At 39.2% G+C, this 487,587-nt stretch overlaps 3 long non-coding RNA genes across 3 annotated transcripts; 2 read left to right on the top strand and 1 right to left on the bottom strand.

Annotated features, from left to right (window-relative positions):
- Positions 1-300: 300 nt before the first annotated feature.
- Positions 301-311,063, top strand: LOC309647115. The gene is made up of 3 exons (XR_014255817.1): positions 301-5,333; positions 5,379-14,809; positions 310,574-311,063. It is a non-coding gene; the product is annotated as an uncharacterized lncRNA (long non-coding RNA).
- Positions 45,560-49,490, bottom strand: LOC309647119. Its single transcript, XR_014255821.1, has 2 exons — positions 45,934-49,490; positions 45,560-45,890 (listed from the first exon to the last, which is right to left on the bottom strand). It is a non-coding gene; the product is annotated as an uncharacterized lncRNA (long non-coding RNA).
- A 62,780-nt stretch (positions 311,064-373,843) lies between the features above and the next one.
- Positions 373,844-395,309, top strand: LOC309647122. The gene is made up of 2 exons (XR_014255824.1): positions 373,844-381,582; positions 381,932-395,309. It is a non-coding gene; the product is annotated as an uncharacterized lncRNA (long non-coding RNA).
- Positions 395,310-487,587: the final 92,278 nt, after the last annotated feature.

The raw sequence follows: 487,587 nt of genomic DNA, 5'->3' as shown, positions 1-487,587 counted from the left end.
GAGTGATGTCAGAATCTCTTCCAGATTCAGCCACCTCAACCCAGAGCCATGCTCTGGGTAACAGGTGCTGAACATGGTGATAAAACTGAACACTGGTCTCAGCCTGGAATCCCTTTGGCTAGTATTGCCCCTGAAGGAGTGAGGTAATTTTCCTTTGAAAAATAGTAGTGCTGTGAGCAAGGAGCTTGACTAGTGAGAGAGTACTGCTGTGATGACCAATGTTCCATTACAACCTAGAACGATAAGGTCTTGCCAGAGACAGCATGTTGGAATTTGTTACCCCACTTGCTCTGATGTGATTTAGTTTTAACAGCTTTACTGAGATATAATTGCTCTACAAAAAAGTGCAAATATTTAATGTATACAATCTGATGAGTTTGGACATATGTATACACCTGTGAAACCATTATCATATCCATCACCTCCGAAGGTTTCCCGTGCCTCTTTTTATTTACGGTAAGAACACTCAACATTAGATCTACCCTCTTAACAAATTTTTAAGTGCATGGTACAGTGTTGTTGACTTATAGCCATGGTGCTGTACGTCAGATCTCTGGAACTAATGTTGAAAGAACTGCCTTTTTGGACAATGAATGCTTTGAGTTTTGGTGCAGTTTAGTGGAAGAAGAGAGTCCCAAGGAAGATGAATTCTTACTAATCTGGCAGGTAAGGGATCAAGCATGTATAATTGTAACCGAGGTTGGTAGAACTTATGTCAGGTTTTAGATGGATTCAGTGAAGAGAGGAGTGAATGATCATGTATGCTATTCCCCTACTGCAAGATTTAACAGGGAGAACATGGCATCAGAAAGACCAGCATTAGGAATCTGATTTCAGCACTTATTACCTGTGTAAATGTGAGCAGTGATTTAACCTCTCTGAACATTAGTTTCCGTTTCTGTCACATGTGGATATTCATACCTATTTCAGAAGATGACTTTTGTGAGACAGTGCAGGCCCCCTGATACCCAGCTAGACCTGTCCTCACTTTTCGCTGCATGTCATAAACATACAGAAACCATACACAGATCACTATTTTTCAAGTCCTGCCCTACATGTAACAGTAGATACAGTAAAAGACTGTTTGCTCCCAATATGCACAGGAATCTGTTCTCCATTCAGAACTGAACGTGAGAACATCACTATTACACATTTTTTACAAAGTCCTATTTCCCCTCTACAGCTAAGATTGCCCCCCTCTGTCAAATGGAGACAGTACTTGAAATCAAAATAGGATGAAAATTCAGAAGGAAACAAAACAGAAGGTGAAGAGAAAGTACTCTCAAAAGGAAGTGAAAATACAGGAGGCTCTAGATTGCTCAGGATTGTGGTTTTAGGTCCTAGAAGATCTATTCTTACACCTTGTCTTTTAATTTATTTTAACAGGGGAAGAGGTGGTGGGAATGCTGCATAGAAGTGTTTTTGAATGGTACCGAATTTACTATGTAGCTGGCTATTAAATTTATATCCTATGGTCTTGATGGTTCATTTTGGCTGTCTCTCTAATGTAAGCTCCATGAAGGCAGGGACTGGGGTTTATCTTGTTGATTGTTGATCCCCAATCAATTTATTGTCTCACTCACTCATTCATTCATTTGAAAATAGTTTTGTGCTCCTGCTATTTTATAGGACTGTCCTATATATAAGGAAAAGACATAAAAATGTTCTGCCTTGATAAAACTTTTATTCTAACATGGGAGGCAGATAAACATTAATATTTTCTGATATTATTTCCTAACAAATAGGGTGTTGTTATAGATGATTTGGCAGATGCTCTCCTTTAGATAGAGTGGTCAGGGAAAGAATCAGCAATTCAAAGAGCCATGAGAAAACATGCAAGACAGAGAGAATATGAAACACAAAATTTTGAGACTGGAGAAAGCTTGTCAAGTTCTAATAATTTATAGAAACCAGTGTAGCAGGAGGATGGAGAGTGTTGACCTAGACTATGGCACTTAGTAGACACTCAGTAGATACTTACCCTATTATTAGTCTGTGTGTCCTTCTGAGGTCTTTAGCCCTGTAAGTGTCGTTCCTTCTCCTTGGCCTCGTCTTGAAACTCTTCAACTCTGCCTTCTTCCTCAAACACCCCATCTACTCAGGTACCAAATCCTGTTGTGTTTCTGTAAACTTTCCAACTCTCACTCTTACCCATGTTGATTCTTTTGCCCCCGTTGCTACTGACTGCCCTGGGGCAAGTCCTCTGAGCTCATACTTGCACTGCTGCGATAGCCCCGTGAAGTCTACATTATCATTGCCTCCCTGGTGTCCTGTTCTATATTGTTTCCACCAGCAGCAATGGTGTTGTATAAGGAGACTGGCCACACTTAAGTCTCCAACAATGATCCCTCATGTGCTAATGCCATGCCACTGACATCTTCCCATTGTGATTGGTTGAAGGAAGGACATGTAATCCAGGCAGCCTGACTTTCCTATGGTCAAACTGATAGGTCCATGCGTCGTTATATAACTTAAGTTGGTCCACTCAGTGTGAAACCCTGGATTCACTGATTGGGTAAAGAGAAGCTCTCTCTTCTTTTGGATTTGTTATAACTGCATGAGGCCTAAGATTGCTGTGACTGTTGGGCTATTATGTTGGAAGCCAGCCTAAGGAATAAGCTGAGAGGTGAGCAAGGGCAGAGCCTGGGAATTTGTAGAGAAGGGGATTTAGAGACCTTAATAACTTTCCTCAACCCCTGTCTCTGGACCTCAGTTCTGTTAGCCAGCCAATTTCCTTTATCACTTGAGGTATTTTGAGTTAGGCTCCTTTTTATGTGTGCAACAGTTTAACTCCTGAGTAAGTTACCATCTCAGTTGTGACCTTATATACCACATGCTAATGTCCATGGTATGATAATGAATTATAATAAAAACAATAGCTAATGTTTATTGAGGATTTACTTTGTTCTCAGCACTGCTCTAGAGGTTTAAATGTATTATCTCACAACAGTCTCATGAGTTAGATATTATTATTAAGGCCATTTTAATAGATAAGGAAGTTGAGGTCAAGAAAGGTTAAGTAATCTGACCAAGGCTGCCTGGCTAATATGAAACAGCAGCTATATTACTTATATATGGCTGCATGATAATTTACCCCCAAATTTAGCAGCTTAAAACAGAAAATTAATTATCTCAGCATTTCTGTGGGTAAGGAGTCTGGGTACAGCTTAACTGGTGCCTCTGGTTCAAGATCCCTGATGGGTTGTAGCCAAGCTGTTGATTGGGCTGAAGTCTCATCTGAAGGCTTGACTGTGGGGTTGGGGGATTCACCTCTAAACTCATTCACATGGTTGTTAGAGGGCCTCGGTCTCTCTCTATGTGGGCCTCTCTACAGGGTGGCCTCGTGACACAGGAGGTGGTTCCCCCAGGGCTGAGAGCTCTGAGAGAGAGTGAGAGAGAGCAATGTCAGGAATTCATGCGTGCATGCAGAAGAGAGAGAGAGAGAGAGAGAGAGAGAGAGAGAGAGAGACTAAGATGGAAGTCACAGTCTTTTTGTAACCTAATCTCAGAAATGACATCCCATCACCTTTACTGCATCCTCTTTGCTGGATGTGAGTCACTAAATTCAGTGTACCTCCAAGGGAGGACAAAGCATGAATTCCAGCAGGTGAGGCTCCTTGAAGGCCATCTTGGAGGCTGCCTACTACACCCACTGATCAAACTCATGTAGTCAGAGTGTACACTAGACTAGCTAATTCTTATATTTTACAGACCTTCTAATGTCCTGACATTATAGGGTCACTCCTCTCCTGGAATTCCTTCAGGCATCCATGATGCACTCTAAAGACATCCCAGTCTATCTCCCATGAACCTGCCCAAAACGTGTCTTAACTATTACAAAACCTGACTAGTCTGTCAATAAAACTTCTCTAACATGTCCCAATGTCTGATAAAAGTGTTATAATAATAGCTGAGACCCAGATAATCTTTGATTCTGGAATAGTCCCTGCATTTTCTCACTACCATGTTTTTGCCCTTGCTATCACCTTCTCCCTGAATTCCTTTGAAATTTCTTTCTCCACCATCTGTGAAAGTTCTTTTTATGCTAAAGCTTCTGCCCACATGTAGTTCCTTTCGGACGATGTCTCAGATCTTCCACCACTGTCTCTGCCGGGATTAATCTCCTTTTCCTTACTGTACTATGGTCCTTCTTGTCCTGTTTTTAGTTCTTTCTTAGTCTTTCTCCTGTTTGGATTACGAACATAACCATTTGTCTGCTCCTGATAAATTCCTAGGATGCGGGGACTGTCTCTATCAGGAGCGAGGTGGGGAGATTTGTTCCTGTAAGAAGGTACTTGTTTCGTGGAGCTGTTGTGAGGATTAAGTGAGCCTAGCTCACTGTTCTCAATACTCTGTAATGACTTCCATGGGAAAAGAATCTAAAAAAGAGTGGATATATGTATACATAAAATTGATGCACTTTGCTGTACAGCAGAAACTAACACAACATTTTAAATCAACTATACTCCAATAAAAATTTTTTAAAAGTGCTCTTTTCATTAATAGCAAAACAAAACCAAAGTCTCATGCTGATCTCTTTACTTGTTCTGCTCAGGTCTTTAACCTGAAATTTCTCCAGGGACTCTGCTGCTTACAATTCCCTTCTTCAAATTTTAGTGCCTTTTAAGATTAACCTGGATGCCTCTGAGATTCTTTGGGCAGGTTTTGTCTCATTTTGGGGCAGGTTTTGTTCATTTTCTCCTGGAGCCAAGTCTCCTACACTAGAGGTTTATCAGTCAGGGTAGGCGAAGTTATGCTGTAGTAACAAAAACCCTCTAAGTTGCAATAGCTGAAGACAATAAAAATATGTAGTGTTTACTCACACTGTATGTCTATTAGGAATCAGCTCCATGTTGTTCTCACTCCAGGACCCAGGCTAACAAACTAGGCACCCCCTAGAATATTGGAAGGAAACATACAGAGAGTGAAAGACCTATATCAGGTCTTGTACCTGTATTAGACTGGTACAAGACCTGATATAGACTGGAAAAGACAAATGTTCTGCTCACATGTCTTGGCAAAAACTAAACATGTGGCCTGCTATGGGTTAAACTGCATCCTCCCAAAAGATATGCTGAAATCCTAACCCCTGAAACCTATGAATGTGATCTTATTTGGAAATAGGTTCTTTGTGGATCAAGCTAAGATGAGGTTATACTCAATTAGAGTGTTCCCTAACCCGATATGAGTGGTGTCCTTATAACAAGAGGAGAAAACACAGGCACAGACACATGAAGGAAGAATGCCATATGATGATGAAGGCACAGATTGCAGTGTTGCAGCTGCAAGCCAAGGAATGCCAAGGATTCCTTGCATTTCAATACTGATCAAAGGCATTCCAATGCCAAAGATTCCTTGCATTTCAATACTGATCAAAGGCACTCCAATGCCATTCAAACTACCAGAAGCTAGGAAGAGGCAAGAAAGGATTCTCCCCTAAAGGTTGCAGAGGGAGCAAGGCCCTGCTGACACCTTGAACTTGTAGCTTCCAGAACTGTGAGATAGTAAATTTCTGCTGTTTTAATCCACCCAGTGTGTGGTACTTTGTTACAGCAAACTAGGAAGTGACCCTAGCCAGACACATAGAGGTCAGGAAGTTCAGTCTTCAGTGTGCCTGAATAAAGAGTGGACTTCCATAGTGGGGCAGTGGTTGGGAGTCTGCCTGCCAACGCAGGAGACACGGGCTTGAGCCCTGGTCTGGGAGGATCTCACATGCCGTGGAGCAACTAAGCCCGTGCACCACAACTACTGAGCCTGCGTGCCACAGCTATTGAAGCCTGCGCACCTAGAGCCCGTGCTCCACAACAAGAAGCCCAAGCAATGAGAAGCCCAAGCACCGCAACGAAGAGTAGCCCCTGCTCACCGCAACTAGAGAAAGCCCATGCACAGCAATGAAGACCCAACACAGCCAAAAAAATAAATTAATTAATTAAAAAAAAAAAAGTGGAGAACTACACATCAGTACTAATGGCTACAAAAAGAAGTATCATACTGAATAGTCTGTGGATTTCATCACAACATGTAGCAAAATCTTGTCAAAATATCTACCTGAGATGGATGCTAACTTGATTTATTGTGGTGATCATTTTATAATATATACAAATATCAAATTATGTTGTACACCTGTAACTAATGTTATATGTCAATTTTATATGTGAGTGAAAAAAATCTCTGTTTCTACATATGTATGTATGTATGTATGTATCTGTCTACCTAAGATATCTCTCTTCTCTTTTCTAATGTTTCCCTAGCAACTACTCTTTCCTTATCTTTACAGCCTGCAAACAAATTACTTTTATTTTTCTTGCAATTCACCTCACCTCGTTCAGCTAAATAACAGCCCTGTGATGAGCCAAACATTAGCCCCGTGTTCATCTAACTGGAAGAATTCTCCTACTGGAGGATCTCACACTAACACGAATATGGGGCACTGGCCAGGGGCTGCTTTGGTGCTTCCAAAGCATCACTGGACTGGGTTTTAATACCCAAATATGTACACAGTACATTTCTTCCTTCTGATAACTTTAGGTCTTCGATTGCATCACTTACACATATGAGTTAAGGCTGCAGCACAGCAGAGACTTTTCCAGCTATGCATTCCCATTGCCTTGAATATTATTGGCACATGGTACCAGTTTGACTAAATTACTGGATAATTTCTATTTCATATTTTTGGTGTAGTGCTTTGCCTAAAGGTGTAAACATCAGCTCATGAATTTTTGCTGTAGGCAAACATCTACTAGTATGTGCATAAAATCATGTTGTAAGGTAAAATGTACTTTATTAACAGTAAGTACAGAGTCCTTTGTGGCTTCTCCTTGGTGTGTTAAAATTATAAGAAAGATCTTGCTATTCTGATTTCCTGCAACAAGGCAAGCTAGGGACTGGAGCAAATATCAAGGAACTGTGATTTGAAGTCATATTGAAGTGTCATATTGGCTGAAGGAGGATCTGAGATCAGGTGGCAAGGGTACTAGGTAGAATATTCTACCTATCTCCCCTCTAGTTCCTTCAACACACATAATGTTATTAGCACATCTTTACTTGAAGGGCTAGCCCAGTAGCACAGAATGCTTCAATTCTCCAGATAACACATGATACATAAATATTTCATATGTACTAAGCAATCACAAGTCATTGCTTCTTCCCAGCAAGTCAAGTTGCATAAATTAGTTAATGTTTGGCTTGGATTAATATTTATTAGATTACCATTTACATTAAATTATATTAAAATATTAATTTAAGCATACATTGAGCAAATTCAATTCCCAACTGTGGGATATTTGCAATGTGTTTGTTGAGTAATTAGACATTTATAAATCCCTACAAGCTGTCCCTATGTATATGGCCAGATATGCCAAAGGTACGCTTTGAGGAAAACAAGTTATACTTTCTGAAGGTGATTTTGATGCATATCAGAAGTAAAAGAAGGTATAATTTCGAACATGTGTTTTCTTTGAAAACATTAACCATGTAACCCAAACACTGGGCTATACATAAATGGCGGACATGCAGAATTCATATACACACACACACACATATATATATATGAATGTAGAATATATATATGAATTCATATACATACATAGAACTCATATGCATATATAGAATTCATATATGTATATATGAGTGTAGGATATATATATGAGTTCATATACATAGAATTCATATGCGTATATAGAATTCATATACGTATATATGGGTATAGGATATATGTATGAATCCATATACATACGTGGAATTCCTATGCGTACATAGAAGTCATATGCGTATATATGAGTGTAGGATATATGTATGAATCCATATACATACGTGGAATTCCTATGCGTACATAGAAGTCATACGCGTATATATGAATGTAGGATATATGTATGAATCCATATACATATGTGGAATTCCTATGCGTACATAGAAGTCATACATGTATATATGAGTGTAGGATATATGTATGAATCCATATACATACGTGGAATTCCTATGCGTACATAGAAGTCATACACGTATATATGAGTGTAGGATATATGTATGAATCCATATACATACGTGGAATTCCTATGCGTACATAGAAGTCATACGCGTATATATGAGTGTAGGATATATGTATGAATCCATATACATACGTGGAATTCCTATGCGTACATAGAAGTCATACGCGTACATATGAGTGTAGGATATATGTATGAATCCATATACATACGTGGAATTCCTATGCGTACATAGAAGTCATACGCGTATATATGAGTGTAGGGTATATATATGAATTCTACATGTCTGCCATTTGTGTAGTGAACACTTTGACATGCTAGACTTTGCTCTAGCTAGTTCACATTATTTTCATATTCAATATCTACAACAACCCCTCGAGGTAGGATTGAAAGTTTTGCTTTATAGATGAGGATACTGAAGTTTAGAAAAGTTAAGTAATTTGGTAAAAGATAATTAATGGTAAATAGTTAGTAGAAAAGCTTGACTTTGAATGAAAGTTTCTCTAACGTCACAGCTCCCACTTTTATGCAATAAATAATAAGGCCTCCAGTGTAAAGTGTACTTTGCATTTATTCTCTAGAATTTGTAAAACTCTCTCAGGAAGGAACCTTAGCAATCTTGCCTAACGCCGCCATTTTACAAAGGAAAACCTGAAGCCTAGCACGTTAGGAATATTTCATCTGAAATAACTGAGAAGTCCATACCATAAGTGCAGTTCTCAAACTATCCAGGAGAGGGGCTATATGTTTTTCATATTATATCACCCCCAAATAACACAACACTTAGTGAATGAATTCATGGAGTTACTCCTTACTTTTAATTCTTTGATGATCTCCGCATGATATTCAGGACAAAATCCTAACTTTTTATGCTATCAACATAGACTTCCACCATCCATCCTGCCTGGCTCTCCAGCTGATCTTCCATATTTGAGGAACAGGTGCTTTATGCTCTAGCAGAGGTGAGCTGACTGATGGTACCTCCCAGAGGATGCAGTGTTGCCCCAGTCTCTGACTTTGTACAAGCTGTTTCTGGCTGTCTGGAGGCTCCTTTCCTCCACCTGTTGGGTTGTTGGAGTCTTCAGCTCCTAGAAATGTCCCTTCTTCATGTTTCTGTGGTGTCTTTCACTATATCAATCTCAGTGTTTCCACACTGTAGCGCAAGTCAAACCATTTGACAGAGAGCACGTGGAGGGCAGGGCCCAGGACTTAGCCAGAGGCATAATAAATATAAATCCTACTTACTGAGTGTGTACAAATTGTCAAATCCTCTACATAAATGATCTCATTTTATTCTCTCAAAATCATGAGAAGAATGTGTCTACGTTTGGACATTGTGTGCAGATAAACACCATTTTTATATCCCCCAGGTCCATTGATTCAAAGCTAAATGTAGTTTTAATGAATTCATATTAAACATTATACTAATATATGCTCATTCTTTCCATTGAAAAACATTCTTAAAGATGTTAAGTAGGAGGGTACTTTAAAAGTGAAACTCTTTCCCTATAAAATGTTTATTGAGCACCTAGTAAGTGCCCAGCACTATGTTAACCCTGATATTTTGAAAAGGCTGTGTTGAGGAGTGTTGGACAAAGAATATGCTATGGGGGAAAGCTTATTTGTAGTGTGAGGAAACAAAGTTGCAAGGTAAGGCTGAAAAGCAAAGCTGGAAATGAAAAGGAAAGAAAAGGAGTAGATTTCTTTGGAGCCCCTACTAGGCACTTGCCATTTTACACACTTTAGAACATTCAATTCTTGTAACAATGCAATGAAGTTGGCTGTTACGAGTTGAATCATGTCTCCTAAAAAGCAGTGTTGAAGTCTTAACCCCTAATACCTCAGAATGTGGCCTAATTTGGCATAGGGTCTTTACAGAGGTGATCAAGTTAAAATGATGTCATTAGGGTGAGCTCTAATCCTATATGATCAGTGTTCTTTTAAAAAGAGAAAATTTGGAGATGGTCATGCAAGAGAGAAGACATTGTGAAGACACAGAGAGAAGATGGCTGTCCACAAGCCAAGGGAGGCCTGAGGCTACCAGAAGCTAAAAGAGAGGCGAGGAAGAGAGTCTTTCTCATAGCCCTCGGGAGGAACCAGCCCTACTGATATCTTCATCTTGGACTTCTAGCCTCCAGAACTATGAGACACCACAGTTTTGTTTTTAAGCTACCCGGTTTATGGTACTTTTTATGGCAGCCCTAGGAAACTAATACATTGGCATTTTGATCTCTGTTTTTTACATGACTAAACTGAGACTCAGACATAGTAATATGATCCGTATGGGACAAAGCCTGGGCTGGAACAGAGACTTTTAGAGCCCCCAGATATTGGCTCTTAGCTACAAAGGACACTGAGAAAGTAGGATAAGCAAAAGGAATCGAAGGGTTGAGTACATGAAGAGGAAGGGGCAGTCCCGGGAGGAACTGGTGCCCAGGGAGCTTGTATAGCTTTAATCATTTGTTTCTCCCAACATGGCTGATTAAACCCAATCTGATCATGAGTATTGCCTTTCACTTTGAGAATTTTCCCTTTCCTGGGTCACACATTGACCCTTTTCTGTGTTTTGGGGATTCTCTGTGTCAAAGGGAATTTGAGCTGCTTATTCAAATGTGTCTGATTTGCACAGGGCGTCAGCCTGAAGGATGAGAGGACAAACCTGAGGGGACCACCTCCAATTAATCACAGTGATCAGTAAGTCAGGTTTAACCTTCCTAGGGTCTCACAGAGCATGTCACGATCACACCTATTGATTCCTGGTCAGCAGATGCTGCAGCTCAAAAAGCTCCAGGTAAGAGGAAGGAACAGAGCCTTTATTCTCATTGCCACCAAAGTGCCCAGGCCCTTTAAGAAAGCTGTTTATTCTAGACATTTAGTTGAGGGGTCAGGTCCTGTTACTTTCCAGCTGAATGGAGTCTAAGACTGTGGTTTCAGCATGATCTTTGGGCCACTTACACAGTCTCTTAGATTGTCTCCAAGACTTTATTAATGTACCCTAATACATTAATATTAGGGTGCCACCTCACTGCTGCTTCCGCCACCTGATGGCTGCCACCTGATTGCTTCTTCTGTCCTGCTTACCCTGTGTCTCTAGCAGGCAGTGTATAGCCATATATATAGTAGAATCTCAGTCAGTATTTATTGAATAAATGGAAGATGCCAGGGCTTGGAATCATATAGGCTGAGTTTAAATTTGAACTCCTGGTGTTCTGTTTCGGGCACTGTGCTAAGTATTGGGGAAACTGAGATGGGCAGATCTGATTCCTGTCTTCAGAAGTTCACAGTGGGTGTGGGGATGCAAGTGGGGAGGCAGGGAGACCAGTATAGAAACAGATCTCTAGTGGTCCATAGGTAAACCCAGGAGATCATTTTAGCAAATCACCTTCTCTGGGAAGGAGCTTGAGTCAGAGATACCAATGGGAACCTCAACTGTACCTGACTGAGCTGTACTCAGAAAAGGAATTCCTGTTCTAGGCCATTTGGTTAGAAATAGACATTATCACATCACCAGGGAGAGAAGGTATTTTTATGCGTCAGCCCATTCACTGCTGAGAAGGCCCCATGAGAAATTTGGTGTCCTTGGGCTCCCTGGCAACCACTGGTATGTTTTGCTCTAAGTCCTTATCATGAGCACTGCTTTTTATAACTCTACTCAGTATCTGTAGGGTACTGCATGGGTACCTGAAGGATCAGTTGGCTGGTTTCTTCTTCCCACGAGCGTTTATTGGTTAGTTACTCTAAGTCAGGCACTGTGCTGAGTCCTAGAGGAAGAGGTAAAAAAAACCCACACTCCCTGCCCTCAAAACTCATTACACAGAGTCCATAGACAAGTAGTAGATGTATAACTACCTAGACAATAGTCTCTCATACGGACATAGAGAGGAATGGTTTATGAAGAAAGATGGAATCACAGCTTAATTGATCCCTAATGAATCTAGCAAATGGCTATAGACAACAGAACATTCAGCTGATGTAAACCTATGCTGTCCTTAAACATGAGGAGTGATTTTTAAATAATTTGGAAAATGTTCAGCTGTAAAATAGGGAAAAAACGGGCACACAGTTATATATAGAATATTTTAACCAGGCAAAACAAGTTAAGAATCAAAACAAAATAAGAATATGTAAAGGAAAATTTGGAAGGATTTACACAGATACGGAAACTAAATCATTTCTTGGTGTGAGACTCTGTGTTTGCTTTTGCTTTTTTTCTTCTTTTGGGTATTTTCAAAATTGTACATAATTAGCATTCATAATTTAAAAATGGGATGAAAACACCAATCAGCTCTTTTCTAAAAATGTCCTGGTTACTGTAAATTAATGAAGCGTTCTGAGTGTGAGGTGTGAGGGAGGTTGTTTCTGAAATGAATGGAATGAATGATGTGGACCCGCTGATCCATGATGATCCTCATTAGACAGAAACTTCATTAGACACAGCTGAGGCCAAAGCCAGCATGCAGAATCTGCCGGGATTGTCTCCCAGGAGCAATGGCCAAACTCGCAACGTAAGGTGAAACAAGTCGGTCAAGGAGGAAAAAAAAAGTGATAAAATCCGCTGTATCAATTGAATCATAACCTGTTTTGCTCTTTCTTGATTTGTCTTTTTCTCTCTTCTCCCCTGTTTCTCTCTCCTTTCTTGTCTCTTTCCCCAGTTTAAATGGAGGGCATAAAATATTTAAGGATTTAACAGGATGCTAGGTACCAGGATTTGTTCCCATTTAACTTGAAACTGGACATTGTCTAACCAACATTGTCTATTGTTCACTTACTGTCATAAGGGGCATGAAAAGTGTCTCAGGATCTGTGGAAAATATGGCTAAATCATATTTTCCATGCTCTGTTCCCCTGCAGTTCTTGCTGTTTGGCATTCACATTATTTATGGCTCTAAGAATTATATGAAAATACATTTTTCTGATTGGTGCAGTCTTTCTCACCTGTCTACTTTCTCCTGGATTTCAGACTATGTTGGTGGGATGGTGACAAGGTCCATGAGTCAAGATATCCTTGGGGAAGAAGAGCTCTCCTGGGTCAAGGAGAGAGCTGTGGAGAGGCAGGCTGGACTTGGAGCTCAGATCTTCTGACTTTTGGCTGAATAGGCCCATGACATATTGGCTACTAGACTCTTAGCTTCTTAAGGTCAAGGACGATATCATTCATTCATTCATTCATATATGCTTCCTTAGCATTTAACATGATTCCTGACATACAACACATACTGAATGAATGAATGACTAATAAATAAATACACCCTTGGCTTTTTATAAGTGCTCAGTACCAAGTAAATGCCAACACTTTCACAAGTCTTTATTGGCCAGAATTCTATATTGCCTAAAATGTATGAGAATTGAATAAGTGACTTATTATGTAATATTTATATAGGATCAGTGCTAATTCTGATATAGTGATTTATTTTTTCATTTATATATGTGTGTGTTCTAACATGGATTGAGTGCCAGTTCTATGTCAGTCTTTATGTTGGGAGTCAGGGAGATAACTATTCCCATTTTTAATCATTTCCTATCATGTTCAGGGAGGTTCACAAACTCTTGGATACCCTCCATCCCTCACTCACTTTTCCTCAGGAAAGGAGGAGTTGCTTAATATGACTGGTTACTTTAGAATGCTTCAGTAAGACCAAACTGTACTCAGATCATTGTGGCAAATGACCATGCTATATGGAACCTTTGGAAAGCCCCCAAAGAAGAATCACGGGGAAGATCCACCAAGGGCTTTGGAGTAAAGCTGTGCTCACATTACTAGTAACTATTGTCCTTTTGAGAAAAACCCCTTGAGCTGCTACTGAGTCCTGGTAGAGACTAAACACTTGACCAATGCACCAAACAGGAGCTGCCCATCACAACTTTGGTTATCTGATCCACTAAGACATAAGGTTGGATGTGTGCAGTAGCAATCCGTCATTAAGAGGAAATGGGAGCTATGAAGAGGTCAGGAAGGCACAGTAAATGGTATGAGCAAGTAGATTAGACTCTTCTTACACCTATCCTGATGTACTGTTGCCCCACACCCCAGACCTTTGGCTCTAGAAGAGTTCCCTATAATCATTTAAACTTGATTCCAGAGATTTCCAGCTTTTGGTATTGACGAAGTAGTTTGGTTGGACTAAACCTCCCTTAGATAACAATGATACACTATAGAGTACATATAAAACAGCTATTTGATGGCACTGGAGATCAAACTAAAAGGGGCAAAAATGCAGAGAAGGAGGAAAGAGTTCAGGGATGGCAGAAGAACCAGAAACGTAGGAGAGAGATTCTGGAAGGGAGGGAGTCCCAGAGGGTGTAAGTCTCCAAATCTGCACATAAAAATTTCCCAAATCCTTGGCAGATTGCTAAACTATACGTGTATTAAGGGGAATAGAACCCAGTGAACCCAACAAAAAATCTACAGCTGAATGTTGAAAGCCCTGAGCAGGGATTTCAGCTTCTGTAAACTGCAAGGGAAGTCAGTTTGGAATTTGAATCCAGCCTAGTTAACTGCTTGCTGGAATAAAAATCACAGAATGCAGAGACATTCTATGAAATGTGACATTCAGTGAAACAAGAAAATATGACTCACAGTCTAGGAAAACATTCAGTAGTGTTAAGGTGAGGTTTAGGGTTTGGGCTTCAGTTTGTGTTTGGGTTAGGAGGAGGGTTGGGATAGGGCTAGGTTAGTGTTAGAGTGAATGTGAGGCTTAGGGTGAGGGTGATGGTGAGTGTGAGGTTTAGAGCTATAAATTTCCCTCTTAGCACTGCTTTAGCTGTGAACCACAAATTTTGATACATAGTATTTTTTTTTTTGGCACTATCTACTTTTTATTTTTGTAATTAAAAAAAAATTTTTTTAACATCTTTATTGGAGTATAATTGCTTTACAATGGTGTGTTAGTTTCTGCTTTATAACAAAGTGAATCAACTATACATATACATATATCCCCATATCTCCTCCCTCTTGCATCTCCCTCCCACCCTCCCTACCCCACCCCTCTAGGTGGTCACAGAGCACTGAGCTAATCTCCCTGTGCTATGCAGCTGTTTTCCACTAGCTATCTATTTTACATTTGGTAGTATATATAAGTCCATGCCACTCTCTCACTTTGTCCCAGCTTACCTTTCCCCCTCCCTGTGTGATATGTAGTATTTTAATTTTCATTTAGGTCAATGAATTTTTTAATTTCCCTTGAGATTTCCTCTTTGATGCATAGATTATTTGTAAGTGTATTGTTAGTTTATTGTACTGGTAAAATGGCAATGCCAGTAGACTGTGATTATCTATCTATCTATCTATCTATCTATCTATCTATCTATCTATCTATCTGTAATTTATCACAGACTACTGGTGTTGTCATTTTACTAGTTAGAGTGAAGTGTAGAAACATTGCCTATCTTTTTGTCACTTGGATATTTTCTTGTTACCTTTCTGTTATTAGTTTCTGTTGGATTCCACTATGGTCAGAGGATACATTCTGTATGATCTCAATTTTAAAAAATTTGTTGAGGTTTGTTTTATTGCCTAGGATGTGATATATTTTGGCAAATGTTCTGTAGGTACTGGAAAAGACTGTGTAATCTGCTCTTGCTAGGTGAAGTGTTCTATAAATGTCAATTAGATTCTGTTAGTTAATTGTGTTTTTGAATTCTTCTATAGCCCTGATGATTTTCTGTCTAGTTCTGTCAATTATTGAAAGAGGAGTGTTGAAGTATCCAGTATATTTTTTGATTTGCCTATTTCTTATTTCAGTTATAAAGGTTTTTATTTTTCATATTTTGCAGTTCTGTTGTTTAGTCCATATACTTTAGGATTGCTATATCTTCTTAGTGGATTGGACTTTTTCTCTTTATGTAGTGTCTCTCTCTGTTGATAAATTTTTTTGTTCTAAAGTCTACTTTATTGTATATTAATACAGCCACTCCTACTTTCTTTTGATTAAAGTTTGTATGAAATGTCTTCTTCTATCCTTTTACTATTTATATTTGAAGTGAGTTTCTTGTGGCTTGCCTATTAGATGTGTCACGTTTTTAATCCATTCTGCTAATCTCTGTCTTTTAATTGGTATATTTATATCATTTAAATTTAATGTAGTTATTGATATGTTAGGGCCTACATCTGCCACTTTTTAATTTTTTTCTCAGTTCTTAATTTTTATGTTTTCTTACCTCCTATGGATTACTTGAATATTTTTTAGAATTCCATTTTGATTTATAGTGTTTTTGAGTGTATGTCTTTGTGTAGAATTTTTTAGTGATTGCTCTAGGTATTTTATAATATAGATGTATAATGTATAATATAATATACAAATATATGTATATGTACATATATAACCACTAAAAATAGAAATATATAATATATTTTATCACTATCTACTTTAGTTGGAGAGCTTGGACTTCTAGACTTAGAGGTTTAGACTTCTTGGGAGGGGAAATAATATTTTCCAGTTTTATTATTCTTTTATTTCTGTGATATCAATAAGTCAGGTTTCATCAGCCCACCTGACAGATAAGAATTCCTGGGTTCAGTGAGTTCAGATAACTTGTCTGAAATCACCCAATTTGTTAACAGCACTAAGAAAGCAGGTAATAAAATTTTTGAGTGGATAAATGAGTCAGCACCAAATTTCTGATTTGTTGACTAACAGAGCTCTGACAGATTTCATAGTTCTGGCCCGAGAAACTGGAGGCACTTCTTTTCTGCCAAAATTGCAGAACTTCTCCCACTTTTCATAAACAGCCCTTGGGAGACCTTGACAAGCACAATGGTCTAATGGAAAATTATTTATCAGTGCTCCCTCCCCTTCTGTAGATGCTTACACTTATTTTATAAGGTCTTTGACATTTAGAAACATGAAAAACATTCTCTAATTTAGTGCTAATGTGACACCAGTGCATTTCAGCGGTAACCAAATATAGACAATTGCGGAGGGTCAGCTCAGGGTCAAGTGCATCACCATCCCCAGACCTAATCCCAGGGGGTACAGTTTCTCTACAGTAAATGAAGGGCTGAGATATTAGGGTCCAGAAAGACCATATATTGTAAACTCCATTAGATGAGACCCTTCATTTCACTATGACCCACACTTTGGGGAAACATTTAAAGTCAGCAGTTCTCATCCAGTCTTCCTGTTTGTGGCATACTCTGCCTCTGGGGAGAGCCCCAGTGGTAACAAGCATGGAACCCAGGATAAAGGAAGCATGAGGCAGTGTTTGACTTTCTCATCTCCAGTGATCCTTACCTCAGTTCCCCCTTGTCTACCTTCTCCCTTGGTCATTGTCATGGCCAAAGTCTCCTCCTCTAAATCTAGAACTCAAATCCCACTGTCCATCCTCTCTGTCCTCTACTTTCTGTTCTTTTACTTCACCCCTGTCCTCTATCTTTTAGACCTCCAGACCCTGGCTCTTCTGTCTTCTTCCACTTATCACCCTGCTTCTTGCTTCACATTCCTTGCTATCTAGCTTGGCTAAATTATGTTATTGTGACCCAGCATTTCACTCATGTTTTCATGAATAGCCTTTAATTGTTCCCTGTCTATATTGTAAAACCCAACCGTAACTTCTCAGTTTCTCATTTTGATAGCTAGGTAGCTGAATTCTGATAGAGAAATCAAGCTCCTGTGGATATTTGATCTCATTACAAATTCAGTCTCAATCGGCTTTTGGTGCTTTCAGCCAATCCTTTTACATTTCTCCATGGTTCATACCATCTTCCACTCCTGCAGCAGATGTTTTAAACTTTCACTTCTTTGCTCAAACCTCCAATTTACCACTACTCTTCTCACTCTCAACAGATGACTTCCCAGTCAACTTCAGTGAGAAAAAAATCAAGGCCAAAAGTGAGATTTTCATCAGTTTCCTTCTTTGACATTTGTACACTCATCTTTTTTCCTTTTTTCTTTTCTTTTCTTTTATATTTATTTTTTAACTTTTTATTTTATATTGGAGTATAGCCGATTAACAATGTTGTGATAGTTTCAGGTGCACAGCAAAGCGACTCAGCTATACATATACATATATCCATTCTCCCCCAGACTCCCCTCCCATCCAGGCTGCCACATAACATTGAGCAGAGCTCCCTGTGCTATACAGTAGGTCCTTGTTGGTTATCCTTTTAAAATATAGCAGTGTGTACATGTCAGTCTCAAACTCCCTAACTAACCCTTCCCTCTGCCCTTCCTCCCCGGTAACCATAAGTTCATTCTCTAAGTCTGTGAGTCCGTTTCTGTTTTGTAAATACGTTCATTTGTACACTCATCTTTGTATACATCCACTTTGTATACATTTCCTATCTCGATGGATGTGATGAAATTACCTCTGACTTAGGTATTCACATTAAAATGTATTCCCATACCATTCTGCTTCTGTATGAACATTATACTACCCTAAATATCCCTTTAAAAAACTTGTATCTTATGGCTTTCTCTCTTTCCCTTCAGAACAGAAATATGCACATATTAAAAAACAAGCAAGCAAGCTAACAAATAAAAACCTTAACTTTTGGCTGTGACTTATATTCTTGTTTTCCCCTTTTAGCCAATTTTCTTGAAATATCGGCCTACTTTTAAGGTCTTCATTTTTTTAAAACTTCCCTTCTGTGGGCTTAACTATAATTTGACTTCTATTCCTGCTATATCACTGAAACCATCTTTCTAAGGACACCAATGGGCTGAGTATTGCCCCCCGAAACAATTGATTCATTTCTGTTTTTTGTTTTACTTTCTAAGAAATTTCTGTAGCATGTGGAAATATCGAGAACTGTTTCATTTCTTAATTAAATTAAATTAATTTATTTACGAATAAGTAATAAAATCACATGGTTAAAAATCCAGTTTTGTGAGCAATTTTTGTACACACAAGCAAAAATGCATACTTACACGCATACACACATATGCACATATACACACTCACACATATTCCTCTGACTTTTTTTTTAAAAGATATAAACATTTGCTAACTCAGCACTATCCATTTGCAGAAAGAGAATATACATTAGTCATTTTGATAGATATTCAAAAAAATTCTTCAGGGAGCTTGTGCAGTTTATAATGCAAACAACCCATGATTTAGGAGTGCCTAATGCAGTGTTATAAGAAATTTTAATTTTGCCTATATGATAGGTAACATTTGCATCTCAGTGTACTTTTAATTTGCATTTATTTTATATGGGGGTGGGGCACTTTTTCATATGTTTAAGTGTCATTTATACTTTTTCCTGTTAAATATTCATATTTTTTTGGTATGTGTCTCTTAAATTAATATTTTTCTCACTGATTTGTAGGAGATCTTCAGGGAAATTAGATATATGTCTCTTATATGATTTCCCAAACACTATTTTTTCTCATAGTTGCAATTTCCTCCTTGAATCTCTCCTGTTGTCTTCTTAGGCCCATTCCTTTTAGTTTTCTCTTCCCTCATTGGCCCTTTCTCTCCAGGATCCTCTGTGGGCTCCCTCAGCTTTGCATATTGGTATTTCCCAGGGCTTTGTTCATAGTCCTTTTTTCCCCTCTCCATCTTGTAGAATGATCATAATAATCATACCCTATTTTGTGGTTCAGTGCTCACTCATATGCTGATGTCAGTAAGATCAAGTGCTCTGGATAGACCTCCTTGTTAAGCTTCAGAATCACCAACTTCCTACAGGTTAGCTGGTTATCTTCATGAGACATCCTCCAAGCATCTCAAACCCAACTGGTCCATAAGAGAACTCATCATCCCCAGCCTCTTCCTTCCTTCCTCCAATGCTCTCATCCCTAGCCATATACCCTTGCACATCAAATTGATGACCCCAGCCAGAAATCTGCAAATCTTTACAGATGACTTCTTACCCTTTATTTCTCCAATTCTAACAGTCTTCAGGTCTTCCTGATTTAGATGTAAAACCTGTCATGTTAATTCCTTCTCTGTATTTCCAAAACCCTTTCTTTAGTTCAAGTTCTTATCATTTTTTACTCAGATTATTGAAAACATGGCTGCTTCTCTCTCTTCTTGCCCCTTTGATTCCTCTTCTACGTTGCCAAGGTGAGCGTCCCCCAAATCTGCTTCATCACTCTCCTGCTTAAAAACTTCTCATGGCTTTCTACAGATTTTAAGGAGAACAAACCTCACTTTAGCTCACAACATTCTTATGGTAGGTGGAATAATGTCCTTCAAAAACATCTATGCCCTAATCCCTGGGACCTGTGAATGTTACCTTATGTGGCAAAATGGACTTTACATACATGATAGTTGAGGATCTTGAGACAGGGAGATGATTTTGGATTATCAATGTGGGCCTTAAATGTAATCATAAGTGTCCCTAAACTAGGGAGGTGGAGGGATATTTGAATACAGAAGCGAAGAAGGTGATGTGATGACAGAGACTGGAGTGATGTGACCAAGAAATCCTGGCAGCTTTAGAAGCTGAAAGAGACAAGAAATGGATTTTCCCCTAGAGCCTCCAGAAGGAACCAGCTCTGCCCACATCTTGATTTTAGCCTTTAGTAAGACTCATTTTGGCAATCTGACCTCTAGAACTGTAAGAGAATAAATGTGTGTCATCTTAAGCCACTAAGTTTGTGGTAATTTGTTATAGAGGCAATAGAAAACTAGGACAGTCCTTTTCATTCTTAGTTCTTGCCCCCTTTCCTCCATAAATCCATCAGTCCAGCCACACTGAATTTCTTTGTATTCCTGAGAACATATGTGCTTTTAAGCCTTTATTCCTTTGTATGTAAAGTTACTTCCACCAAAGGTTCTCCTTACTTTTATCCAAATAAACTTAACTTCATCTTCAAACTTCATCTCAAGGGTCACCTTTGTTAGGAAGCCTTTTCTTACCCACAATCTGATTTAAATTCCCCTGATCCATGTTCCCAGGGAGACACCTAACTGCACTGTACTGTAATTACTGACTTGCCTTTCTGTCTCTGTTAGCCTGGGAACTCCTCAGGAGTAAGTGGTATGTCTTATCTGGCCTTGTAACCTCTGTGCTGGTGCAGAGCTTGGCACATTATCTGACCCTTAGTGAATGCTTGTGGAGAAAAGAAATCAAATATAATTGAGCTGGGCGTCTGCTAATGCTGTTCTTTATGTCTATTGCAAACTTTCCTTTTGCCCAAGGAGACAAACTGTGAGTAGAAAAGTCACCTTCAGGAAGGACGCACTCACCTACCTACTTGTTTCTCACCTTTGCAATCGGTTGTGCTGCCAGGAGACTCAGTTAAAACAGTGGCAGTCCATTGTCTGGAAAGTTGGTGATCTACTATAGAACTGAATGTATATTATTGGTTTGTGGGTGGGGTTATGTAAGAGCAGTATTGGGCTGGGGACCAGGAGATCCCAGTTCTAGCTGTGAATTTGACATAGATCTACTTTCAATTCCCTTGTATGAAAATGGTCTCTTTGTTCCTATATAGCCTATTATTTTAATCTTCAGGCAGGATATACTTTCTTGAACATTTAAGACTTAATGTGTATTTATTCCACTTATTCAGCCAACCTAGACATCTGGGTGTAATGAAATATTTACATATTTCCCCCAATTACCTTAGTAAGGATAGCACAGTTGCCTCCTTGTTTATCGGATATTCTACTAGCTTCTTTCATTTCCAGTAAAGCCCATATTCCACCTTCTTTCACTTCCCTAATGATTTTCAGAAGTTCTTTTCCTTTATACTCTAAGGAATTTAGAGAAAACGCTTTATTCCTGGTTTCCTTTGTTTGCATGTCTTTTTCCCTTCTTTCTTGCTGGGTCTCCTGTCTTCCCTCACACACACATCCATGGGGAGAACTCATCTCTTAGAAGCATTGAATTGCCTTTAATGCTTTTGTTATTATTTCCTGTATGCTGAGAGGACTGTGGTTTGTTATTAATCTTTTATTTCTTTTAAATTCCAATAGCTGTATTGTGTTAGGCAGTTTCCAAGATTGCTCCCAGTAATTCTTGCCTCTTGGTCTTCATGCCCTTATGTAATTCCCTCCCTTTGAGTGTAGGCTGGGCATAGTGACTTACTTCTGAGACTAGGTTACACAGAGACTGTAGCTTCCATCTTGTTTGCCCTCTCTCTGTATCTTGCTCTTTGGCTTCTTCTGCAGGGAGCCAGGTGCCATGCTGTAAGCTACTCTATGTGGCATGTGGGCCAGGAGCTGATGTCATTGGCCAACAGCCAGTGAGGACCTGAGGTCTGCTAACAGCCAGGGACTGAGTTTGGAAGTGGATCCTTCCCTAGTCAAGCCTTGAGATGACTTCAGCCTGGGCATAATTTCTGACCCACAAAAACTGTGAGATAATAGCTATTTGTTGTTTTAAACCATTAAGATTTGAAGTACTATTTTATGCAGCAGTTGATAACTAATATGTGTATATTGCCGTGCTTATAATGGGTGCAAGAATACAGGGGTTTCTTGTTAAAACCTGTTACCTAACCCAGTCTACTGTGTACTTTCATTTTTTTTTTTTTTTTCTGAGTCAGTGTTATGAGTGAAACAGAAAAAGCTCTCAGGAGGAGACAGAAGAGTCAGAATCTAGGCTTTATCCTGCCACCAGCAAGATAGTCTTGGTTTCCTCATCTGGAAAATAAACTGGTTGTTAAAATTGGCTGCACATTGGCATCATCTGGGAAACCTTAAAGATTACTGAATAACAAGTCTTACCCACAGAAATTCTGTTTTATTTGTTATGAAATATGACTTGAGCAATGGAATTTTAAAAATTTCTCTAGGTGATCCTAAAACGCAGCAAAGATTGAAAACTATTGCCCTGGACCATTGGTTCTCAAATTGTGGTCCCCCTATCAGCAGACCAGCATTACCTCGTGAACTTGTTAGAAATGCAGAATCTCATGCCCTTCCCCGTATCTACTGGATCAGGAACTCTGAGGTGGGGCCCAGCATCCTGTGTGAAACAAGCCCTCCAAGTGATTCTGATGTATTCTGAAGCCTGAGGACCACTGCTCAGTCTAGATGATTCCCAAGGTTCTTCCAGTTCAAAAGTATGCGCATCTGTGTTTTCCTGCTCTTGGGCTCCATATAAATCTCTCTAACCCTAACGCTGTTCACTTAAAGCATGTGGCCTATCAAATTTCTACTTATATGTTCCTGTCACCCAGAGTTTGAAGATACAGGTTCCCTGCAAGCCTAGAATTTTCGATGCAGCGGTTGTTATTAGCCTGTTAACTGATGAGTTAACTGGTGAATGTTGCAGGGCTAAAGTTTCCAAGAAACCTAGTTGAATTTGAACCAGTCAGCGAACATTTTAATTCTATTGAGGGTACTTTTTCCTCAAGGTGTGCAATTCTCACATCACAGAAGACTCAAGTGTGCTCTGAGGAGCCCAGAATCGTCTCACAAAAAAGTAGAAATAAACGAAATTAAGTTAAAAAGTTGGAGTGCAGAGGAAATAAAAATAAATGACATAGCTATCGAAAATGAGGTAGATTCTGGGGCCCAAAGGACTGGCCAATTTGATATAAACTTATAAGATTCTGCCCAGTTGCCCAGCTTGCTCACAGTTGATACTTGGCTTATTGATACAGAGAAGATAAGACAAAAATAGTCTAGGAGGAAAGAGCTATAATGACTGATAGGAGGAGAGATGGCTTTGTTGATGATAAGACCAGATTTTGATGGATCGCCAGGTTGGTTAACTGCTATTTTCATCAGTTTAGCCAACGCCTCCAACTTTGGCTAACTATAGGAATTCATCTATTCCATATTAGATTTCAGGAAGGAACTTTCATTATGGGAGTTACTGTTTTGCAAGCAGTATTTCATAAGTAAAAAGAAAATTAATATTTAAGTTCCTTGATGGAACTTAGATGTGGATTAAATTGATATTTGAAGAGAAAATCTCTGTACTATGTCATTTATAGACATTATATCAGCATGGAATGCAACATTTTCAGGAATCTTTCTAAGTATCCTGGTGTCTTCCTTTTTTAAAAAAAAATTTTTTTTTAATTAATTAATTAATTAATTAATTAATTTTTGGCTGCGTTGGGTCTTAGTTTCTGTGCGAGGGCTTTCTCTAGTTGGGGCAAGCGGGGGCTACTCTTCATCGCGGTGTGCGGGCCTCTCACTATCACGGCTTCCCCTGTTGCAGAGCACAGGCTCCAGATGCGCAGGCTCAGTAGTTGTGGCTCACGGGCCTAGTTGCTCCGCGGCATGTGGGATCTTCCCAGACCAGGGCTCGAACCCGTGTCCCCTGCATTGGCAGGCAGATTCTCAACCACTGCGCCACCAGGGAAGCCCTGTCCTCCTTTTTAATGTGTATTTTCTCTTGTATGTATACTTTTCTAATATACATACATACATGTATACATACAGATAGATAGCTATAGATATGTGTATATTCCCTTATTATGTTTATATCCATTATTTGGTCCTCAACATCTTGGCTGTGTGATTAGGGTTGCTACAATAAAAATAATAGCTTCTGCTATTTGTCGTGTAACTGAATGACTGGCACTTGGCACTAACCCAGGAACTTCACATATATTGCCTCTAATCCTTATGGAGACCCTTCTAAGGTATTTATTATATTCCCATTTTATAGATGAGCAAACTGAGGCTCAGGCAGAATGACCATCTCAAGGTAGTAAGTGGCAGATGTAGATTAGAACCTAAATTTCTCAGATTCCAAAAGCTGAGATCCGACTCTATATCCTCATCATTCAACATCATAATGACAAAACCTTAGAGCGATGAGTGATCTTACGTCATGCAGTGCTCTCCTCCCCAGGCCACTGCATTAGTTTTGCCTTCACTTCCTGTTACCAGGGATAGTGTGATGGTTATTTACCAATTTCCCTATCAACAGGTGCTTTGTCCTTTACTCCCCCTTCTTCTGAGATGGGATTAAAGCCCAGGTGATCTTACTCTGGTGCTCACATCTTAATCACTGTTTTCCTGTCCCCAGTCCAGAAAAGGGCAATCCTTTATTCAAGGTCACACCTGCAACTAGTTCAAAATAGACCTTCAACTAATTACCTCATTCCTCTTACTCTATGACTTTTTCCAGCCCATTCTATTTGCTTGATTTGTGAACACATTCCCTAAGCTGGCCCTTAGTTTTCTCCTGGCTAACGAGCATAGTTCAAAATACTTTGATCTTCTATCCTAGGACCTGTTTTCCTTACCTCTAATAATTTGTCCTGGTCTTCCTCATCACTTGAATGGCAGTGATTGAAAGTGGACTAAACCCAATACCTCTGTACTGTTTCAACCTCTGGAGAGATGCTTGCTGTAGCAGCAGGTGTCCTTAACACTAGTTGGTTCCTTCTGCCCCCCAGCATCATGGATTCCTCTATTTGAAAGGTACTAATTTGCAGTGCTTCCTAGCCTCCAGGCACAGATTAAATGCAATTACACAATTTATTACTGGATAATCATTATTTATCTGGGGCTTTCCAAACAATAAACCCTAAATTGCATTCCCCAAAGGTCAAAAGCAATTTTTCTTATCCTTGCAAAGTGTTTAATGACTCTGTACAGACAAAATGTGTGCACATGAGGAGTGATTGATTATGGAAAAGAACTGGTAATTTTGAAACGTGAGTTGATTAAATTCCCGATTTTTAAGAAATTCCATCCGGTCCCTGGATTTATACAAAGTCTGCTAATAAGGAAACATCACCCCGGACAACAGTAGTTTTATTTGTTTTATTATCACATTTAGATCATGTAGTTTAACATGCCCATGTGTCTTAATTTAATTTTTTAAATTGAAGCATAATTGATTTACCATGTTGTGCCCATCTCTGCTGTACAGCAAAGTGACTCAGCTATACACATGTAGACATTCTTTTTTTAATATTCTTTTCCATTATGGTTTATCACAGGATATTGAATATAGGACCTTGTTGTTTACCCATCCTATATGTAATAGTTTACATCTGCTAATCCCAAACTCCCAATCCTTCCCTCCCCCACCCCCTCCCCCTTGACAACCACAAGTCTGATTTTTATGTCTGAGTCTATTTCTGTTTCGTAGATCGGTTCATTTGTGCCATATTTTAGATTCTACATACAATTGATATCATATGGCATTTGTCTTTCTCTTTCTGACTTACTTCACTTAGTATGATACTCTCTAGTTGCATCCATGTTGCTGCAAATGGCATTATTTCATTCTTTTTTATGGCTGAGTAATATTCCATTGTATATATGTACCACATCTTCTTTATCCATTCACCCGTCTATGGATATTTAGCTTGTTTCCATGTTTTGGCTACTGTGAATAGTGCTGCTATAAACATAGGGGTGCATGTATCCTTTTTTTTTTTTTTTTTTTTTAAATTTATTTATTTATTTTTATTTTTGTCTGTGTTGGGTCTTCGTTTCTGTGTTAGGGCTTTCTCTAGTTGCGGCAAGCGGGGGCCACTCTTCATCGCGGTGCGCGGGCCTCTCACTATTGCGGCCTCTCGTTGCAGAGCACAGGCTCCAGACACGCAGGCTCAGTAGTTGTGGCTCACGGGCCTAGTTGCTCCGCGGCATGTGGGATCTTCCCAGACCAGGGCTCGAACCCGTGTCCCCTGCATTAGCAGGCAGATTCTCAACCACTGCGCCACCAGGGAAGCCCTATCCTTTTGAATTATAGTTTTGTCTGGATATATGCCCAGGAGTGGGATTGCTGGATCATATGGTAATTCTATTTTTAGTTTTCTGAGGAGCCTCCACACTGTTTTCCATAGTGGCTGCACCAACCTACATTCCCACCAACAGTGTAGTAGGGTTCCCTTTTCTCCACACCCTCTCTAGCATTTGTTATTTGTAGACTTTTTAATGATGGCCATTCTGACCGATGTGAGGTGGTACCTCACTGTAGTTTTGATTTGTATCTCTCCAATAATTAGTGATGTTGAGCATCTTTTAGCATGCCCATGTGTCTTAGGTCGAGCTGCTATAACAAAATACCAGACTGGATGGCTTAAGCAATAACAATTACTTCTCACAGTTCTGGAGTTTGGAAAGACCAGGATCAAGCTGCTGGCTGATATGGTTCTGAGTGATTGATACTCTTTTCCTGCTTGCAGATGGTCACCTTCTTGCTGTTTCCTCTCTGTTTATCAGAGAGCTCTGATCTCTCTTCCTTTTCGTATAAGGACACTAATTCCATTATGGGGAGCCCCGCCCTCATGATCTCCCAAGGACCCTACCTGCAAAGACCATCATGTTGGGTTGTAAATGCCATCAAGGTAGGGCTTCAACATATGCATTTTGGGAGGACAAAAACATTCAGTCCATTACAGTATGCAATAGATGAGACTGAGGCCCAACTAGGTGAAATGGCATGAAGGAAGGAAGCATCAATTAGAGAATGAAACTCCATGCCCAGTTGCCTTACTCCTAGTTAGAGCAAGCTCTCGTTCTCCTAGAATTGGTAGAGGGATTGAGGAGAAGTGTTTCAAAGAGAGGTGCTGTCCTGAAAAGGAAATAATGAATTCAGAATAAGAAGGACTTACACTTAGGTTTCCTCAGACCTCCAGCTGGAGGACACCTTAGAGCTGGAATGGCAGATGTGGAACAGGTGTGCCAGCCATTCTCCCATCTCATGCCTCTGACAGCCACTGCTAAAACACCCTTTGTTCTCCATCTCTGTGTAACCTCAGAATCCTTTTCAACCCAATTCTCTAGATATTGTTAGGCAACAATCAGTAAATCAGGGTTTGAGGAAGAAAACACTGTGTTTCTGAGTCAACCCCTACACACAATTCTTTATAAACACTTGTTCCCCATTCTTCCCTCTTGGTTTTTTGGAAGCCTGCTCTGATCTCTTACATTTGCTTCTGGGTGGCCACAACTGGCCTTGAGCCTTTCACCTCATGGCCTCCTGACCTCCCGATCGTCATACAGTCTCACTTCCAGTTTTGAGGACGTAAAATATTCATTCCCTTTGGACGAGTCACCACCCTCTTTACACATTCACATGCTCTGACAGCACATCTGCCCAAGTGATGGAGGGACTCTGCCTGTCTCTCAACTTTTGCTCTCTAGTGGAATATCAGTGAACAGTAAAAGGAAGGCAACAACATAGCTGAATCTCAAAATCACTACACTGAGTGAAAGAAGCAGATGAAAAAAAAAGAGTGTATACTGTTTGATTCCGTGTGTACAAAGTCCTGAGAAATGCAGACCAATCTATGGTGAGGAGATACCAGATCATTGTTTGCCTGGGGATTGTGGAGGGGAACAGGGGGGACAGATGGGAGAGGTAGGGAGGAAGGGATTGTAAAAGGGGAACAAGGAAACTTTCGGAGATGATGGGCATGACCTGTCTTGACTGCAGCGACCCTTCCACAGGTGTATACATTTGTCAAAATTTAGCAAATTGATCTTTTTGAGTTTTGCTTTTAAGCTCTGTTAAGCAAGACAGAGCAACATTTCTTCTAAGGCTAATTTCCCCCATTACTGAGGCAAAACTATTCCAAATATTTTACCCAATACTCCATGAAATATGAGATTTTCCACTCTGGCTGTTGGGAAAAAGAATTATTCTTGGCCCTTGTCGGTTGAGGGGAATGATTCCTCTACTCCTTTTCCCCCCGCTGGCCTCAGGGCTTCTCCTCACATCCGTGTACTGATTAATACTCAGCTGAAGACTCAGGCAGAATCTTTGTAAATCTCCAGAGCTCTGCCTGTGCTCCAGTTCTCTGTCCTCTAGACTCCATCCATTTTGGTTTCCCCACATTCTCTGCCCTATCACCTCAGCTCAGTGTGACCACCAGGCTCCTCGAGGACGAGGCCCCCCGTGGAGGCCAAGAGCAGAAACTCTGGAGTTCAAGGGCTACTGGTCCAAGTCCCTCCTCTGGCACTTTGGTGACTCAACTGCAGTGCTTTCCCTGCATGCATTCTCCTGATGCTACGGAAGCGCTTCTCGATTCTTCTACACCCCTATACTACCCTCTACTCCCTTCCAGATTCTGGCTTTGCTGCCTTACAGGTTTTGCTCTGTGTCTAGTCTGTACTTTGGCTCCTGATCCCAGGACCAGCTGCCCTTTCTTTTCTGTTTCACATCCAAACTTCCTTTAAAAAAGCTTTCTGATGGATTCAGTAAATCGTTAGTATCCCTTTTCAGCAAGAGCTTTGTACCAAGAGAACTCAGAAGCCAGAAGCCACTATAGATGACTATTCATGGTCAAGTGTCTATTTTTGGATCAATCAGCCTTGTTCATAGTATCGAGGATCATATGATCAACTTTCTTCAGAAAAGACTGTGGCTTGCCAGGTATTTAGAGTGGGATAGATTGCTCTATGCTACTGCATCTAATTTACTTTGAATGTTACCTAGGACATAGAAAATGCTCACACAGTAACTTTACAATAATAATGATAACAAAAGTAATCATAATTACAATAGTAAGAGCTACCCTTTGTCAAGTACTTACTATTTTTCAGGTATCCTATTAAGCACTTTACACACATTAGCTCATTTTATTCCAATAGTAAGTGTAAGAATTATGGACTTTTTTCATTTAAAATAAAAACACTCTCAGAGAGGTTAAGTGGCTTTCCCAAGCTCTTTTTAGGGTCAGGAATGAAATTCAGTGCCAGATAGGTCAGTTTCCAAAACTTTTTGCAGTGAGGCACAGAGAGAAAACCAAGGACCATCAACGGGGGGTGTGTTACTGGGAACAAAACCGTGGGGTAGGACTTATCGTCCTCATGCTGTAGAGTCCTTTCGGGGAAACTGGGGAGGGCTTCCAAAAGTGGAAAGGGCAGGAAGGGCATTCAGTGGAATCAAAGTGGCCCCCAAGGAAGGCAGCAGTTTTGCATCATGGAAAAAATGCAGCTTTTGGTACCAACAGACAAGGGTCCCAGCCCTGCCATTTACCTGTTGCACAACCTTATGAGAGTTATTTAACCTCCATGAACCTCAGCTTCCTTTCCTTAAAATAGAACACTATTGTGCTGCAGTGTTACAAGGTTCACTTACGGTGGTCTACATGAAAGTTTATCAGATAGGGTACTCAGTAACAATAAAACAATAGTTTCCTTTGATGGGCTGTTTGGAGGGTTAAAGAGGGTAAGACATGTCCATTTCCTGGGACATAGTAGACACTCAATAAACGATAACTATTGGAGTTCCACAATCCTGTAGCTGTAATTCTGAAACCCAAAAGGCTCTGAAATGGAAAATTTGGTGCCAAAATGAATATGGGGGCAAACTCTGACTTGAACTGAAATGAGGCTACTTGTAAGTCTTCTTATACCAGTTAGATTTGGCATCGGGGTCCCGTGAAATACACAATATACAACATGTCATGTCTCTAAGTTCTGAACATTTCTGAATTCTGAAACTCCACTGGCCTCAAGGATTTTGGATAAGGGTCTGTGGACTGATTTATTGTTATTATTATCTCATATCTGTTTCCCTTGTTTTGTCCCTGCAGAAGTAGCAGCCCGTCTTGTTTTGCTTGTTTTCTCCAACCCCTAGCCTGAGCCATGATTGGTAATTTATAATGTGTATTGATTAAATGAATGAAAGAATGATAGGGTCTTGGTGATGAAGAAAATAAAAATGGAGTTCCAGAAACTGAGAGAGGAAGGATATGCATTATTTTTCCCCCTTCTTTTCTTAAGTCTTTTAATGGATTCTGAGCCTTTCGAAGGGCCCACATCATTAACCAGTGGAGTGGGGAGGAAGGATTGGAAGCAGCCCCAGAATCCTGAAAAGGCCGTTGGCGGAGCAGAGCTGGCAGCAGTGCCGTGCTTCGCGATTCTATCAAGGAGCACAATTGCCTTTTTTGGAGGGCTGGCTCAGACACAGCTAGTGTTACAAGCTTTGCAACCGTAATGCAAGGAAAAGCTGGGAAAATCCCACAAAGTGAAATTGTATCTGCTTGTGGTCAAGTTGGGACTCCAAATTTGGACAGTGGAATTTGGTGGGAAAATGGGAAATGCATCAGGGGTTACATACTAAGATTTATCACTACGGCAAGCAGCTATTTCCAGAGAAACCAGCAAGTTGTGGTAATATTTCTGTGAAGGAGGAGAAGCGGGGAGGGACCCGCAGCTCACTGCCGATGTGATCAACCTGTTAAAATCTTTGAACAAATGGAAAAGTCAAAGTTGTTCCATGATACCTTTCAGATCGCTGCGCACCAGGATATATATGAACATTTAAAAAGCATGAAACCAATTGATTAGAACATAAAAGACCAGAGGCAGTCAAAGCAGTTGCACTAGATGCCAAAATCGTTATGTTGCCAAGCTTCTGTTTAAAACTATTTAAATGTATCCCAAGGAGAGAGCTGGAAGCCAGAGCCGGCCAACTCAAGCTAGGGCAGGCTCTTAATTGACCTCCCAGGGGTATTTTAGGTAGTGAGGCCATCTGAAACCTGAAATGTAGACCAGCTCAGTCCCCTCCAGCTTGTGATGTTGGATTTATCAGGTAACCTCTCTGAGCCTCAGTTTTTTAAATTAATTAATTAATTAATTAATTAATTAATTTTTAGCTGTGTTGGGTCTTCGTTTTCTGTGCGAGGGCTTTCTCTAGTTGCGGCAAGCGGGGGCCACTCTTCATCGCAGTGCGTGGGCCTCTCACTATCGCGGCCTCTCTTGTTGCGGAGCACAGGCTCCAGACGCGCAGGCTCAGTAGTTGTGGCTCACGGGCCTAGTTGCTCTGCGGCATGTGGGATCTTCCCAGACCGGGGCTCGAACCCGTGTCCCCTGCATTGGCAGGCAGATTCTCAACCACTGCGCCACCAGGGAAGCCCTGAGCCTCAGTTTTTAACCTGTGGAATGGATTTAATCTGTAGAATGAACACTTGCCCCAGGTCTTTAAGGGCAAATATGATCATGCATAGGAAAGACTACTGTCAAAGGCTGTTCGGATGTTGTGGCCAAGAGAAAGCTGGGGAAGCCAATATCAAAATAATCTGTCTTCTGTGTTAGAAATGTCCTTGTTGTCCATGCGTTATTCAGCCAGAGGTTGGCAGCTCAGATGCTGGCTGAACATGGTTCACCGCATTTAAGAATAAGGATATATCACACAAAATTCTGGAACTCGGGGTTCTGTTGGAAGATTGGAAGCTCTGGAAACACTGTTCCTCATTCCAACATAGCAACACACAGGCTCAGTGTAAAGAAGAAAATGGGGGTTGGGGAATGGAACAAAGACTTTGGAAAACCCCAGAGAGCATGGCAATGCATCAGAAAAATCCCGAGCTAACTGGTTTCATCCTTACTCACTCACATCATCTGCTTAGCCCTGGAGAGCATTTGAGACTTTGGCCCTTGCTTTAAGGTACTTGAAGACCTCAGTTAAGATGCTAATGATTTTGGAGAGCATTAAAACATTAAGCAATTATGAAGCCCAAACGCCCTAATTGAAATCCATTGAGTAAAAACATCTGGTAATTTAACAAGGCTAGTCACAGACAAAGGAGGGAACAGAAAACCCAAATTCTACCTGGGGACTAAAATGGGCTGAAGGTCAAGAATTTTTGTCAGTGGCCTATTTAGGATTCTAAACAGTAGCTGCAGATTGCTGGTTGGGCAGCAAACAGTCCACACCATCTCAACTTGGGCCCAACAAGAAAACATTTTATATTATCTTTATACCAGGATCTTATTCAAGAATTTGAGGACAGTTAGTGATACTAACCTACAGAAGCCTGTTGTTCACTGCTGCTATGTATGCAAACACACACACTTCTGCCCTCATATCACCCCACTTCTCTCTGTGTTTTCCCCCGACCACTGTGTCTTTTCCTAGCTGTCCTTCCTGCAAAAACTTCCTCCTTCAGAGGGTCTAAACTGTTTTTGTCCCATGCATCTTTTTTGTTAGTCAGGTGAAGCCTGTGAACCTCTTTTTGGAATGATATTTTTAATTTATTTTTTTATGGAAGTATAGTTGATTTAAAATGTTGTATTAGTTTCTGGTATACAGCAAAGTGATTCCGTTTATATATATATATATATATATATATATATATATATATATACACACACATATATATGATATGTATATTTCATATTCTTTTCCGGTGTGGTTTATTAAAAGATATTGAATATAGTTCCCTGTGCTATACAGTAGGTTCTTGCTGTTTATCTTGCTGTTTTATATATAGTAGTTTATATCTGCTAATCCCAAACTCCTACTTTATCCCTCCCCTACTCCCTTTGGTAACCATAAATTTGTTTTCTATGTCTGTTCTGTTTCTGTTTTGTAAATAAGTTCATTTGTATCATTTTATAGATTCCACATATAAGTGATATCATATGATATTTGTCCTTGTCTTTCTTTATCTGGCTTACTTCACATAGTATGATAATCTTTAGGTCCATCCATGCTGCTGCAAATGGCATTATTTCATTCTTTTTTATGGCTGAGTAGTATTCCACTATGTATATCTATATCTATATCTATATATATATATGTGTGTGTGTGTATATATATATATATATATATGTGTGTGTGTGTATATATATATATGTGTGTGTGTGTGTATATATATATATATATATATATATATATGTATATATATATATGTATATTATGTCTTCTTTATCCATTCATCTGTTGATGGACACTTAGTTTGCTTCCATGTCTTGGGTATTGTAAGTAGTGCTGCTGTGAACGTTGGGGTGCATGTATCTTTTCGAATTATGGTTTTCTCAGGGTATATGTCTAGGAGTGGGATTGCAGGATCATATGGTAGCTCTATTTTTAGTTTTTTAAGGAACTTCCATGCTGTTCTCCATAGTGGCTGTACCAGTTTACATTCCCATCAACAGTGTATGAGGGTTCCCTTTTTCCACATCCTCTCCAGCATTTATTGTTTGTGGATTTTTTGGTGATGGCCATTCTAACTGGTGTGAGGTGATGCCTCGTTGTAGTTTTGATTTGCATTTCTCTAATAATTAGTGATGTTGAACATCTTTTCATGTGCTTTTTGGCCATCTGTGTGTCTTATTTGGAGAAATGTCTGTTTAGGTCTTCTGCCCATTTTTCATTGGGTCATTTGTTTTTTTATTATGAGTTGTATGAGCTGCTTGTATATTTTAGAAATTAAGCCCTTGTCAGTCGCATAGAATGATATTTTTAAATGAATCAAATGATATTTATTACATTATAATAAACATGAAATAATATGTATTATAGTATATATTAAAATATGCATTATAAAGTTCAAAATAAACCAATTATATTTAAATACAGTCATCAAAATATTTAAAAAAGCATTTGCATTATAATGATACGGGGGCTTCTTTATTAACACATCAAATAACAAGATCTAGCAGCAAATTTAATAACTACTATAATTTTGAAGTGGTAATGAGTAGAAATGGCATTTTGTGATGTTTACAACAATTGCAATGTGATATAAAAATATCTATGATTTTCACTGATAACATTTACAGTTACTGTTAATAATACTGTGATTTGTTACTTACATTCAAACTTGATGGAAATGTTAAATTTCAGTTAGAGACGAATGCAAATTAAGATGTAATTATCTTCCCAGCCAAATACACAGATCCCCTAAATTGTCTCTCCAGACTCCTCCCTTATCCCTAAGAGGTAAGGCATGGGCTTTAGGGTCAGTGTTTGTGCCTAGCTCTGCTACTTCTACTAGTATGACCTTGGCCATATAACTTGACTGTGCTTCAGTTTTCTCAACTCTAACTGGTAACAATAATGTCACTGTTGGTGCTGTCATTATGATCTGTTTGCTTCATCACCCCCTGACCTCTCAGTGATATCCGGGCTGGTGTTCCTCCTACCCTGTGCAGTTGACCAGCTGCCTTGTTTGTTTCAGTATGACTTAGCACTGGGTTTACATGCCTCAAATATGCAGCATGGGTGTTCAAAGACCTGCAGAACTCAAAATTGGATGAGGGGCTGGATATTTAAGTCATCTGGCTGGGTGTGTGGTGGGGATTCAGCTTCACTTTACGGTGTAACTACTCCAGAGATCTGCTAATGAGCAGCCTGGCTCTGGCTTGATGATGAGTAGGAAGGAGGTTCATTTTGCAAGAGGCATCCTTGAGCCTGAACTGAGAATCAGAAATTCTGGGCATGCCTAGTGTGCAGATGGAATGAAACAATTAGCATGATGTTTGCTTTGTTTTGTTTATTTTAGGCTCTCTTTTCTCTTTCTTTCTCTGTTCTTTTTGTGGACTGAAAAAGGAAGATTGTGTGTGTGTGTGTGTGTGTGTGTGTGTGTGTGTGTGTGAATTGTCCCTATTTGTGGGAGACCTGGACATCACGGTGTCCTTTGCAGAAGTCAGTTCCTGTCCCAACCTCAAGTCCCATGCAAAAGCCCTGTCCTATTCAGTTTGGGTTGCTATAATAGAATACTATAGACTGGGTAGCTTAAACAACAAACATTTATTTCTTACAGTCTGGAGGCTGGGAAGTCCAACATCCGGGTGCCAGGATGGTTGAGTTGTGGTGAGGGCTCCTCTTCCTGGCTTACAGATGGCTGCCTTCTTGCTGTGTCCTCACATGGCCGAGAGAGAGAGAGAGAGAGAGAGAGAGAGAGAGAGATCATTCTTGTGTCTTTTTACATGGACATTAATCCTACTCATGAGGGTTCCACCTCCCAAAGCCCCTACCTCTAAATACCATCATACTGGGGCTTCAACATAGGAATTTTGGGAGGCCACAAACATTCTGTCCATAGCAAGCACCCAGGAAGAAGCAAAAGGGATTCTTTCCTTAAAACTCTCTGTGAGACAATGGGATACAAGTGTCTTTGCTCAATGTCCAGTTTTCTCATTCCTGGAAAAGAAGGTGAGGAAGGCAAGGGCTGGCTGCCAGTAGAGATTGGGTACCGTCTGTATCTGATGCATTTGCATGCATATATGTTCCCCATTGTTTCCTCCGTCCAGCTCAGTGGGGTAAGTATTTTTCAAGCCTATTTAACAACTAGAGAAATGAGGAGACATGAAATAACCTGTCTGAAGGCTCCCAGCTAGGAAGTGGTAGGAAGTATGAATGGAGTGGGATAGGGCCGTTTTTGGCCTGGTGATCCACTTGTGCATGGAATGCAGCTTTCCTCCAGAACCTTGAATGCTGGCAGCTTCAGGAGCATTCACAAGCAGCACCCTCGTCGTGGACATCACCCCTGTCTCCCAGGGCACCGGAAGCAGGTGCAGTGGTGAGGTGTCCTCAGCTGGCTTCACATCCAGCAGCGAGATAAGGGAACCTGCAAGCGGTGGAAGAACACAGAGATGTTGAGTGCAGTGGAGATAGACAGGCATGTTCAAGAGCAGTGGGAGGTACCTGCTGGGGTCTCTTAATCATAAATGGTGACATTGTAAATGGGGCTGAAGTATGGTGCAAGCGAGGAAGGCGGTAGAGTGAGCTATGAGCTGGTACTTCTCCCACAATCCCATCTGTGCCCAGGGACGGGAAAGGCCCGGAAAAATCGGGGCTGTATTCATTTAGAGCGCCTACTATGTGCAAGACCCTACGTTAAGCACTCTCACATACGATATTTGATTTCACCTTAGGCCATCATTGCAGAGGAGGAATTATAGCTCCCAATTTACAGATGCGGAAACTGTGGCTCAGAGGAATCAGGTACATAATCCAAGGTTAAGAATCTATCAGGAGGCAGGGAGAGGAGGAAGTGTTTATAGGTGCAGAGGACGGAGGTAGGGAGACAAGCTCTAGAGTCTTCTGCTCAGCAACACACACTCAAAGCCCTGGTTTAATGATGGTTTTCCTGAGTTAGGTGTGCTGTAGAAGTTCACACTCTATCTGTTTCGCTGGGGCAGTTGTGTGTGTGTGTGTGTGTGTGTGTGTGTGCGCGCGCACGCGTGCATGTGTGTATATTTGGAGGGGGTAGGGATGGCTTTTGTATTCCCTTTTATGCTTGCTCTTGGTTGCATTTGTCAACATTACGTGGCTTGCACAGCGTATGGCCGCTCCCCCATGGAGCAGTGTCCTTGAGCTGTCAGGGAATCTGCTCAGTGACCTTGGTCAGTGGCGGGATTTTAAACACAGTCCATATGGACTTGCTCTGCGTTCTCCATGAGCAGTGCTTCCTCTTTCAGAAGCAGCCAGCTCTTCTTCCCCCCCCTCCACTTACATTTCCAACTCTTTGGTGTTGCATTCACCCCTTCAGCGCTTAGCTCTCCTGTTTCTTCAACCGTCGGGGGGATCTATTTTTGCCCACCTGCCGTCTCCCACATTCCTGAGACTGTGTGACCATCACCATGCATGGCTTTTGGGAGCCCTGAAGTGGTGAAGGTGGCATTTAAGTTTGTGCCTCACAGATTGTAAAATCTGAGTTGGCTCCCTTATACCAGGGTAGTTTAAACACTGACCTACTTGATTCAACGATACAACCAGTTAATCAGGCAAGCTGACTTTTTGAGGTCAAACAGTTTATCACGATGTGTTCAACACATGTATTGAGTACTCGCCTTGTGCAGGCACTGTGCTAGGCAATGGGGAAATAACAGTTAATGAGACAGATAAGTTCCTGTTCTTATGGAGCTAACATTCTGTTGCAGCTGAAAAGTAAATAAAGTACATGGGATGGTTAATTTTAATGTGTCAACGTAGCTAGGTCATGATACCCAGTTTTTGGTCAAATACTAGTCTAGATGTTGCTGTGAAAGTGTCTTTTAGATTTGCTTAACATTTAAGTAGCAGACGTTTAGTAAAGCAGTTTACCCTCTATTATGTGAGTGAGCCTCATCCAATCAGTTGAAGGCTTTAAGAGAAAAGAATAAGGTCTCACAAAGAAGAAGGGATTCTGCCAGATCACCTTCAGACTCCAGACTGCAACATCAACTCTTTCCTGGGTCTCCAGCCTGCCCACCTGCTCTGCAGATTTCAGACTTACCAACCCCCATAATTGGTTGAGCCAATTTCATAAGATACCTCTATCTTCTATCTTTCTCTTCTATCTATCTATCTATCTATCTATCTATCTATCTATCTATCTATCTATCCATCTATCCATCTATCTATCTGTGATATACATCCTATTGGTTCTGTTTGTCTGGAACAGTATGTGTGGGAGCTACTAACATGATATGAAAACAAATAAGGCAGAATTATGGCATGGAGAGTGAGTGATACTTTAGATACAGTGGTAGAAAAGGAAAAGCCTTTTAGATGCAGTGGCCTTTGAGCAGAGATCTGAAAGCAGTAAGAATAAGCCCGTGAATATCTAGGAGACAGGATAGCAAGCCCAAATGCCTGAGTGGGTGTGTGTGCTTGGCGTGTCCAGGAAACAGCAAGGTGACCAGTGTGGCTGCAGGCAGTGTGAGCAAGGGACCAGTGATTGGTGACGGGTGGTGTGGTCATAGAAGCAGATGTGTTAAAGGGCTTTGCTTTTTATTCTAAGTGTGATGGGAAACCCTGGGAGAGGTCTGAACAAAGTGGTGACCTAATCTGACCTCCTTCTGGCTGCTTTGTGAAGAATAGACTACAGGGAAGAAAGATGGAAGCAGAGAATCAGAGAGGAGGCAGCTGAGTACCAGGTGAGAGATTATGGTCGCTTGGATTAGAGCAGGGTTTCTCAGCCTCAGCACGATTGACATTTTGGGCTGAATAATTCTTTTACTGGGGCTGTCCTGTGCATTGTAGGATGTTTACCAGCATCCCTGGCCTCTGCTCACCGATGCCAGTAGTACCCCTTCCTCCCAGTTGGGACAACCCAAAATGTCTCCGGACATTGCCAAATGTCACCTGGGTGCAAAATCTCCCCTAGTTGAGAACCACTGGACGAGGATGTTGGATTTGGAGGAGTCAGAAGGAGTTGGATTTGAGTAGGGTTCCCCTAAACTAAACAATTCTTGTACTGATTGCTATTTTTACTTGAATTTAAAAAAATCTCAATTTAGAAAATTTTGAAGTTATGAAGGATCAAGAAAATCACCCATAAGTCATTACCTTGAGGCAGCATTGTGCAGTGAATTAGGTGAATGATTTTTAAAATTTTCTCCAATTTCTAGTACTTTTTTACTTGAAGTTATAATTTAAATGAATCTATTTTCAGACGGTAATAACAATCTTATAAAAATATTTAACTTATCTTTCCTAGTTCTCTCTCTCATTTCTTATTCATTTCCTCCCTCTGGTCTTTCTTTTTTCTTTGTACATTTTCCTTTTTCCTACTCAAGCCCCCTCTCTTCACCCTGTCCCCTCAGAAGCTTCTATTTGGGGCCCTCAGTGATCCCACACAACTTCAGTTTGGTTCTGAATCAGGGCAATGAAGATAAAATGTGAATGGGCTTAGGAAATGGTCTTCCACTTTCATAAAAGAAAAAAAAAAGTAACATTGCTGCCAGGTCACCCAGAACAAGTTCCAGTTCCCAAGAGCCAGGGAAGAATTTTCAAAGTAAAAAAATCAATGGCTATGAAATTACACATTAGTCCAGGGGAGAGTTCTCTGTCTGTTTTCCCAGCGCACATCCATCTTGCTATAGTAATAGTGGCATAGACAATTTGCTGCAGTGAAGTTGATCTATAAGTGTTTTAATTAAAGTTCTGACAGCCGATTGAAGCCTTTTTTATTTTTTGGATGTATCGTATCAATCTTTTTCTGTCCCTGAATGACTGTGCCTGGGGAGTTGAATCCTTTAGGGAGGTGTAGGTTAATGTCCTGCATGCATTAACTGATCAGAAAGAAAGGGACATCCATGGTTTTCTTTTTATTTTAAGCTCCTCAAGCTCAAATTTCCATAAAGGTACTTCTTAATAAATGTTTGTTGAACACAAGAGTTGATGAGGATTGCTCAGGGACAGTGATAGAGAAGGGGGTAAGATTTGAATTTAGTCGTCCTAGGTCTGTTTGCTGGCTTTGGCTCTTATAAGCTATGTGCTCTTGGGCAAGATACCAACACCTTCAAGTTTCACTCTTCTCATTTGTAAATGGGGACAATCAATATCTAGCTTATAGGGTTGCTTTGCATTTGGCACCCCTATCTCTGCCATTGTTCACTGGCCTTCTCAGGTTACACCATTCATGTACTTGGGGACACAATAACTCTTCATCAACCCTGCTGGAATGATTTGACATAAAGGATAAAAACATATACCTTAGTGACATAACCAAGAGTTTATCAAGAATTCTACATAAGCCAAAGATTGTATATTATGAGGGCCAATTTTGACTTTGAAAATTCTTGGAATACCCATCTGTCCACTTGGTCTTCTCAGCCTCAATCATTGACAGTTTTCCTTGTTCCGAGTGGGACCATGAGACTGACGTGGATATTGCATGCAGGTTTAGCCTCCCATCTTTCTCTTCTGCTAAATCTTGGACATGGCCGATTGTCACCTTTGCCTCCACCAAGAGTCATCTCCATTCCCCACTGGCCTTTGTGTATAGTAGCCATGATGATTTCAATTTCCACCTCCTGGGAACGCGTGGACCACATGATGCTGTTGTGCTCCGAGCAAACAAGCTACCGAAAGAATCAGCTAGAGGGAGGAGAAGTGACTCTTTACTGGTCTGTAACCATCCACTCTGTCTCTCTTCTTTTACCTGGCTATGGCCTTGACTGAAGCATAACTTCCCATTCCCACTGAACTTTATATGTTTCTCTGTATACAACTGTCCTTTCTATGCTCCAAGAAGATGGCACAAAGTCATACATGTGAATTGGCCAGGTGAACTGTAAAGCATTGTATGCTTCTAAGGCTACAAAATTATTATTAGCCTGTTGTCTGCTTCACGACACTGTTCTCGGTGGGTGAGGGCACATGGGATGATGGGAAGGGTTTAGGCCAATCTAATCACAACAGGGAGAGTTGAAATCAAGATAACTAAATTAGATGCTTAAGGCAAAGATTGAGTTCTTATTATATGACAGATTTTATGTTAGGTACAAGGGATACAGAGAAACTAATCTCGGTACCTGTCCTTGAGGTGATCCAAGTGTAGAAGGGGAGATGGACCCAATACACTTAATGAAAATACAACATGAAAGAGGCTGTCCAAAGTGAGTAGCATAGTACCACAGAAGACCCAAGGGCAGAAGAATGGACTTTGCTCTAATGAGAGGCAGTGCATCCTAAGGCTTCCCAGAGTTGAGGTAAGAACATAGAGATCCACCGAGGTGGGTGCTATCCTCTTTGGCTCACCAGAGTGTTCTCAGGACTGGAATAGTGCTTGGCACATACTAGGTGCTCAAAAAAATTTTGTTGAATGAATAAATGACTGATTTTGAACTGTGAAATGGAAAAAAGGAACACAGAAGTAACTGACTTGGGGTAAGGGGGGGTATATTAGAACAAGGCCTTTCTGCCCTCTGTGTAGGGCCTTAGACTTTTCTAGCACCTGCTAAGTGGGGACTCTTCCCCTCCCTGAGCACGTGCACCTCTAGGCGGCTCTGTCATCACTGCAAGGGGTAGGGTTTGATCCAAAGATTGTGCCAAATCTGATTATATCAATCAGTTCCAAACTCTTGATATCATTCCCTAGTTTGGGTTTCTGGAAGATTTTTGGAATTGAATTCTGACAAGGATTAAAGGAAGTAGGAAGAAGTTAACTACCTTTCCAGTATCACCAAGGACATAAGCTTGGCACCAGCAAAAATCCCACATTACTGATGGTTACTATAATTCAGACTCTTGCAAGCAAGTGATTATACAATCCAAGAGAGCCAAGCTGATGGTCAGCGCCCCGCTGAGCACTGGCTACATTTTTGGCTGTTGATATTAGAAGCAAAATTCAAATTGGTACTTAATAAATCTTTGTTGAATGAGTGAATATTGCTTATCTGCTGCTCTACAGTTTCAGATATTTTTGGTGAGAATGGAATAGCGAATGATAGTGCGTTATTGCTGGCCTCTGACGTGTGCCAAGAAGCGTGACTCTGGAATAAACAATTCAGTATGGGCCGTCTGGAGAGCTGACTTGAAGTCCAAGGTCTCCCAGGGTACGAATTTGGGCTGAACACTTCTGCTCGAGGAACCCAGATTGTCACTCTCTAAATAGGAATTCCTTCAGCCTCTGAGCTGCCATGATTCCACCATCATCAGTTCCACGTGCACGACTCTTGTCAAAGTCAATGAGATTTTATGTTTTTAAGGGATGGAGGCATTCACATTCGTTTTTGAATCCCCAAATAATAGAAACCCAAATAATTAGAACTGGTCTAAATATTTCATTTTTATGCATGGGAAAGTTCCGATATGGGAAGTGACTTGCCCAGGGTTATGGCGCAGGTTTGGATATGCCTAGAAGCCTAGGTTTCTGACCCTCAGTCCAAGATTCTCTAGGTTTTCACAGTAACAATAATCAATAATAGTGGCATTGTGTTGGAGAAGGTCAGACTGAGGTGCGTGGAGGTCAACGACTTGTCTAAATGATGTATTGGTCTCTGTGACCTTGAATGAATTGATTGTGGGTCGTGGAGATCTATTGGCCTGGTTTTCCTATGGTCATTTTACTGTTTGTTATGAGATTAGTGCACCTTAAATGTTAGATGTGTGCCTATGGCATCCAGAGGACCAGGAATAACCAAACCACAGGCTTTTCAGGCTGAACTGGGTCTCCAGCAGCAGGTATGTTGTAGCCAATGCCCACACCACTGCCAGATCTGACCCTGGCCAATCATACCCCAAATTCCCTTAGTTCTAATCTGGGGGAAAGCTGTGATTTAGGACAAGTGAAAGAAAGAAACAGCAGAGAAAATCAAAGAATTTCTTCCTCCTGGGGTTTGGGTAGAGTTGACATAAGATCCTTTGCTTGTCTTATGGTTGAGATAACTGGACACATCACCCAGTCTATCTGAGAGCAACTGAAGTTAGAGTAATTTAGAGAACCCAAGGTAATTTTGGGCTTTGTCGATGTCCAATGTGGGACATGGGTGGTTCTAGAGCATTTTCAAGGCTAATTGTGTATGTGCATTGGCTGTAATCCATATAGAGTTCAGATCACCTAATACAGTGAATAGAGATGGAAACAAAGAAAGGGGTTTCATGAAATAAAGGAAATATTACTCCAGCAGTCTGTGCATACACATGTACAGTCTGTCAGTTAGGAGAGGGCCGGAAGGACCTGGGTTTGCAATCAATGGCTATGCTCACTTTATTTAACTAAATTCAACAAGTGACACACACAATAACGTATAATGAGAATATGGAGGGGGGAGAAATTCAATCTAGTTGGAAATAGCATTTTGGAAAGTCTTCTTAGAAGAGGTGAATTAGACTAGTTATTTGTAATGGTTAAGTATATAGGCTATGGGTTAAAATACTTGAATTCTGAGTGACCTTGAAAACATAACCAACCTCAGTTTTTTTCTTGTCCATAAAATAAAAATCATGACGGTATCTACACCTAGGGTTGTGAAGATTAATAAACGAATCTATGTTATATGCATAGTACAGTACTTTATATAGATCAAGTGCTCAATAAATGTTAGCCATGTTCAGTGTTATTATTTTATCTGATACAATGGCTTTCAGAACAATTCTGCAACCTTGCTTGGCAGACTGCTTTCGGATGGGTAGGTATATGCTAATTTTTAAGCTATTGTCTCTCAGCTCCAAATCGACAATTCCATATTCTGCTCTGCGATGCTAGGGTTTGAAATCTGCAAATTCTATTTCTTCTTTGCTGTTGGCTCCCTGTTAGTTTCTTCCAATAGGGGCACTCGAGGTAAACCAGAAGGCAGGAGGAGAGAGTGGGGACTTGCTTCTTCCTGTTTGTTGCTATTCCTCTCCATGTTATCCCAGCAATAGCCCTCCGTCCCAGTAGTGCAATTAATTCCGGTTTCCAGCCTCTTTCCACACTTCATAGTTTCATTGCATTCCTCAGAGGGTGCCTGGCAGCATTTCTTCCTTACAGGACTGAAATTGAGTTCCACAGGGCTCTTCCTCCAAGCTCCTGAAGGGAAGAAGCAGCCAGCCAGTACCCCCTTTTCAGAGGGTCTGAGTTCTAGCTCCCTGCAGCCACTTCTCTGAGTTTGTGGCTTCTGATAACACCAACGTCTTCCCATTATCAGCTCTATTGTAGCTGCTTGCTGCCATATTTTCATTGTATTATCATTCCCATTTTTTATTTGTCAATCCTCCAATAACTTAGTAACCAACTGCCCATATTAATTTTCTCTGTTAAAATCTGTTTTCCCAACTGGGGCCCGACTGATGCAGGGTGACAGCACACCTAGAAAGAACTGTGAATTCTCCCATTCAACAGGTCATGGTATCTTGCTGCTTTCTGGTCCTAGTCTATGAGCTCAATCTCTGCCATTCTTCCTTCCTTTTCCCCATAAAAAAGTTTCTGCCATTTTTTTCAGCTGAAGCTTTTTCAGAGTTGATGAGCTAAGGCTATTTTACCATTTCAGATGGTTATGAAGGATATTTCTTCTGCTAGATCGGCCTGATAGATTGGCCAGATAAAGCCGCTATCCTTTGGATGTTCTCATGAGTGGTGTTGCTCAATAAGTTGTTTTGAGCTTGGCTCCATATCTCAGCAAACTGGTCTTAGCTGTTCTTAATTTTCCCCTCTGTGAATTATATACTTATATAACATAGGACTCTTTCTGTTTTAAGTGACAAAAATCCAACTTGCTCTCCCTTAGTGAAAAGAGAGGCTTTCTGACTTGAAAAGTTTAGAGCATCTGGTTCAGGCATAGCTGGATCCAGGTGCTCCAAATGATATCTCCAGCAATCTGCATCTCATAAACACACAGTAAACTGTGCAGGGAGAAGAATCTCTGATTGGCTGGACCTTGGCCTTGTTACTGAGAGTATAGCAAGGATGGCACATCAAATGGAAATCAAGGTGGTATCTCTAGGATAAAAAGGAAAAGATTCTGAGCAGCAAATACAGCAAATGTCAACTACCACAGTATTGGTACAACTGGGTGTCAACACTGAGGCTTGGGGGATTTTTGCCTGTCAAGATGGAATGCTTTACTCTCCCCATGGTGGTCACTGCACCACACATCCTTGTGTCTAGGGCAAGCAGCCTTGATGCTGGATACAGGAACAAGTCTCTGAGATGACACACTTGCCTGTTCTTTCACTCTGCGAGGGACTTTCTTTCCCTTTTTATTTCTCCTTCTGGAAAATAATACAGTGAACTGGCTGATAGCCTGAGCTCTGCAGCTACATAGCCTGGGTTTGAATCATGGCACCATTCTTATTAGTTCTTTGACTTTGGGCAAGTTACTCAACCTTTTTGCACATCCGGATAAGCAGATGCATTTTCTTCAGCTGCATTTATTTCTTTATCTACTTTTCTTCATCACATACTACAATAGTGTCTTTCCCAAGAAGATGAAATGAAATAATAATTGTAAGGGCTCAAACAGTGCCAGACATATGGTAAAGGATTAATAGGTATTAGTTATTATGATTCTCACCCTACTGCAGAACTTCCTCCCAGAGAGCTAAACCACTGGTGGGCCAGATTAATCCACTGGGTGCTTTACTAGACCCATCCTCCTTCCTTCCTTAGCGTCCTCCAGATTTTGTCCCATTGGTCCTCTGGGAACAAGAGCATTCTGGTTAAGCGTATGAGTTTGGAAGTCAGGCAACCCTGGGAATAAATCCTGGAATTACCAGAAGTAATCAAAATACTAACCACGTCATGGATGTTGGCCCTAACCACAGGGACAGCATGTTGGAGACCCTCTGATGTGTATTGAGACCGGGGATTAATCACTGAGTTACTATGTCATTACTGGTCCAGGGCCATGTGTCCTGGCTTAGGGAACTAGGTATGTGTGTATGCTGGGTTTACATGCAGGAAACACTTAAGGGCTTGGGGCAGCTGCTATTTACCAGCTAGTATGGAAGTACCCCAATATTCTAACAATTGGCAGGGCTTTCTGTGCATGCCTCCTGGTAATAAATCCTGACTGTACCACCTACTCATTCTTGCCCTATCCAAGCGCCAGTTTTCACAGCATTTAGCATTACATGGGTTAGCATATAGTAAGAGCCCAATAATACTATTAGTATTAATAATACCTACTATTGTTAATGTATATTCCTCCATTCCCTACCTCCAGTTTGTTCCAGTGCATGTTAATAATCTCCATTCCCTACCTCCAGTTTGTTCCAGCTTAGATTTAAATCCTGTGTTTCCACTGACATTTTGGTACAAGGTATCCTGATTTTTGCCTTAGGTGGAGAAAATATTATTATCAGAAAATAATGATGGTAATTAATTCTTCAGAACTAGAAGGTTATGCTTAGCTTATCAAATTTGGGCTCCATTCCTCCTCCAAGATTATTAACATGCACTGGTATTCAGATTCTTTTTTTCCCTCCACAGTGCTCTGGCAGAGACTTTGCAAGGTTCAATCCAGGTCTGCATAACGCTCTCAGATAAATCTCTGGCTTTGTCACACTGTCGAGCTGCTAATAAAGAGAGTGGGCAAGCATTGTAGCAGGGCTTTCTTTGGTCAGAGAGCCCTGATGGTGTGTCAGGATTATATAATTCACCCTCCTAGGGAATCCAAAAGAAAGATAAATTGTTTGGTTGGGAGAAATTAACCGCGGATTGATCCTATCTGTTTTAATTTAACGCAGGATGGCTTAGACTACTCCAAAGGAGCAGATGGGCTATTGATCTGACAATAGGATAATCAGAGCATCAAAGCTGGGTCGGGGGAGACTTTGGAGCACTTGGGGCTTTGCCAGCATGGCCTTCTTGGAAGGAAAGCTATCCCTTAATTGAGCAAACGCCTTTGCCTGCTAACAGGTCTTATTAGGGCAAGTACTCCCAAGGCTCAGACCTGGCACTGGCACGGAGCTCTCGTGTAAAGAGGCCACATCTTATGCCGGGTTTGCTGGCAGAGAGATGCAACTTGGCAGTGGAAGGGGGATGAACTGTGGGGGAGGGGATGTGAGGGAGGGATACCTCTGGGTATCCCTACCACTGTAGAAAGCTGGAGATAGAGACAGAGGAGAGCTGGAATTAGAATCAGCTGGTAGAACTCAGACTACAGGGTCTCTCTTTTTCTACCTTCCTTTTCTTTGAAGATGCTTCTGTGCCCCTTCCCCCGGTCTGTTTCGTTTCCGCCTTGTCTCTGGGTTCACCCCTGCGCCCCTGCAGCTGCAATAATGCTGTGATTGGCCTGTGAGGACTGCAGTTACCCCGAAGAGCCAGGCCAGAGGTGTGTGCTGGGTCAGGGGCCCCAGGATGAGCAGGGTCACATTGTCCTGTTGTCCTGAAGCTCTGTTTGTGGCTTTCTCCTGCTGCATCAGGAAGCTCCCAGATGGGTCAGGCAGAGTTCTTGGGCTGCCACAGTGACTGCTATGTCAGGACAACCTGACACACGAGCCAGCTGAAGACCCAGCCAAGGCCTGAGTATCAAAGGGCAAATGGAGACATAGGGGCCCAGAGAAAGGGCAAATGATTCAGAAAGTGACCCTTGGAGTAGAGTTTTGCAAGCTTCCTGGACCTGACTGAGGAGACCCTGGGTTTCCTTACTCCAAGGACCTCTTTAGGGGGAGTGGGGAAGATAGCAGGTCCTGGAGAGCTGTGATGATCAGCTCTGGGTGGTTGTCTGTCAGACGTCTAGATTCTGGGGAGGCAGCAATGGCCTCACTAGACTCATGAAACTTGCATCCTAGCAGGGAGAGGAGGCAATACAAAAACACATATCAGGTATTGAGTGCTAGGAAGATTTTTTTTTTTTTAGATCCTAATATATATATATATATTAGGATCTGAATGTCGAAATGAAACTTTAAAATGAAGCATTGATCACTGACTTTAGGTACCTTATATCATTCTTATTCAAGGTCAGTTGAATGGGTGATTTTGTGAATTTGTCTTTTCTGTTTTTTAATTCAGCTTTATAGATGGGAAGAAAAAGAGACGAGACCAAGCCTATATACTCAGTTTGGATTTTTCACGTAGCAAAGCCCACTTTGCTTCCATTTTCTGTGCATTTGAGGGAAAATAGGATTTTTTGATGCCTGAAATGGTAATGATTTCTTTTTTCCACCTAAGAGATACATCAACTAAAGGAACAGCAAGATTCTTGCCATAGTGGAAAAATAATAAAGTATATTAATAGCGGAACAAATGGATCTTGCTGGGAAATATTTTAGACTCTCAGTGGTCTCATGGAGACAGAATATTCCTTAAACCTAAAAACTTTTCTTTCCTTCTTTTGGATTTTTTAACAAAAAGACTAACACACCTTTCAATGAAAACTGCTGAACCATTTGAAGTTCAGCTGTTCAAACCCCAGTGTAACCAGAGGCCCTGAATGCACAGAACACCCAAGCCCACACGTTGGTGTCCTTTTGCTAAGAACCCTGGATTGACTGTCCTCTGTTTTCCCTCCTTTTCAAAACTGCTGTGCTCACTGGGCCTTGGCTCTCAATATGTGGCTGTAAAAACAATGATTCTTATGCAAACACAGAGAGTGAAAGAATGAAGACAGACTGTGTTTCTTCTAAGATGACTTAATAGTGAAGGGGATCTTCTACCTGATGCTTCCAAGCTATTTAGTCTGAGGGAAAATATGAATCAAGCCCATTAGCAGCCACAGAGCTTTGCGTAAGAGTTTCACGCGAGATGGGGTGATCTAGGGACAGCTTGGTCCAGGGGGAATACAGATTTTGGACTCAACAAGCCTGGTTTGAGTTCTGACCCCAAACTGGCTAGCTGTGTGACTTTGAGCTATCTGACCTTGGACAGGGTATTAGTCAAGGTCTCCTGAGGAAGAGAACCAATAAGATATATATCCTATCAAGAAAAGTTCTACGATTGGCTGTCTGCAAGCTAGAGGTCCAGGAAGGTGGGTGGTGTAATGCAGCCCAAGTCTGAAGGTCTGAGAATCATGGGAGCCTATGGAGTAAGCCTCCGTCTGAGGGCAGGAGAAGATCATGTTCCAGCTCAAGTGGTCAGACAGAAAAGGTCAAATTCTCCATTCCTCTGCCTTTTTGTTCGATTCAGGCCCTCAAAGGATTGAATGATGCCCGCCTATACTGGGGAGGGCAGCCTGCTTCACTCTACCTGTTCAAATGCTGATCTCATCCAGAAACACCTTCACGGACACACCCAGATATCATGCTCAGCCAGATATCGAGGTACCCTGTGAACCAGTCTGGCTGACACATAAAGAGAACCATCACAGACGGTTGCCTAACCTTTCTTATCTTCAGTTCCCCTACCTTTAGCAAAGAAAGTAATAATATGTCTTATGATGGTTAAGAAGATGAATGAGTTCACATATTTAAAACATGTAACAGTGCCTAGCACACAGTAAGCATGACGTAACATGATAAAAAAGTTGGTTATTTTACCTCTTCCCTTCCAATTTTTATAATGTAATATTAAAACATGTCTTTCAAAAAAAAAAGTTAGTTATGACTCATTCTGGATCTCAGTTTTCTGACTCATGGAATGAGGTTATTATTATGCAGTTCAGGTTGTTTTAATGTCATGAAATAGTGCAGTGTTTTGTAAACAGTAATGTACTAAGCAAATGGAACCTAATTTAGCCCATGTAATCCTTTTGAGTTTAAACTTTCCCATTTAGAAAGTCTGATTTTTTTCCACTAATTTAATCCCTATTCAGTGAATTAAAAGAAAAATAACCTTTAAATAGGCTCTGATCTATTTTTTTAAAAATTATTATTTATTTATTTACCCACCTCCTTGGCTCTGTTGGGTCTTCGTTTCTATGCGAGGGCTTTCTCTAGTTGCAGCAAGCGGGGGCCACTCTTCATCATGGTGCGTGGGCCTCTCACTATCGCGGCCTCTCTTGTTGCGGAGCACAGGCTCCAGACGCACAGGCTCAGTAGTTGTGGCTCACGGGCCTAGTTGCTCCGCGGCATGTGGGATCTTCCCAGACCAGGGCTCGAACTCGTGTCCCCTGCATTAGCAGGCAGACTCTCAACCACTGCGCCACCAGGGAAGCCCAGCCCTGATCTATTTTTACATTTATTACTGGTGGTTGGCGTTGAGAGACTTCAGGATTTTCACTAAAAATGTTATGCAAAAATCAATACAATGCATTAAAACAATTATGAAAATACGACAAATGAGCAAAACAGCCCATTATTTGTTAGTAGACCTGATGGCTATGGGAGCCTCACTTGGAACACTTAGAGATAGACTTCAGGAATAATTCAGTGCAATCTAATCTAATTCATTGGAATTATTCACTGAGTATCTTCTACTAAATATCAGGTACTGCACTGGAAGAGGAAGGTTAACATTTAAATTTCTCTGCCTTCAAGGAATTCTGAGTCTAAGAGGGAAATGTGAAGCTATGATACAAGACAGAATATGAGGTGGCCTAAGTTTTCTGTGACTTCGGAGAAGAAAGCTATTCCATTAAGTGAATGAGAATAGAATCGCAGGTTTCTAAAAGTCAGAGGAGAACTACAAAGGTGAACTAATCTAATCTTTTGTGCAATTAAAAGTTCTTTCCATGATATCATTCATTCATATGTCAATTTATTTGCTTACTTATTCCACAACTCCTGAATGCCTGCTGTATGTCACAGGTATAGGAGAGGAAGAGGTTAATAGGACATTGTGTTAGTCAGCGTTCTCCAGAGAAACAGAACCAACAGGATGTATATTTATTCAATATATCTGTATCTATATCTTTATCTACCTATATCTATCTACCTACCTACCTACCTATCTACCTATCTATATCTATCTATCTATCTATCTATCATCCATCTATTTAGAGAGAGATTTATTTTAAGCAATTGACCCTCAAGATTGTGGAGGCTGGCAAGTCCAAAACTGGCAGAGTAGGCCTGCAGGCTGGAGACCCAGGGAAGAGTTTGCAGTTCAAGTCCAAAGGCAAAATTCCTTCTTGCTCAGGGAGGTCACTCTTTTCTCCAAGACCTAGATGAGGCCCTCCCACATGTGGAGGGTACTCTGCTTTACTCAAAGTCTATTGATTTAACTGTTATGTCATCAAAAACATACCTTCACAGAATCATCTAGAATAATGTTTGACCGGGCTTCCCTGGTGGCGCAGTGGTTGAGAATCTGCCTGCCAATGCAGGGGACACGGGTTCGAGCCCTGGTCTGGGAAGATCCCACATGCCGCGGAGCAACTAGGCCCGTGAGCCACAACTACTGAGCCTGCGCATCTGGAGCCTGTGCTCCGCAACAAGAGAGGCCGTGATAGTGAGAGGCCCACGCACTGCGATGAAGAGTGGCCCCCGCTTGCCGCAACTAGAGAAAGCCCTTGCATAGAAACGAAGACCCAACACAGCCAAATAAATAAATAAATAAATAAATAAATAAGTCAGGAGCTCTTTAAAAAATAAAAATAAAAAAAATAATGTTTGACCATAAATGGGTACCATGGCCTAGTCAGTTTGACACATAGAATTAACCATTACAAACATCATTCTTGCCCCTGAGGGCCTCACAATATTGAGTGAGAAACATAATCGAAAAAGTTTACTGCTCTGTGGAATTATTGTTAGTGATAGAGGAAAATTCCAGGCACCATTGGAGGCACATAGGAGGGAACAGCTAATCTAACCTGAGGATATCAGGGAGAACGTCTCAGAAAATGGACAGGCAAGCTGGATCGTGAAAGCTGAACTGCATAAAGCCTTGGCCAAATAGAGAAGAGAATAACATATAATAAAATACAGGAATTGGAAAGGAAAAATACACACACACACACACACACACACACACACACACACACAGGTACCTATAATCACAGATTGAAAATTGAAGGCTGTCAAAGACAGCCTGGTTATTGTGACGGACCATTATTTATTTGTTTTAATGACTGAAGTTGTAGTAGCAGCTAGGTGGTCTCCCATAAAGTTCAGGTCATATGTACTGAAATTGCTCTATTTAAAATGTCTGTTCTCCAATGCCTACATTTTTACCATTAGCAATACTTTCCTCTTGTTGCAATTTTCTTCCAGTATGAATTCCATTTCAAATAATATGACATCTCTGAATGAACATGTGCCTGGCACTGTAAAAATAATATATCTAAACCCCATCAAAGTCTACATAGTAGATAATTTTATATCCATATGAAAAGTGAGAAAACGGATGATTACAGATGGGTTAATTACTTGCCTATGGTTACATAGTTATTAAATGGAAAAGCCAAAATCTGAATTTAGGATTTTCTTGCTCTAGCTGTTTCAGCTACTCCAGGGGGTCTTGAGAAAAATGGCTACTGGATCCAGGCCAGTAGCCGAAATGAGTGAAATAGGTGTGTGTAAATGCACAAAACACCTGTGTGACAGGTGGGGACTGCAGTGAATTGGAGAGCTCATGACTTATCCAAAAGGGCAGGTGCTACTCAGTCCCAGCCAAATGTTCCCCTTGGGAAAGCAGGCCCTGTGTTGCTAGAACCCCAGTTTTCAAGAAAAACTGGAATTCTGTTTGATTTTTTTGAAATATCAAATCTTTTTATTTTTAAGTACTGGCCCCAGTACATAAAAACACCATGGGGGCCAAATAAAACACATCTAATGGCTGGGAGGTTCCCATGAGTTACTGATCTATACTATTATTCCTCCCAAGATGTAAATATTTCTAGCACATTAGCATGGTAGCACCTCAGAGTGTTTATTTTAATTTTTTTTAAGACTTATTATTTATTTATTTAATTTATTTTTGGCTGTGTTGGGTTTTATTTGCTGCACATGGGCTCTCTCGTTGAGGCGCGCGAGCTCAGTAGTTGTGGCATGAGGGCTTAGTTGCCCCGCGGCATGTGGGATCTTAGTTCCCTGACCAGGGATCGAACCCACGTCCCCTCCATTGTAAGGTGGATTCTCTACCCGTGGACCACCAGGGAAGTCCCACCTCAAAGTGTTTAAATATGTAGTAATAATATTTGTGAAGCCAAATGTGGTCTCATGACTTTCACTATAATCACGTGAGGCAGATGGGGAAATGATTGTTACATTCCTATTGACCTTGAAGCAGCTGAGGGTAAAGAGAATTAGCAAACCTGTCCTAGGACACTCATGATGGAAGAAGGACTCATATCCTCCAGCCTAATGCAGTCTCCATTATATTATGTAACTTTCTTCAACACTGTTCAACTGGTAAAAATTTCAACTATGCAAGAAGCTTAAATTCTAGAGTTCTGCTATTCAACATTGTGCCTACATTTAACAATACTGTCTTGTGCACTTGAAATTATGTTGGGTGGGTAGATCTCATGTTAAGGTTCTTAACACACACACACACACAGACACACACACACACAGACACACAAAGATTTAAACTAACCAGGTATCTAGAGCAAAAGGGAAAAAAGTCAATGGTGTATCATAGGCTGGCATTTGAGGAAATTAGAGAAATAGAAATGCAGACAGAAATGGTTAAGGATCAGAGCTAAGCTGGGAGGTCAAGTCTGGGCTAATCTTAGACCTCCTAGAAAGGTGTGGGATGTGGAACACCCTGACACTAGCCCAGAGCCCTTCCAAAGTGGGCATCAGTTCAGGGGTCTGATGGAATCTCCTTGCTTACAAAGACACTGGCGTTCAAAGAAGCCTTAAAATTTTCTAATGACTCATTCATTGAATACACAGTTACCAAGGACCTACTGTGTTCCAAGTGGCCTGTGACTTTTCTTCTTTCTCTACTCCTCCCCTCCCACACTGAAGTGAGATCTATACGCTGTAGCCCTGGGACTTGGTAAACTGATGAATGATTGGCTTTAATTGAAAATAGAAACCACTTTTTGTGCTGTCTGTTCTAATCATGGAAATGGTTGTCCTTGGGAGGGAGTGAGGAGATAGGAACTGGGTTCTGAAAACAACTTGCTCTTCTGCTTTAAGAGACTATGGTACCTCCGGCAGCTTTCCACTGACTCCTTCAGGCCAAAATGAAATAGATGAGTATCTAAAAGTCTGAATAATATGTGAAGGACAGATAACTCCATTGGTAGTGTTAATTGGCATACACTCAGATAACTCCATTTGTAGTGTTAATTGGCATACACTCACTTCTCTGCCTTCTGTAAAATATAATCCTATAAGATACTATATGAAGCATTATGATATGATACAATACAGGCTCTGCTGTTTGAAGAGAGTCTGGAGCTCTATAGAAGGGAGGGCTTTAGTCAACAAAGTTGTATTAGGTGTCTCCTATTTGCCAGCTACTATAGTAAGCCTTGGGGATACAGAGGAGACAAGACTCCTCTCTGCCCTCGAGTATCCTAGTAGGGATGAGAAACCTGTAAAGCCGACTTTTCAACACCACAGTGTAAGTGATGAGCAGGACCCCTAGGGGCTCATGGGAGTGATGGGAGCCTGGTGGAGCCTGGAGGATCAGGGAGGACCCTTGGAAGAGGTAACTCTGGATTCTGGGAATGGTAGTTATCACTTGAAGCCTTGCGGGGAAATGCAACCTGTGGACTGCTTTAAGGTAATGCCAGGCCTGTGGACAGCGACACAGGGTGGAAATAGGGCAGGAGGCTGGGCTCGGGCAAGGCAGGATGGTGGAAATAAATATGAAGTAGACACAGGCGGAGGAAAGGACCTGGAGCCTGGATGAACAGGGAGCTATGTGGGAGGGTGGCATTCGGGTGTACTCAGGCAATACAGCTAAAGAACAGAAAATAAGAAAAGGACCTGAGGGCAAGGTAAAGGGCTGCCAAGAAACTAGTCAGGGATTAGAGACCGCAAAGATACAAGAGAATCCAGGGCAGCCATCCAAAAATTAGACATCCGACTCCAGTGTCAGCACCTCCAGGACCTGATTCTGAGGAAGCGTTCCCTCCTCGTGTCCTTCCCAGGAGGACAGGACGGGAGCTAATCCTTTGGCTAAGATCACAGGAGACTGGTGGGAACACCTGGCTGGCATAGGCTATCAAGGGCAGGAATTAGAGGAAATTTCCTATTGACAAGTTATCTAACATTTTGATGAGTGAGTCTAGGCTGTGTCATCTCTAATGATCTCAAGTGATATCAAATGGCTTAACCAATGAAACTTTTTTTTTCTAATCTTTTGCCACATGCCACGAACTATTCATGAGCCGCGATATCCAAGTTCAGTTTTACCTAAACATTTTAATGCATAAATGAATAGGTCATCACGACAACCCATGTCATTATGAAAGGTGGTCTCCTGGGCTGATGGTGGCTTGGCTTTTTTCCAGTTATGACGTATACTTTCAAACGCAAAGCAAGCTAGTATTTCCTCTCCATTCTCACTGCAGAGGAAAGTCATAGGAAATATACAGAGCAGATATTAAGTGCTGCACTCTGTTCTCCACGCAAATTGTAATTTTTTCCCGATATTCTTGGACATCTTTCTCTGTGTTGGTTGTTGGAAGTTATTACGTTGGGAAGTTATCAAAGCAGCTCCAGGTAGGTGGAAAGCCCCTCCTAGAAAACAATAATATAAATAAATAACTTTAATAACCACCTGCAAGGCTGGTGTAATTTTATCTATGTTACAAATGAGGAAACAGAAGCTCAGACAGGTTAGTAGAAACAGTACATCATGGTAAAGCCACTATCTGATTAAATCTCAGCTCTGTACTCACCAACTATACAACTGTGGGTACTCTTAGCTTTTGTTTTCTTTCCTCATGTCCACAATCTCCCTTTCTCTCTCCATAAACACGCTGTTGTTTCTCTAGTATATTGCACTTTAATAAATGGAGCCACCAATCACCCAATTGATCAAGTCTGATTCTTGGGCATTATTTTTGCCTCTTCTCTGCAGCTTCCTCATTCCTCATACCTAATCCATCAAGTCTCCTGCTGCTTATGCACTGGATACTTTCCAAACCTGTCTGCTTCTCTCTACCCCCAGTACTTCCATCTTCGGTTCATCTTCTCACTTTTGGTCTCCCTGCATCTCCCTCCGCCCACCCTGATTCAAAAGCATTCTCTACTTGCAGCCAGAGAGTACTTACTTTTATTTATTTATTTTCCAGACTTTTATTTTTTATTTTATTTTTTCACAGTAAGGCATTTTATTTTAAATATAGCAGTGTGTACATGTCAATCCCAAACTCCCAGTCTATCCAGAGGGTACTTTTAAAGCCCCAAATCTAATTCTATAACTACTCACTTTACAATCTTTTTATGGTTCTCTGCAGCCCTGAAGATAAAATCCCACATTCTTCATGTGCTTAACAAAACCTTGTATCTGCCTCTCCAGGCCTATCTCCTGCCACGTCCCCTCTTTTTCCATGCTTCAGTCATTCAGGACTTTTCTTCAGTAGCTCAAAGTGTGTGGGTCATACACTCTTTCTTATCACATAACCTTCACACTTTCCTTTTTTTCCCCTCTCCCTGGAAGGCTCTGCTCCTTCCTCTCCCCCTTTTCCTTTGCCTGGCTAACTTCTCCTCATCCCTTGGGTTCTTCCTGACTGTTGAGCTGGCTCAGGGACCTATATTATATGATCCCACGAAACTCTGAACTTCTCCCTCCTGATACTCACCACACTTGTAATTTCTTCTTCAGTGTGTGTCTTCTCAAATGGATTACAAGTTCCAGGCTCAGTGCTATAGGTTTAGTGCTTACCACATAGTAGTTGCTCAGTAAACATTTACTGAATGAATGCATATGTAAATGGGGACCTTGCAAAATTAGGTAGGTGAAAGAGTTATATAGATCCTAGAACATAGTAAACATTTCATCTAAAGTAGCTCTTATACAGTATACTTTGATCTCAAAGTTAATAAAGCAGAATGGAGAATGGAACCTTGGTCTCCTTGGTTAAAAAAAACACGTCCTTTCCACCGTATCACTTTATTTTGCAGTTCTAACTTAAAGGTCAATTCTTGTTGTTTTAGCTTTCCAAACTGAGTAGAGTGTAATCCTCTTCTTGTTGAAGGCTTTCCATGAATTAGACTTGCTTATTGAGGGAAAAAAATGATCTACCTTTAAATAAAATTCAGTAAATTTCTTGGCCCAGGTCAAGTTGACCAGACTCCTTAGCAGGCACGAGAAATTACCATATTGGCCAAAACTGTGGAAGATACAAGTGAGGACTCTTGGCCCAAGGAGGAGTTGAGTCCGTGGGGTTAGGGTCAAGTTGAACAGACAAAGAGGGGTGATACAATCTCTGAAGCAGACACAAGTATAATTTACACATAGCTGGATGTGTCTGGCTCCCATCCCTTCTTCTCTGACCTGGCTTACTATTGCTTAATTGCTCCACGAAGTCTGGTTTCCCTCACACTTGACAAATGTGAAATCTGCAGGCAAACAATGGATCAGTTAACCCAAACTCCACCAGTATTGTAAAGACTTGTGATGTGTATTAAGAATGTAAGACATCTGAAAGAAGAACAACAGGATAACAATGTCTTACATTTATGCAGCACTTTATAGTTTATAAATATCCTTTATATTTATAAACATATAAATATCCTGTAATCCTTACAAAAGCCCAGCAAATTAGGACTGTATAGTCTAAGAGCACTTAGTGGGTATTCCTGGATGCCATTCAGAGCGGTGGGGTTTGTTCAGTCCAGGAGGAGATAATGGAATAAATTTGTCATTGGAGAAAAAACATTTAAAAAGGAGTCTGAAGGTCTGGCTTCTAGTGCTGCTTTAAATTTTTTTCAGCTGGGCAGTTCTCAGAGATCATTTCACTTTTCTGAACTTGATTTCCTTATCTAAAGTGAGGATCGTAATAACTTCCCTGACTGCCTAATAGGGTTATTTTGAAATTTAGTAAGTTAATAAATAGAAAACATTTTATAACTGTAAGGTAATATTCAAAAATAAAGTATTATTTTTGCTATTATGAATGTTACAGAGGATATATAATATAATGACAATTGTTATTTAATATTAATGACAAGAAATCATAATAAAATAATCATTGGTGTTGACTAATATTAATCATTAATTATTATACATGAGAGAGAGAGAAAGCAGAGGCTGGGTTACTCCTCCTTCCCTTCCTCCTTCCCTTCCCTCCCTCCCATCCTCCCTCCCTCCTTTCCTTCCTTCCTTCCTTCCCCCCCTCCCTCCCTCCCTCCCTCCCTCCTAATTTCCTTCTTTCATTTTCAAACCACATTCACATTAATTTGATCCTGGCAGTGACCCCGGGAGAGAGAAATAGTAGTTGCTCTTATCCTCATTTTTTAGGAGAAGAAAAGGAGACACAGATTTGAGTGATTTGCCCCAGATCACAGAAAGTGGCCATGGCTGAATTGGAACAAGCATATAAATCTCTGACTCCTGGTCCAGGGCCCTTCCCAGTAATCACACTACTTCTTAAAGTTACAGCTCACTGGCAGTAACGTTCTAAAAGGAGTGCTCACTGGGGCAATTGAGGATACCAGAAAAGATCTGGATCCCTGTGGGTTTGCATTTAAGGGCGTGATGTCTCCCTGGAACACAGGATCACTCTGAGAAGTTTGACATCCTCACACCTTGAGACACGCTGGAGCTGAGAAAGGCTCAGGGAACTACAGATTCCCACAGGCCACCTCAGCATTACCTGAGGGAATGTGTTCTTAGGGTGTGATGAGGGCAGAAGGATCCACTATTAGGAGAGCAAACACTTAATGTTTTAGGACCTGCTCCAGACACTTTACATGCATGGTATCATTTAATCTTCCTAGCAATTATGCAATACAGGTGCTTGACTATCCCCACTTTTTAGATTTGAGAATTAAGGCAGAAGAGGTTAAATGATTTGTCACAAGTCATTCAATTAGCTCTTGATGGGGCTGGGATGTGCCTGCAGAAAGTCTGGGGTCAGGGTTAATAAGAGTAACCATTGAGCTCGCCTACCTCACATGTACGTACACACGTATGCATGTATGTTTGAGTTGTTCTCTGGTATGTTTGAAGTAAATGAATTTATTGTATTTATAATGTCACTTTACAGTCAGTTATTTTCTGTTTTAAAGCCCTAGCTTGGGGAATTTTTAATCTCTCAAGTTAATTTCTCAGTAATGATTCCCATTACACAGCAGAGGTAACTTCTTATCTTCATAACCCTTTCAGATTCCCCAGCACCATGCCTGTCCCATAGTATATGTGCATGAAATATTTGCTGAATGAATTTATGACACTTTTTTCCTACTATCATTTTTGCCGTCTTTTGAAAACGTGGATGGATATATCTCTTAGAAACCTTCTTTGCTTGTAAAAAGGTTGATTAGAAGGAAACTCGTCTCCCTTGGAAGAGTTATTTTATTGATCTCTGAAATTACGGTTGTATTAGTATTACTCCCTGCACCTGGGTATTTGGGAACATGGCAGAGGAATTATTAATGTCTTCTGAAGAGTCAATAATGTTTGATCGGCTCAAATTTCTGGGTCTCAATTTATTTTCTCATCTGTAAAATAAGAAAGATTAGATAGCATTTAACTTATCAGCATTAAGATTTCATGATCTTATTCAGATCATTTAGATACTTCCAAACACCCTGATATTTGACGTTACAGTCTCAGCTATCTGGATATCAGATTGGCTTTTCTAACTGTTATATACATTCCTAATGAAGGTGCCAAGTGTGGCTTCCGCCTGGATGCTCTTCCTTAGGAAACTGTCATCCTTCAAGCGCTCGATTTGACATCACCTGCCTTGAAAGGTGATGCCTCTCCCAATCCTCTCTCACCATCCATCCCAATATCTCCCTGAATTTTCCAGGGTGAGTAGGTTCCGTATCACCTCAGGTTCCACTGCACCCTGAATGTGTCTCTGTTATTGGACTTATATTTTTGCTTTGTAATTGTTTATTTAAACTTTCTTTCATTCAGTCTGTGATTACCTGGAAAAGGGTATATTTCTTCCTCTTGAGGTTGCTGAACTTACCCCATTTGTTTCCTAATAAAGAAGCCTGGCTTTGGTATCAGGGTGATGGTGGCCTTGTAGAATGACTTTGGGAGTGTTCCTCCCTCTGCTATATTTTGGAAGAGTTTGAGAAGGATAGGTGTTATCTCTTCTGTAAATGTTTGATAGAATTCACCTGTGAAGCCGTCTGGTCCTGGGCTTTTGTTTGCTGGAAGATTTTTAATCACATTTTCAATTTCAGTGCTTGTGATTGGTCTGTTCATATTTTCTATTTCTTCCTGGTTCAGTCTCAGAAGGTTGTACTTTTCTAAGAATTTGTCCATTTCTTCCAGGTTGTCCATTTTATTGGCATATAGTTGCTTGTAGTCATCTCTCATGGTCCTTTGTATTTCTGCAATGTCAGTTGTTACTTCTCCTTTTTCATTTCTAATTCTGTCGATTTGAGTCTTCTCCCTTTTTTTCTTGATTTGTGACCACAGAGAGGGGTGGCATAGGGAAGGTGGGAGGGAGATGCAAGAGAGAGGGGATATGGGGATATATGTATACATGTAGCTGATTCACTTTGTTATACAGCAGAAACTAACACAACATTATAAAGCAATTACACTCCAATGAAGATGTTTAAAAAAATTTTTTTAAATAGAATACAGAAAAAAAAAAAAAAAAGCCTGCATGGAATAAAGCAGAGTCGAGAGAGGGAAAGAAGTGTGTATTGACATCACCATTTGAATACCCGAATCCAGCTGTCTCTGAAGCTAGATATTTCTGGACTTTTTGTTCGGTTGATTGGGTGAAAACATGCCTCTCCCTTTTCTTCATTCTAGTTTCAGTTGGACTCTTATCACTTGCAACTGAAAGATTCATAGTTTTGGACCTCAGGGGTCTTTTTTACTGGTAGAGAAAAAAATGCAGTTGAACAATTGCAACAGAGTCCTAGGAAGGAGTTCATTCAGTGTACACGGCGCTGCTACAAGAGCTCAGCAGAGGTGCTCCTAAGCTACCCAGCCTTGGTACCCAAGATCAGCAGCATCAACAAACGTCACCTGAGAGTTTGCTAGAACTGCAGTCCCCACCTCAGCCCTACTGAATGGGAACCTGCATATTAACAAGTTCCCCAGGTGATTTATGTTTACATTAAAGTTTGAGAAGAGCTGCTATAAAGGCCAAGGGGAGGTATATACTAGGGATATTATCCCATAAAGGGTGACACCTGAGATGAATTTTGAGTGATGATTATTAGTACCCACTCCAGGAAGAACTGTGGGAAACAGGAGGAGGGGACATGAGTTTCCAGGCAGACAGAGCAGTCGTAAGAGAAACCAGAGTGGTGACAACTGGGAACAAAAGGTGAGCAGGAAATGGTGGGAAAGGAGGCTGAAGAAGCAGATCAGATACGGTTTGTAGTGAGTCACAGGAGACCCTTTACAATAGCAGCGCATTATTTTGAGGGGTCTTCAGGGCAAGCTGGTGACTTTAGTGACTGGAAATCCATGCTGAAGGGAGGAGTTTACTATATGGGCCTCTTAACAGCCATTACTCTGAGGAATGATTCACTTCCTGGATTTACCATCACTATACTTAGAAAGCCTTACAAATTACCATTGATCTTCCAAACACATGCTGCCCATATTACATCCTCAATAGTCAAATTTCTTCTTTTCCACATTGCTGGGCTTTGCCTTTTAATGGCTAGTCTTGAATTGATTCAAGACAGGGGATTAATGGCAAATCTTACACCTTCCCCGGAAGACTACTTCTGATTGTGTTCTGATATTCACCACAGTCAGTTACTACGATCCCTGAGTCATTCCTACCAGCTCCCAAAGATATGGTTTGGCAGAAATGTCTCTTCTTATGTTCCTTTGTGCACATCTCTTGAAGTCTGTGGCAAGATGGGAGAAGATGGAAATTAGAATAAAACTGTGGATAAAAAAGTGAAGCAAGATGAGATTACATTAAATTTATGACATGACAGGGCAGGCTCATTTTGCTTCGTGAATAATGGTTAATGACTGTTTGAATCAGAAACTATTTACTAGCTGGTTCTCATAAATCAGGGTTGGGGAGTAGAAATATTTATCATGGGCTAATATCATGTGACTTTAATATAGCCAAATATTTTAATAAGATTGAAGATTCTTAGACACAAATGTTTTAAATGATAGCAGATCTCAAGGCACTAAGAGAGGAACCTAAAGATTTTTGAAGCCAAGCACTGCCCTTTAAAAACTGAACTTTAACAACGTCTGTGCTCTCTCCCCAACCTGGTTCCTCCTGCCTCCTCTGCCCTCGGCAGTTGAGATGTGGCCAGATTTATGGTACCTGGGTCATTTTTTTGACTACTTTTTCCATTTTGTACAAGCTATTAAATGTAATTTATGAGAGTGAGGAATACATTCTAAATGTGAACACTTTTACAACTATTGGGGTGGGTCAAATGAAGGAGGCTGCTTGATGTAGAGGAATAAGCACTGGCTGGTGAACCTAGAGTAATCAGATTTAATTTCAATCCCTAAATTTGCTGTGTGACCTTGACCAAGTCACTGCTCATCTCTGGTCTTCATCCATAAAATAAAGGGCTTGGGCTATCTTGCTCACACTCTTCCCCTGCCCAGATTAGTTCATCTCAAGGACATGACTTGGTGCCCATCACCTGTGTATGTAAAAAATATGTACAATTTTTTTGAGGGGAAAAGATTGGCAGTAAAAGAGAAGAGTGATCCTGGGTTCTTACTGGAAGGGCAAGGTGGAGTTGGGATCAATTTCTTAAAAGATGGGCTATATCAAATATATTCAAATGCTAATGGGAGGGACTTCCCTGGTGGTGCAGTGGTTGAGAATCCGCCTGCCATGCAGGGGACATGGGTTGATCCCTGGTCCAGGAAGATCCCACATGCCGTGGAGTAACTAAGCCTGTGCACCACAACTACTGAGCCTGCGTTCTAGAGCCTGTGAGCTGCAACTACTGAGCCCGCGAGCCACAACTACTGAAGCCCCCATGCCTAGAGCCTGTGCTCCACAACAAGAGAAGCCACTGCAATGAGAAGCCCACGCACCGCAACAAGGAGTAGCCCCCGCTCACTGCAACTAGAGAAAGCCCGCCTGCAGCAACAAAGACCCAACACAGTCAAAAATAAATAAAATAAAATAAATAAATTTATTAAAAAAACGCTAATGGGAAAGGATCTGGCAGAAGGAGATTTTATGTAGGGAGAAAATAGATTGTTGTTAGCTTAAGAGCTTCTGAGCAGGAGGGCGGAGATGGGATCCAAAGTGTAAGAGGAGGGAGTGACGTTGTATGAAAGAGTTGTCTATTACAGTGGGAGGAGGCTTGGAGAGGATGGCTTAGATGGCTTTTGTAAATTTGTAGCAGAGAAATTGAGCATGTTCTGATGGCTTTTGTTTTCTCTGAGAAACCAGATGGCAGGTTATCTGCTAATAGTGCACTGGGACCGAGGGTGGAGTATGACATGCTAAAGAAATGAGAAGTTTTGAAATTAATTGTGGAAAGCTGGAGAAAGTGTTAGCAAGAGAAACACATAAATATTTTCAAGGTCCAGTTGGGGTGATGATCATTAATGTAGAGTTGTGGCTTGTTCCGGTATACTTAACTGTGCTTGATAATTTTAGTTTGTTCCTTAAAAATCACCCCTACCCCTCCAGAGGCTGACCTCTGTGGCTACATCTACCATCTCTTTTGCCCTTCGGAAAGTTTCGTTGATGGAAAATCCCAGCAGAAAGTCAGCAAGGAGGAGAAGAAGGTGGTGGTGTTTGTTCCATTGACTCCTTCATTGTAGAGGTTGCCAGAGTTTCAACCGCATCTCTCAACTGGAGGTCATGGATCCTGCCAGGTAACCTTGTCTCTGGGATGGGGTAGGGACGCCTCCTGTATCCCCTCTCAGGCCTTGGAGCGATCAGTTCACCTTGGCTGTCCCTGGTAATCCTGGTATGACAAGATCCTTTGTGGGTTTCCCAATACACTGCTCGCAGCTTTGTGAACAGCACCTGTGTTAGCTTTTTTCTGGAACACCAATTTGAGTTTGCTATATGTTTCTTGCTGGGATCTTGATTGAAATATCAATCAAGATCAAATCTTTCTCTCCAGCAATGCTCAACTGCCCATATATAGAGAAAAGCGTTCAAGGGTAGGGTTTTTGTAGTTAAGTGTAAAAAAGGGATAGATGAGGAGGGAGGGACAGAAGAAAGTGTAATATTTTTGTCCAAGAGTCATTGAAACGATAGGTCATGTGAACTGCTTAGGGCAGGAGGTGAACTGCTCCTGGTTTAGGGCAGTGAGATCAATTTACAGTAAGTTTCCATGTTGAAAAATAGGAGGAATATGAAGAGGTGACTAAGAAGATGGAGGAGGAGAAGTTGTGATCAGAGAGTGGAGAGGCCGAACCAGAAACTTCAGAGGCAGAACAATGTCAGGTGATGATAACCTGAGAGTCGGATGATGGTAACCTGGGAGTTAGTAGAAGTGGGTAAAGCAGAATTTGAGAAGGAAGTTCATGTTGTTGAGAAGCCAAGTGACTGGATAACTCCTCTGTGTTGTCACTGAAGTCACAAATGACAATGCAGGTATTGCGTTTGAGGAAAACACTCTGAGTCAGAAGCCAGATTCTTTTTAATTAAAAAAATATTTTATTTAAAAATTTTAATACATTTTAAAAGGTTACTTTACATTTACAGTTACTGCAAAATATTGGCTATATTCCCTGTGTTGTACAATACATTCTTGAGCCTATCTTACACCCAACAGTTTGTACCTCCCACTCCTCCACCCCTATGTTGCCCCTTCCCCCTCTCCCCACTGGTAACCACTGGTTTGTTCTTTATATCTGTGAGTCTGCTTCCTTTTTGTTATATTCACTAGTTTGTTGTATTTTTTAGATTCCACATATAAGTGATATCATACGGTATTTGTCTTTCTTTGTCTGACTTATTTCACTAAGCATAATACCCTCCAGGTCTATCCATGTTGCTGCAGATGGCAAAATTTCATTCTTTTTTATGGTTGCGTTGTATTCCATTGTGTCTATATACCACATCCTCTTTATCCATTCATCTATTTTTTTTAAATTTTATTTTTTATCCATTCATCTGTTGATGGACACTTAGGTAGCTTCCATATCTCAGAAGCCAGACTCTTTAGTGAATGAGAGGGAGTAACTAGGGGTTCAGCAGAAGACAGAAGGTAGTCAGCAGGAGTAGTTGAAGTAGATATCTTGAGCCTTAAAAGAGTTGTCAGAAAAGTGACAAGAAGCCCCAAAGTTGACAGAGAATAGTGTATTTACCTGCTTCAGGACTGTGTTAAAACAAAAATGGCCGTTGAAAGACTGTAGGGGAAGCAATGTCTTTAGGGGAGAGCCAGGGTTCTGTTAAGGAAAGAAACTGTAGCGAATGATCTGAGAAGAGCTGTACATTATAGAGGAGTTTTCTGGAGATGCATTTCCAGAGGACAGAGCAGACATATGTGTAGGGGAGTATGGAATAGAGAGCTTGGCCTGGGTCAATGGCCAGCCTAGGAATTCAAAGGCATTGCTTCACCGTGGAACTTCTACATACGGAAACTGATAAGCAAGGTGAGATGGAGTTATTCCTGTTGGCGTATTTGTAGAGGGTGAGCATTAGGCATAGTGGATGGAGGGCCAGGGTTACCAGGCTTGGGAAGCTCTCCCCAGTCTCAGTATCCAGGGCTTATGGGAATGTGGGGTCAGCTTGTCCCTCTTCTGGTTTGTGCTGTTTCACCTCCTGGGATTAAAATCCTGTCGGCATATCTGCTTTGGGATAACATATCCATGTATCTGTTCATCGGTTCAATTATTTATTTGATGAACACACTCAGTAAGAATCAATAGGTAATTGGTTCAGTAGGTAGAAGTTATTGGAAGCTTGCCTTTGATTCAACAAAACAAAACAAAACCCTAACAAATTTCTTCCACTGTGTTCTGGCCACATTGGCTTTCTTTCTGCTACTGGAACAAAGAATCCAAATTTGTTCACTTTTTGGGCTCTTAGCATTTTGTTTTCTTTCTCTGGAATGGTCTTTTGTCCACATCTGTGCATCATTCACTCCTTCACTTTAGGTGAAATTTTTGCTCAATGTCACCTCCTCCGGGATTTCTTCAGGTACCAGCCTATTAAACCCCCCTTATTGTATTCTCCTACAATACAATGTTTTTCATTGCTTGTATTATCTATATATTGGCTTAGTTTTTTATCATCTGTCTCACCCACCAGAATGTATGTTCTATGAGGGTAGGAATTTTGTCTTATTTGTTTTCTTATCCATAATGCCTAGGAGAGTCCTGCTATACAGTAGGTACTCAGTAAATGTTCATTGTTTGACTGCTATATGTATGAATGAACAAACTGGAGCTCTATTTTGAGATACTGAGTAACCTTCTCTGCAGGTGTTCAAGCCTTTGCTGGATCACCTGTAAGGGATTTGTCAAGATGATTTTTGCATTGGGGGAGAGGTTTTTTGTTATTTTGTTTTCTGCCTTTTCTCTTTCTTTTTTTTTTTAACATCTTTATTGGAGTATAATTGCTTTACAATGGTGTGTTAGTTTCTGCTTTATAACAAAGTCAATCAGTTATACATATACATATATCCCCATATCTCTTCCCTCTTGCATCTCCCTCCCTCCCACCCTCCCTATCCCATTCCTCTAGGTGGTCACAAAGCACCGAGCTGATCTCCCTGTGCTACACAGCTGCTTCCCACTAGCTATCTATTTTCCATTTGGTAGTGTATATATGTCCATGCCACTCTCTCACTTTGTCCCAGCTTACCCTTCCCCCTCCCCGTATCCTCAAGTCCATTCTCTAGTAGGTCTGCGTCTTTATTCCCATCTTGCCCCTAGGTTCTTCATGACCATTTTTTTTGTTGTTTTTTAGATTCCATATATATGTGTTAGCATACAGTATTTGTTTTTCTCTTTCTGACTTACTTCACTCTGTACGACAGACTCTAGGTCCATCCACCTCTCTACAAATAACTCAATTTCGTTTCTTTTTATGGCTGAGTAATATTCCATTTATATATGTGCCACATCTTCTTTATCCATTCATCTGTTGATGGACACTTAGGTTGCTTCCATGTCCTGGCTATTGTAAATAGAGCTGCAATGAACATTGTGGTACATGACTCTTTTTGAATTGTGGTTTTCTCAGGGTATATGCCCAGTAGTGGGATTGCTGGGTCGTATGGTAGTTCTATTTTTAGTTTTTTAAGGAACCTCCATACTGTTCTCCATAGTGGCTGTATCAATTTACATTCCCACCAACAGTTCAAGATGGGTGAGAGGTTTGATGAGAATAACTCTGTTTCCCTTCCACTCTGGTCTCTTTTGATTATTCCTTTGTCCATTTATTAGGGTTATTTCTTGCACAACTGGAAATGATTGTAGGAACTGAAAAGAATGCTTGGGAAATCGGTAATTTTTTTCCTTAATGAACCAGAAAAGGGAAATAAGAGGTCTTCCCATCAAACCTCTCATCCAACAGAAAAGTCATGACTTGCTTTGGCCAGTGGGACACTATCAAATGTGAGGTATGAAGAGGCTTGGAAAGTGCTTGTGCCTTGTGGCCTATCTGATATTGCTGCTCTTGTGAACACTGTGACTACAGCCTCTGTTTCCAGTCTGCTACCTGCTCCGCATGTGAGTCAGGCCATCAACACCGGCAGACTGCAAATGCAGCCACAGGCCCAGTCAACCCCATGTGAAGCAGAGATGAGTCATCCCAGCTGAGCTCAGCTACAATTCCTGAAGCACAGAATCATAGGCAAAAAACAATCATGGTTTTTAGTCATAAATATTTGGGGTGGTTTGTTACACAGCAAAAGTAAGCTGATACAAGTATAAATGAATTATTTTTTAAGAGCAGAAGAAACCCGACACAGAAAGAGAGCACAAAGAAAGGATGAGGTCTGTCAATACAAATTGTAGACAGTTTGCACAAGAACCATCCTCCCTTTCTCTAATTGACAATAAATTTGCCAATATGGACACATTTTTCTTTTTGAAAAAGTCAAGCTCCTGGCTAGAATAAACTAAAACATTTAAAAATGAACTAACATGATCCTGGATGGCTTAGGAATTTAAAATGACGCAGCCCATATTGTTAATGATCATCGAGAACAAAATGTTGTAATAAAGTAAGTTGTAGGATTATTTGCAAAGCAGAAGATAATTGCCACTTACTGAGTGCCTCTCTGAGTATGCTCAGCAAAATGGAGTAACTCGCCCATGTGTAAACAGCTTTTTAAAGTAACAGAACTAGGATTTTATTCCCAGGTATTCTTCCAGATGGAAGATAGTCTGGGACTAAGGATAGTCTGGGCTGTTTTCCCTCTCCATTTTGTCTACTACACAATTATTATAATAAGAAACTCTTTCTCTGTGCCCCACTCTCTCTTTCTAATAGGTAGACAGACAGAGAGGCAGATAGATACCTACCTGATTCTGAGTCTGACTTCATTACCTATACCTGGGACTGTTTTTAACCACTAAAAGCCTCATTTTACTCAGTTTTAAAAGGGTGATTGTGACTTCCCTGGTGGCGCAGTGGTTAAGAATCCGCCTGCCAATGCAGGGGACACGGGTTTGAGCCCTTGTCCGGGAAGATCACACATGCCGCAGAGCAACTAAGCCCGTGCACCACAACTACTGAGCCTGCGCTCTAGAGCCCGCGAGCCACAACTACTGAGCCTGTGCTCTAGAGCCCGTGAGCCACAACTACTGAGCCTGTGCTCTAGAGCCCGCGAGCCACAACTACTGAGCCTGTGCTCTAGAGCCCGCGAGCCACAACTACTGAGCCCACGTGCCACAACTACTAAAGCCCGCGTGCCTAGAGCCCATGCTCTGCAACAAGGCATCACAATGAGAAGCCCGCACACTGCAACGAAGAGTAACCCCCGCTCGCCGCAAATAGAGAAAGCCCGCTTGCAGCAACGAAGACCCAACCCAGCCAAAAATAAATAAATAAATAAATAAATTTTTGGAAAAAATTAAGAAAAAATAAAAGGGTGATAAATATCTATATCAGAAGGTTTTTGCCCAGCTTATATGAGAGAGTGACACAAGTTAGAAATACTTTGTAAACTGTGCCCTGCGGCCCAGTAGACTGGGTCAACTGGCTCAGCTAGCTCACCACAGGCTTGACTCTTCTTCTGTCGTTATCAACTGTCCATGTCTTAGATTTGCTAAATGAAGACAATTCTGTACTTACTTTGCATGGTGGTTGGTTGAGCAAATGAGATAAAGGATGGTAAGGGATTATAACACTGCCTGGCATGAAATGCGCACTCAACATGTGTTGCCCATTATTTTGATCCTTCTCTTTCTCCTCCTCTACTTCCTCCGCCCCATTAAATATGATCACTGTCAGTACTGGAATGAGTTGTGTATTGATGCACATATATATTCATGGAATGTTTAAGCTTCATGGGACTTTAGAAATACTGTAATAATTTCTCTCATTTTACAGAGAGAGGAACTAAAAATTAACTTGCCTGAGGCCACAGAGCTGGTCTATGGCTAAGCCTAGCCTAGACGCTGAGGTTATGAATTATTACATTTATTTTCAACCATATATATAGATGAAAATTCAATGGGAAAGTTAGATTTTGGAATATACACAGCAAACGAGGCTTCTGTTCATGACTGATTGCCAGTGCAAATGACATGTACCGTAATGGTTACATGCCCCTGTTGAAACTGGAACATAGGCCATCAGGCTTAGAAAAGGCCACGTGTCAACAACTTCCTATTTTTCTCCATTCTAAGATAAAGTCTTTCAAGTTATATATCACCCTGGAAAGGCCATCTGTCAAACTTGCTTAGGTTTGGGAAAGAGGTTTTTAGGTCACATGCATTACTCTTATTCCACTTGAACTTTATTTTTTCCTCTTCTCTTGATATCTGAAACTCAATGATCTTTGTCACAATTCGTGATCTCTAGAAAGTTTAAAAAATACTTACCATATAACCAAGGAGCAAAACCTCTGAATGAAGGATTTCTATATCTGTAGCTCTGAAAAGCACACACAAGAGAAAGCTGGGTAATCTTCAGTAGATATGGGGACGGAGAGGATTTCTATTTGTGCCCTTCTAGGGGTGATTTCTTTTGGAACTGCAGCTGCTGTGCTCTGAGAACTGCGCATTCCCCGGCCCACCATAAAAATGTGGTCCATGATAGCCCCTTATGAACTGCAAGCCCACTCTTGCAGCCCTAGATAATTGGATCAATGATAGACGCTTGCTCTGGGATGGACTTCCATGTTTTCTCCCTTGGGAATTACAGTCCCTTAAGAGTCAAAATGTCAGTCAGTCCCTGCTGGTCACTTGACATAAAGTGCTGAGGGACAGCTATCTTCTTCTTTGACCAAGATGCAGAAAAAGATGATCAGCACAAGGAGGAGAAGCATGTTATGTGTTAAATCACTGCAATTATGAGGTCATTACTGCAATTCGTATTTTCTCACTAATGCAGGTAGAAGGAAAATGTACCATTAAGTAAACTGAGGATATTTATAGCTTATAACCCAATAATTCCATTTCTAGATATATACTCAAGGGAAAACCTTATATATTTGTAAAAAGAATAGGAATGTGATAAAAAAGAAAAAATTCAATGTTCATCAATGGAAGAATGAATACATAAATTGTGATACAAATGGATCAAAATGCAGCAGTTAAAATAAATGAAATAGAGGTATATCTGTCACCATGGATAAATATCAGAAATATTTATATTGAGTAAAACAAGTTATAGGAAGATACACCTAAAATTTAACTTTATTTTAAAATATAAGGAACAAATATAGCATAATGATAAACTTGATAAAAATTGAGTGATGAGTCCACGGTGCCATTTGAAATATTTTATATCTTAAAAAATAAACAAGATATTTTTTTAGATTCCACATATAAGTGATATCAGGTGGTGTTTGTCTTTCTCTAACTGACTTATTTCACTTAGCATAACGCTCTCCAAGTCCATCCGTGTTGCTGCAAATGGCAAACGTTCATTCTTTTTATGACTGAGTAGTATTCCATTGTGTGTGTGTATGTATGTGTATGTATATATATATATATATATATATATGCCACATCTTCTTTATCCATTTATCTGTTGATGGACATTTAGGTTGCTTCCATATCTTGGCAATTGTAAATAATGCTGCTCTGAACATTGAGGTGCGTGTAAATACAACGAACTGGTGAATACAGAAAAAGAAGCAGACTCACAGATATAGAGAACAAGCTAGTGGTTACCAGTTGGGGGGGAGGGGCAAAATAAGAGTGGGAGAGTAGGAGGTACAAACTATTGGGTGTAAGATAGGTTACAGAGATGCATTGCACAACACGGGGAATATAGCCAGTATTTTGTAATAACTGTAAATGGAGTGTAACCCTTAAAAATTGTATAAAAAATGGTTAAAAAAATTTGATAATACCACCTTTTCTATCCTGAAATAGAATTCATAGGAGATATATCTATAATATTTACTTAATTATTTAAGTATATTAAATATATATTAAAATACTTAAATAAGTGTAAAATATAGTTATATAAATCAGTGTAATGCCCTATCGATAGCATAAAGAAGTAAAAACAACTTTAGTTAAAAAAAAAAAATAAGCAAGATAAAGCCATCTTGCCCATACATTCAGTACTTCAGGACACCATGTTGAGTTTGGGTCAATTCTTATCCAATCTGTTTCTTTTAATTTAATTTGAATTTAATTTTAATTTTTTTTTCATTCTCTTTAGTCATAGTTCTAAACAGTTTTCAGTAGCAGAGAGATTGGCTCTACAGTCAGAGAGGCTCAGGCTCAGCTAATAGTTTTTCACTGAAAATTTCCTTACGCTCTCAGAGTTCTAGTTCTCTTATCACTTTCACACAGAATGAGTTGAAAATTATATATTAATAGACACAAACATAATTAAATATTATATGTTTTATGTAAAATGGCACAGTGCCTGATATACATGTTCAATATAATGCAGGTATAATTTGCATCAATTTTTTCTCCTATATTTATAAATATTTTCTCATGTTATTAAAAAACTCTTCATTCATAACATTTTAAAGACTGAATAAAATTTTATTGAATAAGAATTACACAAATTACTTAACTATTTTGAGTACTTTAATTTCAAACATCTACCTCTATAAATTACTCCTTAATATGCATATTTTGTGCAAGTAGTCTTTTCCACCGTTAATGTCTGTACAAAATAATTATTAAAATTAGAATTAATGGGTCAAATGACAATCTTCTGATACATATTTTTCAAATTGCTCTATAATAGTGGTGAGCATCTTACAGGCTGTGTGACCCTAAGTAAATTATAAGTAAATATCTTCAGCCCTCAGGCATTTTTTCTTCATCTTAAAGTGAGGTTTAAAATAGTAGCTATATCAGAGGGTTAATGATACAGTATATGCAAAGTACTTATGACAGCTCCTTAGATATCGTTAGTACTCAATAAATATTATTTATTTTACTACTACCTTACTCTGAATAGCAGTATGCATCTGTTACCCCACCTCTTAGCTAATTTAATAGAAAAAAATTAATCTCACTCCTGTTTTAACTTGTATTACTTGTATTTATCTGATTACAACATAATTTAAATATTTTTTTCATTATATTGGTTAATTGGAATTATTTTATATAAATTTTTGTGAAGTTTTTATGTCTAGTCCACTAATGAGGCCTTATTGTTTCTTATTGATTTCGATCTGCTTTTTCTATAGTGAACCTATTAATACTTTGTTAGTAATATTCATATAAATACTTTTCCTTAGCATATAGTTTAGAATTTTTTTTCCTAAAATAACTTTAAAAATACTTACAGGAAATAGAATTATTAAAAAACACATTTTATTTCTCAAGTGCAATTACATTCTACTTTCCAAAGGCTGGGCAATAGTTTCCAGGACCTTGCTAGACTTCTTCCTTCCCATCCCCTTGTTTCTCAGTAAGTTTCTCCCTTCTGTGATCTTGTCTCTCTCATTCATTGGTACTTCCTTAATGGGCCATGCTGTCATTTTTCTGAAGGAGAATGGAAGACCTTTTATTATTACACCATGGTTTGAACCTAAGAGACTCTTCTTGGTTCCTTCTTCTCAGATTTGTTTCACTTCCTCCCCCTATCCATAAGGATGTGTCTCATTTACAAATGGCTTATAGCACAAAGGTGGCTGACACCCTGGACAGTTGGTATAGGCTCAGTATGGCTGCTCCAAAGTCCTGTAGGGGTGAGTACCTGAGGTTCAGTGCACACACCTGTGATTTAATTCATGAGGCTTAGTGTCAGATGAGGCCAATATTGGGATCCTGGTAAGAATATGCCTAGAGATGGAAGTGTGGGAGTACAGGTGGGGCTCTGGAACTGTGTTAGTTTCCTGTTGCTGCTGTAACAAATAGCCACAAAATTAGTATCTTGAAACAACACAAATTTATTGTCTTACGGTTCTACTGTAAGATACAGTACAGGAGGGCAAAAGTCTAAAATAGGTTTCACATGGCTAAAATCAAAGTGTTGACAGGACTGTGTTCTGTTTGGAGGCTCTAGGGAAGAATCGATTTCCTTGCCTTTTCCAGCTTCCAGATGCTGCATGCATTCTTTGCTTTGTGGTCCTTTCCTCCATCCTCAAATCCAGCAGCAAATCATCTTCAAGTGATTTGCTTCCATCTTCTCATCCCTTCTCTGACGCTTCCTCTTCTGCCTCCCTCTTCTACCTTTTAAGGACCTTTGTGATTACACTGGGTTCACCTGGGTAATTCAGGCTAATCTCCCCATCACAAGTCCTTTAACTTAATTAATCTTCAAAGTTTCCTTTTTCCATATAAGGTAACACATCCACAGGTTCTGGGGATTAAAATGTGGACATCCATGGAGGATCATATCCTGCCTATCACAATCTGCTCTCTGGTGCCCAAAGACGCATGCTATCCTGTATGCAAAATACATTCAACCCATCCCAACATCCTCACAGTATCAACCCATTCCCGTATCAATTCAAAATCCATATTCCTACCCAAATCTCATTAGTCCAAAAGTCCCAAGTCTTATCATCTGAGAAATCTAAATCTCCGGTGAGTGAGATTCTGGATTTGATCCATTCTGGGGAAAATTTTCTCTTCATCTGTGTACTTGTGAAACTAGAAAACAAGTTATCTGCTCTCAAAACACAGTGAGAGGACAGGATAGGATAACAGTTATAGACATTCCTGTTCAAAAGGGGACAAAAGAAAGGAGTCACCAGTCCTAAGCAGTTTCAAGATCCCACCTGCATGGCTTCAAGGTCTAGGAATAATATTCTGTGGCTTATGGCTCTGCCCTCTGGGCTCACAGCTCCACCCTTGGAGTCATTCTTCCTTTTCCGTGAAAGTATCATGTGTTTGCTGCTGAGTAAAGCCTGTTTCCTTCCTGTAGGACTTTGGGAGTCTGATAACCTTCTTTTATTTTCCAATTTTTCACACCTTTCTGCCACCTGTGCTTATAGTGTTTCCTAATAGAGTAGGTGGAATATACATTCCCATCCCATTGACTGGTCTCAGCCATGTAGCTTGCTTTGACCAATAGAGTATGGGTAAATAGGATGTAAGTAGGGGCTTTAAATATACTTGTGTGGTTTGGCTTGGACTCTTGTATGTCTATTGCCTACTGTGAGAAGAACAAGCTCCAGGTAACTTATAGTTCAAGGAGAATGAGGAGACACATGAAAGAGATTGAACCAAACTCGGAGCCTGGATTGGCTCAGCCAGTTGCAGCCGAACCTAGAAGAGCCTACTTACATATCCATGAGTGAGAAATCAAGTCTGCCAAGAAATGTGAAAAATCTGAGATTTAACCTAATGCAGACTAACAAGGTAACCAGCTACAGTTTCATGAATGCTGACAGAAGAGAAGAGATTCCTGGATCAGAGACAAAAGACTTAATTATTCACAGTAATAGCAATAATTAGAGTATCAGCATTTTCCCATGTCAGTTCCATACATCCCAATTCCCATAGGGTGACACATAAAGGGCCAGGTGACACCTACATATGTAGTGGGTGGTGTTACATGAGAAAATCCCTGAGCTTGAGGAACTTGAATTTTATATTAGGCAGTAAGTGTGTCTTTTTGCTCTGAGAACAGATATTATCTTTCTTATTCTGGACAGTAAGCATGCTTAATCTTTGGTCCTGAGGAACATATTATCTCTGTACCCAAGTCTGTTCACTATAGAAACAGCCTTGGAAAGAAAGTCTGGAAAAAAAACAGTCACTACCTTTGCTTGCAAGATAAGCAGAAGCACAAAAGAAAAGATCCTTGGTGAATTGTCTCTCAACAAGTCTGGATGTTGTCTATCACTCTGTTCTGGAGCTATTTATTATTCAGCATTATTTTATGAGTGGCTGACAAATGTACCATGACACTGTGGTTTTTTACTTGAAGCCCTAACTCTAAGGTGGGGAAAATCCATGTGCTTTGAACAAAATTCTGATTATCACTGAACATGGACTGTATTACACAAGAAGTCAGTTCAATAAATTTTGAATATACATGGTTGTACCTCAGTACTACTCAACACCATGGTATTTTATCCATAGTTTTCAGCTTATGTAGATATGCTAAAGTAGTGTTAACTCATTGAAAGGAATGATGAGAGGATTTAATTCTCTAACAAAATTACTCACTCTGTTAATACTTTGTTGCAGACACTTTTTGTGCCTTATTTTTAACCCTCCCAATAACACTCTGGTAGATATCATTCTCTTCATGCCATAGACGGGAAAATGGAGACTCAGAGGGAATTGCCCAAGATCTTTGTATAAGGAGCCAGATTAGGGTAGAGATCATTCCTGATTCTAAAGCTGTGTTCTTTCCACTATAGCACATTTCTATTCTCAACACAGATCAGGAAGATTTCATTTCTCTCTAAGCTACCTAAGCTCAGTTTAAGAAGCCTGTCTAGCACAGGGCATAATCAAATCCAAAGCTAAAATCTTCTGATTCTTAAATCTGACAATATTATTGTATTACCATGGATATAACATGTGCACGAGGATGAAGTTTAACTTGTATAATTTACTTTATAATAAGCATTAAAGAGTTAAAAAATAGAAATTACATCTTCTGCAACCAAAAATAGTACTAATCCTTCCAGTTGGAAATGGGAAAAATCATGATGTTACTTTTCATTATTGCTCATCCCAGTGCAAAAGAGGAAAGAAGTAAGTAAGATATAGTATGTTCCTACAAAACAGAAAGAGAAATTTGGGAAGGCAATTTATTTATCAATTTTCCCAAGCATGTGGGAGAAATAAAGCTTTCTAAGAGTCAGTTGGTGAGGGCTACAATTAGGTGATTTTTGGTAGACATTGAGGAAAATGATCTTGATACAAATCAGTGATAATCCACCCTAAACTCCTCTGAGATAAATCAGGTCTATTATGCAGAGACTGATCAGCAGAAACCAATGGAAAGAAAATTTATCTTGTAGAACTTGTACTCCTACCTAATTAATATTCACATGAGCTCTCTGTTAGTGATATAACATAAGGATGTCCCATATATAGCCTGTAGTATATTATAAACAGATATGTTTAGGTTAAAATACAGTAAATGACACATTTCTCATTTTAGAGTGAAGACTTGTTCATGCATAATACAATCATTTGTTGGCTTTGCAAATCACAGCTTAAAAATTTCCTCTGGGTATTGAAACAACATCATCCTCACCCCTATCACCATCATTTTTATTATCCTTTTATGTTATCAAAGTTTGCCAGGAACTGTGAAAAATGCTTTTCTTATATTGTTTCATTCTCTCTATATTATGAGGGCTATGAGTGTCCTTATTTATCAACTGGACTGGATAAACTAAGTACATTTCTAAGGTCACACAGGTAGCAAATGCCAGAATCAGGATTCCAAACTTCATTGGGCCTAACTCTAGGGCCACTGTTTGTCTACAAAGCAGACATATGGCAATTTACTTATCTAGCCTTGATACTACCAATGACTGAATATTTTGGTGAAATGGGCTAGCCTCTGCTTTTATCACCACTCCAGTTCCACACCATCATCTTCTTGTTCTTTAAACACATCAGACTTGACTCGTGCCATAGGGGCTTTGCACTTATTCTCCCTTATTCGGGAACTGTCTGCCCTCACTATATGGAGGCATAATCTGGTCCTTCCTTGCATTCATTTCTTTGTTAATCACTTCCTTTGCGATGTCTGCCCTGGCCTCTCCCTTCATCGTCTATCTCTTTTCTCTGGCTCATTTTCCTTCTGGCACTTATGAGGAGTTGGTTGGTATTATTATATATTTAAGTAAGAATTTCTTATTTTTCTCACTAAAAATCAATCTCCATGAGGACAGGGTTCTGGCCTTCCTTGCTCAGCTTTGCTTCCCTAGTGTTCTAGACTACATCTGCCTCAATAAAAGATGCTAACTGATATTTGTCTAGAAAATAGATAATGGAAGCCTTTTCCATATTTTAAAGTGTTTGCTATGGTGATTAGAATCGCTATGTTGATAGGTATGGACAGTATAAAGTTCTTAACACATTCTGTGCAATTGCAATCCAAAAGAGTTTGTACTGGTTTAAATTTCCACTGACAATATAGGAAACTGCCCTATTCGCTATTCCCTAGACTGACTGGATCTGACCCAACCATAACAGTCATGATTGTGATATCTTAAGTAACCAAAATCAGACATGCCCCCCATCTGCCCAGGAGTCTGTCCTAAGGTAGCTATTGGTTTTTCTATGTCAGAGGATGTTACATGTTATACCCACTGCTTCTTGTTTATATTTTTTCTTCTCATTTCTTACCCTCTCCAGGAAGGAAATGCTGGGTATTATAATCAGTGTTGGGGAAGGGTTTGGAGTGAAATTGAGATGATAGAATAAGCTCTGTGCTGGTTTAAAGCCTGATCTCTGGAATCAGGGAGGCTAGGATTCAAGTCCTGCCCTGCCCTGCCTTGGAACTCTCTGGACCTCGAGTTCTGAATCTGGAAATAAGAGATAGACACCCAGTGTCCACTTCACAGATAGTTTTGAGGAATAAATACAGTAATGTGTGATGTTCATAGTACGATGGCAGGTTCATGGTAAGCCTACAATTCACCTTAAAATAAAGAAACAAACACCCACTGCAAAGAAACACCAGAGCAATTTCTTTGGGCCTAGCCAGTTCTCTGACAGAGTCTGGGATGGGAAGATACCATAAACTTGCTCTGCTGCAAAGTTGGCAGGGAGGGCAGGAGGCCAGTGGTGTGACTGTCCTGGTCCCTCCTTGTAAGGGGGGAAGCACATTGAAAGAGTGACAGGTCGATGGGAAACGAGAAGTCAGTGAGGCCTGACATCTAAAAAAGGCCTCAAGAATGGACAGAGAGGAAATGGGGTGTCAGCTGTTGTGCTGACTAGGTTGTCTTTTAATAGAGCTATATTCCAGGAAAGGGCTTCTTGAGTAAGGAAGTTCCCTGAACCCATGCCCTGAAACACTTCAGCAGCAGGTTTTGAAAACAACTCTCTCTGGCTGGTTGTGCTAGCTCATGTAGTAACATCTCTTTTGTCAGTTTTATATGGCTAACTTTCTTTGGAAAAACAGCAATCCTGACTAATATTTATTAGGAACTTACTATATGCCAGCCGATTATTAAACATTTGCAATGAATTCATTCACTGATGATATACTTTCTACACATCAACAATGTCTCAGGCATTGTCCTGAAGGCTGGGGATGTAGCAGTGAAACAAAGAGACCACGTCTGTATCATCATAGAGCCTACTTCCCAGAGCACCAACCTGCAACAGGTACAAATTTGAAAATAAAATAAAAAATCATACTTATATAATCATAGGGATCTTTCCAAATTAGGACAGATCAAAAAAAATTATTGTATAAAGCCACATAGGATTTCCACTGTATCTATATATTGCAATTTATTTAATCATTGCCTTATTAATGAAAAATTGGGCTGTTTTTAGTCTCTTATTGTCACTAACAATATTACAGTTAACATCCTTAAAGGATATTTCTCTGCACACCATTTTGGATGTTTATTGTTGCATAACAAATCATCCTCCCTTTTCCATAAGAAAGGTGCTGTGTTTGCTGTGGAGTAGTTTTCTTAGCCTGCTTTGCTCCCATAGAAGTTTCCAGAAGCCTTTTTCATTTTGAACTGTCTCTGTCATGTTTAGTCCTAGCTGGAACAATTCCATTATGTTATTTTATTTTTTTAGACAAAGACCACACCCACACATCTCTTTGAGACAGGTCCTTTCCTCCGTGGGTTCTATGGGACAATGTCCTTATAATTCTTAGAAGCCTTAGAAGACACTTCTTAAGAGTGTCTGTCAGGCACCACTTTAAATCTTTGGTCCCATCAAAAGTTTTGTAATATAAATCTTGACATGTATTGTTAATTTATTATTACTATGTTATAAATGAGATTCTCTTACATTATACTTTCTAACTGGTTGTTTGTATTGAATATATAGGAAGCTTTTCAGTGATGTTACTGTATTCTCCTACAAACTCTAATAGTTATTCAATTGATTCTTTTGGGTTTTCTGGATACATAGTCATAATACGTATAAATAATGCAAACCTCACCTCTTCCTTTAATTTGAGCCTTTAATTTACTCTTTTCCTAAGTCAATCTTGTCCAATGATATTGGGGCAGAGAGAGCTAGCAGCTGTGGGGTAAGTAGCATCAGATTGACTCAACTGTCGGGAGATGTGATGTAGAAACTGGAGTCCATGTAAAACTGGAGGACATGGGATTTCTACTCAGATCCCAGAGTCTGGAAATAAATGTTTACATGGTTTGGAGCAACTTGGATTCCTTGAAAAACGTCCTGCACATGGAAGGTGACTTTGACAAGTCATAGCGCTGGGGGTTCTTTCATTTGTGGCCCCTGCTATGCATTTTGCATAATTCTATCACCAGGCTTTTCACAGCATATTACAGTCGTTTGTTCAGTTGTCATTCATTATTTCAGTCATCATCTGCCCAACTGTACAGTGAGCTCCTTGAAGGTAGATATTTGTTTTCTCTCTCTCCATATCCCCAGTTACTAGCAGAATGTCTAGAAAGGTGTAGGCCCTTGGCACATGCTTGCTAATGAATTACTAAATTGCCAAATGTGTAAATGAATATGCTTAGATAAAGTCATGCATTTTTGTTGGATATTGCATGAATGAGCAAATGGCGGCATGACTCTACTGGGTTTCTCATGCCCCCAAACGGAAGGACTAAATGAGGCTGAGACCTTACTTCTTCCTCTCTGGATTCAGAGTTGAGGAAGTCACTGGGTCAAATGAGCTGGCTTAGTTCCTCTGTCGGACTTCCTTTCTTCTTTCAGGATGGATGGTTTGGTAGAGACGTGATTTAGCAAGAATGTCTCCTTTAAATTTTGCTCAGGAACTACTTGTTCTTCTGGAGGCTGAATCAGGCATAAACCTTTTTTTAAAGAACCCTAAGTAGGTTTTTTGCAGATCTGATTCCTAACAGTACTGTTGATCCAAAACTGTTGGTCCTCTTTAGGGAATAGTATCAGCTTTATTCAGACGTGGAGCATCAGCTATAGAAGTGGTGAGTCTGAAACTATCCCCTCTCCTGCCATTCAAAGATCATCACATAATGTGGGACTTCCCTGGTGGTCCAGTGGTTAAGACTCCGTGCTTCCAATGGAGGGGGCGCAGGTTCGATCCCTGGTCGGGGAATTAAGATCCCACATGCCGTGTGGCACAGCCAAAAAATAAAATATTAAAAAAAAAAGATCATTACATAATGATTTTGTGATTACTTGACTACCTCTGGATAGCTTACACACACACACACACACACACACACACACGCACACACAGTTTAATGCCTAAATTGAGTTCTTATGAATTTCATCAAATAGATTTATGTGATTTCATTTAATTTGTCATTTTTTTCCATCAGAGAGACCAAATCATTGCGCCCCTTTAACGCCTTGTAGATTCAGCCTCCAACCTTGTGTTGATGAATATAGATTCTATCTTTTATGCCAAATGTGACTTACTGCTAATGGCTGTGTTATGCTGTGGATTGCTGTATTTTGAAAGATACTGAGGTTATATCTGGGACTACTGCAAAACAGTTCTGTTATGGTTGTGGGAAGAGGGAAGTGTGGCTTGTATACCCTGTGTTTATTTACCTTTTATGTTCTAGCACTTGAAGACAAGAAATGTTTCCCAACTCAAAATCACCTCTCTCCCAATCTTTTGGCCACTTTGGCCTGTAACGATGTCATCCGCCTCAGAACTCTTGCAGCATGTGTGGCCTGACCCATTCAGTCATAGCTTTCTGAGGGTTTTTAGTGTTCTGGTTAAGCATGCATGTTTTGTCTCCCCAAGTGGATGGTGTTAGAAGTTAACTTCCAATGGAAGTCTTAAATGGACTTCAAATGACCCAGAGAGAATCCTCACTTTGTGTAGTCACAGGAGGAGGTTATTTAAGCTCTCTTAAGACCTAATTTACTCCTAGTTTTCCTCTTCTCACATAATTGTGAAGATTAAATGAGGTAATGTAGGTGTTTAGTCCATAGTAGGCTATCAAAGAATGCTGTCATGGTCACCTTGAAGGAATATAATGACCTCCAGCCTTGCAAATGTTGATTGGAACTTGTTTGAATGGCAGTTGGAAACAAAGAGAATTACTGTCCAGGAGAGGGTGCTTTAGCTCATGATCTTTGATTATTCTGGTTTATTATATGAGGCCATTGGTAAAGTGGCAGATAATGTTGCGTAGCCTGGTTCCACTGTGCAACTGTCCCAGTGGAGAGGGGAATGTATCAGGCTATCTGAGTTCTGTTAAGCACTCAATACCCCAGCTCTTTTACATTTGATTCCATACTTACTAAGCTATCTGCTGCTGATGCTTTCTGCTCCTATACAGGAAGAAAATAGTCTTATGATGGGGGTATGAGTGTTTTGGCCATCATGACAATTATTTGTAATGTAATTTACTAAATTTGAAAGTTAGGACAGGCTGATCATGAAAAGGTGAATATTATAGTTCCCATAATGGTAATTTCTCATTACAAACTAATCAGTTATCATTCTAGCAGTCTCACAAACTAGGCTAACGCAGGGCCCTGAGTGATGGAGCCTGTTTTAAAAAAATAAACCTACAAAGTTGACCAGACTCCGAGCTATGGTGAATTTACTAAGGTACTAAATGCAACACTGTGAGGTATTATGTAGGGCAGACGGTTGCCTTTTCCTTCTAATGTATCCAACATAGCCATTGGCAGAGTTTACAGAGATTCTTTTCTTGGAATGTCTATAGGTTAGAACTCCGTGAGGTCATGGACTGTGAATTTGCTGTCTCTGTGCATTTATTTTCTCCCTCGGGAATATGTCCCTTTTATCTTCTCCCAAAAGCATGGGAGGATAAGAGAATCAAAATTAATAATGGATTCAGTGTTCCCAGGATAAATACAGTGGTGAATAAGATGGACAAATCCTTGCTTTTATGAAGCTTATATTCTATGAGGATGGATCTGGAAGTACTTTGCATTTTCTAGAATGTTCCAAAAATGTAGCTCTTATTAGAACTCATCTTTCATGACTCAGTTCAAGTGTTGGATCTCTGATACCATCTCTGACTCTCCCAGGAAAACTGAAATCACTGAAATCCTTTCTGCACTTTCGTAAAACCTCATACTTCTTCTGAACAGAACAAGCAAACTCCATATTTTGATTATCTATTTACACGTCTGTCTTCTCCGTTACTTTCTAATTTCATTAAAGGCAAGAGCTCTGCCTGGTTCTTGTTAAATCATTGGCATCCGGCGCAGTCCTTGGAAACATTGTAGATGCTATCACATGTTTGCAGTACAGTTTAAGGGTGAGATTTCAGTCCTATTATGGTCAATGACCAAACTATTTCCAAATCATGCCAACCAATCATCATTTTACCCACAGGATTTTACATAAAGAACACATATAAATTGAAATATTATTGAATGTAGCTGAATAAGCACTCAGTTGCCCAGTAGAGGTTCCTCTGGCCAAAACTGGAACGAAGTAGATGACTTAGAATTGAAGCTAAAGTGGAATTTCTTCTGCTGTCACCTGTGTACCATCACTCACACACTAAATTCAAATGTGAGGACTAGGATATTCATCTGTGCCTAGAGAAAGGCCAAAAGGTCAGGCTCCAAGAAAATCCCTGGGTTCAAATACTCACCTTGCCAGATAGAATAAGTAGAAGAGAGAAAAGAGAATAACTAACCAACCATGAGTGGCCAGCACTGTCTTAGGTCCGAGACAGGAAGCCCAAAAGAATAGCAGCCCCTGAGTGCTGTGATTTTAACAGTCATCCCACAAAACTACAATTGCTCACCTATGGATGGCTCTGGCATTCACTGGTTAGATTAGCCAAACATTCTTGCCAGTGCCAGATCCCTCTAAATGAACCCCTTGAGGTCCTCTCAGCATTGCCTGTTTCAGGATATTTGGGCACTTATTTTAACCAAGACACAGTTGTGGCCACCAGTTCTGTGTGGACTCCTACCGACTCCACATGGCATAACTTACCAGCACCCCACCCGATTCCCCACCAGGACTCATCTTGTCTCCCGCCTCTGGGTTCCTTTTGGAACTGGAGGTTCTGTGGATCACAAGGCTGGAGGATAAATTCTTTCTCTAACTGGTCACTCTTCTAGGGTGCAATTGTCCATATAGCCTCTCCCAGCGCAGTCCCAAAAGATCGATCCATCAGCTGCGCTTGATACCAAACAGTGGCCAGCTCAGTAATGGTTTACTGGCTCTCCTTCCTTTCCTGCCTTCAGCTTTGGGGAGCTAAGAAAGTAGTAAGTCTAGCTTGGGAAGAGAAAGCTAAATTACCCTCCCCCTAGAGTTGGTTAATTAATTAATGATGAGACCAATATTTAATGGAGTTCCTGAACTTTTCTGCACATTAGAATCACCTGGGGATCTTTAAAAATGTCTAAAGCCCAGGCTGCTCCCAGACTATTTCAATCACAGTCTATGGGGGTGAGACCCAGGCAGTGATACTTTCTGAAGCTCTCCGGTATTTCCAATGTGCAGACAAGCTAGGGAACCACTGAGCAGAAATAAACCAAAATAGATAGTCCACTGCAAATTTTAATCAAAATATTATTGTTCAAAAATTAGGAAGAGAATATAAACTCGTCATCTTTGTATATGATGTAAGGGGAAATATACTCAGCACTGACTTAAGAAAACATGTTAGAAAGGGGAAAAGGAACATATGTGTCTGCAGAGAGGCTTGAGCCACTGCAAAGTAATGTCTATCATTGGATGTCTGCTCAGGGTGACCTTTGGCATGGACAAAGGAAGCCTGATTGAGAAATCTAAGTGCCTTAGGCTATCTGTGGCTTTCTTTAACATTTGGAAATGCCCATTTTGACTCACCTCCTATACTTGGCATTCAGGAAAGAAATCTTCATTAAAAATCAGTTGATAAGATCTCTTGGCCAGGTCATCTGCTTTCAAATCTCCATGGCAGCTGACTGCGCTAAAGAAGACATTTTAAGGCTGCATGTTTAAGGAAAAAAAAAAGGAGAAGCAAAATAGAGAGTTTGAAGGTGACTTTTTATATTTGTGGATAGGTAGGGCTGGGAGGAAGAAAGGTCATTTTATCCGCCCTATGACCTTGATGGAACTCTGAACCTAACCGTAATTCATCTAATGATGAATGCTTCAGAAGCAAAGAATTCACACTATCCAGAGACTTCTCTAATTATTGAGCTTGGAAATCAGCATGGATGTGAAAAGAATTTGGACCTTAAAGTCAGTAAAAGCAGGGCTCAAATCTAGATTTTTTTCTAGCTATTAGACTTGTAAATTTGTGCAAAATTATTTAAAATTTTTTGAGCCTGTGTCATCATTTTCAAAAATGGCCCAGGATTATATTCAGTAGGATTATTTGGAAGGCTAGTTGAAATAGTGGGGATACATCAGCCCAGGACATAGGAAAACTAAGCAAGAGTTCATTCTCTCCTCCTTTTTTGTCACTCTTTTCCCCCACTCCCATGACTCATAAGAGGGACTTGATGAATTTGCAAAGTCGTCTTTGGACGATATGATCCTTGCACAGCTAAATATGGCATGATGTCTGTTTTTTACGCAACTTAAAATAATTTCTCAGCATTATAATTGGTATGTGCAGTAGGATGTAGTAAAAAGAGCACAGTGCCTGGCACAAATGTTTCTGAATCACTGAATGAAAGTGTATTGTATGGGGACTTAAGAGATGTGGGATTAAGTTCAATGACGACTAAGCTGGGAGACACTGAGCAAGTCATTGTCGCTCTCCAGGTAGCATTTTCCTTGTCTGAAAGACAAGAGAGTTGGAGAAAATTATCTCTGCTGTTTTCAGCTCTAAAATTCTGAGACGTAGTTAATATGTGAGCACTATATTCCCTCTGGCTGCACCTTGTTCATCCCTCAGTCGGACACTCATCATTGTTGTATGATAATTAGGTGTTTGCTCCCTGGCTGGAACATGTCCTGACTTCCATGTGGGACGCAGTAAGAGTACAGGTTCACAGCACAGGCTTTGGAGTCCGCCTGCCTCTGTGTAATGTCAGGTCTTTCACTTCTGGTGGTGTGACCTTAAGTAAGTTACTCAACCTTTCTGTGCCTGTGTTCTCATCTGTCAGATGGAGGTGATGATGATATTTGTCTTTGCCTTCGATGGTTGTTAGGATAATTAACCAGGTCCAACCCTTAGGAAACACATGGCAGGCTCCGTAAGTGTTAACTCATTTCTAGGTTTTATCTTTTGGTCTCTAGCACTGAGCCTGATGTCTGGTGAATACTAAACAGCAAATATTTGTTGGACATATGAATGAATCATTTAAAGATATGCCTGCAGTGTGTGTGTGTCTTACGCAAAGGATGTGATTTCTGATATGAAAGAGTTGATCAGGTAATTAGGACTCAAGAATTCCTGGCAATACTGAAAACTCATGAGTTTGGAAGCTATGTTGGAGCTCAAGAGTTTTTCATCGGACAGCTTGTCATGGTACAGTTTGGAATGAGTCAGTCTGTAAGGAAAAGGCGTGGGTTCGGACTCCTGGCTGTTCCACTTATATTCGTTATCTTTACCAGGCTTGTCTTGAGAAGAGCCCATGTACAGGGAGGGAAAGAGCGTGTCTTCATTAGGTTGGAACTGGGGGGCATCTCTTCCCTGAATGGATCGTGCATTCTTTCTCCTCGTTCCTGGCTTTTTTCTCCCAGTTCATTTGGGTACCAGCTGCTCCACAAGTTATTCAGATCAATGGTGTCAACTTCCAGTCTAAATATGGCAGTTCATGACCATGTACAGTTTGGAGGAGTGAAAAAAGTCTCTTAAAATTGTCTTATAGTGATATAATTCACGCACCATGTAATCCACATATTTAATGTGTACAACTCAATGATTTTTAGCATATGCACAGAGGTGGTGCAACCATCACTGCAATCAGTTTCAGAACATTTTTGACCCCCGAAAGAATCCCTATGCTCATTAGCAGTGGCTCGCCGTCTTATGCAACAGCTCTGCAACCAACTTCTCTAATCCTTCTATAAAGTGCTTCAGGAATGTAAACCCTCAGTAAGTCATCTGATATTTATCGAAACTGCCATGAGTACTGACGCTAGTCTTCCAGGCTCCAGTGATAGGGAGACAACCAAGAGAGAGAAGCAAACAATCTCAGTTCCCAGCAACCTTATGTTCTGGACTGGGGTCTACAGATGGGCCCCAAATTGAAAACAAAGCAGAACAAATCCTATGTTAGTAACAGAAAGGAGCAGGAAGGCATATTTGTTATATTCCTACTATGTGCAAGGCTCTCTGCCAGCTCACTCTGCCTGTAAGTGCTGGACTGGCATCTGTCTGACTTCAAAGCCTGTATTCTTAAAAGGAGAGCATGACAGATAAAAACACAGTTGAATAAGACTACTAGAAGTCTTGCTTTAGCCAGCTGTGCAAATCCCCGGATTTGCTGGATCCCAAGCCAGCTGCCTACTTCCTGTTGTTTCGAACAAAAATATAAAGTAAACAACCCCAAGACCTTTGGTCATCAGTCGCCAGTGTAAAGGGTTTTCTGCCTTGGATACAGTCAGCTTAGCCAATGGCATCTTTGTTAGTGGAATTATGGGGGTAGGAGTGGGGAGAGGAGAGTCAAAGGATAATTAAAGTGACTTACATGTCTCTCTTTTCCTGCCATAATCCTGAGGATTTGAGTTCTCCAACAAATCAAATTCAGTTTGAGTTTTAACCTTCTTACATGAAAAGCCAGGTTTAAAAATAGCTGTTCATGCTCCGATGATTGTAAACAAACATTGGAGTATGGAGTCGACTGAAGGGCAACAGACATTACATATCCCTGCAGGAATGTGGAATTTAATATAAACGGAGTAACTTTCGTACATATGTGCTATGTATTCGCTCTGGATTGCCGGCAGAGCTCTCTGGGGGAAAGAATCATCATAAAATGTTAGAGCTGTAAAGGGCTTTAGAAATTGTGTAGGCTCACTGCTTTGTTTTAGAAATGGGAGAACTGGTACCCAGAAAAGGGCAGTGGTTGCATATCTAGTTAGTAACCAAGACAAGGGGAAAATCTAGTTCTCCAGTCTCTCTAGCGATATTAAAAAATATGGAAAAATGCATTGAAACACCTGTGAACTTATTTCCTGATTAATTGAGGTGCCACGTAGGATGGTTCAGGGCAATGGATTTGGGATCGAGGGACTTGAACTTAAATCTCAGTTCTGGCATTTTCCATATGGTGAATTGGAACAAACTGATTAACTTTTCTAAGCTTTAATTTACTGTTCTGGCAAAAAAAAAAAAAAAAAAAAAAAAAAAGCATAGAATCTTCTATATCAAGTTCTTGGGATGGTTAAAGGGGACCCATAAGTACATCTTATAGCTCATATTTTTTTTTTCATTACTGCTTTGTTTATTTATAAGTTTATTATTTAGTGATTTATTATTAGTGATTCCTTACATATAGCTCATATTTGATATTTAATAAATGTTCTCTTCCTTTTCACTCTTCCTTTTCTCTTCATTCAGGACATGTTTCATACCTTTTCATACGTCTTGGAGTTCTTCAGTAGGTCCATTGCTACTTTCTGAGAACAGTAATGCCACCTTCTACCATGTGGATTGGGAGTGATCTTAAATCCTAACTGCAGTTGTTCCCATTTGTTGAATACCTACCATATTCCAGGAACTTTGTACATGATTTATGACCTTCATAACAACGCTGAAAACTAGTTATTATTTTTGTCACCCTATGGATGAAGAAAATGATGTTCAGAGAGGGTCATTAACAAACTCAAGACCCCACAACTTGAATTCAAGTCCTCCAAACCCATGCTCATTTCTGCACTTATGCTGTCTCTCACTAAGGCTATGATTATAGACCTGTTCCATAATATCCCGGAAAAGGTTTTAAAGTTAGAAAAAAGTATCAATCTTGGGATCTGAGTGCAGGATTCAAACCACAGCTGTGCCATCTGTGGGCTCTATGGCATTGGGAATGTTACTTAAATTCCCTCTGCTCCCTATTTCTTCCTTGTTATGGATTGATCATAATAATTATATCAACAACAAAGACAAAACTATGTAGTGATGATTGAATGAAAGATGATGTGTACAGTATTCTTATCTTAGCACAGTGCTGGAGATAAATGTCACTCATTTATACCATCACCTTGCCCTCTGCACAGTTGACCTATGGAGATTAGATTATTGTTCTTACAATGACCACATGGAAGAGAAGGCCTTTATAGTCTCCCCTGCAATATCAGTCTTGCTGTGCCCACCACCTGCTTCTATTATAAACACAGATAAGATGTTGACACTGGAGAGGGAAATTTTGAGGGACCAATTCATCTTCTTTCCTTGAGACTTTATAGGCAATTTTCTTTTTTGAAATCCAGGTCACCTGGTTCATGTCCCCTCTGACTCCTAGTCAGTTGATTTGACAGAGCAATAGGGGAGATAGAAAGTGGACACTTGGAAATGACCCTTTATGGGCTCGAGTGGGGCTTGCTGTGGAGGACATCATTTGCTGTGTCACTCCAAGACTCTTCTGAAGACCACCCCTCCATGATAAATTAATCTCAGACTTTAGGGCCATAAAATAGACAACAATAACAAAAGAGACTATTTGTCCCAACGAATCACATGGGTATCCATGTGGCCACTGACTGATATGATTCATCATTTTTTTCTGTTTTCCCTGGTTTCTAGGAATATCAGAACTAAGTACTGTATACAGCTACTGCATCCTCCTTAACTAAACTGTCTGGATACAAAATTTTCTCTGCTCTTATACTATACAACATCTATGTCTGTCTGTCTATCTATCTATCTATCTATCTATGTCATTTGAAAGTTTTCAATCTGACTGCTTTTATTGTAAGCTGTCTCAAACAACTCCTTGCCAGAAATACAGAAGTAAATGTGGAATACATAGATAAATAGCCATTTCATGATTCTGGAACCTGGGATACCTAATATGAGGAGAAAAAGTTAAAAATATGAAGATAGAAAAAAATAACTATCATGAAAAAACACTGATATAACTAAAGCAAAAAATTTAAAAAATGTCACAGACTTTTCTGTAAGTGCTCACTAAGAGGAAGGTATTGTAATTATTATGACTACTATTAATAATAGCAACACGCACATATACTCCACCCTGCTAGTTTACTTGATGTGAAACTCGCCTGTAAAATAATAGCCCCTTGCTTTTTTGTTATTTAACATCTCTGAGAGGCAGGAATAGGAAAAGAGAGCTGGGATCAAGGTAAGTCCTCCAAGGTCAGAGATGGGGCCTTTCCTAGTCATTCTTAGGACTCTACATCTAGGGCTGTGCTTGACATATGGTAGATGCTCGAAAAATATTTGTTGAATGGATGAATAATAACGATGGCTTACCTTGTGTGGTCATTATGTAGCAGACATTGTACTCATGGATTTATATAGATTATTATATTTAACCTTTACAATAATCCTATGAGTAAAGAATTTATAAGATTGGTACTACCTTTTACAGATGTAGAAATTGAAACACAAAGAGATTAAGTAACTTGATGGTAGTGGTAGTATGTGGCAGAGTCTATACTGTCAGCACAGGGTAGAATAAAAGAATTAAGAAATAAACGAATGAAGAAATAAAGAATTTATTTCCCCTGTGGCACCTGGTATAAATTGATTGAGAATATGAAGAAGTCTTGATCAGTTGGACCCATACCAGTTACAAAGAGTTACTGAATATATGTGGATAGCAAGGGACCCAATGATGGGAATTCTTATAGGGAGAGGTGTTCCTAGGGGTGTCAGAAATAAAAACTGAATTGTCAGAAAAACCTGATGTGTCAAATTTCACTCAACATCTTCTTTATCAGCCTAGATTTTTATGAATCTGCTATACATGTAACAATTTTTACCTATTGGTTTCTTCAGTGCAATACCTAGAGATATGCTTTTCAAGTCCATTCTTTTATTCTGTTGTCACCATCTCTGTGAAACTAGGGAATTTTGGAGAAAGCTGAAATTCATCTAGAAAGTTATGAATCTTGTATAATTCATTTATTCAGGGACCCATAAAAAGCATTAAAATTTAAGAGACTGGTATAAAAATGAGTGTAATTGCACCTGGTTTGAGATTCCTTTCCATTCTGTGGCTCTGTTTTAATTTTACTGCCACTTAACTTTGCCGTGTTTAATTGGAGTGCTGAATGCTGCTCACTGCAGCACGTGGGTTTACCATAGAACACCTCCCTTTGTAAATACCATACAGCCTCAACGGCATCCTCCGATGTTCTACAGGGAGCAAAGTGTCATTTAGAGAAGGAAGGGTAATGCAGATTCTCACGGTCCTCACGGTGGTTTGGGGGCCATTGTTTGCAGTGGACAAATGGAATTCATAGCAACACTGCAAGTACTCCCATCTTGTCACCTTGCTTTAGTGCCTGTGTCATCAGTAATCCAACAGAACATATCATGTAAAAGCATTTCCTACTTTCTCAGATCCCCAAGCCATCTGGCAAATCTCTTTCTATTGCTTTTACAAATGGCAAGCTGGTTCATGAATAAATTGCTATGGGGGAAAGAAACCGACAACACTGAATACTCCTAAATCATTTGCTCTGTTAAATGAGATAATACGTGTGAGCCTGGTGTAGAACAGGGAGTGGAATTCACAGTGGCATGGATGGTGAGGCATCTTTGAATCTTCATAATGTTAAGCACAAGGATGAACTGTTTCTCACTGAACTGTGCAGACCTTCCCTCTAACAATATGTGTTCAGAGTTCTGTGACAATTTTGATTTGTAGCAAGGTGATAGGTTTAAAACCTCAGCTCTACTGACTTCTAATTTATAAGAAGTGCAGGTGCTATTTCTCCCCACCCATGTCTTCCTGACTCTAGAAAAAGTCACATATGAAATCGGAGGGTTTCCCTAATATCAGGACATGAAACCGATTTATTTCTTTACAATATACTTCCTTAAAGGGAGCCTGGATTCCTTCAGGTACCTAACTTGATTGCAGGGAGGTGAGGTCTTTTGCCATTTTCCAGGGAAAGGCACTGTATGTGGTGCCAATGGGGTGCTTAAAAAAGGTGAACCTGGGACTTCCCTGGTGGTGCAGTGGTTAAGAATCTGCCTGCCAGTGCAAGGGACATGGGTTTGAGCCCTGGTCCAGGAAGATCCCACATGCTGCGGAGCAACTAAGCCCGTGTGCCACAACTACTGAGCCTGCGCTCTAGAGCCCACAAGCCACAACTACTGAGCCCGCGCACCACAACTACTGAAGCCCGTGTGCCTGGAGCCCATGCTCTGCAACAAGAGAAGCCACAGCAGTGAGAAGCCCGTGCACCGCAACGAAGAGTAGCCTCCACTTGCCGCAACTAGAGAAAGCCTGTGTACGGTAACAAAGACCCAATGCAGCCAAAAATAAATAAAATAATAATAATAATAATATTAAAAATAAAAGGTGAACCTGGTGGAGCATTTCCCACCCACCTGACTCAGGCAAGCTGCAGGTCTTCTCCTGGTGACAAATGAAGGTAACCACAACACCCAATGGGGATTGTCACTAAGCATCCCTGACTTAGTGCATTATTAACTAGTGAAGATACTGAACAGAAACCTTCGTAGAGGAGCTGCCATGGCAAATCATATAGGGCACACGTTCTGGAGTCAGAAAAAACTAGGTTTGAATTTGGAGTTTCTCAGATTATTAGTGTGGTGGTCCTTGAGCAATTCTGTCAGCCTGTCTCAGCCTCCCTTCAATTTGATCTAAATGGCAGATGATATTACCTGTACCATGTGGTCATAGTAAGATGAAATGATAACTCACGTGTAGTAGAGGGTATTTGGTGCCCTGTGAAGCTCTACTTTATGGGGTGGGCAGCTTCCTATCCTTCAGCTCTTGTGACATTTGGGTGCTAACAATTCATAACCACTGTGCATCCCTTTGCACTCTGCTGATGGGAACTGTCTTGTCTGGAAATTTCTGGGATGCTGTTCTCTCTTCCTAGGTTTGGAGAAGGTTTTCAGTAGCCTGCAGTTAATGACTAACTGATTTGGGAGTTCAGAATGCCTCCTGCTTTAAGGTAGGAGAACTCTAGGATGTCGTTTATACTTCAAAGCACCCTGTGGAGTCAGAAAGAGACTGTACCTCCACCAAACTCACATCTTTGCCTGACTTTCCCCCTGCCTATCCTGAGAGCACTCAATAAATTATTACCTTTATAATATTTATCTCAGACTCCCTTCTAGGGAAACTGACTGAGATAGCTTGTGAATATCTGCCATAAAGCAGGTGCTTGAAGATGGTTAGTTTCTCTCTCCTTCTATCCCTTTTTCCCAGCAACTGTTTCTGAGTACTAGATTTGTTTTGCCTGGGGAAAATTACTGTAAAATAATAGAAAGTTAAAAAAATTCTTAAGTAAATAAAAGATACTAAAAAAAAAAAAAGTCAGGCAACACATTCTGTCAAGTTATTTACTATACAAATAATAAAAGATTTATGTCCAATACAAAAAACTACAAGAAAAAGAACAAACAATAAAAAAAAAAAAAAACAGTGGAGAGTTTGGTCCATTGATTTGCAGAAGAGGAAACTAGAATGGACAATACATACGTGAAAAAAATTTAATCTCAGGAGGGAAAGATGAGATTTTGAATCCATTCCATAGGCAAGATTAAAATGTCTGATAATATTAGTGTTGGCAAAAATGTGACGCAAACGTAGACTCATATTCGCTGGTGGGAGTGTCCATTAGCATCACTGTTTTGGATAGAAATTTCTCAATATCTAGTAAGTTTGAGGATATGCATATTTTATAATTCGTCAATGATACTTACAGGAATTTACCACGCATAACTGTCACACATATATAAGAATGTTCCTGGCCAACATTATTTGTTAAAGCAAAAGCAAACAAACTAACAAAACTTGAAAACAACCTTAATGTTCATTATCAGGAATAATGAATGAATTCATTATCAGGAATGAATAAATCATTTTTAACGTATTTATAAAATGAATGCCAGAAAGCTCTAAAAATGGATGAACTAGCATGATAGATATTCGTTTGAAAAATCTGGGAAACATCATGTTGGGCAAAGAGCACAAGTTGCAGGAGGTTATGATCAGGATGATGCCAGTAATTATTTTTTTAACTTGAAAAATTTGTATACTATTTTTCCGAATACTTAAAACTGTTGTAAAATTATACAAACATGGACTTGAGATAGATGTGAACCTTACAAGATATTAACCTGGAAAAAGAAGGATCATCAGACCGATGTTGGGAGAGACACGGGTTTCAACAATATTTGTAATGCTTTAGTTCTTTACATTACAATTCTGAAGCAAAAATAGGAAAATGTTAAAATACTATATCTGGGCTGCAAGAATATAAGTGTTTGTTATTTTTCTTTAAGCTTTTTCTCTCTGTTTGAAGTATTTTTTTAAAAAAATAGAATGCCGTTTCCTAGGTCTGTTTGAGAATTGTAGACTTATAATAATGTGATGATATTTTAATCTGCTTGCTCACACCATACACTTGATTTCAGGCTTGGCTGTGCTAAGTCCTCCAGCTATTCATGGTCCCTTCAAGTCTTATAAGACCTAGCTTAAGTCCTGCCTCTTCCAGGCAACTTTCTGGGTGACCACAGACAGCTTTGGACAGACCCCTTTATGAATTTGACCAATGACATGACTGTGATAAATTTTATATTTGCTTGTATTGTTATTTTCAGTGCTTCAAATGTTTAAATCCTGTCTAACATACTTTTAATTCAGAGAAGTCTACACCTTCTCCTAGGCTCCTCATGAAATTATCTCATAAATGCCTGCCTATATTTATCATAAATTATGTCTAGAACACATTTAACTGAAGAAATTGATTTTCAGTAATTATAATTAATTAATTCATCATTTTGGACTGTTTATGTACTAGTAGTTGTGAATCCAAAGAAAAAGATGTAAGGGTCTTCTCAGAGATCTCACAGCTGAATTAAATTGTAGCATAGATATCTGTTTCTTTCTATGTTCATTCAGCTATGCAACCAACAAATAATTATTAAACATAACTTTGGACCAGTTACTCCGTTTGAAAATAGGGATAGAATAAAAAACAAGGCAGGAATATTTTTCTTGTATGTATGATTGAGCCTGTCTTGAACTAAAAGTAGAGTCTCTGTTCTGACAAAATACTTCTAGGCTGTGTCTGGTACAAAAGGCCATTTGGAGATTTAGCTTATGAACTGAATGTAATTTTCAGAAGATGTGAATGATGCAAGGGATTGCCATGTGTCATGATACTGCCCTAGAAAATCCGGGAACTATGGTTGTAGTAATCATATATATTAGCTGGATCTAATTTCCTCTCCTGTTTACTTACTGTCGAGCATTTGTTTTCAGTGAATAGATTATTTAGTAACACGAGTGAACAATCATTTTTGATAACCTTTCATCAAACACAATTTTTCTTTTAAAGTATGACCCCTGAAACGATTGCATGAATGAAGTCTTGCCTTTCTGTTAATGACCTCCCGACATCTACAGCTGATCCTTACAAGAAGCATGGGGACAGCCTGATAAGTTTTACTATCCCTATATTATCAAGGAGGGAAGTGAGTGTCCGAAAGTATGGATGACTTGGACAAGGCCACACACAGGAGCTGAGATGAGAACCAGAAACTTCTGACTCTTAGACAAAAACATCTTTGCATTTTGTGATACTGATCTCTACATATCAGAAATCCCCAAGATGGGAAGTTTACAGCAGGATTTCTCAACCTCAGTACTTACATTCTGGGAATGATTCTTTGTTGCAGAGGAGGGGGCTGTCTTGTACATTGTGGGATGTTTAGCAGCAGCCCTACCCTTCACCCACTAGATGCCATTAGTACCCCCCTGCCCCCCACAAGTCATGACAATCAAAAATGTCTCCAGATGTGACCAAATGTCCCCTTGAGGGTAAAATCACCTCCTGGTTGAGAACCACTGCTTTAGAGCCTTAGAACATTACTCAGTAGCATGCTAGAGTACTTTTCTTAAAATGCCCATGCAAAGATAGAGCTAACTGCTGGCCGTCCTGAGCATGGAGAAAGATTGCAGATCTCAGCCCCACTGAAGTGGATTAAGATCACATAATGGGTTCTGACCAAAGGCGTTTGAGTAGAAGTGATGTCTACCACTTCCAGCCTGGTCACTAACCCCTGAGGGATCCTCTTTTGCTCTCTTTCCATTTTGCAGCAAACCTGGAGAGCATGTTTTAAAAATCAAGGAGCCAAGAGACGAGAGAATCTTGGGTTCCTGGGTGTGACTGGGGGTTGCAGAGCACTGGCCCCTGATTATCACTGAATGAGACAGACTTGAATGAGAAATAAACCTTCACTGTGTTAAAGCAACCAAAATTTGGAGGGTGTTTATCATAGAAGTTAGAACACCCCGAGTATTAGAATGACATTTATTTATATTTTAACGTCTCAATTTTAATTTTCATCAAAGTAATGCATATACATAATAAAGGACAAATAATAATAAAGCTCTTTAGCAACAATCTCCTGTCCCACAAATGCTTCCTGGTAGTTGAGGACTGAACCCTTTGACTCCTTTCCACCATCTCTCTTTTCCCACATCCTGCTTGCATGTGTTTTCTCTGATTATCACTATGCAAATATTGTTCCCTGCTAAGCCAGGTTGTGTAACCTTACCTCTGTCTTTATATGACCTTCTTTGTTTCCCTGGTCAATAACTCTCTCTGGTTCTATAGAATTTCTCCACATCGCCTTGGTTTTCCTATGATCTTACTATGAGATATATATATATATATATATATATATATATATATATATATATATAATTTTTTTTGATATATGTGTGTATGTATGTGTGTGTGTATATTTATTTTTTCCTGAAGGCCAGAATATCTCTGCTACAGGCCTACTAATAAGCTCAAAAAATCAGTTAAAAAAAAATTTTTTTTAAAACCTCTTTCCCAAAACCTTCTGTTTTTACAGTAGAATTTGAGATATTTCTTTTTAGGGTAGTTACACAGCTACCTTCCTTATATTTCTTTTCATTTCTTTTCCTACATGGGACCTCCTGTTTCATGAATCCCACATCTTTCTTTCCCTGTAGTCATGTAAACTTCAATTAGAGTGTATCCTCAAGTAGCTTTTTCTAGAAATAGATGTACGAAGAGTAAAATTTTTGAGATTTTGCATACGTGAGATATCTTGCATATCTTTACTTTTCCCCCATTGAGGGCTTTGTTCAATCCCTCTATTGAGTTTGACTGTCTCCATTATAGATTTTTTTTAAAACTTTTGATTGAAATTTTGATTATTTCTCTGCCATCTTCTATTTTATAGTATAGCTACTGAGAAATTCAGTGCCATTCTAACTCTTGATGTTCTTATCTGACCTGCCTTTTTTTCTCGGGATTTTCATATTCTTCAGTTTCGGGAATTTTCTTGCATTTTAAAGAATTTCCTATGTACCATTTTTTTTTCTTCTTTCTTTTCAGAACTCATTTTCATGGAGTGTTGACCGTTCTCACTTCTATTTAAAAAAATTTTTTTTCCCCATTCTTTGTCCTTTTGTTCTACAGTCATGTAAATTCATTTGAATTTTATTTTACAACTCTTCTACTCAATTATTTATTTTGATGATGATGTTGTTTACTTCTAAGACTACTTCATTTTTCTGTGAGTGTTCCTTTTCTGAGGCGGGTTGTTCTTGTTTCAAGGAGCCAGTGTATTTTACACTGTTCTCTCCAGATATTCCACTAAAATCTCACAAGTCAGTATTTAGACTTTCATTTAACACTCTATTTAAATCATCACATCAGCCTGTCTGTGTCTGATGGTCTTGAATCCAGAGTGATCCTTCTTGGGTTCAGTTTTAAACCTCTGGCATAGAGAGGGGTCCTGTAGACCAGAACCAGCTTCTATTCTGTCTTTCCACGAGCATTGCTGTCTTTAGACCTGCACCCAGCTCCTCAGGCCTTCCATCATTCCTGGTACTTCTAAATGCTGACACTCAGGGATTCTGCAGGCCAGTTTGGCTCACTTCTTGGTAGTATTTTCATCTATAGACAGTTAGGTTGGAACTTTCTCAAATCTGCTGAGTCAGATACCAACTTTCTACCTGCTTTCACTTTTCCAGAATGTAACTGAAATCGCTGATATGCTGATGTTTCCTCTCTTGATCAATTTGTCTTGTATTCCTTGTCATGCCTTTGCTTTCATTCTGGCTGGATTTTGTGTAGAATAAGTGATAAGTGTCTGTGGTCTATTCACCATTTTTCACCTGAAGCCTCCCTCAGGAAAGTAACTTCTTTGATTTACTTTGTAAGGTAAAGGAGATCATAAAAAACAATTTTTGATGGTTAGGATGTGCTTTAGATTCTTTAAGTCCTCATGAATTGCTGAATTTTCCCTCTTAATCAACCTTTAGGAGACAACCGGCTTGTCCGAATCATCTTGAGTTAACAAGATATTCACACTGTGGACTCTGAAGCGAGGCCAGCTTCATGGGCATGTGACCAGTGTGGTCACACAGGGCCCTGTTCTCAGATGGGTGCCGTGCTTGTTTTAATGCTCTGCTGTCCCTGTCTTGAAAATCCTAATATTTTAAGGGGACCCACAAGGGACCCACATTTTTATTTTGCACTGGGCCCTGCAAATTATGAAACTGATCCTTCTCTGAAGTGTAAATACCGTGATGTCTAAATGTAATTTGTAAGTTCGCATAGTCTTGGGGTTGTCAACTCAACCTTTCCTTTTATAAATTCTCTACCAGTCTAGCTATGCAGCTGCTTTTGGCTTCTTACCCAAGATGGGTAGCTCACTGCCTTCTTAACAATTTCTTTTCCCTCTGAACCTCTCTAACACAACGTTCTTTCTTACTCTGAAATGAAATACACATCCTTCATCTTATCTGGGCTCATTCCATGTTTTATATAAATAATTTGGTCATTTATATATGTTACAAAACAAATACATATTTATGTTATTATAAAAGAAATATGCATCTGGAGAATATTGGAAAATGATGAAAAGCATAAAAGATAATAACCAGTAATCCCTCTATTGGGAAATAACCATTTAATAACCTGTTACCATGGATATTTCTTTTCTATCTTTTTCTTTGCATATATAGTAATAACAACAATGATAAAGATGATAGCTGGTTTATTTAGTGCTCATAATGTTCTGGGAACTGTGCTAAGTGTTTTGTTTTTCTTTTTAAATAAATTTATTTATTTATTTGTTTTTATTCTTGGCTGTGTTGGGTCTTCGTTGCTGTGCGCGGGCTTTTTCTAGTTGCAGCGAGTGGGGGCTACTCTTTGTTGTAGTGCGTGGGCTTCTCATTGCAGCGGCTTCTCTTGTTGCAGAGCACGGGCTCTAGGCATGCGGGCTTCAGTAGTTGTGGCAGGTGGGCTCAGTAGTTGTGGCTCGTGGGCTTTAGAGCACAGGCTCAGTAGTTGTGGCGCACGGGTTTAGTTGCTCCATGGCATGTGGGATCCTCCCGGGCCAGGGATCGAACCCATGTCCCCTGCATTGGCAGGCGGATTCTTAACCACTGCGCCACCAGGGAAGCCCCTGTGCTAAGTGTTTTAAATGAATTATTGCATTCAGTAGATAGCTATAATTAGAGAGATATGGATATATACCACATGCATAAGTGTTAAGATTGTAATGTATATCCAGTTTTTTTCTTTGTGTCACTTAATATTATATTATGAGCACTTGTAAAAATAAGAGGATTTAAAACAAAATGTAGTTACCACATGGACAGATAATGAAGAAGGGTCACTTCATTCCTTTTGCAGAGAGTGTCAAGATGTGTGACCTTGGGTAGGTCATTTTTCCTCTTAAATCTTCAGTTTCTGCATTTGTAAAATGTATATAATATAATATCTACCCTGCCTACTTTACAGGATTATAGGGTCAACGATAACATCAGCAATAATAAATTGCTGCCCCTGAAACTCTGCTGTGTTTCTGACTCACACACATTTTGTCATGATTATGATTTTACCAATCCCATAAAGTGGGTGAAGTCTTGTTTTCCGGAAGGGGGACTAGAACCTTAAAGATATTATGTGGCTTTTCCAAGATTACATGCGTGGTCAGCTGGGTGATAATCCTGGAGCCCATGTCCTTCCACTGCACTGTGCTGTACCAAGCCTGTGGGGTTCTGAACATGAGAGAGCTGCCCCCCCCTTCGCAGGGCTATAATGTCTTAGCAGCAAACGTGCTCCTGTCATTTTCTAGGATTAACTTTCCACAATTTTAGTTCTTCAGAAGACCCCTTCTTGTTCATGTTGTTTGGTTCTGTAATATGTGTCACCCACTGAAAGAACTCTGGAGCTCCACTGAAGCAGCATCCAGAGAGAGATGAACTCATTAAAATGGACCTGCAACCATTCAGGATTTCCAACTTTTAAAAGGCTGAGGAAGGGAAAGAATACATTTTAACTTTTGCCTGAGCTTCACTTATTTAATCTCTGACACAACCTCAATTTCCTTGATATGTCTTGCAAAATCCATGACAAAATATGACTTGAGAAACTAATTTTGTGAGGCTATAATGGATGCAGAGAAGTTCACTCCTCAATTTTCCCTTCTGCTTTTGCCTTCAGAAAGTGTAGAGATCCATTTTCTCTTGAAAAACCGAAACTTCATTCAGTCCTTTTACTTTGTCAAGTCACTGTTATGGCTTTGCTGTCTGAAGTTTTCCTGTGAGAGTGTTGCACTTTCTCACTCACTAGCCTGGACCTAGCCTTACTTTGGGGCCAGTGAAATGTGAGAAGACCAGCCCTGAGCAGAAGCTTTAAAAACGAATGCAAGTTTTTCACAGAACTAGAACAAAAAATTTCACAATTTGTATGGAAACACAAAAGACCCCGAATAGCCAAAGCAATCCTGAGAACGAAAAATGGAGCTGGGGGAATCAGGCTCCCTGACTTCAGACTATATTACAAAGCTACAGTAATCAAGACAGTTTGGTACTGGCACAAAAACAGAAATATAGATCAATGGAACAGGATAGAAAGCCCAGAGATAAACCCACGCACATATGGTCACCTTATCTTTCATAAAGGAGGCAAGAATATACAGTGGAGAAAAGACAGCCTCTTCAATAAGTGGTGCTGGGAAAATTGGACAGATACACGTAAAAGTATGAAATTAGAACACTCCCTGACACCATGCACAAAAATAAACTCAAAATGGATTAAAGACCTAAGTGTAAGGCCAGACACTATCAAACTCTTAGAGGAAAACATAGGCAGAACACTCTATGACATAAATCACAGCAAGATCCTTTGTGACCCACCTGCTAGAGAAATGGAAATAAAAACAAAAATAAACAAATGGAACCTAATGAAACTTAAAAGCTTTTGCACAGCAAAGGAAAACATATACAAGACGAAAAGATAACCCTCAGAATGGGAGAAAATATTTGCAAATGAAGCAACTGACAAAGGATTAATCTCCAAAATTTACAAGCAGCTCATGCAGCTCAATATCAAAAAACAAACAACCCAATCCCAAAATGGGCAGAAGACCTAAATAGACATTTCTCCAAAGAAGATATACAGATTGCCAACAAACACATGAAAGGACGTTCAACATCACTAATCATTAGAGAAATGCAAATCAAAACTACAATGAGGTATCACTTCACACCAGTCAGAATGGCCGTCATCAAAAAGTCTACAAACAATAAATGCTGGAGAGGGTGTGGAGAAAAGGGAACCCTCTAGCACTGTTGGTGGGAATGTAAATTGATACAGCCACTATGACGAACAGTATGGAGGTTCCTTAATAAACTAAAAGTAGAACCACCATCTGATCCCATAATCCCACTACTGGGCATATACCCTGAGAAAACCATAATTCAAAAAGAGTCATGTACCACAATGTTCATTGCAGCTCTGTTTATGATAGCCAGGACATGGAAGCAACCTAAGTGTCCATCAACAGAGGAATGGATAAAGAAGATGTGGCACATATATACAATGGAATGTTACTCAGCCATAAAAAGAAACGAAATTGAGTTATTTGTAGAGAGGTGGATGGACCTAGAGTATGTCATACAGAATGAAGTAAGTCAGAAAGAGAAAAACAAATACCGTATGCTAACACATATATGTGGAATCTAAAAAAAACCTAGGTGCAGGACAGGAATAAAGACGCAGACATAGAGAATGGACTTGAGGACATGGGGAGGGGGAAGGGTAAGCTGGGACAAAGTGAGAGAGTGGTATGGACATATATACACTACCAAATGTAAAATTGATAGCTAGTGGGAAGCAGCTGCATAGCACAGGGAGATCAGCTCGGTGCTTTGTGACCAACTGGAGGGCTGAGAGGGAGATGCAAGAGGGAGGAGATATGGGGATATATGTATAGCTAATTCACTTTGTTATAAAGCAGAAACTAACACACCATTGTAAAGCAATTATACTCTAATAAAGATGTTAAAAAAGAAATTAAAAAATAAAATAAATAAATAAATAAAATCAAGGGGAAACAGATGCCAAGGTGACCCAGATGTTGAAGTTGGTAAATAAGGGCTTTATAACAGTTATTAGAAATGTGTTTAAGGACTTAAAATTTAAAACAATGATAAAGATTAAAATCTTAGGAGAGATATAGACACTATAACAAAAAACAAATACAAATCCTAGAATTGAAAATTACAGCATATAAATTAAAAAAATTTCTATGTCCTTAACAGCATATTGAATGGTGTAAAAGAAAAAGTAAAAGCAGTGAATTTGAAGACTGGAAAATAGAAATGATCAATCTCAAGAACAGAAAGACAAAGAATTGGGAGGGGGAAAAAAGAAGCAGAACTTCTGTGACCTGTGAGATAATATCAACTAAACTATCATATTTGTAAGAAGAGTCCTAAAAGGAGAGGAGAGAGGGAAGGAGCAATATACATTTTCTAAAGAAATGACAAGTGAAAATTTCTCACATTAGGTAAAAAATCTACAAAATCAGTAAGTGTAACAACACCAGCAAGATGAATACACACACATCCACACTCATTCTTAGGCATATCAAAGTAAAATATATGAAAAGCAAAAATAAAGATAAAAATATTAAAAGCACTGAGAGAAGAATAAAAATGACAAATTACATGCAAAGGAACCAAAGAGACAGGCTGCCTTCTTTTCAGAAACAGCGGATTCCAGAAGACAAAGGAACAACAATCCAGATTACAGTATTTTGAGAAATATTCATCAAAAATATTGGTGAAATAAAGACATTTTTCAAATATTTAAAAGCTGAGAGATTTTGCACTCCATTTTTATTAGATTTTATATATAACTGACATACAGCAAAATCCAATATTTCAACAGGTAAAAAAAAGAAAAAGAACCAATACAAGTCTCTGCCATATTCCATTTTCTCTGCCCCTGGACCATCATGTCTCTGGTAGGAGATACTCCTTCAACCTTTGTTCTGGAATAAAGAAGACAGGATCAGAGCCATAGTTCTTGAGTTTCAACATGGGTGAGAAACAAACCTTTATTGTTGCAAGCCACTGAGATGATGTTGGGTTTATTTGTTACTGTTGCATGTCTTATACATTGCTGACTGATACAGTGGGTTATACCTATGTCTTTTCTTTCACTCAACCATTTGTTATTATTGAAGTCTTCAGAATACTTGTGACTGTGCACCATGGGATGCTCTATGCTATAGCAATGGTTTGTAACCTTGGCTACCCATTAGAATAATCCGAGGAAGTTCTGTCGGTTTGGTTTATTACGAATCCCCAGGCTACATTCTGGATTAATTGAATTAGAATCCCTGGGTGTAGGTCGAAGCATTGGTATTTTAAGAAGCTCTTTAAGAGTTTGTAAAGTGCAACCAGGGGTGATGACCACTGCTTTAGAGGGAAAGAATTTTGAATTCTTCATGAATAAGGGTGGTCACTGAGATAGACGATCTACTTGAAGGAAAAGGGTAAAGGAAGAAATTTCCAAGGAAAAGAAAAAACAAAAATACTGAATCACTGTGCTGTACACCTGAAACTAATATAATGTTGTAAATCAACTATACTTAAATTAAAACAATAAAAGAAAAAGACTGACATCACAGCTGAAGAAAGAAGAAGAGAGTCCCTGTCTTTAAGTCCGTTTCACAGCAAAGAGACAGTCTGAATTTAGCTGAGGCAGTTGGCATGTAGTAAGGAAGGTGATGAATTTCAGGTAAATGGGAAGTAGAGTCCCTCAGAAAACCATCCTAATCTGATTATTAAGGATCCGCATGAGATCAAGAAAGACCAAAAGAAAAGATTTTCTATATGCTTAACCATTATAGTACAGCTAGGATATACCTACAGGAAACTGGTAACATAGAGGAGAAAAGTAAGTTTCAGCTTCATATACCAGCCATTATGTCAGTATTATTTTATGTTAAAGATTAATTATATAATTTTGGATAAAACTATATGGTGTATATTTCCAGTGTTTCCAACAGTGTTGAGGAAGAGGTGAGTGGAGTATTCCAACTTATAATATTCTATGAATATTTTTATTTTGGGAAATGAGTCTAGAAATACACTAACATTAGTATATTAATATTATCAGTTTTTTGAGACCAAGGAATTGTGACATATATCGTGGCTATAAAATTCAATCTGACTTAAAAAGGGGATAGTAATAAAGTTGGGAAGAAAAGATGGCCCTAGCAGATAATGCCGTTTCACCTTTTTCTCTTGAGTAAATTATATCCATCCATCCATCCATCCATCCATCCATCCATCCATCCATCCATCCATCCACCATCATTCCAACATTTATTGAGCACTCAATATTCATTCATTTCATTCATTCAGTCAACATTTATTGAGGGTGTACCACACTCCAGGCACTAACGCCAGGTTAAAAAAAGTCCCAGTGTGCTTGTCCCTGGAGACGTTGTGAAATCAAATAAGCTAATGGAGACAGAAAGGATATATGTATACTTCGACATGCTATTAAAACATGAAGGCTTATTATTATCCAATCTTTAATATCACTGCTGTGTAATCCAATGTGCTAATATTTTTCAGTCCATTGACAGGCACAAATATTTCCCAGGGCTCCACAAATTTGCAATTAAGAAACTGGAAACATTCATAAATATACAAGTTGACTAATTAGTCACTAATTAGTTAGAAGATTGGGTATTGTAATCACCCTAATATATATTGGTTAATGTCATGGAATGGAAAGAAGAGTTTTGCTACATTATATTATGTCAAAATTTGCATAAAGATTTCATTAAAATACTTAATGGGACCTGCCAGTTCTGAGCCATGGCCAGCCAGCCAGTCGTTTATGTTATCTTATTGGTCTCTGGCAATTTGGGCATCATATTAACAAGTGATCTTTCAATTCTGTCAAAGAAAACTGGAACATTTTCAATGCCTATAATATTTCAAGATTTTTATTGACCGCTCAATGACAATATATAAACATTATTAGTTTGTCTTGCATTTGAAGAGACTAAAGCACAGAGAGGCCAAGAAACGAGCCCAAGATCATTCAGATGGACCTTAGGTTGACTGGATTGTGCTTGGCTTTCAAACTTCATTTCTAACCTCTGCTTCACCCCAACTGCCTGAAAAATCCCAAGAATTAGATAGTAGTTCTACTGTCATTTTCACTTTTACTGTATTATGGTAGATTTAGGTGCTCTTACATTTGTTTGTTTTTAATGCAAAGTTTCTGTGGCTTCCCAACCAGTATCAGAGAAAGTCAAAAAGAGAAGTTAATGGTTTCCACATAGATACTTCTCAATTTCTTGAGAGAGACTTAGTTGTTCTTCCCTTTGAACCCACATATTTATTGGTTCATTCCTCTCTGGTAGTATCTCAAGATATTGGAATGAAACGTTGATATCCTAAGTAAGTTAAAGCCCAATGATGCTTTGTTTTTAGCTTCTTTTGCTCCGTGAAGCTTGAATCATCACTGGCTCAGCGTAACTCCTCCCAAAGAAAAACCTTGTCCTTGTAATTTATTATGAAGTGTCGATAGAGCTGCTGCCTGAGGACCCTGGCTTCCAAGGTGGCAGCACCACTGTGTTGCTTATTTCCTTCTTCAAGATTCTGGTTCCTGGGTTTTCAAATTTGGAATTTGGTTTGTTTATGATATGCACCCATGCTACCCATATTAGAAGAGACTACTGCAAACACTGGGAGAGCTATTTATTAATTAAAACAATTGTCATGATAGTATAAGACTCTTGAGTCTTCTGGTCAACATGTTTCGTGCTGAAACAGCAAGCCACAACAAATCTGGGGTTCCCTTAACATGCTTAGGCATCTTAATGGCTCTTAGCATCAAGGTACATACATTGGATATAACCCTCTTTAAAATATTAGAAAGATACCTATTAAAGGGGCTGAATATTTAACCTTCTGATCAAAAGTCCCTTTATTTGGACAGTGCTGGAAACTCTCATTTGTTGCTATCAGCCTTTTGTGACCCTGTATTGACCCTGTCCTGGTGACGGTAAGGAAATTCAAGCTAGGACAATCTTGAATTACTTCTGCATCTCACTCCTTATCAGGTCTGCTTTCCTTTAGACCCTTGCTTTTTCACTTCCTCTTTAGTTCATTAATATTTTACTTGCTATTGGACTTTGATCTTGGATTTCTCAGCTCTACTCTTGGTTCTCTCTAGGACTGTGTCTTGGACATACAATTTCAGTCCATCCTTCTGGCCTTGAGGACCCAACTTCCCCCAAATGGCCCAGTTAACTGGTGCTACTCCTGATTTGTACTAGTTAAGCACCCAGAGAGGAGGCAGACATTCACTGATTTTTCTCCCCCAAGATTCCTCTCATTCCAGACCCATTTTATTTAAGCAGTCTTCTTCATATACATTCAGAACTTTGACTTTCACTAGATTTTCTTACAATTAAGAGGACAGTAGATTAGATTACCAAGATCTTCTTCCTTCTGTCTTTTTCCCTGAGAGATGAATCAGTTGCATATAGTCTTCTGAAAATGTCTTATTCATTACATGCTGATTTTACTTGACAATATCTCAGAGTTTAGGAATGTCTTATTTTTGCCCTTATGCCATTGAATAATTAGAACATTACCTTTGGGGACATTCCTTTGCACTTTAAAGTGTTTTCATGCCCTTTTTCTCATCTCCTTCCAACAGTCCTATGAGGTGGAGGTTACCATGGAGGAAATACCTCATTTTGGCAAATTTTTGGATTTCCCCTTACATCTGTGCTTTTGATCATGGCTGGAAAAATCAGAGCAACTGACAGAGGCCAGCTAATGTCTCTAGACAAGAAGATTGGGGAAAAGCAAAAGAAACATGAAAACAAAGTTGACAACAACAAGAGCCTAATTTACAGAAGGATGAAAAATGGGCGGGTAGCAGGGCCCTGCACATGTTGCATCAGCCTTAGAAAGAAAGCCTCTTGGCCAAAGCACTTGGAGTCAGAACCTTTGACAAGGGGCCACTCAAATGAGGCTTTGGATACACAAACAGCATTGCTGGTGAGCTATTGGCACATCGCTGTGTTTTCTGGGCCCATGGAAATGCTTTCTCAGAACTGTTCCTCGAAAGAAAGTTGAATTATTCGTCAACAGCCAAAGCCTGACTTTGATGTAACTGCTGTGAGCAGGCCTGGGCCTCAGGGGCTGTGCAGAAACACTGTCACCTGCCCCTACCACTCAGGCATCACACCTGGGCCCCCATCGGGCGACTGCTGTATCCTCCTCCTCTCACTGCTTCTTTCACTCCAGGTGGCATTTACTCCAGTTTGTGCCCCTGGCTGAGCTGTAGCAATTGACAGTGACTTTTGGGGATACGTGTTTAGAGAATCTTGCTGCCTCCCAAAGAGAGCCAGTACTCCCTCCTTCTCTAAAGCTCTGCATGGCTGGCTGGTCTCTCTGCCTTTAATTTTCTTTCTCCCTTATTCACAAAAACACTGCTTAAAAAATTTAACAACCAACATCCTTGTTCATACCATGGCCCTGTTCGTAAATCTCCTGTGGCTTTCCATTATCTGTAGATGCCAGCCCTAGGCATGGCATTCTCATGATCTAGCAATGAGCTCCCATAGCATGTGGCCTGAGGCTCTCTTTTGGGAAATATTATTCCTTGTTATGTGTGGTGCTACTTGTGTGTGAGCATCTTCTCTCTTGCCCAACTTTAAGCCTCTTGAGGATTAGGTCCACATCTGCCTGTCTAACTGAATCTGATACCTCTCAGAGTACCAACCAGAGCACCTGACTCAGAGCAGATGCTCAGAGAATATTTGCTGCGTGTGATAAAGAATGAATGAGTTTCATGAGTAACATTTTCCATCCGAGCAAAGCAGCCGATCTGGCGTTGAATGAATGGCCTGGATGACTGCTTTTTTCTTGTATATGCTTTTATTTGGAGAATTTTTTAAAAAGCAGAAAAGTATGAAGAATAATAAAAAACAGAGTATCATGCACCCATTATCCCAGTGAACCATTGGTAACATTTTTTTTCATATTTGCTTCAGAGTTTTAATGAAAGAAACAAAACATACTAGATTAATATGACCCTTTGTCTTATATCTCATTCCCGTTCTGCTTTATCTCTTCTCAGAGATGAGTACTATTATGAATCTTTTGTGAATGCCTTTTATGTTTTCTTATACTTTTACATACAAATATATGCATCAACTGATATACAGCAGGAGTTAACAAACTGTGGTCCATGGGACAAATCCAACCCATGGCCTGTTTCTCTAAAGACTGAAAACTGAGAATGGATTTTCCATTTTAAAGAGTTGTTAAAAAAAGACAACAACAAAAAAGAATAATATGTGACAGATGGCATATATGACATGCAAACCCTAAAATATTTACTATTTGTCTTTTGCAGAAAAAGTTTGCCAACCCCTGATATATAACATTGACTTTGTTTTAAGTTTTAAAAGGATCTTGTATCCTACAATCATTCTGAAACTTGCTTGAATATTCAGCCCTATTCTTGAATTCTATGTTTGTTGACATGTGTATCTACTTGAGTCCTTTTAATGGCTGCATGGTATTCCATCATGTTAATATAGCACACTTTTCCTATTCATCCCCGTGCTAGATGGACAGTGACATTGTTTACACCCTTTCACTATTAAAAAAAAGCCAAGAAACATTATGTACTTTGTGTAAATGAGAGTTGCTCAAGGCTTACATTCCTGGAAGTGTAATCACTGGTTTATAGGGAATGTGCATTCTTAAGAGTTGGAACAGAACCAAACTATTCTTGGCAGTAGTTGTAAATATTTCAGCACTTACCTTCACTTTGAGATGTATTCCTAATTGCTGCAAGCTGCAGCTCTCCCACTGTCCCAGCAAATGGAAAAGACAGCCCCCGCCGTAACAGCCTTCAGTGTTCTACTGCCTTCATGTAACAGACAAAACAGTGGAAGTAAAAGCCCTTTCAAGAGCTGTAAGGTGCTGTGACTTTAAAGAGGTTACCTACAAGGACATCAAGAAAGACTCTTGGCAGACTGAATGGAAATGACACAGGCAGAAGGCACTCTCCGGGGGGGACTTTGTCAAAGGGATGCTGAATGGCATTCCACTTCAAACAACGTCTGGTGACAGGTGTTCTGCTCTGTGGCAACTTAGTCCACCGCACACCCCCAGGTGCTGTCAGTGAACACTGTGGTCGGGACCACTTCCCTCTAGGTCTACAACTCCAGGAACAAAGACTGGCAGACAGAACCCCGTGAGGCCAGTTGTGATTGCCCTGAAGAAGCATGTATTGAGCACTCACTGTGCGACTCACCCTGAGCCAGAGGCTGAGACCAAGGCAAGGGAAAGGAACACACAAGAAAGATAAACAAAGGAGGGAGGGTCCTTGTTTCCAGTTGCTAGTGGCCTAATGACTCCCTGGCTTGAGAACCAATAGGTGCTCAGTTCCTTCAGGATCATCTTGATCCATGTAAGAGTTAATTATGTACGATCTAAACACAGAGGGGAATGAACCCACACGACTCAGTCCAAGCTGTAGGACCGTTGCATATATTCCTTAGGTGCTCTAGACATTATTCCTCACTTGCAAAATGAAGGGACTGCACAAAATGGTTTTCCCTAGTATGTAAATATATCCCTAATTTTGTACCCTCCGCCCCTGCCACTGCTGCAAATTAGGGTCCATCACCGCTCACCTAGACTAATACAATAGGCAGCTAGATGTCTCTCTGGCTCCAGTCTCTCCCTGGTCTACTCTGCTGCCAGAGAGAAATATCTTGTGCATGAAGTTGACCCTTTAAGAAGCCCATTATCTCCAGCTGAAGTCCAACAACATAGTACAGAGAACAAGGCTTTGATCATCTCCTTCCTGACTGTCTAGACGCAACTCCAACCCTTCTCAAACTCCTGGGTTGTTTGTGGTTCCTGGAAGGGACCACACTGTTTCGTACGTTCCTGAGTCTTCTTACACTCCCTCTGAAAGGAACTTGAGATCCTATCAGGGACTATCTCATATGCATTCTTATAATCCAAGTATCGAGGACAACAGTTGACACCTACTGGATCCACAAAACGTGTTTTTTAAATTCATGAATGCATGAATGACTTTGTGTAACTACTCATCTTCATAGTTGGTTGCTTCTTCTTAGAGGAAAGGCTTACTGTTTCCTCAAATGCACATGGAAATGAACTTGCAAAGTGCATAGCAACAGAGTGACAAGTTCAAAGCTCAATTTCCAGTTCTAACTTCTACTAAACAGCTGTGTGGCTTGGAGCACACCATTTAACCTCTTTGAGTCTCAGTCTCTCCTCTGTAACATGGGGTTAAAAACTACCTACTTCACAAGTTTATTTGGACAGTCAATTCACTGTATGGGAAACATCTGGTGAATGGCTGGCAGATAATAGACTCTCAAGTGTGCCTGAATCTGCTAAAGTCTTGGTTGGGGGAAATCTTCTGTGTCAGGGGAATTCTCTTGTGGTCCAGTGGTTAGGAGTCGGTGCTTTCACTGCTGGGGCCCGGGTTCGATCTCTGGTCCAGCAACTAGGATCCCATAAGCCGCGTGGTGTGGCCAAAAAAAAAAAAGAAAAACGTTTTCTATGTCAGGTCAGGGTGTTAGGGTCTGCTCATGTTTCCCGGACTTCTCCTTTACGAAACCTTGTTTCTTCCCAGCGTGTGTGTGCATGCATGCACCCTAGGCTCACAAACACTAGTGACTGTTCATGTGAACATGAACTAATCAGCTTTCTCTCTGGACCTAAGCTCAGTCATCTGTTAGTTAAAGGAGTGGGACCAGAGCAGGATGGACAAGTCTATGGCACACATGTCCTCACTCCCTTCTCCCTTGTCCTTGACAGACATTATTAATTGATGTTGGTCCTGTTTCACTGAGAATCCTTCCAGGAAGCCACTACCAGTTGATCAGAGATGGCTCCTGAGTTGATTTTATCCAAGATTTCTCATAGCTCTGCCACCCTGTAAATCTCAAGAAAAATAAGGGAAGTATTTGTGATGGAGAAGTTGCCCTGATTCTCTTACCTTTCTGTGCTAGCATGGTGAGTTTTCTGCGACATGTTACTCAAGCCCCAGACCAGAGTGACAGAGGAGAGACAGCCAGCAACGCCACCAGGGACTTGTGGGTGTCTTTGTCATTAGTTGAGATTCTTGATCTGGCTTCAGTTGGCACGCAGCACTGATAGCTTATTCAGTAATCACCCCAAAAGCCAGCAGTTGTTAAAAAAAACCAAATAACACAACACAAACCAGCAAAACAAAAATAAAGTCAAAACAATAAAAAAGTGCAGAATTAATTCCCTTTAAAGAGATAATCAGCTAAAAATTTGACATTTTAACTAGAGCTAATACACGAGGGGAAAAGACACCTTGTACATTTTATCAGCATTAATATGAAGTAATAGGGTTGCTCACTATAATTTTATTTCTCTTTGGGGCTTCTGCATCTAGTATATAGCCCATCATCTGCTCTGAGAAATGTTAATTCATCATGAAGCTGCAAAGAGTAGAGGTCACAGAGACCAGGCCAGTGTTCTAATTTAGATTCAACTTTCGCATGGCAACAATGCCTCCCAGGAAAGCACTAGAGTCTTTCCAACACTTTCACAAGTAATTGACCCCCATAATTATTGAAGAATTCAGAGTGAAGAGATGGTGTCCATGTTAGAAAAAACCAGTTCTCTATTCATTCAGGAAAATTGTTGAGGACTTAACTATGTGTTGGGCTTGGGGAACACACATATGAACCAGGCAAAAGCCCAATGACCGCAGTCCCGTAGGGAGAAGAAGAGTTGAAGATCACTTGGCATGCACTGGTATGATTGTGTTGGTTGCTTCCAGCCAACATCAGTTAGGACCGGTTAGAATTCCTGCCACACCAGCTAGTTAAGTCTTTTCAATATCCCACCTGCCTATTTGCTAGCCATAGTTGCTTAACCAAATAACAAGAACTATCAAAGAGGTAAGAACGATGTATTCTGAGAACAGGATGCTCAATTCTGGCAATTTCTAGAGGAAATGAGGCAGAGTGGGACTGTGGAGGGTGGGAAGGGATTCATCAGCTTGTAGTGATGGAAGGGTATTCTGAAAAAGGGAAATAGGATGTTTAAAGGCTGTGTGTAGGATCTCATAGCACTTTTGGTGACCTGCGTGGAATTTATCATGGCTATATTACACGGATTTTTTTGTGTCAGTAAATAATTGTCATGAGGGAGGGACCATGCCTCTTTTGTTGCACGAGCACTTCATACTATGCCTGGAATATAGATGCCACCGACTAAATCTTTGTTGAGTGGATGACTGAATGAATGAGGGTGTGGTAGGGAGATGCAGCCAGGGAAGCTTGGGCACCAGCTAATGAAGGACTCCATTCGCCATTTTAAAGAACTTTTAAAATGCTTCATCCTGCAGGTAACAGAGAGCATTTGAAAGTTATTGGTGAGTTTGTGAAAATGGAGGTAGAGAATGATGAGGACATGGATACAGGGATTCATCAGCTTGTCAATTATGAGAAAAGACAATAGGATGCACAGCTGGCAGTGACAGTGACATAACTTCCAGCACCAGCTACCTCTTCACGTCCTTGGCTTCTGTCTTAGCTTAGTTTGAATCCCAAGGCATGCCCAGCTGGTCCTTGTCCCCATTCTATAACCGTTTACTTTCTTCTCACTGACACGTTCTCCCCATCCTCCCATTCTCATCAATGTGAACTTCTTACTTGTCTCTCACAACTGAGCTCAAATCTCTTGTCTCCTTGTAAGGCATTTAAGAACTGTTGTCTCTCTTCTCAGCCCAACATTCCTGGTAGAATTAGAATTTCCTTGAGTCCTCATGGTGCCCAATACAGCTTTCTTCCCTGGCATCAACTCAAGGCCATTATTCATTTTTCTGGATTCTTCATTTCGTGACAAGCCTTAGAAGCCAGGCACGATGTCATACCCAAATTTGTAACCAATCTCAGTACAAAGCACAGGGCTTGGCTTTAGCAAGTACTCAGAAATAAGCAATACATTTAAAAAATTAGTTGAATTGTAAAGAAAGAACTAACAAATTGGCAAATGGGACATTTTCATGGGAGGTTGCCTGTGAAAGGGCTTACCAGCTACTAATGGTGGAGCCAGAAAGCAGTGGATGGCTGCAATCTGTCTTAGTTAAAATTTATAATAAACTGAGTAGGCTTAGGATAGGGCACCTCTTTCTTATGCTGGAATCTAAACTATTAGCCTGCATTATATATGCCATCAAAAGACGCTTCTTTTGGACTGAGAGCGCCTTTTGAAAAGAAGCTGCAAGCCCAGAGATCTTGCAGGGGGTTAGAAGAGACCCAGCACGGATTTTTGTTGCTCAGTTCTAAAGACATTAGACTGGACTATCTGTGTCAATTCAGAATTTCTTCTCCTTGCCATATAGGAAGCAGTGACTCAAGAGGACCAAGAAAAGAGATTGCGCACACCTTGATTCTTTTTTATCTCATGGTCCTTCTCACACGTCCACTCTCCTTTGGATTTCTCTTGTACCCCAAAGATTGGAGGACATTTTCTAATCTTCTTCTCTTTCAAAAAGGGATGGGAGGGCAAAGCATGAGGTGTGCCTTTCCCTTGACATTGTGTAGACAGCACTAACTGATGATAGAAATCTTTCCTTTTGAATCTGGATGGAATCTAAAAATCTTTCCTGGCAACCATTATCCATCAGAGGTTACATAAAAACTATTTTCATTCTGTGTTCTATAGCCTTAAGGCTATAAGAGATTCCCTGCTAAATATTAGATTGAATCCTGGGAAATTGCCATTTTTTGTAATGACTAAAAATGGTCAAATACTGGGGATTTCATACATTTCAACCTGGAGAAATTTGATAGCTTGACGTCATGTCCCAGAGTTCTCTAAGTAGATGTGCAGATCACATCTCTTGCAATGATTCTTTGATATATGTGAGTGTAACACTTGACTTATAGCTTCAAAAGCTGATCTGAATAACCCTCTTTCTTTATGATGCATGTAACTTCATAAGCCAATGTTTCACAAAGCCTGGTCTGCCATAACTTTGTAAAAGGTACCAAGTCGGCTTTATTTTCGGGGGGTCAGGCAGGTAACTCTGTGGTATCATTGGAAGAGTTCCCAGGAATCCTACCATTAGAAATGCATTCCTTCATGCTAAGGCATTGTGTCTCCAAAAGAGTCCTCACTGCCAAGCAGATATCTCTGAAGAATTGACGTGTCAACATTAACTATTGACACTTAACACACATTTATGTTACATAAGATGGATCATTGTTTCTCAGTGAGGGTGATATTTCCCCCCAAGGGATATTTAACAATGACTGGAGACATTTTTGATGGGGTTGCGACTGGCATTTAGTGCTTCTATACAGCTTGCAGGGCATAGAGCAGCCCTCTATAACAAAGAATTATCTAGTCCAAAATGCCAGTAGTATGAAGATGGAGAAACTCTGAAATGGTTAGTTTTTAGAGTGAGCACTATGGAATTTAGCATGAGACAGACAGTTGGCATTTGTTATTAGAATGAGGCGGAGACGTAAATCTGGAGATTGGGACATTGTACAAGGTATGCATATCTGGGTGTATCTGGGTGTGTCTGGGTACTCTGGGTTAAGGGCCTGTCATAGGTTTAGCTCTCCTGCAAGCACACTGTTTGATGTCAATCGGTGGGCAGGAGGTTAATAAGTGAGTTCCCCTTGAATCATCAGCTTACCTGGGTGGAGAGAGAAGCAGAGCTTTGTTGCAGTCTCAGTAGAGGTCTAAGGCAACCGCACAGAGAGCCCTGAAGATGGAATGACCACCTCGTCCTCCACAAGCCCTGATTAAAGGCAGAGCTGACTTCTTCATCATGTGACCCAGGGACTTTCCTGTATCTTTTGCCTTATATTTCCACAAACATTTTCAACTAGCAAATTATACCGGTTACTCTTACTGACACTTTTTTATGTATGAGGAAACAACAGTGTAGGAAGTTAATTTGTCCAAGGTCACACAGAAAGTGCTGAGCAGAACTATTAATGGAACCCAGATCTCTGACTCTGTGTCCCTTCCATTCCACCATCCTTGTTCTTAATATCTTTCTTAAAACTTTTAATTTTATATTGGAGTATAGTTGATTAACAATGTTGTGATAGTTTCAGGTGTATAGCAAAGTCTTGTCCTTACTGTCTTAAAAAACGTTCTTGTACTGAGGTTCACCCCTGCCCTGATTTGTATTTCATTCTTGTTTTCTTCACGTGTTCCTTTTCTCTTTTTAGAGGGCTGGGGGTCAGGACCTATATTATACTGGACCTTTGCCCCATGACTTGGCGCAGAACCCCTCGCATTTCCTCTTTATGTTCTGGGTAATAGCAGTAAGTCCACTCAGTTGTCCAGCCCAGAGAAACTTCTGAGTCATCCTGAACCCCTTTTTCTACCTCACTCCACACACAGTCAAGACCTCTTTCCTACTCATCTCTTGTCCTCACTATTACCACAACTTCTCATATTCGGCATTTGTAGAACCTTGTAACTGCCTTGAATGTCTCCAGATGCACCTCCCTTTGGTTCATTTTTGCACAGTCACCAGAACATCTTCCAAAAAAGACAGAGCTGGGTTGCATCTCTGTTTCTTAAAGTGCTTCAGGCTTTCTATCAGCTATGGGATAAAGTCCAAATGCCTTATCATGGCCCCCCAAACACTTCTTCATCCTGGATTGCTTGCTTGGTCTGCCTGGTACCCCTCACTCCCCCCAGTGGTAGGCTAAGCTCCAGTCTCTCCATTCATTAAGCACAAGAAACATATTTGGGGCTCTGATCTTTTGCTCTACATATTCCTAGATTTAGAATATCCTCTCCCTTAGCTTGAAATTCTTTTCAACCTTTAAGACCCAAATGTGAATTTTTATGTGAAAGTTTCCCCATTTCCTCAGCTTCCAATATACTTGTCATTAAACTCCTGTGTACTTGATAGTTAGTTGGAGCTGTCTCTCTCCCTCTCTGGACTTGAAAAGCCCTCACTGGTAGAGGCCAGGTCTCATTTAGCTTGGTAGGTCTAGAGACCAGGACTGGAATGTGTATGTACTTACTAAATGCTTGTTAGGAGAATGGCTTAGTGGCAAATATGACCACGTATGAGCATCCCTTCCATTTTTCTCTAGAAAGGCATCAGTGATCTGTTCTCATTCTTTTGCTATAATGGCAAATATGAACATGCATTGAGAGGGATACCCCAGAAAACAGCAAGAGACATTCCTCAGGGCTGTCACAGCTGTCTTTTCTGAATGAGGCGGCTCCACATAAAATTAAAATGCCTTTTGTTGTTTCTTTGCATACATGAGAAATACAGGTAATTTCAGTACATTAAGGCAGAAGAGACTATTCAGCTTATAAAAGCTGGGCAGTCATCTAAACATCTACTACTGTATCTTCCATTTTCCATCCAGCCAGGGAAAAACTTCATAATCCTTTGAGTTGGGTTCATGTTAGAATTCCATAAGTTTTTGTGCATTTGTGTGTGTGCGTATGCATGCTATATCTCAGTAAATTTCTGCTTTAGAAAATTCCATGAGATTTCATTTAAAAATTATAATATTCAGGTGCTATCTGGGTGTTGTGGAGGTCCAGTGAAGGTGAAGACATAGACCTTGCCTCCCAAGAGGCCTCAACGCCAAGACAAAGCCAGAAGTGATAATAGGAACTCATAAATTGTGTTTCCTATGGAGTTTTGTCCTCCTATCCTAGCTTACAAAAGATGGCTCTCCTAAGACCATCAAGGAAATCGATCCGTTTCCTCTGGCAAATAGAGTCCAGAGTTTGAAATGACAAGTCTTGAGTTCAAGTTTTGGACCAACTACTTAATATCTGTATAATCCAGAGCAACATGTATAACTCTGCTCTGCCTTACTTTACTCACTGTCAGCCTGTAATAATAAAAACTTCTTTCATAAGGCTGATGTAAGGTTTCGATGAGAAAATATGTAAAAGTTGCTTAGAATGGTGACTAGCTTATGGTAAGTGTGCCACAAGTTGTGTCTTTTACTCATACAGAGTTTTTGATAAGTTTGCAATATTTTGTGAAATTTAAAGTACTCTACAAACACTGGTTATTATTTATACCTTTTTGATGTAAAGGGACAAGGTTGACTGCTCAGGTATGCTTTAAATAAAACCAAGCGCATGAATAGGTCTTTATAGAGTTGGTACGCAGTTTAATAGTTTAACAAGAGGGAGTGCAGAATAGATCCCTGGAAATCTTTTCCTTGTTTTTGCCCAGTTATAATGTTATGTCTGATAGCTCTGTTCATTTTAGAGCTATCAAGGATTACTGCCAATACTGAAACATAAAGAGGGAGAAACTGCAAAATGTTACCTTAAAGCATTAGGAATTTAATTAGGTGTGATTTGGTGCTTTAAAATGGCACTCATTAGTTAAGGTCAATAAATACACTAATGAGGAACTGAATCAAAGCAGGTAACTGTTTTATAGGATAAGATATGAAATGCAGAATTCTAACCCTAAAATGTAAGAGTGAAACAGGTCAGCTGACGTATTATAACAAGCAGGCATGTGGTTTTCGATTCTGTCGTGTGTTATGGAGGTGCTTTCATTTTACCACACTTAATCTTCACAGCAGTCCTATGAGGTAGGTGTTAGTATCTTAATTTTGGAAGAGCATTAGGGAGATGAATTGCTTTTTTAAAATTCATGTAATTAGTGAGAGAGAAACTACAATGTAACCTCAGTTCCTCTGAATTTGGAGGGACTTAAATCAGGATTTCAGTGATGCTCTATGCAGGAGAGGAAGTCCCTGCCTCACGCCTGTCCAGATAAACTCAGAACACAGCGAATCCCAGAGTCAAATCTTAACACAAAAGTGCTTTCACATCCAAACATTTCCCGGTAATTTCTTTTATGATGAATAATCAAATTTGGACTATGAAGCCCCATTTACATTTCTTCTCCTCACTTGATTCTCATCTGAAACTCTGAAGCAGCAGAGTGTGTGTTGAGGGGGGAGAAGAGGAAAGTGGTGTGTACCTGTGTGTACACGTGTGTTCATGCGTGCACATATGTGTGTTTCGAGGGTGATGTTGGAGTTGTGTGTGTGTGTTTCACGGCATGAGGTTGAGATGGGGCGACAAGGAGTGGGCGAGAGAGGTTTGTGTTCCCATGAGTGGCAGAAATTTTGTTCCTGATGTGGGAACTCCAAGACGTTGTCTGTGCCTCACCCACCCCCACTCCACCACCTGTTCGAAATATCTTAATGACCCCCTCATCTGAGGAGATGTAACTGAGAACCTTTAAGTCTGAGAAACTCTAGTGAACTTATAGGGCTTCTGAGAGGTAAAATGAGTAAACATGATGTCACTTTTTGATCCCTGCAACTGAGATGTAAGACTTGGGAAACTTAGCCGTAGAAAATCTGAAAGGAGGGGAACATTCCATTTAATATGCAACAAAAGAATGCAGGACTGGCATCTCCCAACCCAAGAGGCCTCTCTTCACTGAAAATTGTGATCTTTCAGAGTCAACAAATTTGCTAAGACCAGTTGTATTAGTTTTCTCTGCTGTGTAACAAATCACTGCAAATCTATAGGCTTAAAACAACACCCATTTATTATCCGTGGTTTCTGTGGGTCAGGGATCCAGGCATCACTTAACCTGGTCCTCTGTGCAGCATCTCACAAGGCTGCAATGAAGGTGTTGTCTGGGCTACGTTCTCATTTGGATCTTGGGGTCCTCTTCCAAGCTCATACAGGTTATTGACAGATTTCCATTCCTTGTGGTAGTAGGAGTGAGGTTCTCAACTCCTATCCTAGACACCATCCCTTTTCACAGGTAATCATAACCTGACTGTTTGCTTCTTCAAAGTCAGTAGGAGATGGTCTCTCCTGCTTTGAGTTTGTTCTGCTGGGAAGACCTGGATCTTCTTTTAAAAAGCTCATGTGATATCCTGGTAGGGCTACCCAAGATAGTCTCCTCTTTGATTAACTCAAAGTCAGCTGATTAGAGACCTTAATTACATCTGCAAAATTCCATCTGCTTTACCACATTCTATTATTGCGAAGCAAACCATAGACTCTGCCCTCATTTGAAGGGAGGAAATTGCATATGAGTGTAGATATCAGGGGATGGAAATCTTAGAATTCTGCCAGTGGACTCCAAAACCAGGTGTAAGTGTTCAAGTTGCACATGACCCATCAGGTGTAGGGGACAAATGTTAGGAACCTGATTTATAATTACTTTTTATTTCATCCATTTTAATTTTAATTTTTGTGTGATTTATGATGAATTCAACCTATTAGAAAAGTAGTAGGTGTGTATAATTTATAACTATATCTTTTGAAAGGTGTTTTTTTTTCTGATGGAGAAAACAATGAAACATTTTAGAGACTGCTGACTTAAATAGATGGCCTGACAAGACCAGTGTGACATTGTTTTTGAGTTTTGAAAATTGACAGGTCGAACCAGATATGTCTATGTTAAAGGCATCACAAATCATTAGTTGTTTCTTTTCTTGACTTTTAGTATGCCTTGTAAATTTGTGTTGCAAACCAGACATGATGTATTGGGCAACAGGTCTTTAGTGTGAAGTTTTGTGTTAATCTGGTGAGAAGCTGAGCTGTGTGTGATATTTGGTGCAGCCGCAGGTGTTAGAGACTTCCAGTTCCTAAAAAAAGTCCTTGTTCTGTCACCTTTGTTGTCTTTGGGCTTCCCTAAGAACCCCTCGTCTGATAGAATTTGATTCTTGCAGCTCTTTCAGCTGTAATTTGCAGTTCTTTTGCTGGAGCCCCGTTGTTATGGGGGTGAGGTGTGTGAAGTAGAGTGCTGTGTAATCTTATGATTAAAGATCAGTCTTGCAGACAGCCTGTTCCTCCAGGCTGTGACCTTAGCTTCCTTCTCCCCACACTTAGATGACACAGGAAGTCTAGAGGAGGCTGAAGGCAGAGAAATGACTTCCTCCAGGAGGGTTAAGGCTCTGGTAAAGTCTTTTCCCTAGGAGAGTAGGCTTTTGTTATGGAGAAGTTTCTGAGCATACATCACAATGTTTACTCTTCACTCTGCCAGAGATTCTTCACCATGAGAATGAACCTGGGGTGTTTCCTAGAGATAAAGCCCATAAAAATGTGGGCCTCTCTAAGACTGTGGTCCCCAGGAATTTCTCACTATTGAAATAGTCCACACTCAGACTCCAGTGATTCATCAGAACTACCACTTAGATGTTCCTACCAGTTTATTGTTCTATGAGCTTCTGCTTCAGGTAAGGAGATCTTGTCTGTGGCTCTAGATTCACCTGTCTCTCCAGATTTTGGGGGTGGCAGTTTGCCCTATGACCTCAATCCCCTGATGGGTCCAAGAAAAGTCATAGATTTTCAGTTTGTTCAGCTTTTTCTTGCTGTAAGGATGGGAGTGATGGAGTGGAAACCATTAATTTTGTTTCTTTTCTTTTATGTTTTTCTTATTGAATATGGAAACAAATCTGGAATCATAGAGATCTAGGTTTGACTTTCATCCCCACCACTTATTTACTTGGTGAGGTTGAAAAGTAGTGCCATTCTTAGGATTGTGTGAGGATTACATACAGATACATAGGTGAGCATGTGCCCTAGGATCTGGAACCGAATGCTTGCTCAGTGACTGCTGCAAGGGACCTCAAGGCTCATCAACTCCAAATCTCTACCTCATGTATTTTCCCAACTAAGAGGCTGTCTAGCCTCTGCTTGAAAAATCTTCGATGACATGGAATTCTCTAGCTTCCAGAGAACCTCTGGATAGTGCATGAGATAGTGCACAAGGCCTAGGGTACATCATAGTGCAATGTGAGATCTGCAGACAATGTTCCCAGGGCTGGAAGGGGGCATGCTGGGGAATAAGAGGCTTTTCACTAGGCAGGTTGGGGGACGGTTCATAATGAATTTAAGCTGCATTTTGAGGGAGAGATAATCTTCTAACCTTTCCTCATGAGGCTAAAGGCATTTTGGGAGAAGTAGCAGAATGATAGAAAAGGACCTAGAAGTGAAACCAGAGTTGAGGATGAGGGAGGAAGGGTCCTAACTGCTGAGAGAGGAATGACTGTAGGATTACGTAAATTCTTGGTTCCCAATGAGAAGACCTAAGGAGAGGTTGTTCTGGCATTCTTTCCCACGAGTTAGTGTGAAATTAGAAATATTTATTCTTGGTGTGGCCTCAAAGTATTCTGTGTTGCTACCACACCCTTGTGGCAGATGTATTATTAGTAGATTACTCAGTACCTGTGATCTCCTTTTTTTTTTTTTTTTTACCAGAAAGATGATTTTATTTATTTACAGAATTATTAAATAACTTTTCAGATTCTTTTTTCAAAGAAAATCAAAGGAAAAAAGTATCGAGGAAATATAAATGTGAATTGCACTATAACCAAGGAGGTAAGCTGTTGAATCGTCTGTGATCTTCTTTCTTGCCAACAAAACTGTGGTTTTATATGGAATAGCGATTGTTCCAAGCCATCAGTGAATCATAACTGGTCTAAGGCTAAGCCAGTCATGAAGATCCTGAATTCCCAGTGTTCCCAGTGACCCTTGCAGTTAGAGATTCCACGTGAAGCAGTCTGGCAGGAGGTGGAAGGGGAAGCTGACCTCAAGAAAACTTCTGATTTCCAGATAAATAGTACACATGTTCCTGTCATCGTTCTTCTGCCACTTCTATCTGCCTAGGAGGATCTGATGCTTGGACCAGCAGTAATCACCTTACAACTGTCTGCTTCCCAAATGCTTGTTAAGTGAGAAAATAAGACTCTAATTAAAGTCACTCTTACTAAGGTATTTTGCTTGTATCTAAGAGCATTTCTAATATCTCATAGTTCATATTTAAAATTTTCCTCCTTGCCTCATTCTATACCATCTTCAATTTTTTTCCTGAAACGCTGCCCATTTAGACTTTTGACATGGGCCACTCTGACATGGAGAGCAACAGCAGGAGAGAGCATATCTGAAGACTCTCATTTCTGCACGTTGGTAGGGATACACATGTTATCTTGGAGGGACAACCTGTAGAGTAAAAACAGTAAGTTTCCTTCTGTGATGTGCTAAATGGTGTTTAATATGAGGGGGGAGGAGGGCAAGCTACTGACACTCATTGGGAAGCAGGACTTCAAAGACAACAGCAACTAAAGATTCCAGTGCAGAGTTCACAGCTAGGGTGGTACCAATTTCTAAGCCTTTTTAACAAATCATGATATAAGACTTTTGAAAGAATCACGATAAGGCTCTGCAACTCAGAAATTAGCTGGAGCCACCCTATTTCTTGCACTATATAGATAAGATTGCACAGTGCTGGCTACATCACCCCTTGGATTCCTGAGGGGCAAAAGTTCTCCAGAAAGTCATTTCTGGCTCGGAATTCTTGCTGCTTCTGAAGTTGTTTACTTTAGAAATTCTGCAGCCTTCACGAAGGTGTTACCTCTCTTTCCATTGACAAATAACTGTAGAAAGAAGCCTCTGTCCATGATTTTCAGAAATAAAACAGGAGGAAAAAAATAACAGAATTTATCCAAAGCATTTGAGTATCTGGCTTTAGTGGCAGATTGGGGAGCCTGAGGTGTTTACCTCTGCAACATATATGACATCAGATTAAGAGAAATATTTAATTTGGGGATAAGTATTAGGCGACGAGGGAAGCCTGGGATTTTGGAGGTCTTGTGGGAGCTGAGAACAATGGGATATAAAAAAGGAAGAGTTAATCTTGAGGCTCTCTTAGGGGTGGTAGGAAAAAGAGTGCAGAATGCTATGGTAGCATTAAATTAATCTCTGAAATTCTGCTGTGAACAGTATGGGCTGCAGTTATGGGGGATTGTTCAGTCAGTTGGGGAGCCCTGTGGTCCTCCCATAAATGATGGTGAAGGGATAGTCAAGGTTGAGGGTATGGAATTTCCTTAAATTTGGGAGTGGGAAAATCCTTAAATTATTGTTATCACCCATCAAGTTGCTCTGTTCTCCTTTACCTCTCCTCTCTCCTCGTATGTCCCCCTTAGGTTCCTTCTACTTCCCTTCTCTTTGGGAGAAAAAAAAAATAATCCTCCCATTTTCTCTGGAACTCCTCAGCTTTGGTGTCCTTTCATATCTATGTTGACATAGGTAAGGGGCTACCAAATTAAGTTTTTGGTTTTTTTTTCCGGTAATGCCTTTATTGAGATTTCACATACCATACAATTCTCCTATTGAAAGTACACAATTCATTACGCATTTTAGTATATTTACAGAGTTGTACACCATCATTACAGTCTAATTTTTAGAACACCTATATAATGTGTCATCTTCATTCCTATTTTCTATTTGCTGTTGGGAAAAGGGATGCAGGATGTTAGGCACAATTATATATGATAATAGTTATTGCACTATATATATGTATATATACATATATATACATTATATATATAGTTGTTGTTCTTAGAACACTTTATTTTCTGTTAGCAAATTGGTCTTGGAGGAAGGAAGAAAAGAAGGAAGGAAAAAAGAAAAGAAAGGAAGAAAATAAAAGAATCGATTGAGGTAGAATTTTTTACGTTGAAGGTTTATAATTTCTAAAAGTCTTGGAAAACATCTTGGCGTTTTCTGAGGAAGGCAACGGTGTGATTTGACCTTGGACAGATTGCACAATATGTTTTTGTTTGATGACAATTTACATAAAAATATTGAATGGCGATTAGGTTTGTAGTAGGTTTTACATAAATCATAATTTTCCTTTCCCGGGTCACCCTGGTAAAATATTTTTAAATGGTGACTGGAGCTCATTCTTTAGCTCCCATGAGCTAAAGTTCACAAGTGAAATGAATAGGTTAGTGAATTGTGCATGGTATTTAGCTGTTTGAGGCCTACAGTGCCCTAGTGCAGAAATTACTGCTCAGGTTTTGCACGCAGCAGATGTAGAAGACAAGGCTGCTTTTGACTTAATTTTGAGCAAATGTACAAGTACTTAGGATGCCATGAAGCTGAATAGGCTTTTTGTCACCTTTCAGAAAAAGGGGAGGATGAAAGGAAAATAGAACTCATATCAAGTGTCCCGAGGACAAGAGTTTCAGAGCCACTGCCAAGTTCAGATCTTCAAACGTATTATACAAGCCCTGGACCTCAGCAACAGTTGCCCAGAGAGCAGCCCGCCAGAACCTCTGATCCTGCTTCCTCTCACCTCTTTCTCTTTCCTAATATTCTGATAGAAAGAACCAATCTTGTTAGCCAGATTCTGGGTGCATCACCAACAAGCTTTGCAGTCCTGCACAACCTATGAGCTTGAGCTTGAGCTTGAGCTTGTTTATGCAACAGAAAATGGGAATAATAATTAGATATCAGAGAGCATTACTGCAAAGATTATAGATACTATCCCTGGAGTATCTGCATATCACACACAATACACAATAGCCTTAGATCTTGTTTCATTTCGACAGTAAACCAATACTTCATAACCAGTTTATTCACTAGTCAAAACTAGCTGGTGTTCAGACAAGTTAAATTGTGGCTTCTTGTACAGCAAAAAGGGACGTTTTATGTGTTTTTTAAGAATTACGTCCATTAAGGTGTAAAAGAAATCTATAACTTGGCGCTCTGGACTGGTTCATTTGCCCAAAGGTCAGAATAATAAAACTTTTTTTTTGGGTGGGGGGAGGAGGCAGAAGGATGGGCACCAAAGATTAAAAACTAAGGGAAAAAACCAGCATGTTTAACAACCTAATTAATGGCCAGTTTCCAGTTCAGTGAATTCCATCATTTAAGTAAAGCACTCTAATTACTTCATGTTGAAAGTCATATTTTCTCACATGGGTTGAGGTTTTGAAAGTGTTTATTTATAACTGGTCATGAATTTTTATTTTTTCCAGTTATTCTGTGCAGCTCTTTAGTGAGCACCTGCCTCTTACCTCTACCTCTACCCAGAGTTTATGATTCTTTTGGGAAAAAAAAATCTACTAAGTAAGAGACGAGCCTACAACAAAGACATCAGAAAACTTGACTTGATGCTATCTCATTCAATAATCCAAGCCTCAGTGCACCTTCTGATACGGTGACAAGATAATACCCTTTGATGGTGGCATCAGCGAGTCCTCCTGCATGTGTGGAATGAAAAGCTCTTGAAACCAAAGAACTGAGCCTGATGTGTTGCTTGGTCCCTGTCATGTAACTTCTCAGAGTATAATCAAAGGGGGTATCTGATCATTAACAGAAATAGCAAGAATGGGGGAATGCAAGCCAGATGGAATATGCAGAGCTTCTGCGAGTGTGTGTGTATGTCTGTGATCTCGCACCTGTTAGGTAAGCCACCACCTACCCCAGCCAGATGGAGCCTCCTGTTAACAGACTTCATTAGCCACAGAGAGGTGCCAGGGTCTCCCTTGGGTTGTTTCTCATTCTGTGTCTCCATTCTTGAACACTTAAAAAATATGAGTGTATTTTTGGCCTGTAAGACACCTGCTACAATTGCATAAATGAGTAGTTGTGGGACTTTTAATGGAAGGTGGAGGAGGAAAGTGAGTGTACTTAATTTTGGAGCACAGAACACAATGTTATTTTTTGTTCTATTTTGTTTAAGCAAGGCCTGAGGAGAAAAGACATAGTCATGCAGATGGAACCAGACCATCCAGAAATTCCAGATAGAAAGGTAAAAGCAATCACCCACCAAGCTGTAACAATATTTATTCACTTCTCAATTGCTCCTCCAACTTTCTGAATCAGGACTCACCATTTTGTAACTCAGGCCCAACCTACATTCAATTTAAATGAATCTCTTGAAAAGAAGGAGGAAGTGGAGGAGGAGGAGGGGGAAGAGAAGGAGGAAAAGGAGTAGAATCCAGTTTCTTACTTGGGGACCCTAGTGAGTGTTGCCAGTTGTCATGGTAACTTTCCTCACCATGATCAGTCAGCCAGCATCACTTATTTATTTATTTTTTAATTTTATTCCCACAAAAACAGGTCTCCTTCAGTCAAGCACAAGCCAGATAAATGCTTTTTTTCTCAGTGTAAATGGATGGTCAGTTGTTTCCATCATTCAGAGGCTTCCTCTGTTTTAAACATTCTCCTCTGCATTTGTTTGTTCGCTGTAAGAACCATGGCGACCACATCTAGAATTTATTTTCCTATTTTCAGAGTGATATTGAACTGTTAAAAGACCAGGAATCACTAGAAATAAAGGATCAATTCAGAGCCAAGTCTTAACTCCACGTCAAGAAGATGAAGTCCGACCACGCAGTTGAATAGTAAGTTGCAGAGAACACAGCAGAGCAGGATCTTTCCTCTCTTCCTAGCACTGTTCCCGGTTGTGTGTTATTGGGCCAGGCCCCGTCCCTTCCTGGGGCCCAGTTTGCTAATCAGTAAAATAGGAGGGCTGGACTAGATGGGTTCAAGGGCCTTCTGGTGTTTCAGAAGAAGGAGGCAGTCATGAAGGTGTATACACAGGTTCTGGAAGGCAGCTGAGAAAACAGGGTTGGGCAGCAGACCTCTGAACGTCGTCTTGGGAGAACAGAAGACAGTGGGCATAGGTTTTGTTTTAAGTGTTATCCTCTTGCAAATTATGGTACTCATGGTATTACAAAGAGATGGTGGATTTTAACATCTCTTATGTTTTAGAGAGTTTGTCTCCTACCTATTCACTGAAGAGTGAGATATTACTTTAGACTATCAAGATGTTTAGGAGACACAGCAATGCTCCCTCCATGTTAACTTTTTCCTTCTCTTTTTTTAAATCCCTACTTCTCAGTATTATGGGAGCATAGAGGGCACATAAATAATGCCCCTGGCCTCCCTGGGGGAACCTGCTAAACAGAACGCTGCTCTTGGAGAATTCGGATTGGGCCATCTTGTAGGAATTTAATTAGAATCAACGTCTATTCATTCAAACTGTATTTTATTTCATCATGGCTTCAGCCTCCTCTTGGTCCTATTCTGTTCTTTTTTTTTTTTTTTAACATCTTTATTAGAGTATAATTGCTTTACAATGGTGTGTTAGTTTCTGCTTTATAACAAAGTGAATCAGTTATACAGATGCATATGTTCCCATATCTCTTCCCTCTTGCGTCTCCCTCCCTCCCACCCTCCCTATCCCACCCCTCTAGGTGGTCACAAAGCACAGAGCTGATCTCCCTGTGCTATGCGGCTGCTTCCCACTAGCTATCGATTTTACATTGGTAGTGTGTATATGTCCTTCCCACTCTCTCACTTTGTCCCAGCTTACCCTTCCCCCTCCCCATATCCTCAAGTCCATTCTCTAGTAGGTCTGTGTCTTTATTCCCATCTTACCCCTAGGTTCTTCATGACCTTTTTTTTTTCCCTTAGATTCCATATATATGTGTTAGCATACGGTATTTGTTTTTCTCTTTCTGACTTACTTCACTCTGTATGACAGACTCTAGGTCCATCCACCTTACTACAAATAACTCAATTTCATTTCTTTTTATGGCTGAGTAATATTCCATTGTATATATGTGCCACATCTTCTTTATCCATTCCTCTGTTGATGGACACTTAGGTTGCTTCCATGTCCTGGCTATTGTAAATAGAGCTGCAATGAACATTGTGGTACATGACTCTTTTTGAATTATGGTTTTCTCAGGGTATATACCCAGTAGTGGGATTGCTGGGTCATATGGTAATTCTATTTTTAGTTTTTTAAGGAACCTCCATACTGTTCTCCATAGTGGCTGTATAAATTTACATTCCCACCAACAGTGCAAGAGGGTTCCCTTTTCTCCGCACCCTCTCCAGCATTTATTGTTTGTAGATTTTTTGATGATGGCCATTCTGACCGTTGTGAGATGATACCTCACTGTAGTTTTGATTTGCATTTCTCTAATGATTAATGATGTTGAGCATTCTTTCATGTGTTTGTTGGCAATCTGTATATCTTCTTTGGAGAAATGTCTATTTAGGTCTTCTGCCCATTTTGGATTGGGTTGTTTGTTTTTTTGTTATTGAGCTGCATGAGCTGCTTGTAAATTTTGGAGATTAATCCTTTGTCAGTTGCTTCATTTGCAAATATTTTCTCCCATTCTGAGGGTTGTCCTTTGGTCTTGTTTATGATTTCCTTCGCTGTGCAAAAGCTTTTAAGTTTCATTAGGTCCCATTTGTTTATTTTTGTTTTTATTTCCATTTCTCTAGGAGGTGGGTCAAAAAGGATCTTGCTGTGATTTATGTCATAGAGTGTTCTGCCTATGTTTTCCTCTACCTATTCTGTTCTTGCTTGGGGATGCCTTTCAAAATGAACTAAGGATATACAAACTTTTTTTTAAAATTTATTTATTCATTTATTTTATTTTTGGCTGCGTTGGGTCTCCATTGCTGCGCATGGGCCCTCTCCAGTTGCGGCAAGCGGGGGCTACTCTTCGCTGCAGTGCGCGGGCTTCTCGTTGCGGTGGCCTCTCCCGTTGCGGAGTTCGGGCTCTAGGCACGCGGGCCTCAGCAGTCGTGGCTTGCAGGCTCCAGAGCGCACGCTCAGTAGTTGTGGCTCGTGGGCTCCAGAGCGCAGGCTCAGCAGTTGTGGCACACGGGCTTAGTTGCTCCGCGGCATGTGGGATCTTCCCGGACCAGGGCTCGAACCCGTGTCCCCTGCATTGGCAGGCGGACTCTCAACCACTGCGCCACCAGGGAAGTCCCTACAAACTCTTTAAGAAAAAAATTTTTTTTTTAGGTAATACACTTAGGACATTTTACTATCCTCAGTCTTTAGGGAGTCTTTGAGTGATGTAACTTGCTGTGTTAAAGGTTCACATTTATTCTTGTTTTACCCAACCACTCACCCTGTTTCTATGAGGCAGAAGCTGGACTTTGCAAGAAGTGAATTGTATTCAAACTAGTCTAGAGCAAAGCCAGATACCACAGTGATGAATTCAGAGAGACCCAAGAACTGAAATGTTAAAGCCTGGTGACATTTTTCCAGTCATACCCCACTTGAAGCTGCAATTTCTCCATCTGTAACATAAGCAGACTGTGCTATATGCTCTGTCAGCTCCCACCTAGTTCTGACCTTCTGTGGATTTTTTTTTTTTTTAAGTAAGATACATTAAGAAAAGCAACATAATTTAAGATTATATTTAGTTTTATTGTCTTTTAAATGATCCGTCTAGTTATCTCTAGAATGTTTTGAATCTCCAAATACATTGGCTCAAAGTGTTATCTTTTTCTTAGTTCACCAAGACTAGGAAGTGTACTTGGAGTGTTCTGAACACTGACAGGTTATAAAATTACAGGGTGATCATCAAAGGTGTTTGTTGGATATTTGGGGTATCCTTACCACTGTATTCCTGGATTCTGGTAGAGAATACATAGTCCCACAAAGGCAAAAGGGAATGAAACAATCTGCTTAGTGAAGGTGGCAACAATCACTCTGAATGTTCAAAGCTTTTCAGTAAAGCTTGTGACTGACGACCAAACCCAAAGCTGGCTTTCCTATTTTGTTGTCTAAATATAAACTTTAGAATCTGACTTGAGAACACATGGATCTGAAAAATAGAGTCTGTGTGTTACTCAGTCAGCCCTCATGGAGGAACTGTGGCATGGCTTGTACTCACAATCTTTGACAGAATGAAGTATATAAGAGCAAGGTCTACGTGACCTTTTCAATAAAGTTACCCTACCTTCCTTTAAAAAATGGTTCAATGGATTTTAGACTTTCCCCTTGTAAATTAGCTGCTCCTTTTCCTGTAATGAATAATGAATATGGGGCAGAGGGAAAGACTAGGGTGAAGCAGGAACAATGCACCCTTCTCTACAGCAACAGGCCAAGGAAGGATGGGAGTCCCCCCACCCCCAAATTATAGGCTTGGAATTCGACAAACCTGGGCTTGAGTCCCTGTTCCATCATGTATTAATTGTGCACATGGAAAAATGTCCTCTTTTTGTGTTATTTTAATAATTTTATTTCCCAAGGTCTAATTTTTCCACATCTGTAATTTGAAGAGAATATTGCCTACCTTGTAAAGTTCTAGTGAAAATTAAATATGATCAAGTGTATGAATTGCTCAGTTAAGCAACAGGCATAACGTATTTTCTCAACACACAATAACACAAAAACACAATAGTGTTTTTATCACTATTTAGCAAGGCATGTCACTGCTCAGGGTCTCAATAATCTCACCTAAAAATGAGATGATTCAGTATTCACTCAGGTCCTTCCTAAGTCTGTGGTAGAATTTCCCACATTTATTTGGCCACAGAAACTTTAAAAAAGATAAAGTACTAATAGAACCAACAGTCATTCTTGAGGACATAAATGGTGAATAATAAACACTGAATCATGTTCAAGCATGTTCATACCTGTGATCATCACACATATGGTGTGTATTCACTCATCATCGCCTCTGGTGATTTCCCATGTCACACAGCCAAGGATCTCTGGCAGTTTCTTTTTATTCCCCGAGAGAGCAAACCATTTCTTATGGTATAATGTCAATTTTAATTACATACATGCATTTAGGTGTTTGCATTCTTAAAAATACAGTTAAGTTACATTTTAGAAGATAAACTTAACTTCAATTGTTTTTGGTGTAAAACATCTATTAACAGTGTTCATCAGTAACTAACTGGCCAAGCTTCACATCCTGTTTCAGCTAAAGCAGTGTTTTTCAAACTTTTGTGGCAGAGACTCACAGCAAGAAATACATTGTGCCTTGCGAGTGCACACACGCATACAAATGTATATAATTGGAATAAAGTATTTGATGATATAATGACCTCTTCTACAGCTAAACACACTATTTTTGCATTCTATTCTATTCTATTCTATTTTTTCTATATCATATTTAAAGTACTGCTGATCAAAGCCCACTGCTTTGATTTCCAGACCCACTAATGGGCAGCGCTCTCCGTTTGAAAAAGACCTAGGGATTAATGTAGGAAATGCATGGTGTATGTGGCTCTCCTTCACCCAGGCGGGGGTACTTCTTATGTTACACTTCAAGTGTATTTGAAATGGAACCTTCTCTAACCTCCAAAAAGCCTATGGAGGGGGCATTACCTAGGACGGGTCATATTGCCCAGCTGATGAGAGGCAGCTGCAGACTCCCAGGCTTAGAGAAGAGGGGACTATAAGGGAGCCCACAGTTGCCTTGGAGAAAAGCCCAAGGGTAATAATGGGAAGAGGGTTTGGAGGCTCTGCCCACGCCCTTGGGGCTCAGGAGGACCGCTGGGGGATGTTCCGCTTCCTCACGACTCACAAGACTGCCACGGTTTGCATCCCTGCCACCCAGGCTCGTCCCACCTGCTCTGCTCCCAGCAACCAGCCTGCAGCTTTCCTTTGCCCCAGATTTCCACATGCTCATGCCTGAGCTCGAAAACCCTCCTCTGTCTGTTCCTTCCGCTTCTAACGTCAAAAGCCTGCTTCCTATTGATCTGTCATATCTACCCTTGAAACTTTCCTTACCAATCCCCAATACCAACCTCACCCCCCATCCCCAGGACTGAAATAGAGACTTCATTTTTACCCAAGGCATCCTTTTTTTAAACTGTCCCCATTATAACACATGTTGCATTGTATATAATTATTTTTCTTTTCCACTAAACTGTAGACTCCTCCCAGAGGGCAGGGACCTATCTCTTTGTTTATTGTTTTATCACCACGTCCTAGTACACACCTTCGCCTATTATCATGTCCAAAATATTTGTTGAAGAAGTGAAGTCATGAGTAAAACATACTCATTTGATAAATTGCTTACCATGGGCTGATGTTGCTTACTAGGAGCCGTCTGCATTCAAGGACATCGCCTCATTCAATCATTGTAACCAAACTGTGAGGTGGGGAGGGAAGATAGAATTATTCGCTGCTTGTAGATTACAAAGCTGAGGTTCAGAGAGGTGACGAGGCTTTTCTGAGGTTGCACAGCTGGCTAGTGGAGAAGGGCAAGCATTGAGGCTTTGGATTCTACGCACAGTACAGTTCACACACACAGATCCACTCTCACACGTGACCTTCAAAGTTGCAAGCAAAAGTCTCACTGACCCGTCCTCGTTGTCGGAGGTTTCTGTGAGATGAATGAGCAAAAGGGTGGACACAGACACAAAAACTTGGGTTCAAGATTGGGCCCATTTTACTGATAATGGAAACTACATCCCCTGAGAATTCTAGAAGACGTTGACCATAGCAGAGGGATTTCAGAAAATAGAATTTCTCCTTCCAATTTGGTTAACCCTGACACCTGATTGCATAGAATTTGGAGCAAGAGTTACCTGCAGACATTAAGGAGACGAAGTGTGTCTTGTGTTGACACGCATCCTGCATCTGAAAAGTTCAGATACATAAAGAGATGCTTTTGTATAATTCATGTTATTTACTAGAACGATTTTACTGGCCCTCTGAATATCATTGTGTTCTCTGCTATAAATATGCATTTAGACCCTTTCCAAACCACTAGTCGTTTGCCCAGCAGGCCATAAAAGCAATGTATCATGTAACCATGTATTGGGATGAAATTTCAAAAGCTCTCCATTTAGGCAGCAGGCCTTAGTGGGTTTGGGGAGCTGTAATATTATCCATTTAATTATACATTTGAACTCACTGAAAAAAAAAAACCTGTATTATTTACACAATTGCCTATAATATTCTCTCCAAGCTGTTAGACCTGAGTCAGAAACCATTAGAATGCTAATCGAGAGAAGACTATGAAATATATTTCCTTGGTGCAACTGCAGCAAATTTTGTAGACACTTTTATTTGAGCCACAAGGTTTTTTTTTTTCCCCTCAGACCTCTGTCTGAAGGGGGCTCCCATAGCCATGGTTGGGGTACTACCTACACAGCTAATTTGGGAACATAACGTAATATGCCAATATTGACTGTATTTCTCAAAGACAATGTCTTGCACAAGGCATGGTGCCTTATATTTGAGAAGAAGCAAATTGTTGGAATGGGCAAGTTGCTTTCTTTAAGGGGAAAAAGTTGCTCAAGGAGATGATCCTGCCAGGGATAGACATTGCATTCACTATTCTCATTTAGATGAACTACTTGAGAGACACAGAGAATGTCTCTTCCTGGATCCCAGGCATTCTAGAGTGTGGTGGAGCAGACACAGGTGTGTGGAAGGAAGCCCAAAGGTCGGTATTTCTTTCCCAATATTTTTGAGCAGCTATACAGTTCCCTGTCCTCTATGCATGCTGGCAACACAGAGGCAAACAGAAATAGTTCCTGTCTTAGGGGACTACAGTCTTCAGACAGGAGGCAGATAGCAAAGCAGAAAATTATGCACGTTGACGAAGACTCTGACAGAAGAACCAAGACACTTTTGGCATTGCGTGAGCCCAGAGGTTTTCAGATGCCCCAGGTTCTGGTTTTCTTTTTGCCCCAGGATGTGCTCAGGGCCTCGCAAGTAAGCTTCCTGTCTCTCTTGCCTTCATCCTGCCCACCCCAGCTGGTCATTATCTTGCATTTATCCCTCAGACTTTGGTCATGGCCTCCCCTTTGCTCAGGTATGTATTGTTACACAGCTGTGCACGTGGTTTCAGTTTTTCCCTGACTCTTCCTTCACTATGAGTACTCAACTTTGACTTTGCTATACTCCCCCTGTAAAAGATTCTTAAGCTTGTAGGGGCTTGATGCTGCCAGACACATATATAGTTTAATATCATGTGAGACCAGAGAACTCAGAAACCTCCGCGTCTAGCATCTGATTTATCTCCTCTAAGCAATGATAACTTTGAATGACTTTGTATGGCCATGCATTTGCATCATGGATAGACTATCCTCTTGTTTATTTTGTTGTCCCTGCTCACTGCTTTATATTGTTATACAATACAGCTGATGTTTCCCATATTCTCCTGATACAAAACAGTTCCACTGATGTGTAACATTTAGGTAGCTTGCTTCAGCAAAGCACAATGATCTTCTGTGGAAATCATTGGAAAACTAAAGGAGACCTGGGCCATCGCCATGATAATATCAGAAAACCTTCTTCCCACCTCTACTCATACTTGAATTGTCATGGGGCTGAGAGACACAGCAATAGTGCTTTCAGCAAAAATGCACTGAACTTACCAAAATGGCAAACGTTGGCTCATATGGATTAGAAAGAGGCCATAGGATTTGGTGGGGGTGGGATATGCTATACATTTTATTCAGTTTAACATGAATGAAGAGAGACTTGCTGTATTACATCAAACGTAGGAGAGATCTGGATAGATCATGGATCTGTCCTTCCTGGAAACTGCTTTGAACTTAAGTAGTTTCTTGCCAACGCTGAAATTTACATTTGTGGGTATTTTAGGGCTCTGAAAATCAATCCATGGGCCGTTAAATGAATCCTTCATTCTACTACAAAATAGATCCTACCATTCGATAACCATATGATATAACGGAAATAATTTAAGAACTTCTCGAAGATTCAGTTTACTCCTTTGCATCATAGGAATAGTAATAACCACCTTGTGAGGTAGAATTAATTGAGATGACTTCTGTGAAGTGCCAAGTCCAGTTCTTGTATAAAGTAGGCATTATATATATGGCATTTATTTATTTATTTTAATTTATTTATTTTTGGCTGGGTTGGATCTTCATTGCTGTGCGTGGGCTTTCTCTAGTTGCAGTGAGCGGGGGCTACTCTCCGTTGCGGCAAGAGGGCTTCTCATTGTGGTGGCTTCTCATTGCAAAGCATGGACTCTAGGCGTGCGGGCTTCAGTAGTTGTGGCACGTGGGCTCAGTAGTTGTGGCTCATGGACTCTAGAGCGCAGGCATCAGTAGTTGTGGCTCACGGGCTCTAGAACACAGGCTCAGTAGTTGTGGCACACGGGCTTAGTTGCTCCGCAGCATGTGGGATCTTCCGGGACTAGGGCTCAAACCCGTGTCCCCTGCATTGGCAGGTGGATTCTTAACCACTGCGCCACCAGGGAAGCCCCCATGGCATTGTTATAATATGCTTAGCTCATCAGGTAGAGTGCTAGGCTCACGAAATTTCATTGCCAACTGTAGAAGATGATTTTGCTATCCAGTATTTTTCTTTTAGCTCCGCTCCAAAGAAAAGAAGGAAGGGAGGAAGGGAGGAAGGGAGGAAGGGAAAAAAAGAAGATGTCAGACAACAATAATAACAGGGAGAGTATTTCAAAGTGTGTGAAAGGTCACATTTCTTTGCGCAGACATCTGTTCCTCCTATCTCTTGGGCTTGCAGGCGGGGCTGGCTATGCTGCAGAGATCAGAACCCCAGTGTTTATTTGTGCAATCCTCACTTTAGCTGGCAGCTACTCCAGTCCAGGAATTTTATGGCAGGAAATATAAAGTGCTGTTGGATTCGGGTGCTCTAGAGTCCTGGGTAGCATTGTTCTTTCTTAAGAAAAAAAAAAAGAGAAAGAAAAAAATAAGAGGGTGACAATCAGCTAAGGACTATTAAGCTTCATGGCCTTGATCTTATCATATTGCATCTACTCTTACCAGTTCTTAATGACTACAATGTAATAACATCTTTAAAATTTATTGAGACAATTAGAAGCAAACAGTTCGTTTGACCCCCAGCTCTTTCGAAGTCACATGATGCTACAAGAGAAAGTGGAGCCATGAGACAAAAGTCCTTTTCAAGGTGTTCGTAGTTTAATGTGCATTTTAGATTCCAAAGCGCCATGAGGAAAAGGGAGCTGGATTGTACGACGAAGACACCTGAATTCTGGTCTCAGCTTTTCCTTTAATTTGTGAGCTGATCTTGGTTTGAGGCTGCAGATTGTCTTCCCTGACCTTAATAGACTCATATGTAAAATGGGAATGGATCCAAGGTCACTTCCATCTCTAAAATCCTTTTTTGTAAAAAAAAAAAAAAAAAAAAAAGAAGGCACTCTATTGGGTGATGGAGAACAAATGCTTTACTTCAGGTCACTGCCTACACTGTCGATCTCATCATTTACAGGACACTGCTGTGTCCACAGCACTGGTTAGATTGGCGGTGGAACATGTGACTTCTCTCCTACGTCCAAGCCACAGCCTACCGGACAACAAGGCTGCACATCCCATTGAAAAGTAGATCAGGAGGCCAGTGACCTTGAGCCTTCATGAGGGAGTCCATGATTAGGAAAATGATAGGCAGGACTGACTCACTTGGAAGCTGAACCCAAAAGCCATGAGGTCAATTCAGGATTGAGGCATAGAGTGTGGTTCCCAAATACACTGCAGTTATGGCAGTGCTGGCTGTAGTGAGGGTCTAACAGAGCAGACAGGAAAAAGCCAGGAGAGATGTTATGATTGGGACTTTGTGAGAACCTTGAGACACATGCATGTGTGAGTATATGAGTGCACGCACACACATGCACACACACACACACACACACACACACAGAATAATTATTTTAGGGCCCAGTTCCAGGCCATTTAGTGCACAGAGTTTAGGCATGAGGGCTCTGAAGTCATGCTAACTGAATTTAAATTCTAGCTGTGTGACCTTGGGTAAGTCATTTAATCTCTCTGGGCCTCAGTTTTCCCACAAGTGATATGGAGTGGGAGCTAATAGTACCACTGATTTTGTGGGATTGTAGATAAAGTTCTTAGCATAATTCCTGAATCATAATAGCTTGATAATTTTTTGCCTATTACTATTATTGTTTTATTCACTACATTTATATATACCCCTACAATAAACACCTTTTCCTTGAGGTAATACAAGTAGGTCTTTCCTACCTTGCAACTAGCAAGTCTTAACTAAGGTAAACTCCCATTCTGCCAGTGTAAAGAATTTTATGGCAGGAAATACAATCTTTGTCTCTGTCTGTCTCTCTCTCTAACTTTGAAACTGTTTAGTCTCCAGTCAAAAGAAATGATCCTTATACTTCAAGGCTGATCTCTATCTCTCCTTCTCCATGAGACTTTCATTGATTATCATAATCTGATTTTCATCTCTGCTGAATTTTGTCGGCATCCACATAACACTTGGTAGAATTGTATCTGAGAACTATTCCCGCCACCATAGCACATAATTGTATGCTGTTTTGATTGTGGTGTTCGTGATATTTCATGCTTAAATCTTCTCTCTTCCAACAAAGTATAAGCCTTTTGAGGGTAAGAGCTATGCTTGGCATTTATTTATTTCCCAAAGTGTCTAATATAATGCTAGAATTGCCAAAGGAATTTAAGACATTTACATTATTGGATAAATGTGGGTAAACCATGAAGACTTCCTCCACAGAGCTGTCTTTCCATCCCTGATTTCACCTTTGGCTAGCCCATTCAGCAATTTTGCAATATTTATTTAATAGTGGAAGACTTGAAAGTAAACAAGTTTAAAGAAGTCCAGTGCATCTGGTTCTCCTGTTATATGTGCAGCTAATAAACTGGGCAAATCATATCTACTTTCTGAACCTCAATTTCAACATGGGCTAATTGAAGCTGATAAATGTTTTGACCTCTAATTTTTCCGCCATATTGTTCTAGTATCCATGAAAGATTATGACTGATTTCCTTGTATTTATTCTTTTGTAAACCTCTTTAACGGGGTTTATTTGTGCTTGGAACCTTAGAGTGGTCCCAGAGGCAATGTAGCATGGTGGTTAAGATGAGGGCTTTAGAGTCTCAGACCTGGGTTTGAATTCCAGCTCTGCTTACCTACGAGGTGATTTTCAGCAAGTCACTGAACCTCTGATCCTCAGGAATAAGACCTATCTCTGATCACTGGCATGAGGACCTGAGAGGAAGATGTATATTAAGCAAAATCATTTAGAATATGATGGTAAAGGACAGAGCTTGAACTATAACTATTTATCTCTAAAACCCACATGGCTGAGCATCAGCTGTCCCTCACTGGGCACTGTGGATTAGGGAAGATTTTTCTTTTTGTCTGGTTGCACTGGTGGAGGATAGATACAGCTGATCCTTAGAATGGTTTTGCTTGTTGACTCTGAGGAATAGGAGAGGCTGTGGATGCAGTAGTCGGGGGAGAGAGAGGGAAGCTCCGGCTGAGACTTAGATACAGACAAATGGTAAGACGTCACCAACAGCCTTGATCTTTGTATTCAGCCTTTACTGCAGGTACTGCCTCCATTGTATTACCATCTAAGACCTTGGAAATGACTCTCAAAGGATCTTTCCTCTTTCGGAACTTAGCTTATGCAAACGAATGGGCTATAGACCAACTCTGCGACCTTAGTAGATTTTTCCCCACATCTACAATCCTCTGTTTCCTTACATATAGAATGAGGATGATAATAATTACCTGCCTCTTAGGAGCTTAAGTAATACAATGCATGTGGCTCCTAGTAAGAGCTCAGAAGATATTATCTTTTAGTCTTATTATAGTCCATGTAAGAGGACCACCAGTACTGTCACAGGGAGGAGCTGGCTGGATGGGCTGGAGGCCAGATGCCTGTGAAAAGCCTTCCTGGGTAGGGATAACAGCACGTGCAGAGTTTGGAGTGATGGAAGCGCAGAGTGTGTCAAGGGATCTCTAAGTATGTCAAATGCCGGAGCTTAGACTGGGCATGTGCTGATGACATGGGGGGAAAAAGAGACAGAAAACGTAGGGCAGGATCACACCAGGCTTTGGGTGACAAATTTTCAGGACACATCTGTTCCTTCTGTTTATTGGCTAAAACCAGGAGGCGTTTCCAGCCTTCAAGTTCTCAAGCCTCCCCTGACTTGTGCTCCAGTGTTCCATGGGTCACTTAATCTCTCTGAGGCTCAGTCCACTCGATGGTAACACGTTCTGCTTCTTTTTTTCTCTTTTAAAAATTTTAATTTTATTATTACACATTTAACTTTACAGAAAAACAATATCACATACTTTAATTTACAGAAGGATAGAGGGGCATAGAGGAAAGAGCCTTAGAGCTTTAATCTGGGCTCTTCCACTGCAGTGGATCTATCATTTAACCCACTCTGCTTCCCCTTAACGTGGAGGATTATAATTCTCCATGCTATTCAGTCTGGGTTTACGCTCTGCTTCTTTACGGGGTTGTTGGCCCCAAACTGCATGGTAAGAGTACATGTGGATTGTAGGTGCTATGCAAGTACACATTTTTTTTTTTTTTTTCGGCCGCACCGTGTGGCATGTGGGGTCTTAATTCCCGACCAGGAATGGAACCTGCGCCCCTGCAGTAGAAGCGCGGATTCTTAACCACTGGACTGCCAGCGAATTCCCTAAATATTTTAAATTAAATGTTGCCTCATGACATCACATATTATATTAAAAACAAAATGCATCCTATCATCTAGATATTTGATCAGTATAATAGATACAGAGATTTGAAATGTAGCAGTAATAATAATGCTACTCTAATAGCAATCATCTTTTTTAGCATTTGCCACTGAAATAAGCCCTTTATAAATATGGCCCCATTTAATCTTCACAATAACTCTATTAGATAAATAATAGTATTCCCACTTTACATATGAGATAATTGAGCCTCAGAATAGTTAAGAAAACTGCCTACCGTCCTGCAGTTCACAACTTCACAAATAATGCAGTTGGGATTTGAATTTGGGTCAACCCGAGTCTCTTGGTTGAGTCATGCAAAGGAAGCAACAAGATTGGGAACCTGGATGTGCTGAAAAAAAAGATGTGGAAAATATCTATGTAAATATAGGGAGAGGCATAATGCCAGAGGGGCAGGTACCTTCAGTCCAACAACCAGATACTTGTAAAATGAGTGATTAATAACTGCTAGCTTGATTAAATTCCACCTTGTTTATTTTTCTCTTACCCTTCACCCCTTCATAGCTTCATATTGGCTTTAATATATAACCATAGAAATAAGAAAAGTGAGAGATACTGTTGTATTCCCAGTAACCGTTTAAGTAGATGCGTATGTTACCAAGGAGAAAACGGAATTTAGAATAGGAACTTCTCAAGGTCACCTGGTTGACCAGTGACTGACCTAGGATTTGAACCCTGATTCCGAGCCTCTTTCCACTACAGCGTGCAATTTCCTCAAGTCATCTTTATCACAAACAGCCCCATTCTCGTGGCTAAGCACCTCTGTTTCTCCAATTCCCAAAGTTTCATTTGAAAATAATACTGTCTCCACTAAACTGAAAGCTGAAACCACCATTTCCCAAATGGGAGAGTTAAATTCATTACTAATGCTTAAAACTCAATTCAGGTATGCTCAGCTACCAACCCAGGCGCTGGCGTGAGACACCTATAATCATCTCTTTATTGTTTGCTCATTTTATGGGGCCCTAGCCCCCCCTCCCCCTCCCTGCCTACCATCAGGAATTCACATCCCGGAGGCTCCTTTGTGGCAGCGTGGGCAAGCATCTCAATTTCCAAACATCTGGCTGGTTTCAATCAATGAGGCTCTAAACACACCACTCCTGGGGCTGCAGGGGTACTGGTGGGGATAGCTGGATTCAGGATGCACAGCCGGCAATAAGCAACCAGAGGGCCTCTGCATTCTTTTGTTCATGAAAACCTTGGTTTACGCCACCAAAGCTGGGCTGGACAGAGGGAAACATGAAAACAAAGCCTTACTCTGCAACAGGGCCAACAAGCAAGCTTAGTATAGGGCAGGAAAGTCTGCTACTTCCCTCAAAACCAAAATTCTAGTTAGCCACTGCAAGACAACAGAATCCTAACCCATTTGCAGAGCAATCAGGGCAAGAATTGGATGCCCAAAGCAGGGGAGGAAATAACTTTTCTAAAAGAGAGGGTAACAATAAGAAGTTTTTTGCTTTGAATAGTGCTTTATAATCAACAAAATGTAATCTCACATGTGGAGAGATGGTAACAATCAAGGACTCTCTGGCCAAACTGCTATGTTCCAATCCAGCTCTTCCCAATTATAAGCTGAGTGAACCTGGGCAAGGCACTTAAGCTTTTGGTGTCTTACTTTCCCGGGGTTGATAAACCCTACTACTACCTTCCTATTAGGACTTTTGTAAGGATTAAAGAAGATCATGCATATGAAGTATTGAGAGCATGCCTGCTACATGGAAATGCCACATACGTGTGTTTGCTAGTATTATTTCATTTGTTCTTTACAAACGGCCTGCAAAGAAAATAGAGTAGATATTACTGAAACTGTCGGTCATTAGCCAAATCCATTTCACCTGCCTTCACTCATCAAGGTCGTCTACAAAAGACTTACATGCCTTTCAAGCAGCACGTAGCCTAAACAATAAGATGTTTCCCCAGTGTTCCAGGAACTTGGAGTCAGCTGTGTCTAGTTCAAGCTGAGCTGGTTAAGACCGGGCATGCGCAAGGGTCAGCTGCTGACCTTTTGACGTCAGAGGGCTTCAGGTCACGCTAAGGGCCTCCATTCCTTAAAGGTGCAGAGGCCGGTAGCTTAGTTAGAGAACAACAGTTACCGCACCTTTTCCCCAGCTGCATTTCCCCATGCTCCCCGTGCTTCCCACGCCTTGGACCGTCCTGCTTCATGATTCCTTATCCCATAAATACCCCAAGCCCCTTGCCTTCAGGGAAGTGCATCTGAGACTAGTTCTCCCATCTTCTTGATTGGCTGCCTTGCGAATAAAGCCTCTCTCTGCTGCAAACCTCGGCATCTCGGCATTTTGGCTTGCTGTGGTTCGGGCAAAAGGAACCTGGTTCAGTAATACCATCTCCGTCGGAAGAATGGAAGCTCCAAGTGGTTAAGAAGTTTAAAAGTGTACCAGTAGTAAGTTGTAAAGGTAAGGTTAAAACCTAACTCCAGTGCTTTTCTTTCTTTTTTTCTTTCGGTCCGCCATGTGGCTTGTGGGATCTTAGTTCCCCAAACAGGGATTGAACCTGGGCCACAGCAGTGAAAGCACCGAGTCCTAACCACTGGACTGCCAGGGAGTTCCCCAGTGCTTTTCTTTAGTAATTCATTAATCCATTTTAAAAAATAATTAATTAATTAATTAATTTATTTATTTTTGGCTGTGTTGGGTCTTCGTTTCTGTGTGAGGGCTTTCTCCAGTTGCGGCAAGCGGGGGCCACTCTTCATCGCGGTGCGCGGGCCTCTCACTATCGCGGCCTCTCTTGTTGCGGAGCACAGGCTCCAGACACGCAGGCTCTGTAGTCGTGGCTCACGGGCCCAGTTGCTCCGCGGCATGTGGGATCCTCCCAGACCAGGGCTCGAACCCGTGTCCCCTGCATTGGCAGGCGGATTTTCAACCACTGCGCCACCAGGGAAGCCCAAATCCATTTTTTTAATTCCTTCATTCGATGTGAATTGAGCCCTTGCTATGTATGAGCCACACTGTTAGGGACACAGAGATATATCTTGACATAGGTGTTTCCTGAAAGATATCAGAAGGTCATGGTTACTGCCTGATAAAAGCATTGGTTTGAGGAAAGCTGGAAGTGATTTGGTGGTGTGGATGAGGTAAGTTTTCAGCTAATACCAGGCTTTCACTACTAAGCCAAGGTTTCTCAGGGTTTAAGTGGTGGAACAACTAGAAGTCATGAAGTTTGGCTGTTCTTTGGGAAACATCATGAACTACTGATCTGCTCCATTAACGAAAGAGACACTATCCAATTTGTATTATACTTGGAAAGTTTAGTGGTAAAATTTTAGGCTCAGGAGGAGTTGAACTCTCCTGATTCAAAGCCCATTTCATCTCTTACTGGCTGTATGACTTGGAGTCGATTACTGAACTTCTCTGAGTCTCTGTTTGCTGCTCTTTGAAATGGGGATATCAGTCAGACCTCCCACTGAAGGATAACAAGATGATACAGCACTTCCCAAGACGATGCTTATTTGAGCATTGTATACTTTTTCCTTGGAATCCTGACTGACATCCTGCAGGTAGCCTGCAAGACACCAACATAGAAAATGACCCTGTTTTATTGATTTTTTTAAAAAAATTGCATTAGTTTTTTCCTCATGGCTGTGCCTGAGGAAGGAGGGTAGGCAATGATGTAGTGCATGATTGGGGCTGCAACTCTACCCTGCCCAGTCATGGGTAAAAACAATCTGGTGTTTATCAATCTTTGAGGCCTGTTACTGTGAATGTATTCTAAAATCAGCTATCTGATGAAATTTTTAAAAGTGTTTATCTAATGCTTACTGTGTGTTAAATACTGTTCTAGTCATTGAGGAAACGAGATTAAGTCACATAAGGCTCACCCTCTCATAGAACTTATATTTTAGTGGAGTGACAGATAACAAACCCCAAAACAAACAATAATTTAAAGCAGTAATATATACTAGGAAGGTTGGCAAATAATGGCACTGCTACAGTTCCTACTACTAAAATGGTAATAATAGTGATAATTATAGCCAGCAAGAGAGAGCTAAGTATATCATAGGCAGCAGTGTGGTCTCTATTCATTCACTTATCACCAGTCTTTTTTTTTTTAATGGAGCACCTTTTAGCATTTCTTAGACTAGTTTTATGGGGTTATGGTTTGGAAAACATAGCTATTCATTTCAAGCAAACAATCTTCAAGTACAGCTTTCAGCGTGCCTGCCCCGAACATTTGCAGGGCCCAGGACAAGAGTACAAATAGCGGCCCACATACCATGTGTCTAAATATTTAAGGGTTACAAATCAAGCTAATAAACTTTCAAATCTATCCTCCTAGCTTGACAAATATAATGTCATAACAATGTGGAAGGCCAGGTTTGGATTTAGAACTCTCAGAGCCTTGGATTTTTGTGCTGGAAGGTGGTGGCCTGGGAAGAATTGGCTCCTGGGAACCGCATTCCTTCTTGACCCACCATCAGTAAGAGGCTTTGCTCAAAAGATGTGGACCCCAGTCCAGTCCCACAAACAGCCATCACTTGAGTACCTCTTGGAATGGATCTTAGAAAGTATGGACCAGAAATTCCAGAGTTCTGGGTATCCAGCAAACAAAGAAACATAAAGTACAGATAGAGTAAGTTACTTCCAACCCTGACATTTCATGATTCGGTTTTTAGTGCTGGAATTTGGATGATCTTAAACCTGCAAAATATTGATATTATGCTCTGTGTGTGCAAGATGTTTTGTCTGGAAAGAAGTGTGCCTTGTGGAAAATTCTAAACAATGGCATAGGAAACACAGAATTGGGAATTATTGTATAGACATGACTTGACAATAATATTATTAATTGATCAAACAAGGCCCTAGAATCCAAACAAATGTCAAATCTCAGAGCAGGTAAGAGTAACTAAGTTCAGAATTATGGGCAAAACATTTCCCTTTCTCGGACTTCAATTTCCCATGTGAAAATACTAAGTTTTGGATTCTGAGTTCCTTCTAGCACATTTTTATGATTTTTATGATGTGATCTGCAAGAGCTTTTCCCTTGAATAGAAAGCAAGGGTATTTAGTAAGGGGAAGGGTCTGAACAGTGAGATGTTTAACAAGAGCAATAATTACATATTATGTTCCAGTCTTTTATAGCTTATGTAAAAGGTTTTTGAATGCATTATCTCATTGGATTTTCATCCCCTGCCTGTGATGCTGGTATCTTTTCCTCCATTTGCCACTAAAGAAAATGAAGCCGAGAAGAGATGAGTGAATTACCCACAATCTCTCAACCTCTGAGTGACAATAGAGCCAGCTCTCAAATCCATATACAGCCTTTCAAGTGGGTGAGCAGGTTTCCCAAACCTTTGCATTCGGGAAAGATGGTCTTGCAGGTGTGAAATCCATTCTTTCTGAAGGAAGAGCGGGGTAAACAGCAGCAAGCATAAGCATGTCTCTTATGACTCATTAGTCAACTTAAGGCAGACCTTTATTTCAGATGGGAAATCATTATTGCAGCTGCTACTAGGCCGACACACACGGACGTACACACCCTTCTCGCTGCAGCATTGTCTCACTTTACCCTGGACACTCAGGCTCCGGAATAATGCAGCCAGCGGGACACTTTCCTGGCACATATGTTGTAAAATGCATAAAGGCTGAGGGCATGTTTCGGAGCACTGCTTCTCTTAACATCCCTTAAACAGATTGTGTGTGCAGCCTGGCCGGTTGCCCGCAGCATTCTACCTGCCGCATTGGGAAAGGCTGAACCTCGATGGAGAAGAAAAGGAGGCTCCACTGTACGGAACGCTCTCCCGTGCGCATGCTCCGAGAGATTTCACGCCAGGCAGAGGGCACAAAATACTCCGATAATTAAGTATCAAAGGTGAGTGGTAAAAATGAAAGAGGGGAGGTGGTGTATGGAAAACTAAACATGCAAAGCCTTACAAAAAAGCGCACACCTAAATGTAGTCACTGGAATGAATCAAATGAAAGACAGTAAGTCAAAACAAGAGGTGAGTGCTAAATTCACCAAATGGAAACACATTTTAGAGACGAAATCTTGCTTGTGTTAACACGCAAACCATGGTGGGCAATGATGTATTTGGCCCCCAACACTCTGTTCCTGGGTGGTCAACTCACGTGGACTCGGATTTCAATCTCTGTTCCTTTCCTTAATGTCTGTATGACTGTGGGTCGGTTAATTAAACTTTTGAGTCTTAGTTTCTTTGTTTGGAAAGTGGGGATGATTATACCTACCACTCAGGTTTTTTTTTTGTGTGTGTGTGTGACAAATGTGTTATATATTCTATCCAAACTGGCTTCAGTCAGCGTTTGGAAAATAGATGTTTATCTGGCCTATGGTAGCTGCCAGATAATCAGAATCGCCATCGTCATTAATTTATATTTCCATCTTCCACGCTTAAAACTGGATCTTCATTAAATGTTGAATGCACTTGTTAAAAAATTTTAAATCAAATTTAATGGGGCAGAATTTACATACAATAAAACACTCAGTTCAAGTGTAAAGTTCAGTGACTTCTGATAATTCTGTACCTTCATGTAATCACCACTACCATCAAAATAGGGAAAAATTCTCATAGCCTAATCTGCTCTCTGCTGGCCCTTTGTGATCAATGACCCTCAACTTCCAGCCCAAGCAACTACTGATCTGCTTTTTGTCACTACGCGTATCACACACTATTTATTTCCTACCTTTTCACGTACTTTGGGTTTAATTTGCTCTTCTATATCCAGCTTTTTAATGTGTGAATTTAGATAATTGACTTTAGTGCTTTCTTTTCCTACTTTAGCCACATCTCAAAAATTGATACGTTTTAATTATCATCCAGTTTAAAATATCTTATAATTTCCCATCTTATTTCCTCTTCAATCCATGGTTTATTTAGTAATGCACTGTTGATTTCATAAACATGTAGGGAATTTTGAGTTATCTTTCAATCTGCTGGTAATTTCAATTTTAATTCTGTTATGGTCAGAGAGCATGCTCAGCTTTATTTCAGTTGTTTAAAATTTGAGACTTCTTTTATGGCTAAGAACATCATGGTGAAAGTGTATATTCTTTTAAAAAATTTTGTTGCGATGGTAGATTTCATGTTAACTATTCTTACCGCAATAAACTTAAAAAATTTAGAAAATTGTCATTTATATTTACCCATGTATTTACCACATTTAGCGCTCTACATTCTTATGTGTTGATTCAGCTTTCCTTTTGGTATCATTTCCATTCTTCCTTTAATTCCTTTAATTTTTATTTTTTGTAGGCCATATCTGCTAGCAATAAACTCTTGCAGGCTTTGTTTGTCTAAAAATGTCTTTATTTTTACCTAAGTTTTCAAAAGTGTTTTTTCTGGTTATAGAACTATTGGTTGCCTGTGTTTTTCTTTCAGCACTTTAAAGGCTGTAAGCCATTTTCTGTGGTTTACATAGTGTTAACCATTCTCATCTCTTATTCTTATCTCTGTTCCTCTGTAAATAATAACTTTTTTTTTCTATAGGAGATTTTGAGATTATATTACTGGTTTTTACAATTTGGTTATGGTTTGTCATGGTGTCATTTTCCTTTTATTGTCTGTCTTGGCGATTGCAGACCTCCTTTTTATTTATTTATGGCTGTGTTGGGTCTTCATTGCTGCATGAAGGCTTTCTCTAGTTGTGTCGAGCGGGGGCTACTCTTTGTTGCAGTGCACAGGCTTCTCATTGCAGTGGCTTCTCTTGTTGCGGAGCACGGGCTCTAGGTGCGCGGGCTTCAGTAGTTGCAGCACGTGGGCTCAGTAGTTGCAGCACGTGGGCCCTAGAGCATGCAGGCTTCAGTAGTTGTGGCTCGTGGGCTCTAGAGTGCATGCTCAGTAGTTGTGGTGCACGGGCTTAGTTGCTCCACAGCATGTGGGATCTTCCTGGGCCAGGGCTTGAATGCATGTCCCCTGCATTGGCAGGCGGATTCTTAACCACTGCAACACCAGGGAAGTCCCATTGCAGACCTTCTTAAATCTGGTTTTAGATTTTTCAACAAATTTGAAAAAAGTTCAGCCATTTTTTTCTCAAGTGCTTTATCTGTTCCATACCCTCATGCTCTTGTATATTATGCTATGGTGTTTTATATTCTCCCACAAATTGCTGAAGCCCTGTTTATTTTTTTTCAATCATATTTTTCTCTGTGTTACATTATGAATAGTATGTGGCTGTATCGTCAATTTAACTGACATTTTGTTCTTCAGCGTCTAATCTGCCATCTCATTCAGTGAAATTTGCTTTCCAAATGTTACCTTTTTCATTTTCCAAAGTTTCACTTGTTTTTTTTTTATATCTTCCATTTTTTCTTCATTGTGTTTATATTTTTCAAATCCTTGTGCATATTGAGTGTATTTATAGTGGTTACTTAAGGTTCTTTGTTGTTAATTCTATCATCTGTCTTTTCTGGGTCTGTCTGTACTGATTTTTTATTTTTTTTAATATGGGTCCGTTTTCTTGCTTCTTGGCATGTCTGACAATTTTTGGATGCTGAATATCATATTTTTTGTGGTCTTGAGCACTGAATTTTTTGTTGTCTTCTTTTAAAGAGTGTTTAATTTTGTTCTGCCAGGTGGCTAAGTTACTTGGGGATCAACTTGATCCTTTTATACCTTGTTTTTAAGTTTCATTATAAAATGCCCTTTATTCAGTGCTACTAAATAGATCCTTCTGTGATTATTTCCTAATGCTCCTGGTTTTCCTGGAGAACTCTCCATTATGACTGGTTAGAACTTGAGCTTATCCTATCCTTGTGTGATATTATTCAGCTTACAGTTTCCTAGTCATTCTTTGTCTGGCTTCTTGGAACCTTACTGGACACACACATGCTTTTGTGCTTAGTAATAGACTTGAAAGAGCCTTTACAGACATGTCTGATGCTTAAAAAATTCTTTTCCACCTCTCTAGTTACCTGTTTTACTAATTTCAGCCATGCTACCCTCTTTGAACTCCAATATCAGTCTCTTCAATTGAGTGAGAATGCCATATTCTCTTTGGGTACCCTTCCTTACACTGCAGTCTGGAAAGTACATCCAAGCAGAAATTTAGGGCAATTGTAGGGCTCATATATTTTGTTTCCCTCCTCATAGGGATCACAGTCTAGTGTAAAATGTTGGAAGGTATTTGCTTCACATATTTTCTGGTTTTTGTTTGTTTGTTTGTTATTTAGGTTAGGAGGGTAAGTCTGGTCCCAGTTATCCATCATGGTTGGGTGAGAAAGTTGATGTATTTCTTTTTTACAAGGGTTGATAGCATTATTAAAACCAAATGATTCAATTAGGGGCTAAAATGACAGCATCCGCTAATGGTCAAGGGCTTTCTGTTGCTGCCTCTGTCACAAGTCAAAGTTTCATGCCACACCAGGGCTTTGTAATGGTGTTCTCCTTTAGTTCCTGTAATGCGGTCAAGCCTGTGGACAGTTGTCAAATGAATTGATACTACTTTTCTTTTAAGATTGGTCAATTTTAAGTTTTTTGTCGTTTGCACTCATGCCTACTTCCTCCATCAGCAAGTGAATTTAAGGAAAGTTTCTTCCCCAAACATTCTGTTATCACTAGCTCAATATTAGAGTTTTCTGCCTGTTTTGTTATTTCTGCGGCTAAGCTGTAATTTCATTGAGAACAGTCCAAAAGTTTGTATTTATAGCTTTTGGCATAGTACCTGACTCATAATATGTCTTCTAATATCTGTTAGTTGGATAAAAAAGAGTAATTCAAGTTATGTCAAATCATCTCCCTTAAACTTTGCTTTAATTCTTCCAACTAATTGTGAAAAGTGCAGATCTTTTTAGCTATCTCCATATATTAATCTGCATATTTTACCAACTCTGTTTGCTCCAAAATTATATAATTACAATATAAGTTTTAGGTATTTAAAATTCAAATTTCATTCTGTACACTATCTTTGGGAAATCTTTTCCAAGCCCACACTGTACAATGATGAATTCTAAATATCCTATCCATCTTTCCTCTCTCTCTTGAACTCCAAACTGGGTGTTTGCACTTGAATATTCCACAGGGCTCTTAATCTTAATTATGTCCAAAATAGAACTCATCATTTTTCCTTAATTCTGTCCTCTTTTTCTGTGTTTTCTCTCATGCCTTTTGGATAAACAAAGTCCAAAATCCTTCGCATAGCATACAAAATCCTTCCACATCTAGCCCTGGTGACTTCAACTTTATTGCTCATAACTCCTCTGCCCTGAATGTGCTCTTATACCTCCTGACTCTCCATAACATTTTACAATGTTATTTATTCTATTAATTCACTTTTTTCACTTACTTATCCTTTCAGCCTACTGCAGTGGAAGTTTTCTGGCTTCTCCAGATATATTCTCCACCCTTTTCACCTGCTCTGGGCCTGGACATTCTTCTGTATGGTCTGTGTGAATGGGGTTCTTTGCCTCTGATATCTGGTGGGGTTTGGTCTAAGAAAGTCCTGAGAAGAGATCAAGAATAGGAGATGCTATGGACTGAATGTGTCTCCCCAAATTTGTACGTTGAAACCCAAACTCTTAACGTGATTGTATTTGAAGATAGGGCTTTTAGAGAGTAATTAAGGCTAACTGATGTCATAAGGGTGGGGTCCCAAATAGACAGAAATAGTGGCCATATAAGAAGAAGAGAGTTTGCTCTCTCCATGAGCATGCACAGAGGAAAGCCTTTGTGGGGACATGGTAAGAAGAAGGTGGCCATCTGCAGACTAGGGAGAGAGCTCTCACCAGACATTAATGCTGCTGACACCTTGATCTTGGACTTGCAGTATCCAGAGTTTTGAGAAAATAGATTTCAGTTGCTTGTCACCCAGTCTATGGTTATTTTTAGGGTAGCCTGAGCAAACTAATGGAGCAGACCAATACTAATAGAGATAAAATATATTCTTGGAAGGAGACACATGTCAGACTCAAACTGAAAAATGGAAAGACTCTGTGTGTGTGTGTGTGTGTGTGTATATGTATGTGTGTGTACGCTTGGCACACTACAAAATATTCTGATAAACAAGACAGACCTACGTCTTGACGTCATATAATTCATGGTCCAGTGGAAATACAGTCAGATGTTTATGAATTTTCCTCACATGGTACACCTTGTATATATTGATGGGAAGTTAGTAAAGAGGAGTTAGAAGGTTGTTAAAAAAGGACCTAGAAGAATTAAAGAGCAAACAAACAATGATGAACAACACAATAAATGAAATTAAAAATTCTCTAGAAGGAATCAATAGCAGAATAACTGAGGCAGAAGAACGGATAAGTGACCTGGAAGATAAAATAGTGGAAATAACTACCACAGAGCAGAATAAAGAAAAAAGAATGAAAAGAATTGAGGACAGTCTCAGAGACCTCTGGGACAACATTACATGCACCAACATTTGAATTATAGGGGTCCCAGAAGAAGAAGAGAAAAAGAAAGGGACTGAGAAAATATTTGAAGAGATTATAGTTGAAAACTTCCCTAACATGGGAAAGGAAACAGTCAATCAAGTCCAGGAAGTGCAAAGAGTCCCATACAGGATAAATCCAAGGGGAAACATGCCAAGACACATATTAATCAAACTATCAAAAATTAAATACAAAGAAAAAATATTAAAAGCAGCAAGGGAAAAGCAACAAATAACATACAAGGGAATCCCCATAAGGTTAATAGCTAATCCTTCAGCAGAAACTCTGCAAGCCAGAAGGGAGTGGCAGAACATATTTAAAGTGATGAAAGGGAAAAACCTACAACCAAGATTACTCTACCCAGCAAGGATCTCATTCAGATTCGATGGAGAAATTAAAGTCTTTACAGACAAGCAAAAGCTAAGAGAATTCAGCACCACCAAACCAGGTTCACAACAAGTGCTAAAGGAACTTCTCTAGAAACACAAGAGAAGGAAAAGACCTACAAAAACAAACCGAAAACAATTAAGAAAATGGTAATAGGAACATACATGTCAATAATTACCTTAAATGTAAATGGATTAAATACTTCAATTGAAAGACACAGACTGGCTGAATGGATACAAAAACAAGACCCGTATATATGCTGTCTACAAGAGACCCACTTCAGACCTAGGGACACATACAGACTGTAAGTGAGGGGTTGGAAAAAGATATTCCATGCAAATGGAAATCAAAAGAAAGCTGGATTAGCAATTCTCATATCAGACAAAATAGACTTTAAAGAGTATTACAAGAGACAAAGAAGGTCACTACATAATGATCAAGGGATCAATCCAAGAAGAAGATATAACAATTGTAAATATGTATGCACCCAAAAAAGGACCACCTCAAATACATAAGGCAAATGCTAACAGCCATAAAAGGGGAAATTGACAGTAACACTGTCATAGTAGGGGACTGTAACACCCCCCTTTCACCAATGGACAGATCAACCAAAATGAAAATAAGGAAACACAGGCTTTAAATGACATGTTAAACGAGACGGACTTAATTGATATTTATAGGACATTCCATCCAAAAACAACAGAGTATACTTTCTTCTCAAGTGCTCATGGAACTTTCTCCAGGATAGAGCATATCTTGGGTCACAAATCAAGCCTTGTTAAATTTAAGAAAATTGAAATCGTATCAAGTATCTTTTGTGACCACAAAGCTGTGAGACTAGATATCAATTACAGGAAAAAAATCTGTAAAAAATACAAACACATGGAGGCTAAACAATACACTATTAAATAACCAAGAGATCACTGAAGAAGTAAAAGAGGAAATCAAAAAATACCTAGAAACAAATGACTCTGAAAACACAATGACTCAAAACCTATGGGATGCAGTAAAGGCAGTTCTAAGAGGGAAGTTTATAGTAATACAATCCTACTTCAAGAAACAAGAAAAATCTCAAATAAACAACCTAATTTTACACCTAAAGCAATTAGAGAAAGAAGAACAAAAAAACCCCCCAAAGTTAGCAGAACGAAAGAAATCATAAAGATCAGATCAGAAATAAATGAAAAAGAAATGAAGGAAACGATAGCAAAGATCAATAAAACTAAAAGCTGGTTCTTTGAGAAGATAAACAAAACTGATAAACCACTAGCCAGAATTATCAAGAAAAAAAGGGAGAAGACTCAAATCAATAGAATTAGAAATGAAAAAGGAGAAGTAACAACTGACACTGCAGAAATAGAAAGGATCATGAGAGATGACTACAAGCAACTATCTACCAATAAAATGGACACCCTGGAAGAAATGGACAAATTCTTAGAAAAGCACAACTTCTGAGACTGAACCAGGAAGAAATAGAAAATATAAACAGACCAATCACAAACACTGAAATTGAAACTGTGATTAAAAATCTTCCAACCAACAAAAGCCCAGGACCAGATGGCTTCACAGGTAAATTCTATCAAACATTTAGAGAAGCGCTAACATCTTTCCTTCTCAAACTCTTCCAAAATATAACAGAGGGAGGGACACTCCCAAAGTCATTCTACGAGGCCACCATCACCCTGATACCAAAACCAAACAAAGATGTCACAAAGAAAGAATACTACAGGCCAGTATCACTGATGAACATAGATGCAAATAGCCTCAACAAAATACTAGCAAACAGAATCCAACAGCACATTAAGAGGATCATACACCATGATCAAGTGGGGTTTATCCCAGGAATGCAAAGATTCTTCAATATATGCAAATCAATTAATGTGATAAACCATATTAACAAATTGAAGGAGAAAAACCGTATGATCATCTCAATAGATGCAGAAAAAGCTTTCGATAAAATTCAACACCCGTTTATGATAAAAAAAACCCTCCAGAAAGTAGGCATAGAGGGAACTTTCCTCAACATAATAAAGGCCATATATGACAAACCCACAGCCAACATCGTTCTCAATGGTGAAAAACTGAAACCATTTCCACTAAGATCAGGAACAAAAAAAGGTTGCCCACTCTCACCACTATTATTCAACATAGTTTTGGAAGTTTTAGCTACAGCAATCAGAGAAGAAAAAGAAATAAAAGGAATCCAAATTGGAAAAGAAGAAGTAAAGCTGTCACTGTTTGCAGATGACATGATACTACACATAGAGAATCCTAAAGATGCTACCAGAAAACTACTAGAGCTAATCAATGAATTTGGTAAAGCTGCAGGATACAAAATTAATGCACAGAAATCTCTTGCATTCCTATACACTAATGATGAAAAATCTGAAAGAGAAATTAAGGAAATGCTCCCATTTACCATTGCAACAAAAAGAATAAAGTACCTAGAAATAAACCTACCTAAGGAGACAAAAGACCTGTATGCAGAAAACTATAAGACACTGATGAAAGAAAATAAAGACGATACAAACAGATGGAGAGATATACCATGTTCTTGGATTGGAAGAATCAACATTGTGAAAATGACTATACTACCCAAAGCAGTATACAGATTCAATGCATTTCCAATCAAACTACCAATGGCATTTTTCACAGAGCTAGAACAAAAAATTTCATAATTTGTATGGAAACACAAAAGACCCCGAATAGCCAAAGCAATCTTGAGAAAGAAAAATGGAGCTGGAGGAATCAGGTTCCCAGACTTCAGACTATAATACAAAGCTACAAGAATCAAGGTGTATGGTACTGGCACAAAAACAGAAATAGAGATCAATGGAACAGGATAGAAAGCCCAGAGATAAACCCATGCACATATGGTCACCTTATCTTTGATAAAGGATGCAAGAATAGACAATGGAGAAAAGACAGCCTCTTCAATAAGTGGTGCTGGAAAAACTGGACAGCTACATGTAAAAGAATGAAATTAGAACACCCCCTAACACCACACACAAAAATAAACTCAAAGTGGATTAAAGACCTAAATGTAAGGCCAGACACTATCAAACTCTTAGAGGAAAACATAGGCAGAACACTCTATGACATAAATCACAGCAAGATCCTTTTTGACCTACCTCTTAGAGAAATGGAAATAAAAACAAAAATAAACAAATGGGACCTAATGAAACTTAAAAGCTTTTGCACAACCAAGGAAACCATAAACAAGACGAAAAGACAACCCTTAGAATGGGAGAAAATATTTGCAAATGAAGCAACTGACAAAGGATTAATCTCCAAAATATACAAGCAGCTCATGCAGCTCAATATCAAAGAAAACAAACAACCCAGTCCAAAAATGGGCAGAACACCTAAAGAGACATTTCTCCAAAGAAGATATACAGATTGCCAACAAACAGATGATAGGATGCTTAACATCACTAATCATTAGAGAAATGCAAATCAAAAGTACAATGAGGTATCACCTCACACTGGTCAGAATGGCCGTCATCAAAAAGTCTACAAACAATAAATGCTGGAGAGGGTGTGGAGAAAAGGAAACCCTCTTGCCCTGTTGGTGGGGATGTTAATTGATACAGCCACTATGGAGAACAGTATGGAGGTTCCTTAAAAAACTAAAAATGAATTACCATATGACTCAGCAATCCCACTACTGGGCATATACCCAGAGAAAACCATAATTCAAAAAGACACATGCACCCCAATATTCACTGCAGCACTATTTACAGTATCCAGGACATGGAAGCAACCCAAGTGTCCATCGACAGATGAATGGAGAAAGAAGGTGTGGTACATATATACAGTGGAATATTACTCAGCCATAAAAAGAAATTGAGTTACTTGTCGTGAGATGGATGGACCTAAAGTCTGTCATACAGAGTGAAGTAAGTCAGAAAGAGAAAAACAAATACCGTATGCTAACACATATATATGGAATCTAAAAAACAACAAAAAAATGGTCATGAAGAACCTAGGGGCAAGACGGGAATAAAGACGCAGACCTACTAGAGAATGGACTTGAGGACATGGGGAGCAGGAAGGGTAAGCTGGGACGAAGTGAGAGAGTGGCATGGACGTATATACACTACCAAATGTAAAATAGATAGCTAGTGGGAAGCAGCCGCGTAGCACAGGGAGATCAGCTAGGTGCTTTGTGACCACCTAGAGGGGTGGGATAGGGAGGATGGGAGGGAGACGCAAGAGGGAGGGGATATGGGGATATATGTATCCGTATAGCTGATTCACTTTGTTATAAAGCAGAAACTAACACACCATTGTAAAGCAATTATACTCCAATAAAGATGTTAAAAAAAAAAGGTTGTTAACAACAGAAATACCTGAGTTTCACCAATGGTACTGCCACTTACTGTACAGTTTCCTCAGCTATAAAATGGATTAAATGAGATCACGTGTACTCATTGAACAAATAATTATTGAGTGTTTGCAAATGCCAAAGTAAAAGATATAGAACACAACAGAAACTGTAATAATATTATTTCTCATCATTTATAATCTAGTCAGGTAATGAAGTAACTGAAATATATTAAGGACTCAAATTGTACTTATGATATTATCGTTACAAATGTTATTTATCTTATGATTTACATGTGTCTCTCTCTGCTCTTATAAATTGCAGCTTCCACTCTATTAATCCTCAAGGTCATAGGCTGTTTTATTTATTTCTGTATCTCTGACAGTCTGTGCAGTCCCTGGTGCATACTTGGAGGATGAATGTATGAATGAATTAAAATATTTGAATAAGCACTGTTATTCTATGGGCTGTTTCCATAGGTAGTGCTACAGATATCCATATTTAAAGCTTTTCCCCAAGACTGTTGCCAAGTGAACCAGATATGCGTTTTTCACTTTTTTTGAGTACATGACCTTGTCTTAAACCTCAGTCATTGCTGAACTCTGCTTCAAATGGAGAGAATTTCCTGTGGGGTCAAGGGAGTTTAAAAAGTCTTCTGCATAATGTATATGACCCAGTCCAGTACTTGGCACATAGTACAGGCTCTATAAATGCCTAATGAATTGAATCTGAATAAGAAAATATCATTTAGAACCTTTATATAGTGTCCAGCTCCCTTAGCTTTGAGGTCAAGAAAGGTTAATTGTACAAGTTTATCAGATATAGTAGGAGCAGGACTATGGACCAGGTACCTTGATCTCTATCCCTTATCGGGTACACTACTGAAGGAAAGCTATTCTCCAGAATGTCAGCAGGGAATTAGGCATAGGCAACATCTACAATCATAAAGAAAAGCGTGGTCTGGGAAAGTCTTAGTTATGAAGCTTCTAAAATGGACAGCCCTTTCTAAACAAAAGCCAGCAGTAATGGAGAAGATCACGCTGCCCATGCCCAGAAGCTTTTGACCACAGACATTTCCCAACTTAGGGTGGTTTGACTTAGGGTTTTTTGACTTTATGATGATGTGAAAGTGATACCCATTCAGTAGAAACTGTATTTCAGATTTTGAAACTTGATTTACCTCGCCCCCATCTTCCCCCACCCCCACCGGGCTAGCAATATGCTATCTTATACTCAAGTGATGCTGGGCGGTGGCAGCGAGCTGCATCTCCCAGTCAGCTCCATGATCCATGAGGGTAAATAGCTGATACACTAACAACCATCCTGTAGCCAGGCAACCGTTCTGTTTTTCACTTTTGGCACAGTATTTGATCAATTACATGAGATATTCAACACTTTATAGTAAGCCTTGTGTTATAGTTTTGCCCGATTGTAGGCTAACACAGGTGCTGTGAGCACATTTAAGGTAGGCTAGGCTAAGCTATGATGTCTGGTAGGTTAGGTGCATTAAATGTCCTTTGACCTAGGATATTTTCAACTTATGATGGGTTTACCGGGATGTGACCCCACTGTAAATCGAGGAAGATTTTTATTTAGTTTTCCTTGTAAGGTTTTGGTTGGCCAGAAGTCTTTAGAAATAGAATATGGATCCTAGAGTAAAGCACGTCAGGGTCCGTGTCTCATTAAGTTAATGTTTAACCAGGACGAGTAGCTTGTCTTCTCTAAGCCTGGGGTGCCTTCTGCATGATAAGGAACCTACTCCTGTCTCCCAATTTTGTATATAAGTACAGCATTCAGAAAAAATTTCTTAGTAAATGGTAATGACCCCACTTACTGGCCTCCAAACAAAAGATAGGCCCAGGATTATGTTTAGATAGGTAGACAGTTTCACATAATAACTAAGATTTAGGAGTCAGACAGATGTGGGTTGGAATCCCAGTCCTGCCATTTACAATTTTGTGACTTGGGGAAGTTACTCAACCTCTCCATAGAGATCAGAATTGACCAGTTGTACTGCTGGAGTGCATACCATGCTGCATTTCCCAGATCCCTTTTCAGGACTGAAGAACTTAGTTTTCGTGCTGCCGGGAGTGTCCTTAGCTGATGACTCTCAGCTCAAGGTCCTCCGCAGGAATTTCCCTTGGCTCAGAGTCACCTCACCTAACATCACAGCCCCCTCCTGGGGCAGCTTTCATTCAATGACTAATTGGTTTGGGGGCATAAAGTCCCAGCCCCCTGTCTCCAACTTGGGACAAGTATAAGAGGCCAGTGAAGCTTCAGAACTTCCCATGGAGCCATTTGAGCCCTATGGGGACTGTACTACAGCCCATCTTCTCTCACTGCCCAATTCTGGTTCTTTCTATTGCCCCACAGGTATTTATTCCGACAGCAGTTCCCAATAAATATTCTGTATGCCAGTCGCAGTCTCAGATACTCTTTCTGGTGGTGAAAACCTGCAACAGACCTGAAAGTAACCAAAAACCCCCAAATCTCAGTGGCTAAATATTTATCTACATAGTTCAGCAGAGGGCTTTTCTCCACATGGCCACTTGGTAATTTAAGCTGATCAAGGCTCTGTCTTTGCCCTGTAGCATCTGGACTAAGCAGACTCCTTAGCTGCAAGTCCCACCCACAGCTCGAAGAGCATCACTGGCTGCTCTCTGCATTGGTCTGAAAGAGACCCACGACTCTTCCACACAGACCCTGAGCAGACTCTGAGAATGAATGCAGTCACCGAGACAAGTTGGGAAAATGACTGAGAGCATTTCAGTGGTCAGGTTGAAATAGAAATACTGGGACAACTTTTCAACAAGGAAGGTTGTTCTAGTGTGACAGATGTATAAATTGGTGGGAGCAAAGGGTCAGGGCAGTGTTTTCCTTTTCCTTTTTACAATTTTGCCGCATTCACCCATTTTTACAGTATGTTCCTGAGTTTTGCCATATTAGTAGGTCTGCCAACACAATTACTTATTTAAAGGAAAATCTTAAGTTTGAAAAAAATACTATGAAAGGAAGACTAGAATTATTCTCTGGAGGTCTGACAGAAAAATATTTATATATATATAAATAACATGAAGAATAAGCCATTATGTTCTAACTAGAAAACGTCTTCTTCCAGAAGGCTGTGAACTTCGAGCACATTCTCTCTTTGTTAAAAACGTTTATTAGCAAATAATAGAGAGGTAAGTTAACCCTAGCACCCAGATGATGCTTTCTTCTTGACAATCAGGAGATTTGAAAGGGAAGTAATGCTCTCACTGTGTTATTCAAGGTGATCTCATGTGGTCTTGGCGTTCTTGTCCTTCCTAAAATCATGCCAAATTCTGAGAAACTCAAAATGAGGGATCTGTACCGGTTTTCATGTATTGCACTTTTTTTAGGATAGAGTTTTTTTTTTCCAGCTTTATTAAAATACAACTGAAATACAGCATTGTGCAAGTTTAAGGTATACAATGTGATGATTTGATATGTGCATATATTGTGAAATGATCACTCAATAAAACATCCATCACCTAACATAATTACCATTTTTTTGTGTGGTGAGAAAATTTAAGATATACTCTCTTAGCATCTTTCAAGTATTTAATTCAGTATTGTTAACTGTAGTCACCATGCTGTACATCCGATCCCCAGAACTTATTCATCTTATAACTGAAAGTTCGTACCCTTTGACCAGCATCTCCCCATTTCTCCTACCTACCCCCTAAGCAACCACCATTCTACCCTCTGTTTAAATTCAGCTTTTTTATGATTCCACATGTAAATGAGATCATGCATTATATGTCCTTCTCTTTCTGACTTATTTCACTTAGCATAATGCCCTCAAGGTCCATCCATGTTGCTGCAAATGACAGGATGTCCTTCTGTCTCATGTCTGAATAATATTCCATGGTATATAAAATATACTACATTTTCTTTATCCATTCAGCTGTTGATGGACACTTAGGTTGTTTCCATGTCTTGGCTGTTGGGAAGAATACTGCCATGAACATGGGAGTGCAGCCAGCAATCCCACTTCTGAGTATATATCCAAAGGAAATGAAATCGCTATTTTGAAGAACTATCTGCACCTGCATGTTCATTTCAGCATTATTCACATCTGTTGCATCTTGAATTTCACTAGAAAAGTGGTGCTTTATCGGAGTGAATAGGTAGAAGCAATGGGTTCTAATGAACATGAATCTGAGGCCAGAAAATCCTGTTAACATCATCAGTGCCTACTTCATCCAGAGCAGACTCTCAAAGCTTGCTTGAAACTGGACAGCAAGGATTTGTCCTTCTCTCCAAGCACTTAATGTTTGTTTGTGGTCTTCTTCCTATGTGTGGCTGTGTCTACCCTCATTTTGTCCCGTCTCCCTATTATATCCTTGTTAGTTTCTCCCTCCACCATTCCCAGTCAGTATCTCAGTTTGCCCTGATGTGCCTTGCATTTGGCATAAGTCTAGGTCCTGAACCCTGCTTGGAGTAACACTGATTCGACATTCCCTTCAAATATGTAGGCAAAGGCATATCATAAAACTCTCAGGAAATCAAAAACTTTCTGAAGTCAGTGGGATTTTGTACAGCTTTGTTCAGGTTTGAGGGCTGAAACGTGTGTGTGTAAGCAAAAGAAGGTATATTAGCAAGGAGGCATAAAAAAACCCCTTAGTGGAGAAATCTAGTAAAAATTAAGTGATGGTATCGTACCCTTTCAGGCACTTAAGGAACTTGTCTTTTAAAAAATGATGCTTTTTGGAGATGACATTAAATACACTTTACTCCCTGGTTAATGCTGCTCTGTTTTGAAATTTTCTTCTCAAAGTTTGACACCAAGAAAACTACTTAGGGAAGGATGAGGTATGACAAATCACCCCTAGCTTGTGATTCCATTGTTCACACCAATGGCTATTAGAGTCCAGGGGCAATGCACCCTGTTGGGAAGCGGTTCAAAGGCAAGATACTCATGACCAATATGAAGAAGATGATGATATGAAAGGAAAGGAGCAGAAGGGAGAGGAGCGGAAGGGAGGGCAGAGGAGAGGGGAGGAGGTGAAAGAATGGGAGGCGAGGGAGGGAGAAGAGAGAGAGGAGGAGAGGGGAATGGAACTTGAACATGGAAATGCCCTAGTTAGGTTGTTGCAGGGAATTTCAATGGAAGATATTAGAACATTATAAGCCTGAATGGCTTCATGTTATAGAAAGTGTTCCTCCTTTCTTTCTCTAAAAAGAAAATGGCTTCATTTTTGATATGGAAGTGTTCAAAAGAAAAGAGAAATAATTTTCAAAAATTTAGAAGTTGTTTTTAAAATAAAAAACAGAAAAAAACGAATGAACTAGGCCTCCTAGTTCTGCTGACCTGAGATAGCCATTGCTCAGTCTTCTGGTGCCCTGTTCATCTCTTCAGATTGTGTTCACCGAGCTGTAGGCACCATGAGTTTGGGACCATGTTTGAGCGTCAGTGGTTAGAATAGTGTCTTGCACAAAATAGATGATACAATTTTTGCTGTTGAATGAGAAAATGAAAATATGCATATGTAAATTGTATTTTAAAAAAATGAGATCATGATATACCTAGAATATTGCAACCTAACGTTTTTCACTTAATAATCTATTGTATACATTTTTACCATATCAACATATGAATATTTACCTCATTTTATAGGTACTCCAGAGTAGTCTACATTTTGCCTCCATGGATAATACTGCATTAAAACAATTTTCATCGATATATAATAAAGTTTCCACTTTTCATTATTATAAACAATATTGCAAGAAATATTTAAAAAAATATTTTTACTACTATCTGATTATTTTTCTTGGGGTAAATTCCTAGAAGTGGAATTGCAGGATATAAATCACATATTCTTACAGTGTTTAATTCATATTGCCAAATAGCCTTTTAAAAAGATTTGACCAATTTACCTTTCTACCAGCTGTATATGAAAATACATTTCAACAGTTTTGATAAAAAATTAGGCATTGCCAATCTTTTAAAATATGCATTTCTATGACTACTGTTAATACTGAACTTTCTAATCTGTTGTCCTTTAGTCTTTTCTTCCTTCTTGCTATTTGCATTTCTTCCTTTTGTGATTATTTTTGTATCCTTTGACCTTTTAAAATCTACCCCTATGTCTTTCCTTACTGATTTTTAAGAGCTCTCTATATACTGGGAACATTAATCTTTATGGTATCTTATACATTGCAAATATTTCCCCTTCTTTCTGCCATTTGCTTTTTAGTTCTGTTCATAACGGTGGTAACGGTGACAGTGATGCTATTAGTGGTGTTAGTTTTGTTGTTTGATGGTGGTGGTGGCTTTGAGTAGTGATGATGGTGTTGTGTCATTTTACCTTACAGAAGTTTACATTCTACCTGTATTTACTGTTATAGTTTCTGCCTTTGGTGCCATTCCAGAAAGAAATAATAATAGAAGACCATTGCTATGGCAAAACTATATATTTTTTAAAGTGTATATTTTGTCCTAATGCTCTTATGATCATATACATACAATGCACTCACATGCATTTTAATCTTAATCTATCTGGAATTAACTTGATGTAAAGTGTGTAGCAGAGTCAAAGGATGAGGGGCCCGTCACTCATTATCTCAGATTAAAAGACAAAACTGATGATTCTGTTCCCAATTAGGGAGAGCTATGCTGCTGGGGCACGGGGTCCCTGCAGTGAGGTCAGAGCAGGCAGCAGATCTCACAGGGGGCTGGGGAAGTGTGGAAGTCGGAGATGGGGGGTTTTAGGGGTATAAGTGATCTGGCATCTGCATAAGGGAGGTTCTTTGGGGGAAACTGCTGTTGATTGACTCTCAGAGGTGTGTTTCCTAGAGTGAATCAGTTTCTGGTCAGCTGTCTTTCCAGAGCCAGGGACTGTCACTGTTTGAATGGCTTGAAAAAGTAAGTTTACTGAGGGGAGTTGTTGTTGATCAATTCAACAGGTTTAAAGGCCGTTCTGGTGGTTACCTGTTACCATGGCTACAGACAAATCAGCCTTTTCCTACAATTGCAGGAACTTTTACAATTCTCAGTGGGGATCTATTTTTTTTTTTCCTAAGTGATGTGAAGGGAAGGGGAGATTTTGATTATGTTTTCATGTGTATTTCTTTCTACAATGTGATTTCCTTGAGGTTAGGAAGTGTGCTTCCTTTTCCCTTTACTCCTAGTCCCAAACAGAGGGCTAGAACGTGAAAATGTTCAGTAAGTTGAATTCTGGGAGCCAGGCTGTCAAGCACCAGCCCAGGCTATGGCCATAAACAACCATTTAAATGATCATGAATTCATGGATTTGAATTTTGGCACTGGGAAGGTCCTTCAAAAAGCAACCACTGCTTCATTTTCCCAGTAACACTCATATTTATATTTGAGAAGGCAGGCATAAATGATAAGAATCAGAAACATTCATAATAATACTTTCTATCATGATAACACCCAATATTATTTAGTACTTAGCACATCAGTCAGTGTTAAGTCCTTTATACGGACTGCTTCATGAGAGCTTCACAGTAATCCTTTGAAGTACTTCCTATTGCATTCATTTTACAGACAAGGGAGTCGAGGTTCAGAGAAGTAATCAATGAATTACTTGGGGGCTGGGGTGAAGGATGGGTGGAACTAGTATTCATTTAGTGAACATTATATTACACAGTTTTTCAAAATATGCAGACCGATTTTTCAACCTGGATTATCTCCTACTGACCGATAAGTGAGAAGGATTTAATTTTAGAGAAGGCCAGGGAACTAATGCTAACTGTCACTATGTTCCATTCATAACATAATTTAGTCTTCACCATAGCCCTGTGAAGTGGCTATTATCACCTTCTGCCTTCTATAAATATGGAACTTGAGACCCAGAGAAATCAAGTACATTGCCGAAGTCACACGGTTGGTAAGTGGCTGAACCAGGATTTTAAACACAAAAATGCTGTTTATTTATTTCCAGTGACTAGAATATGTTGTCCATCCCTCCTTTTCCCGTGTCTGAAACAAAGTGATTCTGTATACTCTGATTTTTGATGAGCTGACTTAATCATGAGCTTAGTTAAGGGAATTACAGGAATGGGTCCTAAAATCTTATTCTCTTTCTTTTCAGAAATTTAGCCTGTATTCTGAGTTTGGCTGTTTCAGCAAGTTTTGTGACTGATCTGAAATCCATTTCCGTGCAACCGGATCCCTCACGTTGTTGCTTTGATTGCTATAAGCAGAGTGATGGCTTTCCCAATTCAATGTTATATTATTTTCTGATTCATTCACAGTCTTGGGGGTAATTAATCACTGAATGTTAAAGTAGAAAGAAGGTGTGATGAGTCTTCACGACTAAGCTCAGGAGGATGGGACCAATGCCATTAACAGAGTTCTTCCCACGAGAAGAAGCGGAGAGCCTTGTGGCTCTGGGAGTTTTCCATTTTCTCGTTTCAGTCCTCTAAGTAATCTCCAATTGACTCTTGATGACCGTAGAGCTTATTTCAGTAAATGCAGTATTTGCCAGATGGCATATTGCAATCAAGAAAGTGACACTAAAAAGTAGTTCAGTAATATCATGGTGGTCACTCATTTCAGCTAGAAAGTTTTTACTAAGGAACACCTATGCTTTGTGGGATTTCAGTCACTCTTTTGGCAAAATTAAGTCTTATTCTCTTGAGGTCTTTTAGAAGAAGGGTGATAGTTAAGTTCAAGGGGACAAAAAGTGAAAATCTCATTAGTGGTAAGTATAGTCTCTCTATCTCAAAGTGATTACAGATGGCTTTGATTCTCCACTGAGACTACATCACCTAGAATGAGCAAACTCAAATATTTGTGGAATGAAAGAATTAGGGTAAAGTGGTCTGAGTCCTGTGTAGTAAGGTCTCTTCATCTGTGTAGGTACTTGGCATTTTCATCTGGATAAAGAAGAGGTTGGTTAACACTTATTCAGTATTTATTAAGTGCTACCATCTTTTTTTTTCAGATATTGCAGGGTGAAGGGAAACAAAGATGGAAAGAACAGATTTCTTTTTTTTTAACATCTATATTGTAGTATAATTGCTTTACAATGGTATGTTAGTTTCTGCTGTATAACAAAGTGAATCAGCTATACATATACATACATCCCCATATGTCTTCCCTCTTGTGTCTTCCTCCCACCCTCCCTATCCCACCCCTCTAGGTGGACACAAAGCACCAAGCTGACCTCCCTGTGCTATGCGGCTGCTTCCCACTAGCTATCTATTTTACATTTGGTAGTGTATATATGTCCATGCCACTCTCTCACTTCGTCCCAGCTTCACCTTCCCCCTCCCCGTGTCCTCAAGTCCATTCTCTATGTCTGCATCTTTATTCCTGTCCTGCACCTAGGTTCTTCAGAACCTTTTTTTTTTTTTTTTTTTTAGATTCCATATATATGTGTTAGCATACGGTATTTGTTTTTCTCTTTCTGACTTACTTCACTCTGTATGACAGACTCTAGGTCCATCCACCTCACTACAAATAACTCAATTTCGTTTCTTTTTATGGCTGAGTAATATTCCATTGTATATATGTGCCACATCTTCTTTCTCCATTCATCTGTCAATGGACACTTAGGTTGCTTCCATGTCCTGGCTATTGTAAATAAAGCTGCAATGAACATTGTGGGACATGACTCTTTTTGAAGTATGGTTTTCTCAGGGTATATGCCCAGTAGTGGGATTGCTGGGTCGTATGGTAGTTCTATTTTTAGTTTTTTAAGGAACCTCCATACTGTTCTCCATAGTGGCTGTATCAATTTACATTCCCACCAACAGTGCAAGAGTGTTCCCTTTTCTCCACACCCTCTCCAGCATTTATTGTTTGTCGATTTTTTGATGATGGCCATTCTGACCAGTGAAAAGAACAGATTTCTGTACTCACAGGCCTCAGAGTTTAGTTGAGACAGACATGTAGACAAGCAAAGAAAGCAGTATAGTAATTCCTTTGGTAGACATATAAACAAGTTGCAGGGTGCAGGAAGTACCTCACTGCCTGAGAACTAGGTCAGAGAACCTTCTTGCAGGAGGTGATATTTAACTATTATAAGAAGAACTGAAATGCGATGGTTCTTCAAGCCAAGGATGGGTACTGGAAATAAGGATAAGAATTAGGAGAAGGTATGAAGAAGCAAAAAGGAAAGAGAATACAAATATGGTTTTGGTGGAGGGAGAAAGGCTTTATAGAAAGTCAATAAACGGTGTCATATATCTTTTTTTAAAATAATTAATTAATTAATTAATTTATTTTTGGCTGTGTTGGGTCTTCGTTTCTGTGCGAGGGCTTTCTCCATTTGCGGCGAGCGGGGGCACTCTTCATCGTGGTGCGCGGGCCTTTCAATGTCGCGGCCTCTCTTGTTACGGAGCACAGGCTCCAGACGCTCAGGCTCAGTAGTTGTGGCTCACGGGCCTAGTTGCTCCGCGGCATGTGGGATCTTCCCAGACCAGGGCTCGAACCTGTGTCCCCTGCATTGGCAGGCAGATTCTCAACCACTGCGCCACCAGGGAAGCCCGTGTCATATATCTTTAACGTGCAAGTCATTCATATTTATTGAATGCCAGTATATGTGAGTCATTCTGCTAAGCACCAAGGATGTTGAAAATTAAAGAGATATATCTGGTCTCTGCAATTACAAAGATTCCTAATAGTCCAGGATGAATAGACCACAAATTAAATGATTAATTCCAGTTGACTGTGGTGTGGATCATCGTGGAGAAGTACAGGGGGCTTTGTGAACACACAGCCTAGGAAACCTAACCAATTTGTAGGGGAAAGGGTTAAAAAAGTAAAAAGCTGGGACTTGAAGGATGATTAGGAACCAGCTGAGCAGAAGGGACAGCATAAAGTGAGAGAAAATGCTTAAGAGTGTTCAAGATACTGGAATATAGGTCAACTAGATCTTAGAATTTAAAGCAGGGTGTGTGAGAGAGAAAGCTGAGGAGATGAGATGGTCAGATAATAAAAGGTATTACTAGCCACATACTGACTAACAGTGAACATTACCGCAAAGAGCTCTAGATATCCAGGAAGCTATGTGAGGGCATTGATCAGGGAAAGGCAAAAAATTGCACCCTCGTATTTTAGAGTGGCTGAAGATTTATATCTAGCTTCAAGAACTAAAAAATAGAACAGCTTACAGGACACCAATTCTGGTTTGGAGGGTCAGGAACCCTAGTGTCGCTAACCACATTGCAACAGATGTCAACTTTCCTGCTTTCATAATGCTGTCACATTCGTGATCTCTTGCAGTTCTTTGAGGAAGTAAAGGGAGAGCATTATTATCCCATTGAGCTGACAAAGAAGCTGCATCTCTGGCTGGTTCACATATTTGGCCAAGGTTAATTAAGTGCTGTGTTGCTTTTATAGCCGAGGCAGCCCCAGACCTCTGGCCTTCTGTTGTGGTGCATTGCCTTTTCCACTACATTTATTGTGTGGGTTTTCAAAGGCCCATGCAAAGCCAAGTATTTCCATGAAAAATTGATTCCTTTCTCTATTGCAGTCCTCAGAATGACACAATCCCTCATCCCCGACTGCCCAGGCTGTCCTTAATAATACTTCCACCATGTTACCAATTACAGCAACTTGTGGATGAGAAGCCTGCCTACATGGTGTGATGTAAAGGGACTCTGAAAAGACACTACTGTTCTTAGAAGTCTTCCCAAATTTGCCTCCCGTAATTACAAAGCGTTTTGCCTTTAACATTTTTATTTGTTTGAATGATGAAAGCAGTATCTACAAGACGAGTCAGATCTCAGCTTTCATCACCTACCATCCAAGCTGGGGATGCTTGTTCTACCCATGGCAGGAGCTCGATGATGCAAGACTTGCAGACAATCACAGTTTGATAAATGAGAGGGTTGGAAAGGACCCTAGGTATCTTGTTAGATTTCCCCATTTTATGGATAGAGAAATTGAAAGTCTGAAAGAGAATGTGACAAGTCTAAGGTGACATTGGCTGCTGGAGCCTGAGTAATGACTACACTCCTGGTGTCCTGTCCCCCAATCCTGATTATCCCTAACACCATGCTAAGGTTATAGTACAGCTAGCACCCAATATGTGCCAGGCACTGTCCTAAGTGTTTAGATACAGTAAATACTCACAAGAACACAATGAGAGAGGTACTATTATTATTTTATGGATGAGGCACAAAAATATTGAATTTCTGAAATCTAAAGAGCTGGCAAATGTCAGAGCTTGGATATGACCCTGGGCAGGCCAAGCTCTCAACTACCATAGCATACTGTCTTTGAGGAGAAGCTTGGCAGCTACGTTAAGGTAGAAGAGATACAGAAGGTCCAAAAGCAGCAAAAGGGAAAGGAGTGTCCGAAATACAATCTAGGATGATTTTTTGATTTTGTAAAAAGGCTCTATTCTTTCCAAACACTTGAGCACTTTGATTCTCAGTATACCCCAGCTTATGCCTTGGAGAAAGAGCAAAGCTCACAAATTGACCACAGGACTAAACACAAGCCAAATGAGTACCACAGGTGCTGAAAAAAAATTAAAGCATGCTTAGGCAAAATTAATAGAGATGAAGGGTACAGATCAAGGGAGGTGATAATTCCAGTCATTTTCTCTGACACAGCCCACGTTAGAGGTGCTGTTTCAAGTGTAGGTGGCTTATTTTAAAGTGTGCATTGGTCAAGTGGTACCACTTTGGGACGCATAAGCAAGATGGGGGAATGATCTGAGATTTATGTCCAGCCAGGAATGGGGGAGGAATTATCTGTGCTTAACATGGGGAAAAGAAGGCTAAGAAGATGTGTGAGGGTCCTTAAAGAACAGCTGTACAAAGAATAAATCCTTCTTGCCTTGCTCCAATTGGACTAAGGCAGCATATTTCATGCCAATAACTGCAACTGTTACACAGAATAGAACGGGATGAATCATAGAACAATCAAGTAGTAAAGTTCCGTGTTTATTGGTGTATTCAGCAGAAGTTAGGTGAAAATCTAACAAGAATTATTTTAAGGGTGGGGGCTGGTGAGATGGGGGAGATAAAAAAGTAACTTTGGCTAACATGATCACCTCATTTCCTTGAAATTTTAAGAATTTGGGAAATCTTTTGCAAATGTGATATATTCAAAATGGCTTCCCAGTTATTGAATATATATTACTGTAAACCAAAGATACCTAATAAAGAGGAGCTTTGCTTTCCAGGATGGAAAGCATGAGGCCTAGCTTCACATGATTCAGTTAATTAACCACCACTAACTCCTAGACATAGGACAGCTTCTGCAGATGATTGGGTTTCACTTTTGTGGGTGGCAAAAAAAAAAAAAAAAAAAAGAAAAAGAAAAACTAGCATAAAGCAAAATACATGTGGTGGCAACTAATGGAATTACTCTTTTTTGCTGCACTGGTGTCTTGGGAGTGGAAGTATCTCTTGTCTATTCTGGTGAATAGAAGCAGACATGAGTTATTATTATGGTCTCTGCCTCGTAATTTCTGTGTCACCAAGATGTGCTCTGTTCATTACTGCACTTAGAAAGCTTTGGAATAGTAGCCACATAAAGTCTCTCTCCATGGATTCTATTACCACACTCTTCAGTTGTTCCAGGAAACTGAAGCTGTAGAATCACATTTCTGGGGAGACCTAGCTCTCAGCCTGGTTTCTTCCTGGTTGTGCAGTCCATGGGGAAAGTTTTGTGATCGATCATTAAAGCAGGAGTCATCCCCAGAATCTTCTGGTTTCTCCCTGTGCCTCCTTGCACATTTGAGGAATTGAGACCCAGGGAGCTGAGGGGACTAGTATAAAATCATAGATGATATTAAAGATTTGGACTTCTAATTTATTCCCAGATCAGTGGATATACTCTTCTGGGATCCAACTGACCTCCTTTAGAAGTTCTAAACATGTATAAGATGGGTGAAGGAAGCAGGTGGTGACCAGTTTACCTGCTGTGCCAATCTTTTGAAGCATGGAATGCCCCAGTTTCCACAGGGTGGAGACAGTGAAGGTACCTTGGGGATTTAAAAATGAAAGACAGGGTAAGAATAGTTCTAATTCTATCAAAGCTCCTTGAGGATGCTCTGGCTTCTAAACTGTCCCTTCGTAAGGAAGACAGACAGAAGGTCTTCCCACAGTAAGCACATCAAACCTCAGTTTCCTCACTGTAAGAATGGGACTGGCCTTAGGGACTGTTGTTAAGGGTAAAATGAGACCAGATATGTAGAACACCCAGCACTGCTCCCAATACAGGGGGGCCCTTTGTACCCTCCCTTCTTCCTGTCTTACTTAAAGATGGGAAGATGTATCTCCAAAGCATTGGTTGCGGTACTCTGGTCTCTGCACAGTGGTGGGGCTGGAGTTAGGGACAGGTTTTTGGAATATGGGGAACATACCCTGATTCTAATCTCTTCATTAAGATTTTTAAAAAGCTCCCGAAGGACAGGGATCAAATGAAATCCCTTATTTCCCTTACAGTGGATCTGCACAGCACTGAAATTAAAGTCAAAATCCTATCTAGGGCCCAGAGGCCTTATGTGTCCAGAGCCCTGGTTCCCCCTCTCATCATGCTTCTCTTTCTCTACTTCTTTTGCTGCATGGAGTGAGAACAAAAAGTAATCGCCACACTTCCTATGTGGGCTTAATTAGTACTAGTGGAGTAGTTCATTAAAGTTAAAGTTCTCCTGATTATTTGTGTACCTGCTAAATAATTCAACAGTTAAAAAAACGGTAGCACCCAATGCTGGCAAGTCTCCGTGAAATTAATACACTGATGTAATACTGGCTGGTGTACGACTGGTAATTGTTTTGTGATTGCAATTGCCAGTATGCGTCAAGAACCACAGTAAAGGGGCTTCCCTGGTGGTGCAGTGGTTAAGAATCCGCCTGCCAATGTAGGGGACATGGGTTCGAGCCCTGGTCTGGGAAGATCCCACATGCCACGGAGCAACTAAGCCGGTGCACCACAACTACTGAGCCTGCGCTCTAGAGCCTGCGAGCCACAACTACTGAGCCCACGTGCCACAACTACTGAAACCCGTGCGCCTAGAGCCCGTGCTCTGCAACAAGAGAAGGCACCACAATGAGAAGGCCGCGCGCCGCAACGAAGAGTAGACCCCGCTCGCCGCAACTTGAGAAAGCCCGCGCGCAGCAACAAAGACCCAATGCAGCCAAAAATAAATAAATAAATTAATTAATTAAAAAAAAAAAGCACAGTAAAGATCATGTCCTTTGATCTAGTTATGTCACTCATGAGAATTTATCCTGAAGAAAGAAGCTAATTGAAATTAAAAGGCCATGTTAATAGAGATTATCTTTGTAAATTTATGTATCTTTGTAAATTTACGTCTTCATAAACATCGAAACACTTGAGTGGTCCTACTCAGTAAGTTATGATTTCTCCATTCAGTAAAGTGTTATGAATAATTAAATATAATAATTATAAAGATAATGATAAAACATTTGCAAAATAATGTTAAAATATCAAATAGTATATACACTATGATAATAATTGTATAAATATGAATTTGTGTGGGCAAGAATAGTAGGGACATATGGAAGACAGAAATTCTTGTATTAGGTTATGGAATTTTCCTAGTTTAAAATCAAGTGTATGCTCATAACTTTTATCCAAGGTAAATATATTTTTTAAAAAGAAATGAGCCATAAATTAATAAGAAAATGTTATTAATTAGAAACACATTTTTAAAGTATTTTTAAAAATTTTCTGGTTTCTATTTGGAAAAAAATCTTGCTTTTTCCTATTGACATGTGAAAGTGAGAGATACTTTTACTGTTCTTTATATGGGAGATAAAGTTTCATTTATTTTAGTTTTCTCTATACCTTTCTCTATACTTTCCTTTCAATCAAAAATATCCTCTCCCCAAACTTCACTTCTAATTACTCATCCTTTATTGTTTTCTTCAAATGCCTGTCCGCCAAGAAGCATCCTAAAGGCCTTCTCAGTTACTATTCCATTGATTTATTCACAGGAGATAAATTTTTAAAAAATCTTGAATACTCATCTATCCATCCATCCAATCAACAAAGAGACTAGGCTTCCCTAATCTCTCAATTGTCATTTGGAATTTAAGGTATTAATTTTGAGACCAAGTCTGTTTTTCAGAGACATTGGCAAGAAGGAAAATGACAGAAATCTGTTTTTTCTTTATATTTTTTTCTTTTTTGGAAATGATAATTTGTGTTGGCCACAGTTCTGGTGGAGCATTTGTCTAATTTATCTATATTTCTCATAATACTCTAAGTCAATGGCTAAATGAGTTGCCTTTATTGCACTGGAGTTGAGCTTCAGCATTTTTCCAATATCTGGTAAAATATCCATTCACATAAACAGAAACTCCATAATAGCTACATGTGGAAGTTCTGAGGTAATGTCTCCTTTTCTCAAAAAAGCTTCATTTTGGAATTTTCCAGAGTGACCCATGAAGCAGTTTGAGATTCTCCATTCCCATTGGGTCAGATGAACTTAGTGAGAACAGACAGGGGAGATGTTGAATGACTGCCATATTCCAATCAGTGCAAGATTTCTAGTCTCTGGTTCACAAAAGAATTCCTAGTCACACGTGGAAAAGAAAATAACAAGTGCCCTAGGATAAGTGGGTAGGGAAGAAGAAAGTGGAATAGCATTTCTTGAGTGTGTACAATGTGCCAGTTCTATGCAGGTGGCTTTTAATATCATATTTCATTCTCAAAAGAGCTAGGTGATTTCTCAAGGGCTATTAGCCTGTTTTATAGGAGAGCCCTGGGACCAGGAAGGGTACTTATCCAGGGAGTGTTAACCTGAAGGGTATAAGCTAGCCATGATGTGTCCTGTCCTGAGAACATGGCCATATCCCATCAGTTGTCCTCTCTTTGGAATTTGAAATAGGCAACAAGAAGGGGATAAGAGAGATAGCAGGAACAACTAAAGTCTTGAAAATGATGTGTAGAGAGAGGCCATGAAGTAGAATCATGTTGGAGATATATTGGGATTGGAGGATAGGGTGTGGGTACAGAATTATGAGAGGATGAGAAGTTATGAGTAAGCTGAAGCCTTGAAACTATGAGTAAGTATAAGCTTTGAGACAGAGAATAGATGTAAAAAAATTGCAACCCAAAGATCTTACTAAAACAGCAAGACTGTCTCCGTCGCAAACCGAGACTGCCCTGAGGACACTTGTGTCTTATTCTTTGTTGTAACACTACAGCTAAATGCTGTTCAGTGTTATCCAGTAAAACTTGATTAACACTTATTAATTAAATCAGTGCATTTGCTTTTTCATCCCATTGGAAAATCTTTCGACTGACTTTGGTTGCCACGCAATTCCTATATTGTTATATAGTTCTTCATGAGTTTGTGCCTCAACTCCACAGTTGTATTAGATCTACATGCCAGAAACAGTGATGGAGGTATCTCTGTATGCCTCTTTTCACAAAGTCCAATGTCGTCATTAAGTGCCAAATGAATATTTGCTGATTGACACATCAGTACATTAAAAAATACTGATTTGCAAGAGGGCCTTCTAATACTTAACGTTAGAACAGTATCTTCAGTAGAGTATAGGACCCTTTATCCATTCTATCTAACTCCTTACCTCCACTGGACCTTCCCTAAAGATGTTATCCATGTACAGTATTTTGTGACTTTGCTCATCCTTTTTCATCTCCCTGGTGAATTATTTTCATCTTTTAAGTTCCATAAATTGTCCCTGGACACAGTCTTGGACAATTACATTCACTTTGATTCTCAGCACTAGTATTACAAAAAGATCTCTAAAAACGTTGCATCATTCCATGAAATAATAGGTCATTTGTCAGGCAGAAGTAAAATGTTTGCTCTTAGGAATCAATACATACAACAGTGATTTTCAACATGATGGACACTTTTATTATTTGACATGTACCTTCTAACAATGATTTACCTTTAGGCAATACCGTTCTCTACTGTTTCAGTATTATGGTCCAACAGTATTCTTAGGGCAAAATGGTGTGATAGAAGATCTGTGAGATGCTCTCAGATGGCAGAGTCAATCCACAAGAAGACTCACGTTTGTATCTTTGAGCTATTTTGACCACAGTTTGGGAGTGTGAGGACTTTTCTGGTAGCCATCTCTTTTGTACGTTCCTGCAGAACTTGGTTCTGCAAGTGCCAGGGAATGTCACTGCTCCCTTCTGCTTGATCTCATTGTTTCCAGCTTATACAGTCAGATGGCTTTTGGGCACATCCAGTAAAAAGCCAACCACAAAAATGAACAGTTGCTGCTTATAAAACCCCCACGTTGTTATATAATCCAGATGACAGCACAAGTGTGAAATGCTGTTAATATTCAGCTTCAACCACAGTTTTAACACTTGTAGACAGCAAATGTGTTGCTGAGGTATCCAGTTTTACATTAGGAAAAGTCCTGGTAGAAATGGAAACTTTATGAGCTGGGTCTATTGCACTGAAATTTTACTGTGCCTGTTACATGCTGAGGTACCAAGGGGCAGTGAATTAGATACACATAAAGAACCAGAATGAATTTCCCACAAAGCCTTTGGTTGGTTCTGCCATCCTTCAGTGCTCTGAGGTATGTAGCTGTGTGCTTATTATGGTGCAGTTTTAGCCTGAAAATATGAACCTGAATAGATGTGTTATTGGGTCATTTATGGAACTGACTTTGTCTCGCAAGGAACGTATCACCATACTTAGAAATGCCATTTAAATATGGCAGGCAAAATAAATAATAACGTGCATTAAACAGTAAAATAACCATAAATCCTTTGCTTTTGTTTACTTACGAAGTCTCGTAATACTAATACCTCTACCTCTGTATTTATCTATAGCTTATATAGTTTTATCAGGTGGAAATGTCTTTGGATCCAAGTAGCAGGAAATTTAACTAAGAGTGGGTGTCTCCTGTAACAAGAAATTTAGAGGTAATGCTGGTTCAATGGCTCAGTTATGTTGAGGTTCCACTATGATTTACTTGGCTTTTCTCTAATGGGCTCAGGTGGTTACTGTACCTCCAGACATCATTCCCATATTCAAGTTAAGATGGTGGGAAGGAACAATCATGACTTTCTTTTTTTAAATCAGGAAAACACAGTCTTCTTTTGGAAGCCCCAGAAAGCTTCTTAAATTTCACAGGCTAAAATTTGAACCACAGCTACCCTGATGTCAAGAAAAATAGAGCATAAGATGATAATGATTGGCTTTAACCAATGATGGTTAATCACCCAGGAATGAGTACCTCATGATTCAGAACAAAATCTAGGTCCTTGTGGCAAAGAAGGAAGGTGTTCTGGGCATAGGGTAGACATGTGACAATGTTTGCCAAAATACCCTGCAGGTCCAGCTCAAGTCTGTTTTCCTCTAATCCCATTGGTTTTCCCCATCTTTGCTTCTCCTTCTTGCTCTTTCTTATCTGACTTGGGCCAATCAATTTCTCAGTGAATCTGGAAGTGGTGTCCAAGCCATAAAGTTAATACTGAATTATTTATAAAAATTATACACATTTAAGGGTGGGAGAGGAAGGCAGTATAATGAAGTGAATTTAAAAGCAGGGGCTTTGGAGTTAGGCAGAATAATTTTGGAGTCCTGGTGTGGGAGATTTAGCTTCCTTAAATGTCAATTTTACCATGAAAGCATGAATAATAATGCTCAATTAAGAAAGTGGTATTGAGGATTAAATGCATGTAAAATACTTGTAAAACTGCCCGGCCCATGGTAAAGCACTCAATAAATGTTAGCTCTAGTGGAATTGTCATTGTTTAAGACTTGAAGACTATTTTGATGTCATGATTTTTTTTTTAATTTAATTTTTTTTATTTTTGGCTGCGTTGTGTCTTCGTTGCTGTGTGTGGGCTTTCTCTTTTTGCGGCGAGTGGGGGCTACTCTTCATTGCGGTGCGCGGGCTTCTCATTGTGGTGGCTTCTCTTGTTGCAGAGCACGGGCTCTAGGCGTGCAGGCTTCAGTAGTTGTGGCATGCGGGCTCAGTAGTTGTGGCACGCGGGCTCAGTAGTTGTGGCTCATGGGCTGTAGAGTGCAGGCTCAGTAGTTGTGGCACATGGGCTTAGTTGCTCCACGGCATGTAGGATCTTCCTGGACCAGGGCTTGAACCCCTGTCCCCTGCATTGGCAGGCGGATTCTTAACCACTGCGCCACCAGAGAAGCCCCAGATGTCATGATTTTATACAAATTTTAAGAAATATTTAGAGTTGTGTATGTTAGTTTAGAGCTCTAGTAAATGTTTTGTTGTGCTTCAGATAGATGTATTAGTTTATTGACAACATACATGCTGGGCATCACAGAAGCCTAAAGTCAGGTGTTGGAGATTCAAAGATGAAACGGTTGATAAGTTTAACAGTTTGAAAAAATACATATAAATAACTCTTACATACATAGAAACATACATATTCATATATAAGGTGGTTCGTTTGGATGTTCATCACATTAGAGTGGTTCAACGTGATTTGAGGTAGAAAGATTAGTTCTATTTAAAACCCAATTGTTGTATAGATAAATATAAAAGAACCATTTGGAATATATGCCTGACCAATTAAAAATGTTACCTAATATTATTTTTTTCTACTTTATTTTCTATTTGTGTAGACTGCAAATGTTTAATCTCCATGTATATATGTTTGGTGCGATAGAATTACAGAATATTAACTCCAGAGGATAATAACAGATGTCAGAAACCCTTCATATAAGGAACGAATACAAGTAAGATGATAAAAATGATAAGTGGCCAACGTTTATTAAGCGAATATGCCACTTTCGAAAGTTCTTTATATGTGCAAAGATCTTTACATGCATTATTTCACTGAATGCTGATGTCAACTGTATGAATTCTAGTATTCTCCCATTTCAGATGTGAGAAAAACCAATATTTAGAAAGAATATATAATTTGTTCACGGTTACACATCTAGTAAATACTGTAACTAAAATGCAAGCCCATGTCTATGTCAAGCGAGCATTCAAGGTCTTATCTCCAGTGATATTCTGACTGCACTTGTCATTGTTTACTAATTACTTCAAGTATTAACATTTGTTCAGTAAATAAATACATAAAATAAAACCTAGTTAGAGACTTTCTAATGGAAGATGTTCCCTACTGGTCAGTATTTTACTAAAGCCATGGAACCATGTTGCTTTTATTTTTATAAGATTCAAGAGGGCTGACATAAATGAGCACTTCTCTGATGAGATCATTTATTTTCTGGAGTGGACTTGATTCTTCCACTTACCTTTAATCTCCCCCATTTAAATTTCACAATATAAGTAACAGGTGTTCTTATTAATACTATGAAAAAATTAGGTTTAAAAAAAGGAAACTCTGTCCTACACATTGATCAGCTCTCTCTGGGACTTTTTGATTTTTGAATGCTTCCTTGTTCACCTCACTTCAAATGTCCATTCATCCACCTTAAGGGAAAGGAGAGGACTAATTATGATGGCAACACAAATGATATTCCAGTTTTTATCAATTGCACTTTCTTAGAAGTGTAACCAACTTCAGTTAACTGAAGGAAGAATTAAGAAACAAACGTTAAGAAATTTGTGATGCTGATAAGGAATCCATGTTTTGGCCTTTATGATCCATAAAAACCAGGTTGTAGAGTCACACCTGGTTCTACCGAATAAAACAGCTCCCTCCTCTGTATATCCATTTCATTTTCCCATGAATACCTAAAACCCAACATGTCCCAAACCAAACCCATCACCTTCCACCTCCTCCCCACACCACCCGCAAGCAAATGATCTCCTTCTCCAGGGTACTCTGCTCATTGATTGGCATTTCTACCCAACCCATTTCCCAAGCCAGATATCTGAAAGTTGCCCTTGACTCCATTTTCCCTCGCTTCCTACATCTAACCAAGTCTTGAAAAATCTAAAATTAATAATTTGCAAATCTCTGTTCTTGCCATCCACCTGGCACGGCCTTAGTTCAGACCACCATCCTTTGTCAACTTCACTTGAATTATTACGATGGCGTATTGTCTCCAGTGTTGAGTGGCCTCTTTCAAGCTGTTCTGTAAACTCTAGCATGGTGATCTTTGGTTTAAGCAAGGCTGATAGTGTTGCTTTTCTGCTGTCAATCCTCAGGAATTTCCCTTGACTTCAGGAAGAATTCCAAATTCGTTAGGAGGATTTCACTCTACCAGTGGTCTCTGCTTATCTCTTCAGTTCCTCTTCTCACTACCTCCCCCAGCTGTTCCCCCACCACCCACGCCCCCTCCGCTGCTGCCCCAGGCATGCTTCCATCAAGATGAATACTGTTTGGTTTTTCCAGAGGATTCTGGCCTCCATCACTCTCTGTAGTCTGCACAGGTATTCTTGCTTCCTGGAAACATTTGCTTCTCTTTACATTCATTTGAGTGAGTAATTTTTCAAATTTCTGCTTAAAACCTACTTGCTCTTGGAAGCCTTTCCCTGATTTCTAGGACTGGGCTTTCTCTTATCTCAGGGCTTACCCTACTATTCAATGACCTTGTTGAAGAACTGTGTTTTTGTTACGAAGATTGTATCGTGCAGTCTGTCCTAGAGCCCAGCATACTGTAATTGTTCAATAAATACTTACTGAAGATATGGCATGCTGATTGGAAAAAGGAAATTGGGGGTATTTGCTGAATTACTTCAGCAAAGTACTTTGCCTCAATTAGTCGATATTTTGAGATAAAGCCTGGGGGTAGGGAGAGAGAGAGAGTGTGTGTGCATGTGCATATATGTTTAACTTGAGTGATTAGAGTTATTACTGTCAATCTTTCCTTATCTAAGCTTGGATGGATAAGCAAGTCTTGCTCAGAGGCCAGAGGACTTAGAGCAACTTCTGGCTTTTGAGGTATTCAGTTTTCTATTGCTATGTGACAAATTACCACAAAATCAGCAGCTTAACACAATACCCATTAATTAGCTCACAGTTCTGTAGGTCAGAAGTCCAGCATGACATGACTGGCTTCTCTGCCCAGGGTCTGCAACTTTGAAATTAAGATGTCAGCTAGATTGAATTTTCATCTTCAGGCTCTAGGAAAAAAAAAATCCCTCTTCCAATCTCATTCTTGTTGTTGGCAGAATTCAATTCTTTATGATTGTAGAACTCGGGTTCCTGTTTCCTTGATGGCTGTCAGCTCTCAGCTTGGAGAAGCCGTTTGCATTCTTTGCTCTGTAGCTCCTTCCATCTTCAAGCCAGTAATTGTGTGTCAAGTTATTTGCATGCTTTGAATCACTGGCTTTTCTACTACCAGCTGGAGAAAACTCTCTGCTTTTAAAGGGCTTATGTGTTGAGGTCAGGCCCACCCTCATACTCCTTTTTTTTTTTTTAATTTTTATTGCAGTATAGTTGATTTACAATGTTGTGTTAGTTTCTGCTGTACAGCAAAGTGAATCAGTTATACACATACATATATCCACTCTTTTTTAGATTCTTTTCCCATATAGGTCATTACAGAGTATTGAGTAGAGTTCCCTGTGCTATACAGTAGGTCCTTATTAGTTATCTATTTTATATATAGTAGTGTGTATATGTCAATCCCAATCTCCCAATTTATACCCCCCCCCTTTTCCCCCTTGGCAACCATAAGTTTGTTTTCTCTTTGTCTTAAGGTCAATTGATATGGGATCTTTATTACCTCTGCAAAACCCTTTCACAGCAGTACCTGTGTTAGTGTTTGATTGAATAAATAAGAAGTATGAGTACACCAGGTTCCAGGAGTCTTGTGGGCCATTTCAGAATTCTGCCTGCCACATCAACAAATTGTACAAAAAATGAAAACACGTGAAAACCAAATAGAAAAACTACAACAAAATTTGGTGCTGAGAATTAGGTTTGGGTGGAGGGAGACATGTCCTAATTTTGAAGGGAAATTTGATTTCCTGTTATCACTCTTGATGTTATACAATGAGAAACTTGTCCAATTCAAACATCAGTTGACGTAAATTAGAGGCTGTGTTTTAGGTTCAGCTCCACGTTTCATGGCTTCCTCACTCTCCCTGATTGACCCTGGACACATGTTTTCCCAAATTCTTCATCTTTTTTCATTCATCATTATTATCATTGTTATTATCATTTTTATTGCTACTATTCATTGAATATTCTGTACCAATGTGCTATGTATCGTATGTTATTTAATTCCTTCGACAGCTGTTACCTAGTTATTACTGTGCCCATTTCATAAATTCACTTAAGACCATTCAGCATGTAAGTAGCTGAGGCTCTAGCTGCCTGACTCTAAAGTCCAGTATTCTATCTAAGTATTGTACCTGTGTCTTTTGCGACTGTGATAAACCAGATTCATTCAGGAGCATGTATTGGAAACATAAGGATCAGAACTGAGCATCTCAGAACTTCTAAACATATCCTCCAAACCCTTCATATGTGGAGTCAGTAGCTGAAGAGACATTCCACCTGCCTTCTGAGAAAGTTGCTCTTGTGGGCAAATAACACATTCCACATTTATTTCCTCTGTCATGATTACTTAATTGTGAACTAAGTGACCAAATCATCTTAATAAAACTGGCCTCTAAATGCTGAATTGTAAACTTGCATGAATCAGGATCATGTGTCCTGTAAGATTTTTTCTTTCTTTTTTAATTGAGTTTCACTTTAATATTCTCAGTAAGATGTAACAATAGGATGTTCTGTTTCAAGAGTTAGACCCAGCTGCTATGAAAATAATATGTTTGAGAAAATTGACTTGACATTTGATGGCCTTACGATTCTTCTGACAGGATATAATCAACTCATTAGGGAGAAACAGAAGCCTTCCTTGTATTGCTATGTAATTCTGGGCATGACCACATTCCCTCAAAGTTGGGTGGGTGAGCTTTCAGGGCAAACTAGGGCTCCATTGCCTTGGGGCCAGCAGTCAAAGTGACCGAATTTACTTTCTTTTCCTCTGTCCACTGCCCTTGATCTGATGAATGGGAAACTTTACTCTCTTAAGCCAACAGTTTTCTTTTTCTTCTCGTTCTTTTCCTCCCCTGAAGTCTAAATTTATAACAAGGGCTTGGATTTTAAAAGATTCTCTCAGCCTTCCTTCTACTCGGGAACAGCTGGGACAGCTCTCTTGGGAAAGTGATTAGAAGCAGGAAGTGACAATTGGGATGCTTCACTTCAGTTCCCAGGCCCATCCTGAGTCCTCTGTGGGACTCCGAAGGACTCATCGTAACCTCTTTGCTTCGTTCCCTGCTATAAAATTCCAGCTTCCAACTCCCCGCTGCTCTGCCCGTGCTATTCCCCAAACAGGCAGTATGGAGGAAGGACAAGACAACCATCTTTAGAGTCTAAATCTCAACTCCCTAAGACCTAGGAAGAGATGAAATGTCTTTAGGCCACATTTTCACATCTGTAAAATGGAACCAATAATAACCACCTTGAAAAGCTACTGTGTCAGATGAGGTCACTTATAGAAAATAACCTAGCAGAGTTCTTGGCATGTGTCTTAAATTCTACACTAGATTTGTTTTCCTGGAACTTTCAGAAATTTAAGTCTTTCTATTCAATCAGTCAGTAAATATGTGCTTGACATTATGTTAAAAAAATGTCTTATAATAAAATAATCATACTGAATATGAAATTGAATCATCACAATGATGGTGATTTATACGGATTTCATGATTTTCAGCTTACAAAGCTTATTATTATGGCTATTCTCAATTATACAGTGTTCTGATTCACTGTATTATAATAACCACCAGAAGAGGAACTATGTCTTTCTTGTCATCACTGTATCCTGAGTATCTAAAAGAGTTCCCAGCACATAGAAGGCATTCCTTGGAGATGTGCTAACTGAGTGAACTGACAAATTAATTAAATGTACTTCAAATATTTTCCAACCTCTATGCCTGACTTCCTCCTGTATACTTTATACCAGGGATCAGCAAACTACAGCCTTTGGACCAAATACTGCCTGCTGTCTGTTTTTGTAAATAAAGTTTTATTTAAGCACAGCCATGCCCATCCATTACGTATTGTCTGTGGCTGATTTTGCACTACAACAGAGGATTGAATAGCTGTGATAGAGACCGTATGGATTGCAAAATGCAAAATATTTACTATCCAACACTTTGCAAAAATGTTTTCAGAACTCTGCATTTACCAGACAGAGTGATATTTCCAAAGTGCAAATCTAATTATTTCACTATCCTTGCTTAAAACTCTCAATGACTCCCAATTGCCCTTATGAAGAAGTCTAAGATTCTTCTGTAATCAGATTCATGACCTGAATCCTGTCAAACTCCACAGACTCGTCACTTGCTGCTCTCCTCTCAAACCATGTGTTCCCTCAGTCTGTCAAAGGTGCCAGACTTGTATAAGCTATTGCCTGTGTTTAGAACACTGTTTCTTTCAATTTTTGCTTGGTAACCTCTACGCATCCTTCTTGAATTTGTTTATATGACATCCTTTCTGGAATGCCTTCTCTGAAGTTTCCTAGCTAGGAACTCCTGGTCCATGGGTCTAGTTGCTTCTTGTACTTTTCTTGTTATGGCACTGATCAGCACTTTGCAAATGATGAAAGCCAAATTCTTAGGGATTATTTGATTTGTCCACAGTCACAGTAGTAAGTAGAGAGATTGGATTTGCAGTGAGATAAGTCTGAATCCAATGGTTACTTTCTTTCTATTATACCTTGCTTCTGATTAATTATATACAAAATAATACAGCACTTGGGGCCTCTGCAGGATGGTGTGTAGAGACTAAAATGAAGCATGACCTTGGGACTTTTCTATAAATTCACAGTCCCAGCCACAGACAATAGTGAAATTGGTAGCAGCAAAAGGCATATAACAGTTGATTTAGGTGGAAAGTACTGAGAGTTATAAATGTATAAGTTATCTACACTGTAAGTTATAAGTATATAAATTAAGAATAAACTATCTACTGTGTAAGTTATCTACTGCTTCATAACAAGTTACCCCAATTTGTAGTGACTTAAAACAGCAAATGTTTATCATTTCAAAGTTTTGTGGATCAGAAATCTGGGCATGGTTTATTTGGGCATCTCTGGCTCAGTCTAAGTTAAGTTGCAGTCAAGTTGTTGACTAAAGCTGTGGTCTCATGTGAAAGCCTGACTGGGGAGAGATCTGCTTCCAAGCTCACTCCCATGCTGGCAGACCTCATTCCCTTGGCATGTGGTCCTCTCCTCAAAGCTCCCTCACATCATGGGCTTTCACCAAAACAAGTGATCTAAGAGAGGGATAGAGAGTTCCCAACATGGAAGTAACAGTCTTTTTATAATCTAATCTCAAAAAGTGACATCGCATCATTTTTGCCATCCTCTGTTCATTAGAGGTGAGTCAATAAGCCTGGCCCAAACCCAAGGGGAAGGAATTATACAAGGGTATAAATACTTGGAAGGGGAGGTCATTGGTGGCCATCTTAGATCCTGCTTACTGTGCTGCCACTGCTCTGCATTCCACGGTTGAACTTTTACATTGTAAATATTCCTTCTAGTTTGATTCAAATTATAGTTTGATTCCTTTCTTTAAAGGAAGCTATAATGTATTTGTATATTGACATTTTAAACTGAATAATTCTTTGCTTTTGTGGGTTATTTTGTGTATTATAGTATATTCAAAAGCATCCCTGGCCCACTAGATGCCAGTAGCACCCCCTCTCCCCAGTTTTAACAATCAAAAACGTCTCTAGACATTAACATTGACTTAGATTAATCAGGCATCACCCTTAGGACTGAGACTGACATAGTGAAGAATATTGAAAACCACAACAAAATCAGGCTTCTGCTAGGAGTAATAGATATCGGGAGAGTAACTAGTAGTGTCTCTGAAAGCAATCTAAATCCTAACTTATATAGTTCAGGTAACTGGATAATAGGGTAAGGATGTGAGTAGCACTCTGTAATGCTAGAAGGGCTCAGGTGATCTAAAAAGTGATGGAGAAGGCACAAAGTTATGAGATATTTTGAGTCCATATAATAAATATGTCCAAATCTTTCAACAATAGAAAGAAGTCCAGACTTAGGAAAACTAAGGTTATCAATGTTTAAAACTTAATTTTCTCTATTTATATCCATTACATGTTGATGTTCCTTAAGAATTTTGAATTCGAGTTTTTTTTTTCCAGCGTGTAGCCCACCACCTCATTACACATTCTATGAATGAATAAGTGACTCTTTTCCACTCCCTTGGCTTTTACTTTCTATATGCAAACAGAAGATAGTGGAACATAAATATCCCACCCAGAGAGCTTTCTCATGCTCCAGACTGATTCATCTTCCAATTGTCTACTCAGTCTACACATGGAGCTTCCATACACCTTTCAAATTGATTAATTTTTAAAAGTAAACTCATCATCTCTTCCTTAGAATCATCTCATATTTCTGAATTTCCTCTCAGTGATTTCCAAAGTAGAAACATCAAAGTCATCTTTGATTCACCTTTTTCCTCACCTCACTTCCCAAAATATCCTACGAATTCAATTACCTAAATATTCATTGAATATGGACATTTATTCACTCTGCAATTATTCATTGAACACCTGGTATGTATTAGGTACTGTGGCACTTCTCTCCACTACTTCTGACACTGTCTTCATTTATGCTCTCATTACATTTTACCTGGATTAGTAGTAGTATTTTTGAGTGACTGGGGCTATTTAAAGGTGAGAGAGTGGCATGGACATATATACACTACCAAACGTAAAATAGATAGCTAGTGGGAAACAGCCACATAGCACAGGCAGATCAGCTCGGTGCTTTGTGACCACCTAGAGGGGTGGGATAGGGAGGTTGGGAGGGAGTGAGACTCAAGAGGGAAGAGATATGGGGACTTATGTATATGTATAACTGATTCACTTTGTTATACAGCAGAAATTAACACACCATTGTAAAGCAATTATACTCCAATAAAGATGTTAAAAAAAAAAAAAGGGCTCAGACTAGATAACTAAGGATTAGTTGACAAGAAAACCAATCAGAGTAGATCAAACTGTTCATTCTTTTATCATAAGTTGACATCTTTGATTTATAATTAGAACCACATTTGATTCTAGTCTTTTTATATGGCATCCATGGTGAGGAAAAAATATCACACAAACGATGAGCTAGAGAAAAAGTTAAAATACAGCCAGTTGCTTTACAGTAATTGGAATGAGACAGTTACCCCAAGTATTTTCTACTAGTTACAAGCACCAAAACAGCCAGAAGAATTGGTAGAGATTTCCATCTATCCAGTCCTAAAACATCCATTACGTTGATTGCAGTAGATTAACGCTGGGGTCATTCTTTCCTTTAAACTGTGAAGGAAACACTCATATCTATTCTTTCCAGGCTTATGTTACTGTCTAAAAATAAGGTAGGTGCTCAGGGACCTTATGTCAACAGTAATAGTGACTAGAAATAGCCCACTCTTGTGAATTAGGAGTATGATATAGTAGTAGATTGCCTCTCTCTGAGTAACAAGACCCATTACCATCTTTTGGTGGTTAGTGCATGACCAGCAGCAAGTCACTTAAGCTCTCTGAGCCTCAGTTCTGCCCTCTGTTAACTGAGAATAACTGCCTGACTTCTTTTTAATATGATTCCTAGGATTATATAAAAATATTCTATGTGAAAACATTTGAAGATTATAAGCACTTTACATGAAAAGTTATGTCTTTTCTTAGTGCTCTAATTAAGCGTAAATTCAAGCCTCTGGTTACTCAACCTCTCAAATGATGTTTCCCCATTCTATTTAACGGTAATAATAATACATCAAAAATCTGCAATGAAGATTATATGTGAAGCTCAATAATTGTTAGTCCCTCAATATTCTCTACTTCTCTTATAAGATATATCCTTATGAATGTGACTGATCAAAATATCAAGTGCAAATTTTACTATTGCTTCTATTCTATTAGCCCACATAATCTAAATCTGAACTTAAACAAAGCTAACATTATTAGAAGGAATTGTAGTTCTGGTTGCTTTATTGGCTCTGCAAGATGTGTATAATTGAAGAGGTCATTAATTAATAACTATTTTCCATTTGATTTTGGAGTCGATTGAGAGGCGGACACAAGAGTTAAGATATAGAAAATGAACTGTCAGCTTTATTATTGATAGATCTATTGGCTTAGGTACATGAGCAAGTAACTTTGATATTCCACCCTTGAAATCAGATTACTCAGTCAGATTCTACATCTAAAGACTGTCCCATATGTAGGAACTTCCCAAGTAAACTTAGGGTACAAAGAGTGATGCAAAACATGTCTTTCCTTGTGCACAGATGGCTTCCAATAAAAGAGAGATGAGATCAAGGGTGTGAAACATATATAACCAGTCATTTATCTCAAAATTTATCTAGATTAAATGCCTTATAGTAAAAATCCCATCACACATTCTTGTAGAAATTGACAAGATGATTATAAAATGTACAGAGAACTCTAAAGGACTTAAAATTGCCAAGTAAACTTTGGAAAAGAATAAAGTTGGAGGACTTACACTACCTGATTTCAAGATTCACTATAAAGCTACAATAATTCTGAGACTGTGGTGCTGGTGACATAAGGGTAGACTTTTACATGAATAGTCAATAAACTTATGACAGAGGTATGAATGCAATTCCGTTGAGAAAGGGAAGCCATATGGAACCATGAGAGACCCCAAATTTCCAAAACAATCTTGAGAAAAAAGAACAAAGCTGGCAGTATCATCCTCCCAGACTTCACACTATACTACAAAGTTATAATAGTCAAAACAGCATGGTACTGGCACAAAAACAGACATATAGATCAATGGAACAGAATAGAGAGTCCAGAAATAAAACCATGCATCTTTGTTCAGTTAAGCTATGACAAAGGAGGCAAGAGTATACAATGGAGAAAAGACAGTCTCTTTAATAAGTGGTGCTGGAAAAACTGGACAGCTACAGGTGAAACAACTTAGAACATTTTCTCACATCATATACAAAAATAAACTCAAAATGAATAAAGACCTAAATGTAAGTTTTATGTCTTACATAAAACTCCTAGAAGAGAACATAGGTGGAACACTCTTTGACATAAATTGTAGCAATTTTTTTTTTTTGATCTGTCTCCTAAGGCAAAAGAAATAAAAGCAAAAATAAACAAATTGGATCTAACTAAACTCAAAAGATGTTGCACAGCAAAGGAAACCATGGACAAAACGAAAAGACAACCCATGAAATGGGAGAAAATATTTGAAAATTATATAACCAACAAGGGGTTAATATTGAAAAAATATAAACAGCTTATGCAACTCAATACTGGAAAAAAAATCAACCCAATCAAAAAATGGGCAGAAGACTTGAGTAGACATTTTTCCAAAGAAGACACACAGATGGCTAGCAGGCATATGAAAAGATGGTCAACACTGCTAATCATCAGAGAAATGCAAATCAAAACCACAATGAGATATCACCTCACACCTGTCAGAATGGCTATCATCATAAAGTCTACAAATAACAAATGTTGGTGAGGAAGTGGAGAAAAGGAAACCCTGGTACAATGTTGATGGGAATGTAAATTGGTGCAGCCTCTATGGAAAACAGTATGGAGTTTCCTCAGAAAGCTAAAAACAGAACCACTATATGATTCAGCAATTCCACTCCTGGGTATAGATCTGGAAAAAATGAAAACACTGATTTGAAAAGATATATGCACCCCAATGTTTATTTAACAATAGTGAAGATATGGAAGCAACCCATGGCCATCAACAGATGAATTGATAAAGAATACATATATATTCTTATATATATACATATATATATAAGAATATATATGTATATATATAAGAACATATGTATATTCTTATATATATACACACATATATATATACACACACACACACATATACATACAATGGAATATTAGCCATAAAAAAGAATGAAATTCTGCCATTTGTAGCAGTGTGGATGGATCTAGAGAAGATTATGCTTAGTGAAATAAGACAGACAGACAAATACTGTATGATATCACCTATTTGTGGAATCTAAAAAAAAATCTTGTTTATTTTTTAAGGTGTGAAATATTTCAAATGGCACCATGAGCCCATTACTTGATTTTTATCAAGTTTAACATTATGCTATATTTGTTCCTCATATTTTAAAATAAATTTAAATTTTAGGTGTATCTTTCTATAAATTGTTTCACTCAATATTTTTTTAAAATTATTATTTATTTATTTATTTTGGCTGTGTTGGGTCTTCGTTTCTGTGCGAGGGCTTCCTCTAGTTGCGGCAAGTGGGGACCACTCTTCATCGCGGTGCGCGGGCCTCTCACTATCGTGGCCTCTCTTGTTGCGGAGCACAGGCTCCAGACACGCAGGCTCAGTAGTTGTGGCTCACGGGCCCAGTTGTTCCGCGGCATGTGGGATCTTCCCAGACCAGGGCTCGAACCCGTGTCCCCTGCATTAGCAGGCAGATTCTCAACCACTGCGCCACCAGGGAAGCCCTCACTCAATATTTTTGATAGTTATCTATGGTGACAGATATTCCTCCATTTCATTGATTTTATCTGCTGCATAGTGATCCATTTGTATCACAATTTATGTATTCATTCTTCCATTGATGAACATTGAGTTTTTTCTTTCTTATCTCATTCCTATTCCTTTTGCAAATATATAAGGTTTTCCCTTGAGTATATATCTAGAAATGGAATTGTTGGGTTATAAGGTATAAATATCCTCAGTTTACTTGATGGTACATTTTCCTTCTATCTGTATCAGTGAGAAAATATGAACTGCAGTAATAACCTCAGAATTGCAGTGATTTAACACATAACATGCTTCTCCTCCTTTTGCTGATCATCTTTTTCTGTATCTCGGTTCTCAAAGAAGAAGATAGCTGTCCCTCAGCACTTTATGTCAAATGAAAGAAGCCACTCACAAAGGACCACATATCGCATGTTTTCATTTATGTGAAATAGCAAGAATAAACAAGTCTATAAAGACAGAAAGTAGATTAGTTGTTTCCTAGTGATACGGACTAGGGTTCTTGGCCTTCCCCAATCAACAGAGATTGATTAGAGGCCAGACAAAAATTCAGGCAAGGCTTTATTGGGGCCCCTGCTACCACAGGAGGGAATGAAAAGAAGTACAAGTTCCCCTCCTCACTCCTTGAGGTGGGGCGAGCTGGTTCGTTATGTGAGGTGAGGGTAGGGCTATGTCCAGGGGTTGGGCCAGAGGGGATGGCTTGGGTGTTTTGCCCACCGCTTTGTGGTATTGAATGCAGGGGGCATGCACAGTTCCCGACTTTTGCTTCTGACACCGGTTTTTGCTCCTGGCTCTTCAGAAGTGGCAGTTGGAGTTCTTGGTCTTTTTGTATCTTTTTTGTTCATAATTTGCCCCAGTTGTGTTATTTTTGGTCCCATATAGTTTCTTTGTATTTTGTTGCTGGAGGAGACGTGTGTCCAGGTGCCAGCACTGCAGCAGTGCAGCAAAGGGTCCCAAGTCCCAGCTTGTCTCACTAGCGCTGAGAGGAGGGGTAATAGGGAATGACTACTGACGATCATAGTGTTTCTTGTTGGGGTGACAAAATGTTATAAAATTAGTTAGTAGTGATGGCTGCACAACTTTGTGAATATACTAAGAAATCATTTAATTTTACACTTTAAATGAATTTAATGTATGGTGCGTAAATTATATCTCAACAAAGCTCCTAAAAATCAACACTGAGGAAGAGATTATTATTCATATTATTTTACAGATAAGCAAAGTAAGTCCACATAAAGTTCAGTTTGTTGAGCCAGGATTCCAGTCAGACCCTAGCTGATTTCAAATCCCATGTTTGCCACCATACGTCCCATCTCAGGAGCTGGATCTCACGCATAGCCCATTGCTTAATGTTGACAAAGAAGAACAGCAGAATCCAGAATGGTAAGCGCTGCCCTGCGAGGCAACCACGGCGTACGTCCTCGGCACACTGAATCTTCAGCACTTTAATGAGAAACAACGGAATGGAAGAAGGAAGTTCAGAAAGGAATAATAATGTTTGTAGTCTTCTTCTTAAGGAGGTGTGAGGATAATGAGGCTGAATTATATCCCCAGCTGAGAAATAAGGAACCAGAATCTCAGAGAGGTTTTCTTCCAGTCGCAGAGTTAGCAAGTGGATGGACCTCATCCGTTAAAAACTATAGTTTGGGGGTTTTCTCATTTTCTCTCTGCAACAAATTGTATGGAAAAGCATGCCTTTTTATCATGGCAAGGTTTACTCCTATTTGTTACGATTAACTACTTAACTGAAAAAATAACTCTCAGCATTTTTGCATCTAGTTGTTTCTTGGACTAAGACACAATACATCATGTTTTGTTTTCTTAGAGAAGGTCGGCCTTCAAATGTTGCACGTGACTATCTAAATACATGAATATTATAAGGACAGTAAACACGGGTGCAGTGCTTCATGACACAGACCCTGTAACAACTCCCTTCATCAGGAATGTGCCACATTCACAGTCTTACTGTTCTTTATTTTTGAGTATGTGTGTTTAAAAATAGATCCTCATTAAGTCTGTAAAGACTCGCCCTTCAAGTATTCAGTTCTCAGATGTTCTTGGCACATACTGTTCTGGTGATGTAGACAAGAGAGTTATGTGTTGCAGGCAGGGCAGCCAGTGGACCGTTCTGGCAGGCTGGTTGCCCCCAGTGAATGATCTGAGAGAAGGGGATTGGTGTCAGGAGCCTGCAGATAGGATTTATGATTTTAGGGCAATTGCTGTGCCTGCTGAAGCCTTCAGAAGAGGAGCCAGTGCTTAGAGAGGTCATTTTCACTTCTCAGGCTCACTTGAGCCTGCTAAATTTGGAGAGGCGTGTTGCTAGCTTCGCTTTAAAGACAAATAAACTGAAAGCCAGTGAGGTTACAGAGCCTGGGCGATCTCACAGAGATATCAGCGGCAGCACTGGCATTTGAACCCATGTCTGTCTGAAGCTGAAGACAGTGTCCTTAATGGCTCCAACCCAGGGCCTCCCCACTGCTGTGACCTCAGCTGTGTCCTGGGTACCAACACTCTGAACAGCACCACCAGTTTGAAATGGAAAAAACTGGAGCAGTATCTAGACATCTTTCATCTTGATGTCTCAGACAACATGTCTTCAAAGGAAACAGCCTTGAGAAGGAAGGAAACAGATGAGGTCCCGTCACTGCCGCTAACCTTATGTGACCTTGGGAAAGAAAGTCACTCCAGATCTCTGAGCTTTGATCATTTCATCTTCTGACGTGGATCTACTAGTCTTTCCATGCTAATGTCACAGGGTTATTGTGAGTACTAAATAGAGTCTCAGATCTGGAAGGATGGTAAAAACATGGGATATACTTGATTCATTCAGGACCGTGACTCGGCACTGACTCAGAAAAACCTAGGGGGTGGTGATGATCAGCTCTCTGATCCCCTCTCTGTGCTTTATTTCCACTCTGTGATCACACTTCCTGCCCTATGGCCACCACATGGCAAGTGCTTTCAACCGTATCCCCAGTTGCTACATCAGAGTACAGATAACCAACTAGCAGTGTCAGAAGCTGACAGCTAAATTCTAGGACATTAGTAATTGACAATCCAAACCTTACCGGTGCTTTTGCATTTAAATGCCTTTTATAAAACAGGGGTTCATAATCTGGAGTCCCATTCATTTGTAGGCTTCAGGGAGCTCATAAAGCATCTGAAATTGCATAAACAATTGTATATGTCCATCTGTGACTTTTTCTGAGTAGAGGCTTAAGTTTCTGACAGATTCTTAAAAGACCCAGTGAATCTCAATAGTTAAACATTTGTTCTAGGAGATACAGTTTCATGACCACGTGGCAGCCATCTAAATTAGAATCTCCATCACCTTCAGCTGTTGCTGTTCTGTCATAACCAATATCCAATGTATCATTGGGTCCTACCTTCTGATATGTCCTAAAGTCTAATTTGCCTTCAAGCCCGCTTTCATCGTTGAGACTTTCATCGTCTATTGTCAGGAGTACTGAATTCTTTGAAATGGTCTTCTTGTCTCTACTCTTGCTACCTCTGAGCTGTCTTCTTCAGTCCTGTCACAGAGACCTTTCCAAAACACCCACATAGCCTGTTGCTACCCTGCTTCAACTGACTTCCTGGCATCTTCAGTGCAAAGCCCAACCTCCTTACGCTTCATCATGGCCTTCAAGACCCTTGACTGCCTCTCTCCATTCCTGCTTTTTAGCCATATCTCTCCCCAACTCCCTTCTGTGAGCCCTATGCACTCTGTGCCAGGTGATCCCACACTGTTATACTTTGATTTCGCTCTTTCCTCTGTCTGGAATACCCTTTACCTTATACAGCTAATAAACTCATTCTCAAGCTTCAGGGCCCAACATCACAATGTCATGTCCATCATGAAGCCTTCTCCTTATCCCCATAACTTCCCCCCTAGAAGAGTGAGTCACTCCTTCCTTTACATTCCAGTTCTTACCTCTTACATGATTGTTTCTGCCAAGTTGTGTTTTCTTAATTCTGTAGATATCTCCTTCCCCTTCAGTACTCTGACCTTCATATTGTCCGAGGTGACCAGTCATTGGCAATAAAAAGCTCACAGTGTAATAGTTTATAAATAAAAGTTTGTCAACTAAAAAGATCAATAGTTTAATAATTAATGCTGAAGAAGTAGGCAATACTGCAGACAACAGGGAGTGGGACCTGGGGTCAGTGTGAAGTTTTCACCATGCTTGACAAATCATACCTCGCGTTGGTGTCAACTGAAAAAGTATTCACAACCTAGAAGTTGAGAGTTATGTTTTATTCGGTGGATATTTTTAGGACTTCAAGCCCGGGAGGCAGCATCTCAAGTAACCCTGAGAGAACTCAGAGGAGGCGAGGGAGGGAGCCAGGATATACAGGATTTTTGCAACAAAGGGCAGGTAGTCTGAACATCAAAAGATTATTGTTAATTAGAGAAAATCAGATATCTCAAGTTAAGAAATTTAGTGCTCTTCTGTGTATGAGAAGATGCAAGAGTCTGGGCTCCCTGAAATCATTCCTTTGATATGCACCTTAGCTATCTGGGACCAGTATCCTGTGTTTTCACATCCTGAGTTTCTTCAGGGCTCACCATTGGGAGTGGCTGCAGTCTGATGGCTGCTAGATGGCAGGTATTCTGTTTCCTTCCTGAGTTCCCTCAGGGTTCACCAACTCACCAGTCAGCAGTGGCTGAAGTAGGCAGGTGGCTGCCATCACTGATGACTGTGACATCTTTTGTTTACTGATATGGCAGGCAATATTCCATTTCTCATTGCTTACTGCTTTGATCTATAAAATGGGGGCAGAAGGTCAATAATTGTGTATTGGAAATGATTGGGTCAATGGATACAGGCTAGCGTATTGGAAAGAGCATTGAATTAGGACTTAGGAACCCTAGATCTGAATATTAGCCCTGCTATCAATTCCTTGGATGGCATTGGCCAAATTGGTTCTTTCTAAGGGTCTGTGTTCTTAGCAAGATAATATTGACCCAGAATATGTCTCATATCACTTCTAGCACTAACATTTTATGAGTCTAAGAAAACAAACTATAACCCCACATTCTGGGCTGGTTTCCTGACCCTGTTTGTCAAAGAGAAATGGAGATATGAAAACTACCACACCTCAATAAAAAATATATCTTTTAATTCTAGGGCCTTTAGTCAGGAGGCAGTGGGGAAGTGACATTTTGGTGGTATTGATCTGGGATTCTGTAAAGATACCTCAATTGTGTAAAACTCTGGCATTAGTGTCTAATTTCCCGGAAGGGTCTTTATGAGGCTCTCCTGAGTCAAAGATCTCCTGTAAGACCATCCAGAATTATGACTCAAGCTTGGTAAGTTAATAGGAGGGTCAAGAAGCCCAAAGGCCATGGCAAGAATCAAGATCTTAAATCTAGATCACACTCCAAATCTGGCTGGGGTCCTTGGAACATATAAGCATGAATCAAATGTCCTCTTAAGAAGAATGGGCAGAGTGAAATATTTACGTGTGCTGGAATATTTCTTTCACGATGATAAAACATTTTAGTATTGATGGTTTAGTAAGAGGATACTAGACCTGTTTCAACTAGCTGTGTCAGTTCTCTTTGGATAGTCATGTAATCTCCCTGGGCCTTAGTTTCCCCATCTGTGTAATGGGAACAGCTTTCCTTTTACTTCTTTATGTTGTTGGGAGAAACAGATGAGTCTTTGTATGTGAAAGCACTTTGTAGATTGTGAGATGAGAGTACCTTTGGAAGGGCTGGTGAGAGTAGGAAAAACATAAAAGAAAATCATATCCTTTCCCTAACTCATGGCTTATTATATTCCTAAACGAGACTGGCTTTTCTCCTGGAGGTGACCAATTTGGAACCTACACTTGAGTTGTTTGGTCTTCGAAGAAGGAGGCACAGAGTGCTAGAACCCAGAATTTTTGGACCCAAAGTTATAGTGACTACTAAACATCAACACATAACAGGAGAAAGGAGAAGTGGTAAAGTCGATTAGCCAGTATATTTTACTTTCCATCAGACACTGACTCCAGAAGAATGTAAAAGTAAATATCTATCCACCTTTGGTTTGAGTTGTATGTTTCAATCCATCTCAAATCACCGGTCATAGGGACTTGGGATTGGCCCCTCTAGTCGCTTCAGCTTCCCTCCCAAATCCTCACCTGGCATTACTACTTTTCTTCTAGTATGTGCCTGTATTAGTTTTCTAGGGCTGCTGTAAAAACTTGCACAGACTAAGGACTTAAACAACAGAAATTTCTCATCTCACAGTTCTGGAGACCAGAAGTCCAAGATCACGTGTTGGCAGGGTCAGACTCCCTCTGAAGGTTCTAGGGAATGGTATGCACAGGCCTGTCTCCCGGCTTTTGGTAGTTCCTTGGTTTGTGGCAGCATAACTCGAATCTTCATGTGGTGTTCTTCTCCCAAGATGCGTGTCTATGTTCAGATTTCCCCTTTTGTAAGGACACTAGTCTTTTTGGGGTAGAGGCCCATCCTACATCAATATGTCCTCATCTTAACTAATTACATCTGTAATAACCCTATTACCAAGTAAGAGGGGTAGACAACTTTTCTTACAGCATTCCCACTGTACCTTGGTACTTCTCCAACTTCATCATGGGGCTGACCTGCCTTTGGATGAAGCCGGACCCCCAGAGATGAGAGGAGAACAGTGCATATGCACACGCATGCACAGACACACAGACAAACATACAACACAAACAAGTCCTTGGTGATATTGTTAAATCTCTCGATCAAACCAACCCCGAATCTACCTTCTTTCTGGACTTTTAACTATGTAAGTAAAATACAATTTCCTGTATCTTATAAGATTTGGGTTTTCTCTTACTTGAAACAAAATGAGTCCAGCACAATACAATTAGAAAGTTGGAAGCACAAAACACAGGCCAAGAAACAAGCCTCAGTTTAAGTGTTTTATAAATGAACCCCACCTCTACAATATTGTTAATGCTATCATTTCCAGAATACCACATTGAGACAATATCTAAGTTGGTAACCTGGATATTCAGTAAGATGAAATAATAGTCATGACCTTGACACAGAGTCCACTTTCAATATCTCGTTTCCATTTTTCTGCCTTCTCTGTAATTTGAAATATTTGAGAGATAGACCTAGTTGAGTAAAAGGCAGGAGAGAGAATAATTCTGAGGCATCTACATGTCCATAAAAGGTACTTTAATCCCATCTTATTGTATTCTACAATAATCCTCTATAGTGGTGATTAAAACCTCTGTTTCATAGATTTGAAAACAGTGGCTCAAATAAATTATACAATTTGTTCAAAATCCAAGATCGGACTCCAGTTCCTCCTTGTGCCATAATCAGCGTTTCCTTGTTTCTCATATTGTTTCAATTAAGAGGGTAACATTTAAAGTATCAGTAGCATTCCGAGAAAGTAATTATATTCCTTTTGTGTTTGTATATTATCCAGAATATGAGTACGACAAGGATGCTAGGAATATCAAGTGACTCTACCTGCATAATTAGCCTCAAGTAATTTCTCATCCCTGTATAATTTGCTCCTCTTTAAATTGTTACTTTTGGTATTTTTAAAAGTAGTTTGGTCTTTTAAACAGAATATAAACACTTAAAATGAACTCATATAGACCTATATTATAATTCCAGCTCTGACACTTACTAGTTGGTTATTTCAGCCAAGTCACCTACCCTCACTGGGTTTCCAATTTCCCTACATTGTAAAAGTCAGAATAATAATACGAACCTTATTGTGAAAGGCAATAAAAATCATTTGAAATTACCTAGCACAGGGCTTGACATATGGAAAGTTATCAGTGAATATGTAAATGAGCTATAAAAATAGTAGTGGAGAATAAAATAAATAATGAATTTTTACTGTGTAAAAGAGGTGAGCCTCAATCTCCTCATCGTATATATTAATCTAACTACTTAACATGATCATTATTGTATGAGATAATTTGAGATTCTGTAGGAAACAAGGTTCCACGGAAACTTCAAGTATCCTAATGACTTCATAATATTGCAACTTAAAATATGAAACCAGTTGGAATGGATGGAAAGTGCCTTGGAAATCTAGTATCTTTTTTTCATTTCTGAGTTCATTTGCTTTAAACAAAGCACTAACCGTATGCCTGAAATACTATTTCTGTCTCCCTCTATTTATCTGAAGCATGATATTCTTTAGAAACTTTTTGAATTTTAGTAGCTTTTTGAATGTATAATTTCTTTCTTTGATCTACTGTTTGTGGTGTCTAAAATGCTCATTTAATCATGCCTGCCATGTATTATTATTTAAATGTCTCATGCTTTTATCCAGTCACTTTGCTATCTAAGAGATATTAATTGAATACTCAATTCTGCAGAGTACTCTGAAAGGAAAAAAAAAAAGGTGAACCACAAATGATACCTGCTTGTATGGATATTATTTTTGCTTACTCCATTTGAGATATCCGCAGCCACTCTGTAACCACAACAGATATTAGCCTGAAGCCAGCACACGGGGGATTCCAAGCCAAGAGAATTGTTAAGAAATGCAATCAAAGCCATTGTATTACACCAACTCTGAAACCTACCTTATCTCTGGATTTCTATTCCCGAGGGCTTTATGAACTATTTCCATGTTATGTAGGGTAAGCTCAGTTTGATTTTCTGTTGTTTACAGCCTATGATATTTTAGTTGGTATACCTACTCTTTTATCTCTTGTGTGAGACCCTAAGTTCCTGAAGAGTGGAGAATGGTTTATGAGTTCCTTCATTGACACAGTTTTGAACCTAGGGTGGGTACCCAGAATTTGAATTCAGATATTTATGATTCCATAGACCATGATAACACGTATTAAAAATAATGATTCTTAGTGTTTTTAGGGTCATGTTCCTTTCAACAGCTGATAAAGTATTGGCTATATCCCCGAGAAATATAAATATAAATATATACACTTCTGTGTGCAACAAACAAAATGTTTACATGCAATTTCAGGGTTTTATAAGCCTCTAAAGCCATTTATGCACTCAAGGACCACTGCTAAGAATTCCATTCTAGGTGATGACTTTTGTCTAGAAATTTACATTTCCCCATCCTCCACACTCTTCTTCGAAACCCACCTAAAATGAAATGTGACCTTCCAAACCTATGTAAAAAGGGCACTTGTTTTTTTACTTACCAGTTAATGTCAACGTTATCTACACACATTCCCTGCTATTAATTTGAGAGACATTAATTTAGTGCCCGATACTAATGGAATAATTTCTGTAGTAAAGGAAGGAAATCTTCAAAATTTGAAATGACCGTGATTTTAAAGTACTTTATTTTTTCATAAATCCTGATATTAATAACAGTAGTAATAATGAGTATTTGTATAGCGGGTTTCAGTTTTCAGAGTTTTTGTCTGTAATTTATTCCACTCTCAACAACCTTGTGAGGTGGTAAGAGTGGACATTTGTTGATTTATGACTGTCCAGCATCCATTAATTTGAGGGACCTAGGTGGCCCCCACTTTGTACAAGCTCAGTGGGACTATAAATCAATGTCCACTGCCCTCCTAATAGAGGACGAGAGGTCCCTGGAGGCGGTGCATACCTTTCCCTCCAGACTTTCACTCACTGCTTCAAAGAAGCCGATGGGTTTGTAATCTACACTTAGTTGATTAGACTCTTTTCCCCACTACTTTGTATGTTGTGTCAAGTGACTCACAGTGGGGAAAAAAATGGCCCAAGTCCTTCATTCCAGGTGTGGCACTCTGCTGAGATGGTAGGATGCTCTTGTTACCTTGATCTTATTCTGATTTTTCATTCTGGTTTTTGCCTTATTTCTCAGCCTGGACACTAGCCTATCAATTTACTTTGTGACATCTTTGACAACATTCCAATACATTCCTTTTTCAAGTTAACTAGATTTAGACTGAGCTGCTGCCGGGAAAGAACTTTAACGATGAAGAAAACATAGTAGACGTTTAAATCTCCGTATTACGTACGAGAATGTAGAGTTGCAATTAGACAGTAAGAAGTGAAGCCAGACCTTTAATTTAAGACTCAGAGGGTTCTGCTATTTCTGCTGCTCTTTTAGGTAACTCCTTGTTTGTTTGTTTATATATATACATATATATATATATATATCATTGGGGTGTGTGTATATAAGGTATATATATAATATATATAGTCATTTATGTGTTCTTTGTGTGGAAGCAAGGACTGAACAGAATTCCACCTTGAACTTTGTATGAGTTAAAATGAACTTCAGCTGAATTAACAAAAAAAAATCCAAAATAAGAATGTTTTAAACAAGACCATTTCCCCCCCACCCCCCTTTCTCAGGTAAACTAAATCTAGAGGGAAGGGCTAGTTTAGCAGTTGTGAAAAGTTGTCAGGCAGAGTCAAAGCTTCTTCTGGCTAACCTCTCAAATATCCCTAGCATGTGGCTCTTGTTCTCATGATCAAAGATAGCCTATACATCATCTGTGTTCCCAGGTCTAGGGTTGAAGAGGGGAGGAACATGTCCATATCCCTTTAAGAGACTTATTGGCAATACCTCTCCACATATGTGTTTATACTTCATTGGCCAGAACTCACGTCATGTCACTCCCTAGCTGCACAGGAGTCTTAGAACATATTTTTTAGCTGGACAAAAGTAGGCCCAGATAAATGAAGATTTTTAAAGTTTAATTTTCGTTGATGATTTTATATATATAATATGTATTTCATATTTATATATATTTTTATGATGAATATATCATAAACATATACCCTGATAAATTTTCTCAAACTAAATATATTTCTGTAAGCAACATCCAAATAATTAAACAGAACATTATCAGCACCTAAAATGAGAATTCTTTTCATAAAGAAAAGGAGGGAATAGGTACTTCGGGGCAACTGGTAGTCTCTGGCATAAACCCCAAACCACACTGAACCACAGTAATTTGCTGGATATTTGATGTAAGCAACCATTTCTTCTTGTAACTGAATCACCATCCAATCAGTATTTTCATCACAGCATCCGCAGTGGCAAACTCGGTGACCAGCACAGAAAAGTTGCTCAGTAAGTTAAATGTATGTTGAATCACCGATTGAACAAATGAACTTCTCAGACTGCCCCCTAAAGCTGAAATATTGAATTAACTAATTTGTACCTGAATTTACCGAGAATGTTTCATAAAATGTTTGAACTTGTACAGGAAGGGAAGGTTGAAAGTTACATCAAATTTGCTAATGGATGTTTCCTTGTGGTTCCTGCTGAGTAATTAGTTACTAAGTTTCACGCACTAGGCATCTTATATGAATTGTCTTGTTTAACTTGCACAGCAAGTTAGGTAGTATTATCCGTGTTAAAAACTGAGGCTCAGAGGGATTAAGTCGTTGGTTCAAAGTTACCTGATTAGTAACATTTTCCTAAAATTCCTGTTCCTGTGTCACTTTTCTATGTAAAAAATTTAAATCTCTTTCCTTTGCCTTCTTCCTATAAGGACTCTCTCTCCAGGTCCATTTCATTTTTCTCTGATCCCCCCAATACTCTCTATATCCTGGGTTTTTTAATCAACTCTTTCTAATCTCATTTTACCTTTCCACACAGGCACACAGCATTTCAATTTGCTAACTTACTTGGCCTTCGGGCCTTAGTTTAGATGTTACTTCCTCTAGGAATTCTGGCCTGTCCCTCTGTGTCAATTTTCTCCCTTTTGTAGTCCCACCTGATGTCACCTCTCATCAGAGCACGTCTCGGCTTTATTGTGATGCTAGCTTTCTTGTTCCATGACCCCTGGGTGATAAGCTTGAGAAGAAGACCATATCGCGTCCACTGCTTTATACTCAAGCACAAAATAGTCACTTAGAAGTAGCTGTTGGATGATTGAATGAACGAATCAATGAATGAATGAAGTAGTGGAGCCATGGTTCAAAGCCACTTCTAGGCAATCCCAAATCTTATGTATCTATCTTACCCTATGATATGCAGCATCACATTAGAGTCCCTTGTCAGCAGGAGAAAGACCTGTCATCGCATATAGAATCCAAGATGGGCTTTATCTTCTCCAGAACAGCACTCACCCATAGAACGTGGCTTTCCTCTATGCTATAAAACACTTTCCTGCACGCTGCATCTCTCATCTTGACACGAACGGCCATAAAACATTTCTTTGTGTAACTTTTACTGTGATGCTGGCTTTCCATTGCATTCCACTTACAAGTGTTCCTTTTTGAGGCACCAGAACTCTAATTGGTGAGGCCCCATCAGCCCTAGTGGGGTATGTCACCACAGAACACCGATTGCCTCGTCACTCCACGTGTTGGAGATTTGGACATTGATGCATGTACTGTGGGGGAAGGTCCAGGACTAGCCGGGAGAGGATCACTCGTCCACTGAAGCATCTCCATCTTTAGCTCTTTGGATTCTGTGAGCTGCATCGGCTGGGGTTTGATTTGCCGGTAAGGGTAGGTGAACTCAACAAATAAGGACGATTTCCCACTCTTATTGTCTCATTTCCAGCGCAGCCCCGGTCCAGACATGGCAGAAGCCATTTATTGTGGACACAAAGCTGTGGCTAGGGCAGCCTGAACCGCCTGATATACATGCTTCTGTCTGGGCTTTTATAGGGCAGCTGTTTCTCTGAGGATCAAGCTCAGGTATCAGGAGTGTGAATTATGAGTCCTAATCAACTTGGTCATGCTTTGTGGCCTGGGAAAAGCCAGAGTGTTTCCCTTTTATGATTTGAGGGTGCACTTTTTTGCAGCCTGTGGAGCAATTAGCCAGTCTTTGAAATGGATACCCTGTAAATGCAGCGTGTCCTTGGAGAGCCACCATGACAGGTCACTCTGGGAGGGGAAGCCGTGTGGTGGTTCCACAACTGCTTTAGTGCTCGCTAAATGGCCTGCAAGTCAGGGGAAACACTGACTGTAAGAGAAAGAAGATAAAACTTCCAGACAGACAGGAACATCAACACATCCATGGCTATCCCTCCCCCCACAGGATCATCAAAGTGTTTAAGAGTTTCCACTAAAGGTTCAAAAGGATCATGCTATTTACTTTATTCTGAAAGTTCACCTATTTCTCTGATTGTAACATTGATTTTGTCAGGGCCCAACATCACGTTTGTGTAAAGGAAGAGAGGATCTCCTGAAACGGTTGAGAAAGACCAGGAATCAAATATCTCCCAAGTTTACATGAGAATCTGAACCAAGGTGAAGTGGGACCTCTGTCCTTGGTGTGATTATTTCTCCCCTGTACATTTTATAAAAAGTTATTGAGGTGAAATTCATTTAACATAAAATTAACCATTGTAAAGTGAACAATTCATTGCTATTTAGTACATTCACATTGTTGTGCAACCACCATCTCTACCTAGTTGCCAAATGTTTTCATCACTTCCAAATAAAACTCTAAAGCCATCAAGCAGTTCCTCCCCATCTTGCCCTCCCCCCAGCTCCTGGCAACCAACAATCCGCTTTCTGTTTTTTTATGGACTTACCTATTCTGAATATTTCATATATAAATTGAATCACACGATGTGACTTTTTGTGTCTGACTTCCTCCCTTGTACATATTTAAGGAACCAGTATTAAATTAGATGACTTCATGTCAGGCAAAAAGATAACTTAGTTCCAGAGCTCTGGTTGCAGAAAGCTACAAATTATCATTTATTTGATATGGGTACTGAAAATATGAAAAAAACAAAAATCATTAAAAATGAATTTTTACTGTCCTCAATAAATAGGACCATTATCTACCCAATTTCCAAGCTTCCAACTTAAATATCAGCCTTGATTCCTCCCTTTCCTTACGCATCAACCTTCAATCAACTAGCAATTCTTCTTTCCAAGTACTGAGAGATTCTTTAATGTACTAATGTTTCTCTAATACACTGCCAGTGTTTAAAAAATTCAAGACTCTATCATTTCCTTTCTGGATCACCAAAAGAGATTTCTAGTTGGTTTCTAACTTCAGTCTTCACTCCCTCTAACCCATTTTCCAAGCAGTAGCTTTTGGGGTACTCTTTATTTTATTATTATTATTTTTTTTACCCTATTAAAAACCTTCACAGTTTTTGCTGGCTTCAAAATAAATCTGAACTGTGTAACGTAGCCAGCATATAACTAGATTTAGCCTCTCTCTTCTCAATCTTCCGTCTTCCCTGCTATGTTCCATCTATTCTGAACTCCCTTAAGGTTCTGACTGCACCCCGTTTTTTGTTCCTCCATAGGCCTTTGTTTTTTTTTTTTTTTTTTTTTTTGGTATTTGATATGGATTTTAAAACATTGATCAAGAAAATCTTCAATGTAAGGGTTACCAAGAAAATAACTCATTTTGATAAAAGTAATTTTAGTAAAATAGATATTTAAATGGGAAATGTTAGAAATAGTTTAACTGTATTTACATAGAAAATTTAACAAGGAGTTAAACTTTTCTTTTTTTTTTTTTTTAAACATCTTTATTGAAGTATAATTGCCTTACAATGGTGTGTTAGCTTCTGCTTTATAACAAAGTGAATCAGTTCTACACATACAATATGTTCCCATATCTCTTCACTCTTGCATCTCCCTCCCTCCCACCCTCCCCATCCCACCCCTCTAGGTGGTCACAAAGCACCGAGCTGATCTCCCTCTGCTATGTGGCTGCTTCCCACTAGCTATCTATTTTACATTTGGTAGTGTATATATGTCCATGACACTCTCTTACCCTGTCACATCTCACCCCACCCCCTCCCCATATCCTCAAGTCCATTCTCTAGTAGGTCTGTGTCTTTATTCCCATCTTGCCACTAGGTTCTTCATGGCTTTTTTTTTTTTTTCCTTAGATTCCGTATATATGTGTTAGCATACTGTATTTGTTTTTCTCTTTCTGACTTACTTCACTCTGTATGACAGACTCTAACTCCATCCACCTCATTACAGATACCTCCATTTCATTTCTTTTTATGGCTGAGTAATATTCCATTGTATATATGTGCCACATCTTCTTTATCCATTCATCTGTCGATGGACATTTAGGTTGCTTCCATGTCCTGGCTATTGTAAATAGAGCTGCAATGAGCATTTTGGTACATGACTCTTTTTGAACTATGGTTTTCTCAGGGTATATGTCCAGTAGTGGGATTGCTGGGTCATATGGTAGTTCTATTTGTAGTTTTTTAAGGAACCTCCATACTGTTCTCCATAGTGGCTGTATCAATTTACATTCCCACCAACAGTGCAAGAGTGTTCCCTTTTCTCCACCCCCTCTCCAGCATTTATTGTTTCTAGATTTTTTGATGATGGCCATTCTGATCGGTGTGAGATGATATCTCATTGTAGTTTTGATTTGCATTTCTCTAATGATTAATGATGTTGAGCATTCTTTCATGTGTCTGTTGGCAATCTGTATATCTTCTTTGGAGAAATGTCTATTTAGGTCTTCTGCCCATTTTTGGATTGGGTTGTTTGTTTTTTTGTTATTGAGCTGCATGAGCTGCTTGTAAATCTTGGAGATTAATCCTTTGTCAGTTGCTTCATTTGCAAATATTTTCTCCCATTCTGAGGGTTGTCTTTTGGTCTTGTTTATGGTTTCCTTTGCTGTGCAAAAGCTTTTAAGTTTCATTAGGTCCCATTTGTTTATTTGTGTTCTTATTTCCATTTCTCTGGGAGCTGGGTCAAAAAGAATCTTGCTGTGATGTATGTCATAGAGTGTTCTGCCTATGTTTTCCTCTAAGAGTTTGATAGTGTCTGGCCTTACACTTAGGTCTTTAATCCATTTTGAGTTTATTTTTGTGCATGGTGTCAGGGAGTGTTCTAATTTCATACTTTTACGTGTATCTGTCCAATTTTCCCAGCACCACTTATTGAAGAGGCTGTCTTTTCTCCACTGTATATTCTTGCCTCCTTTATCAAAGATAAGGTGACCATATGTGCGTGGGTTTATCTCTGGGCTTTCTATCCTGTTCCATTGATCTATATTTCTGTTTTTGTGCCAGTACCAAACTGTCTTGATTACTGTAGCTTTGTAATATAGTCTGAAGTCAGGGAGCCTGATTCCCCCAGCTCCATTTTTCGTTCTCAAGATTGCTTTGGCTATTCGGGGTCTTTTGTGTTTCCATACAAATTGTGAAATTTTTTGTTCTAGTTCTGTGAAAAATGCCAGTGGTAGTTTGATAGGGATTGCATTGAATCTGTAGATTGCTTTGGGTAGTAGAGTCATTTTCACAATGTTGATTCTTCCAATCCAGGAACATGGTATATCTCTCCATCTATTTGTATCATCTTTAATTTCTTTCATCAGTGTCTTATAATTTTCTGCATACAGGTCTTTTGTCTCCTTAGGTAGGTTTATTCCTAGATATTTTATTCTTTTTGTTGCAATGGTAAACGGGAGTGTTTTCTTAATTTCACTTTCAGATTTTCGTCATTAGTGTATAGAAATGCAAGAGATATCTGTGCATTAATTTTGTATCCTGCTACTTTACCAAATTCATTGATTAGCTCTAGGAGTTTTCTGGTAGCATCTTTAGGATTCTCTATGTATAGTATCATGTCATCTGCAAATAGTGACAGCTTTACTTCTTCTTTTCCGATAGGATTCCTTTTATTTCTTTGTCTTCTCTGATTGCTGTGGCTAACACTTCCAAAACTATGTTGAATAATAGTGGTGAGAGTGGGCAACCTTGTCTTGTTCCTGATCTTAGTGGAAATGGTTTCAGTTTTTCACCATTGAGGACAATGTTGGCTGTGGGTTTGTCATATATGGCCTTTATTATGTTGAGGAAAGTTCCCTCTATGCCTACTTTCTGCAGGGCTTTTATCATAAATGGGTGTTGAATTTTGTCGAAAGCTTTCTCTGCATCTATTGAGATGATCATATGGTTTTTCTCCTTCAATTTGTTAATATGGTGTATCACATTGATTGATTTGCGTATATCGAAGAATCCTTGCATTCCTGGGATAAACCCCACTTGATCATGGTGTATGATCCTTTTAATGTGCTGTTGGATTCTGTTTGCTAGTATTTTGTTGAGGATTTTTGCATCTATGTTCATCAGTGATATTGGCCTGTAGTTTTCTTTCTTTGTGACATCTTTGTCTGGTTTTGGTATCAGGGTGATGGTGGCCTCGTAGAATGAGTTTGGGAGTGTTCCTCCCTCTGCAATATTTTGGAAGAGTTTGAGAAGGATAGGTGTTAGCTCTTCTCTAAATGTTTGATAGAATTCACCTGTGAAGCCATCTGGTCCTGGGCTTTTGTTTGTTGGAAGGTTTTTAATCACAGTTTCAATTTCAGTGTTTGTGATTGGTCTGTTCATATTTTCTATTTTTTCCTGGTTCAGTCTTGGCAGTTTGTGCATTTCTAAGAATCTGTCCATTTCTTCCAGGTTGTCCATTTTATTGGCATAGAGTTGCTTGTAGTAATCTCTCATGATCTTTTGTATTTCTGCAGTGTCAGTGGTTACTTATCCTTTTTCATTTCTAATTCTATTGATTTGAGTCTTCTCCCTTTTTCTCTTGATGAGTCTGGCTAATGGTTTATCAATTTTGTGTTTATCTTCTCAAAGAACCAGCTTTTAGTTTCATTGATTTTTGCTATTGTTTCCTTCATTTCTTTTTCATTTATTTCTGACCTGATCTTTATAATTTCTTTCCTTCTGCTGGCTTTGGGGTTTTTTTGTTCTTCTTTCTCGAATTGCTTTAGGTGCAAGGTTAGGTTGTTTATTCGAGATGTTTCCTGTTTCTTGAGGTAGGCTTGTATTGCTATAAACTTCCCTCTTAGCACTGCTTTTGCTGCGTCCCATAGGTTTTGAGTCGTTGTATCTCCATTGTCATTTGTTTCTAGGTATTTTTTGATTTCCCCTTTGATTTCTTCAGTGATCACTTCGTTATTAAGTAGTGTATTGTGTAGCCTCCATGTGTTTGTATTTTTTACAGATCTTTTCCTGTAATTGATATCTAGTCTCATAGCCTTGTGGTCAGAAAAGATACTTGATACGATTTCAATTTTCTTAAATTTACCAAGGCTTGATTTGTGACCCAAGATATGATCTATCCTGGAGAATGTTCCATGAGCACTTGAGAAAAATGTGTATCTGTTGTTTTTGGGTGGAATGTCCTATAAATATCAATTAAGTCCATCTTGTTTAATGTATCATTTAAAGCTTGTGTTTCCTTATTTATTTTCATTTTGGATGGTCTGTCCATTGGTGAAAGTGGGGTGCTAAAGTCCCCTACTATGATTGTGTTGCTGTCGATTTCCCCTTTTATGGCTGTTAGTATTTGCCTTATGTATTGAGGTGCTCCTATGTTGGGTGCATAAATATTTACAATTGTTATACCTTCCTCTTGGATCGATCCCTTGTTCATTATATAGTGTCCTTCTTTGTCTCTTGTAATAGTGTTTATTTTAAAGTCTATTTTGTCTGATATGAGAATTGCTACTCCAGCTTTCTTTTGATTTCCATTTGCATGGAATATCTTTTTCCATCCCCTCACTTTCAGTCTGTATGTGTCTCTAGGTCTGAAGTGGGTCTCTTGTAGACAGCATATATATGGGTCTTGTTTTTGTATCCATTCAGCCAGCCTGTGTCTTTTGGTGGGAGCATTTAATCCATTTACATTCAAGGTAATTATCGATATGTATGTTCCTATTCCCATTTTCTTAAATGTTTTGGGTTTGTTATTGTAGGTGTTTTCCTTCTCTTGTGTTTCTTGCCTAGAGAAGTTCCTTTAGCATTTGTTGTAAAGCTGGTTTGGTGGTGCTGAACTCTCTCAGCTTTTGCTTGTCTGTAAAGGTTTTAATTTCTCCATCACATCTGAATGAGATCCTTGCTGGATAGAGTAATCTTGGTTGTAGGTTTTTCTCCTTCATGACTTTAAGTATATCCTGCCACTCCCTTCTGGCTTGCAGAGTTTCTGCTGAAAGATCAGCTGTTAACCTTATGGGGATTCCCTTGTGTGTTATTTGTTGTTTTTCCCTTGCTGCCTTTAATATGTTTTCCTTATATTTAATTTTTGACAGTTTGATTAATATGTGTCTTGGCGTGTTTCTCCTTGGGTTTATCCTGTATGGGACTCTCTGTGCTTCCAGGACTTGATTAACTATTTCCTTTCCCATATTAGGGAAGTTTTCAACTATAATCTCTTCAAATATTTTCTCAGTCCCTTTCTTTTTCTCTTCTTCTTCTGGGACCCCTATAATTCGAATGTTGGTGCGTTTAATGTTGTCCCAGAGGTCTCTGAGACTGTCCTCAGTTCTTTTCATTCTTTTTTCTTTATCCTGCTCTGCAGTAGTTATTTCCACCATTTTATCTTCCAGGTCACTTATCCTTTCTTCTGCCTCAGTTATTCTGCTATTGATCCCATCTAGAGTATTTTTAATTTCATTTATTGTGTTTTTCATCATTGCTTGGTTCCTCTTTAGTTCTTCTACGTCCTTGTTAAATGTTTCTTGCATTATGTCTATTGTATTTCCAAGATTTTGGATCATCCTTACTATCATTATTCTGAATTCTTTTTCAGGTAGACTACCTATTTCCTCTTCATTTGTTAAGTCTGGTGTGTTTTGACCCTGCTCCTTCATCTGCTGTGTGTTTTTCTGTCGTCTCATTTTGCTTATCTTACTGTGTTTGGGGTCTCCTTTTCACAGGCTGCAGGTTCGTAGTTCCCGTTGTTTTTGGTATCTGTCCCCAGTGGCTAAGGTTGGTTCAGTGGGTTGTGTAGGCTTCCTGGTGGAGGGAACTAGTGCCTGAGTTCTGGTGGATGAGGCTGGATCTTGTCTTTCTGGTGGGCACGTCCACGTCTGGTGGTGTATTTTGGGGTGTCTGTGGCCTTATTATGATTTTAGGCAGCCTCTCTGCTAATGGATGGGGCTGTGTTCCTGTCTTGCTAGTTGTTTGGCATAGGGTGTCCAGCAACTGTAGCTTGCTGGTTGTTGAGTGAAGCTGGGTCTTGATGTTGAGACGGAGATCTCTGAGAAATTTTTGCCGTTTGGTATTACGTGGAGCTGGGAGGTCTCTTGTGGACCAGTGTCCTGAAGTTGGCTCTCCCACCTCAGAGGCACGGCCCTGATGCCTGGCTGGAGCACCAAGAGCCTTTCGTCCACACGGCTCAGAGTAAAAGGGAGAAAAAATAGAAAGAAAGAAATAAAGAGGCTATAATATAGTGAAGTAAAATAAAGCTATTATAAAGCAGAGCTATACAGACAAAATCTCACCCAGAAGCATATACATATACACTCACAAAAAAAAGGAAAAGGGGAAAAATTAATATATCCTGCTCCCAAAGTCCACCTCCTGAATTTGGGATGATTCGTTGTCTATTCAGGTATTCAACAGATGCAGGCACATCAAGTTGTTTGTGGAGTTTTAATCCGCTGCTTCTGAGGCTGCTGGGAGAGATTTCCCCTTCTCTTCTCTGTTCGCACAGCTCCTGGGGTTCAGCTTTGGATTTGGACCCGCCTCTGCGTGTAGGTCGCCTGAGGGCGTCTATTCCCCGCCCAGACAGGACGGGGTTAAAGGAGCAGCTGCTTCGGGGGCTCTGGCTCACTTAGGCCGCGGGGAGGGAGGCGTATGGAGGAGGCGGGGCGAGCCTGCGGCGGCCGAGGCCGGCGTGACGTTGCAGCAGCCTGAGGTGCGCAGTGCGTTCTCCCGGGAAAGTTGTCCCCGGATCACGGGACCCTGGCAGTGGCGGGCTGAACAGGCTCCCGGGAGGGGCGGTGTGGAGAGTGACCTGTGCTCACACACAGGCTTTTTGGAGGCGGCAGCAGCAGCCCCAGCGTCTCTCGCCCGTCTCTGGGATCCGCGCTGATCGCTGCGGCTCGCGCCCGTCTCTGGAGTTCGTTTAGGCGGCGCTCTGAATCCCCTCTCCTTGAGCGCCGTGAAACAAAGAGGCAAGAAAAAGTCTCTTGCCTCTTCGGCAGCTGCAGACTTTTTCCTGGAGTCCCTACCAGCCAGCTGTGGTGCGCTAACCCCTTCAGGCTGTGTTCACGCCGCCAACCCCAGTCCTCTCCCTGCAATCCGACCGAAGCTGAGCCTCAGCTCCCAGCCCTGCCCGCCCCGGCGGCTGAGCAGACAAGCCTCTCGGGCTGGTGAGTGCTGGTCGGCACTGCTCCTCCGTGAGGGAATCTCTCCGCTTTGCCTTCCGCACCCCTGTGGCTGCACTCTCCTCCGTGGCTCCGAAGCTTCCCCCCTCTGCCACCCGCAGTCTCTGCCCGTGAAGGGGCTTCCTAGTGCCTGGAAATCTTTCCTCCTTCACAGCTCCCTCCCACTGGTGCAGGTGCCGTCCCTATTCTTTTGTCTCTGTTATTTCTTTTTTCTTTTGCCCTACCCAAGTACAGGGGGAGTTTCTTGCCTGTTTGGAGGTCGGACGTTTTCTGCCAGCGTTCAGTGGGTGTTCTGTAGGAGCAGTTCCACGTGTAGATGTATTTCTACTGTATCTGTGGGAAGGAAGGTGATCTCCGCATCTTACTCTTCCGCCATCTTCCGGCCTTTGTTTTTACCACTTCCTTTCCTGGAATGCCCCCCTTCCTTCACCCTTCTTCGCCTGCATATCCCCTGTGTTTCATTTCAGGACTTAGCTTAGATGCTTCTTCTGGGAAGCTTTCCCTCCACTGCCCACCTCCCCAGCACCTGCAATTTGTCACCCTCCTCAGCTCACATCAGTCCCCTGGAATCAGACTTTTAATTGCTTAGTTTGGTACTTTTCTTTTCCCTAAACTGTACAACGTTTGAAGACAAGGATCATGGCTCATTTATTATTGATTCCCCAGTGCCTAATGTAAGACCTGGTACTAATTTATTGATGGATCATGGAATATTGGGAAAGCTTAACTGACTGGTCCCGAGAGACCAGAGACCAAAGGTTCACTATATAAGGCCATGTCATATTATATGATTTTTGATGAGTTGGATGAAATGATGGCCATCTAGAGTTAAAAGACTCAATGTCAGAAATCCCTTGCTCAGCTGCGCTGGAAGAAGCAGTCTGAGTAGTAAAGTTTCTGTCATTGTCTCCATTGAGACTCTTGTCTCCCTGAACCCTGAAATCTGGCCCTATATACAAACAATGATCTTTCCTCCTTGTGAAAAATTTGTAAGTCTTAAGAGTTGACTTAATCACATTCTGGACTTGCTTCCTGACCTCAGTTTATGAAATGGAAGAAGAAAACTGAATGCAATAGCCCTGAAGGAAACTTACCCAGTGAAACCAAACTTGAGCCAGAATGGGCTGGCAGTTAAATATGTCTGTGTGTCTGTGTGGTCACTGAATCAACCACTGGTCATTGAGTTGGGGTTTGGAAGACCATCTTACAGGACTGAGGCTGATTGATTTTACTGACCATCCAAGCAGCCTCAAACGTTTGCTGGATTTGTTTTCACAATTTTTGCCCCCCATGCAGAATTGGTCACTCCCACGTTTGTTCTAACATAGCACATAGTGCAGGCAACCGCTGTGGCATTACCAAGGTCTGTAATTATTTAGGGACATATCTGTCTCTCTTTGAGGATAGGGATTGCTTCTCAAATTCTTCTTTCTATCTCTTGTATGTATCACAGAACCTGTACAGATGAAGTACTTAAATTGATAAATTTAATAGCTCTGAATAGTCAGTTATTTCATAAGAGTGAAATAGTGTCTGATTCTTTTCTCTAGTACTACTATAGTTTCATAAAACCCTCTCAATTATTCTTGGTATTATTGATATTATATAAATTAATAAATTCACCTTAATCGAGAAGCATAATAGTATTACTGATTATACACTGTCTTCCAAACTCTGAGAGTTTAATGGTGCTCCTGTATCAGAGATGGTCCTGGGACCAATGGGCATGGTTCTACTTGTTAGTATTCTGTGTTCTTAAAACCGCACTAGGGAATATATGTTATTAGGAACAACTCAATATAAAACACAAATTTATTGTGAAATTATATGTGTCTCATATATGAAATTTTAGTTGAGGTTGATAAAAATGGTTTGAAGTGAAATTAAAGGCTGTCTACCCTAGGAATGACCAGAATGCAATGTGTCTGGTCTACTTGACCACAGCCAGACCTGGAATCTGTGGGCTTCCTTTGCAGGGGACATTGTCTTGACTCAGTCGTGCCTGTCGGTAAAGACCACTTTTTGGTTTTGGTGATTACATTTTCTTGGAAAAGATAAAGATGCCTCCCAGCTCAGAGTTCCATAGTTGAGACACAAGGAGCTTTATTCTCCTTGTGGGAATCTGAGGATGTCAGTCAGAGAACCACCCAGTCAGTTCAGAGGAAGGGGAAGATCTTCCCACATTCTTTACTCTGACTCAGTTTCCCAGAGGATGTGTCCAGTTATTTTAGTGAGTCATGAAAAATCCCTAGAGGTATCATACTTTTCTGAGTTTTGTGCTTTTTTGTTCCCCTCTGGAGAAAATTAAGGTGGAGGGTAGAGAAACAGTGATGATGATTTAAAAAGAGGAGAGGGTTCTAAGACAAAAGTGGCAAAAGACTTAGTCATGCAGTCGTGAAACTTTGTAACTCTGTGGCCTTGGGCAAATCATCTAACCTCTACCAGCCTTAGTTTCTTCAGTAAACTCAGAAAAATAGTGTGTGATTTTTTTCTCCTAAAGGCTCAGAATGAGAAATAGGGATGCTGTTTACTAAAAGATGCATTATTCTTATGCATTATTAATAATGTATTTTGTATTTATTTTAAATGATACAATTTTGTAAGATCGCTTGCACAGAAACTACTAGTTCACCTCTGCAGTGTACTTATCTTTTTTTTTTAAAAAATTATTTATTTATTTATTTATTTATTTTTTGGCTGTGTTGGGTCTTCGTTTCTGTGTGAGGGCTTTCTCTAGTTGCGGCGAGCGGGGGCCACTCTTCATTGCAGTGCGCGGGCCTCTCACTGTCGTGGCCTCTCTTGTTGCGGAGCACAGGCTCCAGACGCGCAGGCTCAGTAGTTGTGGCTCACGGGCCTAGTCGCTCCGCGGCATGTGGGATCTTCCCAGACCAGGGCTCGAACCCGTGTCCCCTGAATTAGCAGGCAGATTCTCAACCACTGCGCCACCAGGGAAGCCCCAACAGTGTACTTATCTTAATGGGACCATTGAACCTGCACAGGCAGGGAGAACTTCTTAGGGGCTATCAGTTTAGCTGAGCTTCTTGGTTCTGATTTTGATGGGTGGTCTTACTAAAGAAGTGCTTGAGGAGGAGTGTGATGGACTGAATGCTTGGGTCTCCCCCAAGTTCATATGTTGAAGTCCTAACTCCCAATATGATGGTATCAGGGGGTAGATTAGGTCATGAGGGTGGGGCCTCTGTGAATGGATTCGTACCCTTATGAAAGAGACCTCAGAGAGCTCCCAATCTCTTCTGCCATGTGAGGACATAGCAAAAAGAAGGCTATCTGTGAACGAGGAAGCAGGGGCCCTCACCAGACATGAGATCTGCCAGAATCTTCTGGCACATTGATCTTGGATGTTCTCCCCTCCAGAACTATGGGGAAAATTTTCCGTTGTTTATAAGCTACTCAGTCTATGATATTTTGTTATAGCAACCTGAATGGGTGAAAACAAGGAGCTAGTCCTGCTCTCTTCTACCTCCTTCTTGATTCCAGATGGGCAATTACAAAAAAATACCCATGCCATTTTAATGGGTTTCATCATATATCTTGTTGTCAATTTTATACAGGCCATGACTTCACTTTTATATTAGTGAGAGAACTCTTAAATTTTGGAAGATAGAGACTCTACGTGTGTCTCTGTGCCTTAGTTTCTTTACTTATCAGATTGGGCCCCAAATTATCATCCTCCTTACCTTAAAGGGAAGTTGTGATGTCACATAGTAAAGATGCTTTGAGAAATGGGAAGCAGTAATTCAATGTGAATTGTTTCCCTTTTACCTTCTCTTTTGGCATATAGCACTGTGCTGGGCAACTGTGAGACATGCAGTAAGTAATCGTTGAATTTAATTTGATTAAATGATTCAGTTTGATCATTTAAATTTGATTTAAATGATTCAAATTTCAAATGTTAGATTTGAATGGCCATTGTGACTCTCTACAGATAAACAGTGCTGATTGGTTTATTTATTGCAAAGTTTAGAGAAGGAAAGCTGCATAAGTGCATACGTCTTACCCTTGGATGAGACCAATGCTTTCTCTTAAATTAGTAACAGTCTTCTGGATTACACAGGCTAATGGGCACCATTTTAGTTTCAGTAGATATATAGCAGGTTTCTCACCCTGGCACTACTGACATTTTGGGCTATATACATCTTTGCTGTGGGGCTGTCTTGTAGGTTGCTTAGCAACATCTCTGGCCTCCACCCACTAGATGCCAGTAGCAATTTGCCCAAGCTGTAAAAACCATAAATGTCTCTGGACATTGGCAAATCTCTGCTAGGGACAAAATTGTTCTTGCTAGCCAATCTTACATAGTTCTTTAATTGGAAGAAAGTAAATGAATGAATGGATAAATGAATGAATGAGTGTAAAGAAAGGAAACAGAAAACAGACTTAGAAGGGTTGTTATACTTCATCAGACTAACAGTCCCTTATAGTCTCTGTTTTTCTCATACTCTAACAATAGAAATAGAAAAAATACAGATATGTATGTGTACGTCTGTGTGCGTTCCTCACCCAGACACAACATACTTAGTAGAGCTATAATTCTTAGTATCCCTAATTTCAGGCCTGGGAATACAGGTTGAGATGCTAAAGTAGTAGAGAAATCAACTGTTGGCTATTTGTTGGTTGATTGAGTCACTCATGTAACAACTATCTATGGATCACGTACTAGGTATCAAGGTCTGTATTAGGCATAGTCTAGTGGATTTAAACACATGAATAGCTATTATAATATCAGGTAATGCAATACACACTGCTATAATAGAATTAAGAACATATTGCTATGAGAACACAGACTACCTTTGTCTTAGGGTGTGGGTAGTTTCAGAAGGATACTCTGAGGAACATGGGAAGTATCCTACAATTAATAATTTGTACAAGTTTTCCCAGCTGTGTGTACCCCTAAACAATCAATCACTTGTTTATGTTATTCTATAAATTTTTAAGTGCTGAACCTTTTCCATTTAGTTAGTTCTCTTTGTGGATAGGAATGAGCTTGGTGTGTTTGAGAAGTGCCAGGAAGGCTGTTTGAAAGGCATTGTGCTTGGTGTGCCATATGCTACGACAATGAACAAAACAGACACTTGTGGCCTTCCACAACCTAGTAAAGCAAAATTCTATGCTTTTGTCCTTCACTCACTTCATGTACATCCTTAGGTAAGTAACCTTATCTCTCTAAACCTCTGTTTCCCAAGGTGTAAACTTAGGAGGTAGGATGAGATGATTTCAGTGTGTCACCGTTTGACCTTCTAGTATTCCACATTATTATATCTCTCACAGCCCTTATATCATTAAGTTCTCAACAAAAGTCAATTGCTGTTTGGTTTAAGGAAATAAAATGGATGGAAAACGCATCTTGTTAGAGGCTCAGGTTTTTTTTGGGTTTTTTTCCCACTTTTTTTTTTTAACGTCTTTATTGGAGTATAATTGCTTTACAATGGTGTGTTAGTTTCTGCTTTATAACAAAGTGAATCAGTTATACATATGCATATGTTCCCATACCTCTTCCCTCTTGCATCTCCCTCCCTCCCACCCTCCCTATCCCACCCCTCTAGGTGGTCACAGAGCACCAAGCTGATCTCCCTGTGCTACGCGGCTGCTTCCCACTAGCTATCTGTTTTACATTTGGTAGTGTATATATGTCCATGCCACTCTTTCACTTTGTCACAGCTTACCCTTCCCCCTCCGCATATCCTCAAGTCCATTCTCTAGTAGGTCTGCGTCTTTATTCCCGTCTTACCCCTAGGTTCTTCATGACCATTTTTGTTTGTTTGTTTTTTAGATTCCATATATATGTGTTAGCATACGGTATTTGTTTTTCTCTTTCTGACTTACTTCACTCTGTATGGCAGACTCTAAGTCCATCCACCTCACTACAAATAACTCAATTTCGTTTCTTTTTATGGCTGAGTAATATTCCATTGTGTATATGTGCCACATCTTCTTTATCCATTCATCTGTCGATGGACACTTAGGTTGTTTCCATGTCCTGGCTGTTGTAAATAGAGCTGCAGTGAACATTGTGGTACACGACCCTGAGGCTCAGGTTTTTGAGAAGTGGCACCACCTTCTTGGGAAAGACATCTTTGCCTCATTGGATATATTCACTAGAAAAGTAAGGGAACTGAGAGGTAATGAGAAATAAGGAATGTCAACGTCAAGTTCTGAAAATACCTGTATGAGTGTGGAAGCTCACATCTGGGAACATTAGTTTGGTCTTACAAGACTTCCTTTTTTTGTGTAGGATGTGTAACTAAAAGTTCTTTATCTCACAGATATGAACTAAAGATATCACGCTCATAGGTGATTTATTCCTAACCTGTTTTTCTACCCAGCATATATTACACTTACAGTTATATAAGTTATCTATAATAGTTATAAACCATAGTTACAATTCTTGACCTGGATACTGTATGAATTCTCAAGCTGCTGCCTATGTAGTATCTAATTTGTTCCTCCCAACAACAATATGATATAGGTTGGGTGAGGGTCATTATTCCCATTTTATAGATAGGAAACTGAGGTTCAGAGAGCTTATTAACTCACCTGAATTCTCACAGATAAGAAACTTCGGAGGCATGATTCCACTTCATTTGTTTCCAGAGCAATATTCAGAAATGAATAAGACTCAAACCAAAGGCAAGCTGCAGAGCAAGAGAAGATATTTGCACCACATATGCTAACCAAAGGACTCTACAAAATATATAAAGAACTTTACAAGTCAATAAGTAAAAGATAGACAATTCAACAGTAAAACATGGGCAAAAAACTTGAACAGGAATTTCATTAAAAGAGTATATCCAAGGGCTTCCCTGGTGGCGCAGTGGTTGAGAGTCTGCCTGCTAATGCAGGGGACACGGGTTCGAGCCCTGGTCTGGGAAGATCCCACATGCCGCGGAGCGACTAGGCCCGTGAGCCACAACTACTGAGCCTGCGCGTCTGGAGCCTGTGCTCTGCAACAAGAGAGGCCACGACAGTGAGAGGCCCGCGCACCGCGATGAAGAGTGGCCCCCGCTTGCCACAACTGGAGAAAGCCCTCACACAGAAACGAAGACCCAACACAGCCAAAAATAAATATAAATAAATTAATTAATTAAAAAAAAAAAAAGAGTATATCCAAGTGACGAATAAACTTTTGAAAGGCTGTTCACCTTTATTAGTCATCAGGGAAATGAAAATTACAATCACAAAGCAATATCACTGTATATTAGCCAGAATGGTTCAAATGTAAAAGATGGAACATATCAAAACATGTTGAACAATAGGTACATTAGTTAATAGGAACCAACCGATAGGGAACAATGATAATAATTAATAGCAAGAATAGCTAGTGAATGTATTGAGTAGCAGGAACTCTATACCCTCTTGGTGGGAGTATACATTGTTGCAGCCACTTTGGAAAAGTGGCCATATTGACTTGGATAAAGTTGGATATTTTCATACTCTATGACCCAGTAATTCTAGTCCTAGGTATCCAAAAGAAAAGTGTACCTCTGTTGACAAAAAATCATGTGCAAGAATGTTGATAGCACTCTTTGTCAATGTCCAGAACTGAAATAATCTAAATATTTATCCACAGAGAGATGAATAAACAGTTGTGATATATTCACATAATGGAATAGTATACAGCAATGACAATGAAGAGTAACACTGAAGCTAACAACATTAATTTATCTTATAAACATGGAGTTTAATGAAAGAAGCCCTAAGCAAAAGAGTCCCTACAGCACTCTTATTGGTATTAGAAATAAGGATAGTAGTTAGCTTTTGGTTGTGGAAGAGGAGGCAGGGGATTTGGGATGCGGAAGATGTTCAGTTTCATGATATAAATATTGGTTACACAGGGCTGTCAGTTTGTGAAAATCCATTAAACTATCCATTTATGATGTTATTCCTCAATAACATTTTACTAAGTCAAACAAATAAAGAACTGGAGTTATTAGGACACAATGAGTATCTCTGTATGCCAAGAAGAGAGATGACTCCATGGAAAAATTACCAACAAATTTGGAGGTAGGTTATTTAAGAAAGTATAAGTGAGGAAATGAAGAAGAATGAAAATTAGAATATTAGTGTGTGAATAGACCACTGGCCACCTGCTCAGATGAAGAGAAACAGCTTCATGTGCATTAGGTAAATTGCTGAAGGTCCAACAGCTCGTGCGTGGTACAGCTGGAATTCTGATCAAAGTCCTTTTATTCCATAGCTCATGCTCCTTCAACTATACCATCTCAGCAGGCAATATGTTACTTCAACCCTGAAACAATAAAGAATAGGAAAAACAGAAGGAGGTAAAAGGGTAGACGTCATCAAGAAACAATTTAAAATATTGGTTTAAAGTCTGCCTTTCACCATAAGCTCTAGATCCTTATCTACCCTGTTAGCTACGCTTTATCTGAGAAAAGGTCTTTAATTGAAAGAACGAGTGAGTGAATGAATGGAGAGGAAAAAGAAAACAGCCTTAGGATGGATGCCACACTCCACCAAACTAATGCAGTCTCTAATGGCCTTTGGTTTTCGTATTCTAAGTGAAGAAGCAAATAGGAAAAAAATACACACACACACACACACACACACACACACACACACACACACACACACACACACACACACACACACACACACACAGACAACACACTTACTTGGCCTACAGCATCAGGGATCTCAATATCCTTAATTACAGCTTATATTGCAGGCTACACAGAAGCACTGCTGATTCCAGTCCTGGCATGACTCCTGTTCAAACATACTTCCCAGAAATCTTAGGCAGCTTGCCATGGTAAGGAAACAATTTACGTCAGATTTTGAGCGGGGGACTCCGTCGAGGGTGGGGAGGAAGGCGGGGGCGAGTCGTTAAAGGTGGTAAGAGTAAGGCTTTTCATGGAGGCTACAGCTGATCAGTATTTCCCTGGTCCAGGATGAGGACAAAGCCCTCATTATTCCTCTTTGGCTCACCATTGCCCCAGCAGCTCCGTTCTGAAAGTCAATGGCTGCCTGAAGATTCCCTTGGGGATACAGAATGAGTCTGGCTCTGATGCTAAAGAATTTTCCTCTCTTTTGCTGGCTCTCTTGATGGTTTGCTGTAGTTAAAAGATTTCTTTTTATTAATTATAGACAGTCTTTAATGTTCCCTTTAGTTCATGCACTGGTATTGAAATGACCTCAGAAATTATTTTGTCAAACTTCTTCCCATTGCAGGAATTATTTGTGTAGCAAAAAAATCATTCTCCATTCGGTAACTATTTATTTATTGTGACAGTTATTTTTAATATTCTACCTACTGTTCAACTACTCTTCCCTTCTTGCTAACAGCACTCTCATGGATTTTTTTTTTTTTTTTTGAGTGGAAGCATGATGTCCACACCCAAGCAATAAATTTTTTTGGTGTAAGTCAATCATGATTATCTCATTCTCATTCTTTCAGCATTCTTGGAAGCCTTAGTATACCTTAGTTTTGTCCAAAGAGACCTAAGAAAATGAAGTTTTCCTGCAGAATTCTTAAAGAGGTTTTGATTTTCTGATAAAAAGGGACAGACACACTGCAATGTCCTTTCTTATTCTGGCCTTGACTGTGAATATGACAGTTGCTACCTTGTGACCGACCATGAGGGTAATGGCAAGAAAACCACAGACTTTATTGATCTATTGAACCCACGTAAGTTACTCTTCTTATATAACTGTTGGTAGGAATGTAAACTGGTACAGTCACTGTGGAAAACAGCATGGAGTTTCCTCATAAAATTAAAATAGAACTAACATATGATCCAGCAATTCCACATTCCACTCCTTGGTGTTTATCCAAAGAAAATGAAAACATCAATCTGAAAAGATATATTACCTTCAATGTTCATAGCAGCATTATTTATTACAGCCGAGATATGGAAGCAACCTAAGTGTCCAGGGACAGGTGAATGGATAAAGAAGATGTCTATCTATCTGTCTCTCTATCTCTCTATCTATCTCTCTATCTATCTCTCTATCTATCTATCTCAGAAACACTGTCTGTTTTCATTTGTATATAGAATCTAAAAAAACAAAGCAAACAAATATAACAAAACAGATACAGATTCACAGATACAGAGAACAAACTAGTGGTTATCAGAAAGGATATGGGGTGAGGGATGGGTGGAATAGGTGAAAAGGTTTAAGAGTTACCAACTACCAGTTATATATCACAGGGATGTAATGTACAGCATAGGCAATATAGTCAATAACAGTAATAACGTTGTATGGTGTGCATAATCTATAAAAATATCAAATTGCTATATTGGAAACCTAAAACAAATATTATAAGTCAACTATACTTCAATTAAAATTAAAGAAATAAACAATGTCACTAAGGTCAGGTTTTCTGTTTCTTGCAAATACATGTATATATGTACTATATTCGAGGCACTGTGTGTGTGACAGCCCTCAGCCATCGGATCCATAAGATCTTCAGTGTTGACCTCGGCTACCCAGAACTACCTAACTTGGGGTCTCACCCTTCCTTGGCAGCCTATATCTTGTGCTTAAGTGAGATGGGGGTGTAAAGACTCAGTCATTTGGGGCCAATGTGGGATGCTCTGACAGGCAATACTTAGTCCAGAGCTCCCCACTAGGTTGACTGAGGGTTTGTTGAGCTAGCATTGCATTAATGTCCTTGAAAAGCAGTAGCAAGGAAAAATACTCCTAATGGGTAGAGTTTTGGGCATTGCATCTGGTTATCCATTTTGTGTGAAAAGATAATTGGCCAAGGAAGAGAGAAGGGGTGATATAGGGGTAGAGGACTAAGAGGTACAAACTATGTATAAAATAAGCTACAAGTATATATTGTACACCATGGTGAATATAGCCAATAGTTTATAATAACTATAAATGGAGTATAACCTTTAAAATTTATGAATCACTATATTGTACACCTGTAACTTATGTAATATTGTACATCAACTATACTTCAATAAAAAAATTCACCATGATAAAAAGATAAGGGTCAAAAAGGGAGGGACAATAAAGAGATGAATGTGAGGAAGAATGAAGCAGAAGAAAAATGGGGCAAGACAGAGAGAGAGTGGGGACAAGAGAGAGATAGGAGTAAAAGAGAAGATACTTCTCTATGGTAAAAAAAAAAAATAATAATTACACATTTTAAGGTGCAAATGAAAGATGAAAAAAATACTGGCAGCACACATTAAAAAGTTTCAAAATCCGTAACACAGAGAGTTGCAACACATAAATAAAGGAAATAGATTGGGTTGACCTTTTTATTTCTTATGAAAGTAGTAGGTAAGTTGTTTAATTAATGATTTAAAAGAAGACATCAAGGAGAGAGAGGCATTCTGGACGTGCTGTTCATGCTGGCAGAATTGCACATCGAGGGGCCAGGTTTGGGCCTTTGGGTGGCCTGTCTTTCCAGTCCTTCAAGAAGCAATTCCAATCTTGGTGAGTAACCAGTATCATCAGGTACTGATTATGAGTCCAGGCTCCATTTTATGAATGAAATATAGAGAATATAGCTATAACGAGGACCAAGGAGTTCTTGTTTGTCATCACATTTTTCCCCAGTGGGGAAGTTCCCAAGGAAAGTGAAGTCAGTATCAGTAGCTTATTGAACAAAGGCAGTAGAACCGCAGCATCTTTTAAAAGCTGTTTTTGGAGCCTGTAGAGAACAGTTGAAAGAGCCCAGGTTTGGGGGGATAGAAAGGTCAGGATCTGATTCTCAGTTCTAGCAGTAATTAGAGCAATTTTCTTATTCTCTCTGGACCTCAGTGTTTTATCTCATTTCAAAGAGGTAATGATTTTAAAGGATTGTGTGATTAAGTGGGAATTCCTGGCAATCTAAATGCAGGTGTCCTCATTTCCAGGACATCAAAGCCGGAGACTGGCTAATCAGAGCTGCTGCTTCTTCCTCGTACTGTGCCACTGACCTTGACCCAATTTCCATCGCCATGCAAACCACGTGGATCTATTAACATATCTTCCCTCAGAATGTCCAGTTGTAATTCAGTAGATGAACTAACAACTGTTCTGGGTCACATTTGAGATCTGAGGATGTACACAGTTACTCTGGTTGAATTTGGGTGATTTCCAAGTTTCCTGCGGACCACATTTACAATGTCACGTCTGAGGAAGGGCTACTCTGGGAAGTACTGTTTGCTACTCACAGATTGTTTTTGGTCTCTGCCAGGGGCCTTTTCTCATCTTTTTCCAATTTTTATTTATTCAACAAATTCTTTTAGAATATCTATGACGTGCCAAGCACTATGTAAAGCGTTGGGATACACGTATTAGTAAGATCTGGTTCTGGAGATGACGTGTGAGGAATATAGACATTTTGTTAAAATAAAAATGTGATCAGTGCTAAGACAGAATTATATCTAACATTTTTATGTCATTCTCTGAAACATAGTATCTTCTTGAGATACTGTTAGGGGAAAGTCCAATTTCCTATTAGCATGTTTCCAGGAAGAAACTTCCACTCCCAGGAGAGAAATGAATTAGGACAGGAACATTTTTGCCTTTTTGAGCCACTGAACTCACAGAACAAGTGCCAGATCTGGGTGTGAAGTTTGTACACAGCTTTAGCTTTCTTTTCTTCCTCCTTGTTGGGACAGGCCTAAAATTGTCCGGTTTCTACAGTGAGAAAAGTTTAATATGATGGAAGCAGTGGTGGTGGAAGGAGTAGTTGGAAGCCTTATTCTGACAAAAGGTTAAAGCACATCCTCTAATTGACCTTCAACAGTCATAAAACTTTGTTTTGTATTCGTTCTTCCGATCCTCCTGTTGACCATTCTTTTCTGCACTTAATGTGTGCATTGTTCTCTGTGTGTCAGGTTGTGTTTGTTTTTCATGTTATTCAAATATCCTACATCCTTGCTAATTTTGTATCTGCTTATTTGATCAGAACTTGAGCGAGGGATGCATGAATTTCTGCCAAACGACTGTGATTTTGTTTATTTCTCTTTTTAGTCCTATTAGTACTTGCTTTACGTACTTTAAAGCTATGTTATTAGATGTAAATTTAGATTTGGTACATTTTCTCATAGGTTGATCCTTTTATTATAAAAAAAAATTGCACCTTTTAATCTGTAGTAATGTTTCTTGCTTTAAAATAACTGTCAAATATTAGTATATATCAAACTTCTTTTATTAATGTTTGCATTGTATAAATATTTTCAAACTTTTACTTTCAAACATTCTATATCTTTGTATTTAAGGTATGTCTCTCTTAAGAAATATATAGTCAATTTATTTTTAATTTATGCTATTAATCATTGTTCTTTTAATTGAAATATTTAATCCATTTACTTTTAAAATAACTACTAGTATATTTTTATTTATATGTACCATATCTCTATTTCTATCTACTTTTTGCATTTTTTTGCCTTCACTTGGAGTAATCATTTTTTATTTAATTTTCTCTTTTATTACTTTATTAGCTATATGTCCTTTCACTGTTTTCTGTCATTATCCTAGGGAATTCACCTCCATTTACCATGTCCCACATTATTGAGCTGTTATTGTCATGTATTTTAATTCTACATATATTCTCTCTATTTTATATTCTATGAAACATTATTATTATTATTTATTTTTTAACATCTTTACTGGAGTGTAATTGCTTTACAATGGTATGTTAGTTTCTGCTTTATAACAAAGTGAATCAGTTATACATATACATATATTCCCATATCTCTTCCCTCTGCGTCTCCCTCCCTCCCACCCTCCCTATCCCACCCCTCTAGGTGGTCACAAAGCGCCAAGCTGATCTCCCTGTGCTATGCGGCTGCTTCCCACTAGCTATCTATTTTACGTTTGGTAGTGTGTATATGTCCATGCCACTCTCTCACTTTGTCCCAGCTTACCCTTCCCCCTCCCCGTATCCTCAAGTCCATTCTCTAGTAGGTCTGTGTCTTTATTCCCGTCTTACCCCTAGGTTCTTCATGACCTTTTTTTTTTTTTTCTTAGATTCCATGTATATGTGTTAGCATACGGTATTTGTTTTTCTCTTTCTGACTTACTTCACTCTGTATGACATACTCTAGGTCCATCCACCTCACTACAAATAACTCAGTTTCGTTTCTTTTTATGGCTGAGTAATATTCCAATGTATATATGTGCCACATCTTCTTTATCCATTCATCCGATGATGGACACTTAGGTTGCTTCCATGTCCTGGCTATTGTAAATAGAGCTGCAGTGAACATTTTGGTACATGACTCTTTTTGAATTATGGTTTTCTCAGGGTATATGCCCAGTAGTGGGATTGCTGGGTCGTATGGTAGTTCTATTTTTAGTTTTTAAGGAACCTCCATACTGTTCTCCATAGTGGCTGTATCAATTTACATTCCCACCAATAGTGCAAGAGGGTTCCCTTTTCTCCACACCCTCTCCAGCATTTATTGTTTATAGATTTTTTGATGATGGCCATTCTTACTGGTGTGAGATGATATCTCATTGTAGTTTTGATTTGCATTTCTCTAATGATTAATGATGTTGAGCATCCTTTCATGTGTTTGTTGGCCATCTGTATATCTTCTTTGGAGAAATGTCTATTTAGGTCTTCTGCCCATTTTTGGATTGGGTTGTTTGTTTTTCTGTTATTGAGCTGCATGAGTTGCTTGTAAATCTTGGAGGTTAATCCTTTGTCAGTTGCTTCATTTGCAAATATTCTCTCCCATTCTGAGGGTTGTCTTTTGGTCTTGTTTATGGTTTCCTTGGCTGTGCAAAAGCTTTTAAGTTTCATTAGGTCCCATTTGTTTATTTTTGTTTTTATTTCCATTTCTCTAGGAGGTGGGTCAAAAAGGATCTTGCTGTGATTTATGTCATAGAGTGTTCTGCCTATGTTTTCCTCTAATTATTTTTATATATATACTCAGTATTCATTTAGATTTGCCCACCTGTTTACTATTTCAGTTGCTTCTCATTCCTGCCAGTTTCCCCAAGCTCCCATCATTTTTCTTCTGCCTGAAGGTCTCCCTTTATTAATTCCTTTAGTGTAGGACTGAACATGGTAAATTCTTTCATAGTTTGTCTTTTAAAATATCTTTACGGGGCTTCCCTGGTGGCACAGTGGTTGAGAATCTGCCTGCCAATGCAGGGGACACGGGTTCGAGCCCTGGTCTGGGAAGATCCCACATGCCGTGGAGCAACTAAGCCCGTGCGCCACAACTACTGAGCCTGCGCGTCTGGAGCCTGTGCTCCGCAACAAGAGAGGCCGCGATAGTGAGAGGCCCGTGCACTGCGAAGAAGAGTGGCCCCCGCTTGCCACAACTAGAGAAAGCCCTCGCACAGAAACGAAGACCCAACACAGCCATAAAAAAAAAAAAAAAAAAAAACTTTACGTTTCACTTTTATTTTTGAAGGATATTTTTCACTGAGTATAGAAGTCTAGGGTGGTCATTATTTTATTCAACACTTTGAATATGTCATTTCAATTTTTTCTGGCTTCTATCTTTTCTGTTATGTAGTCAGTGATCACTATTGCTAGCGCTGATGCTCATTTGAAATATCCGTCTACCCACCTTTCTATTTACCTGTCTGTCCTTCTCCCACTGCACTTGGGCTGAGGGACAAACACATGCCTCCCACCCTAGGGTGGGGGTGAAGGGTGATGGCTCAACACCCTATGACTGTGCAATTAAACTCTCATTCTGCCATTTTCACCTCAACCCTTTCACATCCTCAAGCGAGACCTCCCGCCCTCTTTATTTGGTCTCTACTGACTTTATATAGATTTACAATATGCCAACAAAAGAAATTTTGGAGAAACTACATAATTAATGTTAAAATACAACCTATGGGTTTAGACTTATTGAGTAATTGTTATTTAATTTTCTATAGTTTTCTCTTTTTTTCCCAAAAGTTGTACGATGAACATTTGTTACGTTTACAACAGAATTTTTAGGTTTTTTTTAAAAAGTGGAGTTAAAACTATTACCTTGAAATGTATCCTGAAAGTCTGTTTAATGATTGAGTGCCTGAACTGTAATTAAATACCAAAATTATTTTGTTTTAAAAAAATAACTAATCAGTCCTCTTCCTCATCACTTCTTAGATTTCTTAAGTGTCTCAATTGAAATGTTATGGTTTCTATGTACTTAAATCAGATCTGAAGTCTTTTAAGGACCCACTGAATTAATCACAAAATGTATCACTTTAGGCATCCTTAGGATATACAGAACTTATTTATTTTAAGTGAGGTCACTGAATAATGCCCATCTGTTTTTGCCTTTCTTCTCCTCCTTCAGGTTGATGGAGCACCATGGAAATTCACCGAAGGCTGCTAGCCAGGAGACTCAAGAAGGAATTGTCAAAAAGGAGAACTATCCAAACATTGTCTTTGCAGCCTAAACAGGAAAGAAAACTCATAGGTAAGTAATAATAGGTGCTCTGTGTGCTCAAACACTCTAAGAAGGGTATTGTCTGGACTGGGGAGCTGCGGCTTTGGCTACACATTCAATGAACCAAGGTCTGTGAGGTTCAAGTTCAGAGAAATGGATTTCTGCCACTGCAGACTCATTAGGGCTGATGCTATCACAGTGCTAAAAGGAAAACCTTATGTTCACCTCAGGGCTGCCAACTGTCCAGCTGCCATCTGCATCAGCAATGGCAAGGAATGCTCTGAATTTGGACTAGAGAAAACATAGCCAGAGCCAGGGTAGTCAATGAGCCTAATTATAATAATGCTAATAATAGCAAACCTTTATTGAGCCCTTACTGTGAGCCAGCACTGCTGAGAGCAGCCTGTGTGCATTACCCCGTTTAATCCTCACTACTCCAGTCATGAAGCTGGAGCTCTTATGAGGACAGTTTTGCATCTAAGAAGTGAGGCTCAGACAGGTTAAGTAATTTGTCTATGATCGCTCAGCTGGAGAGGAGTAGAGCTGGGTTTTGCACTCAGGTCTGTCTAATGCTGTTGCCCAGAATCCCACCACTTGGTTTTTCTAACTCTGAAGTCCAGTCTCTCAGCAGGGCACTCTGGTCCTCCGGGATGTGACTCAGAGCATCCTGCCCGCTCCCCCACCCCCAGACCCCAGGGTCTCCCCTCCCTACCACCCAATGCCTCTTTTCTCTGGCCCTATCTCAGACTCCACTCCCTGCACACATCTTGCGCTTCTAAGATCCTTTGCTTTTGCTCATTACTTGTGCCTTAAAGGTACATTCCCTTTTCCCTGCCAAACCAACTCTGTCATCCATTAATTCTCTGTGCAAAGGTCACTTCCTCTGTGAATCCTGTCTCAGCATCCTCCTCCCAACTCTTGGCCTCCTTAACTGCTCCTTTAGTACCAAGTTCATATTTAAGCACAGGGGTCAGCAAACTATGGCCTGAGGGCCAAATCTGGCCTGCTGCCTGGTTTTGCATGGCCCACGAGCTAAAGATCGTTTTTGTGTTTTTATATATTCGGAGGAAAAAGTCAAAAGAAAGACATATTGTGGCACATGAAAATTATATGGAGTACAAATTTCAGTGGACATAAAGTTTTATTGGTACATAGCCATACTCACTTGTGGACATATCATCTGTAGCTGCTTGTGTCCTACAATGGAAGACTTGAGTAGTTGCAACAAATACATAGGGCCCAGTGTCTGAAGTATTTGTTGTTTGGCTCTTTATACAGAAACAGTTTGCTAACTCCTGCATTGGAGTGCTATCAAGTGGTGTTTTGGAATAATGAGTACCCATGTGTTACTGATTATTATATTGCCTGTGCCCAGCACGGGGCCTTTCTCTTAGTAGACAGTAATTTAATGAGCATGTGAATGAAAGTTAAGTGAGTATGAAGGACAGATTCTACACCAAGAACCAGCAGTCTTGGACTCCAGTATCATTTCTGTCACTTACTGTTATCTGGCAGAACACTCAAAGTAGGATAATTTGATAAACATTTTTCACAAAGGGACAGTGCAGTAATTCAGAGCTGGTAGCAGCAAACATGTTCCCATCTGTCAACTGGAAGGGTCCAGAGGTGGGAGCAGTTGCAGGATTCCGGAAAGATAAAGTCACGTAGAGTTAGCCACTTCGGAGCACCTGTAGCTTCTGTAGAGATACACAGCAGCTGAGAGGGTCCTCTCAGGGAAGAAGCCAAGAAAAGAAATGCCCTGACCCCATTCTCCTCTCTCTTCCCACCTTCTGCTGGGTCTCCCTATTGGGGAACTCATGTAGGCACGGGAGCCTTGTCAGTGTCATGCACGGAGATTGGCTCCTGGAAAGCAGAGGAGGATGGAGAAGATAGCAATCTGGAAGGGCAGGGGAAGACATCCCACACACAAACTTAGTGACAAATCACATCTATTCCTCAGGCTTTAATTTCTTTACCTATAAAATGGGCGAGTTGGATTATCAGATATTTACAATAATAATAACTAAAACAACAACACTGATAGAGGTTATTTGTTGAGACCTTATTCTGAACTATACATTCATTTTGTCAAATCACCTTCAGAATAAATATTATCCCCATCATACAAATGAGAAAACTGAGGCTCAGAGAGATAATGCAGGATACTCATTCACATCGTTGATAAATTGACCCCTCACCCTTGAAAATATACTTTCCTGAAGTCCCTCCCTCGTTTTTACGTACCCTAACCCCAATCTGGTTGCACTGTTTGGGGCAGTAGCTGTTTGGGGTTTCCGCTGTCTTTGTTTTATTTATGATTATTATTATTATTTTAACATCTTTATTGGAGTATAACTGCTTTACAATGGTGTGTTAGTTTCTGCTGTAAACAAAGTGAATCAGCTATACATATACATATATCCCCGTATCTCCTCCCTCTTGAGTCTCCCTCCCACCCTCCCTATCCTACCCCTCTGGGTGGTCACAAAGCACCGAGCTGATCTCCCTGTGCTATGCTTCCCACTAGCTATCTGTTTTACATTTGGTAGTGTGTATATGTCCATGCCACTCTCTCACTTCGTCCCAGCTTACCCGTCTCCCTCCCCATGTCCTCAAGTCCATTATCTACATCTGCATCTTTATTCCTGTCTTGCCCCTAGGTTTGTCAGAACCATTTTTTTTTTTTTGGATTCCATATATATGTGTTAGCATATGGTATTTGTTTTTCTCTTTCTGACTTACTTCACTCTGTATGACAGTCTCTAGGTCCATCCACCTCCCTACAAATAACTCAATTTCATTTCTTTTTATGGCTGAGTAATATTCCATTGTATACATGTGCCACATCTTCTTTATCCATTCATCTGTCCATGGACATTTAGGTTGCTTCCATGTCCTGGCTATTGTAAATAGTGCTGCAATGAACACTGTGGTACATGACTCTTTGAATTATGGTTTTCTGCCATCTTTAAAATTAAGCTCAACACTAACTAGTCAGCCTTGGGGTTACTTGATCAGCTCTTCTGGATTCACTAAGTTCACACAGCCCTCTCTGATCTCACACCTGGTTTCCCATGGACACCAGTTTCAGCCAGGGTCCTCCCTGAAAGATCAGAACTTCCAAAGAAACATGCACCCACCCCCACTCCATCCCCTAACCTCTTTCTTGTTACTATCATAACATAAAACTTGGGCAGGAGTCCTGGTAACAGAGATCTCATCAATAGAATTAGCCTGATGACAGATGTACCAAGTTTTTCCAAGAAACATGTTTGAAGGCTGAATGTTGTAGGTCTGAACTCTGGTATGTTTCTTTATTTATTCTGGGTAATTTGCACAACATTGGAACCCTTGTACATCATAGCATGGATGTGATCTCTTAATTATTCATGCCATTAATAATTGACACCATTAATAACACCGTAATACCATTAATAATTGAGTACATAACATGGAATTCTCTGGAATTAATTTATTATTATTAATTTTCTGTGCCAGCTAGCAGGCCTCCTTAAAATGGTGGTCAGGGTCTGTGCATCAAATTATTTTAACTAGTAATCTCCAGGTTTAAAAGGCCAAGGAATTGTGGAATTCACTTCAGCCACTTCCTTTCCTTGCCATTAACAGTGCCTCCTTTCTCCCTCTAGGAAAGAGGGAAAACTTCTTGTGAACAATTCTGTAGAATTCAGCACATCTCACTGCTGGCTTATAAAATGGGGCCTAACAAAAAGGGAAAGAAAGCTACCTTTGGGAGTAGAAATCCTTGCATCAAACCTGCCCTCAGGGCCACCAGTCCTCCCAGGCCAGGTCCAGGCATCAGCCCCTTTCCTGCCGTAGACCCCAAGGGCTGCGACCACTTCCCTTCCCTAATTAAAGCGTTGGCCCCTATTCTTTCCTCCAGGATCCCTCTTTCTTAAACTGACCAAAGAAAAATATTCCTGACTCCCCCCCATCTCCCCTTGATGCTATCCCCTGAGACAAGCCCCTTGTCCCTTTTAAGAGTTTCAGAGCCAACTTTAATAGAGACACTGAAAGGAGAGAACAAGAATTATCTACATGAGTCATGAACACAGGCTCAATTCTTTTGATTTTACAGAGTTCCAATTCTCATGCAAGGCACTGGAATTCATCCAGCCTAATTTCCTTATCTACAAAATGGTGGAATGCCTACAGCAAAGGTAAGAGTGGTAACCATGGAGAAGCACCGCTCCAGATGCTCATTCTAGGAAGGAGCTGATACCCAGGTGAAGAGGGGGTTCAGCAGACGGACGCCAGCTGTCAGTGCCTTCACGGTCTGCTCAGGTGTGGAGAACTGCCGTGCCCGACATCACAGCCTTCTCAGGTAGGATGACCAGCTCACTTGGTTTCTTGGTACTAAAAGTCTGGCACTGTAGGATGGGTCTGTGGGCTGGAGTCTGACCCCATGGCCACATCCTTACAAGCAGAGACATTTGCCCTCAGTGTCTGACGAGGACCATGCTTTGTGAAGTTTTGGGTGCAGTGTCTGGAACAATGGACCACAGTGATTCCACTCTTCCTCCCCTCCCCCATGCCAGCTGAGCTGAGTACAGCTGCCACTAAGCCCACTGGGATCTTTGACAGGAAAATTAATGTGATATATTCCTCCCATGAACTCCCATAACACTCCATAACTTTCTAATGGTGCTCTCCACAAGTCAGCTTTTATTATAGCTATTGCTGGAACCTGTCTTCCTCTCTCTCCTGGACCTGTGAGCCTCAGACCCCTTGCCAGTGACTGGCATGTTTGTGTGTGAAGAAATGAGCAAATGGGTGGTACATTGCAACCTATACTTCCCTCTCTTATATGCCTATTAAAGTTTAAGAGGACTCCCAACTGGGAGGGGTTAAACATATGTGAAAACCTGTGACATCAAAAATCTACATTCTTCTCCCACCTCCACCTGAATTCCTAAGACTCATTTTGCTTAGCTCTTAGGTTTGTTTGTGCATGAATAAATATGTTAAATAATAGATGCAAGGTCATTTTAGGTATTATTTATATGAGAGGTTAAGCCTAGAAATACTCTGTGTCTCTGTTTAAACATAGTTTAATCCAGTCTTTGATATAAACCAAAATGTGTCAAATTGCTCTTCTAAATTGTACTGAGGTTTTCTGATAAAAAGAAATAACCTAATATTGTCTAGTAGCAGGTTCTTATTACTAATCTTCTCAGTGGATTGAATGGTTCAGTTAGCTTTTTAGGATCTTTGAAAATCTTATCTGTGCATTCCGGAGTCTTTTTCTCTTGTGTCCCTGGAGGTATATATAAATAGATTCCATCATGTGCTCTAGAATGCAAATTGTGGCTGTTTTTCCATCTCTCTGACCTTGTTTAACCCTCCTTCTGGATTTAGTCTTCCTGATTAACCAGAGGGGGAAAAATTCATAGTATCACCTGGACACTTTGATGAAGGATACTGAACCCCTGTGATAGAAATCGTCTTCTCCCTGATGAAACTTATCAACTATTAATTAGTTCCCTTAGCTGACCAGGGATCCATCTGCATCAGATGATATTAAATGTTATAGGAAAAGGAAACATCTGGGACTCAGAGGCCCATGAATTTGAAACTCTTTGCCTTCCTGCCACTGGGGTTTGAAATTGAGTACTGCTCTAAGTTAAGTTTAAAACTCAGCTCCAGCGAAAAATGTTAGATCTTATATTAGCAGGTATCATCATCTGGCATATTAAATGTTGATTCATTTCTGTGTTTATTGTCTATCTCCCTCCGATATACGTAAGTTCTACGTGGGTAGGGATTTTTGTGACCGGGACCTAGGACAGAAATTTTTTATTTGTTGTGAATGAATGATGAATTTCTGAATGTTCAAACTCATAAGATCTCAAGTGGAAGGGAGTCTCAAAGCCATCTAGTCTAACGTGCCTTCCATACCCATCTTAACAGTCATCACCTTGAACATATGCCATTCCAGGAAAAGGGGCTTGTCATCTCCCAGAAAGGCAACCCAATTATTTTGCTTTGCGGCATAGAATAAATTTACTCACAGGGAACTTTTTCTATAAACTCATAGCTATTTTTGTACTTGTTACAATGGAACGAGCCTTACAACTCCCCCATAGAGTAAGTACTTTTCATAAAGTCAAATGCGATTTTTTACAAACATTTATTAAATCCCTTCTCTACTCTAGGTGCTTTGCTTACAGTAATTCACATAATAGGGCAATGAGGTAATCTTTAGTGTACCCGTTTTCCAGATGAGCCAAATGAGCTTCAGAGAGGGTCTTATGAAGGCACTCAGCTAAAAAGTGTCGGAGAGTTCAGTTCTGAATTCAGGTCTTCTTAGTGTTATTATGCCCATTGCTCAAATAATGAGTAATACTTGCAGAACACTTGCATAGCTCACCAAATGCTCCAAGATATCTATATTACTGGAAATTTATTAGCATCCCATAAGTAAGGAAGGCATTAATCACTCTGAAACTAGAGGTCGAGAGGCCATAAATAGTGGAGTTGAGTTAAAAACAAGTCAACCAGGAGCAAATTTCATAGTTTTTACACTAATACCATATTACTACAAAAAATTATCTGATCCTCACCTTCCTTCAAAAAATTGATATTTATTTCAATCACCTAATAAACACATTATTAATAAACACATTATTAATAAACACAAATGTATTCCTGTTATAAGCCATGGCTGGAACTGAAGGGGAAAAGATGAACAAAGCATAGACCCGGCATGCTATGGGTTCACAATCTTGTTGGAGAGCTAGGGACAGTCATAGAAAGGTTTAGGAACATCATGGAAGGAAGTAAGAGTTAGGTGTCAAGCTTGCTTTGGGAAACCAGGGCAGGGCAGATGTTTCATCCTGCTGGTCTTTGCAGTTAGTTGTGAACACATCATTTTCCCCTAGAAGATTGTTAATATCTGCAGGGCAAGATATGGTGTCTGGGGCATTTTGACATCCTCTTAGCATATGGCACAGAACTTTGCCCGAAGTCTGTGCCAGTGATAGTGTATGATACAAGCAGCTTTTAGACCATGGCATAACCACTCAGATGCTCAGATAAATCAATAACCCTACATGTAATAGGTTGGGCTGTTTTGGAAGTGTCTCCCCATGAGAGGACTGTTGGAAGTGGCTAAGTGACTCAGCAGAGAGGTGGACCACCAAATCAGGGGCTGGAACTTGGAGGGAAAAGGTGTGGTGAGAGACAGGCCAGGTAATTGGAGCTGTAGGTGATGGGCTCCCGTGGAATTTCTGATGAACTTAGGGAAGCTCTTCAAGGAGAGGTTATCCATAGTGGGAATCTGCCACCCCAGAGGGCATAACGATCAGACGATGTCCAAGCCTGTCTCAACTCTGGAGCAGCCTGAGATAGCCTGTGAGGGAGAAAAAGAGAGGAAAAGAAGGGAGAGAAAAGAAGCTGACTGGGTATCTGTGCCGTATTGAAAGCCCTGAGGCATGAAGCAGGACCCCAAGTTGGCACAGAAGTGAAATCTTAAATTGTATTAGTGGGTGGTGTTATATACTGATGGATAATTTAATTATTGAAATGAGACTGTTTTCACACCTGAAGGTCACTAGAGGGTATTTTGTGTGTGTGTGTGTGTGTGTGTGTGTGTGTGTGTGTGTGTGTGTGTATGTATATATAAAAATCAGAGATGGCCTGGAAAAGTTAAAGGCCTATCTCTATAAGTCTGTTGTACAGATTTAAAGGGACGGCTGAAAGAAAGAAGAAAGCTACTTGCTGTTTATACACTGTGGAGTCCATCATGATCAACCAAACTTGCTTATGTTGATGGATATACTGTTCAAGGTGCCCACTGCCTCTATAAAGGCTCGCTGTAAAGCAAGTACTGAACGCTATTTTTGCTTTTCACCTTTTTTTGTAAAAGTGAAAAATCCTCTTCTAATTTCTTGTGGTTAGTGGAAACAGGTACTAAAGTAGGTCTTTAGTAAAAGTGAAGTGGTGTAAAGCTGATTTCTGAACAGTGGGGATACCTGTAATGCGGGTTCCAGGATTTCGAATCTTGCATTGTTGTTTAAAGTTATAACATGAGCACTTCTTCATACTCAAAAAAATTTACATAACTATTTCATGGTTGCATAATGACCCATTCAATGCATGTGCTTCCCCAGTGATTTTGGGGATGTTTTGGGTTGTTTCAAGTAATTTACATTTTACACTCAGAATTACTGCATGTACAACCATATAAGGCAGCTGGAACAAGTGAAGTTGAGTTCTAATTCTTTTTTCATAAAGCATTGAATTAAGTGAATACTACTGCTCACCCAGGGGAATGGACCTGAAAATTAGATTTTCAAGAAACTTGGGCTTCTTTCAAACAATGGGCTGATTGTCCCACTTGAATTAACTTCTTGAGAATGACGCTAGACAGCAAACAGGAGGAGGCAGTGTCGCGCTCAGAGCAGGGCTCTCAGCTCTCCAGTTAGCTCTGCTACAGCTCCCGTAGAAGATATTACAGATTCTGAGGATTTAACAGTGGATAAATCCTCTGAATTATTTAGATACTGGGATTGATAGTGCACGCGACCTAAGAAAATCCCTTTCCCCCAGAAGTCATTGGACATATCCTGCATCCTTGAGCCCCAGCACCCTCATTATTTCATTAGGGCTAAAAATTAACCTTGACTTGTGAGCAAGACAAACTCATTAACTCATTTAGTATATGAGGAAACTGAGGCTCAGAACTTTTCCAAACTCAATCTACTATTGGGCAGCAACACCTGAGGACCAGAACCTAGGCCTTCTCTCTCCTAGTTCTCTCTCTATATTCATATATATGATTTCATTTATATAGAATTCATATGTATTTTATGTATGTATAATCTTAACACTATTTGCAATAATCTGATATTTATATATACAGATATGAAATCTTGCCACTATTAGTGATAATCTGGGATTGGAATAGTTTGCTTGGATAATGAAGGCCCTGGCATGTGATGTGGTCTGATTTCACTGGTGCAGTGCGCGTTCGACAATTCTTCAAATTCTTGAATTTCAAGCCAGAGCCATGCATTTAGCAATTAGGAAAACTCAGTGAAGTATGGCCTCACAGAGGGAGAAAGCTTTATTCAAAGTGCTTTTCAGAAAATATAGCATTTCCTTCCCTTGATGAATACAGTGATCTAAGCGTTCCATTATTCAAACACGGGGTGAATAATAACAAGGCACTGGTTGAAACTATTAAGGAGGGAAAAATACTTGGAGGGATTTATAAGTCTTTGTATTTAAACTTATTCGACCTCTTCTCTTGGAGAAAACATTCCCAAGACTCAGTTTGACTCCTTTGCTGCATGTTATTTTATTTGCTGTTCAGGTCAGAGTTGCTAAGAAATTCTGGCTGTTTCCAGTGTAAGAGGCAATGGGTTATAGAATCATCAGAGGTAGGGTTGGGGAATAGCTGCAAAGCTATTGCCTTCGTCCTGTGGGGACGAATGCTGGATTCCACCCTATAATATGTTCCTCGTGTGGTGTATTTGAATCTGATTTCAGTGGTGGGTGTAACCAGAGACCTTTGCCCCCGAATTCATTGCAAGCGGCTGTGGACAACAAAGGCCACTAGAGGACTGACAAGGGGTCCTCTTGGAATGAACGTCATCCAAAACCCAGCACAGAGTTTTATTAGAACCAGGGAAGGCGACAGAACTATTGGTCGTGACTCCAAAGAAGCTAAAGAAAACCCACACGATTCAGAGACTAATGCAAAGTTATTGCCAGAGCCAAAGGCTTATATCAAATATTTTTCCTCTTTGACTGAGGGCAGAAGAAAGTACTCATATTGTTGAATTTGGGCCACTTATTTTGGCTTTTTCTTTTTCAACTTTTCTGGAAAATGTGACCGTAAACCTCTCTAAAACAGAGAGCATCTTCTGTTGGTTGAAACTGGACACACATCACCCGATATAACCAAGGTGCTTATGAGTGCTGAGTAGAACTTAGCCTTAGCTTCACTTGTTTCTTTCTTGGCAATGTCCACTTATTTTTATGATTTTTGTAAGGGAGAAGACATTCCCTTAAGAATTAATGGAAAGAGTTGTAGACGGAAAACTAGCTTTTATCAGTTATTAGTATGTTACTCCAGGAAAAACTGTAAACTTCCCTGAGCCTTAGAGATAGCTAGTCATTGTCGTAAACAGTCCGATGACTCGGGGCGCATCATTTCCATTTTACAGATGAGAAAAATGTTACCGAGAGAAATTCCATACTCACACCAAAAACAGAGTTAGTAGGTACAGAGCTAGACTCTGAAAGCTCATTGCTAAAACTCAGTGACTATGGCTGAGTCCACTTTACAGTGTGTTTTCTCTAGATGGTACCATTCATCGGGCATCCGTCTATCAGTCCTTCTCCAATCATGTACTTCGTCAAAGTTTGGACCAGCATGGACATAAACTTTTTCTTGATAGATAAACAACCCGGTTTAATTCTGAACTCCAGTTTGCTTTCAGTCTTCTCCCCTGTATTTCTTGATCTGGTCTGGCATCCCATAGTCTCTGTGAACCGTGGATGGAGGAATCGTTTGATGTTTAGAATATGAGAGCACTGATAATATTGTTTCCAGAAACATGCTACTTTTGGACGCATCCCAAATAAGCCATCACCCACCCCTGGAGCCTTAGAATCATTCTGTTATGCATGCATGACACTCTAATATAGTTTTTTTTTTCTCTAATATAGTTTTTACTTTATAAAAGAAGGTTTCTATTTTATAGTCAAATCAACTAGATTTTGAACTCAAAGAGGTCAGATGCTGGGTTTTCTAAACTTGTTGGTTGAATTCAATTAGGCACATAGATTGATTGTAGGGCTTTCTTTCCAGACCCAAGTAAATAAAAATTCACATGGATACATACACACAAAGCCACCTAAACAGACTCATTCTCACGCTTAAAAAAATTTAATGAGCCCCTCTTGCATACAAGCCACTACACTAGACAGAGAGCCGTACATATGCGGTCCCTGCCCTCATGAAGCTTTCTGGCTAGCTGGGAAGACATGTTTGTACAAATAACGGCAAGTGCACTGAGTTTAATGAAGTATAGTGTGCGCTATGTGGGCATGTCTTTAATTAGTGTGGGCAGAGATTGCTAAGAAGGCTTTCTGAGGAGTGTAGCATTTGAGCTGAAATATAAAGGATGATCAGAATTAATTAGGTAAGCTTGGCGTGGGGAGAAAGATCAGTCTAAACGCAAGTAGCCAGCATGATGAGACAGACAGTCTGTGACACCTTTATGAAGACAACGGAAGCCCAGCATGGCTAAAACCTAGAGATGAAGTCCTTGTGGTGGGTTGTGATGAGAGGCTTAAGTGATGGATCAAGAATTTGGATTTACCAAAGGCTGACGGTATGAAGGGTATTAATACACTTTCAATTTTGGAGTGACCATATCAGATTTGAGCTTAAAAAGAACATTACAATTCTATCTGAAGAATGCATTTGAAGGGCAGAAGAATGGATTTGAAAAGACTAGTAAGGATACAATCATAATACAGCCACATATGCTGATGGCCTTGGCTAGGATGAGGAGGGAAGAGCAAAAGAGGATAGAGACAAGTGGGTGGATTTGAAAAATATTTAAGGAGTATAATTTATCAGCTATTGGTGATTTGTTCCATGTGGGATGATGAAAAAAAAAAAAAGATTCAGGATTAGGCTGCAAGTTTCTGGTTTTAACAGCTGTTGGATGGTGGGGAAACTACCTGTTATCCATATGAAAACCTAGGGTGAGATGGTCATAAATACTATACTACCTAGCATTTATTGAGCATTTACTATGGACCAGTGACCATTCTGAGTGTTTCACATACATCTACTCATTTCATTTTTTGACAACTCTGAAGTATATGCAGTTATGAATAGTTTATATAATTCACTCATGGTCCTATAGCTGGTACATGGTAGTACTGGTATTTCAACACAAATGGTCTGATCTCAGAAGCCTTGAGTTTGCTTATTACCCTATTTGAGGGTCCTTGTAGAAAGGCTGAATAGAAAACCAAATGAACAGTTCTGCAGCTCAGAAGCAAAGTCTGAGCAAGAGATAAATTAGGGAGTCACTGTAGTACTCATGATAGGCTATAAAATCTCAAAAGTTTAACACAATAAATGTTTATTTTTGTTCCCACAAAGCCCAATGTGGATGGCGGTCTGGTGGTTCTCGTAGGCAGTTCCACTCTTAAGTGTTAACTCAGGGATCTAAGGCTTCTTCCAGCGTGTGGCTCCACCACTGCCCGGGGCCTCCTTGGCGTCCTTGGCTTGTTCCCGTGCCTTTAACTAGCTGATGAGCTAACAGGAAGAGAGTGGGGGATTTCTCAGGGTGATTTTAGAGGCCAGGTCTGGAAGTAGCGCCCATCATGTCTATCCAAATTATAGTGGCCAGAGCAATCCGTATGGCCACAACCAACCACTTACATTTAGCCGTGTGCTCAGGAGCAGCATGAAGAGAGTTCTCACGAATATATAGATGGTGAGTGAACCCGAAGGAGCGAAGAGGCTCACCTAGTGAATGACTGTAGAATTAGAAAGATGGCCTATGTCAGGTATCTGACGAGCTCTCTATGATAATGATGATGATTAATAATAGCTACAACTTTTAAAGCACTTCACTGTGTTCTAGGAGCATTTACATATATTAATTCATGCACTCCTTACAAAAGTCCTTTTATGTAATGCCATTATATATATACACACACGCATACACACACATAGACACACACACACACACACACACACACACACAAAGCTGCAGAGATAGTAAATAACTCTCTCAAGGTCACAGAGCTCATAAGTGACAGAACGAGAATTTGAATGCAGGCAGCCTGCTTCCAGAGTCTGTGAGTTTAACCTATGTCATATGCTACATAATTACTATCTTCAAATGCTTGAAAAATGTCACATTAATATGTAAGTATCTTTGCTGTGGATGCCCAAGGGATAGAACTATAACAAATGGAATTTAAATGATGATCGATTCAGCCCAGAAGAAGCCAGCTCTTTCTAACAGAGCTGTCTGGAAGGAAGGAAACTGCACCCTGAGGCAGTGAGACCAGTGGAGGTGCTCAAGCATGAGAAGAACAAACCCCTGGCAAGGAAATCACAGAGAGGACTCGGGCATCAAATGAGTGCTTGGGAAAGGTAACATTTATGTTCTCCTCCCACTAACGAAACTTACAAGAATTTGTAAGTATACATTTGACAGTTTCTCCTTGGGAATGTATAACCCTTGCACCCCTCTGAGTTCTGAGTTAACTACTTAAAGTAAATTTCAATGCCTGGATCTCCTAAGTATTGGACTGAACTCTGAAAGTAGGAGAAAGGAAAGAGCACATCAAAGAAGAATCAGCCCCTGCCCTTAAAGTTCTTACAATTTACTTAGATAAGACATACACATGGGTATCATTCTTGTGAATTACCAGCGAGCAATCTACTTAGAATCTAGCCTGGAAGGGACCGAGAAGTGACTTACAGATGACAGAGCCTCTCAGGATTGGCTCAGGTGTACGCATCTCTGCTCCAAAGTCCCTTTTGCTTTTCACTATCAAGGTAGTTGATACTTTAGCATGTATCTGAATCACCTGGAGAGCTTGTTAAGCCAACCTCAGCTTTCTGATTCAGTATGTTTGGGTTGGGCCCGCAAATTTGCATTTCTAACACGTTCCCAGGTGATGCTGATGTTGGTCAGGTGATCACACTTTGGGAATCACTGCTCTAATGTAAGACTTATTGCTCAAAACCATGATCCTCTATTTATGTGTCTAGTTCTCCTTCAGACTGTGAACTCCTGAAACAGGACTGTCTTGTTTGTCTTTGTATTTCCAGGGTCTAACCCACTGTTTGTCTCTCAATAAACTCGTGTTGAGTAAATAATTGGAAAGAAATGTGTGGTTTTCTAGAAAGACAGAGAGGGAAAGAAACTATCTATGGGAGTCAGTTGGGGGAGGAATCCAATGGCCTCTCCTCCCACAGATTTGGAAACATGATTCATGCAACGAGGTGCCTGAACTGAAAAGCAGCTATCCGTACACAAACTACCCCGTTTCACAGTTGTGCACATTAGGACTCCCGTCCTCAGATGAGCATCAGAATCTTTTTTTTTTGTCACCTCTCTTCCTTGTCATGTTTCTTCCTCTTCTCTCAAGCTACTTCATGGAAGGAAAATATTCTTTCTCGTACATTGAATTTAATTTTCCTCCTCCTCAAGTCCATTCCCTTTGGACTGGCTTTGGCTGAACTTTGCAATCTTCACTGAAGAGGGAACCCTTTCCCACTGTTCTCCGGGAGAGCAGCCCCTTTGAAGTCACAGCTGGCTTGACTAAACTCATTTCCTCTCTCCACAATGTGCGTCTGATGCAATGCTGGCTGATGCTCCCTCTCGCCGGCTCCCGCTATTGAACCGGACCCAAGTGCAATGTTTAATGTGAGTGTTTGGCTTGGCTTAAATTTGGCCAAATCATCTGTACTTTGTTTCATTTGAAAGCCCTACTTCTCTCCCTCTCAGTCTCTCTCCCTCTCCCTCTCCCGCAACTAGTTCATTCCAGATGTTTTTGATTTGTCCTGTTGTGGTCTGCCCCACCCAGTTCCTAAATCAGTAAATCATTTTCATGCTTCTTCCAAAATCTAAGGAAAGAGAGTGCTCAATTAGAGAGAGAAACTGATTATAGGTTTCCTAGAGCTTACACTGAGGGGTGGCTGCTCCCCTCAGGAAATACCTTTGAAAGGTAGGAGAAAAAGTCTCATAATTGAGAACACTTGAATTTGGCTTTTTAACTCTTTAGCATCTCGAATAAGAGTAGACAATGTTGACGTGCTAATATTATAAATATTAATATTTCTAATATTAAACTCATCCCTTGTTTTGAGACCTGATGTAATTGCTATTCTTGTTTGAAGGCCTTCTGTTCCTTAAGTAAAATAGAGATTCCCATTCTGTGAACCTATATGTGAGCGATAAAACACAGTAATATATTGAATATAATATTCATGGCCTTTTTCCCTCTCCTGTCATCTCTTATACTTCTCAGCATGTTGACTGTGGTGATGAGGGTCAGGGTAGACAGGATGCAAGAAGGGAGAAATGTTTGCCTTATTATCATTATGAAGAGTAAAGAACTTCCCTCTGGAGGGAACCATAGATCTGGTAGGCTAGCAAGGGGACTTAGAAAAGTCAGTAAACTCCTTGAGTTTGGAAAGAGAGTTTTGGATGTTTTTGAGAGTAGAGATGAAATATTGAGGACATCTGACTATATGAGATATTAGAAGAAAAATGAAAGATTTTAAGAAATTTTATTGTGTTATGCATGTAATTTCTCTTTGGTGTCTTTTAAAGTGATGTTAGTCAGCACTTACAGTTCTTCCCAAGACTTTTTTGGAGGGGATATGGGTTTTCTGTTGGATTTGACACTAATATGAGACCTACCTTTCAGGTTACACCTATTAAAAATTGTGCTACTTATATTGTTATTTTATCCTGCCATTCGTCTGTATTATCTGACACCATGATACAGCAGAAGGAGAATGACCTTTGGAGCCACACAGACGCTTTTGTTTTTTTTTGGGGTGGGGTGGGAGTAGGAGGGTTCTTTTAGTTACTCACGGTATAATGTATGTAGTTAGGTTAGTGACTTCTCTGAACCATTTCTGAAAAGTGAGTGTATTACTATCCAACTTGTGCGGCCATGATAAGAATTAAATGAGATCCTTTAAACTGCCTGTCACTTAGTAAAATTTGTAACCGGTGTGTTTAACAACCAGGACTCATGGACTGTAATCAAAGCACAGCTTCAATTTTGTATTCAACTCTAACTTTATTATTTAATTATTGGGGGCAGTTACACAGGCCAGTGGTTGAAAATTTTGGCAGATTGCATCATTTTTTGGACATTTTTGGATAATAGAAAATCAGTCATTTTCTATATCAAAAACAGATGAGTCAGAAATGTTCAATGAATAATTGACATGATAATCTACAAATTAATACTTAAGTCTTCATTCAAAAATAAGACCTCGCCCCTTCATCCACTAAGTTGGGGCAGCTCCAATAGGCCAGTCTATGCGGAAGGAAGGGAAGTCCCTTTCGGTGAGGTTCCTGTATTTAAATGACTGATCTTTCCAATGAGATTCCATATCAGGAGATTGCAAGAAAATGATTTTAATTAAATTGAATTCCTCAGGTTTGCCTAATTAACATATATATAGAGATGTGGTATGGTTGAATGTTCTATAAATATTTGCTGAATTAAAGAGAATGAGTTACCATGAACTCCGACTTTGCTACTAATTGGCTGTGTTATCTCAGGTGAAACATCACCTCAAAAGACAATTTCTTATTTATCAAAGGGTTATTTTGCTGATATCACCTCTAAGCCCTTTTAGCTTTCAGAGCCCCACAATTTTGTAATTCTACACAAGGATTTTTCTCATTATAATAGCTTTACATGTGTACCTTCTCTGGTCAAGCAGATGGCAAGGGGAATGTGGGTCTGGACTGTGTTATCTGTGTGTTTATAGGCGTTAGAGTTAATAAAATTGGTTTCACTTCCAACTTCTGTAAAGAACCCAAGTGTTCTGAATAAGAGAGGCTATGATGGCTCAAGGGCAATGGCCAGGATGCTACTATTGGGTAACCTTTCTAATTGTTGGTGTTTTGGGTGATTAGGAATCAGTTAAAGGACATAATGTCCCTACAGTGTGGTTTTTCAGAGTCTGTTCTTTGGTTTTTCTTCTAGAGATTATACTCTTTGTGTAATTTTTGTAGATTTATAGACAGGGTTTGGTAATTGACAAGTCTCGTATGGAAGTGCCATCCATGAAAGCTCAAATGAGGGAGTGACCACTCTACCTGTGGGGTTCAGGGAAGCTTTCACAGAAGAGAGGAACTTAGCAGACTCTTAGAAAATGATTAAGTATTTATGAGGCTGAAAGAGGAGAAAGAAAGATTACCTTAGGTAGAGAGAGGAGGAATCATTAATCATCTCCCCTCTCCTATGGGATCTGCCATAACTAAGAATCAGAGATCCAAATATCAGCTTTAGCAATATCTAGTAACAGTAAAAATGCACTTACCTTAGGATGCAGTAATTCTCCTCTGAGATATATACCCTAGAGAAGCTCTCACATATGTTTATAAGGAAACATATCACAGAATATTCATAGCAGTGCGTCTATCATAATGAACTATGGGAAACTACCTACATATCCATCACCATATATATATATATACACGGTATACTAATCCTTGGGAATACTACAGTCAGTTAGGATGAATGTGTTAGCAATACGTCTATTAACATGAGTAAACCTGACAACATAATATTGGGTAAAATATTTTACTCAGGTAAAAAAAAAAAAAGAGGAACTTTTTATATGAACATGTTAATATGATACTATTCATATATAAAGTATACAAATAAGCAGAACAAAATTTGATACTGTTAAGGAGCACATAAGTAGTATAAATATAAAAACACTCAGGGAAATGATAAACCCAACGTTCAGTGGTGGTTCTCTCTGCAATAGGAAGCGTGTGGAAGAAGAAAGGGAACAAGAAAGGATATACAAAGAATTGAAATTGTATGGGTAGTGTTTAGCTCTTAAGCCAAGTGGTAGGAGTATTTATTCTTTGTTCTCTAGCATTATCTGAACTTGCTGGATATCTGGAATATATGTCCAATGTACATACACACACATAATACTTTTTCTCATAAACTTTATGGTTGGCAAACGTACATTGGGACGTATGCCTCGGGCCCAAGACCAAAGTGGGCTTCCAGCGTTTCCTCCTGAACTGACTTTGTCCGCCTGGTGCAGAGCAAAGAATCCCTGCTCCAGTGACCTTATCACAAGACAGCAGCCACGGAGAAAAGAGGCTGAGCTACTTGTTCACCTGGCCATTAATCTTCCCTGGACAGAGGCATGTGTGAGAGGGGGAGAGAAGGTAACAAGCTTTTCCTCAACATTTCTAAGTGGGCAGGAGTTCCTATTATATGGCCCAGCCCTTCCCATTTTAATAACTAGAACCTTCAGTTTCTACTTATGCTATTTAATAAAAAAAGTTTTGTTAATATCAAAATGCATCCAAATTATCTACAGCTACCCTACGTCTGTAGACTATGGCTTTGGTTAACATACTCAGACTTATAAAGAGTTCCATGATTCTTATTTGGACAGATAAAGGCAGCAAATACCCTTTGAGTGCCCATGATGTGCAGTCTTTTGCAACCTCAGGAACTTGTGATGCTCTACTTATGATGCTCTAAAGAAGCATCTCCAATTGCAAACAGACCGTGAGACAAGAGAACCTGATTAGACTGTCCCAGGTCTGTCTGGGTAACCAATGCACCGTAGCTTTCTTGAGAAAGACTGATGGAGAGTCAAGAAAAACCTGGCAAGGCTAGCAGTTTGCTAGTTCTTTCAGGCATTGTTTCCCTCTAAGACTTTCAACGCACAACATATTTCTCCGAAATTCCGATACCTGTAGAAAACATTGGGAGGCTATATGTGAAAAAATGGCAAGTTTGGCTGGAGAGTAGAGTCTGAAGGGGAGTGGGCACTGGGAGGTGGAAGCTGGTTTCCAGAATGTGGTTCTGTTAGGTTCCGATGTCAAGAGCCCAGAGCCAGTTAACAGGGACAAGCTGTTGGTTGAAATCAGGCGTGCACTCCCTGGTTACCAGGATGTACCTTGAACAGGTACCTGAGGGCAGTAAGTACGGTTGAAGCCAGGGATCATGACCATTAACTGACCTCCAAAATTTTCAGGAGGGACAAATTAGGGCAGCAAGATAAATGATAAAACGGTTGTGTGAAATGTAATGGATCACTTTTAGTTCCGTCTGATTTATGATAGGATAAAGTCGCAATGTTTTTCATCAAGATAGACTAAAAAAAAAGAGAAGATTACACACGCTTTATTTGGGAAAAGCCTGCCATGACTAATTTAAGTAATCTATAAGCCTGTTCCCAAGTATTTTAGTCTAGAAGCAACATGAAGAAAGCCAAGCAGTCAGATTAGAAGAGGCATGCCACAGAAGCTGGGCGTTAGACAGTGAGGACTCCAATTGGCCCCAACCAAAAAGCTGTTTGCCTTTAGGGGGGAAGTTGCTTAATGTCTATAAGCCTTACTTTGTAACGCTGCTGATAGTAAAGGTGTTAAATGAGATAAGACATGTGTATACGAAAGGATAGAATGGGTCACCCCCAATTGGGCTTCATCTCTTCCCCACAAGTGGTACTCCTAGACTTCAAAGCTGTGTCAAATTTCCGCAGTCACCCAGCACCGTCTGAGAATTCTAGTCATGTGTACCCAGAGAGCATTTTCTCATGGCGTTTCTGTATTCCTGTTGCCAGTTTTGACTAGAAGCCAGGGGGAGAAATCATTACAATATTTCAGAAATCCTTATTCAGTTTTACTTTTCTTCTAGTGGTGGGTGGACTTGGGTTATTCCTCTGAACACATCTGCCCTGAATTTGCGTGTATAATGAAAACGATTTCGTTTAAAATTTTGTTAAAATGTTTTTGTTGTGTTTCAATTTTTATTTCAAAATATTTTGTTGTGGTTGTGTTTCAATTTTTATTTCAAAATATTTTGTTGTGGTCAGGATACATGCTTTCCTAAGAGGAACTCCCCTATGAAAAAAAATGTGGATAACCCAAAGTGGATGGTTGCTACGGGAAAGAACAGTAGACTAGAAACACTACTGTATACGTAATTCCAGAAATTTCCCGCTGCTGGGAGGAAAGGGCCAATTATCATTTAAGCAGAATGTTTATTGAGGTGTAGATACATACACAAATCTTAAGGGTACAAATCAAGGATTTTTACATGTATATGTAAATACAGATACATGTATATGTATACTATATATATAATATTTTCAACACTCCAGAGGGATCCCTCATGCTGCTTTCTAGGTTCATACCTACACTGTTCCTCTCTCACCCCAAGATCAGGTAAACCAATAATCTGACTTTTATCATCACATTTTAGTTTCTCCTGTTTGTGAATTTCATATAATTAAATCATATGGTGATTACTCTTTTGTGGCTAGCTTCTTTCACTCATGCATTGCTATGTCTGTGAGATTCAACTGTGATATTGCTGGTAGCAGATGTTCTCTTTTATTGTTGCATAGTATTCCACTTTATTAATACTCTGCAGTTGATCCACTCTAGATAGACATTTGTGTTGGGCTAGGTTTCAGCAATTATGAATAAAACTGCTATGAAATTCTTGTCCTTCTCATTTGGTAGACAAATATATTCATTTATCTATCCCAAGGAATGGAATTGCAGGGTCATAGGGTAGACATGTATTTAGCTTTAAAAGTTGATGGTTTCAAAAGTCTTTCCAAAGTCGTCATTTTCTTGTAAGAGAAAAAAGTAGCCTTTTCTTTTTTGTTTTTTATTGTTTTTTTCTGAGAAGGGCGGAGGGAGATAGAGAGATAGAGATAGATATTGGACCATACCTTTATAGGATGCACATGAAACTGTTTCTCAGATTTTCTTCTTTATAAGGTGGAAAAGGTGGAGGGAATTTTTGTTCTTAAGGAAAAGCAGCTGGGGGAGGAATACTAAGTCTCTTCCCTTTGCTGCTTCTCCTTGCTTGCTGCCTCTTGGTGAAGATACAGATCACAGCCTACAGATGGGAGATTAAAATGAAGATGTCAGGTGAAATCACAGAGGCAAGCTGAAAGTAACCCTGAATCAAACGGCAAAAAGAGTTTCAAAACTGAATCAAACAGCAAAAAGAGTCAGCGTTACTTTTTCTTAAATATACTGTGGAAAAGAAGGAAAAGAACAATATTAATAACAGGAATTAGTGAATACACTGCATTATTATGCCTTTGTGTCACTTTCTCTAAAAGCTTAGAATGTATTATGTCAAATACAGCTCTAGCGATAATGAGTCACTACTTTAGAAGAAAAACTGTTTCTTGAGGATTCAACTTCCAAAACTATATCACTAAAGTGATAACAAACACTACAATTTACTGTCTTGAATTTCTTGTTGCCTTGTAAAAGGGAAAACAGCTTCAGTTAGCCTCTTATTAGGAGCCAGGTTATCTATTTCCATGATACTACAAATCACCACCTTGTTAATTATTCACATATGTTCTTGTTCAAGGCTTGATGAGTTTGTATCATGAATATTTATATGTAGCAGTCCATCCCAGTCATTCCAAATTTCTCCTAGGATCAGCAATATGAGTACATTGTCAGCTGCAAGCTTTAGAAGGCATCTGACTGTTATATGGGGGCTTTGGGGTATTTTGAAATTATTTGATTCTATGCCCAAGTTAAGTGGGGATCTGTCAACAACCTGGCTTGTGATCAATGCAAGCATATCAGACAGATAATTCAGGTCCCTACAGGAAAAGCTACATAAAACATTTTGTAAAGTGAAGTCAGGCACGTCACTCTTCCTCTCTGATGCTCAGCCTCTTCATCTGCCAGAAGTGGGGGTTAGAGGAGGTAATCTCTAAAGGCATCTGCCAGCTCTAATGTTCGATGACTTTATAATTTTCATTTAGCAGTGTGGTTATTTTATCAGTGGATCTCAGAGACCCAAATCATCAATATTGATCAAAGGAAGCTAATCAGTTCAATTAAACAAACATTGAGGGACTTCCCTGGTGGTCCAGTGGGTAAGACTTCACGCTCCCAATGCAGGGGGCCTGTGTTGGATCCCTAGTCAGGGAACTAGATCCCACATGCATGCTGCAACTAGGAGTTCGCATGCTGCAACTAAGAAGTCTGCATTGCTGCAGCTAAAGATCCCGCATGCCGTAATGAAGACCCGGCGCAGCCAAAACAAACAAACAAATAATTAAAAACAGACAAACGAAAAACAAACAAAACCCAAATATTGAATGATCGCTCTTGGGCTGGCACTGTCCAAAGAAGTCAATGAAAAGTTGTTGGATAAATGAATGATTGAATAAATAAATGAATGCATAGCTGAAGAAGGCACTTACTGCAGACCAAACAGATGCATTTCTTTTAAGTAATGACAGTATGCATAGCTGGATGAAATAGTTATAACAAAGACATAAACTAAAACCATGTCTCAGCAAATATCTGAGTAACTTTCCTAAAAGATCAGATGCCATCTGATTACAATAATCAGGGTAGTAGAGTGGAGAGAGCACCGGACCAGAAGATCTAAGACATATCCCGACCCTGTCACCGAACAGCTTTGTGACATTGGGAAAATCACACACATTTTTGAATCTGACTCTTTAACTATCAAGTTGTTAGTGGAACTTCACAGCTTAAGTATCAAGAACGCTGTTTCTTTGTGTCAATCTAAGAATTAATGAAATTGTGAAGATAAAGTTACTTTACAGACTGAGAAGAACTATTCAAGTGTTTATTGCTGTTATTATTAATAAGCAACAAGATGTAAAGACACAGGGAAATTGGCACTTAATCAGGACAGGAAGACATCAGAGAAGGCTTGACAAATGTGACATTTAACACAACGGGCACGCTTTCAGTCCATTCCATTTTCTGGGATGCATCAGGCACATATTCAGGAGATCAACACAAATTGAGCATTTATTATATGCCAGAACGTTGTAGGTTTTAGAGGTGCACAAATACTTATATGTGGTTCTTGACCTTGAGAAGCTCACACTCCTGTGGGATTCCTAAATATTTACTGAAAACTTTCTGTGCCAGGCATTGTTAGGTGCCAACAATCATAGTGGTGAGCATGGAAGGCACTGATTTTGTCTTGATAGAGCTTACATCTAGGCAAGAAAGGGAGATCTTTAATCATACAGTTTCAACACAGTGCCCTACACATGTGATGAGGAGCTTGTGAATTGCTGTGGGAATACATATGAGGGATGCTCACTTGAGACTAATGGGGAGAGATGGGGGAGTATTTAGGTGTAGTGTGGACCACTACACACTACAAGCCCTTCTGAGGACTTCTCAAAAGCTGAAATGTTTAAGAATCACCTGTGGATCTGGTTAAAACGCAAGTTCTGAACCAATAGGAAGGGAGTGGGGTCTGAGATTCTGCATTTCTAACAGGCTCCAGCTGGTGCTGTTGCTTCTCATCAATGGCCCTCACTTTGAGTAGGACAGGGTGTAATAGTATTAGATACAGCATTATGTATAGGAAATACAGTGAGTGGAATGAGTTTAAAAGTAGATCATTCATTTGATTTCTGTGATATGATTTAACCCGGTTGATCTTTCTTCTCAGGGAGACAACAACAATGACATCAACAACAAAACAAAATGATAAAACAACCTTCTTATTTCCCTTTCAGTGATTCTCAAAGGCTGTCAAGAGGCAGGCTCCTTAGGGAGGCATATCTAAATCACCAAAGACTTTAAAAAAATGTCATCCCGTTGGTGATCTCTCTTCCTGAGAATCAGTGCTACAGCAAGCCCCTTTAAGTAATAGATTTAATAATAATTTAAATAGTAGTTGGCACTGTGTGTCTTTTTTATAGACATGTTGGGATTGAAAGCCACTACTAGCCTCTATAACCTGGCACAGATATGTAGTATTTGACAATCTCCCTGAAATCTGTTGATCTTCTCTCTAATTCCTCTGACTTTCGAATCTCATTACGGAAATAATTTAAAACATACCTCTTTCCTGCCTTCTCAGGGTGTAGTGTCGGTAAGTGAGTTGGGTGTCAGGTTGAATAATACACATTGATACCAATTACATTGAATCCAGCGAACATCATAGGTGGGCAAGGTTCCAGGCAGACCTGGATACAGATGCTGGGCACCCTACTCTCTCTTTGTCTGACTTTAATAAAATTCTCAATTTCTCTGAGTCCTAATGGCTCCCCTTTAAAATGGAGTCAATAGTATGTGGCTCAAGAGTAGTTCAGAATTCAGGGAGATGATGGGGTAAAGCAGCTGGCATGTAATAGGTCTTCCATCAGTGTTAGTGTTCTTTATCTTCCCTACTGTATATGGAGTAAGAGGAGTGTTGATTTTGTGTTCTCCTTCCACTACTTGCTAAGAAACTTTTCTTCTTTTTCAAATAGTAGGTCTGACTGGAAAACACCTGCGTATTTTCCTCCCCCTTGCCACCAAATATGTGTGTGCAAAGGTCAAGGTCAAGGCAATAAGGAAGGTCAGCTAGTGTGCTCACAATTCAAATGTTATCAAGTAGGGTCTCTGTGTTTCCTGAGTTAGGACTCATGATTGAGTTCCATGCTTTGTAATGATATCTGTCCATAAAATAGACCAGAATATGTCCATGTTTGGGAGAGTCAAGAAGACCAATAGGTATTTAATTTTTAGAAGATTTTAGCAATCAGAGTTGTGCTACAATAATATGGGCTATAACAGGAACTGGTGGATATTCTTTTTTTTTTTTTTTTAAAGCACTTATTTATTTATTTATTTGTCTGCGCTGGGTCTTCGTTGTGGGATGTGAGATCTTTTTTTTTTTTTTAGTTTTGGCATGCAAACTCTTAGTTGCGGCATGTGGGATCTAGTTCCCGGACCAGGGATCGAACCTGAGCCCCCTGCAGTGGGAGCGCAGAGTTTTAGCCACTGGAACACCAGGGAAGTCCTGCTAGTGGATATTCTAACACTGAAGGGTGAACAGATACTGAATATTGATTGTTTAATTAATTAATTCATCACAGCCTCTTGGATACCTTCTAGGTATCAGACACTGTCCTCAGTGTTAGGAGTGAAGGTTAGGACTACACACGTGGTCTCACATATGGCTAGACTGAGAAGTGGAAAGGGCGCATGTAGGCAATAACTTGAAGGCCCTTCAAAAGACATTTTTTAATTTTTTAAAATGTTTACTTAGTAGGGTGGGGAGAAACTTACTTTCTATAGACAAAACTTTTATAACATTTTATGTTCATATAAGAGACTTGTTAAATGTCTGGATGTAAAATATTTTTACTTATGTGAAATGGTTTTGGGATTGTAATTTTCTGGGCCAGGCAACTTCTTGGTTGTCACATTTAAAGAGTTTACATTGTAGATACTCTGATAATCAAAGACATGAGTCTTCGTCAATAGAATGAAGTTGCTTGGTTTGGGGATTGTAGTTGATTTTGCTGACACCAGATGGTGCCCACTTGGCTGGTCGTGGGGTTAGTGGTGAGGCCAGAGCTGCGCACTGCAGTTTACACATGTCTGCAATAAACTGTGCAAGAGACAGAGACTGAGGTTGCTGAGGCATCAGTCTCAGGTATTTCTGCTCAGGTGTGTCATCTCCCTCTAAGGGAGTGGGCCAGTTTCCCTTTTGCTTGTTATATAAGAATTGAGTGAACAAATATAATCCATTGGGTTTCATATTTCTGATTTGTTCCAGCTTTGTTTTAAAATTCCTTATAGTTTACAGATCCCAAGTAGCTGCCTGGTTGGTCAGCCCCTTAATCCAACATTGCCTCTTGTTCCCGAGTAGTCTAACGATTCATTAAAATGGATAACTGGACTTCCCTGGTGGTCCAGTGGTTAAGAATCTGCCTGCCAAAACAGGGGACATGGGTTCGATCCCTGGTCGGGGAAGATCCCACATGCCACGGAGCAACTAAGCCCATGTGCCACAACTACTGAGCCGACGCACCACAACTCCTGAGCCCGCACTCTAGAGCCCACAAGCCGCAACTGCTGAGCCCATGCGCTGCCACTACTGAAGCCCGTGTGCTGCAACTACTGAAATCCGCGTGCCTAGAGTCCGTGCTCTGCAACAAGAGAGGCCACCGCAATGAGAAGCCCACACACCACAACAAAGAGTAGCTCCCACTCGCCACAACTAGAGAAAGCCCGCGCGCAGCTGTGAAGACCCAACACAGCCAAAAATAAATAAATAAATAAGCAAACAAATAAATAAAAATAAAACAAAAGTGGATAACCAACAAGGGCCTACTGTATAGCACAGGGAACTCTGCTCAATATTATGTGACCACCTAAATGGGAAAAGGCTTTGAAAAAGAATTGACATATGTACATGTATAACTGAATCACTCTGCTGTACACCTGAAACCAACACAACACTGTTAATCAGCTATACTCCAATATAAAATAAAAAGTTAAAAAAAGGGCATGAAAACAAATAATTACAACCTGTTATGATAAATGTCGTGTTAATTATTTCTGGTTGGCACCTAGCAGTGGATAAAGAGAAACAAGGTGAGGCCCAAGGGAGAGGTCATTTTGGTCACCGAGGCTCTATGGCAGCTGGGTTCGATTTGAAGGGAGTTCTAACAACAGATGGCAAATGTCTCAAACGTGTCAAGTATGAGAAAAGCTGTTGTTCTGTATTACTGTTGACTTTCTTTTCAGCCATGTTATCTTCGGCTATGGTTTTATAGACTGTGCCTGTATAACGGGAAAGCTACTGATAAAATTCTAAAAAGGAAGTCATTTACTGCTTTCCTCCAGAGAATCTATTGATTTTTTAAAAAGGGGAGCCATATTCTGCCACTTGAAATGTAATAGCTGTGTTCTCCAGGGTGTTGTTAAAGTTCAGAATAAGATTCACTTGGAATCTTTTGTCTATATATCTGTGTTAGATTATGTGAGAATGCTTCCCCTGTTCTTATTTACCTAGTTGACTTGGCCTGTGATGAGTACATAGACCGAATATTCCCAAATACCTAGAAAGAAGGAGGACGTGGGTGGTTTTGGAAATAGCAAGTCTTAGTGAGTGTCTGTAACGTACCTCACATTATGACCAGTACCATAGAAGATTCTCATCACTTCAAGCTCACTTCACCTCCTCCAGTCCTCTCTCAGTGAATGGTACCTCCTCCTGCATACTCACCTGAACCAGAAATCCAGGACACACAATTTCACTGCTCCCTCTCTCTTACCTTCTGTGTTAAGGTCAGTGTGGCTGATTGGCTGGCCATTCCTGTCCCCTTTTCGATTAATGTTGCACTACCCCCATGCCACCTTCCTCTCTCACTGGAGTACTAACATTACTTTTTTAATTATAAAAGATTTGAATATACAGAAAATTATAGTGTCTATGACAAACATTTTTGTACTTCTCATCCCATTATTAACAAATCTTAACATTTTTATACATGCTTCAGGCTTTGACAAAGAAGAATGTAAATTTAGTTGAAATTCCATTCAGGTTCTCTTTGTTTCCTTTCCTTTCCTTCCTTCCTTCCTTCATCAGAGGCAAGAAGCCACACAGTTGTTGTTCATTCTTCCAATTTATGCTTTTAAAACTATGTATTATACATGCAGGTATTTACACATGGCATTTGAAATTCTATGTATTAAAAATATACACACATGATATCAAACTGTATACACCACTTGTATTTTTCTTTTATTGTTTCTGCTGTTACATATAGATCCATGGTTCCCTTTGTAATAGCTATTGTATTCTCTCTGAAAAGCCACAGTGTATATGTTCCTTTGTTGATGGACTTTTAGGTTGTCTTTTTTTCTCTCCTTTTTTCTTTTTGTTGGTACAAATGGTGCTACAGTGAACAATTTTCTGTGTATCTCCTTTAGTTGCTGTCTGAGAATTTCTCTAGATTATATCCCTAAATGTGGAATGCCTGAATTATCAACATATACATTTCTAGCCTGACCAAATTGTTTATCTTTATAGAAATATGTATGTATACACATACATATAGAAATATATATTATAATATATGTATATCATAACATTATAAATATATATAATGTAGGAATATACATATATTCTATCGATTGATGGATCGAGATAAATATTTTAAGGAATTGGCTCGTGTGATTGTAGGGACTGATAAATCCGAAATGCATACAGCAAGCTGGCAGGCTGGAGAGTCAGGTAAGAAATGATATTGCAGTCTTAAATTCAAAGGTTAGAAACTGAGGGAGAATTTCTATGTAGCAATCTGGAGGCAGAATTCTTTCTTCCTTGATAAAACTCAGTCTTTGCTGTTAAACCTTCAGTTGATTGGATGAGGCCCACCCACACCATGGAGGGTCATCTGCTTTACTCAAGGTTTACTGATTTGAACATTAATCACATCTAAAAAATGCCTTCACAACAGCAGTTAGACTGACATTTAACTGGGAACTATAATCTAGCCAAGTTAAGACAAAATTAAACCATTACAACGTTCTTCGCTATTTTTCTGTTGATTTGTTTGTTCTTGTCTTTCTTTTTCAAAAAAAAAATTATAATTTTATTTAAAAGAAAAACAGAATTGTAGAATAAATTGTAGAATAAAGTTTGTAACAGAATTATTTTTGTTAAAAATAAGGATCGAATTTGAATATGACTTTCCTGAGGGGAATAATACTAGGGACTTTATAATCTTTTATTTATTAAACAAACACTTTATCCTAATTTATTGAAAAAGTGAACATTTTTGTTCATTTCTAGTGGGTTTAAGGGCATTCTTTAAATATTTTGCAACCTAATCCTTTATTTGTTTTATGTTTCAAATATTATCACTCAGTGTTTAGCTTGTGTTAACATTTGTTTATGGTGATTTCTCGTTCAAAATTTTAAAATTTTGACGTAGCAGTTTTATCAATGTTTTCTTTTATGACTTGTATTTTAAATGTCTTGTTCAGGAAATCTTTTCCTCTCCCAATTTCATATAGGAATTATCCTGTGTTTTCTTACAAAATTTTAAATTTCTTACAAAATTTTAAAATGTAAAACAAATTTACATTTGTTACAATTAAGAAGCCAATACTGACCCATTATTATTTAACTAAAGTCCATACTTTATACAGTTTTTCTTTACTTTTTACCTAATGTCCTTTGTCTACAAGTCATTTATAAAGTAGATGTTGTGCAAATGCTTTTTGTCACTCTATGGCTTGTCTTTTCACATTCCCCCTCTCTTACCTCTGTGTCTTTACACCTGCTTGTGCTTCTGTCTGGAATGGTATCTTAGTAGTTCTGGCTGCTGTAACAGAATACCATAAACTGAGTGGCTTTATTAACAATCATTTATTTCTCATAGTCTGGAGGCTGGAATACTCACGTTCAGGTGACAGCATGATTGGTGTCTTGGTGAGGGCCCTCTTCCTGGTTTACAGAAGGCAACTTTCTTTCTGTGTCCTCACATGGCAGAGAGAGAGAGAACTAAGAAGCCAGCTCTTCTGTCTCAGGGCACTAATCCCATTCATAAGAGTTCCATCCTCATGACCTTATGACCTCTCAAAGGCCCTGCCTCCTAATTCTATCACATTGAGGTCTAGGATTTCAAGATAAGAATTGGGGGGTGGGCACAAGTGTGAAGTCCATAACAAATGGCTTTGCCTCACTAAATTCTTACCTGCAACCATAGGTTTTGTGCCTAGATGTTGCTTTCTCCATAAAGTCTTTCTGGGCCTCCCTAGATGATAATAGTTTCCCCTCCTTTCTGCCACTGATTCTTCCTCCCAAAGCCTCTATCGGTCTGTATTATTTTTGTCTATTTACTGACTCTTTTTCAACTCCACTTGATCTTCAGATGCTTCGACTGTGCCTCTTCTCCTTGTAGCTCTGGTCTTAGTACAGTGTCTGGCACATAATACGTGCTCATCAGATGTTGGTTGAAACAATCGTTATATGTGTGGTTCTTGCCCTGAGAAAACAAACGTAATTCATTTGGATCAATCAAAGCACAATTGAACTTGAGCTTATGCGATACTGACTATCTAGGCAAAGGGACTTAGAATAGGTTGACGTTAACTCTGAAGTTATATAGTAACAGCATCGATATGAGGGGGATACACTTGAGTGAGAGATTTTGGTATATTCGTATGTGTAAAATAATTGAGAATCTGGTTTAGGAGAGCAACTTGAAAATCGAAAGGAAGGGGAGAAATGTAGCAGCATTTTACAATAAGAAACAGCTGGACCTAATGACAGATTTGTTTCAGTGAAAAAGGAAAGAGAAGATAAAGATAATTTAATAATAATGCTGGTATTATCGAGTGCTTGCCAAGATGCTATCAAACATAAACCTCTCACATTGCTGGTGGGAGCATAAATTGCTACCAACTTTCTATGAAATACTTGGGCATTATTTCTCAAAAGCCTTCACATTCTAACACCATTTTACCCACTATTTCTATTTCTAGGAATGCATCCCAAGGAAATAATCAGAAATGGTAATAAATATTTATGAACAAATATGTGCATTATTTATGAGAGCAAGAAACTGGAAACCACCTAAAAATCCAGTACTATGAAAATGAGTATGTAAATCATGATATATATTTATGTGAAGGAATAGAATGCAATCATTAGTAATTATATTTATAATGCTTGTTAATTATAATGAAAATACTTATGATATAGCATTAAATAAGGAAAGTAGATTATCAAATTATATTATCTCAATTATAAAGAGAAAAATGCTTAGTACAAGGCTAAAAGAAAACATGTCTAAAATATTAATGATGGTTGCTTCTGGGTAGAGAGAAGAGTTGATTTTCTTCCCTGCTTCACTGAATATGTCTGTAATTTCTGAATTTTTTTTACCTTAAGTATTAGTTTGATGACCCAGAGGGGATTTCGGAATCATTTTTAATGGCATATTTTGGAAGTTTAGACAGTTTTACACTCAAATCCAAATGCTCCTTCCTCCATAAAATCTGATGTCCTCTAAATCAAAAAATAATAACCCCCTCTTCTTATACTTTCACTCATTGATTAATTTATCCATCAGCAATCTGTATATTATGCTCAGTGCTTCAAATAGGCAACATAGCGCACACTCTCTGCCTTAAAAGAGCCCTGTTTATGAGACAGGTGAGCATATAATTAACAGAGTGATTAAAAAAATGCACAACACCCAGTGGATGTGTCTATACAGTGGCTTGGGACCACAGAGGAAGGAGTGACTAACTTTGCTTTCCTGAGAAGATAATATTTGAGCTGGCTTGTAAAAGTTTCAGTGGCATTCATTTGTTAAGGAATAAGTCATGGGAAGGTAGGGATTTGTAATCACAGGTAATAGGAGGTACAAAGAATATGACTGGAGAGAAATTAGTCTAATTAGATTGGGGTAGGTGATTTATGGACTTGTGCTTGGGTTTTACAGTTGTGTACTGTGTTTAGGGGCCATTGAAGGTTTGATTTAGTAGGACTTGACATGACCGCTTTCTTATTGTTTAATGTTATTTTTCCTCTCAGCACAATCCAGGGTCTGACACATAACTGTTGACACACTTGCTGCTCGATAAATATTGGTGGTAGAAGAGGATTCTGACTTTGGTCATGGCCAAGTGTCTGAAGTGGGCAGAGATCTCTTGTAAATATTTTGGAGCCGGAAACTGGAACATGGATGATAGTTTAGTGGAGAGTTTCTCAGTATTTTTTCATTACTGGCCCCCAAAGGAGCCTTGTTAGACACGTTTTACTTCTAATCATCCCCACAGGATTTTAAAACCACAGATATACGGTGTATTTGTCTATGAACATTATGTTTATCTACGCTTTACACATAGAAAGGTGAGAATCTTTTTTCACTTCTCTTCCTTAAGACCAGTTTTTGTACCCTTGGTGGTGGTATCGCCCCTGCAGAGGGTGCATGAGTTAGACCCTTTCTAAAACATGCTTAACTGTGCTAAAATACACATAAATGTTACCATCTTAACCATTTTTAAGTATCCAAGCCTGAGAACTCTTTTCATCTTGCAAAACTGAAACTCTGTATCCATTAAACAACTCCCCATTCCCCACTCCCCTGGTAACAACCATTCTACTTTTTTGTCTCTATGAATTTGAGAACTGTGGATATCTCATATAAGTGGAATCAAGTAGTATTTTTTGTGTGTGTGTGTGACTGGCTTATTTCACTTAGTATAATGTCCTTAAGTTTCATACATGTTAGAGCATATGTCAACATTTCCATCTTTTTAAGGCTAAATTAAATTCCATTGTATGTATATACAACATTTTGTTTATTCATCCACTGATGGACCCTTGGTTTGCTTCCACCTTTTTGGCTATTGTGAATAATGCTGCTATGAACATGGGTGTGCAAATATCTCTTTGAGACCCTTCTTTCAATTATTTGGGGATATACCTAGAAGTGGAATTGCTAGATCATATGATAATTCAGTGTTCAAATTTTTGAGGAACCACCATACTGTTTTAAACAGTGATTTTATAAATTTACATTCCCACCAACCATGCACAAGAGTTCCAATTTCTCCACGTTTTGCCAACATTTGTTATTTTCTGTTTTTTGATAGTAGCCATCATATTGAGTGTGAAATTATATCTCATTGTGGTTTTGATTTGCATTTTCCTAATAATTAGTGATTACTGTTGGCCATTTGTGTGTCTCCTTTGGAGAAATGTCTATTCAAGCCCTTTGTGCATTTTTAAATCAGGTTATTTGTCTTTGGTTGTAAAGTTGTAGGATTTCCTTATGTATTCTAGATAATAACTGCTCTGCTTATCAGATATATGATTTGCAAATATTTTCTTCCATTCCATAAGTTACCTTTTCATTCTGTTGATTTTGCGCTTCGATGGGGTTAGAGCTTTTAAAAATTCACTTGATGTTAAGATTTTCTATAGCCTTTTACATTCTTTCACTATTTCTTCTTCCCATGGTAACTAGGAGGTTGGAGTCTAGATGATATTATCCTAGGCCTGGGAAGACATTGAGATGCAACCTGGTATTTGGGGTTTGGGCCATGATGCCTTAGGAAAATCTTAAATGGAGGAACCTATGGATTTATGCATTATTCAGGGAAAGGTGGGCCATGTCTGGTAATTCAACTCAAACAGGGCCTGATGCGAAGGGCGAATCACACTGCTAAACAGGGAGATTTTAAACAACAAGAAAGGAAAAGAGGCATGAGAAGATTAGACATTCTAAATATTCCTGTACCCCCATTCGTTAATGTCATGGGCTGTTAACTGTTAGCATGAGGTTTTTTCTGTCTTGTCTGTATAATTTTGTCAACCTGTCTGTCTCATTGGTGTTTTTTAGGTGGATATCCAGGCAATTTACCTGAGGTTTCCTTTTCACCTGGAGATTTGGTCAGGACCAGTATTTGGGGGTGTGGTCGCTGGTAGACACAACTCCAGCCAAAATCCAGCTAGAAACATAATACCTCTCAGGAAGTGAGGGAGGCTTGACTTCAGTCTCAATTTATGTATCAACCCATCACCTTGTGTAAAGATTAAACTTCTTGCAATAGGAGGGTAAAAAATCTTCTCTGTTATTCCTATGGGAGAGAGGTAATGCAGTTAAAAATCTTTCTGATGCCATGACCATAAGATTAATGCTGTAATCCAGTTTGTTATCTGTCTGCTACGTCTCCTTGTGTCTAGCATAAGTCAATAGAGCTTCATTTCTCTAATTGAAATCAGTGTGATGATGGCGTCTGTTTGTGGAAATGAAAGGTGGCTGCCATAATCTGTTGGGAGCTGAGTTAATCCCCTGGGAGCGAGACCAACCTAATTACTTTACTCAGAAACACTGGGCTTGCTTTGACTTCTTTGGTATACAGCCATGAGAAAGAGGCCAAGGTGCCGTTTAGCAAATCTTTTCTTGAATTGCTTTAAACTCACCTAACATTGCATTGTGAGACCTTTTCATTGGAAAGTGCTATTTCTTGTGTGTTTCACCTTTTTATTTGCAGGTATCCTTAAATGAAAAGAAAAGGCCAATTTGCCAGTCACATACTAAACTGTTTCTGCCCTATATTGTCACACTCAGATGTTATTTATAGAAGTTATGTCTTTGATACTCAAATGTAATGCTTCTCAGAGATGCTATTGGGAGAAACACAAGGTTTAACGCCTCTCAGAAATCACCTAGTTTCCCCCAATTATTACAACAACAGCATCAATAACAGCAACAATTTGTTGAGTGCATGTCATGACTCAGCCACTGCCCTAAACATTTTGTAAATATTTTCTCATTTTGCACTTATAATAATCTTTTGAAGTAGTTGCTGTTAATATTTCCTCTACATATTTTTTTTTGAAAGGAAGCACTGAGATTTTAAGAATCTGTCTAATGTCACACGGCCAATAAGCCTCAGAACCATGTTTGAAACAGGCAGTCCGACTGCACAACTAGATTGCCATGAAAAGTACAGAACCCTCATTAGATTTGAATTTCAGATAAGCAATACATTTTTTTTTTAGTAAACATACATCCCAAATATTGCAGGAGACAGTCAGATACTAAAAAAATTATATGTTGTTTATCTGAAATTCAAATTTAACTGAGTGTACTATGTGAGTTGTTAGGTTTGTTTTGTCTTTGTTACAGCTGGCAGCCCTATTTATTTTTATTTTTTGTAAGTTTTCCCCTTTTTATTCTTTTGAATCTTTCCAGTTAAAAGGAGGAAGTCTCATTTGGTGAAAGTATATTTTCAACACCTCTCTATCCGTTACTTTTTACCTTTACTTCCTCCCTTCCTTTCTTTCTTTCTTCCCTCCTTCCTTCCTTCCTTTCTTCCTTCCCTCCTCTTTCTCTCTTCAGCCCTATTTAGATCTTGTGTTCGTGAGCACTCTATTTAGCTACTACATCTGAGCAGTGAGGAAATGTGTATTACTCAAAGTCCTACAGCTGATTAGTGACAGAGCTAGCCCCTCTCCTCCCCTCCCTACCCCACCCTAGGCAGAGTGAGTTCTTTCCTCCTCTTGTCATTTCAGATCCTAGGTTATGATTCTTAGTTGAATGCTTCTTTTAGTATATCACAAAACACAAAGACTTTGGGGTCTTTGTCTGGGGGTAGGTATACATTTGCACTATCCACGCTAAATCTCGGTAGCTATAATATTATTGGCACACATTTGGAACATAGTGGTCCTAACATTTAGGGGGAGGGGTGAACATTTTCATCATTCAATAAATATAGTATTTATGTATTCATGTATATAGATAAATTTATTATTTTTGTGGTCCTTTGAAGTGTTAAATATTTTGCTAAAATATTTAAGTAATAATAATGACATCACATCTAGCATAGAGAATCCAACACAGAATGTTGCTTAATAAAGACTTTGGCTTCATTTAATTCTTTTCTCTATTCATAAGCTTTACCTTACAGTGATTAAGACATCTGCATTCTGATCCCAGCTGGGCCATTAGAATTTTTGAGACCTCAGGCAAGCTTCTCTCTGCATTTTAATTCTATCCTCTATAAAGTGAAAAATGGGATTTGATGTTTCTCTCCTAATGTTCCTTTTGTCCTTGATATTCTATGGTTCCAGGACTTGAGAAAGATTGCTCAGGTGTTTCATTACTGATTTTTGTAACTAGTATTGTGATGACATTCTAGGATTTGTCTTTGTTTCATTTGTGTAAGTCAGTTCTTGAATTATACACTCATTCGTAGGTTGGCTGCTTACATCAGACAGTTTGGCCAATTTGTCCTCTATATTAATATGAGAATGGTGTCTAATAATTCTATCATTTTTCTACAGAATTCTGCACAATTCTGGGCAATTGAAGGTGAATACAATCTCTTCCATTGCTTGATTGATTATTTTATAGCCTGTGGGCACCAACCAGCTGAAGGCTCTATGCGGTCTGGCCCAAATCCACTCTTCTTTTCATGCTCTTTTGTCACCTCTTGACATAGGGATCCAGTTGCGTCAAGTGACTTCTTCTTACCTGAGTATGTCATGCAGTTCCTTGCCTTTGTGCAGTTGTATTTGTAGTGCTCTATCTTCCTTAGTTAGCAGTGAGAGCTAACTCATTTAAGGTTTTTACTACATGCGAGGCACTGTTATACATTAACTCATCCAATTATCTCAGCAGCTCAATGAGGTAGGTGATGTTCTTATGCCCATTTTTCAGAAGTGGAAACTGAGGTATGGAGAGATTAAGCAACTTTTCCAAAGTTGTATGGACAGGGTCCAAGGATCACATTGAGAGCAGCTCAGAACTATAGCACAGAGAACAACAGCTTTGGGGGCAGACAGACCTGGGTCACTTACTAGCTGTGTGACATAGGAAAAATGTCCTTATTCCTCTGAGCGTCAGATATGGGACTACAATACCTACTTTACATTGTGGTTGTTATAAAAAATTAGGTAAGAAAATAAATAAATATAGATGCACCTGTTAAGCTAGTCATTTAATAATTACCTTATCTTCCTCTGAGTGAGGAGAAACTTGATTCAGAGCCTTGGTGTGTTGTAACATCGGGCAGTTTCCCTCATTACTATGTCAGCTCATGCCCACAGCACTAGTATGGTATCAGGCACTTTAGAGGTTCTCACTGAAAGCTGAATGCATGGTGGAGAGAGTGACAATCACTGCTCTTACTGTGAGTGATAAAACACATACTGTGAGTGGCTAGTGCATGGCTTGACTTTTCCTTCACTTTGGTTTCTTTGGTAGGCAAGGACCAGAGTCATAATTTAAAGCCTGATGGTAATGTTGCCTTTGGAAAAATAGAACTAAGACTTGTTACAGGACTGTGTAAGCAGCAGGATTTGTTTCAGTTTGAGGGACAAGCTAGAAAAAGCTGATGGCATTTCTGTGCCCATGGTTCTTTTGGCCCCAACAGACTTCAGGAATGTCCAGGGGTCAAAGGCATGGCAGACCTGTGGTTATGAACTATCCCTACTGCCTTTCCTAGTCTCAGCTACACATGTCTTACCTGTCTCTTTAGAAATGCGGGAACATTTCTTAGTGTGTAGACAAGAGCTGCCTGTCATTGCTCTGTGCCCTTTCCCAGGCTACCTGGGGAGAACAGAGATATCAAGAAACAATGAGGGGCTTCCCTGGTGGTGCAGTGGTTAAGAATCCACCTGCCAATGCAGGGGACACGGGTTTGAGCCTTGGTCCGAGAAGATCCCACATGCCACGGAGCAACTAAGCCTGTGCGCCACAACTACTGAGCCTGCGCTCTAGAGCCTGTGAGCCACAACTACTGAGCCCGTGTGCCACAACTACTGAAGCCCGCGTGCCTAGAGCCTATGCTCCTCAACAAGAGAAGCCACCGCGATGAGAAGCCCACGCACCGCAACGAAGAGTAGCCCCCGCTCACCACAACTAGAGAAAGCCCGCGCGCAGCACCGAAGACCCAACGCAGCCAAAAATAATAAAAAAAAAAAAGAAAGAAACAAAGAGGACAAAAAATAAGAACAGTGACGACAAGAGGAAGTAGTAACTTTTTCAGAATAAAAAGGAGAAGGTACAAGTTGGTCAGAAAGGAGAAACAGTAAAGGGGAAGAAGAAGGCAAGAGGCTGGGGTTTCCTTTTGAATGGACCCAGGAGGCTGTGGCTGCTCCAGTCTCTGTTCCTCCGAGGTGTCTACACTCTTACCTCTGCCTGCCTGGTGCCACCACCCAGGCACCTCAGCAGAGTAACTCCTACTCTTTCCTCAGGAGTCAGCTCAGGACTTGGCCTCCCCTGATCACAACAATGGGTTTAGGGGTCCCTCCACAGTGTTCCCTTATGACCGTGTGCTACCTCAGCTCACTGCTTCACAGTTTAGTGCAGCTTGTAGACAAGCCTGTCTTCTCCAATGAACCATGGACAACTTGGGGAGAAGAGTTATTATCACCTTCAGTATTCAATAACTCTGTAATTCTAACACACCTGGTAGAATGAATCACTGGGAGATTTCTGTCAACATCACTAATGTATGTACTCCTATCTTGGAAATACTACTTAGCATAGATTATGGGATTAATTGCTGGAGAGCTAGTGTACCAGTCTCTGAGTAGAATAAAATATCAATACCAGTCTATCAACATTTATTTCTTGGAATAGGTCATTCATTCATTTATCCATAAACCAACTCATGTTTTCAATAAACATTTATTAAAAACCCCATAGTTTGGGATTCCCTGGCGGTCCAGTGGTTAGGACTCTGTGCTTTCACTGCTGAGGGCATGGGTTCAATCCCTGGTCGGGGAGCTAAGATCCCACAAGCCGCACAGCGCAGCCCAACAAAACAAAACAAAAAACCCCAAAACCATAGTTTATCACTCATTCTGTCCATTCATTCATTTACTCAACACACATTTATTGAGTGTCTGTTAAGTGTTCAAACTGTGGATGTATTGGTGAATGTAACAGGAATATTTCTCCAATGGGAATCATACAGGATATTGGAGAAAACAGACAATACAAATGTAAAGGCATGGATGTAAAATTAGGAATTGCGATAAGTGCTTTGGAGGCAACTAAAAATGTGCAGTTATAGAGAATAAAAATGAAAGGGTGGTCAGAGGAGGTTTCTCAGAGGAAGTGACAATTAAACCAAACATTCTGCCAGACACTGAACTCAGGAGGAACTGAAAGACTGGTGGTCAATATGTGTAGAAATCTACAGTGGGATTCCTCCTGCCGAGGACGGTTGCAGAAAATAGCAGTGGATGGAGAACAAAGGATGGATTACCAGCTCTAATTAGGCCCACCAGGTAAGCTTTCCCAGAGGAAGTGATGTTTCCACTGACTCCTGGAGAATGAGAAGGCGTATTTGAAACCTTCCAGGCAAGGAAATCAACACTGGGTCTTAACGTCTCTCAACTCCTGCATTTCTACCCTCCAGTTCATGATGTAAGAAGGATCTTTCTAAACCTCATGCCTGAATATATAAATCCCCAAATTAATAACTTAAGTACCTTCCCATCCTCTCTCCAGGAAATACAGACTAAACTGTATGGCATATTTCATAACATGATCTCAGCATTAACAACTGCCCCCTCCTTGCCTATGACCTTTAGCAGTGGATTCTCAGCTGGGCTCCTTCACACATTGATGGTTATCCGAAGGTATTCCCTCTGCTTTGGGAAACTCCAGCTTCCAGACTTCTACTTTAAGGTCCAGATCAGCTGTCACCTGGGTGACACCTGCCCTCCTCACTCCCCTACGCCACCTCACACCTGGAGAGAGCGAGTCCTTCCTTTTTGTCCTTCCACAGCATCTTGAACCTAGCTCTGTTTTGGAAGTTATCTCGCTAGACTATGATTATCTTGTGGTCTGTCTTTCTTACTAGACTGTGTACTTCATGAAGACAAGAATATTGTCTTAGTAATCTTTGTACTCCCAGGCCTAGAAAGCACAGTGCTTATATTATAGGTGAACAGTCAATGGTTTCTTATTAAGTGCATGAATGGAGAGAAGGAAATGACTTACTGGGTAAATTCTCATGGTAACAGTTTAGTTTAAAGAATATAGGCTGGCACAAGGAAGAGAAGGAAATTAAGGAAAACAAAAGAGACTATACTTAACCTTATGAGGAATGTACGAGAAAGTAGGAAACATTGGTTCCAAATTTCCAGTTTCCTGAATTCATTAAGTCATTGAGGTGAAACAGAATTAAGTATTAGCCATGTATATCCATGGATAAATCTGGGAACTAGCTATAGCAGCCACGTCTAATAGTTATATAGTGAGAGCCAATTGGGTAATTTTGAATTTTCTAGTAGCCACATTAAAAAGGTAAAAATAAACAGATGGAATTCATTTTAATTATATAGTTTACTTAACCTAATATATTCAGAATATTATCATTTCCACATATAATCAACATAAAATGTTGAGATATTTTAATTTTTGTTTTTGTTTTTTTGCAGTGAGTCATCAAAATCTGGTGTGTAGTTTATATTGGGTTGGCCAAAAAGTTCCTTCGTGCTTTTCCTTAACACTTTGCGGAAAAACCTGAACGAACTTTTGGCCAGGCCAATACGGCACATCTCACTTTGGACCAGCCACATTTCCAGTGAACAGTGTGGCTAGTGACTCCCACGTCAGAAAGCTCAGAGCTAGAGTATTTGGGTATTTCCAAAAAGATAAACTATTCTTTTCTTTTATTATTTGTCTACTTACTTCCGTTGCATAGGCAGGAAAATGAATGTATACTTAAGTAGAGGGTTTAGTTATAATTTTACACAATTTCACCAAGTTGGTTTGTATATGCAATTCAATGTCTTTGGAACTTGTTTTGCCAGGAGGTGGGGTTGGGAAAAGCAGGAAGAAAATGGAAAGAAGGAATTAAAACTCCTTTTCACAGACATTTCTGAAAAAAGTATACGTTTATAAACCCCTCCTAAAAAGTTACCAAGAACTTTAAGAATGTTCATACCTACTGTTTGACATAAGAATCTTACTTCCAGGAATCAGCCATCAGGAAACATTTGGAAATGCATTCAGAGATTTAGGCATCAAGATGTTCATTACCGTTTTGGTACACAAATTAATAACTGGAAATATCTTAAAGTCCAGAATTATAGGACAGGCAAACTATGGTGTCTATTTATAATGAAATATTGTGTTGCCACTAAAATTTATGCATGGGAAAATTTTTGATGATGTGGGAAATTGTTTGCTACAATGTTAAGCAAAAGGCATAGGAAACAAAATTGTGTATTCAATATTAAACAATGAAAGGTGCGATGAAAGACTGGACGGAAATATGATAAAGTGTAGCAGTATCTCAATAGCGGAATCTTGAGTGATTCATTTTTTCCTTCTGTTTTGATGAGTTTTACAATTTTTCCCACAAGGAGTGTGCACTAGGTCTATAAGCAAGCAAACGGAAACATAGAAAATATTTAACCTTGTTCACTTTCTCACAAGCGCTATAACTAGCTAGGAACCCTTCCCCATACCTTCTCTTCCCTCCACACACGTATGATCTCCCTCTCTGGCTTTGGGTGAGAATGGAGAGAGAAATGGCTAAAGAGAGGGGCATCTGAAGGCAGCTAAGTGATGGGGTAGCTTACTGGAAGAGAAGCTGGGAGAACAGCCTTCTTGTGTTGGATTTCTAAGCTGACTGGGAAAATCTCATCATCCCCCTGGGTTCCAGTTCCTCATCTATGAAAGGTGATGAAAATCGTTGGAATGAATTTCCCTTAGCCACTTCTAATTCTCTATGATGAGCCCTCTGACAAAAAAAAACTTAAGCTTAGCACTTTTTCTCTCCTCCCTACAACACATCTTTTCATTTCTGGTTTCTCTCATTCTATGTGTTTATTTTACAAATGGTAACCAGCTGTAAGACGGACCCCCGCCCCCCCAAATATCTAAGTCTTTCTACTACGAAATCCCCATAGTGCCCCAAATGTCATACCCTTAAGTTCAGGAAGCTTCTCTTATTTAACATATTTTTGGAACACCACCTGTCTCCGAGGTCAGTAGCAGGAAAGAGAATCTTGGATGCATTTTAGAAACTGTTTCAAGTAACAACATTACTTTGAAAAATGAACAACCCTGTTTTGGAGATACTAAGTTCAAAATCAGAAAATCTTTCCCAGTATCTCCTCTCCAAGAGTCCCTTTTTGGTACCAGTATGGAAGGTAACAATGTTGATGAATAGTGGCCTGTAGATACCCTAGTGATCTCTACATTATGACCCATCTGCCTCTCCAAAGGGTTATACAAAAGCAATAGCTGCAAAAATAGCTCCAGAATGGGACCTTGTCTCATTCTTATCAGGCGTCATTCTATAATGCCTCTCTTAAGAGATAGATTTTGCCTTTACATTATAGGCTTAATGTCTACATTTTCTCTATGCAAATTAAATCCAAACACATGATTTGACAAACTAGTCTCTGAAATCCTCAGAGCCTTATGAAAGCTCTGTTACCTAAAACAGTACCTGGTATGTGGTAGGCTCTTCATATATGTTTATTGACCAGAACTGTTCTTAGATTGATAAATCTCAACATATGATTGAACTTCTGGTCTTTCCTAGAAATTGTGGGATGTAAGATTATCAAACCTCTATGCCACCATAGTATTATCAGCTTCCTGAGCTTTTTTGCTCAGTGTACTTCTTTCATTAAATTATTTACTCACTTATATTCATTCTTTCACCACATATTTTGGAGGTATTATACCAGTTACTACTTTTTGACACCCATCAATTAGCAGCAGACTACAGAAAAAATTTTGGGCTTAGAACATTTGGGATTCAAAGTCAAGTTCTGCCTCTTACCAGTTGCATGAACTTGAGCTAGTTAATCTCTCTCAGACTCAGTTCACTTTTTTCTAAAATGGGGTAACACACCTGTGTCACAGGCTTACTATGAGTATCCCATGAAATCATTTGTGTAAATCACTAATCGAGTTTCTGGGATGGACTTGAAATTATTTTTTAAAAGTATCTGTATTTAAAGTATGTGGAGACTGTAAAACAATTTTCACAAATGTTACCTCTTGCAATGCTTGCATCTCCCTGGAGAGAAGACGCATTATTTTTAGGTTTTGCATCTGGGGAATTGCATGAATGGTCTGGGGGAAGGAATTTGGGGGCATGGGGACCAAGAGAACATTGGTGTCATGAAACACACTGTTGACCCAATGATGATGTGAATGGCTATTAGTGAGGAGTGCCTGCGGTAACAGGTGCCGAGGCCTTTTGCAAAGTGAAATTTCAGAAACAGCAATGCTCTAAATATGGCCTGGTGAAGCAGGGAGTTGACATTTGAACATTTACTTTGCGCTATAGCCTTCATTATCACCACCATAGTCCTCCACCACTAGACACATTTACAAATGAGGAAACCTAGGATCAGAGATGTTTATTTGTACAAGATTTCCCCAGCTCCCAAGTGGCAAAGGTGGGTTTTAAATTCAGGTGTGTGTGTGGCTGAGAAATTCAGCTCAAGCAGCAAATCTGAAATTGCTAGTCACGGATGTTTTAATTAACGCAGATAACATCTACTGAGCACTTACTATCTGCCAGGAAATTTCTAAGACTTTTATACATGTTAACTCATTTAATTCTCATCAAACTCCATGAAATATATAATATTATATTTTTCATGTTATAGATAAGGCAAGTAAAGTGAAAGTTATTAACGTACTTGCCCAACATCACATGACTAGGAAATAATGGTGATGAGATTCAGTACAGGCAATCTGATTCTGGGATCCTCTGACATAACCATAATAGAGACTTTTTAGAGGTCAAGCTTCAAATACGGGTTAAGATTTATGACCTTCATAACCTGTAAGTAAATACTAACTTAAAGAATCTGTAATTTGAAATGTAATGATTTTCTACAGTTTTTCATATTTGATTAGAAGTAAGAATAGGAAAATTTGCATTTTCCGACAATAGCTAAAGCTAGACAACTATAAAACTATGGCTTTGATTGAGTACCCATGTTCTGGTCAGCCTTTGTCTTCATCTGATTTTTATATTTTTTGAGGGAAAAACAGTCATAGTTTCTGGCTGCAGCCTGTTTGGCTGTGCATTTGGAAGGTGTAAAATATATTCATTTATCTCCATCTGATGATGGTCTTGGTCAGCAAGCTGTGGGCAATTCATATTATTGATATTATTCTCTAATTTCACTTGTCTATGTCACTGTCTCACTTCTTAAAATTCCCCTTGCTTTTTATTTTTCTTTCCATTTTGATTTGCTATCCTTGGTGAAAGGCGACTTTAGAGAGAAAAAATAACCATAGATTTGTGAATTTTTGAATGGGTGAGTGAACAAGGTTGCCGTGTTCAACTGTGTAGGTTGAGTACTGCACAACTATAGGAGACACCATTTGCATGGTCTGTGATGTGAGTAACATCCCCTGGAGTTGTGCGATGTGTGTTCATATACCTGAATGAATATTGATGTGTGTGTGGTTAAGATGGCATTCATGTATGAACATGTCTGTGTATGAACATGTGACTAGTGTATCTAAGAACTCCTATTGTAAATGTGTGAATTTGTATGTGTATTTGCATCTGTGTCCGAGTATAAGTTTTGATGGTGGAGTGGGAGATATGAGTTAGGAAAGACTGAACATCTTAGTTTCCATAAGACATATGAGTTTGCAGCAAGAGGAGTCACACGTTTCTTTTTGAAGTAACATTTAAGCATGATATATGGTAGGCTGTATTGACAAAGTGCCAAATAAAAGCACTTGGTGATTATTCAAAGTTCCTCCAATTTTTTTTCCAAGCAATGCACCTCTGTTTAGCCTGAATAGTATGATTTAATTTTCTTCAGTGTGGGAGAATACTTAATGGGAGTTTCAGTTCTGAGCTTTACTCCTGGCTTTATAAACTTTTTTCTTAGACATACCTGTTCTTCCTCACCTGTAAAAAAAAAAAAAAAAAACCCAGAAAACAAACCCAAGCATATATGTATTTGTGCATGTGTGTGCATGCATATGTGTATGCATATATAATTTTCTTGTATCTCAGAGAACTCTATAAAATCAAATCATAAGATTTGATGCAAAGGTATTATTAATTACAAGTCATACAGATATACCAAATTTCTGCTTTTCTTCTGTATTATTAATTCAGTTCACTCATTCTTCAGTAAACATTTATTGAACAGGTACATTCTTCCAGGTATTGTGGTAGATGTTTAGAATACTCATACTCTCCTCAGAGTACTTATAGACTATAAGAGGAGACACATGCATAAACAGACGTTAAAACACATGGTAAGACAAATTTGTGACTTTAACACACTCACGTTCTAATTGGGAGACGAGGCTAATAAAGAAAGCATAGGGATCCTGATGGGAAAAGTACTGCTTTTGACATGTTTGTGGGGAACAACTAATGCCACTTGGGTTTGTGGGTCCTGAAGTCTTTGTGGAAGATAACTTTTTGTTTTATTGTATTTTGTTTTATTGAGGTATAATTTACAACTAATGAAATTACCCATTGTAACTGTATAATTCAATGCTGTTTTGCAAATTTATTGAGTAGTACAGCCATGACCACAATCCAGTTTTAGAATATTTCCATTTCCCTGATGCCTTGGTGGTGGTAGACAATCTCCACTCCAGCCCCAAGTCATCTGCTTTCTGTCTCTACAGATTTGCATTTTATGAGCATCTCATATAAATGGAATCACACAGTACATAGTTTTTTGTGGAAGTCTAGGTTCTTTCATTTAGCATAATGTTTTTGACGTACATCTGTGTTGTAGAATACAACAGTAGTTTGTTACTTTTATTGCTGAATAATATTCCACTATATGATTTTACCACATTTTGTTTATTCGTTCACCAGTTGATGGACATTTAGATTCTTTCATTTTGGGGCTATTATGGATAATACTGCTATGCACATTTGGGTACAAGTCTTTGGGAGGACATAGGCTTTTAACTTCTGTTGGGTAGTTACCTAAGAGTAGAAGGAGTAGAATTGCTGGATCATTTAGTAATTTTTAAACAGCTAAGTGGAGCTATAATTCATATATCCTAAAATTTACCCTTTTCAAGTATACAATTAAATGCATTTTAAAGTTAGCTTTTTAAGAAACTGCTGATTTGTTTTCCAAAGAGGCTGTCCCATGTTACATTCTTACCAGGAATGTATGAGAGCTTCAATTTATCCACTTCCTGTCAACACTTAGTATTGTCAGTGTTTTGATTATAGCCATTCTTCTGTGGATATGCAGAAGTATTTTTATTGTGGTTTTAATTTGTATTTCTTATTGAAGAATGATGTTTAGTATCTTTCCATGTGCTCAGATCCATTTGTATGACATCTTTAGTACCTATTCATATATTTTACCTTTTAAAAAATTTGCGATGTTTGTCTAATTATTTTTGAGTGGTAAGAATTTTCTATATATTATGGATAAACATAATTTATCAGATATATTATTTGTAAATATATATGTATAACTTAGTTACACTTTTAAAAAACCTGCTTGGTATTATCTGGTAAATTTGAATATATTCATATATCTCATGTCATCTAGCAATCCTACACCTAGTTATATATGCAACAGATATGTGTGCACATATGGACCAAAAGATAGGGAAATATGTTTGTGACTGAACTATTTGTGTTAGATCCAAAATGGGAACAGTGCAAGTGTCCATCAGTAGGGTAGATGAATGCATTTTGCTATGTTCATAAAATTGAACTGCACAGAGATGGAATGTACTCATAATGGCTAAAGCAATAAGTGGATAAATCTCACAAAAGACTGCTGAATACAAAAGCCTAGAAGATATAAACTATATAGTTCAATTTATATAAATTTCAAAACTGATATATGGTGTTAGAAATCATATGATTTTTACATAGCGGGGAGGAGAGTGAATAGTGATTCAAAGTAGGTGAGAAAGGGGCTTCTGGATTGCTGGCAGTAACCTACTTTTTGACCAAATGGTGGTTATATAAATGTGTCAATTTGTGAAAATTTATTGTATGTTATGCTTGTGATTTGTGAACTTTTTCTCTATAGGTTATTCTTCAAAAAAAAAAAAGATTTTAGGGGAAAAAAGGAACATGTGCTCTCGTATTAGATTGGGTACAAATCTTAGCTCTATTACTCTCTAGTTGTAGGACCTTGGCTAAGTTACATAACTATGTTCCAATGTCCTCATTTGCAAAAGGAAAATTATAATAGTACCTGTTTCCTAAGTGGTTGTGAGAACTACATTACTCAGTTGAAGCATTAAGAATGCTTATACCTAGTATGTGCTCAATGAATATTGACTACTGTTGTTGTTATGCTCTGGATGTTTCCCTCTTTTCCCTCTTTTTTTTTTAAGTATTGTCTACATTATATCTCACCTCTAGATCTCAGTTTTTCTCTAGGATTCCATCCCAGTACTCCCCTCTTCTCATTCTGCATACCCGCTTCGATCATGTCATTCTTCCTCGTGTTTCCCCACGACCATTTACTGTTGGTTTCTCAGTCCTCAGGTGTCTCCAAATACTCTGGCACCCCCAAATCAATCAACTGAATTCAATACTTTGCTTTGAAACCAACTTTTCCCTTTTTGTTCTCCATTCTTCTCCTCATCCATTGCCAATTCCATAAAATAGCAATGGAACTGAAATCAAACAGATCTGGGGCCAAATCCTAGCTTTATTTATGCTAGCTGCGAGATATTGGGGAACTCAGTTAATCCTTACACACTTCTGTTTCTTCTTATTTAATATAAGGAAGATAATACAACCTACCTAAGTTTGGCTGAAAGCACAAAATTTTTTTCAGGCTTGATATTGAGTTATGGTCTGGTACACAGTAGGCATGCAGTTAATGTTCACTATTGTTATTTTTGTTATTATGCTATTGTATATATTCATCTCTATTCCTATAATTAAATCACATTTATTTCTTTGACTATGTCCCGCTCCTGAAGAGGATATACCATATTGCCTCGATGCAGGGGTTTGGACCATATGACCTCATTAGTTCTGTTTTAGACTTGGGAGTCTTGGTGTAGAGAAACATTTCCTTCTTTTCAAAGGAGGTCAGGGAAAGGGCAATACAGTGTTTTCCACTAATGAAATAACAGTTACAGTGGGAGATCAAGTCACTCAAGGAGATTGACTCTTATTTTTAGCTCAGCTCAAAGAACTGTAGCCTATTTTAGGCAGTCCTGGGACTTCCCACAGCAATCTCAGAGATGGATGGGTGTTCTGGCTGCAAATACGTGCAGATGTTCCAAGTGAAAGAAAGCCATGGGTTCTAGAGAGATGATACTCATCACCAGTGAGAGGTATATTTTGACTAAAAATAATTTGGCTTTTTTGGGGAGCCTTTGGACACAAGAAGTTCTATGATACAATAAATAGAAAAATATATTTGATAATCAGACCTGAGTCCCATTTTCCCCCCACCAGTTATTAGCTGTTTAGCATTAAGTACAACAGTTAATCTCTCTGAACCTTGTTTTCCTAGTTTGTGAAATGGGAATAATGAGTTGCATCACAAAGTGTTGCTGTGAAAATTATATGATAAGGAAGATAAGATGCCTGTCACGTAACAGGTGCTCAGGACATGTGAGGTCCTTTCCTCCCAATAATTAGTGGATTCTGATGTGGCTACATGGATTTTCACTGGCTGCATTACTGCAGCATTACCTTGGGCACACTGTTTATCAGGAAGAGACTTGAAAGCAAACCTAGTCCATTCTCTAGACAGGGCAATTAAAAGTGTCCTAGGCTAGCAGCTCAGGGCCATGAATCTATTTCTTCTGGCATCTATTCCTGCTCTGATTAAGCCTTCACCATTTGTTCCAGTCCTTGTAAAAGGGTCCCTACCCCTGTACATCTGGATCCTGTTCATTTGAAAGACCATGGGTAGCATATTGCAAAGGGCAGAGTGTTAAATGGCCTCAGATTCAGAATTTTGAATACTGAGTCCTGTTCATCATTAAGTCTAAATTTATACTTTGGGACAGATTCTCTGTTCTGGGCATCATTTGGGTTGAATTTTGCTCATTAACCCAAATTTGTTTACTTGTATTTCATTCAATAAATACTTCTGCCCTAAGCTACCCTACAGTAATCTGTGATAGTTGTTTAACTATAACATTTTTCTAAAGATGAAATGAATAGAAAATTTTAAAAAACACATAAGATTTGAAACCAGATATCTGGTTTTGAATATCTGTAGTTTTAAACACTATGTTTATAATAAGGAACATAAATGAATCAAACGATTAACTGGGAACACTGTGACATATTTGGTAGACAGCATCATAAATGAAGGTCTCAATTTACATTCCCACCAACCGTGCAGGAGGGTTCCCTTTTCTCCACACCCTCTCCAGCATTTATTGTTTCTAGATTTTTTGATGATGGCCATTCTGACCGGTGTGAGGTGATACCTCACTGTGGTTTTGATTTGCATTTCTCTAAAGATTAGTGATGTTGAGCATCTTTTCATGTGTTTGTTGGCAATCTGTATGTCTTCTTTGGAGAAATATCTATTGTAGCCACTATGGAGAATGGTATGGAGGTTCATTAAAAAACTAAAAATAGAACTACCATATGACCCAGCAATCCCACTACTGGACATATACCCTGAGAAAAGCACAATTCAAAAAGATACATGTACTGCAATGTTCATTGCAGCACTATTTACAATAACCAGGACATGGAAGCAACCTAAATGTCCATTGACAGATGAATGGATAAAGAAGATGTGGCACATATATACAATGGAATATTACTCAGCCATAAAAAGAAACAAAACTGAGTTATTTGTAGTGAGGTGGATGGACCTAGAATCTGTCATAGAGAGTGAAGTAAGTCAGAAAGAGAAAAACAAATACCGTATGCTAACGCACATATATGGAATCTAAAAAAACGGTACTGATGAACCTAGTGGCAGGGCAGGAATAAAGATGCAGACGTAGAGAACGGACTTGAGGACACGGGGCGGGGGTGTGGGAAGGGGAAGCTGGGACGAAGTGAGAGAGTAGCAGAGACATATATACACTACCAAATGTAAAATAGATAGCTAGTGGGAGGCTGCTGCATAGCACAGGGAGATCAGCTCTATGCTTTGTGATGACCTAGAGGGGTGTGATAGGGAGGGTGGGAGGGAGGCTCAAGAGGGAGGGGATTTGCGGATATATGTATACACATAGCTGATTCACTTTGTTGTACAGCAGAAACTAACATAATATTGTAAAGCAATTATACTCCAATAAAGATATTAAAAAAATGAAGGTCTCTTACAAATTAATGAAAGGAAGGTTATCAATGAACAGTATAATAGATGAGACATGAACTAGTAATTACAAAAAGAAAATAAAACTAGCAAATGAACCAAGAAAACTTGGGAAGACTCACTAATAGTCAAAGAAATTTAAGTGAACACAGCCATAACACACATCAATGGTTTTTGATCTGGGGACCAGATAGACATAGAGTTATGAGATGGTACCTTGATGGTCTTTGGGGCAGTAGAGGCAGAGTTTGAGGTAGAGGAAGTATGGTAGCTTGACACAGGTTCTCTCATATCATCTAAGCTCTCTTTCTTACTATAATGTACTACCTTGTGTTTGGCCTCAGACAGATAATAGGAGCAGTTTCTTACCAGAAATATGTTTAGGTCAAGATAGATATGAAGAATTTAATTGTACCTTCTTTTCTCTTGTGTTACCTGGCACATGGCAGATGTCTGGGTAAAGAGCCAATTAGTAAAATGTCATGTAAATCTCAGGTTAGTAAGGTATTAACTCCTCTCATGAAATGGAACAGCATAAAATAAAATGGACTCAGTGACAGAAAGAGAAATGGTTGGATAAATAGAGAACAAACATTTACTGAACCTGTGCTGTAAGTGCGGGAATCTGGTAAGAATCTTACACGTTACCTTCCTTGTCCTTAGGCATAGTTATCCTTATTTAAAAATGGGGAAAATGAGCCCCTGAGAGATGAATCACTTGCTCAGGGTCTCAGAGTAAGGAAGAGAAGAGCTGGGATGTCTAATACCTGCATATGTTAAACCCACCAATCCACTACCGGAAAGAAGAGCAGAGTAGAAACCCATGTTTTACACTCAGCTTTAAATTATTTTTCAAGCCCTCTGTTCTTCAAGGTTTAAAAAAGTAATCCTGATATTGTTTAAGGAAAAAAAATTATGTTTAAATGTGTACTTTTGGAATATAACTAATGGTTTTTAAAAATCACCTGGCAAAGAGTCAGCTTTGAGCAGCAGAAAGAGTCATCTCTTGCTCTCAGTAATATTTCTGCAAGCAGAGAATGTTTGCTGAGTATAAAAAATGTTCTGATTTGAAGCTAGAATCTGCAGATTTTTTTTTTCTTTCTAAGAGTGGCAAAGATTCCATGTGATAAGTAAATGTGCACTTGAAAAATTTGAATTTTAAAATAGGAGAACATTTTAAACTTTCATCCTGACATCTTGAAAAACATAGTTCACAGTTTTAAGAATGTTCTCCATTTATTACAGCGTATGTTAGGTTACACTGCCCATATTGAGCTGTATTCTGATAGAGAATTTTATGTTGAAGAGGATTCTTCATTACTATGATAAAAAAAAAACTATTTGCAAGAATCTCAGTGAATAGCATAGTCATTGGGACCTTAATGGCAAAGAGGAGGACAGAGCTGAGGAATGTCACTAATTCCTTAGTGAAGGAAGATTTGAGTCAGGCAGACCCTTATATAGTATATTTTTTCCTGGGTCTCTGCCGAGCCAATAAACCATACATTATTTTCTAACAAATGCCATCTTCCAACAGGTGTGGGCTTTGACCACCAGAATTTTACTATGTGACCGTATTTTCCCAGCACTGCCCTTCCATATGGGTACAGAACCAAGAGTGGGCACATGATCCCTCCAAAGGTCAAACATATTCTCCCAATTCAGGATTTAAAATTGGAATTCAGAGATGTTAGTCAGATTCTGCTAGTCACATATGAAGAAGCATGTGAACTTTGGAGGTATAGGATGACCATCTTTTGTCAGACACCCAGAAAAGGAGAGAAAACCAGTTTGTAGAAAGAAAAGAATAAAGGAAATGTAAACAAAACATGGGCTGGAGCATGATGTCATAGAGCAAGGGACTGAGGGATGTTGGGACTTGATTTTTCTGACAGATCTCAGTTTCTAGGTTTTAATCTTTTCTGACTGCGTTTCCTTTCTTTGGGTTCCATGGAATATCCCTATCTCCTTTTCATAGATTCCACCTTTCCTAGTTTTTCTGCTTAAGCTCATTTATGCAGGTGTTTGTTTGTTGTTTTTTGTTTCACTTGCTACCAAAAGAGCCTTAAAACCCAGGCTGTCAACCACATGGAAGCCAGCAGAGGCTGTTGTTCCAGGGATGGCCACGTGTTATACAGTTCTAGAAAGCCAATCAACCAGGAAGTTTAGTCTCTAGCTTCAAGGCAGCACAATTGAATGCTGTAAACCCTGGGCAGAGCTGAGACTAAGATTCAGGGAGAGCAAATCAAGCTAGAGCCCAAAGGGAAGAATGCCAGGGAATTTCTGAAGTGGCTTATTTCCCAGGTTTACGTGAAGTCAGTGAGAAAATGTACATAAAAATGTTTTCTTTATTGTAAAGGGCGAGCTACTTTAGTGGTTTGGGGCAAAGATTCTAAACTCCCTGAGTTTAAATCTCAGCTCTGCAGCTTTCTGGGTGGGTGACCTTGGGTAAGTTAAACTTTGCCTCAGTTCCTTTGATCTGTAAATTGGAAATGGTAAAGATGGTTCCTACTTTATAGGGTTCTTTTGTTGATTAAATGAGTTAGTATAGGTAAAGCACTTAGAATAGCTCCTAGAAATTGGTAACTGCTGTTAAGTCTATGTTAGTGTCTGTTGTTATTAGTGTTTGTGTAACTGTATTGTTGACCTTCACTGTCACGCAGACATTGTGATGCTTGTTTTATAAATAACCATAGCATTCTATACTGTAATCTACAGAGCACACTCTATGTGGCATAAATTTCCCTTGAGCTAAGGATTTATGGCATTAAGAAATAAACCAGAAAGCATTTATTAAGCTCTTATTTTATGCCAGGCACTGTACATACACCATTTAGTTTAGCCAACACTCACAAGCCTATGCTGCATTTATTCTCATCTCCATATTCCAGGTGAGGACATTGAGGAGGGGAAAGGTTGAATAGCTTAGTCAAGATCTCAAGGGTGAGATATGGCAGAGCCCACTCAGGTCTAAACCCAAGACTAACTGACTTCAACTTGGCAAGTCTAATGCCTAAATCTCAATGAACAGTCATACGTAAAGTCATATAACAAAACTTGCTCTGGATCCTTTGCTTCCTCAAAGTCAAAGGCAATTTTCCCTGCAGGGATTCCTCTAAGTAAGCCACATTCTGCAGCTGGCTTCTCTTTTCCCTCTACCTGGGGATGAGCCAAAAAATACGGAACAAAATGATTGTAAAGTACTGAGGAAATGTGGCTAAGCATGAAAGGGGGTTGTAGCAACATGAGAGGATCCAGGAGGGCTGGGTGATGCTCAAGATGTAAGGCAGATTTGGGAGCACTGAAGAGTTTCACAAACTCTTGCTATAACTGAATAGCTTTTTATAATTGCTAGAAAGGCTTATCTGATTAAGAGAGGAGCTGTGGGAGTTGGGAAGACACGTAACACCATCTTTCATCTTCTCCAGGACTGAACACTGTGCAGGACCACACTTCATAATGCAGAACATAACTTCGTTCATAATGGAAAACAAATTTTGGTTGATATAGCACCGTTTTTATAATTTTACAGACTTGGATCAATTGGTCCTAGAACATTTTCATCAGTAATATAATACCCTGTGTGTTACAACTTAACCATATATACTTAAAGAAGATTTGAGGACTCTACCCTTTGGATCCCCTTTGCATCTCCTTTTGTGGGGAAAAATGGTATTCAATCCCCAGTGGAGTTCCAGTGGTTCAGCTGGTCAACCAAGTGAAGTCGTGAAATCAAGGGATAGCTTTGGGAATTCTTCATGTTCTTCACTACTACTCTTCACATGTTGCCCAGAAAAGCATATACTCAAAGGGAAAAGAGTAGGTTTCTATGAAAGTGCAGCTTCTAATCAATTTTCCACTCAGGTGGTATGAACCGGCTCTCAGAAAACAAAAGTAACCCTGCTTTGTAGTGTTTGTTGATCTCTGTCATGTGAATACTCCCATTATGGCTGATTTCAAGGATAGCTGTATTTAACAATTGGTTAGCAAAATCTCTGACTAGCAAAATTCCCAATACAAGCTGGCTCCAGTGCACCCTGACCCTCCTAAGCCACACCTAGGTAGAAGATCTGGAGCTAATATCATGAAAGGTGAATGCAGAACTTTCTCTACGATATTTGGACAATTATGGGATGCAGCCACAGAATGGGTATTCCCCAGGCCAGCAAGATTTGTTTCTACTCTTTCCTCCAGCTTTATTGAAATATAATTGACAGATAAAATTGTAATTTATTTAGAGTACACAGCATTGATATATGTATACATTGTGAAAGGATTCCTCCATCGAGTTAATAAGCATATCCCTAACAGCCCATATTTACCTTTTGTGTATGTGTGTGAGAACACTTAAGTTCTACTTTCTTAGCAAATTTCAGTTATACAGTAAAGTGTAATTAACTGTAGTCGCCATGTTATACATTAGGTCTTCGGACCTTATTCACCTTATAAATAAAAGTTTGAACCTTTTTACAAACCTCTCTCCATTTCTCCCATTCCCTGTAGTCTGGCTTATTTCATTCAGCATAATGCCCTCCAGGTTCATCCATGTTATTGCAAATGGCAGGACTTCCTTTTCTGTTAAGGCTGAATAATATTCCATTGTATATATATACAACACATTTTCTTCACTGATTCATCCGTTGATGTGCACTTAGGTTGTTTCCACACCTTGGCTGTTGTGAATAATACTGCAATAAACAAGGGAATGTATATATCTCTTTGAGATAGTGTTTTTATTTCCTTTGGATATATACCCAGCAGTGAGATTGCTGGATCATGTAGTAGTTCTATTTTTAATTTCTTGAGGCTCTTCCATACTGTTTTTCATAGTGGCTGTACCAGTTTACAATCCCGCCAACTGTGTACAAGTGTTCCCTTTTCTCTACATCCTCATCAGCATTTTTATCTATTTTCTTTTTGATAATAGACCACCTTATAGATGTGAGGTGATATGTCATTGTGGTTTTGATTTGCATTTCTCTCATGATTAGCCATTTTGATCACCTTTTCATGTACCTGTTGGCCATTTGTATGTCTTTTTTGGAAAAATGTCTATTAAGATCCTTTGCCAATTTTTAAAATTGAGTTATTTGGGACTTTTTGCTATTGAGTTGTATGAGTACCTTGTATATTTTAGATATTAACCTCTACTGGATATGTGGCTTGGAAATACATTCTCCCATTCCATAGGCTGCCTTTTCATTTTATTGATGGTTTTCTTTGCTATGCAGAAGCTTTTTAGTTTGATGTACTCCCACTTGTTTATTTTTGCTTTTGTTGCCTTTGCTTTTGGTGTCAAATGCAAAAAGAAATTACCAATACCAATGTCAAGGAACTTTTTCCCCATGTTTTCTTTAGGAGTTTGTATGGCTTCAGGAGTTTTATGGTGTACAGCTTTAATCCATTTTGAGTTAATTTTTGTGAATCGTGTAAGCCAGGGGTTCAGTTTCATTCTTTTGAACGTGGAGGTACAGTTTCTCCAGCATCATTTATTGAAGAGACTTATCTTTTCCCCATTGTATACTCGTCACACCTTTGTTGAAAATTAATCGACCATATATGCATAGGTTTATTTCTTTTTGAACTTTCTTTAGAAGAAGAAAGAAAAATTAAAATTGTGGAATAAACAAATTAGTCAATTTGTGGCTTCTTTCCCTTTTCCCTTTCTCTGAGTGGGTCAGAAGTACTGATCACACTTTGAGAGGAAAAATTTTATTTTTACATTCAACAAATATTTGTTGAGTTCTTGCGTGTGTCAGACATGGAGCTTGGCACTGGATATGGAGTTGTTTGCCAGGAGGTAGGGAAATGGATGCACTCAGTATCCTCCTGTATCTTAGTCTCTAAATGCTAATGACTCCTGAACCATGACCACCAGGCCCTATCCTGGAAATCTATCCCCCTTTCTGATCTCTAGTTTCAGTACTGCTTCTTCACTGTTAGCCTCCTTCTTGCCAATCTTTCTTGCTCCTTATTTAACAATATTTATTGAGCAGCTACTGTGAGTTAGGCACTCTTCAAGGTTCTTGAAATGCATCAATGGAAAAAAATAGAATAAGATTACATATATTCTACTGGCAATAGATTCCACCAGCTTATCATTAAATACTTAGTTTTCTCCAAATCCCATGCTATATATAATTCCTTGCTTTTCCTCTATAAACCCTTCCAGTCCCTTGTCTGTCTGATAAACACCTAATAATCCTTCGAGACTCAATTAAGTATCTTTTCCTCTGTGAAGTCACTGGTGACTCCTTTCCTTCCAACAAAGCTAATGCCTCTTTTCTTTCTACTCTCATAGTATCATCACCTATTTTCCACTTAAACTGTGAGCTCCATGTGGAAAGACATGGTTGTTGTTACACATATTGACATACTTTAGACAGTAATTTAGTTGTAACTAGCATAAGGGACAGAGTGAATGTCTAATACTCCAAGTACCCGGTTAAGGCAATTTGTACTACAAATGATTTAAGAATATACTGCTTGAAAACATTCTTCCTTATGTCTAGCTACATTTTAGGAGTGCTTCAAAAGAATATTAATCACACTTAGATTCAGAGAGTATCTGAGAAATGTGGGAATGTTGGCTGAATCCAACATCCTTCATTGTACATCTATAAGAAACCCTAACGGATTTGCATTTGTTGAACTTGAAACAAAAGAACAAGCCCCCAAAGATATAGAGGTAGGTGGTAATCTTCAAATCTCTGTGGAATGCATTCATATAGTAACCATTTGTCCCCATCCTTCCTGGACTAGATTACACAGTGTCTTTTTTGTATTCAGAATGATCAGGGCACTGTGTTATTCATCTCTGCAGTACCAGCACCTACTACGATGCTGGCACTCAATCAGTGTTTGATGAATAAATGATACATTAGTTCAATAACAGTTTCAATAGGCATTTATTAAACCCACCAGCTATTCGAACAAAATGACCAAATTACCAAATGTCTTATTATCGAGGCACTACCACAGGCATTACAAACTGCTGTTGCAGACTCTAGTCAATTATTTAAGCAAATCGCAGATGCCAAAGAAAATGAGCTGCCATGGAGGAAATATGCTTACTATGTGAAATATGAAATGAGAGGATATGTTTTATTTTATGTTTAAGGAAACCTTGACTATGATGAGGAGACATAATTTTTGTTGGACAAAAATCTTTCAATATAAAAACAAAAAGTTGATTGTCCAATAAAATATTTTTAAAAAACAGCTTGGTTTTATATCAAATGGCAAACCTAACACGTAAAATACAGTTTTCACTACCAAGTCAATGCATTCCAGCAAATATTTACTGAGCACTCACATATCAGCTCATGTGATATAAAGATTAATGAAACAGTCCCTTCCCTCCAAAGAGAGTTTTAGAATAATACAGTTGCCCCTGGGGTTAGGTGTGTTTAACTAAGAGACAGCGGAATGAGCAATAGATCTAGGTTTTAATTTTTAAAGCATGTGTAACCTTAGCCATGTTGTTTATGCTATGCACCCAGAATACCTCTCCTGACTGCTTATCTTGTGCCAGACACCAGATTGGGCTTAACCTGAGAATCTAGGCAATGCCTGGAGCATAGTAGATACTCAATAAATATTTGCTGAAGGTGTGAATGAGTGAAGGAAGATAGAACATCAAACAGTTCACTGTTCCTCCTTATTCACAGGCAGGATTTGGTGGAAGAAGCATGATGAGAGAACAATGCAGAAAGTGTTATCCTGCTTGAATAAAAGTCAAGGTAGACAAAGAATTTTGGCCTCAGCTGTGTTTCAAAAATACTAAGTTTTCCAGAAAGGTTGGCCATCTCAGGCAGAGGAAGCAAAGGCCTAAAACTTAGAGACCATGGTGGTCTCTGAGATACGCAGATCCTTCAGTTTGGCTGGGCACTAGGGTGGGATACATGTGAAAGAGGGTGGGCCTGTACAAAGAGATGGGTGGGGCCAGTTGCAGAAGATGTGTGTCAACTTCAAGTGCCATTCATTCCGATATCTATGAGTAGTACAGCCACTCTGGAAAACACTTCAACAGTTTATTATAAAGTTAAGCCTATGCATACAGTATGGCCTGTTCCTAAGTACTGTGTTTAACCCTGGATAAATAGAGACATTTGTTCACACAAAACTCTATACATGAGTGTTTTTAGCAGCTGTATTTGTAATTGGCCAAAACTGTAAACAACTCAAATGTTCTTCATGGGAGAATAGATAAACTGTGGTACCTCCATGGGATGAAATACTATTTACCAATAAAAAGAAATGAAATTTTGATTAACACAACCACTTGAATGGATCCCATAGGCGAGTGAAAGAAGTTTCCAAAAGTTACACAATGTATGATGCCATGTATATTGAGAAAAACATCAGTTGGTTGCTAGGGGTCAGGTGTGGGGGAAGAAGACGACTATAAAAGGATAGCTTGGTGGAGTTATTGAGGGTGATGAAATGGTTCTCTATTGTGACCGTGGTGATTGCACGAATCTATACATTGTGTTAAAATGTATAGACCTGGGGTGCCCGTGAGCGGCTGGAGCAGATCTGGGCTGCCGCTGGGGCTTTGTGATCCACTTCCTGGGTGCCAAGGGGCTGCTGGGCTGGGGCCAAGGTGGGCAGCAGTCCTCGGAGACGGCGGCACAGAGGTGCTTCTGCCAGCTAGCGCCATTGGAGACAAAACTGAGAATTGAGAAGAAGTACAGAAATTTCACATGAGAAAATCTTTGGATTTTCAAGAGATACCACATATTACATCATCATCATCATCATCATCATGGTTGTTATTGTTTACTGTGGATGAGTCCAGTGAAGTATAAAAGAAAAGATACCCAGGATCCTCAGTGGAGAGTCTTTCAGTCAAGAGCAGGAAAGAAAGTCTGCCAGTTTTGGAGTAGCATGATTTCATATCAGTTTCATGCCGTGTGGCTGACGGGGTCTTGGTGCTCTGGCTGGGTATCAGGCCTGAGCCTCTGAGGTGGGAGAGCCGAGTTCAGGACATTGGTCCACCAGAGACCTCCCGGCCCTACATAATATCAATCGGTGAGAGCTCTCCCAGAGATCTCCATCTCAATGCTAAGTCCCAGCTCCACTCAATGACCAGCAAGCTACAGGGCTAGACAACCCATGCCAAACAACTAGCAAGACAGGAACACAACCCCACCCATTAGCAGAGAGGATGCCTAAAATCATAATAAGTTCACAGACACCCCAGAACACACCACCGGATGCAGTCCTGCCCACCAGAAAGACAAGATCCAGGCTCATCCACCAGAACACAGGCACCAGACCCCTCCACCCAGAAGACTACACAACCCACTGAACCAACCTTACCCACTGGGGGCAGACACCAAAAATAACGGGAACTATGAACCTGCAGTCTGTGAAAAGGAGACCCCAAACACAGTAAGTTAAGCAAAATGAGAAGACAGAGAAATACGCAGCAGATGAGGGAGCAAGGTAAAAACCCACGAGACCAAACAAATGAAGAGGAAATAGGCAGTCTATCTGAAAAAGAATTCAGAGTAATAATAGTAAAGATTATCCAAAATTTTGGAAATAGAATGGGGAAAATAAAGAAACGTTTAACAAGGATCTAGAAGAACTAAAGAGCAAACAAACAATGATGAGCAACACAATAAATGAAATTAAAAATTCTCTAGAAGGAATCAATAGCAGGATTACTGAGGCAGAAGAATGGATAAGTGACCTGGAAGATAAAATAGTAGAAATTACTACTGCAGAGCAGAATAAAGGAAAAAGAATGAAAAGAATTGAGGACAGTCTCAGAGACCTCTGGGACAACATTAAACGCACCAACATTCGAATTATAGGGGTCCCAGAAGAAGAAGAGCAAAAGAAAGGGACTGAGAAAACATTTGAAGAGATTATAGTTGAAAACTTCCCTAACATGGGAAAGGAAACAGTCAATCAAGTCCAGGAAGCGCAGAGAGTTCCATACAGGATAAATCCAAGGAGAAACATGCTAAGACACATTAATCAAACGATCAAAAATTAAATACAAAGAAAAAATATTAAGAGCAGCAAGGGAAAAGCAACAAATAACATACACAGGAATCCCCATAAGGTTAACAGCTGATCTTTAAGCAGAAACTCTGCAAGCCAGAAGGGTGTGGCTGGACATATTTAAAGTGATGAAAGGGAAAAACCTACAACCAAGTTTACTCTACCCAGCAAGGAACTCATTCAGATTCAACGGAGAAATTAAAACCTTTAAAGACAAGCAAATGCTAAGAGAATTCAACACCAACAAACCAGCTTTACAACAAATGGAACTTCTCTAGGCAGGAAATGCAAGAGAAGGAAAAGACCTGCAATAACAAATGCAAAACAATTAAGAAAATGGTAATAGGAACATACATATCTATAATTACCTTAAATGTAAATGGATTAAATGCTCCAACCAAAACACATAGACTGGCTGAATGGATACAAAAACAAGACCCGTATGTATTCTGTCTACAAGAGACTCACTTCAGACCTAGGGACACATACAGACTGAAAGTGAGGGGATGGAAAAAGATATTCCATGCAATTGGAAATCAAAAGAAAGCTGGAGTAGCAATTCTCGTATCAGACAAAATAGACGTTAAAATAAAGACTATTACAAGAGACAAAGAAGGACACTACATAATGATCAAGGGATCACTCCAAGAAGAAGATATCACAGTTGTGAATGTTTATGCACCCAAGATAGGAGCACCTCGATACATAAGGCAAATGCTAACATCATAAAAGGGGAAATTTACAGTAACACAATCATAGTAGGGGACTTTAACACCCCACTTTCACCAATGGACAGATCATCCAAAATGAAAATAAATAAGGAAACACAAGCTTTAAATGACGCATTAGACAAGATGGACTTAATTGATATTTATAGGACATTCCATCCAAAAACAACGGAATACAGTTTCTTCTCAAGTGCTCATGGAACATTCTCCAGGATAGATCATACCTTGGGTCACAAAACAAGCCTTGGTAAATTTAAGAAAAATGAAATCATATCAGGTACCTTTTCTGACCACAACGCTATAAGACTAGATATCACTTACAGGAAAAAAAAACTGTAAAAAATACAAACACATGGAGGCTAAACAATACACTACTAAATAACCAAGAGATCACTGAAGAAATCAAAGAGGAAATCAAAAAGTACCTAGAAACAAATGACAATGAAAACACGACGATCCAAGACCTATGGGATGATATACACTACCAAATGTAACATATATAGCTAGTGAGAAGCAGCCACATAGCACAGGGAGATCAGCTTGGTGCTTTGTGTCCACCTAGAGAGTTGGGATAGGGAGGGTGGGAGGGAGATGCAAGAGGGAGGAGATATGGGGATATATGTTTATGTATAGCTGATTCACTTTGTTATACAGCAGAAACTAACACACCATTGTAAAGCAATTATACTCAAAGATGTTAAAGAAAATGTATAGACCTGTATTCACATAAAAAGTTAATTTTATGCTATGTTAATTTAAAAATTGAAGTGCTTACAAATGAGATGAAGCCTATGAAAAGCCTCTTTTTAAAATTCAAAATTCCATAGATACAGTCATTTTTATTCCTTGAACACACACCAACTTGAACTTAATTTTCACCAAGTGCTAGGAACATTTTTCTTGTTGCCAGGTTATGTATTCTATTTCTGACATGATGTTTCGTTTAGACTACTCACAACTACCCCCCCTTTTTTCTCTTTAAAAATGATACAAATTGTACTTTGTACTTTTAATTCATAAATGTGTGGATTTTAAACATCCTCTTGTGAATAGCTGATGGAGGTGCAAATGTGTTCTATTTTGGTGGGAAATGTTAAACTTGGGATATGCACATATTAACATATGAAAAAGCACTTTTTATGTGCTTAAATTGGACGAGGATTCATAGGAAAACAGCCTGGGAATGAGAATGGAATTTCCCCTCAGTGATCCTTTGACTCTTGACTGGGTTATGAAGACCCTTGTGGACTTGTTGACGATAATCTCTTGCTATGAACCCTGACTTTCCAGTCCAGAGATGACGTGTGCGCCTGTGCCTTGGAATAACCTCACTTACTTTACACATATTCTTAATTAAAAACTTGTGGAAAGGTAGAGCAACAAAGACATTAGAGCTCATCTTTTTCGGAGGAAGAAACCAAAGCCTAGAGGGGTGATGTTTCTTTCCCAAGGCTACACGTAGAGCAGGATTAAAACCCAGTTTATTCAGATGGCTGCTTGAGCACTCTGTTTTACACACTGCTTGTTGACACTTTTAACTGTTTGCTTGTATTTTTGAGAAACTATCTTAATACTCTGGGGGTAATCCTTTTGCCTTTTTAAAATAGCCTTTAAAAAAATGGATCGGAAGTGCACAATTCATCCAGCCCATGCTTCATAGAAATAAGGTAACTCTAGCTTTATTTTCTTTTTGTGGGCGACGATGAGAGTTGCTTGATGTGAAAGTTCACATGTGAGGGGGAAAAGCAGCTTGATCCTGATTTAATTATCACAGTTTCTTGCACACGGAAAAAATGCTGTTTCCCCTTTTATGGGAAAAGCCTAGGCCTCTGACTTGCTCTTCAGAAAGTGGAGATGATTTGCAGTGAGTCACGCATACTCCTTTGCTGAGCTTTGTTACACTGTGAGACCATTTTCTACATGTCTTTCATGAGTTGTGATCAGTGGGAGATTTAACCCAATTTCAAGCTTTGAAGGGGCACCTGGCCCAAGGGTCAATGTGATCTCTGGCACAGGGCAGCTTAATGCATTGAAAATGCGGTAGAGCCCAGGAGTCCAACAGCTTGGTATGGATTGTGGCTTTGACCCTAGCTTATACTATGTGACCTTGAGCAAGTTATTCCCTTTGCATGGCCTCACTTTTCCACTTTTCCTGTATGGAAAACAAAAGATTTGGGTTAGATCAAAATGGCCTATGGGCTACTCTTTCCCAATCTTGGGTCCATGTGGGCAGCACTAGATGACCACAGACTAGATATTTCTCTCTGGGTCCCAGAATCTCTGTTCACGGTAATATAATAGGGCTGCAAAGGTTAATTGTAATACTTATTGATATATCATTATTAACGTATGTTTGATTTCAAAATAGGTTTTGTTGGATGAAAGATTAAACACATACATTGAAATTAGAGCTGGAACTAAGAGTACTCTTTGACATCTTGCTGACGTTTACACCTGGAGATGGTTGAATCCTCCTTCCTGTGTCCTCACCTGGAACCATGACACCAGCCCCCATGCACTGATGATCTCCCTGCCATGTCCTCCTCTCACTTAGCTTCCCTGAGAGTTTTACCAACCAGAACCAATTCAGAGTTTTGTATGGCTCTTTAGACAAAGCCGTTTGGATATTCATGTGAATAAAACAGACTGTTACCAGCATTAAATGACATTATGCACAGGATGTGCCTCAAACAGGAACTGGCACATGGTTAACAGCCTATCATCATTATGCTTATTACTACAACTATTATTATTATTAATAATTTAGAATGGCTCTGCTTATCTACTAGGGATTATTATTAAATATATATTCTTCAGCTTCTCTATCTTCTTGACAACAACCAAATCTATTGTAGCTTCCAGATCTGAATATTCATTCCCTACTCTCTGAGGATTGATGAGCCCAACCCAATTTCACTAGGACTATTACTTTATTATTTTGGACTCTGCTGTTGGGAAGTAGTAGGTAAAGCCTTGTTGTCTAGGAATTTTTTGAAATGGGCCATTTTCATGTTTTCTCTTTTATAACCAAAAAGAAAAGAAAAAAAAAAAAAAAAGAAAGGAGAAGAGAGAGAGGAAGGGAGGAAAGGAGAAATGAAGCAAAGGGCCCATGTTGCCCTACTAGAAAGTCAGTTCTTCGTTTCTAAGAAATACAGTCATTCTCAGAGGCTTTTTCTATGCTGCCACTCTAATATAAAATAGATCTTCCTGTTATTTTTTCATAGTTCCATGTACACATCTTTCATGGTTAACAGTACATTAACTGACAATACCTTAATTGGTGTGAATTTGTTTCCCTACATTAAAGTGTCATCTATCTGAGAGCAGGGACTTACTTCTACCTCATCTTCTTTTCTTCTTTGCTTACTATTACCTGACAGAGAGTAGGTACTTAATAGATATTTGTTAAATCAACAATTCCTAACAGGAGGTGAAAAGTGGCAATCATTTGAAGAAGCCCTGTTTCATATCTCCTAGAGTGAGAAGAAATCGTGTTGACATCATTTTGAGAATTAGGAGTAGAGGTACCTACAGGAGTCCATTACTCTTCACAAATTCCTGGTCTAAGCCTTTGGAGACTGTGATGGTTAATTCTGTGCATCAACTTGCCTGGGCCAACAGATACCCAGATAGTTGGTTGAACATTATTTCTGGGTGTGTCTGTGAGGGTGTTTCCTACGGAGATTAGCATTTGCATTGGTGGACTGAGCAAATCAGATGGCCCTCCCCAGTGTGACAGGCCGCATTAACCCAACCACGCATCACTTATTTATCCAGTCTGTTGAGAGCCTGAATAGAACAAAAAGATGGAGGAAGGCTGAATTCACTCTCTGCCTAACTGCTGTGCTGGGACAAGAATCTTCTCCTGTTTTCATGCTCCTGGTTCTCAAGCCTTCAGACTGAGGCTAGACTCGACACCATCAGCTCTCTGGCTCTCAGGCCTTTGAATTATATCACTGGCCCTGCTGCTCTTGCAGATGGCAGATCATGGGGCTAAGCTTCCGTAAGCTCATGAATCAGTACCTTATAATCAATCTATACACACACACATATATATTTATAAATATATTTTTCTGGAGAATCCTAATGAATACAGAGACAGACCGTTAAAATAATTACTATTAAAAATAGTTATTATTCATTTGATCTTTTGGTTTATAAATGTTATATCCTCTTCCTTTTCCACTCAGAGTATAATTAGGCTTTGAGATTGACAGAGCTGAATAGTACCCTCTGTTGAAGGTGAATGATGCTGAGCAAAGTAACCATATCCTCTGTCTCCCCATGAAACCATCAGCAAATTCCATATTTTCAAGTATTGCTTTTGGAATCTATCTATCATTTGTCTGCCTATCTATCTATCTGTCTGTCTATCATCTATCAACTCTTTAAACTATGCAGCAATATGCCGCTGTTAGTTTCAAGGTGCAGGGCAGGGCTGGTTTGCAGACCTAATCACATTGTAGTTACTTCTGCCACATTCTGTGTTGCTGTTACATACATGTTCTGGCCCCACATGATAGGTTTTGCTCCTATTTTGCACATAACAAAACTGAGGATTAGAAAGGACAAACAATGGGCCCTAGGTTCTAGGTTTAGTCTTTGCTGCCTCCTAAAGATGCCTGATGTTATAGAAGCGGGAAAGGGAACAGATTTTTTTTTTTAAGTTGAAGGATGTACAAGAAGCAAGGCATTAAGATGTGAAAGGGCATGGTGTGTCCAGGGAACCTGGAATTTTAGAGTTTACATTCAGGAGTGTATCAGGAAATGAAGTAAAGTGGCACCCTGTGGGTCCAAGCACTGATTTGTAAGTCTGAGCAATAAAATAGTAATGGAAAACTGGTAGCTATTAATACCATACTGTTCTTTTTGGGAACAACAGGGTAAATCTGCTTATTCCTAAGAAAATACAGCCTTTCCTTTCAACCTTCAGCTGTGTAATTGATGATGGAAATAATTATCAAAGGGTTTAGAACCGGCTAAGGTTCATAGACGTCTCTCTTAAAAAAAAAAGAATTCCATGGTAATCCATGCTATATCCAATCCCTGAGTGGATGTGATGCCAATTACTGCCACCTGCCCTGACTTGTCTCAGTTACAACACCCCAGGGGGAGCTGCACTTAAGGCCCTGTCAAAAATGTCAGCTCTGCTTCTGGGGCCAGATGCAATAACTTCCCTTGAAGATGGCTGGGGCTGGGTCCCACATGAAAAGCAGCATTAAATCTTCCCTTAGGCTAACCAGGGACTGCCAATCTAGTTCCCTGTTGTCAGCATACACAGGGAGGCTGAACATTCCCTCCAAAAGGAATGTGCCAGGTGCTGTACCAGATGCTCTAGACAGGTTATTTCATTTAATCCCCAACAACACCTGAAAGCCTATTTATCATCATTCCCCATTTACACATGAGAATATTGAGGCTCCAAGGTCACTAGCATTATAAGGGTAAATAAGGATTTTTGCATAATCATTCTCACGCCAACATCCATTTTCCACCTCTTCCATTATAAATGGTAAGAATTTACTTAGATTTCTTTTGCATTCTTTAATTGGAAAGCCCCAATATCTTTCTTTTCTCTTTCTTCAGAATTCTTTGTTTTCATCCCCTGCTCCCAACAAAAATCTAACTTCAAGTCTGACTGACTTTAAAAAGGCACCACCATCTTGGTTTTTTACAGCGGTACCCATGGAAACAGTATGAACACTATGGAACCTCTCTGTTGAGAGAGCCCCAACCGACAAATATAAAAACAAAAATTTATAGGCCATATTTGCAAGTTTTAGCCAAAAGTAGTGTTAAAAAAAGGATGCAAATGACTGTTAACAGTTTCTGAAAATGATGGAATTCTTCATATCCATGAGCCCATAGAGTTGACAAGCACTTAACAATTTCAAGTTACTTTTACAGGCAATATGTCGTTAGATGTTCACAATAGCCCTATTGGGCAAATATATTAGGAAATATATCTGTCCATCTGTAAAATTCCTTGTTCAATGACTCAAAGCTGTAGGTAGAAGACACAAAATTCAGTTCTAAATATTCTGAATATATCCAGTGCTCTTTTCACAGCTATATAGTTGCCTCCCAAAGCTTGCTTAATACTTAATCATTTAATATTCATTCACACATTTATTCATCCACATATTCTTTCAACAATATTAATTTTTTTCATTGGCCAGACATTATGCTACGTGTGTGAGAGAAAAAAAAGAAAAAAGAAAATGGCTGACGTTTCTGTTACCAAATAGCTCACAATCTTAACTGAAAAACTGGCATGTAACTAATAATCACACTTGAGTAAAATAAATAAAACAACCAAAGATTGAGATCATCGTGGGGAGCTACAAAGGAGAGACGGAGTTTTGTTTAAATGCTTCACAGAAGCCGCTTGATGTGGCTCTTGACAGATGATAAGATTTTGCCAGGTGGCTAAACATGTGAAAACATGTCACATTAATTTTGCCTAAAGGTCTATTATATTTAATTAAAAGAAAAATGGCTTAAAAATACGATACCCATTTTTTAATTTAACAAGTCATACTTTTGCTTTTCTATATCTCAGGAAAACTTTTCATTACATTAGATCTTCCTTGAATCTAGATGCTCTTCCAGTGGCTGGGTATAATTTTTATACATTTTGCACGTAGACACCATGTTTTATTTAAAGGATTATCTTCTTTGTTAATCATTTAACCCAAGGGTTTCTTTTCTGATTATTAACATTAGGAAACATGAGTATTCTTTGCACATTGCAGGAGTAGTTGAATTTCACCCCAGGGAACTAGGTAGTTCACATATAATTTCTTGCATTAATCACATCGATCGATAAAGAAATCCTTCTGATGGGCTTTGATTTATGTTGGAAATAAAATACTATACACAATCATAAATAGAAACATAAACACACGTGATGTTTGTTCAACACTTGCTGCATGAATTAGCCATAGTTCAGTCATTTGCTTTGACATAGTTATAATTTAGCAAATAGCCATACAAACATGTTGGAGAGTATGTAAAGATCAGGTATCATTCTTCCCAATGCTCTAAGTCAGTGTTCAAAAACAAATCCAAACTGGGGCCAGACCGATACCTTGGGTGAAACAGGCCACATGCATAGGGAAAGGAATGTCCTATCTAAATGGTGTAGATTCTAGTCAGCTACAGTGAATCGCTGCCATGTGCCATGTAGAAAAGTGGGCTGTTGTTGCCAGCTCTTCTGCTTTTCACAAGAAATTGAAAAAACAGATTTTTTATGGAAATCTCTGAATATTTTAGTATAATATTCCTTCATCATTCATTCATTTAAAATAATGAGTTAAACAAAACACATTATAGGGCTGGCTACGGTCCACTGGCCATTGCTTCAGAATTCAGCTCTAACTGGTGATGCCAAATCATAAAGATGTTAAATAACTACCCCACATGGGAGAGTCAGCCTTAGGCCATCCTGAAAGGAGGAGCACCACTGACCATTCTGATTTGACTTCTGATTGTTCACCCTAATGCTACTTTCATCTAGATGGGGTCAGACTGAATATTTTCTAGACAAGGATTGGAGCAGCACTGATGCCACAGACAGCCATTGCACCTGATTGAATTGTCAGCACTGCGGGGGAAAATATGGCTGGAGGGGGAGCCGGGAGGGCTGGGTCTAGTCTCATTGCTATACCTGCAGAGCATCCTCTGCTTCTCCAACTAGATCATGTGAAGATGCTTTAAACAATCTCTGAGGTTTCAACTCAAAGGTGCGTTTTTACTTAAGTAATAATTATAGAAGCCTTGCTAAGTACCACATCATTTTAATCTGCATCTTAGTAGGAATAAACCAAAAATCCCACTCTTACTCATTTTGGAGTACGTGGAGGAGAAAAAGCAACCCATCAATGGGATTGTATACTGTTTAACTGACTATGCACATATAGCCCATTTGACCAATAAAAAAAAAAAAAATGATGTAATGACATTGTAACTCCTTAGTGTGAACTCCTGCATTGTGTTTACCTTAAAAGCTATAAAATTTAACAGTCTACTCTTCTATGACCATTTTCACTCTTCCGTGTTCCCTTCCAGGTTAATCTGTATGTTCTAGGAGATTAACTGTCAGTGTTGAGTTACTCTAGGCCAGAGTTGTGGTTTCTTTTCCTAATTCCAGCAAACTCAAGGCAGGATGGGATTTAATATTCAATAGCACAGCTCTGGAGTCTGGATGTCTATGTTTGAATCCCAAGTTCACAATTTTGTGTCCAGAAGTTTTGGACAATCTCCTTGATGGCTCTGGGCTTCAGTTTCCAAAGCTGCAAAAGAAGAAGATGCTGTGAGAGTTGCTGTGTGGATGAAATAAGTAAAAATGGTTAGAACAGTGTGTGGCACGTAATAAGTGTTTGACGAATGTCACCTGTCATAATTATGTTCCTTATAACACAGATGCCCAGGTGATATCCAACTGATGGTTTTTCTCACATCCAATCAGTGGTTTCAAGCATGTATAGATAAAGAAGGAGGGATATAAGTAGACTGAATGCCTTCAGTGAAAAGCCACCCTCAGAGGGAAATGGGCTATAAAGTAGGGGCTTCCCTGATGATCTTCCCCAACACACACCATGGGCTCCGATCCCATGAGACCACCTAGTACGCACGCCTTCCCAAACTGGTAGACTGCTACTCAGCCTTCAGAGATCAGCTCAATGCCATTGACTTTGTCTGGCTTTTGTGGAGAACCCCAGGTAGCATTAGTGGCTCCTTCGTGCTCTCACAGCCTGAGTAATACTCCTGAATGATAGCACTCAGCCTGTTCGAATGTGTTATGTTTTTGTCTCTCCTCTATTCTATGAGTGTCTTCCAGAGCAGGGATCAGGTTGGTTCCTTACATCCCTAGTACTTTGCAAAGTGCTTGGCATGTCATGGAGATGCAGAAAATACTTGTTCAATGAAAGAGTAAAAAAATAACTAGTGGCTAAAATTCTGATGGAATGGCAATGAATGGATGAGCAAAGGAAACAAGAATGAATTATACAAATTGTTGGTACCAAGTTCAAATTGTATTTTCTTCTTGGTTTTCCCTAGTTTAGAACAATGGTTGGCTTAATATAATCTAGTCTTCTAAAGAGTATTCAAATTCTGTTGCAAAATGATTATAAATGTAAAAAGAAGCCAGGTTAACTGCTCACCATCAGCTACAACACATCCCTTAGTTAATTTCATCTCCTGTTCAACTCGGTGCCGCTCAGCTTGGTCTTGTTGCTGCTGCTATTATGTTCTGATGTTGCCCAGTAATTCCTCTTATCCTTCATGCCTTTTCTCCTCCGTTCCATCTTGCCAAATTCTATTCTCTGAAGCTCAACTTAATTCTCACTCTTCTCCAAAGTTGCCCTATCTATATGGCCTTCATTCATATTTCACAATTACCATAGTACACTATTTTATATTTTTGTTATCTCCCTGACAATGTATACATTTCCTGTGAGGAAGACCCACATATTCTATTTCCCCTTATATATCTTATATTCACAATGACTACAAATTTCTAAGCAACTGGGGCAAATTTTGGAGCAAAGGAGTTTTTTCTTTATAAGAGAAATCATAACAAGCATAAACATTAAATATTGTCTTTTATTTTACTAAAGATCTAAAAAATGTTTTGTAACTCCCATCACACACCAAAATAAACTTTAGATATATCAAATGTTTAAGCAAAAATAACAAAATTATAAAAATGTAACAAGTGCTAAAGGTAAACATATTTAAGATACTGGTATTGGGCAGAAAAAGTAAAGAAAAAGATTGATAATGTAAATATTGAAAATAGTATTTTTGCACATCATACTACTTAGCGGCAAATGTTATATAGTAACGCGTCAGAAAAGAATAATATCCTGGATATATGAACCATACTTACAAATCAGTAAGAAAAAATGAACCTATCAATCAAAAGAAAATTGAGTAAATACATGATAAAGAATAAACACAATAATCAGATAAAGTTCTTCATAGTTTCTAGTGATCCAATTGAAATTTAAGTGAACACTGAGATAAAACTCAAGACTGGAGAAAAATTACTGCAATGTTTCCAGAGGGTGATTTGTTGATATGTATCAAAAAGCCTCAGAATATCTACATCCTCTCATCCAGAAATTCCACTTACAGGGTAAAAATGGGTGTGATACAAGGGGAAGGATAGTGCCAACACTGTAATGGCTGCTTCCTTTGTTTTATCTTTTTTTTTTCTTTTTAAATAACGTATATTCTCTATCCTTTCTAAGAAGAATATATTAGGTATTTATAATATAAAAATATTCTTAAAATGACTAAAAATCCAAAATGCTGTTTAAAAAAAGATACACAAGCTAATACTGTTAAATATATTCTTCATTTATGGTCCAGGGTGAACATAGAAGCTTTTTTCTTTTTTTCAGTTTATATCATGTAAAGTTATGAATTTCATCTTAATACATGGTGAAAGAAAGAACAAGTTTTGTACAAAAAAAAAATCAGGGTTTTTTTTTTTTTTTAAATTATTATGGACTTGAATTGAATATAGCTTCACTTCTCAGCTCTCTGGCTTGGGGCAGTTTCCATAGTCCTCCAGGGCCTTAATTTTTCTCATCAGTAACAAAGGTTTCTAAAACGTAGCTTTCAGGTCTGTTGTAAAGTTAAATTAAATAAACTAAGTAGAGAATCTTGCCAAATTCCTGGTGCTCAATAAATGGCCATCATTCCATAAAATGAAACTCTTAGAGAAAAGAGCCAGTTAGTTTTAAACTGAGAAATCATTCAGTCAATATAAAGGTAGACACACGTGTTAGTATAACTTGAACAGGAGACTCTTTTATGAAAGTGTGAATCTATGCGCTTTGCACATGATGGGTGCTTGAAGTTGGTTTCTTTGGCTGTAGAAGGTGGGCCTAGATTTTCCAGAGGCTGGGCTAGCTCTCTGATCTTGTTCCAGTCCCAGCATTGCGCCAGCATCTTTGGCTACTATTCTGCTTGGTGTGTTTCTTCACTATTTTCTTATCAAGATCTCTAACTTGGGGCTAGGCATCTCATGGAACGGCAGTAGGACTGATGTCAGTTCTTAGATTTCCACTAACAGCTCTGCTGACAGAGAGCAGAGGGAAGAAAACAGATGTAGGAAAAAGAAGCTTCAACGCCTGCTTGCCAAATCCTTGCTCATAAACTTTCCCAATGCAGAAAACCTCTCTAAAGCCACTTGTACATTTTCTCTCTTTTTAAAAATTGTCTGACATTTATTCTTTATCACATTACCCTCTCTGGCTGATCTTCAGATACTTAGAGCCTCTTGCCCTATCTCCAACATACATGCCCTAATCCCCTCTTTATCTGGCAGGGGTTTTCTCAGATGTGCATGATGGATGCTGAGAGATTTGCTAACAGGTGGGGTGAGGATCATCCCCAGGCTCTGCGGGAGCCTCACGTGGCAAACAAAGGCGGCGGGTCCGGGAGTCATTGCCCGGACTGCTTGTGCATTGAGGACAGGGAAAGGGGGCCAGTGGGGGCCATTCAACACAGTATTTCCAGCCTGCGACACAGAGAAGGTGTTTAGGACATGTTTGCCGATCTAAAGGTGAGCCTTGCCTGTGACACCTGCCAGGTGGTATGCCGATGGTCAGTGATCTGGTAAGAAACTGCTTTTCCTAAAACAGTTTGTAAATCCCATCCCTCCTCCCCAGTCAAGTAATATCCCTGCCAGGGGTCTTATATCCCTCCTCAAGTACCTCGAGGGCAGCCCCACAGAGACAAATATTTATTGACGTTGAAAGAAAACTAATTTTGGACACGAGCTGAGGTGGGTTCAAGCTATCTAGGTTAAATTAGCTTATTCATATAAAATACTGACATATGGGAGGCCAAGAAGGGGTACTAATTCTCAGCGGGGATCTCTCAGCAGCTCTACTGCTGCCTCCTCTGTGAAGTCACCCCTGATTTTCACAGGCAGCTTTTCCCCATGTCTCAGGTACAGGCCTCCTTTACACAGACATCTGTCCCTTCACCCCCATCAATAACTTAGGTTCCCCTGTAACTTACTTATTCTGGGTCTGCCCCAGAGCAAGTGCTGAAGGAACGAAAGTTTCTCTTTTATATTATAAATATGAGCTCAGGGTTCAGACTTGGGATAGGCGGAGTGCTTCCCGACTTCCCCTTCTCTCCAGCCCCCACCCAGAAGGAGAGTAGGGGTTGTGTGGGCCCCTCAGTCTGAATGGTGGCTTAGTGCCTGGGTCACTGGCTCCCACAGGGGAAGGCATGAGGAGCAGCAGGCGTGGTGGCTCAGGGGCCTGGGCACGAAGCATTGGTCGTGGGTGGAGTGATCATTCCTGGGACACATTTAGTACTTGCTTGTCTTGACCATCCATGTTTCTTTTCTTCCAAGAGCTTCAAGGATGATCCTGTCTTCTTCTCACCACTTCTATTCCCTCCTCATCACTTTGGCTTTGCTCTTTCCAAAGTAGGACAAAACCGTTTTGATTGAACCATCCCATGCTTTGGGGTAGTTCAGAGATGTACCAGAGAGATCGTTCCAGAAGTCCCCTGGGAGATCACGTGAGAGATAAAGCAGATTCCAGGGGTCCTGCTGATGAGACCCATCTCTGGAGACAGGAGGAGGGAAAGAGAGAGGGTGGAAGGGAGACTCAGCTGGCCCCCATCCCTCCTCCGTCTGTGCAGTTTCAACCCCCAAGCAAAACAATCCCCAGTGACTTGCAGGTGTGTAGTGGGGATAGGAGCTAGTTCTAGAAGTTGGAATAGGGAGAGAAATGTGAGCAGCAGGGGACAGCCATCTGTCCAATGTCAACAGAAAGGGAGAGAGGCCCTTTGTCTTGGTCACCCCTCCATGGTGGTTCACATTAAGTCCAGCGACTGTTAAGAGAGTAATAATAGCCATGAAAACAATAATAACTGTTAACATAAACTGAGCTACTGTAAACTTAATTGAGTATGCACATGCACACACATGAGATAAGCACTATTCTTTCCTATTTACTACTAAGGAATCTGGAACTTGGAGAGGTTAATTAGATTGTCTGAGATTCTGTAGTTTGAAAGTGGTGGCATTGTTATCTGAACGCAAGGGGTCTAGCTCCAGAGCTCCCCCCAACCATTATACTCTGTATTCTAAGACTTCTGCTTCACGTTTTCGAAACACACGCACACACAATACGTGCGCAGTTAAAATACAAACCCTTTTTATTACTAAACTGTTCACACACATCCATCATTTAATACGATGGAAGCAATGGTGGGGACTGCGAAATTCTATGTCCCCACCAGTTTTTGTTTTAAATAACAACTTATTGAGATACATTTCACCTTCCATAAAATTTACCAATTTATTTAAAGTGTACATTTTAATAGGGAGGGTGGGAGGGAGATGCAAGAGGGAGGAGATATGGGGATATATGTTTATGTATAGCTGATTCACTTTGTTATAAAGCAGAAACTAACACACCATTGTAAAGCAATTATACTCCAATAAAGATATTAAAAAAAAGTGTACATTTTAGTGCTTTTTGGTATATTCAGAGAGTTGTGCAACCATCAACTCTGCTTAATTACAGAACATTTCATCACCCCGAAAGAAGGCCCACATCCATTAGTAATCATTCCCTATTTCCTTTTTCCCTCAGCTTCTGGTAACCACTAATCTACTTTCTGTTTCTATGGAGTTGCCTATTCTGGGCATGTCATATAAATGGAATCATATACACGTGGTCTTTTGTGACGTATTTCTTTCACTTAGCATGTTTTCAAGCTTCATCCACATTGTAGCATGTATCAGTAATTTATTTTTTTATGGTTGAATAATATTCCATTGTAGGGTTGTACCATAATTTGTTTATAGGTTCATCTGTTGATGGCTATGCTGGTTACCTCTTTTTTTTTTTAACTTTTTGTTTTATATTGGACTATAGTTGATGAACAATGTTGTGTTAGTTTCAGGTGTACAGCAAAGTGATTCAGTTATACATATACATGTATCTATTCTTTTTCAAATTCTTTTCCCATTTAGTTTGTTTACATAATATTGAGGAGAGTTCCCTGTGCTATACAGTAGGTCCTTGTTATCCATTTTAAGTATAGTAGTGTGTACATGTCAATCTCAAACTCTTAACTAATATGAATAATGCTGTTATGAATATTCATTTACAAGTTTTTGCATAGACATATGTTTTCATTTTGGGGTATATGTCTAGAAGTGGAACTGCCAAAGTGTTTTCCACAGTGGCTGCACCATTTTACATTTCCACCAGCAATGTACAAAGTTCCAATTTCTTTACCCTTAGACAATAACTTTTTGTTTTCTGTTTGTTGTTTTTTTTTTAAGTTTTTATAGCCATCCTGGTGGGTATGAAGTGGCATTTCATTATGGTTATGATTTGCGTATTCCTAATGAATAATATTATTGACCATCTTTTCATGTGCTTATTGGTCATATGTATATCTTCTTTGGACAAATGTCTTTTCAAACCCTTTGCCCATTCTTTTTTTTTTAAACATCTTTATTGGAGTATAATTTCTTTACAATGGTGTGTTAGTTTCTACTTTATAACAAGTGAATCAGCTATACATATATATGTATCCCCATATCACTTCCCTCTTGCATCTCCCACCCTCCCTATCCCACCCCTCTAGGTGGTCACAAAGCACCGAGCTGATCTCCCTGTGCTATGCGGCTGCTTCCCACTAGCTATCGATTTTACATTTGGTAGTATATATCTGTCCATGACACTCTCTCACTTTGTCCCAGCTTACGCTTCCTGCTCCCCGTGTCCTCAAGTCCATTCTCTAGTAGGCCTGCGTCTTTATTCCTGTCCTGCCCCTAGGTTCTTTGTGATCATTTTTTTTTCTTTTTTTAGATTCTATATATATGTGTTAGCGTACGGTATTTGTTTTTCTCTTTCTGACTTAACTTCACTCTGTACGACAGACTCTAGGTCCATCCACCTCACTACAAATAACTCAATTTCGTTTCTTTTTATGGCTGAGTAATATTCCATTGTATATATGTGCCACATCTTCTTTATCCATTCATCTGTCGATGGACACATAGGTTGCTTCCACGTCCTGGCTATCGTAAACAGAGCTGCAATGAACACTGTGGTACATGACTCTTTTTGAATTATGGTTTTCTCAGGGTATATGCCCAGTAGTGAGATTGCTGGGTCATATGGTAGTTCTATTTTTAGTTTTTAAAGGAACCTCCATAATGTTCTCCATAGTGGCTGTATCAATTTACATTCCCACCAACAGTGCAAGGGGGTTCTCTTTTCTCCACACCCTCTCCAGCATTTATTGTTTGTAGATTTTTTGATGATGGCCATTTTGACCGGTGTAAGGTGATACCTCATTGTAGTTTTGATTTGCATTTCTCTAATGATTAATGATGTTGAGCACTCTTTCATGTGTTTGTTGGCAATCTGTATATCTTCTCTTCTTTGGAGAAATATCTATTTAGGTCTTCTGCCCATTTTTGGATTGGGTTGTTTGTTTTTTTCATATTGAGCTGCATGAGCTGCTTGTATATTTTAGAGATTAATCCTTTGTCAGTTGCTTCATTTGCAAATATTTTCTCCCATTCTGAGGGTTGTCTTTTGGTCTTGTTTATGGTTTCCTTTGCTGTGAAAAACCTTTTGAGTTTCATTAGGTCCCATTTGTTTATTTTTGTTTTTATTTCCATTTCTCTAGGAGGTGGGTCAAAAAGGATCTTGCTGTGATTTATGTCATAGAGTGTTCTGCCTATGTTTTCCTGTAAGAGTTTTATAGTGTCTGGCCTTACATTTAGGTCCTTAATCCATTTTGAGTTTATTTTTGTGTCTGGTGTTAGGGAGTGTTCTAATTTCATTCTTTTACATGTAGCTGTCCAGTTTTCCCAGCGCCACTTATTGAAGAGGCTGTCTTTTCTCCACTGTATATTCTTGCCTCCTTTATCAAAGATAAGGTGACCATACGTGCGTGGGTTTATCTCTGGGCTTTCTGTCCTGTTCCATTGATCTGTATTTCTGTTTTTGTGCCAGTACCATACTGTCTTGATTACTGTAGCTTGTAGTATAGTCTGAAGTCAGGGAGCCTGCTTCCTCCAGCTCCGTTTTTCTTTCTCAAGATTGCATTGGCTATTTGGGGTCCTTTGTGTTTCCATACAAATTGTGAAATTTTTTGTTCTAGTTCTGTGAAAAATGCCATTGGTAGTTTGATAGGGATTACACTGAATCTGTAGATTGCTTTGGCTATTATAGTCATTTTCACAATGTTGATTCTTCCAATCCAAGAACATGGTATATCTCTCCATCTGTTTGTATCATCTTTATTTTCTTTCATCAGTGTCTTATAGTTTTCTGCATACAGGTCTTTTGTTTCCTTAGGTAGGTTTATTCCTAGGTATTCTTTTTGTTGCAATGGTAAATGGGAGTGTTTCCGTAATTTCTCTTTTAGATTTTTCATCATTAGTGTATAGGAATGCAAGAGATTTCTGTGCATTAGTTTTGTATCCTGCTACTTTACCAAATTCATTGATTAGATCTAGTAGTTTTCTGGTAGCATCTTTAGCATTCTCTATGTATAGTACCATGTCATCTGCAAACAGTGACAGCTTTACTTCTTTTCCGATTTGGATTCCTTTTATTTCTTTTTCTTCTCTGATTGCTGTGGCTAAAACTTCCAAAACTATGTTGAATAATAGTGGTGAGGAGAGTGGGCAACCTTGTCTTGTTCCTGATCTTAGTGGAAATAGTTTCAGTTTTTCACCATTGAAGATGATGTTGGCTGTGGGTTTGTCATATATGACCTTTATTATGCTGAGGTAAGTTCCCTCTATGCCTACTTTCTGGAGGGTTTTTATCATAAACGGGTGTTGAATTTTGTCAAAAGCTTTTTCTGCATCTATTGAGATGATCATATGGTTTTTCTCCTTCAATTTGTTAATATGGTGTATCACATTAATTGATTTGCTTATATTGAAGAATCCTTGCATTCCTGGGATAAACCCCACTTGATCATGGTGTATGATCCTCTTAATGTGCTGTTGGATTCTGCTTGTTAGTATTTTGTTGAGGATATTTGCATCTATGTTCATCAGTGATATTGGCCTGTAGCTTTATTTTTTTGTGACATCTTTGTCTGGTTTTGGTATCAGGGTGATGGTGGCCTTGTAGAATGACTTTGGGAGTGTTCCTCCCTTTGCTATAATTTTGAAGAGTTTGAGGAGGATAGGTGTTAGCTTTTCTCTAAATGTTTGATAGAATTAGCCTGTGAAGTCATCTGGTCCTGGGCTTTTGTTTGTTGGAAGATTTTTAATCACAGTTTCAATTTCAGTGCTTGTGATTGGTCAGTTTATATTTTCTATGTCTTCTTGGTTCAGTCTTGAAAGGTTGTGCTTTTCTAAGAATTTGTCCATTTCTTCCAGGTTGTCCATTTAATTGGCATATAGTTGCTTGTAGTCATCTCTCATGGTCCTTTGTATTTCTGCAGTGTCAGTTGTTACTTTTCCTTTTTCATTTCTAACTCTATTGATTTGAATCTTCTCCCTTTTTTTCTTGATGAGTCTGGCTAATAGTTTACCAATTTTGTTTATCCTCTCAAAGAACCAGCTTTTAGTTTTATTGATCTTTGCTATTGTTTCCTTCATTTCTTTGTCATTTATTTCTGATCTGATCTTTATGATTTCTTTCCTTCTGCTAACTTTGGGGTTTTTTTGTTCTTCTTTCTCTAATTTCTTTAAGGTGTAAGGTGTAAGGTTAGGTTGTTTATTTGAGATGTTTCTTGTTTCTTAAGGTAGGATTGTATTGCTGTAAACTTCCCTCTTAGAACTGCTTTTGCTGCATCCATAGGTTTTGGGTCGTCGTGTTTTCATTATCATTTGTTTCTAGGTACTTTCTGATTTCCTCTTTGATTTCTTCACTGATCTCTTTGTTATTAAGTAGTGTATTGTTTAGCCTCCATGTGTTTGTATTTTTTACAGATTTTTTCCTGTAATTGATATCTAGTCTCATAGTGTTGTGGTCGGAAAAGATACTTGATATGATTTCAGTTTTCTTAAATTTACCAACGCTTGATTTGTGACCCAAGATATGATCTATCCTGGAGAATGTTCCATGAGCACTTGAGAAGAAAGTGTAATCTGTTTTTTTTTGGATGGAATGTCCTATAAATATCATTAAGTCCATCTTATTTAATGTATTATTTAAAGCTTGTGTTTCCTTATTTATTTTCATTTTGGATGATCTGTCCATTGGTGAAAGTGGGGTTTTAAAGTCCCCTACTATGATTGGGTTACTGTTGATTTCCTCTTTTATGGCTGTTAGCATTTGCCTTATGTATTGAGGTGCTCCTATGTTGGGTGCATAAATATTTACAATTGTTATATCTTCTTCTTGGATTGATCCCTTGATCATTATGTAGTGTCCTTCTTTGTCCCTTGTAATAGTCTTTATTTTAAAGTCTATTTTTTCTGATATGAAAATTGCTACTCCAGCTTTCTTTTGATTTCCACTTGCATGGAATATCTTTTTCCATCCCCTCACTTTCAGTCTGTTTGTGTCCCTAGGTCTGAAGTGGGTCTCTTGTAGACAGCATATATACAGGTCTTGTTTTTGTATCCATGCAGCCAGTCTATGTCTTTTGGTTGGAGCATTTAGTCCATTTACATTTTTTTTAATTATTTTATTTTATTTATTTATTTATTTTTGGCTGTGTTGGGTCTTCGTTTCTGTGCGAGGGCCTTCTCTAGTTGTGGCAAGCGGGGGCCACTCCTCATCGCGGCATTTACATTTAAGATAATTATAGATATGTATGTTCCTATTACCATTTTCTTAATTGTTTTGCATTTGTTATTGTAGGTCTTTTCCTTCTCTTGTGTTTCCTGCCTAGAGAAGTTCCTTTAGCATTTGTTGTAGAGCTGGTTTGGTGGTGCTGAATTCTCTTAGCTTTTGCTTGTCTTTAAAGGTTTTAATTTCTCCATCGAATCTGAATGAGATACTTGCTGGGTAGAGTAATCTTGGTTGTACGTTCTTCCCTTTCATCCCTTTAAATATGTCCTGCCACTCCCTTCTGGCTTTCAGAGTTTCTGCTGAAAGATCAGCTGTTAACCTTATGGGGATTCCCTTGTATGTTATTTGTTGTTTTTCCTTTGCTGCTTTTAATATGTTTTCTTTGTATTTAATTTTTGATTGATAGTTTGATTAATATGTGTCTTGGCATGTTTCTCCTTGGATTTATCCTGTATGGGACTCTCTGTGCTTCCTGGACTTGATTGCCTATTTACTTTCCCATATTAGGGAAGTTTTCAACTATAATCTCTTCAAATGTTTTCTCAGTCCCCTTCTTTTTTCTCTTGTTCTTCTGGGACCCCTGTTATTTGAATGTTGGTGCGTTTAATGTTGTCCCAGAGGTCTCTGAGACTGTCCTCCATTCTTTTCATTGTTTTTTCTTTATTCTGCTCTGCAGTAGTTATTTCCAGTATTTTATCTTCCAGGTCTCTTATCCATTCTTCTGCCTCAGTTATTCTGCTATTGATTCCTTCTAGAGAATTTTTAATTTCATTTATTGTGTTGCTCATCATTGTTTGTTTGCTCTTTAGTTCTTCTCGGTCCTTGTTAAACTTTTCTTGTATTTTCTCCATTCTATTTCCAAGATTTTGGATCATCTTTACTATCATTACTCTGAATTCTTTTTCAAGTAGACTGCCCATTTTCTCTTCATTTGTTTGGTCTGGTGGTTTTTTACCTTGCTGCTTTATCTGCTTTGTGTTTCTCTGTCTTCTCATTTTGCTTAACTTACTGTGTTTGGGGTCTCATTTTCTCAGGCTCCAGGTTCGTAGTTCCCGTTGTTTTTGGTGTCTGTCCCCAGTGGCTAATGTTGGTTCAGTGGGTTGTGTACCTTCCTGGTGGAGGGGACTAGTGCCTGTGTTCTGGTGGATGAGGCTGGATCTTGTGTTTTGGTGGGCAGGTCCATGTCCAGTTGTGTTTTTGGGGTGTCTGTGACCTTATTATTATTTTAGGCAGCCTTTCTGCTAGTGGGTGGTGTTGTGTTCCTGTCTTGCTAGTTGTTTGGCATAGGGTGTTCAGCACTGGAGCTTGCTCGTTGTTGAGTGGAGCTGGGTCTTGGCCTTGAGATGGAGATCTCTGGGAGACTTTCTCTGTTTGATATTACGTGGAGCTGAGAGGTCTCTGGTGGACCAATGTCCTGAACTCCACTCTCCCACCTCAGAGGCACAGGCCTGACACCCGGCTGGAGCACCAAGACCCTTTTGGGAGGTCTGAGGTCTTCTGCCAGCATTCAGTAGGTGTTCTGTAGGAGTTGTTCCACATGTAGATGTATTCCTGATGTATTTGTGGGGAGGAAGGTGATCTCCATGTCATACTCTTCTGCTATCTTGAAGGTCTCCCCCTTTGCTCATTTTAAAAATGGCTCTCAAAGAAAGAAAATGCAAATTTAAGCAAGTTAAAAAATGACCTAAAATGTAAGAGTTCTTTATATTTTCTGAATACACGTCTTTTATCAGATATATATGATTTGCAAGTATTATCTCCCATTTGGTGGGTTGTCTTTTCACTTTCTTGATGATCTTTTTTGAAGCACAAAAGATTTTACTTTTGATGAAGTCTAATTCATCAATATTTTTTCATTGCTAGTGCTTTCGGTTCCATATGTAAGAAACTATCACCTCAAGTCATGAGGACTGCCTCCTATGTTTTCTTCTAAAAGTTTTATATTTTCAGCGTTTAAGATTTAGGTCTATTATCCATTTTAAGTTAATTACTATATAGGGTGTGAGGTAGAGGTTCAGCTTTAGTCTTTGCATGAGGACATCCCAGTTATCCCAGCACTATTTGTTGAAAATCCCATCAGTTAAGTTTTAAAATCAGAGTATCAATAAGTTACTATCTTATAGATATTGTATATAGCATATTTGAGTACATTTTTTATTCATTTTTTCACTTCCTTAAATTTCTCTTTTCTTTCCTCTATAAGAGCCAGGACTTATCAGTTTTGTTTACCACTGTATTCATAATGACAAGGACAGTGCCAAGTATATATTATGTACTCAAATATTTGTTTAGTAACTGAGTTTTTACATTGTAAGGCTGCTAATATATGAATTCAAATTTCAACCAAATTAGAGCATTCTGAAGTATTTCCCAGGTGCCAGTTGCTTCTCCTGCACAGTGACTTCTCACCCCTGGCATCTCAGAATGCAGCTGAGTAGAAAGTGGAAGAATCTATCTTTAGGTACCAGATTTTCCTTATATAGGACCACACAACCAATCTTCTGCTAGATATACCCATCTATCACTTCTTAAAAACAGCAACAAAGACGTCTTCCACTGCGCTTAGGAAAAAATAAAAAAATGAAGCAGGGCTTCAAGAACAAAAAAGGAATAGAAATATACATTAATAGACTTGCGTGATTTTGAGGTTCCCAACCAGGGCAGTATTTTTGTGGTTGCCTCAAGGATGTCTGTGAAATAACATCCTTTTGAAAAACGTTAGTGCTGTTAAAAAGAGCACATGGACCAAATTGTAAGTCTTTGCTTTGCCTTTTACTATTATATAACCTTGGGCAATGGTGCCTTTTTTTCCTCATCTGAAAAGAGGGACAAAAATGACCTCTGCACAGGATAATTGTAAGAATTAAAAGAGACTTTGCCTTAGTCTGTTCAGCTGGTATAATAAACTACTATAAACTGGATAGCTTATAAACAACAGAAATTTATTGTTTGAAGTTCTGGAGGCTGGGAAGTCCAAGATCAGTGTGCTGGCAGATTCGGCGTCTGGTGAGGGCCTGCTTTCTTGTTCATAGATGGTGCCTTCTTGTTTGTGTACTTACGTGGTGGAAGGGGCAAGGGAGTTCTCTGGGTCCTTTTTTATAAGACCCTTATCCAATTTATCAGAGCAGAGCCAAAGTCCCCACCTCCTAATTCCATCACCTTGGGTATTAGATTTTCAACATACAAATTTTAGGGGACACAAACATTCAATCTATAGCAGATACCATATACTACCAAATCCATTGTCAGTAAGGTATAGATATCTGCTTCCTTACCCAGTTACTCTCAGAAGAGAGAGCAAGCAGTGAAAAACGTAAGAAGAAAGAGAATTATAAATGAGGAAGAAATGTCCTTTGAAAATGACCATGGTTTCATACATTGATAATTTGTTTCTGTTCAGGAGGCCATACACTGTGCCAAATAGAATTCTATTGGTCATAGAAATTTTCTAAATTGCTCTTTATTGTGTTTTCTTCCCTATGCTTGGGCACTAGGCAGACATTTTCCATGAGCTTACTCAGCTTTTAATAGCAAGACTGAGTTTCTCAAGTCTCTTTGTATATATAGGTCATGAACTCCTAAATCCTGCCTTCCTGTAAGCAATATGGTATATTGGAAACAAACTTGAATTTGAATCCCATGTTTTCTACTTACTAGCTGTGTGACTTTGGACAAGTTGCTACAATGCTCTGAGCTTCAATTTCTTTAGTTTTAGCTTCCTTTTCAGTTGAATGTGGGTGAATTATAAAATTTAAGCAAACACTGAAGAACCAGGACTTAAAAAAAAGAATAGAACCAGTGTAGCTCTTGGAATCTAAGGAGCCACTGGACTTTTCTTTTTTTCTGGGGGGCGGGGGGTGTTGGGAGAAGGCTCCAACACAGGCATCAATCAGTTCTGACTCTTTCTCCATCTCTCTATCAATCACCTGCCTTAAGATTTTAATTCCCAAGGGAAAAAATCTGATTGGCCTAGCTTAGATCATGTGCCTACCCCATGGCCCTCTGACTGACTAACAGTCTTACTAAGACTTCAACAGATGGTAGAGAAGATGCACTATGCTCTTTTCTTCTTTTCTTTTGCTCTATGAAGAGTATTGCTTGATAGGGGCTTGACTACCGGAAAAGGGACTCAACCAACCCATAGTGATCTAGCAGAAAGAGGGCTGCAGTCATAAGTAGCTTGGCCTTACTTCTTTCTAGCCCTTCCTAGCTCTTACTAGTGTCTCCAGCTGGCCAAAGCCAACCGGCAGCTTGATGGCAAGAGAGCCCATTGATAACAGTTTATATGAAGTCAGCCTCCTAGGGAACACAGTAGAGAAGAGTGGAAAGTGAATCTGTAGGGGCTAATGAAAAATATTTTTAGCTTGTGTATATAATGTCCCTAAAATATTCATGGTAGTGAATTCTTTCTTCCCTCTTATTTAGAAAAAGGTCTCATGATTTCTCTTATCCCAGAAAAAATAATTATGCATGCAATCCCTGGTTCAGGAAATTCCTAATAATTTGGAAGTGGCCAAAGGCAGGAGTCAGCAGGTTTCTCTCCACTTCTTCTCTGGTGCAGCCTGGTCTCACCAAGGCCCAGCTCCAGCTGTGCCCCCTCCTTGAAGAGCCTCATGGAGGCTGTGGGTGGCAGTTCCTCCTACACTGGTGGCTCTCTGAGCTCCTGCCAAGACTGGAGGAAGCCACTTCAAAAGACACCACCACACCACTGATAAATGGAATCAGAAGGGCCCTGCTTCAGCCCAGACTGTCTCTAAGCACTTTTCACCAGGCCCCATTCTTGAGGATGCATTCCTCTTCTAAGTGGATTTGGGTAATGATGGGGGGGGCCTCTCTACCAGGCAGCCATTTGTCAAGTACAAACTCATCCCTCAGTGTTAGGAATGTGGGGAGATGAGGGGTTCAGCTTGAAGAGAAGAAAATGGGGTTTCTGCCATGGCCTGTCTGCAAGTTCCCTCTAGTTCCTATTTGCTAAATAAGGTTGGAACACTTTTCAGTTTACTCTCAGAAAAAAGATCATTTGTAATCTCTGAATGCATTAAAAATAGACCGACTCAAGTTAAATTTACATTTTTCTGCCATAGTTTTCAAGTGAATTCAATCACTATGATTCCATGGTTTAGGAAAATAGACAAAATTAGGTACTTGTAGTAAATGAGCATTTGTTTTTTTTTAAAGGACAGCATGATATGGTGAGGGGAACACAGAAGTGAGGCTCCCAAACCTGGATATTCGTATCAGTTGAACTTGGGAAAGTCATTTCTTCTCTTTGGGCCTCAGCTTCAACATTTACAGTGACAGTTGGATAGGAAATAAAGTGATGATTCAAATACACACTGTGGCCAAATATACCCTAGAGGAATGTTCTACAGCAGATGTGATGAGAAGGAGTTAGAGCTCTAGAAGGGAGGAAGTATGCTGTGATCAGGGACGGCTGCAATCATTTCTGATTTGCCTTTTAAACTTCCTGAGTTGTGGATTCCAAGTTTTACACTCCATTTTTCTTTATGCCTTTTTCTGTCTTAGTATTTTCATAATAGGGAAACAAGGATAGGATTGTTTGTGTGACATGATTTTGCTTTTGATCTCAAGGTGATAAAGAAGTAGTAGGCAGTGATGCAAGGAAACTCTGGGATTTTGCGCTTAGGTTCAAATCCCAAAACTGCTACACCCTGGCACCGATCATCTCAACTATGAAAATTAAACAGTAATATTTACTTCGTAAGATTTCTCTGAAGAGTAAAGATGTGGGAGTACCTTTTATGTAGAAGTACTTTGCACATAGTAGGCATTTATTAATAAAAGGCTCTTATTTTATGCTCATGTTTGTTCACATTTGTCCACTGACACTCCAAGCTCTTGGGGAGAAATCCAGGCCACAATTTGTTGATCTTGGTTGGCTGGTGAGCCTGCTCTTACTCTTTCTCTTTCTCCTCTGGGGCAGTTAATACTGAATGTGCATCCTGGATGAATGATGGGCATTATGCAAACTGGTTAGTTCCCTCCAGGTTGTCTGAGAAATGGTGGGAGCCATACTGGGATCTTTCAAAAACCCCAGTTAAAAGAAATGGAAACAAATTTCCAAGGGAAAGGTAGGAGAGGAAACAATCGAGAGGTGGAACTAAATCAGCAAGGGGCTTTTAAGCCAATTTTGTGACAAGATTCCCTACTCTTAGTTGAAAACAAAGAGGCAGCAAATCCAGATTGTCCAGGTTTGAACTTTGACTTTTTATTTACTGACCGTGACTTTGGACAAGTTATATAACTCATCTCTGCCTCAGTGTCTTCACTTGAAAATTGGTGTCAATAATTATACCAAACTTAAAGGGTTGTTATGACAATTCTGTGCATCAATTTTTTATTTTAAATTGTAGTAGAGTTGATTTGCAATATTGCATTGGTTTCAGGTGAACAACATAGTGATTCAATATTTTTATAGATTACACTCAATTTAAAGTTGTTATAATGTCTATATTTCCCTGTGATATACAATATATCCTTGGAGCTTATTTATTTTATACATAGTTGTTTGTTTAACTTAATTCCATACCCTTATTTTGCCCCTCTCCCCACTGGCAACCATTAGTTTGTTCTCTGTATCTATGAGACTGTTTCTGTTTTGTATATATTCAATGGTTTATTTTTAGATTCCACAAATAAGTGATAATACACAGTATTTGTCTTTCTCTATCTGACTTATTTCATTAAGCATGATACCCTCTAGGTCAGTCCATGTTGTTGTAAATGGCAGAATTTTATTTTTTATGGCTGAGAAATATTTCATTGTATATGTGTGTGTGTGCACATGTGTGTGAGTATGTATGTATGTGTCTATATATATGTAGGTATATATGTGTATGTAGGTGTATATATATCACATCTTTTTTATCCATTCATCTGTTAATGGCCACTTAAGTTGCTTCCATATCTTGGCTATTGTAAATAATGCTGCTATGAACATTGGGTTGCATGTATCTTTTAGAATTAGTGTTTTCATTTTCTTCAGGTGGAATTGCTGGATCATATGGTAGTCCTATTTTTAGTCTTTTGAGGAACCTCCACACTGTTTTCCATGTGGCTGCACCAATTTATATTCTCACTAACAGTGAACTAGGGTTCCCTTTTCTCCATATTCTCACCAACATTTGTTACTGGTACACTTTTGGATGATAACTATTCTGACAGGTGTGAGGTTTTATCTCATTGTAGTTTTTTTTCCTTTTTTTCAACATCTTTATTGAAGTATAATTGCTTTACAATGGTGTGTTAGTTTCTGCTTTATAACAAAGTGAATCAGTTATACATATACATATGTTCCCATATCTCTTCCCTCTTGCATCTCCCTCCCTCCCACCCTCCCCATCCCACCCCTCTAGGTGGTCACAAAGCACCAAGCTGATCTCCCTGTGCTACGTGGCTGCATCCCACTAGCTATCTATTTTACGTTTGGTAGTGTATATATGTCCATGCCACTCTCTCACTTTGTCCCAGCTTACCCTTCTCCCTCCCCATATCCTCAAATCCATTCTCTAGTAGGTCTGTGTCTTTATTCCCATCTTGCCACTAGGTTCTTCATGGCCTTTTTTTTTTTTTTCCCTTAGATTACATATATATGTGTTAGCATACTGTATTTGTTTTTCTCTTTCTGACTTACTTCACTCTGTATGACAGACTCTAACTCCATCCACCTCATTACAAATACCTCCATTTCATTTCTTTTTATGGCTGAGTAATGTTCCATTGTATGTATGTGCCACATCTTCTTTATCCATTCATCCGATGATGGACACTTAGGTTGCTTCCATGTCCTGGCTATTGTAAACAGAGCTGCAATGAATATTTTGGTACGTGACTCTTTTTGAATTATGGTTTTCTCAGGGTATATGTCCAGTAGTGGGATTGCTGGGTCGTATGGTAGGTCTATTTTTAGTTTTCTAAGGAACCTCCATACTGTTCTCCATAGTGGCTGTATCAATTTACATTCCCACCAACAGTGCAAGAGTGTTCCCTTTCCTCCACACCCTCTCCAGCATTTATTGTTTCTAGATTTTTTGATGATGGCCATTCTGACCGGTGTGAGATGATATCTCATTGTAGTTTTGATTTGCATTTCTCTAATGATTAATGATGTTGAGCATTCTTTCATGTGTCTGCTGGCAATCTGTATATCTTCTTTGGAGAAATGTCTATTTAGGTCTTCTGCCCATTTTTGGATTGAGTTGTTCGTTTTTTTGTTATTGAGCTGCATGAGCTGCTTGTAAATCTTGGAGATTAATCCTTTGTCAGTTGCTTCATTTGCAAATATTTTCTCCCATTCTGAGGGTTGTCTTTTGGTCTTGTTTATGGTTTCCTTTGCTGTGCAAAAGCTTTTAAGTTTCATTAGGTCCCATTTGTTTATATGTGTTTTTATTTCCATTTCTCTAGGAGCTGGGTCAAAAAGAATCTTGCTGTGATTTATGTCATAGAGTGTTCTGCCTATGTTTTCCTCTAAGAGTTTGATAGTGTCTGGCCTTACACTTAAGTCTTTAATCCATTTTGAGTTTATTTTTGTGTATGGTGTCAGGGAGTGTTCTAATTTCATACTTTTACATGTATCTGTCCAATTTTCCCAGCACCACTTATTGAAGAGGCTGTCTTTTCTCCACTGTATATGCTTGCCTCCTTTATCAAAGATAAGGTGACCATATGTGCGTGGGTTTATCTCTGGGCTTTCTATCCTGTTCCATTGATCTATATTTCTGTTTTTGTGCCAGTACCAAACTCTCTTGATTACTGTAGCTTTGTAATATAGTCTGAAGTCAGGGAGCCTGATTCCTCCAGCTCCATTTTTCGTTCTCAGGATTGCTTTGGCTATTCGGGGTCTTTTCTGTTTCCATACAAATTGTGAAATTTTTTGTTCTAGTTCTGTGAAAAATGCCAGTGGTAGTTTGATAGGGATTGCATTGAATCTGTAGATTGCTTTGGGTAGTAGAGTCATTTTCACAATGTTGATTCTTCCAATCCAAGAACATGGTATATCTCTCCATCTATTTGTATCATCTTTAATTTCTTTCATCAGTGTCTTATAATTTTCTGCATACAGGTCTTTTGTCTCCTTAGGCAGGTTCATTCCTAGATATTTTATTCTTTTTGTTGCAATGGTAAACGGGAGTGTTTTCTTAATTTCACTTTCAGATTTCTCGTCATTAGTGTATAGAAATGCAAGAGATTTCTGTGCATTAATTTTGTATCCTGCTACTTTACCAAATTCATTGATTAGCTCTAGGAGTTTTCTGGTAGCATCTTTAGGATTCTCTATGTATAGTATCATGTCATCTGCAAATAGTGACAGCTTTCATTCTTCTTTTCTGACTTGGATTCCTTTTATTTCTTTTTCTTCTCTGATTGCTGTGGCTAACACTTCCAAAACTATGTTGAATAACAGTGGTGAGAGTGGGCAACCTTGTCTTGTTCCTGATCTTAGTGGAAATGGTTTCAGTTTTTCACCATTGAGGATGATGTTGGCTGTGGGTTTGTCATATATGGCCTTTATTATGTTGAGGAAAGTTCCCTCTATGCCTACTTTCTGCAGGGCTTTTATCATAAATGGGTGTTGAATTTTGTCGAAAGCTTTCTCTGCATCTATTGAGATGATCATATGGTTTTTCTCCTTCAATTTGTTAATATGATGTATCACGTTGATTGATTTGCATATATTGAAGAATCCTTGCATTCCTGGGATAAACCCCACTTGATCATGGTGTATGATCCTCTTAATGTGCTGTTGGATTCTGTTTGCTAGTATTTTGTGGAGGATTTTTGCATCTATGTTCATCAGTGATATTGGCCTGTAGTTTTCTTTCTTTGTGACATCTTTGTCTGGTTTTGGTATCAGGGTGATGGTGGCCTCGTAGAATGAGTTTGGGAGTGTTCCTCCCTCTGCAATATTTTGGAACAGTTTGAGAAGGATAGGTGTTAGCTCTTCTCTAAATGTTTGATAGAATTTGCCAGTGAAGCCATCTGGTCCTGGGCTTTTGTTTGTTGGAAGATTTTTAATCACAGTTTCAATTTCAGTGCTTGTGATTGGTCTGTTCATAGTTTCTATTTCTTCCTGGTTCAGTCTTGGCAGTTTGTGCATTTCTAAGAATCTGTCCATTTCTTCCAGGTTGTCCATTTTATTGGCATAGAGTTGCTTGTAGTAATCTCTCATTATCGTTTGTATTTCTGCAGTGTCAGTGGTTACTTCTTTTTTTTCATTTCTAATTCTATTGATTTGAGTCTTCTCCCTTTTTCTCTTGATGAGTCTGGCTAATGGTTTATCAATTTTGTTTATCTTCTCAAAGAACTAGCTTTTAGTTTCACTGATTTTTGCTATTGTTTCCTTCATTTCTTTTTTATTTATTTCTGATCTGATCTTTATGATTTCTTTCCTTCTGCTAGCTTTGGGTTTTTTTTGTTCTTCTTTCTCGAATTGCTTCAGGTGCAAGGTTAGGTTGTTTATTTGAGATGTTTCCTGTTTCTTGAGGTAGGCTTGTATTGCTATAAACTTCCCTCTTAGCACTGCTTTTGCTGCATCCCATAGGTTTTGGGTCGTCATGTCTCCATTGTCATTTGTTTCTAGGTATTTTTTGATTTCCCCTTTGATTTCTTCAGTGATCACTTCGTTATTAAGTAGTGTATTGTGTAGCCTCCATGTGTTTGTATTTTTTACAGATCTTTTCCTGTAATTGATATCTAGTCTCATAGCGTTGTCGTCGGAAAAGATACTTGATACGATTTCAATTTTCTTAAATTTACCAAGGCTTGATTTGTGACCCAAGATATGATCTATCCTGGAGAATGTTCCATGAGCACTTGAGAAAAATGTGTATTCTGTTGTTTTTGGGTGGAATGTCCTATAAATATCAATTAAGTCCATCTTGTTTAATGTATCATTTAAAGCTTGTGTTTCCTTATTTATTTTCATTTTGGATGATCTGTCCATTGGTGAAAGTGGGGTGTTAAAGTCCCCTACTATGATTGTGTTGCTGTCGATTTCCCCTTTTATGGCTGTTAGTATTTGCCTTATGTATTGAGGTGCTCCTATGTTGGGTGCATAAATATTTACAATTGTTATACCTTCCTCTTGGATCGATCCCTTGATCATTATATAGTGTCCTTCTTTGTCTCTTGTAATAGTGTTTATTTTAAAGTCTATTTTGTCTGATATGAGAATTGCTACTCCAGCTTTCTTTTGATTTCCATTTGCATGGAATATCTTTTTCCATCCCCTCACTTTCAGTCTGTATGTGTCTCTAGGTCTGAAGTGGGTCTCTTGTAGACAGCATATATATATATGGGTCTTGTTTTTGTATCCATTCAGCCAGTCTGTGTCTTTTGGTGGGAGCATTTAATCCATTTACTTTTAAGGTAATTATCGATATGTATGTTCCTATTCCCATTTTCTTAAATGTTTTGGGTTTGTTATTGTAGGTGTTTTCCTTCTCTTGTGTTTCTTACCTAGAGAAGTTCCTTTAGCATTTGTTGTAAAGCTGGTTTGGTGGTGCTGAACTCTCTCAGCTTTTGCTTGTCTGTAAAGGTTTTAATTTCTCCATCAAATCTGAATGAGATCCTTGCTGGGTAGATTAATCTTGGTTGTAGGTTTTTCTCCTTCATCACTTTAAGTATATCCTGCCACTCCCTTCTGGCTTTCAGAGTTTCTGCTGAAAGATCAGCTGTTAACCTTATGGGGATTCCCTTGTGTGTTATTTGTTGTTTTTCCCTTGCTGCTTTTAATATGTTTTCTTTATATTTAATTTTTGACAGTTTGAGTAATATGTGTCTTGGCGTGTTTCTCCTTGGATTTATCCTGTATGGGACTCTCTGTGCTTCCAGGACTTGATTAACTATTTCCTTTCCCATATTAGGGAAGTTTTCAACTATAATCTCTTCAAATATTTTCTCAGTCCCTTTCTTTTTCTCTTCTTCTTCTGGGACCCCCTATAATTCGAATGTTGGTGCATTTAATGTTGTCCCAGAGGTCTCTGAGACTGTCCTGAGTTCTTTTCATTCTTTTTTCTTTATCCTGCTCTGCAGTAGTTATTTCCACCATTTTATCTTCCAGGTCACTTATCCGTTCTTCTGCCTCAGTTATTCTGCTATTGATCCCATGCAGAGTATTTTTAATTTCATTTATTGTGTTTTTCATCGTTGCTTGGTTCCTCTTTAGTTCTTCTACGTCCTTGTTAAATGTTTCTTGCATTTTGTCTATTCTATTTCCAAGATTTTGGATCATCCTTACTATCATTATTCTGAATTCTTTTTCAGGTAGACTACCTATTTCCTCTTCATTTGTTAGGTCTGGTGTGTTTTGACCCTGCTCCTTCATCTGCTGTGTGTTTTTCTGTTGTCTCATTTTGTTTATCTTACTGTGTTTGGGGTCTCCTTTTCACAGGCTGCAGGTTCGTAGTTCCCGTTGTTTTTGGTATCTGTCCCCAGTGGCTAAGGTTGGTTCAGTGGGTTGTGTAGGCTTCCTAGTGGAGGGAACTAGTGCCTGTGTTCTGGTGGATGAGGCTGGATCTTGTCTTTCTGGTGGGCACGTCTATGTCTGGTGGTGTATTTTGGGGTGTCTGTGGCCTTATTATGATTTTAGGCAGCCTCTCTGCTAATGGATGGGGCTGTGTTCCTGTCTTGCTAGTTGTTTGGCATAGGGTGTCCAGCACTGTGGCTTGCTGGTCGTTGAGTGAAGCTGGGTCTTGATGTTGAGATGGAGATCTCTGAGAGATTTTTGCTGTTTGTTATTACGTGGAGCTGGGAGGTCTCTTGTGGACCAGTGTCCTGAAGTTGGCTCTCCCACCTCAGAGGCACAGCCCTGATGCCTGGCTGGAGCACCAAGAGCCTTTCATCCACACAGCTCAGGGTAAAAGGGAGAAAAAATAGAAAGAAAGAAAGAAAGAAAGAGGATAAAATATAGTGAAGTAAAATAAAGCTATCATAAAGCAAAGCTATACAGACAAAATCGCACCCAGAAGCGTATACATATACATTCACAAAAAAAGGAAAAGGGGAAAAATTAATATATCCTGCTCCCAAAGTCCACCTCCTGAATTTGGGATGATTCGTTGTCTATTCAGGTATTCAACAGATGCAGGCACATCAAGTTGTTTGTGGAGTTTTAATCTGCTGCTTCTGAGGCTGTGGGGAGAGATTTCCCTTTCTCTTCTTTGTTCGCACAGCTCCCGGGGTTCAGCTTTGGATTTGGACCCGCCTCTGTGTGTAGGTCGCCTGAGGGCGTCTGTTCCCCGCCCAGACAGAACGGGGTTAAAGGAGCAGCTGCTTCGGGGGCTCTGGCTCACTCAGGCCAGTGGGAGGGAGGGATACGGATGCGGGGCAAGCCTGTGGCGGCAGAGGCCACCGTGACATTGCACCAGCCCGAGGCGCACCGTGCGTTCTCCCGGGGAAGTTGTCCCCGGATCATGGGAGCCTAGCCATGGCAGGCTGCACAGGCTCCGGGGAGGGGCGGTGTGGAGAGTGACCTGTGCTCGCACACAGGCTTCTTGGTGGCGGCAGCAGCAGCCTTAGCGTCTCATGCCCGTCTCTGGGGGTCTGCGCTGATAGCCGCGGCTCGCGCCCGTCTCTGGAGTTCGTTTAGGTGGCGCTCTGAATCCCCTCTCCTTGCGTGCCGCAAAACAAAGACGGAAGAAAAAGTCTCTTGCCTCTTCGGCAGCTGCAGACTTTTTCCCGGACTCCCTCCCGGCTAGCTGTGGTGCACTAACCCCTTCAGGCTGTGTTCACGCTGCCAACCCCAGTCCTCTCCCTGCGATCCGACCGAAGCCCGAGCCTCAGCTCCCAGCCCTGCCTGCCCCGGCGGGTGAGCAGACAAGCCTCTCGGGCTGGTGAGTGCTGCTCAGCACCGATCCTCTGTGCGGGAATCTCTCTGCTTTGCCCTCTGCACCCCTGTGGCTGCGCTCTCCTCCGTGGCTCCGAAGGTCCCCCCTCCACCACCCGCAGTCTCCGCCTGCGAAGGGGCTTCCTAGTGTGTGGAAACCTTTCCTCCTTCACGGCTCCCTCCCACTGGTGCAGGTCCCGTCCCTGTTCTTTTGTCTCTGTTATTTCTTTTTTCTTTTGCCCTACCCAAGTACGTGGGGAGTTTCTTGCCTTTTGGGAGGTCTGACGTTTTCTGCCAGCGCTCAGTGGGTTTTCTGTAGGAGCAGTTCCACGTGTAGATGTATTTCTAATGTATCTGTGGGAAGGGAGGTGATCTCCGCGTCTTACTCTTCCGCCATCTTCTTCCAATCCCTATCTCATTGTGGTTTTGACTTACATTTATCTGATGATTAGTGATGCTGAGCATCATTTCGTGTACCTGTTGGCCATCTGTATATTGTCTTTGGAAAAATGTCTTTCTATTTTATAATCAGGTTTTTGATACTGAGTTTTATGAGCTGCTTATATGTTTTGGATATTAACTCCTTATCAGTCATATAATTTGCATATATTTTCTCCCATTCAGCAGGTTATCTTTTCATTTTGTTGATGGTTTCCTTTGCTGTGTAAAGTCTTTTAAGTTTATATAGGTTCCATTTTTTTACTTTTGCTTTTGTTTCTCTTGCTTGAGAAGACAGGTCCAAAAAAATATTGCTAAAATTTATGTCAAAGAGTATACTGCCTATGTTTTCTCCTAGTAGATTTATGGATTCAGGTCTTACATTTAGGTCTTTAACCCATTTTGAGTTTATTTTTGTTTTGGTATGGGAAAATGTTCTAATTTCATTCTTTTAAGTGTAGCTGTCCAGTTTTCCCAGCACCACTTATTGAAGATACTGTCTTTTTTCAATTGTATTCTTGCGTCCTTTTTCATAGATTAGCTGACCATAAGTGTGTGGGTTTTTGACTTGATTTTCTATTCTGTTCCATTGATCTATGTGTCTGTTTTTGTGCTACTATTATGCTGTTTTGATACTCTACCTATGTAGTATACTCTGAAGTCTGTAAGCACGATACCTCCAGCTTTGTTCTTTTTTTCTCAAGATTCTTTTGGCAATTCGGGGTCTTTTGTGGTTCCATATAAATTTTAGGATTATTTGTTCTAGTTCTATAAAAAATGTGATAGCTATTTTGATAGGGATTGCATTGTATCTGTAGATTGCTTTGGGTAGTATGGACATTTTAATAATATTAACTCTTGCAATCCATGAACATAGGATATCTTTCCTTTTTTTCATATCATCTTCAATTTCTATCTTCAATGTCATATAGTTTTCTGAGTATAGGTCTTTTCACCTCCCTGGTTAAATTTATTCCTAAATAGTTTATTCTTTTTGATGTGATTTTAAATGTGATTGTTTACTTGCTTTCTCTGAGAGTTCACTATTAGTGTGTATAGAAAAGGTACAGATTTCTGCATATTAATCTTGTATATTGCAACTTTACTGACTTCATTTACAAGCTCTAGTAGTTTTTTTTGTGTATACTTTAGGGTTTTCTATATATAGTATCATGCCAACTGCAAATGGTGACAGTATTGCTTCTTCCTTTCCAATTTGGGTTCCTTTTGTTTCTTTATCTTGTTGATTGTTGTGGCTAGGACTTCCAATACTATGTTAAATGGAGGTGGCAAGAGTGGGTATCCTTGTCTTGTTTCTGATTTTAGAGGAAAAGTTTTCAGCTTTTCACTGTTGAGTATGATGTTAGCTATGGGTTTGCAATAGATGGCCTTAATTATATTGAGATATGTTCCCTCCTTACCAATGCTAATGAGAGCTTTTATCATGAATGGATGCTGAATTTTGCCAAATGCTTTTTCTTCATCTGTTGAGATGATCATGTGATTGTTATCCTTCCTTTTGTTAATGTAGTGTATCACATTGACTGACTTGCAGATACTGAACCATCCTTGCATCTCTGGCATAAATCCCACTTAATCATGGTGTATGATCCTTTTTATATACTATTGAATTCAATTTGCTAATACTTTTTGAGGATATACATCCATATTCATTAGAGATATTGGCCTGTAATTTTCTTTTTTTGTAGTGTCTTTTTGTCTGGTTTTAGTATCAGGGTGATGTTTACTTCATGGAATGAGTTTGGGAGTGTTTCCTCCTGTTCAAATTTTGGGAATAGTTTGAGAAGGATAGGTTTCAGCTCGTTTATTTGTTTGGTGGAATTCCCTGGTGAAACTTTCTGGACCTGGACTTTTGTTTTCTAGGGGTTTTTAAATTATAAATTCAATTTTACCTCTAGTGATCCGTCCATTTAGATTGTCTATTTCTTCCTAATTCAGTCTTGTAAGGTTGTATATTTCTAGAAATTTGTCCATTTCTTCTAGGTTGTCCAATTTGTTGGCATATGACTGTAGCATTTTGTTAGGATTTTTCTGTATCTCTGTAATGTTGGTTATGTCTCTGCTTTATTTCTTATTTTGTTTATTTGGGTCCTCTCTCTTTTTTTGCTTAATGAACCTGGCTTAAGACTTATCAATTTTGTTTATATTTTCAAAAAACTAGCCCTCAGTTTCATTGAGTTTTTTCTATTGTTTTTTTGGTCTATTTTATTTATTTCCTCACTTCTTCTGACTTTGGGGTTTGTTTGTTTTTCTCTAATTACTTTAGATGGTAGGTTAGGTTGTTTGAGATTTTTCTTGTTTCATAAGATAGACCTATATTGCTATAAATTTCCCTCTTAAAACCACTTTTGTTGAGTCCCTTAGATTCTGGAAAGTTGTGTTTTACATTTGTCTCCAGGTATTTTTTGATTTCCTCTTTGATTCATTAACGCATTGGATTTTTAGTAGCATGTTGTTTGTTTAGTCTCCACGTGTTTGTGTTTTTCCCCTTTTTCTTCCTGTAATTTCTAGATTCATATCATGGTCCAAAAAAAAAATGCTTGATATTATTTCTACCCTCTTAAATTTGTTGAGATTTGTTTTGTGTATCTATTATAGCTTTTTGATTTATGGTTACCATGGGATTCATATTTGTTGACCTATATCTATTGTTTTAAACTGGTGGCCATTTAAGCTCAAACAAACACATTCTAAAAGAGCTACATTTTTTTACTTCCCTCTCCCACATTTTGTGTTTTTGATGTCATATTTTACATTTTCATGTTTATCCCCCTCAATTCTAAATGATAATCTTGCTGGGTAGAGTATCCTAAGTTGTAGGCTTTTTCCTTACAGCACTTTGAATATATCACTCTTTTCTGGCCTGCAAAGTTTCTGCAGAACAATCAGTTGATAGCCTCATGGGGGTTCCCTTTATACAACTTTTTCTGTTTCTGCCTTTAGAATTCTCTGACTTTTGCCATTTTAATTATAATATGTCTTGGTGTGGTTCTGTTTGGGTTCATCTTGTTTGCGACCCTCTGTGCCTCCTAAACCTAGAAATCTGTTTCCTTCTTCAGGTTTGGGAATTTTTCAGCCATGATTTTGTCAAATATATTTTTGACCCCCTTTTTTCTCTTTTTCTGGGACCCCCTTTAATATGAATGTCGATATGCTTTTTGTTGTAGTAGAGGTCCCATAAACTGTTCTCATTAAAAAAATTTTTCTGTTTGTTGTGATTGAGTGATTTCCATTATTCTATCTTCCAGATCATGTATGTATTCTTCTCTTTTACCTACTCTGCTTCTATTACCCTAGTCCTTCTATTGTGTTTTTCATTTCAGTTATTGTATTTTTCAGTTCTGTTGTTTTTTTTTTTGGTATTTCAGGTATTGTACTTCCTTGTCGAAATTTTTGCCGTGTTCATCATCTATTCTTTTCCCTAATTCCATTAGCATTCTTAATACAAAAGCTTTGAACTCTTTATCTGGTAAATTATTTATGGTTTCATTAGTTGTTTTTTTCAGGGGTTTTCTCTTGTTCTTTCAATTGAAACAAATTCCTGTCTTCTCATTTTGCTCAAGTTTCTCTCACTAAGAAATTAGGTGAAACACTTACCTATTGCAGTCCTAAAGGGTTGTCCTTGTGTGGGAGCTTCCCTATACAGTCTGTCTGTGTGCCCAGTGGCTTTGGTAGGAGAACTGGATCAGATGTGAACATGAGTCATGTATTCCCCCAGGGTGTGCTGGCAGCTATCACCACGGTAGAAAGTGGACCTGGAGATGGACAGCCTAGAGCCAGGTGTTAGCTGGGGCTTCTCCTCTATTCAGTGGCCAACACTACCCAACTGGGGGTGGGGCAGGTCCCAAGTTGCTGGAGCAGAAGTCTCAGGGTTGAGTCTCAGCTGGCTCCATTTCCTCTAAGTGTGGGCTCTCCCACCACCCAGCACTGCTCCCTCGCCCCAGAGAGGTGCAGTCCTGGATCAAGAACAGCTGGAGCAGCCACAGGCTGTGGCAGTCCTGGCCCTAGTGAGAGTTCTGGGCTGCTGTCGATGCACTGCCTCAGTAAGGACCAGTAATTTCTTTTCCCGATCCTGTTCAGATGCTGTTCTGGGTCTAGGCCGGCTCTGTCCCTCACAACTGCACACTCCCCTTGGCTGCTACAGCCCTAGCCCTAGGGTGGAGTTGACCATAGAGCAAGAGGTGCTGGTGCAGGCTCTTGACGTGGGCTATGGTGTGGACTGGGATGATCATGGGAAACTGGCCAGAGCCCCATGCAGTTTCAGTCTGCTTCCAATGCCTTGTTTTGGGAGTGTGTGCACACTCTTCAAGAGTGGAGTCTAGGTTTCTTACAGTTTTCCTGTTACTTCCACTTGTTTTCAAACCAGCTAAGGGAACCTGACTTTCCAGCACTGGTCCCCAGGGTTGGGGTATTCAATATGTGGTTTGAACCCTCATGCCCCAAGGAGGATCTTTGCCTGTGTAATCCCCCTCCCTCCTCCTCTGTGTTCCCTTCCAGGGGCACAGGTTCTAACATGATTGCTTCTCTTCCCTTCCTACCCAATTTCGTGTGGATCTTTTTTACAGCCTTGGTTGTACAAGAGTCTTTCTGCCAGTCTCCAGTTAGTTTTCAGTGAGAATTGTTCCACATGTAGACGTATTTTCAATGTGTTCATGGGAGGAGGTGAGCTCCACATCCTCCTACTCTGCCATCTTGATCTCCCCTCTTCTATGCATCAATATTGTTAGAGTGCTTAGAATAGTACCTGGTGCATAATAAATGGTACATAAATGTTTGTTTATAAAAGAAGTGGCCATATGGTAAAATCTCTGGTTTGGGAAATTCCTAGTAATTTGATGTGGCCAAAGGCGTGAGTCAGCAGGTTTCTCTCCTCTATATTTTTAATATAGACACTTAAGAAACTTGATTAGCATTCATGGGCTTAGGAGTCAAATTCCCCACTGTTAATTATTAATGAATTCAGGTATCACTTGGGGCCTCTCTGCCCATTAGAGATTTTGGTAACTTTGTCTTAATGATCTAGGTCTCAACCATTAGGAAAAGTGTTGAGTCCTCTCCCTAACTTCTGAACATGTCTGATATTGTAATAGGGATTGGAAACTGGATAAAGTACCTTTCTCTGTCATGTAAAAGAGGGTCCTACCTTTCAGTGTAGAATGGTGCCTGTCCAGTAAGCAGCAACTCCTTCCATTCCTAGTGTCACTTCCTATTCCCAGAATGCTGCTGCTGGAACTCCAGGCATCAAATCCTAGTTGTAGACCAGAAGAAAGATTTCCTAAAAAGTGAAAAAAGAAAAAGAAAAAAACCTTATTGATTCTTTTTAAAGAAGTCTTAGAAGAAATTCTAGAAAATAATTCTGCCTTTATCTCTTTAGCCAGATACTAGAGAGGATCAAAAATAATCTTTTAGATGAACACACATTGTCAAGGGATAGATATTAGGAGGTAACTTTTCAGTTTTTGCATGCAATTCCCTTGTCACTATTCCCAAATATCTCAGACCTATGTATGGACATGAGTGTATACTCCATCTCTCACCAGCCTTCAGAAGAAGTCTATCTCATAATATTATATTTTGAGACTTACTGAAGTTCATTATAGGTTTAGAGATGCAGGAATCACAGGTAAGCCATTTGGCCACTTAAGCCTATGTCATTTTACCCAACAATACTTTTCTGTGAACCTCCCCTATTCCTTCCAAAAACTTTTTATAAAGTCAGAGCTTCCAATATGTGACTTTTTCTGCTACCCACAGACCCCTGGAACATACTGCCTAGCTCTCTCCCTGTTTCCCCTCAGTTCTTTGAGGGAAGTGATGATCAGCTAGTTAGAAAGCTGGAGAACAAGAATAAGGATAGCAACCAACCATTTATCAAGTGTCTGGCATGTGGCAAATGCTCTGTTATATAACTAATTTTTATAACAACCTATCGAAGAGGCTGCTGTCATCCCATTATCACCAATGAGGAAATTCAGGCTCAAGAGACTATAGTAAATGGCCCAATTTCATTTAAGCAGTGCTTACATTATTTGTGGCTCATACATTTATTCACTTGTGTGTTCTTTCATTCAATATTTCATTTTCACAAAACTCAATGAGGACATAAATGACAAATTGGGATTACAACCAGGGGCAAACAGTCAAATAAGCTCTCTGTTTTATGTGATTTTCCATCTAATTCTTTTCAAACCTTCTCTCCTCCAGGACAAACAGGCCCACTTCCTTCAACTCTCTCTCTCTGAAATTACAAGGGTTTCTAGATCCCTTATCATAAAAACCTCCTCTTGACACATTCTGGTTTGTCAATGCCATTCTTGAAATGCTGCTCAGACTTGAAACTAATTCTAGATGTGGACAAAAAGCAAAACCAAACAAACTTTAATTCAAGACACTTCTTTCAATTGTAGACGGTCAGATCAAAGAGGACAACTACTCTATTAGAAGTTGTATTACTAGCACCAAGTGCTAAGCCTCGCACAAGGTGAATAATGAGATTTTGAAAGGACTTGGGTTGTACAGTTTAGTGATGATTTTATTTAGTGGAATGGGAGAACTGTCTACAGGTATCTGAAGGGTTGTCATGTGGAATTGGGATTCGAGTTGCCTTTCTTGCTCTTAATAACCTTCTTCTATTAATAATAATAACTATTATTTATGGAGCACTTTCTAAATATCAGCTAAGTATATGACTTGGAATATACTTTATTCCCTATAACAACTTTATTATTTGGGAATTATTATCATTTTGGAAATACTATTTCTATAAAATACAGAAAGTAGCTGAGGTATGGAGAGTCAAACTATTAATACTTAGGAACACTCAGAATAAGTAGTAATGAGAATCAAATCCATAGCTCTGCTGCCTTAACCCAAAGCAGTGAAATTACTGAATTTTGGACCATTCTCATTTATACCCAAGGCCTCAATTTCTCATCTGTAAAACAAGCAGTTTGAGTCCTAGGCTTCATATAAGCAGTAGTGTGCCGGAGCCCACGTGGAATCTGAGAGCTGATGGGTTTATTTTTAGAAATGGTGTGAGCTGGTTTTAAACACAGCATCACTGACAATTAAACTATATAGACCGCACATTTAACATATTACGTTAAAATATAAAGTACTCAAATTCATCATTTTCTAATATTTGACTTCATTTGACTATTTTATCTATTCTCTTTAGGATGTGAATGGTGGAAATAAATATTATAAAATAGCTGTGCTACTGCCATCTTTTCCCAGCTTCCCATTCAGTGGGGTCATTTTATAGCTTGATATCTGCCAGATGGGAGTATTTACACCATGAAAATTGGCAAATACTACAAATCAAGGTTCAGTTTATTGTTTTGTTGATTGTATTGACTTATGAAAGTGATGGAAAATATAATACAGATTAAAATGTCATATCTATAGGCATTACAGCTGAGTTGCACAAAAAATAAGGAAATATTCTCCCAGTATTTGAAAACCATGATCCAATTCATAAAAGAAAGCACTCACTTTGATGAATGAAAGAAGTTCCAACCAAGTTTGTTGTTTCACTTTGTCTTATTCATTAACATAAATGGATGTTTGTTGGCTGACATTTTTAATTTGTCAGTTGGAAAACAGGTTAGCTATAATGAAGCATTCAGTACAGTCATTGAAAATATTCAGCGAGAATCATTTGGCTATAGGGAATTTATAATAATGTTATTTCTATTTATTAACTTGAGCTACATAGCCTTTATAGACATAAAGTATATATGTTTATATATAAATGTAAATATACACGCACACATAAAACACTGTGGAGCTGGTTGGTAAATGCTCACTAGCACATACTTAAACTGCATATAAGGCCTTCCTTATCTTTGATATTTTAGGAGTCTAACCAGGACCAGAAGGTAGACACCACAAAAAACCAAGCGCTGTGAAGAATTAGACAGGTAGTGAGGTCCTCATCGCTATGCTGATGACAAAGCCACGTCACAGGGGAGAGGAGGATGCGGGATCTTCTTCCTCTCCAATCAGAAAGTTTCATAGCAGCTCAGGAAGAGGACTCCAGTGTGAAAGGTGGGTACAGTGTATTCACAAGGCAGTAGCCAATGGCTTGTGAGACTTTCCAGAGTCTTATCTATTTGTTGATATCCCGTCATAAGCTGAAACTTTCTGAAGGGTTAGAATACGTGACTCCTTGAGCCTATTTCCTCCACTTCTGTGTAAGCTTCCTCAATGGCTGTGTATCTTAGGTGTTTATGTATTAGCCTCTCATGTGAGAGTTTATGTTTCTTGGGTCTGAAGACTGTGTCTACCTATAAATAAGAGTTGCTCAAGAAATCTTTTTTTTTTCTCTTTGAGTGCATTTGGAGGGAAATCATTATAAATTCAGTTTGTTCTCCCTTTTAGTTCCTCAAACTCTAGAACTGTGCAGAGGTTATAAGAAAAACTTCTCTCAATAAATTCTCTCTACTGCCCCATCCTTAAAAACAGAGTGGTTTTCTCTTCATCAATAGACAACATCCTGGCATGTTAGCTGTAGATTACAGTGTTTAACTGTGATGATTTCCTTAGAACTTCAGGACCAAATTCAACTGAAGCAAACCAGTGAATATGTTTTCTTTATTAACTTGGTATTGATACTTGTTTAACATCAGTGAAAAGCCAAGTAGAGAGAATTTGAATGTTAGGAAGTTAATATCGATTGAGTGTGCACTGTGTTCCAGAATTGTGCTAAACACATTACGTATGTTTTAATCTTCATCATTCTACAAGGGAATCGACAGGCTGAGAGGTAAAGATGGCTTACCCGACACCAAACCAAATACCTTGTAGGTGGCAGAACTAGGATCTGAACCCCCCCATTCTAAATACTGTTGTTTTTCATATCAATCCCTTTGCCTCTTTGTAGAATGCTTCTATTTGTAAATACGTTTCAACATTTATCTATAGGATAACCATTCAATTGATATTTCATAATTATTTATAGGAATAGAGTATCATAGTGACAGAGCGAAAAGGAGTATTTGAAAAAACTGTAGAGATTGCGTTGGCTGTTTTTGACTGACTCAAAGACATGAAAATAAGCCCAGAATGGGTCTGAGCCCTTAAACCCGTGAGACCCGTATATTCTGCTGTCAAAGACCCCGGTTCCCCACCCACAGGTTTCTCTAACCATTGACCCACAGCCTCCTTGCACATGACTGAGTTCAGTCTCCTTCATTCACTGTCCAGCTTCTCTAAGCTCTTCCTTCTCTTCTGGTGCTTCTCACTCTTCATCTCTCCAGAAAACACTTGCAACCATTTCTAGCCCTTAAAACCCTAATGTTAGCCCCACTGGCCCTGGGAATGTGCACTAAGGCACTAGCTGCAACATGGTTTTCCTTATTTATTCTGACTCATTACCTTTAGAGTTGTCAGTACCACTGAGGGTATGACCTGGATACTCTGCCACGGTTCACATGAACGCAGACCTCAGAAGAACCTGATGAAGTGTTTGTTTGTTAGGCTTAAAACCATGCAGCATGTGGCAAATCTCTGTATCATAACTTCCTTACTTATACACACCTGCTGCATTTCTTCCAAGTAGCCTTAGCTCTTAACATCTTGTACAGGGATATATGTGAACCCATTATTAACTGAAGTCTCCAGAAAAGCAAATGTAAAAAAGGTGTTACCTGAGGTCAAGAAACAAGACCCAGAACTGCAGAAATGACTTTGCACACACACATACTCTTGGGAATTCAGTAATGGAGTAAACATAACTTGATCTAATTAATAGTCTCAAAGATAACTCCATATACATTATTCTGGTATAACCTACAAAACAAACATCCTAAATCTGTATTTTGGCAATACCGCACATGTGTAGGTTTCAGGACACTTTCCTAAGTGTCATAAGGATTAAGAAACCAGTATCTTTTAGAAGGAGAGTGATAACGTTGATTTATGTTTTAAGGGCTTACAAATGATGGAGACAATAATTCTGAATAATATGCAGAAAGTATATGCCTACTGAGCTTCAAAAAAATGATGGTTTCTAAGTCAACTGCTGAGTTTTCCTAAAGACACTTCTAAAAACTTTTGAGAGACACAGAAGAAAAAAAAAAAGAAATAGAAAGTCTTCTCAAAGCAGTTACACTCTGTTCTCTCCCTTGTGCATTTCAAAGAAGCTATTCAAAGCTAGTACATTTTAACATATAAACCAGGACTATGCAGCTAGCCCAACTATCAATTTATGTTCTTTTTTTGAAACAACTTGTATTTTGCAATCCACTCTCCCTTTTAATTATTACAACAATGACTTAGAATAATGTTTCTCTTAACTAACTCAGAGCTTGTATTCTCATTACCCACTGCATTGCTAGTCATTTTTTTTTCCCACCAGTATTTGGCATTCTACAGCAGGTATGGGGTTTGTATCTTCACAGGCCAGCCTGTCTGGAAAGGGCTTTATGGCAGCGCTACTGAGTATTTTCTCCCCTCAGCCTCCATAAAGTGGCCACTTCCTTGATTTCCACATCTGCCAAGCTGGAATAATGTCACCTTCTCTGGGGCGATGCTAGGAGCAAATGAAATAGCTCTTGGTACATGCTTCTTTCTCTGTAACAATTATTAATTACTAATCCTGTCCTCTTCTCCATAGCCCTTTCCTGTCCCTCCTCACTGCCCTTTCAGCTGTGCTGGTTTCTGGGAGGAAGACGCTGGACTCTGATTAAGAAGGGCATATTGCCATCCCAATGCTGCCAATCGTTATCTCGGCCTGTTTTCTCCATTGTGAAAACACTGAGTTACGACCCCGTCTGGTTATCTTAGCATTGCTTGTGGTTTTATGTAGTCTAACTTTGACTACTTTCTATGTACTGGACACTGATCTAAACAATTTACACATGTTTATTTTGTTTCTGTATCTTTAAGGGGATATTTTAAATTTTACAAATCAAGGTAAATATATTATTATCCCAGCTGGCAGATGAAGAGGTGGAAGTACTCAGTGGATACCCAATTTTCCCAAAGCTTTACAACGATTAAAAGGGAAACAAAGCAATTTGAATTCAGACTACAAAGCTTCTCCACCACCAATCCAACCCACGGCAGTGGCCTCTTTTGAAATTTCCAGCATCAATTTCCCTGACTTATTGGTTTTGACCATTCAGCACAGGCCCTGTAGCCAATTAAAACCATTTCCATGGTCACTACTAATTCAATCTGACTCACTTCTACAGACACTGCTTTCCTGAATTTCTTCTCTTTTTTTTATCCCTTCCTCTGCTTCTTTTTCCCTCCAACAAAAATTGTGTTCCAGGAGGTATACTCAGGAGTGAGGATTCAGAAAAGAATAATAAGATTGTTGGTGGTCTGAAACACGGCACAGTGTAACCGTGTAGGAGGGCAGAGATAGATTTGACACAGGGAAACCGTAATGTCATACGTTATTTCCCCCTGAGAGGCAGAGAGAAAGAGAGAGAGAGTTAGAGACACAGAACACATCCCAGGAAAGTCACACAACCAAGCAGGGGCATAGAGATAGCAAAAAGAGTGGACAGAACCATAAACTCTCCCTGGGGAGCCTTGGGGAAGGTTTCCCAGAGGTGTTCATATTTGAGCTGAATCTTGAAGAAAAGGAGGAGGCATTTCATGTAAAAATATGGAACATCCTAGGCAAAGAGAAGACTAAGGAAAAGGCCCTATTTTGTGTCAGGAATGGAGCATTTAAAGGGACTGGCCTTGGGGAAGGAGAGAAGGAACTAAGGTTGAAAGGGGTGACTTGCAGGCAACATCTAAAGGGTGTGTGTGTCCATACTTAAGATATTTTTATCACTTCTGGTGAGCACTATAAAGCCACTGAAAGATGATCAGATTTATCCTTTATAAGCTTATCTTGCAGATACTCTGGAGAAGAAACTGGAGTGGAAAGCTCTTGTAGTAGTTTTGTTAAGAAATGATGAGGTGATAAACCTTTAGCCAGACTCATCAAGACAAAAAGGGAGAGGGCTCAAATCATTAAAATTAAAAATGGAAAAGGAGAAGTTACAGCTGACACCACAGAAATACAAAGGATCATAAGAGACTACTACAAACAACAATATGCCAATAAAATAGACAACCTAGAAGAAATGGACAAATTCTTAGAAAGATACAACCTTCCAAGACTGAACCAGGATGAAACAGAAAATATGAACAGACCAATCACAAGTACTGAAATTGAAACAGTGATTAAAAAACTTCCAACAAACAAAAGTCCAGGACCAGATGGCTTCACAGGTAAATTCTATCAAACATTTAGAGAAGAGTTAACACCTATCCTTCTGAAACTCTTCCAAAAAATTGCAGAGGAAGGAACACTCCCAAACTCATTCTATGAGGCCACCATCATGCTGATACCAAAACCAGACAAAGATACCACAAAAAAAGAAAATTACAGGCCAATATCACTGATGAACATATATTCAAAAATCCTCAACAAAATACTAGCAAACCCAACCCAACAATACATTAAAAGGATCATACACCATGATCAAGTGAGATTGAAGAATCCTAGGGATTCTTCAATATCCTCAAATCAATCAGTGTGATACACCATATTAACAAACTGAAGAATAAAAACCATATGATTATCTCAATAGATGCAGAAAAAGCTGTTGACAAAATTCAACACACATTTATGATAAAAACGCTCCAGAAAGTGGGCATAGAGGGAACTTACCTCAACATAATAAAGGACACACATGACAAACCCACAACTAACATCATTCTCAATGGTTAAAAGGTGAAAGCATTCCTTCTAAGATCAGGAACAAGACAAGGATGTCCACTCTCACCATGTTTATTCAACATAATTTTGGAAGTCCTAGCCCTGGCAATCAAAGAAGAAGAAATAAAAGGACTCCAAATTGGAAAAGAAGAAGTAAAACTGTCACTGTCTGCAGATGACATGATACTATACATAGAAAATCCTAAAGATGCTACCAGAAAACTACTAGAGCTCATCAATGAATTTGGTAAAGTTTCAGGATATAAAATTAATACACAGAAATCTCTTGCATTCCTGTACACTAACAACAAGAGATCAGAAAGAGAGATTAAGGAAACAATCCCATTTACCGTCACATCAAAAAGAACAAAATACCTAGGAATAAACCTACCTAAGGAGGCAAAAGGCCTGTAACTCTGAAAACTATAAGACACTGATGAAAGACATCAAAGATGACACAAACAGATGGAAAGATATACCATGTTCTTGGATTGGGAGAATCAATATTGTGAAAACGACTATACTACCCAAGGCAATCTACAGATTCAGTGCAATCCCTATCAAATTACCAATGGCATTTTCCACAGAGCTAGAACAAAACATTTTTACAATTTGTATGGAAACACAAAAGACTCTGAATAGCCAAAGCAATCCTGAGAATAAAAAACAGAGTTGGAGGAATCAGGGTCCCTAACTTCAGACTATACTACAAAGCTACAGTAATCAAAACAGTATGGTACTGGAGCAAAAACAGAAATATAGATCAATGGAACAGGATAGAAAGCCCAGAAGTAAACCCGTGCACCTATGGTCAATTAATCTATGATAAAGGAGGCAAGAATATACAATGGAGAAAAGACAGCCTCTTCAATAAGTGGTCCTGGGAAAACTGGACAGCTACATGTAAAAGAATGACACAAAAATAAACTCAAAATGGATCAGAGACTTAAATGTAAGGCTGGACACTATAAAATTCTTAGAGGGAAACATAGGCAGAACACTCTTTGACATAAATCACAGCAATATCTTTTTGGATCCACCTCCTAGCATAATGAAAATAAAAACTAAAGTAAACAAATGGGACCTAATGAAACTTAAAAGCTTTTGCACAGCAAAGGAAACCATAAACAAGACAAAAAGACAAAGAATGGGAGAAAATATTTGCAAATGAAGTGACCAACAAGGGATTAATCTCCAAAATATACAAACAGCTCATGCAGCTCTATGTCAACAAAAAACAAACATCCCAATCAAAAAATGGGCAGAAGAGCTAAGTAGACATTTCTCCAAAGAAGACATCCAGATGGCCAAAATGCACATGAAAACATGCTCAACATCACCAGTTATCAGAGAAATGCAAATCAAAACTACAATGAGGTATCACCTCACACCGGTCAGAATGGCCATCATCATAAAGTCTACAAACTGCTGGAGAGGGTGTGGAGGAAAGGGAACCCTCCTACACTGTTGGTGGGAATGTAAATTGGTACAACCACTATGGAGAACAGTATGGAGGTTCCTTAAAAAACTAAAAATAGAACTACCATATGATCCAACAATCCCACTCCTGTACATATATCTGGAGAAAATCATAATTCGAAAAGATATATCCACCCTAATGTTCATTGCAGCAGTTATTTACAATAGTCAAAATGTGGAAGCAACCTAAATGTCCATCGACAGATGCATGGATAAAGAAGATGTGGTATATATATATGTGATGGAATATTACTCAGCCATAAAAAGGAACGAAATAATGCCATCTTGCAGCAACATGGATGGACCTAGCGATTGTCACACTGAGTGAAGTAAATTGACAAATATCGTATGATATTGCTTATATGTGGAATCTAAAAAAAATGGTATAAATGAACTTATTTACAAAATATAAACAGACTCACAAATTTCAAAAACAAACCTATGGTTACCAAAGGGGAGACGTGGAGGGGGGAGGGATAAATTAGGAGCTTGGAATTAACATACACACACTACGATATATAAAACAGATAACCAACAAGGACCTACTGTATAGTACAGGGAACTCTCTCAATATTCTGAAATAATCTATATGGGTAAAGAATCTAAAAAAAAAAATGAATATATGTAAATGTATAGCTGAATCACTTCGCTGTACTCCTGAAACTAACACAACATTGTAAATCAACTATACTCCAATTAAAAAAAAAAAAGAAATGAGGGTCTGAATTATGAGGGTGAGAGTGAAGATAGTGAGAAAGGGACAGATACAAGATTTGTTGGTGTAGCACTGGCAGGACCTAAGGGTACAAAAGGAAAGGGGAAAGATGACTCCAGGATTTCAAGGTCAGAGAAGATGGGAGTGAGGAGTCACAGTCTGTTCTTCCTCTTCAGTCCTTGACATGAGTCCCCTCCAACCTAACTGTATCCCTCCTTGCCTTCTTATCACCTACCCTTGTGAAACAGAAAACAGCAGCCCCCATGGGCACAGAAGCCCTGAGTCAGCAGATCCAGTCCCAACTCAGCCCCCATCTCTGCAGCACTTTTACAAGGACCCTCCAGCCCAACCATGCTGGTGGCCTGGCCACCATCTCTGGGCTATAACTTCCTCATTCTCTAGTTCTTCTCCTGCCAGCTTTGGAAATGCCCTGATTTTTCTCTGTTCCACAAATCCCAACTGCAGGGTCCATAGACTATTTAACCTCCAAAAACCACTGTCTTCTGTGAAATAGATATTGAGAGATACTTGCTTCAGGTTATGCTGAAATCCAAGTCCCCTTCTATTTTTGGTAGGTAAAGTAAACATGGAAAAACATTAATTCATTCATAAATGTATTCATTGAGCTAGCAGCATGCCAGATGGGTGAAATATAAGGTAAACATTGCCTATGGGAGCACAAGGATGGGTGGGGTCCCTGTGGCCATGGAATAGATACTATGGCATTAGAGAGGCAGATTGTCATACAGATGAGCAACGTAATGGAATAATGACAGATGCAGTGATTAATAGGAAGGGAATATTCAGGATGCAGTGTTTGGGAATAAGTGGGCAGGGGTGGACTTGCTTGAAACAGGTTCATAAGGGAAGACTTCTGTGAGCAAGTGATACTTAAGATCAGAAAGACAAATGAGGAAGTAGCCACAACATGCAAAAACATATGAGTAAAATGCTATCTAAATAATAAAGCACAAGTCAGTATTGACCAGGAATAAAGGTAAACACTTAGATACTCTTTTCCTATCCCTATAGAAAGCCAGTGAGGAAGTCATGAAATCTTGGGGTATTTAATATGCCATGCATGTATGGGACACTCCACTTTTAAGAAACCCATGTTTTCCTTGTGTATAAAAGCACAAATGGGTCTATTGGGAGATACTACACCAGGGTTTGGTCAAAACTACCTATGAAGAGTGAGATAGTAAACATTTTAGGCTTTGTGGGCCATATGGTCTGTTGCAGCCACTCAACTCCACCACTGCAGCATGAAAGCTGCCATAGACAATGGATAAATGAAGGAGCATGCCTCTGTTCACTAATGTTTATTTATGGATGCTGAAACGTGAATTTTCATGTGTCAAATCTGATTCTTTTGATATTTTTTCAGCCATTCTAAATGTCCATCAACAGAGGAATGGATAAAGATGCGGTACACACACACACACACACAATGGAATATTACTCAGCCATAAAAAAGAACAAAATAATGCCATGTGCGGCAACATGAATGGACCTAGAAAGTGTCATACTGAGTGAAGTAAGACAAACAGAGAAAGACAAATATCATATGATATCACTTATATATGGAATCTAAAAAAATGGCACAAATGAACTGATTTACAAGATAGGAATAGAGTTATAGATGTAGAAAACAATCTTATGGTTACTGGGGGATAAGGGGATGGGAGAGGGATAAACTGGGAGATTGGGATTGACATATACACACACTACTATATATAAAATAGATGACTAATAAGGACCTACTTTATAGCACAGGGAACTCTACTCAATACTCTGTAATGAGCTATATGGGGAAAGAATCTAAAAAAGAGTGGATATATGTATAACTGATTCACGTTGCTGTACACCTGAAACTAACACAACACTGTAAATCAACTATACTCCAATAAAAATTATAGAAAAATCTATTCTTAGCTTGCAGACTTACAAAAACAGGCAGTGGGCTGTATTTGATCTGCAGGGTATAGTTTGGTGACCCTTACTCTTCAGGAAGGTGGTTAAAAGTACAAACTCTTAAAAAAAAAAAAAAAAAGTGCAAACTCTTAACCAGACTGTTGGGTTTGTTTCCAAACTACTCCATTTGCCAGTGGTACATTTTCATGTCCAGGTCAAAGAAAAATTTACTTTGATCCTGCTTTGTTCTCTTATCTTTCTATCCTTTTCTTAGGCAAACTTCTTAAAAGAGTAATCTGTACTCCCTCTCTGCAGCAAATTGTGTTTTACAAAAAAGGCTTCAATAATGCTTCTTGTCTCTGATGCTCTTCCAGAATCATGCCCCCTCCCTTAACCCCCATCAAGAAGTAGTATTTGTGTTCCCTCCCCTTGAAACTGGACAGACCTTTGTGAATACTTCAACTAATAGAAAGCTACATAAGTGATGCTATGAGACTTACAAGCTGGATCATAAAAGGTAATATAGCTTCTGCCTGCCTTGTTTAGGACCTGTGCCTATGGACCCTGGAACTGCCATGTAAGAAGTCTGTAATGACTATTATTTCATCTTAAAGGCTTTCATTAGAGAAGTCTCTAAAGCTGATGTGGACATAGGCAAAGAAAGAGCTGTCCATGTGTATTGTGTGCCTCGAGTATAAGGCATCTGGGGCAGAGAGTTGGCCAGTGATGTCAGCAGAAGCTTAGGCCAGTGATGTCAGCAGAAGCCATTTCATGGAAGACTTTAATTATAGGTTTAGGATCTTAGACTGGACCTTAAGGGCAATATATGGCCATTCTTTAATGGCCATATATTTCTGTTTCAGAGGGACCACTCTGATTGCAATAGTAAGGTTGGATTAGAAGGAAGAAACAATGGTTTTGAGAGACCTGCTGAGAAGAAGCCCCTGGTATAGTCTGAATGATGAGGACTTAAAGAAGGGCAGTGGTAATGGACATGCATAAGGGAATAGGATCAAGAGAGATTCCAGAGACCAACTGGGAAGAAGAACACTGCCTATCTAGCTAATGGACAGAAATCAAAACAATTGGTATTTTAGTATCTTCCACTACTGTCATGTTAATAGAATAGATCCCTCTTTTATATAGCTAAGCCTCCTAGCCTTTCTCTTTCATGACTTTTCTTTTTCTCCTGTCAATATGCAGTATGGTTCCCATGTGGGTGGTTCATCTCCCTTCTCTTTAGCAGACGATGGGGAACCGCTCCTTGAATGCAAGATGCCACAGATAAGCTCAAAGCTGGCCCGATATGGTGAAAGAGCTTCTGTGCTCCCCCTGTGTAGCACCTGCCTCTGTAGGCTACAGACCTAGTCCCCTGAAAATACCCTGGGAACCCACTCCTGAGGCATCCTCCCAGCTGTTATCTTGACACAATCACTGTGTTCTGGGTTTTTAATCTGGGAGATTAAATCTTTACATGCCTGAGTGGAAAGATCATATCCTTGTAATTTTTCACCTATATAATTTCTCAGATGCCATAGTTTAACCTGTTGTATTTATGGCCCAACTGTAACTTAGAATACTTATAAAATGACAATTTCAAAGGACAGCTCTTTCAAGTTGCCACTCAGAGCAGCTTTCTGAGTGAGTGTAGTGAACTGTGGTAAAACTGATCATTTCAGTCAATTAGATTTTTAGGCTAGTCACTTTTTACTGTTCTGAAAGAGAGAAAGAAAGGATTTGAAAGCTAGAATCAATTACTGTCTAAATGTAGATCAAGGAGGAAGATACACAAAAAACCATATTTATACGTTTTTTTGGTAGAGATGAACCTTGTAAAGGTCACTGGAGTTCTATTATGGAATGTTCATTTTACATGAAGTAGAAGTCACTGTTAAGAAAAAAAAAATGCCTAACAAGATCCTTTGAATAGAAACTGGGGACAAAGAATTAAAAGGTTGTTATGGGAGAATAGAAATGCTCCAGCTAGGAAAGCGAGGGGCTTGTGAAATGAATACCTAAGGAGACCCAATCAGGTAGGGTATTCTTATAAAGACATTATTGATTGTTGATTCAGAAAGCTCTAAGTCTTATATAGTAGATATTCTGTGATCGTTCATTTCTTTTATCTATACCCAAGACTGGATTACAAATGTTTAGAGATTGTAAAAATGTCTAGTAAGAGATTGTGCTCTCTCTTTAGGTAACTGAAAAAGCAAAACATCACTAATAGTAAAGTAAGATTAATAGTAAAGTAAGATTAAAGATAAAGAACATCAGAAATACTCTAATCTTATAATATATACTTTGCAATTTCAAATTTTAAAAAGTCTTTCAAAATGTTTTCTCACGTTAAAAACAAATTTCCTAGGGATGGTAAAAAGACGATGTAGGTCAGAATTGGATTGGGGCCATCCAGCAGCACCAGTTTTTTGTTGTTGTTGTTGTTTTTTAACATCTTTATTGGAGTACAATTGCTTTACAATGGTGTGTTAGTTTCTGCTGTATAACAAAGTGAATCAGCTATACACATACGTATATCCCCATATCTCCTCCCTCTTGCGTCTCCTTCCCACCCTCCCAATCTCACCCCTCTAGGTGGACACAAAGCACGGAGCTGATCTCCCTGTGCTATGCGGCTGCTTCCCACTAGCTATCTATTTTACATTTGGTAGTGTATATATGTCCATGCCACTCTCTCACTTTGTCCCAGCTTCACCTTCCCCCTCCCCGTGTCCTCAAGTCCATTCTCTACGTCTTGCTGCATCTTTATTCCTGTCCCAGCAGCACTAGTTATGATGGTATTTTTAACTGCCCAAGAATGCTCTGCTTTTAGACACACTCTTGAGACTTGAGACATTGTTTAGCTGACACCTTTTCCACTAAGCCATCTATGACCAGTTCAGACCATTACCATAACCTCCCGCTCTGGCCTTCGATAGCAGCAGTCTACACCGTTTACTTAAAGCCCTCTTTTAAATACCGATACTGCTTGTATGATCTAGCAGAAGGAGAACCAGATTTCAATGAGCAGGTCTGGATTCTGCTTCTCTTATCACCATTTGTAGACAAGCATATTTTGCTAAGTATATCAGCCCAGAGAACATTGGGAAAACTGTCCACACTAGGAAGATAAATAGAGGCAATTTAATACACAGGTATGGAGAAGTTGTTAAGACAAACAGGAGATGGTGAGACAGCCAAAGAGAAGCAGCAGCACAAGGCTACTAGCAACAAAGGGCTTGGAGGGACACAGGGAGATGCTGGTGTATCAGAGCCCAGAAGATGAAGCAGCCAGGCCGGAGCTAAACTATGGTGGGGCCACCATGTAGGAGATTGAACCAAAGGGGGAGGGTCTGTCTGGAAAGGATTTGGAACTAACTTCAGAGGAGATGTAGCTATAATACTACCAGAATCACTGCCTGAAACACAGCAAGAGGGGAGAAATTCCCTGCCTTTTCTCCGCTGCCAACTTTTCATTTTGCCACCAGTGTCACCCAATGGCCACATCTACCTGGAAGCCAATTGACAAGGGCACCTCAGAAACGTAATCCCCAGTGCTACAGAGCAGTGGGTGGAGCCAGGGGATAGATTTGAGAACAATGTGCATATTGCTGGCACAGTAAGTCATTCACCTTGTGAACTGTTGTACCTTCCTCTGTCAAATTTTAAAGCAATGCCTTTCTAACCCACTTTTTAAGAGTATATGAGCATATTTTAATTTGTTAGGGGGGTAAAAATGGAAACTTTGAGGATACTTTGGATAAATATTTTAAAGATTTAAAACATTAGGTAATGGAATTTCCACTTCTAGGGAAATAGAAAGTCACAAATATGCATACAGATGTAGGTACAAACATGTATATCTCAATATTTATAATGCTGAAAGTTAGAAGCAACCTAAAATAGATGTGATATTTTCAGGGCTTTAAAATATAAAGGACAATTTCTGCCTTCAAGGATATCTTATTCATTAAAGGCAGCTTGCACTAAGGTTCATGAAAACAGAATGAAATGCTATGGAGATCCAGGGGTGAGAAGACACTGAATATTTGCCTTGTTTCGGCTTCTAGATAAGTGTATAGAGTGTGCATATTATATGGAATATAAAAATGCTAGGAGGATTTTTAAAAATATCTGTATCCAAATAGGAAAATTCTTCCAGATGAAAACAATAAATTAATCTGCTTTCAAATTTTCCAAGATCACACAGAAAAGAAATAGTGGGGTTAGGAGGTTAGAAGCCTAGGTAGAGTAGCAAGTGGTGACATGAACATAATTAGAATCCAAGTGCCCTGTGAGTTCATTCCAGTTCTGGTTCTGATTCCAGTGGTGACCCTGTCCAGGCCTCCACTCCAATTTTCTGATGCAAATAATGAAAACCAGAGCCAGCCCATATATAGTGTTGCTGAGCATTTTGCAAACGAATGAAGCAGCTTTCCCAGGATCTGAGGCCCTATGTGTATCTCCCTCCCCAGCCTGCTCACCCCACTGACGACTGTCAGCCAGTCAGACTCCACTGTATGGAATCATGCTTCACACTTGCCCCAACAGTTAAAGTTAGATGCTTAGCTTTGCACTTAAGGCATCTTCTTTGTCTACCCCAGAGTGCCCTAAGCTTTACCTTTCTTCATACAAAATGTATTGTCCTCGGAAAAGGTCAGAACAAATTTTGAATTCTAGCTTCATGGCTTTTGTTTGATCCTGTGCAATTAACTTAATCTCCCTAATTAAGGAACATGAATAACACAAGTGAGGAGCTTAGCATAGGTTTTAGGCCATAAGTAGGTGTTTAATAAATTTTTGTATTTTTGAACCTTGCTCCTATTCCTTCAATATGCCCTTGGGCCCTGAACAAAGGTACGATTTACCTTCCCTACAAAATGTCTCATTTGTTCACCCCTTCATGTCTTTGCTCAAACTATTTATTCTCTTTGCTTGGGATGCCCATTTCTGTCCTTCATGTGCAGTTCAGGTGTGAATTTAACTGAAATGCGAAAGACATTAAAAAAAATATCCAAGACCACTTTTAATGAACCCGAAGGCACCAAATCCTTTCAGCTTTGAACTGTTATCTTTTAAATTTGTATTTGTCTTACCCTCCATCTTCAGTGTCTCATCTGTCTCTCTAAGACCAAATAAAAAACAATGCTTATATAGAAAGAGAATAGACCTTACAATTAGACAGACATACCTGGGTTCCGATTGCAACACAGAGTAAGTGTTTGAGACATTTTTGCTACATGCTATTGAAAGGAATGTTTCCCTTTCAGCAGGTTGGGACCATTAGCAGGAATGAAAGAAATATCCTAGACAAAGGAAGAACTATTCTAACGCCAGGCTCAAGCTGGAATGTTTTCTAGTCAATTCCCTTTTCTTGCTTAGCAAGCACTAAGCTTCCTGTTTCTGGTTTGGACCTGAAGTGGAGGTTCCCAAATACCAACAGGAAGGTCATACTTGTGGTCTCCCTCCCTTGCTGAAACCTGAAGCACTGGAATTCCATGTGGGTGTCATTTTCTCAAGAGATTTCCAGCTCCAATTCCCAGACCAGAGGTAGGCCACTGTATGCTATTAGAGCCATAACCATTCTTCCTCTCTTTTACTTTTCTGAGATTCCATTATTATCTTGCCAAGTATGGGCTCAGTAATTAAGAAGAGTTCCTGTGGGGAGTGGTGGGATTTTTAAACATAGGATAGAATCTCAATAACTTGAGTTGTGTTAGATTTCTACGTACAGGCAATGGAAAGGGCAGGATTCATCCATCCGCCCGTTCACAAATATTGAATACTCATGATATGCTAGTCATTGTTCTCACAGGGGAGTCCCTTCTAACACTGCTTCTGAGAATCCACCTCTGTGAGCTGCAGGGAGTCAAACATTCAGATGGATAAATTGGATTATTACATGAATTCATTAGTTCCACAATGTTTATAAAGACCTTGTGCATACCAAGTAACTATGGTAGTCACTCGTGTTACAAAGAGGAGAACTTGTTGAGTGCTGACCATACTCTATATGCTTTTGCATATGTGATCTTGGTTAATTTTCACAACAATCCCATGGATAGAATCACCTCTATTTTATAGTTAATAAAAGTAAAGTTTGGAGAGGTTTTCCAACTTTCACAGAAAACATAGTCAGATCCAAGATTTAAGTTATTACTTGAACATTCGTCTACTGATGGACATTTGGATGGTTTCCACTTTGGGGCTATTACAAGAAGTAATGTTACTACTCTTGTTCTTGTCTTTTGTGTGCACATCCAACATCTATTTCATATATACCTAGGAGTAGAATTGCTGGGTCATAGGATATGCATATATTAAGCTATAGTACACATTACCAGTTGATAGCTTTTCTCTACATCATTTTTTATAATAGAATTTGCTGCATCAATTAATTCATATTTCACAAGGACAGGCATGACAATATCTCCCATCCCACATGCTTCTTTTTCTACTATAACCTTGAATGCTTCCTCCAGCAAGCGGTGGATTCTGGCTCCTTCTCCTTGAACCTGAATGGACCTCAGTGGCTTCTTCTTAGATACGGGATGTTCAACAGAACATTTCCATAATTGCAGAATGTCCTATCTGTGTTGACTAATACAATAACTCTAGCCACACTGGATACTTGAAATGTAGCTAGGATGCCTGTAGAACTGAATTTTAATCTTAATTAATTTAAAGTTAAGTCGACATGTGTTTAGTGGCTATTGCACTGGAAAATGCAGGCTTAGACCAACAGAATATGGTGGAATTGTTGCTATGTGATTTCTGAAGTTAGATCACTACAATGCCATATACTTTTATTCTCTTGGAACACAGCCACTATGTTATAAGGAATCCCAATTAATTGGGAATGTCAAGCTGACTGAAAAAAACCTAGGATTTTTTTTTCACACAGAGAAAAACCTAGGATTACTGATCACAGGCACAGCTGAACTCCCTAGTAGCAGTCAAACCCAGCTTACCATCTGTGTGAGTGAGCCATCCTGAAAATGGGATCGTCAGCTCCCAGGTTAGCTGTTCTAGCTGATGCTGAAGAGTACAAACAAGCCATCCCTGCTGGTCCCTGCCTAAACTGCAGATTCATAAGCAAATACATGTTTTTGATTCTTTTAAGCCGCAAGTATAAACAGCGTATTAAGCTATATGTCTAGTCAGACTGTGACTCTTGTTATATGCATTTTAGATCTTTGTACTAGATTATTCACGTCTCTCATCTTTAACTGTCTGTCTTTACAGTATCCTGAATTCTGGAGTGGTGATATCAGAATTTACCCCTAGGACAATGGAATCTTTAGCTTTTCCTTATAGTGTACTGATATTCCAAGTCCTTTTATCATTTTGCTAATCTTCTGTGAATTCAGCAATGATTTAGAAATGATGGTTTATCCAAGACCTACTTCTGTAAAGCAGGGGAGCACTTTCAATGACCTAGTCTTTTCTACCTCCAGAGCAAGAAACATCACCAACCAAAAAAAAAAAAAAAAACAAGGAAAAATCAGAGACATAAATATAATTTCCTGAGCTGAAAAAAACCCCCCAGAATACAGAGACTGAAATATCACCATATACCATACTCTATATAAAATTAAGAAACTAGATACTGAACATATTTTGCAAAATTTTAGAATGGTAAAGATAATGAAAATAATTCTTAGTGTCTAATGTAGTGAGTAGTGGGTTAGGAAGAAACAGTTTATCTCCAGAGGAACATAAGTAAGCCTGACTAGGACTTCCAGAAATCATGGAATCATGAAGAATGAACTTCATCATTCAACAACTCTATTATCAGACCAATATGGTAGAGAGAGTGTGTGTGTTAAAGCAACAGGAAGACATTCTCAGATATCTACAGATTCAGAAAGTAGATCTCATAAGGAATATGTCTAAAAATATATTTGAAAATACTTCACTAAATACATAGGATTTATCTTGATGTCCCATAGACCCATGTTTAAGAAACTGCTCTGCTACTTTCTAGTTGAGAGACATTAAGTCTCTCCATTTTCTCATCAATTTCCAGGTTGATGCTGCTCTGATGCTTTAATTAGTCATGTATGGTCCACTGGGCTAAAGTCTTTGATGGTAAAGGGAACGTTGGATGCCTTCTTGTATTCTACAACATGTGCTTAGTGCTCAGGACATCATAAGTGGTAAATGAACACAAGATGAATGACAGATTATATGAATTATTACCAATACAACTACCTGCTTGAAACATGTATGCTAGAACTCAGAAAAAGTTAAGAAAAATTATCAAGTCTTTGAAAAATATATTGAAATAGATATAACACTGAGTCAAAGAAGACAGAAATAAATATAAAAATAAGACACTAGAATAAACAACCATGTATATTGAGGAGATAAATATGAGGATCACTTTGCTTAATCTTATGCAAATTAATTTGAAATCTTGACTAAGAAGCATAATATTCTAGAAAATATATATAATGCAAAAAAAGATATTAAGAAACTTGTCAAAAGCTATCTCAAAAAAGCATCAGCATCAATTTATTTCAGAAGTAAATTTTACAAAGTATCTAAGGAATGCAATTTAAGTTGTTTGAAAGCGTAAAGAAGGTGAAAGTTTCTAAGGGGTTTTTACAAATATAGGAAAACATTGGTAGAAAACTTAATAAAGGCAACATAATAAAATGAAACTACAGCTGGATTTCTCTAATGGATACTGATGCAAAATTCCTAAAATGTGTTAGCAAATAGAATTCAGCAGCTTATTAAAAGATTGAGAGATACTCTTCTGGAGTGATTCATCCAATAAATTCAATATATCAATATGTTTTCCATATTAATTACAGGTCAATGTAGAGAAACATTGTGTTTGATTATGCTGACAAAGTGCTTGATAAAAAGTCAATATTAACAAGTTTAATAAGTAGGAATACATAATACTTAATTAGCAATATGCCTAATAGTGAAACACAAAAGTGTGCCTATTAAATTAAAACATAAAACAAGGATGTTGATTATCAGTCCTATTACCTAAAATTCTGTGGGAAATTCATTCCAATGACTTGAAGAATGATAAATATGATGTACAAAAGTTCTAACACAGAAGGAAAATTTTAATTTACAGATACATAGATAATTGCATAAACCTGGAAAACCCAAAATCAAGTGGGAAAATTGTTACAAATAATGGAAAAATTTAGTAAGGAGAATTTAAGAATTGATATCTAAAACCCCGTTGGCTTTACTATGTTCAAATAAGATGTACTTAAAGAAAATCAGTTAAACAAAAATTACAAAATAAATGCCCAGAAATAGAGGTAAGTAGAAATGTGCTAGATTTATATGAATAAACTTTAAAATGCTCTAATAGGACATAGAACTTGAAAACACTTTAAAGTGGTCCAAGAAACATAAAATACAATTTAATTAATGGGAATTAATTCCCAGTTCTATATAAGGTAATGCAGTATTGTAAAGATGCTAATTTACCCTGTGTTAATCTATAAATTGTATGTGATCCCAATAAAATTACCAATAGAATTGCTTCTATAAAACTAAACATGATAAATCTATAGTCAAGTAACTATTAAGCAGAAAAATTTTGAAAAAGATAAGGGAACAAACTACATTTTTACACATTATAAAACTTCCCATAAATAAGAGTTTGGTACTTGTACATTGTATAGAAATAAAGGAAAGAAGCAGAGTCTTGACTGAGACTCAAATAATGTGGGTATTTAGATTATGATAATCTAAATCAAATCAGTGTGTTAAAGGCAGAATAATCAATAAATGATGGTGGGACAACCTACTAAGAAAAGAATAAATTATCACATACAAAATTTATCACTTTTCTGAGAAAGATAAATGGAGCTGGAGGAATCAGGCTCCCTGACTTCAGACTATACTACAAAGCTACAGTAATCAAAGTAGTGTGGTACTGGCACAAAAACATAAATATAGATCAATGGAACAGGATAGGAAGCCCAGAGATAAACCCATGCACCTATGGTCAACTAATTTATGACAAAGGAGGCAAGAATATACAATGGAAAAAAGGCAGTGTCTTCAATAAGTGGTGCTGGGAAAACTGGACAGCTACACATAGAAGAATGAAACTAGAGCATTCTCTAATACCATACACAAAAATAAACTCAAAATGGATTAAAGACCTAAATGTAACGGTGGACAGTATAAAATTTTAGAGGAAAACAGGGAGAACATTCTCTGACATAAATCACAGCAATATTTTTCTGGATCCACCTCCTAGAGTAATGAAAATAAAAACAAAAATAAACAAATGGACCTATTAAACTTAAAAGTTCTGCACAGCAAAGGAAACCATCAATAAAACGAAAAGATGACCCACAGAATGGGAGAAAATATTTGCAAATGAAGCAACCGACATGGGATTAGTCTCCAAAATATACAAACAGCTCATGCAGCTCTATATAGAAAAAAATAAATAAAAAGTAATCCCAATCAAAAAATGGGCAGAAGATCTAAATAGACATTTCTCCAAAGAAGACATACAGATAGCCAAAAGCACATGAAAAGATGCTCAACATCACTAATTATCATTGAAATGCAAATCAAAACTACAATGAAGTATCACCTCACACGGGTCAGAATGGCCATCATCAAAAAGTCTACAAACAATAAATGCTGGAGAGGGTATGGAGAAAAGGGAACCCTCCTACACTGTTGGTGGGAATATAAATTGGTACAACCATTATGAAAAACAGTATGGAGATTTCTTAAAAAACTAAAAAGAGAACTACCATGTGATCCAGCAATACTACTCCTGGGCATATGTCCAGAGAAAACCATAATTTGAAAAGATACATGCACCCCAATGGTCATTGCAGCACTATTTACAGTAGCCAAGACATGGAAGCAACCTAAGTGTCCACTGACAGAGGAATGGATAAAGAAGATATGATACATATATACAATGGAATATTACTTGGCCATCAAAAAGAATGAAATAATGCCATTTGCAGCAACATGGATGGACCTAGAGATTATCATACTAAGTGAAGTAAGTCAGACAGAGAAAGACAAATATCATATGATATCACTTATATGTGGAATCTAAAAAAATGATACAAATGAAGTCATTTACAAAACAGAAACAGACTCAGTGACTTCGAAAACAAACTTATGGTTACCAAAGGGGAACAGTGGGGGGAGGGATAAATTAGGTTGGGATTAACATACACACACTGCTATATATACAATAGATAATCAACAGGGACCTACAATATAGCACAGGGAACTGTATTCAATATTCTATAATAACCTATATGGGAAAAGAATCGGAAAAAGAATGGATATATGTGTATATATAACTGAATCACTTTGCTGTACACCTGAAACTAACACAACATTGTAAATCAACTGTACTCTAATATAAAATAAAAATTAAATTAAAAAAACCCAAAATTTATCACTTATATAAATTTACCACTAATTAATTAGTGATAGTAATTTATCACGTACAAAAATTTTGATCTAGATGGATGAAAATTCAAAATTAAGATGAAAATAGATTTTTTTCTTGTACACTTGCAGCAGTCACCTTTTTCTAAGCAAGGTATATAATTCAGAACTCAAATAACATTATTGACTATAACGTCATAAAAATTTAAATTTCTACTTGTGAAAAATACTATAAATAAAATCAGTACAATATAAACAACTTGGGAAATATATGCAGCAAATATGATAGATGAATATGAATAAGGTTCTTAAATAAAATTTTCTTATAAATCAGTTAACAAAAGACACTAGCTCAATATAAATATGGACAAAGGCACAAATGTTCAATAGAAAAATAAATACAAATTCTTTTAACATAAAGATGTTTAACTTCCCTCAAAATTAGAGAAGTATAATAAAATAAAAAGAATGTTTACTTTATAGAGTGGACATAATGAAATATTTCTGGCGCTAGTGAGACTATGTTAAACAACCATCCTCTCTCCCACACTTGGTGGGAGCATTAATTAACATAATCTTATTGGTGGGCAATTTGGCAGCATTTCCAAATATCCTAAAAACATAATTCTTTTTGAAGTGCATACATCATCTAACAATTTTGCTTTCATCCTTAAGGCAACTAGCACGTGTACAAAAGAATTATATACCATGACTTTTGTGGCCATGTTGGTTTTAAGAGCAAACGTTTAGAAGGTATGTGAATGTATGCCAATGGGGGACGGATGAAGTGCTTTATAGATAGCACATCTATAATGTAGACAACTTTGGACTTATTTGGTATAATCCCCACAACTGAAAAATCACAAGATTCAGGGCAGTGTGTTTCATTGGACATAAAAAAAAAAAAGATGTGTATAAATATACGTAATACAATTGAAAAGAATATCTTTTGATAGACACAAACAACTGGTAACTGTCATTGCTCTAGAAAGGGGCTGAGTGTTGGATGCAAAGTTCATCATCACTCTACAGTCATTTTTATTGCTTGACATGTTTGCCACCACACATGCCCTATAGTTTTTTTTCTTCAAAACAAAAACTACTTAGTAAAAAAAAGTTCCACCTGCTCAAAAATATCTCCCAACTTAGACTGGCACACTATTAGAAATTCTATCAATAAGCCTTTGGGGAAATTCCCATCTCTGCTTCAAAGGCAATGTTAGAAAAATCCATGAAATCCCAGGCTCAGCACCTACTGATGAATTTCACATAGTAGCCACTTGATTTTTCCTGCTGTGTGTCCAAACCTGACCATGTCAGTAAGTAACACCCCCCCACCCCCCCATATAGAGCCTTCTCTGTGTTTTCTTTTATGGGGCTTATCCCTTTATACGCCCTAAAGATGCTCTGTGAATCTCTGATCAGCTTCATAGCCGATTTATCTCTCCGGCCCCCAGAGAATACCTCTTAATGTTCTTTTACATTATAGACATTCAATAAATATCTTAATTAAAAATGTAAGTTAAAGGTTTATTTTTAAAATCGAATTCCATGTAGGGCATGAAAAGTATTCTTGTAGCACCGCATAGCACTTACCATGAGCCAGGCAGTGTTCTAAACGCTTTACATATATAAAGTATATACAATATACATTATATATAGATACTCTCTATATATTATATATAACAGAGTATATATATTTACCCAGCTAGTATAAAGATAAGATTTGAGTCCATGCAGTCTGGCTCCACTGTACACAGGGAATGTTCTTAACCATGAGGCACCTTTTTTTCAGTGTCCATCACCCCTTCATGTCCACATTCCCTCTTTAACCAACCTAGATTCCATGACCCACCATTATATTCCTTCCCTTACAGAGAGCCTCATCTTTCTGGCCTCTCTTGCTCTCTGGGCAAAACCCTAGCCTGGTCAAGCCCAACCTGTTGTCTCTTCCACATCTACCCAGAAAAGCAACAGGGGCGGCATAAATACACACAGCCCTGCTCATGGATCACAATTTCCATTTATAACCCAGAGTTCCAAGAGGACCTTTTTTGTCTCCATCTTGCAATCCTACTCCGTCCAATTCTTGTCACTCTACTATTCTCCTAGATGGCTGTATGCACCATTTTGCTCCTTACACCCTTCTCCCCCAGCCTCCCTGGGGGCTGATGTCTTTGCCTCTTATTCTCTAAGAAAACGTTCACAGGGGCTAGGTAGCTAACAAAAAACACAGAACTAGGAGTACTGCACAGTAGGGAGTGGTGGGGACAATGTTGCCTGCCAAGTTCAAAGCCCATGGGCATGGTTAAATGCTACTCAGCTCCAGTTTATCATGGCCATGAAGTGGGCCAGCCTGGTGTAGTCAGAAAGTGTGATCTTTTCAAAAGAATTTGAAAGTTCATATTTTGATCTAAATTTTCCTGATGTTAAGTATCTTGTGAAAAAAAAAATGTTTCAGCAAGCTGGGATGTACCTTGTAGACACCCCCTAGTTCATAACTCTGTAGAGGAACATGAATCAAGAGGAATCATTCAGTATTTTAACATAATTTCAAAGACAGCAACCAGATTTCTAAGAATAGTTTCAATTTGAGCTACCATTTATTCTCAAGGACTTTCTCTTTAAACTTCTAAGATCAGTTCAGCGTCCCAGAAGGAATTTAGGATTATTTGAGACTTGAATAAAGAGACTATTTTTAATGTTGCAGGCATAGAGAAACCATGGAGGATAGTGCAGTACCCTGGAGATAGTAGCACAGTTGTTCTTACACTGATTAGGTACATTACAGCACATCTATAAATTCGTAATTTTGTGAGCTGACACTTTTCTTCCAGGAACATAGGCAGTCTTGAAACTTAGGAGCAAGTTAAGAGAATAAATACTTCTTACCTCATTCTTCTCCCTCCCCCCATTGGCAAAACCCAACTTGAATCCAGAGGACAAGGCACACCACTGATGTGGTCCTTACACGTTGACCTACCAGGGCACAGAACAGGATGGAGAAGGGTGGGGAGTGGGCTTGGGGAGGAAAATGGAAGATCAAGAAGAAACCCCACCAAAAGTCTTACAAAATAGCTACTATTACTATTCTATTTTTATAGTTGAGAAAACAGACAGGTTTAATAAGGTACTCAATATCACAAACACTAACTGGTAGAATGGGCTGAGCTTCATAACTCCAAACCCTGAAAACATTTTTCTGTACTGTTTCTTCACCATGAAATTCTCTACGATATGTGAAATTTGAAAAAAAATATGAACCACTTAAAGAATTCTATATGCTATACATGTTAAATGAATTACTTATTTAGAGGGACTGCTTTAGCAGAAAGCTGCAGATCTGTACATTCAATACATATTTACTGAGTGTCTGTGATGCTGTTCTCAGGGGTGAACAGGACATAATGTCCCTTCTTTTACAGAGACAGAGCTTAGACTCTAGCACAAGATAGTATAGAGACAATATAAGTACATAAATAGATTCTTTTCACAATAATAACAAGTGATGTAAAAAAAAATCCTAAATAAAGCAGTGTTGTAGAACAAGAGGTCAGACTACAGTCCACAGGCACAATCATAGCCTACTGCCTGGTTTTATATGGTCTGTGATCTAAGAATGATTTTTACAATTTTTCAATTGTTGGAAAAATATCAAAAGTAGAATAATATTGTGTGACACATAAAGATTATAGGAAATTCAAATTTCAGCATCTATAAATAAAGTTTTTTGGCTCACAGCCCTGCTCATTTGTTTACATGTTGTCTGTGGCTGATTTCATGCTGCAGTGGCACAGTTCAGTAGCTGCAACAGGGACCATATGGACCGCAAAGCCTAAAATATTTACTCTCTGGCCCTTTACAGAAGTGAATGCTGGGGGTGTAGCTACTTTAAATTGGGGGGTCAGGAAAAACATCTTGAAATGAATATGCACTCCGATATGGAAGACAGAGAAAAGGGCTTTATCCCACATTACACTGGGTTGTCCTACAAAATTTTCTTTAAGAAATAGTCTAACATGCAGACATAGAGAATGGACTTGAGGACACGGGGAGGGGGAAGGGTAAGCTGGGACGAAGTGAGAGAGTGGCATGGACATATATACACCACCAAACGTAAAATAGATAGCTAGTGGGAAGCAGCCGCGTAGCACAGGGAGATCAGCTCAGTACTCTGTGACCACCTAGAGGGGTGGGATAGGGAGGGTGGGAGGAAGGGAGACGCAAGAGGGAGGAGATATGGGGATATATGTATACATATAGCTGATTCACTCTGTTATAAAGCAGAAACTAACACACCATTGTAAAGCAATTATACTCCAATAAAGATGCTAAAAAAAAAAAAAAAAGAAATAGTCTAACAGCCATTCTTCCAGGTCTAGTACAGCCTGAAAGGAAAATAAACGGCAGACTTGAGCCATCATCCGTCCATAGGCCAAGTTTCCAAAATATAGAAATGTTGGCTCCAAAAGAAATATTTCCAAAAGGTTATATATGAAAACAAGGAGAAGGAATTATTGTTATAACACCACGGGTGAGCTTTTTCAGCCAAAGATTGCATATGTTATTTGGATTTTAGACCATCAGATAGATTAATCAGAACCCTCTATAGAAGCGTTTGAACCAAAGGAAACTTGTCCTTCCTGCCAAAAGTCCACTGACTCATTAACAGAATATAATAAAGATTGAGGGAAAGTTTTGGAAAAGTTGTCATAAATTCTCCACAGGAGGAACCTCCATCCAGAAACTTTTGCAAATTCCACCCATATTTTAGGTGGAGACTGGATTGGGCTGCTGTGTGATTTGAGGGGGCCTAAGGAAACCTTCTTCTCTGTCATCTGACTAATGTTTAAGAATTGCTTCTCAAACTAAGCAAAGAAAAAAGAGAATGGGCCTCATGACCTCCTAGGGACTGCCACTTTTCATTTAATTTTCATATGAGGTGAGAACATGTGTAATTTTTACAACATTTGATCTGTATGAAAATCATACATATGTGAAAAATTAGGTACTGAGAGGTAAGTAATTATTACCATATCCCCTTTTACAGGTGAAGAAAGTGGTGCTTACAAAGTTTAAATATCTTGCTGAAATTCATATGACTAATATATGAATGGCTAGAATATGAATCCTGCATGAACAATAATTCCAAGATTGCCGTAGTGATCATCATACACACACACACACACACCACTGCCAATGTCTGTTTCTTGACACATGGGAAAATAAGTATAATCTTTCAAAGCATAGGCTTTTTAGTCAATCAGGCCTGGATTAAAATCCCAGCTAATTAACCAGTGTGAAAATTCAGTGAATTCTTTAAATAACTTTGCAACTTCATCTATAAAAACTATTTTTAGCATGACTTATCACTCATCCACATTTATTGAGTTACCTTTATCTGCCTTTTAATAATCTACCTTTACTGACGTGCTCAAGCTAATTCCCTTAAGACACAATTTAAGTGTAACAAATCAAAAATTAAAGGACCAACACCAAACTAGAAAAAAAAGTAGACAAAAGAAAAATGTAGTTCCCAGAAGAAAAAAAAGAGGTTGAATATACTAGTACAAAGAGGAAGAGGAGAGATTAAGATGGCAGAGTAGGAGGATGCAAAACTCCCCTCCCCCCCACCACAAACACATTACAATACATCTAAATGTGGAACAGTTCTCACTGAAAACTGGAGACTGGCAGAAAGACTCCAAAACAACCAAGGCTGTAAGAAAGAGCCATACAAAAAAATTAAAAAATAAAGAAAAAGAAGAGGCATGCGGGGTCCTGGCAGAGTTAATTATAATGGGAGAGACTGGAGTATATTTAAATAAATGAAAGAGCCATTAAAAAAAAAAAAGATCCACACAGAATCAGGTAGGGAGGGACCAGAAGTGATCAGCTCTGGAACTGTGCCTCTGAGAGGGGACTAAGAGCAAAAGGGCTATGACATGGGCAGAGACCCTCCCTGGGGAGGCAGCTGTTCCAGCCACATACTGAGCTCCCCAGGCCTGGGTCCAGCACAGGGAAGATGAGCCCCATTAGCTGGGTGGAGGGCCACTGGGACTAACAGGAGGACTGCGGGAAGCCTGGACCCCGCTCATGGGGAGTGTGCCTGCTTGCTTGCTCCTGAGGCAGGGTGGAGAGGGTGGACCGAGAGCCGCCCCAGTGGCTGCCTGGTCTCCCCCGCCTGACGCTGCACGCGCCCCAGCCTGAGCTGAGTGATGACTCCAGCCCCGCCTGCTTCACAACACAGCTCCACACTGGGGCAAGGACTGCCACATCCTAGGCGGAAGCTTGGCTTTGAGACACTAAAGTGGCTCAGACCCAAAGCCACATCTGAGCGGGGCAGGGGCAGCATTACTGGCACGCACACAGGCAGCACATCAGAAGCAGCCTTGATCTCTGTCTGTGGCTGGACCACTACAGCCCCATCCCAATCCATGCCAAGAGCCCACACAGGCCCCAATGCCCTGTGGCACAGTTCCACGCTGGGATGAGGGCAGCAAAGGCTGAGGGGAGAGCTCAGCCGTGGGGGACGAAGGAAGCTCAGACCTGAAGTGGCATCTTGAGTAAGGCGGGGGCAGCCATTACTGGTGCTTACACAAGCAGTGCCTCCAAAGCAGTCTGGGTCTCTGACCCCAGCTGAAGTGCCACAGCCAATGCCCCAACCCACCATGAGTCCCCACACCACCCCTGTTGCTCCAGAACTGTTCCCATTTGGGGTGAGGATGCAGATGCTGGGGTGGGGGGAGCACACACTTAAAGGGAACAGAGCCAGCTCAGACTCAACCCTCAGGGCTTCTGCTCCAGCAACATGGGACCCCTCCTCACCCCTCATTGGGTGATGATGGCTACTGACCAGAGGGGAAACCCTGACTCACATCTGGCTCTGACTCTAGCCCCTCCATTTTCAGCACCACCTTCTACCAAGGTGATAGGTGCCAGCACACACTGAGGAACGATTTTAATTATGTTCATTCAAGGCCAGCTCTTCCACCAAAGCCACCGTGCACACACAGATTATATAGAGAGGCTCCCACATAAGGACACCCCTTCAGGATCACAATAGGAAACTGTTTCACCTAATGTCCTAGAGATAGAGAAAGTTAAGCAAAATGAGAAGACAGAGGAATTTGTCTCAATTGAAGAGCAACAGAAAACCCCTAAAAAAAAACAACAACAAATGAAACAATCAATTTACCAGGTAAAGAATTCAAAGCCTTAGTAGTAAGAAAGCTAACTGAATGAAAGAAAAGAATAGATGAACACGGTGAGAATTTTAACAAGGAACAAGATAACAAAAAAGAATAACTCAGAACTGAAAAATACAATAACTGAAATGAAAAACACACTCAAAGGAATTAACGGAGACTAGGTGATACAGAAGAATGCTCAAGTGACTTGGAAGACTGAATAGAAATCACTTAGTCAGAACATCAAAAAGAAAAACAAATTTTGAAAAATGAGAACAGTTTAAGGGATATCTAGGACAATAGCAAGCATACCAGCATTTACATTATAAGGGTCCCAGAAGCAGAAGAGAAAGAGAATGGGGTCAAAAATGTATCTAATGAAATTATGGCTGAAAAATTCCCAAACCTGAAGAGCGAAACAGATATCCAGGTACAGGAAGCACAGAGGGTCCAAACAAGATGAACCCAAATATAACCACACCAAAAAATATTGCAATTAAAATGTCAAAAGTTAAAGATAGAATTTTAAAAGCAGCCAGAGACAAACAAAGTTGCACATAAGGGAACCCTCATAATGCTATTGACTAATTTTTCTGCAGAAACTTTAAAGGCCTGAAGGGAGTGGCATAATATATTCAAAGTGCTGAAAGGGAAAAACCTGCAACCTAGGATACTCTACCCAGCAAGATTATTATTTAGAATTGAAGAAGAGATAAAAAACTTCTCAGATAAACAAAACCTGAGAGCTCACCACTATTAAACCAACTCTAAAAGAAATGTTAAAAGTTCTTCTCTAAGTGGAAAAGTAAAGGCTATAACAAGAAGTAAGAATCTATAGGAAAGGAAAAATCCCACTAATAAAGGCAAAAATACAGTAAAGGCTGTGGATCAACCATTTAAATAAGCTAGTACAAATATTAAAAGACATAAAATTGACTATAACTACAATAATCAGTAAAGGGATAAACATTAAGATGTAAAATATGGCATCAAAAAGACAAAATGTGGGGGAGAGGTGTAAAAATGTAGATCTTTTAGAATGTGTTTGAACTTAAAGGACTACCAGTTTAAAACAAGTAGGTATATAGGTCAACATATATGAACCCCAAGATAACCATAAATAAAAAACCTACAATAGAAACACAAAAACTAGAGAGAAAGGAAAGCATACCATTAAAGAAAGTCATCAAAAGACAATGGAATAAGCAAAAAAGAACAGGGAAGAACTACAAAAACAATAGGAAAACAAGAAATAAAATGGCAATAAATACATACCTATCAATAATAATTTTATATGTCAATGGACTAAATGCTCAAATTAAAAAAACATAAGGTGGCTGATTGGATAAAAATCAAGACCCATCTATATGCTGCTTATGAGAGAACAACTTTGGAGCTAAAGACACACACAGACTGAAAGTGAGGGGATTGAAAAAGATACTTCATAGAGATGGAAATAACAAGAAAACGGGTATAAATACTCATATCAGACAGAATAGACTTTTATAAAAGGTCTATAACAAAAGACAAAGAAGGGCATTTTATATGATAAAGGGATCAATACAAGAAAATGATATTACACTTATTAACATATATGCACCCATTACAGGAGCATTTAAATATATAAAGCAAATATTAACAGACCTAATGGGAGAAACTGACAACACTACAGTAATACTAGGGGACCTTAACACCCCACTTACATCAAATGGACAAATCGTCTGGAGAGAAAATTAATAAGAAGAACAGTGGTTTTAAATTACACAATAGACCAGTTGGACTTAATAGATATCTACAGACATTACAGCCAAAAACAGCAGAGTACACATTCTTTTCAAGTGCACATGGAACACTATTCTGGGTAGATCACATGCTAGGCTACAAAACAAGTCTCAGCAAATTTGAGAGGATAAAGATTATATTAAGCATCTTCTTCCCTGACCACAGTGGTATGAAACTAGAATTTAATTACAGGAAGAAAAATGGGAAAAGCACAAACATGTGGAGACTAAACAACATTGCTACTAAAAAACCAATGGGTCTATGAATCAATCGAAGAGGAAATCAGAAAATACACTGAGACAAATGAAAATGGAAACATAACTTTCCCAAATCTGTGGGATGCAGCAAAAGCAGTTCCAAGAGGGAAGTTTACAGCAATATACAGGGCTACTTTAAGAAATAACAAAAATCTCAAATAAACAATCTAGCCTATCATCTAAAGGAATTGAAAGTTCTAGAAGAAAAAAGCCCAAAGTCAGCAAAAGGAAGGAAATAAAGATGAGAGAGGAAATAGAGACCAACAAAACAAAACAGTAGAAAAGAGCAGTGAAACCAAGAATCATTTTTTGGTTTTTTTTTAATAAACAAAATTGATACACCTTTATCCAGGCTCACCAAGGGAAGAGAGATGACCCAAATAAACAAAATAAGAAATGAAAGAGGATAAATAACAACTGATACAACAGAGATGCAAAAAATCCTAAAAGAATAATATGAACAGTTGTATGCTAGCAAATTGGAAACCCAGAAGAAATGGACAACTTTCCAGAAACATCCAGCTTTTCAAGACTAAATCAGGAAGAAACAGACAATCTGAACAGACCGATCACTAGCAGTGAAATTGAATTTACTAAAAAAAAAAAAAAAAGGAAAAAAAAAAAAACTCCCAGCAAACAAAAGTCCAGGACTGAACAGCATCACAGGGGAATTCTACCAAACATATAAAGAAGAGCTAACACCCATCCTTCTCAAACTATTCCAAAAAATTGATGAGGAAGGAATACTCCCAAATTCATTCTACAAGGCCACCATTACCCTGATACCAAAACCAGACAAAATTACAACAAAAAAAGAAAACTATAGGCCAATATTCCTGATGAATATAGATGAAAAAATCCTCAACAAAATATTAGCAAACTGAATTCAACAATATATAAAAAGGATCACATACCATGATCAAGTGGGATTTATTCCAGGGATGCAAGGATGGTTCAATATTCACAAAAATCAATGTGATACACCATTTAAATAAAAGAATAAAAATCACACGATTATCTCAATAGATGTAGAAAAAGCATTTGACAAAATGAATCATTCATTCATGGTAAAAACTCTCAAATTTGGTATAGAGGTAACATATCTCAACATAATAACACCGTTTATCACAAACTCACAGCTAACATCATACTCAATGGTGAAAAGCTGAAAGCCTTTCCTCTAAAATCAGGAAGAAGGCAAGGATGCCCATCTCACCACTTCCATTTAACATAGTATTGGAAGTCCTAACCACAGCAGTCAGACAAGGAAAAGAAATAAAAGGCATCCAAATTGGAAGGGAAGAAGTAAAACTGTCACTATTTGCAGATGACACAATACTATATATAGAAAACCCTAACATCTTCACCCAAAAACTATTAGAATAAATGAATTCAGTAAAGTTGCAAAATACAAGATTAATATACAGGAATCTCTAGCTTTTCTATACACTGATAATGAGCCATCAAAGAAAGCCAGAAAACAATCCCATTTATAATCACATTGGAAAAAAATAAAATACTTAGGAATGCATTTAATCAAGGAGGTGAAAGATCTATACTCTGAATATTATAAACCACTGATGAAGGACTTTGAAAATGATACAAAGAAATGGAAAGATATCCTGTATCCTTGAACTGGAAGAATATTGTCAAAATGTCCATACTGTGGGAATTCCCTGGTGGGCCATACTATAGGAATTCCCTGGTGGTCCAGTGAAGGACTCCATGCTTTCACTGCTGAGGGCCTGGGTTCATTCCCTGGTCAGGGAACTAAGATCCCACAAGCCACGTGGTTGGCCAAAAAAATAAAATAAAATAAAATGTCCACACTACCTGAAGAAATCTACAGATTTAATGCCATTCCTATCAAAATACCCATGACATTTTTCACAGAACGAGAGCAAATAATTCTGTATTTTATAGGGAACTACAAAAGACCCTGAATTGCCGAACTAACCTTGAGGAAAAAAGAACAAAGCTGGAAGTATCACACTCTCTGATTTCACACTATACTACAAAGCTACAGTCATCAAAACAGCATGGCACTGGCACAGAAACAGACACACATAGATCAAGAGAATTAAATAGAGATCCAAGAAATAAGCTCACACACTTATGGTTCAATTAATCTATGACAAAGGGAGCAAGAATATACAATGGAGAAAAGACAGTCTCTTCAGTAAGCTGTGCTGGGAAAACTGGACAGCTACATGTGAAACAATGAAATTAGAACATTTCCTCACAATACATACAAAAATAAACTCAAAGTGGATCAAAGGTCTAAATGTAAGACCAGAAACCGTAAAATTCCTTGAAGAAAATATAGGCAGAACACTCTTTGACATAAATCAAAGCAATAATTTTTTTTTGGATCTGTCTCTGAAGGCAAAAGAAATAAAAGTAAAAAACAAATAAATGGGACCTAACTAAAAGCTTCTGCACAGAAAAGGAATTATAAATGAAATGAAGAGATAAGCTTCTTAATTGCAGAAAATATTTAAAAATGCTGTGACTGATAAGGAGTTAATATTTAAAGCATATAAACAACTCATACAACTCAATGGGAAATAAAAACAATCCAATCAAAAAATAGGCAGAAGACCTGAAGAATCGTTTTTTCCAAAGAGGACATACAGAAGGCCAACAGACACATGAAAAGCTGTTCAACATTGCTAATATTTAGAGAAATGCAAATAAAACCACAGTGAGATATCACCTCACACCTTTCAGAATGGCTGTCAACCAAAAAGTCTGAGAAGAACAAATTTTGGCAAGCATGTGCAGAAAAGAGAACCCTAGTACACTGTTGGTGGGATTATAAATTGGTGAAGCCACTGTGGAAAACACAGTGGAGGTTCCCTAAAAAACTAAAAATAAAACTACCATAACATCCAGGAATTCTACTGCTGGGTATATCCTAAGAAAATGAAGGCACTAATTCTGAAAGATACAGGCAACCCAGTGTTCATAGCAGCATTATTTATGATAGCCATATATAGAAGCAATATAAGTGTCCATCAACAGATGACTGGATAAAGAAGATATGGTACACACACACACACACACACACACACACAGAGGAATATTACTTGGCCATAATAAAGAATAAAATTCTGCCATTTGCAACACTGTGTGTGGACCTAGAAAGTACAATATTATGCTTAGTGAAATAAGGCAGAGAAAGACAAATGCCATATGTTATCACATGTATGTGGTATATACAGAATAAAACAAATGAATATAATGAAGCAGAAACAGGCTCACAGATACAGAGAAATAACTAGTGGTTACCAGTGGGAAGAGGGACAAGATAGGGGTATGGGTTTAAGAGATAAAAACTACTATGTATAAAATAAATATACAACAAGGATATATTGCACACCACAGGGAAATATAGCCATATTTGTCATAATTTTAAATGGAGTACAATCTATAAAGATATTGAATCACTGTATTATATACCTGAAACTAATATTATAAATCAACAAAAAAACCCCAAAGAAGATCAACTGTATTTGTAATTAAGGAAATAGGAACTAAAGCAAATATAATTTGGGGTTACCTGATAGGTAAAACTTTGCAAGATTAATACTAATAGTGCTGGAAGATTGTTATAAATAGGCAGCACTCCTTAACAGTTGGTGACCGATACTGCTATATTTCAAGCCAAGATCCCCATCTTGGGTTTCCTCCCATTTAGCATCTGCCCGTTGAAGGTCCCACTCAAGAAAACTGCTGTTGGCCAAATACCTATGTCGAGCCAAGGATTTCATCCCATTAAATTTAATTATCATATCAATCCTATCAGGTGAACGATATATTCATCCATTACTTAAAAAAATGGAAAAAAAGCAGAATCTCAGCAAGGTTAAGTAACGTATCTAAGATCTCATACCCTGTAAGTAGGAGAAGCAGTGTTTGCCTGACACCACTGATTTGCTGAATATCCTAGGTAGATTATCTCTCCCTGTTCTGACATCTGTTCTACAATACTTTCCTATCCCTAGACAATATATTCTCCTTGAGCATAGAATAGTCTTACTCTGTCTCCCCTTTTATGTCAAGCATGATTATTTCCCATGAAGTATCTGTTGAATTAATATACATACTTATAGCAGCCTTTTCTGATTGGAACAGCCTTTTTTGATTCAAAATTCTGGGATGAGTAAAGCAACCAGTTTCAAACACTGACCTTTTTTAAGGCCTGTTCTGTGTACCTTTGTTAAATCAGTTTAAAAATGTATCATTAGAATTGATGTTAATCTCTCCTTACAGTCTGGCAGGATAGCACATCAAAATTACTTCAACCAAGATTGTCTTACCCTTAATAATCAGGGAGAAACATGATTTCAGATAAAAACCGAGAGAGCTTCTTAACCACAGATTATCATGAAAATAACAATTAGAAGAGATATTTCAGCTAGAAAAAAAATGTGAATTCAGAAGCAAATCATGGAATTTAAGAAACAATGCCAAAACTGGCAGTGTGTCAATATGTGTAATTAAAAATCAACTGCATAGGCCACAGCCGTCGCTCCTGGGCCTCCGGCTTCCCCCTGCAGCACAAGCCTACTGGCTCTCAGACACCTGCGGCTGCCTGGGCTCCAAAAGGCGGGCACCGGACCCCAGGGCGCACAGTCTTAGGAACTCCTGCACCTGCAGGCCCCACAGCGGTGGTGCCCAGGCAGAGGCTGGCAGCAGGTGAACGGTGGGTGACTTTGCCATCAGTCTGCCTGGACCTGGGGAGGAAGAACGAGCAGCTCACCGCCCCCTCCCGCCTTCCCCACCATTTAGGACACACTGCAGGGACTAGGTTTGGGGGTTCCCAGTAGCTTCCAGGAAGGAGGCATGCCCCTCTCTGACCCCAGCTCCATGACCACCTGTCTTTGCCAATGCGACCCTTCTCCTATAACCCTGCGGTGCCTGGAGCGCTCCAAGAATGGCATAAAAGGGACCTAAAGCCAGGGAGGGACCTGGGGTCAGCTGAGGAGTGGTCCCAGGAGGTGGTACGTCTGGGAGAGGCCCTGTGAGAGTGCAAACAGAATAATACTGGAGCAGTATGACTGTTAATGACGCCAAAGAGAAATTTAAAAAGTCACCAGAAGGAACTTGCTAGAGATAGTTCACATTCAGACTACCTATTAACAGTATCTGTTAAGACATCAACTGTACCAACTAATCTGCAAATGTAGTACCAAGATGAGAAATTCAGATTTTAATTGAATCATATGAATCGAGTCCAAGTTTCAACAATTTAACAGCATGGTGTGTCTGATCTACTGCTTTATTCAGGTGTGCAAGGATAAGCTGATGGGCTGGAACCCCTCCTGAATGACACTGTTCCTCTTTACCTGTCCAAACTGCTCTACACATCAACACCAGACTGTAGACTTACTGTATTACCTTGGCCTGCTATAACAAGATCCCATAAACCAGGTAGCTCAAACAGAAAATTATTTTCTCACAGTTCTGGAGGCTGGATAGTCCAACATCAAGGTCTGGCAGAATTTGGTTTCTGGTGAGAACTCACTTTCTTGTTTGTAGACGCCTACCTTTTCCCTGAGTCCTCATACAGAGAGAGAAAGCAAAAGAGACAACTGGAGGAGGAGCGCTCTCTCTCTCTCTCTTGCTTCTTCTTCTTATAAGGCCACAGTCCTATCAGATTAGGGCTCTACCCTTATGATCTCATTTAACCTTAATTACCTCCTAGAGACTGCATCCAGGTGCAGTCACATTGGGGGTTAGAGTTTTAACTTATGTTTTGGCTAGGACACAATTTAGTCCATAGCACTTACCATGAACATATATAGCTTTACCACCTGAGGGTTTCCTTCATCTACAATACCAAAAGGTTACTTGGAAAAATATAAATTTCAGGTGTAAGTGTCACTTTTTTCCTAAACATTGCTTCATGCCTCTGAATGCAGCTATGTAAAAGAGAACCAAAACTTGAGTGACTGCACTGGAATTCTTTCCAAGAACAGCTGAAGTCAATCTAATTCGAGTGCATGAAGTGGTAACTAGGTACCTAAATTTACCCCAAAGATTTTTACCTGAGTGATTTTTCCCTTCTTAAGGTGGACCCTAGTAAAGGCTATAGGAGCTTGTTACCAGAATTACTTGCCTTTCCATTAGGTCAAAGGTCCCACCCCTGGCAGCAGATAAGGAGCTCTTCATAGGACCACTGAAGAAGTGGAAGGAATCAAGTTAACATAAGTTTAATGTCAATTTTATATGCTTGGTGATCAGTGAATATTTTAGAACATTTTATATTTTGCATTCTTATGCACCTAGAAATTTTGTTAAACAGATCATGCTTTTGAGTATTTATCCTTCATTGTTTTAAAAATATTTATTTATTTACTTATTTATTTTTGGCTGCATTGGGTCTTCGTTGCTGCACATGGGCTTTCTCTAGTTGCAGCGAGCTGGGGCTACTCTTCGTTGCAGTGTGCGGGCTTCTCATTGCAGTGGCTTCTCTTGTTGCAGAGCACGGGCTCTAGGCACGCGGGCTTCAGAAGTTGTGGTTTGCCGGCTCTAGAGCGCAGGCTCAGAGGTTGTGGTGCACGGGCTTAGTTGCTCCGGGGCATGTGGGATCTTCCCGGACCAGGGCTCGAACCCATGTCCCCTGCATCGGCAGGCAGATTCTTAACCACTGCGCCACCAGGGAAGTCCCTATCCCTCATTTTATACAGTTAACCAAATCCATCCAAAATGGTGACCAGGAAATCCTATATTCTTTTGGTCTTTTTACTGCAGTTACGAACTCTTTCATGTGAATGAGTATTATAATGTGAATGAATATTCATGTGAATGGATACTATAATAAAGGGAGCCTTGTTTCAGAGTAACTTCAAACTGGTGCAACAAAAGACTTTCTCTTTACCTTTAAGGCTAAAGACAAGAATGGCACACTGTACAGGTGCAGTTCAATTGCAATGAATAAAACCAACATAACATAGACTCTACCCTGTTGAAGTAGGTGTGTCCCAACCCATTGCCACTGATTTTCTGGAAACAACTTTAGAAAATTTTATAAGTTGTTCTTGAATTAGTTAGGACATCGGCAGTTGTCTCCCTTCTACCATGAAAAGTACTTTCACTTAATTTTCTTCTAGATAGAGTGATACCAGCTTGATTTTCAACATATTTATTTACTGCTGTTACAACTTTATTAGAACATATTAAATTTTAGAAACTGACTTAAAATTACATAATACTCTCGTATTTTGTGTGTTTAATAAAAAGGTAGTCTTTTTTGTCACCATAAAGACTAAACAACTCCAAGTTTTGGCAAAAAAGTCAAGCAGTTACACTGCTGGTTGATGTATAAATTTATACGAGAACTTTGGAAAATCTTTTAGCAGTAACTACTAAAGTTAAACAAATGCAACCCCTCTGATCCAGTGTACCACTTCATAATTTTAACATAATTCTTATTAGGAAACCACCAGAAACTTTAGTGCCATACAGCAACAAGCATCATTTCTAGCTCATATGTAGGACAGTTGAGTTTTAGTTGATATAGGTTGGGCTTAGATGGGCTTGTCTCCAGACCATGGGTCAAGTCCAACACCAGGCTTCCCAGAATATGTTCTTTTCATAGCCTCAAGTAGACAAGCAGTATGTGCCTGTAATGCCTAGGCTCAAAGCTGGCAACTAACACTTCCACACGCAATCCGTCACCAACGTAAGGTGTACGTCCATGCCTAACATCAAGCGAGCAAAGAAATTTATCCTTGCAAAGCATATTCCTTCCATGAAGGTTTTGAAGATAGTTCAACGGAAACATAAATGCAAAGAGAAAAAGAATAGTGAATTTAAAAAAATAGAAAAGAGAATCCAAGAACTATGGGGCAATATAAAATGGTCTAACATGAGTAATTCCCAGGAGAAAAGAGAGAGCAGGAAAAAAATGTGAAGACTTAAAGCTAAGAATTATCCAAAATAATAGAAGACAGCAAAGTGACATACCCATGATTCTCAGAGAACAGTAAGCAAGACCATTTTCAAGAAATATAAATTATCAAAATTGACTCAAGAAGACAAGGAAGGGCTTCCCTGGTGGAGCAGTGGTTGAGAATCTGCCTGCCAATGCAGGGGACACGGGTTCGAGCCCTGGTCTGGGAAGATCCCACATGCCGCGGAGCAACTGGGCCCGTGAGCCACAATTACTGAGCCTGCGCGTCTGGAGCCTGTGCTCCGCAGCAAGAGAGGCCGCGATAGTGAGAGGCCCGCGCACCGCGATGAAGAGTGGACCCCGCTTGCCGCAACTAGAGAAAGCCCTCGCACGGAAACGAAGACCCAACACAGCAATCAATCAATCAATCAATCAAGCAATCAATTTAAAAAAAAAAAGAAGACAAGGAAAACATAAATATCCTATTAACCATTAAAGAAATCAAATTATTAGCTTAAAACTTCCCAAAAGGAGAACACTAGGTGGGTTACAAGTGAGTTCACACGTATTTGCACAAATTACAACAGGTAATTCTAATCTTATACAGATTATTACACAGTATATATGTGTCAGAAATATTAGCTATTAAGTACAAGAGCCAATATAGAAGAATTTCACTGCAATCATAGATATAAACATATCAAAATATTTAAAAAATTTCCTAGGAATTGAAGGATGGCTTAATATTAAAATATCTATTGACAAACTAATGAAGAAAGAGAAAGTATAATAATCTACATAGATAACAAAATATCCTTTGGTTAAATTCAGAACACATTCATGATTTTTAAAGTGCTTCAAAATTTAGGAATAAAAGAGAATTGCTTTACTGACAAAGAATATATACCATAACTCTACAGCAGGTAATATTTAATGGTGAAATGTTAGAACTATCTTCTTAAAAGTCAGAAAGTAGAGACGTTTTTCTGTTATCATAATTTTTAGTCAATTTAACTTTTTGTCTTAGCCTAGACAGTGAAAAAAGTTATAGTATTATAAAAGAAAAAATGAAGAAACAAACTCATTTACATGTAGATAATATGATTGTCTAACTAAACCACCTAGGTTATATGCACTTTTAGAATTAAGAATATTTAGCAGACTTTCTATATTATCAATAAGCAAAACACAGTTACATTATAAACACCAGCCACAGATAGTTCAAAAGTAAAATATAAATAGTATATATTATTTATAAAATCATCAAAAAATATAAGAACCAAAGAACAACCCTAACAAAAGATACACATGATGTTTATTGGGAAATTTAATTTTAACATTTTCTAAACAATATTAAAGTAAGCCTAAATCAATTGAGAAATATACACTATTTGTGGATAGAAAGAAATACCATACACGTCATTTGCTCCAAATTGGTTTGTAAATAAAGTTCAAGGCCAACTTTTCTGTGGAATTTAATATTGCTGGTTTTAAAATATATATAGAATAGCCATGAGTAGTTAACATAATTTTGAAGATGAACAAGTTTAGGGGAATTTTCCTACACGATATCAAAATTTGTTGTGAAGCTATAGTAAATAAGTCAGTGTGACATGCTGCAAGGTAGGCAAATAGATCAAAACAGACCCTATAAACACATTCATGTATATAGAAAATTTGACTCAAGACAGCATATGCCACCACACAAACAAGGTAGCATATGCCACCACACAAACAAGGTAGCATATATCACCACACAAACAAGGTAGAATGGAATGCCAATAAAAGTATAATATAACATACATCTAAGGTGGTACTTTGTGGTAAATTTGTAACCTAAAGATATTTACTTATAAACTAGAAGTAATACATATAAATGGTGAGGATTTAAATCAAATATCTGTTTAATTGGATAAACAGAGTAAATTTAAAGAAAATTTAAGAAATATGGTAATATAATAAAATGGCAAAAATCAAGGAAACAGTAAAAAAGCATGTGCCTGTTATGCTTGGGTGCTTATTGTTTCCAACTATTTTCAACTTTGTGCTTATGTTTCTTGACTGTTCAATTAGACAATTTTGCAAAGAGCAATTACATGAATTGGAAATAGACAAAAAGTGTCCTAAATGAAGATCATGTAACTGTCAGCATAAAACAAATATAAGAAAATGTGTAAATAATGGTTAGAAATAATAAGAAACAATGATAACATTTTCTAGGTACACAATAGTCATATAAAAAATCAACAGCAATCCTATTTGCCAATGTAACCGATTGGGAAACATAACGAGCAAATGATTAATTTGCAGTATAGACATCTACAAATCAGTAAGATAAGACAAACAACAGACAGAAAAACGTGCAAAGGATATGAACCAGATATTCACAGATGAACAAATCTGAGTGCAAAATAAATATATGAAAATGTCCTCAACCTCACTAGTAATCAGATAACTTCCACTTAATATAATATTTAATATGCATTAGAATGACAATATTTTAAAAGTATTAAAATAGCAAATATTGGTAAGAATGTCACTGTGTGGAACTCATCCACCTTTGGTGGGAGTGAAAAATGGTATAACTGGTTTTGAAACAATTCTGTAATATCCAGTACAGCTGAAGATGTGTGTGTCATGTGACCTAGGAATTTCTCTATGGATATAACCTAAAGCAGCTCAGTTACAGAAGCACAAAGACCCATGTTTAAAAATGTGTGTTATAGCAGTGTTTGTAATAACACAAGTTGAAAACAACCTAAATAGTCTTCAGTGTGATACCAGTAATATCACTACTATAAATTATAGTATTTTCATAGAATGGAATATAATACAGCAGTTAACACAAATAAAAAAAGAACTGCATGTATTTATTTGCAGGCTGTATTTCAGAAGCAATGTTCATTCAGAAAAAAGCAAAAACAAAGTAAAGAATAATATGTACCACATGGTACAATGTAAATACAGTTTAAAATATGCCAAGTGATTTCAGATATGTAAGATCAGTATTAAAAAAATTATCATAGGAGTGAGAAGCACAAAATTGACAATACAGGTTAACTGTTCAGTTGGGGAAGGCATGCAGGAGGGAGTATCCTGAGGATCTAAATACATCTGCTATGTTTCATAACTTAAAAAAATTAAATAAGGCAAAATATTAAAATTTTGATTCTGGCTACACAGATATTATTTTATGTAAGTCTATGCTTGTATGAATTATTTTATGATGAAAATGCTTTCTAAAAAGCAACTAGAACTGTATTCACCAAAAGAACTAAATTAGCTGTTTCAATCTGGCCCCAAAGCTACACATTTTTCAATGTTTTTAAAAAATTCTGTTTACCAACTGAGAGTTTTTTCCAACTATTATATAGTAAACTATTGCTAGATGGAACTCCTGTAACCAACTTTCTAGGTCCAAAGAACTCTGTGTCCAGCAAAATGCTGAATTCCTATTTTAGGAATTAGTTGTATCTGGAGGCTCTCAAAGAAGAGGGGATTTAAAAAAACTATCTAGATGACTATTTTTTAAGCCATTTTATAGCAAAAATTTTGCTTTATTTTCAAATGAATTCTTATCCAAACTCCTATATATAAAGCATATATAAATGGATCTGTTCTGCCCCACTAAACCCCTTCCGGGATAAAGGGAACCAGGGCTACTTGGAGAAATGGCTGATTCAATTTCTGAGGCAGGGAACATATTTGAGGAGCCTGGAATAGCCTACGACAGAGTAAAGAGGCACACAGAGACTAATGGTGTCACATCTAAAGGACACAGGAGACAATTTGAAGGACCTCTCACTGGCCTAGGATGGGACATTTGGGAATCAAAAAGAGTAGTGACTTTAGTGCATCAAATACATCAAATACATCACAATCTACAATTTGCTAATGATACCAAAAGCCAAAAGAAACCCAAAACAAAATCAGCAATCCTCAGTGATGACCAGAGAATGTGACTGAGCACAAACACTACTCTGAAAATTCATAAGTAATGGGAAAGATGCAAACAAACAAACACGCAAACAAAAACTGGAGACCTAGATGTCTGCCTCTTCACATGTTTTTCTTGCCCCACCAGGCTATGGTTTGAAAATCACTGAAACAGGACATCCTTCCGTCGGACACACATCTCCTCCAAGAATGTCCCAGCAAAGGGCTGCTCACACTGTCAGCTTCTGCCAGAGCTGGGGGCGGGGGGTGTCCAATCCCCATCCACTTGAGCTACCCATTAAATCCTTAACAGCAATGCTTTTAAGAATACTTTCCTTCAACTCCCCCTACACATGAAGGGGATTAAGAGGTAGAAACTACCGGTTATACAATAAACATTACAATGATGTAATGTGCAGCACAGGAAATATAGACAATATTTTATGATAAATTTGTATGGTATGTAATCTATAAAAATATTGAATCACCATGTACATTTGAAACTAATATAATATTGTAAGGCAACTATACTTCAATAAATTTAAAAATTAATCAAGAAAAAAGAATAGTTTTCCTTAAAGGAAAGTAAAGGTTGTGTTTCTATAGCTTTTATCCATTGGGTCCCTTTCTCCAATCAGACACTGAAAATAAAGAGCCTAACCCTCTTCAACATGATCGTCTTTTAGGTGTGTACAGGCATTTTTCAGGTGTCCACCTGTCAGATCCAGGTTATTCACCTCTAGGTCCTTCCTTTAATTCTTAACCCTATGGCATAGTTTTTATTCCCATCCCATCTGGTCTACTGGATATACTGTACTTTTAAAAAAATTTTTATTGGAGTATAGTTGATTTAAAATGTTGTGTTAGTTTCTGCTGTACAACAATGTGAATCAGTCATACATATACATATATCCACTCACATTTAGATTCTTTTCCCATATAGGTCATTACAGAGTATTGAGTAGAGTTCCCTATGCTATACAGTAGGTCCTTATTAGTTATCTATTTTATATATAGTATGGATATACTATATTTCATTTTCTCTCTCCCTCATTTACATAAGCACTTAGAATTAAAGATGAAACTCCCTCCACGTGGAACATGACCAGTTCAGCATAATGAGGAATTACTGTTCATACTTGTTAACATATCCCATATGGTCATCTGGCTATATAAGGGCACAAAAAAGAAGCACCGTGCATAACTTTTTAGGTTTGGAAATCTGGTGCTACTCAGTAATCACTGCACAGTTTAAGAAAGTTACCAAGAAGGAGGAAGAATGATTTCACCCTCAGGAACTCATCATGAGTTCATTTTACACACATTGCAAGAGGATAAAAACCTGATGTTTGGAATGGGATTTTGTTTTCCTTCATGCCATGAAATTTGTGCCTGAGACTTAAGGCTATGTGAGAGACGCTGAGAACACAACCATTTTCTATACGTACTTCCTGAAAATAATTTGGCAGGCTCTTAGTGAAATAATTACTGTATGCTACTGCCTTCATGAAAATTTGATTTGCTGTATTTTATTATTAGTTTCTATATGCATAAATGAAAACAGGAACAATATATAATTGCGATAATTGTAGGGTAGCTGGATATTCTCATTTTGGGAAACTTTAAGCTTTAGTTTTAGAAGATGGCTCATGACCTGCAAATCTTTTCAAAACAACAGAAAGAATTATGTTGTTTGATTCCTCAATTTACAGTATACTCTAGAAAGATGAGATCCTTTAGGTCTGCGAAGGAAGTGAGAATTGAGAATAAGTGCTTCTATAAAGGAGACATCTTACACATGCTGGCTATTAAGTTTATTGTTCTCATTATAGCATAAATAAAGGTCACCGGAAAAGGACCACTTAAGATATATTCTGAATCATAATAGATTGTGCCCACACTAATTTTTATACAATCTGTCTGATGCTTTCAAGTGTTTAAAATTATTATTTGATGCTATTTAAGCATTGTGTCTTTCTAAAATAACCACTTGGCCTTAGGTGGTTAGAAAATGAGAAAGAATGGTCGTAGGAGATACATAGCAATAGCAGGAAAAGAAGCCGATGGAATATTTGAAGGACTGAAGAATGAAAGGCTACAGTGTCACAAAACAAGCATAAATATGAATGCTTCATTTATTGAACTGTTTTAAAATTAAATGAATACTACGAGCCAGATACTGTGCAAGGTGCAGTATATAATAATGAATAAATTTTGGTTTTGGTTTTCATGCAGTTTACAGTCTAGTGGGGAAGACAGACATTGAACAAATACATTATATAAAACATTAATTAATTGTGGTTGTTATACATGATATGAATGTACTTTAGATTTGTGATGAGAGGGAAAAGCCCGGGCATTAATCTGATCCAAGGAGGATGGTGACACCAATCTTCTCTTGGGCAACTAGAGTTAAACAGGGAACAGGGGCTAGCAAGGGGAGAGTGGACACATGTGGATGATTTTATGTAATTCTCCTTTAGCCAGGAAGCTGAAAGCCCCGAGACCAGCTTGGCAGATTCAGGGAAATGTGTCCAGACCAGAGTGAAAAACTTTTATAATTTAAATTGTAAAAGAGACATAGAGTGAGGAGGCTGCTGGGACAGGCGAGCTGGATCACCCAGGGCTTTGCAGGCCATGTAAAGTTTTGCCTTAGAAACAATGCAGTCAGTGATTTTAAAGTGAGTAACACGGTTACACCTTCAAGTTTAAAATGTTATTTTGGCTATCGGAGATGGAAAGGAGAGATTTATTTTTTTGTATTGTTAGTTCTTTCTCTGTTGAGTGACCTTGGGCAAATAGCTTCAGGTATTTGAGCCTTGGTGAATCCATTGTCAGAATCAAGGGAAGAAATTAAATAATTTTGAAGACAAAACAGCTCTTTAAGTCTGTGACCTGAAGTACCCTGACATTCTTACTTTGTTCCTATGCCTCGGCAAATTTGATTTCCTTTAACTGTTAGCAATAACTCCTACGCCAGCTCTTAAGATAATTTGCTTTTTAAGAACCTCGCCTCAAAAGTACGATTGTCAAATGCAGTTATGAATTGGAAAAGAGGGAAGAAAATTATCATTTATGCAGATGATGTGATTGTCTCCCTAGAAATTCTAAGCATCACTTAAAAAACAGTAAGAACTAAAAAGAGAGCTCAGAAAGAAGGTGAGGTACAAATAAATCTTCAAATAATCAAGAAATTTTCTATGTACCGGCAATAACCAAGCAGAAAAAAGATAAAATCGGTTTATAATTAAATACATCTGTGGTGGGTTAATGGTGGCCCCTCAAAAGATATGTCCAACCAGAACCTGTGAATGTGACCTTATTTAGAAGTGTCTTTGCAGAAAGATCTTGGGATGAGTTTACCTGTATTACTTGGGTAGGCCCTAAATCCAATGACAAGTGTCCTTATAAGAGACAGAAGAAAAGAAAATACAAAGAGAAAAGAGAGTGAGGCCATGTGAAGACAGAGACAGAGATTGGAGTGATGCAGCCATAGACCAAGGCATTCCTGGAGCCACCAGAAGCTGGAAGAGGCAGGAAGTCTTCTCCTCTAGAGACTGTGGAGGGAGAGCATTCTTTCCGACACCTCAGTTTTGGACTTCTGGCTTCCAGAATAAATTTCTATTGTTTCAAGCTAACATGATGGTCATAATTTGTTGCTTCATCCACAGGGAACTAATACAGCACCCAGGGCCCCTAACTCCTCTCTTCCTGTGTTCCTAATCCTGGTAAAGAGAAAAACTTTCCTCTTGTTTTTTTTCTGAACGTGGATTATCTGCTTGCTCTCTCTTTGCTACAGGGACTAAATGAACCAATGTGCAGCTAAAATTATTCTCCACTCAAAGCCTGATGCAAAGGGTTCTGGTTTACAAGACAGTTAACAGAAGAGGAAGCTCAAACAGAGAAAATCACCTTCCAGATACGAGGCCTTCTTTAGTAGGATTGTACAGCCCTTGCATTTGGAACTTTTGGTTTCTCTTTGCTGCAGTTCACACCATTTCATTTTGTATCAGGACTTGTGAGAGGGGAGAGACTATACATTACCGAAGCTGAGCAACACTTGTGTGTGTGCATGCAAAGAAATAAAGAATTTGGAGTTAGAAGACTTGCTTTGGCTCTCTGCCACTGCTGCTTTTTTGATTCATTCCTGGCAACATCTGCCTTGTTTCTTTAAGCCTCAGGTTGCTTATTATGAGATGGAGTTAATGTTCCCTCCAATTTAACTTATAAAGTCAGCTTTGAAAATCAAGAGAATTAATGATACTGAAGATGCTTTAGTAAACTATGAAATGTTGAAAAAAAAAAAAAACATTTACAATAGTCAGGACATGGAAGCAACCTAAGTGTCCATCGACAGATGAATGGATAAAGAAGATGTGGCACATATATTCAATGGAATATTACTCAGCCATAAAAAGAAACGAAACTGAGTTATTTGTAGTGAGGTGGATGGACCTAGAGACTGTCATACAGAGTGAAGTAAGTCAGAAGGAGAAAAACGAATGCCGTATGCTAACATATATATATGGAATCTAAAAAAAAAAAAGGTTCTGAAGAACCTAGGGGCAGGATAGGAATAAAGATGCAGATGGAGAGAATGGACTTGAGGACACGGGGAGGGGGAAGGGTAAGCTGGGACGAAGTGAGAGAGTGGCGTGGACATATATACACTACCAAATGTAAAATAGATAGCTAGTGGGAAGCAGCTGCATAGCACAGGGAGATCAGCTCGGTGCTTTGTGTTCACCTAGAGGTGTGGGATAGGGAGGGTGGGAAGGAGATGCAACAGGGAGGAGATATGGGGATATATGTATATGTATAGCTGATTCACTTTGTTATACAGCAGAAACTAACACACCATTGTAAAGCAGTTATACTCCAATAAAAATGTTAAAAAAAAATTATCCTGCATTTAGTTTCTAGTATAACTTCAATACTTGTTTGCCAAATACGTATAACTTAAAAAAATAAATAAACCTGAGTGTGGCTTTGGTAAGAGTTTGGAATCATGGACCTCAGTGTTCTCATGTGTTCTATGAGAGAGTTGTGCTAGATCAGTACTTCTCCAGCTGGCTGACCATTAAGATCATCTGGGGAACTTCGAAAAACCACCCAAGAAAAATCCAATGATAATTTCTTGGAAAGGGGTTGACACGTACTATCTTTAATAGCTCCCCAGGTGGTACTAGTGTGAGCAGGCCAGCATTGAAAGCATTATACTAAAATCACTAAGGCCTCTGAAACTCTCAAGTTCAAGGTTGCTTTGGCTTTTTCACTATTAACATTATTCCTGTCCTTTCTGATTTTGTATTGTGAAAATGTAGCTCTCTTGGCAAAATTCCACAATCACCTAAAACAAAAAGTAAAAACAACGTGACTATTGTGATGCTCCACCTTACGTAATCGTAAGCACCCCAATATTCTCAAATATCTGGATATTTGTCACTGTGGTTGACAAGACCTCTAACTGTTTCTGTTTTCGTTTTTCATCTGAAATAAGGGAAAGAGTGAAACACATAGCACCTATTATGCTTCAGGAATTGCTCAAGACAGTTAACAGTTACTATGATACGCAATCTCAAAACTACCCTATAGGACCCTATACATAATTTATAGAGGCCTGAGGCTGAAGGAAACTCAGGAAATTTACCCAGAGAACTCAGTCAATAGGTCATTAAATCCAAAGTCAAGTTGACTATTGCCTGCTCCAAAGAATCTGCATATTTATTTTCTACCACACTAGTTTTTTGTAGTGATACTGCAAGATTTTTCATCCATAAAGAGAGTCTAGAAGTTTTTCTGGGAGACAGGGAAATTGATCAAGTGAACAAACCCAGCTTATTTGGAATATTACACAGGATTAGCCTTTATTTATCTGCTGAAAACATGATGCTCTGGGTTACAGAACATTTATCCATTTCTTTATAATTTATATTACATTTTCCTCCAAAAACCATGATCCCCTTCTATATTTCCTAATATTTTTAAAAGAACTATAAGCATATAATTGTATTGGTACTGGAGTGTTTTCGGATGATCACAGGTTCTGTCATAAAAATCTATGTTTACATTAACCGTCTCTCCAAGATGGTCCCCAATGTTCCCTGCCTCCTGCCCTTGTGTAATGTTTTCCCACAATCAATAGCGCTGATCTGTACAACCAGCAGGACATTACAGAAATGATGGTTTGACTTCCAATACTAGGGCATAAAAGGCTTTGTGGCTTCCTCCTCTTCTTTTCCTTGGATCGCTTGCTTTGTGGAGAAGTCACCAGCTATATAATGAGGATTCTGATGCATCCCTTTGGAGGTCCATATGGTGAAGAGCTGAGGTGTCCTGCTAGCGAAGAGCCCCGACTCGCTAGCCATGTGAGCGAGTCATCCTGGAAGTGGACCCTCCAGCCACAGCTGAGCCTCCGAATGATCCACCTCCAGTGGTCACTCTGAAACCTCTTGAGAGACTGAGCCAGGACTGCTAGGCTAAGCCACTTCTGAATTCCTGAACCAAAGATTGTGAGGAAATACTTACTGTTTTAGCTACTAAATACTGGGATAATTTATGCTTTAAGAGATAATTTTTTATTGGAGTAGAGTTGCTTTACAATGTTGTGTTAGTTTCTGTTGTAAAACCACTAAGTGAATCAGCTCTATGTATACATACATCCTCTCCCTCTTGAACCTCCCTCCCACCACCACCTTCCCCCATCCCACCCACCTAGGTCACCACAGAGCACCGAGCTGAGCTCCCTGTGCTATACAGCAGCTTCCCACTAGCTATCTGTTTTACACCTGGTAGTGTATATATGTCAATCCTCATCTCCCAGTTCTTCCCACCCTCCCCTCCCCCCACCGTGTCCACATGTCCATTCTCTATGTCTGCGTCTCTCTTTTCTTCACCTCTCTCCTTCTGTTCTCCTCTTTCCTTCCTTTCCTCCTTCTCTCCATTCATTCTCCTCTCTTCTCTGATCTTCCTTTTTTCTTGTTCCCCTTTTTCTATCCTCCTGACTTTCCATCATCACCTCTTTTTTGGTCCTCCCAACCTTCCTCCCTTTCCTATTTTCTCCTCCCAATGTCCCTTCCTCCCTATCACAAAGTTCTAATGAGTGCTTACTTTATGCTGGGTGCCACAGAGCTATGTAAATTTTAAAAAAACCAAAAACACAGTCCTGCCCTCAAAGGAGAGTTTAATTCTCATCGGGTTATGGACACAAAACAGATAATTGCAATGCCATTTTGTACCTTGTATAATAAATTCATGAAGTGGGAGCATAGGGAACTCCCTCTAAGGGAGTTAGCAAAGGTTCACCAGAGGGCTGGTGACAGGCAATGGAGGTATCCAGGAAGGACTCATCTGACCAAAGGTATAAACATTTGCAAAGATCATGAAGGCATGAGAGACAAGGACCAATTCGGGGAATTGCTAGTAATTCCACTTTTGCCAAAGCACAAGTTATTGAGGATAGAGTGAGAGATTAAATTATTATTTCACCCAGGACTACATAGTGAGGACAGTGATACCATAAAAGGTTTAGACTTGAACTACTCACATCAAGTTCTCTGAGCCTTGCTTTGCTCACCTGGACCGCATGAGCATAGTACCCACCTCATAAAGTCGTGTGATGATTTCAGAATACACCTTATAGGATGCCTGACATATACAGTAGGTGCTTCGTTCGTGTTTCCCTTCCTCCACCATCATACCTTTAAAACTTTAGCTCTCAAATTGTCCTCTAATGTCTATCCTCCATTATAGGATGTTGAAAGAATAACACTAGGAGAGGCATAATAATAAAGCATCAAGACGTTTCTCCATCAATATATATTGAAATGAGTGTTTCCCTGCTTTTAGTGGTCACCACTTGAGTAATTAATAGGTATCATTTGACTTTGTATCATTTAACTCTGGGGAGAAAATGGCTGGAGGATGGGAGGGAAAGAAACAACCTTTCTGAGAAGTTTTTGCTGTTAAGAGCTTCCCTTCCTGAGCACAGTGATCCTGGATCTTACCACAGTTTAGTGCATCCAGAATGTTCATGCTGAAAGCATTTCCTCTGGATAGTGATGCCCCTGAGAGGAGTGAATTCCAGGTCAGTACATCCCTTCTTTATTAGAATTCACTGCAGTTGCATTTGAAGTCCGGTGTGACTGCCTAGCCTTTTGAACTTTCTGGAAGGGGAGGTGTTGCATGAATACCAGAAATTCTTAGCTTTTCTATATGAGATACCTACTTGTGCAAAAGAGTTTATATGTGTGCCTCATCTTTTCCTCAGATGCTGTTCCCAATTCTTAGTTTCAAATATTTTTACTCCAGTTTTTTCAGACCTGTCTTCTCCATCTTATGTCTGCTTAAGATTTTAGTTTTCTGGCTGTCAGCCTCTTAAGTCTCATTTGAAAGGAATCTTAAAACTCTGTACATTTCCCAATCAGGTGCAGAGTTTAATGTGCTGAAGTTTTCCTTAGATTGTGTTTGTTCTTCTCTTATCCCTTGTGGGTAAGGACACATGGAAAATCTTAGCTGAGGTTCACATACTGGGTTTTGGGGAGACCTGGCTGTGACCTCTGTCACCTCACTGGTTGCCAGGCTTGATTCAGCTGATTGGCTGGCTGGCGGAGAGGCATGGGGGTGAGCAGAGCTGTATCCCTTCTGCACTGATGTACATACTATGAACCAAGGACTCATAGACCGTTGGAGGGAAAGGCAATACTAAAGATAATTATGTCCAATCCTTTCACTGCAGATGTAAAAAAACTTGACACCTAGGACATTGGATAGCCTTATCCAAAATCTTACTTAGAAAGAAGCAGAGAGGGAATAAAACTCTTGGATATTTTGACTCCAATTTGGAACCACAGTCTTTGTAAGTGTGCAAAACAATGTGGTTTGACAGAAAGAAAATAGATTTTGCAGTTAGACAGACATGGGCTTTGAATTCCAAATCTGCTCCCTTCTGGGGAGGTGACCTTGAGGACAGGGCCGTTGCATGGATTGTAGATACTTTATGTACAGCACTTCATACATTATAGACCCTCAATGAAAGTTAGTTTGACCATTGACCAGGAGGAGAGTGCCTGAAGAAGAACTCTGTGAGCTGCACACTGCCAAACCAATATGAGACATGACAATCCATTTTGTTAATTGATTAACCGAGTTATGTCTGGAAGCCTTGTAAATGCTTGCTGGCAACCTCTTCTGTGAGTGCTGATTTCACTCTCCAAGCTGAAATGGATTGGTGGCTTGCCTACCCTGCATTTATATTTAACAGAAAATAATCAGATTGAACTATGTAAGTTCTTCGCACTATCTTCAGAGAGAAAGATCTTGGAACCTGAAGAGGGCCAACACTTTTCTTTCCTTTCAGAGGGAGTCCAGACTACAGCCAAAACTTTTGGGATAAGAGCAACTTCTCAGGGTATCTGGACACTATGTAGTTCTCCCCACAAAACACTTGCTGTTGTATCCCTAGGAAAATGAACTCCTCTTGCCCTTTATCCTCCTCTACAAATCGTAAGAGTCCACCTTTGCATGGGACCTGATATTTCATGGAGCACTTTCGTGTTTATAGGCTCATTTTTGGTTCTCAAAATGATCACGTTAAGTAGACAGGGAAAAGATAATTTATCTTTCCCGTTTTACAAATAAGAACATTCCTCAGCAAGTATCTGCATCATTAGAGTACTTCATTGACCCTCAATGCATGTTCTTCAGTATTGTTTGTTATACCATCATGCATGTGAACCCAAATATTTGCTTAAGCTTCCATGACCTGCATCCTACCTGCCTCTTTGCCTCAGCTCCTGCATCCAACCCTCCACCTCACATTTCACACAGTAACCACGATGTGCTCCTCACAGTTGACCTCAAATCACTCTGCAGCTGGTTGTTGTGTGGATAAAATGAATTAATACACTTTAAAATGCTTAAGATAGTGACCAGCTTGCAACCGGATCATAGGAAGTGTTATCTTTTATTACTTTGTTCATATTCCCTTTATCTAGAAAATCCGTTTGAGCCTTCTTTGCATATCTCTTACACACCCTTCAAGACATCCCATGGACCACCTTTCTTTTTTGGTGAAACATTCAATTACTCCATACAAACTGAGTTATCTAGCCCTCTATGTTTTCACACTACTTCTTCATTATTGCAATCCTAGTACTTGTTACACTGTTTCTGTCTATTTTCATTTCCAGCTTCCTCTCTGGATTCTAATACAGACCTGTTTTTTTCTGCGTCTTGTTCACACTCAAATACTTGTGTCTTTTTAGCATCCATACACTTGTGACCAGTCTAGTGCCTCTTAGGCAATGCTGAACAGAAACTCTTTGGCTTGACTCAAACTATCTTTTTATCACCAACCGAACTAGAAAGTCAATGAGAAAAGAGACTGCATCTCAATCCCTTTAAATGCACCTAGCACAAGGCCTTGACTTATTGGGCACTTGATCTTCCTTGGATTTCAGGCCCTAAATTAACTTTCTATCACAGGAAACCTCAAGAGTCAGACAGCCCCACGTTCCACACAGACTTCTGTGTTGCTCTTCTCAGGCACAGAGGTCATGGCCAGATACCTTGGCATCTTCTAGTAAGAGGAACCAAATGCCTCCAGTTTCCTTCCCACTGAGAGACAGAAAGTTCACAGGGTCTACATCCTCTCTTTGCTTCTTTCACAAGCAGAAAGCACATGCCCGAGGCTCCTGTTGCTCAAAGCACCACTTCTGAGTCTTGGTAGTCAGTTGACTTCCCCTGAAGGAGATGAATTAGCCGTGAAGCCAGCCTCTACCTAGGCTCCCTGATTTGGGTTCAGTCACGGTATTTTGGGGACTAACTAGAGACAATGCAATTGATTCAGAACATATGTGGGCTTCTCAGGAAATCCTCTGTAGAAGTCATCAATAATAATAATTAAGAAACTCTCTGCTTGCAGGCTGACATAAATATAATTACATGGGTGATTTCAGCTTTAAACACAAATGGGCTTCCTGTTTGGGATTCCCAAAACAATCTGTGAGCTATCCATCTAATTATTTCTTGTAAAAGATGTCAGGAATAATAAAATGCTTCAAAAAGATTTATGAAAAGACTTGGACTTCAGGAAATGTGAAGAGTAGATGCATGTTTACATATTTTCTCTCTCCAAAACTTATCAAAAGGAACCAAAAGTGACAAAAGGATTAAAAAGAAATAAAAAGAAAACACTGTTTACCCTGAGTCTAAGGAATGGTTACCTCCCAATCAGTAACTCTGAAGAATATTTTCCAGACATAGTTCCACTTGAATCAAACAGAAAGAGAACATCACCTGCTAAAATTAGGCAAAAGGAAAATCTGCCTTTGCTAAAAGGCAAAGTTGACTTCTAGCTCACCATTATTTAACTTTGTTCTAGAAAGTAGTAGTCGATGACTCTTGTCAAGAAGGCTAAATAATTTTAAATATTGGAAAGAAGATAAAATTGTCATTATTTGTATGTGAAATGACCTTACACTTAGAAAAGAAAAATGAAAATCTATTTTCAAAAATTAGAACAGAATTCTAAGGAGACTGATATATTAAGAGTAACTTACACAAAAATTTTTCTTAAAAACGGACAGCGATATAAAGCTTTTACTTCTCTATTAATATATACATTTAATAATCTATGTGTTTAATATGAGTCCAATAAAAATATCAATTGAGGTTTTTAGAAGTAAGTAGAAAAATAAGAATAGGTATCAAAGGCAGCACAATGGGAATGAAGAGAATCTAAGCCTAACCTAAATATTTAAGTGTGCTTTAACGCTATAACAAATGTAAATGTTTTGTTCTGGTCTATGAATAGCAGCTGTTCAATCACAGGGAATAGGGAGTCTATCAATAGACTACATATGTGTGGAGACATGTAGTCTATATGATATATGATAAAGATAAAGAAATATGATATATGATATGATAAAGAAAGCATTTGAAGTCAATGGAGAAAAGAATAATAAGGGGTGTTTAGACAACTGATGAGTCATTTGGTTAAAAAAAAGATTAAGCTATACCTTCTAGCTTCCATTTACCTTAAACGAAGCATTTGAAGTTAAATATGACCACCACAAGAGTATCATTAGAAAATAAGGCAAGGCCTTTATAAGAAAATGTGACCCAAAGAAAAAAAAATAAATTTGACTAATTAATAATTTGAAAGGATTTCTTTGTGGTAAAGCTGTAATCCAAGTCAAAAGATGAACAGAAAATTAGAGACAATCATTTGCAGCACATGAAGAGAAAGGAGTTAATTTTTATGATGTATGAACATTAGGATGTTTTAAAATCTTGATGTATGAAATCACTTACAAATCACCAAGAAAATGACTCAAAACTCAGGAGCAAACAGAAAAATGATGTAAGTGGGCAGTCCATGTATCCAAAGAATTGTAAGCAATTCATGAAAGTCACAAGCATGGAAAGATGCTCAGCCTCAGCTATTAGCTCACAACTATTAGCTACCACTTTTCACAATCAGACTGGCAAGGATCAAGTAATTTGATAGTGTAGAATACTGTTGGAATTGTTGTAAAGGCATAAATTGCTTTGGGCTCTTTAGACATATCTTTGAAACTGAATACATTTTGATCAACAATGTTCTCCAGAAATTGATTTTATCCAAAGTCTTGGATAAAAGAATGTACTTTGTTGTCCTGTTTGTGTATAGTTATAGGGATGTGGTCTTAATCAGATAAACTAAATTAACCCATAGATCACAAGAACTTATTGCAACAGAATTTCATTTCTCACTCATGTAGTCAATATAGGGTATTCTTAATTGGTAGGGGACACTCTTCCAAATAGTAATTCAGGGATGTGGCTTGATTCCATTGTGTGGCTCCAACCATCTTTAATACTGGACTTCTAAGATCTCCAAAAGAGAGGGGGGAAATGTAGTTACATATGTTATTCATCAAGTGAGGATAAGGTTTATGTAAATTTTGCCTACATTCCATTGGCCAGACATCAGTTGCATGGCCGCACCCACTCACAAGGGAATCTAGAAAATGTAGCCTACATGTTCACTCAGAGGCAAAATAAACAGATTTGGTAAACAACTCTCCCCCTTGATCCACAGTTACTAATAAGAAACTAGTTAAAAAGGTTATATCACAGCTTTAAAATGAAATAACATATATATGTAAGAAAAAAATGAGCTAGATTTGCATATACCAATATAGAATAATCTCCAAGATATGTTTTAACAAAAACAAAGTAAAAAATTATGAGTAGGATTTAAAAAAAAGTTCATTAAAGATAATTACAAAAATAGATAAATTGTTCTATTTAACTTGCTAACCTGATGAATGACAGAGATAGAAGTTATGCAATATTAAGAACAAAGAGATTAAAGTAATTTTAAGCATATGTTCCATGAGACTCCATAACATTTATAAATCTAGGGGAAATTACCAAAATGTCTTCAATAAGAAGCAGAAAATTTGAACAGATCAATGATAATGAAATTAGAAAGATGATTAAAGGTATACTCAGGAATAAAGATGAACCAGAGCAAGGTAGTTTCATAGTTGAGTTCTATCTGACCTCTAAAGAACACACGCTTAAACAAAATACAATGTTATTTAAACAAAAATACAAAGGTCAGGAAAATTTGTGGGGTACATTTCCATGGGTTAAAAAATTTTCTGGATGAATACAAAAAATATTTGAAAAAGATGTTAATAGAATTGGAGGTCTGTGAATCTGAACAGGGAAAGGGAAAAATAATTGCATTGCGTACCACCTTAGACTTCTGGGATTATTTTTTTCCTCTAGTTTGGAAACAGTTTGCATGCAATATTTTTAATTAAAAAAAAGAAGATAATGTGAACAGGCAATTCCATCCTTCCTAATTTTGAGCCCAGGGCCATGCGCTGGAGTAGGTGAGTGAGTCTGGAAGACCTAGATATTAATATGTGTGGAAGGTAACTATTAGTTCCCTTCTAATAACCATTGTATATTCTTCTTTAGTTACCTAACCTTCATTTACAGCTGGTCATATTGCCACCTAGATAAAAGACTACACTTTACTGCTTCCCTTTATGTAAATTATGGCCATGTATCTAAGATATTTCCATTAAAATCAAGTTACAGAATCATGTTTTGTGCCACTTTGGAGGACTCTTGTTAAAAGGAGAGACAAGTTTTCTTCTTCCTTGTTCTCCATTTTGCTGCTTGAAAGGTGGATATTGTTAGCTGAACATCACATGGCCATCTCGAATCATGTGGTTAAACCACATCCTAAGGATGGGAGATAGAAGAAGCCTGACACTGATATCATAAAGTTGATTTATGAAACCTGGAATGCACAATTTTGGATTGTTCTATAGAGGGAAAAAAAGTCATATGATTTTTTTTTTTTTTTGCTTTATAGAGAATCTATTCTCCTCCTGTATCACCAATGAGGTTGTCATGCTAAATCAGAGTTCATATAGCTATGTATGTGTTTTTTCTCCAATCCAGATTTCAAAATGAAGATCAAAGCATGAAAGTAAGACTAGGTCTGGAGAGAATTTAAAGAAATAACCTAGGAGTCAATTTCGTAACTTCATTTTTATTTTACCAAATAGTGAAAGTAGGGCTTCCCTGGTGGCGCAGTGGTTGAGAATCTGCCTGCCAATGCAGAGGACACGGGTTCGAGCCCTGGTCTGGGAAGATCCCACATGCCGCGGAGCAACTGAGCCTGTGAGCCACAATTACTGAGCTTGCGCGTCTGGAGTCTGTGCTCCGCAACAAGAGAGGCCGCGATAATGAGAGGCCAGCGCACCGTGATGAAGAGTGGCCCCCACTTGCCGCAACTGGAGAAAGCCCTCACACAGAAACGAAGACCCAACACAGCCATAAATAAATAAATAAATAAAGTTAAAAAAAAAAAAGTATCCTCCCAAACTGTAAAAAAAAAAAAAAAAAAAAAAATAGTGAAAGTATATTCCATGAGGGCTGCTCATCATGTGGCTGGTGATACAGAATTCAGAAAACCTGAAAGAAGCTGCTCCCTCCCCCCAAAATAGAGGATTTCATTGAGAAAAGCATTTCTACATGTTTTTAAAGAAAGACTATGTTCTTCAGTTTCCTTTTCACATCAGGTATCTGACTGAATCTGGTACACAAAGCACCAACTGCCAGGCTTCTACACTAGATTCGAAGAGGAAGTTTCAAATAGAGATTAGGTAAGCAGAGTATGAGCGATAAATTGCTGGGACTAATTTTGTATAATAGTTGAAAATCACCTTGAATTTTTTCCTTGTACTGATAATATTAATATTCAAAATAATAGATATTGGACTTTTATACATTCCAGAAACAATGCTTGGACTATCTTATTTAATCCATTTAATCGTAAGAGTTAGGTCTTATTATTACCCTTATTTAGCTTGGGGATACTGTGGTATAAAGCTCGGCTAGAGACCTAACCCAAATCATACAACAGATATATAGCAACGATAGGATTCAGACATAAGCAAGACTCCAAATCCTCACTTTTATACTGTATTGACACTCACAACGTCTGCAAATAATGCATTACGTACAAGGAAGTTTAAGTTAGTGTGCAAAAGGAGGCAAAGATTATGGACATAGATGCAAAATTCTCAAACAGAATATTATCAAGTTGGATCCAATCTTCTATAAAAAGGCTGATTACAATAATTAAAATTCAAATAACGCAAGGTTAGATTAACATCTCACAATCAAAGTAAACCATTACATGACCAGAGTCAAGGAGTAAAAATAAATGAACATCTTAATAGATACAAAATGTTATAAAATTCATAAACAATTCATGGTTTAAAAAAACAACAAATTCTCAGTAAACTACTATATTAGTTTCTTATTGCTGCTGTAAAATATTACCACAAGCTTTGTGGCTTAAAACACACAGTTTTTAATCTTACGCTTCTAGAGGTCACAAGTCCAAAATGGGTGCCACTGAGCTAAAATAAAGATGTAGGGCTGCTTTCTTTCAGGAGGCTTTCGGGCAGAGTCCATTTTCTTGCTTCTAGATTCTACCCACATTCCTTGGCTTATGGCTCTCTTCCACCTTCAAAGCCAAAATTAGCCAAGTCTTTCTCACATTGCATCACTGACTCCTGACTCCCTCCTTCACTTATAAAGACTCCTGTGATTACACTGGGGGCGCGCAAATGATCCAGAGTAATCTCCCCAACTCACAGTAGAGGATTAGCAACCTTAATTCCTACCCTTGCCATGTAACATAACATATTAACAGGTCCTGGGGATTAGGACATGGACATCTTTGCGGGGGGAGGGGTGTCATTATTCTTCTTAACACAGCTAGAAATAAGGGAACTATTTTAAGGTATTATGTATTTCTTAACATTGGAGTTAGTTCTAGCCTATGAAACACTGTAACTTTATTCTTATTTTAAGCAGAAATTTAAAAATTCTTTAATCCAAAAGTTATTTAACAATTAGCCTTTCTACCAAAGAAAGATATAAGGAATTATAACTTTTTACCATTGTTGCTTATTGGCTTGACAAGTTTGTGACAGATTAGCATTAGGAGCAATAAAGAAAATGGAGACAGGGAGGTGTAGCCTTGGTGAAAAAGTATTTAGTCTGAAATGCTTCAAGTGTTCAATGCCAGATGACACAGATGTTTCCAGAACCAAGTCTACAGACCAAGCGTTGGAAAGCACATCACATACAATCTCAAGCTTGGGCTCAGCACAGCCCAAACCAAAAGCCATTCCAGGACCGGAATTGTAGAAACACTTCTTCAATATTTGTTGAATAAATGAAGAAGTAAGTGAAGGAATGAACAGATGAAAAGCTGATGCTTGAACCAATGAACATTCCCTGTTTCCTATATGTATTATTATCTTATTTATTATTAAGCCCATGACTGGGCCTCCCAAGAACGGGTTATCCACGAACTAATAGTGTGTAGATAAAGGACTTGAATCTGCCTTATTAGGCCAAAAGGCAGTCTTTGGAAGATGCTTGATATTTTTGTGGCCCTATAATTTATTGTGGCTGGAAACATTTGTCTTAAGTAGACACAGCTTCGTGGAAATTTTCCTGAAATACTGGCAAAACTCCTCTAATGCTGAGGATATGTTCCAGAAAAGTTGGGCGCCTGTCAAATTAAATCATAGGTTAAATACTGAACTAGAAAAAAAACGCAATTTTGCAGGCAAACTATGGTCGCTTCTGCAAAAATATAAAAATAACTCAGTGTGAAAGGAATCATCATATATTCTAAAATGAAAAAGGCAGGGTACATTATGTCCTGTATAATCAGTTATATAGGAAGGATATTCATATATATAGTTATATTGTTTCATACGATTGGGGTAGATTTTGATTATATTATTTTTGCTTCAATTATTTCATAACTTTAAAAGAGAACATATATCTGTCATGGCCTAAGTGAAATCTTATTACATTAAAAGAAAATAATCGCCTTTCTCTAAGCAGTGCTTTGCATTTGGAAGCCCTCATCCAAAAAGCTTAGAGGATCACTAAATCTGTTTACACAATGTCACATGCCCTCTAAGCTTGCTCCAGCCACTACATTCTTTTGCTTTCTTCCAGAGATCCTACGTTCCTCTTCTGTGATCTTGTATTAAAATTGTCTATCTACACAGCTAGTCCACGAGCCCTTTGAAAGCAGAATTTTACTGATTTTTTTCTACTCAGCACTTAAGCAGTGCCTTCATCATAGTTGGAATTAATTCTTGCCTGTTTAAAGTATGAAAAATGTTTCATCTTGCCCTCAGACACCAAGTGAGCGCCTGTTTGATTGCTGACTTTCTCTCTTAGAGGCGTAGAGTCTCTGGTGTCAGATTCCTAGGTTTAAATCCCTGCTCTACTAGCAGGACTGCCTCTAACAAGTTACTTTTATCTATGGGGTCTGGTGAGAGAAGAGAGGACAGACTCAAATTGGATAACTAGAGAGGAATTTAATGTAAAAACTATTTACAAAGTATGGGTTGAGAGTAAGAAAGTCACAAAGGATTGTGCAGAACCCCAGGGTTACTACTAGGTGGTTTTCTTTACCACCCTAAAACCTGAAGGGACAAGGAGAAGAGGCAAAGAGAACTGTCCAAAGAGAAGGGACCCTGCGTCCCTAGGTGAAACCAAGCAGGGCCCTGGGGGGCTCCTGGGCACGTAAGCCTTTCTGTGTCCCCCATTTCTTGTTTGTAGGGAACAGATTGCAGCCTCCATGACCTTCCCTGAGTTCCAAAGGGCAGATTCAAACAGTTGCTAATCAGGGAAGGGAGGGGATGCAGAGACAAGGGAGGAACACTCAAGAAACAATAGTGCAGCCTTGGGGCAGGGTCGTGGTTCCCCCTCAAGGGATACACATAACAACATCTTTGAGCTCTTTATAGAACTAAAACCTCCAACAAACGGAAGATGAAGCAATCCTCATTCCAGAGAGAAGGTCATGATTTGATAGCCTCGAGAACCAGAGAAGCTTATCAGGAGAACACCTGAAGCCAGATTGAAAGAGTGCAGGCCCTGCACACACTCTAATCTTATCAGCAACCCTGCCCTTGAACCAATTGCTATAAAACTCCTCACCAAAGCTTCCTGGGTTGGGACACATAGTTTTTTGGGTCAGGAGCCTGCCGTGTCCCCCTTTGCCTGGCAAAGCAAAAAAGCTCTTCTTTTCTATTTCACCCAAAACTCTGTCTCTGAGATTTGATTTGGCACCAGTGCAGAGGCTGAGCTTTCAGCATCGAAGGTTGAGGGATGCAGTCAGTTACATGACTCTACAGGGAGGGATGCATGACAATTTCTTCCTCCCTCAGGTCTCCAGCTGAGGCTTTCTGTGGCTTTGAACCCAACTGGATGTCAAAGGGCAAGGAAGCATGTGGAAGCATATTGCTCCACAGGTGGAGGAGATGGTGAACAGAGCAGGAGAGAGAGCGTGTACCACTGGAGAGTCAAACAGAGCAAGTCCAGGGCATCACCTCACCTCCTGTTGCTCTGGTTGTTCATCTACAATGGAAGTGGATTGAGCGATAATAGTACCTTTTGGCACAGAACTGTTCTGAGCATTGAAATAGTTAACACATGTCAAGTGCTTTGAACAGTACCTGAAACATAGCAAACACTCAAAACATTAAATATTAATATTGCTTTTCCTCTGCTCACCATGATGTATGCTACCTGTGTTCTGACACCTGTTCTCCAACATATTGTTTGCCTTAAACTTTTTTTTTTTTTTAATGAGTTCATCTGGACCTTCGACCTATGGATAATGTCTTCATGCTGTTGAATTAATTAAATAAAGAGGCCATTAGACTGAGGTTGTTCTAATGCCTTAGTAGTTTAGTGAACAAACCAAAACCTAAGACTGTAAATACTTCAAGGATAAGAAGTTGAAATCTAAAGGCAACCAATCACAAAAAGCCAACTGGACTCTCCCATGTAAGGCAACCGCTTATGCTATAGCCAATCAAATACTCTTTTCTTCTTTCTCTTCTCTATCAGTCTTTCCCCCACCTCCTATTAGTAGAGCACTCCTAACCACTTCCAGTTTGGTGCTGCCCAATCTGAATCCACGTTTGTGCCAATAAGCTCTTAAAATTTTTGAACATGCCTCCTTTTATCTTTGAACAATACCTGTTTTCCCACTGTTGTGTCTCCGTCCTTGCTGCTCTCTGCAGACCACAAACTCAGTCTGTTATTCTGGCACAGATATTTACAGTCTAACCTTTTCCAAACTGAACAGTCTATTTGCTGTTCAGGACTTTTCTTTGTAAGTTGGTTAGAAATAACTTAGTTAAAACTTTTCAAAGTGTAAGACAAATTTGTTACCCAGATGTTATTTTAAACACCCTTTCATCATTCTGTTTTTCATGCAGCCAGATAATTATAAAGACCTTTCATATTCCTTCGGTACAACATGCATTATTAAAATACATTCACAAAGAAATTTTATTTACTCTTCATGAGTACTTTTAGTGGTTGGCAGATGGGGCATAATTACCCCATATTATACATAAAGAGATTGAGGTTCAAAAAGTTGTACATTACTGCTTAACCACAGAGCTAGTGGCCACCACTGGAGTAGAATTAGGTCTCTTGATTCTACTGGACCTTGCTGGATTCCTAATTTAGAGCTAGAATGGATTCTAGAGATCATATTTTAATAATCATTGCACTGTTTATTATTTTTTTTGTATACTGTGTCTCTCATACTAGACTAAACTGTGTACATGACCCTCCTCAATACTGTGGCATATAAACATTATAAGTCACTTGCAAAAGTTCTTGAAGTTAGCTAGTAGCGCAACTGGTACTCTAATCCAGATCTTCCCATGCCTAGGTAAGGATGTTTCTAATTTTGCTTATATAATCTACAGGTTCCTCATTATTCATAGAGACCATGGAAGGTTTTATATTCCCCCCCTTTTTTTGTTTATTCTCTCTGCCACATAGTGAAATCTGGTCTATATATTTATATGATGTCTATGTTTAAGTAGGAGATACTTCATTTCAAAATATTATTGAGTCCAGGATAGACTCACACATATACGGTCAAATTATTTTTTACAAAGGTGCAAAGGCAATTCGTTGAAAAAAGAATGGTGTTTTGAACTAGAACATTTATATATCCATGTGCAAAAAGACACCTCTATCCATTACTCACACACGATACAAATATTAGTCCGCAATGAATCATATACCTAAAGATAACATTTCCAGAAGAAAACTTAGAAGAAAATCTTTGTAAACTAAGATTAGGCAAATATTTCTTCAATATGACACCAAAAGCACAATCTAAAAAAGAAAAATAATGTTAAATTGGACTTCAGCAAAATTAAAAACGTATGCTCCTCTAAAGATACTGTAAGAAGATGAAAAGGGAAGCCATAGACTGGGAGACAATTTTTCCAAATCCCGTATCTAATAAAGGACCTGAAAATATAAAGAACTCTTTGAACCCATAGTAAGAAAACAAACAACCCAACAAAATATCAGCAAAAAATTTGAACAGACACTTCAGCTCAGATGATATGTATGCAAATAATTACATAAAAGTTTAAAAAATTATTAGCCATTATTTTATGCAAATAATTACATAAAAGTTTAAAAAATTATTAGCCATTATTTTATGCAAATAATTACATAAAAGTTTTAAAAATTATTAGTCATTAGGGAAATGCACATTAAAATCACAATGAGATACTATTACACGCCTACTGAAATGACAAGCCAGTGAACAAAAAAACTCCACAACCTGACAATTCCAAGGACATGAGGATGTGGAGCAATGAAACTCTCATAGATTGTTGATATGTAAGCAAAATGGTACATCAACTTTTGAAACCAATTTAACAGATTTTTATAAAGTTAAATGTATACTATACGTGACTTGGCAATCCTACTCCTAGGTAAACACCCAAGTGAAATAAAAACTGATGTTTGCACAAAAACCTGTATGCAGATACTTGTCATGGCATTATTCCTCTTTGCCAGAAGTTAGAAACAACCCAAAAGGCCATGAGTTGACGAACGGATGCAAAAATTGTGTTATAACAATATAATGGACTACTACTCAACAGTAAAAAATAAAGATCTGCTGACACTCATGACGACATAGATAAATCTCAAAAGGCATTATTCTAAATGAAATAAGCTACATTCAAAAGGCTACATACTGCATAATTCTATTTATATAACATTTTTGCACAGGCAAAACTATAGGGATGGAAAACAGATTGGTGATTGCCAGGGACTAGGAATTGATTACAAGCAGGCGTGGGGAAACTTGGGGGGTGATGAAACTCTTCTATATCTTGATGGTGGCAGTATGTATAAATTTGTTAAAACTCACAGACTCTTAAACAAATGGTAAAGTTTTTGCATGTAAATTATAGCTTGATTTTAAATAATTGAAAAATATTATTGTGTGATACGCACAACGAATTAAGCCCTTTCAAGAAAAAGACAAAAGAAAGAAAGAAAACAATGAAAAAGGAACAGAAAAAAGAATTGAGATGAGAGGACAATGAATAATCACGGATATACAAGAAAGGGCAGTATGTAGATGCTGGTGCGGAATAACCTCCCAATCCTTGCACTCCCAGCTTTGAGGCAGCCTTACAAGTCACTCTAGAGCCTTGAAGTCTGTAATGATTAGAACCTGGGGGCACTACGTTTCACCTTTAACGATTATTTCCAGGAGTCGGGGTGAGCGTGGCACTGGCATCCAGGCCTCTCCAGCCATTGTAAAGACCTTTTTACCTGTACTACCCTTGAGTTTCAAGGGCAAGTTTTAATTTTTATTTTTGTTTGGTTTTTTATTATTAATTTTTATTGTAGTGTGGTTGCTTTACAATGTTGTGTTGGCCTCCACTGCACAGCAAAATGAACCAGCCATACATATACAGATATCCCGTCCCTTCTGGACTCCCTCCCATTTAGGTTACCACAGGGCATTAGGCAGAGTTCCCTGTGCTATACAGTATGTTCCCATCAGTTGTCTATTTTATACATAGTATCAACAGTGTATATGTGTCAATCCCAGTCTCCCAATTCCTCCCACCCAACCCCTTTCCTCCTTGGTATCCATACATTTGTTCTCTACGTCTACATCTCTATTTCTGCTTTGCAAATAAGATCACCTATACCATTTTTCTAGAGTCCACATATATGCATTATTATACGAAGGGCAAGTTTTATTAACAGAAAGTGATCCATGGCTCAAAAATACTTGCAAAACTGCTGACCTCATCAAAATTCTTTCCTATTTTTAGAAAGATTTAGAGATTTCTCTGTGTTCCCCTAGCTAGCTAGTAGCAGAGCTGGCTCTGGAACAGAAGAGGCAAACTCAAATATCTACAGGACCAAATAACCTAAATGAGTGACGTGGGCAGGGAGGACACTGTAGCAAACAGGAGTGTCCATCCTTCTCAAGGGGCCTGACGACTGCCGTGCAGGTGTGTAGGCCCAGAGCCACCAGAGCTTTTGAGGTTTTTTTTTTTTTTTTTTTCCTCAAAAGAAGCTTGGAATCTGGATTTTCTTATGCAATCTCTTGATTTTTAAAAGTTGTTAACCAGTTCCAATTTTGTTCACACACTGTCTTCATAAATAAAAACCATCTGTCTGTTAGCGGGGACTGGCTGCAAGCGCCTGGTTTGTGAGCCCTGGTCTGAACTGGATTCCCAAGCCCATGCTGTTTTCTTCACATCTGATGGTCATCGACCTCACTCGAGCTGTGAGCTCTGAAACCACAGAAGTAAAAGCTGTTCTTTATCCTCAGAACCATCTGGGCAAATACCCTCAACATCAAACCAAATGGCAGGGCTTCTGGATATAGGAAATCCCTCACTGCATGCCCTTTCCCCAGACATGCTCAAACAGTCCACTTCTCCCTTCCACCATCAGACAAATCCTACAGATGTCTTACAAGGCAGCCTCCTCTTGAGTGAAATGGCAAAGTTCTTGCCTAGGGAGACTATAAATTACGTTTTCTCTTTGAATGGCAGTGCAGAATAGTGTAAAGGGCACACGCTTGGGAATGAGACAACCACTCACCAGCTGCATAACCTTGGGCAAAGTACCTAAAAATTCTCAAAGCCCATTTTCCTCAATCATAAAATGAGGATGGCGGTACTTAAAGAATGGAATTGTTATAAAGATTCAATCATATACTATTTCAAGCACAGTGGCTTGTCATTTATGGCTTTTCTTGTCATTGATATCTTACATTTTTATTATTATAATAATACATATTATTATAAATACTTGGGCCAGAGTCTGGGCTCTGACACTTACTAGCCCTGAACAATTGTGGGCAAGTCGCATAACCTCCCCGAGTCTGTTACCTCCTCTGAAAACTGAGAAATCAAATACCTAGCTCAAAAAGCTCTCGCTCATTCTTGTCAGTAATATTGTATCAAGGGGGATTAACACAGTCTGTGGCCTATGGTACCTCTCAATAAATAATTTTTACGACTATATCACTCTTATAGATATGTCTTTGTCAGTCTCACTCAACAATGTCAATTATGTGCTTATGGTCTCTTGTCTGCAAGGGATCAAGCTGTGCAGTCCTTTTGCAGGAAGTTAGGAAGATGTCCAAGCACTCATTTACCAAATAAGAGAAATGCTGGCACCAGGCCTGGACATCCAACCTGCTCTGGATGTCAGTGGAAGATCACTTTGGAGCATCTGTCTCTTTAATTGTGAAATGGAGCCAGTGTGTTTTGCTCTCCCAAGATTCTGGGACTAGTAGGAAGCCCCCTGGAGACCCCTTAATCTCTCAAAGATACTAAACTGAATCCTTGCATAGATGTTCAGCTGAAACCTGAGGTTGGGATAAAGTCCATTTAAACTTTTAAAGCTCTCTGTGTGGGACTAGACAAAGCTCTTAAATATTTTATGGACCCCTAGACAGCTACTTAAAGCGACTATGGCTCCCTGAGAGCCAGGCACAGCAGTGAGTTGTGAAAACACAGCCTGATAGATTTTGTCCATTCATATAGCACTCAATCGGCCATCTCACGGCATCCTCTGCAATGTTTCCTTGCACCTCAACATGCCTTTTCATGAGACTATACCCGGGCTCCCCAGTTGGAGTGCAGGGCCCCCAAAACAAGACCACTGTCTCCAATGTTATGATGATCATTAACACATAAAAGATGATAGAGTTTAACAAAAGTTACACCTTTGATCATTAACACATAAAAGATGATAGAGTTTAACAAAAGTTCCACCTTGATTTTCCATACTATTTCATCAATTAAGTATATTATTATTACATTAGCTTCTGCTTATAGATGAGGAAACTCAAGCTCAGAAAAGTTAAGTGACTTTCAAGAAAACACTATTTGAGAAAGTGGCAGGGCTAAGTTTGGACCCAGACCCATCTAATTTCAAAGCCAATGCTTAAGCTACATGGTGAGTCAACATCCCTTAGGATGTGCCAGGAAGAAGATTTTTTTTTTTTTGGTAATGTTGAAGGAGCTTGGCTATAGTTTGTTATGGTCATCTGATAACTGGGATGGAACCCTATTTTTTTGGACTCAAATATGCAGATCTGTGTTAAGGAGGTTGAATCGCTAGGGGAAATGACCCAGCTGGCTTTCATAGCCTCCTTTTTGCTAGATTTCTTTTCATAATTTCCACAATCACTAGCATTTTGCTACCCATAGACTCATCCCCAGAGGACATGAGTCCCAGGTAAATACAACATTAGGGCTGTCTTCAACCTTCTTATATTCTTATGTAAAATCACAGAAAATAATTATTCATAAGGATAGATCACTATAAAGAAGAAATCTATATCTAATGGAAATAGGTGAGACAGGAAAAGGCCAGTTTTGTTTTGTTGATAGGGGCAGTCAGTTGAGTACCTACATGAGGGGTGTGTGTGTGCGTGTGCATGTGTGTGCTGTGCTACAGTCAGAGGTATTCCTTCTGTCTGATGCCCAATGTCTGTCTCTCATAAGCTCTCAGCAGCTTTAGCTGTAGCAGGGTGGGAAGCCCCAGGATTAGTCACTAAATCATTCATTTTGCAAATTTACCGTGAATACCTTCTGTGAGTAAGGCATTTGCTAGAGGTGAGGAATACAGAGATAAAAGAGCCATCATTTCTGTCTTCAAAAAGTTTCTGGTCAATTAGAGTTGTCACAGTTTGTACTGGGTTGCCTAATTATGGGCCGAGGAATAAAATGTTACAGATGGGGAGACTGAAGCACAGAGAAAAGAACAACTCTACCATGGTCACAGATCTGGGTCTGGAACATGAATTCAAGTCACCTCTTCCTAATCCAATGCCACTGCTGTCACACCATGCAGTTTCTTAGACATTCAACAGAGATCTGTTGGAAGAATGTATGCGCTTGGTGGCAGAGAGGTGAAGAGGCAGGAAGAAGAGGAAAGACAGGGAAGTGAGGTCATCTAAGCTTTTGAAGCTGAGCTTTTTGGCCCCAAAACCCAATACAACAGGAAGCTACTGAACAGATGTCAGGAAAGTGATGAGGTTTTAAAGGCAGAGGGTGGGACTTCCCTGGTGGCGCAGTGGTTAAGAATCCACCTGCCAATGCAGGGGACACAGGTTCGAGCCCTGGTCCGGGAAGATCCCACATGCCGCGGAGCGACTAGGCCCGTGCACCACAACTACTGAGTCTGCGCTCTAGAACCTGCGAGCCACAACTACTGAAGCCCACGTGCCTAGAGCCCGTGCTCCGCAACAAGAGAAGCCACCGCAGTGAGAAGCCCGTGCACCACAACGAAGAGTAGCCCCCGCTCGCCGCAACTAGAGAAAGCCTGCGCACAGCAACAAAGACCCAAAGCAGCCAAAAATAAATAAATAAAATAAATTTATAAAAAAAAAAAGGCAGAGGGTGGAGCCCCTCTTCTATAGACATCTATATCTTTGAACAGTATATTTTTTCATATATTCCTCAATATTATTAAGTTTTCAGAAGTGAGGATGTGCTTTTATTCACTGCATTAATTAGATTTCAATTTTATGCTCCCTACTCCTGAAAGAAAATTTGAGAAACTGGATACTAAACCTTTTGAGAACTACCAAAATGCAAACATCAAGAGCATGGGGGAACTTGAGGGAGGTGAGGGGAGATAATCTTCCTAATTTCTTCTGCACTGGGCAATCATACGTTTCCTGAATGAATCATTTGGCTCCTCAGAGGAAAGAGATTTGGAAGGATGTCTGCAGCCCAAAGTTGTGCCAGTTCTGTGGCCACCTCTTTTCATCTTGCACGGAAAAAAATGCCTTAGCACTTCATTGAGGGTGCAATGTTACCATTAAAAGGGGAACTGACAGGCCATTGAGTGAAGAACACTGAAGTGTTGGCTCAGCTCCCACAGAGCTCAAGCAAGCATTCTAAAAGAGGTGGCTGAATAAACTACTCAACATCTGTATCCTCACTGGAAGCAGCTCAGTGATTGTGGGAGATAATTGTGTACCACTGTGTTTTCTTCTTGAATTAGTTGATGTCTTGATCTTTTTCTTGTAGCTAGACAATAGCATCATAGAACTTAAAGACCAACTGTTCATTATCCATATTTTATATAAGGGAAAACTGAGGCAGTACCGAGCAAAGGGAATAACTTTCCCTCAGATATTCAAAAAGTTAGTGCCAGAGTTAGAACTAGAATGCAGATTTCCTCACTTGTGCTCCAATAAACTGTATTTCTACCCCAAAAGCAGGGTCTAAGACTCTCAATATTTTATATTTTCTCCACTTTTCCACAGGACTTATTACAGTGTGGAACCCACATTAAACACTCTACTAAATATCTAAAATGATAGAAATACTAATTTTAAATGACTTTTATGTTGAAATAAAACTTCAGGGATCACCTAGTCCAGTTCCCTTAATTTCCACACGACTGAAAGTTTGGAAAGTAGAAATAAGTTGTACAAAGTCATACAGTCATTAATGGCAGAAGTCTGCTTTATAGCTGGAATGTAGCATCTTGATCTTAAAACGAGTATTGGCTGATGGATAATGGTTATTTCATTACAACCCAAATGCTGGTATATGATGTGTTTATCATCCCCTGCTTGCTTAATGGAGAGAATGAGAAGTTTTGAGTCAAAAGATTTTCATTTGCCTCTTAAATGGTAATATGTCTGTATAAGGATCTCTGAATATATCAGACAAAAGTTTCCACTAGTCATTCTGGTTCTTCAGCATCTAGAATCTAATGGCATCCAGAGGCTGGTCACACAGTATAGTAGAAAGATCACAGAAGAAAAAATAAGGTTACAAGGTAATAACAGATTGAATGTTGGATGTCCAGTTCAGGATATACTGGTGGAAATATACAAAAGGAAGAAAAATATGGTCTAGAAAACAGATTCTGCTGTAATCAGCATATAAAGAATATTCTGAATCCTCATCTGACAAAATAAAGAATGAGATGAATCAGATGACCTGGACCAAATTCTGTCCTTAAAAGAGGGAAGCAAAAATATTCTGATGGAGAAAATTTGAAAAGACTGGTTAAGGGATGTCTTAGTTAGTTTGAGCTGCTATAACAAAATTGCATAAACTGGGTGGCTTACATAAAACCATTTCTCACAGTTCTGGAGGCTGGAAAGTCTGAGATTAAGCTGCTGGTAGACATGTGCCTGGCTTTCAGACAGCCATCTTCTTGCTGTCTCCTCATATGGCAGAGAGAGAGAGCTTTGGTCCCTTCCTCTTCTCATAAAGACACTAATCCCATCATTACCCACCCCGGTCCCAGCTCCAATGACTTCATTGAAGCCTAATTACTTCCCCAAATCCCAGCCTCCAAATACCATCACATTGAAGGTTGCGGTTTCAACATATGGATTTGGCGGCGGAGGGGGAGGGGGGGGCGCGGACACAAGCATGTAGTTCAGGAAGAGTGGTGAGAACACGTCCAGAAATACACAAAGGAACCCCCATGTGGCACTGTGTGATTAGCTGATATCATTAAAGAGTATAAAGTGTAATGGTACCATTTCATGGGGCTGTGGCACCTTCTCCTGGTGGTATGCCTGGGCATACAAGTAGAAATGTAGCCCAAGGACATTAAGGATTCACTGGAGATGTGTCAAGGGACCTAGGCTCAATAGGGGCTGAAGGAAAACTAAGAGAAGGACAGGAATTTTTCTGGAGCAAAGGAAAGTTTCAGAGATTTAGAGGACAAATAAAGCCAAAGAGCAGGCCTGGTGGAAATAGGGCAGAGAGAAATCTCAGAGGAGAGGGAGTCATGGTCAAAGCCTGAAAGGCTGACAGTTAAAATTTTATATATGGGAAAACTCATTTCAGGAATGGAGCGGTTCCAATTGACTATATTAGAAAATGTTCCTGAAAAGGAGTGGAGTGTGATGTCTGGGGAAGTCAGGGAGGTGAAGGAAAGTTAAAATAAGAGAGTGGATGAATTATCAACATAGATGATGACGTTTCTTATAATGATATTAGATATGAGAAGGGAGAGAAAGACTGTGCAGTGCTTGACAAAAGGTCAGTTGAATTACAGAGAGCTGTCAACAAAGTAGCAGATGCTGGCAAGGGAGAAGGGTAGAGGGGTGTCCAAGAATGGCAGCAAGCCAGTACAGATTAACTGGCCTATGACTCCTCTATGGAAAGGGGGCCTTGACAGCTACATTCAAGTCAATATAAGTCTGCCCTTGTTAAGGCACCTATAGTTCAGAAGCAGGCCTGGGGCATAATTATATTGAATATCAATATAAATCTCTTCTCACAGTGGGATTACACCTCTTCTGGATTAGAGAGTGTGATGATATTCAGTGTTTGCCTTTCCTCTAGATTTTAAACTCCAAAAGAGCAGGGATGGCCACTTTCTTATTCCTTGTGTTGAAATATAGTAGATGATCAATAAACACTTATAGTTAGTTGAATAAATAACGATACAAGCAAGCATGATAATGAATGGCCTTTATCGAACCAGACACTCTTCTAAGTGTTCACACACACATTAACTCATTTAAGATTCAATATAATCCTGAAGGAAGAAATGTTAATTCTGAGCATAATATGTGAATTTACTTTATTAGAAGGAATCTTGCTTTGAAATAAAGATGCTGATTAGCTGTGAGAAAAGCATTATTCACCCGCACATATTTGTGTGTGATACACATATATGTATTTATTACCGTGTTTTGGCTTTTTGTATTTATAAATCTAGAAAGAAATATGTGGGAGGCATCTGATAATCTTCTGGTGGTATCTAAATAAAATTATGACTTGATTTTTTTTTTGCAGTGTGAAAAATCATTTGTGATTGGTTAATAAAGGCTAAGTCACTATGACCATATTTTATTTTTCTTATTAAGTGGGTATATCAAGGTAACCTTGAGGAGTTTTTTTTTTTTTTTTTAAAGTGTTTGGTACTTTATTTTATTTATTTATTTATTTATTTTTGGCTGTGTTGGGTCTTCGTTTCTGTGCGAGGGCTTTCTCTAGTTGTGGCAAGCGGGGGCCACTCTTCATCGCGGTGCGCGGGCCTCTCACTATCGTGGCCTCTCTTGTTGTGGAGCACAGACTCCAGATGCGCAAGCTCAGTAGTTGTGGCTCACGGGCCTAGCTGCTCTGCGGCACGTGGGATCTTCCCAGACCAGGGCTCGAACCCGTGTCCCCTGCATTAGCAGGCAGATTCTCAACCACTGCGCCACCAGGGAAGCCCCCTTGAGGAGTTTTGAGGAGTCTTTCCTGCTGGGATAATGCTAGTTCTGGATGGAAGAGTCAAGATCCATCGCTAGGTTGAGGAAGCAGCTATGCTTTATCATGTCTGTACAAGGGCACAGCTCAGCCATTATCAGCACACAACTGTGTGGCGAGCACTTGTATTCCTTATGTATTTCGGATACAGCCTTTCCTTATCTGATGAAACTACTGATTGATTAAACCTCAATTTTCTGTAGCAACCATGAAGAAGATACTAAAAAACCAAAAGAAACACCTATAATTTATATACTGTGAACTGTGTTTACTGGTGCTCAGTGCCACTAACTAGGCACAGACTTAACGGCGTTAGACTAGCGCAGAGTGCCAGAAAGGAGGAAGATAAAACTTACTTCAGACCCAATTTATTACCTGGAGTTTTGGAGTCTTTCGTCCTTGGCAAATTTGTTTTCCCCTCTAAAAGTCTCCATCCTTGAGACGTGCTTGAAATGAAAGCCAGTTCTTGCTAGACTTGCAAAATTGCATCGCAGGCAGGCAGAGAGCCCCTGGGAGAGGCCATCTCATCCATCAGACCCACTGGCTTTTGAAAGGGGGAGGCCTGTGAATAGTCAAGATGATGAATCCCAACAGCTGGCAGCATCCAGGTTACAGATCCTGGAGGATGCCAGTGCATATGCGGTAACCCGTGGCATACGGAAATGTAGAGATCCTCTGAGATACTCATAGTGATGCTGTACACACATAGATAGGGTACAGATTCTTCTCTGCGTCCACAGGCACATCACCACATCCAAATGCAGGCAGAACAAAAGTGAGGAAGACGGAGCCAATGCAAGAGGCCAGGTATTCTAAGAAGCAAATTTCTGCTTTGATGGCAGGGAAACTCAGCATCAAGAACATCTTTGTGCACACTGTCTTCTGTCCTCCCCATCTGCCTGTGACCCAGGTCAACCTACTGACTCAACTGAACAGATTTACTGAATAACTACTATGTGGCAGGCACTGGGCTTGCTGCTGGGGATACACCTTGAGCAAGACAGACATGATCTCTGTTATCAGGGAGTAGAGTGTCCAGGGTTCATATGAATGAACGTTTACAATGCAGCGTAGTTAGTATTATAGGACATCTGAACTAGGCAGTCAGTGAAATACAAATGAGTAAATATAACCTGCCCACCTCTAGATGTATTTGCCTATATATGGTCCCCAAATTACACTCCAGCCTGTATTAGTTTCCTAGGGCTGCTGTAACAATGGACCCCAAGCTGGGTGTCTTAAAAGAATTTATCAACACATTTTTGGAGACTAGACGTCTGAAATCAAGGTTTTGGCTGCACTGTTTCCTCTGAAGTTTCTAGGGAAGAATCTTATCTTTTTCTCCTCCAGCTCCTAGTGGATCCAGGCTTTTCTTGGCTTATGGCTGCATCACTCCAGTCTCTGCCAACGTTTTCTCAAGGCCTTCTTGTCTGTGTTTGTCCCTTTGTGTCTGAGTTCTCCACTTCTCCTAAGGACACCAGTCTTTGGATCTAGGGCCCACCCTAATCCAGTATGACCTCATCTTAATGTAATTACATCTCCAAGGACCCTATTTTCAAATAAGTTTCCATTCGGAGGTTCTAAGGATTGAGACTCGAAATATCTTTTGGCAGGGCACACAATCTAATCCATTACACAGCCTAAGACTATTTTCCATTTGTGTATGGTTTTTGACCTTTTTCATTGTCTTTTTCCAGCCCTGGCTAGAACTTTGGGCAATTTACCTAGCTTGATGCTCAACCCTCTTAAAATATTTGGAACTTGGCTCTCAATGACATCTGCTTGTGTGTGTGTGTGTGTGTGTGTGTGTGTGTGTGTGTGTGTGTGATTTTGAATGCTTTGAATGGAAGACTTCTTTCATTCTCCAATGTGATTAGTGGCTCATGGGATGCTAATGTCCTGGTAGGTCCACCTCAGACCCCAGGTGGAGACCAGACACTAACAAGGCTTGTTGAACAAAGCAAATAAGGGAAAGTGGCAAGCTCAGGAGGCCTTAACAAATGACATATAATGCAAAGCAGTCCCTGAAGAAGGGGGTTTTTGGAAGGACTCTCTTTCCAGCCCCCTTGAAGATGTCCCTGTTTTACCTAAATCCCCATAATGCATACTGCCTAGTGAACTCCTGATTATTTAAAAATCTGCATCATTATTTGGCAGATGACTCTCAACATTTGGTGGAGATGTGATCTACTAACCACAACAACAAAATTCCCAAACGTTACTATGGTAATGCAAGGAAGAAAGCCACATGTTTGCCTGATGTACAAGCCTGCAGCCAGTCAGAACATTTTTTTTTCTAGGATGAATTTCCTCAAGTCTGCTAAATTCCATCGCTTGGACTGTCCAAAGTCTTCTCCAAGATTTTAGCAAAATGCTCAAGAACTAACAAGTCTATTTTCATCTCCTGCTTCCGAACTGGTCCCACATAAACCTAAAAGCAGAACTAAGCCCCAAGCCCCTTTATCATTTTCTAAAAGAAACTCAGGCACACCCAGCACTGGACTGGAATTCATTGTTTCATTGTAAGGAGTCATGTCACTCAGCCCAAAGAATCACAGAATTCCTATCTTTCTCTCTTCTCTCTCTCTTTTTTCCCCTTGCCTCCTATAAAGCAGAAGTGTTCCCTACATCGGAAGACACACCATCAGTACTACCTACATCCCTTAGGAACTCAACTATGTCAAGGGGGCATTTTTTTCTATATACAGGTATACCCTGCTTTTCAAAATTTGCTTTACGCCACTTTGTGTTTACGAAAGACCTATATTACTACCTGTTTTCGCTGACCGAAAGTCAAAGAGGAATTTCACTTTTACGAAAAAAGGAGAAAAATGAACATAACATTCAGTGCTTGTTTTGCAGGGAGCGTGACAGAGGCCGTGCGTACTCTGAGCAACTAGAGTAGCCCCACCAAGCCCCTTGTGCAGTAACTACATTCACCATCTCAGCATCAAGCAGGCATAGCTCTGACCTGTGTCTGTGAGCATCTGTGCTTTATCTTGAGTTATTCTGTGCATCTGTTAGTAAGAGGTGTCCTTAGGCAACTGCTTCTTCACTTTAGCCATTTCAGCTTCAGAAAATTTTCATAGGAATGCTCTGCTTTCAGATAGCAGGGGATACCCATATTTTTCAGTATACTGGCTGGTCTTTCCCTAAGAGAAATCTCCTACCAGATGCTAAAAGAATAAACATTTTCTCCATCTCATTATCCTGAGATTGAAAGTCATTATAATTTTAAGGGTTTAATTTGCAGGCTTCAATTATTTTACTTTACAACCTTTTACCATCTCCCATCCAACAAGTTGTCACTTCCTATTAAAAAGGAATGGGACTTTAAAGACCTCTATGGCATTTACTAGTATTTTGGTAATTTGGGAGTTAAATGTTTAGGAAACATGTTTTCAGCAGACCCCACTTTAAATAGCTCTGGAATATGAATGAAAAGCAAAGAAGCATTTGACTTAAGTACTTTTTTTAGCTCACCTTGGAAAACTGACATTCCTCAGAGTGGTATTAACAGAAACAAATAGTCCTCGTGGTCTGTTCAATGACTAATCCTCTAGTCTTTGAGGAGATAAAACATTGTAGGCTTCTCAAACTTTAAAATCTTTATGAATCACCTGCGGAGTTTGTTAAAATGTGGATTTGACTCAGTAAGCCTGGGGAAGGCCTTGACATTCTGTATTTCTAACTGGCTCTCAGATGGTACCCAGGCCAGGGCTCCTGAGGACCACACTTGAGTAACAGGAGTGTGATGGAATTGGCATTATCTTGAAAATTGAACAAACCTGAGTCTTAGAATCAATCTGCTGTTTGGTTTTGTTTATTTTACTAAAATGAACTGAACTTTATTTGTGTATTCTCTGAAGTGGAAATAAAACTTCTTACATTTCAGGAACGAATGGCATGAATATGGCCTGAAAGGCAGATGGCCAAGGGCCTGGCACTCAGTAGCTACATGCACGCTGCTTCCATTTCACTTCCCTCCTCTCCACCTTCCCAAGCACCTCCAACCTTCAAAAGGCAAAAGGAAAGAGCTGTTGTCCTGGCGTGGTTGCTATGGGAATGTCATGCTTTAGAGAAAAGGGATGGAGGGTATCAGGAACCACAGTGTCTTACTGGCCATCGACCCATGTGTCTAAAAAAATGCCTTGAGATCGCTGTTTTAAGGAGAAATATTTGCCTATCTTAAATATAAAATCTACTCAAAGCCAGCCTCTTTGCTTTCATTATACTGTTCTTCTCATGTAGAATGCCTTCTCTCTTACAAATGAGAACTGCCAAATCTGTAGCTCCAGATCAAAGTCATCTTTTAAAGGTAGTGAGAGGTTGCTAGGCAGGTATTTTAAGGGATGTTGACTGTATAGGTTATAATAGTGGGTCCAGTTAGAAGGATATGCCAACCCAACCTAGAAAGGATGCTTGAGGCATTCCCTTCCCTGGACTTCACTGAACATGTAGCTTGAACAATAAGTAAACTTTAGATAAGTCATTCTAATCAGGTAGATACCTTAATTCGGCAGAACCTAGGCTATACTTGCTAAAAAGAGTGCCCAACACCAAGAATTTTTCATATACCATTATTTAAAGTAATACGTTAGGAGCCTATGGCATCTATAAAATTATGAGAGAATAAGTAACTTAAAAAAGGAAGTTTAAACCCAATTTAAAGGTGCTAACGGTAAGGCCTGAGAGAGCAACCCTTTTCTTGCTCTTGCTGTTTGTGCAACTAAGCTCAGATCAAACACATCAAATGTTGGAAGGGAAACAACATCTCATGTTTAGAACAAACTGCTTTGCATTTTGTGATGCTTTTGGTATTTGCTAAGGTGCTGGTCTTTAAAGTGACTCGCAGCCTCTCCCCACCCTGACTTTCCACCCCACACACATTAACATTTAACCACAGACTGGGTTTGTCCACTTCCTTCTTCAGGAATGGACTTGAATGACTTGCTGTCTGAGCACCGGGTCACCACATGGAGTGCTTTAACCGTCCATCTTCAACCTTCTCTCCAGGGGAAGCTTTCTGTTTCTCTTATCTTTGGCTTCTTAACTTGCCAAGGATGCACCTCAGGACTGCAAGGGTGGTAAATGATGTGGGCTTGTTGCTATGGTGTTAGCAGGTGACAGAGCATACCTGCTTTCTTGAGAAAAATAAGGCCATAGATCTTTAGCACCAGCATCCATCTCTATTCCCTCTGCCTGCATCTTCAATGCCTGCCTTCCTCCCGCCTCCTTTCCCATTGATATACTTGTGCTGTTTGTAGTGGATATAGACATATTCTTGTCAGGTTGAAGATTCTTTTTTTTTTTTTTTTAATTTTATTTATTTATTTTTGGCTGCTCTGGGTCTTCGTTGCTGTGCACGGGCTTTCTCTAGCTGTAGTGAGTGGGAGCTACTCTTCGTTGCGGTGCACGTGCTTCCAATTGCAGTGGCTTCTCTTGTTGTGGAGCACGGGCTCTAGGTGCGTGGGCTTCAGTAGCTGTGGCACGCGGGCTCAGTAGTTGTGGTGCATGGGCTTAGTTGTTCCTCGGCAGGTGGGATCTTCCTGGACCAGGGCTCGAACCCATGTCCCCTGCATTGGCAGGTGGATTCTCAACCACTGCGCCACCAGGGAAGTCCAAGGATTCTTTCTTTTGCAAAAATCTGCTGCAAACTGGATTTCTATCAAACTCCTTCTCCCTATGTCTCCTGAGTATTAGGAAACCAGCTTCAGCATAAACTTAAGCTCAAAAGATGGTGCTTTAATGAGCTTCTGACAGTTGTTTTTATGTATATCTTTCTCTATCTATATAAATACTAAGCATTTTCTAAGTATCTTCTCCAGCAAATAGATACATGTGTATCAACATACAGGTCAAAAAAATCCACTGTCTTTTACCTTGAATATAAATGATTTAACTTTTTATATTAGTATACTGGTAATTTTTTTTTTTTTTAGCATACTGGTATTTTTTTAATTGAAATTATATCTTGCAGCCAGGTTGTGAAAGAAAATAGAGCTGGGCGATAGAGAAATGATTTTGGCTCTGTCACCAAGTGAGATGTAGTCATCCATTTGTTCATTCAACAAATACTGATTAAACACCTATTATGTGTTAGATGCAGATCTAAGAGCCAGGGATACAGCAGTAAATAGAAAAGTCTGCACTTCAAGGAGCTGTCATTCTCCCGTGGAGGCAAACTATAAACCAGTGGTTCTCAAACTTCAGGAAGAATCCAAATCACCTACAGGTGATTGTTAAAACACAGCTTGCTAAATGCCACATCCAGAGATTCTGATTTCCTAGAACTGGGATGGGGCCCAAGAATTTGCATTTCTAGTAAGTTTCCTGGCTCCATGGACCACACTTTGAGAACAACTGATATAAACAAATAAACAGGTAAATGCATAATATAATGCCAGCTAGTAATAAATGCCATGAAGAAAAATAGTACAAGGAAAGGGACAGAGAATGACGCAGCACAGTGGGTGCTGGTATTTTAGGTCAGAGCGTCCGAAAAGGCTTTTTACTTGGCAGAGACCTGACTGAAGTGAGAGAATAAAGTTTTTAAGGTTTCTCCCAAGAGCATCACAAGACCAGTGGCAGCACACGCAGAAGCCCTGGCAGGGAGTACCCTGGCCTAGCTGCAGCCAGCCCAGTCCCTGTGCTCTCAGGATGCCGCATGCACCTCTCTGTGACTGCATTCAAACTGATGTGTGGTTGGATCTGTTTTGTGTTTTAGTACTTTGTGGCAGGAACAGCGCCATTTTCACACCTGAATCCCCAAAATCCTACTAAGGAGAAGTTGTTCATTAAATGAGCCAGGCCCTATTCGAATTGCTTCACAGCAATTAACTCATTTCATCCTCATATAAGCCACCCAAGGTATGACCTATTATCATTTCCATTTTACAGATGAAGGAACTGAGCCACAGAGAGAGGTTAAATAACTTGTTTAGGATCACAGAGATAGGAAGTAACAGTACCAGGATTTGAGCCCATCTCTCATAGAGATTGGAGGGAGGGAGGGAGGGAGGGAGGGAGGGAGGGATGGATGGAGGGATGGAATGAATGCTGAAATCGAGCCAAGAAGAGTTATCAACTGGCCTCTATATTTTAAGAGAGGATTTGTAACCCAATTAGAACTGAAATGCAGATGTTTGTCCTGTAGAGGAGGAAGAATGCCATCAGAGGAGGAGTCCAGGTGAGAGAAGGTGTAAGGGAGTCAGGTCCAGAAGGAATATGATCGGGTGCGTGGCAAAGAGGCTTGCTTGGGCAGGTACAGGCTCCCTCCATGTGAAAGCAGGACGTGCCATTGGAAGCTGGAGGGCAGGAGAAAACACACTCAGCAAACCCCTTCCTCTCAAGGGATCCTGACAAGTTGTGTTTTAATCTAATTAATACATTCAGGAAGTTGGGCCACGAGGAATGTGATTATTTAATTGTTTTTGTTCAAAGAGTATGAAGCAGGCTATAAGTGCGGGGTCATGACTCCCAGGTTCATTTCAGGTTATTACCTAGGAGGGTTTTGGAACAAGAGTGGCTGATTGATTCTTTCCCGCTGTTACCTTCATTAATTTACAAAGATTCATTGTGTTGGTGCTAATGTGCAGGGTCTGGAATGAAATGTAAAACAGATTCAGGCTGATAACAACTGTTTCATACCTACTATTCTATCTTGTTCCTTCCCCTATATTTTCCCTTCTAAAGATTTTCAGGTACATGACTTTCCAGTCTGATTATAATCAACTTTTTCCACATGACAAATATTGTCTCTCATGATTAAGCATTGAGCAGGAAGTAGACATTTGGCATTTCATTTCCAATCCAGCAAAGACTTGGCTTTCCTATTATTTTCCCTATAACCCAGGAAAAGTCATCTAACCTTTGTTGCTCAGATTCCTCTTCTGGAAATCTGGGTAATAAAATGCACGTCTGAACGTTTTATACACACACCCCCATTAACATTTCTAAATGGCTCCTATGGCCTGGAAGACAAGATTCACGCTTGATGCTTCCCAACCCTTGATGACTGGGCCTCAACTTTCTTTTTTCCTTTTTTATAAATTTATATATTTATTTTTGGCTGCGTTGGGTCTTTGCTGCTGCGCGCGGGCTTTCTCTAGTTGTGGTGAGCAGGGGCTACTCTTCCTTGCGGTGTGTGGGCTTCTCATTGCGGTGGCTTCTCTTGTTGCGGAGCACGGGCTCTAGGCGCATGGGCTTCAGTAGTTGTGGCTCGCGGGCTCTAGAGCGCAGGCTCAGTAGTTGTGGTGCACGGGCTTACTTGCTCCACAGCATGTGGGATCTTCCCGGACCAGGGCTCGAACCCATGTCCCCTGCACTGGCAGGCGGACTCGTAACCGCTGCGTCACCAGGGAAACCCTCAACTTTCTTTCTCGTCTCATATTCTGCCACTGACCAGCAAGTATTTTCTGTTCTATTGTATCAAATGATGTTCTGTGTTTGCTCTACTTTTTTCTCTGGAAGTCTTCCCGTATCTTTGGATATTTGCCAAATTATTTTTCTTCATTTAACATGTCTTCATTTTTGTGAAGCTTTTCTGGCTGCCATAGGCAAATTACTCAACATCTCATGTGCATTCTTGGTTCCTCCATTAACACTTGCCATATATTATTGTAATTATTTGTCTAAATGCATATTTTGGTGTCATTATCTGTATCAGTGTGTGTGTATATATACACCCTCCACTCTACCGTGAACTTGAGGGCACAAGCGTGGATCACATCTTACGTACTCCTGTATGCAAAATTACTAACAGACTGACCACAGTTACAATAATTTAACACATGTTGATTGAGTGAATAAATGAAATCATATATCTGGCCTGTCTGACATCTTGGATTATGATGATCAAATCATGTATTAAATGCTAAATCACTTTGTAAACCCAAAACTACACAATAGTGTGCCAAGGCAAGGAATCATTTCTACATTGAAGTGCTCTAAAAATATTTTCTAGCTCCAGTTTGATCATGGAGTCTTAAATATTTTCTCTTTTATGTCAGAAACATTCATTCATTCATTCATTCATTCAACCAACAAATATGCCTGCCAAGCCGCATAGTAAACGCTGGACAGAGAGTGAAAATAAGAGAAAAGTGGCCCGAGGCCTCAAGGGTCTCAGAGTCACAATGGATGAGACTTGAGAAATTCCCTGAGGTTTGGGCTGAGTGGTTACTCATTTCAGTGCCTGTGCTGTGCACCAACCCCAGGTCCTACCCTTATCACTTGGGCCGACTATTGGGTCTGACGCTTTGATCCTTGGTTGGCTGGATCTTGCACGTGAACCTGTTCTTGCACGTGAACCTGATGGGTACAGGCTATTCTTTCACAGGGCCCCCCGTCCCACCCGGGGTGCATAGCAGCCCGTTTTCTGGACTGGTTGGCCAAATTCTAGCTTCCTAGGCTGCAGAGGAAAATGCAGAATGAACCAATTCTTCAGAGGATTCAGCCTGGGGCCTCGTTGGTCTAGGATCATTGATTGCATTTCGGCCTTTCCCTTTCAACCCTCATACAGTATCAAAATCGAATCAAGGTATTAGATGTAAAATGTCTTGAACTTCCCTTGATGAATAGTAAAAAACACAGCGAGAAAAGCAGCCTGAACATATATTTTTTTTTCTGTTCAGTTCTCTAGTTTCTTATCTGAAAGAGATACTGTGCTTCTGTGACCACCAGTAACTGCTATGACTTTCTTCACTCAAAACTGTCTAATTCAGCAACTCACTAGCCTTAACTACTCTGGCTATGGCAGCCTCTGGCTATGACAAAATGGTTTCCGATGATCGTTCTCGGGAAAAGTGGTCTGTCTTTCATTGCCTCAGTCTGGCTCCTGCTCCCCCCGTCGCCTCTATTGGAAAGTTAGGGAGAGAAGGAGGTGGGGAGAAATCAGGGGTCAAATCTGTTACTTTTTATAGAGGTGGAGTGAGAATAATTTCCTGTGAAAGCCCAGGACATTCTTTCATTAGTTTTGCTTCCTGTTCTGGGTCTTATATGCTGGGTGATTTTCTTTCTTTCTTTTTTTTTTTTTTTTTCCTTTTGGAAATTCTACGGGCCAGTTTCCTGTGCCCGAGGCTGCTAAGAGATAGAGTTTTATGAGTTTGGCCCACCTACTCAGCAGTGAGCCTGGGGATAGGGATGAATCAACAGAAAAGAGCAGCCTAAGCCATTCCTAAATATTCTGGACATGAGTTCAACAGAGAAGTCTCAAAGAAGTGTTCCGGGAAGCAGCCAATCATAGAATTTTAGGGCTCAGGAAGACTCAGTGGGGGGATATATTTCAACTTCCTGCCCCTTGGATTTCAATGCTAAACTTCCAAAAATTGCTCTTTTATACATTAGTCAGTGTACATTTGTTGAGAGCCAGCTGTGTTCTACGCACTGGATAGATCAGGCAATGGCCAGAAACACAACTCAAATAGACTTAAGCAGAAATATATTAACTCGTATAAGAGTTAGGGTTGTCTAGCTTCAGGCAAGGCTAGATCCACGTCAGTATCTTTAGGAATCCACCTCCTTCTCTACATCTCAGAATCGAATTTTTGTGTTTGCTTTATTCTCTTTCAGACTTTTCCTACTCAGTAACCACATGGCCACAGGCAACTTGAGGCTCACATTCTCTCAGCTTTAACCTCACTGAGAAAAGACTTCCCTGGTGGCACAGTGGATAAGACTCTGCACTCCCAATGCAGGGAGCCCGGGTTCGATCCCTGGTCAGGGAACTAGATCCCACATGCATGCTGCAACTAAGAGTTCACATGCCACAACTAAGGGCCCATGTGCCACAACTAAGGAGCCCGCCTGCCACAACTAAGGAGCCCATGAGCCGCAACTAAGACTTGATGCAACCAAATAAACAAATAAATAAAATAAAGAATTTAAAATAAATAAATGAATAAATAAAATTTTTAAAAAGAAGAAAAGGCTTTCACTTGCCCAACACTTTCAGAAAACGTCCTATACCTGCTTCTCATGAACACAGAATGGATCCTGCGTTCCATTCTGAACTAGTCATTATGGCTTTGCATGGTCAGACCTGATTCCTATGCCCATCCCTATAGGAATGGGGAAATTATATCAGCTCTACCTTAATCACTTGACCTGAGATGGGAGGCAAAAAGAAAACCAAGTTCTCTTACCAGAAGAAAAAGGGAATACAACATAAAAACATATACCCATTTTAATATGAAGAAATAGGCTAAATGATAGTAATTAATTTGCACAAGCTTATGGAGCTAGTAAGATTTTTAAAAAATGTCTCTCAAATCCAGATTTTGTAACTTTGAGACAAGTCCCCTTTTCTCGGTTCTAATGTTTGTATTTCTTCCTCACTCAAACGTTCAACATGCATTTCAATTGTGTGAAAGGTAGGCTTCTACAGTGGCCCCCAATGATGTCCACGTCCTGGTGTTCACAACTCTATGTAATTTCCTCGACTTCAGTATGGGTTGAACCCAGTGACATGCTTCTAACCAATAGAATATGGCAAAGGTGTTAGGCTATTAATTCTGTGATCTAGTTAAAAGATAGTTACTTCCATTTTGCTAGCAGATTATCTTTCTCTTGTTGCCTTTGCTGAAACCAGCTGTTATGCTGAAGAGGCCCATGCAGCAAGAACTGAGGGTAACCACCAGCTAACAACTAGTAAAACATAGAGGCCCTCAGTCTAACAGCTGCTGGGAACTGAAGGCTTAAAAAACTTCTGAGTGAGCTATGAGGAGTATATCCTTCCTTAATGGATTCCCCTGTGTGATGGTTAATATTCTGTGTCAGCTCGCCTGGACCATGGGGTGCCCTGACATTTAGTGAAATATTATTCCAGGTGTTTCTGTGGGGTGTTTCAGATGAAAGGAATATTTAAATTAGCAGACTGAGTAAAGCAGATTGTCTTTCCTAACGTGGGTGAGTCTCGCCTAATCAGTTGAAGGCCTGGCTAGAACCAAAATGTTGACCCATCCCCCAGTGAGAGAGAATTCTTTCATGCCTGATTGCCTTCAGACTGGGACATCTGCTTTTTTTTCCTGCCTTCGGACTCAAACTGAAATGTTGGCATTTCCTGGGTCTTGAGTTTGCCAGTCTTTGGGTAGAAACTATGCCATCAGCCCTCCTGGTTCCCAGGCCTTTGAACTCAGACTGGAACTAAACTAATGGTCTTTCTGGTCTCCAGGCTGCTGACTCACCCTGCAGATTTTAGAATTTGCCCACTTTCATAATCACAGGAGCCAATTCCTTATAGTCAATTTCTCTCTCTCTCTCCATATATATAAATATATGTAAATATATATATATATATATATATATACACACACACACACACACACACACATATCTCACACACATATACAAAGCCCTGAATGATTTTATTTGATGTAAATCACTGTTTTGGATACCATACCTATTTTTCTTAATGATGAAAGAGGAGGATTAACTCATATTTTAGTTTGCAACTGCCACAATCTCCAACAGAAAAGCTTCAGAGTGGAGTAGAACAGCAGGTAAAACAAAGCGGGTAATTGTGACCGGCTCTTTGAATTCTTAGGTGTGATGTCCTTTCACTTAGTGAGGTCAGCTTCTTTCTACTTAATATACTTCTAGAAGTATCAAACTAGTGATAAATGCCATTCCATTTTTCATGTCACAAATACTTGGCCAGAAAAGAAGAAAAGAAAAGATGTACACAGAGCAGCTAAAGTCAAATTCATAAATAATGATGTTTTAAAAGGCGAGTTGTTTCTATGCCACACAAATGGTAAATCCCTACATTATGCATTTTTCAGTTGATCTTGTCTGAATTCTTACATTTTTCTCTGGGTGTTGCGGAGGGAATAAAAAAACATTTGTCTTAAAAACCCATCTTTTGCTTAAAAAGGCAACTGATTCCTCTGGGAATATATGTCATGTGATGTTACTATGTTTCGAAAGACAGACTCAAAGAGTATGTCTATTGACTCCCCTTATTTATTCTAGTAATGGTCATTAGGCATGCTGGGTAAACAGATTTGTACTTCTCACATGAAATTACTGGAAAAAGAGGATCAGGAATTCAGATTTCTACTCTGAGATGATAAGCCTAAGAAAAGAAAAAAAAAAAAAAACATTGAAAATTCTTTAACTCCATAACTATAATTACTGGTCTAAATTCTACTTTTAAATTTATAGACTCAGTAGTTTTTGTTGATTTTGGAGGGAGATGGGAGCATAACTGTTTAAACCACTGAAACAACTTGCATTTACTTCATTCCAGACTAATTCAAGTTAGTGAAAAAGACATAATAAGGAAACCAAAAATGTGTGGAAACCTGGAGAAAGGCAGTGAGGTGAGAGGCTATTGAAATGAGTGGACTGCTCAGTGGTGGTTGGAATTATACAAAGAACAGCTGGAAATGCGAAGCCCAGTGTCTTAGAGAAAAAGTCTGACACTAAGTGACAAAAGATGTGAGTTTTTAAGCTGAATTTTAGTATTTACTAGCTCTGGCATGGGCCTCAGTATCCTCGTATATTTAAAACATTATATATATATATAGATAGATATATATGGAACACTTTCCATATTTGCCATGACACTAAGTAGATTAGTGTCAAATAAGATCATGAATGTGAATGTGTCTGGTAAACTTAACTCAGGGGGTGTCACTGATGTTAAGGATTTAAAGAAGACAGTCCTGGCAGGTACTGCGCCTGGGGTATAATGACCTGTGTAAGGCTTGGGAGATGGGAGAAGACATACGTGAAAGCTGTGCTTGAAGATAACAGAGCAAGGATGCTCAAGATCCTACAGGGACCAGGGGCATAAAGTAATGCTGTGAAGCGGGCCATCTGAGGACTCTGGGGAGCGTGTCAGGTGGGGACTAAGAAGAACACATGACCTTTATAAAGGAAGAAAGAGCTCGTCAGTCCTAGCCTATCACTCCCATATAAGAATCTCAGCCAGAACTGTTAACTCCTTCAATCGTTCGCAGGAAGCTCTAAACATAGATTTTCATGTGATATAAACTGAATTTTAAATTTTTTAAATTAGAGATAGGAATTGAAAAGTTCCAGTGAATGAAAGAAAGATAAAGTGGGCATGAATTACCTATTCTATAAAACAGAGAAGACTGATCATTGAAGGAAAAATGAGACCTTCGGTTTAAGTATAAATACTTGAATCTACCCAGCAGTACCTGAGTACCTGTGGGTCCCATATGCACTACATCAAAACCAACAACAACAAATTAAGCCACCTGGCTTCCCTTTAAAATCTATTACATACGCGACGTCTGCTTAACACATGCCACATGCTCCCTGTGCTTCTGACATATTAAATTGCTAAATACTCCGTGGACACAACAGACTTTTCATAGCACTGTGCTTTTTCAAATGCTGTTTCTTCTGCATGAAATTTCCTTCTAAATACCCAACAGCAGAGCTAAGAATTTGTCTTTAAAAATCCAACTCAGGTGTAACTGTTTCTATCACCCAGTTTAAGCTTGCTGTGTAGAATTGTTCATTCTGTGTTCCATACTCCCATAGTTCTTTGCGTATATTCCCTTAAGAGTATTTACTAAGTTGAATTAAAATGTGAGACATGTTTATTTCAAAAGACTGTGAGCTTCTGGAAGTTAGAGACTAAACTTTCAACCTGTTACTCCAGTGCATAAAGTGGTTATTGAAACACCATAGGTTCTCCAGAAACATTTGTTGAAAGAATGAACAATAGAGTTTCATTTCTACCTAATATATAGAACACTGGGAAGAGTGTCGAGTGCAAAATCATAAATTTTCTTCAAGCCAGTAAGGCCTGAGGCTACAGGGAACCATACAGACTGAAATCTGAGGAAAGGCCGCCGCTTCTAGAGAGAAATAAATACAAGCATACACGTTCTCTCTGTCTCTGTCTTTCTCTGTCTCTCTGTGTCTCTCTCACACATACACATTTATCCATTCTTTCATCAGTAGACACTTAGGTTGTTTCCATATCTTGTCTATTGTGTATAAAGCTACAGTTAACATGGGGAATCCACATATCTCTTTGAGATACTGATTGCCTTTCTTCTGCATATATACCCAGAAGTGGGATTGCACCAGCTCTGTGGCATAATGGGTAATGCATGGGATGTCTAACCTCCGGTTTTTCTTAATGCAATTCCTTCACCTAAAACACATATATCCCTAGAACGACTCTCCATACAGAATTGATTAGTGGAAAGCTTTTTGTGTCTGCAATATTTTTATTTATATGTACCTCAACACATTACATTATGCCCTTAATATATATTTTACTTATTTGTGCTCTCAGCCAGTTGGTTGGAGCAGTGAGCTTTGGTGAGCCACACTGTAAAAGGTCTCAGCCAATGATACATGGTCTCTACCGTGTTAACATGAGTTGAGGATGTTCTGCAATGGGCCACCACGTTGCTCACTTCACTGGCTCACTGAGCCACCTTTCCTCCACTTATATTGTACTCTGTGGATTTTTTTTTTTTTTAAGTTATGATGGCTGGCCAAAGATGTGTAAGATACGTGTTAGATGTGTTACAAAGTAGCTAAAAGAGCATCAGGTTAGATGTTGGTTCTCAAGTACATGGTTGAGGAAAGAGAGGGTAAAGGTCAGAAGGCAGTTAGGAATTGGTGAAAGTTCTTTGACAATATTTAAGATGTCATAACATCACTATAGCCTGGAGCAATTATACAACACTTATTTTAACAGTAGTTGGCAGAAACATTGGCTGGAGGTATGCTTCAGGGGACTTGAGGGAACTGAAGAGAATGATTTCTAAAACCAGTTAGCTTTCCCATTCTCTAGAACATACCCAATCTCTCTCACACTCTTCAAACTGGTCATATGGTCATTTGTTGAATGAATGCCGTAATAATCAATTCATGACTGGGTTATGAATGAATGAAAAATTAATGAGAATCGTAGCCAGTCACTAAAGACCAGGACTACACATTTAGTCTTCATAGGTTGTTGCTTGTGTGTATGACTTTCAAGTGCTGGTGTGAGGCTATCCGATATGTGTAATAAAATAGAGTCAACATTAGATTCTGCCTCATTGACTAATCAGTTATTTATGTCGAGTCCAATCCTGGCTTTTTCGCTTAGTTGTTTTTTAGGTCACAGCTATAAGAATTTCCTTCCATGTGATACTTAAACCTCTGATTCTAAGGAGGTAATTCCCAAAATGATGGTTTCTCATCTTGTATTAGGGTGGAATCTTTTATCTGAAAGTACATAAAGAAAATATAAGCCAACTAGAGGTGGGGGGGAGAGAGAGAGGGAGAGGGAGACAGGGAGATTATTTTACAATGTAACTGGAAAGTTGTGAAACTTTGGAGGGTCTCAGATAATGATTATGTCATCTTTGGGGTGATTTTGTCTGATTGGTTAACTGCCATTCCCAGGACAAATTAGTGAGGACAGGTAGATGTCAACTTGAATACTGTGTTTCCATCCCTGTAGATTGGGAATAGGACACTCTTCAAGGTGAAGGGAAAGACTATTGGCCAAAGGGGAGGTGAATAACATGGAACTAGCATATACACCTCTCTGATGATGTGATTCCTAGAACCCAAAGGATAACTAGAGTAGGATTAAAAGTGCATTTGCTCATGTTCTTTGCTCTGATTGGATTCCCTTCTACCAAAATCTGACTCACAAAAAATCCTCTTGATCCTTTACTGGTCCATGAAACCTCCAGGATGGAATGAATTACTCCTTCTTCTGAAATCCTATAGCACTTAATTATCTAAATCACATTTTCAATGAAAACCAACCCACCATACATTGTCTGCACTTATATCACATATAAGACATTCTGCTAGGGAAATACAGAGATGAAAGGGTCTCTGCCAGCCATTAGGCCATTTTAAATATAATGGGTGAGATCAACACGTACACGACCAACAAAAGATGAGGCAGTCTTGGCAAATATGCTCCCAGATACTGTGTATTTTCCTGCCTCTGACTTGTTAGTGTTTTTTCTGTCTGCAATGCCCAATCCCTAATGTGTATTTCAGATAGAGTCCAAATATTGTTTTCTCGGCAAACCAAGACATTTTTTTTTTCTATTAACATGCTTCCTCCATAAAAACACTAGACTTTTAAAAGCAATAGTTAGTTATTTGTTTTTATGTGTGTTTCCTGTACCCCACTATAAATGTCTAAAGGGCAAGGGGATGTATTATTTAATCCCCATTTTCCGGCATGTAGTGTATCAGCACAGAGTAAGCCATCAATAAACAGAGAATAAACATATCTCTTGCCTTTTGCATGAGAAAGTCAGGTCCTTTAGGAGTCAGGAACATGGAAGGCAATGTGCTACAGGGGAAATCACAAATGTTTCATAATCTCAGATGCCTTTGTACTCTTAACAAGAACCTTATATACTACTATTAGTATTTCCATTTTATAGATGCAAAAACCAAAGCACAGAAGTGAATTGATTTGCTCAAAGTCCTGGGGCTTTAAGTGATAGAGCTATGATTTGAACCAGGCAGTCTAGCTCCAGAGTAGGGCTCTTCCCCATTTTTAATGCCTCCCAAAGAAAATATTGTATTTTAAAAGTGCATACCATATTCCTGGGATTTGACAACTATTATTTCATTTTTGTTCCCTTTTTATTCTGACAATTCCCTCTCAGCCTTTATTGGGCAGAAATTCAAAAGTCAGTGCTTATGGAGGTGCTGACATCTTACAAAGATAATACTCTTCCTAAAAAAAATAACTAAATAAAGGCCATGATTGGAAAACTTCTCTATGTCTTTTCTTAAACATTAGAACCTAATTCTCTTGGTTCACTTTATATCATTCTGGAGATAGCATTTCCCCTTGACCACATGTGAATTTCACTGAAATACCAAAGATTTAAATGAGAGTGTAGCCCAGAGACGTTCACTTATAGAGAAAATAGGCAGAAATCAGCAAATGCCAAGTGATGTAGTCAGAGGTCTCTGGCACAGACCCCCATGGAGCTCTCATCTGCTGGAAGCATGGCACTCATCTTGGCATCTTGCGGGGAACCACAACTAAAGGGCCGAGGCACATTCCCATAAAATGGTTATCAGATGCAAGTCTGCAGTTTCTCAAAGAGCACCCTGTGGTTTTGAATTAGCAGTTCACCACAGAGCTAAAGACAATTCCAGAGCCCTCCTTCTCCAATTTGCCTCAGAAAAAGGAAATTAGTCAAACATAACTGCGGAGATAAGTAGTTTATTCCCTGTGATCGTCAGCTACATTGACTTACCAGAAACACTATGTTGGAAAAAAAATAATGCAACTTCTTACGTGAGTGGATGAGGGAGTTATAGGACAATCTTTAGCTCCCAGTGACATTTGAGATCTTTAAAAAAAATTGCTTAGAATAGGAAGAGGCTTAGGAGACAAATAGCCATGCTTTGCTCTCAGTTACAAATGAGGAAATGTAGACCCAGAAGGGTGACTTGGCTTTCCTAAGATCACATAGGTCCTGCAAATAAGCAGGGCCTTTAAGCATGGCCCTCCTAGCTCTTAACCCAATGTTTCTTCTACAGTGAATAGAAGTTTGGAGGCCTGAAACTCACTTTTGCCACTAACTACATGAACCATTATAATGGTGGGAATGTTCTTTAATCTCTTAGAGATTTCGTTTCCTAAATAATGTGTGTGTGTGTGTGTGTGTGTGTGTGTGTGTGTGTGTGTGTGTGTGTGTTCGTGAGAGGGAGGTGGGGAAGGAGAGAGAGGGACAGGGAGAGGGGGAGAGAGGGGGAGAGGGAGGGAGGAAGGGAGGGAGAGAGGATGTGCTGGTGGGTAGAAGGGCTGCAGATTTAAACAGGATAGTTAGGGAAATCCTCACTGAGATTTTGACAATTGAATCAGAAGGTGTGGAGTCATCATGCAGTGAATTACAGAGAGAAGAAATTTCAGGAAAACCGAAAAATGAAAAAAGAGAGAAGGAGGAGGATTCCTGACATATTTTAGGAGGAGTAAGATGCCAACAAGGTCTAAATGGATGAGCCTGGAAAGAGTGGTAGGAAACAAAGCCAGAGAGAAGTGAGTAGATTGTTTGCATCTTATTTTGCATGAAATGGGAGCCATTGGAGTTTTTCACACAGAGCAGAGGACTGATATGATCTGGTTTAGAATTTGACAGGACAGGAGTGGAAGGATAGAAAGAAGGGCATTGAAATCATGCAGTAGACAGGTGATTGTTGATCATGGTAAGAACTCTTGATAGAGTGACTGACAAGTGAGCGTAAATTAAGTAGAAAAAAGTGGAGGAGAAAAATCTGAGACAAAATGTGGAAACTCTTTAAATAAAATTTTCTGTTAAAGGAAGAAGAGCAGTAGATGGAGGTTGAACTGCAGTCAAGACAGGATTTTCTCCTTTAAACTCAAGAAATATGTATCATTGAATCTCCTCTTAGATGAAGACTTTGAAACTTTGAAATTTAAAGAAACATGCCCCAAATCAGAGCTATGAGGCAATATAATCAGTATTTGATTAGGCCTGCCTGTCTCCCCAGACCATTTGCAATCTTGGGAAAGGCATTTAATGATAAGCACCTGAGAGAGATCAAGATGGCAGAGCAGGAAGATGCTGGGCTCCCCTCCCCTCATGAACAAATCAAAACTACAATATACACTAATACGTATAAAATAGATAACTAATAAGAACCTGCTATATAAAAATAAATAAATGAAATACAATTCCAAGAAACAAAACAAAACAAAAAGGTTTAAGGGAATAAAGAAAAGAAAACAACAAACTACAACGACATATAGAGTGACTCTCTCTGAAACTGACCTGGGGACTAGAAGAACGACTCTCCTACCCCCAAGGATGCAGAGAAAGATCCACAGAGTCTAGTCGGAGGGCACGAGAAGTGATGTGGTTGGGGCCACACCCCCAGGAGGGGACACAGAAGAGGAGCAGGGTATCACAGGCTCAAAGATCCTCCCTGAGGAATGAGAGGTTTGAGCCTCATATTAGGACTTCAGCCCTGGGGTCCGACACTGGGAAGATGAGCCCCCCTGGCTGGTTTGAAAACCCATGGGGCTTAACAGAGGGCTGTAAGAAACTGAGACTCCACTCTTGAAGGGCATGCACACAGTCTTGCTTACTCACAGCACAGAGGCAGCAGACTGAGCATTGCCTGGGGCTCTGGCCAGCTTGCCAAAACCACCCCAGCATGACCCCCAGCTCACAACAGGTTCCTGCTCCAGCACTGCTCCCCGCTAGGGTGGAGGCTGCCAGCCAACAAGAGTGTGCACACTTGGAGAGAATGGAGCTGGCTCACACACTGGCCCTGCCTCTGACTGGAGATAGCCATTGGCAGCTCCTGTGTATCTGCACACACTCCAGAGGGAGCGAAACTAGCTCCAGGGTGCAGACCGACATCAGAGCACTCATCCCTGTATATACTTAGGAGGGGGCGGGGCCAGCTCAGTGGTGTGGCACCAACCCTGCCTCTCTAACCAAGGTGTGCACACCAGAGATGGGAAGGGGGGAAGCACAGAAGTGCAGCCCCAAGACTCTGGTCACTGGCTACACCCCCAACCAAGGCAAAGACTGCCATCACTCCTGGGAGAAACCCAATTCCCTCAGGGTACCTGATCCTGCCCCTTAGGTTCAGCCCATCAACCCCAGCCCCATTAGGGCAATGACTGCCACTGAGCATAGGAGAAGCCCCGGCTTGAACCTGGCTTTGCCTCTAGCCTCTCCAACTCCAGCCTTATCTCCCACCAAGAAAGTGGCTGCCAGCTCACCCCAGGGGACAATGCAGTACATGCTCACTTCAGATACAGTTCTCCCACCAAATCACTGGGCAGATGCAGACTGGACACTTCCACACAAGGATACACCTTCAAGACTGGGATAAGGTAACTGTTTTACCTAATTTCATAGAGAGAGAGCAAGTTAAACAATGAGAAAGCAGAAGAATATGTTAAAGGATCTACCTTTAATTGAACAAGAAAAGTTGTGCAACAGAAAATAAGAAATTATAGGAAGGGAAAAATCCCACTGGTAAAGGCAATCATATAGTAAAGCCTGTGGATTGAGCAATTAAATAAGCTAGTATGGAGGTTAAAGGTTAAAAGACAAAAATTGTAAAATCAACTATAACTACAATACAGTTAGGGGATAGGCATGAAGATGTAAAATATAACATAAAAACACAAAACATGGTGGGGAGGGAGTAAAAAATGTAAAGCTTTTAAAATGTGTTGGAATTTAAATGACTAAGTTTAAAACAAGTAGATATAGTTGTAGGTCAGCATATATGAACAACATGGTAACCACAGAAAGAAACAAAAATAACACTAAAGAAAATTATCAAATCACAAGAGACTAAAAGAAGAAAAGAACAGAGAAAAATTATAAAAACAACCATAAAACAAATAACAAAATGGCACTGAGCACATGCTTGTCAATAATCACTTTAAATATTAATGGACTGAAGCTCCAGTCAAAAGATATTGAGTAGATGATTTGAGTAAAAAAACAAGACCATCTATATGCTAAGAGATTTGTCTCAGAGATAGACACACACAGACTGAAAGTGAGGGGATTGAAAAAGATATTCCATAAAAATGGAAACGAAAAGAAAGCAGAGCTACCAATATCCATATCAGACAAAGTAGACTTTAAAACAAAGGGTATGATAAAAGACAAATAAGGGTGTTATATAATGATAAAGGGGTAAAAGAAAAGGATATAACATTCATAAATATATATGCACACAGTACAGGAGAACCTAAATACATAAAGCAAATATTAAAGTAAATAAAGGGAGAAACTGACAATAATACAGTAATAGTAGGAAACTTTAGCACCTTACTTAGATCAATGGACAGATCATACAGACAGAAAATAAGGAAACAGTGGCTTTAAATGACAAAATAGATGTGCTGGACTTGATATCTACAGGACATTCCATCCCAAAACAGCAAAACAAATATTCATTTCAAGGGCATATGGAACATTCTCCAGGATAGATTACATGCTAGGCCATGGGTCTCAACAAACTTAAGAGGATAGAAAATATATCAAACATCTTTTTCAACCACAACTGTATGAAACTAGACATCAATTACAGGAAGAAAAATGGGAAGACCACAAACACGTGGTGACTAAACAACATGCAACTACAAAAAAAAAGCAATGGGTCAATGAAGAAATCAAAGAGGAAATCACAAAAAACCTTGAGACAAATACAAATAAAAACATAACTTTCCAAAATCTATGAGATGTAGCAAAAGCAATTCTAAGAAGGAAGTTTATATCATACCTCAAAACACACAAAAAAAACTCAAATAAAGAACATAGCCTACCATCTAAAGGAATAAGAAAAAGAAAAACAAACAAAGCCTCAAGTCAACAGAAGGAAGGAAATAATAAAGATCAGAGAGAAAATAAATGAAATAGAGAAAAAATAAAAAATATGAAGCCAAGAGCTGTTTTTAAAAAAAGATAAACAAATTGGATGAGCCTTTAGGTGCATTAAAAAAGGGGGAGAGGAGCCAGATAAACAAAATATGAAATGAAAGAGGAGAAATTACCACCAATACCACAGAAATACAAAAAACTCATAAGAGAATACTCTGAACAGTTATATGCCAACAAATTGGACAACCTAGAAGAAATTGACAAATTCCTAGAAACATGCAATCTTCTAAGACAGAATCAGGAATAAATGGATAATATGAACAGAACAATTAATAGTATTGAAATTGAATCAGTAATCAAAAAACTCCCAAAAAACAAAGCCCAGGACCAGATGGCTTCACAGGGAAATTCTACCAAACATGTAAAGAAGAATTAATACCTATCCACAAAGTATTCCAGAAAATTGAAGAGAAAGGAATGCTCCCAATTTCATTCTAAGAGGCCACATTTAGTTACCCACATACCAAAGACACTCCGAACAAAAAAGAAGACAATTACAGGCCAATATCCCTGATGAACACAGATGCAAAAATCCTCAAGAAAATATTAGCAAACCAGATTCCACAATACATAAAAAGGATCATACACCATGAGCCAGTGGGATTTATCCCAGGGATGCAAGGAATGGTTCAATATCCAAAAAATGAATATGATACACCATTTTAACAAAAGAAAGGATAAAAATCACATGATCATGTCAATAGATGCAGAAAAAGCATTTGGCAAAATTCGAAACCCAGTTATGATTAAAACCTCTCAACAAAGATTGTATAGAGAGAACATTTCTCAAGATAATACAGGCCATTTATGACACAGCTAACATCATACTCTATGGTGAAAAGCGGAAAGCTTTTCCTCTAAAATCAGGAATAAGACAAGGATGCCCACTCTCACCACTTCTATTTAACATAGTATTGGAAGTTCTAGCCACAGTAATCAGATGAGATAAAGAAACAAAAGGCATCTAACTTAGATGGGAAGAAGTAAACCTATCACTATTTGCAGATGGCATAATACTATATATAGAACACCCTAAAGTCTCCACCGAAAAAACCATTAGAATGAGTGAATTCAGTAAAGTCGCAGGATACAAGATTAATAGACAAAAATCTGTTGCTTTTCTACACAACAATAATGAACTATCAGAAAGAGAAAGCAAGAAAACAATCCCACTTACAATCACATCAAAAAGAATAAAGTACCCAGGTATAAACTTAACTAAGGAGATGAAAGCCCTATGTTCTGAAAATTATAAGACACTGAAGAAGGAAATTGAAGATGATACAAAGAAATGGAAAGATATTCCATGTTCATGGGTTTGAAGAATTTAATTAAAATTTCCATACGACCCAAAGCAGATTCTATGCAATCCCTCTCAAAATACCTATGACATTTTTCACAGAACTAGAAAAAATAATCCTAAAAATTGTATGGAACAACAAAAGACCCCAAATTGACAAAGCAATCTTGAAGAAAAAGAACAAATCTGGAGGTATCATGCTCCCTGACTTCAGACTATGCTAAAAAGCTAAAGTAATCAAAATAGCATGGTACTGGAGCAAAAACAGACACAGATCAATGGAACAAAATGGAGAGCCCAGAAATAAACCCACACACTTATGATCAATTAATCTGTGACAAAGGAGACAAGAATATACATAAGGTGGAAAAGACATTCTCTTCAATGAGTGGTGTTAGGAAAACTGGACAGCTACATATAAAAGATTGAGATTTAGAACATTTTCTCATACCATATACAAAAATGAACTCAAATGGATTAAAGATAAATGTAAGACTGGAAACCACAAAACTCCCAGAAAAAAACATAGGCAGTACACTCTTTGACAGAAGTCGTAGCAATGTTGTTTTGCATCTATCTTTTCAGGCAAGGGAAACAAGCAAAAATAAATAAATGAGAACTATTCAAACTTAAAAGCTTTTGCATAGCAAAGGAAACCATCAACAAAAATAAATAACCTAATGAATGGGAGAAGATATTTGCAAATTATATGTCTGATAAGGGGTTAATATCAAAAAATATATATAAATGGCTCATACAGCTCAGTATCAAAATAAACAAGATTGATTCAAAAATGGGAAGAGTCAAATAAATATTTTTTCATGAAGACATACAGATGGCCAACAGGCACATGAAAAGATGCTCTACATCACTAATCATCTGGGAAGTGCAAATCAAAACCACTATGAGATATCACTTCACACCTTTTAGAATGACTATAATCAAAAAGACAACAAATAATAAATGTTGGCAAAGATGTGGAGAGAAGGGAACCCTAATATACTGTTGGTGGGAATGTAAATTTTTGCAGCCACTATAGAAAACGTATGGAGAGTCCTCAAAATATTAAAAATGGAACTACCATAATATCTAGCAGTTCTAATCCTGGGTATATATATTTGAAGAAAATGAAAACACCAATTAGAAAAGATGTATGCACCCCAATGTTCATAACAGCATTATTTACAATAGCCAACATACGGAAGCAACTTAAGTGTCCATCAACAGGTGATTGGATAAAGAAGATTTGATTACACACACACAAACACACACACACAACAAAATATAGTAAAAACATAATGAAATTTTGCCATTTGCAACAAGATGAATGGACCTGGAGAGTATTATACTTAGTAAGTCAGATAAAGACAAATGCTGTATGTTTTCACTTATATGTGGACTCTAAGAAACAAAATGAATGAACATAAGAAAACAGAAACACTCATAGTTATCGAAAACAAACTAATGGTTACCAGTGGAGAGAGGGTGGGGAGGGGCAAAATCAAGGAAGGGGATTGATTAAGAGGTACAAACTACTGGGTATAAAATAACATACAAGTATGTAATGTAAAGCACAGGGAATATAGCCCAATATTTTATAATAACTCTGAGGATAATCTAAAGTATCAAACCACTATGTTGTGCACCTGAAACTAATATAACATTATAAATTGACTATACTTCAACTAAAAAAATAAGCACTTCAAGTTCCTGAACCCTTGAATGTACATTGTAATGATACAGATTTCACAAAAACTGAGAACCAAATAAGTATAAGAACTACTTAAGGACTTGAACAAGAATTTCTTCAAAGGCAGTTTGAATGAGTAGAATACCTAGAAGAATGAATGGGGTTCATGAAAGTTCTTGATGAATATTTATTAGCTTAGAGGTGAGGTCTGTGATGATGTTTTGTAAGTTGAGACCTTCAATTACTCTTGTGTTCATTCTTAGTTGTAACTTCCTCCCAAACCTCTTAATAGAAAGAGAATGTAGAAGAAGCAATTTCCTAAGCTCACCCTTGACCAGGATCTCAGGCATGTTCACCTAGTTTCAGTATAAATGCTTAACTTGTAAACAATAATTTGGAAGAGTTTGTAACTGAGATAACGTCACAGTGGGCACATGCTCCATGTGCTTTGAAAGGAAGTATGAAGAATTGCTGTTGGCCTGTGATAGAATTCAGCATTTTCCACTTAGAGAATTAAGTTCATTCTACATCTCTTAGATTAATGTTAGTGCATTTTCCTAACCAAAGGAATTTTGCATTAGAGTAGACAGCTGTTTTCACGTCTCCAGCTGCACCTCCTCAACAAACTCAGTTGATATTCATGGAGAACATAAGCTCCGATTTGGGGATAATTGCTAGATTAGCTAATAACAGAGGTCCCCTCTTCCTGCTTCTATTACCCCCTTGAATAGCTAGTCTGACTGTTAAATCCACTTTTATTCCAAACAGAAGAACAAATTCCAGCAATTAGTGAACATTTTACAGTTCTCGACCTGTTTATAAGAGCATGTTTCTGTTGTACATATTACATGAAAAGTCAGTAAGTAGAGCATACTTCATTAATTGCAGCTGCTTTTATGTGTGCCAATTTTTAAGACCACATGCACTAACTTAAAATGCAGTAGCTCAAAGAATGAAATAAAAAAAAATGTTTATTATTTACAGCCAAAGTTGATTAACTAAGGAAAATGACTGTAAAATTCGGCATAATACTTTTGAAGAAAAAATTTTACCTCAACAATTGCTTAAAGAGACAGCAGTCAGCCAGAGTTTTGAAAATATTTCTACATTGTATAAAGTAATTATTTAATAGTGCTTTTGAAAAGGTTTCATTGTTATAAGTACAAGGTCAAGGTATCTTTCGTTCCCTTAGCTATACATTTTAATACCAGTATGGAAATATGATTTACATATAACAAAATTCACTTATTGCAAGTGAGCAGTTCAATGATTTTTATTAAATTAATACAGTTGTGTAGTCATCACCCAAATCCAGTATTAGAATATTTCTATCAACCTTTTGTCCCTTTGCAGTACTTCTCACTCTAACCTTCAGCCCCGAGTAACCACTGATACAGGTTTTGATCTACTGATCTGCCTTTTTGAGAAATTTCATATAAATGTACCCATACAATATGCAGACCTTTGTGTCTGGATTCTTTCATTTAGCATAATGTCTTTGACGGTCATACATATTGTAGCATGTATCAATACTTTTTCTTTTTATTGTCAAAGAGTATTCCATTATATGGATATGCATTTTTTAAATCCATTCCCCAGTTAATGTGCATTTGGATTGTTTCCACTTTTTGTCTACTATAAATAGTGCTGTTATGAACAGTGTGACTTGCTTTGACCAAAAGTATTCCACTGTAAATTTTGGCAATTGAAATGTACTTCCTGCTCTTGACTTTGGGTTCATCCATGTGACTTGCCTTGGCCAATGGGATATTCACAGATGAGATATAAACAAAAACGTGCTTGCGTGGTTAGGTTTCTCTCTTGCACCTCTGCTGTCACCATGAAAAGAGTTTTCTAGGTAGTTACTGCCTCTCAGCCTGGGCCTAAGCATAAACCCATGTGGAAAAGACCTGCATTCAAACCACAGTGAGGAGTCAAGCCCAGAATCACCATCATCCTGAAATAGAGCTGCCCCGCTGAGCCCAGCTTACAGCAGCTGATCCTAAATTTGATAGCAGAAGCATGATGAGTAATGATTGTATAAAGCCACTGAATTTTGGGGTGTTTTAGTATACAGCAGTATTGTGGCAATAGCCAATGAATACAGAAGCCATGCATAATCTGTCTACCTCTTGCCTCACCAAACTTATTTCATACTATTTTCACTCTTCTTGTTCTATGCACTCTGATCTACTTCCACGCAACTCAAACTCACCACATGAGTAGTTCTTCATCTATGCTATTCCCTCTACCTGGAAAATTGCTTCTCCTTGCCTTGCCTAACTAATCTCCACTGAGCCTTCATATTCCAATTTAAATGTCATTGCCTCCGAAAAGCTGTATACACCTTTGCTGAGTAACCAACTGCCTCAAAACCTAGTGGCTTAAAAAGCTATTTTATTCTCATGAAACTGTGGGTACACAATGTGGGCTGGGCATTTCTTCTGCTTGGCCCCTAGGATCACTGATGCAGTTTCAGTTATTTAGATCATCAACTGAGGATAGTTTAAGATTCACTTATCTGGCATATGTAAGCTTTCATCTGGGCCATATATCTCCAGTGACTAGCCTGAACTTCTTCACACGGACGCAGAGTCCCCAGCAGCAAGAAAAAGCAAGTTTCAATGCACAAAGTGACTGCCTGCATCACACCTTCTGATGTTCCATCAGTGAAAACAAGTCACAGGGCCAAGCCCAGAGTCACGTGGGAAGGGACTACCCAAGGGCACGCATATATAGAGTCATGATAAATAAGGGGTTTACCACAGTTTTCCCTTTGGCCCCAATGACTCATGCCCCTCTAACTCAGAAAACATATTAACTCCCTAACAAGAGTCCCCAGATATCATTCAGTCATGGTATTAGTCTCAAAGTCTCTGATCTTGTAATCTGCATTAAGTCTAGATGCAGATGAAGCTCCTTGAGAGCAGTTCCTTGGCTATGATCCTTATTGATGCAGAGACATGAGAAATAAAAAGACAAGTTATCTACTGCCAAATAACTAACTACAATGGTGAAATGGAAACAGAAAAACTGCAATATATACTTTCATTCAAAAAGGGAAGGAATGGAAGGCAAAAAGAATAGTCACTGGTTTATCGAAATTATAAAGTACAACAAGGTGTACGTTGTCAGGCCCCTCCCTATTCTGGCTGTGCTCACTAGGATAGGTTCCTTAGACTACTACTCTCCCGTAGTAAAATACTGAATAAATACTCTTATTCAAAGAAAAATGGGGGTTTGGAGGAAGGTCCCATTTCCTTTCATCTTAGATTGTGTAACTCCCTTAAAACCGTTTTGGGTTTGCTATGTATCACATTGCATCCACTCTAGTAGTCAAAATCCACATCCACAATCCCTTTTTGAGATAGTCTTCTTGTACTAGACTTACCAGGGCTGTTTTGGGATTATGCTTCAACAGGAAGAAGCCATTAAAATTCTTAGAAGCAGTTTTGTCTAGCTGAGAGGGTCTATTAAGCATAACTTTAAATATTTTAGAGATATTAACAAAGAATTGTGAAGCTATAGCCTTGATTTAATCTTTAACCTGAGGCCATGTCCTGCTTGAAAAAGAGCTGTGAAAGAGTTTTCTTTTCCAACTCAGAAAGTCTTGGTTACATTATAGTCCCTCTACACTGTTTACAAAATGAATAGTTCTCTCTTTAGCTCATCTCTCTCTTCCTGTACCTAACCATATGTAGGAAAAAGAAGCCAATTGACACTTTTAACGTTCTTTCTGGTAATTTCCTTAGCCAGATCAGCAAATTTATTAGGAATATTAGGAATATTCTTTTCCAGTTAACTCAGATGGCAATTTGGCACTGCTACAAAAAACAAATCAACTGTTTTCTAACTTCCAAAAGCCATTTCCTTAGCACTTCTCCAGACTCTATGAATTGGTTTTCACCATTTTATAAGACTCTGATAACAGTTTCCTCGCCACTTTCCATCCTCTATCCATTGCCCAGTCCAAAAGCTCTTAACTCGTATGTTAGATTTTTCTATAAAAACAGCCCACTTATAGGTATCTATTTCTATATCATTTAGCCTTTGCTGACTGACAAACCACCCCAAAGCCACCTAAACCTAAAGCAGCAGCCATTCAATTTGCTCATGATTCTTCTGATCAGCAATTCGGGCTGGGTTTAGCTGGGTAGGTCTTCTGCTGGTGTCACCTGGGTCACTTACGCAGTTGCAGTCATTGGCATCTCCTCTGTAAGTGGTAGTTTAAGATGTCCTCATGCATACGTCTGTCTGTGGAAGCTGGGTGCTGGCTGGGCCACAACACTTCATGCAGATCAGCCTGGGTTTCTTCATGTGGTGGCAGAAGAATTCCCAGCATCAAGAGAGGGTAAGCTCCAGTGCACAAGTGCTTTTCACACCTCTGCGCACTTCAGATTTGCTTGTGTCCCACTGACCAAAGCTAATCACATGGCCAAGCCCAGAATCAATGAGAAGGGGGCCTCATAAGGGTGTGTCTACAGCAAAATATAATTCATTGGTGGCCATTACTCTATCTACCAAGAAGAATTTCTTGACAGCCTGAGACTAAGTTATAATGCCTCATTTTATACCTTCTTAGCACCCTATACTTTTCCTTTAAAACACTTAATTGTATAATTTGATATTTAACTTCCTACTCCCTAGCTAAATACATGCTCCTGGGGACAAAGATTTTATCTTATACACTGCCCTATCTTTAGTACGAAAAAAGGATGTTTGTGTGTGCTAAGCACTTAAATGTTTGATGAGTGAGTGACAGAATAAAAATAGTTCTAAGAGAAGCTCTGTAGTATTCACAGTTTATTTTCTTTCACCATCCAACATATTTGAACTTAGTTGCACATTCGCTTATTTGTTTATATGTATCCTCTTCTAGAGTTATAAGTTCCATAATGTCAGGAACCCCACCAATTATGTGTATAAAAATGCCTGAACAAACTATACACTCAATAAATCTTTAGAAGAATGAAAATATTGAACAATATTAACTATAAATATATTCATATGAGAAAATAAATCTATGTATCAATAGGTTAATGATGTAAGTACATTAAAATAATATACTCATTCTCCATTCTGATAGGTGGTAGGATCAAAACTCAAAGGCCCCCAAAACAAACAACTCAAGGCTGAGACAGGATATGGTCTCTCCTGGAATCTGAGCCAGATTTACTTCACTCTCTGGGAAAATTTTTCATTATGAGGTGGGAAAAGATGGGAAAGCTGTCCTGAAGTGGAATCACAAGTGGGAAAGGCATCCTGATTCCTTGGGTTTTAGGAGGAACATGGGTACAGACCAAACAGGCACAGAGATCTGGGCAAGATTAGCCTCCTTAGGCAACAACAACAACTTTGACAGAGAGTCACGCCTTCCTTCTCTTCCCTAAACACCTCTCCAGTCGTGACTAGGCCAAACTGTCTTGCTAACATCCGTGATAGCTCAAAGTTCTCACATGATGGCAAAGCAGCTAGGAGTCATGCTACATCAAACTGGAAGTCACGTGACCAATGAGACTGATAGAAAGCACATTATGAATCCAAAGGAAGGTTATAGAGATTTACTATCACTTCTTTACATTCATTCATTCTTTCACTAAAATTTGAATTGAATACGATTACTATAGTACTATAGGTGCCAAATCTATGCTGTGGAACTAGTGCAGCAGTCTCTCCTGTGGTGGGAGAGAGGAAACATTTCACTGATAGACTAAGCACAGAGAAGGGCTTTCCCATTGATCACTGGGTTGACAATCCCCAGCTCATGTCTGCAGGATATAAAACTGCCCTGGAGTGCACGGGAAGCCGCTGCCCAGCTCTAATGAAGCTAGTTGGTCTGTATGACAGAGATGCTGGAAGGCCGGAGACAGTGCATACAAACCTTCTCAAAGGAGGACGATTTTGTTCACCTGGTCCAGGTGTGCTCAGCATCTCTTGCAAACCTTAGCCTGAGTACCTGTGTAAGCCTCTGGAGGAACAGTTTTCAGATGATCTGGTTCCAGCACAGTTGCCAAGTTCCAAAGCCCCTTTCATGATAAGATTTACGCTAACACTTACTGGGCCCCCGGAGTGCACCAGTCTCTGTGCTAGGAACATGTCATACCTGCTGACTTGCCTTTACACCACACTCGAGGTACAGTTATTATCCCCATAGCACAGATAGAGAAAGTGAAGCTCAGAGAGGTAAAAGAACATCCCTGTGATGGAAAAATGATGGAAACTTTCATTCATTTAGCATATTCTGAGTGTCTATTATATTCCTGGCCCTGAACTGGGCCTATGCTTGAAGACAACTGTTTTGCTTTCACAGTCTGAGCTCTTTCTGCCAGGTCAGTGTAGTTACCAGAAGGGAGATGGGGGAGGGACGTAGAAAGGGAAAGTGGGGCTGGGGGATGTGAACGACAAACACCGCAGGTTTGTCTGGGAACAGCTCCCACCCATCTCCTTTGATTCTCCCAGCCCAGACCCTTCCTCCACTCCTCCTTCATCCTGACCATATCCTCACCTCCATGACCCAGGCAAGTGTTCTTTCTGGAACATCTCCCTTGAAAGGATAACAAAAGTGTTTTCACTGGCGCTGTTGTCATGTGATCAAAGCATAGCTCAGGAAATGGGGTCCCTCAAAAGCTGTTTATCTAAAATCTCTTATTTCACCAGCTGGAGCCTTTTAAGAGAACGTTCTGCATCTTCTCTCCCAAGGGCAAGTACTTCAGTTACCTGTGTCCTGTAGGAGCCCGGCTGAGGCCACACGTACTTTGCTCAGTAAAAGCAAACATCGCTCTCCTGTGAGAACATTTCCCTTTGTGCTCGTGTTCACTCCTCCAGCCCGCAGCCCCGCTCTGGGCCAGGAGGAAATCCTAATCTAGTTTCTCACAGGAAGTTTGAGGGGTTCAAGGCAGGGAAGATTTAAAGACCAAGAAACCCTAAATCCAAGCTTAGGTGGGAGTGTTTTTTATTACTGATAAAAAACAGAATCCCTTTTCTGGGTTTTTCAGATGAGCCCAGAGTAAATATTTATCCTTTCAGCTAATGGGTCTGCTCTGAGCAGCCCTGGGACTCCCAGACAATCAAGCTGACGGATCACCTTCTGCTTCCCCGGTTCTGAGGGCAGAACTGGGCAACATCATTTGGCACGGGAAGCCCTTTTCCTGTGGCACGGCTGTCGGCACGTATGACGTGTAACATCCCTCTCTCGGCCAGAATGGGGGGGGTGTGAGGGACGGCCTTGCCGGGACCTCCCAGCTCTACCACGTTGAGATGATTTAATAGTTCTACCGTCAGTGTTCCCAGGATGAACAGCAGCCTACCTCTGAGCAGCAGAAGAAAGACGGATGGCTGCGTCTGTTACCCCCATCCTCCCCCCTGAGGTCTGAACGCAGGACTTTGTTCTTTGGTGGTTTCAGGGAACGCAGTGTTCACAACACCCGCACTCCGAAGACACACAGACACACGTGAAAATTTACATACCCGAATGAATAAAAAGGATGCATATGGACACACCACCCTGAGAGAGTTTTGAGGGTGGAGGCTATTCCTTATTCACATCAATGTTCTCCTCTGCCTAGCAACGCCCGGCATAGGGCAGATGAATAATACATAATTTTTGAATAAATACATGAATAACGTTATAACCATTTACTTAGCGCTTAATAGGTGCCAGGCGTTGAAGGAATGCTTCATAAACATTCTCTTACTTAATTCTCACAACAGACGATTACAATTGGTGCCGTTAGTTTCCCCATTTCACAGACATGAAGAGTGAGGCTTGGCGAGGCAAGGTGTTTTAGCCAAGGTTACACAGCAGGCCAGTGGTAGTAAGAGGCATCTGACGCCGCAGCTGATACTCCTAACACTTCCTTCTACAAACTCATCTACTCCAAGTACACATTACAAATATTTCTACAAACGTCATACACAACTAGCAGTAGTTGAGTCGCCAAGGTGCCAAAACGCTACCTGAAGGCTCTGATTAAGCAGAGTGTCTGTCTTGCACATTTCTTTTTGTCCCGCCTCCCCAGCCCTAACTTCCAGACACTCAGTGGAGGCCTCAGCTTCCAAGTAGAGATTTTGCATTTTTAAGTAGTGGGAAAGGACCTTGGATTTAGCTCCCTTCCGACAGTACAGATATTTTCCTGAAGAGGAAACTGGCAGTATCAGTTTTCTATCACTGCCAAAACAAATGGTCACAGACTTAGCATTTTAACCCAACACTCATTCATTACCTTGTACTGTGTAGGTCAGGGGTTCCTGGGCAGGCTAAGCTGTGCTCTTCTCAGGGTATCACAAGGCTGACACAAAGTTATGGGCCAGCTGGACTCTTATCTGGAAGTGTTAGAAGAGAACCCGCTTTCAAGTTCATTCAGGTGTCAGCAGAATTCAGTTCCTTGCAGGTGTGGGATGGAGGTCCTCGTTTCTTTGCTGGCTGTCAGCCAGGGACTGTTGTTTGCTCTTAGAAGCTGCCCACATTCCTTCTCATGTGGCCCCTTCCATCTTCAAACAAACAAAGCACGTCCATGTCCGTGCGCTCTCAGGCTCCTAAGCGTTCTGACTTCCTCTTCTTCGACCAGCTGAAGAAAGTTCTCTTATTTTAAAGGTTCATGTGAATAGATTAGAACCACCTGGATAACCTCTCTTTAACTGTGCCATATAAAATAACACAATTATAGGAGGAATTCACAAGCTCTGGGGATTAGGGCATGGGATCTTGGGGGCCATTCCTAGAAATAATTCCTGCCATACTGCCCTTGATTAAAACCGAGGGCAAGGATAGGAGAGAGATTTATAGGGAGGCAAAGGGGACCAAATCAGGTAGTGACCAACCATGTTAAAGAATCTGCCAAAGCAGACTGAGGAATGGCATCGGTACTTCAAAAATCAGGCAAAGCATATCAGGACAGAGCCAAGAAAAAATAAGACGGTGCTTAGCAGGCTCTTGATAAATGTGTATCTGACGACCTGCTGTTCAAAGTGAACCATGTGTTATACCGAGGAAGGAAAAACTCACCACACATTCCCTGGTTACATAAGATAAGTTCACATGTTTGTAGTGCTTTCTGTATTCCAAGCACTATTCTAAGTGCTTTATATGTATTACTTCATCTTATCTTCAGATGAGTGTGTGATATTAGGATATAATTGTCTCCATTTTACAGAGAAGGGGCGACTAGATCAAGGAAATTGCTGAACACTGCACAGCTAGTGATTGTTACAGACAGGCTATGAAAGCAGAACCCTGGCTCCTGAGACGGTATGCTTAGCTATTACACTAGATGCATCTGGAATTATAGCCTTTTGGGGGTCCGGTCATAAAAGAAAGGACTAGGGCAAAAACTGGAACATAAAATAGGTGTCTGTGGTTTCTGTGACATGGGCTCAGGCCAATAGAGGTCCAAGGGGTCTGGTGGAGAAAGCCTGGGATTTCATGTGAGACAATCCAGTGTCCCCATGCAACCATGAAAGTTATGAAGGTTGTGACCTTGAACAAATCATTTCAGTTCTCTGAGCCTCTGTTTCCAGGGTTGTCATGTGGTTTGATGCTGTGGCAAACATCATTTTAATGGGCTATGTAAACCTAAGATAGTACAACTTCCATCTGATATCTGTGTTTTTGATTCTTCCAGATCCCAGGGCTTAGGTGCTACCAAGGAGGACAGCCTTGCTAGGTAAGAATACTTGGTTTTTGCTCACCTACAAGTTTCATGTTAATCCTTATAAAACCAACCATGCATTCTGTCTTTTTCATAGTCTGCCTTTGTTTGTGTTTCCCTTCACACATGTGAAGCAAACAAGAAATAATGTCTTTGAGGAATTCCATCAGAGATTAGTGGAGGGCATTTTCACATAGGCTGAGGGGGAAAAAAGAGACTGAAGGTGGGAGAGAGTTGGAGCATGGTCAGAAAGGAGACATGTATTAATCAGGGTTCTCAAGAGAAACAGAGCAATAGTATCTATCTACCTATCTATCTCGATATATAGATATACTTTATTTATTATAGGAATTGACTCGTGGTTATGGAGGCCAAGAAGTACCACAATCTGCCATCTATAAACTAGAGACCCAGGAAAGCTGGTGCTGTAATTCAGCCCCAGTCCAAAGGCCTGAGAACCAATCTCTGAGAGCAGGAGCTGGATGCCCCAGCTCAAGCAGAGAGCAAATTCACCTTTTCTCTCCCCTTTTGTTCTGTTCAACCCTCAACATTGGCGTGGACGATGCCCACCCACACTGGTGTGCCTTTACTCAGTCTGCTGATTAAATGCTAATCTCTTCCAGAAACACCTTCATGGACACATCCAGAAATAATGTTTTACCAGCCATCTAGGCATCACTTAGCCCAGTCAACTTCACACATAACATTAACCATCACAAGGCTGAAGGGACAGAAAAGGCTGAGTGAAAGCATAGGGGCTCTTATTTTTCCCTGTAGATGGGCAGAAGGGAGAGTAGACTGGAGAACTGGAAAACTCAAGGTAAAAGATGATGGTTAGAAACAGCTGCCTTGGAAAAAAAAAACAAAGGATATTGAGTAGACACAAGTTAAAGAGCTATCAAGAAACACTTAGAGCCTAGCTAAGACTGGAAATCATAAATTTGTTATGAAGTCATTATGCAACTTTCCTTCAGGTCGTAGCTGGGGAACAGAAGCGAAAATCTCCATGTATGAAGCTCAGAAAGAGACAAATACTTATTAAACATCAACGATTCATACATTTATTTTTGCAAAAATATTTAATGAATACCTACTATGTTCCAGAAACTGTTCTAGGCATTAAAGATGGTACAATAGCAAGACAGACCAATTTTCTTTCCTAATGGAGTTTGCAATTTTGCGCTAAGAATATGGTAAATAGGCAAATGAATAGCTAATTAAGAAAACTACAGGCAGAACACTCTATGACATAAATCACAGCAAGATCCTTTTTGACCCACCTCCTACAGAAATGGAAATAAAAACAAAAATAAACAAATGGGACCTAATGAAACTTAAAAGCTTTTGCACAGCAAAGGAAACCATAAACAAGACAAAAAGACAGCCCTCAGAATGGGAGAAAATATTTGCAAATGAAGCAACTGACAAAGGATTAATCTCCAAAATATGCAAGCAGCTCATGCAGCTCAATATCAAAAAAACAAACAACCCAATCCAAAAATGGGCAGAAGACCTAAACAGACATTTCTCCAAAGAAGATATACAGATTGCCAACAAACACATGAAAGGATGCTCAACATCAGTGATCATTAGAGAAATGCAAATTAAAACTACAATGAGGTATCACCTCACACCAGTCAGAATGGCCATCATCAAAAAATCTACAAACAATAAATGCTGGAGAGGGTGTGGAGAAAAGGGAACCCTCTTGCACTGTTGGTGGGAATGTAAATTGATACAGCCACTATGGAGAACAGTATGGAGGGTCCTTAAAAAACTAAAAATAGAATTACCATACGACCCAGCAATCCCACTACTGGGCATATACCCTGAGAAAACCATCATTCAAAAAGAGTCATGTACCACAATGTTCACTGCAGCTCTATTTACAATAGTCAGGACATGAAAGCAACCTAAGTGTCCATCGACAGATGAATGGATAAAGAAGATGTGGCACATATATACAATGGAATATTACTCAGCCATAAAAAGAAACAAAATTGAGTTATTTGTAGTGAGGTGGATGGACCTAGTCTGTCATACAGAGTGAAGTAAGTCAGAAAGAGAATAACAAATACCATATGCTAACACATATATATGGAATCTAAAAAAAAAAAAAAAAAAAAAAAAAGGTTCTGGAGAACCTAGAGGCAGGACAGGAATAAAGACACAGACGCAGAGAATGGACTTCAGGACATGGGGAGGGGGAAGGGTAAGCTGGTACGAAGTGAGAGAGCGGCATGGACTTATATATACTACCAAATGTAAAATAGATAGCTAGTGGGAAGCAGCTGCATAGCACAGGGAGATCAGCTCGGTGCTTTGTGACCACCTAGAGGGGTGGGATAGGGAGGATGGGAGGGAGACGCAAGAGGGAAGAGATACGGGGATATATGTATATGTATAGCTGATTCACTTTGTTATACAGCAGAAACTAACACACCATTGTAAAGCAATTATACTCCAATAAAGATGTTAAAAAAAAAAAAGAAAACTACAGATTGCAATTTGTATGCCATCAACTATATATGTATACACTGACATTTACATATGTGTAAATATGTAGATATTGACATATACATGTATATACTTATATATCTATATTGATGTATATATGTGTATCTCTTATCTATCACCTATCTATCTACCTATCTATCTAAAATCACACTGAATTATCACACTACCTTGTTAAGCACTGTTCATTCCTTTTATAGATGAGGCTCAGAGGGGTTAAAGATTTTTGTCAAGGTCATACAGATAATAAAGCTCAGAGCCAAAATCTGAACCCAGACACTATGACCCCAGGGCAGTGCTCATTCTGTGGTTTCACCAAGATGTACTACTGAGATTCCTGGCAGGGTGGAGAAGTGGAAAATAAGAGGGGAAGGGATCGGTTGGTAATGATGAGAGTGAACCAGAAACGACTGACAAGAAGGAACAAAAGGTTACGAAGTCAACGAAAGAAAGGAGGTCCTGACTTGGAAAATAGGAGGAGAGTTTGCAATTTTCCTGGAGGATTTCCAGGATATCAAGACAGGGAAGGCAATGTGGGCAGACAGTAAGCTCTGGTCAAGTTCTTATCAATATTCTACTGGGAAAGTATAGTTTAACCTTATGAGCTTCTACTTTAAGATGGTGTTGGTCTTTTCTTGATGATAACTATTCTCTTATTCCTAATGAAGTTTCTGGGTCCCTCATGGAGGGGCACATAGTAAGTTTTCCATTAACTGTTAATTGAATTAATTCAGATGTATAATGCACGTAGCAAATGGTCAGTGCTCCAGCATTTGGTAAGAGCTCCATAAATACTGTTTACTCTTGCTACTGTCATTGCTTTCTTCCTCCAACTAAGCTTATGACTTAAAAATCAAGAAGTCCTACCTTTGCAGGGAGGGGATCAGTGGTTTACTTACTTTTAGGACAGACAATTTCTTAGGCTCTAAGGTATGTACAGTTAGAGAAAAGAGAATCCCTTTGTCGATAATAAAACTCTTGACGAGGCATTTGACAAATACACTTGAGATCATTTAATGAGCTAAAACCACAGCCTCCTCAGTTTTGCTTCCTCTAACTTAAGGGGAAGAGCAGTGTTGTTTCTTTTCCCCTCAAAGACCTTCACGTTAACATTCGGACTCACTCAGCATCACCTGAGTCAGCATATCACTGCGAATGACAGTCTAGTTCAGTGAACAAGCAAAATGGTTTATTTATAAGCCTCTTTCCCAACTGGGATCCTGGGAAAACTGCTGTTCTCAGAAGTAAATAAAGGTCACGATGCCTTAATATATACTCAGTGGAAAGTCTAGTGATGATTCTTTCGTGATGGGTGAGACTGTGAACTCAGAGCTATTCTTGGATATGTTGGCGTAAAATTCTAGGGGAGAATGTGCCATCGTGAACTCTTCCCCTTGGCGATTTTCGTCTTCACTGCCCTCACCCTAGCTGACACTCTTATTATGTGGTTTGGTACAAAAGCTTCTCAGCTGGCCTCTCTGCCTCCAAGCTCTCTGCCCACCCCACTCTTTCTACTCACCCAGGACAGATCTACATTCCTTAATCACAATTCCTACCACTTCAGCTCCTCTCCTGTAAAGCATCAAATTAAAAACCATCATTAATTGATTTTTTTGCCATGAGGTGGACAATTTACATAATCATTTTTGTCTGTTTATATTTATACTTTACTGCCTAGAATTTTTGAATTCTATGTACCTGGTGCAAAGACGGCATAAAGAATATTGGTTGAATAAATAAATGCCATAATTTTATCTTCAATACCACTTCATGTGGTATGCAACATTCACCTGTTTCAGGAACCTGTTGAGAATGGTTAAGTAAATTACCCAAGACTGTAGGAGTGAACCCAGCCTTAAAATCTGGGCCTACCGGATTTCAGAACTCATTTGTCAAATCAATATTCAATTCTGGCTTAAATGGCATTTAAGCAAATGCCCCTAAATAACCCCAGACAATAAGTCCAGCTCCTGGATGGCTCAAATTATCCAGAAGAACCCATAACCTGCTATTGCCAGCATGCCTCATGTGTTGGTCCTCACTTTATTCAAATCCTACTCATCCTTAAAGTCTCATCAACTCACCTCCTTCTCCAAAAAGCTAATCCAGATGGTCTTTATGATAGATTCTCTTTTGAATTCTGCCACAAACTCACCCAAGACTCATACTTTGATGCTAACTATTAGCATAAGTTGATTTTAGGGGAGTGAGAGTCCTATAGAATTTTTTTTTAAACATCTTTATTGGAGTATAATTGCTTTACAATGGTGTGTTACTTTCTGCTGTATAACAAAGTGAATCAGCTATACATATACATATATCCCCATATCTCTTCCCTCTTGCATCTCCCTCCCTCCCGTCCTCCCTATCCCACCCCTCTAGGTGGTCACAAAGCACCCAGCTGATCTCCCTGTGCTATGCGGCTGCTTCCCACTAGCTATCTATTTTACATTTGGTAGTGTATATATGTCCATGCCACTCTCTCACTTCGTCCCAGCTTACCCTTGCCCCTCCCCGTGTCCTCAAGTCCATTCTCTATGTCTGCGTCTTTATTCCTGTCCTGCCCTAGGTTCTTCAGAACCATTTTTTTTTTTTTTAGACTCCATATATATGCGTTAGCATACGGTATTTGTTTTTCTCTTTCTGACTTCACTCTGTATGACAGACTCTAGGTCCACCCACCTCACTACAAACAACTCAATTTCGTTTCTTTTTAGGGCTGAGTAATATTCCATTGTATATATGTGCCACATCTTCTTTATCCATTCATCTGTCGATGGACACTCAGGTTGTTTCCATGTCCTGGCTATTGTAAATAGAGCTGCAGTGAACATTGTGGTACATGACTCTTTTTGAATGATGGTTTTCTCAGGGTATATGCCCAGTAGTGGGATTGCTGGGTCGTATGGTAATTCTATTTTTAGTTTTTTAAGGACCCTCCATACTGTTCTCCATAGTGGCTGTATCAATTTACATCCCCACCAACAGTGCAAGAGGGTTCCCTTTTCTCCACACCTTCTCCAGCATTTATTGTTTGTAGATTTTTTGATGATGGCCATTCTGACTGGTGTGAGGTGATACCTCATTGTAATTTTTTATGTTCCTCACAGGGTCTGATAAAGTGCTGGACATCAGAAAGGGTCTTAGTAAATGTTTTTGACTTAATTTTATTAAATTTGATGTCCAGCCCTGTCAACTTCCAGTTTCTCCCATCAGCAGTAGCGAAGGCACATTTACCAGAAAATACTTTCTCTAGTTTGAGAAAATGTCGTAAGCCAGAGAGCATTTTGGACTAATCCCAAGGAGCAAAGTTCCTCATTGCCTGGATGGAGGCTGAGAAAAGGAGTTTTTTCCTTGTGCTTCTGGGCATTACTCCCAGACTCCCCTAATTTCTGAAATTGAGCTTCTGGGAACACTAAGCACACACGTGCCTCCCCAATCTCCAACACATATACTCCCACGCCCCTTCCATGGAACTTTACCACACCCAGACTTGGGAGCAAGAATCGCAAGGCGGGGTGACACGGAGAAATGCACAGTGGATCGTCCTCAGGGCAGCATCTAGTGTGGGTTTTGTGCTACTGAAAAACAAGGCAGGAGAGCCGTCCTTAAAAGAGAGATGTAGGAGATATTTCTGGTGCATTGATTTGGAAATCATCAAATAGAATCCTAAATACCAAGGCCTGAAAACCTCTCTCGACTGTTCTTTCCTTCCCTTTTAAGGCTGGCAGAACTGCAAGCTGGGATAACACCAAGGTATTTTTAGCAGTGTATATTGATTTTCTGTCCTTGGAAGCTACTATATTCTATTATAACCCAAAAACAACAAATGAAAAAAGCCAGCTGTGGCAAAATCTCATTTAAGGCAGCAGCATGATAATGATATTAAAATAATATGTTAGGCAGTATCTGAAGTTATAATACTTGAAGCTTCTGGCATAAAGAATCTCCCTTGAATGCTTTGCTCTCTGAATAATGCCTTTTGACTGAGTGTTCTATAGCAAAACTATTAGGTAAATAAAAAATTTTAAGATGTGTTGCACTCACATGCTGGCAAAGAATAAACAATACAAGAGAGGGATAGTCAGTATCAATAAGTGACACTGGTAAAACAATCAGAAAAAGCTGAAAATGTTTACATTTGTTACAAACTGTTTTCATTATCCAGACATTCTATCTCCATCAATAACATCATCATCCATGAATGGAAGTGACTTGTCTTAAACCTTTGCTGCCCTGTACCTGTGCAGTACCAGGGATTAGACTAAATAGATTTTATGACTTCCCTTGCTCTAGTATAATACTGAACCAGACAACCTCTTTTCTTTCTCCCCAGAGACTACATCCACCAGCAAACCTCTCTTGGTGTCCAGCCTAGAATACCATAACATCCTATACCTGGCTTCCCATTTATTGCCTTTTTGTGTAGGAGGTACTGTTTTCTTTTAGAGCTTCTGCCTGGGTCCATAAAATAGACTCTGCATTGTTCTATTAGAAGTAGCATTGGCCCTTCTCTCCATTCCTGCTGTCACTTCTCCCCATGGGAAGAAGTTTATTTAGTGGGTTCGTGAAATTAGTAAGGTATTAATATGCATTATCTAGGCTTCTTTTCTCCTTAATTTTGCAGAGTAGCTTGTTCTTGAGACTCATACATTCGTGGTTCCTCCATGCTCTAGTCTAGCCTGTTGTGAGGAGGCCAGTGGTTCTACAGAGATATCTATTCCTCAGGAATTACATTAGAAACCTTGATTCTGATAACAGCTCAAGTCATAGTCTCCGGGCCATTTTTATCCGCATTAAACAGGCAAATATAACTCCACATACCTGACTTCTGAATAAATCCTCAATATAAAATCACATTGAACTGTCACACCAGTGTGTGAACCATTGTTCACTCTTATTTTACAGAAGAGGCTCAGAGACTTTAAAGATCTTTCTCGAGGTCACACATATATAAACGTCAGAGCCAAGACTTGAACCCAGGTGCTATGACCCCAGGGCAGTTCATTCTATGGTTTTACCAAGCTATATACTATGGAGCTCTCTCGCACAGTGGGGAAGGGGAGAATGAGGGAAAGGGATCAGTTGGTACTGATGAGGGTGGACCAAAAGGAGAAAAAAGATTATGAAGACAGAAAGGGGAAGGAGGTCCTGACTTGAAAAATAGGGGGAGGAGGTCAAGGGTTTTCAATTTTCCTGGAGGATATCCAGGATATTAAAAGAGGGAAGGAGATGAGGGAAGTGAATAGGCTCTGGTCAAGCTCTTATCGGTATTCTACTGGGAAAATATAATTTAGCCTTTCCTCGTGAGTTTCTGCTTTAAGATGGTATTGGTCTTGATGATGGCTATTCTCTTATTCCTAGTAAAGTTTCTGGGTCCATCACAGAAGAGCACATAGTAAGTCCTCCATATACTGTTAAACGAATTGATTAATTCAGGTGTATAATGAACTTAACAAACAGTAAGTGCTCCTGCATATGGTAAGGGCTCCATAAACCTTGCTTGTTATTTCTGTTGTTCACAATCTGATGGATATAGCCAAAATGCAAGTCCAAAATCTTCGCTTTCAGAGTTCTTCTTTGATCACCTGAACTGCAATCAATCCCCTAATTACTACTCTCTGGATACCAGAATCTTAGATTTAGATGGGAAGTTGGGAACCTTCTTGGACTACCCTCCATTCGGTGGAAGAAGCCTTTCTGAAACATTTCAATGAAAGACAATCATCTAATTTCCAGGTCAGGACATCCAATGATGAAGACGCCATAGCTTTTATTTATTACTGCTCTAATTGTTAGGGCAGGTTTCCTCATCCTGAATTGAAACCTATCTTGGTACATCACTCATTGGTCTTGGTTAACGAGTTTGGACCAACAGAGATAATGTTCCTGCTTCCAAGGCTAAGCAGTGTGAGTGAATAGATATGGTTTGTAGTTGATGTAAACTTCAGTCCAGTTTTGGTTCTATAATGAACTTATAGAAAGTTCATTAAGGCGGGAATCATTTGCTAATGAGCTTTTTCTCCTCATGGTATCTAGTATAAAACCAGTACATAGAATTTAGGAAATATTTGTTGCATTTTTTTTAAAGCTTTGAACCATATTCCAAACCTGTCCAGATGTCTTTAAACACTGATCCTGTCGTTTGCCTTTTCTTCTGGTTTTATGCCACCTGTACATTTGATAAAGAGCTGTCTACATCTTATAAAATGGAGAGGCATTATGACACAGTGGCCTAGTGCATGGATTCTAAGAGCTTGTTGCCTAGATTTGAAACCTGGTTCCTCAAATTCTTCCCCTGTTACCTTGGGCTCTAACAATTTTTTGTTAATATGAAGAAACTAGGATCTTCCTAGGGATAGTGTAATAGGTATGGTCCACTTTATGTAACATTCACTTTTATAACAAGATCATAAGACTATTAGGAGAGACCTTGTCACATATATTGCTAACATCAAAGCATATAAAAGTTATGTCTTTCTGCTCTTCAAATATTCTAATGACTTCATCAAACTGGGAACTAAAACCTTCAGTTGTTCCAAGTGAACTTATGTGGGCTTTATGGGATTCCCATTTGGTTTGATATATTATAACCATATATATATTTTACATAATCTGTCCCTGAATTTTTCTTGGGATTAATAAAGGACCTTATCTCTTTGTTGGTTCTGTAATCTGTTTCTTCCCCTTTTCAGAATTCAGGGCAACACTTGTTCATTTCCGTTTTTCTAATACTTTTTCCTTCTACATGATTCTACAAGATGACTTGCAGTTCCACTGCACTCATATTAGCAAGATGTTTTGGTACCTTGGAATGTAATCTGTCTGCATCTGGAAACTGGCATGAATATAAAGAAGATAGGGCTTGCTCCCTAATTATCTTATAATCTATTGTAGCCTTCAATTTCCTACTAACTGCATCTGTTCTATGCCTTGCAGTTTGAAAATTATCCACTTTGAGTTAAACAACAGGTGCATGAAAGCTAAGCAGCTCTGGTTTTCTCTCCCCTCTGTGAACTTGCCACCTGCTACAAGCTTTGGCCTACGCTTGCCTTCCTTGTGCTTCCTTCCCTATCATTTAGAATTAGTGATTAGAAAGTTACCTTGTGGAGTCTCCCACTGCATTCCTACCTATCAGTGCTTCTAAGAAATCCAATTTTTAATAATATTGATGATATACAGCTTAGCTCTCTTTCTTAGTTCTTAGTTCTGTTTCTTTCTTTAGAAAAGAAGCTGTCCCATCCATGCTACTAAATCATTTTCAAGCTCTTAGGGAGTAAATTCTTACATCTTTCCTGTCTCTTTGTGTTTCCAATGAGAATATGAAGATCACCTAAAATGGTCGGACACATAGGGTGAACCATATAATTCATTGTTCAAACTTTTGAAACATGTACTTTTGAAAGTGGAAGAGTCACTATTACAATTATACCAATATAATAGATTGGGGCTCTTCTGGGCAAATGGAATGTACGTAAACCCTTGACGTACATAGTAGTATCGTGAAGGTAGTCAGCGTGGTTCTTATACCACAGAGGAATCTGGGTACAATAAACTAGAGACCCAGAGCCAACTGATTAAGATCAGTAGCTTAGAATCAAAAGTGATGGTTATAGAACATTAATCTTTCTTCAGATATTATTGGTGACAACCTCTGTTCTAGATGCTAAGGTCAGAGAAACCCTATCCTCAAGAAATCTCTCAGAGGACACTGAATATGCTCTCTGTTTCCAGGAGATGAAAGGTGGTGGGGAGTATAGAGGTAAGGGACTATGGATCCCAACCTGAACTTGGTTCTTCTGATTCCCAGGTTATGCTCTCAGAGGTGCATCTACCCAGGCACTTCCTAATTGCACATAAAAATGATGTAGAGAGATGCCTTTGCCCGGCGTTTGGTTTCCTGCAATGAGGGCACTTTTGTTTTTCTTCACTGTTTTGGGTTTGGTGATTAACAAAACATAGGATATTCCATGTGTGTGCTCAAGGTGATGCAAGGAGTTTTAATTTTGTCTCTCATTGCCAGGCTAGGACGCAACTGTGTGTCTGCATTTGGGTAAGGCAGACCTGAGTTTGAAGGCTGGCCCTGTGACTCACCAACTCTGTGCTCCTCAACTTCTTCCTCTGCAAAATGGGGACAGTAATCGCTCCCTCATAACATTATCATGAGATTTGGTGAGATAATGCCATAAAGCCTATAGCACACTGTCCAACACAAAAATCTGATTTTGTTAGAAAGCAGCAGACACTATTGTCATTATTAGCCCTTTTCTGGTTACTTTTTCTTTCCTTGCCGTCATGACATAGCTCCCCAGAACTCACAAATCTGTTGGCTCCAAGACTCTCAGAATTTGCTGGAACCATCAAATCCAAATCTCTTGTTTTAGAGATGGGGAAATTGAGTAGCAGAGAGTTTAGATGCCTTGCTCTAGATCACACAGCTAATAAAATTATTATTTGAGGGAGAGAAAATAGGTGTCCTGACTCCCAATCTAGTGATGATTCTTACCTCAACTTATACCTAAAGGCTCCCCAGAGGAGCTTTTGTTGCCTAAAAGTTTAGACCCCCAGACGAAGCAGTGCCTTATTGATCAATGCTGAACAAGGATGCAGTGGTTTCTGTTGATTCAAGAGCTATCAGCAACTAAATTCCTTGAACACTTTAACTGGATTAAGCCAGACAGAACCATGTCCAGGACTAAGATACCAGGCGTAAAACCTCTTTCATGTACTTCTCATAACCATCCACAAGTAAAAATGAGAACGCACGTATTTCCACAGCAGAGACAGGAAATTATACTCCACTTTGGCTATGAGATTACATCTTCTGCATTCATAAAATTGCTCACAGTGCTGTGAATTTTTTTGCTAGAGTCTTACAGCCTTCACCTTCTACCTCTTCCCCTACCTGCCACACTCTGGAGAAAGCATGCAATAAAAACTCCTAATTATTTTCCATATATTTTTATTCTTTTAGCAATTCCTATAATAAAAAGATAGTACTGTGGGAGAAGTGGTTGCCATGGAAACTGACCAAGGATAAACAGCTTCTTAAAGCACGGTATGAGGCAAGAAGACAGGAGCAGACCACAGCCCTGAGGCATGGGAAGAGGGCTGCAGGTCATGCTGCTCTCCCAGCTCTATCTGCCTGGCTCTTTGGACCTTAGAGAAATATTGCAAACTGGTCTATTTTAAGTGACCCTGGAGATATGAGGGAAGGGTGTTATGACATATCTTCAGGTGTGTCTGACACAAAGAATAGCAGCCTACTGGATCTGCAGACACCAGAGAGTTTCAAAGAAATACATTTCCACTGACATTCTGAATGGTTTCCCTGGGCTAGAGCAAAGACACTGGGTTGTTAGTTCAAGCATGTTACTAACTACCTGCCTAGCCTAGGACAATTTGAAGTTAGCAGATGAAATTCACCAACTCTGTTTCTTGCTGGTTAGCATAGTGGTTAATATATAAACTTTCGATCAGCCTTCCTTGGTTCAAATTCTAATTCTTACCTCCTACTAGATGTATAATGTTAGGCAAGTTCTTCAGAGCCTCTGATCTTCAGCGTCCTCATCTGCAAAATAACGAGGTGACAACACCACTTAAACATCCCTTCCAGACATGGTCTCCTTATGAGAGATTAAACATCCTATGTGGTGCTAACTCCATATCAGACATACCTACAATATCTTTTCTGCATTATATTGATAATGTGTGTAGGTTTGCATGACCTTCAATACTAGCAACTTCCCAGAGGGCTTGAGCAACATATGTGCTCTCTCTGTATTCCCAGAGTGAAGCATAGTGTCTGGAACAAGGGCATGTTCAATGTTTGTCTATTGAGCTGAACAGACTCTATCCAGTAGAAGATTCTTTTAGGGTCTAAACCTTCTTATAAAAATTCCCTAAACCTAGAGGAAAATATATCATATGAACTCAGGCTCATATTAAGAAGTTTAGAACCAAATGACTTGAATCTATTTTGGCTCTTTCACATACTAGCGCTATGGCTTTGAGCCAGTCATTTTGCAACTCAAGCACTTATTAATTCTTTTCTATCTTTGTCTCTTTTCTCATGTTTCTCCCCCCAACCCCTCTATATATCTCTCTTTATTTCAACATTATCCTGTGCGTTAGGATCTATACTAGATGCTGGAGATACACAAATAAACAGACAGAATTCCTAACCTCCACATTAAGTGGACCTAGGGTTGGAAGAGTGAGGGGTTTAATTGGGACAAAAAAGTAGAAGCCAGTTAAATCAAGGTGGGGGGGCAATGAAGTGAGTCAATGCTCACATAAAATATGAACAGCAGTATGTCTGTAAGAGCTATATGGATTTTAATTCCTTGTACTACTTTTAATGCTACTGTAAGAGGAGGCTATAGTGTGTTTGTATGAGGAACAGATAGCGCCAGTGGAAAAACAGCTGCTTCTAGGCATAATAAAATAGGTTATAATCAACTACAACTGTGAGAATCTCGTTAGCAACTATTCATTTGCTAAACTACTTTCTGAGCTGGTGAATATGTGTGGCTAGGACTTGGGAGTCCACAGAACAGGTAAATTTGATGAAGTGGCCAAGGAAAAGGATAAGTTAGCTACTCAAAAGCTCCTAAGGGAGTGTAACTTAATGGCAAAGGAGGGGCTACACCAGCTAAATTCTAGGCAATTGTGTTGTGAGAATGAATGGAGTTTAAGTGAGAAGGCAGATGCCGGCATCTCCAATCCAACATTGAGGTCTGAGCTTCTTCTGCACATTATTTGTGCCATGGTGTATGTTTGTGAGTGTGAGGTGTTGTAGGGAATAGCACACAGAGTGAACCATGCAAGAGACAGAAATCTCACAACTTTGCCTGGAGTCACATTCATAAACATCTGATGCCTACTCTGAACCAGCACTGGATCAGAGGTCCAGTTTGTCCTCCCTCAAACATCTCTCTTCATGTTCATTGTAGCCATAGGACGAAGGGAATGTTATATCACATTTGCAAATAAAAATAACTGCAAGTCAGTGAAGATTAAGTTATATACCCAAGGTAACACAACCATTAAGAAGCAAAATTAAGACTGGTCTTTTGTTTGTTTCCAAGTCCAGTATGTTATCTCCCATCCATAGATACAGATAAATGTGTCAATTAGTACCATTTGGATCGCTTGGGGGAAGCTCACAGTTTAAATTTGTGACCTCTAATTAATATCAATAAAGGCAGACCATCTTTTGTGCAGTTGCATAAATGTTTAAAATTCGGGGCCATGTTCTTATCCATAAATTGCTCTGGAGAGAGTGATAAAATAATCACTAAAATACGAGAAGTGTTTCTGGGGGTCCAGAGCAAAGTTTTTTCTTTGTTAAATTTACATGTAAATTTAAATAGTCATATATGGCTGTTAATGTCCTTATTTGGGATAATTTTAATCAATGATGCCATCTTGACAACATGTTTCATAGTAGAGGGCAGGAAAGTAGACAGAGGCAGGGAGATGGAGAGGGAGGGAGGAGAGGAGAGACAATAGAATAATACAATTCTAGAATGCAGAACTATAAGAAACCTTGGAACTCATCAGTTTAATCCCTTCTGTGTGCTAATGAGGGAACTGAGGCTTAGAGAAATGGACTCTCTTAGGTAAGACTCCATAGGATAGCAAAACGCCAAGAGGAAGATATTATGTTTAAACCACAACCAGATTTCCATCCCACTACATTACAACGTATACTTGAAACTAAAAGTATTCGCACCTGTCCATCTACCTGAAAAGTCAGCACATGCCAAGCTCTCCCTTTCCTGACCACCAAAACCACTTGTTTTTAGCATGCATTTGAACATCGTCTTATTCACAGAATAACTAAAGCATCTATGTGTTTAAAAGGACCAAAGAGGTCATCTGAAACAACTTCCTGTACAGTGTAGGAATTGTCTTGACCTGTTCTGAGTGATGGCCTTCTGGCTCAGCACTTCTAGGGAATCGATAACAATTATGAGGAAGGCAAAACTATGCTAAGTCAGATCTAGCTGAGAAAAGAATCATTCTTTCTCTGGGGTAAAAGGTGCCTTGTGTCCTGCTGCTAAGATTGGAGGTATCAGGGTCCAGTCTTGGGCTGGTCTTGTGTCAACTGGCCATGATTAAGCAGTTTGGGGTTGAATGGGACTCTAGGATGGTGGAGATCAACTGCAATTTGAAGATAGTAAGATGGGAAGCAGCATAAATTCTGCCACTTATCAGCTATATAACCTCAGGCAAGTTACACTCTCTGGGTCTCACTTTCCTTATCTCACATAATGATTGTGAGAATGAAATTATGTAAAACATGTAAACCTCCTAGTCCCAATGTCTAGCATATGGGTTTACCTGGAGACCCTGTAAGACCCTCCGGAAAGAAGACGGGTTATAGAGTTGAGAGACGAAAGGGCCATACTTGAGTCTGGGTGAAATGTCTAGATCAGAACTGAAGGGTGGAAGAGCTAAAGCTGAGGGAAGTCTCACCTTAGATGGCTTCAGGGATTCTGTTTTTCTAGTGCAAGGAGTCCCATTTGGGACTCCAACAAGGATAAGCTTTGCCACATTTCTGCAGTCAGTGGAATTTGCTCATTCCTCTGCTACAGCCCTCCAGTCTGGTAGAATGGATGCAATTGAAACTGGATGTTTCAATGCAGTTGGAAAACAAAATCTTTCAAAACATGAAGAACATAAACAGAGGCTCCATGACCTTTAGGACAATATGATATAATCTAACATGAACATAGTAGATGGAGTTACAGGACAGCAGAAAGAGGAAGAGGGAGAAAATATAATTGGAGAAGTAATGGCACTACAATAAGGTAAGGAAATGATATAAAACATACACAATTTGGAACAGAAGCAGAAAACTGTCCTTCCATTCTGTTTTGGGGAGTTATACAATGTGATTGTGTACATAAAAAGCCATAAGAAATGTACTGAAACAAAATAAGCTACAACAGTTAATAAGTGACTTCAGCAAGGTTTCAGGATAAAAGGGCAATACACAAAAGTCAATTGTATTTCTATATCCTAGCAATAAACTATTGAAAATTTTAAATAAATATTTACTTTGATATCAAAAACATAAAATACTTATAAAATTTTTTAACAAAAAGTATACAATACTTCTACAATGAAAATTTTAAATTACTTTTGAGAAAAGTTGAATTAGGAAGTAAATTGAGCAAATAGTAAATACATTAAGAGGCATACCATGCGTGTGGACTGGAAAACTCAATACTGTTAAGATGTCATTTGTTCCCAATTAGATCTATATATTGAACAATTCTAATTAAATTTGGAGCAGAATTTTTTTGTAAAAATTAGGCATTAATTTTAAATTTATATGGAAATTCAAAGGTCCTAGAAGATTAGGTTAAAGACTAGATCAATGGAATAGACTAGAAAGTCATGAAGTAGAAAGTAGAAAAAAATTGATGAAGTTAATTAATTTCTGAAAAAATATAAATACAATTTAATGAGGAATGTCATCTCAAAATATAATGCTAAAACAACTCTACCCAGTACATAAAATGATTCAAGATGGATTATTTTTCTAAGTGTAAAGCTACAATCATAAAACTTCTGGAAAGGAACAATAGAATATTGTAGCAAAAGTGGCATGGGCAAGGATCTCAAAGATAGGACACAAAAAGCACTAATCACAAATGTGAAAAAAAGATAAATTGGATTTTATCAAAATGAAAGACTTTTGTTCATCAAAGGACTCCTTTAAGGGATTTCTCTGGTGGTGCAGTGGTTAAGAATCAGTCTGCCAATGCAGGGGACATGGGTTTGAGCCCTGGTCCAGAAGATCCCACATGCCGTGGAGCAACTAAGCTCCTGTGCCACAACTACTGAGCCCATGTGCTGCAACTACTGAAGCCCGCATGCCTAGAGCCCGTGTTCCACAACGAGAAGCCACCTCAACGAGAAGCCCACGCACCACAACGAAGAGTAGCCCCTGCTTGCCGCAACTAGAGAAACCCCGTGCGCAGCAACAAAGACCGAATGCAGCCAAAAATATATAAATAAATAAATTTTAAAAAAGACTCCTTTAAGAAAAAAGGCAAAGTTGGAGAAAATATTCACAATACATATATCTGACAAAGAACTTGTATCCAAAATATATAAACAACTCCTTCATATAAAAAAATTAAAATACAAATAATCCAATAAAAATGAGCAAAATAATTAAACAGAAACTTAACAAAAGAACACATACAAGTAGCCAAAAGGTACAAGAAAAGCTGCTCAACATCATTAGTCTTGAGGGAAATGAAAAATTTGTGTGTCTCTCAAGACACTACTTCAGACCTGATAAAATGATTAAAATGAAAATGTTGGTAAGTTGGTGGAACAAGTTAAACTCTCTTACATTGCTGATGGAAGGGTTAAGTGATAAAACCACTTCAGAAACTTGCAGCTTCTTATGAAATTAAACATACGCTAACACATAACTGACCAATTCCACTCCTAGATATATTTCCAAAAGTAACAAAAGCATATGTCCAAAAAATCTTTTAAATGTTTACAGCAGCTGTATTTTTAATAGCTAAATGTTTCTATCAACAGGAGAATGTAAAAACAAATTTCAGTATATTCATATAATGGAATAGTAATCAGCAATAAAAAGATATGAACTACTGATACCCACAACAACATGGATAAATCTCTCTGACACTTTGTTGAACATAATCTTGAGTAGTCAGTCTTAAAAGTGTGTGTATTGCCTAATTCCATTTATATGAAATTCTAGAACAGGCATGAATCTGTAGAAACATATTATGTCAGTTGTTTCTTGAGGCTGAGATTGGGGTTTGATTGCAAATGGGAATGATGGAACATTCTAGAATAACAGAAGTATTCTACATCTTCATTGGCATGGTAGTTCCCTGGGTGAATATATATTTGTCAAAACTTATCTAACTGTAAACTTAAGTTTGGTGCATTTTCTTTAAGTAAATTATAACACAAACAGGTGCACATGCACTGAAATAAGCCCTTAAATTTGATAGACCGTTGGGTTGAAGTTCTGACTCTGACAGTCAATAACTGTGTGTCATCTGGCAAATTATTTCACTTTTCTAAGCCTCAGTTTTGCACTTGCATGAACGAACATTCATGATACTAAACTTAAAGGTCCATTTGAGAAATAAATACAATAATCTATCATCTAGTATTATCCTAGGTACACAACAGTCTCTCAGTAAGTATTAACCATTGTCAATGTCTCTTTTCCCATTATCTTTAGACTTTGGAGAAATTCACTCTAAGATTATGAAAGGAGAGTCAGAAGGAAGAGCAATACAATCTATGGGAAAACATTTGTCTTGGAATCATAAAGCTCACGTTCTAGCCTATTTCTATAAAAATTATATTATGATGTAGCAGGAAGCAACATGGTCCAGTGGGAAAAACAGATACTTGGGAGTCACAGAGATCTGGATTTGAATCCTGCCTCTACAGCTTATAAACTACACACAACAGTTTATAAGCTATCCTATGTGACCTTGAGTAAGCAACTTAATATCTCTGAGCCTTAATTTTATCTCTAAAGTGCAAATAAATGTAACTATCCTACACAGTTGTCTGATTAGACGTGTTAGGTGGCACATATAAAGGGCTGGCACTTAGCAAGCCATCATTAAATACTTTTCTATCTCCTTTCCTTGGTGCACTCATTTTAGTATGGGCTATAGTTACCTTAGCAAATTAGGGGAATTGATCTCTAAGGCAACCTTAAACTTTTTAATTCATCTGATTTTAAATAAGTTTAAACTTGTAATAACAATCATAGGTCTACCAGTCTATATTTTTATCTAAAAGAACCAAAAATTTCTACAGAAATTAAACTTAACCAAAATAGCAAAAGCATAGATTCTTTCAGATTAAAAAGATCTCTTGGCCCATGCTCATCACTGCCTGGGCCGCTTTGTTTCCTGTTACTATGGCTACAAGAGTTTGTTTACACAAGGAGCACATCTTTAACCATTTAAAAAAATAAGACATTGGGACAGATTGTACTCCACCAAGAAAAAAAAAAAAAAAACCCACAAATTCATCTGGGGAGGCTGGATATGATAGACCCTTTAATTTCAAGAGTAACATGGTTAAGGAGTTCAGTGAACAGATGACTTAATTTTATATTTGGTTTGAAGATGAACATCTCTACTTTCCTTCATCAGCTAAAGGAGCACAATGCAGCAATGTGGGTTTAGAAGAGATGTTGGCAAAATATACCCAGTCGTTTTCTCCTTTTGAGCTTTTGCAGCCTTAAACAGTTCTAGAAACACAGAAAGAAAAAAAGCACTTAGTAGTTACCTACTGGAAGCCCCCAGATTTATGCATAGAAATTGGCAGCCCAGTGAGGGAGTGTGGCTTGTCTACGTTAATGGATATTAGAGCTGGAGTGAGATCCAAGGTCCAAGCCTCTTTAGATTATGCTTCTCTTTTATATATTTCATACTGAGAGTAACTTCACTTAGAAGTGATAAAGTATAAATACATTGGAAATTGCATTTCCTACCCTGCAGATTCAGATCCCATTTGCCCAATGTATTGGGTGGTAGATTTTCTCAACCAGCCCATTAAGCTGGGTCACTGTGGAAGCCAACTTAATATTGCTCCCCAGTAGCTTACATCTGCTTGCAATTTCTGTGACTTTTCACTTGATTCTTACGGGTTACTCACAGCACACCTAGGTACATCACCACCACATACCATAGTCAAAATGTTGAAAACCACACATCAAGAGAAAACCTACAAAGGAGCCAGAGAGAGATGAAACATTACATACAGGGCAACTGTGATTGGAAGCAACACAGACTACACATCAGAAACCATGGAGACCAGAAGACAGTGAAATAAAAACAATTTCATATAAGGGAAAACGGTAGGAATTTGTCCCCAGCAAACCTGTACTGCTAGAAATACTAAAAGAAGTTCTTTGGGCTGAAAGGAAATAATACCAGATGGAAATCTGGATCTTCAAAAAGAAATGAAGAGCATTTGAAGAAGTAAATAATTGGGTAAAAATGGAAGACTATTTCCCTTTTAAATTATTTAATTTACTTATGACTATGTAAAGCAAAATTATAACATCGTTTTGTTGGAATTATGTGTATATATAATGACAACTATAGTATATAGAATAGAAAGGGAGTAGTGAATAGACCTACGTGATTGCAAGGTTTCTACATTTTATGTCAAATTGTTACTATATTAACACTAGGTAGAATGTGAAAGATTAAAGATATATATGCCAATCCCTAGAACAATCACTAAAAAATAATGTAAAGAAGTAAAGCTAAAAATCCAATAGATACATTAAATTAGAGTCTAAAAATATTCAAATAATTCAAAAGCAGGCAGGAAAAGGGAACAACAATAACAAAAGATGATGCAAACAGAAAACAGTAAACTAGTAGACTTAATTATCAATAATTGTCAATAACCATATCAATAATTACATTGAATGTTAATATATAAATATTCCAGTAAAAGACTTTTAGACTGGATAACAATGCAAAACTCCACTTTACACTGTCTACAGGAGAATCACTTTAAATTAAAAGACACAGGTAGGCTGCAGGTAAATAGACATTAAAAAGATAACTGTAAGAACAATGTGGGTTGGTTGTCTCTAAGATGGTTGCCAAAGATCCCTGCCTCCTCGTATTCATGCCCTGTGTAATCTCCTCCCCTTGAGAGTGGGCTAGAATTGCTGACTTGTTTCTGATAAATATAATATGACATGAGAGCTTCTATGATGAGCTTATAAAACTCTGTGGCTTCCATTGTGGGTTCTTTCTCAATCTCTCAATCAGTCTCTCTCTCACTCTCTCTCTCATCAACTTGCTCTGTGGAAGACAGCTACCTGCCGTACCTTGAGGACACTCAGACAAACTATAGAAAGCCCACGTGATGAGAGACTGAGGCCCTCAGTTCAACAGCTCATGAAGAACTGAGACCAACCCACAACCACTTGAGTGGGTTTAGAAGTGGATTTTTTCAGCCCAAGCGGAGTCTTGAGATGACTGCAGCCTTGGACAACAGCTTTGCTGCAACTTCACGAAGCAGATTCTTGAAGCAGAATCACTCAGCTAAGCCGCTTGAGATGATAAATGTTTATTGTTTTAAGCTACTAGATATTGGAGTAACTTATTTCACAATTTACAATTTAACAAAGTAAGCTTGAGAAGGCTAGACAGGCTATATTAACAATCCACAAAGTAGGAAAAGAGTTGTAACAGAGACAAAATCAAGACAAAGTTAAAACAGAGATAAAGAAAATCACTTCATAATTAAAAAGATTAATCTATCAGAAGACTATAACAATCACAAATATCTATATCCCAAAATAACAGAGGCTGGAAATACCTAAAGCAAACACTGATGGAATTATAGGGAGAAATAAATAATTCTATTACAATCAAATAAGATTTTAATACTCCACTCTCAGCAGTTGATAGAACAACTAGAAAAAAATTATTGAATGAATACTTTAGGATAAGGATCCAAAAAAATATTGCTGTGATTTATGTCAAAGAATATTCTGCCTATGTTTTCCTCTAGGAGTTTTAGAGTAGCTGGTCTTACATTTAGGTCTTTAATCCATTTTGAGCTTATTTTTGTATATGGTATTAGGGAGTCTTCTAATTTCATTCTTTTGTATGTAGCTGTCCAGTTTTCCCAGCACCACTTATTGAAGAGACTTTTTGCCACTGTATTGTCTTGCCTCCTCTGTCATAGGTTAATTAACCATAAGTGTGTGGGTTTACTTCTGGGCTCTCTATCCTCTTCCACTGATCTATATGTTTGTTTTTGTACCATTACCATACTGTTCTGATGACCGGAACAGTACTATCAACCTCCAAGAACTAATTAAAACCTAAAGAACAAGATGCCTTACATGGGTGCACAAGGTATGTTCACCAAGATAGAACATATGCTTGACAATAAAACAAGTCTCAATATATGTAAAAGGAATGTAGTCATGTACTTTGAGAACAATGTAATTTGAAATCAATAAAAATAACACATCTGGGAAACCCCAAATGTTTGGAAATTAAACAAAATATTTCTAAACAATCCATCAAAAAGAAAGCACAAGGGAAATAAGAAAATATTTTGAAGATAATTATAAAGAAAATATAATAAACTATGTGTGATGCAAATAAAGCAATGAATGGTGAGAAATTTATAGATTTAAATGCTAATATTAGAAATGTAAACAGTCTAAACAATGAGCTAATATTCTACCCTAAGAAATTAGAAAAAAAATGAGCATAGTAATTTCAGTGTAAGTAAAAGTAAATAAATAATATTGATAGGAGCATAAATCAATAAATGGAACACAATCAAATAACAGAGGAAAGCCAAGATTTGATGCTTTGAAAAAAATCATCAAAATTGATAAAAACTTAGCTAAACTGATGAAGACAGAGAATAAAAATTATAGAAATGAAAGAGGGATTATTACTACAATCCTATACATGTTAAAAGATTGAGATTATTATTAACAACTTTATGCCAATAAACTTGACATCTATGATGAAATGGACAAATACTTTGGAAAATGCAATTTACCAAAATTGCCTAAAAATGAAACAGAAAACTTAACTAAACTTATATCTATTAAAGACACACATGCACACACACAAATTCAGTTCTAAATGGCTTCGTTGGTCAATTATTTCAAACACTTCAGTAAGAAAGAATATGAATCTTACACCACCCTTTCAGAAAATAACTAACTTGTATTGTAAAACCTGCATAAACTCAATATTAAAATCTGACAAAAAACATTATTAAAAAAGAAAATCATAGACCAATATTCCTCATGATCATTAATGTAAAAATGCTTAACAAATATTAGCAAATAGATTTCAGAAATCTATGAGGATACTGTATCATGATCCTAAGAATGTAAACTTGATATGATATTTTAAAATCAATCAATACAATTCACAGTCATAACAAAGGAGAAAAATATGATCTTTTTTGCCAGATGTATAAATAACATTTGATAAAAGTCAACAGTCCACTCATGAAATAAGCTCTCAGCAATCTAGGAATAAAACGGAACTTCCTCTGTCTAATAAAGAACACTCTAAAAAAAAAATCTACATTTACCATCATACTTAAGAATGAAATATCAAATATTTTCTTCCTAAGATTGGGAACAAACAAGGATGCCTACTCTTACCACTACAATTCAACATTCTACTGGAGTTCTAGCCATCAAAAAGAAAAGCATGAAAAAGATCATGTATAAATATGGAAAAGGCGAAAGTTAAACTGCTTCCATTTGCAGATGAATAATGCTTATGTTGAAAGCTCCATGGCCTCTACCAAACAACTATGAGAAACAGTCAGTAAACTTAGCAAGTTCCTATGATACAAGATCTGTAGAAAACCTAAATTGTATTTTTATATACTAGCAGAAAATAACTGGAAAACAGACCAAAACATCAACTCCACTTACAATAGCATACCTGTCCTATTCCATTGTTCTTAAATTTATTATCTCCCCATATATCTTTCTTTTTTTTTAACATCTTTATTGGAGTATAACTGCTTTACAATGGTGTGTTAGTTTCTGCTTTACAACAAGGTGAATCAGCTATATATATACATATATCCCCATATCTCCTCACTCTTGCGTCTCCCTCCTACCCTCTCTATCCCACACCTCTAGGTGGTCACAAAGCACAGAGCTGATCTCCCTGTGCTATGCAGCTGCTTCCCACTAGCCATCTATTTTACATTTGATAGCATATATAAGTCCATGCCACTCTCTCACTTTGTCCCAGCTTACCTTCCCCCTCCCCGTGTCCTGAAGTCCATTCTCTACGTCTGTGTCTTTATTCCTGTCCTGCCCCTAAGTTCTTCAGAACCACTTTTTTTTTTTTTTAGATTCCATATATATGTGTTAGCATACAGTATTTGTTTTTCTCTTTCTGACTTACTTCACTCTGCATGACAGACTCTAGGTCCATCCACCTCACTACAAATAACTCAATCTCATTTCTTTTTATGGCTGAGTAATATTCCATTGTATATATGGGCCACATCTTCTTTATCCATTCATCTGTCGATGGACACTTAGGTTGTTTCCACGTCCTGGCTACTGTAAACAGAGCTGCAATGAACATTGTGGTACATGACTCATTTTGAACTATGGTTTTCTCAGGGTATATGTCCAGTAGTGGGATTGCTGAGTCGTATGGTAGTTCTATTTTTAGTTCTTTAAGGAACCTCCATACTGTTCTCCATAGTGGCTGTATCAATTTGCATTCCCACCAACAGTGCAAGAGGGTTCCCTTTTCTCCACACCCTCTCCAGCATTTATTGCTTGTAGATTTTTTGATGATAGCCATTCTGACTGGTGTGAGGTGATACCTCACTGTAGTTTTAATTTGCATTTCTCTAATGATTAGTGATGTTGAGCATCCTTTCATGTGTTTGTTGGCAATCTGTATATCTTCTTTGGAGAAATGTCTATTTAGGTCTTCTGCCCATTTTTGGATTGGGTTGTTTGTTTTTTCGATATTGAGCTGCTTGAGCTGCTTGTATATTTTGGAGATTAATCCTTTCTCAGTTGCTTTGTTTGCAAATATTTTCTCCCATTCTGAGGGCTGTCTTTTCGTCTTGTTTATGGTTTCCTTTGCGTGCAAAAGCTTTTAAGTTTCATTAGGTCCCATTCGTTTATTTTTATTTTTATTTCCATTTCTCTAGGAGGTGGGTCACAAAGGATCTTGCTGTGATTTATGCCATAATGTGTTCTGCCTATGTTTTCCTCTAAGAGTTTTCTGGTGTCTGGTCTTACATTTAGGTCTTTAATCCACTGAGAATTTATTTTTGTGTATGGTGCTAGGGAGTGTTCTAATTTCATTCTTTTACATGTAGCTGTGCAGTTTTCCCAGACCACTTATTGAAGAGGCTGTCTTTTCTCCACTGTATATTCTTGCCTCCTTTTCAAATAAGGTGATCATATGTGCGTGGATTTATCTCTGGGCTTTCTATCCTGTTCCACTGATCTATATTTCTGTTTCTGTACCAGTGTATAGTCTGAAGTCCAGGAGCCTGATTCCTCCAGCTCTGTTTTTCTTTTTCAACATTGCTTTAGCTATTCGGGGTCTTTTGTGTTTCCATTCAAATTGTGAATTTTTTTGTTCTGGTTCTGTGAAAAATGCCATTGGTAGTTTGATAGGGATTGCAGTGAATCCATAGATTGCTTTGAGTAGTACAGTTATTTTCACAATGTTGATTATTCCAATCCAAGAACATGGTATGTCTCTCCATCTGTTTGTATCATCTTTAATTTCTTTCATTAGTGTCCTATAATTTTCTGCATACAGGTCTTTTGTCTCCTTAGGTAGGTTTATTCCTAGGTATTTTATTCTTTTTGTTGCAATGGTAAATGGGAGTGTTTCCTTAATTTCTCTTTCAGATTTTTCATCACTAGTGTATAGGAATGCAAGAGATTTCTGTGCATTAATTTTGTATCCTGCTACTTTACCAGATTCATTGATTAGCTCTAGTAGTTTTCTTGTAGCATCTTTAGGATTCTCTGTGTATAGTATCATGTCATCTGAAACAGTGACAGTTTTACATCTTCTTTTCCGATTTGGATTCCTTTTATTTCTTTTTCTTCTCTGACTGCTGTGGCTAAAACTTCCAAACTATCTTGAATGACAGTGGTGAGAGTGGGCAACCTTGTCTTGTTACTGATCTTAGTGGAAATAGTTTCAATTTTTCACCATGGAGAAAGATGCTGACTGTGGGTTTGTCATATATGGCCTTTATTATGTTGTGGTAAGTTCCCTCTATGCCTACTTTCTGGAGGGTTTTTATCATAAATGGGTGTTGAATTTTGTCAAAAGCTTTTTCTGCATCTATTGAGATGATCATATGGTTTCTCTCCTTCAATTTGTTAATATGGTGTATCACATTGATTGCTTTGCATATATTAAGAATCCTTGCATTCCTGGGATAAACCCCACTTGATCATGATGTATGATCCTCTTAATGTGCTGTTGGAATCTGTTTGCTAGTATTTTGTTGAGGACTTTTGCACCTATGTTCATCAGTGATATTGGCCTGTAGCTTTATTTTTTGGTGACATCTTTGCCTGGTTTTTGTATCAGGGTAATTGTGGCCTTGTAGAATGACTTTGGTAGCGTTCCTCCCTCTGCTATATTTTGGAAGAGTTTGAGAAGGATAGGTGTTAGTTCTTCTCTAAATGTTTGATAGAATTTGCCTGTGAAGCCATCTGGTCCTGGGCTTTTGTTGGTTGGAAGATTTTTAATCACAGTTTCAATTTCGGTGCCTGTGATTGGTCTGTTTATATCTTCTATTTCTTCCTGGTTCAGTCTCGGAAGGTTCTGCTTTTCTAAGAATTTGTCCTTTTTTTCCAGGTTGTCCATTTCATTGGCATATAGCTACCTGTAGTCATCTCTCATGGTCCTCTGTATTTCTGCAGTGTCAGTTGTTACTTCTCCTTTTTCATTTCTAATTCTATTGATTTGAGTCTTCTCCCTTTTTTTCTTGAGGAGTCTGGCTAATGTTTTATCAATTTTGTTTATCTTCTTAAAGAACCAGCTTTTAGTTTTATTGATCTTTGCTATCATTTCCTTCATTTATTTTTCATTGATTTCTGATCTGATCTTTATGATTTTTTTCCTTCTGCTAACTTTGGGGTTTTTTTGTTCTTCTTTCTCTAATTGCTTTAGGTGTAAGGTTAGGTTGTTTATTTGAGATGTTTTTTGTTTCTTGAGGTAGGATTGTATTGCTATAAACTTCCCTCTTAGAACTGCTTTTGCTGCATCCCAGACGTTTTGGATCGTCGTGTTTTCATTGTCATTTGTTTCTAGGTATTTTTTGCTTTCCTCTGATTTCTTCAGTGATCTCCTGGTTATTTAGTAGTGTATTGATTAGCCTCCATGTGTTTGTATTTTTTACAGATTTTTTTCCTGTAATTGATATCTAGTCTCATAGCATTGTGGTCAGAAAAGATACGTGATAGGATTTCAACTTTCTTAAAATTACCAAGGCTTGATTTGTGACTCAAGATATGATCTATCCTAGAGAATGTTCCATGAGCACTTGAGAAGAATGTGTATTCTGTTGTTTTTGGATGGAATGTCCTATAAATATCAATTAAGTCCATCTTGTTTAATGTATCATTTAAAGCTTGTGTTTCCTTATTTATTTTCATTTTGGATCATCTGTCCATTGGTGAAAGTGGGTTGTTAAAGTCCCCTACTATTATTGTGTTACTGTCGATTTCCCCTTTTATGGCTGTTAGTATTTGCCTTATGTATTGAGGTGCTCCTCTGTTGGGTGCATAAATATTTACAAGTGTTATATCTTCTTCTTGGATTGATCCCTTGATCATTATGTAGTGTCCTTCTTTGTCTCTTGTAATAGTCTTTATTTTGAAGTCTATTTTGTCTGATATAAGAATTGCTACTCCAGCTTTCTTTTGATTTCCAATTGCATGGAATACCTTTTTTCCATCCCCTCACTTTCAGTCTATACGTGTCCCTACGTCTGAAGTGGGACTCTTGTAGACAGCCTATATATGGGTCTTGCTTTTGTATCCATTCAGCCAGTCTATGTCTTTGGGTTGGAGCATTTCATCCATTTACATTTAAGGTAATTATCAATATGTATGTTCCTATTACCATTTTCTTAATTGTTTTGGGTTTGTTATTGTAGGTCTTTTCCTTCTCTTGTGTTTCCTGCCTAGAGAAGTTCCTTTAGCATTTGTTGTAAAGCTGGTTTGGTTTTGCTGAATTCTCTTCGTTTTTGCTTGTCTGTAAAGGTTTTAATTTCTCCCTCAAATCTGAATGAGATCCTTGCTGGGTAGAGTAATCTTGGTTGTAGGCTTTTCCCTTTCATCACTTTAAATATGTCCTGCCACACCCTTCTGGCTTGCAGAGTTTCTGCTGAAAGATCAGCTGTTAACCTTATGGGGATTCCCTTTTATGTTAATTGTTGCTTTTCCCTTGCTGCTTTTAATATTTTTCTTCATATTTAATTTTTGTTAGTTTGATTAATATGCGTCTTGGCATGTTTCTCCTTGGATTTATCCTGTATGGGACTCTCTGCGCTTCTTGGACTTGATTGCCTATTTCCTTTCCCATATTAGGGAAGTTTTCAACTATAATCTCTTCAAATGTTTTCTCAGTCCCTTTTTTTTCTCTTCTTCTTCTGGGACCCCTATAATTCGAATGTTGGTGCATTTAATGTTGTCCCAGAGGTCTCTGAGACTGTCCTGAATTCTTTTCATTGTTTTTTCTTTATTCTGCTCTGCAGTAGTTATTTCCAGTATTTTATCTTCCAGGTCACTTATCTGTTCTTCTGCCTCAGTTATTCTGCTGTTGATTCCTTCTAGAGAACTTTTAATTTCATTTACTGTGTTGTTCATCATTGTTTGTTTGCTCTTTAGTTCTCCTAGGTCCTTGTTAAATGTTTCTTGTATTTTCTCCATTCTATTTCCAAGACTTTGGATCATCTTTACTATCACTACTCTGAATTCTTTTTCAGGTAGACTGCCTATTTCCTCTTCATTTGTTTGGTCTGCTGCTTATTTCTCCGTTTTCTCATTTTACCTAACTTACTGTGCTTGGGGTCTCCTTTTCACAGGCTGCAGGTCCATAGTTCCTATTGTTTTTGGTGTCTGCCCCCAGTGGGTAAGGTTGGTTCAGTGGGTTGTGTAGGCTTCCTGGTGGAGGGGACTGGTGCCTGTGTTCTGGTGGATAAGTCTGGATCTTGTCTTTCTGGTGGGCAGGACTGCATCTGGTGGTGTGTTTTGGGGTGTCTGTGGCTTTATTATTATTTTAGGCAGCCTCTCTGCTAATGGGTGGGGTTGTGTTCCTGTCTTGCTAGTTGTTTGGCATAGGGTGTCCAGCACTGGAGGTTGCTGGTCGTTGAGTAGAGCTGGGTCTTGGCATTGAGATGGCGATATCTGGGCTTTCGCCATTTGAGATTATGTGGAGCTGGGAGGTCTCTGGTGGACTAATGTCCTGAACTCGGCTCTCCCACCTCAGAGGCTCCCGCCTGATACCTGGCCAAGCACCAAGACCCTGTCAGTCACCTGGCTGGCAGAAGCACCTCTGCGCTGCCATCTCTGAGGGCTACTACCCGCCTTGGCCCCTGCCCAGCAGCCCCTTGGCACCCAGCAAGTGGATCATGGAGCTCCAGCGTTAGCCCAGCTGTGCTCCAGCCACTCGCGGCACCTCAGAGGCCCCCTGAAAGATATACTTCTTATTACAATGTCTATTTTAACTTTGTCCCTTAAATATATTTTGTACTCCAGTAATGATATCAGAAGTCACAGACAAGGGAGAATTGGAAGTTGGGTCTTGTCACACAAATTGGAAAGTATCATGCAATGTCCTTCAGGTATCCTTTGATCAGCAACAGCATCCTTTGAAATTAAACTGAATAGATTATATGGTGATCTGCCTCTTCTCTCCTTCAGAGTTTGGATGGGATATATGAGGCTTGGAAAAGGTGATATCCAAGATCCACACTGGCTCTTCAGTTCCACAATTCTACGAGCTCACATAGGGGCGGCAGCCACTCTTTCAGCACAAGCTTCTGTCCTTGTCTGGGTCATTGTGGGTTTCAGCCGTGTCAGCTCCATATAATTCACGAAGGAATCAACCCATAGACACTTCCCAGCCACCTATGTGCCTGTGCTGTACATAATCTCATGACATCATGGTTCAAATATTGGTTCTATTCCCCTTTCTCCAAGTCTCTGAAAGCATTGAAGGTTGAGTGTAAGTACCACCCTTAAGATCATTCTTCAAGCTGCATGACTGAGTTCCTGCTAGTGAACTCAGTGGCTGTGGCTCACTGCGGGGACAAGGACACTGGCAGCAGAAGTTCTGGGAAGTACTCCTTGATGTGAGCCCTCCTGGAGTCCCTGTTTTACTTATGTAAGCACAAAAATCAAGAGTGGATGAGCACAAGTCTGGTGTCAGCCTGCAAGAGAGAAACCACAATCTCTTCCCGTTCTTTTTCCAGAAACTCATATACTTGTAATCATATACTATGTAGGTGTTTTTTTGTTTTTTTTTCTGGACAGGCTTCTTTTACTTAGCAATATGCATTTAAGTTTCCTCTGTGTCTTTTCATGATATGATAGCTCTTTTTATTGAATAATATTCCATTGTCTAGATGTACCACAGTTTATCCATTCCCCTACTGAAAGACATCTTCATTGTTTCCAGGTTTTGGCAATCCTGAATACAACTGCTATAAACATCTATAACATATGATGTAGAGCATCTTTTCATATATTTACTTGCCATCTGTACATTTTCTTTGGTAAGATGTCTGTTAAGGTTTTGGGTCCATTTTTCAATTAGGTTTTTTGTTTTCCTGATGTTGAGTTTTAGGATTTCTTTGTATATTTTTTATAGAAGATGTTTATGAGATTTGTGTTTTGCAAATATTTTCTCCCAGCCTGTGGTCGGTATTTTCATTCTAATAGCGTCTTTTACAGAGCAGATGTTTTTAATTTTAATGTAATCCAATTTACTGTTTTTTTCTTTCATAGGTTATGCTTTTGGTGTTGCATGTAAAAGGTCATTGCCAAACCAAAAGTCATCTAGATTTTCTCCTATGTTGTCTTCTAGAAGTTTTATAGCTTTGTGTTTTACATTTAGGTCTATGATCCATTTTGAGTTCATTTTTGTAAAGAGTATAAGATCTGTATCTAGGTTCATTTTCTGTGTGTGGATGTGGATACTCAGTTGTTTCAGTACCATTTGTTGAAAAGAATTTTCTTTCTCCATTGAATTTCCTTTTTCCCTTTGCAAAAGGTTAGGTGAATATATTTGTGTGGGTCCATTTCTAGGGTCTCTTTTCTATTCCATTCAATTTTCTATTATTTCTCCAATACTACACTGTCTTGATCACTGTAGCTACATAGTACTTCTTGAAATTTGGTAGACCCCAGAATCACAGAGTAGAATCACTTATCATAGTCTTCAGATTGAGGAAATCTCAAAGAATATTAGTCAGGCTTAAAGGTATGAAGGGTGTTACAAGATGACGGAGCAGCATGGGCAAAGGCAGAGAAATAAAAAACCAAAAATTATATATATATATATATATATATATATATATATATACACACACACACACACACACACACACACACACATACATAAATGTTGAGAAAGAAAGCCCATTTGGGTAATAGGATGTACACTTTGTGAATTTAAAAGAGATTGTTTCTTTTAGGTTTGGGTAGGAATATATAGATTCATCAGGAGAAGGAGTCACACTCACCCTCCTCCCTGGCTGCCCCAGGCATCCAACACTGCTAGCTGGCTTTGAGGACCACCTGGAAGGCGTGCTGAGGAAGAATCTACCAAGAGAAGCCTGACCGACCGCTGTCTTTAATCCTCCACCCCTGCTGACTCGCCCTGCCCAGTAGCACTAGATGGAGCTCTATGGAAGCACTTCTAGAAATGCAGAGAGGACTGGAAGGGAGGAGTTAATGAGTTTGTAGGAACGCAATTTCTCAAGTGGAACTGAGCATTGCTCGGGACACAGTCCTACAGATGGCACCCATTGATGGATGGCCTATTTCTAGATCATTGACAACTTCAGTTTATACATAGAAACACCTAGACAGCTGGAATCACAAGAGTCTTGCTTAGGGCATGATGTGCCAGAGGGAGTACGGGCTCTGAAGCTTACTCAGAAAACTTGGGGTGAATTTCCAATTCTTCTGTATAAAGTTGATTATATTTGGGCAAGGTCTTTCACCCCTCTGAGACTCAGTTTTCTCATATCTAAAGTGGTGAGGACAATGCCTCTTTCACCAGGTTGTGCTAAAGACTAAATGAAGTAGAGAATGCAAATACCTGGCATATAGGAAATAATCCATACATTCGGCTCTGTGCAAGCACGTATTGTGGTGCGGGAGATGAATGTACCTGGTAATTAGCAATGCTAGAAAATGCTAATGCACTCATCTGACACCTCCGTTGCTTTTTTTTTTTAAATATCTTTATTGGAGTATAATTGCTTTACAATGGTGTGTTAGTTTCTGCTTTATAACAAAGTGAATCAATAATACATATACATATGTTCCCATATCTCTTCCCTTTTGCATCTCCCTTGCTTTTTAAATCCTCCAGAGAAGTGTTAGCCACAGAGAAGAGTAGAGCGAAGAGAATCAGAAAGGCATCATATCAACTAAGTTTAAAAATCCTCCAAGCACCATTTTTTTCATATAATATCAGCTCTCAATCTTACAACTCTAGAAGATAATAGTAACGTTAATATTACAGCTGACACCTAAATAGCATTGAGTGCCAAGCAATTTTCTAAGTATTTCACATGCACACATTCATTTAAGCTTCACAACCAACCCATAAGATTGGTTCTATTATCATTCTTATTTTATGTATAAGGTTACAAAGTCATGCATAGGATAAGTAATTTCACACTTTCACACAAGTATTCACTGGCTCCCTGAACTTGGACTTCCAGCCTCCAGAACTGTGAGAAATATAATAATTTCTGTTATTTAAGCCCCCAGTCTATAATTTGTTATAGCAGCCTCAACTGACCGAGACACAGAGTAAGACAAGTGCAAAAATAAAACAAACTGTAAGCAATGAAGCAATTACCATATGAAAAATCATTCATCTCCTCTGTACGTTCAGAGAGGTAGGCCATTCATTTGAAGCCCTATGGGTTATTTATTTATTTTTTTAAATTTTACAGCGGAGCCTCTCTCTAGCACTGATTAAGAATTTTGCATTCTGATCCTTTTTTTTTTTTTAATTTGGTATTTTATTCCCATTTGTTTTAGGTAGAACATTTTTTTTTTCATGGCAAGGTTCAATAACTTGCCTCCCATAAATTTTGAATCACTTTTGAACCACAGTGAGAAAAAGGTACAAATCTTAAAATTGGACAGAGAGCATATTATGCGTGTTCTGAAGAATATAGCTAATTTAGAAGCAGCTTCAGGTCACTGGACAGATATAGAGTAAGGCTTCCTCAGTAAACTGAAGGGCACCACTTAAGCCTTCATCACAAGTTCTTATTTTCTCAGCATGACCTATGCTATTCCAGAAAAGTTTGAAGTTCAGGACAGGAGAATTCATGCTCAGTTCTTCTTAAACACACTTTATTGTTCATTGTTTGTGAGGTTCCTAAAGTCAAGAAGAATAGGTTGAGTGTGTGTGACAGAATGGTCTCTGCCAACAAAGAGTTTCAAGCCCAGCCAAGGAGCAAAATAATAGCAATATCTTATGTTTGCACAGTACTGTATACAGGGCACTTTTATCCTAACTCAGCAAGACTTAATGGTACTCTTACTGGCACTCTCAGTCTGTATGGAGCAGAAAGGCAAGGGGAGGGATGGTTTTGGGACCTTGCTGGGGTCCTAATGTTTCATAATATGACAGATGCCTGTGGGTGGTTATAGCAGCAGCGTGTGGGCATTGGAATTCCAGGCAACACCTCAGTATTCAGAAGTTGAGTGACTGACCACAAAGAAGACTTTGGGAACCCATGGGAAAAATACTGACTATAGTGTTAATAAGAGTCAACATTTACTCATTGTTTACTAAGTGATAAGTGGTATGCTGATACCTATTTAATCCTGATGAAAACTTGCTAAGTATTATTATTATTATTCCAATTTTGCTGAAGAGGAAACTGAGGCACAGTAGGTTAAGTAATTAGTTCAAGATCACACTGTGCCCAGTGGCTGGGATTTGAACCCAAGGCTCTAACTCCAAAGCTCATGCTCTTAAGTACTACGTCACACTGATGTCAACATCTTAGATTCCAGAAGTTATGAACCATACAAAAATTCAGGAGACTCAGATACTATATGTGATGTGAATACAGAGATGAAGAAGTTGCAGACCCTGCACATGGAAAACATGCTTCCCAGGGAGAGTCAGCCAAGAAACCGTGTAAGTGTGGTGAAATGGTATTATGTGCCAGGACTGAGTAGCCATAGGGCCAGTAGTGCATCCCAGAAGGAGAATGGAGAATAGCTTTTCTGAGGAATTTACAAGTTCCTTAAGGGTGGGGGCTGCCGTACGCTTAAGCCTCCCAGGAGTTCTCCATAATGTCTAGATCAGAGATGGTTTAACTCCCCAACGCAATTCATCCACCTTCTGTATGTCATTCTTCTTGAACACTTGTTGCTATTGACACAGAGGGCATTTTCTCATGGAGAAAAAAAGGGCAAGACTCAAACAGCAAAGTGCAACAAATAGAATAATAAAGGAATGAAGATAAAGCCCTGTGAGAGGAAGAGTGAGACAGTATTGATTTTGTGTTTGGGATAGTAGAGATGTCTTTGGGAAGACTCCCAAAGGAGTTAAATTTAAATGAGATCTTCAAGAATGAGCTGAAATTTGCCAGGAGTGAGAACATGGCATTCCAAAACATGGGTCAGCCTATGCAGTGATTCCCAAACCAAACAAGTAAGTGAACTCTTTGGAGAACTGTCACAAAATAAAATCTTAATTCTTAACCTTGAGATTCTGATTCAAGTGATCTGGAGTTTGTCTGGGAGCTTGTGTTTGTAACACCAAGTCACCCAGAACTCTTTATGAGCTCCTGGGCAAGCTATTTTGGAGTGATGCCCTTTACACACATGTTTGTTTGTGAAAGGCCAGAATGTGTCAAAGAAAAGGTAAGCATTTGCATGAAGCTTTGAGGGGGTTGATTGAAAAGAAGGGGTGAAAGATATGACAGAAAATGTAGGTAGGAACTGGATTGTAGGAACTCTGTCTTATAGGCACTGAGGGGCCAGTAGAGCTGTCAGGCAGGGTTTTTAGCAAGACAAGTCTGGTTGGATTTGGGGGGAATAATTAGATTTGGTACACCTAAAAGCAAAGAGAACATATAAGAAGGTATTGTAATAGTCTCATGAGAGGATAGCCTTACTAAAGGGAGTGAAGGTGGGGAAAAAGGCATAGGTTTGGAAGATAGTTGTAAGGTTAAAAGGACAAGGGCACCATCGATCATTTGGATATACTTTTCTTTGATAGTATATGACATTTATTTTTTGTCATTACTTGAGACTTGTTATGAAATATCTGTTTATTGGAAAAAATATTTTCTTCCACCTCACTTCCTACCCTAAACAGTCAAGAAAATCAAAGAAACACTGAAATTGCTTTTGGAGGGGGTTTAAATTTGTTTATCCAAAGGCAGGCTACACAATTCTTCAGACAATGGCAGACTTGACTATGGACATCAGTTTGTTTCAACACTTTCAAGGAGAATCAGATAAATCCTAGGAACCAAAATGTTCCACATGTTTAAGATTGAGGAAGGCAAGTAGAGAAATTTGTAGTATTCATGACAAACTTTAGCCACTTGTCCCCAAGCATTTTCTACTTTAGCATATTTCTTCCATCCGTTCATCTGACAGCATTTTGCTTATTGAAATTAATATTTCAATCAGTTTTGGTTCTACATTCAAAATATTGGAAGGGGGATTTTTGAGGATGAATAATAATAATTACCAAAATGTAGGGCTTTGTGGGAAGAATGAAAGGAGTGGGGGGAGTTCATTTAACATGCTTCAAATGAAAATATAATTTTATAGATATCTATAAGAATGCTCATACCCTTTAAACAGTAATTTCACTACTGGAAATTTATCCCAAGAACATAATTTTGAAGGAGAAAAACTTACGAAAGCAAAGGCTCTGGAGCAGCATTATCTATTTAGCAAAAATCGAGACAAAAAACAAAAAGAAGAAGATAAATCCCTAAATATTCCAAGTACAATAGGATGGTTAAATAGGTTATTCTAAATAATTGATGGCATAATTAACTTAATTTTTTTACCAAAGTTATAACTGGTCGAGGAAGGGTGATTTTGCTGTTTATTTTATTTTATTTTTTCAATAAAGACTGCTTTATTGCTGCACGACAGTCATGAAACTCAGCTGCACAGGGACCTTACCACACCGCGCAGAGGCTGGTTCACGGGACCTTGTGATCCTATTAATGGGCCTCTCTGTTGTAATTAACACAGGCCGCAGGGACCAAAAGTTCCCCTCGGCCCTTCTGAAAATGTTCGGGAATGGTAGTGCAGGAAGGTAATACACACTTTCTGCATTTCTGCCCTGCAGTGCAGCAGTTGTTGCTGTTGGGAGTCACTGTGCTAATTCTCTTAGGTCATTTTTCCCTTTAGTTGTTCTGACTACCTCCAAGCGCTCCATGGCTGCACGCTTGTCTCACTGGAAAATGCACAGCCCCAATTCTGTGCAGGGACGACGCAAAGCAGAGTGTGATGCATCTCTCTGGAGCATCGAGTTTATTAACTAGAATTGGAAGAACCAAGGAGTTCTTGGAACAAGAACTATCCCCCTCCCCCACCAACACGGAAGACAGAAGAGTAGGGGAGGGGAGACGTGCCCCAGGAATGACAGTCCAGTCTCTCAAGTTTCACCCAGGTGGGGGTTGAGGGGCAGACCTGCAGCCACGGTGGCCTCGCTTTCGGTCGCCCGGGCTGCTCCAGACCATCCTCTGAGCTGGCCAGGGTCTTGGATACGATGCTTCTCAAGGCCGTGCGGAGAACACACTCCTCTTCCCCTGCACCGGGCCCCAGGGAGCGCGGCGGCCTGACCTTCCTGCCTCTGTCATCCATGGGGTTCACATGGGCTCACTTTATTATGACGCCTCATGCTGGGCAGCTTGCAACAAAGATGTTTCAAAATAAAGTTCCAGATTCTCCCAGCCACCCCTTGCTTTTTCTGGCTCTGGCCAGAGACAGTGGATGAGGACACACTCTCAGGCTGCCCAGCGTGGGAGGACCCTCCAGTGTTGGACACACCCAGGGGGCAGCTGCTTCCCTCTGGGGCTCCAATCCTGCTGCTGCTGGAGGTGGATGTCCCAGTGCCACACTGGGGGGCTGGGCTGGGGGTGGCAGTCCTCGCCTCCAGGCTGGGTGGGGGACAGGCAGACTCACCGGTCTTCTGCCCTGCCTGCTGCTCTTCCTGCAGCGGCACACTTTTTCTGTGGTAGAGCCACCTGGTTTGCAGGGAGGACACCACAGGGCTTGGAGGAGGCTCAAGTTCACTGCCACAGAGGTCCCCGCAAGAGAAGGGCTTCAGAGTTATGATGGAGACCTCCACCTTGGGTTTCTTGGCGCTCACACGGCCTGTCCCAGTGTCCTGGATCTGGTCGCAAGTCAAGCCCGGAGTCCTCACCATTGTCACCTCCCGGTCCTCTTCACAGGGTGGCTGGAGTGGCTCCTTCTGGCCCATGTTGACCCATGGATGCCTCATGAGGTCAGGTAAGGTGCCTCTGTCACTGGGGTTGAGGGCAATCATTTTTTGTAACAGATCCCTTATCTTCAAAGACAGATAAGGTGGGATGGGGTATTGCCCTTGTAGGATTTGCTTCCGCAGCTCCTGGAAGTCTTTTCCCACAAAGGGCCGGGACCCAGTTACCATGGTGTACAGCACTACTCCCAGGCTCCACACGTCCGCCGCAGGGCTGCTGGAGCTCTGCCCCAGGAGGAGTTCCGGGGCAGCATAAGGGCGTGTGCCGCAGATCGTGTCCAGTTGGAAAATGTCATCACACTTGTTGCTGAGGCCAAAGTCTGTAAGTTTGATATTCATCTTGGAATCAAAGAGGAGGCTCGGTGGCTTCAGGTCTCGGTGCACGATGCCCCTCCGGTGGCAGTGCTGCAGGGCGGAGACCAGCTGCTGGAACGGGCCTCGGGCCTCCGCCTCTGTCATACGGCCATGGATCTTCAAATAGCGGTACAGGTCCCCCCCACTGAGGTACTCCATCACCACGAAAAATGTCTCCTCTGTGTCAATCACCCCCAGCAGTTTTACAATATTGGGGTGATTCAGAGCCTTCAGACTGCACACTTCCCGGAAAAGTGCCTGGACACTTGAGAAGCTCTGACGCCTTTTCTTTATGACCTTCACAGCCACCTGTGTCCCGGTCAGAATGTGCCGGGCCAACTTCACTTTACCGAAGGTGCCTTCACCAATGGTGTGGAGGATCTCGAAGTCATCAATATGAGCCGCCTTGCCAGCAGATTTGGCTGTGAGGCCCTGCATCCTGGTGATCTGCTAACTACACTGACTGACAGCACTACCTAGCAACGCTAACTAACTACGCTAACTAACAATGCTAACTGTACTAACAGGGCTAAGTATGCTGTCTCTACTAACAACGCTAACTACGCTAACTGTACCAACAGCGCTAACTAGTACTAACTACACTAACTATGCTAATCAAGTATTAACTATACCAACAATACTCACTATGCTAACTATACAAAGAACAATGACACAAATAAAAAAGAGTAGAGAAAAGAGAAACGAAAATCAACAAAATGGCAGAAACAAGGAAAACACAAGCTAACTGTAGGTCCAAGGCCGTCAGGTCACCAAAAGCAGCTTCCTGGGCTCTAAGGACCAAAAACCTGGGCCCACCTTTCTCTTTCATAGGGCTTTGTGAAGTACATCACAATGGTGCACTCTGAGGTCAGAGCAAGAAATGGACCCATCACCGCTGGGGATACACCACAGTGGTTTTCTCACTTTTTGAGTTCAAGGCCCCTTTACACTTAGGAAAAAGGATCCCAAAGAAATTTTTCTTTACGTGTGTTATTAGATGTTGGTATTCACTTTGTTATAAATAAAAATCTGCAGGATACTTCAGTGGCCTTTTTATTTCTAGTTTGAAAATGTGTAATAATTTTAGAGACCTCATAATGTCTACACTTGAAATGTTCAATTCCTTTTCCTTAAATTCTGGTCTCAAAATAACGTTACAACTTAACTGACTTCATGATACTATACAAAATGTTCTGTTGCATAAGACATGATACGGTACATTATGAAAGTCTATGAAGCTGAGAGAAGGTTTGCCAGGAAGGTCATTGAGCAGATTTCTCATCAGGAGCCTCGGAGGCCAGATGGCATGACTCAATGTACTTGAAGTGTTGAAGGAAAGAAACCGTCAACCAAGAATCCTATATCTAGCAAAACTTTCCTTCGAAAATGAGGGAGAAATCAAGACATTCCCAGTTAATCAAGAGTTGAGAGAGTTCTTAACCACCAGACCCACCTGCCACAGGGAGTTCTTCAGGTTGGAGTCAAGGACCCTGGACAGTAGCTCAAAGCCTTATGAAGAAATAAAGACCTCTGGTAAAAGCAGACAGACGGGCGACGAGAAAAGCTAGTACTGTTGTAACTTTGGTTTGTAGCCCCACTTTTTGTCTTCTATTTGATTTAAGAGACTAATATATAATAAAACACACACATACAAATCAAAAAAAAAAAAAAAAGATCACCTCTTCACCTAGAAAAGTTACTTCACCCCCACTTTAGCCTAACTTTGGGAATTCCCATCAACAACATTCTTTCCACTGTAGGAAGCAATGCTGCCAGAAGCTATGGCAAGCAGAGCCTCTTCTAAAATGCCTTTGATGACTGCAGCAACATGGATGCAACTAGAGATTATTAAGTGAAGTAAGTCAGAAAGAGAAAGACAAATACCATGTGATACCACTTACATGTGGAATCTAAAGTATGGCACAAATGAACCTATCTATGAAACAGCAACAGACTCACAGACATAGAGAACAGACTTGTGGTTGCCAAGGAGGGGGGTGGGAGAGGGAAGGGCTGGGAGTGTGGCATTAGCAGATGTAAACTATTATATATAGGAGGGATAAACAACAAGGTCCTACTCTACAGCACAGGGAACTAGAGTCAATATCCTGTGATAAACTGTAATGGAAAAGAATATAAAAAAAGAATGTCTATATGTGTATAACTGAGTCACTTTGCCATACAGCAGATTGGCACAAGATTGTAAATCAACTATACGTCAATAAAAACAATAAAATAAAATAAAAAATGCCTCTGATGATGTACACAGCCCCTGCTCCTGCTGACTACCTCTCTGCAGCACCCAACACTGTGAAACCCCGCCCCCAGCTGAGGTCACTCCAGTCCTGTGTCTCCTTCCTTTGTCCTCTGTCTCCCACCAGTGTTTCTCTAACAGAAACACAAAGGACTGCTGTGTTTTCACTCAGTCTCACTGTTCACGTTCCCACGCTTGATTTGGGCATCAGACCTGCAAGAGTTCAAAACTTACTGGGTGGTAGAACTGCCATTTCTCTGCCTGTCTCTCATTATAAAGAACTTCTCTGAAATTCTGAATTCACTGGTCTGGTCATCCATTCACCAGCAAGTATCTAGGTACTGGGGTTAAGAGCTAGGAATGAGATACAGTTGTTAGTAAAGAAACAACAAACCCCAAATGGAGTCACTTGTGCTAAGTCCCACGTCAGCAAACCAAGACTTAACAGCTAACCTAATTGCAGTTTCAGCCTCTCTCAGGAATGGGACCTTTCACCAACAGATCTGGAATTACCTGGTCAGCACTAGAGGGGTGACCCCCCACCTTCCCCCAAAAGGAAGGTGACCCTGCCTGAAACAATCCACTCTTAGCTAGAAACTTCCCTTTTCTGCCCCCTCCTGCCTGTAAAGTTCTTGCATTTTTTACAGCTCCGCAGAGCTCCTTTCTACTTGCTCAATGGGATGCTGCCCGATTCATAAATCATTGAATAAAGCCAATTCGATCTTCAAATTTACTCAGTTAGAATTTTATGTTTTTAATACAGTGATGAGCAAAACAAATAAAAAGAGAGGCATCAAACTCTTCGGAGAGTGTATCCCATTATCCCTCACACTCTTGGAAGCCTGGGTCAGCAGAAATGGAGGAGAGCCAGTGACAAGAAAAAGCCTCTTGAAAACCAAATCAGAGGTCCTGAAATACTACAGACTTACTTGTACAAGTGGGTGGGAACAAGCAGAGAGTAGCAGTTGTTTATTACTGTACACTGTAATCGAGGGAAACATTTGGAGTTCAAGAATAGAGATTTAAAGATGAGATGCTAAAATTCATAACAACTTGTCCAAAACAGTCCAGAAAACCTTAAGTTTTCGCCTTGTTTAAAAGAAGTCCTAAGTAAAGGGAAAACCAAATATTATGAAAAATTTTGGAGACATCTCACACACCAACCTTCCCTTTATTTGAATTACTTCATTATCATTACTTTAGAGTTATGTACACTCATAAAAGTTCATTTATTCTGAGTTGAGAAGTCCATTTTATCATCATGTGTATTGTGCTTACATTTTAAAATCAGAAACAACTTCCCCAAGATAAAACTGATTCTTCATCTCTTTTGGTTTTACTATTCCAAAATAGATTAGGTGACTTGGGGTATTATTTTTACCCTATGTTGATTTGCCTACCTTGTAAAGGAGCAAGGAACTTTTCCTTCAACCCTTATTTTCCTAGTGATTTGTTCCTAGTGATATGTTTTCCTCTAAGAGTTTTATAGTGTCCAGTCTTATATTTAGGTCTCTAATCCATTTTGAGTTTATTTTTGTGTATGGTGTTAGGGAGTATTCTAATTTCATTCTTTTACATGTAGCTGTCCAGTTTTCCCAGCACCACTTATTGAAGAGACTGTCTTTTCTCCATTGTATATCTTTGCCTCCTTTGTCATAGATTAGTTGACCATGGGTGCGTGGGTTAATCTCTGGGCTTTCTATCTTGTTCCATTGATCTATGTTTCTGTTTTGGTGCCAGTACCATATTGTCTTGATTACTGTAGCTTTGTAGTATAGTCTGAAGTCAGGGAGTCTGATTCCTCCAGCTCCATTTTTTTCCCTCAAGACTGCTTTGGCTATTCGGGGTCTTTTGTGTCTCCATACAAATTTTAAGATGATTTGTTCTAGCTCTGTAAAAAATGCCATTGGTAATTTGATAGGGATTGCATTGAATCTGTAGATTGCTTTGGGTAGTATACTCATTTTCACAATGTTGATTCTTCCAATCCAAGAACATGGTATATCTCTCCATCTGTTGGTATCATCTTTAATTTCTTTCATCAGTGTCTTATAGTTTTCTGCATACAGGTCTTTTGTCTCCCTAGGTAGGTTTATTCCTAGGTATTTTATTCTTTTTGTTGCAATGGTAAATGGGAGTGTTTCCATAATTTCTCTTTCTGATTTTTCATCATTAGTGTATAGGAATGCAAGAGATTTCTGTGCATTCATTTCGTATCCTGCAACGTTACCATATTCATTAATTAGCTCTAGCAGTTTTCAGGTGGCAGTTTTAGGATTCTCTATGTATAGTATCATGTCATCCGCAAACAGTGACAGTTTTACTTCTTCTTTTCCAATTTGTATTCCTTTTATTTCTTTTTCTTCTCTGATTGCCGTGGCTAGGACTTCCAGAACTATGTTGAATAATAGAGGTGAGAGTGGACATCCTTGTCTCGTTCCTGATCTTAGAGGAAATGCTTTCAGTTTTTCACCATTGAGAATGATGTTTGCTGTGGGTTTGTCATATATGGCCTTTATTATGTTGAGGTAGGTTCCCTCTATGCCCACTTTCTGGAGAGTTTTTATCATAAATGGGTGTTGAATTTTGTCAAAAGCTTTTTCTGCATCTAATGAGATGGTCATATGGTTTTTATTCTTCAATTTGTTAATATGGTGTATCACATTGATTGATTTGCGTATATTGAAGAATCCTTGCATCCCTGGGATAAATCCCACTTGATCGTGGTGTATGATCCTTTTAATGTGTTGTTGGATTCTGTTTGCTAGTATTTTGTTGAGGATTTTTGCATCTATATTCATCAGTGATATTGGTCTGTAATTTTCTTTTTTTGTAGTGTCTTTGTCTGGTTTTGGTATCAGGGTGATGGTGGCCTCATAGAATGAGTTTGGGAGTGTTCCTTCCTCTGCAATTTTTTGGAAGAGTTTGAGAAGGATAGGTGTTAGCTCTTCTCTAAATGTTTGATAGAATTCACCTGTGAAGCCATCTGGTCCTGGACTTTTGTTTGTTGGAAGATTTTTAATCACAGTTTCAATTTCATTACTTGTGATTGGTCTGTTCATATTTTCTGTTTCTTCCTGGTTCAGTCTTGGAAGGTTATACCTTTCTAAAAATTTGTCCATTTCTTCCAGGTTGTCCATTTTATTGGCATAGAGTTGCTTGTAGTAGTCTCTTAGGACGCTTTATATTTCTGCAGTGTCTGTTGTAACTTGTAACTTAAATAGGTTATTCTAAATAATTGATGGCATAATTAACTTAATTTTTTTACCAAAGTTATAACTGGTCGAGGAAGGGTGATTTTGCTCTTTAGATGTTTCTTACTAGGAGTTAGTAAGTATGGCCCACCGCCTGTTTTTGTAAATAAAGTTTTATTGAAACATAACCCTGCCACTTCCTGTACAGATTTCAAGCCACAGTTGTAGAGTTGAGTAGCTGCACAAAGACCAGAAGGGCTGAGAAACTTAAAATAGTAATTATCTGTCCCTGTATAGAAAAAAGTTTGCTGACTTCTGCTACACACTAAAGTAGGAACATTTCTTAGATGTGTTTGCTATGAGCTCTCACAAAAAAGAGCGGGATCCAGGAGCAAAGTCATAGCAGACACAAGTTTGCATGGTGGCTCTGCCAATTCCTAGTGTATGACCCTGAAGATAATACTTACTGTCAGAGCCTCAGTTTTTCATCTGTGACATGAGGATCATTCATTTTTAGAGTGTTGCTAAGGGGATTAGAGATCTGTTTTGTAGCACAAATAACTTGATGGTACAGACATACTCATGACTCAGTCCTGGATACCACCAGGACTCAGGGGTCAGACACACTGTGTTCAAATCTCCACTCAACCAGTTATTAGTTCTGTGACCTTGGAGGAAGTTACCAATACTTATCTCCCTAAGCCTCAATCTACTCATAATGTAAAATGAAGGTGGTGATGAGATTCTATCAGGGGGTCACCCCATGCACGAGAAACAAACACACTATTTAGCATAGTGTCTGGTATCTATGGTCAGGCTCTATCTAAAACAGGTAGCTAATATCCTGCTCCTTCTCTCACCCCATCTCTATCCCATCATGCAAGTATGAAAATGACACTCCTTGGCCTAAATTCATGTGTCCCAATTACCTTCTCAGTGATGTCTGGACTCCTTAACCTCACAAGGCTCCTTGAGACTGGTTCCCACTACCCTCTGCAGCTTTATCTTACCACGTCTCCACCCTGCCTCTACCTTCCTGCCCTGCAGTACAACACTTAGCATAGTTCAGTGGGCCCTTATTACCCTGAGGGGTTCTGTATCCTTGGTTCCAACCAACCATGGATGGAAAATGTTCAGAAAAAAAAATTCTAGGAAGTTCCAAGAAGCAAAACTTGATTTTGCCGTGCACTGGGAACTATTTACATAGCATTTACATTGTATTAGGTATTATAAACAACCTAGAGGTGATTTAACGTATGTAGGAGTATGAGCATAGTTTATATGCAAATGCTACAACACTTTATATAAGGGGCTCAAGCATCTTCAAATTTTCGTTTCCACAGGGGTCCTGGAACCAATCCCCTGTGGATATCGAGGGACCACTATACCTAAATAATAGCCCAGCAATAACTATTTTGATTCTTTAAAGTTAATGAATACTGAGTATGTTTTGAATGCTGAAACATATGACTGTATTACTTTAAAAAAAATACAAAACAACCTAACACTGATGGTGTGTGCTATGCACTGTTCTAAGAGCTATACAATACTCACTCATTTAGTGCTTGCAACCACCCTATAGGGTGAGCATACCTATTAGCCTCGCTTTGTAGTTGACGAAACTGAAGCACAAAGAGGTTGAATAATTCAAAGTCACATAGGTGGCAAGTAAAAACCTAGGATTTAAATTCAAGCAACCGGGTGTAGAATCTGTACTGTTGAACACATTGTTAAATTTCCCCTGACAACATAAACAGAACTGAAATTAGAGCTGACAGAATAATTTAAAAGACTGATAATGCAAAGTGTGGCCGAAGATGTAGAAAAACTAAAACCCTCATATATTTCTGGTAGGAGTGTAAATTGGTACAACTACTTTGAAACACTTCTTTATCAGCATCTCTTAAAGTATATGCTTTACCCTATGACTCAGCAATTCCCAAGAGATACAAACGTGTAGGTCAACCAAAGGACATGAACAAACGCATTTACAGCAGCTTTCTTATAACATCCCCCAAATGGAAACAATCCAAACAGATAGGTGAAAGAATTAATAAATCTATTGTATTTGTACAACATGGTATTACACAACAATATAATTGAATAAACTACTGCTATGCACAATAATAGTTACTTTCCCAAACATATTAATGAGCAAAATAAGCCAGACACAGAGTGCATTCTCCATGCATTCCACTTATATACATTTTAGGAACAGGCAAAATTAATCCATGTTAACAGAAGCCAAAAAGGCATTACCTGGATGTGTGTGTCAGGGAGATTAGGAGGGGGCATGAGAGGAAGGGACTCCTTGGGTCCTGGAAATCTTTTGCTTGAGCTAAGTAGTTACATAGGTGTAGACATACATAAAACCATCAATGTGCACTCTTAAAAACTGTGCACATTAGTGTATATACCTTACATCTCAAAATAAAATAAGTTAATGTAGGTCTTAGTAAACTGGAGACCTGTGAAATTTAACCCTCCTAGAAGACTCAAATAGTGGACAGCTTCTCCAGCAGAAGAGCACAATTGGCCATGAATTCTCAAACACAATATCAAAAAACAGAAGCAGGTTCCTTCTGCCTGAAATAGTTAAATGAGTAGATTTCCCTCATTGCTGCAGCCAGCAACCAATCAGGCAATTGTTTTTGGCCCAAGAGCAATGGGATTGTGCAAAGCATCCAAGGATGGAGTCAGTGTTTCACGATCTGCCCCAAGCCACAAGCTCCTGCACTCAATCAATAAAAATCATTCACAGATTTCTGGATTTACTTTAAGAAAGTAGCATTTCTATAAACCTCCTAGACAGATACAAGGAATAGCTTGATTCTGGGTCGAGGAACATCTTGCAAATAACAATTCCCATTGTTCAGAGTTATTCTCGCTGACGACCCAATGATTTCACAGCTTGACAGGATATATGTAGCTATATATTGACTTTGCACCTGGGAGAACCTCAGGATTTATTTCCTCATGAGGAAAATCTGGATCCTATTGCAACCAAGAGCCAAGGACTTTTGAGGTTCACTGGCTTGCATCAGTTGACTAGGCGAGGAGAAGGCTAGAACTTTATCTGGTGACTTAAATGTTATACATCTCTCTTGATGCCACTGACTACCTGAGATCTGAAATCTCAAAATGTGATTTTATCAAAGCCACGCTTATAAGCTTTCAGATTCAGCATATCTTTATTGAGCATTTACTATGCTCTTCAAAATGGGTATGAAAACCACAGTTTGTAGATGAGAAACTGAATTAGTCTGGGCTCCCATGATACTCTATCCCAGCAGAGCTAGAATTTGAATCAAGATTTTCTGACCTTGGGAAAAACTTAAGAGAGTTATTAATTAATTAGAGTTGCTTATTTAAAGCAAAATAATAACATCTAAGATCTGGTTATGTGTCTGCGGTTAAGTAGGTATATGACCTTGGGCTAATTACTTCACTGCTTTAACGTTAGTCTCGTGATCTAAAGAATAAATCAGTTGCACTGGTATGTCTCTCCAAAATGTTGTGGGTTTTTATCCACCATATTTAGCTCTAAAAATGTGTCCCTTCTTAGTTCCTGCCATAGCACAAAAAGAACCACATTTAAACCAAAGACCGTTTTATCTGAACTAGAAATCTGTTGGGAAATTGTAATTCAAACCACTCAATCTATTCTTTTCCATAATAAGATTATTTAAAGTACCCACTCTCACAGAGAGGGACTTGTGGTGAAAGGCCTGAGATGTATAACCAAGGCCAGATTTTTAAAATTCAGCATAATTGACGTGAATAACGTGCAAAGTGACCTGAGAATGTTTAGGACAGAAAAAGTGTAAATGTCTTAAAGAACTGAGTAAATAAACATTTTAATAGAAAAAATAATGATCTTCTTTTATAATATGGAAGGAAAACGAGCTTTGAACTTATGTTGGCTCACAGTTTCATAAAACAATTTTCAGGATCTCATATAGCTGTGCTTTGCTATAGAATTGTGAAGGTGATAGCCACCCAACTGAGCAGAATGATCTCCTTCTATATTTCCTAGTAGAAAAATTCTTTTTCTCTCTTTCTCTCTAAAGTCTTCCATCTGGGTCTCATATACCTGAATGCATACTGTTGGAATGGAAACCCAGGATTCCAGAGATTTAAAAAAAATATTCAACTCCTTGCTATTTGGTAGAGCCATAAATGATATTTTTTCATCTCAGCCAGTTAAAGATGGAAATGATAGTAAAAATTGGCCTTTTTATGTTTCAGTTCAATTTAGCAAGTATTGATTGAGCAAATATGATTTGTAAATATAACTGCTCCATTTACAGGACAAAAGTTTCTAAGTATAAGAACACACTTCTAGTAGGACTGAAATGATAATAAAACAAAGTAAATGTACCAAAAGCATTAGGCCTACATCTCATAAATACCATAAAGGAGCAGAAATTAATATAGTCTTTGAAAGTCAGAGAAGACTCCCTGGAAGCAGTGACTCATGAGTGGAGTTTCTCATATAAGTAGCAGTTATCCAGGTGAAGAAGTGTGAAAGGACAATCCTAAAAGATGGCATGGAAAAGAATTACACTTGACACAGAGAATGTAAATATCTGAATTAAGTAATTGAAGTGAAATACTTGACATAGCTGCCTTGGTGCCCTCCCAAGTGCCATCAATCCTCCTATTTGGGCAACTTGTGAATTTTTCAGCCCAGGCTCTTGAACTCTGACTGGTCTGTGCTCACTGACATTTTTTTCCAAAGATTTTATGGGTCATTAATGTATTCTCATGCATAAAGCATGGGGTGGGGGAGGGGAGGGCGGTCTTTACAAGAAAGTGAACAAAAGTGATATAAATACCAAATGTTAATGGATTCACTTTATGCAGTTATGTTTTTCTATTGAGGAAAGGGAGCCAGACCTTTGTAGCCACACCCACCATTGAATGTGAACTTAACTTTGAGTAAAGCAGCTTCCCAGGGCAATTCCCAGAGAGACTCACCTGTGAGCCAACAGTGAGGAACACATCTGGCAGATGGGGAAATAAATGCCTCAGCCCTGCAAGGGAATCTGGCTGGTGTACTACAGTAGCCACTACAGCTGTCATATTACTTAGCCCTATTAATCAGTTTAAGGGTAGAAGTATCTAATCCTAATAACGTTTCAACCCTTGCTGAAATTATTTATTGAATCTGTTCTAGGACTGAAGTAATAATGTATCATAAGACACTAAGGTTATTCCTTTGGCATTTATAGCAAAAATCACATATCCATCCCTCTTGCACCTTCAAGGAGAGAGTCTAGGGAGGGACGGAAGAGAACTAATCAGCCCCTGTAACACGCAGGAACATCAGCTAAATGTAAATCAATGGATCACTTTATTTCACACCGAAAGTAGCCTCTGATATAGGGATTCCGTCAAGGTAGGAAATACATAATTACATCAGGAGATTTCCAACATCCCTTGACTGTCATCACCTCTCAACTCTCCTACCTTGAACATCTCCCCTCTAGTTACATTGCAAAGTGTTATTCATGCCTTGTCTAATTTAATCCCCACAACAAACTTATGAGTTCAGTATTCTCATCCCCATTTTACAGATTAGAAAATTAATGCTCAGACAGTTTAAGCCTACCATCCCAATATACCAGATAACAGAACTGGAACTTCTACACAGATCTGTCTGGCCCCAAAGCCATACAAAACCTTCCCTTTATAGTGAACTGTTGCTGGAAGCTTCAATTAAAATGTACCTCTAAGGAGAAAAAAAATGAATTCACTGTTGAGGGAAAGAATCTTCTAGAAATCTCTTAGTAATGATAAGAACTAATTATAAACCCAATTCCTCTAAAATCTAAGCACTTTGGAAATGAGTTCCTGGGAAATTGTCACTGTTCTCCAGAGAGCCATTTAGTAGCAGAAGAAATTCCAGGTGTTTCACTTTACTAAACTACTAGATTGCCAATAAATAAATAATTACCCACCCTCCCCCCCAGATGAATTCAATCTTCAGACAATTCATTGAAGATAAACAGATATACAATTCTAAAACTCATTATTGGAATTAAAAATAACACTTCATTTCTTGAATTCTAGTAAAGTCTTTAAACTGGCCAGAAAGCATCAGAAATAGGCATAAATGGGGGTAATGACTTCTCATTCAAGAAATGTCTACTGCTAAGGAAAAATCTGAGATTACAGGGGAGATTATATAGATGCTAACTATCAACAATTATTGGTCAGTGATGCAGAGAATCCAAGATGCATATTGGAGGGCAAGAGTAGGAAAAACGTCTTTGACTTACAATCGCAGTATCCTCTACCTCTCTGTGAAACTGAAGCTGGTATGGAGAGCCATTGGGGTTCTGCTTATAAACTGGGGAGGGAATGTTTAGATTACCCAACCATATTTGGCTTCTCTTTATATATGAATATCCAGGTGACATAGACTACAACTCTTGATGCATTTAGTTGGTAGAATATTACCTTCTCAGAGAAGTTGATATTTTGGTGTAATGAAAACTTTACAATCTTTAAAGTCCGATCTTTGGGACATTACTTAACTTCTCTTAGCCTGAGCTTCCCTGTCAGTGAAGGGGGATGAGGAACGGAGATCCTCTATCAATACTTTCCTGTAATACGGGGAGAACTAAGAGAAATTATGCATGGGTCACAGTAAGTGCTGTATTTTGCTTCTTCCTTCCCTTTTACATGATGTAATTGTGCTCAGGATTTGTTAAAATAATAATAGATCACATGTGAATGAACTTATTATATATGAATTAGGTAGGAAAAAGCAGGAAGTGAAATTCAAATAATTTGTTTAATTATTCAGAGTTATGTTTTGAAATAATTTCCTCCTGAATATTGAGAAAAAATAATAGTGAAATCTGTTTCATTTTTACAAGGTTGAGATTTATAGAAGAATCCAATTTCATGGGGAAAGACAAAATGTATATAAAGTGCCTAGTGCAGAGCTAGGGGTGGAGTAGGTGCTCAGTAAATAGTAAGTCTTTTTATGTATATAAATATGCTCAATTTTCTCTAGATTGGTGGCTTCTGGGTATTTGAAATACCCAAGATACTCATTCCTGGCTACTTCTTATTGGACCCAAATCACTCCTCACTCCTAGCTCTTCTATTTTTGGATCTTTTGGTTCCCCATCTTGATTACTACTTCCTGTTTATGCCTCTTTGATCCATGATTTAATTTTGTACTTACTAACTTACATTTAACTCAATCATACCTTCTCAGCATGATTTCTGGCTTCTGCCATCACCTCACAACCGATATATATTCATACAAGACAACTCACACCAGGACATTCTATAGTTTCGCAGGCATCCTGACCTGGTCAGCCCTAACTTAGGGTTAGCTAGCCACTAACAACGCAGAAGATGTATTCGACCTTAGATGATTCTTTGAAGAGAGCAAGATATCTTACTATAATACAAAAGAGAGGAGTGATTATTTACTGAGCACTCTATAGTCAGTGTGGTGTCAATGTGGTAGATTGTATTATTGCTCCCAATTCTTACCCTGTCCCTTTGATGAAAGAATACATTCGAGCTTCCTGCCATATGACTTTGTAGCACTTCCCACCAGAGCTGGTAGAATATATTTGCCCACTCCACTGATATTGAGCTTGGCCAAGGGGCTTTGGCCAGTGCAATGTTAGCAGTTATAACGTGGACAGATGCATTCCTGTGATTAGACGAGGCCTCTTGCACTTCTGCCTTCACAACAGAACGAACATCCTGGGAGCTGCTCGCTCAAAAAGAATGAGGAGGCGACATGAACTACAGCCTGTTTCATGGTCAAGGCTTTAAAAAGTGAACAAAATGGTCTAAGACCACAAGACTGGTCGTCTGTACTTTTGCAGAAAGTCTGTTCCTTACCTAAATGCTTTCTATTTTTAGATAGAAAACAAGTACTCCATTTAGAAACAGTAATTTTTAAAAACAAAAATGATATATAATAATAGATCACTTCTGAACACTTACAATGTGCTTGACATGCATTATGTGAATCTTCACAACCAATCTTTTGCTAATACCATAATTATCTCCATTTTTACAGATGAAGAAACTTAGTCCTAGAAAGATCTAGTAATATGTTCAGGGTCACGAAAGTGATGAACGTATATTTGAACCCAAGTTGACTTAAGTACTAGAACTATTAAAGCACTATGACTATGACTTCATTTCCATTACCTGTGAAAGAGAGAAAGGGATAGGTGGTCTAACAAAAACCGAGTCCAAAGGGAAAATATGTGACCAGCTAGGCTGAGTGTACGATTATCATCAAGAAAGCTGCAAGTAGGAGATCAAAGTGATAAGAGGGGGTATCTCCAAATAATGTACAAATCCCCCAATAAAAGAGCCAGCTGTAAATACCAACAAAATTCAGAAGCTGTGACACCAGTTCATGCCAATATTAATCATGTAAGAGCTCTGGTGCTCTTTCTATCTCTCCTAGCCTCTTTCCAATCCCAAAGGATCAGAATCCTGGATTCACAAAAAGCAGCACACAAAAATAGACCAAATTAACCACGTGGCCTCCCATAGCAGAAAGCTAGACTGCAGCAGGCCTGCGATGTAACGGGAAAGGGGGTAGCTGTAACTTTGATTGATATTTACATTTTTTAGTATTCAGTGGATAAAACAATTAATGATTGAAAAGCCTTTCATTACCAAAATAAATTTTACTCAGGTGCAGGGTAAGCACTATGGTTTTTTGATCATCTACCATGAGTTCTGCATGATAAAATTAATGGGCATACTAGACTATAAGTTTCTTTTTTTTTTTGGCCACGCCTCACAGCTTGAGGAATCTTAGTTCCCCGACCAGGGATTGAACCCGGGTCCCGGCAGTGAAAGCACCGAGTCCTAACCACTGGACAGCCAGGGAATTCCGTAGACATAAGTTTCTTGAAGCAAGGAACTCTATGTTGTATCTGCTACAACCCCTACCTTGTCAGTCTCCCCTCACCCTCACAAGCCAATTTGCATAAAGTGATTCCCCTGCTGGGTCAGACCCATTTAATCCTCAGTGCAGACCTGATGAGAGAAGCCAGTCTATCAAGTAGACCCACCCATATTTAAATAAAAATTATTTATGATTGACTATATTAAGTACTGATTATATATAGCAAACCCAGATGATAGGAAGTGCACACTCTTCTGGAGGAAAATTGTAGGCAGAAATTGTAAGCCAGTGCATTATGTATTATCAAAGATATGCTCAAGCTACCGAGGGAATAGACTGAAAAATGAATCAACTCTTCCAGGAGGCTCAGTGAATGTTTACAAAAGAGAATTTCTGAGCTGAGTTTTCCAGGTATGAATAGTTGTATCAGGTAGACAACAGGAGCTTTCCAAAACAGAGAGAACAACATTTTCAAAGGACATATTTGTTAAAAATAAATATATTATAAGTGAAAATGTGATTTATTCAAGGACCCACAAGCTTAAGGCTGGGTCAGAGCATCTGTAAGAGAAACAAAAAAAAGACAGAGCTAGAAGGCAGATAGGAACCTCAGTATGGTAGCCCTGTATTGGTTGGGGAAAGACTACTTAATTGTTCATCTTTCTATGTCAAGGAAGGGTGTTTTCCACTCCCTACAAGTGCTGGAGAAAACCCAGCCAGGCACTATTTCCACTCTCATCCATTGTAATCCATTACCAGGGGAGGGGTTATTGCATCAGAATTGGATGGAAAAGATTTGATTTGACCCTGTGCATTTGCCCAAATAGTGCCTAGAATTATGAGTATCTTGACGACTTATTTCCAAGTTTCTTCTAATAATATGTTTTGCCACATATCATTGGATTCTTAAAAAATCAGGTTTAGAAGCAGAGCAAGCCAAGTGATTTTCATCAGTCCAGATTCAGCAGTGGTGAAATTAATGCTATATTTGATCTGTACCTGGATCCTCAGGTCCATTCCTCAAATCAGTTGGAACCAGTAGGAGTGGAGAAATGGTTGGGAATATTTATCCTTTATCCCCTTACCTCTGTAATGCCAAGAGATTTGAACTGAGATTGTGAGCAAGATACAGACTTAGAACAGTTTTTTAAAGGGGCCTCGTCTGGCGAGATTTGCCAAGACTACACAAATAATGAACTAGGTCATGAGGAAGTATTATTTGAGTGTATACTTTGAATGGTTCAGACTTTTGTAGGTGGAGATGGAGTGACATTTTAGACAGAGAGGACCAATAAGGGAAGGTGGAAATGATAGGTGTTTGCAAATAATGTGATGGAAATTAATGTCACATTGCTGGAGAATGAGTATACATAGGGAGGAATTGGGAAATAAAGCTTTGAAAAGTAGATTTGTCTGGGGAAAGGAAAGCATGGAAACTAAGGGTTCATGTGTTTGGGGTCGGTAATGGGAAATCATTAGAAATAGTAACTTAATAAGATTTGTCAGTATTGAATAGCCCCACCATATCAAATATCATGCTGTGATATGTGTTTGAGTATTTGTGTTTTTTTTGTTTGTTTGTTTGCTTGTTTGTTTATACCGTTAATGTTAAGAGGAACGAGGCTGATATTCACTGAAGTTTGAACTTCGGCAAGCCAAAATATATTTGTTTGTGTACCTCTGTATGTATTTGTGTGTGTGTGTATGCAATCAAAAATAGCAAGATATTTATAAATGTTCATTATTTTAGCAAGAATGTCCATGCTTAAACATTACAAAAATTATTTTCAGTCTCATTTGTTCTTTAAAGGAGGGACAAACTTTACCAGACTTCGGGATTCTCCAAATGTCTTGAGCTAGTTTTTTTAAATGTCTTGGGTTTGGCAGGTCTCAAAGCCAGTTTGCCAAGTCCTTTTCCCCTTAATTTTTAAACCCACATGTATTCCAAGGGAAAGTTAATGCATATGTTTTTTATTCGTTTACACTTAACTCATCAAAAAAGTTTTAAGGACATCTGAAGTCCAACAAACCTTCAGAGTCTTTATTATTAAAACCTAGAAATTGTAATTAAATCCTAGAAACTCAAGATTGGTTTTTATTCAGAAATTAGGATGCCAAATCATGAGAGTTGAGAATTATTCTCAAGTGGCCACCACGTTAATTTCTTGACAACAAGAACTGAACTTAGGCAGGCAGAACTCAGACAATGCTGAACAACTGGGTTTCTGATACCTGAATGATTCTCCACGTGTGGGGATTCTTCCTTCATTGTCAATATTGGAGGAAATGGATCTTTGGATTTTTGATTAAAGGAGAGGTGAATTTGGGGGTCTAGCTTTCATTTTTGCATTAAGGAAAAAGTCAAATTTCTTACAATTTTCACAACTATGAAATGAGGGCACTGGGCTAGGTTAATGGTTCTCAGTGTAGTACTTTTTGACTTAAAGTGTTCTGTGTAGTTGGTAAGGTGAAGGAGGATCCGTGAGCTATGTTTCAGTATTTCACAGGACATGGGAAAAATAATGAGATCGCTGTTTACTACTTTAAAATATATTGATGTCATCATGAATGTTTTGAATAATGTAAAAGGAAAAATAATACATTAGTCTTTAAGAAATGGAGGTTGGTCATCACAGTTTTTTTTTTTTTTAATGGAAGAGTTCTGTATTGTGAGGTAAATAAAGCTGTTCATTGGTGGTAACAAATGATGCAAACCATTGGGATTTTTTAGGTCCCTTCCAGTTTTAAGGCTCATAAGTGCCATACTCTAATATTCAGAATATACTTTAAATAGAGGGTTTTTATGTAGCAAACATTCCTTGAGCATCTGAATTGAGGATCAATGCAACATGCCTTCCTGATTCTCATTCTGTGGAAAACATATAAAGTCAACTATATTAGAAAGTCCTTTATCCATCCATCACCAATTGCTTTGGCAAATTAACTGATGCTTTCTATCCTCTCTATAAATTATTGACTGATGCCATTGGCATCTCAACATTCATAGCTATAAGCTACTCTTGAAACTGAACAGGACCCTGTAGGGGATCCTGGGCACAGGGAACCTTTCTGTTCAGCCTCCATGAACTTCCCTGAGTTCCAAAGGGTAGATTCAAACAGTTGCTAATCAGGGAAGGGAAGGGATGCAGAGTCAAGGGAGGAACAGCCAAGAAACAATAGTGCAGCCTTGGGGCAGGGTCCTGGTTCCACCCCAAGGGGCACACAAAAATATCTTTAAGCCCTTTTATAGAATTAAAACTCAACAAATGGAGGATGTCAGTGCTCTCCATATCAGAGAAGACCAACTGAGGCCAAACTAAAGGAACCAGGGAAGCTCTCCCTTTGCCTGGCAAAGCAATAAAGCTACTCTTTTCTACTTCACCCAAAACTCTATGTCCAAGATTCTTTTCAGCACCAGTGTACAGAGGCTGAGATTTCGGTCTCTCTCTCTGTTGCACATTTGCACTGTTGCTCCCCCTGCTTGCTATATACATACCAAAAGTCAGTTGTATCTGTTCCCAAACCTGTTTATGCCAGTTTTACTTATGATAATTATGCATTTCAATTAAATATTATATAAATGGATAAAATATGAATATAGAAAGAGAATAATATATGTTATGGTGCTAAGAAAACTAGGTGGAATGCTTTGGAAAAACTGAAGAAGTACAAATTGCTTTTAAAAAGCAATTGAATTATGTAATTTAATCAAGTATGGGTAAAATAATTTTAAAAGACCAAGAAACCACAATGAAAGATCTAGAAAAGGTTTGTATCCAACTTGTTTCAAGAGTCTTCAAGTTTGACCTTCATTTTAAATAAAACAAAATAATAGATTATGCAC

Source organism: Balaenoptera physalus (genome assembly GCF_965194825.1).
Source record: "Balaenoptera physalus genome assembly, chromosome: 17".
NCBI classification, from domain to species: Eukaryota; Metazoa; Chordata; class Mammalia; order Artiodactyla; family Balaenopteridae; genus Balaenoptera; species Balaenoptera physalus.
The sequence above is the reverse complement of the archived record's forward strand: the minus strand, read 5'-3'. Positions and strand labels throughout refer to the sequence as shown.